Source organism: Drosophila melanogaster, chromosome 3L (assembly GCF_000001215.4).
Source record: "Drosophila melanogaster chromosome 3L".
NCBI lineage: Eukaryota > Metazoa > Arthropoda > Insecta > Diptera > Drosophilidae > Drosophila > Drosophila melanogaster.
In genome coordinates, this window is record NT_037436.4 from 15,707,729 (window position 1) to 16,193,367 (window position 485,639).

At 40.9% G+C, this 485,639-nt stretch overlaps 61 protein-coding genes, 11 long non-coding RNA genes and 3 other non-coding genes across 173 annotated transcripts, besides 5 other annotated features; 41 read left to right on the forward strand and 34 right to left on the reverse strand.

The window, feature by feature from the left end:
• The first annotated feature begins 8,724 nt into the window (after positions 1 to 8,724).
• On the forward strand, positions 8,725 to 10,021 carry CG42571 (uncharacterized protein). Its single transcript, NM_001169977.2, has 6 exons — positions 8,725 to 8,912; positions 8,968 to 9,112; positions 9,167 to 9,298; positions 9,351 to 9,506; positions 9,564 to 9,798; positions 9,855 to 10,021. Exons 1-6 carry the CDS (start codon positions 8,806 to 8,808, stop codon positions 9,956 to 9,958), a joined length of 879 nt encoding a protein of 292 aa, NP_001163448.2. The 5' UTR covers positions 8,725 to 8,805; the 3' UTR covers positions 9,959 to 10,021.
• A 69-nt stretch (positions 10,022 to 10,090) lies between these two features.
• CG42570 (uncharacterized protein) lies at positions 10,091 to 12,345 on the forward strand. 2 transcript variants are annotated; one of them, NM_001169978.2, is made up of 6 exons: positions 10,091 to 10,319; positions 10,370 to 10,514; positions 10,576 to 10,707; positions 10,767 to 10,922; positions 10,975 to 11,209; positions 11,266 to 12,345. In NM_001169978.2, exons 1-6 carry the CDS (start codon positions 10,195 to 10,197, stop codon positions 12,303 to 12,305), a joined length of 1,833 nt encoding a protein of 610 aa, NP_001163449.1. In that variant the 5' UTR covers positions 10,091 to 10,194; the 3' UTR covers positions 12,306 to 12,345. The 2 variants fall into 2 exon arrangements, with proteins under 2 accessions (NP_001163449.1, NP_001261890.1); NM_001274961.1 differs by having other exon boundaries at positions 10,975 to 11,206.
• Positions 12,346 to 13,782: 1,437 nt separating this feature from the next.
• comm (commissureless) lies at positions 13,783 to 20,702 on the reverse strand. Of its 2 annotated transcripts, none has more exons than NM_001274962.1 (2): positions 19,969 to 20,702; positions 13,783 to 15,543 (listed from the first exon to the last, which is right to left on the reverse strand). In NM_001274962.1, exons 1-2 carry the CDS (start codon positions 20,474 to 20,476, stop codon positions 14,939 to 14,941), a joined length of 1,113 nt encoding a protein of 370 aa, NP_001261891.1. In that variant the 5' UTR covers positions 20,477 to 20,702; the 3' UTR covers positions 13,783 to 14,938. The 2 variants fall into 2 exon arrangements, with proteins under 2 accessions (NP_001261891.1, NP_524095.1); NM_079371.4 differs by having other exon boundaries at positions 14,600 to 15,543.
• Positions 20,703 to 39,674: 18,972 nt separating this feature from the next.
• lncRNA:CR45240 (long non-coding RNA:CR45240) lies at positions 39,675 to 40,971 on the forward strand. Its single transcript, NR_124949.1, has one exon. It is a non-coding gene; the product is annotated as a long non-coding RNA:CR45240 (long non-coding RNA).
• A 9,326-nt stretch (positions 40,972 to 50,297) lies between these two features.
• On the forward strand, positions 50,298 to 51,473 carry lncRNA:CR46197 (long non-coding RNA:CR46197). Its single transcript, NR_133244.1, has 2 exons — positions 50,298 to 50,586; positions 50,772 to 51,473. It is a non-coding gene; the product is annotated as a long non-coding RNA:CR46197 (long non-coding RNA).
• A 49,120-nt stretch (positions 51,474 to 100,593) lies between these two features.
• On the forward strand, positions 100,594 to 101,155 carry CG6244 (uncharacterized protein). The gene is made up of 2 exons (NM_206377.2): positions 100,594 to 100,805; positions 100,859 to 101,155. The coding sequence occupies exons 1-2, from the start codon at positions 100,690 to 100,692 to the stop codon at positions 100,989 to 100,991; spliced, it is 249 nt and encodes an 82-aa protein (NP_996099.1). The 5' UTR covers positions 100,594 to 100,689; the 3' UTR covers positions 100,992 to 101,155.
• A 601-nt stretch (positions 101,156 to 101,756) lies between these two features.
• Positions 101,757 to 102,249, forward strand: CG13445 (uncharacterized protein). Its single transcript, NM_140546.2, has 2 exons — positions 101,757 to 101,803; positions 101,866 to 102,249. The coding sequence occupies exons 1-2, from the start codon at positions 101,770 to 101,772 to the stop codon at positions 102,153 to 102,155; spliced, it is 324 nt and encodes a 107-aa protein (NP_648803.1). The 5' UTR covers positions 101,757 to 101,769; the 3' UTR covers positions 102,156 to 102,249.
• A 103-nt stretch (positions 102,250 to 102,352) lies between these two features.
• fwe (flower) lies at positions 102,353 to 108,682 on the reverse strand. 3 transcript variants are annotated; one of them, NM_168632.4, is made up of 6 exons: positions 108,546 to 108,682; positions 108,208 to 108,328; positions 105,691 to 105,898; positions 105,518 to 105,625; positions 103,492 to 104,513; positions 102,353 to 103,120 (listed from the first exon to the last, which is right to left on the reverse strand). In NM_168632.4, exons 1-5 carry the CDS (start codon positions 108,546 to 108,548, stop codon positions 104,480 to 104,482), a joined length of 474 nt encoding a protein of 157 aa, NP_730071.1. In that variant the 5' UTR covers positions 108,549 to 108,682; the 3' UTR covers positions 102,353 to 103,120; positions 103,492 to 104,479. The 3 variants fall into 3 exon arrangements, with proteins under 3 accessions (NP_730071.1, NP_730072.1, NP_648804.1); NM_168633.4 differs by having other exon boundaries at positions 103,492 to 105,169; NM_140547.5 differs by lacking the exon at positions 103,492 to 104,513.
• A 568-nt stretch (positions 108,683 to 109,250) lies between these two features.
• CkIIalpha-i1 (CKII-alpha subunit interactor-1) lies at positions 109,251 to 110,893 on the forward strand. The gene is made up of 2 exons (NM_079372.4): positions 109,251 to 109,445; positions 109,504 to 110,893. Exons 1-2 carry the CDS (start codon positions 109,320 to 109,322, stop codon positions 110,608 to 110,610), a joined length of 1,233 nt encoding a protein of 410 aa, NP_524096.2. The 5' UTR covers positions 109,251 to 109,319; the 3' UTR covers positions 110,611 to 110,893.
• Positions 110,894 to 111,005: 112 nt separating this feature from the next.
• DCP2 (Decapping protein 2) lies at positions 111,006 to 118,695 on the reverse strand. Of its 4 annotated transcripts, NM_001014585.2 has the most exons (6): positions 116,440 to 116,476; positions 116,087 to 116,261; positions 115,519 to 116,027; positions 115,235 to 115,453; positions 114,343 to 115,080; positions 113,272 to 114,283 (listed from the first exon to the last, which is right to left on the reverse strand). In NM_001014585.2, exons 3-6 carry the CDS (start codon positions 115,687 to 115,689, stop codon positions 113,717 to 113,719), a joined length of 1,695 nt encoding a protein of 564 aa, NP_001014585.1. In that variant the 5' UTR covers positions 115,690 to 116,027; positions 116,087 to 116,261; positions 116,440 to 116,476; the 3' UTR covers positions 113,272 to 113,716. The 4 variants fall into 4 exon arrangements, with proteins under 4 accessions (NP_001246776.1, NP_001014585.1, NP_730074.2 ...); NM_001259847.2 differs by lacking the exon at positions 116,440 to 116,476 and adding an exon at positions 117,743 to 118,695 and having other exon boundaries at positions 111,006 to 114,286; positions 115,519 to 116,261; NM_168634.5 differs by lacking the exon at positions 116,440 to 116,476 and adding an exon at positions 118,558 to 118,695 and having other exon boundaries at positions 115,519 to 116,261.
• A 464-nt stretch (positions 118,696 to 119,159) lies between these two features.
• dbo (diablo) lies at positions 119,160 to 124,276 on the forward strand. 2 transcript variants are annotated; one of them, NM_001274963.1, is made up of 7 exons: positions 119,160 to 119,368; positions 120,218 to 120,323; positions 120,591 to 121,309; positions 121,458 to 122,149; positions 122,288 to 122,477; positions 122,543 to 122,730; positions 122,851 to 123,932. In NM_001274963.1, the coding sequence occupies exons 2-7, from the start codon at positions 120,275 to 120,277 to the stop codon at positions 122,873 to 122,875; spliced, it is 1,863 nt and encodes a 620-aa protein (NP_001261892.1). In that variant the 5' UTR covers positions 119,160 to 119,368; positions 120,218 to 120,274; the 3' UTR covers positions 122,876 to 123,932. The 2 variants fall into 2 exon arrangements, with proteins under 2 accessions (NP_001261892.1, NP_524989.2); NM_080250.3 differs by having other exon boundaries at positions 122,543 to 124,276.
• Positions 124,277 to 124,735: 459 nt separating this feature from the next.
• On the forward strand, positions 124,736 to 126,219 carry CG12713 (uncharacterized protein). The gene is made up of 3 exons (NM_140549.3): positions 124,736 to 125,059; positions 125,128 to 125,616; positions 125,682 to 126,219. Exons 1-3 carry the CDS (start codon positions 124,800 to 124,802, stop codon positions 125,920 to 125,922), a joined length of 990 nt encoding a protein of 329 aa, NP_648806.1. The 5' UTR covers positions 124,736 to 124,799; the 3' UTR covers positions 125,923 to 126,219.
• CG18081 (uncharacterized protein) lies at positions 126,067 to 127,660 on the reverse strand. 3 transcript variants are annotated; one of them, NM_001259848.1, is made up of 3 exons: positions 127,466 to 127,548; positions 127,006 to 127,151; positions 126,067 to 126,723 (listed from the first exon to the last, which is right to left on the reverse strand). In NM_001259848.1, the coding sequence occupies exons 2-3, from the start codon at positions 127,147 to 127,149 to the stop codon at positions 126,634 to 126,636; spliced, it is 234 nt and encodes a 77-aa protein (NP_001246777.1). In that variant the 5' UTR covers positions 127,150 to 127,151; positions 127,466 to 127,548; the 3' UTR covers positions 126,067 to 126,633. The 3 variants fall into 3 exon arrangements, with proteins under 3 accessions (NP_001246777.1, NP_001261893.1, NP_648807.1); NM_001274964.1 differs by having other exon boundaries at positions 126,348 to 126,723; positions 127,466 to 127,660; NM_140550.3 differs by having other exon boundaries at positions 126,348 to 126,723; positions 127,006 to 127,155; positions 127,466 to 127,660.
• Positions 127,661 to 127,964: 304 nt separating this feature from the next.
• CG15715 (uncharacterized protein) lies at positions 127,965 to 129,754 on the reverse strand. Of its 2 annotated transcripts, NM_001259849.3 has the most exons (4): positions 129,529 to 129,754; positions 129,364 to 129,400; positions 129,052 to 129,201; positions 127,965 to 128,520 (listed from the first exon to the last, which is right to left on the reverse strand). In NM_001259849.3, the coding sequence occupies exons 3-4, from the start codon at positions 129,193 to 129,195 to the stop codon at positions 128,431 to 128,433; spliced, it is 234 nt and encodes a 77-aa protein (NP_001246778.1). In that variant the 5' UTR covers positions 129,196 to 129,201; positions 129,364 to 129,400; positions 129,529 to 129,754; the 3' UTR covers positions 127,965 to 128,430. The 2 variants fall into 2 exon arrangements, with proteins under 2 accessions (NP_001246778.1, NP_648808.1); NM_140551.3 differs by lacking the exon at positions 129,364 to 129,400 and having other exon boundaries at positions 128,162 to 128,520.
• A 290-nt stretch (positions 129,755 to 130,044) lies between these two features.
• meru lies at positions 130,045 to 136,334 on the reverse strand. 3 transcript variants are annotated; one of them, NM_168635.3, is made up of 5 exons: positions 135,816 to 136,334; positions 133,004 to 133,401; positions 132,109 to 132,268; positions 131,781 to 131,926; positions 130,045 to 131,024 (listed from the first exon to the last, which is right to left on the reverse strand). In NM_168635.3, the coding sequence occupies exons 2-5, from the start codon at positions 133,355 to 133,357 to the stop codon at positions 130,110 to 130,112; spliced, it is 1,575 nt and encodes a 524-aa protein (NP_730077.1). In that variant the 5' UTR covers positions 133,358 to 133,401; positions 135,816 to 136,334; the 3' UTR covers positions 130,045 to 130,109. The 3 variants fall into 3 exon arrangements, with proteins under 3 accessions (NP_730077.1, NP_001246779.1, NP_001246780.1); NM_001259850.3 differs by having other exon boundaries at positions 135,816 to 136,019; NM_001259851.3 differs by lacking the exon at positions 131,781 to 131,926 and having other exon boundaries at positions 135,816 to 136,019.
• Positions 135,678 to 135,767, reverse strand: mir-263b (mir-263b stem loop). Its single transcript, NR_048279.1, has one exon. It is a non-coding gene; the product is annotated as a mir-263b precursor RNA (primary transcript).
• A 4,515-nt stretch (positions 136,335 to 140,849) lies between the features above and the next one.
• pHCl-1 (pH-sensitive chloride channel 1) lies at positions 140,850 to 191,301 on the reverse strand. Of its 17 annotated transcripts, NM_001274969.1 has the most exons (18): positions 191,104 to 191,192; positions 185,892 to 186,233; positions 171,592 to 171,668; positions 162,102 to 163,079; positions 161,520 to 161,540; positions 160,831 to 160,919; positions 160,255 to 160,329; positions 159,827 to 159,891; positions 159,538 to 159,758; positions 158,030 to 158,112; positions 156,874 to 157,011; positions 155,356 to 155,508; positions 152,084 to 152,298; positions 150,373 to 150,423; positions 148,029 to 148,625; positions 144,967 to 144,969; positions 144,411 to 144,521; positions 140,850 to 144,170 (listed from the first exon to the last, which is right to left on the reverse strand). In NM_001274969.1, exons 4-18 carry the CDS (start codon positions 163,067 to 163,069, stop codon positions 144,024 to 144,026), a joined length of 2,937 nt encoding a protein of 978 aa, NP_001261898.1. In that variant the 5' UTR covers positions 163,070 to 163,079; positions 171,592 to 171,668; positions 185,892 to 186,233; positions 191,104 to 191,192; the 3' UTR covers positions 140,850 to 144,023. The 17 variants fall into 16 exon arrangements, with proteins under 17 accessions (NP_001261898.1, NP_001261896.1, NP_001034024.2 ...); NM_001038935.3 differs by lacking the exons at positions 148,029 to 148,625; positions 155,356 to 155,508 and adding an exon at positions 156,240 to 156,392 and having other exon boundaries at positions 143,589 to 144,170; NM_001370024.1 differs by lacking the exons at positions 144,967 to 144,969; positions 148,029 to 148,625; positions 161,520 to 161,540; positions 191,104 to 191,192 and adding exons at positions 145,703 to 145,705; positions 191,208 to 191,301 and having other exon boundaries at positions 143,589 to 144,170.
• Positions 168,363 to 168,744, reverse strand: lncRNA:CR44051 (long non-coding RNA:CR44051). The gene has a single exon (NR_073938.1). It is a non-coding gene; the product is annotated as a long non-coding RNA:CR44051 (long non-coding RNA).
• On the reverse strand, positions 176,865 to 178,019 carry lncRNA:CR44050 (long non-coding RNA:CR44050). The gene has a single exon (NR_073939.1). It is a non-coding gene; the product is annotated as a long non-coding RNA:CR44050 (long non-coding RNA).
• Positions 191,302 to 191,556: 255 nt separating the features above from the next.
• Positions 191,557 to 192,056: a mobile genetic element.
• Positions 192,057 to 192,427: 371 nt separating this feature from the next.
• Positions 192,428 to 217,133, reverse strand: sff (sugar-free frosting). Of its 3 annotated transcripts, none has more exons than NM_001274972.1 (16): positions 216,560 to 217,133; positions 203,426 to 203,924; positions 202,773 to 202,867; positions 201,197 to 201,423; positions 200,980 to 201,130; positions 198,909 to 199,124; positions 198,266 to 198,465; positions 197,975 to 198,199; positions 197,469 to 197,908; positions 196,979 to 197,137; positions 196,756 to 196,922; positions 196,589 to 196,693; positions 196,455 to 196,530; positions 196,221 to 196,393; positions 196,031 to 196,161; positions 192,428 to 195,726 (listed from the first exon to the last, which is right to left on the reverse strand). In NM_001274972.1, the coding sequence occupies exons 2-16, from the start codon at positions 203,511 to 203,513 to the stop codon at positions 195,642 to 195,644; spliced, it is 2,538 nt and encodes an 845-aa protein (NP_001261901.1). In that variant the 5' UTR covers positions 203,514 to 203,924; positions 216,560 to 217,133; the 3' UTR covers positions 192,428 to 195,641. The 3 variants fall into 3 exon arrangements, with proteins under 3 accessions (NP_001261901.1, NP_001261902.1, NP_648814.3); NM_001274973.1 differs by having other exon boundaries at positions 197,451 to 197,908; NM_140557.5 differs by having other exon boundaries at positions 197,421 to 197,908.
• A 943-nt stretch (positions 217,134 to 218,076) lies between these two features.
• Positions 218,077 to 247,069, reverse strand: Pka-C3 (Protein kinase, cAMP-dependent, catalytic subunit 3). 2 transcript variants are annotated; one of them, NM_168638.3, is made up of 9 exons: positions 246,923 to 247,069; positions 246,797 to 246,859; positions 239,180 to 239,851; positions 221,032 to 221,200; positions 220,561 to 220,670; positions 220,250 to 220,495; positions 220,008 to 220,189; positions 219,337 to 219,414; positions 218,273 to 218,608 (listed from the first exon to the last, which is right to left on the reverse strand). In NM_168638.3, exons 1-9 carry the CDS (start codon positions 247,026 to 247,028, stop codon positions 218,483 to 218,485), a joined length of 1,752 nt encoding a protein of 583 aa, NP_730083.2. In that variant the 5' UTR covers positions 247,029 to 247,069; the 3' UTR covers positions 218,273 to 218,482. The 2 variants fall into 2 exon arrangements, with proteins under 2 accessions (NP_524097.2, NP_730083.2); NM_079373.4 differs by lacking the exons at positions 246,797 to 246,859; positions 246,923 to 247,069 and adding an exon at positions 244,374 to 245,265 and having other exon boundaries at positions 218,077 to 218,608.
• Positions 221,524 to 230,612: a mobile genetic element.
• A 298-nt stretch (positions 247,070 to 247,367) lies between the features above and the next one.
• On the forward strand, positions 247,368 to 248,737 carry GXIVsPLA2. Of its 3 annotated transcripts, none has more exons than NM_001274974.1 (3): positions 247,368 to 247,581; positions 247,660 to 247,819; positions 247,883 to 248,737. In NM_001274974.1, exons 1-3 carry the CDS (start codon positions 247,492 to 247,494, stop codon positions 248,323 to 248,325), a joined length of 693 nt encoding a protein of 230 aa, NP_001261903.1. In that variant the 5' UTR covers positions 247,368 to 247,491; the 3' UTR covers positions 248,326 to 248,737. The 3 variants fall into 3 exon arrangements, with proteins under 3 accessions (NP_001261903.1, NP_001137957.1, NP_648815.1); NM_001144485.3 differs by having other exon boundaries at positions 247,368 to 247,586; positions 247,883 to 248,524; NM_140558.4 differs by having other exon boundaries at positions 247,883 to 248,524.
• An 84-nt stretch (positions 248,738 to 248,821) lies between these two features.
• elgi (early girl) lies at positions 248,822 to 250,705 on the forward strand. Of its 2 annotated transcripts, none has more exons than NM_140559.1 (5): positions 248,822 to 249,111; positions 249,195 to 249,337; positions 249,411 to 249,855; positions 249,911 to 250,076; positions 250,139 to 250,705. In NM_140559.1, the coding sequence occupies exons 1-5, from the start codon at positions 249,022 to 249,024 to the stop codon at positions 250,240 to 250,242; spliced, it is 948 nt and encodes a 315-aa protein (NP_648816.1). In that variant the 5' UTR covers positions 248,822 to 249,021; the 3' UTR covers positions 250,243 to 250,705. The 2 variants fall into 2 exon arrangements, with proteins under 2 accessions (NP_648816.1, NP_001261904.1); NM_001274975.1 differs by having other exon boundaries at positions 248,899 to 249,111.
• A 409-nt stretch (positions 250,706 to 251,114) lies between these two features.
• On the forward strand, positions 251,115 to 252,881 carry CG17032 (uncharacterized protein). 2 transcript variants are annotated; one of them, NM_140560.3, is made up of 2 exons: positions 251,115 to 251,655; positions 251,960 to 252,881. In NM_140560.3, exons 1-2 carry the CDS (start codon positions 251,538 to 251,540, stop codon positions 252,778 to 252,780), a joined length of 939 nt encoding a protein of 312 aa, NP_648817.1. In that variant the 5' UTR covers positions 251,115 to 251,537; the 3' UTR covers positions 252,781 to 252,881. The 2 variants fall into 2 exon arrangements, with proteins under 2 accessions (NP_648817.1, NP_001261905.1); NM_001274976.1 differs by having other exon boundaries at positions 251,451 to 251,655.
• Positions 252,882 to 253,107: 226 nt separating this feature from the next.
• Brr2 (Brr2 U5 snRNP complex subunit) lies at positions 253,108 to 260,144 on the reverse strand. Its single transcript, NM_140561.4, has 6 exons — positions 259,980 to 260,144; positions 259,188 to 259,883; positions 254,387 to 259,130; positions 254,148 to 254,322; positions 253,810 to 254,092; positions 253,108 to 253,751 (listed from the first exon to the last, which is right to left on the reverse strand). Exons 1-6 carry the CDS (start codon positions 260,022 to 260,024, stop codon positions 253,266 to 253,268), a joined length of 6,429 nt encoding a protein of 2,142 aa, NP_648818.3. The 5' UTR covers positions 260,025 to 260,144; the 3' UTR covers positions 253,108 to 253,265.
• Positions 260,145 to 260,475: 331 nt separating this feature from the next.
• Positions 260,476 to 262,174, forward strand: CG10516 (uncharacterized protein). The gene is made up of 3 exons (NM_140562.2): positions 260,476 to 260,965; positions 261,271 to 261,832; positions 261,898 to 262,174. Exons 1-3 carry the CDS (start codon positions 260,642 to 260,644, stop codon positions 262,038 to 262,040), a joined length of 1,029 nt encoding a protein of 342 aa, NP_648819.2. The 5' UTR covers positions 260,476 to 260,641; the 3' UTR covers positions 262,041 to 262,174.
• A 179-nt stretch (positions 262,175 to 262,353) lies between these two features.
• On the reverse strand, positions 262,354 to 275,141 carry brm (brahma). Of its 6 annotated transcripts, NM_001274978.1 has the most exons (7): positions 275,075 to 275,141; positions 274,540 to 274,840; positions 274,395 to 274,471; positions 267,498 to 267,521; positions 264,431 to 267,368; positions 263,566 to 264,357; positions 262,354 to 263,505 (listed from the first exon to the last, which is right to left on the reverse strand). In NM_001274978.1, the coding sequence occupies exons 2-7, from the start codon at positions 274,778 to 274,780 to the stop codon at positions 262,649 to 262,651; spliced, it is 4,929 nt and encodes a 1,642-aa protein (NP_001261907.1). In that variant the 5' UTR covers positions 274,781 to 274,840; positions 275,075 to 275,141; the 3' UTR covers positions 262,354 to 262,648. The 6 variants fall into 5 exon arrangements, with proteins under 6 accessions (NP_001261907.1, NP_730088.1, NP_536745.4 ...); NM_080498.3 differs by lacking the exon at positions 267,498 to 267,521 and having other exon boundaries at positions 274,395 to 274,483; NM_168640.2 differs by lacking the exon at positions 267,498 to 267,521 and having other exon boundaries at positions 274,540 to 274,835.
• CG17026 (uncharacterized protein) lies at positions 267,640 to 268,700 on the forward strand. Its single transcript, NM_140563.3, has 2 exons — positions 267,640 to 268,313; positions 268,371 to 268,700. The coding sequence occupies exons 1-2, from the start codon at positions 267,730 to 267,732 to the stop codon at positions 268,639 to 268,641; spliced, it is 855 nt and encodes a 284-aa protein (NP_648820.1). The 5' UTR covers positions 267,640 to 267,729; the 3' UTR covers positions 268,642 to 268,700.
• Positions 269,142 to 270,707, forward strand: CG17029 (uncharacterized protein). 2 transcript variants are annotated; one of them, NM_001274979.1, is made up of 2 exons: positions 269,142 to 269,827; positions 270,227 to 270,707. In NM_001274979.1, the coding sequence occupies exons 1-2, from the start codon at positions 269,348 to 269,350 to the stop codon at positions 270,599 to 270,601; spliced, it is 855 nt and encodes a 284-aa protein (NP_001261908.1). In that variant the 5' UTR covers positions 269,142 to 269,347; the 3' UTR covers positions 270,602 to 270,707. The 2 variants fall into 2 exon arrangements, with proteins under 2 accessions (NP_001261908.1, NP_648821.1); NM_140564.3 differs by having other exon boundaries at positions 269,305 to 269,827.
• Positions 270,796 to 272,276, forward strand: CG17028 (uncharacterized protein). 2 transcript variants are annotated; one of them, NM_140565.2, is made up of 3 exons: positions 270,796 to 271,294; positions 271,576 to 271,679; positions 271,740 to 272,276. In NM_140565.2, the coding sequence occupies exons 1-3, from the start codon at positions 270,815 to 270,817 to the stop codon at positions 272,008 to 272,010; spliced, it is 855 nt and encodes a 284-aa protein (NP_648822.1). In that variant the 5' UTR covers positions 270,796 to 270,814; the 3' UTR covers positions 272,011 to 272,276. The 2 variants fall into 2 exon arrangements, with proteins under 2 accessions (NP_648822.1, NP_001189114.1); NM_001202185.1 differs by having other exon boundaries at positions 271,740 to 272,029.
• CG17027 (uncharacterized protein) lies at positions 272,372 to 274,160 on the forward strand. Of its 2 annotated transcripts, none has more exons than NM_001274980.1 (2): positions 272,372 to 273,225; positions 273,457 to 274,160. In NM_001274980.1, exons 1-2 carry the CDS (start codon positions 272,642 to 272,644, stop codon positions 273,737 to 273,739), a joined length of 867 nt encoding a protein of 288 aa, NP_001261909.1. In that variant the 5' UTR covers positions 272,372 to 272,641; the 3' UTR covers positions 273,740 to 274,160. The 2 variants fall into 2 exon arrangements, with proteins under 2 accessions (NP_001261909.1, NP_648823.1); NM_140566.3 differs by having other exon boundaries at positions 272,568 to 273,225.
• Positions 275,142 to 275,406: 265 nt separating the features above from the next.
• Arl1 (ADP ribosylation factor-like 1) lies at positions 275,407 to 276,634 on the forward strand. The gene is made up of 3 exons (NM_079374.4): positions 275,407 to 275,552; positions 275,650 to 275,866; positions 276,135 to 276,634. The coding sequence occupies exons 1-3, from the start codon at positions 275,549 to 275,551 to the stop codon at positions 276,454 to 276,456; spliced, it is 543 nt and encodes a 180-aa protein (NP_524098.2). The 5' UTR covers positions 275,407 to 275,548; the 3' UTR covers positions 276,457 to 276,634.
• On the reverse strand, positions 276,594 to 280,087 carry PolD1 (DNA polymerase delta subunit 1). Its single transcript, NM_079375.3, has 2 exons — positions 279,935 to 280,087; positions 276,594 to 279,880 (listed from the first exon to the last, which is right to left on the reverse strand). Exons 1-2 carry the CDS (start codon positions 279,988 to 279,990, stop codon positions 276,658 to 276,660), a joined length of 3,279 nt encoding a protein of 1,092 aa, NP_524099.2. The 5' UTR covers positions 279,991 to 280,087; the 3' UTR covers positions 276,594 to 276,657.
• Positions 280,056 to 280,313, forward strand: lncRNA:CR45446 (long non-coding RNA:CR45446). The gene has a single exon (NR_124950.1). It is a non-coding gene; the product is annotated as a long non-coding RNA:CR45446 (long non-coding RNA).
• Positions 280,314 to 280,507: 194 nt separating this feature from the next.
• On the forward strand, positions 280,508 to 284,736 carry Hip14 (Huntingtin-interacting protein 14). Of its 3 annotated transcripts, none has more exons than NM_140567.3 (4): positions 280,508 to 281,460; positions 281,658 to 282,332; positions 282,401 to 282,680; positions 282,735 to 283,912. In NM_140567.3, the coding sequence occupies exons 1-4, from the start codon at positions 280,897 to 280,899 to the stop codon at positions 283,127 to 283,129; spliced, it is 1,914 nt and encodes a 637-aa protein (NP_648824.1). In that variant the 5' UTR covers positions 280,508 to 280,896; the 3' UTR covers positions 283,130 to 283,912. The 3 variants fall into 2 exon arrangements, with proteins under 3 accessions (NP_001261911.1, NP_648824.1, NP_001261910.1); NM_001274982.1 differs by having other exon boundaries at positions 282,735 to 284,736.
• Positions 284,737 to 284,940: 204 nt separating this feature from the next.
• Positions 284,941 to 297,008, reverse strand: hzg (herzog). Of its 2 annotated transcripts, NM_001274983.2 has the most exons (7): positions 296,621 to 297,008; positions 296,171 to 296,346; positions 291,442 to 291,510; positions 287,882 to 288,117; positions 287,630 to 287,811; positions 287,407 to 287,560; positions 284,941 to 287,338 (listed from the first exon to the last, which is right to left on the reverse strand). In NM_001274983.2, exons 2-7 carry the CDS (start codon positions 296,250 to 296,252, stop codon positions 287,003 to 287,005), a joined length of 1,059 nt encoding a protein of 352 aa, NP_001261912.1. In that variant the 5' UTR covers positions 296,253 to 296,346; positions 296,621 to 297,008; the 3' UTR covers positions 284,941 to 287,002. The 2 variants fall into 2 exon arrangements, with proteins under 2 accessions (NP_001261912.1, NP_648825.1); NM_140568.3 differs by lacking the exon at positions 291,442 to 291,510.
• Positions 297,009 to 297,464: 456 nt separating this feature from the next.
• mRpS31 (mitochondrial ribosomal protein S31) lies at positions 297,465 to 298,871 on the forward strand. Its single transcript, NM_079376.3, has 3 exons — positions 297,465 to 297,599; positions 297,664 to 298,119; positions 298,186 to 298,871. The coding sequence occupies exons 1-3, from the start codon at positions 297,562 to 297,564 to the stop codon at positions 298,820 to 298,822; spliced, it is 1,131 nt and encodes a 376-aa protein (NP_524100.1). The 5' UTR covers positions 297,465 to 297,561; the 3' UTR covers positions 298,823 to 298,871.
• On the reverse strand, positions 298,824 to 304,084 carry mib1 (mind bomb 1). Of its 2 annotated transcripts, none has more exons than NM_140569.2 (4): positions 303,552 to 304,084; positions 301,202 to 302,434; positions 299,205 to 301,142; positions 298,824 to 299,145 (listed from the first exon to the last, which is right to left on the reverse strand). In NM_140569.2, exons 1-4 carry the CDS (start codon positions 303,918 to 303,920, stop codon positions 299,005 to 299,007), a joined length of 3,681 nt encoding a protein of 1,226 aa, NP_648826.2. In that variant the 5' UTR covers positions 303,921 to 304,084; the 3' UTR covers positions 298,824 to 299,004. The 2 variants fall into 2 exon arrangements, with proteins under 2 accessions (NP_648826.2, NP_001261913.1); NM_001274984.1 differs by lacking the exon at positions 303,552 to 304,084 and adding an exon at positions 302,513 to 302,581.
• Positions 304,085 to 309,436: 5,352 nt separating this feature from the next.
• lncRNA:CR43950 (long non-coding RNA:CR43950) lies at positions 309,437 to 310,589 on the reverse strand. The gene has a single exon (NR_124951.1). It is a non-coding gene; the product is annotated as a long non-coding RNA:CR43950 (long non-coding RNA).
• On the forward strand, positions 309,809 to 313,854 carry lncRNA:CR45998 (long non-coding RNA:CR45998). Of its 2 annotated transcripts, NR_133245.1 has the most exons (5): positions 309,809 to 310,130; positions 310,208 to 310,596; positions 311,090 to 311,493; positions 311,901 to 312,268; positions 312,746 to 313,854. It is a non-coding gene; the product is annotated as a long non-coding RNA:CR45998 (long non-coding RNA). The 2 variants fall into 2 exon arrangements; NR_133246.1 differs by lacking the exon at positions 311,901 to 312,268.
• On the reverse strand, positions 312,681 to 313,778 carry lncRNA:CR43949 (long non-coding RNA:CR43949). Its single transcript, NR_124952.2, has one exon. It is a non-coding gene; the product is annotated as a long non-coding RNA:CR43949 (long non-coding RNA).
• A 1,897-nt stretch (positions 313,855 to 315,751) lies between the features above and the next one.
• On the forward strand, positions 315,752 to 325,024 carry Notum. The gene is made up of 4 exons (NM_168643.3): positions 315,752 to 316,191; positions 321,543 to 321,936; positions 322,003 to 322,515; positions 322,580 to 325,024. The coding sequence occupies exons 1-4, from the start codon at positions 316,117 to 316,119 to the stop codon at positions 323,611 to 323,613; spliced, it is 2,016 nt and encodes a 671-aa protein (NP_730096.2). The 5' UTR covers positions 315,752 to 316,116; the 3' UTR covers positions 323,614 to 325,024.
• mir-4941 (mir-4941 stem loop) lies at positions 323,461 to 323,563 on the forward strand. The gene has a single exon (NR_048281.1). It is a non-coding gene; the product is annotated as a mir-4941 precursor RNA (primary transcript).
• A 9-nt stretch (positions 325,025 to 325,033) lies between the features above and the next one.
• Positions 325,034 to 325,462, reverse strand: CG42717 (uncharacterized protein). The gene is made up of 2 exons (NM_001202186.2): positions 325,336 to 325,462; positions 325,034 to 325,279 (listed from the first exon to the last, which is right to left on the reverse strand). Exons 1-2 carry the CDS (start codon positions 325,427 to 325,429, stop codon positions 325,083 to 325,085), a joined length of 291 nt encoding a protein of 96 aa, NP_001189115.1. The 5' UTR covers positions 325,430 to 325,462; the 3' UTR covers positions 325,034 to 325,082.
• A 587-nt stretch (positions 325,463 to 326,049) lies between these two features.
• Positions 326,050 to 326,442, forward strand: CG42716 (uncharacterized protein; the record flags this gene model as incomplete). Its single annotated transcript, NM_001202187.2, has 2 exons — positions 326,050 to 326,131; positions 326,200 to 326,442. The coding sequence occupies 2 exons, from the start codon at positions 326,050 to 326,052 to the stop codon at positions 326,409 to 326,411; spliced, it is 294 nt and encodes a 97-aa protein (NP_001189116.1). The 3' UTR covers positions 326,412 to 326,442.
• A 353-nt stretch (positions 326,443 to 326,795) lies between these two features.
• Positions 326,796 to 327,125, forward strand: CG42538 (uncharacterized protein; the record flags this gene model as incomplete). Its single annotated transcript, NM_001169980.1, has 2 exons — positions 326,796 to 326,874; positions 326,935 to 327,125. 2 exons carry the CDS (start codon positions 326,796 to 326,798, stop codon positions 327,123 to 327,125), a joined length of 270 nt encoding a protein of 89 aa, NP_001163451.1.
• A 631-nt stretch (positions 327,126 to 327,756) lies between these two features.
• On the forward strand, positions 327,757 to 329,499 carry CG5895 (uncharacterized protein). 2 transcript variants are annotated; one of them, NM_140571.5, is made up of 4 exons: positions 327,757 to 327,908; positions 328,005 to 328,563; positions 328,624 to 328,973; positions 329,049 to 329,499. In NM_140571.5, the coding sequence occupies exons 1-4, from the start codon at positions 327,842 to 327,844 to the stop codon at positions 329,432 to 329,434; spliced, it is 1,362 nt and encodes a 453-aa protein (NP_648828.3). In that variant the 5' UTR covers positions 327,757 to 327,841; the 3' UTR covers positions 329,435 to 329,499. The 2 variants fall into 2 exon arrangements, with proteins under 2 accessions (NP_648828.3, NP_001163452.2); NM_001169981.1 differs by lacking the exon at positions 327,757 to 327,908 and having other exon boundaries at positions 327,950 to 328,563.
• A 1,182-nt stretch (positions 329,500 to 330,681) lies between these two features.
• Positions 330,682 to 343,306, reverse strand: Diap1 (Death-associated inhibitor of apoptosis 1). Of its 6 annotated transcripts, NM_001274988.1 has the most exons (3): positions 338,757 to 339,118; positions 335,058 to 335,343; positions 330,682 to 332,337 (listed from the first exon to the last, which is right to left on the reverse strand). In NM_001274988.1, exon 3 carries the CDS (start codon positions 332,258 to 332,260, stop codon positions 330,944 to 330,946), a length of 1,317 nt encoding a protein of 438 aa, NP_001261917.1. In that variant the 5' UTR covers positions 332,261 to 332,337; positions 335,058 to 335,343; positions 338,757 to 339,118; the 3' UTR covers positions 330,682 to 330,943. The 6 variants fall into 6 exon arrangements, with proteins under 6 accessions (NP_001261917.1, NP_001261918.1, NP_730097.1 ...); NM_001274989.1 differs by lacking the exons at positions 335,058 to 335,343; positions 338,757 to 339,118 and adding an exon at positions 342,730 to 343,306; NM_168644.2 differs by lacking the exons at positions 335,058 to 335,343; positions 338,757 to 339,118 and adding an exon at positions 342,730 to 342,943.
• On the forward strand, positions 334,667 to 335,240 carry asRNA:CR45889 (antisense RNA:CR45889). Its single transcript, NR_133247.1, has one exon.
• Positions 341,507 to 342,575, forward strand: lncRNA:CR43951 (long non-coding RNA:CR43951). Its single transcript, NR_073940.1, has 2 exons — positions 341,507 to 341,781; positions 341,856 to 342,575. It is a non-coding gene; the product is annotated as a long non-coding RNA:CR43951 (long non-coding RNA).
• Positions 343,307 to 344,230: 924 nt separating the features above from the next.
• Mbs (Myosin binding subunit) lies at positions 344,231 to 374,298 on the forward strand. 18 transcript variants are annotated; one of them, NM_001259857.2, is made up of 20 exons: positions 344,231 to 344,446; positions 345,277 to 345,832; positions 354,403 to 354,515; positions 354,580 to 355,134; positions 355,360 to 355,445; positions 356,158 to 356,271; positions 356,499 to 356,589; positions 357,320 to 357,706; positions 358,295 to 358,381; positions 358,457 to 358,585; positions 358,885 to 359,101; positions 360,385 to 361,215; positions 362,392 to 362,536; positions 362,600 to 362,842; positions 363,105 to 363,202; positions 363,381 to 363,443; positions 369,254 to 369,396; positions 369,464 to 369,554; positions 369,995 to 370,081; positions 373,031 to 374,298. In NM_001259857.2, exons 2-20 carry the CDS (start codon positions 345,578 to 345,580, stop codon positions 373,115 to 373,117), a joined length of 3,822 nt encoding a protein of 1,273 aa, NP_001246786.1. In that variant the 5' UTR covers positions 344,231 to 344,446; positions 345,277 to 345,577; the 3' UTR covers positions 373,118 to 374,298. The 18 variants fall into 18 exon arrangements, with proteins under 18 accessions (NP_001246786.1, NP_001246785.1, NP_001246784.1 ...); NM_001259856.2 differs by lacking the exon at positions 369,995 to 370,081 and having other exon boundaries at positions 345,027 to 345,832; positions 355,357 to 355,445; NM_001259855.2 differs by lacking the exon at positions 369,995 to 370,081 and having other exon boundaries at positions 356,502 to 356,589.
• Positions 374,299 to 374,822: 524 nt separating this feature from the next.
• CG33258 (uncharacterized protein) lies at positions 374,823 to 375,910 on the forward strand. Of its 2 annotated transcripts, none has more exons than NM_001038938.2 (3): positions 374,823 to 374,996; positions 375,051 to 375,361; positions 375,432 to 375,910. In NM_001038938.2, the coding sequence occupies exons 1-3, from the start codon at positions 374,864 to 374,866 to the stop codon at positions 375,744 to 375,746; spliced, it is 759 nt and encodes a 252-aa protein (NP_001034027.2). In that variant the 5' UTR covers positions 374,823 to 374,863; the 3' UTR covers positions 375,747 to 375,910. The 2 variants fall into 2 exon arrangements, with proteins under 2 accessions (NP_001034027.2, NP_001303413.1); NM_001316484.1 differs by having other exon boundaries at positions 375,432 to 375,765.
• Positions 375,911 to 376,264: 354 nt separating this feature from the next.
• On the forward strand, positions 376,265 to 377,536 carry CG13075 (uncharacterized protein). The gene is made up of 3 exons (NM_140574.2): positions 376,265 to 376,440; positions 376,510 to 376,832; positions 376,887 to 377,536. Exons 1-3 carry the CDS (start codon positions 376,308 to 376,310, stop codon positions 377,448 to 377,450), a joined length of 1,020 nt encoding a protein of 339 aa, NP_648831.1. The 5' UTR covers positions 376,265 to 376,307; the 3' UTR covers positions 377,451 to 377,536.
• Tasp1 (Taspase 1) lies at positions 377,493 to 379,797 on the reverse strand. Of its 2 annotated transcripts, none has more exons than NM_001274991.1 (3): positions 379,685 to 379,797; positions 378,623 to 379,608; positions 377,493 to 378,552 (listed from the first exon to the last, which is right to left on the reverse strand). In NM_001274991.1, the coding sequence occupies exons 1-3, from the start codon at positions 379,710 to 379,712 to the stop codon at positions 378,469 to 378,471; spliced, it is 1,098 nt and encodes a 365-aa protein (NP_001261920.1). In that variant the 5' UTR covers positions 379,713 to 379,797; the 3' UTR covers positions 377,493 to 378,468. The 2 variants fall into 2 exon arrangements, with proteins under 2 accessions (NP_001261920.1, NP_648832.1); NM_140575.4 differs by having other exon boundaries at positions 378,149 to 378,552.
• Positions 379,798 to 379,898: 101 nt separating this feature from the next.
• CG5235 (uncharacterized protein) lies at positions 379,899 to 382,664 on the reverse strand. Of its 2 annotated transcripts, none has more exons than NM_140576.4 (2): positions 382,036 to 382,664; positions 379,899 to 381,980 (listed from the first exon to the last, which is right to left on the reverse strand). In NM_140576.4, the coding sequence occupies exons 1-2, from the start codon at positions 382,522 to 382,524 to the stop codon at positions 380,373 to 380,375; spliced, it is 2,097 nt and encodes a 698-aa protein (NP_648833.1). In that variant the 5' UTR covers positions 382,525 to 382,664; the 3' UTR covers positions 379,899 to 380,372. The 2 variants fall into 2 exon arrangements, with proteins under 2 accessions (NP_648833.1, NP_001261921.1); NM_001274992.2 differs by having other exon boundaries at positions 380,089 to 381,980.
• A 61-nt stretch (positions 382,665 to 382,725) lies between these two features.
• On the forward strand, positions 382,726 to 388,423 carry ClC-c (Chloride channel-c). 3 transcript variants are annotated; one of them, NM_001274993.1, is made up of 11 exons: positions 382,726 to 383,190; positions 383,788 to 384,130; positions 384,804 to 384,970; positions 385,028 to 385,231; positions 385,288 to 385,920; positions 385,977 to 386,194; positions 386,260 to 386,820; positions 386,879 to 387,042; positions 387,101 to 387,314; positions 387,378 to 388,275; positions 388,329 to 388,423. In NM_001274993.1, exons 1-10 carry the CDS (start codon positions 383,104 to 383,106, stop codon positions 387,466 to 387,468), a joined length of 2,682 nt encoding a protein of 893 aa, NP_001261922.1. In that variant the 5' UTR covers positions 382,726 to 383,103; the 3' UTR covers positions 387,469 to 388,275; positions 388,329 to 388,423. The 3 variants fall into 3 exon arrangements, with proteins under 3 accessions (NP_001261922.1, NP_730105.3, NP_648834.1); NM_168650.2 differs by lacking the exon at positions 388,329 to 388,423 and having other exon boundaries at positions 387,378 to 388,126; NM_140577.2 differs by lacking the exon at positions 388,329 to 388,423 and having other exon boundaries at positions 382,728 to 382,793; positions 387,378 to 388,126.
• On the reverse strand, positions 388,040 to 389,765 carry CG13074 (uncharacterized protein). The gene is made up of 4 exons (NM_140578.2): positions 388,938 to 389,765; positions 388,588 to 388,864; positions 388,334 to 388,527; positions 388,040 to 388,273 (listed from the first exon to the last, which is right to left on the reverse strand). Exons 1-4 carry the CDS (start codon positions 389,759 to 389,761, stop codon positions 388,213 to 388,215), a joined length of 1,356 nt encoding a protein of 451 aa, NP_648835.1. The 5' UTR covers positions 389,762 to 389,765; the 3' UTR covers positions 388,040 to 388,212.
• A 340-nt stretch (positions 389,766 to 390,105) lies between these two features.
• ATPsynbetaL (ATP synthase, beta subunit-like) lies at positions 390,106 to 392,360 on the forward strand. Its single transcript, NM_140579.2, has 3 exons — positions 390,106 to 390,206; positions 390,270 to 390,664; positions 390,821 to 392,360. Exons 1-3 carry the CDS (start codon positions 390,176 to 390,178, stop codon positions 392,261 to 392,263), a joined length of 1,869 nt encoding a protein of 622 aa, NP_648836.2. The 5' UTR covers positions 390,106 to 390,175; the 3' UTR covers positions 392,264 to 392,360.
• Positions 392,361 to 392,551: 191 nt separating this feature from the next.
• On the forward strand, positions 392,552 to 395,754 carry IleRS-m (Isoleucyl-tRNA synthetase, mitochondrial). The gene is made up of 6 exons (NM_140580.2): positions 392,552 to 392,741; positions 392,800 to 393,076; positions 393,132 to 393,336; positions 393,389 to 394,582; positions 394,666 to 395,002; positions 395,058 to 395,754. Exons 1-6 carry the CDS (start codon positions 392,577 to 392,579, stop codon positions 395,703 to 395,705), a joined length of 2,826 nt encoding a protein of 941 aa, NP_648837.2. The 5' UTR covers positions 392,552 to 392,576; the 3' UTR covers positions 395,706 to 395,754.
• IntS9 (Integrator 9) lies at positions 395,704 to 397,899 on the reverse strand. Its single transcript, NM_140581.4, has 3 exons — positions 397,827 to 397,899; positions 396,608 to 397,765; positions 395,704 to 396,550 (listed from the first exon to the last, which is right to left on the reverse strand). The coding sequence occupies exons 1-3, from the start codon at positions 397,833 to 397,835 to the stop codon at positions 395,753 to 395,755; spliced, it is 1,965 nt and encodes a 654-aa protein (NP_648838.3). The 5' UTR covers positions 397,836 to 397,899; the 3' UTR covers positions 395,704 to 395,752.
• Positions 397,900 to 398,123: 224 nt separating this feature from the next.
• On the forward strand, positions 398,124 to 398,700 carry CG43295 (uncharacterized protein; the record flags this gene model as incomplete). The annotated part of the gene is made up of 2 exons (NM_001259859.1): positions 398,124 to 398,174; positions 398,248 to 398,700. 2 exons carry the CDS (start codon positions 398,124 to 398,126, stop codon positions 398,698 to 398,700), a joined length of 504 nt encoding a protein of 167 aa, NP_001246788.1.
• Positions 398,701 to 398,865: 165 nt separating this feature from the next.
• Zn72D (Zinc-finger protein at 72D) lies at positions 398,866 to 404,898 on the reverse strand. 6 transcript variants are annotated; one of them, NM_140582.3, is made up of 7 exons: positions 404,604 to 404,682; positions 404,270 to 404,370; positions 402,755 to 404,153; positions 401,894 to 402,394; positions 401,124 to 401,326; positions 399,868 to 400,058; positions 398,866 to 399,801 (listed from the first exon to the last, which is right to left on the reverse strand). In NM_140582.3, the coding sequence occupies exons 3-5, from the start codon at positions 404,139 to 404,141 to the stop codon at positions 401,307 to 401,309; spliced, it is 1,908 nt and encodes a 635-aa protein (NP_648839.1). In that variant the 5' UTR covers positions 404,142 to 404,153; positions 404,270 to 404,370; positions 404,604 to 404,682; the 3' UTR covers positions 398,866 to 399,801; positions 399,868 to 400,058; positions 401,124 to 401,306. The 6 variants fall into 6 exon arrangements, with proteins under 6 accessions (NP_648839.1, NP_001261924.1, NP_788510.1 ...); NM_001274995.1 differs by lacking the exon at positions 401,124 to 401,326 and having other exon boundaries at positions 404,604 to 404,898; NM_176332.2 differs by lacking the exon at positions 401,124 to 401,326.
• A 585-nt stretch (positions 404,899 to 405,483) lies between these two features.
• Taf4 (TBP-associated factor 4) lies at positions 405,484 to 413,923 on the forward strand. Of its 9 annotated transcripts, none has more exons than NM_079378.4 (11): positions 405,484 to 405,637; positions 406,157 to 406,413; positions 406,584 to 406,992; positions 407,941 to 408,102; positions 408,304 to 408,513; positions 409,817 to 410,380; positions 410,444 to 410,671; positions 410,779 to 411,672; positions 411,730 to 411,903; positions 411,964 to 412,089; positions 412,186 to 413,923. In NM_079378.4, exons 3-11 carry the CDS (start codon positions 406,744 to 406,746, stop codon positions 412,342 to 412,344), a joined length of 2,766 nt encoding a protein of 921 aa, NP_524102.1. In that variant the 5' UTR covers positions 405,484 to 405,637; positions 406,157 to 406,413; positions 406,584 to 406,743; the 3' UTR covers positions 412,345 to 413,923. The 9 variants fall into 9 exon arrangements, with proteins under 9 accessions (NP_524102.1, NP_001137958.1, NP_001261927.1 ...); NM_001144486.3 differs by having other exon boundaries at positions 406,584 to 407,115; positions 408,304 to 408,891; positions 412,186 to 413,640; NM_001274998.1 differs by having other exon boundaries at positions 406,584 to 407,115; positions 412,186 to 413,640.
• A 350-nt stretch (positions 413,924 to 414,273) lies between these two features.
• Positions 414,274 to 418,324, forward strand: Strump (Strumpellin). Of its 3 annotated transcripts, none has more exons than NM_140583.4 (6): positions 414,274 to 414,365; positions 414,418 to 414,577; positions 414,634 to 414,736; positions 414,796 to 417,623; positions 417,684 to 418,055; positions 418,118 to 418,324. In NM_140583.4, the coding sequence occupies exons 2-6, from the start codon at positions 414,459 to 414,461 to the stop codon at positions 418,269 to 418,271; spliced, it is 3,576 nt and encodes a 1,191-aa protein (NP_648840.1). In that variant the 5' UTR covers positions 414,274 to 414,365; positions 414,418 to 414,458; the 3' UTR covers positions 418,272 to 418,324. The 3 variants fall into 3 exon arrangements, with proteins under 3 accessions (NP_648840.1, NP_001261929.1, NP_001163454.1); NM_001275000.1 differs by having other exon boundaries at positions 414,868 to 417,623; NM_001169983.2 differs by having other exon boundaries at positions 414,274 to 414,577.
• Pgm1 (Phosphoglucose mutase 1) lies at positions 418,290 to 420,803 on the reverse strand. The gene is made up of 4 exons (NM_079936.3): positions 420,685 to 420,803; positions 420,367 to 420,613; positions 418,614 to 419,832; positions 418,290 to 418,547 (listed from the first exon to the last, which is right to left on the reverse strand). The coding sequence occupies exons 1-4, from the start codon at positions 420,760 to 420,762 to the stop codon at positions 418,409 to 418,411; spliced, it is 1,683 nt and encodes a 560-aa protein (NP_524675.1). The 5' UTR covers positions 420,763 to 420,803; the 3' UTR covers positions 418,290 to 418,408.
• Positions 420,804 to 421,888: 1,085 nt separating this feature from the next.
• On the forward strand, positions 421,889 to 423,255 carry SsRbeta (Signal sequence receptor beta). Its single transcript, NM_079379.3, has 3 exons — positions 421,889 to 421,984; positions 422,180 to 422,555; positions 422,778 to 423,255. Exons 2-3 carry the CDS (start codon positions 422,181 to 422,183, stop codon positions 422,973 to 422,975), a joined length of 573 nt encoding a protein of 190 aa, NP_524103.2. The 5' UTR covers positions 421,889 to 421,984; position 422,180; the 3' UTR covers positions 422,976 to 423,255.
• Positions 423,256 to 423,272: 17 nt separating this feature from the next.
• Trs20 (TRAPP subunit 20) lies at positions 423,273 to 423,904 on the reverse strand. The gene is made up of 2 exons (NM_140584.3): positions 423,768 to 423,904; positions 423,273 to 423,710 (listed from the first exon to the last, which is right to left on the reverse strand). The coding sequence occupies exons 1-2, from the start codon at positions 423,852 to 423,854 to the stop codon at positions 423,378 to 423,380; spliced, it is 420 nt and encodes a 139-aa protein (NP_648841.1). The 5' UTR covers positions 423,855 to 423,904; the 3' UTR covers positions 423,273 to 423,377.
• A 395-nt stretch (positions 423,905 to 424,299) lies between these two features.
• On the forward strand, positions 424,300 to 428,963 carry elg1 (enhanced level of genomic instability 1). Of its 3 annotated transcripts, none has more exons than NM_001259860.2 (4): positions 424,300 to 424,561; positions 424,658 to 425,510; positions 425,566 to 428,058; positions 428,468 to 428,963. In NM_001259860.2, the coding sequence occupies exons 2-4, from the start codon at positions 424,954 to 424,956 to the stop codon at positions 428,736 to 428,738; spliced, it is 3,321 nt and encodes a 1,106-aa protein (NP_001246789.1). In that variant the 5' UTR covers positions 424,300 to 424,561; positions 424,658 to 424,953; the 3' UTR covers positions 428,739 to 428,963. The 3 variants fall into 3 exon arrangements, with proteins under 3 accessions (NP_001246789.1, NP_996102.1, NP_996103.1); NM_206380.2 differs by having other exon boundaries at positions 424,812 to 425,510; NM_206381.1 differs by having other exon boundaries at positions 424,300 to 425,510.
• CG5157 (uncharacterized protein) lies at positions 428,759 to 430,151 on the reverse strand. The gene has a single exon (NM_140586.3). The coding sequence runs from the start codon at positions 429,331 to 429,333 to the stop codon at positions 428,974 to 428,976; it is 360 nt and encodes a 119-aa protein (NP_648843.1). The 5' UTR covers positions 429,334 to 430,151; the 3' UTR covers positions 428,759 to 428,973.
• On the reverse strand, positions 430,074 to 456,973 carry CG5151 (uncharacterized protein). Of its 4 annotated transcripts, none has more exons than NM_001259861.2 (5): positions 455,941 to 456,973; positions 440,680 to 441,230; positions 434,312 to 434,400; positions 433,599 to 434,187; positions 430,074 to 433,536 (listed from the first exon to the last, which is right to left on the reverse strand). In NM_001259861.2, exons 3-5 carry the CDS (start codon positions 434,398 to 434,400, stop codon positions 432,733 to 432,735), a joined length of 1,482 nt encoding a protein of 493 aa, NP_001246790.1. In that variant the 5' UTR covers positions 440,680 to 441,230; positions 455,941 to 456,973; the 3' UTR covers positions 430,074 to 432,732. The 4 variants fall into 4 exon arrangements, with proteins under 4 accessions (NP_001246790.1, NP_648844.1, NP_001287078.1 ...); NM_140587.4 differs by lacking the exon at positions 455,941 to 456,973 and adding an exon at positions 441,562 to 441,581 and having other exon boundaries at positions 431,773 to 433,536; NM_001300149.1 differs by lacking the exons at positions 440,680 to 441,230; positions 455,941 to 456,973 and adding an exon at positions 434,474 to 436,308 and having other exon boundaries at positions 431,773 to 433,536.
• Positions 431,773 to 436,308, reverse strand: CG32152 (uncharacterized protein). 2 transcript variants are annotated; one of them, NM_001300150.1, is made up of 4 exons: positions 434,474 to 436,308; positions 434,312 to 434,400; positions 433,599 to 434,187; positions 431,773 to 433,536 (listed from the first exon to the last, which is right to left on the reverse strand). In NM_001300150.1, the coding sequence occupies exon 1, from the start codon at positions 436,055 to 436,057 to the stop codon at positions 434,474 to 434,476; it is 1,584 nt and encodes a 527-aa protein (NP_001287079.2). In that variant the 5' UTR covers positions 436,058 to 436,308; the 3' UTR covers positions 431,773 to 433,536; positions 433,599 to 434,187; positions 434,312 to 434,400. The 2 variants fall into 2 exon arrangements, with proteins under 2 accessions (NP_001287079.2, NP_730116.2); NM_168653.3 differs by having other exon boundaries at positions 434,474 to 436,004.
• A 259-nt stretch (positions 456,974 to 457,232) lies between the features above and the next one.
• Positions 457,233 to 457,270: a mobile genetic element.
• Positions 457,271 to 461,726: 4,456 nt separating this feature from the next.
• On the reverse strand, positions 461,727 to 462,378 carry CG33796 (uncharacterized protein; the record flags this gene model as incomplete). The annotated part of the gene is made up of 3 exons (NM_001031957.1): positions 461,727 to 461,882; positions 461,943 to 462,260; positions 462,313 to 462,378. The coding sequence occupies 3 exons, from the start codon at positions 462,376 to 462,378 to the stop codon at positions 461,727 to 461,729; spliced, it is 540 nt and encodes a 179-aa protein (NP_001027128.1).
• A 345-nt stretch (positions 462,379 to 462,723) lies between these two features.
• Positions 462,724 to 462,776: a mobile genetic element.
• Positions 462,777 to 463,000: 224 nt separating this feature from the next.
• On the reverse strand, positions 463,001 to 463,652 carry CG33795 (uncharacterized protein; the record flags this gene model as incomplete). The annotated part of the gene is made up of 3 exons (NM_001031958.2): positions 463,001 to 463,156; positions 463,212 to 463,529; positions 463,590 to 463,652. 3 exons carry the CDS (start codon positions 463,650 to 463,652, stop codon positions 463,001 to 463,003), a joined length of 537 nt encoding a protein of 178 aa, NP_001027129.2.
• Positions 463,653 to 469,081: 5,429 nt separating this feature from the next.
• Positions 469,082 to 469,528, forward strand: lncRNA:CR45754 (long non-coding RNA:CR45754). Its single transcript, NR_124953.1, has one exon. It is a non-coding gene; the product is annotated as a long non-coding RNA:CR45754 (long non-coding RNA).
• Positions 469,529 to 469,616: 88 nt separating this feature from the next.
• lncRNA:CR45755 (long non-coding RNA:CR45755) lies at positions 469,617 to 469,907 on the reverse strand. Its single transcript, NR_124954.1, has one exon. It is a non-coding gene; the product is annotated as a long non-coding RNA:CR45755 (long non-coding RNA).
• A 6,544-nt stretch (positions 469,908 to 476,451) lies between these two features.
• Positions 476,452 to 481,180: a mobile genetic element.
• Positions 481,181 to 485,639: the final 4,459 nt, after the last annotated feature.

A 485,639-nucleotide genomic window follows, 5' to 3' on the forward strand; every position in this document is an offset into this window, starting at 1 on the left:
TCAATTAAGCCAATAACTAAACCAATTTGCAATGCGCTTCAGCTTTTTAGCTACAGCTACGAATTGCGATCACGATGATGATGCACAGAGACAAAAATTGCCGTAGATACTTAAAAACACCAAAAACAGTCAAAACTTTATACAAATTATATCAAATACATAAATTGATACATATTAAGTCAATCGGAATAGAGAGTAAAGTTGTTCTAGAAAATAAGCACTGATGATTGATAAAATTTCCAGTTGAAATCTGAAGTAAGTTGCAACATCCTATTTTCTCTCAATGTGTTGAGGGTGATGAGGGAAATCCACGACTTGGTCGAAAGGAAATGAAAACGGCCAAAGACAAAGCCCTGGCAAGGCAGCGGGTCCAAATCCAATTAAACTAGTGACAACGACACTGCATCCACTAAAAAGGGCAAGTAGGCGGTGGGCGGAGGAGTGTGGGTGGGTGGGTGATATAAGGGGCAGGAGGCTTGTGGGGATTTCCTTTGGGGGCGATGGGAACTGCGAGCTGGCATAAAAATTGAATAAAGCGCAATTTCAACTGGACAGCGGCAGCGAAGCAATGTGGCCATGTTGCTGCCACCTGCTGTCTGCTTTACATTTGCAAAAAATACAGCACGCCGAGAACCCGACTTCAAAGCAATTGCGACATAATTAAGTTGACAACAACAGATGCAACAACAGCAACAACAGCACCAGAAAAGCAAAAGCAACTGAAAAGCACGAGCAAAGCAAAAGCAAAAGCAATGGCAATGGCAAAAGCAACAGTGGCAGCGACACCAGCGAGCAATTGACACCACTGACCCAGATACGTGGCGCTGCAAAAGCGGCTAGAAAAAAACTGGACGAATTGTGAACAGAACTTACTGCACTGCAGAATAAAATCAGATAATCTTTAAAGATTTATTCAACATAATATAAAACCAATTCAATTATCAATCAGTTCATTAATTTTAAAGTTTTTTGAAAATGTTTTGTGAGTTTGTTCGAAGTAATATCCAAGAACATTCAGATTGGTTGATTTATTGCTAACAAATATATTCGTTTTGTAGGGTACTTATATATTTCAAACGATAGACTCTTAGCAGGAAGTGTTAGTTTTAAATTGTATAAGTATTTACAGGTGTTTCTCATAGTGTATGCTTGGGCCTGGTTAAGACCCAGCCGCGTGACGTCGTCGCAGCCGTAGTTTAAAATTGAAAATTAAAATTGTTAGACAGCGTGTCGCGCTGTCGCCTGTCAGTGGCATTTGTTTGGAGCGAATACCCTGCGGTGATATACACTCCACCAATACGGATGAAGAGTGACTTGGACATGGTCAGCGGTCAAAGGGAAGGTTGGGTGATGGGAGGATGTAGAGTACGCTATAAAAGTCGCACTGGGTCGGGATTAGCTCAACAGTTAAAAGTAAAATAGCAAAGAAAGTCCGCAGAGAAGAATTGCTGAAGGCATTCGGTGGAGTCTTACGGTTAGTTTTATGTCAGCTAAGGCCTTAAGAAGGTAATAAACTAGCTTCGTAATGTATTTGCAAGTGGTGTACTTTCATTACATTTCTAAAAAAAAAAAACAAGTTATTTTGGGATAAGCAGTCACTAAATGGATGTCTGAAACCATTTGTATTAAAAGAAAAGAGAGTTTGTATTGAACAGATTCTCAAACGAGGGCTGGAGAATACATTTCCATTTTTACTTCTAATATACTTTAAACTATTTCAATTCAATATAAATTTATGTGCAAATAATAAGTAATAATGTTGTTTACGACTTATTTTATTAATTTCTTAATTCCAGAATGGAGCCAACAGTTTTCTAAAGCTTACACTCACCCACCTGCCATTACTTTTGCAGCGCCCAGGAAAGTTCAGCAGACCCAAACTAAACACTTAAGCCACATACTCTTTTATTTGGTCGCAATTTTAACGGGTTCCACCAGCTGGCCGACTGACTGGCTTGTCTAGATGGCTGCATGCTGGTAGTTGGAAGCCGCTGTCTGGCTCTGAGCCTGGTTTTGTTTTTGTTCGACAGTGCCACCCCGGACACCACCCCTCGGCGATTTTCACACCGCCATTGTCACCAACTGGAATGGAATGGCGACGTCAGACGGCGCTTTTAATGTTTGCTCAGCACCGACGACGAAATCCAATTAAAGAAATTATGTTTACATATAAAAATGCATGAGGCGCAAAGAAGAGAACAAAACCTGGCCACATTTGTGGCAAATTGTTATTAAAAAAGCTTAGCAAACAATCTGTTGGACAGCTCGGCGAAAGGCACTTGAAACACATTCACGCCTCGACCGCAAGTCCTCATTTTTAGTTTTTCTTTAATTTTCATTTTGTCGGCCAAGTGGTTTGGCAGGGATCTGCTGATTGTTTTCTCAGAGGAAGCGACTGCTAAAAGGAGGAACAACATGCGAGTAATGCCACAATCCACACATGCTTTAGTTGAGAGATTTTCAACAAATTCCCTGGCATAATTCCTACGAAAACAAGCAACAACAAAAGATACACTCGTCTTCTTTTTTAAGATACCAGATACTATTTAGTGGCCATTGGCATCATATTGTATAAGAAGGAAGTGGGAGAGGGCATCCTTTACGAAAACAAATTGCTCGAATTTCAGGGCACTCTCCTCGGGTCTTAAGGATACATGTGGAAGTGCGGACTTAAGTGCATTTTGGTATGGATTACACGTGAGCCAGAAGGATATTGCTCTGAATGTGGGACAAGATACAAATTTGTCCGACTAATAAGGAAGTTGTTGTTGCTCAACTGCTTTTTTACGATATGTAGCCCCTGGGAGTTCCCCATGGCAACATATACTTTAACTAACCAAATAAAGGCTGTTATCTCGGCTATGATTCAGACTGATTGTCGAAAAGGAAGATTCTCCAAACTGTGCCTTATCACGAATGACGAATTTCGGTTATCTTAGAGATGAATTTCAGGTCCGATTTAAGTTGCGTGATTCAGAGGATGGATGATACCAGAAAAAAGAGGTAATTTCATCTTAACAAACAATTTACTATGATATGGCTTGCCAAAGGGGGATTTTCATACAAAAATGATGAAATCATTTTCATTATTTTATCTATGATGAGTTCGAAATTTGATATTGTAAAATATTTGTCAAGTTATTCTGTTATATAGACTTAATTTATTTTCAATCATCCCGTTCCATTTGTCTTTCACCTGCCACAATTTGTTTTCAATTTGACCCTTGCATCTACACATAAATTGTATCTCTAATTACGTTTCACCCTGCGATGACCTAAGTGCAGAGGGCACAAACCATTTTCAATTTTAACTGCCCCAAAAAAAAAATCTCGGAATAAAAAGACATAAATCTAATTTGGACCTGTGCATTTGCTTCTTTTATGGCGCCGGACCATTTGAAAGAGAGCCAGCGAATGGCGATGCTGATGATGATGATGATGATGGGCTATCTAAGCGCTCCAAATCCATTTACCCACCTGGGCACGAAAATGGGTGTGAGAATGGTCGAAAAGCGAACCCGAAATGGCCAAAGTTGAAAGGGAGTCAATGGCAATAATAAAACGAGAGACGAAACGCGAAATTTCCCAACGCCGCACGAAAATTATTTTATGATGCTTTTAAACTAATTTTCTGGAAAAACAACGTGCAAACGGATTTTCGTTTTTCCGCTGTTGTTGTTGGCCGCGAAAATTGTTGACTGAGGACGCGTGGGCACGTAAAATTTTTTATTTTATTTGCCATCGCTGCGAGCACATTTTCAAGTGGAACGCGTGTCGGTCGCGAGTTGTGAGTTCTGAATTTTAGATGCAGGTAACAGGTGAGTCCTGGCCTTCCGCATTTTACCACTCCCCATAGTTTTCAGTCACGAACTAGTCATAAAATTAGCGCAGAGGCCTTCGAGCCACCTCCTCCTGGCATCTCCAAGGACTGCGAAACTCAATTTACTTTTGCTTTTGCAATTATACCAAAGACACTTTCTGTTTTGTCCCGTATCTCGAGGCCATCAATCTAAATTACGGCATAAAATTTTCAGCCTAAGCCTAAGACTTTTGTGAAATAATAAAAATATTTTATGCCCGGCGACAAATTGATTTATCTGACAGCCTAATCAACTTTGGGGGATTTTGATAGATTTGTGCTGCAATTTATGAATGAGACAAAGTCGCAGCTGGAACTGCTCAGTTTTTGTACAATTTCGTAGGAGGAAGTTCGTGCCCAAATTGACATGTTCTGCCCAATAATGAAGCGATCAGGGTCCAAAACCTCATCCTGCTTCCTTGGCTTCTTTGGCACTCGGCCTATTCATAAATCCCCTTTTCCTGGCGATTTGTCAGCACCAGACATGCGACATTGACAATGTCTGTTCGGTATCTCTATCGTTTGCCCGGACCAAGGACAAAGCACTTGCGAGACGCTGCAGGTAGGCCCAGGCCTGGGCCTAGGCCTCGTTATTGTCAATCTATCTTCCAGTATCTGCAAGTATCTCCCACTACTCCTTCCCCGAATCTCAATCTGTATGGCCATAGCCTTGGCCTTTGTTGGCTGCCTGCTCTTTTCGCCATCTCCTGTTTGTTTTTGCAATTGACAGTCGCTGGAGGCGAAGGCTGTAAGCGTGAGCATAATTATGGTTTTCAATTTATTCCTGGAATCCGCTCGCACACACAGCGTAGATGGGAGTTGGATAGGTTTCACTAGAATCCTACCTGATGTTAGCCTTTTAGCAAGAGTTCCTAATTGAAAGTGTCATAAATTAAGAATGAACTTCAAGTCAAGTCGAGTTCGGCTGCTGTTCCTGCTGCTCTGTGAAAATTTATGGAAATCTTGGGAAGCATCTGGAGTAAATTCGAAGTAACCCTCCATAGTTACCCTTTATATAATGAATTTTTCTTATTAAAACACAATTACAAATTTGAATTAACAATTTACTAACTAAAAATAACATCTGGTATATGCGAAATTTTTGCGAATTTTTAATATTTAATTAGATTTGTTAGGTGTTATTACAAAAAATTCCTTATTTATACAATGAGATATTGCATTAAGAAGCTGATATTGTTATGCTCTGAACCTTTTAATCCCCACTTTCGCATCTAGTTCGACAACTCATTCTCTATTCAACATGGTTTCCTGAATAAACAGAGAAGCAATTTCCTACATTATTTATTTACTTTTAAGTAGTCACTCTAAATGCATTCATAATATCCTGCCTACCACCAAAAAACACGGCGCAAAAACTCAAATATCATGCTCTAAAAAGAATATCCTGCCATAAAAAGACAACACACAGCTAGAGGAACTCATTCATAAATCAATGGATACAAGTATTGTTAATTTTCGATATATTTTTTTAGGAAGCCCGTGAAGTGTTTATTGGAAAAAATATGCTTCCTCACGGTTGTTTTTAGGATAAATATGTCAGAGGGAAATATGATAGCCTATAACTTCGTTGGCGGGACAGCTGGCCGATTGTAGTATCCTTTGGGCTTCCTGTGAGTGCACTTCTTTTTTTTATCTGAATCATTTGGGGAGCAATGTGATTGATGACTCAAACTGGGAGAACTCACCTTTCCACAGCCATTTCCCAGCCATTCCAAGAGGACTCTCCTCGACTGTTTACGACTCTAATCTTGTTTCTGTGTAAAACAAAAACGTGACTCCATCGTTGACCCCACGGAACTTAAGCTAATGTCTGAGTCACCGCTAACCAAAAATCGTTCCCGCATGCCCCAATAAAGTATAACCAATCCAACCTACCGCCCATAATTCCATGTTGCCAATACCATGGTTAAGGAAAATCGAAAACGCACCACGAGAATTTTCACATTTTCACCTGAACGAATGAAGCGAAGTGGAAGAACTTGTTCGGGCCATAAATATCAATTAGCTAAGATAAAGATACTAAAGCGAGCCACAAGACCACGAATCGGAAAATAAAACTAATTGCAGCTAGCCGGTGGTCCTTCCCGTCGCTCCACATACATATATATGTACATACACGTATATGTTTCTGGCCAGACTTCGACTGGAAAGGAAGTCGTAAAATTGATAAAGGCGCTGGACCAAGGAAAAACACTCCACTCCGATTATGAGAGTGAGTGTCACTAAAGTGCCAGGTCACGTTCGGAATTCTGGTCTGCGGCAAAAGTGAGTCACACACAGAAACTGAAACACCGACCGACTCCGGAGATCCGAGAATTTTCCGGAGCTCATCTTTTTATCAGGCAGCCAGCTTGATAAGCTGCTACAAATTTCGATGACGCAAGTGGAAAATGGAAATGAAAGTGGGTACCCCGTCTCCCACCTAAAGAGATTTTCCGGGAGGCGGTAGTCTACGTAGTCGCTGCCTCTAATTTGCTGCTCATTTTGTTTGATGATGTGACGACACACGATTCGCCGCCTCTTTGAACTTGGCCTGCGGCATTTTATCTGGATTTTGGATTCTGTATTCTGGATTCGGTGCGCTGAGAAGCTATCTTCAGACCCGGTGTGGTCCTTATCTCAGGCGTGTGCTGCTGCTAATGAGCGTCTGCTAGCTGTTTGCATTTGGCTTAAACAAACAGCAAGTTAGCCGCACTGCTCTTTGTTTTATATTAGCGTTTGAGAATTGGGATAAGACCTCTGGCTTATCGCTGTATAAACCTATCCCTGACCTAAGTCAGCGGTATTTCCTCGTACATATGTATAGTGTGTGGAGTGAGCTTCATGGCTGGAATAATCTGACAGCGACCCAGTTTGATAGAAACTAACATGCAGCTAGCTAATCTAGGGGATCGAAAGGGTTTCCGATTGCCCAGTTTGCTTAGCTGTAGCTAATCTACAGAGGGAGTCAATCTATTTTATGTAATGGAGTGGTTTGAATTCGAGCAAGCAAAAGAGCTTTTCCATTGGATAACCTAAAAATAAATGAAACAGAAATAAACATTGGATCACCGAAAACATTAAATTATTCTAAATATCTAGAGCAGGATCATAAGAAAATTTTCTAAAACGAAGAATATTTTAATATATATATATTTTCCTTATATTGTCAATTCATATGGCATTTTATTGTATACGTCCTTTAGGTTACATTGTATGTGAAGTGGAAAATGTCAAAGGAATGTTTCAACCCTTTGGCAGTAATTTAAGCTGTGCACTTACCAAACCAAATTGAATTAGAGGCTCCGGCGAATGCATCCATTTTACAGCTTAAATCATAAACAGAAGCGAATGCTGCTTAAAATTTCATTACGCGCACTTAAGCGGTGTGATTTTCGGCACACCCTTCACTGGGGGAACCCCCTTTAACGCCAGCCAACAACCAGTGTTGCAAAAGCTCGTAAAATCCCCACTAGCTGCAGTAGCTGGATGGAAGCACCGCAGTGGTGACACATCCACATCCACATCCGCGACCACGTCCTCGTCCACATCCACTGCAATGCAGCTGGCGAAATGTCATCAGCGCCTGGATTTTATGGCGGCGGCAAAAGGAGAATGTATCTAAGCTGCAGTCTTGTTCCTGGTTTCGCTGGTCCCTGTTTTCCGGCTCCTAAATTCGGCTGAAGCGTTAAACTTTTATGGCTGCCGCAGCGCGTGGAGAAGAAGAAACTACCTACCTACCAACTCGTTCTCGTCGTAGTCGTCGTAAATAAATTTCTGGCCGTAATTAATTTTGCATGCCAGTCAGATAGTCAGATAGTTAGCTGCTTCTCAAGTCGCTTTTTCGGTGAGTTAACAAACGCACACGGCTGCTGATTGGGAATGCCACACGCCATTTAGGCCGCTTTGATATGCCAAATGTGTCGCTTAATGATTTTTATTCCTTATTGCTCATACGCACCGTGTGACGCGCACAGGGCTTAGTATGCAAATTGTATCTTTGTGCCTTTTTGTGTGTGTGACGCATGCGAGTCAGCCTCGAATCTGTCAGAATGTCAGCCAGCCAGAAAAGTTGAGTTTACAGTGCAGTCAGCTCATTAGTGAGTCTGTTTGCCATTGTGGCTCTTGTCTGGCTGCTCTAACATTATTTATCTGGCATTTTTAACACTTGCCGTTGACAGTCAGTCGCTTTGGCATATTCTGCGCTATTTTCTCCGCTGCCAGCGCACAAACACACAAAAATGGTGAGGGGGAAAAAAAACCCCAAAGTCGGGCTAACAAGTGCAAATTTGTTTGCTGCATCGAGCTGAGCACAAATTTCTCAACCTTGGCTCCGTGCTCGCCTTGTTTGCCCTACGTTAATTTTTGTTGATTTTACGCGTTAGACGCTTGGCTGCCCCACTGTGTGTTTACTGTAGCTGCAGTATTTGTATCGGGGCCAGGTCGCAGCTGTGTGTGAACGGAGCAGTGAAGTAAGTTGACACAATGATAGGGCTAACTGCATTGAGATACTCAAAGGCTGCTCCCCTGCATCTAAGCCAATTCAACTGCCTGGGGTCGACGAAACTTGTTAATACCAAAATATAATTGGCACATTAACAGGGCAAATGTAAAATGCACAACTTGGCTAAGAATAGCACTGGGAATTCCCTATTTTAAAACTGACAGTCCGCAAGACCATGCCAGTATACATTAGTCTACAAATTAATACTAATTTGAAGATAAATTTATATATATCAAAGACAATAACATTCAACAATTTCCTTTTGATCTTAATTTAAGGGATAATAGTAACCTCTTACACATCCATCACGAATGTATTTGTTTTTGTATTATTTTATTTTGTTGTTTTCTTGATTGTAATTGTTTGTTTGTTTTGTATTATTGTTATTAAATCTAGAGTCAATGGTCTTACTTTTGGATTTTCAAGCAGTGTTTTGAAAAGTATGGATATCACTGACAGCAGAAGGAAAAAATTTGGCCGTCAAACTTACGGATCCCTTGTGATATTTATGGGTTTAGCTGTGTCTCAATGGATTCTGGTCTGCCTGGTGTGGGTACTTGAGATACAAAATAAATTTAATATTTCATAATATTTAATCTCACAGGGAAAGTGGTCGTAGTATATTCCGTGACTTTGAGTTTATTTGCTCGGGCACCTTTGTTCTAGCTGGCTTATTTTTCACAGTTTTCGTTTTTAACCAAAGTGTTCGCAACCATAAGATCTATAGCTGGGTTGTAGCTTTTGTGATAGTGAGTGTATTATAAAATTTCCAGCTATTTTTGAAATCCATACACGTACATTAGGTGGAACTGGAGATATTTTCGATGTATGTGCTAGTAGCTCGCACTTGGGTTCCAGATCTGCTGGCCTGTTTCTTTTTCTGCACGCTCCTGATGATCGTAGCCCTGGTCGTTGGATGTCATCTTTCGTTTTCGGTAGGTCTGATTTAATCATTATTCAAGTAAATAATTTATCCCGAACCATCAGATGGATTTAACTCGCTACATAGCTCCGCTTTTTATCTTGAGCTTTGTATTGTCCATGATGTCCACATATTTTCTGTTGGCCCATTTGTTTTTGCCAAACCTGATGCCTTATGCCTATCTCATCTTTGAGCTCGGCCTAACCTTTGTAATGACATCGGTAAATTTATTCAGCACTAATATAATATATAATATATTTATTACCAATTATATTAAGATGATCATGCTGCATGCTCAAACAATTAATGGAGATCGGTATATCCAGATGAGGCTTAATGATTTTATCTTGGCCGCTTTGTTGGTCTTCCACGAATTTCTGCTCATGTACGCACTAACATTCTATTGGCAGATTCATTACAACTACTTCACATCAGCTGACTTCTTCTGGATGTCGACTAGTACCCCAAATACACAAGGAACAACACCCGAATATCCGGAGTATGGTGATTACGGTATGTGATATTAATAATCTGTTAAATAGTTTTTTGAACACAATTTAACATTGCAGACAAAAACACATCTGACGATGACTGGTCGCCTAAAAATGAAACCAATTATGATTGGTTACTAGATAATTGGGATACTATAGCTGCCGAAAATTCAATAATGTAAAGCCGCGTGACGTGCTGCCGTTAAAGATTATAAGTATGCAGCAATGCAATACGGTTATAGAATAAATCGTCGAACATTTAAAAAAATCACATTAGTTTTGAGGCTCCTTTTAAAATTTTTCTCCACATAATACACAAAACGAATCTTTTAGATCTTTTCCCAATAACTTTTCGTGGTCGTGGACAAATTTGCAGTGAAATATACTGTTTTAAAACATAGTAGACCTATGAGTTACGATGTATGTATCGGACGAGCATCGCTATTACCGAAAGGCGCGAAGAAAGTTTTCTTTGAAGGCATACGGCTTATTTGTTCTGTGGCTCATTTTAGCTCTGGCCCAATGGCTGGTAATAGCTTTTATGTAAGTAATAATATCAATAAACATATTTTCTAATTTACATTAGCCACCAGAGAGGATGCAAGGACAACTTTCACGTCGTTATACTATATCTGCCTTGCGACTTTTGCTTTGGCCATCTTGATCTTTGCGCTCTTTATTTTTATTGAGAAGGTTCGATTCATCAAAGGTCTCAACTTTATCATGTCACTGATAATAGTGAGTAGCTTCATAATGAATGTATATATTTTTTGCGAATTTAATTTTAAACTTAATTCAGGTGGAGCTTCAGATCATATCCACATTTGCTCTAGTCGCAATCAGTTGGTGGCCGGATGTCCTGACATTTTTTGCAGTCGCATTAATTTTAATGGTACTCTTTCTTCTAATAGGAGTATTTCTACCAGCACGAGTAAGATATGAAATTTGAGCTTTAATAATCGTTTTATTGCTTCAAAACCTTTTTTCCAGGCCGACCTCACCCTAGATATAGCGGTTTTATTTATATTAGCATTTCTTTTCCTGATTGTGGCCTGTTTTATACTATTATTTGAACTACTTGTGAGAATAACCATTCCCTATGCCTATTTAGTGGTGGAAATATCTATAACCTTTACGATTCTACTGGTAAGTAATTCCCAAATGTATATTCACTTAATTTCGGTATACATAAACTTAGTTCGTAATGTACCATGCCCAAACAATCAATGGAAACCGATTTGCTGAGATGCGATTGAACGACTTTTTCTTGGGATCTCTGATTCTGTTTCACGACTTCCTTATCATTTTCTGGCTGACATTCTATTGGCAGATCCATTATAGACCTATCACGCCTGATACCTGGTTAGAGACATCTACACCATATTACAATGGTACAATCAGAACCAACGATACTTATAAAAGTCTTGATGGTGGTAATTACATCGGAAAGAATTACAGTGCGAAAAATTACATATTTTCTTTTATGCAGATGGAACAACACTAGCACCGTGGTTCACCAGAGGATTTGATGACGGTTATGGTGGTGATTCAAATGCAAAAGACTATCCTGAGATTCCAAGCGGTAGAGGAAATCCAGGAAATCGGAACCCTTATGACACAGATTCCATGGACGGGCACAGGCCAAATAATAGGGATTCCACAAAAGATTGGTCAGTTTACAATCAAAGGCCAAAGAATGGATTTAGGAATCGTGGAAGGTCCCGAACTAAAGGTCCGGAAACGAAAACCGTACACCACAGACATCGTAAACCGGACGAATGGGACCCTGAATATATTACGCAAGGTATCGACATGGTAGTGCCCTTTGATGACCGTTATGGCGATAATTCAAAAGATGTCATAGAAGATGATGAAGTGCATCGGATTCCCGATGAGGATATAGGTCCCACAATGGAGGATGATTACACGGATGTACCCATTAATGTTCATTTTGGACAGCCGATTGATAAGTTTTATCAAAATCCCAACACTGGACCAAAAGTAGATATTGGTGATGCCGAAGGAAAATCGGCAGCTGGTTTTGGTGATCCAAACGTCGATTTTCCTCCAGCAGACTACCAGCCAAAGTCAACCGACGCTTCACATATATATATTATTCCTAAGGCAAGACCCACCAGGAGGGATTCTTATTCAATGAATAATGAACGACAAAATTACATTGAAAATGAAAAGATTGAAAGTGTTACTCCTGCTGACGAGAAAAGTGATCTAAGTCTTCGACAAAATAAAAGGGATTACAACTTGCAAAAGGATGAAATGACAGGACTAACCACACAACAATTTTCATTGGGACGAAAAGACTTTCATGGAGTAAGCCCACCTCCTCCATGGGAAGAGCTATCCGATGATGAAATTCGAAAATTATTAGACCAGAGGATCCATGAAGATAAGTATCGACCAAATGCAGACCGTTGGGCTGAGCCATTAATTACCAGAGAGCCTTATCCAATAAACCTTCCAGACTATGAAAAGCTTGTAATGAATGTCAGTTCAAGCATATTGCAATAGGCTCTTAAAGCAGTAAACAATATATGAATTATTTTCCTCTATAAATTTAATCCGATTTGCCGATTGTCATCAGAGCCATTAGGCATTTAATTGCACTCATTAAAAGGGGGCAACACATCTTATTCAACCGCATGTGCGACAGGTGACAAACAAATTAATGTCTCAGGGATTTATGGGCCCGCCCACAAAATGGGGTAAACAAGAGTCGACCGAAAAGTCAGGCCAAAACAACCTGTTCAATGAACTCTGCCGAAGGAAAAAATCAGAAAAACCGTTTAACAAATTACGGCCAGCACACGTGCAGTCACCATAAAAACGTACCCAACCGTACTCCGGTGCCCAGATACTCAGATACTCAGATACTCGGATACTCGCACCGTACAGTAGTAACTCATCGCATATAACACATTTACTCGCATGTATGAATGCCGACCACAGCGCTTATCTGTTGGGCAGGCCTCCCACCTTCGGTTTTCGCTGATGGAGCTTCTATTTGGTCTCTAACCTTGTTGGGGTTCTGGGCAGCTCTCGGGTATTGGTTTGCCAATGCAGGGTATTGCTTGTTCTGTATAGTTATTAAATAGCTAAGGTTACTTTGAATTCATAACTCATTTAACGGACTTTTACCCTTGCTTATGTTTTTGTAGTCATCAGAAGGTATGCATACAGCTGCATAATTGGAAATCGCTATAAACTATCAACTTTTTTATATATTCATTATATTCCTTATTTTAAATAACATATTACCATATTGTTCTTGTCGATTCTGCAATACACTTCCTTCACCTGTCGTTCCATCACAAGAGCATCTTGTATTCGCTATTCTCTGCGAGAGTTATATTTTTTTTTCTTCGACTGGGTTTTTGTGCATTTTGGCAAATCATGGCTAGAACGCAAGGCACGACCACGACACACAGAGGGAACGGGGGCCACAAGTTCTGTAGATGTGCTGTAGCTGCTGGTGTTGATGTCAGTGCCAGTACACAGTCGACAGACCACAGTCCCCAATCCTCAATTCCCACTCCCCCGAACCCAATCCCGTTGTTGGCATTCCCATTCGGAATCCCCCTGCTTTTGCCCAGTTTTGAGGCACAGTCACTCATGACTGCGACCTGAACCAGATACACGATGCACGATAATATAATTTATGGCCCTGTTTGGTGTTTGCAGCTCCTCGCTCACTTCTCCGCTGCGTTATGGAATGTTTGATGTGCCATGCCAGTGCCTCCAATGCCTTCAGTGCCTCCACCACGTCCATGCCTCTTTCAGCTTGGACTCATCAACAAATCGTACATTTGAATACAAATTGCAGCATTAAAGACGCAGAAGCTTCAACAAAAGTGTCAAATTTGACATGAAATTATTTATGCTCGCACGAAGCTTTAACTCGTGTTTTTAGTGCTGCTTTGTTGGCCGTTAGGTTCCTTGGGTCTTCTGTACACCCAATTAGGTTCATCGCCTGAGGAGCTGAAATCATCCCAGACAGGCAAATAAAATTTCAAGATTTTGTTCTCTTTTTTTTTTTTTTTTGGTTTGATAATATCTTTTCATATATATTTTTGCATAATTAATTTCTTCCCTTTCTCCTTTCCATAGTATACAATATTTATTCCGGTTGTTTGTTTTGTGAGCTTTAGCTTTAGATTTTACGCTAGTTAATGTTTCTATTTAATCGTAGTAACTGCAACTTTAAGAAACTGTCTGTGTTTGTTAGTTATTGAACAATGATGTCTTAAGGTTGGACAACATTTTTTATGTTGGAAATTGAAGTTGTATCTTTACAAGGGAAAAAGCGGGGATATCAAATATCAATGGATATCTTAAATGAATCGTAGACAAATATTGATGCCAGAAGATCACAATCATTTAATTAACTGACCATTTTTTAAGACATGCGCTTGTGTAATCAGCTTTATTTTCTCTATAAACTTTTCTGACTTAATCCGTTATTTGGCCAAATCCTTAAGTAACACTTAAAACGGATGCTGAAAAATCCTTTCAGCAGTGCACGTTCGTGGAGCATTCCCCAGCTGCACTGCATTTCTGCTGACCTAATCTCGACCAGGCGCATCCAAGTCACGTACATAATTTCAGAACAAAACCAAATCCGAAACCCCAAACGGCATCTGATATTTGCTCTGCCCAAAGTACGGATATCTGAGAGATTAGGATTCGTGCACTGCCAGCAAGGTCAACAATGGGAGTGGAAGTCGCCTAGCATTGGATATGATTTTATTTGGCATTGGGCGCAACTGAAAAACTGATAAGGAAATGAAAACGAAAATTTCAATTTAGTTTGCAATGTGTTCATTCGAGTTTTATATTTTTTCTTCAACTCTCGCTTAGATATTAGGGCTTAATCGATAGACAATTCGGTTTTATACATAGTACAATAAATAATACTCAGTCTTGCGTAATACAATAATATATAACAGATAACTAAAAACCAAAACTAAATTTTCTTAGAGGGAGGGAGAGGGTACATTCTCGGAGATATATGTTATTACATGGGGCAAACAACATTAGCAGACGATGCAACTATTTACAAGTGACTAAGCAATTGGGCTGCTACTCCCGGCCCTAAACCCTCGACTGACCCCTTATTCCCTGACCTCTGACCCCTGGGTGGGCAATCACGCGGCAACAACAACGACCAATGAGGCGCAATCATCGTCGGCAGGCGCCGCCGGCTGTAAACTTTGTGCTACTGCCACTGCAACTGCAATTGCGGAATCGGAATCTGAATTATCCACCTCCTCATCCTGCCGCCCACTTGGCATGTTAATGCAAATGGCAGGCGTTGCTGTGGCCAAGTTGCTGGATTCCGAAGAGGATGGCGACGCGGATGCAGACGTGGACGATGAGGAGTCGGCTTTATCCTCCTCCACTGCCGCTGCCGCTGACAGCTTGCACTTTTGCAGCTTATTCAGCGGCTCCTGCTTCTCCCAATTGGAAATGCAATGGTGATGATGATGCACGGCCGCCAACGAGGGATAAACGAACTTCATGCCGTAGGCAAAGTGCCGAGGCTGATGATGCAGTGCCTCATCGTAGCTGGGCAATCCGGTGGCGATTGTGTAGCAGGGCGGCGATTCGATTTGGTAGAACCCAGCCTCGCTGCTCCGATGATGTGGATGCTGCATCTGCTGGTGCAACAGCAGTCTGCTGGCATCGCAACCAACCAGGTGCGAGGAGTACGAGTCACTGGCCGCATGGATCTGGGCACGTATGTCCTTATCTGCAATAAACAGAAGACGGAGTTTGTTAGTTGAGTTTGTCACCAGAAAGTTTCTATTGTTTAGATGGACAGAGAAAAAAAAGGGACTTTTTGGGGCAAGCAATGCAGAAAGCACAAATTAAGATTCTTTAAACATTGAGATATAACAATATTCCACGTAACTAATAGTTAAAATTAAAATTCGTTTTTGTTTAAAATTTATTTCATGATACTATTTTTTTTCATTTCTTGCTGTGTAGGAATAGCGGAATGGGTGCTTCCCAATCAGGCATCAAAGTTTTGACTCTGTCATTACTTTGTTTGTCCATGTCAAAGGACATTTGTAGAAGGACGGGCCCGTGGCATTAAATTCAATTTAGCGTAAAGGCGCAAACGCTTGAACTTTCCCGAATGCAGAGGCAAAAAAAAAGGCGAAAAAAATGGCAAAAAAGGGGAAGCGGAAAGTTTTGTGCTGACCGGAAATGCCGGCGAGGATGGCAGGACAGGCGAAGTTCCTTCACAGCGGACTGACTGCCACCCAAGCAACAACAGCAACTAGGCAATAATATGCCGGAAGTGCGCGCGTGGCAGAATGGAATGAAATAAAATACTCTCTCGCATACACACAGACACACAGGCTCACACATACACGTTCGCCAACTGCCAACTGCAATGAAATAAAAGCTCGACAGCCCCGGAAAGTAGGCAGCAGAAAGCATTTAATTTTTATAATGCCGCAGCTGCTGTCCATGTGTGTGTGCTTGAGTGTGTGTGTGTGTGCATGTTTCAAATTAAGCAGAGTTAAATTAAGATTGGAAAATTCCAATTTCCATGCACACGCGCTCTAAGCCGAGGCCATCAAAGAATTTAATTTGGTTGTATTTTGAGTTACAGCAGATTAAAAATGCATGAAGCAATAATTTGCCTCAAATAGAATTTCGGCCCAGCATATGTGGCATTGCAAAAAGTGGCAGGTATTCAGTATTATTAAATGCAATTTAAACTGCATTCAATAAATAAATAGGGGATCGCCTCTGTCCATTTTTTGTGTCATTTAATTTGGTTGCCGCCTCGCTGTGGAAAAACTCGGCAATTTTTTAATTGTTCAGGCTGTATTTTTCATAAATTCTCTGTTCCCGAAAACGCTTTTTCAATTAAAGCGCATCTCGCAGGAAGGAAAGGTGGTCGGTATTTCGGTTTTTGTGGCATGGGGTAAAGCCTGTTGAAAAATTTGCGCATTACAATATTAAAACGCAGCGGTAGCAGAACCAGTCAGCAGTTACAGTGGCTGCCAGCAGTTGTTGATTTATTGTTATAACTGTAACACACACACACACATATATAAATCCTTTTTTTCGGCCAGAACACCCTACATGAGGACTCTGTCTCTTTGTTTTCCCTTTTTCGACTTTTGTTTCCGTGCTTTTTTCCTTGCTCTCTGTTTGATAGACAGCCGGCAAACGGGGCCCTGGACTAAGGGGGCGTGGCCCACTCATACACAGACTGCAGGCTTCATATTTTATGCAAGTGTTGAACAAACAGCCGCCCCTGAAAAAGGTGTACCCCCCCCTCCCCATCCACCAACTCAGCCGCTTCAAGCATTGCAGATGGACGCAAAGAAAGTCGGAAAATCGGGAAAAAGGTGGCCGATGCACGCAGAAAATTTATATTACTAACTAGAAGTCCTATGGTGATATCAAATGTCTTTTTTTTATTCACTTTCTATTATGCAAACCAGTTAGTGATGTTATTTTGAGGAAAATAAAATATCACTAACGGAACAAATATTTAGATACAAAATTTAGTTTTTATTTCGCTCTCTGTGCGGTTGGCAAAAAAAAATTAACGCCATTCGTTGATGCCTTTTGTTTTTCAGCTGCATTGGCACTTTGCCTTCTTTCTCTTTATTTTTGCATTTGTATCCTGTCTTTTTTCCCCATTTCTGTTGTCGATGCGCCCAAATGTATGCAACAATTTAAATTCATCGCAATAAGCTGGCACTCTCGAATGGAAACTGGCAAATGGAAAGCAGTGAGCTGCTTTATTTTGTGTTGCCATAAATGTCTGTTAATTTTTTAAACGCCCCAACTTTTCTGGCTTTATTCGATCTGAGTGGAGTTTTTTATTTAAGAATTATGATCATTGTATTTAAGCTGCTTTCAATTGTTATTAAGCCGCCCATTGAAATGGGTATTCGATTTCGAGTGTTTCCATTTTTCCCACACAAAAGATGCAGTCTCAGCCATTAAAACTTTTGCCAGCTCTATTATGTATGCCTTTCCCATACCACTAAGTGCTGGTCGGCTACAAAACAATTTGGTTAATTACAGCACTCAATTTGAGTTTGCCAAAATGGGGGTAAAAAACTACCAAAGCAACTAAAATATTTTCCATGGCCGAAAAAGAGAGCAGCTTCTAGTTTTTCTGCGCTGCTCGCTACGAAAACCATTAAAAATTTAAAAGGACTGCCGGGCTAAGAGCAACTTTTTCTGGTCTTGGGCAAATATGCTACGCTTAATTACATTTTTACGCAACTAAATTATGCAGGACCTATACAACATGATAAACAGTGGCTGTTGCTCCTCGGCTTGGCTTTGGCTTTAATTTAGTAACTTCATCTGGTCTGTTAATAAATTCAGTCGTAGTCCTCCGCTGCACTAATTGATAACAAGCCAAAGCCAAAGGACCGAAAGTTTGCCATCGCCAGTGTGTGTGACAGTTTAATAAATAAGGTGTAAGCCTGGCTGCCTGGCTGGCTGAATGGCAACTGGGCCAGACACTCTTGTGTTTGGGCCTCGTTAAGCATTTATAAGGTAAACACTGCGAGACGCCACGTAGCTGGCATTAAATGCACAAAAGCCGAAGTGAACTCCGGCCTAGTTGCTTAATTATAAATGACACACGTACTTCTCGTATCCCAGTATCCCAGTATCCCGGGCAACCTATCCCACCAACCACTTGCTATCTATCTGGGCCATAGGACCAGGGAAGAGCACACAAAAAAAAAATAGAAGCACAGAACACGACACTAACGAAACTAATTAGACGCATTGGACGGCCGAAAGCAGGCAACACATATCGCTCAAATTGATATTTCACGTATATATATATATATATATAAATGGAGCTTTCCGGATCCACCCTTCTTGGTCGCGTGTCGTAATCGCAGGGCAAAGTTTTTAAGGCTCGTTAGCACAAAATTGACAGTTTGACAGTTGAGTTGGCCAGGCTTTAAGGCCACGGCCCTTTGGCCCAAGAAGTTGTGCTCACAGTCCCAGGAACAGGACGAAAGTTTGCTCCTGGCCGTAGTCCTTCACTTGCTGCCCGGCCTAAATAAATCATTTGGCTAAATTGGTCTGCAAAAAGTTTGACACTTGAGTCGGAGTCTTGTTAGTTGTGTAGGTTGTTTAGCCAGCCCCTCCAATACAATTCCATTTAGGTTCTGTTCAGTTCTGTTTGGTTTAGTATGAGTTGGGTTCTTTGTTGTGGTGCTCCGTAATTATGTGTAAAGTGCCTAAACATATGATTTATTTTTGGGATTGGGATCAACAGGTTTCGAGCAGATAAGATATATATTTACATGGGCTCTATTTGGGTTGAGTGTTGGTAATCTGGGTCGGATTTAGGTGGGATTTTGATAACAGTTGTGTCAAACTTGATTGATTTTGGATTTAATACTGGACTGCCAGAGCTGAACTAAAAGTGTGAGAGATGTCAGAAAAATATGAAATTCAATTTTTAATGTTTCTAGGTCCTAAACTAATATCAAACAAAATAAATATTTTACAATCTCGCCCACTTACAAAGGCCACATTTCCTCAGACTTTAGCTACGCAGCTGAGTGATATGGTCCATCATTATTTTATTATATTACTCTTTACCGCCTCGGCCCCCAAAACAAAATATATAAATATCAAGGCACAATTTCACGCCTTTCGCCTGCAAAACAAATTTCGGGGCAACAATTCCAATTTTTCGAGGGAGAAGGGTCGACGAGGTCGTCCATATTCTCCAGCTCGTACATTATCGCTATCATAAAAGGGGCACAATGCCTCCGAGGCGAGTCAATTTAATATTATAAATATGCGGCACATATATTTTGTGGCATAATAAACTTGTGTATCTAAAATTACAACAGAACGATGCAAACGGCTGGCTGACAATTTCGAAGCGCGCCAAAAAATTTATGAGGCTTTGCGGCCATAGGAGCTCTATGGAGCAAAGCTCCCAAGCTGATGGAACCGATGGGTGGTGGTGGGACCTGTTTCGGTTGCTCTTTCTGTTTCTGCATTTTATATTGTTTAGCCAGCTGAATAAATGGCCGGAGATAAGGCTTTGGCGAAACATTTTGATTAAAGTCGAGCACATAAAAGCCAGATGTATGGCATTTTGGGGGCGGAAAATGAGTGGGGATTATATTTGGGTGGCTGTCCGACTGAAACTTACTGCATTTTTTCCAAGTGCGGAACTTCCTGTAGAAGTAGCAGCTGAAGAGGATGAAGACCAGCGACAGAATGACCAGCGAGCTGACCACTCCGATCCACAGATAATTGATGATCACATGCATGTCGGCATCCCCGAAGATCTGGCTCCACCACGAGGATTCGCCCGATTCCTCGGACCTATCCCGCAAGTCGGCCAGATCCAGAACCACCGACTTGGAGAGCTGCTCGGTGCTGATGCTGCCATCCGGAGACCAGCCGCTGGGTGGAGCGGGATCGTAGGACACCGCTGCGTTGCCAATCCTCTGGAGCAGGGCGTTGAAGGAGTTGAGGGCGTCGATGTGTCGCAGATCGTGGGCACTGGGTATCTCGAAGGTGATCTGATTCTGCTGCAGGTGCTCGGCAATTGCAGCGGGACTCATGCTGCTGGCCGGCGCGGATATGTACTCCGCATAGAGCTCTTCGGCAGTTGTGGTGGTCTCCACTGTTGGATAATCCGTGGTGCTAATCATGGTGATTGCCTTTGATTTATTTTAATTTGTAAACTTTATTTTCTGCTTGCGTCTGGCACACGCACACAACTGCTGGCACACTCGCGTCACGACACGTAAACAAATCGTTTGGCTCTATATATAAGTCATGGGTTCGATTTCGGGTTTTTTATTTGCCGTAGAGTTTCTATAGCTCGATTTTCGGTGCGTCCGTTCGCTGGAGCGGCTATAAGTTGACTGACTGCTAGCTGGCAGAGCATAATACCTACATCGGGTCGCTGAGAATGCCATGCCATGCGGGAAATTTGCCATTCCACTCACTCATTTTCTCGATTCACTCGCTCTTGAGTGAGTCGTGGGCGAGGCACTCAAGAAATCAAGTCAAGTCCTTGCTTAAAGAAGCATGCAATTTCTGGCATGTCTTTTATGTTTTTAAATGTTTGACGTCCTTTCGCCTTCTCCCTGCCTTATTTTTTGCTCTCCAGCTGACCTAGTTTGACCAAAAACTATATTTTCCGTACGAAAACCAGAGAAAAAAACGCTGTTAAGAAGGGAAAACTTCACCTCGGTCACGTTCGTTGTTTAAAGTTTTTCCAACGCTTTTCGGTCTTGTGTTTTTCCAGCAAATTGCTTTGTGGCAAAGTTTCAGTCTGTGCTGATTTTAATGAAAGGCAAAAAGGGGTTCTGAGGCATTTGATAAGCCTGAGCGCGAAGTTTGCGCCAAATCAAACGAAGAATTATGGCCAGCTAAAAGTTTTGTTTGGGCCATGAAGAATTTATGGAAATTATGTGACGTCTAGCTTTTAGCCATCTTAAACTAACCCAGTTTTCACTGGCTTTAAAGTAGCCCAGAGCCCAAACTGTAACCAGAACTCAAAATCTCGACCATTATGAGTCCCTCGAGCGTCAGGATACCGCAATGCTTCCTGCTGCCAGCAGTTGCTGTTGCTTCCAAAAAGGCTAAAATGGGGTACAAAACAACAAAAAATCAGGAAGGGGATTCGACCCACAGCACGCTTCATTTCTGCTCATGCTGACCATAAGCCGGCAGTGTGGCAAAAACTCAATGCACAAAAGGCTCCGACGACACAAAAACGTGCCAAAAATATCCTGCTCAGAAAGTGGAACAAATGCACTGCACCCGAACTCACTCCAATGTCATTCGAAAACCCACTCGAAAACCGGTTCTTCTCGGAGAGACTTGGACTCAAAAAGGGAAATTTTCTCCCACTTGATTGCGCACTCTCTCTCTCTCTCTCTCTCTTTTGCAGTTTTTCTCGCTCTCTCTGGTGAGTGAATTTTCCCATTTCCCTGGCGCAAAACCAAACTAAAAATGAGCAGTCGATGGCAGTTGCCTTTGAACTGCCCTGGGTTAAAGGTCACACGGTGTGTTGTGGGTGTTTCAAAATGTCAGAGGTCTTGGGCGGCTGGAAAATACGTAGTTTTTCCCGACAACTACAATGTGTAGTTTCGACTGCCTCGTAATTGCCAGGGGGAAATTGAAATAGATGCCCGATAATAAGCACTTAGCTAGAGACCAAAGTCACTCGATAAATGCATTAAAAACTTTTCCGAGCCCAGGCGAAAACTTCTGCACTGCACTTTGGCAAGCCGAGCTTATCGTTAATTAGCTTTCGACTAATTTTGAACTTGAGCATAAGTTTTAACTGCAGCGATTTTAATCAATGCGTGTTTGCGGGCATACTTCAGTACGTTGGGTAGTTCAGGGAAACTTTGATGGCCTAAATGCAGCTAGAAAATAATCATTTCCTTGGTATATTTAATAACTTGTTGGTCTTTGGTGTAGTCGAAATTCGTAGTGGTAACAAAATAAGTGGGACTTAATATAAATCAGGCTGTACAATAAGAATAATCATTTTAATAATTTTATATATTTTTAAAGCATGAAATAAATGCTTTTGTACAATTTTAGCAAACAATGGAATTAAGTTTGGCATCACAAATATTTTCTTATGCTAGCCCACTCACAAATGCAAACTATACTCGCAAACACTCGAAATAATTCACTTGTATACCACCTTTGTAGAATACCACAAAAAATGTCATCACACAATTTGATTTGTTGGAATTCCTCTTTGAGCTTTCAATAACATTTGTTCGCATTTCTTCGTTTGTAATCCAATTTTGATGGCAATGCAAATTAAATTCACATCACTTGACTTGTCGCATTCAATCTGCTCGGATGGAAAACCAACCCCGAACGATATTTTCCAACAAAAGTGGGGTTTGATAAACAAGTTTACACCTCTTTCGTTTGTGTGCAGCGAAGTATGAAACCTCACAGCCTGTCTCTGCGTGATTTTAATATGAATCCTTAGAAAATTGTGAATATTCTGTCTTTCAGACAGGAGTCACAAGGACTACTATGCAAGCGCAGGCAGATGCTCCGTGACACCCAGCTAAAAGTAAATTCATTAAAAATTCCATCATAAAAATACCTCGGCTGACGTGAGCGCCCGAAAAAAGGACGAAGAACTTGTATTCTTTTTACTAACTAACTAAAAGTAAACCATAAAATAGACAAGACACCACCAGGAAAGGGGCGCTGAGCGGGAGCGGGCGTGGCTATAAGACTGAAGGAAGGAAGGATGTGGACTATATCTCTGGGTTTGGGCTCGGGCTCGGGTTCTATGCTTTGTGCATGACTCGCTCCGCTTTCATCTTATCTTCCAGCTTCCATCACACTTCACTTACATGCTCTTTAACATGTCAACATGTCAGCCCCGTACGTGTGTGTGTGAGTGTGTGTGTGTGTGCCTGTGCACTGGTGTTGGCGCCCGTGAGGGTGTGTGGATGTGTGTGACATAGTGACATAATAAAATGTTACTTTAGTTAGTAGTTTAGACGTCGAAACCTCCCGCAAAAAGACGCTTTTTCACAGTGGTAACTGCGGCACTAAGCAACTTTTCTCCACACCATTTTTCTACCAGTCTAGAAAGTGCAGATTTAAGTGCAGTTTCTGGAACAGCAAATGGTTTTTGAGGTCTGAACGAATCTAGAAACTATAAACTTCTTACACTCATATACGCCTCAACACTCTTGTTTGTTTTTCTTAAGTTAGGAATACTAAAAACAGTTAACTGGATGGACAATTGCTTGGTATGAAACATAAGTCAAAATGTACACAATATTGTTAGTATGTATGCTATATAATCAAACGCTTTATTTAATTTCGTCATAAGTCGATGATAAATACTTAATTAAGATGACACTATACCCTGCAAAGCCTGATGTTTCCCAAGTAAGCAATCCATTCGACTGTCAATAAGTTCCTGTTTGGCTTATTCATTCGGATGCTGATTATGCAACAGCCGGTGAATAAACAACTAGATCGCAGTTCCCTTTCATTATTCAAATCGATTCATATCCCACAGCAGGCCACACATAACATGCAAAAGTGATTTTCCATTCGCCGTGTCCGCATGCCATCAATGGCAAATTATGCATTTAATGGCCAAATGCAATTAGCATCTCCTTTCGAAGGAGAGAGGTCCTTTCCACGATCCCAGCCCCCAACCCACCAATCCAAGCCCATATAGCATACCATAGCAATTGGGTGCGTGTCCAGCATAATTGCCCAAGATTAACATAAATCAATCAAAGGGCATAAAGCACCTTTGTACCTTCGAGCCGCTGCAGTTGCAGTTGCAGTTGCATGTGCGGTGCTAAATGCCTGTGAAATTGCGCAGAAACTTTTGCGCTCTGCCAAAGGACTCGTCACAAAGGATGTGTACAAAGACGAGGAAGTGAAAGAAATGCAAACAATGCAAAGGAAGAGGCAGAAGAACTCAGTGCTAAGCCGTCCGGGTAAACAAATACAATTGCATAAGTCCTGATGCCGCTGTTGTTGTTGTCCGGCTAGTTGTAATTTTTGTAGTGTCGCATGTCTTGGTGTGTGAGTGCACTTAAAAAAATGTTAATAAATATTCATTAAGATAATACTCAGTATATAATTTATAGATATGCTAATCTTTCAGGAAGCTATCTTAATCATTAATACATCATTTTATATGTAATTCTAGTTCATCCTGTTAAGCTGAGCATTTCCTTTTGAAATTGTATAAATGTTATTTGGGATTCATTGCCATTTTTCATCTTTTGAATTAATTGAACGCACAAATTTCTCTCTCTGCATATCTCCGATTCGGACTGCGTACGTTTGTCTGCAAGTCTGTTTATCATATGTGCGCTTGATTAGCGCTGACAACATATGCAGGCATTGCAGACGTCAGGCCACAGGACCACAAAAAGGACTGCCAACAGGACTCTGTTGACAAACAAAATAAACAAGTGCACATTTTTGTGCCGAGCTGCATATTTTCGTTTCTGCTGAACAACAACAGGAAAGAAAACAAATATAGAGGCCTTTTCTCCACGCTGCCCCACACTCCCCTCGTTATCCTGCTGCAACTCCTGCATCCTGCAGCTAAACAAAAGGCTCTGTACTACGAGCAGTTTTAAAAGGATTTGCAGTTGAAATATGCTCGGGGCATTGCTGCTGTAGTTTATGCCAACTACGGCCAAGATGCCACATAAATGAACACTGGTGATTTTTTTTTGGCAAAGGATTATGGCCAGAGTATCCAGGCAAACGACAGAGGAATTCAACTGGAAAGCATGCATCTTCAAGGATGTGCGAGAATGTGCTTTACGATTAGTCACCAGAAGTGTTGATCTATGGTTCCGGACAAAAAAAGAAATAAAAACAAACGAGAGTCGAAACTAATTCGAAAATTAAAAAAAAAAATTAGCAGACTTTAACATGACCTCCCTCATGAAAGAAAAGTTGGTCTTTAGCTTTGTGGTGGCGTTTTCCATTCATCATGTCTATGGCAGCACCACATTTTTGAAAATCCTTGAAGGACTCTTCGCTGTGTACAGCCATAGCTTTCAGTTTTCCAACCCAATTATCTAATTAATCTATTTCAAGAGCATTCCCTGCCATTTCGACCTACATTAATTTCCTATTCATTGTTCGGGCGTAGAACTGGGTGATGTTGCACCACCAGTCCAAAGAGTGTTTGTGGCATCATCAGCTGTTGCCCCACATAGCACTGCCCCACCATCTCCACCACCCACCCACCACCACACTACCTTTCTCCGCCCCTCGCGTGCCATTTGCGCATATTTCGCGCACTTCAAAAGTTTTCGCTTGCTTATTAAGAGAGCTAGAGAAACAAAAAGGCTGAAACAAAAATGTTTCACCATAACTCAAGTGTGGCAGGCAGACAAACAAACCTGCACTGTAAAAACCAGAAAAGTGATACAAAAATTACACATGTTGATATAAAGAAATGAAATAAATAAATATTTATAGTAACATTTTTAAAAATTTTGAAAGTTTCTTAAATTTCTGCCCTGTGTTCTATAGCTTATCCATTCAGATACTTGTTACTTATACCCGCGCCTTTTTTTGCCCTGTAGCCAAATAAAGAAATGCAGAGGGCTGGAGTCCTGACACGGCCGTGCTGCTGTCTCCGGCCCGTGGTCGAGTTCGGTATCCGTATCCGGAAGCCGGCTGCACGCTTCCGCTTTTGTGCCTTAAAATTAATGAGCTGAGCGGAGGAGCAGCGGCGTTGCCACACTTTTCGCAACTAATTCCCAACAACTTGTTACAGCAGCGAAACTTTTCCAGTCCGAGGGAGGTTAAGAGGCACGAGGAGCAAGGAGTTGAGGGGGCAGAGGACCCTCGACCTTCGCGCCGGTTCCTGCCTCACGCCGCACGTATCCGTATCCGTATCTGGCCCCTTCCCATCCGCAACTTCCCGTTACCCTTGGTTTTTTCCACTCCCAGCGTTATTTGCGCAAAATTTTCGCTTCAAAGTTTGCTTATTGTTTACGTGCGTTGCTTCATTAAGACCTAACAAGTCGGGGGTACGGGTGTACGGTGGGTTCAGGATCCTCCTCTCCGGTTAGTTGACTTACGGATATATAGTTACACAGACGGCAGCAGCAGTAGCAGTACAACTTGAATTGGGTCAGACACAACCAACTTACAATTGTCTGTAAGTTGGACTGCGATTGTGCAGCAGGGGGTTAAGTCGGGTTGTTGGGTTGCTGGGTTGCTGGTTTGCCGGTGACGAGGGTGTTAAGAGGGGTAGGTTATGATTTCAAGAGGCGCGTGTTTATTTGCCTTTGATATAGATTGGATTGTTGGGAAAGTGTGTGCGCGAGCTGATTATGTGACAGATACAGTTACCAACTCCAGATCAGACAAATGAAACACTTTATTAAAGCGGACAGTTCGGAGTTCGAATGAATTTAATTAAGGTGGGAAAGAAAAACAAACTGCATATATGGGAGTGCCCTGGAGGTGGAAAATCTTTCGGAGAGCTGAGAAAATAATCACTTTAAATTTAACAAGAAGCTAAAACATATTTATACTTTCAACTGGAAAAAGGCCGCCGCACCCAGCACTTATATTACATTAGGGGAACTCAGGACAAGACAAATCATTTTTAGAAAATAATTAAAGCTTAAATTCCTTTAAGATCTCTCCCCGCTCAGCGAAAGCTTCTCTAAAAATTCAATCAGCCTTCGACCAAACTAAAAAGCCGTTCAGCTTCCAAATGAGCAGGCCAATCGACGGGAGTAGCAAATAAAAGGCGGAAATAAAAAGACGAACCGAAGCGGAAATTGAAATAAGCAAGTGAGCCAAATAATCAAAAGAAACAAAGGCCCGAATACAAGAGCCCCAATTGAGCATCCACAGCGAGCCGAAATCATTCAAATCAGTGGAAATCAGAAATCAGCGCATAGCCTCAGTGAAAAGTCCAGAAATTAACATTTCCACTAGAGTAAACAATCAACGGTGGCGCCAAAATCACAGAAAACAAAAAAAAAGATCCAATGGGGAAAAAAACGCGGAAAATCGGAAAAAATCAACAGAAATTTGAATGGCGTGCAAATTGGTTTTCTGGTCCAGATGGGAGGAGAAAATGAAAGACAGCGAGGCCTGTGAGTAAGAACTTTTACCCCAGGGAATAATATTAAACAAATTTATTCGATATAATTAGAAAACTTGGCGACTTTTGAAGTAATTCGCTTAATTACTTTAAGTGCACAAAATGACGGCGAGGACCAAGTTCGAGGCGGTGCCATTGACTACGTCCCATTCGGGGACAGGACTCGAGCTCCAGCTCCAGGACTCCAGCTGAATCCTGGTGACAACAGGACGCAACAGAAAGGCGCCGCAAGCCAATAAAAGTTATGCCACGTAAATCGCAGAAATGTTCAAACTGCCTGCCAGCCTGACTTTGACGTAAGTATGGCCAGGGAATGGCGGAATTTTCGGCGAATGGCGTAAAATTAATTGATGACTGAGAAAATATGGAATGGGAAGCCAAAGGACGTGATAACAATCCGATTGAACGCCTAACATAATAATGGATTAAACACTTTAAAGGCTTAAACTATTAAGACGATTTTGTAGGCTTTAAGCATATGTGTATTTATATTAAAACGGTAATGAAATAACAATCACAAGTAATAATGATTCAAACGATTAGTATTGACTATAGAATATACTGATAACTAAATGAATAGTAATTACCTATATACGAAAAACTAATTATCATAAAACCACAACTATTACAAAAACGTTTCCCAGATTAACTTCCCGGACTACTAAGACCTTAAAACCCTTCAAAAGTCACCTTTTCATACACACTTTCAGCTACAAATGTGCCCAAATTAATTCCAATCCCCAATCAAAAACCCTAACTGACCTAACACAACCCGAAAATGGAGCCCAGAATGAGTTGAACTGAACCGTAACCCAGATTCGTGTTGCGACAATAACCGTTCGCCGTCAAGCGCCAAAGTTCCGGTACAAACTTGAAAACATAATCCCACTTCCGGTGACCACAATTTCCGGTAATATGAAAAACCAGCAGTAAGCACAACGACAAAAACAACACTAAGAGCAACAGCAATACAAATAGCAAGAACAACAAATGCTAAGCCCTTAGCCGAAAAAAACAAAAAGCTCAACTGACTCGTTTCGAGGTTTTCGCGTTGGAAATGCCGTATAAATTTGATGCCCGGATTTGCGTGGCCAGGAAGCTGAACGGGCAGAAATGAAGATGAGATGGTAATAAGGATAAGACGCTTGTACATTAGGCAGCGAAAGGCAGAGACCGGAAAGCCAAATGGCAAGCGGGCAAAAAGGCGTTAAAAGCCAGAGCGAGGACTTTGTCAACGCAAAATGGCCAGGATCCAGGATGAACTGGCCCAAAAGAGTGAGGGACGGCAGGCAGTTGATAATGATGTTATTACCATAGGAATGCTTATGATAAGCCACCAGCTTTTTGGAGTGCGACAACCGACGGTCTGTAATAAAAATTAATGTTTATTTTGCTCACGCTTTTAATTAAAAATTGTCAGCCACGCAAATTGAAAATTAAAATCCACATTTTATGGTTGACCCAGAAAAATGTGTGAAAAATTTCAGCTATTATTGTTCCTCCGTCGCACCAACAAATTTCTGGTGAGTGCTTTTCGGTGCGACAATTTTGGCTCTTGCTAAAGTTGAAATGTTTTGGCCATAAAGTTTGCATACCACCACCTCCCACCAACTCGCCGCCCCTTTTGGCCATCTTTGTCTTGTTGCAAATGGCAAAAGTTTGCGCTTTAAATAATTGGCAAGGCAAGCAGAAGTGGCAAAGGGAAAGTGGCAAAGCCTTGGCAGTTAGTTTTAAATATTGTTGCTAATTTGCCACATTGTGCGTGAGACGATGGGCGGCGGAAAACGACGAAACTGCGACTGAAAGCTGGATTAAAATTATGAGCTTGGCATATTTTTTGAAGTGTCCAAGCTGAAACTGACGATGGCGAGATGACGATGATGGGCAAAATGCGAACAACTTGGGCAAAATGCAGGGAAATAGTTGCTGAAGAGTGCGAAAAATTACAAGACGGCCGGATTAAAAAATCTCATTTATTTTGCAAGCGAAAAGGGAACTCAACTAGATGATGGGTGCGAAGGATGAAGTTTACTTAACGAAATGAAAGAAATTGAAAAATTACCAGGATGATGTTAAAACTTTGCATAATTCAAAGAAAAGTTTTAACTAGTCGAGGACAAGGGCTTTGGCTAAACATTATTAAGCGTTATTTATGTTTCACTGGATATCGCATGAGCAATCCCTAAGTAGTGCAAAAACTTTGAATTTTTTAATCCTTTTCTTCGATATCTTGACATTCTTTGATATATCTTTTGCAGTATTGAGGCTATAAAAGATATCCCAGCAGAGAAACTCTAGAAGAAATATTTAAATTTAAGGTACAACTTATCTTCCCTTATCCCAAATCTATGCGTCTACCGTTCGATCCACCAATTACAAGATGTATAGCTTCATAAATCCTTAAACCGCTTATAGCTAATCCCCTCAAGTCCCAAAAGCTTACTATGACGTCACTTCCTGACCACTTCCTGACGTGTGTCTGTGTTAGTGTGTGTGTGTGTGCGTGTGGCCAAGGAATCGGATGTGTGTCCCTTCACGTGTTATCCCTTGGTCGGGGATAACCGCATAACTGTTTTGGCATCTTATTACGGCCCAGTTGACAGGTGCATGACATTCTGTGGCCAAACGCATCGAAGGACATGCAGAACATGTAGGCAGGGTGGGGAAACCCACAGACCTGCACTAAAGAAAAACATCTCAAGAGCGGTCACATAATTGTATATATGTACACTTATGAAATCAGAAACTAAAATTTTAATGAAAAATTTAACTGTGGAAAAACATTTAAGAACACTCAACGTAACTAAAATCAGAATACCAATTTTCTCCCAGTGCTGGAGTCTACTGGTAGACCGAATATAGCTGATGTCCTGGTCAGAGGCGTCAACGTGCCAGAAAAACGAGCAGACCGCAGAAGCCAACATTGAATGTCCTGTCGCCCGTCTGCTGTCGCCTGTCTCCGGTTACCCGATGGCCGATGCCCGAATCCCGGAAAGTCCCCTTATCCTTTATCCTGCTGGCCAGTCCCCGGTATCTGGTATCTCGTATCGCTATCAATTGCCGCCGCTTGGCGTCAAATTGCATTATGGCCAAAGTAAATATAAATGGGAAATTGAATATATATTTGTGCATAGCATATACCGATTTATTCGCCGCCAGACGAAAATTGCTGACAGCTTTGAACCCGCTTTTTGTCGAGTTCGTGCCTACACAAAAAGGTTATTAAAATTGGCGAAACACTTGCCAAAGTTTTCATCATTTTTTTTCGCAATTGGTTTTTTTCATTCATTCGCTTTCAATGCACGAATTGAACGCCATTTTTGCCAAACTGTTGACAGCTGTCGAGCTGGGGCGGCTGTGAAAAGGGGGCGTGGTCGGTGGCTTGCTAGGAAAAAATGATAGAAAAGGATTTAAGCTCTTTAATCTGGTGCCAAAAACTACTTTTCGATGTTTTGACAGCGTGGTGTGAAATAAAATGGTACTTAATGGAAAAAAAATTGCGCTGTCAGTTGCTTAATAGTAAAATGTGAACGACAAAATTAGAAATGAACTATAAATAATAGCACAAAACGTCAATGAACAAGTAAATAATATCAAACCAATTTTTTTTAAATGTGCAGCTTATATATGTGTAGCTTATAATATTAAAATAAGGGCATTATTTATATTAAATAAGTACAAAAATATCCTCACTCATCTAGCAAACCCAAACAAATTTGATTCGATGAAGGCTTTTTGTCGCTTCCCTGCAAAATGCGCAGTGTCGTGCGAATATTTCCAAGTTCAAAACCCCGACTAGACTGTCATTTTGTCTGACATTCTGTCATTTAGTCTGTCGACCAGCCGCTGCAATGGCAATCTGTGTCTGCTGCGTCCTTATTTGATTTCTCACAACTGCCAAAAAGTTGCTCGAACACGGACGGACGAACTGCGTCCGTCTGGCGGCGTCTATCTTCATTTGATTCCAGTCGATTTCCTGGCAAAACGCGACTGACTCTACGTCATCTTGACATAAGTCAACGGATTTTGGATTGGTCACGTAGCGAATAAGTCGACGTCGACAACATCTGTTCCCATCTGCACAACTTCACCGCTCTTTTGGCATAAATGAATATGAATCTTAAATACTCGAAAACTTATCGGCTGAGATATGGGTATCACCCAATTAAAATGTTTTTTATCACCCCATGATGATAGTTCCTTCCCCACATCGCGCTATAAACACATCAAAACGCAGGGGTAGGCATAAATATGCAAATTTAATGCGTTTTTAAATAATTTTCTTGTTTTCGGGCCTCGACGCCGTTTTGCGGCCCACGCCAAAAACATTTCCGTTTCTATTTTTATGGATTCTAAACGGGTTAAAAGTTGAATGTGTTGCACTGATCATCAAAATCATCGATCAGCGGCAATTAGGTGGGGCACAACGAGGAAATGATGAAGGAAAGTTTTCCCCAGCGAAAGTTTTCTCCTCATCTCGAGTATTTTCGGTTTGTTTTTATGGAATTTAGATTGGGCGTTTATGTGTGGATGGTTTGGGAAATATTTATGATTGGATTGGGGCACACAAACATTCGTTAATCCCATACAAAATACATATGTGGTATTTTAAAACATGTGTTTAAATATTTTGGTATGCACATTAAAGCGACAAATACCAACCTAAATATTATTTCAAAACTTTTTAATGATTCTTATAACCATATTAATATAAAACTGACAAATAATTAAAATTTATTATTCTATATATAAAGATTTAATAAAGTATTCAATAAGAACGCCATTAACATCAACGTTATATAAATAAGTCTCTTTAAAATCATTAGGTTCAGCAGATTTTAATAAACAATCCAAAGTGCTGTATATATATATATATATATATATATATTTTTAAGCCTCCATTATACCCCTAATAACGGTTTAAAACTTGCTTTTACTTCCTGAGGAAATACGAACCTTACCCATTTCTTAGTCATAAACTTAAACATTCTTTTGTGCAGCCGCGCCTGACCAAGTATTTATGATTTTATTTTTATTACACCAAAAGGATATGCGTCGAAATGCAAATTCGCTTCATTCGTTTGAAAAAGGCATCAACTTAATTTTATTTTCATTATGACTCATAAAACGCCACCACATTGCGGAAACTTTTGGCGCCCCGAGAAAGAGGGATATTTAGTGACCCAACGAAACCGGCAAAACAAACACAAAAAATTAGGCAACCCTTTTTTGCTCGTCGGCCACATTTAATCAAGCTACTCGGGACATCCGAAAAAGTGCGTACTTCCAGCCGACACATAATTAAGCTTAATAAATTTCTAATTATCAGATGGCCAGACTAAGTGAATAAAAAAGAGGGTCTAAGGACTCACTCAGACCCTTGGAACACATGGTCTGGACTTAGGTAAGGGTTTGCAGGGTTTGCAAATTAACCCTTTTCATGGAGCAGTCAGAACTTCGAGCCTCGGACACGACGTGCCAGTGAAAAGTGCGCTCGTAAAATGTCCAGTTTTATGGTCGCAAGTCGCTCGTCAGTTGCTGTAGCAGTTTAAATTTAAATAAATTGTACAAAACTGGCTGTTGGTTAGTTGGGAAACTCTTCGTCACTTCCCACGTGGAGAGGGCTTTTACGAGTTGGCCGGGAATTAAAAAGTTTATCTTGATTCTCTAAACAGTTTGATGAACAAAGAAAGACGGCGACACAGCGAGCTGCATAATTAGACACCCGCTGACCATCGGAATCGCCATCGCCATCTCCATCTCCATCTACATATCCCCCTCCTCCAAATCATTATTCACGCTCAGTTGACCACCTGTGAGTGGGTCTTGGTTACGGTAACTCTGGACTGGAGTGGAGTGGACTGAACTGAAGTGAACCGACCCAACCTGAACCTGAACTTTATCCTATGGCGTTGACACAACCACTCGAATCGCTTTTACAGTGAATTAGCATAATTGAATTAAGCATCGATAAGCCATGTTTTTCTTTAGCTACGCGACTGCAACCGATATCATTAGCTGCCGTTGCATAAACCGGGAAAAAACGATAGATATTACTTTGCAGATGGAATGCTTATGTTTGAAGTTCATTAATTAAACACTCGATAAGGTCGGCACGAAGGGGTTAAGCCGCCAGTCGGGGGTGGGTTAAGAGCCAGTGTCTGTTAGTTGTCAAAATGATAATGAGCGTTCAGCGTTTTTAACCCTTTCCAGGAATTGATTCGCCAGGGTTGTCAGCTAATAAAAAACAAAGCAGATAAAGGGGTTAAGTTAAGGGAATTATTTATGTGTACATTTCAAAGGCAGATTTATTCAATCACATTTTAAATATATAGTGCTTAAGCTTAAGCCCTTCAATTTCGCAAATGACAATATAATCATACACACAAATTCAAGAAATCCAAGAAAGATTTTATTTCATTTAAATAACAAACAATTCAATGCGACAAGAAAGCATCTCTGAGGCATACCTAGATTATAAAAGCAGACAATACTTTCATATTTAGAAATTTAGAACATATACACTAAATGTTGTATTCGATTTATTAGTTCCAATTTGTTCTAATGTTCAACTCAGAAACCTAACATTAATTCCCAAGTGTCTGACACATCAATCGACTAATCCCATTTTGCATTATCGATGCAGACACAACATGAGATAACACGGCAAAGTGCTGTTCGAATGCACCTGACAACCCAGGCAAAATATCCAATTGGCTCTGCTGTTCTGGATTCCCGGACCAACTGGCAAGTGGCCAAGACTTTTGCTAAGCCCAGACAGACAGACAGCTGGACAAATATTTGATATTTAATCTTATGGAACAACAAACAGATAAACAAACGAATGAAACGGGGTAATGGCGATGGTGTCTGAATGAATTTCGCAGCCAACGCATAAAATTGTAATTAATTTAATTTAAAGTCGAGCCAACAGGGCGGATGGGGGATTCGGTGGTGGGGCAAATGGGTGGCAGACAACGCCCCGAAAGGATTAACAAATACAATGGCCAAACAACTTGAGGCTTAAAACTGTACACTACAAAACCGAAGACAAAATGTAAACACAAACACGAACGCAAGTGCAAACAGCGCCCAACCCAAAATGGGGGCGTGGCGCAGAAGTCCAAAAGTGCTTTTAACCTACTTTTTTTGCGAGTAAACAGACTCGGAATCCATCCAACATATGCATAAATAGACTTTAACCCTTCACGGCGGTACCGCAGGAAAGTTGGGGGCAGCTGAAGAAACATGAGTATATAAAACAGTAAGAATGCTGGTGTTTCAGAGTTATGAACTAGATGGATACTCATTGAAATTGTAAGTTGCCATGTTACCATCTCTTTAAAAATTAAACTTAAGATTTTCAAGAACTATAAAAAATCAGCAAATAAACTTTCAATTTATTTTGTATATCCTTCTAGAAACCAAGTTAGTTGGGTATAAAAAGTGTGGACCACACTTTGCGTTTTGGCCGCTGACGTCGCAATGCTTTCAACAAATTTAATCTTATTTTCCCACACACACACACACATACACCCTTTGACTGGGGCACACTCACACACCCGCAGGAGCTCTCAAATACACTTAACAGTGTGCAGAACGTAATCCTTTAAATGAGTTTAGCGTCACGTTCGCACTTATGCGTTAAACACGTGTTTTTTGCCCGGCATTATCCTTGTGCCTAGGCACTTCTCACAACTGGTTGTGGACGGCAGGGCTGGGGGATGTTCTGTATTCTGGTAAAAGGTGGAGAGGTTTGGTGGCTGACCCAACCCACCCAGCAATATGCAATGCGTTTTTTGCAGCGGCAACAGCTGCACAATTCAAAATGTCAATTGAGGCAGTCCATCCCAAAAGCATAAAAAAAGAGAATGGACTCACGCCCCCAAGCTATTCCCCCAAACAAGGACCTAGATCTCTATTCCTGGACTCCAAAACACTCTAATCCTGCGAGTGTTTGTTGCACATGCACTGAAAAAAGCAAGGTCAACAAAAGAAGGTCAATTTTTTTTAAAAATAATGGCTCAACAAGCTTAAATTAAATCAGCATGCCAGCATATTACGAAACTTCCATTACAAATCATAAGAACGTGATGAAATTTGATTCATATTTTTTTAAGTGCTCTAAACACTCACAAAAGTATTCTAAGGCATTCACATAAAATGACTTTGTCCGTGTGGCCTTAAAGTAGTTGAATGGCTTAGGTGAGTGCAAAAAGGTACCTACTTCTAGTTCCATTTTAAATAGGGAATAAACTAGGGAATAAACTTCTAAGCTTAGATCAGACTTTTTCTCAGTGTTTCCCCCTCAGATGGCCAAGCGCCGCTGGCGGGATTCAGTTTAGTCCACGCCACTGCACCTACAACAACTAGTGCCGTCAAGTGGTAGATGGGGGGGGTGGTGCTGGTGCTGGTTTGTGGTGCAGGAGCCACTGGAAAGGACTTTGGTGGCATGGCGAGTGGAGAGGGGAGGTGAAAAGGGTTGCATGCAAGAGCACTCAGTGCGCAACGTTGGCTCATTAAAGTGGCATATTTCACACATAGCCCGAGCGACAACCACTGAACCAAAGGCAACAGCAGCAACTTGAGTGAAGTGAGTGGAAAGCGTGAAAAAAGATTCGGGGATACCCTTTTTAGAAACCAAAAAAAAAAATATCTTATGCAAGCGCGGACCCACAAAAAATTCGTGGTTGCATAATTTGACAATTTGACATATTTTTTGCGTGGATTTCAAGAACTTCCAAAAAGTATAGCTTTGTGCTTTTAATGTGTCATTATAAAATGAAGGTGTCATAAATATTATTTCTTTTGATTTAATGAAATCTATATTTTTCAAATATGACTCTAACAAAAATTATTTAATAATAATAGTGGAAAATTATAGATTTATGTAGAAATAACTATAAAAATGCTTGTTTTCGGTAATCATATCACTGTTCCCAGAAGCATAAATATCTTATTCAAGCAAGCCATAATCTCTGAATTAATTTAGCTACCAGCTTTTGTCTACGTGAATTTGCAAGGATGTGTGACAATACCGGGGGAGCACAAAAGGCTGGGCGAACGAAAGTGCAAAATTCCCCAGAATGCCACCCGACTTTGATGTTGGCGTTTTTCTAGCAGCGTGTGGCATGTTTCAGGATCGGATCCTGGCATGTCCTGCCCGCTCGCAACGAGTACAGTTGGACAACGGCTGCGAAAGTTAAGTGCTGGCAATTTGGCCTTCTTTTTCACAAAGGAACTTGGTCGCACTTGCTTGTTGGCTGATGGTTGTTGGTTGTTGGTTGTTGCATTGCGTCGGGGGACGACGCGAGTATGTGGCAAATTACTTTAATTGTTTCGCAAGTGCTCAGAATGCCTCGAACTTAATGGACTGGCCGGATGTGGATTGGGTTGGCCCCGAGTGGTAGGTACGTCGTCAAAATTAATGTCAAGGGAAATGCCATTTTTCGTTTGGATTAATTTACCCATTGTTTAGTTAATTTTTGAGAAAGGTTTTTGCATAAGCCAGTTGGGAATGCGAATTCACCATGGGCCTAGCATAAAAATGCCCGTGACTTTTATTTAGGACAGTTAATTATTTATTTATACGTCCATAGCAATTATAATTAAAAAACATAAGAGCTACTAAAAAGACAAGGAGAAACTAAAAATAATAATAATATTATTGCATTGGCATAAACTACAGTATATTTAGTTCAATATCTACTATAAATCTTCTATAAAAAAATACCTTAAAATGCGTTCACTAGTTTTAAAACAATAACGCTTCCCGATCAATTGGATTAAATACTAGAAAACCCATAAAGTTGCACGGTGCCCGAAAACCTATTAATTAATTTATACGGTTAATTGTGGCAGCCAAAAGCCGATTTACCATATAATTACTATCCAATATTCATAAATACAAGCGAAGTGTTCGTAAAAACCCATTACACTAAATTAATTTCACAAGGACAGTGGCTGGGTGGCTTGCTATGTGGGTGGCTAATTGGGTGGATCAGAAACACTTTTAGTGAAAATATTAAATGCATTGCAAATGAAAAAGCAAAAACAAAAACAGAAAACAAAAACAAAAAAGGCCAACGAACAGCGGGCAATATAATAATAAATAACATGCAAACGAGGCGAAATCAATGTAAAACGCGTTGAAGCGTATCATTAGTGGGTGGAGCCACGCCCACACTCGGTCAGCCCTATGGGTGGGTGGTGCCCCATTGGGCGTGGCAACGACAAAATAGCCGCATGCTGTCAATCAATATGCACACGTACGTACATATATGCGAGTATATGGGATGTGGGTGGTACTGCTGGCGACGCAACCATGTGCGGGGGGGGGGGGGCAATATATAATCGAGGCATATCAACAACTTGCCGTCACGCTGGTTAACACTTCAATAAATCGATAAACGCATCAAACAGAAAAGCTGTTGCATAATTATGACCGTTTGTGGGCCAGGCCCAGACGGGCTTTAATTAAATTGCCGGTGTATTAGTGCGAAAGCGATTGGCTTGCGAATCGAAGGGAAAACGCAGGCGGCCCCCACCATCAATGCATTAATCATAAAAATGCAATCAATCGAGCGGAGTTGTACGGCTGCTCACATTGTCGTACCCGGAATACGCTTTTCCGCATCCCAGGTCTATTTGGTTGCAGCGAGAAAAATGGATTAATAAGTTAAACACGGTCGATTCTCAATTCAATTTTTTTTTTTTTGCTTGAAGCGCAGTTATACTCGTATTTTGTTTTGAAGCCACCTGCATATTTATCCCACCGGCAATTTCATTCATATATTTACAATTTAATCCATAATAGGATTACATGGGATTTATTATTTTGCCTATCAGGAAAACAAAAAAGATAGTAAGGCGAGAATGTTAAAATCGCTTTAATAAAATATATAAATAGAGCATCGATTTTGTCTTATAAATCATTTCTTTTATAATTTGGAGTTTTAATTCACTTATTTTTTAGCCAACTGCATATTTAATCCACCGCATCTATCGCATATGACCCTCATTTCTTTCCACGAAACTTTTCATCTACCGCTTTCAACTGAATGGGCACATCAGTCAGCGATAACGATGACGTTACCGATTGCCAGTACGTCAGGTGCGCAATGCAAGTACGAAAATTAAGTTTCCGCCAGTCCAGCACCACCCACTACCATACACCCGAATATACAACCATCCACATCCCACTTCCAACGGAAAACGGCTGTAAACTGAAGTTGGCGCACGTGTCCAACAAACGTTTGCCTTGGCACTCCACTCGACTCCACTACGGCAACTGCCACGTGTCGATGCACTTGTCAGCATATGTTCCACGTGATTCCCAACTGCCACTAGTGCCCCTGTTTCTGGATAACTTCCCAGAACACTGCGCAAAATTAAAGACAATTTCCAAAATAAAACAATATTTTTGCAGATTTGAACACTTAAAAGTATTGTATTATTTTGTACAGTAGAATCAACCAATCGACTTGAGTTCTCTTACTCATTTTGATATCTAAGCCATATTATTATTATATTATATTATTATTAGATCTAAGATCTAATCTTTGTGCTCATTCTCATAAAGCTAATTAATAACAGACAATGTGGTTAAGTGTGAACAGTGTATTTCAGGACCCACATCCTTGCACTGAAGTAGTTGGTTCGGGTGATTATGAAGATAGCCTGCGAATAAAAGCCAACTAATGGCGGCTTTTGTCATTACTTCGCGCTGCTTGGATCTGCGTTCGCATCCTTTCGTCCTTAATATCATTTTGCTACTTGCTGTTTGCTTCCCTTTTTTACTAATTTTATTAAGCACTTTGTTTGCTGTTGGGTTTTTAATGCTGTTAAATGCAATGCAATTTTTATCTGCTCTAAAAGGATATACCAGCCCTTCGCTCCGTTTTTTCACTCCCCCGCTGGATTACGTGTTTTTACATTTCAAACTGGACTTGCATATCCTGTCCACGTCCTTTTCCAACCCAGCCCGCTGTGTTATCTTGCGGTTTTTTGCATCAAGTTGAGAATTTTCTCATTAATTTCAACGTTTTTCTGCAGCTGCCGTACTTGCTGATGTGTTTTGTGCTTGCGGACAGTTGTTGGTCCCTCTGTGTGTTGGAGGTCCTGTCCCACTGATTGTGGTTGCCCAGGATGTCCTGATGGCTGGCATCACGGTGACAGGAATATTCACATCTAGAAGGATATAAGCCATGGGAAGCGAATTAAAGCGGTCATAAGAAGTGCAAAAATGCTTAAATAATTAGGAAAACCTATTAATGTACCCCTTACTTACATGGAAATTTTAAGTATCTGGAGGAACAAGGAAGAAATACTTCCATTCCTAGCTGATTTAATAATTTAAATCTTAAGAACATATCTTAGAATTACATTTACAAATCTTAGAACATAATCACATGGCTTATCTCATCTCACCTAAAAATACATAAAAGAAACACTTCGTATAATCCATCTGATCCCATCATATCTGACACACAACAATTGCCTCTTTTGAGGTTCATTAACCTACCGCACCACTCTTTAATATCCACGCCTCATTTCCGATAGACAATTCCGGCCAGCCAGAACACAAATAATGAGAGAGCAAGTGGAAATTCACACAAATTCACACAAAGAGGAAAAGCCAGGAAGACAGAGGAAGAGCGGCCAAAGTCAAGTAGACAGCCAAGACAAACACCAATTAAATGCACATAATGATAATGTTGTGCCGAAAAGTCATTCGGAGCAACTAAATTACAACTTCCACTTTACATTACATGGCACGGCAGCGGAACCTCAACCTCCAGACCCGGACCCGGAACCCAACCCAACCAATCCCATACCAATCGCAACCTAACCCAATGAACTCTTGGAAAAACCTCGAACGGAACCGAAAAATCCACACAAAATTAAAAGTCTGCTGCAGTTGCAAAAGGAGAAACAGATGGCTACTGCAACGTAATGAAAACAAACCAGCACCAACGAAAATCGCCCGAATTTGTGTCTAAAGTGTTTGGACTCCGCACTTTTCACCCGTTCACCCCTGCCCCACACAATCCCGCCATACAAACCACTCCCAAACAACCAAAAAAAGACAATCCTAGAGCTAAAGTTGGTTTACCGCTCGGCTGAGCGAAGAAGTTCAATGCACAAGTTCATGAACTTGGGGAAACCGACTTGAAAAGGTTTGCCTTCTGGTCCGCTGACAGAGCAGTTTATAATTAGAAATCGTACCGAGTCCCAGCTCCATCTCCAGCTCCATCTCCATCTTCATCGCCATCTAAAACTCTGGAGTATCTCACCCAAAAGAAAAGTCAAGTGGATTTTGGCGGCTGAAGTTGGAAATGAACTGCAGTGCCGCAGAGAAAAGCGGGAGATGAAGTCGGAGTCCTCTGCCATCGGTTACGTAACGTGGGATTTCTGTTTACCCAAAGACGGCGATGATGGCGACAAGTGCATATACAGCTCCTCGTATATTGACAGAAAACAAAAGCAAACAATTTGTCGGTGTGCAGGTCGCTTATGTAAATAAAAGGCAAAGAAGTAAGGATATTTGGCAGAATATTCCAACGAATTAGGAATTCCCTAACTTCGGTATGCTAACAAATATGGGAAAATAAATTTGGAAAAATAAGATATACATAGAAAAAACAATGCAAATATTATGATGCATTTATTTTATTTATTCAATATTTAATTTATTCATTTAAAATTCAGATAATAAAAGGCATTCCCCTATTAAAAATGTTACGGTTGCTAAAGTACTCATATAAGCGGATAGATTTATTTAATATATTCAACCGAGTTCGGGCACGTGTTTTACTGACTAAATTAGAATAATTTAAGATGTTTTAATTTGCTTTTATCAACGAGCTTGTATAGATTTATAACAGTTTCGCCGTAACCAGCTCTGGAATAAATTATGTTCTTTTATACCTGACAACATTATACTGGTAACTTCAAGAAATATTCAGTTCTTAATTTACTGATTTTGGTTTCTCAGCTTATTAATGTGTTTAACAATCCTTAAATAATAAATTAACAATATTTTTACCCTATATCAAAGTAAAATCAGTGGCAGCTTATGAGCAGAGAAAATCTTCTTAAAGCTTTACTCTATGAAAAGATATGCAAGTAAGAACGCAAACAAAAATTCACTCCATAAAGTCGAAGTGTCCAATGCACTATAAAACTCTATTCATAAAATGAACTATTTCCAGTATCTAAAGGATTATAAGTTACATAAAGCAAAGCATTCAATTGAGAACAACGAATTTCAAGTACTTTATACAAAGACATACATTTCGGCGCAAGACAAAGATATTCAGAGTATTTAAATTTTAAATAAATAAAAACGAAACGTGGCGCGCTGTCCATGGCGAAAAAGATGTGGGCGAGTGCCCTTTGTTGTTCTTTTTTTTCAGCGACTTAAGCAATGTTAAATATTTAACAAAAATAAAGCCGAGCCAACAAAAGAGGAATTCCGATTTCAACGTGCTGGCATACATAGCGAGTACATATAGTATGGATCTGGACGGAATGGCATGGGAACCTGGAGCCTTAAACCTGGAACAAAGCGGAGTTTCGTGCTCGTGGTTAATCTTTTAAGTGTGCCGTATAGCGAACCGATCCCCCGCACCATCAGTATATATGTATATATATTATATCATTCTCGCAGCGTGTTTATATTTCGATTTAAAATTCTGTGCACGCGCCGGGCATTATAAACATTTTTCTATATATGAATCGCACATATATGAGTTGTACTGTGCCATGGGTTTCGATGCTCGGCGGCAATGTTTGTTGTCGGTGGTTTTGCAACGTTTGTTGATGTCGCTGCCGTTGTCATTTGTTTGCGTTTTAATATGCAAATAAATATTATAGGACACACGATGCTTTTTAAATAAATACGGCCAAAACATTTATGACAACTCCGACTACGCGGCGGTGAGCTTCGTTTGTTCGCCGATTTTATTGTGCGCTTTTCATTGATAAGCGCACTGAATGCAATTGCACTGCGTTGGCCAAATAAATTGCAGGAAATGGAAAATAAAATGTTTATTTGCCATAAATCGGTCGAGCAGTTTGCTGGTTAACCAGCATTAAATTCGCGATCGTTCAGGTGGCCTGCGATATTTGCAGCAAAGAAGTTGCTGCGCTGAATGTAAAAATATTCGGTCGAAATGGCCAAACTATTGGGGGTCCGCAATCTTTGGAATTTGGTAGCCGGTTTATGACAGTTTTTAGATTGGACTTACAGGTTTTAATGGTTCCATAAGCAATTTCCTATGATCAAAATTGAATTAAATGCAGTAGGTCTTGGAAATTACCTTAACTTAGTTGGATGCCATGGGTGTAATAGCTTTTCAGTGAAAAATTGTTTGTTGTACATTATGGTAACTAGTATTAACAGTAAATCCAACATTGTAATACCAATAAATTTTTGTTCAAATTACAATATACTGCGGAAAATGGGAATCAATATTACTTATTTCTGTATAATGCAATGTTGCAGTTTTCATATTCCATCTACACTGATAACCGAAGTGAATGAACACCTGTCTTAGATCAGAGTTAGATTTAATCTTTAGATAATACTTGTTTTACATGTTATGCAACCGTTACTTTCCGCAGTGCTCAACCCGCAAAACAGTGAATTTATAACCCCAGTTGGCAATTGTGCAACAAATTTGCTTGCTCATCGAGTTGTCAGGCCACAAGGACTTTGCCACTCGAATCGAGTTGGACCGCATTCATAACACTCGGCCACATTATGCTCAGACAATCTAATGCCTTGCCCAATATTTATATCCGCTCTCGACTTAAGCTATTACCAAGACAAACACCAGGCACATAAATCCTTCGAGCATCTGCATAATGCATTTATCTACCCAAACCGACTAACATACAGACATGGCCGGCACTCATTTATCACATTTATCGCTTGCAAAAGCGAGCGAATGCAAAATTCTATTACTGTCCAGGACTCCAGCAGGCCAGGACTCCTGCTTTGGCCGGGAGAAGGAGATCCTAGGAAGCAGACCATTAAAAATTATGGAATAAAAATCTTGCACATCATGTGAGACCGACGACATATGCGATAAATTTGCCACAATGGGCAACGAAAAAAGGCAGGAACCACTGCATCATTCGCTGGGATCTTGAGATTTCCGCAGATTTTCTTTCACTGCACTAGTAGCCACCATTTATCACTGTCCAAGTTATGCCTGCTCGCATTGCATTTAAGCCGTGTCCATAAGGATCAATGAGGATAATTCGAATCTATGGCATCCACGGCGAAGCTTTAGCCAAATGTAATTATCGTTTGTGCCGCAATGGGGCACGTTTCGTATTGGATGAGGTGGGGCGGGTGGTTTTAGGTGATTCCAACTGGGCAGGGGGTGCTTAGATTTGTCATGGTTTTCAGCTGCACATTGTGATAAGCACATGTTATGGTTTTTCACACTACCCACACTCTCAACACTTGTGGGGTTAAATTTTCGTGCTCGGATTTTTCGTGTTATCGATCGGCTTACCATTCCGAACCAAACTCGTTGTTTGCGGTTGTTACATGTTTTCCTATCAGGATTATGATTAATTGATTGCCAAGTGTTGGGGTTGTCCCCCCTGCAAAACAGAACAATTATTGGGGCGGACAGGGTGTTTTTTCTATCACGCCCCTGCAATTCGACTTTGGGTCAATGCTCCTCGACGCGAGAGTGGGAAAACTTTTCCGCTTTTCCACGGAAAAAGCATAAAACTGAATTGTTCCCATTGCTGCGGACGCTGATGTCAAACAGCTGGAAGTCTTTTGGACTCTCCGTGCATCGCATAAACAGGCAACAAATGTGCAACACACAAAATTGACAGCTCGAATCAAGCATAAGCAACATTTAATTGGCACTTGGCAACCAAAACAAAAAGTTTCCAGGCTGTGGTGCATGGACTTTTTGATGCACTTTTCTTGGAAAATTATGTTGGACTCATTTTTATCAAAATCAATCAAAAGCGTACAGAAAATGTCTAGTAAAAGTATTAAATTTAAATATTATATATAGTTGCGGTAGCCTAATTAGCTTACCTTATCTTATTTCCCATTAAAAAAAGAAAACCACAACTACTGTGGCAATTATAAGAGTATAATGACCAAGTCAGTCAGTTTGGCATGCCATCGAACGTGCGGAAAGTGCGGAGGAGCCTGTGGCTGCACATGTGTGCTCGGAGGCAATCATTTAAATAGTTATTGCACTTTTCCCCACCCGGCGCACACGGCAATGCAATTAGTTTAAAAGGCCAAAAAGAACAGGAGCCATCCAAAGTGGTGAAGACGAAAAAAGTGGGGAAAACAGCCAGCAACTGACAGGCTGACAAGCCAAAAGAGTGCGGGAGGATGAGCTATATGGCACATGGAGGAATGTCAAAGCAAAATGAAGCCATTAAATGAACGGCAAAACTTGGAGCCAGCCGAAAAAAAAATCGAATATACGTCGGAAACAGAAGGCAGAAGTAGTACGACTTCTAAGCCAAAAAGCACTGGCAACAAAATTCTAACACCCGCTGACGACCCGATGGGCAAAACACTCGTTGCCACAGCAGCAGCATCAACATCCAAAAGCAGCAGCAACAGCATCAGTCCCAGCAGCAACATCAGGAGCCACAGAAGCAGCAACACCAGGCGGCAACATCATCTCCTTGTCGTAGCCCAGATGGAGTTCCTGGAGGAGATGGAGGTGGGAATGAAGGTGAGGACCAACTCTCGTAAAGGTCGACATCTTTCACAAGGAATCACTGAGAAAAAAACGGTAATCTAGGCCATTGTAAGTAAAGTAAATAAATAATGCAATATTACAAGTAGTTAATAACAAAACTTATAGTGTAAGCGTAAAACTACTTTCTATATTTGTTTCAGTTTTTTCTCGCAGTGTAAAGTCGCTTTCCGTTTTCCACTGCTGAATTTGACAGGTCGCGAAAAAGCCCTCTAAGCTCCACATCAGCGAATTCCCAGCTGAGATTGAGCCAAAGTCGAAATTGTAATGGCTTCCCCAGATGCAACATGAACTTAAGAGTGTTAATAGTTTTCCACATATTGCACTGGCCCAATGTGAATATTTCACACTCAGCTTCGATGCTGCAGTTGAAGTTTCTTTGCCACGCCAAGTGAAGACTGTGCTCCACATTAATCAGCTAATAATGCCAGGCAATTAGCAATTGCGACAGCCATTTACTGCAAATCCCCTAGATACTCAAAGGCAAGAAAAATGCCATCCATTTTCATATGCCAGCGTTTTGAGGTAGCGCTGCGCCGAAAAACTTTGCTCACAAGACAAACGACTTGTCAGTTTGGGGAGCGGTGCACTGTAGAAAAAGTTGATGTATTCTTCAGGCACCTGCAGAAAATAAAAGGAGGCCTGTTGTTATGTTTGTTATGAATAAAAATATATAAATTAAATATTTAATATCTAAAAGATTTTGTGCGTGAAGTCAGAAGAATCTGAGAAACATTCATCAAAGAGCAGAAGAATGAAACACACCTCTAATTTTGCCAGCTATTTATCATTTCGTTTCTTTGTGTAGCTTGAAGAATAGGGGCTTTCGATCTGTTTCTGGATCTGCTTTTTGCCTGAGCCCCGTTCACGTGAGTTCTGCAACATTTTTGCAAAGTAATTGCTCATTTTGACAGGTCGTGCAACGCCCTTGTTTGCAGTGGCAGCTTCTTCTGCTTTTTCTGCTGCCACCGGCTTGTTGCTTCCTGCCAGCAGCAATGGATGTTGCATTTGCAGCAGTAGCAGCCGTAGCAGCATCAGCAGCAGTAGAAGCAGCAGAATAACCTGCAACAGCCCGTATTTCTTCACATGCGAGAAAGCAATAAAATCTTATAGTTTGTTTTTTGTGCCCGCCGCTTTCTGCACATGTGGCATACCGACAACGACAAATGCAACGGCGACTGGGAAAAAAAAGCGACAACAATGACGACACTGACTACTGACTCGCCTCTGTCACTGACAGCCCGTCAAAAAAAGGGGTTTTTCGAGGGTGGCAGGAGATTGTAGAAAGAGGGAAAGGACGAAGGTGAGAGGTCCAAGAGGGGGATTGAATATCCTCCAGTTGTCGTGAACGGCAATGTGCCGCTATTTTCTTTTATCCTGCGAGTTTGCGAAAGGATACGCTAAGGTTTAGGACCTGCAAAGCGTTTGTGAGCTTAAATACTAAATTCAAAACACTAAAGATTCTTATGCATTATTTTATAGATCTAAAAGTAGAATTAAGGTATCAAAAATTGTGTTTCTTAACTATTTTGAAGTAAATTATTTGTTCTCCATGATCTAAAAAATAAAAGTAATACCGTTTAATATAAGAACATAAAACATAATGTAGTGTCATAACATAATTCATATTTTTAAGTATCATTATATTTTATCGAGCAATGTTAAAAGATATTTTATCCATCTATATTCAAAAAATTTGACTTCGTTTTGCGAGCTGAACTTTAAAAGTTATTCTTTTTCCTAACAAAGAAGGGCACTCTCAATTCCCTGTCAACAAAACAATTCGAATCCCTTTGAACACATTACACTACATTTTGCTCGTTCCCTTTTTATTGCTACTATTAAATGCGTTTCACAATAGTTTGTCGATGGATATGTTATTGTTAGCCATAAAATTAATATGCGTGTTGGGGACAACAATGAAACGATTTTGATGACAGCCCAACAAGTACAGAAAGTACAGCAAGTACGACATTGCGTCTACATAGAGCAACATCTGTTTAGCATAGCCCGGGGGCAACATTGAATGCAATTCTTTGCATTCAGCTGCAGTTGCACAGGTCTCCTAAAAACCCACTTACTTCTGCACTTCTTTTGTTGCCCGAACGAGGTTGCGAGAGTTTTTCACAATTTAAACGCATGACGAGACACAAAAGTGTCAATCAAGCCGGGAACTAACATAAAGCCCCCGAGGGCCATTCAAAGAATTCTGATGGAATGGAGTGTCGGTATGAAGCAATCTGTCACAATCAATTAATTGCTCGCAGAACTATCAACACACGAGGCGAGACACTCTCACATCAAACAGGAATCTAAAGGTAAATACCAGCGATGCGTATCTGTCAGATACGAGATACTTTTGCTTTTATCAGCACGCACGATCACTTCAAAGAGTAGAAATCCGTGGAGAGGGGCGATTGGGATTCACCGAAACGGAAGTGATTGCCTTCACACCCATCGGGTTCACTGTTGCGGTTCGCTTGGATCCGATCTGGGGTCTCCACTTCTCTGCTCCTCCAGACGTGGCGGCAACTTCAACGGAATTTTCATCTAGTTGTGGTTTGTGGGGGGAAAATATCAGATCGATAATTCGATCATGTCGAGCTATTTCACCGTAGATCTATATGTTTGACATGTCATGTTCACATTTGTGTTAAGGTTAAATGGAATTTGTTTTTGGGCTGTGAGCTCTCAAGCGTGTTTTTTGGTTAAAAAGACATGCAGCTATAATTGAAAGTGACACATTTCGGGCTTCTTATTTTGAGAAACTTAGGGTATTGCTAATCGTATTGGAAAACTAAAGGTTTTCTACTCTTATTTAACGTTTATTAATATAAAAAGATTGTAGCTTCCAAAGTACTGGCCAAACTATTTGGTAACGTTAAGACCTTTGAATACAGTATCTCCTCAAAGACAATCGCACATGAAGACCAATCCATCTCACACCATTAAACTCTTATTAGACATATGCTACTTTCTAAGACACCTCCATTAAAGATGCATTACTTCCTGGCCAAACGAGACCGATGTGAAGGAAATGCAAGAGCAAACAATTTGGATCATAAATAACACGTTGACAGTTTGTAATTTTTAAAAGTAATCAAGCACGGCTAATTAACAACAGCACCCATGGCCGAGGTGTAACTTATATATGTATATGTACATATGTGTACATATATGGAGTGCACTTTTCAAATTGGGGCGTGTCCGGCAGGAGGAAGAAGAAGAGGAAGTGCAGGGAATACACCAGAAGAGACATGTAGAAAGTCGGCGCTAATGAGAAAAATATGACACAATTGTAATTATCTGCAGGGAGCGGTGATGCGGGCCAGGTCTCAACGGTTAATACCAAATATGCCAGACGCAGTCCGAGCAAGATGAATGAGCATGAATTATAAAAACATAAACAACAACAACAAAAAAAACACGGGAACGAGAAAATGCGAGTAAATAAAACAGCAAGGAGACCTCTTCAGGTGGCTGGAAATAGTTGCTACTCGTAGTTGGAACTGCAGCTGACATTTCTGTTAATTTTGATGTATGGCCAGGACCGGTAGGGAATATGTTTCTGTTGTTAACGCAAACGGATTTTCACTCTGGGGAAAACAGCAACAGAAAACAGAACACAGGCAACCGGAGAACGCTTGAAAAAACAATAACAACTCGAATGCGAATGAAATGTGGGCGTTATAAATTCAGTTGGTTAGTAATACACCTGCTTGCCACCGAGTTCCTTAATTGCGAGACAGGTAAGCGAGTTCCCAAAGTAGGCGCTATAAAGTTTCATTAACCGTGACGCGCACACCCTCGAAAATTTTACTATCATTTCGGGCCGTAACTGATTAACAAAGTGCGCATAAATATGGTTAATATTACTGGGGTCACTCTCGCTTTTTCTCGGCTGACAGCATCCCATGGCGGAAAATCCACCCCTAGGTGATCTCATGGCGAAAATTAGTGACTCAGTGAATTTAGGTTCGCTTTTCATGGGAAAATAACTTGTTCGTAGGCAATGAGTTTGGTCCTCTGATATGGGGATCGCATATATGTAGCTGTGGGTGGCAAGCCGTATATGTGTATCTGACTATCACTTTTGTTTGACTATTTGTTGTGTCATCCCTGCCACTCGAGCGTGTGTGTGTCCTACAGATCATTTAACTTGTGAGCATGCAGGAAAATTTGTTAACCCGGCAAGTATTTTGAGCAATTTTCAATGTCTATGGGAAAGTATTTAGACACGCAAAGACCACATGTGTAGGTCAGTAAAGGGAAAACAATCGCATAACGGTGGATATTATGGGAAATCTAAAAGATATATTTGAAGATATAGATTTTGTATACAACGGTAATATGAAAAAATATATATATTTTAAGTTCACGATACATTTTGGCTATAAGCATGTTAAATGAAAATTTAAAAATTTAAAGTTAAATTTCCTCAGTCACTAATTAATTCGCCATCGAACTAACAAGTTGACTCTATACATTAAGCAATTCCAAATGTTTAAACACATATTACGCATGTAATCCACTTGCATGTCCACACAGCCAGCCAAAATGAAAAGCATGCACAGTTTTCCCAAATAATTTTCATCAATTTCGAGGCATTACCGCATTTACGAAACTTTGACGTGTATTTACAAATTGATTTACAATAACGCATGAGCATGAACCAGAAATAAATAGATATAGATGCAACTTTAAACAAACTTTTTTGGGCGAGGGGCGGACTTCTGTTTGACCCAGATCGCTGCGCTTTGGTAGATGAAACATACTCATAAATTCGAAGGCATAATGCGCAAAATTTATGTTTCACAATTTATGCAGCCGAGATTCCCCAATTTGCAGGCATATGAATCTCCAATGTGTGTCGGCAAAGAAGCAATATGGTGCGGAAGGAGAAAAAAATTCAAATTACAACTTTACAACTTTGCGAGGCAGAGGAAAAGACTCTCCTCACACTGTTTATCATAAAATTCGAAAGGAGAAGCGAACAAGGGGCAGCTCCGAAAAAAGCAAAAAAAAATCAGTGAGAAAGCATGGCAAATGTTTACACAAATTACGAATCTGAATCTGCCCCTCCGATTTTTCCCCCTCTGCTGTGTATATTTGAACGGCTACCGTATTGGAAAATAAACCAATTGCCTTGTGCATTCGTTAGATTCGAGATACGATGTTCGTGCGGGTGTGTGTGAATATATATCTGGGATTGTACGAGGACGTGCAAACATTTCCAGCCAAACTGACACACGGAGTACGTCAGATGATAATATTTTTCCAAATGTCGATGGTGTGCTACAAGTAAATGGTATGCATGTGGGAAATGCGCTGAGCTCTTAGAGAAGGAAACGTGATAAGGACGTCAAGGATTAGTCCTCTATAACAAGTAAAGTGATTATTATATATAGATTTTATTAAAGCTAATTCCTACTCTTGGTGCTAATTAATTTAATTATTAATCATATTTCATGCTTTGCTTCAAATATAAGGTTCTTAAAAATGTAATAAATGGTATAAAATATTTAAATATATTTGTTGTATTATTCTTGCTCATCATGGTGGCATCTCTAGCGTCCATCTATCGAATTCTGGTCGAAAGCAAAGCGGATTGAAGGTGTTAAATGGGCATGAAACAGCTGCAATGCGGAGGACGACGACGCTGACGACGAAAAAGGACAACGACAACAACTCGCAGGACAATCACCAAATAAATACAAACAACATGAGCATTGGGAGTTTTTCCCCATCTACATCGCCATCGCCATCCCCAATCCGCTTCCTGTTGGCCTGCCGAAAAAGCTCAAAGGACGAAAACAAAATTCCCAATTGTTAATGCATGTTGGGATAGGGGACATCGATTGGGAATGTCGACTCTGGGCATATGTAAATACCAATTTACGCTACGGAAATGTCAACAGCCACGATTACAACAACCATGGGGTTTCGGCTGCCCTTTAACCCTTTGAGAATACTCCGCCCATTTTTTTTTTCGAAGGTGTGCTGCCTGCTTAGTCGCTGTTCAGTGTTTGCTTTTAATTTAGTACCGTCGCATATTAATTTTCCCATCGATCGGGAATATATAGACGCACCTTGACGGACAGACAGACACCCCCCTTGGAGTGACCCAAATACGACTAATTGGCCATGACGTAATTAGTCATCTATTTAATTGTGCATTGAAAAACCTTTTACGGGGTTGATTTCCCAGGATTTTGCTTTGTTATGGTTTGGTTTTGGTCAGGGGTTTTTCAAATTTCGCATGGGAAATATTATATTTCAGCTTCAGGATATTTATTTGAAGGAACCACATTTTTGATTGATTATCTGCAATTCACAGTTGCGGTCAAAAAACATATTTAGGGGAGATTTATTTAATGAAGTTTAAGTGAATATTAGTAGGCATATCCAACATTAAAATCATTTTTGATAGTGTAATACATGTATACAATTTATTAAAATGTAATTTAAGAAAGTGTCAGTAAATCGTACTCCTCACAAAAATAACATTCTTGTTTATTAAGGAAAATAAAGCAGAATTTTGCATATTTACTCATTGTCTGCCATGTAAATTACTGTTAAAAAAGGAACCTTTTTTCGTGGTATTATTATTGCCGCAGCTGTGTTTTAAAATAATTTTCACACGGACTTCGAGACAGAGTTAAAACTTTGGCCTGCGAACAAACAGAAACATATTTGGCCACGACCGAAAAGTGCAGTTCGCTCGTAATCAAATAACAATTTGTTATGTCCAGCAGATTACAACATTTAAATCATTTCAATTTCAAATTAATTTCATCCCAGCAACGGACACCGAACAGCGTCATCCATCCAGCTATCTGATTCTCAAAGCGCCGCCGGCTGGGAAACTGGGAAAAGTCAGAGTCAAAGGAACATTTGTTATGGCAACAAGCGGCAACAAATCTCTTAAACCGAACGCAACACCCACAAACAGTGGAAGTGAGCAAAAATTGGGTAGCTGGGAATACCCCATTACCAAAATGAATTTATGCACATCTCAAAAACAGCAAACAAACAGCAACGTGGCAGGGCAAAGATGCAGTTCGGATGGAAAACAAGATACGGATGATGATGATGCTGCTGCTGACGAGGAATGGAAAACTTTTGCATCTCTGCTGGCTCTGTTTGTTCAGTTCGCTTTTCTTTTCCCCCTGTTTTTTCCGCTCGAATTTTCTTGTTTTTGCCATTGTGAGAGTTGAATTGCAGGGGCAAAAACTAACCAGGGTAAATATTTATTTTTTAACACGTTAATCTCACAAATCCCCTGAAGTGGACCAACCACAACCTACACACAACACACAATAACACGCAGCAGCCACACGCAGTTGGCTGAATAAACAAAACGACATCAGACACCGTTGCCCACGGGCAGTTGAAGGTTCGAGCGTTCTAAATTTGTAAATCATGCATCATTTTGGCTCGGTATTTTGAGTTTTTCCCGACTTTTCTTTTTTTTTTTATCCGACACTGGACGCAGGAGGGTAAACAAACAGTAGCATCCACCGGGGGCATATAATCGGCTGCAGGCCGCTCCAGAGCTGTCAGCACTTGACTTTCCACAGACCACAAAGGCCAGCATCTCAAAACGAGGACCACAGACGACGACGGACTGCAATTTTCCCGGGAAATCCGAGGCGGGCGTTGCTACTTGCTGACGAAAATGTCGCGCCTAGAGGCGCTGGCAGAAAATATGATTTAATTCTATATATAGAAGGGAAAGCGGTGGCAGAGACGAATATTAAATGCTCTACCTTTTTACCTTTTTGCAAGGAACATGTAAGTTATATGATGTAATGATACAGTAACAAAGAAAATGTTTGAAAGCTTGCAGCTATGTTTTTTAATATAAAAAAAAACAGTTCAATTAACAATCAAAACAATTAAACAATTAAATAAATTATAAAATAAAAAAAAATAAAATATAAAAATTCAATTTATAAAGCACAACTTTAGCCTATTGCTTTAACATTTTTGTTATCTTTTTCTTACTTAAGTAAAATCTATATAATTTTTAAAAAATAGCCATTTGATAAATGTATCCATATATTATTTCTCCAGATTTTTATATACACATTTCCCTGAGGTATTTATAAAAAGATTACATTTAATTCAATTTGTACCAAAAAGACAAAAGCTTCAGTGTGTTTTTCGACCGTCAGTCATCCGCCAACCAGGAGAAGCGAGGCGATGCCTCTTTGGGGACTGTTTTTCGTGCTCCGACGACTCCCGACTCCGGATATCTGTCCGGGAACTGACAGGCTTTTGTGTGTGGTCCGGTTCAAGTGGCCATGGCTCTGCCAGTTCGCCAGGCCGAAAAGGAAGCGGCTCGATGGGTGGCTCTTGTGTTTTCGAGGGGGCGGCTGAATCTCGTTTCAATTGTACTTTGGACATAGCCCGTTCGCGCCCGTTAATTATGATAACCAGTTTGTTGTTGGTCAAGTGGGGCGGGGAACGAGGAAGTAAGGATTGGTGGAAGGGGTGGTGCAAAGGGGTCAGGGGTCGAACAATAGCTACGAACGATGCACAGCTTTGCTAATTAGCTGGCAACTAAAAGCCCGCTCTAATTTGCAGGCGGAGAGCTCCAACCGCGAGCCCGGACTTTGAGTCCGACTTGGACACGGAATAAGCTTCATTAACTGGCATTAGCACTAAGTAAATTTCCTGGGCCCTTCCTACACGAAATATGATTAAGATGAAACACATGCCAAGCGAAAATAACACAGCACGAACTGGATTTTGGATCGGAATTGGAGCTGGGCAGAGACCGAAACAGAAAACCATCAAAACGCCGCAGGTGATTTCATTTCCATACAAAAAAAAATACACAAAGCCTCCCGAAAAAAACCGACACAAAGCCCAGCGCACAACAATATAATTAAGAGCCTCAAGTGTGTTTAAATCAAAAGGAAGAAAAAACCAAATGGAGCTAGTTGGGAGCAGGCAGGATCTTCGAGGCAGGCAGCGGCAGATTGGCAGGCAGATGTTTCCTTAAACTTAAACTTAAATCCCCCATGGAGCGAACAAGCAAAATACGAAGATGCAACACGAGTTAAGCCAAAATTCGGCAAGCTGCAAAAAAATATGAAATGTGCTACAAAGGATCTTAAGAGGCATATGGCTTAAGCTTAAATGAAGCTTAAGACCGGCACATTTTTGTCTGAAATAAAAACTAAAGGAAGTATTCCTTTAAAACAAGAATTCAGTTAAAATAAAATATTGTTTTTAATTTTCTTTTTCAGTTATCATACATATTATATTAAAACTAATTTGAGATTTGTTCAGCCTTGTTGCAGGCCTAATTACCTTTCATTCTTTAAACTCTTTAAAAAGTTTTAAACTTCTAAAGAAACTAAAACAGCCTAGGCAATATTTTACGCAGACGCAGAGGTAAAAGATTTACATCACCATCATTAGCTAAATCTCTTTATTTACACAAACATCTTTCAGGCCAGACAATGCCGGGACATATGAAGTGTTGGGGAAATATGCCCAAGAGGCACAAAGAACCATTCGAACCGCAGAAATTATAGCAGCCAATGGACCGCAACTGCGTATGCGATTATTTTGATGAGTCCGCCAGTCAGTTCGACTTACGCCGTAAATATTGGAGAAAAATATGGCACAAGAGCAGCGCCCAGCGGGAATACATGGGGTATTCACCGCCGAGGATCCGGATCCCCCAAACAGACGCAGTATCGCGACGAGAACAGAGGGGTCTGGTACCAAAGATATTCCAGAAACGCCAACAACTCGCATGCCCCGATGCCCCCAACTCACCAGCTCCCCACGAGTTGCGTGTGATGTGCGTGAAATGCAACTAAATCATGCCGCGAAATAATTCAGGGATTGCTGCTCTCACAAAGGAGAACTGTAACGTACAGTTGGAAAAATTTCGATAATAATATTATCAATTGATTTGCACACAACCATTCACTATTTCTTAAATATAAAATAAATAAAAATTCCAAGTAAAGCCTTTCAGCTAATTGAACTAGTAATTGAAAGTTAAATATGACACTTAAAAAACAAAGATACCTTGTATCTAGAAGTTTATGGATGTTCTGTGATGCGGTTGCATAGGAATGGAAATAAGTATGTATACTTATATTTAAATCTCTTTCTTTAATAGTTTTTCTTTTTTAAGATAACATTCCTATGGCATTATATTTTCTTAATTCTGCACTGCTGATCTTAAAGTCCGATTTTCGCGGAGTGCAGGAAGCAAACCTCGAACAAGCTCCCCACCAGGCGGCAGATGGCCGGTCGAGCGGTTCTTGTTGTTGTTGATAACTTAAATGCCACATTTAGATACAGAAATTTCAGTAAAGTCGACGCATAAATCAAGCGGCAAGCGGCATGCGGCGAACTGCAGTGGAATGGAGTTTGGTCTGGAGTGTGGGGGGGGGCAGTGAAGATCACCAGCGGCAGGAAGCAGGGGGCGTTGCTATAAAGATGGAGCAGGCAAGAGCTCGGCTCCTAAGGGGATCGACTTCTGCAGGGACAGCAACTCGATCGCCAGAAAGTCGGAGGCGGAGTTCTGGAACTGGAAGACGGAAGACGAAGAAAGGGCTGCCATTCAGATTCGACCATCTCGTGCGCTTAATTATTGTCATTTTTTTTTTTTCTGAAAGAGACTTTATTTTCCGAGGGGGAAAATCGGAGACGAGCCGCTTAGTCACAGCTCTTTATCATCATTCGTCGCCCTCGTCGACGTCATTTGACACTTTTCTGACATTTTTATCATTTAAGTCACATTCAGACACATTTTTGTTTGCAGGGAAGTGCAACTGGAATATGGCTTGGATATGACAGCATTTCAGGGCCATATAAAGATATTTTATTGTTGCCCAATTCCGTTCTGTGCGTTCTGCGTTTAATGAAAGTGTTGAGTTTTAGTTTTCGCTGCGCTTTTTATTTTTTTTAATTGTTTGTTTATAGTCAACGCATTCGAGGCGTGCTCGTTAAGAGGGCTCCCTCCATGATAAATTGCTTTGGATTCGGGAATGGATTTGGAAAACCCATTCAAAATACGCCATAAAACTGCCTCTCTTCGCCGAGCACATTTCAAATTGATTTAAGTTGTTGCCCGTTGTCGAAACACGGAAAATCTATAAAACATCCCAACTTACCTTAACAACTCTATTAAAAAACGGAAAAGTGAGCGCGCATAATACTTCGCCAAGTCAGCATTTCAAAACATTTCAATGAGTTCGCCTTTAGTGCGAGTACTAAAGAGCCGGGTATTAGCAAATACAAAACGTGGAGCAAATCATCGGTGGGTTATTTAAATGAAGGCACAGAGTAAACAAATGTAATCCAATAAAATTTAAGTACTCAGTGAAATGAGCAGCCAGGGAATGTTGATTTGGATGCCGTTGTGATTGCCATTCAATTCGAAATGAGTGAGAGAAAAGCGTTAAGTTGCCATAAAGTCAGGGAACAGAAAATGTTTTACACACACTTGAAAATTGTTAACAACCCAATTTCATCAGCTTAAGAAAAAGGTATTGTTATTTACACTACAAAATAATATAACATTAAATTTCTCTTCGCATGTTCAGTGTCGGCTCGGCTTAAAGCTTTTATAATTCAATTTTATGTCTCTAGATAGCAAAATGTACATTTATTTGCAATATTTCAAGCAAAGTAAACATGATGCCATTTTAGGATAAACATATAAGTAAAAGTTCGTTTTAAAATATATACAGTTTGTTTATCTTTGCTTTAATCTTTTGGCTAACACCATTTTATAAAAGCAAATAAATCCACATTAAATTACAAATTTTTATGGCCAAATTCCTATCAGATTATCTCTACTTTGGCCAAAGCAAATTAGTTTCTGGCAATTAACTGGCAAGAGACCAGACAGCTGATACTTTAACTGGCTTTAACCACCAATGAACAGCAAACTACAGCGAATTATGTCCACTTATAAATCAAATAACCTAACAACATGGCCACTATAATTACGTGAAATTTATAAAAAATTACATAATATTTACAAGATGTTATCGAACTTAACTATGGGGGAGAAGAACGAAAGGAGATAGAACATAAGTTAATTTGTCTATTAGGAGCAGTTGGCTGCCAAATGCAGTGGAGGAGAATTTTGTTTTTTTTTTTTTTGTAAATGGCTCTAATCAGTCAGCCAAAAGGGTAAGCCTATAATTTGGTCATTACAACAACCAACGGGCGTCCCAAAGGAAACTCGAGGAGATTACCCTCAACCAACGTCATACAAATGAAGGTAATAAGTCAAAAAACGGTTGCATTTTGGGTGCATAATTTTGGGTATTCGAACTTCTGTTCTTGACTTTCTTTCCGTTTCGTTCCCATGGCCTGCGGGTATAATTAGCAAGGCCCAAATGTTGTTGCTGCCCGCTGTTCGAAGGTCCGGATCGATCTCCAAAGTGGAAAAAATGCAGTAGCCCCTGGATTTCCTTTTTTTCCATTTACAGATGATGATGATGATCCAATCCGCCATAGAGACATCAACAGCTGTGGGATTTCTGACAATTTGATTTGTGGTTTTACGGAAACTATTTCACCGGCATATGTACATACTACATATAGTATGTACACATATATTTTCTGACGCTCCACAAAACGTGCCCACAAACTGAAAATTCATTTTAACAATTACGTTGCGAAAACCGGCAACATTGTTTAGAGGAATGTTTCTAAAAACCAAGCCGCCGGACCCGAAAACCGTTGACTGACCGCAGCCGTCAGTGGCAGTTGAAACCACACCGAAATTGTCGTCCTTCTGGGGCAAAACGAAATTGATAATTGCCAAGCGAAATAAATACACCAAAAATATAATATAACAAAATATTAAAATTAAGAGAAAATAATAAAATTTTAGTATAAACATATTTCAAATTTCATATTTGAATGTGTATAAAATATTTATGAACCAAATATGAGCAATCTTTATTATGAATACTTTTTATTACCCTTTAATATTTCTGAGTGAATAATTTAGCGATATAACAACAGGTACGAAAGAACTTCAAAGGGCTTAAAGATTAAAGGCCATTTCCCTGACCAACATTCGTATTTCCAAACAGCCACCATGACCTTTTTTTGGCCAAAACCCTGTTTTTGGGTCACGCTCACGCACTTTGGCGCTTTATCTAGAAAACATTTACGCTGCGCATTGGAAAATGAAAAGGAGGAAATTGGTTGGATTTTATTTTTTGGGGAGAAGGAGGAAGGAAGGAAAAACGTTTTTCAACCCACATATGCTGCTGTTGCTGCCAGCGTCCTCTGTGTCAAAATTACTGTTTAACTTTTATGGTGTTTTGTCGTATTTTGTCGCATTTCGCCAGCTATTTATACTTGGCTGCCAAAGCTTTTGCAGCTTATTCTTTGGCATTTTTCGGCTGTTCCGGCGTCTGACACAAATGTGACATAGAATTTTCGGTTCGAGCAGTTTTGGGGTGGCTCTACCCATACCCATACCCAATACCATCCTGCCATCCCGAATTTTCTCCCCAATCCCCACAATATGGCGCTTGTCTTTGGCCAAGTTGTTTGCTCTGGTTGCATGGCGTGTTGTGTAATTGCTGCAATCTGTTTGGGGAAGGGTCTCATTGGAAATATAGGGAAAAATATAAAGCTAGAGGTGTGGCACTACGTACGGAGTTGGGGGCTTGGGAAATCGGGCGACACACATGTTGTCGGAACAGCTTTTAAATTGTTATTGATTGGCAAAGCGAAGCGAAACGAAACGAAACAAACAGAACAAAGCTAAAAGTGTGACATGTTTTCGGTCTAAGTGGCTGGGAAAAGCAAAAACAAGCCAACGCAAAAACAAACAATTTAATATTGGAAATCGGGTTATGGAAATATATACATATACGTAGATATGCGTATCTGAAAAGTTTCAGCAAGAGCTCCTAACTGTGTAAACACCATCAATCAATGTTATGTAGGTATTTGCTGCGGGTAGTTTTATCTTTCGATGGGAAATTTGTGTGTGAATCTTTAAAGAGTTTTATGCAATAAATTCGGGAGACAGCAATTTCTTCGAGCTGAAATCACTACAAATAAATTTGATTTATTTTCAGACATTTTGCTATTCTTAATAAGGAAATGTTTCAACGTTTAATCTTCTTCTTAAAGAAACAGTGATACAATTTGGACAATCTGCAACATACTGTCAAAATATAGTTTCGAAATTCTTCATTTATTTCATTAAAATCACCATTTTTAGCAGTCTATATATTAAACAGAATTATGACTCGTCTAAGATAGAAATTGATACTGAAAATCTGAACTTATTTATTGTTAACCGAAAATGTGAAACAATACTGTAATTAAGAAAAGCGCAATTTTTTAGCCTTCTGAATGTTTAAGTATACAAATTTTCTTATCGGGCAGCTGCGGTGCATATTACACATGTCATACGCCGAAGAAAAATTAACTGAACGAGCGGCCAGCAGAGGAGCTGGCCACCGAAATGCACTTTTCTCTTATCTAATTGCATTAAAAGTCGATAAATTAATAAATAGCAAGCAATAAATTTAGTAAAAACAAGCCATTAATAACACTTTGGTTGACACGGCCAACGAGAATCGTTGGCCCTGCGGCAACGGATCCGTTGGCCAGGTCGAGTCATCCACTGGCCGATGGTTTTTGGGGTCCGGAGGAGAGGTCAGGGGTCAGGGTGCAGAGTGCAGGGGTCGCAGTCCGCCGACATGTGCGCTGAAAAGTTGAAAAATCGAGCGCGGAATGTTTTTGTCACCGCCAAACTAGCGGAAATTCCTAAGAAAAATGCAGCAAGTAATTTAATTTTTCAGTTCATTTTTTTCAAAAGAAAGCCGAGGGCACAATTCGTTGCACTTGGTTGCGTTTCGTCGTTTATCAAACAATTCATTTATCAAACAATACAGCCCACAATGTGATGAGGTGTGGGCGATTTGTGTGCGAGCGCCTCTGCCGACAATAAAGCGTAATTAAATTTTTAAAACTATTTAAATCAACGCCGCTGAACAATTGGAATTTTCACTGTAAATTAAATTTGATGGGCCACGCGAAGCATGCGGGCCTTGATTGAATCTGAATCAGAAACTGAATTCGAATACGAACTCGCACCAAAATCGAATCCTGTTAACGCGTGCCACTTTCCGCTTTCCAACAATCACTATTTTTATGTAATAAAAAAAAAAACTTCTCTGCTGCGCATTTTACAGTCCAAACTGTTGTTTGGGTAATTTGTTTAATTGGAAAAACCGTAAAAAGTGAGGGAATTGCCGCACAAATTGATTTTTACGACATTGAGCAATTGACAATAACGGTGGCAAACTAACGGATAATTTACGATGCACGGCTAAGCCTTTTGGCATAGTTATGCCAAAAAGGGGTGACAATGGAAAATCTATAAGTCTATGGAAAGTATGCCCCTTACAAGGGGGAATTCATTTAAATGCCCATAAAGCAGAATTTATGTGCGGAAGCGATCGGAAAGTCAACAATTAAACGGCCAACTTTAGGCTATCTTGTACCGCAACAAGCCAACGAGCTCGAAAATATATTTCCTTTTCTCGAAATAAATGTACCTACATATACATATGTATATTCCATCCCTACCACCACAAGGCCAATTAAATCAGCAGCAAAAGTCTCACACTTTTGGCCAAAAAGGAGCATTAGCCTGCGGCACGTACCACACACAATGGGCCACAATACTGCTCGGCCAGTTAGTTAGTGGGCTTTTCCCTGTTTTCCACAGCTTTCCCAGGCCCAGTGCGTAGGCAATCATCAGCCTCCCGATTTTCCTACTTTTCCTCCATTTTGAAAGGGGGTTATGGGCGGCAGCTTGAGAGACAACCACAAAAATGCACGCCATTCTCCGTGTGTGTGTGTGTGAAAATGTCGGAAAAAAAGAAGGAAAATAGAAAACTGAGGGAACAGAATGGAAAAGTGGTGAAATGTATTTGGTTAGAGCCACAGGGAAACGTGTCTCTAACTAACTTGCTGACTGACATGGGACTGAGTGACCCACCGAATGAACCACTGTCAGTTCGTCTGACTGACTGGGTGCACAGAGAAAAACTAGGTGGCTAAACGGAAAAATAAATATATTTTAATAAAATATATGCACCAGAAAGGTTTTTTGTCTGTGCACCATTCTTTAGTAATAGTATGCCATTGCTAATATTTTTATAATAAATAATATGGATTCCCGTTTGCACAAGAATATAATAAAATAAAGAATATAATAAAATAAAGAATAATATAAAACAAGAATATAACACCGCAATAGCAAAGAATCCTTAATATTAAAAAAACACACTTTTACTATTTTTCGCTGTGTAGTTTGGTGCGTTTCCAGAAGATAAAACAAATAGCATTTGGACACGCAATATGGAATTTATGTTGGATAATGCCGGAGCGACTCGTGCTGCTTTCGACTGCCGATGCAGAGATAAAGTTTCAAATTAGTTTTGTGGCTGGTAATTAAATTTAATTTTTTTATTAGGCCAAACCGCACGGCGAACAATGTGGAATGTGTGCTGGGGTTAAATAAAATGAAATGATGACACTTTTAAATCGAAATGGGAGTTTTACGAAGGAACGGGCGATGCTGTTCTGATGGGAGTTGATAAAGGCGAGCATTGTTGCCATAGGTTTTCCATTTGCATGTCTCAATATAATTAGTAATTTGCGGCCATTCATCAACATCATACTCCATACTCCTACTGCGAATTTGCATTTACACAAACCCAAAAAGCTTTCAGTCGAACCATCTTGATTGCCATTTGATTCGTGATCTTTCTCAAGTCAACTGTCAGTTTACTCGACTTGATGACTCTGGCCCCCAGTTTTGTGCCAAAGACTGATTGATTGATGATGCCCCCAGTGGAGGGAAGGTGTGTTTTCTCTGTTAAGTTCTGCAACTTCTTGGAGCACTCCTCTTGAATTTAAAGAGGAGTGGACTGCTTTAAGAAGACCCCTCCTTATAAGCCAAGTATTTTGCCCTGGCAACCTGTTAACCCACTAAACAAAAACCCCAGAAAAGTAAAAAGTTCCCCCAGCATTATTGTAACAGAAAACTCTGACAGGAAAAACACTGGAAAAGCTTGCCAGCAAGGTAAACACGTGAAGCAAACGGAGCGGCTAAAACAATATTGGCCAAAACAAAAAAGGAGTCCCCAAGAAAGTAAAATCAGCTGGGTCTGATAGCTGGCAAAAAAAAAAAAAAAAAGAAAAGCAAAAGAGGCTAAAAACCCAATAAAGTACCAAACAAATTGGGGCACATACATATCTTCCGGACCAGACATAATCCACCGGAATGCCGGGGTTATGATAAAGTGTCGGGAAATTCGGGAAATACCTGAGAGGTAATTGAAATAAGCGTGGAAATTTGTTAGGCTCAGGGAAAAAGCTCTTAGCTGGAAGCTGCCCTTGCCCTCTTTTTTTGGTTTTGATATATATTCGTGTCTATTAATTATGATTTTCAGGCAGGCTCTCCTCTAATGGCATCCACCTGAATGACGGGGGGTAACCCGGGTAATAAATTCAATTTAAATGAAGCGTAAAATTCAATCAGTTCGGTGGTTTGGATAGGCACTCGGGTTCAGATTCTGGCGGAGACTCAGCTTCTGCGGCTGCGTCTGCGGCTTCTTAGGTGGTAAATTGTTCTCCAAGATGTTCGGCCCTAGAGTTCTGCGAAATTAAAGGCAAACGCCACAATAAAGAAGTCAATTTATATACATTTTCCACTCCTCAGGTTCTGCGGTTCTCGGCGCTCTCAACAGAAATGCAATTTACGAACTGGTCCGTCCTTGGCTCTTTGTTTTCCCTCCTCAAGTGGTTTTCATTCCCTGCCGCTCGCTTTTCTTTTGTGTAATAAAATTAAGGAAAAAAAATCTAGGTAGACAATGCCGGGGTAGCATATGTTATGCGGTCGAGTGATGCGGTATTCTTGAGTACCAGCCACCCAGGCATCCCAAGCAGCATTCAATCAAAATGATGTTGTTTTAATTTAAGGGACAAGCGGGATTTGCGTTGAGAATTTTTAATAAATGCTTTTACGACCATAAAGAATTGCTCTGCGGCTGCAGTGGAGTGTTTGCCGAGGGTCCTTGCTCTAATTTTATTGATGGTGTTTCATGTGCACTGGTTTGTGCCCGGCATTTGTAAGCTGTAATTGCAGAATTTTCGGACAAGTCAGTTGGCTTGAGTTGGGTTTCTGGCTTAGTTGCATATGTTGCTCAGCAAAAATGGATAAATGATCCAGAAAGGGGCCTACAACTCCAGATTGTGGAAGGAAAACTGAGTTTGTTGAGTAAATTGAATCAATTAATCTCTTAGAAATGGTAAATAGGAACATAAGAATAAATATGTAGCAATATTAAAATATATATATTCTTCAAATAAATAAAGGGACAGAAAAAATTATAAATATTTGTTTTTTTGCAATAATTGTTTTAAATTTAAGATTGAATGCCAAGCTAGTCCCCAATGCTGGAACGCACCTCATCAGCAACCTTACTTTGCCCATGGCTTACCCATGAGATCCCAATGCGAACCCTCGCATATCCCACAAAAGCTTTTCATTGATAAAGAATAACAAATGTAATGGCTGTCGAAACTTAAGCTTCAATTTGACGAGCCAACAAAGGGAACCTCAGGCGGTCCTTTGAAAGTGGTGGTCCCCAAAAACGTTTCCAGCAAGTCCCAAGCAAATAAGAAATATGCTTAGCTTGTCCTCGTGCACAGTGCGAAAAATTACATATAATTTCTACTGAAAATAAGGAAATAAAATAATAATCTTAAGTATATTTAAACATTTTAGATTATGTGCACAAATATTTAATAATTTTTCCCCATATCCTTGTCTTATCCGAAGTTTTAATTTCTCAATTATTTTTTCACAGTGCGTATCCTGCATTGATTTGAAAATTGCAAAACGTTCGGCACGCGTATGTGTGTTTGAGGTTTTCGTTTGCTCAACGCTTTCGGTCGGGGAAAACCCCAACTATTTAGAAAATTGAGACACCTACGGGCAAGTCTATTAGTCGGCATGTAGGGGCGGCTGCCTCGGCTCGAAGCTGTAAAACAAAATATTTACACGCGCCGCAAACAGCACGCAAGCCAGCTGAGAACCCTCCTTTGGGCCGGATCTGCTGGGTTTAGTTCCCTTCAGTCCAGGACATGGCAAGGACATGCGAACGAGACATTAAAGCCAACAAAACGCTACAGAATAGAACACAACCGAGTTGAAGGAGTCTTGAGCAGCCTGCAAAACAACAACAAAAAAATGAAAACGCTTTTGCCTGCCTCGCTTACATTTAAACCGAGTCAGACAAACCTTCGTCCTGGCGCAGGCACTCCATCCCATCAACAAAATAGTGATGCCAGATTTGCATTTCATTAAAAATATTGACAAAAACAAAAAATACGAATACAATTCGTAAATATTACGAATTTAAATAAAGCTCAGAGCGAACTTGTATACAAATTTCCCATTTATTTATATATATACATAACATATTAGGAGTAGTGATATTTAGTAAATGTTTTGTTGGAAATACCCAGTAAATCGCTGTAAATGCCATCACTGTCTCTCGAATTGAAGACAAACTGGCCTGGCACGTCTGCTCCGACGCTTTTAGTCTAAATAAAGGCATTTAAAAGATTTAGAGCAAATGAACCTAACCACCAGCGATGCCGGTTACCAGTTCCCCGTTTCCCAGTCCGCCATTAATGGGCTGCGGTTTTGGCATTTGCCAGTGCGTGGGGCGTGTCACATAAAAACAAAGGACACGCATGTCCTTCCATGTCCTGCCTGTCAGTCTGGTGCGTCCTCCTTCACTTGTGTGACATTTTTATGGCGAATTTAAGACACGCAACTTTTTGCCGGTTCCCTCCTTTCTTATTTTTTTTTTTTTTGTCTGTTTTTCGGGCTGTCTTCTGCTTGGTGATTTGTCGGGAGTCGTCGCTTTAATTTCCTGATTGTATATATATTTTAAGGGATTTCGGGGTTCCTCCACTGATGATGATGACAAAATGACGCAAATAAAATTCTTCTGTGCATTTTCTGATCACATCCTGCGGTCTGCGTGCACGTAATTGCTTAATTTTTTATGTTTTTCTGCTTTCCCCGCGCGACTTTTCGCCGTTTTCCCTTTGATTCCGGGCTCAGATTTTTATTTATTTTACGCTCTTGGCGTATTTTTATTGCCACCTCCGTTTTGTGCAGATTTTCTGTTAATTTTTGCGCTTGATTTTTATCTCCCAGCCGCTGTAGTTAATTAAGTTATTAAGTGCGCCAAGGGAAGGACGTCACCAGCAACTTTATTTTGTATTACATAAGATTGTGTATGGTAATATCTTGTCTCGAGCGGCACATATCTTTATATGTATATACTTTTATGTCCAATGCCAGGGGCCTAGATCAAGCCAGTTGATATTGAGTCGGCGACAAGCAGAAGGTGGCCCAGCTGCCAAGGCTTTTAGCTAATTAAGTCGAGGAGCAAACTCTTAACGATTGAAGCTTACGAGCATAATTAAATGGATTCACCTCATTGGGGAATTATAATAGGGCCATAAATAAGGAGTATAAACCATTTCAGATAGCATCTTGGAAAAAACTAAAGGTTCGGAAGCTATTTCAGTCATTGTTTCTAGGGATTCAGTAGTATATTTGCACAGATATCCTTTATTATGATTATGATTTCATTTATATGACATCTTAAAATCAGGCCTTCATATATAAATTACTCTCTGGAAACCTTTATTATCTGCCAAGACATTTAAACATGACATGTTTTATGCAAATTATGCCTCATCATTTTATTCTGAGGTAATAATTGAAGACTCTGTGAAGTGTTTTCGACAAAACTTTCTGGATTTTAGCAAGCAATGTTCCTTACCCAACTCATTATCCGATTCTTTGGCAGCGAGCACAACCGTCACTAATACTTTTCAAATTCGCAGAAAAACCCTTCATCCAGTGGAGGTATATATACCCAGCTATTTGTAGTGTCCACGCTTCAACGCCTACTCCAAAGTTTTAGCGCAACCAATGCAAATTAGCATTAGCATTTCGGACAAGACAATGTTGTGCCATTAAGTTGCTCTCGAGCACTCCATTGTTATGCATAAAGCTGGAAAACCTAGACGCGACGTTGTCATGCATAATTCAAAGTGTCCGTCAAGTTGTCATAAACTGCAGCAACAAAGGAAACTGAGTACTGAGCGCAGAAAACTGAAGCTGCAACTGGAGCTCAAAGGAAATTAGCAAGCCAGAAAACAGAGCAGCCAAATTTGGCAAAAGGAAAATTCGTCGGCAGCTGGGGAAACTTCTCTGCTTCTGAAAATGAGGCGAGTGCGAAAAGAGCAACTCTGAGAAAGTTACTCGCAACTTATTGCCAATGTAAATATTTTGTTTTAATTTTCGTAGATGATAAAAACAACTTCCCATGCGGGCCAGACATATTTGAAACTTCGAAAGTGGCATTGTGACGGTAACACGAGATAGACAGACAGCTCTCGAAAGCGCAGTGATATAAAATAGAATTATGAAAACTAATTATAGGGGTCCCATCCGCCGGGGGTTGGTCGTCTGAGGTGAGTCCTCAGTTTTTCCCGTCAAACAGTAGCCGATATGGCCTAGTCTCTTCTTTCTCGACTGCCAACGCAAACGTTCAAGATAATTAACCACTTATGTTTAAACAAATTTTAAGTGCTGCGCCCCGCGCCCCTTTTTCGCAAACTGGGGAGTGGCACATCGACGTGGGAATAATCAGAAGCACTGTCAAGCTAAAAGGAAATTTGATATCTTTAGAAAAGCGAAGGGGGAAATACTCTTTTTTTCTGATATTTAAATAATGGCAATACCCAAAGGTAAATTAATATGAACTATAATTCAACTGGTATCGAAATTTTATGGCATACTTTAAGTTTTCAAAAGAATATGAAACAGTTTTAATGTTTTGAAATATCTGACGATAATTTAGCTTATATTCTCATAGATCATAAGTAAAACATTTTCTGTTTGATACTACCCATAAGTAATTTCAAATTTATATATAATACAAATTTATGAACTTTTCTACTGTTAGCAGTTTCAAATCACCGGCCTTATGGATGACAAAAGTTTCGCCGCATAATTTTTATAGGAAATCCGTGACCGTATCAATAAAGAATCCTCGATCTACTTCCGTTGTGCGTCGCCAACACAATTTAAAAGTAATAATACCCATTATTCCAGACCGTTCTGTTCAGGAACTCAGCCACTCGCTCTGTGCAGGAACTATCCTCTGCTGCATTGCGGCGAAGTTTAAGTGAAAAACTTTTCTGTTTTTCCTTTTTTCCGTCGAAAGTTTTGCAGCTTGGCCGAGGAAAATTGCAGCGGCTGCCATTACAACGGCCAGGGAAATCACAGTTGGCGGATAGATGTTGGCTGCGGGGGTGGAGGTGGAGGTGACGGAAAGGAAAGGAAATGGCAGCGGAACCAAGGAATGTTAACCGAAAACAAACAGCAAACAGCGCGGTGACATTGATTTTTACGTGCCCCTGGACCAAACATACAACAGGCCACAAATGGCAGCTCAAGCCATCATTAACACGCACAGAGCCCACTTCCATTCTTGGCCTACACTGGGAAAAAGTATGGGAACTAGATTTTTATTTAACTTCCTCCTCACTCTATGGTATAGGGCAAATAACTTTTTTTCAAAAATTCAAATATTTGCTTTGCATATTTTATTTAAGTAAATGTTTCATTAGGGCTTTACATGGTTTATTTACAAGAATGTATGTAAGCTACTTATAACTTATATGAATGCTAATTAGACAAGACATTGTTAACAGCAGTGTCATTTAAAAATATTAAATGTTTGAATATATAGTTAATACAATAACCTAATAACATTTTCTTTCAATGTGCGCACCTTGTAACTAATCAGACTAGAAAATCTCCCAGTGTGGGCCAGAGCTTGGAGGCAAAACTTAAGCAGCTTAGCAGGGTTGCATGCTAACGGAAGCACATTGTAGCTGCTGCCTCCAAACACAGAACCGTAGAAAGGACATTACACTCAGGACCCACATCGAAGTGAAGCCGGGCAGCAAGAACTACAATGTTGTCAGACATTTAGACAATTGGACAGCTCTGGGGAGTGGTAATGCTTGTACTGGAACTAGGGGGTGGCAAGGAGTTCGGGGCTTGTTGCAATTAAAGCCAAAGTAGTTTTGCCTTTTTAAAATAGTTTCCTTTTTGGCAAAGACAACGTCTGGAGTGGCTTCTACATCGAGGAAAAAATGCAAGAGTAGGAGACCTACAAAAGGGAAGTGGCAGAAATGTAGCAATTACTTTAATTATTGGCGGCAGGAAATGGGTTGACAGACAGAGCGGAAACAGCCAAAAAAAGGAGGTAGGGGCTAAAGGAATAGAAAAGATGCAGGATGGACCACTGAGGACCGAAAATGCGCAGTTGGTAAATATATAATTTTTATTAACAAATGAGTTTTTATAGCTTAAAAATCAAAAATGTTCGCTTTTTTATTGATTTATGTAATATTTAGGAAATATTTTATTTGAAAAATTATTGAATTATTATCGAATATTGATCATCAATTATGAAATAGGTTTCATATTATGAAAGGCGCATTTTTCATCTGTAGTTTCCACTACATCCAGTGAGTCCTCTTAAGTTTCCTGATCCTTTCGCAATTTGCACGTTAGTACTGCCTTCATTCCATTTACTTGCCAAGCCACCCACGCCCATTCAATTACATGCCAAGGCAATTCCGCAATCGCTGGGAAAAAGTGATTTTACTTTGATTTTTTGTCTGGCAGCGAATACTTTTTGGCGCCTTCTCGCTGATTTGTAATCGCAGGACGAAGGACCTCTGCAGCAGTACACTCCACCACCCACTACTTAGTTTGTTCCTTTGTTCTTCTCTTAATGCTGATGTCACGTAAAAAATTGGAGTGACCACCCGCTGATAGCTTCCCGTACTATTTGTTATTTGTTATTTTATATACTATACCACCCAAGGTGTTCGTTTTGGCACGCCCAGAATTCCGAAATGGGTTTCATTATTTTTTGTAAATTGCTTGCACGCGTTCAATGCAAAACTTTAAGCATGATAAATGAGTGCAATTGTTGTTGCCGTGTTGGTGTTGCTGCTGTCAGGCAATTAACTTCTGCTTTTCCACCAAGTGAAATTTGATTTTTTTTATTGAATCGCATTTTCCACCACCGTGGAAATCTCATAAATAAAGCAGTCAACGATGTTCGAGCTGAAAAGGTAGGTAGACAGTTAGGCAGCCCGCATCCCTCGCAGTAGCTGCATTTTTTATACCCGCTGACAGCACAAAAAATAGGGAATAAAATTGAGTCATTGTCAATAGTTCGTTTTGACAGGCTGAAACACACATGAAGAAATCCAGCGTAATTTGATATTCCAAACTAAATTGATTTTTTGTTAATAACTTTGAATGATTTAAAGAGACAAGGAGTTTCAGCTTTTCATAAAAAACAGTTAAGTAATGGATTATGCAGTTATTACTGACTATTCGTACACATTGATTAACTTATACAAATTCTAAACTTGATTAACTTATAAAAATTCTAAGCTTTTCTGGCTAAAAACACTCTTCAGAACTTAGTATATCCCATTGAAAATATTATAAACAATTTGGCAAAAAAATTAACCAAAGTATTGAGAATTACTCAAGCAAGATTACTTTATTATATTTTATTGCTTAGATGTTGCCAGCATTTTTATATTAAAAACTTGAGTAATTTTTTCTCTGTGCAGCTAGAACTGATGGATATTAGGGGAATTATGAAATATTCCCCAGCTCAAATGCGTAATTCTTTCGGCTAAGAACTGTCTATCTCAAACGCCGAAAGGGAAGCCCAATCAATGTCTTTCACTTCAGCTTTGAATTTACCTTTCAATTTTCCTTTACCTTTACCTTTAACCACTCGGTTGTCTGCGAAGTTTGACTTTGACATTTTCGTTGGCATTGTCGTCAGCCGGCAGCCAATTTGTCCGGATTTTTTGGTGGCCGGGGTGAAAATACCGGAGATAAGCGGCTTAGCTGGCTTATAAATGGAAATTGCAGCCAAGTTGCGTTTCCTGTTTATATAAGATCATGATCACAATGCTGCTGATGACGTTGCATGCTGACGATTTCAAAAATCAGATTAATAACCTGAATTGCTCTTGAGCTCACACAGAGCACACAGAAAACGAGTGTCGAAGGCTTAAGCTCCCTTTTCCTTGCATTTCGATCCCGATAATTGGCTCACGTTTCAGGTAAATACTGAAAAGAGCATATGTGAACCTGGAGAAGCAGAAGGATGAGTTTTGGAGGACGGAGCTGAGCTTGAAACTTCGAGGTGTGGGAGTGGGTGTGTCTGCGTCTCTGAATTTTAATTAAAAAATTTTTTCCCAGCTGCACTCTGGCAATTTTGATTCCAACAAAGGTAAAAGTGAAGATAACGAAAGTTATTTGAACAAGCTGGATGGAAGCCTGAAGAGCAAAACTGCAAAAGCTGGTAATCGAAATGGAATCACGTTTGGTATTCAACTGGAAGAAATAGAGTTACCAAATGTAAGCCAGTAATTTCTATCATTAATATAAATTATTTGATAAAATAATTAAATGTTTCAAGACAAATAGTTGTTTAAGCGCAATCGATCATAATTAGCATATTTTAGTTTTACGTACCAAGTAGTAGTAATTTTACATGTACAGAACAGTTTTGAATATTCCTGTATAGATAAGTTTCTAATTACTAAATTAGTTATATTTGTCTGATATCTTTATAGCAAAAGCCTTTGCAGTCCAAAACCCATCAGTATAAATTTCACTAATGAAACGTTTAGAAAACTAATCTAAATTAAAGCCCAATCACTCCCAAGGCCCAAACCACTTTAATTTAAACCGAAATTAAAGTTTTATTAGCAACTGGGGAACGGCAGGCGGGCACACTCTCTCTGTATCTCTGCGCAAAGGCATTTAATCAATGGAAAACCAGCATCGATCCGAGAACTGACCCTCGAACCAGGCAGATGGCTACGCTCCACTAAATTAAGAAATTAGTACCAAATAGAAAACAAATTAGGAAAGGGTCAGTTTTGAAGAAGCGACGAAGGCCATAAATGCCCGGGGGATGAGCAAACATCGGTCATCCTCCCCCTGTTCCAACGCCCCACGAATGACAAAATCAAAGTGATGGTCAGTTTATGATGGTCCACTGGGCCCGCACATCCCACAAACGAGAGACTTCGTTGCGATGGACATAAAAACTGACCACTGTCCAATGTCGTCAGTCCGTTGAGGAAATAGGAAATAGTTACCCCAACCATTATTTGGCCCGTCGTGTGTTCGCCTGTCAATCATGCGGCCCATGGGCGATAATTTAACTATTTCCCGATAATGAAAACGGCCCAGCAACTTTTGTTTGCCTAGGCAAAAATCGGAAAACCGAACGAAAAATCAAATGTACTTTTGCTGATTGCCTTGGGGACCTGTGAATTGGATTGGCCAAGGGAAAGAAGGGGCCTGCTGATGATGCCGCATATGTAATGCCATTGATTAACTTTCATGCCTAAATATATACGTTCTGCATAATTTGACGGGTCGACAAGTTGACTAAAATTGAGTTAGGCACCATGTAAAAATAGCTCTGGGAGTTGCCCAGCAGCAGGACAATCGATGCCAAATTAGGGAGCCTAGGACCTTCGTCCAATCAGGCAGTATATATTTATTAAAGTCTATTATTAAAGAAGTAGGAAGCAATAGCAGAGGAAACTGGATTAAAGTAGCTTTCTTAAATTTATACATTTTCTATGCCTTTTGTTATCTAAAACCATTTAAACACTCAAAATATTCGAAATCATTACTTTCAATTTTACAAAAGTCTGTGTTTCATGACACATTTATAAAACATTTCCTACACAACTTCTATCTCAAATTTAAAGAAAACATCACTTTTCAGTTGAATTGTACACAGATCAATTAATCTCCATTTGTCCGACTCCCCCATTGCAGAGTTTTCTCAATCATTTTTCATGCCTAGGTGCAAATATAGAACTACATCATCCATCTGGGATTCCGGGCTTAGTGGCGTGAGAAAAGTGGGAAAAGTGTAACTGAATACAAGGCCGCCAGCGGCAGTTTCCACTTCACGTCCCCCAGTGACAAACCATTAGCATGTTGGACTCAACCCCAAGTACCTCAAATGTGCAACCGATTTTCGTAGGGGCCTTCAAGTTGGATATGCTCAATCCTTTGGCTGTCAGCCTAAAAATAACATTTTCTTTAATTTGAGCCAGAGAAAGGCGAAGACTTTAAGCGCCTTTTTGACAATTTTCACGTCAACTACAAATCCCCCATTGACTGAGAGGAATCCCGGGAAGAGCCAGACGAAATTTACATAGCCGAGTGATTCGGGTAGGTGGGTATGTACATACATACATATATATAGTATATGCATTATATCTGGTGTGCCAGTACATATAAAAATAAACACAATTTTTGTCGCTCGACTTCATCTCTATCTCTGTGGCCCTCTGGAGGCATTCGTTGATATAAAAATATGAAGCGGAAAATCAGTGACAGCAGCACGGCGAGGATTCCTTTCCTCCTTTTCCCAGGTCGTGTTGGGTTGGAAGTTCTGAAGTGGAGTTAAATTACTTTTGGGTGGGGGTGGCAAATATCCAACGGATCGGGCTGGAAAAGCGGTATCTACATGAGATACCGGCATGTGCAATGCATTTGCCTCCGAGTTCCCCTGTTTTTCTGTTTTTCTCTTATTTTTGTTTTTTTTTTTGTGTTTTATTGGAAATTTATTCCCACAGTTCGTCCGACTGCCGGTCCAATCTGTCTGTTAGCTTGTCCGATTTGACTGGCAGCGAATGAAATATGGCTTTATGTGTAAAAAAAAAAAAAATAAGAAAAGATCGAAAATAATGTGTAGGGGTGGGCAAAAGCACATACACGAAAATCAGCCAAAAAAGGCTTGCTGATGGGTCTAGCAAATTGCATTCTGATATTTGGCAACTTCTGTTGGCTATTGATTTTGCTCAATTGTTAAATTCCACAGCTTCAAGCGATGGATGATGTCTTGGGATCGCCAAATCGAAATGAAAATGTGCCCAACTTATGAATGCCCTACCCTTATATATTCAATCACTTTCTCCGTCGCTCATTGATTTATGGGCAAATCATGTTAATTTTACTGGGCATCAAACTTGATTATTATTATTATTGATGAACTCCCCAATTCTACCCCCAGTTTGATGGCTTTTTATGACTTTGCCGCTGCAATTAAATGATTTCTAATTGCTGACAGAAAAAAATCCCTCACAAATGATTTGTTGATTTATTGTGCCTTGAGACTTTGGCTCATAATTTGTCATATTTTCCCGGACGGCCTGTTTTTGATAAAGATTTATTATGACATTTCCATTTTTTTGTTGCGTAATTAATTATATCGGAGTTGTAAATACGCATAGAGGCAAATTGGCTTGAGCAATTTTTATGCTGGAAATTGATTGAGTTAATCAAATGAAAGTTGATAGGCTAATAAAATCGGGATTGGGTTGGGCTCTGGAAATTATTAGGGTAATTCTTAAAGATGTCTTAGGGCCTTTGTGCAACCATTAAAAGCTATTAACGTCTTAATAATGAGTGAATGTATGTAAATTTCTGAATGACTCTCTATTGAATTTGTGCTGGTGTACAGCTATACATTAATAACGAATAAATCATTTTGTAATAGTTTTTGGAAGAAATAAGAATAACAAATTTTGTCGGGAAAATAAAATGTTCTATGAAGAATGAAAGATTGCATCAGCTTTTATTTTAATATATATGTGACACGATGACAATATTGTGCTAAAAAAATTGTTTAAAATCCAAAATTATTTTAATTATATAAGTTAAAAAATAACATACAAACCAAACAACTATTTTGGTTTTCATCAGTAACTGTGCATTAAAGAAAGGCATATTTCTTTAAATTATTTCGCCCTGCCTTGTAACAAATAAAAATAATTTCTTTGATGATAAATGGGCACCCTATCGGCAATCCTGAAAGCCTTTTCTCGCTTTTATGAGCGCCTTGCCAGGATACTGCACGCATTCTTGGCCAAGACGTGTTGGCTTTATCGGGGCCCCACTCTCCGAGCCGCGAGCCCACGATATTTATACGGTGAAGCTTAACACAAAGCGACCAAAACCGCCAGCAATTCGGGCGACCAACCAAAGCCAACACATTTCGGTGATTTACATTGATAAAGTTAATGGAATGGAATGCGTGCGCGCTCGCTGACTCGGCTGCGATTTCGATTCCGGTTCCATAAGGCGATATATATACATATAGGTATATCTGCATATATGTGGCAGGAGTGTGTGTGTGTGTGCAGAAATTTGCATTTCTTGTGAGGAACGCCGACAACGTCACACGCCAAACGGAAGTTGTATACAAAGAGTTGCACTTAAAAAGCACCCAACAATGCTCCCGTTTCCCATCCATTTTCAAGGAACTACACAGAGGAATTATTGGTAATTAAAAAGTAATAATATAAAACATAAGTTTAAAACTTACTAAATTATATATCTTCATCTTTATTTAGGATAAGAGTTATTGTTGAATCTTATTAAAAGATGATCTATTTTAAAAGTTTAGTTCATATTTCAATATACTTTCGAAAGGTAAAAGAACTGCATCTACTTTTCTAACTGCATATGTCAAATATAACCAAGACCAATATTTTTTCCAGTGCAGCTTTCAGCATGCATACGACAAGCAGGACATGCAATTTTTATGGCTTGTAAGCTAGCTCCCATTTTGGCAATTGAAATGGGCCCGTTTCATGTTTTCTGGGGGTTAAGTAAAAGTGGGTTTTTCCTATTTGGTGGGTAGACTCCCAGAGCGGAAATGAAAAGCGCCTAATCTAACAAATTTTCGTGCTAATTTAGGTCAAAGGCGGATTTGCATAAATTTCGCCCCGTATTGCAGGTGTTCACCTTTTGCCACCTTATCAAAGTCCATTAGAGCCGAGCCAGCCGAAATAATTTGTGATGCCGACGTCAGGTACTCCACCGTACTCCTTACCCCTCCCTTTGAGCCCTGGGGGAAAAAAAAGAAAAGTATTTTCTCGGTATTTAAGTCATACTGACACATGACAAATTCCACATGAAAATTCCAAAACAGCCCAGGAGAGAGCCATGGGAGCCGATGCCAGAAGTCATTAGCCCAAACACCCAGTTCTCCGCCCAAAACTCACCAAGTGGGCATGGCCCAAATGGCATTTTGTCATAAACGTTGTACTCGTTTTTGCCCTCTTTTTTTGCCACTCTTGTGTTGCCGACACTAGTGGCATATTTTCGTGCAAAATTTCATGTTCATGCATATTTAAAGAGAGAGTTTTTGGGGAAAAATCACACGGAAATTTTGAATCGCATGGGTGCGGCCTATTTTTGATGTGACCCCTTGGCGTATGAATATTTTATTAGTGAATATTGCACTGTTTACTAAACTGTTATTATTTTAAAAGGTTTCCAAGTAAAGCAACGTATAAACTGTGTATTTTAAAATATATTTTAAAAGAACTAAACAGCTAATTATTACTAAGCATTTGGTATAGGCATCCAGAACTACCTTTTCCAATGTGACCCACAGTTCCACTTGGCCTTATCAACTGGAGCATGGAAATGCGCTAACTAAATAAGTCCAAAATTATAAATTACCATTGGATAGCCGGCACGAAAGCCAACTTCAGCTGATACCGAGCCTTCCCCATAATTTTGCACTTTTGCAGCTGTCCGAAAAAAGGGGGGACATCAATCAAATGTCACGGGGAGAGCATTTCAACTTAGCGCTGAGTTATTGTTGGAAACCATTTTGGTTCGTATGGTTTTTCTTTGTATTTTACGATTCGGTTTTTGGGCGTGTCCTTGCCAGGCTTTTGGCCGCATTAAGTGCACAGTTGCGTGCACACACGCCCAACCCGTTCGAAGGTGTAAAAGGGGGCGTGGCCGGTCGAAGGTGACGCCACGGGGCGCCCGGTAAGCAATTTACCTCAAATTGTTGCCATTTGTTTGCCAGGCGCTTAGCAGCGAGCCTCAAACACACACATAATCACAATGTTGCATTATTACTTCTTGTGTGTTTAAATTGCTCATCAAGTTGTGCAAATTATGGAAATTGCCGTGCGTGAGCCAAGGCGACAGAATCGCAGGGAATCCGGGATAATAGCTGCTGGAATGACATGGAAAACAATTTCTGTGAAAGGAATTTGTATGCCGGTATTTGCATTTCAATCGATGCAGGACGAAAAGATACGCAATGCAATGGCAGTCACTTTTGAATAGAGATATTAGCTGCTGGCTTGTGGGAAAACTCTTTTCAATTGGATCTATCATATTTATTCAACGAAATTTTGTGCTCAATCAAAAAATACGACTTACTTGCATTCTTACATTTTGTATAAAATGAATTTGTTAGCTTTTTGTGTTAATAAAAATATATACATATTTTCTTTAACTTAGCTACACCCCATTTTAATTTGGGTTCATTGGCAAGAACATGTTCTTGGCCATGAAGAAAATAGATTTTAATGACCAATGATTAAGGACTTAAAAGGACCTAGAATTTTCTTCATTTCTCTATGCACTTTTCTTGTTGTTTTGCTGTAATTTCTGGACTTTGAGTAAGAATTATAAAAGTGCTCCACCTTGAGCTTACCCAACCCAGTCTGGCCCCACTTGTATTTATCAATAATAATTTTTTTTGCCCGACCTGCCGTTAAGCGAAATGCACTACAGGCCTTTGCCTCTTGGCCAAGTCCTTCACGGTTGAATGCACCCGTTTCTGTTTGGGCTTAACCTCGCCTGACCTACTCCAGAACGGAGCCGAAGCCGTTGGAAAAGCAGGAGCAGAAGTCCGCAGATGGCTGCTCCGGGCAGAAGGAAAATGCAATTTCCTTTCTCCATTTTTCATATGCGCATTAAGCGCCTTTTCCACATTTCAATTTGCCGAGCGAACTGACTGCACGGCGCATTTGTGCCTTTTGGCCTGGCCCACAACTATTGCCACCTGGGCCTGTAAGCATATAAAAATTAATATTTGAATGAGTAACCCGAGCGAAGCACTACTGTGGGTTATGATTCCAGGCTCTTGGCAGGATCTGCAGGCTTCTCAGGCCACCGGCAACAAGGAGCAAGAAGGAGCACTCTGGGCATATATATGACCGAAATGTGGCTGCTAAAAAATGCATGAGAAGTCAGTCTGTTGGAAAACTGGGTGAAAGCAACGGTTGTGCACTGGCACAAACAACTTTATTTCCACTTAAGTTGTAAATTATACGAGAGTCTCTGGCGCCACTTGGGCCACCCACTTGGGCATTTGGCATTGTCCTTGCCCTTTTGACATATTGTTTTCGCAATTGTGCGACCACAAAAGGGGGCAGACATTAAATTAGTCGAAGGCCGAGGCCATCAAACTGTCCAAAATACACATAAATTCAATCGGGGAAAATTCTCACGCATTCACCTGTGGCTGTGGCAATCACGTCTCCACCATAAGGTACATACATTGATGCCACATATACTTAACAAAAGCGAGTTTCCCCTTTTGAAAACGTGGGCACACAAAGAACCACAAACAAAGGAATGGAACTCGATGTCTCGCGGTGCTGCAGCCTCAGAAAAAAGTGTACAAAACTCGAACAAAAAGATGACACAAAACAAAAATAATTTCATTTCTACTTCTCGTTACCAATTTCTATTCTTCTTTTTTTCTCGCTTTGTACCAATTCCCCTTAAAAATGGGTTTGACATTGTCTATGCGCAAAGTGTTGGGCCAGTGGCTACAAAAAGCCTTCGAACACACGAATATCGTGTTAAGCACACGTCGATCTATTGTTTTCGAATTTTCCTCGGGCATAAGGATCGTGTTATAAAATTGATTATACACACTTGCCCCTAGTACAATAGAGCAGCCTATAAATATAATTTATTATATGATTTCTTTGAATATGCAAGGTAGTTTGTGGGAAGATTGCACCAGTAAAGAGCGGAAATGTGTGGGTTGTATTCCAGTTTCGACTTCATTTAAATATACCAAATTTCTGTCACTTCCTCTCAATTGAGGCCTGAAGCGAGCACAGTATCCGGTCAAAGTTTTAATTCCATTAAGGGCTTTGCTCACCTTTTTAACCCATGGTATCTTTAAAGTATAATAAGAATAATTTGTATCAGCAAGTCGAAGGTGTGTAGGAAATATATATTCTAAACTTAAGTCGGAAAAACAAGATTTTGATTCGATGAAATTAGAAAAGAAGACAAAATTTTAACCTTAGGGTTAAAATGAAAGCGTTCTTTGCTAACGATTTTATTAGTTTCATTCACTCCCCTGAACTTGCGTTGTATCTTCAAACTTTTTTCAAGTCCAACCCAAACCGAGCAATCATCGTCAAGTTTGGCCCCGGAATCCTGACAGTTTTTGCCAACCACTAAATGTCAAACTTTGTGAGGTCCCGAGTGAGTGAGACGGTGAGAGTGTCGAGTGAGCGGGACAGCAGCCACGTCCTGTCTCATATGTGACATTCAAGTGTCATCAAAGGAAACGTGATGGTTTGCATTTTTATGAGAATGACAGCTAAATGTGCGGAATCCCTGTTCCTATTTCCAATGACTTGAGTGACTTTCAATAACAATGAAGAACACTGTGAGGCCTAAGATTTAGCATAATTAAATTTGGAAAAAGTTTTCTCAGTGCCTTTTTTGTATCCGGAGCAGACAAAGGATCTGCGCTGCCGGGAAATCAGCATAAAATAATTGAAAATGTGTACGGTTCTGGTTCTATTTGAATAAACGCAATTTGAATGCAAAAGCACGAAGTGCAAACAAGATGGCAGACGTGAAAGGATACACAGTATGGGTGGTTTTCGGGTGGAAGCTAGGATCCGGAACGTCAGGATGACAGTCTCCTCCTGTCTGCCGTTGATAGATGGATGGCACTGAATGGGGTTTCTAATGGACTTCTTTTTTCTGCCAGCGAGGTAAGGAAAAGTCAAAAGGTGGGTGGGTAATCTCCGTCTTTGGTCAACTTAAAGTGGCTAGAATCTCAGGTTCTTTGTGCCATGATATTTCCCGTACTTCCTGTATATCTCTAATCAGCCTCGTTTTCCGCCCCTTTAACCCTCGCTAAAATCCTAATCTAATCTCATTCGCCAGCAGCAGACATGAAAAGACCAGCTGTGGGTCTAGGCCTAAACCCTTTGTTCCCCTATCAAAATCGCACATTTTCCGCACTTTTCAGTTTCCACTCTTTGGCAATTCACAAATTTCCACACCTACGCACACAATTGAGTGTGCGGGCAAGTGCAAAGAGCACTGTAGCAACAGCAACAACAACAAAGAAATTGTTAATGCCATTTGACAGTTGACAATTATAGCAATTGTCATAGCATTTAACACGAGAGCTGAGCACTATACGAAATGCGAAAACGGATGGATGAAAGAGTCCATTGTTGTCTGCACAGAGAAAAAAGAAATGGCAAATGAATAAATAAAAGTTAAGGAAAATGCTATTTCAATATTATTATCATTATAAAGAAAATTGAATTAATGATGATTGCAAAGAAAACCGGATTTCATTTCACCAAATATTTTAATACGTAAATTAATTTATGCACAAGCTCTTTTATAATGAAATCTTCAGTTATACAAATAAGCAAATATTTTTCCCTGTGTAAAACTAGGCACGGGGATAGAAAAAGCAAACGAGGGTTAAGCGACAGAGAGAGGCGGATGTTAACCCTTGGTGGGTCGGCCTCACCCCACGATTCCTTTTTGTCCTGTCACTCATTTACCCTTTTTTGCATGTCAGCGGGCATTAGTTGTCCTTGCTGTTGCTGTTGCTGTCCTTGGTGCCCTCGGACTCTGCTTATCTGCACCAAATTTGCACAGTCATTGTCAGGACTCGAGGTCCTGGACCGCCTGGCAACCCCTCTTGAACCTCTACTTTCAACCGACTATCCGTTCATTTTTGCTCCTCCCTTTTGTTCGCACTTTTTGCCAACTTTGCATATGTGCAAATAATTTAGCATCCCAGCAATAGCAAAAAACTTCAGCAAAAACCAACAACATCAGCAAGGACAATTGTGGATTTACTCGAGATTAGGGATCTTTGTTAGTTGGTCTGCTGGTCTGTTTGTTTGTCTACTCCTTTACTGGCCGAATAAAAATTATAGTTGCCCGGTTCGCAGACGGTTTCAATGTTAGTTGCTTTGTTGAAGGACTTGCCACTGGTTTAGGACAAATACAATTTGACTCCGGACTGAGTTTTTGGACCAACTCCAAGGGATCGTTAGTTGTCAGTTAGTTGTCCGAAAGTGTGATGGAAGAAATGAGCTGATGATGGTTATGTGATGTGGGTGCCTCCACACCCAAAAGTCTCGAGGGAAATATGAGAATTATCATTAAATTTAATAGCATTTGGCTTCCTCTTTTGTTAAGTACTTATTGAAAGTTATAAAGAATATATAAAAATCTGGAATAAGAGAATTTTGAAGAGATGTTCTTTGCTCGACAGTCACCATAAAATCACCGGCTTAGAAAACTAGCTTCTTAAATTAAGTTTCTAAATAAAGCTGTAATTGGTTCACTTTTTCTCAGTATATACTTAAGAAGATACTCAAATGCAGATCCCTCTGAGCAGCACACAAGGCGAAAACCTTCAGAAAATCCTTTGGCTCCCCTTTTGGCTTATTTTCCTTTATATCTCTCCTGTGGATATTCGCACCCTTTCCTTTTCAGGTTCATCATTCCGCAAGCCAAAATCGCACAAGAGCCCCCTCAAGGACATTTCCTTGGGCTCCCAAGAAAAGTCGTGTGAAGTCAAAAGTGTCTCATCGCTGCTTATCTATACTGCAGAAATTGGCTGCTCAAAGTTCGACGAGGCGGGCAAATATGAAAACTTTCGGCTCAGCCATGCGAAATTCCCTTTTTCCAAAGGCAATCTCTCATCTTTATCTGCACCGCACTGGGAGAGATGAATGCAGCTTTCAGGACCCTTCGCTCACATATGCGACTCAACACTCCAACACTCCAGCTTGTGCCAAATGCATAAAAATTCAGAGGGCGCGGCGCTGGCAGAGAAGATGAAGAACGGAGCTCCTTGACAGCAAAACTGCATTCAGAACAAGAAATAGAAAGCAGAACACCAGCTGCACTGCAATAAAAAAAACGCATCAGAAATACAAATTTTGGTTTTATTTGTATTATTCCTCTTTAAACATAGCTTACTCAAATTTAAATGCATGCCAAAAACGCATAAACCTATCAAAACTTTTAAGTCAGAAACAAATGCTCGCTATTAACTTAATTGATTTTGCTTCCTACGATTCTCTTCTGCAATGAAAAGCTTGATCTAACAATATGAAGCTCAGATTTAATGGCCAAATTCTTCTCCATGTAGCAGTGAAGTAGGTCAGTTAAGGGATTTTCCACACTGGGACTTAAAGCACATCCTTGCTTATTGTGCAAACAACAAAGTGTTCGTCCATTTCCAACACCCAGTGGTGTTCGGTGTTTGGTGCTTGATGCTCGGGATTCTGGAATAATGGCCAAGCATTGTAACAACATTTCAAATGCAAAATCCCATTTTCCTTCTAATTGCTTTATCGCTCAACAAGCTGTTGTATGTGTTTCACTCACACCCCCTCATCGCTTCGCTCATTTCTCACTAGCTCACTGCTGACAGGCTGACAGGATAATACCAACACACTCTCACAATGCAGCCCGATTAATTAGGGTGGCTCGAATTATCGGTATGGGCAACTACAAAAATAAAAGCAAAATATATAAAACTGAGATTTTTAAAATTGTTAATACTCTTTTTTGTAAAATATATAACAATATTAGGTAAATATACATTCAATTTGGCAGATAAGAGTTATATAAACACAATATTATAAACCTTATGTATTTTTAAATTTCCGTTAACAGGAACTCCTTAAAATAGCTTTATAATAACAAAATATGTTCCGTTTTGAAGATGAAACCAGTAAACTGGTTACATAATTTTACATAGTTCGCAGTGCCTCATACCATTGGCATGCATGATGTCCGAAGACCTTATGTCGAATCGATCCACCCTAGCAGTAAGCCCCTTTTTAAGCCCCCTAGTTTCTTGTTTACGTTTGTGCTCTGTCAAATATGTTCGAATTTTCTAACGATTACAACTACATTGGACGCCTGGCTCTGCTGACCTGATTTTCCATTTTTCGCTTAGCCGTTTTTCGAACATGTGCTCCTGTTGTTGTAAGACCCTTTTGGGAGCTAGATGGCCCGGCTTTTGTTTGCCAAACGTCCCGGGGCTAAACGGATTTGTCCAACCTGCCATCGTCACCAGGAGTCAAGGGTACCGTGCTGCAATCCCTCGATCAAATTGTTTGTTAATTGCGAAAAATTTTCGAAAATTGCGCATATTCTGGTCGGAACGACCTTTCCTATCGGGTTCTGTACGTTTAGTATATCTAGTATATGAGGCGAGTGGAGGCGGATGAGGTGTTTGGCCTATTGATCCGATGTGGTTAATGGTCGCTCCGCTTTTCGTAACAGTTGTCAGCTGCAGTTTAGCTAATGTCGAAAGCAATTTCCTGGATGGGTTCGTAGAGGAAAATTGCCGGCGGAACAAGGCAATTCAAGATTCAAAACATATAGAATTGGGCTAATGCCTTTGGATTTTTAGATGGCTGTTGTTAAGCCCAATAAAAGCAAAAGCCAATGCCGTCAATTAACAAAAGCATTTCGGCACACAAGTTAGCCAGGCAAATTGCAGAATTTCACAATCAGTATGGCTAATATTCCTTAAACATTCTTTTGTGCGCCTTCTATAAATACTAGGTCTAATTAGTATAACTATTTAGCTTTCTAAACCCTTTACTTCCCCTCCTTTTGTTTTCAAAGCATAATCTGTTTTTGAGATGAAATAAAATCACCCAAATAGATACCCTTACTTTCATCAGTCAATTAAAAGCAATATTATCACCATAAGTGGCGGACATCTTTCAACATCTTCCCGTATTTGTTAAAATCATTAGACAGCCCCCATATATCTTATAACTAATTCCGACCTACACGAACTATGTATCTCAGCCAATAATTGAAATGTCAAATCCCTGCTAATGACAAATGTAGGAGCCAAAAAAAACTTGCCGAACCGCAACCGAGCAGAACGCGGTCAGAAATTAATAAATGACACAGATTTTAGCACTTTAGTCCCGAGAACGAGGCACTCCAGAGACAAAACTGCTATAAAAACATAAGTGACAAGTGTGGCAGACACATGTGAATGAGATTTTCGGGACAACCGAAAAGCGGGAAAAGGCAGCCGAGAAATCTGAAATGTAGTGGGAATTTTGACACTTTTGACAGGCGAGCTGGGTCCTAAGTAAGCGGCCATTTGATAGCCTCATTAGTGGCAGAGCCACCGCAGAAGGAGCCCACCGAAAGTGGCTGTCAAAGTGCTTAAGAAGGCTCCGATTCCTTGAGCTGTTTGCGTAACAGAAAACCAAAAGGATATCGACCATGACGCACATGCGATACTCGACCCCCGCCAATATCCAGAGACCTATTAATACAGAACGAACCGTACGGAAGGTAGGCGTAGTGCCCCAAAAAAATATGGAAAAATTAAAACATAACCAGAACCAAAACCGAAACCGAAACACGAAACGCAAAGCAACACAGAAGTGGGATGGTCCCCCACAAATTCAGAGGCTGACACAAACTTGGCTCCTCGCTCGGGGGCATTTAGTCATATTGAAACATTAAAAAAGTCAACACCCCCACATGGAAAACTAACAAACAGAACTTGACCGTATGGCTTTGTGGTTTCTGGTTATAATAAACAAGTCAAGGGGCCTTTGCCAGTAGCCAAAACCACTGGCCAAATGAATAACGCACCACAGGAAAGGAAATCTGGAGCACATGGGGGTTTACGGGGGGAACTGGAAATGCCCTGCAGGTTTTTCATTAAAAGGAAAAAGCTGAGTTCAAGCTGAATGGTAAAATATGAATAACTCTCTGAAAATTGAAATAATTGTACATGTGCAATAAGACTCAGCTGGTATTTAGGCCAAACAAATATAAAGCAATCTTAGCATTTTTAAATATTAATGGGAGGCTTTTAAAATATGGAGTACAGCTATTTGGTCGGCCTATAAATTCCTTAAGCAGACTATCTTGGTGACGGAAAATGAATTGTTGTCCTTTGCCTACAGATTGTAACAAACCCTTATCCTTATCCGCATGTCGATATATCTTAAAACTTATCCTTATCACACAACCGCAACTAAACGATTGTAACACGATCAGTGCTATAATTTAGTTGCTGACTTGGCCTTCAGCTTTGGGCTCATGGGTTTGGCCTGGACTACAGTAAATGCCCAGAGCAGCCATAAAAATGTCAAAAATTTCTATGTATTCATAAACACATGTGCCGCAAAAGGAGGCAACTCAAAGTCGATGGCAAGCGACCCCAAGGAGAAACCCAAAACCCCAAAAACACGCCAACGCATTTCGACCACAAAGTTGTCGAGGACACTCCGCACTTCGCTCCCCATATATGTATTTATATCCAAATATCTGTCGGTGTGTGTGTGTGTATGTCTGCTTGTTAGTTTATATATGAAGTGTACATAACTTAAACATCCCAAAAACCGAATGTCCATATGTGCATTTAACATGCAAACTACGCCCCGATATAAAAGGCTCTTCGGTGGGAGAGGGCGGTTCTCAAATTTCCGGTCAAGCAAGTGAATCCTTACAGCCAAACGACGAGGAGCATTCCATATTTTTTGTTCACTGTTTTTTTCTTTGCTTTATTTTTTTGGTTTCCTCTTCTTGCTCGACGCCCACAAAATTTCTGCTAAATTAAATTATAAATACGGGCAAAAAGTCGACGATAAAGTGGCCCGAAGGCAAAGAATCCGAGGTCGGGGCTTCCATTATGATTCATGGCCGTGTCTGGACTACTGCTCCCCACATCCACACCCACATCCAAATCCACATCCACTTCCTGCGTTAGTTAAAGCTTGCCAAAGGATGTCCCTCGCTTTTGGCCAGAGTGCGTGTCAAATTGGAGAGGCGAGCCATTCAATCCTTTGACAAGTCTGCATAGTTTTTGGCTTCGATATCCTTGATGTTGTGCTCGAACATATTTGCCGGTCTGGATTTGTGTATTTTGTGGGTTGATTTGGGTAAGGCGATGGCCAATAGGGGTGTTTGGATAAGCATGATGTGGGTTGATTGTTTCCGGTCAGGCTGTTCATCGGTGTGGCTAAATCAAGTTATTAAAGTATAATAGTTTGGACCAAACTACTGAGTCTCAGACAATAAAATTAAATATATAATTTAAGATTTGCATATATAAAAATAACATATACAAACATTTTTGTAAAAATAGAATACGGCTTATTAATTCAATTTTCGATATTTCCCTCATTCCAATTGTTTAGTTAAGTTAACCCAATTTGCCTGTCAATCAACCAAGACGGTTAATAGGATCGTGGTACGCCTACAGAATATTGAACCCCTAATCCTTCCACTTCATTGTGTGTCACCGCAATCAACATTCAAACAACACCTCAGAACACCTCTGGCACCCACAAAATTTCGCCAGGAAGTGAACAATTTTCGCACCAATTAATCAAATTAAACGAGCACATTCAGCGACGGGGCAAAGGGATAAAAGGTTAACCTCTGACAGAGTTAATTGAAAATTTTGCGGTCGTAGGTTATCGCCAAAATAGGTTAGTCCCTAGAACTGACAAATGGAAAAATGTCGTGGGTGCAGCTGCAAGGATTTTAAATGCAGCCCCAGGATTCCATTAGGGATCAGGATCAGGCTCACGCACTGCGGCAGGACAATTACGCAGACGATTAGGCACGCCGCTAAAATCCAGAGACAGCAGCGCAGGAGCCGCCAACAAGGACCTTCCCAGGACACCCTCGCCTGCTCCTCTTTGGGATCTGCCAAGTTTTATCAGCTGCAAAACAGTTGCCATTGAAATGGCGCGGAAAGTCGTTAGATAGATGGCCCGAAAGCAAAACAAAAAATAAAGGAGCAGCCAAGGAGTCGAACAAAGCAAGGACCACAAAGCCATAACCCCAAGCCCGAGATACCCGAACCACTTCCAATCCGCAGACCTATCCCATTGCCACGCCCCCGTCAGGACATCAGGAGCACCAGAACCTTAGATCCTGCTCTCGTTTATAGAAAAAACATTGCGAAAATTGCTTTACAACTGATTAAACATTGAGCGGAACGCACGGCACGTTTAAATTTGGGTTAAATAGATTATATGAACTGGAAGTGTTATGAAATGATGTGCTCCGCCAGCCATAGATGCGTTCTACAGTCCTCGATACTCGCTCGATATGATACCCTACATGCTGAGATGTGGGGTAAATAGAGTTCTGTCAAATCGATGCTGTTTGCGAGTTAGTTTTAACTAGCTTAATACAAAAGATACAAGTGAAATAATACTTCTCTATATTATAAGATTGCAAATTCACATGTTTCGGAAGAGTTTATTATATTCGAATAGATTTTGTTCAACCGAAATAGAGGGTATCTGAAAATCGTTACCCCCATCCATTCCACTTCATCATTTCCTCTATTTTATTTTGCTATTCTCGCACTGTTGCTCAGCGCAGCTCAACAGGACTCAGCCACAGGACTCTGCCCCAGATCCAGGACTTTGGTCCTTGGGCTCGCAGCTGCGGCGCCTCTTTTCACGCTCGAAGGGTGCAAGTTAATGGCCGGACTCGATTTGCTCGTGTAGATGTTAACCACAGTTAAGGATTTTCGGGTTTTGGGTTACATTTACTTTGGACATTTTTCCGTTGGGGAGTGGGAAATTGCTGGACCTGGGTTAATGCGACCTTGACTAGTATCCGTCTTTGCAAATCCATTTCAATTCAATTAACCAACTTGCACCACTCGATTCTTTTACAAGAACATAGATATGCATGTGATTTCATCTAGCGCATGATTAATGAAGTCTTAAACCGCGCAACCAAAACCCATTTTTCCGGGCAGCTGAAAAGCGAAAGACGAACTGAATCTGGTTGGGTAAACTTTTAAATTCCCTCAACGTTTTGCCATTAATATCGCATTTATCAATATCACAGTTTTTCATTTCGCCGTCCGGTGAAACGTATTTTACTCTATCCACACATTTCACCGACTCCCCCGCTAAACTCCATTTTCTTCTCGGGCTCTTGTGCAATTTTCCTCTTTGGCAGTGTTTGCGAGTCGCTGGAGGAAAATGGGAAAAACCCATTTCCATTATACAATGCCACATTTCTCTTTTCCGGTTTATACCGTTTAGATCGATTGCATTTTATAGTTTGTTTTAATGTTTTTTCTTCCTTCATCTTTTGTCCTTTGCGATTGCCAGGGAATCGGAGGCGAGTCCACGAAGCCAGGATGCCACAGGACGAAATTGTCTCCAGCAGAGGCCTCCTGCTCATTCTTATTTTTTTTTACTTTTTATTCGGACGCCGGAAGCGCTACAAAATATATATTCCCTCTCAAGTCGGTCTAGAAAAATTATTTTATTGCTTCCCTCGATTTTCCGTCTCTTGATTCATTTAAAGTGAATATAACTTCCGTTTTGCCCGCACACACAATGGCCCATTGTCCTGGCTTCTTGTCCGAGCATCAAAAGATTTTAAGTGTTTCTTTGCCCAATTTCTGTTTCAATTTCGTTTCAATTTTTTTTTTTGCTACAATTCAATTAGTGAGTGCTCTGTGTGTGTGAGAAGTCAAAAGTGGGAGCACTTTGCTTTTTGACCATTTCCTGTTATTTAGATACCTCAGCAAATGGTAGAGATGTAGTTAAAATGCTATAAGCACGATTTACAATTCAATTTGTTACATTTAAGGAGCAAACTCGATAAAATGAACGAAATTTCCTTTAAAAATGCTCAGTTTTTAAAGTATTTCCAATATATCTTTAAAGTGCTCTTCTACCAAATTTCTACTTTCTTTACTGTTCTGTAAACAAACCTCAAAACTCCCATATTTTCACATTTTCCTATCTCATACGTATCCATAATCTGGAGCTTTCATGTCGACTCCATTAAATAAGCAAAAAACTCCTCTTATCTTTGGCGAAACTTTTCCTGACCCCAAACGCAATATTGTTTATGCCCGTCAATTATCTCCAACCCCACGAAGGACACAAAAACCAAGAAGAAGGAGCTGAAACGGCAGCAAAAAAAATAGCAAACTAAGTAAATCTCTACCATTGCTAACAATAATCTGACATAATGTTTCAATTATGCGTCGTTTAGCATTATACGGATGTCCCAAATCCCCCACTTTCGCCATCCCAGGGAATAAACAAGGCCAACTGCCCCGGCTCCCGGAAAATGAAGAAGCATTTGAAGAGCTAAGCAAATCTTACTAGAATAAACATTTTAGCATTAAATTTACATAAGAAGCGACAATGAGCGAGGAGGCGTGGCACCGAAAGTGGAGAAGGCGGAAGGACCCGTCCACTCAACAGACATTTTCATAAACATCAGTAGCAGAATTTTCTTACTTTTTTCCTCGCTTCAGCTTGATGTGTTTTCGCGTATTTGCATAAACATTAGCAAAACAAATTTGCACATTTGACTCACGCCCCCCACCCCCTCTGCCATCATTCCCAACCGACATATGCAAACAAGCCGCAAAACAGCAACAAAGTTCACAGGCGTCGTGAAAATGAAGTTAGAGCGCAAAAGAACGGAAGTCTTTAGGCCAACGACTCTGGAAAAAAAATCCAAACAAGGCGGAAACGGAAGTGCGTGCCACGGAGGCTGGGTGGTGCTGGCGGGCGGGGAAGGGATAAGGAACTCCCGGGTGAGAAGCCAAATATGCTAAATCAGCCAAAAATGTTTATAATCATTCAAAAGATGAAGACCACTATGATGATGACAGCGGTTGGAAGGGGATGCCTTCAAGGGAATTGGGCCACACAAACTACTCAATGCTCTGGCCAACTATTGTAATATTAAGTTTTCAGTCAGGACACTAAATTGTCAATTATTGTTCTAAAAATAAAGATGATTTCATAATACACCTTATACTGAAGCGAAAGTAATATAAACTAGATAGATTAAATATTTAATTTAAAGTCTTTTATTACATTAATCAATTTTAAGTTGATAAGAAGATGACATTACATTGAATTTGCATACTCCTTATACCCTGTAAATAGCGCCACACTAACCTGCGGCTGTCTAACGTCTATTTCATCTGTCTATCTCCCATTTGCTCCCCAGTCGCTTTTCATCTGAGTTCTTCGCCCTCTGTTTGTTCACTTTCTTTAGCAACTTTAGCGCCGTTTTCTGTTTGCCTCTGTGGCAAATTTTGTGGCACTTTGGCGCCCAAAACTCGGAACAAATGACAGCCAAATATGCGTTTTATTGAATTTTATGTGCTGGGCTCTCACAGCCGGCGCTTTTTCGCACCGTACCTCTCCAAGGATAACGCTCCTTGCTCGTTGGCCTGGCCAGACATTATTTCCTTACAGCTTTTTTGGCGCTTAGCCGGCTTTTGATTTCCTTTTTACTTCATTTTTATTTTGGTAGGGAGATCACGCTGCGAGAGTGTAAAATACGTTTTTCGAAATTTTTCCGTTTTTGGGCGCCAAGTGAGCATGAAATGCGCCAAAGGACTTTTATTTTAGTCTTATTTAGTCGCGTCGTCGAGAGCCCTTGAACTTCATATTGGGGAACTTCATGACTTTTGGCACGGAACTCGGTAATAAATTTTGATCAAGGGAAATTGCAGGATGCAATACGGAATTTGGCATTTTAAGTGGAAAAATTCTTTTAGTGCCATAGAAACTATAAAAGAACGTGGCAGCGATAATCTCGAGATAAGAATTTAGCCAATTTTATTATATTAATTTATGTGACAATGACATATTCATAACATTTTGTACATAATTTAGCATTAAGATTTGTAAAATGCATAAGTACCTCTAAGCCCATTTAAATTAATTGCAAACACCAGCCATCCTTCAGAACTAACGCCACTTGACTTCGGCCAATCGAAATGGAACCTCAAAAACTAATTAGCACAAGTCAAAGGAAACCCAAAACATTTTCATTTCAACGTATGTGTCCGGGCATCTTTTGGTAATATGTAATCAATTAATCAACGCCTGAAACGGCACCCACAAAAACCAAACTTCAACAAATTTCCAAATCCTTTCGACAGTTGACCGCATCTGGATGGAACTTTTCGAAAACAACAACGACGTCAGAATGAAATTGGGGTTTGGTTTTTGGTGGTAAATGCGGGAAATGCATAAAATTTCAATTTTCTCTAGCATAAACAAGCCAAAAAGGCTTTGGCAGCTGAGGGAAAATCAAATCAAGCCCAGAGGCAAAATTTAATTGCGTTTAACCTGAAATCAAATTTTCAAGACGATGCTGACCAGGCCTAGATTCAATCAATCCACAGGACACACTAACTGGAGGCGAAAGGGACAAACAGCAAATCAAAAGGGTTCGTGTTTATCCAAATATATACACTGAGCCATCACTTCTGGTTCTGCAGAAACAAAAATACCACATTTAAATTAAACTATTGTTCTGAACTGTTTCAGTTTTCTCTCTCTGTATGTGTATGCCTGGATATTCTTTTCCCACAGTAGAAAGGATAATAAAATGCCTACGGGCAAACAAAAATAAACAAGATACGTACGCCCGCTTGGATGCATCCTCAAAGGATGGATCCTTGAGGCAAGTCGAGGTGAAGGTTTAGACTTAGATTGTGGCATTGATTTCATTTTCAGCTGTCTATCAAAACTAAATGGACAAGAACATTCAACAGAATCAGGCCCCGGCAAGGATGCCCGGGAGGCACTGTTTGCTTTTCCTTTTTTATTATTATTATTTACTTTCATTTTGATTACGTTCTGGCCTCCGGCAAAGTTTTGCCCATTCACACTTCATTTGGTAAAGCCCCAAAGGGCTGCAGGAGTTAAGGATCAGCGTGAGAGTTCACCGAAAGTTTTGGCCGAACACTTTGAACAAATCATCGACTAATTTGCCCCAACTCACACCGAAACTAAACGGCAAAAGTTTTTTTATGGCCAGCAAATAAAATTAGCCGCCTTATCAACAGGTGTGTAGCCCCTAACAGATGTCCCGAATTCTCGACCTTTGTCATATATTTGTGGTTCCAGGTAAGACTACATAAAAATGAAACCTCAATTCCTTGTAGTACCCTTTCTCGAGCTCGATGCTTATCGCCGCAGAACCAATTCCTTTATTCCCCTTTCGGGAATCATAAAATTTTGGTATTAATAAACGCGCGTCTGTCAAAAGAAATCTAATGGATTTTAGGGTTTTGCCAGAGATAGAAATCTCTGGCCTGACATCTTTGGTGGATAGTTTATGGCTCGGCCTTTGCATCAGTGACTCACATATGATTGTTGAGTCACATTTGTAGGATGCTGAAAACAAATGCAGTCTATGGATATTTGGTAGAAATACTTTCAACAGGTGATGCGGGCTAAAATAATAAGAAACCCTAAAGATTAAATCAATCAATTTCCATATGAAAGCCAGTGTGGGAAACCAAATGAAATACTTATTATTATCGCATACTTATTAAATCCACAACTGGATTGTGGCATTACAATGTCATTAAATTCTTCCTAGTCTTATTTCTCTCTCGCTCAATTATCGAGATAAATAACAGAAAAAACGCGGTATGATGTAATTGATTCAATTTCACAATTTAATAACCAATAAAAACTGTTATAACTACCAATAATTTGGTTACAATTAAAATGAAATACACAGTTAACCGCTTTATCTTACAATCAAAATAAATTTCGTTTGCACAAAGCCCCTTTTTTCTGTATCCTCTCCATTTATGTCCTGTTAAATGGAACACCAAAAACTGCAACATTTTTGACCAGATTCGATGTTCCGATTCACCCCAGCCAAAGAACATTTTGAATAAAAATAAAGAACCATTTTAGCAGAATATCCGAAACTATAAATTATTAAGCCATTGAAAGTATCGCCGTGAAAAAAGTCACTGCCATAAATCCCCAAAAGAGCGTTTTTCATTTACAACCCAAAACGTAACTCATGAATATTTCAACCAAAATGGAAAAGCAACAAAAAAAAAAAATATATGTATATATAGAGAGTGAATTGGAATACCGGACATGCAAAAAGTGCGACAGACGCCAGAATGTAAAATCAACAAATAAACAAAAATAATAGACATTTTTATTTAGAAGTGCTTTTCGTTGGTCTTTTGCATAGTTATGTTGTATCGGAATGGGAGCAACAATCACAAAAGTAACCTCAAAAATTTCAATAAAGACCACAACAAAGCAATTTATAAAAATGCCACAGAAAGTAAGGGGGCGAACGAACAACAAATGAAAGCTCAAATAGAACAGAAATATTGGTGGGGGGACATTTTTCCTGGAGCATGGAAAATCGGGGAGGGGTGATAGGGTACCCAGCACGACATTTTAACAAAACAATAGAAATCAATTGATTGCGTTGTGGGAAGCTTAGCACTTGATTTCCGTAGAGGGAGTTTGCGGGGGGAGGGGTAGGTGGTAGGATGGACAAAGGGAGCCGAGGTGGATATATTGCGTGAAAGCCAGAGGAGCTTTTCCGCTTTGCGTACAGTCAAACATCTGTATGTTGGATTTTCAATGCGAATCAACTATATATTTGTTTGCAAAGCGGATGGACTGAATGTACTGTAGTTACAGCATGTATGAATATTATAATAAACATAACTTGCAATATTCTTACTTTTATAAGAACAAGGATCAAGCATCTTAATTTTTCTTTAAAGAAATAGAATTAAACCCAATCGTTTTATTACTAAGCATACGTTCAATGCAAGCCCAACTGTACTGCTGGTTGCCACTGTTATTGGAAATGGTGGTGCGGCTAAAATTCTATTTTTCCAATTTTTGCGCAATTTATTGCATTGTCAAGGGATTCTCGCAGGAGTCAGGAGGAAAACGAAAGCAAACGGGGAGAAAAAAAAGCGAGACACATCGAAAAGGAAAAACAAGTGAGCCAAATGCCAAAACATAGTGCGGCTTGTTCGGTTTATTGGGGGATGCGGATTGGGGGATTGGGGATCTTTGGGGGGGCTTTTGTCTGGGAGCCAGCGCAAAAGTAAACAAGGCCAAAAGCGGAAACGCAAGTGAAATAATACCACAGCAGCTCGGCAGCAGCAACTAAACATCAATAAGCATTGACTAACTGGATTCGCATTCCGGGCACAAGGACAACAACAACAACTCCCCAACTGGGGAGCACTCCCTGCTCCTTGGAGGACCCCACGGCATTAATAGCTTCAGATTAAATAATCGCTCCTCAAGCGGCGCACAAAGAAATGCAAGAAATTGAAAAGACACTGCTGGGACTTGATTTCGAATTGAATAAAATTAATTTTAATTGGGTCTGCATTTGTGGGGATTGCTTAGGGGGGGCATATACATATATCTGAATAGGGTGCTGGATACCAGAGCAGTTGTAGTTTTCTGCGGCTGATTGGATTAATTGTGGGGGTTAAGAAGAAATATTTGCGGTCTCTTATATCGCAGAGAAGAGAACTTTAGTAGGAAACATCATTTATGAATCATAGTCAACCCACAGGATTTTTCTTCTTCTAAAAGATCTAAACATAGGTTGGTTATGTCAAAAATCTAGATTAAATTATGGAAATTAAATTTTTTAAAAATAGCTAATATTATTATAGGCAAGGAGATGTATAAAACAATAGACTTAAACCTATTGTCATTGCAAAGAATGTTGAATACTGCTGAAGCAAGCAATTTCTCCAAGAAAAAAGACATCAAAAGCGCAATCCCCCAAACAATATCAACAACAAAGTCATCATCCACTGTCGTATCTCCATTATCTCTATCTCTATAACTCCGATAAAGATGCAACATTACATCGATTATACGGCGAGCCAAGAAAGGATCTTTTTAGAGAGAAGAATGCAACGAAGGACAAAGGGGCGGGCGAACAAAATGTCATGATTATGGCAAATTTTCGGAGCTCTTTGTGGCTTTTCAGTTGCGCTTTTCCCAATCCACACGACACACACAGGACCGATGGATCGAGAATCCTTACAATTCGAAACTGACAATGTCCAGCACTGAGAATCATCGACTGCAAAATCTCAAATGTCATGGGCTGCGTACCGGGGACGGCCCGTTGCTCCCTCTAAACTGTAGGCAGGTTTCACAAATTAGAGGCTCTGGCTGCCCGCCGAGAGTCCTGCCAGGATGTCCCTTCAGGGGCGGTCTCTACGTTTCGTCAGTCTTATCTCCTTTGTCCACGTCGGCTAGTTTTATGGTTGACGCGCGCATCTTTTGACTCCGACATGACATCATTGTTCCCGATTTTGCAGCTGCATCTATATCGGCTGATGTCTTACTCCCTGTTAGCTTCCCTGGTAGCATTTCTCGAAAATATTTAAAAAGATGTTTGGCCCGAAAAAGGTCTCCTTTTTTGCGCAATGTTTGTTTGTCGTTCCGATGTCCTTTTCTCGATCCTCCTGTAGGTGGTTACTAATTGGGTTATTGTCAAATATTTGATAAGATTAGGCGGCAGCTGCTCCGCTCCAGCTCCAGCTCCAGCTCCTGACCAATTAATATTTCTCTTGGCGTAATCATGAGCTGGAAAATTTATAGTTCCGTGGAAGCGCCGGCCAACATTGTTATCCTTTCCTGTTCCCCATTCCCTGCACACAGAACACTGCAAGAAATGGGTTTCAAATGTTAAAAATTAGTGAATAAACGTGGCTTAGTTAAAGTTTTACATATATCATGAGAATTAAATGTAATAATGATGCATTATAAAATATTGTACTTACAATATGTATTATCCTTAAGGAAAAAGCGGACTTAAAAATGTTTACTTGCTACCGCAATGTGATTTAGGGGCATCGTACCATTCAATACCATTTTCAATTCCAAGCCTAGGAATATTTGTAACTTGTTGAGAACCCAATGCCAATTTTTCCGAGTGCCCTTGAATATTAAGTGGAAACGAGATGGAAATGAAGGCCCACCGGCAGACCGAGTTGGCGCCTTGGCGTCATCATAATTTAAATCGCGCCACGCGCACCGAGCGGAGGTGAATAAGTATGGAAAATGGGGAAAACTATGCCCCGGGCACTTTGCGCCAACGTCAGACATAATTTTCCAGCGAAACCGAATGAAAATGAGCATTATCCGCGCGCAGGTCGGCGGTCCTTCTGCCGCATATAAAATCAGTTTTTACCTGTTGATCGGTTGGAATTCAAATTGGGAACGGGATTGGGATAGGGTTTTGGAATGGATTGGATCGGAGCCTGCGGATAGAGCGCCTGGCGGAAGGTTATGACAATTTTACACGCTAATTGGGCACCAAACATTTTGAATTTATGGAAATTTTATTACACTGGAAAACAGGGTAAAGGAAATGGTTATAGGGATGCTTTTAACAAGGACAAAAACATCCGCCTAATAACAAATACTATTGTGATGCTTAGTGGGGTATATTATAAGGGTATTTAAATAACTTGCAGTTACTGCTAAAAAAAAGTAAGTAAATGAATTAATATATTAAGAGCACGAAAATATTTTTTGTTGTAATGCATTTAAGTATGCTTATAACCATATATGTGAGCTAAACAAAACCATAGCACGTTGTATAGTGTAACGCCTCAAAAATGTTATGCATTTCTTTGTTTTTTTCTAACCCCTCCGTAATATCCAAGTAGTTCTTAGTCACATATGTATGTGTCCCCAGAAGATAATAATTCCCGATTCCTTGTGGGCGCCTCCTTTCCTTTCCTCTCAATTTCGTTGGCAGCGCCTTATGACAGTTTTATGGTCTTGGTGTTGGTTGCCCCACGCTACTTTGGTTTAAATGCAGGCAACAAAATCAGAGGACGGAGAGGAAAACGGGGAAATTATGCATAATTTAATTTGTATATAATATATGCATTTTCCGAGCACATTTCGAAATTCCTAGAAGTTGGGCGACGGAAGCCGCTGGCGACAGGCTGCCAACTTCGCTCCCCAACTTCGACCCAATCAACAAAAAGTGTATATTTCTGCTGGGGAAATTTATTCATGTTCCTCATTTTTTTATTGTGTTTTACTCGTAATTTGATTTTGATTTGGGAATTTTAATTAATAATCATGTTTTTCGGGGGGAAACGCTTTGAATTTTTGATGAAATATGGTTATGAATGCGCTGCGTGTGCCACGAACATGTAAATGGAACCGAAATAAAAATATTAATTGGATGGGGACACCTAAAGAGGCACCAAACAATATAATAATAATTTCATGGCTTTTAGAACATCTAATTGGCCGAACAGAAATTTTATGCTCTATCCAGCTTTTAAATTGTTTTAATTCTATATAGAGTATTTTTGGAATTCGCTCAGGTGTGCATTTCATTGGATTAGATATTATTAAGATCAGGTACCTATTAAAATTATTGTTCAATATCAAATTGGTTTTTTAGAATATTATATATTATAGAATTTAACATTTTTTCCTTTAATAGTTTTTTGACAAATATATATTTTATAAATAATATGGGATATACTACAAACCAAAGAACACCTTACAATGCCCGATTAGTTCTGAAATTCTTTTCCAAAAACTTTTCTTTCGAACTCCATTGTCGTCGACTTGAAAGCGGAACGCGTGTATTGCATTACCGGCAATAATAATGGAAAAAGGGAGGAAAATCTCAATTAGTGTGCACTCGAGAGCGTCCTGAAAGGAGCAGAAGACCAGAAGCTGAGTAGGAAATTTGCAAAAAAGATCAATTTTCCAGCGAAACGGAAAGCCGGAGTGCACATTTTAACAGGATAAGATGCGTTTAAGCAAATGAACGGACAAAAAGGACAAAGGACGTGAGTCCTGGCCGGACCCATTGAAGTTGCAGCCGAACAACAAAGCGAAATGGTCAAGCCACAAAAGGCAAACGGTGCTGAGCAGCTGGCCAAGATGTGAGCAGTGGAGATAAGCCAAGAGAAAGAACAAAAAAAGGAGCAGCAGATCCTAAACACAATGGCATTTGGCAGAAAGGAGGGGTAAAAGCGGAAGCAAAGTCTTAAGACTTTTACTCGCTGCTCGATTTGAAAAATCTCGAATTAATCCCATTTGGCGGAAAACATAACCAGTAAGGCAGGCAGGCAGTATCGAAAAGCATGGCGAATGGAATAAATGCCGCTAAAAAACAGATGGGCATCCTGCAAGGATGCGGCATCCTGCTGCCAACTTTAGTACAAATTTCATGCTGGCTTTGCGCACAGAACGTCGACTCTCTCAACTCGCCGACAGCGTTTTGGCAAGAACTGTTGACACATTCAGCTGTCCTTTGATGTCCTGGTGCTAATATGGTAAGCAGCAGGCATCCCGAAAAACCGGACCATCTCACAATTCACGCTGCGAGCAGAGAAATCCCTTAACACTCCAAACAGATTTGGCTGGAAAACAGGGTAAAGGAAATGGTTATAGGGATGCTTTTAACAAGGACAAAAACATCCGCCTAATAACAAATACTATTGTGATGCTTAGTGGGGTATATTATAAGGGTATTTAAATAACTTGCAGTTACTGCTAAAAAAAAGTAAGTAAATGAATTAATATATTAAGAGCACGAAAATATTTTTTGTTGTAATGCATTTAAGTATGCTTATAACCATATATGTGAGCTAAACAAAACCATAGCACGTTGTATAGTGTAACGCCTCAAAAATGTTATGCATTTCTTTGTTTTTTTCTAACCCCTCCGTAATATCCAAGTAGTTCTTAGTCACATATGTATGTGTCCCCAGAAGATAATAATTCCCGATTCCTTGTGGGCGCCTCCTTTCCTTTCCTCTCAATTTCGTTGGCAGCGCCTTATGACAGTTTTATGGTCTTGGTGTTGGTTGCCCCACGCTACTTTGGTTTAAATGCAGGCAACAAAATCAGAGGACGGAGAGGAAAACGGGGAAATTATGCATAATTTAATTTGTATATAATATATGCATTTTCCGAGCACATTTCGAAATTCCTAGAAGTTGGGCGACGGAAGCCGCTGGCGACAGGCTGCCAACTTCGCTCCCCAACTTCGACCCAATCAACAAAAAGTGTATATTTCTGCTGGGGAAATTTATTCATGTTCCTCATTTTTTTATTGTGTTTTACTCGTAATTTGATTTTGATTTGGGAATTTTAATTAATAATCATGTTTTTCGGGGGGAAACGCTTTGAATTTTTGATGAAATATGGTTATGAATGCGCTGCGTGTGCCACGAACATGTAAATGGAACCGAAATAAAAATATTAATTGGATGGGGACACCTAAAGAGGCACCAAACAATATAATAATAATTTCATGGCTTTTAGAACATCTAATTGGCCGAACAGAAATTTTATGCTCTATCCAGCTTTTAAATTGTTTTAATTCTATATAGAGTATTTTTGGAATTCGCTCAGGTGTGCATTTCATTGGATTAGATATTATTAAGATCAGGTACCTATTAAAATTATTGTTCAATATCAAATTGGTTTTTTAGAATATTATATATTATAGAATTTAACATTTTTTCCTTTAATAGTTTTTTGACAAATATATATTTTATAAATAATATGGGATATACTACAAACCAAAGAACACCTTACAATGCCCGATTAGTTCTGAAATTCTTTTCCAAAAACTTTTCTTTCGAACTCCATTGTCGTCGACTTGAAAGCGGAACGCGTGTATTGCATTACCGGCAATAATAATGGAAAAAGGGAGGAAAATCTCAATTAGTGTGCACTCGAGAGCGTCCTGAAAGGAGCAGAAGACCAGAAGCTGAGTAGGAAATTTGCAAAAAAGATCAATTTTCCAGCGAAACGGAAAGCCGGAGTGCACATTTTAACAGGATAAGATGCGTTTAAGCAAATGAACGGACAAAAAGGACAAAGGACGTGAGTCCTGGCCGGACCCATTGAAGTTGCAGCCGAACAACAAAGCGAAATGGTCAAGCCACAAAAGGCAAACGGTGCTGAGCAGCTGGCCAAGATGTGAGCAGTGGAGATAAGCCAAGAGAAAGAACAAAAAAAGGAGCAGCAGATCCTAAACACAATGGCATTTGGCAGAAAGGAGGGGTAAAAGCGGAAGCAAAGTCTTAAGACTTTTACTCGCTGCTCGATTTGAAAAATCTCGAATTAATCCCATTTGGCGGAAAACATAACCAGTAAGGCAGGCAGGCAGTATCGAAAAGCATGGCGAATGGAATAAATGCCGCTAAAAAACAGATGGGCATCCTGCAAGGATGCGGCATCCTGCTGCCAACTTTAGTACAAATTTCATGCTGGCTTTGCGCACAGAACGTCGACTCTCTCAACTCGCCGACAGCGTTTTGGCAAGAACTGTTGACACATTCAGCTGTCCTTTGATGTCCTGGTGCTAATATGGTAAGCAGCAGGCATCCCGAAAAACCGGACCATCTCACAATTCACGCTGCGAGCAGAGAAATCCCTTAACACTCCAAACAGATTTGGCTGTCATCGCACAGTTTTGTCCTGCGGCGCTTTAGCCAGAGCAAATTCGGTATGTTGAAAGCGCTTCACTGCGTTATTCCTTGGCTATGCGATGTGGGAACATGTCCATATCTGTTGTCGTTTCATCGGAAATCTACTCTCTGCCCAAACACTTGACCCACATCTTTGGGCACCGAATTACCTATTTTGCCTGCTCAATCGAATTGCGTAATCGATACTTTGCCCCAAAAGCAGGCTCACGATCGATTGCTGAGATACAATGGCGGCGACAAAGGGATTTTCTGCTACATTGAGTTACGTAAAAGGAGGGATCCCAAGGTATTTCTTAAAAGGATCTCTAGACAGATGCTCAACTTATGTGGGCTCAATCAATTGAAGATCCTCGCTATCCAAACGGATCAATATCAACATTGAAATTATTCAACTGGAAACCCCACACAAAAACAGAGAAGCGGCAAAGGAGTATTAAACAGATTATTACAAATCAGTGAGTTCACATTAGGATGTTTTTAGTTTTGAACGGATATAATTTTAAAATTATATTTATATAAATTCCCAAAAGTATTATTATCTTATTACGTATTTTAAAATGTATTATTATTATATATTACGTGTAATAAAATCATTATTACGCTTTTTGAGTATGGAATTAAAAACATCAAATAAATGATTTATATCTCCGTTGATTTTTTACAACCTAGCTAAACAGCTTTTTTCTAGCTAAAATGTAATCATAATAAAAGAACCCGCAGTAACGACTGTCAAAAATATAATTTGACGAAAGTGGAGTCAGAAGTGTGCAAGAGCATATTAATTAAAAAATTGCAATTAAAATATTAAAATATATCGTATCTTCTGATCTTCTGCCATGGGTCGTCGCAAGTCCAAACGCAAAGGAGCCCCAAGAAAGAAAAATATTCAGCCGCTGCCCATTCTTTTCGATTGTCCATTCTGCAATCACAAGCAGTCATGTGAAGCGAAACTGTGAGTAGGAATCAAAATTTGGTTTTACTCCGCTAATTTCATAGTATTCATAGAGATAAGGCGAAAAAAATAGGAAGAATTACCTGTACCGTGTGCCAAGAATTTTTTCAAACACATATAAACTATCTCACGGAGGCAATTGATGTGTTCAACGATTGGATTGATGCTTGCGAGGAGGAGAACTAACCATTTACACTTTTTAATACGCTTTAAAAGCATGTGAAAACACTTTGAAAACTTATAAGCAGAAAGCCTTAAGCAAACTGCTCTTATACTTCAAATATACACGGAATTCTACTTATACGCGTGTATTATACAAAATATTTTACATACATACGTTTCTGCTGCATACTTTTGAGCTGTGACCTTACATTTTATATAACTAAAATTAAATGAATAAAAAACAAATCACAATATTAAAACTAGTTAGGATCATAAATAGTTTTTGCTACAAAATAAGCTTTCAGTTTTGGAAAATGTACTTATATTTCCAAAATTCTACCCTTTTAAATGAAAAGCATGACTGTAATTAAAATGTCTATAATATTTGTTTTTTTTTTCTAAAAAAAACACTCATTTACCGATTTAGAAGGCATGTGTGTGGATTTGTATGGACCTTTATATTAATATTAAGTATATTCAATTAGTGTATCTCTAAGATATTTTACTGCCACCTAATTTGCAACCCAATTTACAGCATTGAAGCGTGGTTCTAACAACACAAATCACCCAGCAAACCCCGAAAGCTCTGACCTTGATCGCTCAAACTCAATAGCTATGCTAATATTTTGTTAGTTGTTTCTATGTAGAATTTTGGGGCATTTCGTTGATCTTGGGGTAGTCAAACACAGTCTGCTGGGTCAGAGACGATTCGCAAGGCACTTGCCAAAATTTTAGTATATAAGCCGAAGCCAAAAGCTCACTCAGCATCGAAAGCATCTCAAGCTACAATCAATCATCAAATATGCAGTCTAACAAGGTTTTCTTCGTGTTCTTTGGTGAGTTAGGAAAAGGAAGCCGACGAAAAGGATACCAAATCATCCAAGTCTATCCAATTTAGGTATCATCGCCATGGTGATCGCCGCCAGTCTCTCCTCGGATGTTGTGGACAAGGGTGATGATGTGATCAGCGATCGTCGTTTCCGTTGGGAATTCTCGCAGGACTCGGATGAGTCTGCCAACGACTTGCAGGAGGATGATGATGATGATGACGATGCCGCGGATGATGACAGCGGCAGTGCATCCGAAGAAATTTTGATCATCGAGTATCCTGAAGGCTACGAAAGCGGCTCCAATGAAAGCGCCTCCGATGAAAGCGTCTCCGATGAAAGCGCCTCCAATGAATCTTAATCATTTAGTTAACAGTTTTTGTAATTTTTGTTTTTATAAATAGTATTTGTTGTTATGGCGAAAAGTTTTAAAATTATACGATATTTGTGAGCGTAATCTGATTTTTTATTTCCCCCAAAAGATACCGCAGCTCAGGAATCATCCAAAAAGCATGCCCCACAATAGTTACATTTTAGCGATGATTACAACGATGATTTGTATAATTAATTTTATTTAACATAATTTAAAGTATCTTTAATTCAATTTTAATATGGTTTACATACAATATTTATAGTGTTATTTGCATTAATTTAAACATTTTAGTATTATGCATTTAAATATATTTAAGGTATATTTAAACTATGACTAAACATAAATTTTACATGATCTTTTTTTTCACCTCGCTAGTGATGTCGTTCAATAATTTATTTGCAATTTCTACTTAGTTGAAACCAAATGTTTTGGAATGATGGGACACAGGCAACACAATTAATTAATAGGATACAGAAAACGCAAAACGCTTTTAAAACCAATATACATTTACATACATTTAATACAAAAATGGTTTAAAATTTAATGATCTTGTTTTGGGTGGCTTCTTTCTGATCGAGTAATTTGGATTGCTCTAGAAAGAGATCAGAGCTAATCGGATTTAAAAACTTTTGTTATCCATTTGCGTTGGTTATTGAACAATCAGAAATTGCACATGATTATGTTTATGATTGCCTGCCGATGTTCTCTTGGTTAGGTTTGCCCTTCAAATGTTGCGTTTTGAGTCTTGTTTTCTCACGGCACACCCAGCTCTTCGATTCCTCGAAATCCCGATCAGCTAGCTTCTGAATCACACATTGCTGTCCGTGCCCACGGCACCGGTGAAGGAGAAGGGCTGGGCGTTGTTCACAATCCCCGCTCGATCGTTGGTTTGGGCAGGTGTGTTTCCTCCGAAGGTTTGCTGAGCAGCTGCCCGCATGTCCTCGGCGGATGCTCTGTTGAAAAAGTAAAAGGATTACATTAGTCTTTAGAGTACAAAACATTGGCAAATGGTTTCCAAAATTATACAATTTACAAGTGCTCAACTAAAAACTGTGACTTTGCCTACATGAAACCAAAGGGTCGATAGAACAGCCAGATATTTCTAAAAGCTTTTCTAAGACAAACAAAAAAAAACTAAGGCAGCATGAATACAGTATACAAGTCTTACATAAATACCGGGAACTACAGGAACTAATCTAAATCAATTTCATTCTTCGTGTGCACAAGTAAATAAATACGTCATCAATCATTGACAAAATCTACGAAAAATATACAATTTACAATCGTTAGCAATTACAAAAAGGAAAGCTCAAAATGTATTTGCCTGTAGTGATCTCTTGGACGCAGCAAAGTTCAGAACTCGTTAACGTAAATCGTATATTGTTGTTAATCGCTGTTGGCCGTCGTTGAATGTACTTGGCTTTAACGGCAGGATTTTGGACAGTTTTCAGGTGGCATGTACAAAGTGTTTGATATTTGAATCATGCGCGTTCAAATTCTAACGAAATATTTTACATGTTTATGTTTTCATTTTTAGTGTTGCGTTCATTGATTAACAAAGTTCAACAAATTAATTATGATTCGTGATTACTTTAGGTGAGACTCTTAGTTGCTGGCGAAGGCTAAATTGTAATAAATTATCGCGAGTTTCTTGTAAATAATGTATATTTAAAGTTATAATAATTAAACTATACAATAACTTATGCGTAAAGTAAACAGATTTTGGAATGCTTCTGTGGTAAGAATGCCAATAGGCAACAACAAAAATAATTTAAAACGTTTTTCTCAGACTTTCAAAGTTAAACGATTGGAATAAACTCTTATAAATAACTTAGGTATACTAAAAAAAATAAGCATATACTTCTAGCAAACAAGAAATCATACGAAACCCGAAAACGAAATCCTATTAACCAAGTAATTGTCTAAAAAGAAAACCGTCTAACAATGCATCAAATTGAAATGGACACTTTTCGGTTACAACATTTAAAAAATATAACTGGTAAATTCTCAACTTGTTGTATATATATATATATATATATATTCTATCTGTATGCTTGATTATGTTCAATTTCAAATTGTGACTATCCCGCGAGCAAATCGATTCTCAAATAACGTTTAACATTTAATTTTATGGTTTACATCGAAGCAAAGCATATAAAGTTAATTATTTCTGAGTTGTACATATTGCTCTAGGTTCTCGACATTCACTTGTCCATATCATCAGTGGCTTTCCATTAGCATTAGCTGTGTGTGAGTGTGTGGAAGCTGTGGTTAACTTATAGGTTCCGGTTCCTCTTGCATTCGGTTAGCTTTCAAATATAGTTTCTCACTAAAAATATATGCTTGCTGCAGAGTTTGACATGTGAGTTACGTTATTGTTATCAGTAGTTGTTCTATGCATATTATATATATTTAACTGTAGTTCTTAACAACACCAACCGCTCGACGAAAGATATTAAAAAATTTGAATACGAATATAGTACGAATGCCATGCAAAACGGGGGGTCGAATGACGGAAATGCATTTGCCCAAAATATACTTTGATTACTAACACTCTCGGTTTCAACAGTAATGAGAATTTCGTTAAATTTTCTTTTGTATTTGGTGGGGTGTTCTGTATACTAGTTCTCTGATGCCCTACAATGCTGCTTTGTAGTGATTTTCCTTTTCACTTAGTTGCATTTATCCTCGGAACGAACACTAAAAACTAGGCGCCGTAAAATATTTGTTACTCGATCAATTCTTGCATCGTTCGCATTTCTAGTGGAGTATTTTGTGTGTGAATCTGTGTATCTGAGTATCTGTGTCTTTATCTGTATCTGAGTGTGGTTTTTTGGCAGTTACTAATGGCGCGGCTAGGAATTTATGTGGGGCGCCAGACATCGGGGTCTTCCATGAGTGTGATATGCTGATCGCCGCCCATCTGCATCTGACCGCCCGCCTGACTGCCGGCCATCTGTGTGGGCGATGTGGCAGCGGCGGCCATGTCCTCTCGAGAAGCTCTACGTGTTAGTTTATAGTTATTTAAGCGTTTTCACAGTGGCAAGCACATCGTGGGAATATAGAGAAAACATTTTGTTTCGATTAGCAAAAATGGCTTAGCAAAACTAACTAAATCGCTCGCTCCTCCGTTCGCTTAGCAACTAAACTAACCCAATAATCGAAGTCGTCTTTAAATTCAGAAATTCACCATAAAGCTTGTTTTTTAAATTCAGATTAATGTTTTAGGAACACATGAGTGCCTAATCAATGCAGTTTGATTTGAATCCAGCTATTTCTTTTAAAAATTCTGCGGCATAGCTGCAATTTTCTGAATTTAACTGCGATTTTCCGAGGTGCCCCATACTCACTTCTTGCCTAACGCCATCATGCCGTAAACCACGCCAGTGCCAAAGATCAGCCCACTGCCGAATAAGCTGGCCAGTCCAAAGCACAGAATAATGGGCGGAATGGCCATGCTGAAATGGAAAACATAATCTTTAGGAAATATTACAATTTGTGACAAATTTCTTTGGTTACTCACGCAATGTAGAGCCCGGCACGGAAGTACAAGGGCTTAGATTCCACCTTTTCCGCGATCTCGTTCACCTGCCCAAAGCAGACGAAACAGCAGGGAGCCTCCAAGAGCATCACCACAAATCCTGCCACCATTTGAAGGATGCCAGCCACCAGGCAGGATACGCTGAGCGTGATGATGGAGAACACATTCCACAGGCCGAAAAGAATGGCAACTGGAAGGAAAACATGGGATAAAAGATGTTAGTTATGCAATGTTATAATCTACTAATAATGAATATTTTCCTTGGCTATTATGAATTTGCTCCTCAATCTACTGTTTCCATGTAGCTCAAGTTACTGCTTACTGCTAACTTCTATTGATTTTTTATTATTTAAAAAAATTACATTCCTATCATATGTTGTATTTAATGTATGCAGAGGTCAAGCTATTTTTGTAATTTCCAATAAAAGGCGTATATCTTTATCGCTAAACACTGACCAAAAATACCAATATCATACTCCCACTAGACCCATTATGTCGGGCCAACCGCCCCGTATGGTAAAAACGAGGAAACGCAATCTAATCTACAACGCTGACTCATATTGTGCCAATTTCTAACTTTTTATGGCCTTCTCTTTTATTTAAAAATTTTTTAAACAAAAACGAGCCACAGAAGCGTGACAAACAGCATGAAAAACAGTTGGGCAAATTGTTAGTTGATAGTAAGTAGTTCAGTTCACAGGTAGAATTCACTAAATTCCATTCGATATCGCTAGAGGGGCGTACAAGTGAATTACATTAAAATATTTTATCAGCTGCTTTTGGTCTATGATAAAAGCATAAACAAAGAGTAAACAGCACATACGACTATAATTCGCAGATAAACAAATGCCTGGGGCGTGATAATTGGATAAAAGTGGCTGGTATAAATGCAGCAAAAGATCACGAGGAAAGGTTGAATTCTAAAATTCTAAATACATGAATAATAAAATAAAAAAGATTTCACGATTTAGGCCACTTTTAATATTTAGCTTCGCAAGTTAGGTTTTTCCTTTTGCGAAATCGGATCTGGGTTTTGAGGTTATTGCGGTTCTTAAAGCCAGGCAAACTGACCCAACCTGGGGAAGAAGTCGTTGTGCTCCACGGAACGGCTTATAAAATTATTTATTAATCATAGACTTTGGTTTTATTTTACGCAAACAAAACCGGTTCATTGTGGAAGCCGGACGAGTGAGTTGTGATCCCTTAATTGAGGTATTCAGCTATTTATATTGATTTTAAGTGGATGGTGTTCATTTGTTGGGCAATTTCTGCATTTCACTAAGTGAGAATCATTGCCAGAATATCCAACAACAAAAGATGCTTTTGTACAGAGAAAAAAAAGATGTTAAAAACGTTTTGAATAAATAAATATTCCTTTGGTTGATCTCTAAAAATTCCAGGAATAATATGTCAATGAGGCATATTGTTTCTGTGGAATTTTCATTTATATACATATGTATGGTTTAGATTGATTTTTAAAATAATTTTTGTAAGTATTCTAACGACACGAAACCCAATAGCATAATCAAAACCCCAACTGCGATTAAAAAGATTGACTTGGACTTAATCAAAGTAGATCACGACTACTTAAAAGTTTATTGAACTGCATTTTTTTATGCATTCAGAAGGTGATGATGAAATTACAAAAAAGATGCCCCAATTGAATTTAAGATACGCATAGACTTATTACGATATTGCACTTATAACACGTGTGGCAGCCTAAGGGTTAAGGTTAACTGAGTCCAGATAAAAAAGCAAATACGCAAACGGGTAAAACAAAGTTAAAAATAGAGATGGAAAGAGGGAAGCTGCTGATACAACAAAAGGCAGTGCGAATTTCGATTGAATGGGCACAGAGAATTACATTCGATGCGGAAAGAAAAAGCAGAGCGCCAAACTTGACACAGAAAAGCTCCTATACATACTTGCAATTTCCTACACACGAAATAAAAAGTTATCAAACGAAATGGTTAGATAAGAGATATTAAGTGCAGGAAGCCCACTTAGTTAAGTGGGTGAATGTATTATTTTATATTTCAATAACAAAACAAAAAAAAACCTTTTTTGGACTTTGTTTTACCTTAAAATTATACGTTTCATTCTTAATTCATTTGGAAATCTCACACTTTACCCTACATTTCTTTGATTTTGATGTAAAAATAAACTTTAGCTACATACATAACTAGTATTTTTTTCAGTGTGTGAATTTGTGTATCCTTTTTGTGTTGTCTTTTCCATGTTTCCTTTCTCCGCTCTCACTGCCTCTCACCTCTCACTCACCCTCTCTTGTTTTTCCTTTATCAATGTCAGAGAGCGTGCGTACACACACGAACACAACTGCACACCTACACCTACGAATAGATAACAGCAACAACAACAAAGGGTGGTACACAAAAATCGATGCAACATATTTTTGGGCCGCCCAATGTCACGGATGTTTTTCCCAACTTTTTAATGTGTTAAGCTAGTAGATAATTTATTATATATCCTACAACTTACAGAAGGCGGCCACAATGCCCAGCAATCGACTTCCATATTTGAGATACCACGGCTGCTCCGGTCCAATTGGATCTTGTTGATTCGGCCGTGCCAGCAGACCCGTTATCTTTTCCGCAAACGACTGATCCGGGAAATAGACGGAAATAGGGAGAAATCGAAATGCAATTAGGAAAAATCGAAGCACAATTTTGTATTGTGACGCGGCGGCCGCTTTTTTTAACACGCACACATTGCCACGACAAAAACACACACACCAGTTAACGCGCGGCTCACATGCATACACACTGACACCGCTCACTGCGTCAGCATTTTATCTCAGTCAATCAACAACTACCTACCATGGCTATTTATTTAGTTAGTTAGCTAGGCTTAAACTAATTCGAACAATTACTATTTGCACTTTTCACGTCACACGGAACGAAAAAAATCCTGTTGTACTTTGCGTTCTGCTGCACGCGAACCGAACTAGATCGCGATTCTGATGGCCGATAGAGCCTATCGATACTCGGAAGTTATCGGAGGCGAATGGAACTAGTTTCCTGGTATCCTGGATTCACTACAACATTTTTTAATTTTTAAATTTATATTGCAATTAGTCAACTTCTTACTTTTTTCATAATTATTTGTATTTTCTTGTTTTGGGTTTCGAACATTCAAATAATTACACAAATACTTTTTTAGGTAATGAAAAAACTACAGTCTAAACTTGTAAATTGGTTTTTGTTCGATTATGATATTAAACAATATTTTCCGGTTCTCTTAGCAAATGTTAGGCAAATTTGTGTACATTGAAAGCTTTTATACCGTTCAATATGCAGGCGGCATCTTTAGAAAATTCACTTCGATCTCAGATCGTTCACCTAACTCCTAAATCTGAACAACTATCTCTATTCAAATCAATCAAAATTAATTTATTTTTAGATTTGCATAAATTTCTAAGTCCGTAAATTAAAAATCGATTAATTCAATTGCCTATCGACATTAAGCAGCTCTGCATTGTATCGATAAATTAAACATCTATCGATAGTATCGATTAGCAGACATCGAAGAAATCATTGATTACTTGCCTTTTATTAACTTGGTTTTTGGACCTCCTCGAAAATATCAGCAAAATGACAGAAGCGGAAATTTGCAAACTATGCAAGGATAACCGAGCAATTGAGATCGATCTCGAGAAGCCCAAATTCAAATCGGCCAATAAACTGCTGCAAAGACTTTTCGATTGGTACAAAATTGATGTAAGTTCTGAAAGTGAGTCCAATGGATGTCAAATGCAAAGAAACCCACGTATTTTAGGCTGCTATCCTGGGGGAAAATTACTGCATTTGCGAGCCCTGCTTTGGAGAGACTTTGCGCATAAGCGAATCCCTGGAGAAGTGGGGCACGGCCCAGGACGAGTTTCACCGGAGGCCCATCGAAATAGACGACTCCACTGCATTTCAGATCAAGTTGGAGGTGACATCAAACAAAGAAGAGGTAGAAACGGAAAAGAATGATGAGGAGAATTCTTTCGATCAGCATATCGCGGAGCCAGTGAAGGAAGATCCATTGGAAAAAAACGAGCATATGGAGATCGTAGTCGAAGAATCTTTGAAAACCGCGTCCGTGGATTTCTTCAGCGTGGGATTGTCACGCGATGGCTTGGCAGTCACCAAGTTCTTCAAGGACAAGACCCAAGCCACTCGGATGCTGTGCACCTGTTGCGGCCATGTGCTCGAAATCCTGACCCACATACGCATGCATTCTTGTAAACCCCGCCCGAATCCGGTCTACTATTGCCGCGATTGTGGTTCAGAGTTCCACAAACTACACGAACTACATGAGCACATGAAGACGATGAAACACAACAAGACCATGTGCGGCGCAAAGGATTTGGAATTTCTGTGCCTCAGATGCAACCAGATATTCCCACGCTATTTCGACGTTATCCGCCACGAGAACAGCGTTCACAATGTATCCGATTTCATCTGCGTGGAGTGCAACATGTCCTTCGCTAACCAAGGATCCTACAGGAGGCACACGAGGAGCCATAAAGTCAAATTCACGCAGCAGCGATTTTATGAGTGCCCATATAAGGACTGCACCTCAAGTTATCGAGTGTGGGCGCGCTTAATGTCGCACATGAGTTCCCACGGCCTCTTTTCTGGATTCAAAAGCAAAGTGCCGTCTACCCAACAGGAACGACGTCTTCTGGAGGGCAAGTTTATGACGCTGGACCCCATGAAACGGGTTGAACCCGATCGCCGAAAGTTGCCATACCGCAAGAAAAGCTTTTACGCTAAGGCAGATTTCCCGGAATCCCCGACGAAATGTACCAACGGAGGAGAGTTCATCAGCCTGCCCAAGAAAATTTCCCTGCAGAAGGGAAAATACATCAATCTTTCGGACAATTCAAGACCTTAGTTACCAACTAGGCTAGCAAATAATGGTAATCTTGAAAACTGATTAAATTGTATAAATTAATATTTCCACTACTGTGTGTATATTATTAATTCTTAGATAGCCAATTTTAGTATAACTTTTTTGTTATTAAGAAATTTACCCCCGCGTTGTATTCTTTACAATTGTGAAAAAAGGCGGATAAAACATACTTCCGTTTTATAATTTCTCTTCGTGGATAAACGTTGAGATGAAGTGTTTTTAAACCCAATAGAAATAAACAATCAGTTTTAAAACTTGGTACATCAATTTATTGCCGGAAATTTTTGGGGGGAAAACGTTGGAAATATATATTGCCACAAATAAGTTATTTTATAATCTTTTTACGTTACAATTGTTCTTGATTGAAGAGTTAACTTGGATTTTGTATTTGCTTGTTTTGGCATTAAATTCTACAAATTGTATTTTTGATATCGTATGATTTTGAAGGAGGTGCTTACACTAGAATAGAATTGCTCAACCAAAGAATCTGGATTACTTTCCACTTTATTTTCAGGAAATCTATTCTTGTGCATCCACGTCCTCGCTTTTGTTTTGGACGTGTTTACAGATTTGTTTTTTTTTTTTTTTGGTTTGTCTATGTTCGATACAATGGTTAAAATGCATAGCAAATTTAGCTTGGAGCCAGTACTCGGATCACTCCAATCGTCGGGCGGTTCTGACTTTCAGGTGTTGGCAAGATTTCAATATAGCGCAAGTCCTCACGCATCCAACATTCACTTAGACTTAATGTGGTCGGTTGTTGTTCCAGGAGCCCTTTACTAAAGTTAATTAATGCTATGTCTATGGTTCTTCAAAAAATGAAAGTAAAATATAATGTGTGTCTCTGGATTGGTAAAATTGTAATGGGATTGCAGTTCATCAAATGAAGAGTCGTTTTTTTTTCTGTTTTGGGTTCATATTTAAATTGTTGCACTTTTGAGTTTCTTTCTTCGTTTACAACAAAATGTTACAATATTTTATTCTTGGGTTTGTTGAAATTTTCAAGCTGTGTAAACAACGCTGTTCTTGTAGTTTGATATTCATTGCTTGATGGATGATAAGTTTGATGTTGTTTGTCACTTGGCCCAGACAAATGACCAAAGAAGTTAAGTTCGTTTTGGTATTGAGAAGAAAGAAGGCATTAAATTAGGATAGAAAGACAAGATTATCAATTTCATTGGGCATTTGTCTGAGGCTGGAAACGGATCTTGAGTGTTTCCAAAAAAATAAAACTTTAAACTATAGGCTTTTAATAAAAATGAAGTATAATCCAAATCCAAATAAGGAGAGAAGTGTTTAAAACAGATTTGCAGCTCATTAAGTAAACATATAAAATAAAAGTTAATATGGCTTTTCAAAAAGCTTTAAAAGTCAATGGTAAAAGATTTAAAGCAAATGCAAATTTCTTACTGTTTTCGGCCGATACGCTTAGAGAACTACTTTCGAATTGAACACAAAAGGCCGAGTTACAGGGAACTTCTTTTGATTTTCGGTGATGTAAACCTATTGGCTCTGATGTTACCACCTTGGAGACATTGCTGGTCATTGCTTAGTCTAAAGATAAACGCTAATAGGCAACTGTTTCACACATTGGAGACTACGTTTGAAGGAGGAATTAGTTAACATGCTAACGTGACATGCTTACGAATTATAGGAAACTTGGCCTGGCTGAATAACCATCACGAATTCTACGCGTAGTTATCAAAAGACTTAACATTTCTTAAAAGGCTTCTCTCCCCCGTAACTTACGCACTAGTGGCTCACAAAAATATACTCCCGTTCTGGTTGTTTCGTAAAATTACAAAGTCGCTCATCGTATATATCATACAAATTTCTTATGCTTGCAAACGTTTTAGGCATTCAATTTTAAACTAATTTAAATTCGTTAAATGTTTTGTTTTCTCATGTTTAGCTTCACAATCCCATTCCCAAGTGGTCAATCAAAAATTGACGAAACACTTTGCTGCCGAGATATGCCTGATATTGCCCCTGATTGTGGGAAAGTGGCTCTTCATTTCGAACGGTGTGTGTGCGGGGGCATTCTTTTGATTGATTAAAATGGTGTTGTGGTTGCGCTTATAAAAGTTTTTGTAGTTGCCAGCCGTTTGCTAAGATCACAATTGTGCTAAGAAATACTATATCACAATTTAATTATTTACATTGTTATTATTTGTAATATTTCTTACACATCTTTCTCTCCTCTCTCGTCTAACTTTCATAGGTGGGGGCGGGCAGTAAGTAATACGGCCCGGAAATATTATTTGTTAATCATCGTGTTCTCGCCCCGCAGAAACGTTTCATTGCCCCTGCCAAAAGTCAACTGTCAAGACCTTAAAATTGAAGCACAACGATCTGTACTCGGGGCGGTTTAAAGCTACGCTTTAGTTAAGTTAGATTTAGTTTGTTGTTGGTTTCTCTAAAAATACGTTCAACGGCGAGCACTCTGCTTGAAGTAGGCTAGGTTCACTAGGCTCACAATAAACACTTTTAGCTTATACAGAAGGGATTCTAACATAATTATACTCAATTTGTTCGCTCTCACTTGGATCTTAAAGTCGAACAGCGATTGTAGTGTTATTACAAAATATTACTTTACGTGTGCTGAGCGGAAGACTCTCGTTTATGTTTTACTTTTCTTTTTTTCTTTTTGGTATGAAAATCTTGTTCTTTCTCGTATTAAAAATGTCCTATACAATTGATCGCATTCAATTTTCGAGTTAAGGTGTGTTTGTGGTTCCCTAACGTAGAATATATATATATGTCTGGAAAAGCTTGATCTCCAGTACAGAGATCGAGAAACTTTACTTATATACATAGTCTCCAAGGCCTAGGACTAGACATGATTAGTTGTCTATATAGTGTCAGTAGTTGTAGTGTTAGTTTTATAACAAATGAACTTGTTAAATGCAATTGGCATGCTTTCATTTACTGGCAAGTCTCCAAAGTTTCTGTTACCCAAAGCGCGAGTCCTTAAACTCCACAGAGCCTCCTATACTATTCGGTGTTCCCGGTAACCGGGCCTTTTGCGCGGAAATGCATTAATTGAGAGTTTTAAAAGGAAGTGTGTGTGATTGACTCAAAGAAAAGTTTAGCAAAACACATTTGCTATGAAGTTCTTGGTAAAGGAGAAATTCGTCCACGAATTCAAATTTGGCGTAAAGTCGATTCCCAGCTGCTGCTGCTGCTGTTGTTGCTGTTCTAGTTGCAACTGTTGCTGATGGTGCTGCTGCGGCTGCTGCGACTGTGCCCGCTTCAGAATCCTCAAATTTGTGCCCGATGCCATGCGCTGCAGCCTGTGCATGTACTGGGCATCCGGAGCTGATGTTGTTGCTCCTGTGGCACTGCCTGCTCCAAGGTTAAGCGACACTGAAGCAGGTCGTGGTCGTTGTTGCTGCTGCTGCTTCTCTTGTGTTTGCTGCTCGTTGTTTGGTGTCTTTTGAGCTGCCGCCGCTGCCGATAGCATGGCTATCAAATCCATGCCCGTTGTGGGCTGCTGTTGTCCCAGGATTTTGACTGGCTGCTGTGGATTGTACTGCTTATCACTCTGCGACTTGGTGCGCGATCGTTGCTGCTGTTGTTGCTGCTGCTTTTGCGCCTTAGCTGCCTTAAGTTGTTGCTGCTTCTCCTTGCGTATTAAATCGAAGGAGCTGACAATCTGCTGAAAATGCTCGGTTTTATGTACCTATTTTATAATCAAACACTGAGATAACTCACCTTCTCATTGCTTGCCGATTGCTGCGCATCGTTCTGACTTTGGCTATGGAACAGTTGACGCTTCGAGGATACAGTACCTCCTACGACGGCGCCATTTGACGTCATTGGCGTTGCTATTGTAGTTGGCGTTGCCTGATTGCTGCCCGCAGCCGCATTTTGCTTATTGCGTTTCCCATTGCTATTGCATATGTTCATCGAGTTGATGGCAGCGGTGGCGGAGGCGGAAGCTGCCGATCCCGCTCCCGTTCCAACGGTCCCCTTGCCATTGAGATTATTCAATTTGACGCCATCCAAGTCGCCCATGGACTTGTGCCTCTGTCGTTGCGATTCATTTCGCACTCCTGTGACGTCCTTCTTGCAATTTCCGTTCATATTGGTGGGCGAGGCCGCTTTTGGCGATTGCTGACCAGAGAATTTGCGGCGACGCGGCTCGATTCCAGCCTTCCGATCGTTCACCCACTTCTTCAGGCGCTTCACAAACGGCATAATCATGAAGAAGGAGTTGGAGGTCTTGCCCAACTTGGCCTTTGATATGGCATCGTTCTTGTTCACCGGCAGCGCATCGATACGGAACCAGTCGCAGCACTTGATCTCGTTGCGAGTGCGGGGCGCGAACTGCGTGTCCATCGGTATGTTTCGCACCACGTACAGCCGCGTGTACTGGTAGTTGATGAACGCCTCGATGTAGTCGTTGGCATCGATTAGGTCCGTGATATCGAACCCGGTCTCCTCATAAACCTAAAAAATCACCGGAGATTAATAAATTTGTTTTCAAAGTCCATAAACCATGTAAAGTAATTCCATTTCACTTCTTTTTTTTTTTAACACCACATTGAATGCATTCATTTTTCACAATAATATTTTTTAGAATTCCAATATATTCCCGACTTGCCTCTCTCGTTGCACAATGGGCTGGGTCTTCGTTCTCATTGATCTTGCCCTTGGGAAATCCCCAGGAGTTGCGCGCGAAGTAGGACTGCACTAGCAAGCAGTGATTGTGATCCTCGGACACCAGAATAGCGCCATAAGTGGGCACCGATAGCTTGTAGTTCTTCCACTCGTCCAGGATTTGATCCACGGTGCCAAAATGTTTGTTCAGGAAGGGAATGTGCTGGTGTAAGATTAATATTATCTATATAACTCAAAGAACATAAGCTATCAAAATCCGAAACTCACTTGGAACAACTGCATGGCAAACTGCTTGATGCCCACCGATGGCAGCTTTCGTTGCACGCACTTCGGGGTCTCGCCATCCTCGCCAGATTCGGGGGCACAAAAGAAATCCAAATAGAACCAATGGGCCAGTTCGATTTGGAAACACATACGTATTAGATTGTTTAGCTCCATGTCCGGAACATTGATTATAAATCGACTGGCCAGATCATCAAGTATATCGGACGGAATTTTCGATTTCTCTGGCAATTTATTGCTGGACGCCTTCGTGGTGCTTGCTCTTGGTGTTAATGCTGCTGATGTGACAACTTCACCTGCTCCCGTTGGCGCAGATGTGCCTGCAGCATCCTCCGATGATGAGCTGCCGTAGGAGGAGTTTGTCGATGTCGATGAGTGGGTCGATGATATGGATGAGTTTAGGCGTTGCTTCTGCTGCTGCTGTTGATGTGCCTGTTGTGCATATGGACGTTGCTGCTGCTGCGTCTGCTTCCTCCTTTCGATGGCAATTGGCGCTGTGGGCGTGGCGGTGAAAACAGCTCCAGTTTTTAGCAATTGGTTTAGTACATCATACTCGCTTTTAATGTCGAGGTTTCGTCGTTGTGGTTGCTGCTGCTGTTTTTGTTGCTCGTGTTGTTTGCTATTGCTATTGTCGCTGTGGTTGTTGTTCTTGCTGTGCTGGTTATTGTTATTGTTGATATTTAGCACTTTTTGTAAAGTCAGCGACGCGAGCAACGCTAGATTGTTGACTTGAAATAGAGAGGGGAAAAATTGATAGATAAGCACACGGCCCCAAGAAACTGATAGTAATGAAAACACAACGAGGTAATGAAACTACATAAACAGCTGAAAGATATACATTCATTTCACACATATGTAGTTTTAGATACAAGCAATACAAATTTAAAATTTATATCTATACCCTACCCTACGAGCTGTATATGTATTGAATCGTTGTTAATGCGTAGCAAACGTAATAGCTTTGGTAAACAATGCAAAGATAACTACGTTTTATAAATACTTTTATTGTTTCTATTTCTTGTCGAAGAAAATGTTTAATTAATTTGCGTGTTTAAAGCTTTAAAAGAAATATTTCTTCTTGATTAGCAAATGTTTGTGTTGTGTCCTAAGATAGTCTTTAATGGAAACTTTTTTAGATATATTTTCTGAAAGAAGTTACGTTATTTTGAATTCCCAGCAGTTTTACCTTTAATGGCAATCATCTTGATTCGATAAGCACCCTTTGTAAGAGCCTAAAAATAACCCTTTTCGACCATTGGTTGCCATGCTGTCTCGGAAACTAAGGCAAATGCTAGTGGAGCACCTTGAGGAATTGCTGAGTAATCGCAATCCCCTGGCCAATGATCTACGTACATTTCTGCGCTGCCAATTGCGCAACAACAAACAGCGAGACAAGCGGCAAAACCACTACTATTACTAGGCTATTGCCGTCGTACTCCGTTCGCTTGGCCTCTAAAAAAAACAATTGAAAGCAGAAAAAACACACGGGCAGTTCAGCGACCCCGTTGAAATGTGTTGCACCATGCACACGCACACTAGAGTTGGTGTGGGTGACTACTTGTGCAATGTGCACTGAGTGCTGCAGTACGACCCCGATAACGTAGACTGGTGGCATACAGTTGATTGGAAGTTGAGAAGAAAGTTTTGTCTTCAACATTAAGCGGAAAATTTTACCAATTCTACATTACGCATAACCCAACAACTAGTAACATTGTCTATTTTTGATTTGTGAATCTGATTCAAGGCCGCTGAAATTTTTATTTACTTTTTATCTTACCAGATAAAAAATTAGCCTAGTTCTTTAGTTTTTAGCTACGTGATATTAGCCTTAAAAATATACGATTATTAATGATGTAAACTAATTAAGGCAAAGAAACAAATGGATATATTTTGATTAAAGCCAAATACTTAAGTCCTTGTGTTTGTATTTATTTTTGTATGATTGCAATATTCTGACTATATTTTATATAGATTATGAATTGCTGGGTGGGAGATATTCTGATTGTCTAATTCGCTTTTGATTATAAAGGATTTTGAAACATAATAATCATATAATATGGATAGAACGTGAAGTTCTTTAACGAGAAAGTGTGACTCTTTCGAGCACGTACTACACTTTATGCTTTGTATTTACATATATTTTATTATTTTTATAGTTTATTATGAACCCACTGGAAGTGTACCGCTTATCATCTAGAGACCCGCCTACCGTTATCATCCTTGCTGCTACTGCCGACGCTAGCAGAGGCAGAGACGGCGGCAGAGGCAGAGGCTGTGACGACAGCGACGGCGTTATTGATCAGTGGTGCGATTTCCATAATATTTATTTAGATATCGGAGCTCCGTTTGTTTATGTAATACACTTTATTGGCTTTACTTTTTGTGTTTGTCTTTTTCGCAAAATATTTTTGTTTGTTTGTTAATTCACATTCGCGTCTCTCTCTGTCTGCACCAGTCTTTCGATACGCTTGTGTGTTTATGTGTGAGAGAGCGCAACTGTGTGTATGTGTGTGAGAGAGCGCAACTGTGTGTGGGTGTACGAATGTGAGTATGTGTGTGTAAGCGTTTTGTCACGTATTTTTACAACGGCGTTGCTTTTGTAGTAAATATGGCTGCCAAGTTTCGAAAATTTCTGCAATCGTCCGCTTTTGTCGCACGAATTTAAATTTCCAATGCAATTTTTGTACTTGTACTCTAGTTATTCCATCGGTTGCATTACATCCTTTTGCTATTGTTCTCTCGATTTTCGCTCTCTTTCCCTCAACATGTTTTGCATTTGCATTTAATTCTGTTGTTGCTATTGCTGTTTTTGTTGCTGTGTCGTCGTTTTTGTTATTGCTATAGTCGTTGTCGTTTTTGTTGTTTGTGTTCCACTCCATCCACAAAATAATTGAGTGCGCTCCACTTTGGTGCGAGGGAGACGGAAAATTCTTCGCACGCACACAGTCTCACGTTTTTCCGTTTTCTTTTCTCGCCCAGTTCACGTACTTTCCACTTTCCAATCTCAAATTATTATTTGCTCACCGAACTTTTTCGCGATCTAAATTGCCTTTATTTACACGTTGCACTTAAAATTAGCTACTATTTTGCACTATTTAACGGGCTTTTCAACTGCTCAAAACTCGCCTTCCTCTTCAGCGTCGCGTATAGAAATAGTATGAAATAAAAAATACCAGCATGCTGCTCACTAAGATACCAAAATATACCGTTTCTTTAGCGACCAGGGAAGCCAAATACAGTTGGCTCTGTGATAAATGTACTCTTACAAAGCCTGTCTTACGTTATTTGCTTATTTTTTCGGGAATATTAAAAGACAGTTTACTAATGAAAATTTTAAGAGATTATTATAATGATTTCAATAATTCACAGTTAGATTCCCTTCCGTTGCACTTACTTGTAGTTGTATACAAATAGTGTTTATTTTATTTTTAATTATTTAAAAATATGTGATCTCTTATTTTAATTTCGAAAAAAAATGTGAAGAGATATTTCAAACAGATCTCCTTAAAATTAGCTTACGTTTACGATTTAATAACAATATCGATATAACGAAATGTCCACCAAAGTATCACAATATAAATAAGTGTATTCTCAAAAATATCGATACACTGATATTGTTATGCATTTCTCACATCTCTATCGCCATACCAATCGTTTCGTGTTTCGACTTTTCCAGGCCAACCAAAAAACGATTTTTCCGTACTGAAAAGTGCAATTCGCGCAAGGAAAATCTTCGATGTGGTCCTTTTAAGCCATCAAGATTGCATTTTCGAAATTTTCCGCCTGCAGCTGGCCCTGGACGTGCTTTGTATCCGTAGAGAACAGAGACGCAAAGGTTGGGACACCAACATATACATCGAAATCTAAACCAACATCATCCGCGTGTGTGTGTGTGTGGTGTGTGCTTGTGGGTGGACCAGGTTACCTTTCAGTTTTAAGGTGTTCCATGGAGTGAATGTTGTAAAAGCGATTGAACATATATCACATGAATAAAAGAGATTTCAGTTTTAATTAAATTAGGTTGAAGATAATTCCACAAGCATATTATTGAACTAGAGAACTGTTTATCTTAACCATCGATTAACTCAACCTGCCAATTTGTTTACCAATTAAAGTACATGTTTTAATTTTAAAACTTAGCTATTTTAAGATTCAAAACAGAAGTTTCAAGTAACGATCTTTTAGCTTAAAGTTTCTAAATATTTAAGGATTATTAATATTTATTTTATATCATTTATACGAATGGTGGATTGTTAAACTTAACGTGTTGAATGAATACCTTAAATAACACTCGTATTAGTGTTAAGATGTTTCTTTAGTCGAAAGGTCCACCTTAGTATCCGCAGATCCGAAGTTGTGAATGTGTGCGTGTTACACAGCATGTCTGTGTGTGGGTGGTGCAAAAGGGCGGAGGACAAGAAAAATAAATCAGAATTTCCACATCCAGTGCCCAGAATATGAATTATTTGCATCAAAAATGTACAATTACTTAATTTATTAAGTAAACAGTCGCTTCAAGAAGATATTAAACGAAGCACAATGTCCTTGTAAATTGATTAGTTACTTACTTACTTATAATCGAGTTCAATGCCGCCCTTCTACGCCCTACCTACGCATTGATTTAATTTACTTTGACTTGACCATTAATCACTATTCTACTATATACTACCATTTCTGCCCACAGATAGACGCCGTGTGGGGTTGGGTTGCTTCCGGCCCGCTGCGCTTAGCAGCGAACAGAATGGGCGACCTGCCGGGCTCGGGCTCCACCGCTCAACCACGGGATGCTGGTAAGGATTTGATAGGAGCTTGGTTTGGAATTGGGAAGAGAGCAAGCCAGGGGCAACCTGTGTGCCTCATGTGACTTTAAATACTTCATATTTGTTCGTAAGACTATGATCTTTCAGCTAAAAAATACTATTAGAAAAGGTTTTTCCTTCATAAAAAAGTATTTGAACTCTCATTCACAATTCCAATTAATCGGTACCATTAAGTTTATTTGTACTATTCCAAACATATGGTATTTTTATACTCAAAATCATTATGTATGCCAACAGCTGTCACCGGTACCGGTGGTAATTCCACGGCTGGTGGCGGCTCCTCCGTTGGATCTACGGCAGTGGACCGACCTCCGTCGCCCGCCCGCCTCTCTCACACGTCCGAGAAACATCCGAAGGTCACGCTCACTGAACTAAATATGCTACGGCGCCATCGGGAGCTCTGCGATGTGGTGCTCAACGTGGGCGGACGGAAGATCTTTGCCCACCGGGTAATCCTGTCCGCCTGCAGCTCCTACTTCTGTGCCATGTTCACTGGCGAATTGGAGGAATCGCGCCAGACTGAGGTCACCATACGCGACATCGATGAGAATGCCATGGAGCTGCTCATCGACTTTTGTTACACCGCCCACATAATCGTCGAGGAGTCGAATGTCCAGACCCTCCTTCCCGCCGCCTGCCTGCTTCAACTGGTTGAGATTCAGGACATCTGCTGCGAGTTCCTCAAACGGCAATTGGATCCCACCAACTGCCTGGGCATACGCGCCTTTGCCGACACACACTCCTGCCGGGAACTTCTACGGATCGCCGACAAATTCACGCAGCACAACTTCCAGGAGGTGATGGAGAGCGAGGAGTTTCTGCTGCTCCCCGTCGGCCAGCTGGTGGACATCATTTGCAGCGACGAGCTAAACGTGCGCTCCGAGGAGCAGGTCTTCAACGCGGTCATGTCCTGGCTCAAGTACAATGTCGCCGAGCGGCGACAACATCTGGCACAGGTGAGCTACTGTAAACCATATCTGATTACTACTCACCGATTCCTACTTGTTCCGTTTGATAATTACTTTGGAATAATATAAACAGCTCAATTTTTAAGTATTGCAACTAATAAATAAATAATGAATTGATATTTTCGAATATTCTCAGGTGCTCCAACACGTCCGTCTGCCTCTGCTGTCGCCAAAGTTCCTGGTTGGCACGGTGGGCTCTGATCTCCTGGTGCGCAGCGACGAGGCCTGCCGGGATTTGGTGGATGAGGCTAAGAACTATCTGTTGCTTCCGCAGGAGCGACCGCTGATGCAGGGTCCACGCACCAGACCGCGAAAGCCAACTCGACGAGGCGAAGTCCTGTTCGCCGTGGGCGGTTGGTGTTCCGGCGATGCTATTGCCTCCGTGGAGCGTTTCGATCCTCAGACCAACGACTGGAAAATGGTCGCTCCCATGAGCAAACGACGCTGCGGAGTTGGCGTGGCCGTGTTAAATGATCTACTTTACGCCGTGGGCGGTCACGATGGCCAGAGCTATCTGAATAGCATCGAGCGTTATGATCCACAAACGAATCAATGGTCCTGCGACGTTGCGCCCACCACTTCCTGCCGCACCAGCGTCGGCGTGGCTGTGCTCGACGGCTTCTTGTACGCGGTGGGTGGCCAGGATGGCGTTCAATGTTTGAACCACGTGGAGCGCTACGATCCAAAAGAGAACAAATGGTCGAAAGTGGCACCGATGACAACAAGGCGACTGGGAGTGGCGGTAGCCGTGCTTGGAGGATTTCTCTACGCAATTGGCGGCTCCGATGGACAGTGCCCGTTGAACACCGTAGAGCGATATGATCCCAGGTAAATCATAAATAAAGCATTTAAAAGCTTTAGACGTACAAGTACATTTTCTATCGCTTGTAACAAATGACCTTAATGTACATTGCACTTGAACGTAGTATTTGTTTGATTTACATTGCCCCGATTTTATCATTACAGACACAACAAATGGGTAGCAGTCAGCCCGATGTCAACGCGACGCAAGCACCTGGGCTGTGCTGTGTTCAATAACTACATTTACGCCGTCGGCGGGCGAGACGATTGCATGGAGCTCTCGTCCGCCGAGCGCTACAATCCACTGACCAATACCTGGAGCCCCATCGTGGCCATGACCTCCCGCCGCAGTGGGGTGAGTTTTTGTTACACTTTTTCTCGGCGAATAGTATTGTATTAAATGAAATCGCACCATTTTAGGTTGGCCTGGCCGTCGTCAATGGACAGCTGTATGCTGTGGGCGGCTTTGATGGTTCCGCCTATTTGAAAACCATCGAGGTCTACGACCCAGAGACGAACCAATGGCGTTTGTGCGGCTGCATGAACTACCGCCGACTGGGCGGCGGCGTGGGCGTTATGCGTGCCCCTCAGACTGAGAACTATATGTGGTGCGAAAATAGTTTTAAGCAACCGAATTCCTGAAACTAACTCAACTCCCATCCCTTCCATTGCTGATGAAATGTTGTCTTGTCTCTCTTTTCCCCCCGAAAACATGCTAACAAATTCAGGATACGGAAAGATTCTGTTGTCTGATGGGAACAGCAGCCGACAACGTTGCCCTCGCAAACGTTGCCGCCGCCGCACTTCTACTAACAATATCCGCAATCGAAGCCAAATCTAATCGACTAAACAAAACATCTTTTCGCCCCATTGTCTACTAGCAGTGTAATCGCTTTGTATTAATTGTTAATTGTTTATTTGGTAGAGCCTAAAGCGCATGTTTGTTAGACTTTTCCGGAATAGTATTAGAGTTAGCATTGTTCCCACGTTCACCTGCAATAACACATCCCCATCACTCCTGTGCGTAATTATATATGATTCTACTGTATGTTAAGCAAGTATATTTTATAAATAACTTAATATCTAAATGTTGCCGGTGGTATTTCATGGAAATCGCTAGCTCATAACCATGCCTTCTTTCGAAAAAAACAAAACAAAATCAAATATTAACCTAGAAACGAATTCGATTAGTTGTAAATCCTTAAACGAAGAGCTCTAAAGTCAAGTAACAAATTGGTATTAAAATAATTTAGATTTAAGGAGTGAATTCAAGAAAGTTTGTCCGAAATTAAACATCACAATGGTGCAATATTTCGATCGACCAACTAAACGCTGTTGTTTAGTCAAGTACACTTTAAATCTTTGCAAACGTCTTCAATAATACCACGACTATATGAAGTGAACCGAATAATTGCAAAGAATTTAAAAAAATAATGAATATTCAGCCTGTCAAGCTTAAAAAAAAACCATTAAGGTAATCACACACACACACAATGAAGAAGTTAGACCTAGCCCAAGATAATTCAATAGTAACAATTAACAATTACGCAGCCGTAAGATCAACTTTAAGGTAATAAATTTTAATATTGTTAATCCTAGATCGTGTAAACCGGTAAGAGTTTTCGGCCGGAATCAGGTCAAGTTTTAAGATGACTTATTGTTAAACCAAGTTTGACCATCGAGCTGAATGAACCAACTCGAATTAATCGCTTAGATAAGGGAGTTAAAACACAAGTAGACTCTCAATAACAACACATTTTCTTTGTTGCCTTTTACACCAACACTATTAAACAATTATTTATTCAAAATTATTATTTATTACACGCTTTCGTATCTCATTTAGTTTATTTTAGGTGCACATTTATAAACTGTTGTTAAATCGAGCAAAAAGGAATGATCTTTGCTTCCAAATGATGAATAAGAATAGCATTTATAAAAAACCAAGCTTATTTATATTATAGCTTTAAGTCAAAATGGTCAACAATTATACAAAAATTCGCATACCACCCATTATGCGTAGTTAAAAAATAACATTTCCTAGTTGTGTTGAGTGGTAAAAGTGCTTAACGCAAATAATAGAAGTGTTAACCTAAGAAATGATCGTAAACCCGTGCTATGTATAAGAATATATAAAAATAAAAATATATCAAAATTAAGACACTTTGTTTCATTCAATACATTACAGCCAAGGGCGGAAATTGCTGCCAAAAAATAATTAAAAATAAATATCCAAGTGTACTATTTTGTATTATATTCTATAATTTATAAATTTGTAATGCAATCAATGTACCGTTACGCGGTACTGGTACGCATCGGTACAATAGTTACGATATTGGATCCTTTACCGATAGCCGATGCTCGAACCCGATTGTTTTTGTTTTAGGCCTTAATTCGCACACACTGATTTGGTGGCACTACACACATTTTGTTATTTTAAACATTTTTCAAGAAGTCAATATTATGATAACAATTTTATGAAAATAATTGAACTAAATGCATTCGGAACATTTCGATATACACTGCCGACCAGTGTGAACGCTTCGCGACGTGGAGAAACTTCAGGCACGTCAGCTATCGATAAATTAAAATGTGTATTCGATTAGCGTACGTTAAACAGCTGTTTATTCTGGCGCTCTTTCATACGTTCGCTGAAATAGTTTTGTATTTCTGGCCGGAAATGATGTCCCAAATTCCGGATTTGGCCGGCGGAAATGGGCAACAGAAGCGAAAGATTCTGAGCGGCGGCGAATACAATAAGATTTGCCGGTTTATCAACGGCTTCCACGGCTTGGCCATCGACTGCGAGTTCGAGTTGAGGAATCGCTTCTTCAGGGACGTGGAGCCAATGGCATTGACATGCATCCTGCAGTCGGAGCTTTTTAACCGGTCGCGTGGTCACTGGAAGCAGGATCAGCGCGGGAAAAGGCTTCTCAAAGCGTAAGGCCACAATCTCGTGTTCTTTCCTGACACCATGACCAATAATAATCCAAATTGCTTGGATTCAGCTACGAGGAGCAGAAAAACCTATACTACGACAATGCCCTACTGATCCGAATGGCTTGTGCCGAAGCACTGAACCCGGTGGCTCTCTGCAGGATGTTGCTGCAGGAGAAGTACAAGGATCGGCATCGATCGCACATCTCACAGCTTCTTAGGCATCCGCATCTTATCGACGATCCCAAGCTGGCGGCCAATGTGCAGCAGTGCATAGTCAGCGACAATCAAGAGGGATCCATAACGGACCTGCGACGCCGCATAGTTGGCGAGGAGTACGAGCTTAAGCTTAAGAATCTGGCTAAGGAGGCGGGTATCCATTTCTACGACGAGAAAGATTTGCGACGCATGGGATATGACAAGACGCCGGACATCAAGATGATCCTGCCATTTCTTTACAAAGGCTCTGTGATCAACTGGATCGAGAGCAAGGCCAATTTTGGGGACACCAAGGGACACAAGTCGAACATCCAACAGCAGCTGCAAAGCTACTGCAATCGGTAATATGAAAGAATTCATTCTATAACTATTCTAATTACATATATATATATATATATATTGTCAGTTTTGGTCCTGGAATGATAATCTATTGGTTTGGGTACCACGAGGAAACGCCTGCGCTGCCGGATAACAACATTGGCATTACAGTACTCGCTGATTTTCCGGCAAAAGAAGATTTGGTTTTTATGCAACTCGCGCATGAAGAATACTCCGCTGAGACTCCGACAACGAAAGAGGACAGCAGTTCCGGGAGTCAACCTATTGTAGCTGAATGTCCAACCAAAGAACTGAAAAAACTTTCATGAAACTGAAAGTGCAGGGAAATCGTTAATGTATACTTTTTAACTATAGAACGAAATGTGCTTGTTAAAACAATGTACATAGAAAGCCTAAATTTTAAGTGGGATGTTGCCAAATGTTAAGTAGCATTGAAACCATCAAAGACAGGAATGCTTTGCATTTATACACTAACCATAAGATTAGACAATGCTTCTGCAGCAATAACTTTTCTCTTTAGTTTTAACAATTATACTGTTTTTATTGTATTTATAAATTCTCATTTACATGATGTATTCAAAGGTTTTTTAGTAAAAAAATCGTATACAAAACTACGACATTGTCAGCATCGTTGTTCATAATAGACCAAATCAAAGACAAAGCACAAGTAATTATTGTTACTCAAATTGCTAGTTGCCTTTCAGGGAAAATAAAAATCAAAACAAAAGTATTTATTTTACTATGTGTAAATTTTCTTTGTATTGTTGTGGTAGCCATATGTGTTATTTTCAAAGTATAAACCAAAAGTCAGCAGTGTGTATATAAAAAATTCAGCTGGGCCCTTAGCTTTGGAAACTATGTTCTAACTTTACGCGCCCTCCTCTCATCGACTTAAATGTTGATGTTTGTTTTGTCGGGGCTGTTGTAAAGTTATTGTTTCAAAAGTTTCGTACTGGTAGGAAATTCGTCGATTTCGATCAGCTTGATATATTTATATATGCACGCAGCCACATCGGTCATCAGACCTCCTTCAGCTCATCGGGCATGTCATTCTTGGGATGCTTGTTCTCGAAATGCTGCTTGTAAGTCTTCGGATCGGGCATTTGCGACTGAAATGGAGACGAGATTCGATTAGGTTTCAAATAAACCACAAAGTACGAGTAATAAATATAAAATAAGGCATTACTATAACATTCATCTGAATCGAATTCTTTAGTTTAAAGCTCCTGAGATGTCGAATGTTTTGCGATAAATTTTCTTTAGTATTTGCGTTTTAAAACCTCGACGTTAAAGTAAGCGAGTTCTTGCGTGATTCTTCGAGCTGTCTCAAAACCATTTGATTAACCCACTGCAGTTGCTGACTTAGGGAGGTTTCACTGTAGCTGGCTTACCTTGCAAACGGCGCACACATAGACAAGTGCCTTCTGGGCCGCCTTCTTCTGGTCGTTGGCACTGTGTCCTTGTTGCTTCTTTAGTTTGGCCTGCTTCTCGGAGGCCTTCGCCTGCGACTGGATCTTCTGGTGTCCACGTGCCATTTCTTGCTGTTTAAGTGGAAATGGATGAGTTAGCATATGTAGTAGTACCGTCTATGTGCTTCACGGGATTCGCAACAAAGGTGGCGGAAGCGCAGTCACTTTCACTTTCTCCCACACAGCTGAATAGGTGACTCTTGGGATTACCAAACGGAAAGCACAGTTTCCGGTCAGTATACTATAGTTAAGATACCAATTATTTATGTTTTGGAAAATCTGACACGACACTGTACTCGAACAACAACAAAGCACGCCCACAAGTGAAAATGTGGATTGCGACCACGTTCTGCGCCCTTTTTGCGAATCCACCGCTGCTTACCTAATTAACCCGATTAAATTTGGTTGGCTGTACTAAATGCAGGTGTGATGCAGCCTTTGCAGTTACGTAAAATTCGTTGTTACAAACTGTTTTGATTTTTTACCCGAAATTATTAACGATTAACCGTAAATTTGTATCAATTTGTCGGGTTTTGTTTCGCTGCCAGGATTAAATGGGACCAGAGCTGAACTATATCCAAAATGTTTGGGCATAAATATATGTGGGTTCGCGTCTTGGACTAACAGCTATCCTGACTTAAACCACTTAACGGTACTCGTAATAAATTTTCCTATTTCTAATTATTTGTATAATTTTTAAGCATTTCAACATTTTTATTTTTCGTAATAAAATAAAAAAGTATTTGTTATATGTTCGTAATTTAAAAATATTACCTACTCCCCCGAAAAAGTATTATTTTTATCTTAAACTAAAAGCACATCTAAAATAATATTTAAATAAATTATTATATTATAACAAATTATATAATTTTAACATTTTTATTTATAAATTGTCAATTACATAAATTAGTTATAGTACAAAAAGATTTATTTTCTTTCATTTGTGGCATAATTCGTATAAAACTTTCACGTGTAAACAAAAATCCAAAACGGAGCTCAGAGTATTTATGGTGTTTTAGATATCTTCCTGTGGCTTAGGCAATAAATATCAAAATTAAACAATTTCTATTCATTTTTTAAGGTAGGTAGGTGTCTTTGTATTGGTTTAGCCACACATCGAACAATCGCATACTGTGTTAATTTCAATGTATAAAACAAAACCAAAATTCAGCAGTGTGTATACGAAAAAACTGGCATTTGTATATTATTATTACGACTATTATCCATCCTCTTGGCTTCGGCTTGATTGTGGGCTTTCTTCTTAGGGCTGATGCAAATTTATTGTTGCAAATGTTTCGTACTGGTAGGCAACTCGTCCATCTCGTTCAGCTTAAAGTGAAACGATCATCAGACCTCCTTCAGCTCCTCGGGTATGTCGTTCTTGGGATGCTTGTTCTCGAAGTGCTGTTTATACGTCTTGGGATCGGGCATTTGCGACTGAAATGGAGGCGAGATTCGATTAGGTTTTCACCCAAATTGTTATCCACATACATAAAGGAACTAGGGGTGCAAATATAGCAACTTGAAAACAGTGATCGTATATCAATATGTTATCATTTAAAGTAATCAAATATCAGCAGTGCTTGGTCATCACTTAATTTAAGATAACGTTGGACAAACATATTCATTTGATATTGGTAAATATTCATGTTCAATTAAATTAATTTGAATTACTTACGACAACAAGTAAAAGCAGTTAATGTTAATAAAGTAGGAAGTGCATATAAATTGAAATACTTTTTTTTTATACACTCAAAAACATGGGTAAGAGCGGAAACTAGTGTTAAAACAATATCACAAGTAAAAGTGTTTCTGATTATGATAGTTTTAAGGAGCACTACATTTTGTTATTATTTGAGTTGACTAATAACTCCATCATACAGAAGTTAACCTTCTGGATGAAATGCAATAGGCACTTTCAAACTCTAGTTTGTTCGCTTTACAGAGGCTTCACTGTAGCTGGCTCACCTTGCAAACGGCGCACACATAGACAAGTGCCTTTTGGGCCGCCTTCTTCTGGTCGTTGGCACTGTGTCCTTGTTGCTTCTTTAGTTTGGCCTGCTTCTCGGAGGCCTTCGCCTGCGACTGGATCTTCTGGTGTCCACGTGCCATTGCTTGCTGCATGCAAATTCGAATGCAAATAGAAGGGTTAGTACGAGTGGATTGCAAAAAGGTCATTAATCATCTGTGGCCCAAACGGGATTTGCAACAAAGGCGGCAGAAGCGCAGTAGCTTTCACTTTTTATCCCCACCCACTCAAAAAGTAATAGCAGGAATTACCAGTCACCAGAGAGGATTTTGCTGGATCTGTGCACGTCTATCGATAAGATATTAATAATGTTTTAATCAAATCCGTTGCGTTACTGTACTGCAACAACAAATCACCACCACCACTACTGAAAATGTGGATTGCGACCACGTTCTGCGAGCCACCATTGAACTTACCTAATTAAGACGATTAAATTTGTTTGGCTGTCCTAAATGCAGGTGATGCAGCTTCGAATTTGAGCAAAACTCGTTGTAAAGTAAGTAGTGATTTGCTACCCGAAATTATTGACAACTTTTCTTAAAATACTTTTAATTTGATGGGTTTTGTTTTCTGCCAGGATTGAATGGGACCAGAGTTCAAATGTATCCAAAATGTTTGTCCAGAAACATATGTGGGTTTGAGTCTTTGATTGACACTTACCCTGACTCAAACCCCTTAACGGTACTCACGCATAAATCGAAAAAAACTGTCATTTTAACAGTTGGGAGTTTTAAGAATTTAAGATTAAGATTATTCATATGGTTATTGAACGTTTATGATAGTGAAATAGTAAAGTAGATAGTTCAATAAGTTTGTTCCCTAAAAACACACTACCGTTTTAAAATTATTTAAAACTTGTATTATTAAGTAATTTGAAATCATTAATCATTAACAAGTCTTTCAAAAACACAACCATTAAAAAGTCTTAATTTATAATGCTTATACAAAATGTATATTTATTTTGGTAGAAAACTTAACAAGTTACAAATAATTGCAATTACACCAGCATACTGGCATTATTATCGCAAAACTCGTAAATATTATCAACAAACTGCATTTCCTGCGTATTTTTAGCAACTTGAGGGGTATTTTCATTTTCCTGTAAGGGATGTGTTATTTTTGCTGCGCCTTTTTTACAGGCGGCATCTGCCTCCGATTCCTCCAACGTCAGACGCTTTAAGTTATTAATCAGCGATATATCATGTTTAATTTCATTTTTCAATTCGAGAAGTTCGTGTTCAGTTTTAATAATGTCCTCGGCATAGGCTTCGATATTTTGTTGCAACTGCCCGACCGATAGCTCCATTTCCGGTCCCTTGTACCGTTCGTTCTGCAATCGGTACAGTCGGCACATTTCCGATAGCTGACGTGTTAGAGCGTGTTCCTTTTCATAGCGAACATTCATATCGGCATGAAGAGATGCCAACTTATATCGTACACTATTTCGCAAGGGCTTATCCTTTCGCCTCCTTATGCAGTTATTAACATTGTAGTTGTTGTTATTGCATTCGCTGGGAATCGCTGTTCTAAATGTTTCAACCGAGGCTTTGGTTATCTCGTGACGACTTCTTCTTCGATGACGCTGCTTGCTGACGCGATTCTCGGCCAGTTTATAAAGTTTGGATTTGGCAGTGTTTTCGGTACCCCTATACAGTTGGTCTGGCATTATAACCAGCACCAAGTCATTGGTCATCGTTTGCTTTTGGCCGTGCACTCTCTTCTCCTTTAATTTGTTCGGCACTTTTGGAGGCGTTTTTGTGGGTTTTGGTGGCGTCTTTTTACCCTTTTTCAGATGCAATAGCTTCTTGAGCCACTTGTACATCGAAAATCCCGTGGCTGATTGTGAATGGGGCACTAATTGCATGGCAAGGGGATCTCTGAAACTATCACGATGTTTTAAGGAGATGCGGAGCTGTAAAAAAACAGGAGAAATAATTATTTATTAATGAATTGAAGTTCGTTAAAAACTTAAAAGTTTATGACTTCTTGACCATGTTTTACTCCTCACTGTATATTGTTCTTATTTACGCCACAAATTGACTATTTTTTTATTTATACAAAACAAGGTAAAACTAAATATCCCACTTTATGATTATATTGTCATTAATACATCTCTAACAATAAAACTACCTTGGCGCTTGTTTTTAACCCTTTCCATCCATTAACTGGATAAGATCATCAAATAACAATTAGGAGTTCCTTTTCCTCGAATAACATTATTCCCATTGCTAATGGTTGGGGTCATAAAACATTTACAACATAATTAGACCAAAACGAAAACATGAACTTTGATATAAAAATCAATAAGCAAATTGATTTCACTCTGTGCGTCATAAACAAATAAATACGAAAAGCCAAAGCATAAGTCAAATGCGAGTGGTACTATATATGTACATATATATATACATATGTACATATATAATAGGCGCGGGTGTGACTTTGAAAGGGGGATATAGAGAACGTATGGAATGGGTTTTCGAGAACGACATGAATTTCTTGGCTTGCGTGTGGCGCCAGGAAAAAAGCGCTTATTATGCAATCACTGTAGACTTTTGGTTTTTTTTTTTGTGCTTTCGGGCCCCGTTCGCTGGTGTTTCTGTTTTATTTTGTTCCTTTTCTTTCTGCACGCCAGGTGGGATTCCCCTGGTCCACCGACCGTTGCCATTACCTCATTGTGTACACGGCTCCAAGCGCGCCAAACGGGCAAAATGGCCATGTTGCCATCATAGCACCGCTCTATTCCGCCCCAACTTTCCGTTATAATGTAATCGCTGTAGTCACGCGATGCTGCTGCCGTTTTCCTCTGGCCGCCATCTTGTTTTTCCAACGTGCGGAAAACGGGAAAATTGAATGAAACGGAACGAAACGCAAAATGAGAGAAAATAAAAGAAATTGTAAATAAGGAGCATAAATAAATAAAAAGCCAAATTGTGATGTATAAAAAAAAAAGTAGCAGTCACGACAGGATCGCCTGGGAATTATTATTATTAACCTACCTTTCGGATTATTGCCGCAGTAGAATCCATTGCCGTTTCGCAGTTCGTCATCAATCAGCGCCTTGATTATGTCATCGCACGTCGTCTTGTTCGTCACTCCGGATACGTAACGAGCCTCTCCGTCGTCCATCCAGATGGGTATTTCCTTGTGGCCTTGCTCCTGAAGGGTTGCCAGAAGAACAGAGGAGTATGTAGATCGATTAAGAGGATTGCCAGGTTTTTAGGAATGAGTTGTAAGATGGGGTATGGGTTTTAGAAGCAAGGGAAATTTTCAAAGAATTTCTTTATAGTAAGGTAATATAAATTTAAGGTAAACTCCTAAAGAATAATACTCATAATAATAGTCAATCAACTGTATTGAAATCTACCTGTACTAACTTTCTATATTGGATAGATATGAAAGTGCTCAAGGAATTATTTAGATTTGATTATATTTTGGTGGAAGCTCTATATATTTTCCTACTAAGCCAATATAATTAAATGGTAATATTGAGTTAAATCTCATTTTTATCTTATTTATTTATAAGCAAGTCCATTAAATGTTATCCTGTTCAATAAACGACTCCCTTTTGAGTTCTAAGCCCATTACCAGAACCATTAGATAATATCTAAAGAATTAAGTTAAGTCTCCTTTCGATTCTTACGAAAACGCAAGGTTGCAATCAATTTCTTGAGTAACAGACGCACTATCGAAGTTTCACACACGCTTATATGTAAGTATAACCCTATCCACATAAGCATATGACTACCGCCAGTGACTGCCCACCCAATTAGATGATTTGTTTTATTTCAGTGGAAATGCTGGCGCAACCGAAAATCAGGGGCGGGGACTGGAGTGGGGTGGTGAGTGGCCAAAGGAGCCGGAGGACCAGGAGCAGGAGGAGGAGGCACTTACCACAGTGCTATTAACGCCATAGAGGGAAATGGAACGGTGGCGACGACTGGCCTGGCCAGCGTTTCCGTTTTCCCTGCCGTGTTTATTTTTGCATGCTTGCCGATGTGGTGGTGCTGGTGCCATGGGTATGGCCAGAGGTATGGGTGGTGCTAATGGTGGCTCCCCCACCGATGGCGATTCATCCACCAAACGCTCCTCGAATGCAGCCTGCTTATTATTATTATTATTATTGTTGGTGTCTTGATTTTGACATCGTCGCGGCGGAAGAATGGGACTTTCGGGTAGATTCAATAGCGATGGACAGCTGTCCAGATTATCATCGATGAATGTGGAGTTCTGTTGTTGGGGCGCCATATTCCTTTGACCGCCTTTTGAAAAACCTCTCTGGCTAATTGGCACTGCAATGGAAAAGCGGTGGAAAAAATAGTTTAATACATATAGAGAACATGCAATATCCTTGTTAGACATTTTGTTGGTTCAGCTGGCTGTTCGTTCGCCTACGCCTAACGATCAATTTAGATTTGTTGCCCGCGATTAAATAAATTATGCAGTAGCCCTTTGCCGCACAACATGTGCACCTATATGGTACATATAGTACACATACATATGTATATGTATAGAGTTGCACCTCACCATAGACACACGACGCAAACCCATCTAGATTCCTAGAAAATTGCCTACCAACGTCAGTTGGCGCCGGTGGCCCATTATTCAGGAACATTGCCGGCGTTTAGGCTGTCGCACCATTCCCCCCCCATTCAATCCACCATTCGCCACTGCCACAAACCCAAGTGAAGCCATCGGAATCCTACGAGGCCTACTAGGACCCTATTCACCATTTCACGGCCCCTGTGGGCCCCCCACACATAATTTGTTGTTCGGGGGGCGTTGTACGAACATTGCAGTTTGTATGCAAATTCGCTTTTCCAGCCGAAAAACATTTTCCTTTCTGCTTCATTTTCTTTTTTTTTTTTTTTGGATTGCAATTGGTGGCCTGACTACTGACTTATGAATTAATGCTAATTTATGCCGCCGGAAAATGCAGCGAAGGAACTCAAATTATATAGATTGACGGCGGTTAGGGTGCTGAAATATTTTTGGCTAGCAATTTTCTAAAATATAAGTGCTGAAATTGCTTTGTTTTTACGGGAGATAGAATAGTCCTTGCAATGCAAAAGGTTAAAATATAAATTAAATATATACGATCATGTTATCCTGTTTAATTTTAGAATGAATGTTCCCAAATTCCATTCCAACTAATTCAATTACAATGAGTATTTAGATCTTTTATGATATCGAGATTAAAAGTTCCGAAATTCATTTTAACTGCTCACCAATTAATTTAATTTCAAAAATTATTTAAAGAACTACAACTAAGGTAAGCTCCCCAAGGAGCTTATTTGTGCTCAAAACTACAATTGAATCGGAATTTACAGAAGTTTTCAGAATTCCCTCATCAAATATTTATTTGCTCTCTGGACAGGTGCCGTTAGCGATGGGCCACGCCCCCGTTTCTATTAGAGAAATGAGTTATGAGTGAAGCAATTTGCAAAAGGATTTCCACCTGGGCCAATAGTCCTGCCACTAGATATCCTTGAACGGGGGCTGCCTTTGATTACGCTGGACATCTGGACATGTACAGTGTACATTTAAAAATGTAATTTCCAATCAAGATAAGTTCAAATGTAAATTTCCATTGGTGAGGTCAATTACTGAACTCTGACACGCCCTTTGCATTGCACTTAATTGTTTTGAGAGGGGGCTTGACTGCCTCCCCTCATAATACATTTATGAGAGGGCAGTTGGCCAAGTTGAGAAATACTTTTGACCCCCGAAAGTTCAATGTCTCTAAAGTTTAGCCAGCGATTGTGTCTCACTCTGGGCATTGTTTTTTTTTTATGTATTTTTAAGTCTTTAACAATTTTAGCCCGGCCCAAATTAATTGCTCCCCTGAAATCCTACTCGATTTTTTCGTTGCGTGTTGGATGGAAATTAATTTTGTTTTGGTACTGCGCATTGGATTCTAAAATGAAAGTAGAGGAACCAACGCTGTCGTGACGTTGGCAGTTCAATGGGGTTGGTACCGGTGGCGTATGAGTAATATAGCTATGGCTGTGATTTGATAATGTATTGTCCAAACTTGGATAAGAAAAAATTATTTTTGGCTTAGGGAAACTACTTTTCAATTAAATATGTAAACAGATTTGACTTTTATTTCAGTCGATCTGTTACTGGACATAGGAAGAATAGTATATATAGGGGTTTTAGGTTGTTTCTAAAGCTTAATGAAAACTCTTTCAATCGTTAAGATTGGCCTAGAAGTCTTAAATGAAAAAAAAACAAGTTAAATGGGGTATATATTATATATTATATATATATTATTATTATATATTATTGTATTATATTATATAATATATATATATATATATATATATATATATTATATATTATTATATATTATTATTATTTTATTAATACATTTTTTAGATCTTTTTTGGGGCTTTACTTTCCTACAACGTTTTTCGTTAATTCGAACAACTGATCTATATACATATAGATATACTGATCTGATACTGATATATACTGATCTATATCCATATACTCCTTATAAACCTAAGAACGCTCTACTTATTTTATTTTGTTCAAATTGTAATGGCTTAGAAATCGTTGTACAAAGCCGGTTTTTAAGTTTTGGCACCCGCAGAACCACAGAATAATAAAGTCAACTGTGAATTCTCCCAGTGCCAAGACTCAAAGTCAGCAAATTGAAGAGCTACAGCTCTGGATCGCTGGATCACCTGAGATCGCTTACCTTTAGATAGTTTCTCCAAATCTGGCAGTTGTCAGCACTTTTCAGGTTGATCCTTTTCGGCTTTTGGCCGTGTTTCTTCACTTTTTGGCAAGCTAGTGAGTAATTTGGTTCTGAAGATTGTATTTTTCAGTGGTCTTCACTGGTTCACACTGCAGCTGCAGCTGCAAGGACATGCTAATCCTTTGAGCTTTGACACTTGACTGAAGTTCAAATTTGAATTTGCGGCTATGTAAGGTGAGCTAGGCAGCGACGTCGACGTTGACTGCGCAGTTGGCAGCGCTGCCGCCTACCGGCCGGATAATAAACGAGTATATAAAAAGGTTTCTAGATCTAGACAGGTGCTAATGTTGCTGTCCCTGTCGCTAGCACTCGATTCGAGCCTGGCACTGAAAGCCTTTCGTTCCGAAGCGGCACAGGTCCTTGCTGCCCGAGGACTCGTGGTTGCCAGGAACAACGTTGCACAACAAATAACTGAACGGCGTATCCTTGACGACGGCAAGTGACTAACTAAAATTTTATTTGCTACCACACAAAACTTTAAAGCAAAAACGGTGCGAGCAGCTCGCAGGAACGCACACCGACACACCGACACACCTGGCGTTGCGGGAAGGGAAGGGGCAGGAAAGAAAGAGAGAGCGCCCGATCCGAGGGTAGGTTCCCTGCCCCTGCTGTCGTCATCATCATCGTCATCCTGCCACCGTCTTTTGGCCAACCACCAGCCACCACCGAAACTGAGTAAAAAAATATAATACGCTATATACGTCGGAGTGTTCCTACCAATTTCCACTAGCCCTAGCCTTCTAGAACTACTCTCTTTCGGCCAGGACCAATACCAATACCACTGTCATTACCATCTACCACTACCACTACCAACTACTACCACGACCACTCCCTTCGCTCTTTAATGCAGTTTGAGCCGTTCCATAAGCGAACTGTAGCGTGTGCTGCCCGCCAACAGCACCACCAACACCAGGAAACACCAGGAAACACTAGGAACCACCATCAGCACCAGCCAGAAATGCACTGGGAAAAATATTTGCTGTCATTGTGATCTTAACACTGCTCCTACTTCCTACCTACTATGATTTTCAGTAATATATTTTTTTGTGGGAACTGTTAAAAAGTTTTTATCGAAATACTTCAAGTTAACTTTCCTTTCTTTAGTGATTAATCCGCTTTTAGTCTATTGCATTCTTTCAGATACTTTTATTTTAATATTAAATGCGCATCTTAGTATTCTGATAATTTAAATTTAAATTTACATTCGCTTAAATATGACAATATTTTTAATACACACCATAAAAAAACCCCTTATTTACATATATTATTTCAAATAGATATAGATTTTATGAATGGGTTATGCTAATTACAATAAAGCAATGTTTTTTGCAGTGCACCAATGCCATGACGCGCACTTTGCGTTATTTGGTAAAACGAGATTGTTGATAACGTGCCACCAACAACAGCAGCAACAACAAACTATAAAAAACTCGCGGTACATAAAAAACGAATTTCTGCCTTGTTTTTATCCCCCCCAATCCATTTCGCCCACTCTTCGACCAGCCTATTTGCCACCCCCACTGTTTTTTCGCTGTGTATTTTATTGTTAATGGGTAGCATTTGCTTTTCGATTCAATTTTTTTTTCTGTATTCCTTTCGTTGTACATTTGTTGCTAACAGACTTTTTTCGGTCAGGATCAAAAAACTTAGGCTGGGAGTAAAAATATATGGAATCAAATTTGGGAGGGGTTAGCCCAATGCTATCTAAGAAGTAGTGCTAATGGTTCTAGCGACTGGCTTTTGTATCTCTATGAATGAGAAAGTAAAAGCCACGCTTGTGGAAATAGTTCGATAAGTAATCCTTTTATTGGAGATTATACTTTCATATAGATGTATTATTTTGATCGGTTTTTTCTTTGGTTTAATGTAATTATAAATGATATATATGTTACCCTTTGGCAAATGAAAGAACTGCATAATATTTATAATTGAATTACTTAGTTATGAGTTAAGATTATAATGTCAATGAAAATAGAGGTCTTCATAAGTCAAAATCCATACAAATTGCGAGACACAATATTTCTTCGAAATGCATTACACTCAATCCGATCGATCTTCGAATGAACTTGGTGTATATTTACCTTGGTTCCAACTGCTTTGCTTAGCCACCCAATAATTTCCATTCGACTCATTAGGATTGGGCAATACAAATATTCAATAATGTTCAAGCTCATTAGGAATCGATTGAATACAAGCTGAAATTATACCACCTCTAGCGAAGTTGATGGCAGGTGCCAACTTATCTGTGTAATATGACAAATTGCCCCACCTTGCAAGTCACTACAACTTTGCTTCGTAATGCTCAGGCAATTGCATTCGAATGGGGTTGGTTAGGGGTGGAGTGGTTAGGCCCAAAACCCTGAAAGGGGGGAAAATAGAAACAATTAAAACCACGCAACCTGTTCATTTCCAAGGAAAAAGCGCGTGAAATTTCGAAAAGCAAATGTGGCTATAGCGATTATGTAAATGATTGATTTGGACATGGAGCGGGTCAGGCTGTACTAACTCTGCGACTAGGGGTTACTTTCCAGGGTGGCTAACTTTACCGATGCGGTTCAGCTACTTCACGGCATAGCTTTGTGTTTGGGAATAAACAAACATAGGGCTCGTAATATCCTTATAATGGCACCAGCAGCTCTCCGGGGGCATTATTACTACAATACTACTATTCCAGCACTTTTCTTTTTAGTGTGGGAACATTTCCTGGTGGTTATTAAATTTTATTTGGATTTTTCTTGGCCACCTGAAGCGACTAATTGCCACGCCCCCGTCGCCTTTGCTTCCTAATTTGGCAAGTTCTTTCTGTCCATTCGGAGTGTTAGTTGGACTTGCATGCAATTGCCTGGCGCCACGTGTCAGCGGGGCATGGGGGCGCCCAAAAAAAGGGGGGGGGGGTATTTGCGTGGGGGAAGAGAAGAGGGGTGCTGTCTGGCGTTGCATGTGTCGCATATATGGAAATTTCCTAATGACAGGGGTGTACCAGCCACTCGGCACCCAAGTTCATTGTAGTCGAGTTTAGTGCTCAAGCAATGATTGAGTTTTATTGTTGATTGTTGAGCAGAGATTGCAGGTTAGCCATACAGGGTCAGTTGTCATTGGGCATTGAGTTCCATAAAGGGTGTCCTTAAAACAACCATGTAGATATAAGCTATCTTGAATTATTATTAAGAACTTTTATTTCTGTATAATATTATATGACAGCATAAGCATACACCTTCATTGTATTATTAGTACATCAATTGATATTATGTTTTTTAAATGAGAAGTAAATGATTCCTACTTTCTAGGCACTTTTCATACGGGATTATAAGAACCGAACAATCTATCATATAATTTATGTAAGCAGCATCAGCTGTTTTCTGGCATTCCGATCGTTGTCATGGCCTAACACACACATGTTCTTCTCCAAAGACTGACCCTGACATAAATATTTCTTCCTAAGATCAATTCACATGTGTTCGATCGAATCCACACCCTCCACAAATTGTAACGTATTTTACCGCCAGCGAAACGAATATAATTCGTTTGCATCGAGTCCCAAAGAGGGGAGATTGTTACCTTTTTTTTTGGCCACTTACTTGCAGAGGCACAAAATAATTACAAGTGGCAACCGGCAGACGACAAACGGCCAACTGCATCCAGGTAGAACTTGGCCCCATCCCCAGGGGTTGTGTCCTATACCTTTGCTCTTACCTCGGCCTCTACCTTTACCTTTACCGCGTGCCATCATCGCCGGCTGCTGTTGCAGGTGCACAAGTCAGCGAAGCGAGGCACTCCCGATCCCAGTTGAACTCAAACGAATACACTGGAAATTATATTATCAAACATCCCCAACAATAGATACAATACATGATATATGATACAGAAACACGATTTAATGAGTATACGAGTATTTACCAAAAAAGGCATAGTAAGAACTTGTTATAAATAATTATATACAATTTTTTTTAAATATATTATATATATTATATTTTAAAGTGCACACACAGTTGCAATTCGAACAGGGCGGAAGGAAGCTGTTGCGCGGGTCAAAACACTTGTCCTCGTTCGCCGGTTCCGAGTTGGAACCTTTTCGCCGAACCTGTTTGCTGGTTTATCTGGCAAGGGCGGGCTCTGAGATCTGCCAACCAGTCAGAAACGATAAATACACTGGGAGAAATTCGAAGGGGAAAATAGAGGAGAAATATAGGAAAGTAGTAGTGGCAAACAAAGCAATCTTCTCAAGTAAAGTTTGACTCAGTTTTAAGCAAGTTTTTTATTTATCGTGTAAAGATGGTAAAGATTTAAATATGACACTTTATGATTTTATAAATTCTACAAGCGCGATATTTGTGATACACACTTTGCACCTGGACGCAAATACATTGTTAATATTTTATTAAAAATTAAATTCTTAGTATATCTGAAAGTGTTACAAACCATTTTTAAATTTTAGTTTTCTGACCTCGTATAGATCAGTTTGAGTATTTTTTTTCAGTGCAGGGACAGTTGCAGCCCCAGCGCATTCAGTTGTCATTCGATGGGCAGGTTGTTTCCTACGTGTGGTGCTCGATTTTAGGGGTAGTCCCGTCTTAACGGCAACTGCGACTGCATTTTGTGGCTCGTGTGCATTGACCTGAAAACGCAGCGCGCCTTTTTTCATATTTATGCCTTGTTGTTGTTTAAGATATATCCACTCCATAAAAAGGTAGAGATGGCAATCTAAAATCATTTTGCTACGATTATAGATGAAATTTGATTGATGAATCATTTGTTCTGGGAACAGCCAATTTCCATTTAAAAGAAGTCACCTGGAAATAATCTATAACGCGATATATAAGAAAAAACATATTCAGATACAAAATCATACTATTCTTTTAATTTTGTATGCTTAAGATACATTTTCTACAATATTTTTATAGCTTTTCACCCAATCACAGCTTTCGCAGCCCAATAAAAAGTCCGATTATTTCAATTTTATTTAATAATTGTTTTCGTTTTCTGATTGAGACGATCTTTATTAATGCGAAGCTGCTTTGTTTATTAGTTTTCTGGTTGTTCGTTTGTTGTTTTCCAATTTATCGTTTTTTTTTTTTTCAAATATTTACTCGTTTATAACTAGTTTTTGAGTTGTTTTATGTATTTGGTGTATTTACATGATGTTCGTTTTGGGAATGCATTGTTAATAAATCGGTTTTATTATGCTCAATATTGTGCATTATAAAAAAGTTGTTATTATAATTATTACGTTTGGTAGCATTGTGGGGACTTCGGTTTTTTGTAATTGATCTTTAAGAAATCTACTCGTATGTGAAATAAATTGGGCAACACAAATTGTCCCAATGGCTTAACTTTTTTTTTTTCTTTTCTAAACGTATTTCAGATATATAATTTTTTAACAAATCTCTAGCAAACAGTTCAGTTGGACTGTCATGGTTTTAGCAAATATTGTTTATAAAGAAATTAGTTTAAAGTTATTCGATAAAATGAATTAACTGCTAACTGTCTTGATACATTAGTATTTACATTTCGTTTATAGCATTTACAAATTATAAAGCTTTGGAGTAATGACAATTTAAAAAGTGTTTTTAACTGCGTTTTGCACCCATCAAATATGATAAAATGTAACAGATTTTCATGATGCGTTTCAAATCTCTTTTTTTTTAGAATTTTCTTGTTTGCTAATTTCATTAATGCTTTTTCAAGTGTGAACTTTTATGGCTTTGCTTTAGATCTATTTAAATACATTTTTTGTAATGTTACTGGTCTTTGGATTAGCTTCTACTTCATTTTATCAGCAGTTTAGCTTGTAAGGAGTTAAAAACAATCCCAAACAGAAATCCTTATAGGGCACATACATACATTCGTCGGGTTTCCATTCGTAATAACAAAAACTGTGTTTCGCCTGAAACCATCTACGCAATCAATAAGTTTTTAATTCTCTCAAAGAAGGCACCTTCACTCAAATCGATTGCTAACTAACATTTAACGGAGTTACATGGTTAAGCTGTTCAAAGAACGAATCGAATAATAGTTTCTTAGGGTCCATCTTTATCGTATTTAATTTGTACATTCCTTATATTGGCCACATATTCAGCAAATTCCACTCACATTTCTTACCCTTGACTATATTTGCGCAACAAAAACATTTGTCATTGGACGCGATGAATTTGGAGTTCAGTTTTTTTTTGTGTTCTATATAAGCAGCTAATTATACAAAAAGGATTCTGAATTATTCGGCATTGCTTGTTTGAAAGATGACCTAGCATTTCCTTTTACTCAGATTAACTTTTTCGTTTTTGTAAATTGCAAAAAGATTGTCCTTGTCTTTGGGTTTTCCATCTCGTAGTTGCTATTTAGTTAAATATATTTTTTTTTTGCTAAATGAGAATTAACTGCGAAGAGCTTGCAAAATGGCGAAAAGAAAATTTCCCAAAAATCTACAAATCTCTAAATTCATAAATGTATTTATTTGCAAAAAGCATTTCGTGTATACGCATATTGTGTTCTATATAGGTAATATTATTTAAACAATTGGTAACCGTGGCCCTCAATAACCTGCTCTCAATTAATTGCAATAAAACTTCGTATGCAAAGGTTTGTTTTTAAATTTAGGATTTTTGTTTGTGTTCATTATCACAAGGTTTAAATTTGGTTTAGGTTTGGTTTAAGTTTTTTTTTTTTTTTTGAATTAGATCGTGCTTTTTTGGGTTTTATATTTATTTCTTTGTTGGCCAACAAACGCTTGCCAGCATTTGTGGACATACATTTTATCTAAAATACTTGGGTGTTAGTTTTGTGAGTTTATAGTTGGGTTGGCATATACTTCATAGCTACTTATGAGAGTTTCATAAAGATTCGTGTCATATATTTTTTTGTAAATATTTTAGTTAGCTTCGTTTATGTTTCTTCTATGAGCTTTGATATGTATTTTAATAAAAGTTTTTAGGCAATTCCTGCTGCTACTTAAAAAGGCGTTGATGGATCAAATGAAATGAATGAATCTCTGAAGGTGTACAAATTTGTTTTGTGTAAACTATTTTTCATTGTTACCTTCTATAATTATAAAATGTGTTTATTTCATGCGATTTTATTTTATTTCACCCGAATCTTAGTTTAGGAAAGCTTTAATTGTGGTCTACTTTGCGGCGGTTTCATTTCCGTGAATTTATGCGATGCGTTAAAATCAAGGCTGGTTTATATATCGAACATTTATTGAAAAAAATAAACAGAGTTTAAATAAACATTAAATCAATAGTATATACAATAAAGCGTAACGTAAAAATCTGTGTGATGAGTAACAATTTGTGTGTGTTTTGTTTCATAATCTTTGACATATGCGGAGGCATCTCAACTCATCGAATTGAATTGAACAAAACTGGGTTTTAATTTCATAATATTCGACTAGATCTGTTTGTAAATATATAACATCTATGTATATATGTGTGTATAAACAGGTTTGCATCATTTCGACTACTCAAATAGGTAAAGCCTTAAAGCTGTTTGGTTTGCGTTTCATATTTCATAGTTATAGGCTAGGTCTTTTTATCTTCTTGGATCGTGTTCTTTTTTGGTACTTTCAGCATTAATTTGTTTGCTTATTAAATTGTTTAAATATTATATATTACAATTGCTAGACAGTGTTTCTTTGGTTGGTATAATTAACTAATGCATTTTCGAGCATATGCAAAAATTTGCAAATTTAATTTAAAGTTCTTTTTTTGTTGCTTTTTTGGTTTGTTTGTCTACTATTTTTAAAAAAGGCAGTCGAAAATGTTTCATTCGTATGTTTGCTCATTTGCATAAATTTAACTTTCGTAAATATTAATTATTAACAACTTATTCATTTTTCTTTTTTCCCCATTAACAACTCAGTTTAAACTAATGTTTTCATTTTGACGTTTTTATCACTGGTTTTGTCATGTTGTTGCCATTTAAATAATCATTAATGAATAATTAGATGTACTTTGTGTTTCCCTTTGTTCCATTAAAATTAGATGACTTTGCAAGGCCCTAGAATTTAGCAAACGAGTTCTCATGTCGGTCTGCATGTTTCTCTACGAATTACATTACGAATTTGCTGGCTTTGCTTCGGCAATTTAGCGTGTTCAAGTATCTATATATGTATGTATGTTTATGCTTTACTTGTAGTGTTTTTTTTGCTTAATTTTACGAAAATCCTTTATAGTGTACAAAGAAGAATATCAGAAAAATGGCATAAGCAGTTGGAAATGTAATTCTAGCGATGACATCGATCGTCTTGGCCACTCGAATCGGATGAGGTGGCTCCTTTTTCCGCACTTGAACGAAGCAGGTCTGTGAATAAAATGGAAAATCGTAAATATATGTTTTATATTCAGACTCTGAAAATAAGTTTCTTTTCTAAGAATACATCTCCCTTGAACAAAAAATGTTGTACTATTTAATTGCAATTGGCAACATTTTATTACAGTTGCTTACTTATAGACCACAATTGTGGATTAAGTTGTATTTTTGTTTTTTGACGAAACTTATTTTCAGATTCAGTTATATAAATGTATAAGTATATATTCTCACCTCCGTGGCACATCCATTATTTGCCGAATGGGTGCACGGACTGTTGCTGCCGCCGCAGGTGGTGCATGCCACAATTTCGTTCGGTGCCCCGGCGTTTTGACGCTTTTCGCCCTGATAGACGGCGGTAAATTTAAAAAACTTATTTGTTAATTTTGATTGGACCATGGTGGTGGTTGGCAAACAAGTTGGCAATTTTACAAGTTAAATACAAGTGGTGAAAAAGGAGTTATTTACACATATGTACATACACACACATACGCATACGCATACGAAAAAAAAAACGTAAAATTGGTTTGGCGGTTGCAGTTTGGTTATATTTTGGTTGTTTGCATTTCGTTTTTGCAAAAACCCAGCAAAAAGCGTATAAGTATGTTAAAAATATATGAAAAAAGGTAGAAAAATATTTGATTTATTAAAAGTTATTTGACATGTGGCACAAAAATCGAAATTTAACACTACGAAATTTTTTACGAAAGCGCTTTGGAATGCTTTTACAAATTTAACTACAGAAATTATTTAAAAAATAATTAATATTATTAGGTCACGGCATACTTACGGGCTTTTTTTAATTAATTCATTATTTTTATTGTATTTATGTCAAAGGCAGCAGTTGAAAGAGCAAAAGAGATCAAATTTTATTTTAATACACGGTTTTTTTTCTATTTATAACCACAGCGCATTTAATTATATTTATTGAATTTTTCTCAAATTGTTCTAATTGTATTTTGCACGTACAGTATTTTATTTATTTGTTATTTCTGTTTAAGCTATAGCAGATTGAATAGATTTTTGTATATTTTGATTGATATGAGAATGGCATGAGAATTTTGCTGTGTTTTCATTTTGGACGGGTTGAAATTAAGAGAGAGGCACGAATGTGATGAAAATTCAAATTTAAATTACACTTAATGTAATATGGAACGCTTAAAAAATGTTAGTTTCTGGTTTTATATGTAATTTGTTTTTTTGTTTTTGTAGGTTTAGTGTTATGTGGAATGTTTATTTGGCTCGAATGTATTTAATGATTGACTATGAACACATACAAGGTTAGTTTAGGTAAAATTCTATTGAGTTTTGTGCATTTTATTGTGTGGGTTAAAGCGTGCTCTTTATTAAATATTACGATAGCAAAGGTGTTTGCTTAAAAACTTGTACTTTATATACAGGCTGTTAACTATACAAGCACACACAGAGAAAAATCAACTAAATGTTGTGTAACAACTATATTTTACTGTGTAGGTATTTAATTGCACAACTATTGTTCAGTTCCTGCACTATTTCATGAAAATTACGGGCTTAATTAACATCAAAAATTTGCGAGCGGTATATAAATTGTCCAATGGGTCGTAGGTGGCAGGCTAAGAAATTAACTGCGTCCGCTCACAAGTATGCTACAATTTATTGCAACTACAGTGGCACGTACTGCCCAAGTTGCATCCAAAAACGCCAACGAACTAGGGGAAAAATCAGGGGATTTTCCTGGGGATTGGTTGCTTGGTTAGTTGGTTGGTTGGTTGGTTGGTTGGTTGGGTGGGTGTTTGGCTGACTTGTCTTTGTTTGCCAGCAGCTGGCGGCCATTTGCCGAGTGCACAAATGCCGGCAAAGGTGGCCGGTGGGGTTGCGAAAATGGAAAAGTCCGGGAAAATGGGTAAGTGGGAAAGTGGGCTGGGAGGAAACAGTTACTTAGGGAAGATGTATTATGCGGGTGTGTTTAAGCAGCCAGAGAGCCGGATAACGTGGCTGACCTAAATTAAACACGGTTGCTGTGCCAGAACTTTGCTGCTCGTTAGTTTCTTTAAAATCAACAAGGCATTTTTAATGATCAGTAGACGATTGGGATTGCAAAGGATTGCTTCAAATTAATATTGGTGAAATCTGTTCAAGGTTAATGAGTTACATAAAGATCGCACATCATAAGAACTGTTATTCAAAAAAAACCTATTTAAAATCTATCTTTAAAATATGGTTCGTGAAAATAGTCGGAGATTTCTTAAACAATAACAGCGCTCGTAAATTTAACGTTAAGTAGTTCTCCCAAGATGCTTCACCAGCAATTTAATTTTATTAATACAATACTTGAAAAATGTATGACAAGTGAAGATTGATGTGGCCAGTGCACTTATCTTTGGGGGCAAAGTGTAAAGCGAAAGTTTCTTTCCTCGTGAATTTTTTTCGACTCTCCGCACTTTTTGTATTTGCATAAGACTCCCAAAAGGAGGTCCGATGGAAAATCCTTTTCAGACAATTTTCGACAATTATGCTGCATGTACCGACGAGTTTTATTTTCATTTGCCTTTCGGTTCGGTTCGTTTTCTTTGGAGCCGGCTCAACCGCATCCTTGGCTGCCATTTGTTTGTTTTGCACTACCGTGTCGTTGGTTTTTCCGCTGCTCTCGGGCTCATTACGGCATTTTCCACTTTGGGGCGCTCATGAATAATTATGTTGTCCTGTTGCGGCCCAGTCATTCCGCTGTCCACCTGCCTGGGCGCCAATTTAAACGCGTACACCATTTTTAATTTACATGCTAATGGTGGAGAACATTTTCCCAGCCACCTTGTTGTTGTCGACGGGTTTTCCACCTTTTCCGCCTGGCTTTTCACTGGCCAGGCTGCAACTCCTGCCTGGGCTGCGTATCCTGGTGTTCTGCTTCTGTCGGAAGTTGTCGTCAGCGTTTCACAATTTCCCATAAAATAGTTTTGCTTTTCGGCAGACGGGTATTTCATCACGCCCACTTTAGTTGGTTTTATTTGCCTTTGCATTTCTATCTTGATGGCGGTTTCTTCGCTTCCATTCCGATAAGTTTGATTTACTTGGGGACTTTTGGGGGAAGTTTTAGTGATTTATGCCCTGGAAATCGGTTGAAAATCTAAAGGACAAAATGACTGATTCAAGTGTTTAAGCCACCATGGTATCAAAAAAATATATCTACCTCTTGCGTGCTATCAAAGTTTGAATTGAGATATATATATTCTAGGAATATTTAAATATATATATTCTACTTATTCGAAATTTCCTTAATAAAATAAAGGTGAGATATTAATACTTATTCGAATATGTTTTAATCTAAATCAAGTCACTAAGTCTCTGAGCCGCTGAAAGCACTCAAATTCCTAATGACTAAATCGCTTAGGTGAAGGGTAATTAGTTGAGAAAACATCTTCACTGCTTGCATTTGATTTGGTAAAAGACAACCCTGCCTGGCTTTTAGCCCTAATTGCTTAACCTTTCTGTTTCCTTTGGCTGCCAGTACCTCATGTCTAATGCAGTTTACTCTTGTTAGTCATTGTTAGTTTTTCATTTAAAGTTCAATCGCAAGTTCGGGGAAAATTCCAACTTTGAGTGTGCGTGTTTGGGGGTGTTTGGGTGCATTTAGTGGGTGTTTTTTTTTTTTTTTTTGGGCAAATGGCAATCAAAATAACCGCAGGCAATCAAGTTTGGCCAAACTTTCCTCTTGCTGACGTTTTGCTTTGGCTCGGTTTTTTTTTTTTACATTCTGGTTAGTTATTAGTCGGTTGTGCAAGCAACAACAAGAACGAATGTTTGTTAAGATTTTTTATGTGGATATTTTTCGGTTAGTCTCGGGAGCGATTGTGGTATTCTGGTGTGTCCTTTACTCACTGTAGCTTCCACATTCTCGAATGCATCGCTGTAAACCGAGGCTGGTGAATTGGAGCGCGATGCCTTGCGACGCGGCGGTTTCAACGGCAAGGACAACTGACGTTCTGTCATTTCCATATCCTGGATGGGCTTGTCTTCCGCCTCCGGATCGATCTCAGCCTCGATCCTTACAACCAAAGCCGGTGTACTGGTGGCCACCGATCGTCGTAGTTTGGTGCTGGACTCCGCCTCCTCCGGTTGCTCCTCCTTCAGCTCGTCCTTGAACTTTACTTTCGTACTTGTGACACCGGATGTGGATCCACCGGGCTCTTCGTAGATATGCTCAGTGGGTCGCCCACTGGGATGGGGCGATATGGAAGTGGATGGACTTCTGGCCGCCTTACGTTTTATCGAACGTGCCCGTAAATTCTGGACAGCAGCTCCAATGATTCCGCCATGGGCCTCCTGCCAACGCATGCCGCCGCCGAAGAACTCCTCCGGATCGGTGATCCTTGGGGTACCGGGCGTGGCCACCGAGGATGAGGCGGCCGGGGTACCACTGGACATGGGCGTGGCCCCGCCCATCATCGACATGGCCGGCGTGGCAGCGGCGCTTGCCTTTTCGGAGGACAAAAGCGGCATGAAATTCGCGTTCGATTATTACCTACAGAGCAGGTTGGTTGAATGGGGATAGTTTTTGTCTTGGTTTGTTTTTTATTTGTTCTGGATTGGTTCTAGCATTGGTTTCATTATAGTGTTTGGTTTTTGAACGCGGGAAAGAGAAAGACAATTTTCGGAGAGAGACACATAGGTGGTTTTAGTCAGGATAATCGAAGGCCACAAAAGTAATTGTGTTAATTGATGGGCATTAACAGGAGAGGTTACTTGGAATTAAGCAGTTGTAGTGAAATGGTAAGTTAAGTTGGTTAAATCGTTCCAGTAGATAATGGACTCTTGTTTCACTTCATGTTGCTGTTAGATTCAAGCAGAAGGTCCTTAAAGTTTTTTAAAGCGACCTCGTTAATTTTCAATATGATTTCCAGTCATTAAATTTTTATTATACCTAAATGTATAAATATTACCCGCCTATGAGAAAAACAGATATAATCCATATTTATATTGTTTTTAGCTTCTTCGTTCCAAGCTATACACATTCGATGTTTTTGGTGTCTCGTATGTAGATTGCATTAGTGTTTTTTTTTTATATTTATTGAAAAACATTCAAATGCACAAAATGCAGTAAACTAAGCGCCTAAACAAAAAGCTTTCAAGCAAACACTGACAACAGAAAATAGCCAAAGAACAAAAATGCTTCAGCTACTACTTTTTAGTACCATAAATAATAGTGGCCAACATTTCCGGCACGATATATCGCCATATTTTTATTTAAGTAAGCCAACGAAATATTTGTTTATTTTTTTAGTGGTAGAGGGCGTGTCAGAAAATCAATAAAGAACTTAATTTAAATGTATATTTTTTCAAGGCGAATTTCATATACAAAAATTAAAATGTAAATCAGGGGCAAATAACTGAATTGATTTATAACTCTTTCGATATAATTTTGTCATATATGCAAAAGGAGAAAGAATTTTTTTCCATAATTGGTAATAATTTTTTTTCGCTTTTTTGTTACAATTTTCATTCGTAACATTTTTCCCAATTGTAAGTGACCTTAAAGTGTGTTTTATTGATATAGATATAATTTTCTTTTTTTTTTCATTTTCATCATGAGTATTTATTTGTTGTGGTTGTAGTTGTCGTTTCTGCTGTTGGTCGTGTGGAAATAGATTCTTCAAAAACAATTAAGCCACGCATATTAAGTATACGCACGAGTGGCTGTTAGGTGTATAAGTACATAACGAGTTTGTTTATGATTGAAAACGAATTAAAATAATTAAATTATGAAAATAATCGTCGTAATAAATATGAAGTTATATACATTGAAAGCGAGTGCGAATCTACTAGGTAATTATTTAAATTTGAATTATAGTTATTGTTATTTTCATTGGTTTTCCGTTCTGGCTCGAAAATCAAATTAAACACTGTTTTTGTTTTTGGGAAACACAAAAACCAAAATCGAAACAAAACTTTTTCAATGCATTTCATCAAAGCGAAATTCGCATGCCATTTTTTCTTATTTTTACTTTTCGCTGTTTTTGGCCAGGAGAAGGGGGTATAAAGGACTTTTCGGTGGGTGTACCAGTGTGGGTGTGTATTTTACTTGGATTGTGTGTGTGTGTGTGTGTGTTAAGTTGGTTTTATTTTTTGGTTTGCTGCCGTTTGCCGCTAAATGGTTTTGTTAAAGTTTTCTGTTTTCTCAGGGGGCGGGGCGGGGGTGGTGCATGAGTTGTGGTTGATAGCTTACCAAAGGACTTGCAAGAATTACTCCGATCCTGCTTAGTACTGCTGGAAGACGCTGCAAAAATGTACACAAAACAATGTTCATACTCAAAACACACTTTAAGTTTGATTTGGTTGTCATTTTGGTTGGGCTAAGTTTTGGTTTTTTGGTTTTCTGGTTTCTGGTTTTTTCTGTTTGCTATCGCTTGCTCAGTTCTCACTTAGCTGCTAATTTATTTATTGAGAGTAAGTTTAATTTGCCTGAAGGTTATAGTTTCGAATAGTTGCGTATCACTGAAATTGGGAACAATGTTCGATTCTTTTTTTGTCGTTCACGCTTTTTGTCTTGCGACTCTCTTGGATAAAAATGGGGTAATTGTATAATGCATGGGACTAAAATGCGGCATTTATTTAAGTGGCATCAACAGCTTTGTTGATTCATGAGCTCTTTAAAATGATTTTAGTTTTTAATCTCGTTACGTAACATGCCACTTAAATGAATTCCCATAAATAGGATTACATATTCGTAAATCACATCAAACAAAAATGCTTAACGTGCATTGTTAAACGATTTGATCTTAATTCGAAAAGTGCCTACGTAAAAACAAAATGCATATTTTATTGGTTTTATTTTGTATAATCAATTTTAGTTTTTGTTGTTTCATTTGCGTTAGAAAACAATGAAAACATAAATAACATACCTACCTACGGCATGTAAAATACTTCAATTATTTTATTATTATTCATTTTATGGTTGGGTTTTGTTAAGTTATTTTAAAACTAATTGGCGATGAATAAAACGCATTGTTTTCCTTACGAACGATTGTATAATACAACATTTAGAAAATAATCGAAACATAACAGAAGATGAATGTTAAGATTTCTATCAAAGAGGAAGAATTGTCTGTGGGCATTTCTCGGGGTAAATGTCACTTCATTGGATTAATAAATGCAAATGCAAATAATACAACTGAGCATCGGCACAATAAATACACATACATCGACAGTATCTTCATATAGGACAAAAAACAAAAATTCAAATCAGAAGTGTGTGGACAAAAATCAAATGTTCATTTGAGTTATTTCATTATTCTTAGGGCACACAAAGTTACGTTTACTATAGTTTCAAAAGGTTGTTATACAAAATGCTAAGTTTCGGGATTAACACAAAGTGAGTTTTTATATCGAGCATCTGGTAGTTGATAATGTAGATATGGCAATGGTTCTATTAACTAAGGACCATTAAATAAGACTGGACAGTACACGGTTATGTGATCAAAATTGGGTGTACGCAGATATAGAGGAAAGAAGAGATATAGACGGATATAGAGCGAGACAGAGAGAAAGAGGGAGACGCAACACAATGGAGGATATCGAATTGTTTTCGTTTGAGTTTTTTATATATATATATATATATTTTTTTTTTTTCTGTTTGTTTTCATGACTTGGGCTCAGGTGTTGCTGGCTTCTTAAACAAAGGAAGAACAAATAACTTGAATAACTTATATAGTACGAATGTTGATAGTTGTGTTCGCTGTGTGTTTTCTTTTTTATATCATTTGCTTGGTTTTATTTATACATATAATACTATATATGTAGATACGTATTTTTTTTGTTGGCTTTGCACGCTCATGTAAAATTCATATTTAATTGCTTTCAAAATGCATACGAAATTAGCTTTTTTCTTGGGTCGGGGCTGCCTGGTGTGAATCGGATTAAATGATTATTTAATTTACCTGTGTTACGGGATTCTCGCCGGGCCGATAGACGACGTTGTGCAGGGGTCGCTTTCGCCCCACATAATTGACGCAGACGAATTCCAGCAAGGAGGCGTAGATGAAGCACATACACACGCCGTCCCACACGTTCATCGCCGTCAGATTAGAAACAACCGGCAGAGTGCTCCGGAAACCGTTCGAGGTAGTGAAGAAATTCAGCATTGTTGTCACGCCTTCATTCCGGTTGTCAAAAGTTGTTCCAAGTTGTTTCGAGTCGTTTAAAGTTGCCGATTGTGGATGGTAATTGTAGAGAAAGTTGTATTAGCCGTTTGACACGTAATTAGAAAAGCATTGCATACTTTGGGGCTGGGGACAAACGGGTGTCAAGGACGAAGGGATGTACGTATGTAGAATATATTTTATGTGGCAATTAATTGAGTTGTTTCATTGGTTTTGGAATATGTACAAAAGTTTTTAGTTTTTAGTTTTAAGTCCGGTTTACGGAGAGTAAAAAGGTAGTTATCATATCACATGGTGTTCGGTTTATCAGTTTGCTTTTAATTTGTGATTTATAAACTGTGCAGAAGCTAAAGAAAATTATTAAATTCTACTTATTTGATAAGGAGCAGTAGTTCTAATATATGCGAAAATGTAATGCAGTAATAGGTTTCTGTAGTTTTATCAATGTTAATTTTTCAGAGTATTGTTCCATGTGATTTATTATTTTAAGTTCGTCTATTGGTTCAATAAACGCTTTTATCTAGAAAGCATTTATGTATTTGTTATGTTTAATTATTTATATTATTATGTTTTATATTTTGTTTCAAAATATATTTATATTTTTAAAATATACGAACAGAACTAATCAAATAGTTACAATAATTGTATGCAATAACTTGCGTAATGGTAATCAATTAATTCACATTTTTGCACTTTATAATTGATGGTTCTGATTAATAAAGTTAATAAGTTAATTCATAATAATTATTTCGTTGTGATAAACCTAAAGGCTAATGAGCAATAAATAATATTTGATTACGCATTAAATGTTATAAATCAAAGTCATGTGTTAAATTATGTAAATCCATTAACACAGCATTGTGCTGCAAATCACTAAGTTCCTTGCTTCATTAATCAACTTACTCCATTGGAATTTTCTCCATTTTAGCGCAAATAAAATTAATCAGAGGTAATGCTGGAGCATTTAATATTAATTATTCAGCTCATGAACGCGCGACATAAAAAAACAGCTCGATATGCAACATTATCCATCTTGGTTGCCTAATTAGTTGCGTCAACAATTCTCCAACTAGTTTGGCATGTGGCAAGGAGCTCTTGCTGCATTCGCATCGCTGCATCCACGAACCACATTGATTTTCAATTTGCCAGCGTTCTGCTATCCGCCCTACTCTTACCAAAAAATCAAAAAAGAAAAATATCGGAGGAAAATCTCAACGCTGCACTCAACTGCAAATGCTTCGAGGAAAAGCTCGAGCTGCGAGCGGGTCACAAATGAGGCAAAAAGGATGCTGCCATGCTAAGAAGGAGCTGCTGTAAAATGCATGCTATGTCAGCACTTTGACTAACAAAACGGCATCGCTTGCCTTGGAGCCATTTCGCCGTTTTTTGACTATTTATTTATTTAGTTTCCTTTTGTCATTGAAATGTCGTTTGATTGTGTTTGGCTTGCGCAGACAATGACGGCCAGAAATGGAATTATCCTTCCCCGTCTTCGATTTCCACAATGCTATTTGAGTGCCATGTCGTCGTTTTGTCATCGAACGATTCAAGAGCATTATTACTGGAAAATTGTTCAAAACTCATTGCAGCAATTTAAAGACGACTTAAATTGAAATTGAATGCAATTTTCTGGTTATAAACTTTGGACTATTCACACACATGAATATTTTTAGAATCAAAGAAGTTAAGATATTAAATTCAAATGGTTTTATCTTTAAAAGCGCGAATGTCATTTTCAATATAGGTTTGTACTTTAAAACTGATAGTATTCAATGATGTTGAACAAATTTTCATGGCTTTAGTATATATATTTTACTATATTTTAAAGTCAAGTCAAGAACTAAGCTTTTCTAACGCCGCCTGCAAGTTTTCCATCCTTGCCGTAACTTTGTAGTTTTTGCATTACACGCACAGAGCGCTTTCTGTTCTATTTGCCTAGTCCATGCTGACCATATGGCTTATGCATAAATCATCGTGTATGATGTGACCACCGCTCCACGTCATCATCATCATGATCCCAGGGATGTGGAGTGTGCCACAAGCCGTGTAAAATGCCAGGATACGGCCGTGTCCGTGTTTCTGTGTCTCCTGTCCCGATGCAGCTGCCAACGACGTAGGATCTTGATGTTTCGGCTGACATTCCCTTTGCCGCTCTCATTATTTTCATTTCGGTTTCCCTTGCCCACATTTCGCCAGGACTAGGACATAGTAATCGCATTATCCTTGCCTCACTTTGTGAACGGTTGAGAACAATATACTACATATGGAATATATTATTTCCTGCTCTTAAAACCACGATAATACATTTTTTTATTACCTTATCTTCCGTTTTGTTATTACAAATAAGTTTTACTGTTTATAATATCATAATTTTTTATATTTTTAATTTATTTTATTTTTGGTTATTAATACCATTATTTTGTTTGTTATTCGGAGTAGTGGAACATTTTCTATTCAAATGTATGTGTGTTGCAATCTAATTGAACATGAATTGGAGTAGTCATTTTAAGTTTAAGCATGATTTATGTATGCTTCAGTTGATTTTCGTATATGGATTTACCAAAGCTTCTCAAAGTAAAAAAGCCAAAAATTGCCTAGTTTAAGTTAAGAAGTCATGCAATGCACAAGGACTCAAAGGAGTTGGGCGTTTACCAAATACGAGTGCAGGAAGTAGAAAATACAAAATGAGAAAATTAACATTGGTAAAATCAGTCCAAGTAATGGATCGAAATGTAAAAAAAGGAATCCATTTAAATCGAGCGGCTAGCTAAACTTGAACTTTTAATGAGTTAAATGTTCCTAAGCTGTTCTAAGCTAACAAACTTCTAAATTATCATTGAGATTTGGCCAATTGTCTCGTGGTTGCGTTTAAATTTGGACTAAAACTTACTGGACTGCTACGTTTCGTTAAGGACTAAAATGTGATTTGGACTGTTTTTTCATTGGTTTGGAAGACTTCGATTTTTGTTGGGTTTTCTGTTTGCTTTATTGAGAACTTGGAACTTCTTTCGAAAGTTTTCAATTTGATTTTAGTCATTTTTTTTACGTACCGATCATAACCCGGGCTGGGACTGCATTCCATTCCAGCCAAAATGTGATAAACGACGAGGTGACCAATATAATGCCAGGTATGAAAACGGTTGTAAAATAATACGCACGATCACGGGTAAATGTCAACTCGACCTGTAGGCAACTGTAATTACCTTAAGAAACAAGGCCGGAATTATGCATTATGCAAATTCGGCCAAGGGTTAACACACGCACACACACAGAGACAAACAGAGAGAGAGAGATAGAGAGATATATAGATAGAGAGGCCTAATTGTAGGAACTATACTCCGCTAAGGACCTTACACTAGCCTGTACTTTTCCCGATTTTTTTTTTGTGTTGGCTTACTTTGGCTAAACTATACTCGTACTTTCAGAAGGAAACAAATATGTAATGTTAAAAGTGAACTAAACTTGTGGTTCGGTAATTTAGGTAATGCTTTCCAGATTTTTTGGGTGGGATGGCTCTCATTCAAGGTACAGAACCCATGCAGCAAACCTTAAAATCTAGAATCCTTTTGGTGTGGGCATACTTTGAGTGGGCACTGTATTTCAAATATATATGTTTATTACTACTACGTTGGCCGCATTGAAATGAAATGGAAAAGTGACAATTAGAAATCATAAAATGTACAAATTACATTACAGAAGGGCAATCGAAAAAGGCAAATGCTACGAAAGGCGGAAAGAAAATCAATTCTCAATGGCGTACAAAATTGATTTTTGGTTCGGTTAATTTCTTAAAAGTACGTATTTTTATTAAGAGTATTTGGTTTTGTTTGGTGTGAGAGATATAGAGAGCGAGGGCAAAAATTGGTTATGGTTTTTGGTATGGTTTTTCATTTTGTTTAAATTGATTGATTGGTTTTTTTTTTGGTATTGTTACCTATCATCGATCTAGCTGGCACGGCATTCCATTCTAGCCAGAAAGTTATAAAGGACGACGTCACCAATATAATGCCGGGTATAAAAACGGTGGTGAAATAGAATGCACGATCTCTGGTAAAGATTAAATCGACCCTAAGACAGCTGTAGTTCCCTAGGGGCATTATTTTTTGCATTTCGGGTTTTTGTTTTTGTTGGTTGATTTGTAGCGTTTTTTTTTTTTTTATAAAAGAGTAGGTGTGGGAAGGTAGACAAAGAGTAGACCATTAGATAGGCATTGGATTTACAATATTTTTGTAGATTCTTTGCTAAAATGTATAAGCTGCAAAAGCAAGTCTAGCCAAGATCTGAGACTACGTAAGTAAATAAGAAAAATAATTATTATTTTAAAGCCAAGCCAAAGAATGGAGTACTAAACTGAGAAGGTCCGTTTTGCACGAAAAAACCTAAAATAATTGTATGGAATTTGCCGTTTTTGTATGTTGTACAAAGTAAATACCAGTTTACCATCAAAAACACTACGATTACTAAAGAGCAAAACATTTCCCGGTTGTAATTTCTTTGGCTAATACAAAGTATAAGCAAATGAAGTGATTGGCATTCGATTACTGGCAATTGCGATCCCAATGACTTACCTCTCCAGCTGTTCTGATCGCAGGCCGTCGTTTGATTCTTGATTAAGTACGCGTTCAATGTGGTCAGCGAAGGACTCTTCCGCAGAGTGTCCTCATCGTTTTTCCAGACGTACTTGATTTGGGCCTCCTCGTAGGAAACTGTACGATAGATGAAAGAGAAATTCAGCTTTAAGAATCACTGCTTCGCACAATTGGATTAGATTCTCAGCCCCCGCAAGTAATCCCATCACAATATTATTAATTAATTAGATTTATCTAAATAGGCGGGCACACACAAATGCATATTGTCTGGGCCATTTGTTTTGGGGACTCTAGGGGGGCCAGACCCAGTAAATTAAATCATATTTGACAAACAAGCCGTGACAAGCGGGCAAAAGGCGAAATGCGAAAGGCACAGCACTTCGATGGATGTTTTGCCACTCATAGATGACAATCTCGGCAGGAACCGACATCATCATCATCTTCCTCTCAAAGTAATTTACGATGTGGCTCACGTTCTTAGCCGATGTTTCCAAGCGGGTTGGGAACCGGAAACAACTTTCGCAAAACAATGTAAAGACAAAAACGCCACAACAAGGCTGACTGTTGTGTGTGTATGACGATGTGTGTGGGTATGTGTGCGTGTGGCAGGCAGTCAGCCTTGTTAGTCACTTTGTCAGCTTTTGTCGTTTAGCCCCCTTCGGCCCCATCGCCTCCTCCATTGTTGCATGAACACACATACACACACACACACACACAAAGAAGCAAATAGGCAAATGCAGATGGTGGCTAAGATTTCCCATGAGTGGCAGTCAACACGCTCGCCTGCCCATCTTTTTATCATCAGGACGTCAACATCTTGAGGTTCCCTCTCAACACTTTGAAATTGTCACATCATTTATACATTAATCCCACTTCAGTTGTATTGTTTTAAAAATACATTACTCTCAACACTTGCTTGTGACATCTTTCTTTATGTAATCCAATATAATTTTAATTTCAATGGCAATTTAAGTTCCAGCCACCTTTAGAGGTATAATCATATTTTCATTATATTATGTTTGATTCAGTTATAGCATCACTAATATTCAGAATTTTGTCTATAAACTGCCCAGATATTCGTATTTCTTAAAAGATATTTATTTTAAGTATTTCTTTAAAAATGAGAATAACTTACTGCTCTCCATGGAGAAGGAACACTTGGGGTCATCGAATGGAAATATATGAAGACTTCCCTGGCAGGATAAGATCAGGTGACGTCTACAGGGAAAATTGCAAAAAATTGGTTTAATTAAATATACAAATACATCACTTTTTCATGTGCATAAAAACTTCATATTTTCTGTTAAATTTTCAAGTTCAAATTCAATTCAATTTAAATTTTCTTGAATTCAAAGAGCTATTTTCTGCCTATGTGCTAAATTCTCTAGAAAAATATTAACTTTAAAATAATTAATATAGTTTATCCTTAATATATTTGTGAATTTTGTTTTCAATGCATAACTATAGTAAAATATTTTTGACCTTATAATTCTTTGAATTTAGTCCCCGAGCAATTTCATGCTTGTCTTTGCCACTTAAAATTGGTTTAAATAAATATACAAATACATCACTTTTTCATGTGCATAAAAACTTCATATCTTCTGTTAAATTTTCAAGTTCAAATTCATTTCAATTTAAATTCTATTGATTTCACAGAGCTATTGTCTGCCTATGGGCTAAATTCTCTAGGAAAATATTTACTTTAGAATAATTAATATAGTTTATCCTTAATATATTTGTGAATTTTGTTTTCAATGCATAACTATAGTAAAATATTTTTGACTTTATAATTCTTTGAATTTTTTCCCCGAGCAATTTCATGCTTGTCTTTGCCACTTAATATCACGCTTTGTTCGGCAACATCAATTCATAATTTTCCACCCCGTGTCGCTGTCGCTTTTCCAGCAAGTTTTTCCGACGTTTCTCCTTGTCGGCTATGCAAACAGCAAAAGGGAAATGCTGGACCAGAAAATGCTGGGGAAAGTAAATTGCAACTGCAACTTATATTAATTGCTGGACGACACTTTTGCGCCATGCAGTCAATTGGAAAAGTTCTGTTGAATTAAAAATGTAGACAAGTTGGCAAAACGAGAGGCAGTGAGCGAGAAAAGGGAAGGGTAAGACAAACAAGAGCATCCAACAAATGTTGGTCATATTGTGAAAAGTTCCTCGCTTTTTTTCCCCATACGAGCATGCATTTTGCAGCTGGCGAGGAATTGGGATATATGTACTTTGTACCTGGGCAAATATTTACATACCTACTTTCACTTTACATTTTACTCATATTCACCTATTTTCCAGCCTTCTACATTTCTTGTGCTATTTTTCATTACGGCCTCGTATGTTTGCCTGGCTAGCTTTTGGTATATATTTTGTGTGCCCTTTCCTCAAATTTTCCGCTAGCCAGCAAGCTAGCGAGCAAAAAAAAAGGTGGAAAATTGAGCAAAAGCAAGTGAAAAAGCAAAGAGAATAAAAAAATATTGCCGCTTCGCCTGTCATCTTGCTATCCCTAATGAATATGAACTTTGAGCGAAAATTTGCATTTTCTGGCGCCATTAAAGCCGCTTAGCCCGGCCTCGTCTCGTCGGATTTTGTATAAAAAATTCATTCATATTCAAATCGGGCTACAGAGCAGACACACACCTCATTGCGTACGTAATGGTCCCGTTCCGAAATATTCTTAAAGCGAAATGCATTGGTATGATGGGATCCTTGAAATCGCCATGCATAATGAAATACGTATCCGGCGTCCAGATGCTATCATGATGATGCAGAGCATTTAAGAAGTCATAATGAGACTTATTGCCATATTGCAGTCGCGGATCGTTCCATTGCTGGTTCAGCAGAAATTCAACCTCGTATTTCTGCAAGCAATCAATTCAATATAAATAAAATATTTATTACATTTTCACAATCCATCCGCAGGACTCACCAAACTGCTTTCGTCGGGCGATGCTAAGCTCAGGAGCAGCACGTTCACGTTCACCGTCAGAGTGCCTATTAAAAAAGGATTTCAATTCACACGGTTGTGGTCTACTTAACATATATTTTATTGAAGTGCCAAGTGCCAGAAAAATAAAATGTTTAACTACCCGGAGAGGCGATAAATGCAAAATGTCTACTGAAAATTTGATTATGGAAATGTACAACTTAATCATCTTTCATCAAACTAAATAAGATGGAGATTGACTGCTCCAAAGAACTCATCATTGAGTAATAAGACGAAATCTATAAAAAATCAAAAGGCAGTAAGAAAAGAAGACTTCATACTTGAAAATAAGATAGGTCATCGAATGAAAGTAAGAAGTACAGATACAAAGTGCATCTACATAATATAAAAATCCGCGAGAGTACACCAACCGCGATTGTGTGGTCTCCGTGCATTTTGATTAGTTGCCATATCGGGCGATTGCAAGCCACAGCAAAAGTCTTCATCTGCAAAAACGAATTGAATTAGATTGAATCATTTCGAGAACAAATGTTTAACTTTAATCTCATCAGTTTTTCCGATCTAAACCATTCTCTTGCATTGTTATTTTATACTTTCCATTCGTAACAAAAGCAATTTTCCAACCGCTCAAAGAATGTCATGTAATGATTTTCCAAAGTATAAGCATGTCGAAGAAAATGTAATTGCATTGCATAGATGGTTTGGCTCAAGATAGTGGCCACCCGAACCCCAAAGTTTCCACATCTTTTGTGCATCACATCCATGGCCGTGGAGCCATTAACTTTAATTGATTTTATAGTGTCCATATGTCGTGGCCTGGCTCCTCCAATTGTTGTCTGCAGGATGTCATTTGGCAACCCCTCTTACGAAAGCAACTCTTAATGGCACAAACACTGTGTGTAGTTTTTCCCCAGTCTCCACTTAGTAAAATTGGACATTTAATCGCAACAATGTAAAAATGGCGGATAATTTCTGAAACTTCTTACCATTTACAGGCGGCAGTAATCGTTTATCGTAGCGCTTCTTCTCAAGCAGTAAATCTAATATTTCCTTATCCGAACTGGACTCATCAAATCTGTAGAACACGAGAAAATCATTTTGAAAATTTATAGACCTTATTACGATCAGTGTTGTTAACTTGTGTTAGTAATTGACAAAATATAAAGTTGTTATTTTCCCAAGGAATCTTTTATGTACAACAGTTTTGTGTGCTGTTTTCAAGTAGATGGGAAGATTTTAAGCCGAACAATTAAAGTATAATATCAAAGAACTCATAAGTAGGTAAGCAGTTAAAATAATACAATTTTTTAAATTCTTTAATGAGAGTCTAAGAACTCCTTTAGGTTTTAGAAATTCTAAAAATTATCTCTTAATCCAGAGAGAGTAAAATAGTTGACTTGCTATGAAGTAGTTGGCAAAGCATTTTATTTTATGCAACTCATAAAGTTTATTTCAAATTGCATGCATAACATCAGCAGAACGAAGCTGAGAAAAACCAATTACCTCAACTGGAAATCAAATAAACTAAAAAAACTATAGTGTGTGCAGAAAACGAAACTTAATAATTCCAGAAAGAGAGATAACGAAAAACTCGAGTTTTCTCTTTTTCCGAATAATTCTCAGCTTTTGGTATTTCTTTTTTTTTAGAGATGGAAGGAGGTGTGCATTAACTTACTTCGACCAATCGATGCCATGACTGAAAGAATTTCAAAAAGGAAAAAATAAATAGAACAATTTTTGTACGTGTTGTGAAAAGGATTGCCAGGCGATACAGAATGAAAGAAATATGAAGAGATAGATGGATAGTTGGGAAAATAGAGAGGCTGTGTGGGCGAGTTGAAGGTAACAAAATCAAATGGCAGTATTCCGAAATGAATTGGGGTGTTCTAATGAATTCACCGAGTTCGCCCCGAATCTAGGACTTGTAGTACCGATTCAAAATTGTTGATAAGTTCATAGGGCACCTATATAATATAGTAGTCTGATCCTGCTCGTTTCGACTTAGATACTAAAGTTTAAAGCAGATAGCGTTAGGACTAAGAGGCTAGAAACGGACGCACATGACAGGCGGAGAAACGGATACCCTGTACAAACTATATCAGGCTGTTGATACTGATCAAAAATATATATGCTAAATAAGCTCGGATTGCCGAATCTAGATTCCTTCTATGTCCATATTTCAATTAAAAGAATTCAAGGCGAACTTTTGGCTTTGCGTGACTCTGTACTGATATTATGCGATTTATCCTGCACTCACATGGGATGCTTGTCGAGGGCACCCGTCTCCGACTGCGTGGCAGCTGCCGTGGACGCGGTGGTCAGATAACAAAGCATCAGGAGCACACTGGAGGCGGCGTAGAAGCTGATCGACTGGCTGTAGTGCTTGTAGTGCTGGCCGAGATACTGGAAGGCGGCTGCCGAGGTGGCCGCTGCAGTAGCGCCGACATTCGCAATGATGGCCGCTGACATGGTGGCGGGCATTTGGGTCTCGGCATACGGATGTTCTTGCCACGCCCGGTACGCTAGGGGCTGGCGATCCTGGACAGGACTCAGGTCCTCGTGCTTTTGGAGCGTTTTCGCTAGGGCGGCGAGGGCGTGAAAATGCAGGGATATTGCCGAAAGTTTGGTGATGCTTGCAGGATGCGCTGCAGGATCTGGCTGGCGCCTCCGCCGGCGGACATTGTGTTGCTGCCAATGCTGCCCATCCTCATGCCGCTCGGCGACTTGAATCGTTGTTGCCGCAATATCGATTCCGATTCTGCCCGCCGCCGTATCGACAATGGATCCTTGCCGCGCCAACGCGTCCTCGCCTTCGTCCTTGTGCGTTTCAGCCACTTGACTACTACTGTGCTTGTTGTTCTCCTGACGTGCCTGCCGTATCGTTAAAAGCACTTGAGCCGCCGCCTTCAGATGTTCGGGCCCGGTTGCTGGCTCTTTTTGGGCCTCAGCCTCTGTTTCAGTTTCTGTTTCTGCTCCTGCGTCTGTTGCTATTGCTACTACTGCTGCTACTTCTGTTTGTGTTTCGGTTTGCGTTTTATGGTTTTGTTGATAGTTATCCTTGATTTTGATGTCCTCAGCTGGCTTGTCGTTGTTTCCTCTGACAGCGACCTTGCCTCTGGTCCCCGCTGCTGCTTTTTCCGCTTTTCCACGGCATTGGTTGCGCCTCAGTTGCCTGCTTCTCGGTTTGTGGGGCTGCTCTTTGGCCGCTTCAAAGACGCAGCCCATGTTACGAAAACTGCAAAGAAAGGGGTATTATTTTTACGATATGTCAATCACTTTCCTATCTTATACACTTTACTTTAAGAAATATTGCTAAAGAAAATATAACTTTGGTAATATTACGTTTCCTGACTCTTATTTAAGATTAAACAAATAATGTGGACATTTATTGCCATCAAAATGTACTTTTTTAATTTAAAACATTCAAACGTATTGAAAGAATTTTAAAATATTGAAAATACTTTATAATAAAATAATTAAAAGTCAGAACAATTAGGTAAGGTGCAATATTTATAATCAGAAATTCGTACAAGTAAACGACTGTCAAAATGCCGTTCACAAATATTTTTGAGAAATACTATGAGAAAGCTGTTTTGTCGCGGTTTCAATTTAACTGCACCCCCGCCAAACTAATTAACCTCGGCGAAAGCAATTCGCGCGTCACAATCTGAAATAAAAATCTATCGTCACCCACTTGATTGTCGTTCCAATGACTTGGCTGCATCAACACTCGCGGCGGTACATATAGGATTTGATTGATGTGGCAATATTGGATTGCTTCGGCCCAACGACCACGCCCACCTGCGTGCACACCCAGCCGTAAATGTCAGTTGCCAAAATAACATGGAGTTCTGTAACGGATTTACGACTGCCACAGGAAAACTTTAATTTTCCAGGTAATTTCAAGCAAAAGCTGGCACTTCGTACAATTCCATGATATTAGTTGACTGCAGCGTTTTCACAAATTACATGGACAAGTCTCCTTGTTGAGGACTCGTGATAGGCTAAAGCATGAATATAATAAGGTGTATATCCACTCTTATGAGATATATCTTTATTACCATAAAGATACATAATATATAGTATATAATATATAATATATACATAAATCCTAGTCAAGCTCAAACTAATTTTAGTAGTAATATTTCACATTTATTAAAGGTACAAGGTATGTACTTTCTAAGTCTCAAGCTGTTATCCCTAATTCAACTGAAAAATGTTGCCAAAAGTGATAAAACTAGTTTGGTCTACCATAGTGCAAGCGGTTTAGGCCAGAACCAAAAAACGAATGTCAGTCAGGCAGTCAATGGGCCAAACGAATTTTTATTGTTGCCTGTCAAAGGCTGTCTTTTCGCTGCCTCTCGGTTGTTGCCAATTCAGTGGTTGTCAGCTTGTGGCCAACTCAGGAATGAATGCAATTTTCATTTCGACCAAAAGTGTACATATGTGTAGTCTTCAAGTAAGTACAAGTTGGGCTATATTTTGACATTTTTCCAACATGCAAAGACCTAAACGGCCATTGCTCCAAGTGAAATGAATACCGACCTTAGAAATTCAATTTCCGATTTTGGGCTAAATAAAACTGAAGAATAAAACGACATCCATTGAGAACGGAGTGATTTGGGTCTGATAAGTTATTTTGGTACACATGCCGTGCATGTTTGAACACATGTTTTTTAAATGAAATATAATCGGCTTTTGTACAATTCGCATAAGCTGCTTAAGAAAACTTTATTTTAATACTGTTGGTAGAAGTTTACAGATTAAGAATCCAGAAAACATGGAAGCAAACCGCACTCAATTTAAACTTGATTGTCCGAACAGCTTATTCTCAACCATATGGAAAAGCCAGTGAAAAACTTTGACATGAGTGAGTCGGTTCTCTGTCTTTCTCCCCATTTCCACTTTTAATCAAAGAAAAACCGCAGAAAACGCAGACAAACCCACTAAAGCGGGTACTCAGTGGCTTTGGGTTATCCGTTAGCCACCGTATTCAGGGTCTTCATTATACATTTATTCGATTTTTACGTGACTTTGGCCATAAAGCACAAAAATAAACCCCAAGACAGTAGATAGCAAAAGTAATAGGCATAGAAACTAGGCAAAGTCAAAGAAGTGGGCTCGTAAATGGGTCCCATATACAAATTGCTACCGATACAGTTTATACGTGTTTTCCTTGACCCCATACACATGCATATACATATACATATATAGCTATACTCACTCACCCACATGTGTCAGGACAATTATTGGCCTCAATCTATTTTAAACGCTTGTGTTCGACTTTTCATTTGTTTCCGTGGTGTTGCACCAAAATTGTCAAAACTTTAACTGAATGAGCAAACTTTTCGGGCAAAGCAGAATGCTTTGAGCAGCGAAAAAAAATAAGGGTAGAAGATATAAAAATGACTGACCATAGATCAGTTCACAACTGGCTTCCTTTGAATCCTTCCTGGCCCTCCCCGCTGATATCCTTCATGGCTTCCGGGGCATAAATTTACACAAACCGCGCTCGAGAGTCCGACGACTGCAGTTTGGCCAAAGTTAATCCTGCCATCGTCTGGCGGCCGGAAACGGCGCCAACTGACAGCCCAAGCCAACAACTAACCCGAAACACAACCAATCCTTTCACATCCCTTCGTCCCTTTCCTCGTTCTGGCCTTAGTCTATAGTCTATTTCGTTGTGCATTTCATTTTTCGCTCTCGACTTTTTCATATTTTTAGTGGAGCAACTTTTCATATTCCGCATCTGAATCTTTATTTTGTATCTCCATTTTGTTGGACTGCGACTTGTTCAGTCAATTTAATAATTTGCTGCTAGTTTTTGCCTCCCCTCTACAAATTTTTTGACACTGTGGGGATTTGCCAGCAACATTATTTGCATACTTTTTGGGCGGGCACTTTTGTTGCGGTGGCCACATGTCGGATACTTAATATCCCTCTGACCAACAAACATTTCGAGCACGTTTTGTGCTGGATCAGCTTTAATGCCCTAATTTGCAATTTTGCCCAAATCAAGCGGCAATCCAATTAGATGGCAGTCCGACACTTTTGAAGCTGGCCAGAGTTAATTGAAAATTCCATTAAATTTGATGGAAGCGAAACTATTTGTCGGGATGAGTAATTGCAATTCACAGCTGATGTTCAGTGGGAAAGAGTTCGTTGGTAATTGGAGTAATTCCAATTTAGTTAAATGAAGTTGCGATCTCAATTTTATAATGGATTATCTGCTAACGCTTTTATAAATTATGAAGCGATTCAGGTAACCAAAACTGCTGAATTAGGTCTTTAAGGTGATTCCATTTACCCAAATCTCTTTTGTCGAAAAACCTTTTAAGGAAAATATTCAAAAATTGCCGTAAAGGAACAAGGCTCGGTCACAGACCAATGGGTAAGCTCAGTAAACAAAAAAAAATAAATAAAAACTTTACCCACAACAATAGCAACGAGCAACAATTACAAACAACTTGTTATCGATTTTTTGAGCTTCAGTGTTTGCCATGGCGCCATTGTTCGAAGTCACGAACTTTCCAGTGACAGAAAAGACAAGAGCAAAATAAAGTTGATTAAACCCATTGAAAATATTCCCTGACTTTTAACGTAGCCTATATAGCCACGTATATACGAAGATTGTGGGCGGCAAACCAGAAAGGCTAAATGGGGGCATTGTTGTGTTGAAGGCAGCTCAACAAATTATGAATGTGGACAACTCAACAAATTGAGAATTTATCCATTGTTCTGAACAGAGAGAAAATCTTTTAACAAGTAAAGTGAAATGCCTACTAAATAGCATTTGAAGAATGTTACGTTCTTATTTAACAGTTTACTCTTTATTACAATTATATTCTGGAATTTTTATTTGACAGTTCATTAACAACCATCCATGTTAATTTTTCTGATGATATACCTTTTTTTAAAAATATATATTCTTATATAAATTTTACAAAATTCTCTCCGTGTTTTAATGGTCGTATATTAGGTTAATCCTTTAGTTCTGGTCATCCTACATTTACATCGATGTCCTGTGCTTCAATCAAATTGAAACTGCATACATGAAATTCATATTTAATGAGCTTAGTTCACCGCTGGCCATAATGGACCATAATCTGTTGCATTAAAAGTTATTAAAATGTCATGGCAAATACCAAAATTGCATGGCCTGGCAAATGTGGTAATTGAAGAAGGGCACTTGACCCACTTTTCCCAGCCAGCCAGCAAATTGAAATTGGAAATTGGCAGTAAGAGCAATCTGCATGCTGGCATGCCTAATTAAATAACTCGGTGGCCAGGTGCACAGCGATTCCATCCTGGAATGCAGGTGGTTATCCGGAGTGGAAAGGCCCGGCGATTCGAGTGGATCGAAGTGGAGTGCAGCAGTTCATTCGCATTTCAATTAAAATGGTAGTGCAGACATAGACACTCAGCAAATGCAAACCACTCAGAGGGACGCTAAGCCGTTTAGGCTTAAGTCAGCTTATTGCTCGGAAAAGTGGAACACGCGACGACATGGTTGACACACGACGACGACCTGTTGGAGACCGAGAATTTTCCAATAATCGAACGTGCGCGTTTAATTAATGCCAGCCAAGTGTAATTGAATAAAAGGTTCTGCAACTCCTGCGGTTTACGATTTTCATTGCATCTGCAATTTAGTTTAAAGGTCACGATATTGGTGGATTTAAAGTATATTAAAGACAATTAACTAGTACACGTTATGGTTGCATTGAAACGCTTTTAATGATATGCACATGATGGCAATATATTAAATATATTAAACCAAATCCCTCTGTCAATGCTTATGATTCACCGCCGAGGTGAGCCATTTAACCAAACTAATTGCACATTTTGACAGTTTGCGGTGCAAACGTTTGCGCACAGTTAACCCAAAATGACAAACTGCAAATGTGCAACGCTCGTGCGGAGATAGAGCAGGAACTGCGGTTTAACTGGCTAGTGTGAATGGGAATTTGGATGGCTTGTGGAGCCGGTGGTGGTGCACTTAGAGGATGTGGGGGCGTTGCGAAATTCCCTTGTTTGCCTGTGTGGTATCACATTCTGTTTACAATAAGCTCCGGTCAGCTCGATGACGATGTTGGCCAGCACTGGTGAAAATCGAATGCAGAAATGTCGAAGAAGAGACAACTTGTTTTCTTTTGCGCCCCAGGGAAATAAGAACTAAAATCGAACAGATGGTAGTCGAACATGTTGACTTTCAGAATTTTCACAGGCTTCCTTGCTTATGCAATATGTTTTCAGTTGAACACTTTGGAAAAGTTGCGCTGGCATATTTTATAAATAATTTAAAATTGAATGAGTAAATTGCGGTGGATATTCACGGATGACCGCGACCACAGGTCCTTTAAGTGAAGCGGAAGTATGTCATGTGCGCAAATGTTGCGTACACAATTGCGGTCAGAATATTAAGGCTGCCAGCTCAAGCTGTAGATGATTCAAACGATTTTGTCATTAAATGTTTTGAAATTTATATTAAATACCTTTTTTTGGTAGAAACATATCTGTGGTATGTAGTTGTAGTTTATTTCACTTAAAACACATTTTTAAAAAATCTATTTTTATCAGAATTATTAAATGGTTCATTTAAAATACCCCAGATTACAAGACTCCAAACTTTAACTTTAGCTGAATATGTTTATTTTATGGCCACCACTCGCTGCCCTTTCATTGAATGTTTGAGTAATTAAACAATCGAATCGTGCAATCCCCTTGATCCCATTTTCAGATCGAACTTTTCGAGGCTGCGTCCTTTACGGTTAACATTTTTTTTTGCTGGCCATCATGACCAGTTTCGTAAAAGGGCTTTGGCAAGGATTTGTTTTTTGTGCGTCGAGAGTCCTCCTAAAATGTCGAAGGGAGGAGTTTTCGAATGCTCTTGCTTCTGTCGCAGCCACTTAAATGCCATGCATCATGGAAATTTATGTGAATAAATTATAATCAAGCGAAGAAAAACTTGCAGACCGTAATAATTCAGATTAAAAAGTATTTATACACATGACACAGTCAGTTGGGAAAATTCTTCACGGTGGGCTGACGGCCCCAATGGGATGTGGGCGTGGCAGTTGCAAAATGGAAGTTGGGTGGGCTTATGCTGCTGGTCACGCGTGTTGGCCGCGTGTGTCCTGCGCTGATTTCGCCATAATAAATTGACATTTTTTGGACATTTCTCTGCTCTTCGCTCTGTTTTTCGCTCGGAGAACTGGGGAGCTGTCTGTCATTTAAGCCCCCTTTTATACTTTTTCCCTCTTTTGGCATGGTGGTTTCTGCCGTTTTTACAAGCGCCCTGGGCAAGAAGCTTACGGCGATATTGGCCCAAAAGATGAATTCCAGCCGATACGACAAGTGTAAAATTTATATTTTAAGTCGAATTGGTTCTTAAAGAATTACATATTACGAAATGTGTAACGGGCAAAATTATTAGCCTACACCATTTAATCTGTTTTGGATTTGAAACCCACAACATGAGTGCTCCGTTCTTTATAGAATCTGGACAATCAAAATTCTCTGGTTTCCCTCACAAAACAACAAAAAACCAGAAGGAAAATGACAGGAAAAAGCAATAAGCATTCGAAAAACAAGTAGCATAAGAACAACGAACAAGCAGCGACAAATAATTTGGCACAAAAGCAAATAAACAAGATAAGCAAACAAACAAACAAACATGAGGAAAAGACGTTGAAGAAGCAACAACAAACGAGGAAAGTAAAGACAAAAACGAGCCAAGTACCAAAGCACATAATGAGCATAATGGGCGTGTTGAGAGGGATGGCTGCTGCTGTTGGGGGGGTCACATTGCCCGTATGCCATGTGGCCTACCCCTAGGCAACACCACCTACCCCCCTTTTTCACCACCCCCCCTTTCCGTGGACATGACGAGCGCCAAAGAGCTTTTTGTGTTGGTTTCCCTCTGTTAGTGCTAGAATAAGCGCCACTTTACATGCACACGCATACGCACACACATGTACACTGAGAAAATATTCTGACGGACGATCTTTAAAAATTATATAAAAGTTTTCTTGATTTACCAATTTGCTCGAATAATATTAAGCAAACGCCATTCACAAAATCTTTAAAGCTAAAACTGATTAAATCTATTAGATATATAAAATATATATCGTTAAAGAAACATGTAATATAAAACCTACAAATTTTTCTGCGTGTAGAGTATGCGATTTAAATATAAGACTTATTATTATTGATTTAGGAACAAAGTTTCGCTGCCGTTGCAGTTGACATATTTTTGCCATCGTCTTTGTTCTTAATCTTAAAAAACAACTTAATCTTTCGAAATGGCAATTTTCCGACTCCCTTCTTTGAGTGTACTCGCTGAGGGGCGTTGGCAAAAGAGAAATTAGGGGATGTCACCCATCCTGGCAGGATGCAGTTACCAGCTGCAGCTGCAACTGCGAAACGAGGGCAAAGGCACGTCGCCAACCATTTAAACTAATCTTGAGGCAGTTTATTTATATATCTCGAGGGTCGTTTGTTCTAACAATGTGCCCTGCTTATATAGGGGCAGATATATGCCCAGATACCTGAATATATGTAGGAATATATACATATATATATGTATATACCTGTTTAAGCGCAGGTGGCTTGTAAAAAGGGGAGTCAAATAAAAAAAGGGGTGTCCTATAAAGAACCACTTCCAACATGCTGGAGATATATCTTTTGAAAAACATAGGTACTGTAGCATATGGAACATTAATTCCAGAATTTTAAGCATTCGGGAACACATTGCCAAACAAAAACTTTAAAACTATCAGGCTAAATATCATAATTAAAACGTTAAACGGTGCGTATACGCAATATATATTTATTAATTTTTTGAAAATCTGATCAAACTGCTTAAGGAATATCTATTTTTTAAAATGTAAATGCACATTACCAACTCTTACAATGATTACATACATGTATACGTTTCATTTGATCTGCTTAATCTGCATGAAAGGACATCAATTACACGAATTGAATGATGTACCCAACCACACCAGCCACTCCTTCGCCGCTAGTTCAATGATTCCTTAAGGTCGGAGCCGCCACACTTCACTGACCTTTCCCTAAAGTAAGACCGGTTCTGAAGCTATTTAATTTCTATATAAATATTTTGCCATAGACCACAAATCTGCGGGTCATAAGCCGCAAGGACACGACGCCGCAGGACACGCAGCTCCTTGGGAGCTTACGAGTCCGTCAGGCTCGCCAATCCTCGCCAAGCCTCAAGTGCATGCCCGGCTGAACTTGTATTAAAGCAGCCGGAAATTAAACACACAAAAGTTTTCCAAGTCCTAGCCCGCACCTTCACAAATACACATGCACACGGCTGCACTGCGAAAAGCAAGGGGTTCATAAGAAGAGGTGTTTGTAAATTGTATTTCTACCGAAGGGCACAAACTTTAAGAAATGTTTTTCCTTCCTTATTCAATACAAAAAACAAACAAATTCGCAACACAAATAGAAAAAATCAGTTTAATGCAATTATGATTGCATTAATTAAATATTTGTTTTACTCATTTTTACCTTATTGATTTAAGAACATATTCAGTATTTTCTCTTCCTGTAAGGTACTTCGTGTTTGTGCTTTGCATTTTTTATAGCCAGTACTTTATTTTTATGTATTTTCCGTATGAGATTCTTTGAAAGCGAATGCATTCAGAGATCTGTTTGAGCTGTTGGGGCTTTGAACAAGTAAACGCTGCCATTGTGACTGAAAGGATAAGTTTTCGACTCACCAAATTTAAACCGGCAGCCAGTTCAATGGAATCCGCTATCGCCTTGTGTCTGCATAAGCGCACACGTCGCCAGTTCGCTAAAAAAAAGATAAGTACCAATTATTAAATGGATACATAAATGGAGTTTCGCACTTCAAGATTGTTTGGCATTAATTCCCCATTGTCGGGACAACAGAGGAGTACGGCTTTTAGATAAAATTAAACATACGACTCATAGGCGAAAGGGAAGGGGCTAAGACTTAGGCCCAGCTACTCATGTTGTCGGCATCATCAGCTTGGAATTCCCCAGCATGTGCCTCCGGCGCAAATGATGGAAATCACTTAACACGGAGTGCGGGGCACTGGATGACGATGACAACGAGGATATGACAGGGACGCAGGAGTGGGTTGTAGTGGTCCTGGAATGAGTCGAGTGCTCTGGAGTGGGGATTGTGTCTGAGTTCTTAATGAGCTTTTGTCTGCTGCATACTTTTCAGAGGCGGGACTTCTGCGTCTTGGGCTTTGTGCAAATATTTGACAGGCAGCAGAGGGGCGGGGCTGTCCCTTGGCTATTATGGCCAAGTTTCTCGAAGCAGAGTGCAGAACTAATGAAAAATCAGAGAGAAGGTCCTTAATCGAATAATTAAGCTATGACGGACCCAAGCAGATGTAAACAAGCTCTACATAAGGGATAAACATCAACATATTGCACAGTAATGCTTGAAATCTAAGGAAAGAGTGCAAGCGTATATCTACCACATTATAACAATACTACTAATAAAAATTAAAAAGAAATTGTAGAAAAAAGAGACGAAATGATTCACGGGTATAATAAACAAAAGCCCCCAATATTAATAAATTTCTGCAGAATAATTCTATGATTAAATGCACAAATGGCTTACTGAAATCATAAATCGTGCGTTGGTTGTAAACTTTTGGTTAGCTCTGTCGACATATAACACTATATTGGCCATTGATGGAATAGCCAAATTTATTCGTTTCAGCAAGTATAGCCAATATTAATTTCCGTCTGAAAATTTCATTACACTCTCTATGCATAATGAGTGCCAACTTAATTGCCTTTTTTACATGGTTTTTCCTTTCAGACTTCCCCAACAATATCAATAACTTGTTTATGGGCACACAAAATTGAAATTCCCCCACTTATTTAATACACTTAAGCCATCAACTTGGACTTGGGGCACATGGCCACACGTACTAAATCACTTACGGCCAAGTTCAATCAGACGAGTTAATAACTTCCGCAATGTGGCAGCCAAAATTAACCATAATTCACATGCTACGGCCAACTAAACTGACCTATTAGCCCGGCTGGACTTCGGACTTTTGGGTTCGGAAGCCGGTTAGTACGCTTGAATGGATGGGCCAAGCTCCACAGTGGGCCACGTTGATCCGGGCCAAGAATTCTCGGAGGAAGGGCGACTGTAATATGGTAATTTTAGCGCTTGTCTCTCCACGGACTCACATGGCAATCAGCACACACAAGCCCAGGTACACAAAGAATAAAAATGCCGGAGCACATGTCACATTTGCCACATGAGTTAACGTAGCTCATTTATCATGGCCCCTTTCAGCGTTCCGCGTCCTGCGACCTGCGTCCTGCGATGTCCTTTATTCTTCTGTCTCCCTGAGGCGACGGTTCAAGGTGACCAAGGCATTTGCCGGCCAATCTGAGGTCGTGTTCTCACGTGCACTTGGAAATCACAACGTACACTTTAGTCGGCTAAATAAATGTAAAAATCACTCAAGCACATTGTTTAGGTGTTAAATAAATTGTTAGAAAAAATTTATATTTAAAAAACAAATAATCAACAAATTTAGTTAAGGCTTCATATATAGTCCTTATTTGCAGAAAAATTCGCTTCAATATTAACCAATTTTGTCCACTTCAATTAGGTGAATATTCCCTGATACCCTTTTACTATCTTTTTCTATATAGTCTGAAGTAATAATGTCTTCTTATTTTCCCGACTTCAAAAGACTTTTATTCAAGTGTAAAAATGCATGATTACACCTAACACCAAATTTCTAACTGTAGCCCCAAGGCATTGGCATAAGCAGATGGTGGAAGATCCTTAATTACGACAACCACGACTCCTCAAACTGAAAGGACTCCGTTGCCAGTAGCACAATGCAATATTTATTAGTGCGTGTGGTCGTGCTCCCTGGCCTCCACAAGTACATATATAATAGGCATATGTGCATGCGAACCTACACTATATACACATATGTATGGTATGGCATTATATGTCGTCTGACTAAATTTAGATATGCAAATCGATAAAAACAAAAAAAATACCAAGGCACGCACGCATTTTTAGTGCCTAGAAACGTTTTTCCAGGCAGTCTGAGCCAGGACTTCTAGGACTAGGATTCGTAGTCGTATAAAAGGACTTTGACTGAGGGACATGTGAGCAAAGGTCGCGCTTTTGTTATAATTGTATAAAGATAGTAGAGGCCTTATTCCGGCAAAACGATTTACAAAACCTGCCACGAGGATTCGCCCCCAACTGAGGCTTTAGATTTAGGCTAGCATGATAGCATTTCCCAGGAAATGCCTACTCATTTGTTTTCCCCTGTTGGGTGGTTAGTGCCGAAGTCAAGCAGAAAGTAATTCAATGTGGGTTTTGTGAACAGTGCACAAATTAGGGACTTCAAGTGATTGATAATAAAACTGATTTTATTGATACACACATGAAATAGAAGTTCATTTATATACCAATTTTAAACAAACTAAAGATGGCAGCTATCAAAAAAGTAATATAGTTCGCACACAACCAATAGTATAATATGATATATGGCTGTCGAGTCTTATGGTTTCATCTATTATTACGTTTATATATAATTAAAGTTTTATTTACATTTGTTTATTTTTAATCCTTGCCAGGTGTTGTTACTTTCAGGATCTGTCTGGCCCTTAAATTACAACGTCCGTCGTTCTCTTTATCGTAATTATAGAGTTGCTCCCTGAATGTTAGTGGCCCATGGACTTTAGCATTGTGGGAACCTTAACTTTTGTTTTAATTTCACTAATTGAACCAATTGGGGCACACAAACAAACGTTCATATGTCTATATCTTTCTTCTATGCCAGAGAGCTCTGTGCAATATTTATGGGCATATATTGATTAAATAATTAGGCCTTTGCAAGAGACCAATTCACATGGCTATAAATGAAATTTATGTCAAATGCCAGGGAATATAAATTTGTGCAGAAGCAAATTCTGCCTTTTTCAGTTGCATTTCATTAAATAGAGCAAATTGCCCAGACTGGACGAGTGGAGCGCCTTAATTAATAATTTATACGCTGCTTGTTAACACTTTTTCCCCTACTTTTCGCTTATGCTTGTTTTTTCAACATTTTCCCTGTTTGTTACTTCTTTTTTTTTATTTGTTGTTTTCTTTGGGGCAAAGCCCCAGGATATTTGAGCAGGACTCTCTGAAAAAGGGGTTAAGTTTTTGTGCCAGACTCAGATAGACAAAGTGAATAATAAAGGTGCACATAAAGTGGAAAAGATTCGGGCAAAGTGTGTGGTGCATGGTGGGAGTAACGCGAAATTCGCAGGATTTGGTTTGTGGTTTCCCATAAATAAACGGAGTTTCCTTAGTGCTGTAAAATCAGAGAACTTTCAACTCCCAAATGCATCAAATGGAAAGTAATGAGGTATAATACTGTTTTGCTAGGTTTATAGAAATTCTGTTGCTAAAGTTAATGCATAGTTATCTGTAATATACTGGGACAGAACTTTATAGACTTACGAATAGATGGGGTTGCACGTAAATAGAGTAAATACACACAAAATTCTTAAAATTTTTTTCAGATATTGCTTACAAAATACTATTGATTTCGTTGATCTCTTGGAAATATAGTTACGGCATAAAATGATTTAAATGTATAGATAACGACATATGCTTACTATTTTGTACATGTTTTTCTTTTGTATATTTATGAGCCTATTAAATTAAATTATTAAAAATTGCTTTTGATTCTGAATGCAATTTTAGGATCAAATTAGAGGAAACCCACAAAGTGTATCAATTTATTAGATTTGCAAATCAACAACACAAAGCAGTTAATATTTAATTTAAGCAACTGCTAAGCAATTTAATCGGATAAAAACTATTTCGAAATGTATGCAACAAAGTGAGCATCGCATTTCGCGGTAGAGTGTGTGCTTTTATGTGGCTTCTATTCGCATAAATTTATTAATGGCCGTTTTGGCCGGTATTTCAGTCAATATTCACCGCGGGGGCTATTGGAGTTTATAGTTCGTGGCGCGGATAAGCAAAAATCGCTCACTCACACACTGATGGATATTTATGGCGTTCGTCGCTGGGAAGCGGAAAAGCTTCAAAATACGTGCATGATTTAAATCCTCGCAGGAGCACACGGATATGCGGATATGGCCAGCGGACATGGCCCAATCAAGCCAGTCAAATAGCTTGGGGCATACCAAATTGGCTTTGTAGCTGTTTGAATTTGTTTATTCAACATTTATTTGGCCACATCTGCGGGGCAAAGGAAACTGCAGTTGCGGGGTCATCTATCGATTTTCCCATCGAATCTCTGGCTATTTTAATGCTCTTTTTTGCCATTGCCAAATATTTGAGCCTATTGTTTGTGTTTGCCTATTTGCAAAAATATTTATTCTGCATTTGCTTTCGTTTTGTTTTTGCCGCTAATTGCTTGTATGAGATACAGCAGATAGTAGGTATTTGAAATTGGGGATTGGGGAATTGGTTCAATCTGAAAGTCATCAAAGGATATCTGGCTTAATTTCTTGAAAATGAAATGTTGTTGTCTTATCTTTAAGCCATTTAAATATCCATATGACAAATATCCATGGGAATTTAAATTATTTCAAAATAATTTCTTGGCTCCTCAAGGGTGCAATTTAAAATGTATAGCCAGCTACTTTGTTAGATAAATAACTTATCTTTCCTATTCAATTGCAATATTCAATATTTAATACCATATTTAAATGACAAAATATATTTTTTAAAATGTTTAGTGGTATCTTCTAGTCCCAAATGCTTAATGCTTAAAATTTAGAGGCGATTTTCACCCGACAGATCAGTTGCATATCTCTCGCAAACATTCGAAATGGTTATTCTAATTTGATTGCTCAGTGCAAATAATAAATTCTACAGGAGCACAAACATTTCCCCTTGCAGTCGGCAAATAGCAAAGTTAATTAGTTTTATGCACAACCTTTGTTTGCGCAAAAAACTAGCAGACTAACGGAAAGCAGAGGAAAATCTACAAAAAGTTTTCACATTTTCGTGCAAGGACATGCGTGACGTAGTTGGGTGACCCCTCAGTTTTCACACTTGCCACTTTCTCACACACATTCCCACACATCTTTATTTCGTTTTTTTTTTTTTTTTTTTTTTGGTCAATACTTGCACGAGTTTCTAGAAATTAAGAAAACGAACGAAAATATAATACGTATATGTGTAAAACACCCAAAGGACATTACTATGATTAGCATTTCAATAGTGCTGGGCGGAGTCCTTGTTGGGTATATTATTTATAAGAGGCGATTACTTTTAATACCCAGGCAGGCCCTGTTGTGCTAGAATGCAACTATAATTAGATGACCAATTATGGCGTTGAAAATTGAAATTTGCAGCGACTGCAGTCAATTTGCGATACGAGTAGCACCGCGGCTACGGTGGCGTATACGTAACCTGTACTCGTTCTCGTGGTCCTCTTAGTCACGCGTTCGCATCTCAAAATCCTGGCTCAGAGGCGCCAGGTAGCCATAAAAAAGCGTGTCATCCGAGCGATTATCCTTGCGTGTCCATGGATTAATTTTAATGCTCAAAATGACGCACGATTCGGCCTAATGCATGCGGCTTTACCAAAAGGATGTGTGGTGAGCTAGTTAGTCCTCTGAGCAGAGCTGGGTCACCTAGCCTTTGTCCTTTGTCCTGATCACGAATCGGATAAAGACAAGCTATGGGAATGCAAATTTACTAGCAATTTAATGTACCTATTCCAACCGCAAAACATGACACGATTTAATCAACCCGCTACAAACCACAATCTGCATTTCAGTTCTTTCAGAATTACGCTCCATTGCAAATCATGTTAGTACGGTTCATTCTGATTGAATTTTAATTAAAAAACACCAACGTGTAACACAAGGAAAAAAAAAACCAACACGTCAAACTGTTTGGTAATAAAGTCAACCGGTTCATTTGGCGTTTAAGGCAATTAAACTACAATGTTTATATCAATTAAATTGGTTTCCACGGGTGTCCGCTGCGGACTGGTCTACCGAAATGTTTACATAATAAAATAATTAAAAGTAATTGTGTTGCATTAAGCGATAATGGAAAAGCGTTGGCTGAATTCCGCGGCACTGACATTATAAAATATTAAGAAGAACATATTTTAATGGTAAATCGAATTAAACGTTGCCTAACAGTATATGTATACCAAGCTTCCTAAAATATAAAAATAAAAAAATATAGTATATCTGCTTATTTTTTTTTTTATTATTTGCAGCCCTTTGCAGTTGAAGTGTACATTATCTTCTTCAAATAGTTCTTGATTTTCTAAAGAGGAAATATAAGTTGAAAAGTAGTACGTGGATTTTTACTTTGTTCGGCGAGTGCCACATCAAAGTGGGAATAAGAATGAAGTCGGAAAATCTTTAAAATATTCCCAACTCACATACGAACACATATGTAGTGCACTAACTTATTACCATACAGCATTTTCCTCCAACGCATAAAAAATTGTTGCACAGCATGTGGCAAGGAAAATGGTTGGGGCCAAAAAGGAGGACCCCGAGTTAGGATCCTTCGTACAGAGAGCATATTTGAGTTTCCTGCTGGCGAAGTCCTGCATAATAATCCAACACACACATGCTCGTTGTGATACATACTTTACCTTACATTGAGGGGAATGTAAACGAAAATTGTTGTATTGAAAGCATGGCTTGGATTTCAACGCCCTGCAGATGACACGATGTCCCCATTTCCACCTTTACCGCCCTGAATGTTCAATGAGTTTGACTTTCCGCCTGCTCCAGACATTTGCTGGTTTTTCTTGAGTTTGGGTGGTTTTTTGATGACATATGTATAGCCCGCCCGCATTCAGGCGCAAAGATTAAAGGGGCATTTATTACATTGAAGTCAATAAGGTTCAAGTCATATTTCAATAAACGCCGCCATTCAACTTGTCAACGTGTCGCCTGCCAAAGTGACTGTAAAATGCAACTCCCTTCGCTCAGTTTTTCAACTCTTTTTACCATCATTGCCCGCATATTTTCCCGTGCACTCGAAATTTGTTTTTTCAACGCGAATTTCCTTTGCGACGACATAAAAATCGCACAAGGATTGGAAAGGGTAACTCATTTAAGCCGTGACATGTGATACCTGCCTGCCTTGTTATGTGACGGCCAAGGGTGAAAGTTTTGCATAATTTACGCTGAGCGCGAAATGTGAAAGTTTTGCATCGCCCCTCACCACCATTTCTTTTTCGTTTTTGTTTTAGAAGGTTCGGTGTGAGGACCGAAGTGCAAAGGACTCTGAGCCCGCCCAGTTAAAATATGTCTTTTGCAACATTAATTAAACTTATTACATTTTCAAACTTTCTCTTTTAAATAAAGTGTGCAATGTGTTTTTACTGGAGTAGTTGCACTTGATATATGATTGATATTCGAATCAAAATTCATGAAACTTCTGAAGGCACGAATAGTATACTAAGAATCTTGGGATCATATATGTGTTTTAATTTTACTCCTTAAGTATTAAAAATATTTAAGGGTATGTACGTAATACTGTGTTTAAATGTAAATGCGTGCAGAAAATAAATCTTTCTTTATAATGTCAGAATTTCAAGAGTTCATTTGCTTGAAAATATTCAGAGAATTAATATTTTCCTATGAATGTCAAAAACCAATATAAAGCCGCCCCAGGTCAGCAGAAATATCTATCCTAGATTTGCATGTTTTGTTTATTTGAAGCTTTGAGACTTGATTCGGCCGTGCTGAAAAACTCATTGTGACAGTTCTATATCCGCCAACCATCGAGTCCAAAGCCCGGTATCGTTTTCATTTTGGTTCTAGCAAGAACGCAAAAAATATCGAGCAAATATATATATATATTTATATATATTGTACATATATATGCAACAACGGCAGAAACAACAAATCAATTTCTGTTTGACCAAGCGCTCCACTGAGCTGGACATTGAGCTAACTGAAAACGGTGGCGGCGGCAGGAGGAGATGAGGGCCAATCCAGTGCACTCCACTCCAAGTTACCACCACCACGTCCGAGCGTTCCTGATTTGGTTTATGCCCTTCTGTGCTACCTGCAAATAAACTTGGATACGTTTAAGCTCCAGCTCTGTTTTTAGTTCTGTTTCTGGCTCTCGATACTCGTTCTCGATTCTGCCCGTGGCACTGACACTGATTGCTTGTGAGCCATATGCCCGACTTGACTGCAGTCAAGACACGGCCATTATTCACTTGCACTCGCCACTTCAGTCGGCACTTGTGGCCCAAAGAAACTGGGAGGGCCAACATCGGGTTCTCGTCGCAACCTAACGGGTAATAGGCGACCAGCCGCAAAGGAAAGCGAATGGCATTTCAACCAAATTTTCAGCGCACACTGAGAGAATACCATTAATGAACTCCATAGTTTTAAAATAGAAAACAGTTGAAAACAAATAACAAAATATTTTCAGATTCCATAATAAAGTGCATTATATATTTTATTTCCTGGTAAAAGAAAGCTTACGTAACTTACAAACACAATTGTAGTACATTCAAATATTCAATTCGATTGCAAATAGTTCATAATTAAATATGTCCATTACTTTTAGACTCAAGGTCTAGTTTTCAATATGACCAAGTTTTCTTTTCTCTGTACCCAAATCCTTTGGGTAGTGGGTGGTGGTGGTGCGTTCGTAGGCTTGGCCACCACGCCGCACCGGATGTCCTGGCATTTCCGCCATGCTAATACAGAGTCGCTATGAGTCAGCCATTGTTGGGCCATGTTTGCCTTCGAATGGCTCGTGCTTTTCTTAGTTTTCATTAGCATTTTCTTTCAGGTCTGTTGGGAAATATTGTCGTCAATTATGTTACATAATCAACAAAACAAAAATGTAGCAATTTCTTTTGCGTTTGCAGACTTTGACACGGTTCTTTGGGCTTTTCCCAGCAGATTAGTATTAATGATGTTAAGTTTGCACGCGCCCCGAACTAGGTTAACTTAATATTTGGGTTAATTTGGCTAATTTTTCTTACTTTTGGCACCAAAGCAAATGGATCAGGAAACTAGACCCGAATTACACAATTATTACTTTAGCAACGGATGTGAGCTGAAATTTGCGTCGCTTTCTCATCACAAACTTTACCGAATCAAGGTTTTAGGTTAATTGTATTCCAAGAAAACAATATAGAAAACAACATGTTTTAGCCTTATAAATGTATAAGAACTTATTTTGAATTTATAACAAATGAATAAGTATGCAAATACTCAGCGGTTTTTTGTTCCTATGCTAAAATACTTATTTTTTGGGGCTTGCAAATGCAAATGAATTCTATTCCAAGAAAACAATATCACAAACGCAAGTTTAACAACAAGTTTAAGCCTTATAACTGAAAAAGAACCTATTTTGATTACTTGGAAATTAACATATTACAACCGAAAAAGTTTGCAAATACTGAGCAGTTCTTTGTTCTTTTGCTTAAGTACCAGCTAAATATTATCACAAAGTATTTTCAAAATATTTTAGCCCAGAGTTTTTAAACATTGTTTTGATCAAGTTGTTATGCTGTTTTCGAAGCTAATGAAGCAAAATTTATTACCAAGGCTGTATGGACATAAACACAGTTCGCACATACTCGTTTTATGGCCAACAAAACAAAATAATGTGGCTGAAAGGCAGACAGAATCGGCTAATGTATGCAAGAGAGCGGCGGATGGAAAAAGAAAAAAAAAAATAGGGGATGTTAAGGATGTCGATGCTGTGCATGGCCAAAAAGTTGGTGGCATTTCGGCTGGTACGTGGAATGGATTTTGTCTGCATTAAAATAACTTCTAGATAAAGCGAGGAAATTGCTTTTGAATACAGGCATGCAAATTTATTTTTGATGGCAAATTGAGACATTTTCTATGGCACTTTTCAAGTCGTTAAGCTGCAAGGCACAGACATGACGTATACGCAATTTTCCACATTGCTTGCCACCAGCATCGATCGCAGAAAAGGAAACAAGCCGCGAACATTGAAATCGCGCTTAATTTACTTATAGTTTGTTTAGCTGCCTTTATGTCTTGCCAACTGAACGAGTGCCAATTGAAGAGACTCCCACATAGCAGCTCATAAATCTATGTCCAAATTAGAATTTCTGAACTGAAGACAAGCCATAAATCCGAATTTGGCATCGAAGAAATCAAAGTTTCTAAGCACGCACAGTTAAGAAAAGAGCGTCATATCGCAGTTATACTTTTGGCCAAATAAACCCACTCAATATGCTGTGATATCTGGGTCATAGCATGAGTTATGGATTCTCCTCCACGCTCGTAAGCCGCTTAAAGAGTTGGGCAAACATACTGGTGCAAATAAAATGAAATGAAATCTCCCGTCTGGCGAGGTCCTTTTCCGTACGTAACCTTGGCTAAGTCCATTCGAACTTCTAGGCTGGCCACACGCACACATAAATAATTAAAATGACCTCATAATGTTTCGATTTTCTGGCTTTTCCCTGGCTACCATTCATTGTTTTCCCAGTTCTTGTCTGCCGAGTGGACTTTTTGGCGCTTTTTCGACTTTTTGCCGCAGTCATTAATGTAATGGTCTGCATTATTTGCGGACATTCAGAGTGCTAGTGTCCATCTTAGTCCTTCTATTTATATGTCTTCTTTTCGTACTCTGTGTTCTAAATATAAGAATAGAACGTTTTTAAAAATCTATTCGTATCTTAAAGCGTTTTCCATACCATTGCATATATCTAATAATGAACGAAGCCAGCCTTTATGATAGAAAAATCGTTGTGAAACCAGATCTAAGGCCAGGGTTCAACATATGGAGGTTTGCCTGTATACTTTATTTTTGGGCTCCTGGCCTTCTGCTACGATATGCATGTACTCGTATGTTCCTTTTAGCATTTTATTGCTGGCCACTTTTATTTTCGTTCTGCCGCCGCTCAGCCTTCGATGCGGAGCTTTCCTTTTTGTGTATTTTTTTTTTCCTTTTCAGTTTTTTGAGCTACCGCTTTTCTCAGCACTTTTTCCGCTTGGCAATCGAGCATTTGAGCATTCGATGGGCAGTCATTCATGACGTGGCCAGCATTGCTCCGGCCTAATCCTCCACTGCCGTTTTGCCTGCCAAATCGGCTGTGCCATCAAATTAAACGACAACTAAATTGGCGCACATTTTGCGCTATTTGGCAGGCTTTTGCCTGCTTTTCATGGTTTACATAAGCGCGCAGAAAACCGGCCAACAAGAGGGCAAATAAAATGCTAGCAATGACAACGGCTGACATTGATTGGGCCACCGAAGGCCGTCAGGCGGACGCAAAGGCGGATCTAATGACTGTAATAATAATAAGTAGCTGATAATTTGACACTAAGCCACGGCGGTGCATGTGTAATGCGATAGAACATAGTCGGAATTGGTTTTAGCCGATAATCAATTGGTTGAAAAGGTTAGCCTGGGGAAAGTTATGTAAAACATTTAGGTGCGAAAATTTCTGTAGATCTAAAATAGTTGTTATCCATGTATATTATATTTAATCTAGTTATGGTTTAAATACCAAGTCTTTCTTTCTTTTCAGCTGAGCGGTAAGCTTTGCTAATTTTGAAATTACCAATTAAGTTATTAGGAGCTATTCGGAGTCAGCGCCTTTGATTTTCAAATGAAATCAGACCGACCCTAATTTCATTCTGCTTCTGTGCATCAAATCACTGAAGTCCTGACACGCCAAAATGGTGAAAGGAACCACATTCCGGGTACGAATCTCTTGATTTTCCCACACCAATTCACCCGACACTTTCGCATCTTTCACCTCGGGAAACGTCGAGTGCAATTTCCCGACTGACTTAATTAGTTGCTGTCACATTTTTTGGCAGCCTGTTCTTGGGCAAGACGAAAGCCCCGAAAAGCCCGCAGCCCACGAGCACTTGCAGTTCCCTCGGCGCACATGGAAAACTTTCAGAATAGATTAAATTTGTTCTGGCTGTGGTACTAAGGGGGGCGGGGGGATTCACCGCAGCTTCCAGTCCCAGAAGAAAGCGCCGAATTGCAAGAAATGGCTAAATTGAGTGCACACAAAGGGCGGAAACGGGGGCAGGGCACAGCAAGAACGGGGCAGATAGTTGTTCCACAAGTGCAGTTTTCCTGCCCCTGCCGCTGCTGCTGTCCAAACATAAAAAGGATAACACATGCAGTAGCCACAGCAGGGCCAATAAGTTGTCAGATAGTCCTGCCAACAGGATGAGCCGTTTTTCCTGAGCCCAGCAGCTTTACGGCTAGTACTCAGTGTTGCCAAATTGTGATTGAAAAACAAAAAAAAAGATGTAAGCTTGATTCAATAGTGAATAATTATTTGTAAACCATATTAAAAACAAATACTGTAGAATTATATTTCATATTTTAAAATTTACTTTTATTTATGTTTAAATTTAAAAATATAAAGACAAAAACTTTCTTAAGCAAAGAGTGACAAAGAAGAAATGTATCCCTTCTAAAATAAATCCCAAATTTTTGGTACATCTACGAAATCCATTGGCTCACAGATGTGTTCTCTGGTATGACACTATTTTGATTAACTCAAAGCAAATTCAGTACCATCACCATAGACTATAAATTAGCCAAGTTGCCAGCTTTGGACGTGATGCTCGTCCAGTTATGACAACAAAAGGATGCGCCAACGCGAAAGCAGAAAGGATACACCGAGGGGCAGCAAAACAGAGCCAGCCTTGTGGAGCAAAGCTAGCTAGTGGTGCCTTCGGACCATTCAATTGTCCGCTTGATCCCAGAAAACGAGAAGCCAGTTGCCCCAGAATATCCTCTTATATGCCTGCTGGCCTTCCTTCTCTTTGCTGTGGATTTTCTATTTGGCCCGAACATTGCCTCTGCTTTTCCCCGGGCTCCATGTTTAATGTTCTTGGCTTTCAGTTACCTGTTCCTTTATGTGGGTCAATTTAATCATTAGAGTCCTGGCATATTTTGTGGAATATGGTTTCTCAAAATGAGCATAAAACATTTATTATACAAAACAAACAAATCCGAAAATTGAATAAATTTTTATGTACGATTCCAATGAACTGAAAATATTTTAATTCTGCCGCACATTGCTTTCGTTAGAACACTTTCCAGTATAATAACTCAAGCTACCAATTCGTTTAACCAAAAAAATAAAATTTCCTGAACTTTCAGGCCGCAATTAACAAGAATTTGAGGAAAAAATACAATTGAATAAAGCCAAAAATGCAATTGGCCAGGTTTCCACAAAACTGTGTTTTCATTGATGACCAGCGAAATACAACAAATAAATAGAAGCAGCTGGAAGACCCGAAAAATATTCAACAATGCAATTTATCATCCAGCCATAATGCAATGGATGATTCTATTCAACACGAAATGAAAACCAAACACTGCAACGTCATTTCACCTGCGTGCATGATTATATGACCCCCAGTTCTCTCCTGGCACTTTTGTCAGGAAATTCAATTTGGTGCAACGCTTTTTTTCCCAAATGAGGAAAAATCGGCTCAACAGCTTTTTCGTTCTGCTCTGTACGTTGATTGACTATCGAGGGGAATATGCGATAAATGATTGAGAAGGATAATTTCTCTTCTCTTCCGTTTGCCGAAAGAGATAAGGAAGAAAAAATTAAGAACGATTACGGAACATTTTTGTATTGTTACACAGTAAAAGTGTTTCGAATAAAATTGTTAATAAAACGAAATGCTGCGATCAGGGATAATATAAAGGTATTTTTCTATAAGCTGCCTCTCAGATACCAAATACTTCAATATCTATAAAAAACCTATTTAAAAGTAGCCAATAATACTATAGATCACTATGAATTTAAAGCGTGATTTATTTAATACAGATAATTTATTGATTAAAAGAATCGTAACAACTAACCATTTAAATAACTGGTTTACGAATCGAAAATAAACTAGTGACCACGTGGCGTATGTGTAACATTTACTGCACTCGCGGCTGACGTAAATTGCCATAATTACAGGCTGTCCCCGAAATGAAATAATATGCCCATCGTCTCCTGACCACAAAGGACACACTCCTTGCGGCCGAATGGCAGTGACTTACCTAATTAGCGACAGGATTTCCAGCGGCAGCACGCAGTGTTGTTGTTGTTGCTCAGTCAGTTAGCTAGCGCCACCAAGCGGGCGACAGACGGACTAGCCGACAACGTTCATTTGGCCCTTTGGGCAATTGTTATGGTTGTTGTTGTTGTTGTAGTACTGCTGTAGCTGTTGCTAGTGCGGTTGTTGCTATTGCTGTTGGCCAACAATCTGGCAACGCCTTTCAGCCAGCTTACAATGTTGCGTTGTTTATACTGTTTTACCTATTTTGTTACGTTGTTTTTGCTGTTGCTGTAGTTGTTACTTTGCTTGTTGCAACTTATGTGCACTTGCCGCTGGCTGTGGCCTGTGCGAGTGAGCGAGAAAAGGTGAGTGAGTGAGCGGAGGCGAACCGAAAGTTGCAAGGACACGCATCACATCGCCTGACGAACGACACACACACACACAGTCACACACGCGCACGTACACATACACCGGGCTTCGCACTCACACACTCGCGTACAGCCGACAAGGTACGACACTTTGAAATGTATATTTCTCTTTTTTTCGCTTTCGTCGTTTTTCTTTTGATTTTGCACTAGTGTTGGGGCGTTAGGTCCTTTGAAACCGCCCCTCGAACAACAAAAACAACAGCTTCTGGCCTCACACCCCCGGTTTTATTACACTTTTTATTTTATTTCGCCTTATTCTGGCCAACTTTTGACGCTTTATGCTTGGCCATGTGATTTGCTTTATTTCTCTTTCTCTCTCTCTGCTTGTTTTTTACGTTTCCTCCTCCTTTGTGTGTTTTGTTCCCACATTCGCAATCGTCTTTTACGATTGTTTTGTTTACTTTGACGTCCTAACTGCCCTGCAATGTATGCTAAAGTTTTCCGATTTTCCGTTTGTACCTTCACTCTGCTGCTGCTCATTTGGCGCCACTTTTTGGCCAAACAACTTTTGTATTTCCTTTGAGTAACTGATGGTCGAGCAGCTTATGTAAGTGGCAGCAATTTGCCAAGCAGTTAGCGGCAAAAGCTGCAAGGAACACTTGCCTTGAGGTGGAAACTTATGGAAAGTGACGTAGAGTCGGTGGGGCACTGATAAAAGTCGGTGGGAGCGACAGTCTGCGTCTTGGGGGAAAATTTATAATGGGATCTGGTAGAGTTGAAGAGGTCGAGCGTAGCTGAAGTTTTTAAAGTAAGCTAAAGTCTGAGCAGAATGGCAGAAAGTTCGTAGATCTGATTTCTACTTTGGATTTGGCTTATTTGTGAAGCTTGGCGTAAAAAAAATAAATTGCTCTAGTAGAACAAAATTGTAAAACCATTGCTCGAACAAAATAAGAATACTAATAAAGAGTTTGACAATAAAAATAAAAAAAGACAGGTAATTGAACAAAGAGATGGCTTGATAAAAATTATATATACTGGCACTGTATTTTAATTAAGGATATCAAACTCAAAATAACTATATCTTAACAAAAAGATAAGTAGATAATTTTTCAATATAGGCTCTCTTACTTTTAAAATCAGCTACTCTCTAGAATTTATAGAAAACAATTTTCCCGAGTTCCTCATACCAAAATCATTATTCTATTATTCATTTGGATTCAACTCAGCCACCTTAAACAGTCCATACAGCCTATATTTGTACACTTGCCTGTTCCCAGCGATTCATTAATAAATAATTTCTAGCACTTCCTATACTGACATATATTTTACATACCCCTTGAATGTGAATGCGAATAAACAGCGCAGGCTGTAAAAATCGTGTTTGTCTTCTGCCTCAATGAACTATTTTTATTTATTTATACACTATATTATTGCCAGGCGTATTTGCGTGAAAATACTGCGCTTAAATAATATGATTTACAAGAAAAAAAACCCGTTTGGCAGTGGACTGAATTGGCATTGCACCTATAAGTAATTAGGGCAAAATGTTTGCCAATCCGAATATATATAGGAGCGTTTATGATGCAGTTTTTGGAATTTTACTATCGAAATGGCCATAAGGAAATAGGTATCCCATTTGCATGCACCGAAGAGATCGTAAATAACCTCTGTCTTGGCCTTATCATCCATTTATTTCGCATCATCTGCGGCAGACAATGTAATAAAAGGGGAAAATTTTTTCGCACGCTCCGAGGAAAGATGTTAAAAATAAACCAAAGCAGTGCAAAGAGAACTGCAAAAATGCGAAGCAGCGGACCAAAGCAAAACCTAGAAAATATACCATGTGTATGGGTAATGGTTGGGCATTTAGCAAGCAATATACCTAATTTAATTGTGTTTTTTGTTAAAACAAATTCACCCGCTCGTCGCTACAGAAATGTTGAGTATATTTCGGTGTTTTTCATCTCATTACTGTGAGGGTGGCGGTCAGACAAATGCCTTTGTTTCAATGTCTGTCCTTAACACAGCATTGGAATGCCGGGAATTTCGCCGAAAACGACATTTTTGTCTGGCAGCCAACACGCCCCGAAATATGCAACATGTCTCCTCGTCCCGCCATCCCTCCCTCCATTCCGTATCCACTTTTCTTCTTCTGTGGCGGAGGCTCCACCCAAGAGCACGCAATGTGGCAAGGACGAGGACATTTCACTATTCAAAAAACATAGTTTCAAAATCGACCAGCGTTTTAAAGGAGTTTCTTTTCTTTTAGCTAGATATAATATTAAATAAATGTTTTTAAAGTAAATGATAATGAAAACTGTGTTTTAATTGTTGGTTTATATACTGTAATTTAATGATATTCCAGTGCACTGCTATTTTAACTTTTAAATGCGTTCATTCACTAATAAAATTTTACTTATGCCTGACGAGTTTTTCTTCATTGATTTTCTAAATTATTTCGCTTTAAATAAATTTTACTTAGTCCCCTTTGCCTGAAAAGGATTTAAGCTTTAAATAAAGCTTGTGTTATTTCGAAAATACCAAATTATCCTTAGAGTGTAGGTCACATACTGGCTGACGCATAAGGCTCGTTTTGGCTAATGATTGACTGACTGGCTGAATGACGGACGTAGTGACGAACTGACTGACTTACGAACGGACTGACTGCCTGGCTGACTGACTGAGGGAATGACTAACCAGCGTGTGTGACTTTTCCCAGTTGTGTGTGGGCTTTCGGCGACTTTGCGTGTAGTTCGTAATTTAAGTAATGTGGGTCGCAGCCTGAAAGCTGAGCCCTGCGTATCCTTGTTGTTGTTGCTAACGCGATTTACCTTCCAACGAAACACGCGCCACGGTTCCGTTACGTTGGCATTAGCTGTTGGCTGTTGGCTATAGCTATACCGTTACCAGTGCTCTTAGCGTTGGCATATATAGAGAGACCTGCGGTTATAGCAGCCTTATTGTCATTGAAGGCAACCCACCCAAGACATAAATTCAATTTCTTTCTGTTCGATGTGACAAGTCGTGAGGAGATCCCCCCTTTTTCGCCCACTTGCCACCCCCAAAATGCACCGCCATCGCCCCTACACTCCACACCCCTCCCCATCGTGTGGTTGTATTTGTTATTATTTTTTGATAGCCACCTTTTCGTGTGTTGCTTTCTCGCGATGTCGTCGCCGCCGCCAAGAAAAGGGGTTCCCATTTTCTCGCCCCTTTTCTTGGTTTCTTTTGCGCTTTCTTGACTTGCTCTTTTGGCTCGACTGTCGCCGTCTCTGTCACGGAGTCTATTTCCATCTCTGTCTCTATGCACTGGCTGCACCTTGACACTAATATTGTGCAAAGTAAAATAAACTTAAAAAAACACAAAAACCAGAAAAAAGGAAAGCAAGTGCAACTAAAAATAGTCGGAGACCGCTAAAAGCGAATTGATTGGCGGCTGAGTGTGTGTGTGTGTGTGAGTGTCTTTTGGGCTCTTTATGCGGACACTTGGCGATTTTATTGTCAAGTTATAATTGGTAATTGATGCCGATACCCAAACTGATTGTGTTATGATACACAAAGCTTGCTCAATGGGCTGATTGCCGGGGATTGAAGCGACTGCAAATGGTTTTTGATTGATTTACCCACGCGGGGTAAGCTGCGATAACTTGGGGCTTTATATAAAATAGTGTAGCTCTGCGGCGGCCTTTCCTAAACTTAAACTCGGGTCTGCGTGTCTGAAAACTTTTTCCAAATTTAAATAATTGTCTTGTAATGTGCTAATACTAGGAAACCCTTTCTTTGATTTGTAAAAATATATTTTATATATTTAATTTTTTTGTTTTATATATATTAGATATATATTTTATTTTATATATTTTAAAATTTGAAAAATACATTTATATGATTTAAAACAAAAGTGTTCTGAGTATTTACTATATTTTTTGCCATTACAATTTCTATATGCTGCAAGCTGTGGTCTCTGGTGCGTATACTTAATATCTCGAATAAATGCTTTTGAGCCGCTTTACTTATATATTTTATATTTAAAACTCAAAATTTCTTTGAAATATTTTCCTCAAATAAATTGTATTACAAAACCAAGTAAAGTTAAGAATTTGAATTGTCGAATTAAGGTTTTTTGAACCGACAATTTAGTTATTTGAAAAATGTAATTAAATCTAATATTCGGTTCTTATTCCTTGACCTTCAAACGGTTTTAAATATTTTTTAGTGCATCATAAACTTATTATCGCTTAGCACGCCAAAATGCACTAAAAGTGTTCAGTTTTCAAGTTCATGCATAAATTAGCAGTGGTCCGTGGGTGCGTATACTTAATTTTCACCGCCAGTACAATCCTAGTTTTGAAATCCCAATTCTTTGCATCCTAATTCTCTAGCTTTAATTTTTAATGACCACTTTTTTGAAGCCACTCAATCTTGCAACACTTATTGTCGCTTCACACGCTCGCTGTGGTTGTTCTTGTTGTTACTGGTGGTGCAGTTGCTACAATTGTTGTTGTTGTTGTTATTGTTGCGGGCGGTGGTATGGGTTACTATCCCGCACCCAACGCGAAGACCGAAAAGAACCCAACACCAGAGCTTTACATAACTCACTCGCTCACTCACTCACTGCAAAAAATGGAAACACTTGGGTTGAGCGTTAAGAATTCAAAACACAAATACACATTTCAATTCGCACATTGCAATTTCCACGCGATTTTCAATCATTTTCCAACACATTGGATTAGGCCCTCAATGGGTTGGCACTTTTGGATATCATTCCGATACCGTTTTCTTGCGAATATCATATATATATATATATATATTATATATATATCGAGGGCGGTGTGAAGTCGATATTACTACGCTGGCTTATTGTTTGGCCCGTCCGCTTTGGTGACGAGTTTTCTCCGCTTCCGCAGTGCTGTTGAATTGCAAACCCGACCCGAACTGAGACCTCAACTGACCAAGTTTTCCTTTTCATGCAGTTTGGCACGCATTCTCGATTCGGAAAAGCGGAAAAGCAGGATGACGAAGCGCGGCGAACACCGAAAAGTCTCTGGTGCGCCGCTTGCTTTTCGATGTCGCCTCCTATTTTCCCGTTCGGAGCCAAAGCTCACCGCCGGCTCTCTCCGAAGCTCCTTGAATTGGGCAGCTTTCCGAGTGCCCCAAAGCTTCACAGCTGATTGCCGCCAGTGCATGCGGCATTTCGACCCCTCGGCACCGCTGCTCCCCCTATGGCTCCCCGTCATCCTTCGTCCGTAAAAACAGCTGATGCCCGAGGGTCAGTCTCCGTGTCGATGGAGACGCGGCGGCTCGGGGGCTCCTTGGTATATGAGAACAAGAGACATCGAACGCGACCTCAAGGTGCCCAAATTAGGAGACAAGCTCCAGAACATCGCCCAAAAATATATGGAAAGGCTTAATGTACACCCCAACAGCCTAGCAAGGAAGCTAGGAACTGCAGCTGTGGTCAATGCTGACCCTCGGACTAGAGTCAAAAGAAGACTCAAGCGACACCACCCTCATGACCTCCCTAACCTGGTTTTGACCTAGAAAGTCTTAGTTTTAAAATTCATTAGAATAATCAAATAAATAATAATTACTATGTTATATCAACTATTATAATTCTCCCTATCATTTTTAGGATTAAAAATCTGTTAGTCTTAAGTAACCAAGACACATTGTAAAATAAAATAATTTAAGCAGATCAAATTAAGTTGCCGCATGGGTAACAGTGCGTTGATCAAATAATAAAAACATCATCGTAATATGGAAAAAAAAAAAAAAAAAAAAAAAAAAAAAAAAAAAAAAAAGGAGACGCGGCGGCAAGTGACGTAATCCTTTGCGGATGCACGTCGCACAGTGGGATGGTTGTGCATTCTAGCAATCAAAAATGATGAGATGTTTATTTAAGATATTTTTTATATTTTGTGATATAGAATGTATGTATTTTTAATTAAAATATTTAAGTAACTTGTAAAAAGGCAACAAATATATAAAATAAGTTTGTTTTTGCATAATAAAAATTAACTTCACAACAAAAAAAATTACTTCAATTAACAATTAAAGTAAATGAAATCGATTTAAATTATATAAAACACAGCTGACTTTTAATAAAATTACGCATACGCCCCATACACCACATAGAACTTCCCATTGGCATTTTATTTAAAACGGCTTGGTTATTATTTGAAATATTAATTTTATTTTTAAATTGCAATTACAATCTGTTGTTGTTTGCTTGTCTGTTCACGGTTTGTTTTTATGCTAAGTGGTATTTTATTTGTATTTATATATATTTCACACATTTTCTTGCAAACAATATCAATAATTCTTTTAACCTAATAACAGATGCCACTTTGTTTGGTTTTTATTTTTATTTGTTTTGTTTGTTTGGTTTTGTTGTTTCCCTTACACTTGTTGGTTCTAATATTTATCTCTTGTATGGTTCGATCTCGGCCTGGCTGCAATTCATCCACCTCAGACGCGATTCCTCAAGCTTAAAATTAAATTACAAAATACAATCATTCAACTTATATCCGAAGATACAAAACAAAGCGCACAATGCAGTATTTAACTTAGCCGTAATCACTTGCAGAACTAATTACAATATTACAATATTATGTTGAAACGCAGGGGAAAACAAAAACAACAACGTAAAAAGCGTAGTACAATACACAACATTACCCTCTAAATGTATTTTAATAAGTATGCGAATCGTTTATTTTGTAATGAGTAATAAACATTCTCCATTGCACTGCATTTGCATCTGAAGTAAAGCGCTTGCCTTGGTGTATAATGCGTGTATATGTATATATATATCGGGGTGTATATATATACTATAGATAGAAATATGTATACGTTGCATATAAAATTATCTCGGCGCAAATATTCGCTGCTCATTGCACAGTGCTAAGCAGTTAAAATGAGTTAGTTGGGTTTGGTGGTGATTATGTTTTTGAGAAGAGCGCGAAAGTTTGGTTGATCATCTAGTATAGGCGTCAGTTAAGGTAAAAAGGTAGGCGTGGCATAATGCAGCATTGAGTATTAGGTGTTTGGATTGGAGTCCTTATAAAGCAATTATCATTATACATTTCCTCGTAGCCGCGATTGGAGTTTAGTTTGCAGAGCGTTTAGTAATGCTTACGTGTAGTGTTATTACGTTTTAGTATCTCGAGTGAAAAATATGATCTTTACATTTCTTATGGTACAATTGTGGTGATGAAATGTAACTTGTATTAAATGCGCTTGTATGTAAATATATATGGATGTACGAATGCTGGTGAGGCATATAGATGTATACTTCGTATATGTTGGGTATGCTGGTAGGACTTTGTTCTTGTATATGAAAGTAAATACAGAATACAATATGATCGAGGTGTATATGATATATGCATGTATAAATATATGAATGCCATCTCTTCAAGTCGGTGAGCTTAATTTTGAATGTATGTTCAGCTTAAATGCGTTTCTTCTTGAGTATTTTCCATATGATGAGCGATAAATAATTTGATGTATCGTAGTTAATGCTAGAAAGTAATTTCATTTCAATATTATTGCATGATTCTTGTTTGAGTTCGTTCTCGTGTGTTTTTTTTTTTCTCAAGTACTGACTGATTCAATACTCTTAAATAGGTATGTTTAATATTTATTATGTTTTACGCGACCTTAACTCGGTTTATCATTAAGCGTTTATTAACTTGTCGTATTTTGTCGTTAAATATTTGTTCTAATCACGTTTTAGTATCGCTTCATACTCCCCAACTGACTATTTTGATATTGCTGTCATACACAGTTTCAGTATAGATCTATATCCTTTTACACGTTACATACAATATTCAGTTTTTCCCTTACATTCTTATCCAGTAGATTCCACAAATTGCTGAGGTGCTTCTACATTGTTTTTAGCTTTAAGTGGATAAATGGACGGTTTTTTGTTTGGATTTCATTAGCTTTATGTCGATATCTTAAGTCTTTTAGTTTCAAATCATCGTATGCGTTATAAAAAGAACTCTGATTGGCTTGGGTGTGTTACAAAAGAATCTATAAACTATGAAAACCACTCAAAAGTAAGGTAGGGAAGGATTCAATGTGATTGTTTGTGGGGTTGCCATGCGAAACACTTCTCACACTAAGAGAAAGACTATCGTAGGTCGCCGAAAGCATGCGATTTGTGCATTATTGGACAGCTTGTATGCTCTACTTGTTTTTCAATAAAAAATATACCACCTCCAATTGAATTTCTCTCCTAGGTTTTCTTTTGTCTCTGATGCAACCCAGCAATTTGTACAATCCCCGATCCGTTCTATACATAGATATATATTTCGTCCCAATCGATTTATACAAGTATCGGTTAAGAAAGCTTTATTTGATGCCCATGCAAAATATATTGTTTCTGGTATTTAATGTCGTTACTTTAATGTGCTTTATATGCTTTATTAGGGCATGTGCTGTGCCATTTTAGTAATTCGGTGTCTTATATACATTATATATTTTGGTTTTCCTTCTTTCCTGTCCAATATCTGTTGAGTTTATCTACCGCACAACACTCTTTTGATCGTCATATATGCATGTCTGAAGTTCGAAAGTTGACGCGTTTTTTTTTGTTTAGTATTTTGTTATTAGGAAAAATAGTTTGCTTTTTACGTCCTGCTTCGTCGGTTTTTGTTTTTATAGCTAGCAAAATAGTTATATCGATTTGGTTTGTTAGAAAAAACAGCAACGCTAAGGTAATGCAAAAGTTCTTTTGTTTTTTGTTTCATTTCTGTTACTTTAGTTAGTAATTAAAGATCAGTGCATTTGCGTAATATCCTTTATACACTCTATACAAATCGTCGGCGAATTTTCTTGAGTAGCATTCCTCATTTGCGTAGCTAAATACGAGGCCTAGTCTAGGTAAAGAAAATGACTAGAATAACTGGTTCGACTTAGGCTAGTGCTAACTTGATTTTTTTTGTATATTTTTACACGGTGTTTTTATTTGCAAGCTTTTTAGGCGCGGCGGCAACAATGTCCCTCAAAAGAACACATACAAAAAGTCAATAAAAAAATTAACAATTAATAGAAAATCAAGTTCGATAAAAGCTAGAGCAGCTAGCAAAGTTCTGTTCATTCGTTCGGCATTCAAAAGTTCAGATTCTGATTCAGATTCGTTACATATATGTATGCGCTAGTTCATATAAATTCCACTATTATTGCTTTGGTATATTATTCGGATTTTCGTGTGTGTTTACGTAGTTTGAAGATCTCTGGCTGATGGTACTCTAGAAAAAATACTGTTTGAGTGGCTGATTCGTTCGCTAGTTGGTTAACAATATCTGTTCGCGTTTCTCGCTCACTAGTGCCATATCGAAACAAATGTCCTTGAGAAAAATGTAACTAAATCAGAGAAATAATTCTCATGCGATTGCACTACCGGACATCGTTGTCGCCTGACGCTCACTCTGCAGCTCGCGGTTGCGTTCGTGCTCAGCGGTCTCAGAGCTGAAAAAAAGTGGAGACAATTAATTAATATATTTTTGATATATTAATAATAATGTACAACAATTTATGTAGCTCCAAAAATATCTATTTCTTAAACCTTTCTAGGCGAAAGGTGTTTTAACAGGTCCACTATTTTCAAACTCAAGTTAATTACAAGGTCAATGAAATGTTCTTATATATGATTTATAAAGCAAATATATGATTGAGAATACTATTTTGTATATTTATTCTTAGGCAAATAAAATAAGAATATTTTCGGAACTATACAATTTTACAGTTTGCTCTCAAAGTGCGAGCTGCTTACTTGGATCGCACTGCAATGGGACTTCCGGGAATGTCAACTGGATTGGCATTATTGTTATTTGTGGTCGAGGCCCGACGTCCATTGCCCGACTTGTACGAGAATATGGAATCGTTCTCCATATCGTTTTCAATCTAAATATAACTCAGTTAGTTTCACGATCTTGGGAATTGCTATCGAGAAGGGAACTCACCACCTGTCGCTTGTACGATAATCTCTCGCTGGACACCGATCCGCAGGAGGAGCTCTCCGAGACGGCCTGGGTCACGCTGGTCACCGTTGGCGGACTACTGGGACCCGGAAATCGCTTGGAACACACCTGGGATTGGATGTGCTCACAAATGCGCCGAAAACGCCGAATGTTACCTGCACAAACGGAAAGTTTAACAAGACTGTACACATAGTTGAGCAACAACGTATTGATTACCTGATAGCAGCGTAAATGTCAAAGCAAACAACATATCCGCTATGTCACCTTGTTTGCAAATGGCACTGATGTCAACCTGAAATTAGTCATATATCATTAGATCACTGAATTCCTGCTGATGGCTTTAAACTTACCTGGAATTTAACGTGGCGTTGGAACATGACAGGTCCATTGCCATTCCGCTTGTACTCCACCCGAAACGAGGTGGGCGACACCACACTATGAGATAGTTCGGCCATCTGTAAGAAAGAAATATTCGAAGTTAATATGAGAATGAGTCCCAAAAGATATAGCTACTTACGGATAAAAATGCGTGTATCAAATGCGCCTTAACCGTGGCAATGGGCTTGCCCTTGACCAAAATAGTAAAGGTTTCATCCTTCTCGGTTGTTATGAGATTTCCAAACCAGGAGCGCTTTGTAAGCTCTGGCGAAGATTCGGGCGTCAAGTGCACCTCATCGGCAGAAACTGTGAAAAGTTATTATAATTATTATTCATTCTTTCAATTTGCTTGGAACACCTACCCTGCATTTTTCTGCGATGGAACCGCGGACTGCCCAAGAAACTGTTTTTGATGTTTGTCAGCCGCGTCTTCCACAACTGACCACCAGGTGTATTGCAAGGAGATCCGGGCATTCCCGGACTGCTGTTGTTCATCATGGGCGAGCCATTGGGATTCACAACTGTAAGTAAGAATTGTAAAGATTATTTGAGAACATCCTTGTACAGAAAAGGTGATATCAGTTATCTAACCGATGTGTTTTATGGTTAATTTGATATGTTCAAGCACATGTTATTGATTAAAGTATGAATTAGGCTCATTTGATACTTGAAAATACTAAAATAACCATTACAGATCGGTACAGAATGTACACGAAACAAGATCTTCTATATTCATATTTAAATCTGATCTTGTTTCTGTATTGGTTTGCTATTTTTCAAGGGATCTACGGGGCATGCACACACCACTATTCGAATCTGGATCGTGGAACATACTAATGGCAATGGTCGGACCTGAGTTGGCACGGTGGTGCACCGACGGCGAGGCGGAAGTGGATCCGCTCGAGTTGCCGCCCGGACTGCCCGGCGGTATGCCGCAATCGCCTCGATCCCTCGGCGATCCTCCGCCGCGCTCCTGACGCAGTGAGTCCCTCCGCTCGATCCTCGGCTCCCGCACCACCACCACATCACCCTCGATGCTCTTCTGCGAACTGTGCGACGGTGTCCGGCTTACGGAGGAGTGGTGTCCGGAACGATCTCGATCACCGTACGTAGAGTGCCGGGTGCCCGCCGCCGGAGAAGATGGTCGGGATATGGCATTCGCCTGCTGCTGTGCCGAACTCATCGGAGAGTTGCAGCGCGTGGGACTGTGATATGAGGAGCTCCGCACCGACGAGGTAACTGTTGTGGGCGATCGGCGTTGGTGGTTCCGGGTGCTGCTGTACGACCGGAAACTGTAAGATAGGAATAAATAAGTTAGTCCGGTGTTCGAAGGATTCAATTTCAATTTATATACTCACTTAAAGGCCTGTCGTCTTGGCGTGAGCGGTGAACCTTCCGAAATCTGCCCATAGCTGGGTGCATTGGTGCCATTGATGCGACAGGTGTCCAGACGCTTACGCGGCGGATCCACTGCGTCCAGTTCGCTGCGGGACTTTTGCGCAATCTCATCATCATCCTCCAGCGCAGGTCGTCTTCGTTTGCGCTCGAGCAACAGGAAATATATAACCTTCTCCGTATTGTGACTGTTATGTAAAACAATCAAGTTAGATATAATTCGAAAAGAAAGTATTAAAGACATTTAAATTCACCTTGAACTGAGCAGTTCCTGGATGAGTTTCTCCTTCTCCTTGAAACAGCCCAGCGAGCAAATCGCGTTCAACACATCCGGATCCACCGCGGTGGCTGTGGGAATAACGTGTGTCTGCACCACCTCCATCATTGGCAGCTCCAGCTCCAGCTCCCCTTTGCCGCCAGCTGTGACCCACGGATGCCGGTTGATTTCAGCCAGCTGGACGCGGTCGAAAATGAAGCAAGAACGAGTTGAGGGGAGGAATTGCAAAGGGGTTGGGTAAAATAGCTGGCAACGTGGTGACCCAAAAACCAACCAACGCTTGGTGGGGTGGCTTTCAAAATGACTCACCACCCACACTCGAAAAAATAAGCACGCAACAGGCTAGTGTATTTCAATTAGCTTTCAAAATTTATGTACTACATTAAATGGATTTTAAAATGAACATTTTTAATGTGTTTAATTGATACCGTTTTTAATATTATTATTGCAATTTCTGACATAAAATAAAAATAGTTAGAAAAGGTTAAAGCAAATATTCATTAGACCCAATATATTTTTTCAGGTGCACTTAGCAAGACACCAAGTTTTGGGAATTGACATTGTCGGATCAGATCACCACTGACTGCATTTCGGGTGTGAATGTGGCGGGGATGACTCACCGTGAGCCGCCGGTCCGGATTGACCTCAATCATGCCGCGCAGCAGACTCTGGCAGTCCGGCGGCACAAAGTGCGGTATGTGAAAGACGCCCCGCTTGACTTTCTCCAGCAGCTGGCGCAAGTTGTCGTCGTCGAAGGGCAACGCACCCACCAGGAGGGCATAGAGGATGACCCCACAGGACCAGACATCCGCCTTGCGGCCATCGTACTTCTCGCCCTGGAAAAATGATAATAGTGGTTGGGGGAAATACGAAATCAGAAATTGAGACATTTCCAAGACGAGCATTTGTTTGTTTGTTTGGATATTCGGTTTATGTTTGCTTTTAGCTTGATTATTTTGAAATTCGATTGGCCTTTGTGCGTGGCCTCAAATCGTTATCCCTTTTTTTTATCGAACCGCATTCGTATGGGATTGCCATAATCCCCAATCGAATGCTTACTAATTTAAAAAGTTTTCTATTTAAAGACGGACAGAGGGGCTGGTCCGTTCAACTCGTTGACGTCCATTGACGTGTCCATCAAATGCCAAGTTTGCCCCACTCCGACGAATCGTGGTTTTCCTACGGGACGGTTATTGACTTTGCAGGTAAATGGGACAATGACTCGTAGTTTGTTGCCCACTACAATGTGTAATTGTGTAGCACGATTGTAAATAGCTGGCCACGTAGTTACCCCTTAGAGCGAGATATTTAAGACTTGCTGCACGAAGGAGTGTTATTTTTTAATGATTCTCAAAATATTTCATCGGATTTATTTGCACCCCACTGAGTACAAGGCATTTAAGTTACTCAGCCTTTTATCTTACAATTTGGCATTGGTCTATTCAAAAGCTTTCTTTATTTCGATGAGGAATGAAAATCTCTAAGCCACTTGTATTCGCTCTCATGAATCCAAACCCACCCATAACTCATAAACACTTTCCAATTACAGCTAGTCTCGAAACTCCAATTTGTTAGATTATAACTCTGATGTACGCTCGATTACCCAAGCCAAGTTTTTTTTTCCGGTAACCCTAAACCGGCTTTGCAGCTCTGGTTGTTCCAGCCACAACCCCTGCCACCTTCCAAAGATTGATAAACGACCACTTATGTGATTGAGTACATGGGCTTTCCACGCAATTTTCCCCTACAAATTGTCAAGGTTTTTGCCTGGCAGTGCAGATTTGGTTAGCAGTCATCAATTAGACGTTGGAAAGGAACTTCACCCATTCCCCTCACAGCTTTGACTGTTGAATATTTATAAAAAAAAGATATACTCGTATATGTGCAGATAAGCTAAACATCACGTAGCAAGCCAGATTTATAACCCAGCCAGAGTATATGATAAGACTGAACGAGGAGATATTTTAAAATTCCCCTTATGAATTTATTACGGGTGCAGAAGCTATAAAGATTCGCCAGAAGCTGCAGCAGCTCTGCTCAAAAGGATATGATGCAGGGTACACTAAGAAAATTGTAAAATTACTATTTAATCTTTCTTAGGTTTGCATTATGTTTCTAAGGTCGACAAATTTGATAAAGGGTCCTTCTTCTTAATAAATATCTAAGAAACACTTCAGAAGCTACTTTAGGGACAAAGTAAATTGGCTTGGTTTCAATTTTAAAAGTTGTATAGCAACAAATGAAAGTGATGCCGTAAATTGAAGGATGCTGAAAAGTAAAATAACTGACTTTTAACTCGCAGTAAAATGTTTCTTTGGGGAAAACCAGAAAACCAGTTCGTTTATCCTTGGCGGAAAATCGAACGCTTTAAGGGGCGACTCGCAACTTTTTGCTGGGTGTAGAGAACGCAGTGCATCCCGAGATGGGAAATCATATGCGCACATGACGTGCATTTGCATAGAAGGGAGCTGAAGAAATTTGCATAGGAAAGCGACTCCAGGAGCCGCCTCCTTCAACTTTCTGCACAGTTGAAGCCACCGCTGCTGCATCTGAAAATGTGCTAAAAAGTTCGTCTTGATTGACGTTTACGCGTTTGCCGCACTCGTGCGGATTGGGGATTGGGGGATGCGAGTAGCCGCCTGGTCTGGCTGGGCTGGCAATCTTTTGGCCATTTTTCACTGCGAGACTTACCCGTATGACCTCTGGACACGCGTAGTGTGGGCTGCCGCAGGAGGTCTCCAACATGCTGCCAGCTGGCTGCAGGGAAGCCATCCCAAAGTCCGCTATCTTAATGTTATTCTTCTCGTCCAGCAGCAGATTCTCCGGCTTCAAGTCGCGATGGCTGAAACGCAGAATAAATCCAATATTGATTGAAGTTCTGGGAGGGGAGCTTTCAACAGGGACTTACCAAATCGAATGCGAGTGGCAGAAATCCAGGGCGGAGATGATTTGCCTGAAGAACTTGCGCGCCTCCTTCGGCGTCAATCGACCCTTCTTCACCAGGTAATCGAAGAGCTCTCCGCCGGATACATGCTCCAATATCAAATACAAATACTTCTTGTTCTCGTACACATCGCTCAGGCCAAGGACGTGTGGATGATCGATTAGTTTCATTATGGCGATTTCACGTTCAACCTTTGCGTGAAGAGTAGAGCAGAGGAGAGTGGAGCACACAAGCGATTTTAATCGACTTATCGACAATGTTGCCAGGTTCCTCGTAAGTCCCCACACCCACACTCGGAGAAAAAATAAACCAATCAAATCAATAAGAATAACAAAACCATATTTAAAAAAAGATTATGGTAAATAACTTAAAGTAAAAAACGAATATTATTTTAAAAATCTATTTTAATCCTATTATAATCTATTAAAAGCTCATATTATTTTTTATATTCCTCTTTAAGTAGTGTTTTTTTCTTCAAGTATTTTTGAAAAGTGCACTTATCCTTAGAATGCATTCAAAGTGCCTGGTGCTTGGCCAACCATAATAGCCCATTGTTGTCCTCCGAATGGCGTCCGATTTCTCATTGCGTGTCCCGACCAGCTGACCCTACAGCATGGACACCACACGCAATCATCGGCGGTTCTTTATCCTCATTTGCACCCCCTCGACCATACCTTGCATTTCGATTGTGCTACATGTCTGAGCTTTTCTCACCACCTCCCCGAAAACTCCACCCCAGAAATGGAGGGCAGTCAATTTTGTTTTACTTTGTTGTCGCACGCACTAATTTGTCCCATGTCCTTTCAGTGTCCTACAAAAAAGTGCACCACATTTTCGGTAGATATAGAATAGTGGTAGTGGGTGGTGGTTCTATTATGACAGCAGAGAAAAGATAAATAGTTGAGCCTTACTCTGACTTTTATTGGAAGCGAATGAATGGCGGCGAGTCTGGGAATGAATGAAATCTATTTAGAGTGTTTGACACTCATTACAATGGACGTGGTGCGTTCTGGAGTATGGCAGAAAATCGATTGGGGAATAAATGAATATTTACCACAGATAATTTGCCGTACATTTGTATAATAATTGATATTTATGTGATGGAAGCTTTCTTGATTAAAAACTTAAAGGACAACAGATTAAAGTCTCACAAAAGATGAAAAGTATACTTTTGACTTTCCCTGACTTTGGCACACTGAAGCCGCAAGCCTGTTTAATCCCCAAAAGCATTTCCCCTTTTCTCTATCATGTCATATAAGACCAAAAGTTCAAATGGCTGTAAGTTTGACTGCAACGTTACATCCTCGTATTCGCCCTTCATACAGCCCAAAAAAAAAACGCGGAACACTTCCATGGAGCAGGGCAATAAAACAACGAACCACAAAACAAATTTTATTGTCACAGTTTTTTATGACCCGTACGCCAGGAGAAGACAAACAAGAAGAAATACAGCAACAACAAAAAATAGGAAAAGAAAACGAAAAACAAAATCATAAACTGTGGGAAAACAATAAACCGATGCCAGCGAAAAACTACTCACCTTCATTAGCACCGATTCGCTGAGTTTCTCGCGATTGATTATTTTAATCGCAACCTTCTTGCCAATCACACAATGCACGCCCAACTTGACGAGACCTGCGAAACAATAAGAATAAGTTAGAAATCGTAATTGCAATTACTTTTCCGAGAATTGCAGATATCTTAATTGGTTTCTCAGTTTTAGTAAGAAGAAGGTAAATCCATTAATATGGCTAATTAAGTGAACTTTATGAGTGACTAAACTACAATTTAATTGCAATTATAGTCTAACTGGGCTGAAAAGATTTAATATAAAATTTACTAATATAATTGTTAAATTATCTACTGTCGGATTGCATAAATTTAATATAATTAAATGCCTTTAATGATTATTGAACAGTTTTATTACCGTGCGCTGTTGAATTTCAAACATTGCAGCCAATTTGATTTCATTTCAATTATTGAATTATTATTTTTATGTCCAATATGATGACTATTGAATAACTTGCTTTAGGGTTTCAAACACATAGTTATAGCTGACTCAAGTGCAATTACAGTAAATAAGTCTCGAGTGAATAGCCACTCCGCCTAGAAAATGCAATGATAGTTTCACCCGTTGCAGCCACCACCACCCACTTAGTTTCTCGTAAAAGGAAAGAGTTTTCCTGCACTTACCCGTTTGACCCTTGCCAAGGGTTTTCTCCAGGCGATAGGGCCCCACAAATTGGCAATTCTCCGCCGTGACATTGTTCTCCTTCTGCATTTTGCTGGCCGTCGCTTCGTTTTCGTCCTACGTCCTGTCGTCCTGCGCCCTGCGTCCTTGGCGCCCGCTGCTTGGGGCTCCTGGGTGTTAGCTGTTAGCTGTTTGCGGCTGGCAGCGTCAACTGACTCCTGGCCATGTACTCCTGTGCTCCACCTGGCCCCACTCGCCTCCTCGCCGCCTTGCCCCCTTGCCACGCCTACCAACTTTGTTGTCGCATAGCTGCAAGTGAGTATGGGTATTGGGTATGGGCTTGAGTATGGGTGTGAGGTCCTTTAATTACTTTTGTTCGACAAAAGTTTTATTGCGATTGTTAAGAATTCCTTTTTGCAGTTTGCAAATGATGCAGCGTTTAATTAACTTTTGCCTATAATTGTACTGCTACTTCCACATGACTTCATCACAAAATACTGCCTGCAATGGAAGAGGATAAGAGATGGTGAGATAGTGAGAGAGAGAGAGCGAGACAGAGAGAATGACTAAGGTCAATGCGATTACCAATGAATATTTATGTTCCCCCTTGGCCCAACTGAATTTTTAATTGAAATAAATGGAACAACAACTAACTATGTTGCCGTATAACTACGTTCGTGACGTTGTGTGTATTTTAGTTAGTCAGGTGTTCTAATTAAAACCCTCCAGCTGTGCTTGTGTGTTTGCTTCTCCTCTCGGCCATTTCAGGAGCGAATTTATGACCTCGACATCTTCCTGCGAACAGGAAAAGCATCACAAACACACACACATACGAACACATAATCAGGTGAGAAGCACATATATTTTAGTGTCTGTTGGTGGTTCATTTAAATTTCGTAATAATCTCAACTCTTTGAAGTGTTTCGTTTTCAATTACTTGGCCATTAAGTTTAATTAAAGGTACACATTCTGTTTCTAGTAAATGTACGTGTGGTAAAGGGATTATTACTTTGGTAATTATGGGAAAGCCGAAACAGAAGGAATTTTTGATTGTTCAAACCTAATGGATTGTGTGACTGTTAAGCCTCTAAGCAGCTTAAAATATAGTCAGTATCTAAATAATAGTGTCATTGTTCATGCTAGACAATTATATCAAATTATTTTTCGGAATAAATAAAACTATTAGATTTCTATCAATACTCAAATGCAAATGCAATATAATAAAATTAAATTCAATTAGTGAAGCAATCAGTTTTATTAAATTATATTACCCAAAATTAGCCTAATTGCTTGTTGTTACCAAAACGCAATTAATAATTTACAATGTTGATTTACGAGTTCCTCCAAATTAACCCTTTAGTGCGAACTCATTAATTGCAACTTTGTAGCCATTTTTAAGGGTCAAGAAGGGCTGACAAAGAGGTAGAAATAAATTCTGGGAATTTTCCTAGCGACTTCTTCGTCAATTCTCACTTTTAAATCTGCTGCTGGCCGTGAAGTGAAACGAAATCGTTTAAAAATTTCATTAGAAGAGCACTAAAAACACCCATAGAAGCAACAACAATTGCTCAACGGGGCGTGTTGGCATAAAAAGCGAGCATAAAACTTGGCCAACGCCGACTGCCTGAAAGATGGCCAAGAACAAAGGCCAGCCAAAGATAGAAAGCCAGGGATTCGCTCTAAAGCACTGGACGAAGGGTGGGCAGGGGGCGGGGCAGGTAAGCATTATATTCAGATGCTGACGCAGTCGCTGATAATTCTCCGAGATGACGTTGAAGTGCCAAGTCCTGGGACGGGTTTGATGAGACGCCATGAGACGCCAAACTGACAGGACGATGGATGCTTACGCGCTTAAATTGGAAAATAAGTGCACATCAAAATGGAACAGTGCGCAAATGTGGATACACAGAGAGGAATATACATAAGCTTTGCGATAAGTATTATTATATACTTTTACGTTAGCATTATCACTAGATCAACATTACGTTAGAATTCTAATTACTGGGCATATTAAACGTATTTTTAAAAAATAATACCATTAATCAATAATATACAATGTTAATTTTCAGGATCTACATAGTACTTTGACCCGTTTAAGACATTTTTCATTTCAAAATCTTCTCTTTCAGAAACTAAACTGTTCTTTTTTTCACTGGACGTGAAGAAAGGTTCATGAGTGTGAAGGGTGCGGTTCTGGTTTGCCCCTAACATTAAGGTTAAACGGGCAGCAGATGGTGGCTTTTACGCAGGAAGCGCAGGAAGGAAGGATGCTAACAAGCCTACCGCCACGCCCTTTCCCTTCCGCCCGAAACAATGGGAAACTTTCACTGGCACTAGCACCAGCACCAGCACACCCATGTACTCTTACACACGCACACCCCGCCATCCTAACATCCATCCACCCTGCGCCCCTCCCCCTGCTGTTCCGCTAACCTAATTTGAAAAATGCGCTAAAAGTTGAGAACTGACATTGTTTGGCAAGTGCCAACAGAAAAAAAAGCGTCAAGATAAAGCCAAATTGAAGCCACGAATGGTGGATACTTCGCATAACTTAAAGTTTGCATTTGCATGTACTTTGGCGATTTTATCGCTCAGCAGGAATTTCCATTCCGCGTGATGTAGGTATTTTCCAAGGCAGTTTTATTTGGTAAAATAAAATCACTTTCCTATCATCGAAAAGTAGAAAATATAAGTGATTTTAAATCAATAATTCAACATTCTTGTGGTTTGGTAGCATGACGTGGATTTTAAATTCCTTATGCTTCTCCAAAAAGTATGCTATGATTTTTACATTTCACGGTTATGATGAAAAACGTTTCATCAAAGGAAACCTAATGAAATAAACCAAGTGCTTGCCCATATAGGCGCACCAAGTATAAAAGGGGCGTGGCTGCCAACTGCCATAAACAAGTCATCGTCATGGGTCGCCTTTTTCAGTTTTTCTGAAGACTTCGCACTTGGGGCTGCGGCAAAATGTCTACACAGGGTTTTATATATAAACATACCATTTTATTTATATATATATGTATATATGTCTGTATGGATCTGAACAAGTATGAGTTTGTGTGCGTGCAATAAAAATCATAAGCAAAACGTTTAGAGCATTTGGCGTTGATTTTGGCCTAGCCACGGGAAATTTATGCTTTTAGGTCGTGGCAACTAGGAGAAAGGCAAAAAAGAAAGCGGAACGGGAAGGGGAAGAGCAAAAGCCGGTTATTGAGGCAGGAAGATGAAAATGGAGCCGACCATTATTGATGTAGGCCCAAAAGGAACAGGGGATCTGACCAACTTTTATGGCTCCATGCCCCAATAAAATGCCATCAACCATAATTAAGCGATTTGCAAACAATGCACAGCCATATAAAGGCAGTGAATAGTGCTAAGATATATCGAAGCTGGAGATGGCTTGATTTCGCATAAATTACTTAATGGCAAACATAAGGAAAGTGAGACAATGTGTGTTGCAATCGATCGATGCTCGAGCGAAATTAGCAAAACACTTTGACAGCAATTGATTATTAGAGATATTGCGCATTTATGCCAAATTTATAGCCAAATATATGGGATTGTGTGTTTAATCTAAATACTTTTATTTACCTAACCTTTTGACAGATTTTTTAAACTAACTAAACAATCGTACAGAATCAATCACAATACGATAAAATATCAATGGATAAAATCAATTAAAATATGGAAAATAAAATATTACACAAAAAAAATTCTAAGGAACTCATTATCATATATACTTAACAATCAAAGAGACTTCTGCAACCAATTAAACTTTTCTACTCATATTTCACAGGCCAAAATACAAGCCCCAATTACCTATTATAAATCCCCCATCTCCAGACTTTTCTAGTTTTCCTCGAATTTACATCTTATTAATGTTCACTCAACGGTTTCAAAAACAATTAACAAGCTGAGCCTCAAAACGCAGCTGTCAGATGCTGCCCATTTTCCATGTTCATTAGCCATCTCGCACAATTAACCCCGAGGGGGCACGAGCACCGGAAAATAAGGAGTTTTCCGTAGGCAAATGTGTTATCTAACCAGCAGCAAGATGGAATAAAAAAGCGAGCAGAGATGACTTTGATTTCTCTGGCGAGCCCCATCCACATTTGCATACATCTGGCTGAGAGCTCGAGGGCTAAATTGCCTTTTGCAGCCGAGCCAAGGAAAGACCCCAAAGTTTAACCAACTTTATTTCGGCTGGAAGGGGAGGTGGTGCCATCTAAGAGCCAGAAAAACTCAATTTCAAAAACGACAGTCAATAAACGCACCCAGCTCACACGCACATTTCAGAGAGGGTCTGAAAAATTCACTGGAGCAGTATGCCAGCCAACGTGGCGTATGAGTGTTTTGGTTTCGCCCTCAACCCGGCGTTTTTAAAGTGCAATCAATAAAATGCTTTCGAGTTGTGAAAATTGTGCGTAAGTGGCTTTTCATCATGGGCTCCCCCTTCTGACAAGAGTTTTGTGAGAAGGCGAATTGAGGAAATTCTGAAACAGCAGCAGAAACCAAATGAGGAACAGCAAAAGGGCGTTGCTGCCAAGAGCATAACGAGAACTTGTGCACAGTGGAAGGGGTTGAAAAAATGAGAAAATGTGTAGCAATATTATCCGTAATTTCTACGAGATGGCCATCCAACTTAAAATCATTTGAGAATATTTATTTAAAAAATTAGACATTAAAATGTACTGTCCTCCGTGTCGTTTGTAAAGATATCCTTCCATACCTTACTTCCTTGTTAACCCTTATTTTATGGACTCCTTTATATAATTATTAATATTTATATAAACCTTTCCCCACTGTGCCACTTAGAGCCTCCGTGGTGATGGCTCCTCAACACGATTTCTCGTTGAATGCCTGTTTGTGATGTTGCCCCGACACCATGTTTAATCAGAATCAGACACCGTCAGGAGCAGAGGTGATTGCAGCGCAGGAAATGGGGAAACATGACTGCAACAGCTGGCTCCACATTCATCAACTAATTGCAATTATGTGGAAAATTAAAATCAATATTTAACTAACTTCCGCCCCTTCGGATGCTTCACCCGACGTCTGTTGTCATTTGACACTGCCATTTAACATTGATTTCCACATTTCATGTCGAATCGCTTCTGCTGTGTCAACAGCAGCAAAATATATTTTGTTTTCCGATATATTCTCGATTGAATTCCTTAAATAATTGAATTGCATAAAAGCATTCAACGAAAAAGAGAAATGCTAAATATCTGGAAAATGTATGTTAGAAACCCTTTTTTGCTATTCTGACTGAATGTCAATTCGACATTCGAAGAATTTAATTGAATAAAATCAGAAACAATAATAGTTTTTTTTATTGGTATTTTTTATTTCAGAAGTATTAATAACGATTTAAAAATCATTTTTAAATCTTAATATATTGGTTAGGTTTATTTTTTTTTTATTGACTTATTATTTGAAGTGAAACAATGCAATCAACTCACAAAAATACAAAGTGAAAACAATGCCAACATGCTTCAACGACAATAAAGCTTTCTATTCCATTAGATGTCTTTCAAGACCAAAACAAACTAGCTTAAGTTTGTCAATTAATTATTTATAGAGAAAATCAATCAGAATATTCAATGAATTTGTCACATTGTTAGAATAGCCACCACAAGTTGGTAAATACTTTTCTTCTTGGAAAACAAACAAGTTTCCGGGAGAAGCAACTGCTTGAACGTAGAAAACAAAAACAGAGCCAATGAACAAAAAAACAAAGACCTTTTCAAACCGAATACGCCAACTAAAAGCTAGATTATCAGTGGAATGAAAATGAGTAATGAAACCGTCTCTCTTTTCATTATTAAATAATGACCAGCGTGGTGGGGGTGATGTTAAGCAGCTTACTTGCAAATCGGGGCTAATAAACCGCTTAGATCAACACGCAAAATGCAAAAGCAGCAAGCCAGAAAAAAAAACCTTTAACCTGGTCAACCTCAGTCAACTGTTCAAAAACCCGCAGTTAGCTCAACAGCAAAAATTCGATTAAAAGCAACCAAAAACTAACACAGCTGCCGGAGGAGAAGGCGGCTCCTATTTGAGGCTCCAGGACCTGGACCGGCACAAATTAACTCGATTCGATAGGGCCAAAAAGCTAAAGGCATCCACAGCAGCTGTTCCTGTTCACAGCAACAGGAACAAACAGCAAACAGGCACAGAGAAATAAAGAAGGTGCCTCAAATATGAAAAAAAAACTACTCTTAACATCCGACTTACTAAATTACAAAATAATTATAATTAAAAAGGTACATCTTTTAGTTGAAATTAAGAATTAAGAAGTAGATTTTAACAATCTATATTTCTATGATTGACAAAATAAAATCGTAATGCAGTCATTTTCTCTAAGTGAACAATGTTCGTTGCCAATTTTACTCATCTTTTTTGCGAAACCAGCATCGAATCAAGTTTGTATTTGCCTACGGAGTGTCCACCTCTCGTCCTCGAAATTCGCCAGTTTATTTGCCCTGCCTTTTGGCAGGACGATTTCGATTACCACACACACACACACCACTGACTAAACTGGCCGGAAACTAAAAAGATGAAATGATTAAGGTCGCAATTAGATGGCTAACATCCGCACTGAACTCAAGCCTCACCGTTTTCAATCCCCCGAGCGGCAAAAAAAAATTCAATTATTTCTTGGAAAAAAAAAGAATGCAAAGCTAGCCAAATAAAATGCAAACGCGAAAAATTGGGGAAAACTGAAAATTGGCATCGGTATAAAAGAGAATAGTGAATGGAATAGCTGGAAATGGCAGAGACTATGAAAAAACTCAATTAAAAACGAAGTCTAAAAACGCTGCACAGTAGATTGTTCAATTCAATCAAGAAAGATTGCTATGGATAAGGATGAAATGGTTAAACGGAGTTTAAGTCTAAGGATATCCCATATTTTTGGTTAAAATTCTATGAAGTTTTAAGGCCTTAAATTATCCATTGAAATAGATTAAATATCCTAAATGCAATCAATGATTATTCTCAAATTACAAAAAACATCATGACTCATCAGTACTTCACATAAGACAATTCATTTTATATTGATTGAAGACCCACAGAAGCAACGTCCATTGTGCCTTCCTCCCTTATTCCGATCGCATTTTAAGGAAACTCCCCCACAAACTCTCCCACAAAGTGTTTTTCTTACAAAATATGGAAATCAAGTTTAGTTGTACAAATAATCCACAACAGGAAAAAAGAGCAACAAAACGTAAACCAAACAAAAACAATCTGAAAGAACAGGGCGAAAAACAAGCAGGGCATTTTTCAATTTTTCGCGTCAGGCAGTCACCCCTCCACGGATACCTCGGATATCCCCCATCACCTTGCCCGTGGGGCAAACAATCCGGACTTCTGAATCCACAATCCGGGGAACAAGATCTCAGGACATGAGCACGGACTTGGCAAAGCCCGCATTTGTTTGCCAAAGCCACGGGCTCTCGCCAGCCATCACCTCCAGCTGCTCCAATGCTCCAATGCTCCACTGCTCCGCTCCCAGCCCGCTTAGAATTCAATTAAGGAGTGCGGGAAGCAGGAGGAGCATGAGTTGTAAGGACACTCGAAGAAAATAGGTCAGAGTATCCGTAATAATTGGATATAATAAATCTGGTGGCTTTCAATCAACAAACATTCAAATTCAAGCACAAAGATATATAGAAAATTTATTTAAAAATTTATATATATAGTACTAAATAAGATTTTCATCTTAATGAAATTGAATAAAAAGATAAGATCCCTTTGACATCTAAAAATTTCATTTGGCAATAAAATAACATTTTTGCTTATGCTATCATTTAGGTCATCCAAAGATATGAAAACTTTTTGTGAGTGATTCCCGGAGCTTTTCGAAAAAAAAAAAAAATTACGAGAGACGCGTATATTTTGCGGTTTTGCCACCGCACTTAATTCAATTCTCATTTACTCAGTTATGCATGCGTGATGCCGGCGCCACGCCCTGCAGCCGCCCCCTTTTGGCCAAGGATGCTGGCCTGGCCAATTTGCGATTCCCAGCCTCTCGTTATTTTGTTGCCTTGGCACAATTTTTTTTCCTTCTTTTCACCGCGGCAGGACGAACGTGTTTACGCCTTTCGCGCGGCCACTTTGACGTTTTAATTCGCCGTCACTTTGGGTGTGTTTAATGCAATTTCTTGGCGAGATTGACGGCATCCAACAGGCCCATCTGGCGGCTGGAATTGCACTTCAGATGCGGCCTAATTGGCGACAGTCTACAAAACTTTTCAATTAGAATTAATGATGTTAGGGGCAAATGCCGTGGGCAGATAAAAACATTGTTGCAGAAGAACTGAGAAAATTGCACTTGTCGCTGCGGTGGGTGAAATTATTTTTCCAATTATAACTGCAATTTTTGCACAAATGGAAATCCCCTGACAGACAACTGAAATATGCAAATGAAATTTATGACTCGACATTCCTCGAGGCAAAAAGTGCAAACTGTGAAATACAATTCTCGTGTTGCATACTTTTTGGTCGGAAAAAAAGAGGGGCTACAAAAACCTCAAAACTACAATGAGGCACGATCCGGCCTTTAATGGCAGGCTTAAGGCTTAAAGTACAAATAAACGGATATTCGGCTCCTTTTGCTGTCAAGGATTTTGCATTCTGGTGTTGGATTTTGTGTCACATTTGTGTAACGTGTATTTCTCTCTTTCCTTCTTTGCACTTTTTTGGCAGCCTGAGCCATCGCATTAGGGCTAAGCAGATGGCTCGAACCCGAGCCGACTGATGGAGTCTCTGATGTAAGCCCAGTTCTGTATAATTGATGACATCCGAGCGGGACCGCACAAGCAGGTCAAGGCAGGTGGCTGGGGGCTCATCCAAGGCCAGTTGGGCACGTCTTGCAGGTAAGTGAGCCCTTAAATTGCCCACTCTTAATTTCGCTGGGAATAACCCTTTGAAGTTTAGCAGTTGAATAATGGGGAAGATTCCAAGAAGGATAGCTTTAAATTATTATCTTCCAAAGATATCGCACATTTTAAGAAGATATTCGAATTAAATAATAAGGTCAAATCTTTCACGCATTCGAGTTTTTAAACTATTTTGGCATTTTGTTAAAATACTCAAAATTAAACTATATTTTCCCTCTTGTTACCTTCGAATTACTGCTTACCAAATAAACGCAAAAAAGGTATTATATCAGATAAAATATAAAAATAAACGCAATTATCTTTTGCTGAGGCTAGCACACCAGACTTGCCCTTGAAGCGGTAAACTATTTCGCAGCTCGCAGATAACCAATTTCACACCAATGCCACATAGAATTCCCTTCGATTAGTCCTGACGAAAAAAAAATCGATTTCGTGGCCATTGGATGGGGATGGCTTCAGCTCCACCGCTCATTCTGGCTCCACTCGTGCAGGCAATAAAGCGTTCCCAGGACCCATAATATTTGCCTAAACAAATGTTTCGGTTCCTGCATCGGAAAACCCTTTCAGCGGATACTGTCTAAACCTATGACAACAACTGGAAAAACAAGCGGACAAACATTCCCTTTGCAAAAATTTATGCGGTCGGTCGCATAAACAAATTTCAACTTTAAAACAAGCCGAGCAAAAGTTGCAAGCTGGCGCAAGCTGAATAGCCAATTCGATTTTGCCATATGCAATGTAAATCCTCCACGGATTTATGCTGGGAGTACGTAGGGACATGCGGCACATGTTCCAGGCTCAAAAGTTGAAGGGAAAAATGTGGAAGAAATGGGAAAAAAACGTTTGCATATGCTTTAATCAAAGGCAGTGACGTACGGGAATGTGGTTCATTCTTAAAAACGTTGCCAGGATTCCGGAGAGGGTTATCGCTGGATTGGGGCTGCGGTGTGTGGAACTTCGAGAGAGGGCTTCCTCCAGAAACGGAACTGTTGACAAAGCCATGCGGGTAGCTGCTTACCAAGGCAAGTTTAGCGCACGCGCAAGGGTTAATCCGGAGAGAGCGGAGAGTGCTACGCGACTCTTTCTCTGCTCTGCCGCCCTTTCTGCGGCTTACACGCCCCACTGGGTGGTTGTTGTGCTCTCGGCAGGGTTGCTTTTGACATTCTGTTCGCCATGTGCCCCACTGTAAGACAGCTGTGCACTAAAAAAAACTTTCATGAGTTCAGAAAAATGGGGGTTCAGTTGTGACAGCATACCAAACATAATATTTCGATTATCGAATACCATTTTATTTTATATCTATTCACACAATTTGTCTTTTTTAATAAGCAAGACTCGAGCTATAGACTCTTGTGCATTCAAACAAACAGTATGTAATTACTTCTTTTTTTTTTGCATACTACGTAAGTTTCTTTATGCTTTAAGCATTCTTTGAATGCATGTACTTTACTCATTCCTTATTCCATGAAAAAGAGAACATACACCTATTTCTTGCAGTGCACCCTCCCCGCGGCCCCATTTTGCACCCAACAACCCCTCGTTTCTTGGTTGCCGCTTATAGCTTTTTAATTGCAAATAGGAACTGTTAACATTTTTGTTTACGTTTATTAAACTAATTGGATGAGGAAATGCCGCTGCGTAGTTTACATCCTGGTTACCTGGCCTTTGTTGGGGATTTTCGGGCTGCAGAAAAGAGCGCCCACATTTAGGGGACTCCCGACTTTGTCTACAGTGGTAATCCCCCGGGTCATTAAGGCGTCTACGTGTCTGCAACGGCAGCATCGCAGGATGCTACCAGCCAGGACATTGTCGCCTGCCGATTGTCGCATGTTTTATTCAGTTCTGCGATGTTCTCCTCATCGCCGCCATCAGGTTGTAAATATTGAACAACACCAACAACAGCGGCGGGGGAACAACAACCGAGGACAGAAATCCACCGGAAGCCAAAATGGTGCTCATATTTTAAGATGCTGCATTTTTGATCTGACGCGACAGTTTCTTTTATTGCCCAAGATGAAGGACACCTTAATTGTTGGCTGCGAAAAGGATGAAAGCCAAAGTGCTGGGCTAGCTTAAGCTCCAAGAACCTCTGGGGCATGTCATTGGATTTAAAAAAAGAAATGGAAAAGGAAACAAAAATAGAAATATAAAAATAAAGGAAAAGAAATTGTAATAAAAATGGAGATAGAAATTGAGTTGGAAAAAGAGATGGCAGCGCAGATAGGAAAGGTTAAAATTATACGAAAGCCACTGGAGCTTAACATTTGGCATTTTCATCGATAAGTCCGCCTTGTATCTGTAAGATATAAGGGGTTTTCGTGGTCTTGCGTTTGATTGATAAAAAAGTTTTACTCAAATGACTGATGAAAAGTTAGCAAGTTGTGAGCGGAAAGTTCCAAAGAATATGTCATAAGCAAGTTACATGAAATGTAGCACAAATGTTGCATTACAGAAGATTTGACATTTACTTCGGTCTGACAGTTGCGAAATTACCAACAATAATTTACTTCGAATAATACCTTATCCAAGCGAAACAATATTGGGTTTCTTACAACATATTGTATTCTACTCATTTTTAGTGCAACTTATGAATGCAAAATTCAATAAAGTGTAGATCCCATTCCTGTTAGCCTTGCTCCCTAAAAACAATGTCCTGCCATTTATCGACTTTTTATTGTTGCATGGACTTATTTTTTTCTTTTTGGTTCTCAAGAGTAGAGTAGTTCATTAGGACAGTGCAATTTTGACAACAACATTTTGAGGGTTGAACTTGGCTATAAATACGAAACTATAATGCTCCCAAAAGAAACTAAGCTGACAAAAACAGACAACAAGACAGGGGATCACGGCTTGGGGTTGAAAATGGAAATGTTTATGAACTCACGTTCCTAAGTATTTCTGGATAGGTCTGCGGTGACGTCATTGCCGCAGAAATATGATTGCAATTTATCGGGGATACTTTGGCGTAGGTACACAAAAGCATGACATCAATCAAAATCGAGTATTTATCATCATCTTAACTCGGCAATCCGCCGCCCCGTTTGTATATCAATATTTTGAGCGAGGACAATTTGATAACGAAGACGTTTAGCCATTTGCAGGGCCAACTTCTTCAGGCCCACAAGTGTCTCCTTCATTTTCCGAACCGCCCCCATCTTGCCCCATCCCCTCCTTGTCCCTTGATTAATGCCCTTACTGTCAGGGCAAACACCTCAAGTGGCCATTGAGGCCCGGCTCCTCTGCCACCTTTCTCGAAGCTCGCAGGTGAGCACTCGTAAAACTCAAAAGCCACATCCGCCCGCCATATTAAATTCTGCAATTCAACTTCGTTTTCGTGCAGAAACAAAAAAACTGTCTATAAATACTGTTAAATGAGTGAGTTGAAGTCTCCTGCGTAAAAGGACACTGAAGGAAAAGATATAATTTCAGACAGAGTGAATCCTGAAATTATTTGTTCAAATATTTACCCTCTGTTTCTTTAGTCATCGCATAATCTTGTATTAAACTATAATTAAATTATGGTAAATTGAAAAAGTCTTAAAATATGAAAACTTGATTTTTTTATAAAACCCTTTTTTTCTCTATGTGTGTGTAGCCACACGTAGTTGCGGTTGCTTGTGGTTTCCCCCTGAAATAATTTCTGTGTATGGGTGTTTGTGTGTGAGGACGCACGGATGGATGGTTCGATGTTGTTTCCCAGTTGTTTTTGGTTGAAAATCGATAGAAACAAAAAATCCATAAAAACAAAACAGTAAGAAACGGAAAAAATGTAAAAAATGCATAACATCGTTGGAAAATACGTGGTCTCCGGATGCCAACTATAGAAACTAATCCAACTATAGTAAATCCGACAACAGAACACTCTGAAAAAATTAGGTGTTTAAACATTTATAAGCCACTCTTTATGACCAATGCTCAAAAACGCATTAAAATTTTATAATTGCATTAAATTGATGTATTCGCAAACATAAACTTATCACCTCACGTTGTCTGGGACCCAGAATCCTTTGAATACTTCATTTCATACCAATAAATGTAAAATCTATCAAGTTTTTGGAAAGGATAAACTGAAATTTGGAATTTGTATTTTATTATAAACAGTAAAAGTTTAGACCGCAAATGATATCCTGTAAACCTGGTTTGCTGCCCAACAACCCCCTTAAACAAATCGGTAGCAATATGGCAAGAATGGAAACCTGCTATGGATAATGTATGGGGTCTACGTACCAACTATTTCCGCTCGGGTGTAAAATTTCAGAGGCTTTCGGCCTTATACAAATCACTTCCGGGATGAAGCGTTCACGTTGTTGCACCCACAGTGCACACATACAGACACCCGCTGCCGCTCACACACACACTGACAGCTGGCCACGAGACACCAACACACGGCCACAATCGCCTACACCTACGCAGACACAAACACACACACACACTCACACGCGAAGAAAAGGAAGAGGAGCTGCAACCTCTGATTTTCCTTTGTATTTGATAAAAAACACTTTTCGTTTATTTCGTTGGGCCGCTCCTTAATTATATAATTTTGTTTCACTTAATGCGCTTTACGATTTAACGCAATTGGCGCACATTCGTCGCATGATTTGCATAAACATTTTACTGATTTTTCCCACAGCACACACGCACACACGAGCACCTTCTGTGACGTACGCACTATCGCACACACACAGGCGTACTTATTTTCTCCTTATTTTTTTTTTTTTGCCTATAATCGCGCTGCCGTTTACAGTTGGAAATGGTGCTCCAACTAAAGTAGGTGGCTTGTCCGTTCTTTTTTGGCCACGGCAAACGTTGTCTACAAACTGAATGATTTTATGGAGCGAGGCTTGTGAAAAGCCGCGCTCTGCTGTATAACTGTAAAAGCGTGCCGTGCCAAAAGGAAGAGAGCGCTCTCTGAGAGAAAGCACTTGCCGTATTGTTGTTGCTATCGCCGTGGTGGTAGTTTCGCGGCCACAGGGTGACTCCCGCACGTAGCGTTTACCCTGTGGAAGAGACAACATGCGCAAGGCACAGTGGGCCAATTCCAGTAGGAGTCAAATTTGAATTTCAAAATATGTTGAAATTTGCAAAGCATGTTACTAATCGAGAAGCTCTACGAGAGTGGAAGGGTTTCAGAAAACCAATATCCGACAGAGCTTTAAATGCAGCTAAAGATTTAAAACTTAAATTATATTTATAATATTAGATTTGTATCGTATTATTCTATTTATTTCAATGCACTACCTTACATTTGTATACCCATTTCGTTCATTTGAAAATTCCCTCCGATTTCTATCGATTAAAATCGCTTTCCACTTTTCCGATACACAAACCGGAAAATGTGAAAAACGGTTGTGTCTGAATAAGGAAAGGCAAGCTTCCCAAACCAAAGATTTAAAAAGATAAATAATTATAGTTATTGCCCTTAAATTTAATAGCATTATTAAATTCCTTTTTCGCACTCTGAAAACCCCTTACATCAAAATTGATTACATTAATTTATAAATAATTAATTCAATTAATTTATTTCAAAATGGAAAAATCACATTTTTAAAACAATGCGAAAAACATGAACTGGACCAAAATAATTTAAAATATATACCAGCAAACGTCAAACAAAGATCACGCTCGTCAGCAAAAGCGACTCGTGTTCGAGATCTGACAGATTTACGGATCCAAAACTAATCCCCCGAAAGTAAAGAAATATATTCGAAATTAAAATACAAAGACTTGGCCAAGTTTCAATTTGTATCACTTTATTCAACGTTTTACGTTAATATTTTGTTGTTTTTTAATAATATATTCTTTACTGTACTTTAGCTGTACTTTTATAGGTGTTGCTTTCTAGTTTTGGGGACTGCTCGCAATTTGAACATTTAAACAATTAAGTATATATAAATAATTTTAGACGTCACTCGCTAGACATAACATTACGGGTATAAACTTATTCTTACTATGTACGGGTGTATTGTTTATGTATAGTCGTATTTTATAATATAATTTATGTATATAAATATATGTACCATTACATATCATTGCATCAACACAGCACTTTAAACACTTAATTGCCAGTATAAATAATGAATGTTCTTGCTGTCGCAAATTATACCAAAATTTTCAACAGAAAACAAAAAACTACAATTTCTCGGCTCTTATTTAGAAATCATTGAAGTACTGCAAATCTCTTTGGTCTACTGCCTTGGCGGGCTTCCAATCCTTTTCGGGATAATCATCAAAATTTTTGGTATCCCCATCGTGATGTACATCGGGCAAAATTGGTGGCTATAAATGAAGAAAATTTGAAAAATTAGTGCTTTGATTGTACATATATTATATTTAAAGCCAATTATCGCATATTTATGAGTGTTTAAACTTAAGTAAAATTAAGAATACATAAAGACCGCCCAAAAACATGTTAAAGAAATTTGAAAATATTCATAAACTATCATTTATAAAGTTGACTTCTACCATAATTAGTTCTATTTGTTTCTATATTTAGATCCATGAAATAGATGTGATGTGATTTTGAAAATCACATCAAACATACGTGGCTGGCAAACGGATAAAAGTTGCGAAATGTGCGCAAAAATTCAACACGTTTGTAACAATCACTTGTGACGCATTTAACCCATTGTCTCCCGCTGGACGGAGGCGTTCATGTGGGCAATTAACACCTTCTCCTTCGGATGCGAAATGCCCCCTTTTGTTACATTTCACTCGCACTTGGACCAACTGGGCTGGGTAGAGGGAATCGCTAGATTTATGGGTCCAACACCCACCCAAAAGGCCGAAATAGACGCTGCGGTCATTAACTAAAGGCACAGCTAATTTGGAAAACTTATTTGTTTATTTGCCTTTAATTACGAGAACGTATGAAAATACATTGGCCGTCTGACAAAAGCTGAGCCAAAAAATCAGTGTGCCAAAAATCCACACAAAGTAATGACCCACACAATTACTGATGATTAAAAAGGAAAACTCGGAAAATAGAGTGGACCCTTGAAGCTTACCTTAAGTTTCTTGCTGTAGACGTCATTCCAATTCAAGTGCTTGAACCAGCGATGCCTCTTCACGTCATCGGCGCCATTCTGTGGAGTGAAATACAAAATATTGGACATAAATAACGTTTTGCATTTGGCTAGCTCGTGTTGCAAAAAAAAAAAAAAAAACGCGCGACAAATCTAATAAAATAAAAGCAAAGTTATGGCGACAAAAACGAAAATTCGGGGGAAGGTGAAAAATGATTTCGAAGAAAATGTATTAGGCTAACTGACAACGAGCATGTGCAGATCTATTTGTGATAGGCAACAATTAATTTTTGATATATGCGATGCAATTTTTAATGCCAGCAACAAAATCTGACCGCGACAAGTGTAAACAATTCTCTATAAATATGCTGCCTAATAAGCCGGAAAATGTTAACGAAAGCCTTGCCAAGTATTTTTATGAGACTATCTAAGGCAAGAGTAAAGGAGATCGAAGGGGTGAAAACAAATAAATAAACTTTGACAGTGCTAATTTTAATTTTCATTAAAAAAAAACCGAATGACTTGATGGATAGTACGGCAGCTGAACAAACTTTATGCTCCAAATTATTTGTTTATCTATTCCATTCCCATGTTAGATCTTTGAGACTTTTTTAAGCTTATAGATCTAAAAATTCTGAATCTATGATTCTCACCTTCATGTTGCCCAGTCGTTTGGTTCTATCATTCACCAGCAGCTTTTTGATCAAGTCTTTGGCAATGGGATCCATATGTCGCTCCCACTCAATTTTACCGCTCAATATTTTCTCGTAGATCCCAAAGGGCTGTTCATCGTAGAATGGTGGGTATCCCACGAGCATTTCGTAGATGAGAACTCCTATAAAAGAATTCCAACATTACAATTGCAATCCTTGTAAGTGATCGAATTGAGACTCACCCAATGCCCACCAATCTACGGCTTTATTATGACCCTTGGACTGAATTATCTCAGGTGCTATATACTCGGGCGTTCCACACAATGTCCAAGTGCGATCCCTCAGCTTTTTGGCAAATCCAAAATCGGTTATCTTCAAATGACCATCCCGATTGATCAGCAGATTCTCTGGCTTCAGATCGCGATAAACAATTTGCAGTGAGTGCAGGTATTCTAGGGCACTGACGATCTCAGCCGCATAGAAGTTGGCTAAAATCGAAATCAATTTTGTGATTTCTGATTTAAAAGATTTAATAGAATAGTTATGTACTTACAGGTTTGACTAGTGAATTTTCCCGCATTTCGCAGATATGTGAACAGCTCGCCGCCGCAGACATAGTCGAAGATCATATACAGATTTGAGTCATCCTTTGTGGACCATTCCCTGTATGGAAAAATATAATTTAATAAAGAAATGCGTAAACAATTTGAATAAATTAACAACTAAAATAAACTGCAAACAAAGAAAGAAGTATTGCAATTTTTGTTTCCCCTTTATTAAGTGATATTGACCTTTAATTGACCACAACAAAAAAATTTATATATATATGCAAGTAATGTTAATTAAATTTTACAATTTCGTACCCTTCAAAATAAACAATCAAAATTGGTTAACTTTTTACATATAATAGATTTGGTTTTTTTTCGCGTTCTTTTTTTCAAGAGTATGACAGCTTTATTATCGATATTTTTTTAAAATTATTTTAAAAATTAAATTGGAATATTTTCCATATTGCTTTACTTACAGGCTGATGACAAACGGATGTCGTATTTCGCGCAATATATTCCGCTCGTTCTTGACGTGCTCAATCTGTTTGAGACGAATGACTTCGGTCATGGCCAGAATCTTCATGGCACAGTACTTCTCCGAAATGCGATCGCGACATAAGCAAACTCGTCCAAAGGTGCCCGTGCCTGAAAGGGAAAAGGTGGTGGTAATGCAGGGTATCGTATAATCGAGTGCATCGAAGCCAAAACCGCAAACAGCGTTCTTAAATATCGGGGCATGCCCCATTTAAGTGTTTGCAAACGATATGGCAAAGGTCTCAGCTTAAACAAAACGTGAATGAGTGACAGACGAGGTGAAAATTATAGTACTCAGTTCCATTTTTATTTCATACTTATTCGAACTATTTCAAAAGTTGTTTTAAATCTCTACAGAACGGGTAAAAACGCATTAATCTTTCAAAATTTAATAGTTACAAATAAGATTTATTTGCAATTACTTTGTAACCTATTGTAAAATCCCAAATAAGAAGACTTTACTCGTTGAGTTTTTGTAAGAAACTGGTTTTATTTGGAAATATCTTCGGTTTAAATAGGTGACATGAGAATCGCATCTTAAAGTAAATGGCCTACGCAGAGGCCTACGTAAATAGTCCCCGCCTTATCGAGGTCCCACGCTCGGGCACATCTGCCTATCTTGAGCGGCGAGGACCTTATCTGTGGTCTCCCACTAAGGGACTATTTTAGGAGGCGGGGAACGATCTCAAGTGACTGACTCATGTAGTGTGCACTTAAATTACATGTTTTTGAGCAATGCACCCATGTCGCCTTAGATAACAAAATCCTAAATATAATTTATCGCTCTCGATTCATTTACATAAGATATGAACGGAGCCCAAAATTGTAAGTCTTTAAATATATTCGTGTTCATGTGTGAACATTCTGCCAAAGGGCCAGCAAAGCTGAGATGTACATTAGTATATTAGTTGCATTTATAACAGTAGTGGACTGTATTTATTTGATATATGTTCATTTATTTTGCAACTAAGATTTCAATGGGCCTAGTTTTTCTGGCTTTTAATTTTATTGGATTACAATTATGGTTTATATTATTTTTAATTCAACAATTTGTACTCAATTAACTTATGTTAAACATTTTGCTTTTTCTATGTAGAAGTACATTTTCTATTAGTGGACTGTATATTTTTATTTGTTATATTATTTTATTGTTTATTTACTATTGATATTTATAGTACTGGCAACGGACCTGCAAAGGTTATTGCTTGCATTCTTTGTTGCACAGCACATTTCCGTATGAAATATATTATTAATACTATCATTAGTATTAAAGCAATAATTAATCCAGCATGTCCGGAAATATGATGGAAATGTAAATCTTTCAATTTTTGATGGTTCTCTTTCATAAATTTAATTTCATTATTCAATCGTTCAAATTCCTCAGTATGATTTAATATTGATAGTTTCAGCGGATCCCAAATAACCTTCGGCACTCCACTAACTTCTCCTATATAAGGTGTTGATAATAATTCTTCACTTTCGGACTGAATGTTATGGTGGGCAACTAGAATTTTATCGTCGGTTCTTGCCGTACAATATGGCGCAATGCTTAAAACTCCTTGCTGAGGCAAATCAAACAATTCAATTTGAGAGCCAGTACATTGCAGACGGACTTTTGAATTCGCAGGAACCTTAAACAACCAACTACTTTTCTTTTCTAACTCTACCCAGTAACTTTTAGAGTCGACTACTGTTTTATAGATGCAGTTCGCCGCTTTATCTGGCTTTAGAGGCTGAATCTCACATGCATTATCATTCGCTGAATTCCAGGGCCAACTTCCTTTGCATATTCTCTTATTTAGTTGCCATTTCTGACATTGATTTAATGTGGCTTCCGTCATTATGTGATAGGAATCTATCTCAAAATTATAAATTAAATATTCGGACGTTGTATGCACCATTATTATCCGATCTTCATTTCGAATTGGCACCGGAATAAGCCTGAACAATTTGGATGGATGCCTGCTAAACAGAGGCACTTTTGCACTAATGATCAATTTATCGTCGATGAATAAACCCCTGGCTGTTAACAGTGTATACACCTCCTTAAGTTCCGTACCTGACCGTTTTCCTGGAATTACTAGGTTCTCTGAAAGACTCTGCTGAATTTTGGCAATTTCTTTTTTAAGCTGATTTGGCCTGAGAATATTTGTATTTAGCCTACCGTGATTAATATCAATCAACAGGCTTATAATGCCTGCTTGAATTTTTTCGCCTTCTTCAATCAATGAGTGTAGCTGTTTCGTAATCATAAAGAATTTTATTGATTCCTTATAAACATAATAATTTTCTTTAAGAACTTCTGTCATGTTCTCAATTCTTATTTGCATACTTCTAAAATTGGAGTTAACATCTTCTGTTGTTCTCTTTAATAGATTAGAAGTTGAATCAACCACAGATGTTTGTTTTTGAATTAGTTTATCAAGGTTGTTCTGGTTATCTAACAAATTCTTCATATTTTCTTCTAATTGCTCTCTATCATCTTCATCCATTATACCAAATAAAATATGATACAAGGAACCCATAAATTCGAAAGGAGCACGCTTGCTTCTAGATCTAGACTGCATCATAAACAATTTATTGTTTTCTTCAAGTTCCGATAACTGACTTTGCATATTATCTAAGACTAGACTACATTGCTCTTCAAAGCTATGAAGTCTTTCGCAAACTTTCCTCATACTTTGTATAAGCGCATTACCCTTTGTTAACATTTTAAAATATGGATCCATTTTATAATAGATAACCAAATTCCAAGAAGTACTCACAATCTCAACATCTCCTAGCGGGTCTAGATATATTGCTGAGGTTTTATTTATTTTGTCTATAGAATATCTTGGTGCTATATCTTTAGGTAATGCGCTAGAAACTTGACAACTTAACACAAACAACAACATTGCCATAATGATTCCGATCTTGGACATTCCCGATGTCGCTCTAGTTCGTCTTTTTGGCTCTTGGTCAGCCTCATTTTTGTCAACAGACTTTATTCCTTCCAAGGGACAAATTTTAGTAATGGGTCTAGTGATATATCCTTCCTGCATCTTTACTTTAGCCACTCGGACCTTATCATCATTCCCCTTATGCACCTTTTCCACCTTTCCTAAAGGCCATCTTGCAGGATGACAATTCTCATCCTTTAATAAAACTATTTGCCCTTCTTCTATATTAGGAATTTCCTTTTTCCATTTATTCCTTTGCTGGAGCGTATGCAAATATTCACTTTTCCACTTAACCCAGAAATCTTTCTTCATTTTTTGGATAAGTCTCCACCTATCCAAATTTCCGATTTTTTCATCTTCCATTGGTTCGACTATTTCTAAAGGTGGTCTTCCAATTAAAAAATGACCTGGTGTTAAAACTTCTTGTTGGTCCTTCTCACTAACTATAGTGTATAATGGCCTTGAATTTAAGCATGCTTCTATTTGACATAAAAGAGTTGACATTTCTTCATAAGTCAAAATAGTGTCGCCGATTATACGCTTTAAATGGTATTTCATTGACTTAACTCCAGCTTCCCAAATACCTCCGAAGTGAGGTCCTGCCGGGGGAATAAAATGCCAATCAATCCTGTCCTTTTCAAGCTGCGCTGCAATCGTTATATTTTCTTGTATTGCATTAAATAACTCTTGATCTAATTTTCTTGCAGCTCCTACAAAATTTGTTCCGTTGTCTGAATAGATATTGGAACATTTTCCCCGTCTAGCAATAAATCTTCTGAGTGCTGCTAAAAATGCGTCTGAAGTTAGATCGCTTACCATTTCTAAGTGTATGGCTTTGGTGGCCATGCAAACGAATACAGCAACGTATCCTTTAAATGTTTTTTGGCCACGATTTTTTGAACATTTAACATAATAAGGACCTGCGTAATCTATTCCAGTATTAAGAAACGGGAATGTCATCGTCACTCTATATTTTGGCAAGTTACCCATTATTTGCTGAGCTGTATTTTGTTTATACCTTGCACACGTTACACATTCTCTTAAATACTTTTTCAACGAATTTTTCAACCCGAAAATCCAATACTTTCTTTGGATATAGTTTCGCATTAGGTTTATCCCTCCATGCAATGTTTCCTTATGAGCATTTTTTATTAATAAGCTTGTTAGGTGGCATTTTTCTAAAATGATTGGATGTTTAACATTAAATTCTGCATTGGAATTTTGCAATCTTCCTCCAACTCTTAGAACCCCATCCTTGTCCAAAAATGGATTCAATGACAATATTTTATTATTTGTCTTGATTTCCTTTTTGATTTTAAGGCACTTTATCTCTTGCCTAAACTGGTATTCTTGTTGTTTCTTAATAACAACTGTTTCCGCTATTCTTATCTCCTTTACTGAAATAATTGATGAATAGGCTTTATTTCTTGTTTTCATCTGCACGAATCTATTTATGTATGCTATTATACGTATAAGTTTTTCTATACTGGAATACCTTTCTATTAATTCGTAAATAGGATCATCTATTTTGTCATTTAATACCGTATTTATTAAGACAGGTTCTTCTACAGACTGCTGCCGAGGCCAAAGTTCTTTTGGGTCTGCTAGCCATTTCGGACCTTTCCACCAAAAATCACAGTTGATCAACTGGTTAGAATCCACTCCCCTGGATGCTAAATCTGCTGGATTATCCTCTGACTTAACATGATTCCATTCAGTATTTTTTAATTTCCGAATGTCATCCGTTCTTCTTTTTATAAATTTGATCTTACTTTGACCACTGTTAATCCATGCTAAGGTAATCGTGGAATCACTCCAAGCATAGATCTCCATTATATTGTCAATTGATCCTTTTAGTCTTTGGATTAATTCACTAAGCAGGTGAGCTGCACACAGCTCGAGTTTGGGAATTGTCTTCCTATTTTTTATAGGGTTGACTCTACTTTTGCTAGCTATTATATTAACATGAGGTCCTACTTTAGCATAGACTACTGCAGCATATGCTTTTTCGGAGGCGTCCGCAAATCCGTGAATCTGAATGACTGAAGAACTGTTTGAATTAATCCACCTTGGGATTCGAATATTCTCTAACAATAATAAATTTTCTTTATATTTTTCCCAATAATTTTTATCTTCTATGGATAATTCCTGATCCCATTCACTTTTATTTATCCAAAGTTTTTGAATAAAAAGTTTTCCTGAAACCGTGACTGGTGCCAACCATCCTAACGGATCAAATATTTTTGCTAGCGTTGATAACACAACGCGCTTATTTATATTTTTTGATTCATCATTACAATTTACGCTGAACTTAAATAAATCCTTTTGAGGTTCCCATTTTAGTCCTAAAGTTTTAACACATTCATTTTCGATAATATTGAGAACCTTATTGTCCCCTGTGTCCTCCACAGTGGTTAATATTTTGGAATTGTTGGAAATCCATTTCCTTAAGTTGAATCCAACTTTCTGCAATTCATGGGGAATTAATGTTATTAATTTATTAGCTTCTTCTACCGAATCAGCTCCAGTCATTAGGTCATCCATATAGAAATCATTCCTAATTATTGCACTAATAACTTGGTTTTTACATTTATCTGCAATATCTACCAGAACCCTGGTAGCCAAATATGGTGCAGATGCAGTTCCGTAAGTGACTGTGGTTAATTTATATGTTTTAATTTTTTCTTTTGGAGAATTTCTCCATAAAATATATTGATATTTTTGATCATTATTATCTATTTTAATTTGTCGGTACATCTTTTCAATGTCTGCCGAAACAACAAATTCCCATTTTCTCCATTTAATAATAATGTCAAAAATATCTTTTTGAACTCGTGGCCCAACCCACATTATGTCGTTCAAACTTTTGTTATTCGTAGTTTTTGCTGAAGCATCAAAAACTACTCTCAATTTGGTCGTAAGGCTTGAATCTCTAATCACTGCCTGGTGCGGTAAAAAATATTTGCCTTCATCACTCACTTCAATCATGTGTCCTAAATCCACGTATTCATTCATGAATTTAGTGTAGTCAACCTTAAGTTTTTCATTTCTTTTTAGTTTTTTCTCCAGATTCATGTAACGAGCTATCGCTTGTTTCTTTGAATCTCCTAAGGTGACATCCTCCTTGAATGGAATTGACACAATGTATCGCCCATCTGAATCTTTTTTTGTCGTTTTGATAAATTTATTTTCACAGATTTCAGACTCGATATCATCTTTTTCTTCTTCTTCCACTTCCCAGTAGCGATCTAACTCTTTTATTTCTATTGTTGTGGCTACAATGGTTTCTTTTCCTTTGGATTTTTTACATCCAGAAACTATCCACCCGAAATCAGTTTTTTGCCCAAGGAGACCGTCTATTTTTATAACTCCATTTTGCAGAATGTGAGTATATACGTCTGCTCCAATGATTAAATCAATGCGACCCGGTTTATTAAAATCGGGGTCGGCTAATTTAAAGTTCTTCCATTTTTTCTGATCAACATTAATCGTGTTGACTGGAAGTGCCTTCATAAGTTTTGGGAGAATAATTGCTTCAATTTCTAAATTTTTCGGAGAATTTCTTATCGAAATAACCGCTTTGTGCTTGGAGATGCACGTTCCTGTGGAAGATACTCCACTTATTTCAGTATGAGACCGAAATTTTTTCAATTTTAGAATCTGTGCAGACTCTTCTGAAATAATTGTGCTTTGAGAGCCACTATCAATCAATGCTCTTAATTGTTCAAAGCCTCCATACCTCGACTTTACTTGAATCAAGGCCGTGGCCAACAAGGCTTGACCTGTTGTTCTACACGTATTCACTTTTTCTGGATTATGACCTGCAAAGTGAAGTAACGTGTGGTGAGGTTTACGACAAGTCGAACAAAGCTGCTCGCTTATACATTTTTTACCAAACGGATGCCTCAGACATCTTAGGCAAATCCCATTTTTTCTTACCCAGTCAGACCGTTCTGCTGGATTCATTATTTTAAATTTATGGCATTGAATTAAATAATGCCCTGGTAGTTTGCAATATGCACAATTGTCACTATAATTTTTATTCTTGTTATTATTAATCATTTTCTTTACAGGTTTTACTTCCTGTGAGAATGATGATATAGAATTGAGCCTTTGCTCTAAAAAGTCCATGACATCAGAAAGTGCCTGTATTTCTTTTGTCTTTTTAACATGGCTTTCATATAAATTGAGTGATTCTTTATTGAATTTCCGAAGAATTATGTGAGCGAAAATTGCATCCACATCTTCTGGTAATTGTGCCTTTAATTTTATAATATAAATTGACTCGTTAATCGTGTCAATAAATGTCTTTATTTGCTTATTGGATTCTAAATTTAAATTTGGCATATCCATAAGCCTATTCATATGATCTGAGAATATGTTTCTTTTATTCTCATATCGCTTGGTCAAAAACTCCCAAGTGGCTTCATAATTTTCTCCAGAGCCGAGCAGTAAATGAGTAACCACATTTCTGGCTTCTCCTTTTAATGCTGACTTTAGATAATTAAATTTGAGAGAAGGACTGAGATCCTCTCTCACATGTATGAGCTCTGTAAAGAGTTCATTAAAAAGATCCCATTCTTTGGAATCACCAAAGAAAGTGGGAATCTGTATTTTAGGCAGGGTTGGTAACTCCTCCGCCTTAACAACCGTCGACATTTCAGCTTTATTTATTGTGCCACTGAGTCGACTATTAATGGCTGTAAGAATATTTTGTTTGTCAAATTCAAGTTCGCTAATTTCTTCTTCGAATAGCGAACTCTCAAAATGACTATTCACCTGTTCAATCAGGTTATCTATTTTATGCCATAAAAATTCAATTTTATTTTTCCTTATTTTAAGGAAATCTGGACTACTGTCTATTAGTTTAGACGTATCTTCTAGATATACTCGAAATTGGCCAACATTATTACGAAATGCCTGCTCTACTTTTAAAGCGTTGTTTTGTGCTATACCCTCTTTTTCAGGGTGACCACGCATTTCAAGGTTTAATGTAGGGGGAGGGTTTGATTTAGGGACAGTGTTTGATTTAGGGAAAGTGTTTTCTACCGACTCGCCCTTAATTTTTTCATTTTTATTTTTAATTTTTTCTAACACCATCATTATTAAATCATACTGCTTCGCGTTAAAGTATTCATGATCGACAACGCCGATCTTTAACAAATTGCTATGATTAGCAATGAAACATTTTTGAAGCTCATTTAATTTTAGAATTTCTACATCTGTTAATGTTGGTTTTACTTCCAACTTTCTAATTTCCAAAATAATTTCGGACTGCTTCTTAAGGAATTGAATAGTCTTTTCTGACATCATTTTGAAAATTTTTTGTAATTTCTTAATATATATAGTACGTGTATATGTATTTTATATGTATTTATATATATATGTGTGTTTGGATAAACAGAAAATTCTTGTTTTGACTTAGCTGATGTCGTTGTTGTTGCTGCTGCTGTTGCTGCTGTTGTTGCTGCTGTTGCTACTGCTGTTGCTGCTTCTGCTGCTGCTGTTGTTGCTGCTTCTGCTGCTGGTAGAGGCTCCTTTGAATTTGACTTCCTTCTCTTCTTTAAGGCTCCGTCGATGTTTAAAGATGATTTTTTTTTTTTTGGCACGTTTTATTATTTTTGTAGTCCAGTCAGATTTTTTGTTTTTTTAGCCATTTATTTCGGCATTTATGCTCTTTTGGCATATACACTGCACTCTATTTATGAGCTGATTTAATGCTATTAGAGCATTTATAAGGCACTGTTTTCAGGCACTTTTTATTTAATTTATGCTCTTATGGCATATACACTGCACTCTATTTATGAGCTGATTTAATGCTATTAGAGCATTTATAAGGCACTTTTGTTATGCACTTTTTAATTTCACAATTGCTGATGTATGGCCTCAAGCACGCCTTACCACAATTTATAATGGTACACAAAGCAACCTTTAGCTATAGACTATAAGGTGCTTGTTTTAAAACATAAAAGATTCTTTTGTATCTTTTGCTTTTTATATTTATACTCTGTTCCTTACCTTTGGTAGGGGGAAACAAGAGTTACTTATTTTTGCTACCTTTAGCTGTAAGATGCTTAAAGGAGCTGGCCTTTCTCTGAGTTCCTTACCTTTGGTAGGGGGAAACTGCAGAGTCGATTAAAGGCTCGATTGACCAAATGTAAAATCCCAAATAAGAAGACTTTACTCGTTGAGTTTTTGTAAGAAACTGGTTTTATTTGGAAATATCTTCGGTTTAAATAGGTGACATGAGAATCGCATCTTAAAGTAAATGGCCTACGCAGAGGCCTACGTAAATAGTCCCCGCCTTATCGAGGTCCCACGCTCGGGCACATCTGCCTATCTTGAGCGGCGAGGACCTTATCTGTGGTCTCCCACTAAGGGACTATTTTAGGAGGCGGGGAACGATCTCAAGTGACTGACTCATGTAGTGTGCACTTAAATTACATGTTTTTGAGCAATGCACCCATGTCGCCTTAGATAACAAAATCCTAAATATAATTTATCGCTCTCGATTCATTTACATAAGATATGAACGGAGCCCAAAATTGTAAGTCTTTAAATATATTCGTGTTCATGTGTGAACACCTATAATTTTTACCACAAAATTAACTTATGTAAGTTTTAAATACGCAATTCTTCCAGTTCCCTATATTATATTCCCATTTAATGAGCGCTATCTTTAGAACCACTTTTCGAACCTCAATTGTTTGCATAATTACTGTTTTCACTGTCGAGCACGTTTTGAGGCTACGAAAGCCAGCTCGCTTCTACCACTACCATTACTACTTATACTACCAGGTAATATGACCAACATGGGTGTTGGCTTACACGCCCGGCCGAGATTTTCTCAACCTTGAGTTTTTAATTGGGCTAACGCCCGACTCGCTGGGCACTCGGTGGGCCAACGAGTGACTAACTTGCAGGAAAGGAAACACGGAGCGTGTGAGCCTCTCGCATTTCACGTAAACACTTTGGCCAGATACACTTGTGGCCAAGAGCGACGGCTGAAAATTTCTTTCTTTTCATTTTCTCTGTTTTGTTTTCCATGGCATGCCGAAGCAACAAAACGGCTACAAATTGATTTGTCTTATAAATCAAAAGCCGAAACGCAATCAAATCATTTCGAATCCGAAGCGGCCGGGGGAGTAGTGGGAAAAGTTTCGCTTTCTGCAGCTGCTTTTAGTTTTTCAGCACGTTTTCCCTGTGTGTACGCGATGTTCGGTGTTCCCGTTCATGCCAACAATAATTAGCCGTGATTTTCAATGTAATAAAACAGAAGTGAGCAGATTATTGAACTCGGCCACAGTTATATGCCACGTGCGTTCCTCCACGAAAAATCAAACAACACAGGCCGAGCAACTTGCCAGAATAGTTGGCTCCTAACAGCTGCGGTCAGGCAAACAAAACAGGAAAGAAGTCCAAACAACTAAGAAAGTTTGCAATGCAAGAAAATTAAATAATTATGTAGTTAAAAAGGAATGACTAAGATAATTGCTACTGAAGAAGTGGATTTTCTGAGTATTATTCTACCATATAATTTATATAATTACAAAAAAAGAAATATATAGATTGTTATAGATTCAGAAATTATAGATCATATTTTATCATATTGGTACTACTATTTTGCCTACAGCTGTGCGAGGGCGTGGGTGGTTGGGCTAAGTTCTACCCATATGGAAACACCTTGACGAGGCAGGCAAGCATTACGCGTGCAAATCAAAATATGATTCCCGACTTTGTAATTAATGAATTGCTCTCTTCGATTACGTAGTTCAAATGACTCAGCAAGTCAGTGGTATTATATAAGGTTTGCGGTAAGCGGGGAAAGTGAGGGTGAAATGTCTAAGAGCCTTAGTGATAAATCCCAGAGACAAGACGCATTAATGAGTTCATAACACTTCTAGCGAAATGAGTTTGAAATTCATGCCTTAAAAGCAAATCTCCAAATTTCCAGAAATTCCACAGAAACATTCTATAATAGCCAAACAAATTGGCCGTGGAATGTTTAAAACATTTTTATAGGCACATTGTTCAAGTGCAAACCAACTCGAGCATGAGGAATCCCCAAAATCGAACTTTAAAACCTACCACTACTAAAAGTTGCAAACACTAATTAAACCATCACAAATAAACAGCACATAAAACATGCATACGCGGCAAATATTTATAAGATAAATGCTTAGCAATTGCCTTGGCATTCAAAATTAATAACTTGGCTAAGCGGAAAATAAATATTTAATTCATGCCAAACGAAATAAATCAATCAGATACATATATCTACATCCAATGATGGATTATTTCACGATTTGAATTCAAATGTGTAGTGTAAATAGCAGACACCGGCACTTTGCATGGTATTGTGATTACGAAGCGTGAAGAAAATCGCAGGAAATAATGAAAAATATTTGAGGAAAAGGTATGGGCAATCGGAAAGTTCTGGCTGGCAACAAGTTGCATGCCTTGCATGGGGGCACATGGCTAGTGTGGAATAATTCCGGCGGCTTTGCTTCGGATAAAATAGTTTTTTAAATATTTACACGCTCTTATAGTGGAAAACTTTGTCGAACCATATTCATAATTTCTGATAGGGAATGTAGAAGGGTGCTGGTAAAATAAACAACTGAAAGGCTTTGTTTAAAATCAGAAATCTCTAGTGCAGTTCGTACAGTACTTGAAAATTTACATTTAACTAACTGTCATATAGAAAAAGGGATGATTATCCTTATACCAAGTATCATTGAAACTTAGTTTTTTCCACTGAAAAGTATGAATATGTCAGAAAAATGAGCTGCCTTTTACTTACAGTGGATCTTAAATCCATCCTAATGCTGAATTAACACCGCATAAGCCGCTGGTTAATGTCAGTACAATGACTGTGTGAATGCTCAATCTTAAATACTCTTCAAGGTGGCTTTCCAAAAAGAAGCTACATCTTCGCACTTGAGAAACATTTAAAAAGATCTCTTAGCACCTCATACATATGTGTACGATCCACTTCAGCTCAACTCACACTCCACTAGTGCAAAGGAAAGTGCTTTTACCAATGTTTTAACTACCACTTCCACTACCTCAGCCGCCAACTGCCCGCCGGCTGATCCTAAATGTCTGGCCAAAGTGAAATTGTGACAGCTGTGGAGCAGACAAGCTCGAGACTAAATAGTGCACTGAAAAATATCAGCAGGACTTCTTTCTTGCTTATGAAAATAAAAACAGAAATAAATACATGCGCCTAGTCTATAAAGTAATAATAAGATAAAAGATAATGATCCAGATAGAGATACATAATACCCAAATTTAGAACGATAGAATGCCTAAGTTTCGCTCAGTGCCAGCTCAGTCTTCAGACGCAGCCGCAGACGACCGACCAAGTCGATAGGCGGCCACAATTAAAGTCTGGCCGAGATGTGGCCAAACCTGTTGGCGTTCGAGAGGCAGACGGAGCACACGAGTTGCAGAGATGCAACTGCAAAAAGTGCGTGGAAAAAGGCGATACATATTTTACATAATACACGAAACTTTCTATTTGACGAAACGATGCCATAAACTGTCCAGTGAAATTGCCATACCATGGATGCAGTTCGTCCGTCCGCCTGACAGTGCACATCTGATGGATGAATGGATGGATGGATGGAATGGATGCCTTTCGTTTGCGCTGGCAAATAAAAATCATTGCGTATCTGTTTCTGTATTTAATGAATTGTGTACGCCAAAAGTCAAAATACTGTAAAAAGTTTCGCGAAACGCAGAGCATGTAAATGCGAATATAAACTTGGCACCATTTGCAGTTCTCGCCAGCTGCCGCACCAAGTTAAATAAAGTTAATTGCGTTTTATGCAGTTCGTCGAGGCAAAGTTTGTTTAAAGATTCATAAATAAAGACTCGCAGCTTCAGAGGCCAGGTTAAAAATAATACTGGCACGATCGTAAGTTTCAACATTTCCAAATAGGTATTAAAATCGGATTTTTAAGCTGTTGTAAATAATAATAAACAACGAAAATTTAGGTCGCGTGATAATTGCTGACTGACTGTTCTAATTAAGTTCTCCGCTGAAAGTCATTGTTGATATTGCAATTCGTACTTTTAAGATACGATCTTTCCGGCTATTATTTATCTGTTTTCATACCTTATTGAGGTAGGAAACAAATGGGTTACAAAACTACTCATTTCTACTCTTTGCTAATTGTAATAATAAAGGGGTGTCAAAGCTAGCACTTCAGTTGCAAATTTCCAGTTTAATTAAATATTGACGCAAATTAAAATAAAAATGGAAGAAAGCAAAAATATTTGCAAATCATATCTGCCCATGGTCATATATAAAAATACATTTGCACTGGACAGAGAGTAAAATAAATTGATAAATTAAAATAAAATCTTAATTCTCAGAATCAATTGCAGATTTTATCAAAGCAGAAAAATATTTAGAATTGTGATTTTCTAGGAAATCATTTATAAAATACGATATTAATGGACAGAACTATAATATATACATAGTTCTTTTAATTTGCGTTCAAACAAACAAAAAAGCTTTAAATTTGAGTAGTATGTATATGTAAATATAAATACCATGAACTTTCAACTATATATCAACTTTCTAGAAGGGTTTCTTTACAATTCTTCCTGGTTTATAGCCTTGCACGAATGGGGAAAGATCTGTACTGCGGAAATTACCTATCCGCCCACAGAACACCTCTCACCTTGCCCCATCACCCTTTCATTTGCGACATCGATTTATGACACTTTCGAAGCAGATGTTTACCATTTACCACATGGCATATAGAAATTAGCCCACCTGCCTCTGCCTGTCGATGATGTTTTCACATTTGTCAAGTTTTTACACTGCAGCTTTACAAGACCGCCAAGTGGTGGGGGCGTGATCGAACATAAATCTGATGTTGAAATATAGAAAATCATTCCGCCCATTCCGTCTATTTCAGTTCAATTTGCTTATATTGGCCAGATGCAATATGCATTTTTAGGTCACCTTTTTAAATAAGACACAAAAGAGGCGAAAAGTGTGCTTTTAACGCAGTTTTATATGCATATGCTAGTTTAATGTCTAAAAGACTTGGATCCGAACTGGGTCCCCGAAAACTCAAAAATCGCCCAGACCACAGCCCCCCTCCCCTCCAAAAAAAAGGGGGGTCGAGTGATGGGGGGCCTTTGGTTTTCGGCACATTGCCAAATAATATTTTTCTATAATATTTGCTTATACGCTGACTCGATTTTGTTGAAATGAAATTCACATTTTCCTCGGGAGCTTCGCAAAGTTTACAGAGATCCGGCGAGACGAATCCAAATTTTCCATGCGATCGTAAATTTCCCGTTGACTGATTTTGTCTTTTCATGCGGCGAGCACAGTCGAAATTATTATTACTTATACAGAAAATACAGATATATTTTGTTAGGCACTTAGCACACAACAAAAAAGCGATCAGGAATACCTATGCCATTTTCCATTTGAACTATGAGTTATACTTTGCAGACGCAATGTCGACACACAACTTGTTGTTCTACATGGACCAACAACACTGGGACATGTGTTCGCTATCCGACAAAAAAAAAATTTGATTGGCCTTTATTATTTAAAAATCAATTAATGCTAAAAGCACAAAAGACAGTCCCGAAAGGAATCCCTGCCACACACGCCGTCAGACACTCGGCGATTTCAATTTGATTTCAATTCGATTTCAATTTGATTTCAATTGGCAAACGGCATCGGACTCTTTTGTTTTGGCCAATTTTATGTCCCATCTGAATTGTGTTTCCCAGAATCGTGCGTAAATATTTATCTTTGCCAAATCCATCAATCAATGGGCAGACTAAAAGGATTGCCAGCTCAAAAATATACCTCATCACGATCCGTTAAAAAGTCCGCAGAGTACAGACACCCCCACTGGGAATATTTGTCAAGTTGATATATTGGCTGCGGAGACCTGAGGGAAACATAAGGTCAGCACCTCAATTGTCAGAGATTTCCGCATTTGTTCTACTTAGTCAAAAAAGTGGGCCACCGAACAAAATTTATAACTTTTTCGTCGCTAACTGATGGGGTTATTGATCCTTTCCGAATATATAGCGCACTTTCCAACAATTTATACAATGTTCGAGCACTAGGCAAATTTGAGAATTTTTAATGACCCAATTGATTGCCCGAGAACACATTTCACATTTCCAAAGTAATGACTATCAGACCGTTTTGCGCTTTTAATTCAGCAATTTCGAATTTTTTTGGGTGTGCCAATTTTCGGGATTTTGGTTAAGGATCCGCAAACGATCTTGGTTATTAAAGGAGGGATGTGTGCATCATTAAAAATAATTTAATGACACATCAAAGTTTTAAGTTTAGTTCATACTTTGATTACTTGATGCATTTTCATTACAATCCCTCAAAAGATCCTGGTTTGGCTTCTTAAAGAAATGCGAACTTTCTTCCCGGATACTTTAGCAATGATAAGACATGTACTTTCACTCAAATAAATGCATTGCTGCTGAGACAGGCAAGACTTCAACTTCAATCCAGTTTCCCGAGACGAGCATTTCCTTTTCGATTTACAGCCAAAGTCCATTCCATTGCGGTGTTAATTGCACCTGGACTGTTGATTTGACAGGTTTAAGGCCAAAGCTAATGGCATTTTCTGATTGTTGATCCATCGTATCACATGCAGCCAGAACGTGAACAAATAAAAACATGTTTTGTTTGTTTCCCGAGAGGAAAACAAAAGTTATACTGTTTTGTTTTCGAAAATTTGAAAACATTTCTTGGGAAATCTTCACTCAGAAAAAACCCCCTTTTTTAAAGGAGACCTGAGGTCGCTGGTTTCATCAATGGGATTTGCGAAACAACTATCAATATTTATAGTAAATCTTGAGGGGCACATGTTTAGAGTTGGCAATGTTTTTGTTTCGTTTCAGTGCGGTTTTTGTTCATATTTTCTTGCCATATTGTTTTCAGCATACACTGGCTTTTCCTCAATTATGGCGATATGTTCACTTCTATCCATCGCCTCTTATTGTTATTATCGGCAGGGGAATGGGATAAACTAGACCGGCTGATTATCCGCATGCCCTAATAGAAGCGTGACTCACTGCCATTTATAATCCGGCAACCCAACCCATTCCCATTTCATCTGGGATACCATGCACACGCATGGCATGATATCCGGTCTGGTTTATTTACTTCTTACGGATTTCTCTCGAAAATCGCACTCAATACCTTCTGGGCTCTGGCAATTGTTTGAAATCCATGCCATATTACTCATACGGCGTGTGGTACACTCTAAATACGGTGGAAAGCAGATACGGAAGGGAACTCAGCGGAATTACTCATATCGCGGAAGTGCTGTTGATTGATTAACTTTAAACAATGATCGAACATAGTCGAAATGGTCAGTATATCTTATCCCTTGACATAGGGCAAGATTTATAAGGTATACACGATAATGATTGACATTTATTATACAAAGCCTTTTTGCATTAACTGACTGGCCATTAATTTTATAAAAATACCTATAGAAAACTTTGTAATAACTTGTAATTGATAAAAGCATTTGATTTGAGATGGTATCGAGAGTGCGAAAACTTAGTATCCATTAAATTTAATTACTTAGAAACAATGAAAAAGTGATTGCTAAATGAAATTACAATATTCCCAGAAGCGATTTTAAGTAGGCAGCTAAAAGCCATTAGCTCCCACAATGGATTCTTAAAACATATAGCTTTCATTAATTTGTTAAAGTACAAAAGACGGCGAAACGTAAAACAATTTAAAAGGTAATTGTAGTCCAAAGAAAAGCCATTAGTTACTCCCACAATATTTAGTTGATTGTTTGAGTTGGCCTTAGCATTTTGGAACGAAACATTTAAATGATTTTGATAGTAAGGGAAAACCAAATTGATCACACGTGTAGCAGAGGAAATGTTGTGGTAATATATCAGGAAAATGCCCTGAACTCACCTCAAACTGAAGTAAATATTTATGCCACAAGACTTAATGAGTGTTTGAATAGTATACTAAATTTAGTCGGCTACTAAAAGAGGACTGCTTTGCTCATACGGAAGACGTCAAAATGGGAAAACAAATCAAAATATTATGGGCATTAATTGGCCGAGCGTCTATGCGAGTACGTAAGACCCATTGATGATCCTAAGCAGAGTCCAAGAATATATAATCGTACGTAAACGAACTCACTTTAAATATTGTCTAAATTAAATTTTACGCAAGCCAGATCGCCGCGGAGCAATGAAAACAATTCCCTGGCCCGCTGTGGTGCGAAAAGCTCATAATAATCATAATACTCGTACGAGCTCCTAGTCTTCCTCACTGCCTCATTCAATTTGCGTAATCAATAAGAATTTATTTATGCATAAAGCCAATAAAAAGCAATAGAAAACTGAAGCTGACGCTGAGCCACAAGAAGCTCAGTCATACCGACGTGCTCGAAAAATGAGGTAATAAATATTTGAAATTAAATCGTTGAGCGAAATCAAAGAATACCAAACAAAAGGCATAGAAAAAGTAAAACAATGGTATTTGAATACATTTTTTTTCCTTCTGCAGATGAAACAATCGGGGATGGAAACGAATTGATTGAACAGGTGAGAAAACTCTTTTAATTAAATGGTATAATCAAAGTAAAGAAATTTCATTTTTGACAGGAATAAAAGAGATTCCCACGAATTTAGCCACAAATGTTTGGCTAACTGCAAACGAAGCAGTCCAGACAGCAAGTGGATAATTGCTTTGAGGAATCTTGGAAATGTTTCGTAAAACAATGATTTTATTTTAAGAGAGGAGTTAATACACATTTTTAAGTCCAAACATTTTATAATAGTCCAAACGATTTTACTACAATTAGAAAGGTATTAAAGCAAAACCAAAAACTGCGCTATTTGGGTTAAAACAACATCCATAAATCAGCCTTTGACCTGATCAAACCATGACTTTCAATCTGACCTAGAAGCGAAAGAGTATTGTTGGCATCAGTCTAAACAGTTTGCCTGGGAAAATCAACAAACACGCCAAACTATTGATCGAAACCGAGCCGAGTACACTATCATCCGCAACCGCGCGACAAGTTGAAGGTTGAAAGGCGCGGGACCTTAACATCAATCATACGACCCGTGGGGCTAATGTAAACAGCATCCGACTTACCCACTGTTTTGATTATCTGGTAGTCGTCCAAGTGGTATTTGCGCACTCCCTTCGCGGTCTGGACGCTGCTGCTCTCCTCCGACTCGTCGTCGTCCTCCTCGTCATCGGTTTCATTGCCATCGTCCTCCTCGATGCTCTCGCTGGAATCGTGAGTGGCGTCATCCGCATCCCGGCCGTTGCCCTCCCCCTCGTTCTCGTCGTCCTCCTCATCCTCCTCGTCGACGTCATTGTCATGGTCAGCGGAACTGGTGGTGGTGGTGGTGGCGGTGCTGCTGCTCCGGCTGTTGGTCGCCGGATCGGGTCGCTGCTGCTCCTGCTCCGGATCCTCCTCGCTGTAATCGGACTCCAGTGGATCGGATGACTCGCTTGAGGCTACATTGCTGCTACTTCGGCCGTTCGAGCGGCCCAATTTGAATGTGAATGTTGTCTCTGTGTTGCTGCTGTCATTTGCTGTTGTGCTGTTGTTTGATGGAATTTTGTACGCCGACGTCATCGTGTTGCCGCTTCCGTTTCCGGTTGTCAATTTTGATGTGGATCCTGCCGTGCCGGATGACAAAGGCGTGCAGAAGCGGGCACAAGTCGCCGTGGACATCGCTGTCGCAATCCTCGCCTGCGGTTTTCCGATTGTCCTTGCCGGAGTTCCTGTCGTCCCGTTGTCTCCTGTCGCTTTTCCTGCAATCGAATGGATTGGAAATGAATTGTCGAGTTATATTTGGATAACAAAGCAAATAGCCAGTGTGATTGATTGAAGGCAGTTCGGGAAAGGGGTTACACTTGCCGTAATTACAAAGCTGTAACGTTTCTCTGTTGGTTTAACAGTTCACATAACGATTTAAGTACAATGTATTACGGTGTCAAAATATAATTAACTACCCAAGTAAATCATTTCAAGACTAAATAACCGTATAACTGAAAAGTCGTATTATAATTTCTAAGTTCTATTTATGTTGAGTACGCCTCTTAAACTTCAATTTAAAATTTAAGTATTGATCTTAATCGTATCAAGAGTATTTACATGGCATACTAAAACAGATAAATAAGACATTTTGATATTCCTGAACAGCAAATCAATACATTTATACTGTATATTTTATTTATATTACGGTAGTACACTATAGATATCTTTGCCTTTGACCTCAAAACATTTGAGGAAACAATTACGCTATAACCTGCATTCTTTCCATTTATTTCCCGTTCTTTAAGTTCTGTTCACATATCCATTAAAAGCCCAATACGCTCGACTAAATGCCGCCTCCATTGTTCTTTCAAATTGCCTTGGGGTGTATTTATACGCCAAATCCCACCATCCAAACCAGCCAAGTCCAGCCCAGTCAGCTCCCATTGCCAGACCATGGTCGTTTAATTAACCAGCCGAGGATAGTGATGATGGCTTTGTATTTTGGGCCCGGTCCAATCATTGTAGTGTTCGTAAATTGAAAGTGAAATGGAATGGCCGTCGGTCAGATGTGTGTGTGGTACTATATGTTCATACATGTGTACTACTATGCTTCGAGCAACAAGTGTTTTATCAACAGAGCGACAGGCGTCCGAACAAAAGGAATTATAAACTGTCAGCCTAGGAAAATTGAGTTCGCGTGCCAAAGGGTTTCCACCGCCGGCACAATGGAGGCTGCAGTCCCGTTAATATCACATACTAATATTATTAATAACAATGGCTGCAGTCTTGATTCAATTTGATGGCTGCCCGGCTGCGCCAACAAAAGGCAATCCCCCGCCCGAGTCCCCAGACACAAAGGCAATTTCTTGAGGTTCGCCTTAATGCCCCGATGCATTTAACTCAAGAAATAATAAAGTCGATAAAACGGTATTGAGGTCGGTCCACCCGAAATGCAAAATCGAGATGGACGCATCCGACTATAAAATCAATATCCATCTACATGGCGCTTCTATCCGCATATTCTTGGCTGGCCTGAGTGGCTTTTATTGTTTAAGCGCTGGCCGGGGCAATCTAGGCCAGTTGGTCCATAGAAGAGCATTCGATTGACTCGACGAGGATGCATAATAGCGCCAACCAAAATGTGCACTGGAGGGCAGGAATTGATGCGCATCATTAACTACAGCTTTGGCTGTTCGAAGGCCAAGAAGATGACAATAGATTAGTCAGGCGTGGCATTTGACTACCGAGCATCAAAAGGGTTTATTGCCAATTTCGGTGAAAGGGAATATATTTGCAGAAATGTAGAAACATCAAGCTCAAGTGCAAATAAGTACTATACACAATGGATGAGAAAGTGATGAAATCGTAATATAGTTCACACAAATATAAAAAGACAAGAAATGCATAAAACATTAAAGCAATTATGTAAAATAAAGAAGTACTTCCCAGTCATTCCAATTATACGTAGCTCGAAAATCGATTGGCTTTTCCATGCTTTTTTTGACTAATTTAAAATGGTTTAGTTTTTAAACCTTGTATCATCTCGCTTAACTTCGCAGTTGTCTTACCTACGTAACAAATGTCTTCCCCCATTGCAATTGACACGCCTCAAAAGGCAACCGCTGATAAACCTGGATTTACGTAAATATATTTAACTGCGTCTCAAGAAATATTAAGTATACGTATGGATATGCATATCTATATCGCTTTATTGTAACCTATTGTAACCTTGCAATTGTAGAACGTTTTGATATTTGCGAAAAATACCACTCAACAATTTCTTGGAATATTTCCTTAAGCAATCGCTTTGTTTTTTTTTATTATTATTGTTATTACGCATACATTAATTTTATGAACGACTGTCACTCAGGATTATTTACGTACGCGTTCGAAATGTTTGGACTTTTTCGGTAGGAAAATATGAAAATGAAACGCCAACGCATTAAAGTGCGGAAATATAAATTAAAGTTGTCTAAGGCAAAGTGCATGGATTGTTTTGAGAATAATTTTTCAAAAATTATTGTAGACAATCACTCGGGCTGTAAATTAGCAAAGCGACCAAAAGAACCAAGAAGCAGAAACAACCGATCTCAGCCGATCGTTCAGTCCTATATGCAGATATATATATATATACATATATATTCACATATGTATACCCACTTACACTCTGAAGATCGGCCCCATTCACCTTGGCGGCTGCCAAATTTGAAAATGGAAATGGAAATTGGGGTCGTCGTTGCCAGCCAGCCAGCCAAATGTTAAATTGTTGCCTAATCTTCCGGTGGCCAGCACTCTGTTTTTTTTTTTTCCTTCTCTTGTAGTCGCTTCTACTTTTCGTGAATGGAAAACGCAATAAAAAGTATATACTATTGTATATGGCTCGTACTAACGTTAAACTCAAGAATTAGTGCCTGCGAGATAAGATGCTAAGATCAGGTGAATGGGGTGTGAGATTTCGCAAGATCAGGGTTATCTGCTTCTGCAGAAATGGATTTACAAATTCTGATTAAGAGACGGATTCCGTGCAAGGGTCAATAAACGTTTTATGACGTTTACTTTAGAAAAGCTACGCCAAATAATATACAAATTTCGAGATAATATCTTCCTATTTGCACTTTTTCCAGAGAATGGAACCCCTAACAACTTGAAATTACTTATATTCCTATAAAATCCATTCAAAATATTTCTACACAAATCCCATTTATGAGCTGAATTCAATAAATTATTCGGTATAACTTTTATGCTTAAGGAAATTTCCTCGAAAAAATTATGAAACTTTTCCCATGGGCCTTAGCTCACCTAACATAAAGACACTTGATTTATTCGGAAAATCAGCGAATATATTTTAAAATGCTGAGCAAAAGAAGATTTCCTAATCTTGTGACTGCAAGCCAATTGACCTTTTGATAGGGGAAATTAATTTGGGGTGCAATGTTTGCAACATTTATTAATTCGTTGGGCGACCTAAGGCATAAATTGTGTGCTTAATTAATTCAGAACAGCGCGAGGCGATTTGTTTAAAAATATGTGTTCACGAATTTATAGATAGCTTACTTTTTCATAAAAAGAAAGCGTCTCATATTAATATCATCGTCATCGGTGTATTTTCGAATTTCCAAACAGTCAAAGAGAATTTGCTGTAGGCGTTGTCATTAATAATATTTTTCATACGCCAGGATATGTAATTAACTGAATAAGTGCATTCACTTGAATTAATGATGGGGGTGTTACGAAAACGAAAATTCATTGGCCATTTTCGGTTGACGAAATAAGGATTGTCGCTCCCATGCGTTTCTGGCTAATAAAACCCAAATGGCAATAATCGTCAAAAATAATGCCGGCTAAATGCAATCATAACATAAATACAGCGACACGCTTTGTTTTCCTTACGAGTATTTTCACTGGGATCTGGTTGGTTTTCCCAAACTCACATAAGGACGATACAGATTTATGGTCTTGGATTTGTTTTTATGGAGCAAGTACTTCCGTTGTCCTTGTGCTAGTTCCTCACTTAAGTTGCCACTGCTGTAATTGGCTAGGCAAACATATAAACATTTATGCGTATGGAGAAGTTGGGGAATAGATTTCGAAAGTCCTTGACTGAGTTGGCGAAGAGTTATTGAAGCGCGACATGAAGAAAAGCAATTTAAATGGGGTCACCTGAATGCAAATAGCTGGCAGATTTTGAAAGAAGCGGAAAACTCGAATATTATCTTTCTTGAATTATTAAGCATAAGTAAATCATACATTTTTGGAATTTTTTATATATTTACCATTTGTCAGTGAAGAATCTAATAATTTATCACGCTTTCTGAACTTTGAAATGTTCAAGAAAATTCAAAATATTTTACACGCCTTTTTTAATTTATATATATGTGGGATATATGGGATATATACCATTAAATCAGACATTTTAGCATTTTATTCTTATTTATATTTATCATATTTATTTTAACATTATGACGAGTTAGATCTTCCACCTCTATTTAAATGTTTAAAGACGCATTAATCTACGAATCTAACGAACTTAATGACTGCATTAGCAAGATCTCAAAGTATCTAAAAAACCCACACTTTCCAACTTCCACTTCCACTCCAAATATCAAGATTTAGCCCGCCATGTGAGGTGTAATTTGCTAATTGTACTAATTAAATCGGCTCGCCTAATTATAGTACTCAAAGCTTAATCATCAAACGAATTTATCTCCACATTTTGTTTCTATTTTGGAAAGCAAGCATTTATGATTTGTTGCTGGCTGCTGGCTTCCACTTTTTACACTACCCACGATTACTCACCGAGCTAAATTTTGAGATCCAAATTTGCCGGCCGTCGTCGTTGCCTTTTGGTTTGGTTTTTGTTTTGGTTTTTGGTTTTTTTAGCCTTTTGGTTTTTGTTTTTCTTTTTTTCCTACTTAACGATCCCACAGCCGATCTATATTTATTGTTGTTGTTCAGGTTGCGATTGTCTGGTTGGTTGGTGAGTTCTGATTCTGATTTTTTGCTGGAGCAAAATTTGAACGCTTGCGAAATTGTTAAAAATAAATATGTTACTTTAAGAGCGCACGATTTTCCGCGACTAGCCGTCGATTTCGATTTTTCCTTCGCTTCTGGCCGGCAATAATAACAGAAAAAAAGGCGAAAAAACCGCTGAAGCCGACACAGAAACAGAAATAAACTCAACACTCAGCGTTTCTCGGCGGGAGGGGGTATAGGTATAGGTATTATGGGTGTTATAGGTATACGGGGGCCATAGGTATTATTTTTTGCGGATCGACTGGACACAGCGATCGCGATTTGCTTTATTTGTGTCACTTTTTTCGTGGGTTTTTCTTCGGTTTCTTTTAGTTGTTGTTGTGTGTCTAAAGGTGCCGCTTTGTTTTGTTTATATACGCTGGGATCGTGAGATCCGAGAGATCTAGAATTTCCGGTTTTTACAGCGCAACTTGCAGTTTTTCTTCGGTTTTTTGTTAGTTTCCTCCGCTGAACCAGCAGATTGCCAAATTAGTCCAACTGAGCGCAATTAATCAAACGTGATGATTGCAAACTTTGAATAGGTTTTGTTTTTTTTTTTGTTGACTAGTCTGAAGACCAATGTCAAATTTTCCAATTTTCTTTCGAATGATTTCTGAGTGTTCTGTGGTGTTTTTCTTGGGTTGACCAGCCGCTTCCACGTTTTGCACGAAACTGAAACGTAAAATCTGCGAATCGCTTGCCACAGCTCTCGACGTCGACGTCAGCGTCGCAGTTGGCAGCACAGTCGTGGTGGTTCGGAAAAGGGGGCGGCCTGGTCGGGAGGGGCGGGGCAGTGGGCAATGATGACGATGGTAATAATGATGCTTCTGCTGGCAGCCAAGGGGAGAGGGAGAGATGGCTTCGGGATGCTCGCTTGATAGTCGGATGTGTTTGTGTTTGCTCTCCATGTGTGCAGATATTTGGTTTTGGCCAAGTGTCCCGAGTGCCGTTCCATTTGAGGGCCTAAACGCTTTGGCGGCAACAGGATCATCGCCATCAGGATGGCGGAGGCGGTCCGGAATCACCGATGGCGATAAGGCGGCCAGCATGGTGTGCGCCCTAATTGACAACACCATCACGGAACTGAAAGTCTTTGCAGCGACCAAAATCTACATACATACATATATATATAATAATTAATCTAGAAGATACATACATTGACAAAAAAGTAGATATTTTGTCGCTGCGAAGACAATAATTTACATATTTTAACTGTTCTTATCATATTTTTTTTGTGTAATAACAACTTTCATTACTATCATAAATAAGAAAATGCAAAATTATATTTCTTATGAAATATCTTTTTATCTTTTAACAACGTTTAATAATAGATTTTATAGACGTTTTTATCTTACGATTTTACCTGATTATTAAATAAATATAATCCTAATGTTGGGTAGTTTTTGGATTGGTTTTTCTTTAACTGCTTTAACAGACACATTGCCTGCGAAAAGTCGGAAAATTGTAATAAATGTGGGATTTTCCCAAGTGTAGGAGTACCAGCAGACTTTTCGTCAGCAGTGAATTTTTAAATATTCCAAGAAACACTTATACCTATTTATGTTTGTGTTATTTCAACAAATATTAAGACTTTTGGTTATTATAGTAGAGATGGAAAATAATGCATACAGGATGTAATTCAGATATGAAATACATACATGATGTACATATTGTACATAAGTTAACCCTACGATTCAAGCCAGAAGTCGTTTTAAATCAAAAGGTTTATGTGTGTTTTTATGGTGGGGGTGTTTTTCCTCAGTGTCTTGTTTGTTTTCAGTAGACTTTGCGGCAGCGCCGATTCGTTGCTGAGAAAATCTAGAAAATATGTTTTGTGTATTTACGAGCCCTCTGTTTCGGTTTTAAGCAAACAGCGAGCGCGCCTCTTTAACGGTTTTCGGGTGTTGCGTTCGCATGTTTATGCACGTTGATTTCGCTGGCCGTTGTAATAAAGGCCAACAAGGTCAGGTGCAAACGAAATGCGAGTACGAGTGACGCCTGCGTGCCACAGTCTCATTTCAGGTGCCGCATACAATTGCCGTGTGCATTTCAATTTGATGTTATAATTAAGCGAAGGCAGGCACGAGATGTCAGCAAGCTTTGCGTTTACGTTTTCTGTGCGCGACTTTTTTTTCCCTATTTCACTATTTCGTTTTGAGGCTGCTTCAGTCCTGTTTGTCAAGTGCAAGGACACTGCATGCACTCACCTCTTTGAGTGGGCGTGGCAAGTCCTGCCCGCAGACCGGAAGCCGAGTCATGGTCGCCGCAGACTGTAAGGCATAAAAATGTTAGTATCCTTGCCGCACTAAGTATAATTGTGGGAAACAACTCACTTAGCTTCCAGCTGGAATACAAACCGCAGCCGAAATTTGCGAAGACACTTGCGCTGACTCTGCAAGCCACTAAAATACGTTCCAAAAATATATGCCACAAATCCATTTAAGGAAAATTTTGTTTATTCCCAATTTTTTGAATTTTCCCCCCTCGAAATATCGATGTATATGTATTGTCAGTTAAATGTTTTGAGTTGTCTGTACCAGATGGCGCCAGTGTTCTGAAATTCAATTTACTTTTATTAATGTATAGCATTAATTGTAATACTCTCTGCAAAGCCAACAAGATTTTATTTTTCATAAATTTTTTTGTTTTATAAATCATAACGTATTTTATTTATAATATTTAAAAACGGTTTTAAATTTCCCATTAGGATTTTTTGAAATGTCAGGACAGTGCCTAAAAGTATGCAACCTCATATGCAGTTTGGTATGATTTCCGAGCCGGTTGGTATATTTGAACGATGACGCCTGGTCACACTGCTACAAATGTCTTTCGCATAGTTTAGTTTATTATTACGCGCAAACAACAAATAGCTGACCCTTCAAAAACGAATTAAACAGCGAACATGCAGTTCTCTTGGATGAAGGTGGCCATATACCTTCTTACGTTCCTAACCTACGCCTATTCAGGCTATGGATCCAGCACCATAGTCCACGTAAGGTGCACCGCTTCTCGTAGGAAATCTGTGAGAGCTAGTATCTGTTACTCCTGTATCTTCTCTCCCCGGATTTAGCTAAGGGATGCCATTATAGCCGCGGAGGCGATCTTTGGTGACGTGTTCAAGAACCTGATAGTGCTGGTGCGCAAATTTCGCACGGTCCACGAGGTTTTCGATGCGGCCGTGGACGAGAACTGCATATACCAGTGCCCCGCACCGGATATCGGAGGACCAGGTGTGGTGACGCACTGCGCATTATGTAAATTCCCCAGCATCCATATGTGTGTTTATCTTACAGCGCCCAGAGCGGTTCAGAATAAGTTCTATACCCCCACCGCAGATGGATGTGGTTCCTTGGGCCTGAGGATCAGCACAGACTATCTGCCGGCCAAGGAGATGGAGACATGTTGCAATGACCACGATATCTGCTACGACACCTGCAATAGCGATAAGGAGCTGTGCGACCTGGACTTCAAGAGGTGCTTGTACAAGTACTGCGACAGCTACGAGAAGTCCATAGCCAGCGATCTGATGATGAAGGGCTGCAAGGCGGCTGCCAAGATGCTATTCACCGGCACATTGACCCTGGGATGCCGCTCCTATCTGGACTCCCAGCAGAGATCCTGCTATTGCGCCCCGCCGAAGAGCTCCTCCTACAATGGCAATAGGCAGGGTAATAGCAATAGTAGGGAGAAGCAGCAGCGCCAGAAATATGGCTGGAAGGATCGCAACGAGATATAGTACAGGATCACTGGCTACGAGGGTGCGGGGACCTGGGGGTATCGGATTAAGCGTTAAATGTTTTATGTGTTGTGTTAGTCTATGAATTGGGTAGCCATGTCCATTGGACTCCCTTTTTGACGAATTTCATTATTGTATACCAAATAGTGGCATGCCAACGGTCCAGACTGTTAAATACATTGATATTTTTACCTATTATAAAGATGCTATATTTTTAAATCAACTGTGCGCTGATTAATCACCGGTGGCTTATGCTGACGTGGTCCTTTGGGCAGGATATGTATATTATTTATTAATCATATGATCGACAAGTGTGTAAACATATTTTAACCAGGACGATGACGTATTTAATTTGTTAAGCTGCCTGGCCAAAGCTAATTTAATAGTACAAATAAATGAATGGAGATCAAACAAGAATTCTATTATATCAAAAATTTTGACTTTAAGTCAAACTTAAGTTTAAAACTAAGGTGGAACAGAAAATATCTCAATATTTTCAAGCTAAACAGTTATTTTAAGAAGCCATTTCTCGCGGATTACAGCTGAAGTGCCATCCTAGCTTTCCAACACTACTCAGTCACACTACACAACACTGCACTGACTGAACCGAAAAAAAAACACACAGATTTTGCAATCCGCAGAAAAGAATTATTAATAGTATTTTTATGCGGATGGCCAGCGTGCTGAGGACCTAAGATGGGCTACGATGTGAATCGCTTTCAGGGGGAGGTGGACGAGGAGCTCACCTGTCCCATCTGCTCCGGAGTGCTTGAGGATCCGCTGCAGGTTTGTTTTGTTTGCAAAGAACGCACACCGCGAATCATACATATGCTTTAAATACAAACAATCATACATATCTACCGATTCAGGCCGTGATGTGCGAGCACGCCTTCTGCCGCGGATGCATTAACGAGTGGCTAACCCGCCAGCCCACTTGTCCGGTGGATCGAAATTCCCTGACTACTGCCAACTTGCGGGCAGTGCCTCGCATATTGCGCAACCTACTGTCCAGGTGAGAAAAACCCAACGCCTTCTACTCTGTGAACCTTGTGGACTCTAACTAATCTTTGACCCTTGCCAACCAGACTGTCAATCACCTGTGACAATGCGCCTTATGGCTGCACGGCTGTTCTCAAGCTAGACGCCTACAATTCCCATTTGGACGAATGCATTCACAATCCGAAGCGACCATTTCCCTGCGAGAAGGGATGCGGCTTTGACATACCCAAGGATGAGCTAAAGGACCACAACTGCGTGCGGGAGCTGCGCACTTTAATTGTCAAGCAGACGGAAAAAATGGGTGAGCTCAAATCGGAGCTCACCGACCAGCAGCTGACTATCAACGAACTGAAGCGCGAGCTGCAGCTATTCAAGGACTTTATGCGTGCCATGCGCGTCTCCAATCCTGCGATGCGGGCCATAGCCGACCAGATGGAGCGCGACGAGGTGATCCGCTGGAGCAGCACACTGCCCCGGGCCAGGGTTACGCGCTGGGGGGGAATGATCTCTACGCCCGACGATGCACTGCAGGTGAAGCCCAAATTCTAAATTTTTTTAAAACGTTAACTCACTTTTCATTTGATAGCTCATGATCAAGCGCGCTTTGTCCGAGTCGGGCTGTCCGCCACACATCCTGGATAGTCTTATGGAGTTCTGCCACGAGCGACGTTGGCCCCGTGGGCTCAGTTCGCTAGAGACACGTCAAACCAATCGTAGGATCTACGACAACTATGTGTGTCGACGCATTCCAGGTAACAATTTTAAACATAAATATTAACAACAAGGCTTTATCTTTAAACTTACTCTTCCGCAGGCAAGCAAGCTGTGCTCGTTTTGAGCTGCGACAACCTCCACATGACTGAGGACGTCATGATCGATCCAGGTTTGGTCATGATCTTCGCCCATGGCATCGAGTAGGCCCTCAGCCGCTGATTAACCACTTATCCTAGGTTAAATGCTAACTATATCGAACAGTGCTCAGTTTTGTTGATTCCTTAACGTAAGAGTAAGCATTAAAAACAATATTGTAAGGAAAAACTCGCAAAACAAACCATTCAAGCGCCTCATGACGACTTTCAAGTTGTACAAAAAATATATATTACTTTCGGTTCATTGTGTTTTATCCATTTAGTTAGTACGCAAATTCGTATACATCATCAAGTCGTTCGCATATACCCAATATTACATGTTTGATTAAGCGATCTCAACAAATGTCCCTTTGTTATCGTTCACTTCATTCTCATTTTGATGGAAGGAAGCTGTGAATGTCCTAATTCGCGTTTAAATTCGTATTGCACAACTTACTTAAATTTCTGAAATATTTGTCAATACTTTTAGATTAAATGTGGAAAGAGTAATAAACAGTTTATTTAACTAATGTATTCATGGAAGAATTTATTACTATAATAAACCATTTGCTTTTATAATTGATTTCTTTCAATTACGAATTTAAATTGTAATAGTATGTTACAACAAAATTCCATTTATTCATTTATTTAAGCACTCCCATGAATTATTTTTCTGAAAGATTGTCTAGCCTTTTAGATTAGAAATAGAAATAAAAGTGATTATTCCAACTAAACCGATAATTCTAGCCTCTTATCAGCTGAAAGGGCAGACAAGCGTCTGCCTTTGGAAATCCTACACAAATGTTCACTGGGATGCCCCCCACTTGCAAGCACCAACTCATTCGGGGAGATCTGTCCGCCTCCACTCTGTGGACCCGTAAAAGTTCTGGACAACATCTGTTTCCCGAAATGGAAATCGAAAAGCAACAAAAACCAAGCAGCAAGCAACCAAGCAACAAAATAAACAAAAGAAAACCAAACTAGTTCCTCCACGAGCTTTGGCCGCCAACCGGTTTCGGCTTTTGTACACCCGTTTTGTTTTTTTCCTACATAATACAACATTATACAAAGTTTGCATCGGTTACATGTGCCAAAAATCGTTGGATTATACAAGCCAGTTTTGGTTTTCAATTTTTTTCTTCGTATTTGCCGAACATCTTGAATATTGATAGAAGCAATTAGCGCCATCCAGACCAAAGGGGCAGCCCCCTACGGCGATTGAAAGTGAGAGTTGATCGGCCGATTGGCGGCGGAGCGGACAGGCTGAAATATATACATCCAACAGTTGATCGCGAAGCGGCGCAGCCAACGGACGTGTCCAGCTGCGATCTCCAGAAGGCAACCAATCTAATCGAAGAACACGAAATGAATGTATCAATTCCGGTGCTATTTGTGGCCCTCATCTGTCTGGCAGCTGCGTCGGCGTTTCCTCAACTGAGGCAGCGCAACGAGAAGCAGGTTCAAACCGGCGATGATGATTTGCGTAAGTAAAATTCTTAACGCTCGAAAATCTTACAATTCTTAGATTGTAAAACTTCCTAAATACATTTGGAAAATACTTTTCAAATCTGAAATTCTGTAAATATATATAAATACATATCTATCTATAAATTTTTGTGTATACATATGTACACATTCTGTAGTGCGAACAAAGCGTAAAATATTTAGTAAAATAATAGATTGCTCCGAATTTTTTAATAATAAGCTTGCCGATTATTCAGCTTCTATTAATTAAATTAAAATAAATATAAAATATTTTATAAAGTATATACCATTGCATTTTACAGCTTCCAAGGGCGCCACTATCGAGGAAGTAGTGGTGGAATCAGCCTTGTACATCAAACCGAAGTCTAATCCGCAGGTGCGTCGCGTCCGTTCGGTCCTGGATCAAATATCCGGAATCCAGGCCGCTCACAAGAGGGTGAAGCGTCAGTTTGGGCGACAATTTGGTGGTCAGTATGCTGGAAATCCCGGCTTCGGTGGCGGATTCGGTGGAGAGCCTGGTTTTGGAGGTGGATTCGGCGGTAATCAAGGATTTGGAGGCAACCAGGGATTCGGAGGTAATCAGGGTTTCGGCGGTAATCAGGAATTCGGCGGTAACCCAGGATTCGGAGGAAATCCCGGATTCGGCGGTAATCAAGGTGGAAAAGTTCAGGCAGGTACATCGGCCGGCGCTGGGGGAACCAAAGCGGGTGTTGATGTTGGTGCCGGACCAGATGGCGGCAATGCCAATGCCAACGTCGAGTTAAATCCGCTGGGACCACTCGGACCCAGTGGTTACAACCAGGAGCAGGCCGCATCCAACGGAGCTGCCCACAGCAACTACAACAATGGACTCAACTCAGGATCCTCGGCCGCCAGTGGGCAGGCTCAGGGCTTCCAGTCGCAGAGTGCCAATGGATCATTCGGTGCCTCCTCCGCAAGCACGGCCACTCAGTCCCAGAACACCAGCCCCTTTGGATCCAATAATGCGGCAGGTGCTTCGCTGAGTCAGGTTTACCATCTTCCCAATGGACAGACAATAAACTTTAGCTCCACGAACAGCTTCGCTAATGGAGGAGCCAATCGTGGCAGTAGCCATGGATCGGCAGTTTCTGTCAGCCGCTAAAAGCCAAGTTCACCATACAGGGAAAATACCTCCAAGTTAATCTATTTGTCAGCAATCCTATGTGCAAATATCTAAAAAATCCAAATAAATATTTATGATTGAATTGAATTTGAATGAATAATTTGAATGATTTTTTTAAAATCTAAACGGTTGCATTTTGATGATCCAGATTACAAATTACAACAAACTTGAATTGTTCCATACGAAATTTAAAAGCTTAAGACAATATAAGAATTGGCACTGTTGACTACAAAATATTTAGATTCTTGGTATCAACCAGCGAAAGAAAGTTGAAAGGTTTTTTTTATTTTGTTTTTTTTTTTTTTTGTACTACTTTATATAATTATCCTCAGTGTATCCTTGTACAATTTGGTTTCTACTAAAGTAGTACACGAATTTATTATTGCTACAATTAATGCGCGTAAATTGTAAAATGATTGATTTTCATTTGTGCAAACATGCCCAACTGATGATCCTAAAGAAAACTAATCTGACTCGCTTTCGCTTTCCGACTGGAAGTCACCCACTTCGATGGAAAACTTGTACTCCTGATCACAACCCAAATAGGAATCGCTCATGTAGTACAGAGTGTAGTCGTGTTTGCCCGGACTAGGTGCCACAAAGTCCAGCTTGACCTTTGCCTTTTGCTGCAGCGTGAGCCGTTTGATGGAGAGCAGGGAGTTGGTCTTGGGATCACCTATGACGACCCACCATCCTTCTTCGCGCTTCTGCGGGAAGAATGGAGCAATGACTGGGCCAGTGACCTCATCCTCACGTTCCAGTTGAACCACTACATTAACGGTTGATCCTGAGTTGATGCGATCCTTGTCCACCACCTCATAGTTCAGCTCAATGTTGGGGTAACGGTTGCAGAATCGAGCAACATCGGCCATTTGTAAATCGGAGAGCTGCAGCAGGCGAGTGCGATCCTCGTCCTCCAATTCCATGATATCGAAAACGGTTTCGATTTTCTGAAATATACGACGAAACATGAGATAATCCTAGAGATTCACTTGTTGTTACTCTCACCTTCTCTGTGCACCGCTTGACAATCTCGGGACTAAAGTGCGGCAACTGTTTCAAGTACGAGTCCTTGCTCCACATGGCCTGCGTGACCATCTGAGCCAGCTCCATGGCAGCCACAGCCGGCGACAGCCAGCCATTTGAACTCAGCACATCTACGCAGGCCTGAATGAGGCGGATGGCCTTGCTCAGTATCTGCTCCGTATCGCCTTGCAGTTCAGGTCCCAGTTGCAATCGCGAAAGATGAGCCTGAAGCAGCAAATTGGTCTTGATGTGCGGATCATTGAATCTAAAAATAACATTGGTAAAATTCTTTTTAAGATCTAAATGTATGGGTTGCTTACTTTGGAGCCGTTTCATTGGGTCCTGTGAGTTTGTTGGGCAGTCGCTGAGACAGCGTGCGCAGAACCTGCTCCTCATGATGCCTGACCACAACATCCTCGTACTCAGCTGCCGATGAAATAATTTCCAGCAGGCCCCGCACTTTTGTTTTGCTGTTGAGGGACAAACTGAAGAGCTCTGGGAAAAAATGATAGGAAAATGAAGATGACAATTGCCTAAACTTAAATCTAATGCTTCATACCGATAGTTGTGTAGTTGATGTAATAGTAGGCAGCAATCATGCCCAGATTGAGTGGCAGCGTGTCCATATCATCCTCCACGCTAATACACTTGGACTGTTCTAGATCGCTCAGCGTATTCTCCACCAACTCCGAAAGATGGTCGGAGAGATGGCGATGCGTGACACCCTGCAGATTGTAGTAGTTGGGATTTTGGGTCAATCGTCTGTAGAGGAACGTCCAGGTGAGATAATCAACGGCATCCTGTTTGTTCTCAATTGTCTTGGTGACCACCTCGGCGTTAAAGTGATCATGCATTCTATGATCCAAATGACTTTCGATGGGCAGCGGCTCGTTGATGAATTTCTTAAAGAAGTCCTTCTTGCTGCTCTGGCACATCAGCACGCATTTGGCATCCGCATCCTCGTTCGGCCGATTGGCTCGACCAATCATTTGCAGCACGTCTGTAATGGGATAGTCCTCATACGAATGATTCTTGCCATTGTAAAATTGTGTGTCCATGATGATCACCAAGTGAGCGGAGATGCTCATGCCCCAGCAAAGGTCTCTGGAGATAACAGCTACTTGCACGGCGCCAGAGTCAAACAGCTGCTCCACCAGGCGATGATCTGAGGCGGATAGGCCCTCATGGAGATAGGCCACTCCTTGCGCTAGGGTCTCCTTCAAAGTTTTATCCGTCATTCGTTCGAGGAACGGCTTGATGTCCTCCTCCTCAGCATGGAAAAAACGGTTGGGTTGCAAATCCGATGCTGCGTAGGTCAAAACATCAATTGCAGTGAGCCTGGCCTGCTTTCTGGACGAGACAAACACAATCACCGGCTTGTGGGCGCTGTACTTGAGGATGGCATTGTAAACAGGCTTGGACATCGTAGCAATTCTGGTGGCGTTGTGAGTGACATTATAGCCCTGGATGTGCAGCTCCAACGGAATGGGACGCACGCTGGGGTGGAAATTGAAAGTGGCATTGGGATTACAGCCCAGCCACTGGGCGACATCCCTGGCATCCGTTAGCGATGCAGACAACGCCACTATTCTGATCTGTTTCTCAATCTGCGAGCTAATGTATCGCATCCTGGAGCATACAATTTCCAAAACGGGACCTTCTTCGCCACCAACCAACTGCAGTTCGTCCACAATGAACAGGTTCACCAATTGTACGTTCTTCCTCTGTTTCCATCTGCGAGACAACACATCCCACTTATCCGCAGTAGTGATCACCAGCTGTCCCTTGGCTATGAGCTTAAGATCGGTTCCAGTTTCGCCGGTCAATTTAACCACTTTTATGTCCAGGGATCCAAATTTGCTATGCCAATCCGCAAAAACTAAGTCCGCCAATGCCTCCTCCGAGACCAAATATACACATCGGGCATCGGATTGGGTAGTGAACAAGCGCATGATGGCAAACTCTGCAATAGTCATCTTTCCGGATCCGGTTGGTGCTCCAACAAAGACATTCTCATCACTATTGTAGACTGCGTTGAAGACCTGTGTCTGAATGGGATTGAATTGCGGGAAGCGTTGCGAATAAAAGGATTCAAACTTCGGCTGCCGGAGTGCACTAATAGGAAGCGGTTGGAGATCCAAAAGCTCCGTAGGTGGCATATTCTTCTCGGGCAGAATCAAGTGTCGGAAAGAAACTGGTAATTGGGTCTCTGCACCTATCCAACGATCTGAGACAATGCGAAGGAAGTACTGCGGTGGCAGAGGTTCAAAGACAGGCACAAAGAACTTAAGCTGGTGCTCATCTTGGGAATACTTCTGCTTCAGCAGGAAAAACTCATGATGGAGAATGAGTTCCGAGTCGACATCTTCAATTAAAACCCAGAAACCTTCCGACTGGCCATGCACCTTTTCATCCCATTGGAAATCCGGTGTAATTGTTAGTTCCACTCTCAGAGTTCCCCTTGTTATGGGTTGAATGTGCGTGGAGAGCTCCAATTTGGGGAACTGGTGCACAAACTTGTGGATGGTCTTTCCTAGCTTGGGCACTCTAATCAGCTCACCAAGTTCATGTGGCTCTAGATCGTAAAGCCTGCCCCAGGGGAAGTGTTTTTTCTCCAGCTTCTTGGCAATCTCATCGGGCATCTTCTTGAACTGCCTAAGTGGTGTCATCGATTGCCACATTCTTCTGTCGATCATCTTGCAGAGCGTCAACGTTTTGTCCGCCAATTGAGCCCATCCGCGGGTCAATACAATCTCAAAAATGGCTCTCATTAAACGGGCAGCGGATTGGGTAATAAACACCATGTCCGACATCAATGCAAAGCCCTCCAGTTTCAACTGGGAGATATAGGCTTGCAGCAAAACATTCACCTTGGCACTGTGCTCTTCAATGGACTCCTTAATGGGAATGGGCACTCGTTCCATGAGCTTCTGCAGCTCCAACTTTTCCTCTTCTCGGACGGAAATATGCCGGAATTCCGAGGATAGGGAGAATACGCGGAACAACTCAATCTCACTAAGAGTTTGCTTAAGGAGCTGGTTGTAAGTCAGCATGGTTTCATGGGTTAGGTAATAGTGAGAGGCAATGCGTCCCAGATCAGTAACCTGAAAGTGTCCCGTCTTCCGATCGTATTTAATAAGGCCACTTCTCTCCAGACAGCAAGCTGCGGTATGCAGGAGATCAGCACGATGCTGTTCCAACAGAGGATCAGCCTTGATGGCATCATGGGAAACTCCGTACAACGTGGGATTCCTCAGCATTCTAATGTACAGATAAGTGTAGCCCAACCAGTTAACTGCATCCTGGAGATGTTGGACCGTTCCTAGCACAATCTCCGCATTGAGCATGTCAGGAAGCTTGGAGATGAATTGGGACTCAATCGGCAACTGCTGGTTGAGCAAGGAGAGATAGAACTGCAACTCACTGTGATTGGTTATAAGAATACCCTCACCCTTGGTATCATACTGCGGTCGTCCAGCACGACCCAACATCTGCAGTACATCCAAAGCACTCAGCTCCACCCAACGTCCTTTTTCCGGATTGTATACCTGCGTGCCCTTGATGATTACAGTATGGGCAGGGAGATTGACACCCCAAGCTAGCGTGGCGGTGGAAACCAAAACTTGAATGTGCCGATCAGCAAATAGATCTTCCACCAAAGTACGATCGACGCGGGTCATTCCAGCATGATGAATGGCGAAGCCGTAGGGCAATAACTCCTTAAGCTCTGTGTTCTTTACTTGTTCGGCTTCAGTCCGCAGCACTTCCATGCTTGCTGATCCTTCCTTAAGAAAGCTACCAAGGGTATCCTGCTCCAGGCACATGTCCCTCACAGCCCTGGCCGTTTTTCCAGTCTCCTTGCGCGAGTGTACGAAGACCAGGACCTGATTACGCCCAGCATGCTCCATGGTCTTCTCATAAACGATCTCGTTCATCACCTGGAATCGCTTTAGGGCCTTCTTCTCCGTCACACCGATATACTGCTGCTCCAGGGACACAGGCCGATAGCTGTTATCAAAGTAGAAGAGGCCTTTATCGGGCTTTACGCGTAGGAAGGTGGCCACGTCCTGATAGTTGGGCAGTGTGGCAGATAAGCCCACCAATCGCACCTCCTCCTGGGTAGTTTCAATATTCCTTATCGTACGCGCCACCAGGGCCTCAAGCACCGGACCACGCTCGTCGTGGAGCAAGTGAATCTCATCGATGATAACCAACCGGACTAAGCTCACAAAGGTACGCTCGCCTCCCTTTCGAGTGATGATATCCCACTTCTCTGGTGTGCACACAATCACCTGCGTGGCGGCGATCTGTTCCCTGGTCAGCTGGTGATCTCCAGTCAACTCAGAGACCGTCAGATTATAGCAAGCAAGACGTCGTCCAAAATTGCCAACCATTTCCTGCACCAGCGATTTCATGGGAGCCACGTAAATGATTTTGAAATCCTGCGCATTGATGGTGCCATCCTCGTTGATGTGCTTTCCAATCTCCCGCATCATGGTTAGCAGTGCCACATTAGTTTTACCAGCTCCAGTAGGGGCGCACAGCAGCATATTCTCATCACTGTCCAGTGCGGCCTTGTACAAACGACTTTGGATACGATTAAGGGTCTTGAAACCCTCGAACACAGGCTGCACATATTTCGGAAGCTTGTCCACAGGCTGAAGTTCCTCATTGGCATCAAATGGCACGGGTTTCAGTGCAGGCACGTGCACCTCCTCGTAGCCCTTTCGTTGTTTCCTGTAGGAGCCGTCGGGAAGCTGACAGCGCTTGTTGGCCATAAAGTGAGATCCTTGAGTGAATGCCATCTCTTCCAACTCGAGTAGCTGTCGCACACCGGCCACCTGCCCGGCAGCCGCCGCTCCACCATCCTCTGCATCGCCTTTGCCACGCTTGCTTCCCCGTGCTTCGCCCTCCTCCTGATCCTCTGACTTTCCCGTATCCAATTGCCGAAGGATTTTGGCCAACGCAGAATTTCCGCGCATCTTCTCGCGAATCCTTTGCCGCTCGCTGTCCGTTTGGGCCGAGGCGAGCATGGTGCAGTACAGGACCATCTGCCGGTTAAGCTTCAATTGCTTAATGAAGTCAAAGCAATCGTAGCCCAGCAGAAGCACCAATTGATTTTCGCAATCGCGATCGTCGGCGGCATCTTTGAGGATCTTCAACACATCGGCGGCTTTGCTTTGCGACACCATGGCGTCCTTGTAGAACTTGCTCAGACAACGCTGCAACCAATACGCATCTATGTCCAGAGGATGCAAGGAGCGCTCTTTCTTTACATTATTTGCGGCTTCCTCGTTGGCTAGCTGGGAAGGGATACACGAATAAGAAATGGGATTCGCAATTTTAACTACATTACTCACATTCTCTGCATGCAGTGTGTGATCAATGCGGGCCTCCTCTCCTTCATCCTGGGCATCATCGTCGCGAATCTCGCCATACATGTCGTTGTCGCTCTCCTCTTCGGATTCCTCAAACTGAACATTGATGCCGTAGGTTTCATCGATCTGCTCCTCGTTGTTGGGAGCAGCAGTCAAAGCATTCACGGCATCGCTGCCAAAGTCTGTGATTTTTTTGCCCAGGTTAACCAGCAGAGCGAATCGCTCATCTGTAACTGCGCCCAGCAAGCTGTCTATATCCTTCTTTCGCTCCCGATCCTTTAAACGATCGTTCTTGAGGACAGCCAGAATCTCATCAGCGGCACCGCACAGGATATCCCTGGGCTGATCCCCCAGAGCCTCCTGGATGAAACTGAGCAGGACCTCGTAGGTCTGACGAGTTTCCTGGGTCTTGGGTCGATACACAATGCCCACCATCTCGTCAATGCCCTCGGAGAGCAGAGTGGCTCCCTTCATCCGCTCGAAATCGTACTGGGCCTCGTCGCGCTTCTGACGTTTCACCTTGCGCTCCTCCGTTTTCTCCGGCTTCGTTCGCTGGTACCGATCTCCCATCCTTGTTCCGTCCAGCTTTCCCACCAGGGAACACACCTCGCCAGTGGCCTCATCGCGGCGCGGACGTTCGATGAGTCGGACATCGGCTTGCAGCACAAGATTGGAGTTCTGAAAAATGGAAAATACATTTAACGTGTTTGTGAAATTCTGGTGAGACGCCGCATGGAGTGGGAGAAGTTTTCCCGGGCGGGATTTGACACTTACCGCCTTGTACTCGTATTGCAGCTGACGTGCTGCGGCATCCGCCATGTCTGTTTAGTTGTTTTTATAAGTATTAAGCACTTTTATTAACCTATTTTACAACTTTTTGCGGAAATATCGTAGTGAAAAGCCGCTGTTTGTGGCTACGCGTGCTGCCAGATTGTCAAAAGGCTAAAGAGATGCCATATGTGCGAAGCCAACTGAAAATCGATATCAGGGCTGCCATTTGTAGGAAACCTATCGTTAGCGCGCGCATCTAAGTTTTTAAAAATGTAGCCCATCAACATTCTATTTAAAATTTGAATACTGGTTTTTTAGCTTTTGTAAACACCAAAATTTCCTACGCACTAGCAATCCACAAAAGAAATTGCTATAAATTTGACCATAATTCTCATAATTGAGATATATCTAGTATATTTTAAGTTCCGAACTGCGGCTTCGGTCACACTGGCGGCGACGTCGGCAGCGATGCCGACGTCTATTTACAACGCATCGTTTTGTTTATTGTTCAGTCAGATCAGAGTAATGTGCTTATATATGAGGCTGCAGCTGGTTTAACTGGAAACATTTGTGGTCCGTCGACTGCTCGAGATCATTGTACACGGCTGACACAATTCATTACAAAGCAATCGAAGGTAAACCAGTGAAGAGGAACAAGTGCCAGCATGCTGCTGCCCCCGTACCAAGAAGCCTGCAATCCCGGCTTCTGTGATTGCCCGTTTCCCAACTCCATTGAGGTTACCAACCACAAGGGCCATATACCCGACCTGGTCAGGTGCCAATGCGGCGAGGATGAGTCCGGAAACGTGAATGCCTGGCGGTGGCACGCCACTGATGAATCGGATGCCGTGGTCACCGACCGGGACATCATCTTCCATCCCACCTACAGTCAGGGCACGGCGATTGTGAGAGGGGAACAGGCCCTAAAAACAAACATGGTGCACTTTTGGGAGATGCGCGTCATCACGACTCTGGCCGGCACGGATGTGGTTAGTTATCAGGCCGGCTTGGCAACTAGTTGGGATGCTCAGCATGATGAATGTCACTCAAAGTCGCCGCCTTAAAATAGAACACAACTAACCAGGCATCTGGTGTGCTCGTTTCCATTGGAGACGACTTGATTGTTCGCTTCGTTGTATTATGGATTACAGATTACAACGCGGCGATAAGATAACAGACGCAGCGGGAGGAGGAAATCTCAGCAGACACCCCAACTAGATGATAAGCCAGCTAAAGTTCAATGTAAATAATGTTCTCTTTATAATTGCCTTTCTTTTCTTATAACTTTTCCTAGATGTTCGGCATCGGCACGGAAAGCGTTAATCTAGGGCAGTTCAAGTTTCACTTTGTCTCGGCCCTGGGCACCAATGCCCAGTCCTGGGGCTTTTCGTATTCCGGAAGGATTCAGCACTGTGGCGAGTTACTGCCCTACGGCCAGAAGTTCTCGCAGGGCTGCTTGATTGGTGTCTGTTTGGATCGAACGCGTGGGCACTTGGAGTTCTATTTGAACCGCAGATCGCTGGGAGTGGCCTACACCAATGTCCCGACGGATCCGGATGTCAAAATATATCCCATGGTCTGCTCCACAGCCGCGAAGTCCGTAATTAGGCTGATCAACTGCACTTCGCAACCAGTCACACTGCAGCTGCGATCTTTCCAAGCATTGTCCAGGCAGCCGCTCAAATTGGCCGAACTGCGTCAAATGCCGGGTCTCAAAGGCATCATGCAATCCTACTGGTTCCTGGCACCGCCAATTCGTTACTCCCGGAACTCCCGCGAAAACGAATTGGATCTGGGCGACGAAGCAGTGCTCTCAAGCTCCAAGCAACGGTTGAGGCGCAAACAAAAGTACCGAGGTGAGGTCACGAAGTTACGTCCACTATCATTTCTGCCACATCACTTTTGCAATTTCAATTAATAGAAACCGACGATGCGGCTGTTGATGAGGACGACTTGTACGCCAATGCACACAAAATCACGTTGCGAAGCAGTGATAGCGGCGACGAGGAGCACACCGCTAGTGTCCACGAGATGTGCGACGAGTACTTCCACTACCTGCTTTAGTCTTACCAAGCATATCAATATGTTTAAGTATGCATTTATTTGAAGGAGCTTAGTTATAAATGTAATAAGTAGAAATGCTGAAGCTAATTTTAATTACTGTAAGACTTCCTAAAATACAACTTATTAATTAAACGAAACATCATAATTTTCCCATTTTGATATATTTAAAACCATTTCCTTTATACGCTAGCAGCGATGTATTCATTTAGGTACCGATTTAAATAAGATCTTTGTTACTAATTCCAGCCTGGTCTAGGTTGAACAATCTCTCAAGGAGCAATCCGCCGTCCATTAATGACAAGTTTTTCGATTTACTTTATGTTAGGTATGCATTTATTTTAAAGCACATAATTATACAATCAATAGAATTGGGAGAAATAAATGGTGTGTGCGAAAATAATTGAATAGGAAACTTAATCGAGAACCTACAACTAGAAAATTAGTATAGATAAAAGTGATAGCATGATAGGTTAGATGGTTAAAAAAACCCGTAGGCTAGGGTTTTGGTAAGCATCGTCCTTGAAAGTAAAACTTAAACTAATTAATAATCAATTGCCCATGCCTTCGACATCCGACGATCCGCGCTTGAAGATCACTCCCAACGGTAGCTAGTCCATGTCATCGTCGTCATCGTCTGAAATAGTGTACTTCTTTTGGGAGCGCTTGCGACGCGTCTGCTTCTTGGATGTGGTAGCCGCTCCGCTGCTCACATTCGACGATGATTGCGTGGGCGTAGCGGGCGCACTAGCCAGAGATTTGTTCAGTTTCAGCTTCATTTTGACAGCCGCCGCTGAAGTGGTTGCAATCTCCTCGTCGTCGGAGCCGTCATCGCCACCATCGTCGTCGTCGTTGTCCGAATTATCCGAACCTCCATTGCCGTGCGCTTCACCCGTGTTATCTCCGGCTGCCACTGCGGCTGCATCCGCTGCAGCTGTTATCCTCTGCCTGGCCCCAACGAATACCTTTTGCAGGGCAATCGAGTCCAGGTAAATCAGAGACGCCTCTTCGTTGTAGATCTGTGCATTCTGGCATAGCTGCATAAAGTCCTTCTCCAGCTCGTTGAGATCGGCATACTTGCAGTCCTCAATGCGCTGCAGGATTTTCTTAATATCAACTGGCCGCTTAATGATCTCGTAGTAGTCGGGCAACCTCTGCCGCGAAGGCAACTTCATGAACGGTTCGGACAGGGTTCGTCCATCTTGGTTGTGCTTGATAACCGCACTCATAATCTTGTGCATCTGCTTCTTGGACCGCTTGTCCAGATTTTGGCGTCGTCGCCGTTTTAGGATCAACGAATCATCGTCGGACTCTTCCTTCCGATTCTTACGCTTTCGTCGCTTGCGCTTCGAATCGTCTTCCTCCTCTTCCTCGTCGAACTCAGCGCCATCGTCGATGGCTTTCAGCCACTCCTTTTCAGTCAAACTATCGGTGTAGTCTACTTCCTTTCGCTGCCGGGAGCCTCGACCTAAGGCGGAATAGTTATCGTAAGAAAAATGTTTAAATAACAGCGAGCAGTGTAACTCACCTAGAATGGTATCCTCGTCGTACTGATAGTGGAAACGCTCTACTTCGTCATCATCCTTTGTCAACCAGTCGGGTAGCTCGGACTCATCGATCAGACGTTCCCTACCCGGATGGATCTCCTCATCCTCCTTCTTGCGCTCAGCATCCATGCGCTTAAATATTTCAATCTCCTCCTCGCTGCGGGCGATCATCATGTTGATCATTTCGTCATCGGGCACCTCATTTTCCTCCTCCTCTTCGTTGTCATCCTGGTGCAGAATCGTTTGTAGGAACTGCTGTCGCTCGCTACCCGTTGACTTCTGATCGAACATACCAGCCTGGATGACCTTCTCGTCCATGTTCAGCTTGTACCTGGCTGCTGCCAAGATGCGCTCTTCCACCGAGTTGACTGTCATTAGTCGCAGGACGCGCACCTCGTTACGTTGACCAATACGATGGGCACGATCCTGGGCTTGCAGATCCTGATGGGGATTCCAATCGGAGTCGAAGATTACTACAGTATCGGCGGTCTGCAGATTAAGACCCAAACCACCAGCTCGGGTAGATAGCAAAAAGACAAATACATCCGAGCCTTTGGCGTTGAATTTTCGCAGTAGTTCGCCACGATCCTCGGCCTTCGTGGTACCGTCGAGTCGAAGGTAGCCGAATTGGCGCCATCCCAGGTAGTCTTCGATGATGGTCATGCATTGGGTCATCTGACAGAAGAGCAGCACGCGATGATTGGTCGCCTTCAGCTTGGGCAGGATGCGATCAAGCAGCTCGAATTTGCCAGAGACACGATACAGATCCGGTCCTTTAATTTGAAAAAGATTAGATTATACCAATGTAAATATAAATATACCAAAAAATTAACAAGATAAACTTACCGGATACAACTCCGTGGCCGCCAGTGTGATCGCAGTACTTCTCTTCTATGTGCTGGAACATAAACGGATGGTTGCACAGCTTGCGCAGCTGTACGATCGTGTTCATCAGCGCCTTAGCGCCTCCCTTGCCGTGCTTGCCCTTCTCGGAACCATCGGTGAGCAGGACACCCTTGCTCTGCATGTGCTTGTAGAGAACGCGTTGCAGCGCGGACATGTCGCACTTGATGATGTACTCGACCTTGTCGGGCAGCTGGTGCTCTACCTCCTTTTTGAGGCGACGCAACAGGAAAGGACGAAGAACCTTGTGCAGACGACGAATGATAAGGATGGTCTCCTCCTCGTTTAGCTCGACCTTCTCGCCAGTGGTGGCAAATGGCGCATTGAACCACTGTTCAAATGTGGAGCAGGACTTAAAGATCGAGGGCAGCAGGAAATTAAGTAGCGCCCACAACTCGGGAAGCTTGTTTTGCAGAGGTGTACCCGTGAGAAGTAACCGATAGGGGGCAATGTAGTGGGTGTTCAGCACCTGGGTGAGTTTGCAGTGATGGTTCTTCATGCGGTGACCCTCGTCGATAATCATGTATTTCCACTGGATCTTGGCCAGCACCGCCTTGTCCTTAATCACGTACTCATATGTGGTTAACAGCACATTGAACTTGGTTGCTCTCATTTGATTTTGCAGCAATCGCCTTCCCTGCGGACTGCCCTTGTAGCTGACTACACCCACGGCTGGCGCCCACTTCTCGAATTCCAGCACCCAATTGGGCAGGGTGGAGAGTGGTACAATAATCAAGTAAGGACCCATAACCTTCTTTCGATCCATAAGGTAGGTTACCAGCGAAATGGTTTGAATGGTTTTACCCAAACCCATTTCATCGGCCAAAATACCATTTAGATTGTTATTGTACAGCGAAACCAACCACTCCAAGCCTTTGATCTGGTATTCCTTGAGCGTACCATTAACCATGATGCTGGCCTGCTCCACAACCTTTTCATGAATGGTATGAGCGATGCTGTAGTACGTCTGTTCCTCCGTCCTGTACTCATCGTCCTCCACCTTGGCCTTGGTAATTAGATCCTTGGCATCCTCATCGTTGCCCGTCGCCTGCGCTTTGTCGGTGGCATCTTCTGTTGCCGTTGGTTGCTCCTCCACCTTGGGTTTATGATCGTCGTTGCTCCCACAGCTGTCCTCCTCGTCGTCGATCCAATCCCAGCCAGGATGCATATTCAGCCAGCGGTGCAAGTGCTTCAGCATGGGTGCATCATCGCCGGTGAGTTTCTTACCCGTGCACTGTTCCACCACATGTACCCGCATATCGGCAACAATGCTGCCCTCATCAATGCCAATGTACTCTCCGCTCATCAGCAGCTCCTTTTTGAACTGTATCAGCCGCTTGCCCTCCTCCTCCTTTTTCTTCATCTGGTCGTCCTTGTGCTGTTTCACCATCTGAGTTAGGTTGCTAATATACTCATCTGTCTGCGACAGTAGGAAAGCCAATCTCTTGTCCTTCTTTTGATCAATCAGCTTGCGGTAACCCTCCTCATCCTCGGCCATCAGACGTCGCATACGTTCCTTTTCGATGCGCTCTTGTTCCTTCTTCTGTTCACGCTCGGCATTGGCGTGGTGATTCATCACGGCCTTGTTCATCCTTGCAAGCTGGGCCTTATTATTTCTGTGGAACTCCCTTAGATCCTTGCCGTGCTGAAGCACAGCAGCCAAGAACTCCAGATGCTTTTGGCGACGCTTTCGTTCAGCCTCTAGCTTCTGTTGCTTCTCTAGCTTCTCGGTGGCACGTGCCTCCCGCAGGCCCTGCCTCTTGGTCCTCTTGTAGAGCTTAATGTTTAACGCTGTTTCCAAAGTGGTATCTCGTCTCGTGCACTGAACAAACTCCATACGCAGCTGTCGCTGGAAGTTCAAGACCCTTAGGGCCCTCAACTCGATAGCCGCTTGCAGACGCAGATCCTCGGACATCGTGGCCGGCAGTCGCTGCAACTCCTGCATGCGCAATGATATCCTGGCTGCTATCCTATTCTCCCTTTCCTGCAGCAATGTTATGGGATCCAGACCGACGGGTTTGGCCACCGTTGTAATGCGATTGGGCTTGGGCATCGGCATGCCCGCAGGTGGTACCTGTCGCTGAGGACCTCCTCCTGGTTGCGGAACCTGACTACCTGGCGGCATTCCTGGCAGTGTCCCTCTCACTTGTGGCTGCATGGGTGATGAAGGTATTAGTGGTTGCCCGCCAGATGGCCCCATACTCAGGGGTTTGCCTCCGTTTGGCAACTGGTGCTGATGTGGCTCCGGTGGCGGGGGCTGCGACTGTTGTTGCTGCTGCTGAGGTGGTTGCTGCTGTTGTATAGGCGGGGGTCCACCCACTTGTGGCGGTTGTGGTGGCAATGGCTGTCCCTGTTGCATGTGTGGCGGTGGTGGCGCTACCTGCATTTTCTGGCCAGGAACTGGCGGTCCATAAGGATTGCTTGCGGGCGGCGTGGAGCACTGGGGTGGAGTTCCTGCTGAAGGTGGCGGTTGTTGCTGTTGTTGCGGCGGCACGGGCGGTTGTCCTGCATGCTGGCTCCCTGGTGGCGGTCCGCCTGGTGCTCCAGGTGGCCCAATTGGAGGTCCTGGCGGTGGCTGTTGCTGTGCGGCCTGCAACGCCTGCTGCATCTGCATGGATATGGGCTTGTTCCGCGCCAGCAACCGATAGGCGGTGATCTGTGTGCGCAACAAGTTAACCTGATTGCCATTAAGGTGCTGATGCTTCGAGGTTGCTCGCATTGCCAGCAGCTGCGAGTAGCGAGGATCCTCTTGCAAGCCCTTTTCCTCCATTGAATCAATGGCGCGTTGAAGCGCGTGCAGGTTCTCCTGGCTCGAGCGCTCCGGAGGTGGCGGGCCTCCAGGTGGGCCACCAGGTGACACTATGCAGGGTTGTGTGGGTGCCTGAAAGAGAAGGGAATTTAGATTAATAACGACTTCATCAATTACATTCAACGTAATGTTAAATTAAATTAACTATTTTAATTTTGTAAAAGAAGGAATGGAATTTTGTAAATATTATAATGAACGTACTACAAATTCCATTTTGCACAAAAGCTGACTTAAGTGCAAATAAATTAATAAAAGCTCCCACTCGCCCAGAATCTCAGTTAGCGAATGCCACACAGTGAACCGAGTTACTGAACTGTGAAAACTTGTTCAGTGCTTTATTCACTCGACACGAAGTCGGAACAGGTGCAATATATCGCAAAAGCATTGCAAGATACACAGATAGGTAGATAAGCAAATTGGAGAAGTAACTGAGATGGCAGCCAGTAAGTCCCAGATCGAGGAGCTGTACGACTTTATCTATCCGCTCGCAGTGAGAGCTGGGGAAATCCTGTTGGAAGGCTATCAAAATGCTGGCAAGGCGGTGGCCCTCAAGGACGGGGAGTTCTATAATGTAGTCACTGCCTATGATAACCAGATAGAGGAGTTTCTCGTGGAGAAAATACTGGCGCGCTACCCGGATCACAAATTCATTGGGGAAGAGGATACCCACAAGAATGACAATGTAACGAAAGAGCTGACGGATGCTCCAACTTGGATCATAGATCCCATCGATGGAACCTCGAACTTTATCAAACAAATTCCACATGTCTCGGTTTCAATTGGATTGTCCATTAAGAAACAGATCGTGCTGGGTGTAGTTAACAATCCCGCACAGAATAAGTTATATACCGCGAAATTGGGCCAGGGTGCCTTTTGCAATGGGAAACCAATTCAGGTGAGCAGCTGTGAACATCTCAACGATGCTAATGTGGCATACGAGGTTTGCTTGCTGCACGCTCCAAAGATCCGGAACAAGCACATCAAAAGAATCTACCATGTGGGATCCAATGCCAGAAGGTCAGGTGGTGGTAGCCTATTAATTATACAACTATTAAAGTTTTGAATCCTTTTCAGACTCCTGGCATATTCCGCTGTAGTGGATTCCCTTTGCATGGTGGCCGCAGGCAACTTGGATGCCTTTCATATTGAAGACATGTATCCCTGGGATTGTGCAGCTGGCTATTTGCTCATCCGTGAGGCCGGCGGAGTTGTCACGCATCCCTACGGCGGACCCTTCGATATCATGAAGCCAGATCTAATCTGCGCCGGAACGGAGACACTGAGAGCTGAGATAGAGCATCTTATTCGGAAGGCTGATCAGGAGAAGCATGTGGGAGGAGAGTGAGATTTGTAAGCCACACGCAAAGAGCTTTTGTCAACAAATAAAAGTTTAATGATCAACATAAAACAGAATCTTATTTAAACGATGTCTCTTTTGTCTTTTTCCTCTGCACATGAACTGCTCATATCAGCTCAGTTCATCCACTCACGAATTGTGAATTTATAACACACAAGATAGTCTCTAATAACCATCATACAACTTCAAGGAAACACACCTTTACATCTTTAAAATACGCAATGTATTATGAAAATATATCCTATGTATGATAGGTAATAGTAGAAGATAGATTGGGATATATCCTATATCCTATTGCAGTTATGTAGTATTAAATTCGTATATCAGAAAATATACTACAGGCTATGAAGATAAAAATGGTTTTCTTTAAATTCTATACCAATTTATACTCAATTTTATTAAAATAATAAAATTATCTTAAATAGTAAAAAGAATTTCCTATGCATTCATGGATTTTTAAATGTTAACAATAATAGTATTTTCTGATTCTTGGCTGACTAGTGTAGTAATATCACATCCATAAACTTGGAACAACGGTTCGTAAGCAACTCTATCGCGCTCTCCTAAATGTCCAAAGTTCTATTGCATCAATGAAAGCTTCGGCAGAAAGCTTTCCTCTGGCGTCGCCAACATTCCACAGCTGACTCGCGTCTATATAGTTCTGCTGCTCAGTCGGAAACCAACAGAAATAGCAATGAGTTCCGCGGTCAGCGAGTCCAAGCTCAAGGAGTACTACGATGTGGCCCTGAAACTGGTCCTCAAGTGCGGGCCTCTGATGCAGGAGGGCTATCAGAAGGCAAAGACGGAATACAAGGTCAAGGCGGACTTCTACGACCTGGTGACCGTGTACGATAAGCAAATCGAGGATATTTTGACCGAGGGATTGGTGGCCGCCTTTCCCGAATCCCTGATCATTGGCGAGGAGGAGTCGGCAGTTTCACAGCGCCAGGCGGAGCTGACTGATGCACCCACGTGGATCATAGATCCCATCGACGGCACCACAAACTTCATTCACCGCATCCCGCACTGCTGCATCTCCGTGGGCCTGGCCATCAACAAGGAGCTGGTCGTGGGCATTATCTACAATCCACCGGCGAATGAACTATTCTCCGCCTACAAGGGACACGGAGCCTATCTGAATGGCGAACCCATCCACACATCCAAAGTGACGACGGTAAGAGTGTGCTTATATAACCCGGGAGCAACAATACTATGTATAGCGACAAACCAGATAAACGAAATTTGACAAATAACCGTGCATGACATTATTCCTGCAAACAGGTTTATCGGTGCACAGCAAAAAAAAAAAAAAAAGGTTGGCTAAACTTAAATTTGCATTTCGATAGGAATGTTTGAGAAATTTGATAAATGTGATAAAATAATTTATTATAACCGCTTTATAACAAAATTCCCATACAATTGTTATAACAACTTTTTGGAATGGAAAAATACAATCTGCTAACATTTTTTTCGGTGCACCGATATCATTCATTCGTATACCACCAAACAAAAATAGCTCTCCAAAATTAAGCGCATATACAATTACTCTCACAACTAATGTACCCCTTTCCAGATCAAGCAAGCAGTGATTGCCTACGAGATCTCCCTGATCCACGCCGCCGGAGTGAGGGACAAGAATGTGAAGCGACTGTACAAGATGGCCTCGAATGCCACGGGAACCAGGTGTTTCGGAAGTGCCGCCCTGACCCTGTGCTACGTGGCCACGGGCCAGTGCGATGCCTATCATGTGGAGGATCTGAAACCGTGGGACATTGCTGCCGGAGCCATCATTCTGACCGAAGCTGGCGGCACTGTGTGCCATACCAGCGGATCCAAATTCGATGTGATGAAACCGGATTGCGTGTGCGCCGCCACGCCGGAGTTGGCCAAGAATGTGATTAGTCTTATCGAAGAGGCCGGTCAGATTACAGAGTACACATTTAAGTAAAGACAGTTAAAGGCTCAGTATGCAAAGACAGTATCCACATTTATCACTTGTAAACTATTCTAATCGCGCAGATATTCCAGTACAATAAAACGACCTAAGTACATATAAGTATCGCAGAACTTTCAGGAGCTTGCGAAGAAAGCTTTACCATAATGTCAGCTGTGTTTCTAAATTAAGTATTAGTTTCTACTCTGATCAGTCGATAGACGAGCCATGAGTTACCGAATCGGCGAGGAAAAACTTGAAGTATATTACCAGGTATCCCTGGAACTGGTCAGGAAGTGCGGTCCGCTCTTTTTGGAGGGTTTCCAGAAACCGAAAACCGATTACGAAGTCAAGTCAGCGTTCTATGACTTGGTCACCGTGTACGACAAGCAAATAGAAGCCACTCTAACAGATGGTTTGCTAAAGACCTTTCCGGAATCCAAAATAATAGGCGAAGAAGCTATGGCCAACGCCAAAACGCCGCCTGAGTTGACGGATGCCCCCACTTGGATCATAGATCCCATTGATGGCACCAACAACTACGTTCGAAAGATCCCCCATTGCTGTATTTCCGTGGGCTTGGCCATAAACAAAGAGCTGGTGCTGGGGATTGTGTACAATCCATCTGCAAATGAGTTGTATTCAGCTTGGCAAGGCCACGGAGCTTATTTAAATGGACAACCCATTGAGGTTTCCAACGCTAAGAAGGTAGGTTTCGCGAAAGTGATGAAATAATGGCTTATCTTAGAGATTTGAAGCTGATAAGACTCACTCAGTGGCCATAAAGAACAAGCTGGATGTGTACTATACTTTAAAGGTCTTAAGTAATTTAGCTAAAATATCACTTGAAAAAATGAAACTCAGTTTAAAAGTTGGTTTCTTTCTAAGACTTTAAAATCACATATAACCCAATATATTTTTTCTAGTACTTTATCTGCTACGAAGTTCGCAAGCGTAAGTGACACAAGCATTTTCGGTAACATTTGCAGATAAACCAAGCATTGGTGTGCTATGAGATCTCCCTAATCGTGGTGTCTAAGGGGCGGGACAAGAACGTGAAGCGTCTCTACAAGCTGGCCTCGAGTGCCACTGGGTGAGTGACCCAGAGAACTCTGATCTATTCCCCATCATCTACACTGCATTCCGCTATCAGCACCCGCAGCTTTGGATGCGCAGCTCTCACGCTCTGCTATATAGCCGCCGGCAGATGTGACGCCTATCATGTGGAGAATCTAAAGCCCTGGGATCTGGCTGGCGGTGCGGTAATCCTCAGGGAAGCCGGTGGCAGGGTATATCACACAAGCGGTGCAAGATTCGATGTGATGAAACCCGACTGTGTGTGCACCAGCTCTGAAGAATTGGCCAAAAGTGTAATCCAATTGATAGAAGGAGCCGACCAAATTAGCGGCTATACTTTTAAATAAATCATAAAGCTTAATATATATTCATGAAGTCTAAACAACTATATTCAATAGATTGGAAATGATGGATGTATGAAACAATACGAATATGTTTAATGATAAGCATAAAAGCAAAGTTTAAAGATTATAAGACAAGTGATTGATCTTTATAATACAGTTACGATCAATTTTAACATAATATCTGCAAGGTTTCTCTGAGTATTATGACTTGCAGCTCGAGTGTGTAAATCATCCAATAATAAAGTCTGAGAGCGTCGAAAAATGCTGATAAAAACGGGTTTTACAACTATTTGACTGGCTGTCTGTGTGGAGATAAAAAAGAGTATGTCTATTTGTGTACATCAAACCAATTGAGATAAAACAGAGGCACGCAGCCAGGTGAGCTGCCAATTTTTAGTACACCCCTATGGGGCGATGTCGCAGCGATCATAAAAACGCGAGGCAGGCAAACAATCATAGAACGAGTGAATTGTAACCGAACCGCAAGCACTTCTCCAGCGCCAGCGCCAGCTAGACAAAATCAGCCGGAGCGTGGAGCTTCTCCCAGTGGGGTGCAATCTCTCCGATTAGTTGACATCGCGAGCTGAGCAGCGACGGATCGTTTTTTGCCCAAAGGAATACGCATAGAAGCAAGATGGCAGGAGTAAGTCAAGCTGATATCGAGGAGTTGTACAACTTTATCCATCCCCTGGCCATCAAAGCGGGCGAGATCCTCATGGAGGGCTACGAGATGGCCAGTAAAAACGTCTCAATCAAAGGCGATTTCTACGACGTGGTCACCGACTACGACAACAAGATTGAGGACTTTCTCATGGAGAAAATATTGGCCAGATACCCGGATCACAAGTTCATCGGCGAGGAGGAGACGGCTAAGAACAACAACGTGTCCGGAGAGCTGACGAATGCTCCCACCTGGATCATAGATCCCATCGATGGAACTTCGAACTTTATCAAGCAGATTCCACACGTTTGCGTTTCAATCGGTTTGGCAATCAACAAACAAATCGTAGTGGGAGTAATCAACAATCCTGTCCAGAAAAAGCTCTTCACAACGAAACTGGGCCAAGGCGCCTTTTGCAATGGCAAACCAATCCACGTGAGCAGCTGCGAGAGCGTTAAGGATGCCAATGTGGCCTACGAAGTGTCCCTGCTGCATGTCCATTCGGTGGCCAACAAGCATATCAAAAGGATCTACCATGTGGGATTGAATGCTAGACGGTAAGTAAATCATTTATAAATTTGAATCTATTTCGCAAAACTAAATCCCGTTGATATAGTGGGTAAAAATCTGTGAAATTAACAAAACAAAAGTATCTGAGTACTAAGCAATTAACCAGTCACTGCTAAATGAAAAGCTTTAATTGCCTTTTGTTCTCGAAGATAATTAAAAAGATTTTAAAGCTTTTTAAAAAGAAATTACCCCTTACAAAATATTGCATAAATCCACAGACTTGTTGCCTACTCCTGTGTGGTGGATGAGCTGTGCATGGTGGCCGCTGGCAATCTGGATGCCTTCTACATTGAGGACATGTATCCCTGGGATTGTGCCGCCGGCTCCCTGTTGGTTAAGGAGGCGGGAGGCGTGGTAACACATCCCTTTGGCGGACCATTCGACATAATGAAGCCGGATCTAATCTGCGCCGGCACAGAGAAGTTGCGCAAGGAGATCGAAGACCTTCTGCGTAAGGGAGACCAGGAGGAGTCCGTGGGAGGGAAGCCGGTGCAGAAGTAATTTAGGCAAGGCAACAACGATCTTAATTGAAAAGCTTGGGGTCAGCTGCACTGCCAATTGGCGCTCGAAGCTCTGCTAATGGGGAGCTTTCGGATATATTCCAGCTTTAATCGCCGGCAGCTGTTCCACGATACACGTCAAAAAGGCGGGAAAGCCCGTCAATCTTGAGACTTTGAAAAACAACACCGTATGATACCATAATTTTAAGCATTTAGCTGGCAAACAACTTAATATACAGATTACCTACTTGGAAATTTAGTATTTCTATACTTATTCACAAAGTTTCACGAATTTCGTATTGTTTATACCTTTTTCATATAGCATCCCTCAGAAAAATGTTAGTCTAACATGGAATTTAGATATTTATGTACCCATATCTGTATATAGAGTAAAGTAAATAAAGAAATTTAAAGAAATCCTTAATCTACCGTTTAGAATACTATGTAGATTTTATAGGATCTTTTACAAACGTATTAAGTATTTTAAAAACTTGCTAATTACTGATTATAAAAATTTTGAAAGTATCGATGGAAATATTTTCAATGTTTGCACTGAGCTACTGTTTGTCCAGATGGCATAGATTTGATTTGAGAACTGAGACATCTAAGTAGGCTTACTATTTTGATTCCTACGGCTAGACTTGGGGGTCACTTACATTGGGTGGCATTCCGTGGGTTTGGTAGGGGGACATGTTCGGTCCCGTCGGCGGCATCTGCATTCCCATGTGCGGACCTTTTGAGAAAACTACGGATAATTACGTGTGACTGGAGCGATTGGTGTTGGGTTGTTTAAGAACATACTCATCCCCTGGTGGTGCGGTGGCATATGATGCCCGGGTGGACCCTGGCCGGGTGGTCCGTGCTGCATGGGATGTCCGTAGGCACCGGGATGTCCGGGTGGCGGAGGTCCTTGCAGTGGACCCGGCTGCTGGTGCGGATACGGGCTGTGCGGCGAGGGGGCGGGACTCTGCGAGGGCGGGGCCATCGGACTGGGCGCCTGTGGCGGTGGCATGGGACTGTTCGCCGGAGAGGGCGAGGCCATATTGCAGCTCCTTTCTTGACTTTATCCAATAGCGATATCCAGCAACTGGTGCAGCCTAATCTGCAGATGGAACACACGTCAATGCACTGTATTTACCAACATTAAAGAAGCTATAGCCACGATATGTAATCGTAGCTACCGTTTTGTGTGCCTCTTTTGGCACACTTTTTCGCGCAGCCCGGTGCAAACCCAAAATAACGGCTAAAGATACGCCAAATCGGCCGAAATCAACTGCACGCTAATCGCACGCGAAGAACGCAATCGGATTGCTCCATTTGGCACCGAAAGTATTACCTATTAGCACTGTTTTCAGAAGGTTTTCTTCTCTTTTCACAACGCGACGCGACGGCAAAACTCTAATGGCGGCCGTCTCTATAACAAAAGTCACGCAAGGGTGGCAACTCTGTGAACCGGCAATAAAGGTGGGCGCGTTCAGCACAAGTCACTGTGAATATTTTTATAATTAATCTGTATGCACTCCTTAAAATGGTATTTATTTAAATTTAATTAATGATATTAAACGTTTTTTTAAAGTTATTAAAATGTTATTTTTTACAAAAATATATTCGTGCTGAACGCACGCTGTGACACGTCATGTTCGCGTGACCTGCGAATGGCAAAAACGAAACCATTCTCCAGCCCAAAAAAAAGTGAAAACAAGACTTCTGCGATTTTGTATTAATTGTAGCACCACATACAATTAACTAGGTTTACTAAACTTAAGCATTTAGAGGCAGCGCCAGCACTAGACAAAGTTCAGCCGTAATCATGGGTTTGTACAGCACGGAGCATGGACGTGGGGAACCTCCCCGTTCCGGCGACACCCGGTGACGAAGTCTGGTCATAAAAATCATACGTTCTTCTTCCAGGTGGGGTGCTCAGCTACTTTCGCGGACTGCTCGGCTCCCGGGAGATGCGCATCTTGATCCTGGGCCTGGACGGCGCCGGCAAGACCACGATCCTCTACAGACTGCAGGTGGGCGAGGTGGTCACCACGATACCCACCATCGGCTTCAACGTGGAGCAGGTCACCTACAAGAACCTCAAGTTCCAGGTCTGGGATTTGGGCGGACAGACAAGTATTAGGTGAGTTGGTTACACGAGAGCAGTATTGTGATGGCATTACCCAAGTCTTATTTAATATCTAGAAGACATATTTTCGGTTGTAGTTTAGTAAGCCTTTTGGGTTTCCAAAAAGCCATTATAATTGTAGCTGATAAGATAGGAAACATCTGCATCCACAACTTAACTTAAAATAGCTAATAGTTCTTTCTTTAGGCAGGCTACGTACATATATCTATTTGGCCTTTAAGAATGGTAATCCTAATCTCAATTCGTGCTATTTCCATTATAGACCTTATTGGCGTTGCTACTACAGCAACACGGACGCAATCATCTATGTGGTGGACTCGGCGGACCGGGACCGCATTGGCATCTCCAAGGACGAGCTGCTGTACATGCTGCGTGAGGAGGAGCTGGCCGGCGCGATACTGGTCGTCCTGGCGAACAAGCAGGACATGGACGGATGCATGACCGTCGCCGAGGTCCATCATGCGTTAGGACTGGAGAACCTAAAGAACCGCACATTTCAAATATTCAAAACGTCGGCCACCAAGGGCGAGGGACTCGACCAGGCCATGGACTGGCTGTCCAACACCCTGCAGAGTCGCAAGTAGATACTTAGCCAGTCCTCAGACCCCCAGATCCCTGTGTAAAAAATGTGTGTCCAAAGCATCGCCAGCTAGGGAACGTCAACAGCTTTTTTCAAATTGCAGATTGCGCAAAAAATCCACGAACCGAAAGAAACTTTGTAATAACTTCTAGTAATATAATTATTAAATTATAGGATTAAACAATTCATTAAACTCATGCAATGGTTACCACTCGGCCAGGCCGAATCGCAACACCCGCTTCTCCTGATTGTCCAGATCCATGCGAACCTTCTGTCGCATGTAGAAGATGGGACAATCTCTGTTGGAGCAGATGACCTCCTCGTGCAAGGATTCCTGGCATCGCTGGCACTCGGTCCATAGGCGAGAGAAGGTCTCCTCCAGTTCCCTCTTCGCACCCACCTCCTTCTGATACAGCTCACTCATTCGTGGCTCGCAGTGTGGACACAGACAGGCCTGTTCGTAGCCCTTGGGCATCAGGGATTTACAGCCCAAACACGACGTTTTCTTGGTCATAAATCCAGCAAGTCCACCCACTTTGGATGTTACCACAGTTCGTGTGCGCGTGTGTTCTCCTTTTAACAAAATTGACTCGGCATTGTCGCCCAAAATAGGTTCAAAGATCCTTAGCAGCGGCTTAGACAGCTGCTGTTCCAGGTAGTAAGTGGCATCGATGGGCACGCTGTTTTCCAGCACATACAGCGGATCCTCGGCCTTCTGGTAAGCGGGTGTGTTTTTGGCTGCCGCACAGATCACATAGGGAACTCGATCCCCCAGTTTGGGCGCCGTACCGGGATCTCTTTTCTTCATCTTGGCGGCCAGCTCAACGTGTGCCTGTTTGGCTGCGTAATCCGTTTTGGCCAACTCCTTGGTTATGACCAAGTGCGAGATGTCGATGCGATTGCAGAGGAGATCGGCTATCACCTGTTTCACATAGGCAACTGCACCATCGGGATCCCTTTCGATGAGTAGTTTCTGCAGGCAGGAGTTCATCAGGTTGGCCACCAGCGGAGAGTTATCTCTCCTCACGGTTTCTATGCCCTTGCAATCCATTTTATCGTAGGTATCTGGGCGCGTAAAGTATAATCCCGCATAGCGTTTCTTGTTAATCAGCAGGTAAGGATAGTAAACTTTCTCGAATTCCAATTTAATAGGATGCACGAACTTGGAACTGACCAGTTCGGCAGCCTCGCGTCCCAGCTCCATGCTGCGCTCCAGAGTTTTTACTCCGAAATTAACCATCACAGAATCAGTGTCGCCGTAGATGACCACTGCATTGTTCTCGTAGCCATTGGCCTGTGTGTAATGGGATTCCACTTCGTTTTTCGTCATCTCGATCATGGTACGACCGTAGGCGGTGACGCTGCCCGAGATCTCTAAGCATGGCAACTTTCCAACCTGTGCGCCAGTAAATCCGTACACGGAATTAGCCGAAATCTTCAGCGCCAGCTGTCTGCCATCCAGGACCTTTCTTTTAAACGGATCTGTTTCCACTTTTAGGTCATTTTTGGCACGCTTTCTGGCCGCCAAAAGAGATTCCAGAATCTCAGGGAGCAGACCACGACGCACCTCAGACTTCACAAAGTAGTTGTTTGCAGGCGTACGTTCCACTTGATCGTCCTGCAGGTTCTCCTGCTGCCGCAGCTTCTCACGAGTTCCACCCAAAACCAAGGTGGTGTAGCACAAATTATGCGCCATCATTATACTTGGATACAGGGAGGCGAAATCCAGCGTGGAGATGGGGTCCGCATAGTAGCCACGTTTTGGTTCAATCACAGTCGCTCCTTCATACTGTTCATCCGATCCCTGAGAGGTGTACGAGGGCATGATGAATCCCTTGGTTTTGGCCTTGCGCAGCAATTGACTTAAAACCTTTATCTGTTGTCCGCGGGTGAGCAAGGACTCCAGTGGCACACCCGTCACCCTGGCCATCTCCATGTAGTTAACAATGGCCATTAACTTTTCCAGCAATCTAAGCGGTAAGTAGGCATCCTTTAGGCAGTACATGGCCAAACGTCGACGTGTCTGCTCGTCTCCATTCTGAAGATCTGTGATAATGCTATGATGCACATCCTCCTTTTGCTCCTGCAGAAAGTGATAGCTCACAGCGTTGAGAGTGTACGAGCGTAGTTTGTAGTCGCGCAGCAGGACAAAGAGGAGATCGAAGGGAACTCTACCCTCAAAATTAACGTACTGGTTTTCCCTGCGACCCATCTGCTTCGACTGCAACATCTGTTCCTTGATCACCGAACGAATGTTCTTAATCCTGCCCAAATACTCAAAGTTCCTGACCTTCAAGTGAGCTGCTCGGTTAAGCAAATAGGGGAAGTCAAAGTTGTTGATATTATATCCGGTCAAAATATCCGGGTCAACTTCCCGGACAAAGGCAGACCACTTGTCCAGCATCTGGGTCTCCTTGTCGTGGCACAACACCTGGCTGCCTATGATTGGAGCGCATTCATTTAGGGTAAAGACATTCCTAATGAAAGGTTCTCGTTCTCCCTGCCTTATCACCATATTGGCTATCTGGATGACTGGATCTATTTTGGCTTCCGGAAATATTCCTTTGCGACCAGCGCATTCAATATCAAAGGAGAGGATCCGGAAGGGAGCCACCTTGGACCATTCACCTTCGGGCTCGTGGGATATAAATCTGTCGAAGGCCACGTCTACTTCAATCTGGCAGCGGGATTCAGGCAACGGCTTGCTGTGACTGTTCCTTATTCGCCAGTGACCCATGGGAAGCTCTATCCAATTGCAACCTACCACATCAGTGTCCACCATGAAGCGAATGTCAAAGTCTATGTTATTCTCAAAGGCGCGACAGTCCTGGAAGTCAATCTCCGACATGATCACTTCCTTTTTGAGGAGACGTGAAGCCGCAGCCACAAATCTGGGCAGCGTAACCGATATTTTGATGTACCTCTGCTTCTTGTCTCCATTGTATCCATGGATGTTCAGCTTCTCCACCAGTTCCACCATAAGCACAGCCTCCTGGACATTATCTTTGTTGTTGCGAATATCGGCAATAACCTTTTGATCCAAGGCTTTTTGTAGTTTCTCGCAATGGTGCTCCTCGAATTGACTGGGCGCCTCTATGTAGAAGTATGGACAGAAACCATGCACATGGCAGCACACAGAGTTACCCTCCATGGTGACACCAAACATTCGGACCACCGGCACGGGTCCTATTTGGGCACCTGGCATTCCCGGCAACGGCTGTCCCAAATAGTTTTCCACGTCCAGCTGCTGAAACTCCAAGTTGTGCTTGGAGGGATCTAGTTCTGGGGGCGGCGGACGGGACCAACGCTCACTGGTCGTTTGGTTCTCGGGTCCATCGCCCATTAGCAGAGTCTGGTCCATGTCCTCGGAGTTCTCGAAGGCGGCCAGCTCCGCCTCAAAGCCCATTTCCTCATCGTCATCAGGATTCCTGCGTGAACAATTTTATATTGACTCGTATTAGGCCATTCAAAGGGTTACTCACCTGGGCTTCTTGGCATGTCCATTGGAGGTTCCATTAAACTTGCGCTTGCCATCCATTCTGGGTACCTTGGTGAAATGTTACTTGCAAAACCATAAGACAAGAGCGATGCCAAAAAATAAGGCGCGCTTTTGTTGGTAGGCACGTTAGAGTGACCGCAGCTAGATGTAACTACTTTGTGAAACTTTTTTAGTGCTCCAAATATTTCAAAAACTATGAACCAAAAAAGGAGACTTTAAAATGTTAACTTACTAATATCAGTGAAGGTTATTAAGATCACTTATTTCTATGACCTGAAGATAAAGGGAAATAATTTTTCAATTCCAAACATTATTAATTAATTTCCTCCCCAAAATTTTACGTCAACATTTTCATTTATATTAATACGAATATAAGATAAAAATGAAAACACAAAATTAAAGTTTTGAATGGGGATTGAAAACCAGCGAGTAACTACATTAATAAGCAAAAATGAAAATAATTTATTTTTTTAATATTTGCTATAAAAATACCACACCTCTTCTTAAAAATACCAAACAAGTTGCGAAATTCCCCGCGATAGTGTTGGAAGTCGCACCACACATTCAGTGCTATCAGCTTGCATTGTACCACCAAAATTGCTTCTAGTCCTCCGAAATTGGCAGGTAAAACGCATTAAACTGATAGCCGCAATAGCCGTGTCGTCACCAGCAGATCCTGCCGAGAAACGAGTGCTAGAGCACTGTGGAGAAAGCAGCTGCCGTGTGAAACTCCGGTGAAAATGACAAACCTGTGAATTCCTCGAAACTGTTCCTGGTGGGGGTGTCTCTCCTGCTCTCTCCCTCTCTCTCTATCCGCTCACCCCTCTCGCTCGCTCGCCCGCTGGAAGGAGGGGGATGGACGGTTGATGTTACGACGAGCACCTCAGCGCAGTGTGAATCACGTTTGGACGACCCCAAGGGAACAGCGACCGAGAGAAGCCAGCGATGTACCAGAGTGCCTGCCAGGCGGCCACTACGGGCTCCTGTGTCCCGGGAACCGGTCAGCAGCCAGACAACGAGCGACAGTCGGCGCTGATCGCCCAACAACCCCCCACCGCGCCCGTGGAGCCAGATTACAGTGGCTTCGATATCGTTAAGGCCACCCAGTATGGTGCCATTGCCCGAGTACGGGAGCTGGTTGAATCCGGCTGGGATGTCAATCAGCCGGACAGCGAAACGGTCACCCTGCTTCATTGGGCGGCCATTAACAATCGTAGGGACATCATCCGGTACTTCCTCGAGAAGGGCGCCACCGTGGATGCCGTGGGCGGCGAACTTAATGCCACGCCCCTGCACTGGGCCACTCGACAGGGACATCTCGGCGCCGTTGTTCTGCTAATGGCCGCTGGTGCAGATCCGAGAATCAGGGATGCGGAGGGTTGCTCCTGCATACACATCGCCGCCCAGTTCGCCCACACCGCTCTAGTGGCCTATTTCATAGCCAAGGGCGTGGACCCGGATCTCCAGGATCGAGGCGGAATGACGGCGCTGATGTGGGCAGCATGGAAGGTAAGCTTGGTTTTAAAGCCCGATTTTTACGGGGGTACAAATATCATATATGTACATATAGAATTGTACATTTATCCACAAAAAGAATTTTTCCAATTTTTGGGAAGTACTTGAAATTCAAAAAAGTTCAGTGGAATGTGAGATAAGAAGTTAATATTCAATAAGTGTGTCACTACTTATAAACTCTTTCTTTTAAGGTTTGCGCACTGGATCCAGTGCGCTTGCTGCTGACCCTTGGAGCGAACCCCGCCATGGTTGATTATACGCATGGAAACACGGCCCTGCATTGGGCTATCCTGGCCCGCAATGCCACGGCCATTTCCACACTCGTGCTCAAGTCAAAGGCCTCGTTGGATGTACCCAATCTGCGGGGTGAGACACCGCTCTCCATGCTAGAATCCCAGACGGGAGCCATTTGGATAGGAGCGAAGGTAATGGACCGCGTGAAAGAGGCGGCACTTACTTCGCAGCAACGGCGCTCGCTGCTCTCCAAGCTGCGGCATGACAAACGCCTGAGGTGGTGGTCCATGGTGGCCTGCCCCTTCACCGCCTTCTATCTGGCTGGCATCGTGTTCACCGTGAACACGCTGTACATTATTAAGTTTTTCCTGTTGGGCTGCTTGTATTCCATATTCCATACGATCGGCAAAGCACTATTCGATGAGCACCTGATGGCCCTGCTGCCGCTGAGTGTTTACCTGGCCACCAAGGCCTGGTTCTATGTCACCTGGCTAATGTACATCGACGATGCCGTTTCGTTTACGGCCACCGTTTGCTTCCTGATCTCCTCGCTGCTATTGTGGGTGTGCTTCCTTAAGTCGTGGAAGGGAGATCCCGGTATCATTCGACCAACCAGAGAGCAGCGATTTAAGGTAGGTGTCTGTTTTCTATTAACTCGCCACTAACTTATGCGATATACTTCTTATTTATAACCTCATAGACCATCATTGAGTTGTCGGAGCGGGGTGGAATCGGCTTTGAGCCCGCCTCCTTCTGCTCTGGCTGCTTGGTGCGCCGGCCCATCCGCTCAAAGCACTGCTCCGTGTGTGATCGCTGTGTAGCGAGGTTTGATCACCACTGCCCCTGGGTGGGCAACTGCATCGGGCTGAAGAACCACAGTTACTTTATGGGATTCCTCTGGATGTTGCTGATTATGTGCGCCTGGATGCTGTACGGAGGCTCCAAGTACTACGTGAATCAATGCAATGTGCGATTCGATGGTGAGTTTAACAATTGAGCGTTTAGAATCCTTCTTAAATTGCGATCGCCAACAGACTTTCTCGGTGCCATGCGGGCCATTGGCAACTGCGATGCCTGGGTGGGCTGGGTAATGGGTAACGCCCTGCTGCACATGTCCTGGGTCATCCTGTTGACGATCTGCCAGACATATCAGGTGATTTGCTTGGGCATGACAACGAATGAGCGCATGAACCGGGGACGGTATCGCCACTTCCAGGCCAAGGGCGGCCACAGCCCGTTCACACGTGGTCCCATCCAGAACCTCGTGGACTTCCTCGAGTGCAGCTGCTTCGGATTGGTGCAGCCCAAGCGAGTGGACTGGATGAACTACTACGACTACGATGCGCAAACGCATCAGACCATCGAAAAGGAGCCGCTGCTGAGCGTGGATTGTCCAGATGGGATGGCTGGCGACCACCAGTATGTGTAGGATAAGACCTATCGGGATGCGAAGACGCTTCAGATGCCCATCGCGCATGTTTAACAACCAACACGAAACGCTTTAGAACGTCCGCTACTGCTTTTTTCTCCTTCCCAAAAATCCAATTCGTTTCATTTTCGCAACCATTTTAATTGGTCCCCGCTGATCTGCTGCAAAAATATATATAAACTGCGATTCGCAAACAAGAATTCAATACAACCAAGACAGAAGCGTCATCGCTGACCGATATCGGATGGACGAGTTGGGGTCCAGGCCCATTGTGGCTACCCTTCACTAACGTACATATTATGAATGTATTACTGTAATTACTCTGTATATTTCTGCGTATTTCTTACTCTTCGATCATAAGCCGAAAGTACACAAAACCTTTTTGTCCTTCAAAGTATTTGTATACCAAAAACCTAAATGCAAACGTAAGCAAATGAACACCGAACAAATTTAACAATGCAAACATAATCAAACCAGAGTTTGTTTAAGCGTGCAATATTCAAGATTCTAATTCACCTACTGAGATATTAACAAATTGTAAAGCGCACACAACAAAAGGAAACACCAAAAGTAAACTGTCAAAGTTTTAAGAGATTTGCACGGAGGTGTGTGGGTTCTGAGCGAAGTTCGTCCTAGGCGGGCTGCTCATTGGAGCCTTATCTTATGGAGAAGTGTATAGTTCCGAAAATTCAGGACTACGCAACCTTCACAGCCGACAGCTCTCTAGGATCGACTACTTCGCTTCGGGAACGGCACGCAAAGACTTTTCAAATATCACTAATTAACGTGGCAAAAGCAGCGAAGACAACAATTTAATCGATTGATCCCAAGCACTAGCATACTTAAATCAATAATGAATTAATTCTAAATGCGATCCAATTCTAATTATGCACTAGTCTAGTCAGAAAATTATTTAAGTAAAATGTTAAAGTGCAACTACAGCCACAAATTCGATAAATAAATTGAATATTTATATAAACCCATATAGCTATGAAATGATCTAATTATAATGTAAAAGGAATTTCAGCAACCTGAGAACAAACCGCATAGCAATGAATAAAATATGTTGTAATTGTAACACGTTACTTAAATGCATTTAAATATTAATTCAAACGAAGTCTACAAAACCATTTTAATACAAACAAACGCTAAGCAAACCTTTTCAACTATGTACTGTACGAAATATTGATAAAACAGAAAAAACACCACTTTTTCGACGTATTTTGTATTTGAGATTATACAAACGGATGTGCGGATGAAGGATTTGCTATGAAGTTATATGTTTCAAATCCATTTTGTATATTCCTTTCGCTCACACTGCTAGAAGATGAAAGCTTTCAAAAGACTATATAAACCGAACAAGATCTAACATCAAGCAAGCCCCTACGAAGCATTGCGCATATTAACTTATGAACTAAGTGTTTTTGGCCTATTTAATAAAGCAAAAAAAGCAAATCAGCCCCATTGCCTACATCTTTAGTTTAGCGACTAAGTTCAAGACAAATATATTTAACTAAAGATATATAAATGAATGTATTAAATAGTGTGTAGAACGATGGAAATTGTGAGCTCGACGAGGTGTATGTGTATGTGTAACAATGTGCGTTAAAAACAAATTAAAATAATAAATAGACCTTTATTCCGTATTCAAAAAGCTCGAGTTTGTCCATCATTAAACGGATTCTAATGGGCTTAACACAAATTAAAGGCGTTTCAGATTGGGTTTTAATGTGTTTTTATTGTTTGATGACATAATATTGTAGATTTTAAATTTCATTTTTTGTTTTTATTATTTTTTTTTTCTTTTTTGTCGACATTGATGCATTACATTAATAGGCTCACTTTAAAAAATAGAATTTCTTCCCTTTTATGATAAATTAAGTGAATGGTTTATCGATTGGTTTTCGTTTTGCTTTTACAAAAAGTAAAACATTTAAAAGTAGGAAATTTAAACGAGTTCTTGCGATTTACTGCTATTTAAATTTCGTGATTAGTTGCAATTAATTTTTAGCATTTGCCTTAGACTTTTGCAGCGGGTGTAAATGATATACAATACATATATTATTTTAGCATTATGTATAATTTACTTGCTTGATTGCAAAAAATATGAGAATATCGCGCGCGTTTGCAACGTGCCAATTTTTGTATCCTTTCAATATTATTATTTTTAGTCTAAGCAAATTAGAAACACAATGGCTTATGCACTAAATAAAAGAATGGTTGCAAAAGTTAGTTGAGAAATACAAGACATTGATTACACATAGAGAAAAAGATAAAAAGAGTTCTGTCTGGACTGGTCTGTGAGCGAATCGTGTATGTGTTTCGGATAGCAATAGCGTCTTTTGTCTATATAATATATTTATCAGGTGGGATTTCGGCGTGGCCAGCTTGAGCTCAGTATATATATATACTATATAATGATTGATATTTGGTCGGAGTTGAAAGAAGCTATAGGTGTTTCATCGTTTACATTCGTTTCCCATTTTCACATGCACAACACAGAATACAGAACGCGGCCGAAGGTGAAGTTCATGTCGAAGAAGGGTTAAATTAGACGTAAATATATATATATATATATATTGCAATGCGTTTCATAAGCGCACTTGATAATAGGGGGAAATTAACGTAAATCGGTTAAAATATTTAGATGTATAATTTTTCATTAAGCCTAATACAATGTTTTACGACTGCGCCTGGCCGAGTTTCCAAAGACCGGCAATTAGAATTTGCGCTAGGACAGTGGGCTAATCGTAATACCAGATTGGACTGAATGTGTGTACAGAATAGGGTCGAATGGAACCTGCCGACTTTGGACCATCGATAAGCGCAGAATAAGCGAATCTTTATATATTATAACTACGGACGCGCCGCAGACTTTTAGATGCTTTACAAAGTGGCTTACAGATAGCCCATTTTCACCCTCTTGCAATGCAACTTGGCTGCTTTAAGCGCGGCCCAATCCCACTCACGACTGAGAGACATTTCAGGAAACCAGAATGTGATACGATGAAGCCATTTATGCGACAAACCCGATATACCAACTATGACATTTGCCAGTGCCAGCGATCAAGCGTGAGTGGGAGACCGCGCTTAAACTTAATTCTTTAATAAATATACGAAATATTATACATGCCTAAGTGCTAGAAACATGTGTAGACACATGCCTTAAATATATATATATATATATCCATGTATGTATGTATATATAAATTTGTTTTAGTACACGTATTATATATATTGTTTTTAGTTTTCTCTTTTCTTTTCATTTTTTCTTCTCCACATTTACTCATATTTCTTTTTGTTTTCTTGTTTTTTTAATAAAAAATATATATAAATATAGCTATTTTGAATTTGATTTTATCTCTCTGTTCATATGTATAGTTATCATTTTTGTTTTATGCATTTAAATCTTTTGCTTGCTCAATTGGTTTACCATTAAATACGTCTACAGAGTTATGATTATTGGGTAAAAATAGAGGCTTATGCTTGGATTTAATATACCCCCTAGTTGGGGTACCGCAAAACGCAGTAAGCAATAAGCAGTTGTTTAGAAAAAACACAAAAAAATAATAATTATTATAATTGGTTTAGAGCAAAACAAGAATAAATAACAAATGTGCCGTGTAAATTGGGTTCTGTAAAAATTATGTATATCATATAAAACTTATGCTTAGGCCTAGGTGTCGATCTGGGGATTATAGTTGATAGCAATTGGTAGTTGATTTCATCTCGTCGACCCATTACCATTCGTCCTGGGGTACTGAGTGAACTGCTTGGGATAGGGATGCTTTGTTTGCTTGCTTATCGGCTTGCTTGGTCTTGTAATATGTAAACAATTTATCATATATTTATAAACATTAGTTCCCACTGATGTTACGTCTTTTGCAGCAACTCGCTTTGTGGGCTGGGCGGACTTGTCTGCTGCTGGTTCAACATGGTCGGAGCAGACAATGTGGTTGCCTGGGTAATAACTGTCGTGGCAGAGATGGTCTGTTGTTGTTGCTGCTGTTGGAGCTGCTGATGCAGCTGGTTCGGCGCCTGCTGCAGTTCCTGGGGATGCTGCTGCTGGTTTGTCTGATTGTTCAGCGGCTGGTTCGAATTGCAGAGCACCGAGTAGACGGAATCAACTTTGCTAAGCTTCTCAAAGAGCGGGATCAGTTCGCGCAGTTCGCAGTCGGTGACATCGTCAAACCAGGATTTAACAGGAACCTTTAATGAGGAATAAATTGTTTAGAAGGGGGGTTTTTATATTATGCACTGTTTTTTAATCTACTTACTGCATTGTCTGGATGAAAGATATAACTGGCCGGTGAATTGTCGACAATGACAATCTTCTGAAGGTCCCGCCCCAGACGATTCAGATCCTTAATGTAATTACCCCTGTAATAAACGCATGATTCCCTAAACAGTCTTGCACGAAACACATTCCACCTGCAAGCACGAATGTAAGTCGTATTTTAATGACTAAATTCAATATTATATATTCCTATTTCAACTCACTTGTCTAACAGATCGGCGACGGGATCTGCGTATTTGGCTAGTGATGCTGTGAACAGAACGCACTCGTATAGTTCGCCCATCTTCTGCAGAAACTCGTCCACGTGCGGTCGCTTCAGGACGTACACCTGATGTACGGTTCCATCGATCTCCACGGGCACTATGAAATCAGCATTCGGTATGGGCTGGCAAAATAAAAAATAAGATCAAATATGAATATGAGCAATACGGGTGGCATTAACCAGATGTACTCACCTTAAAACTACTGTGCACTAGGGTCTCATCCAAATCGATCACCATGCACTTTCTGTGCATATCGGTAAGCCTAACCTGAGGTAGTAGGTACCTTTGTTGGTCCGGTAATGGTGGCGGTGTTGTCGATCCATCGATTTGTGTGCCATTCTGGTTGGTTTTCGTTCGGTTTCGTCGCCAGCAGCAAAGCAGAGAATGGAATAATCCTCGCTTCTGTGGCTTTAAACGATCCACATCGTCTGCAAATTAAATGCAAATCAAATTAGATATATCGAAAATATTGGCTTAGAAAATATTTAATGGATCGGTGGTCAGGTCAGTATTATTGGGACTTAAAATGATCGCTCCCAAAAACCACGATAGAAATAATCAATTTGTATATATGTGCAATAAAACCTAAATCCCAAATTTGTTTAAAATTGCAGCCACGTTTTTCAAATAAAACAAACTAATTTTCAGCATGTGATGTAGCTAAGCACATCATAAATCTCAATATGGATAGCTAAATACCGAATACATTCCACTACTCAAACATCATATATTTAAACAGCAATTCCGAGCATTTCCCCGATGACTCCTCCATTAATTTAAACAAAATTCTAGCCGCCTCATAAAAACTTCTCGCGCAATATTTAGGACCCCTAAATACTCGTCCGCCCACAATGTTTTCCCATAACATACGTGCGTATATATATATATATATTTTCATTCCATTTTCGTCTGGATGTTTCGCCTTGCACGGATTACTATTTACAGATTGTCAGTTTTGCTACACATAATGGCATAAACATTGTCTGCTTTGTTTGCCACATTTGCATAATACAAATATAGATCTATTCCAATTTCTATATCTGGTTAATACTGCAGTACATGCAATGCAGACAATTTGTTATAGTTTCTCGTTTGGCCGTCATTGTGTTTTGGTTTGCGGTTTGTGTTTTTATTTTTTGTGCGAAATAGTTTAAAAATAGAAGCCAAAGGCAAAACTAGAAGGCAGCAACACGGTGGCTGCCGAGGGGCAGGGGGTGGAGGCAGGGTGGGAGGGTGTGCGGTTCAGGCGGTGGAAACATGCGTTTAATCGATGGGAAATGCTATAATTGCATACAAACACAAACAAAGGAGGCAGAGCAGGTGAGCAAGTCAGTGCTTTACAGTCCCACTTCAGCGTTGAAAAACAGCAATTATAAATTTAATTAATTTAATAACATACTTTATCACTTCAACTAATTTTGCTACTAAAAATAACAAAGTTGTTTTGCACCATTTGTTACGATCGAAGTTCCCAATTTCACAAGTGACAAGATTTTATTTCAATATAAATTACATATATTTATTATGTTTTTTTTTGCTAGCTCATAAAAATTCTTGATAAATGTGTAAGAATTATATGACAAAGAGTTGGAAAGTTGTGTTTCAACTACTACTACTCAATAAGTACACCATATTTTTTGATTAATGAAATTAAATCTTACTAAATGTTCCAGTGCAAACTATCGAAGTTGCACTGTAGCAGATACAGCGAGCAGAAAGATAGTTAGTCGGATAGAGAGATAGATGGATAGAAGGTCACGGGTTGACCTTTAAGCTGGCTTGAGGTGCGGCCACCTTGGCCAAAAGGGATGAGTGGGTGGGCAGATGGGGAGCCAGCGATAGAGGATAGCGAAAATGCGGTCCGTCCGCCATTTGCATTGTGTGGCAACAAAAGGAAACAGCAGTCAAACATCACTTAGCAGGGAAAACAAGCTTCAAGTGGGCGATGTGGGTGGCGGCAGAAGGGGTGGGGGTGGGGTTCTTGTGCGAGAGCGTCCTTCTTGCTGGCTAAGCTAGACGTAACGGTTCATTGAACCGTTAGCCAAGTGAAAACTGAGCTTAGGATATGTCGAGCATTTTCTTTCTGTGTCCCTCATTCCTTCATACCCTTTTTCCAAGAGTTTCCCAGTTGATTTGCAGAAAATGCAACCCTCTCTCTATAAATAGCAATCTATTTCAGTGTTTTAGAACACCATTTTTGCTTGGTAGAAATTTAAATTATAATCAAGTATTAATTGAGGACATTTTAAGAAATTAAATAGTTACTAAAATATAAAACTTTTCTCAAGCAAAATAATCTTGATATTTTAGGAAACCACCGAACTTAGAAAATAAACGAGGTCCTAAGAAAGTCCCATTCACATTGGTCAAAAATATAACTTAACCCATGCTAGTTTTTCATTTAAACTAAGGAAAAACGTGTTATATTGTTCATATGCTGAGTTTGCAAGGAGTGGTCTACGAAGGGTACTTAAACCTAGCGTTACTCTTTCTTGCTTTTTCCTAATGCATTTTTTGTTGCACATAGAACCCTTGCAAGTGAAGTGCAAATGCACTTGAATATTTTATGAGCGTGTGGTCTTGTTGTAGTTGCTGCTGCATCGCTAGCATAATGAAAGCTTTTTCCAGCGTCTGGCTTTTGCAATTATTAGGCAGGTGAACTCCACCCGCAATCCCGCAGCCTTCACCCCTTTTCCGCTGCTTTTCCGCTCACCTCTCAAGTTTTTGCATAACTTTGCATAAAAAGGGGCCGACAGCCAAAGCGAAACACTCAACTTGTTGAAAGCTGCTCTGTATCCTGGCTGATTATTGATAGGCAATCTATATTTGGGTCGTCAATGGAGCAACACCTCCAACAACCAACCACCTAACCAATCAACCATCCAAGCCAACCCACTCTAATCCGTTCCATTCCCAAACAAAAAAACCCACCCCACTCCACCCACATCACACTCAAATAGGCTTTTGTCCTATTTTTAAGGTGTTTCAAGCAAACCGTCGATGGATTTGTGTGGGTAGCCGCTTCGCATTCCTCTTGCGCTCGTTTCCAGACATATTTAGATGACCATATTTATAGCTCATTATTGGGCCAACAATCTGTCAAGTCTCTACCAGAGATTTCTGTTTTAATAGACACCCAAATATGGCCCAAAAGTATGCGAAACGAGTATGTCACGTTGAAATACTAAATATTTCAATGGGCTCGAGAGCAATTATTTTTGTCAGGTTTCCTCTGATGTCCAAAAATCGAAATTAATGGTTTAAAGATGAAGTACTTGTAAGAACCAGATCTTATAAAATTAAATTCTTATTTAATTAAAAAGATCGACAGCTATAATATAAAGATATTTATGCAACAGAGTATATAGTTGTTACAAACAATAAATGAAAAATGTTTATGATTGTTTTATTTTATGACTTCTGAATAACTTAATAATAATCTAAAATAACTGATGGGGTATTTTTTGCTTTACAGAATAGTAAATGTTATAAAAGTCAAATTCAACTTGCATTTAAACAATAAAAGATACTTGTTCTCAAACAGCAGAGTCAATGTATCGGTTAATAACAGCAAACCACATTCAATACAGATAAATTCAGCTGAGGTCAAGTGAGTAAATTGCAGATTTATGTAAAATATTACAGAAACAAAAAAAAAAAAAACAGGCAGCCAAGGACGAAAGCAGCTACAATCGGTGCATTGAATTATGCAAATGCGATTCCTTCTCCGCCAGACTGTTAAACGGCCTTACGCGTCAATTGGGCATGATCTGCAGGACAATCCGGCAACCAAACAGATCCAGAAAAGCCAAGCCAAGCGTCTATATAAATATAAATATATATACATATATATGTATGTGTATAAATGGTCCCAAAGATTTTCTTTTGTTAAAGGTTGAACATATTTGTGTGACAACTTTGTGTATATTCTGTTCTGGCGGGCAAGGTCTCTTTTTTTATGTCAGATAAGCAGGGGGAAACACGTCGGGGGGTATTATTTGATAATTAATTTAAAGCAAATAAAAGAAAAATTCGTAAGAAATCGAGACTATAATTGCCCACATGCCCCATACACACAATTGAGCATTTTTATTCGGTGGTCGCTCGGTCACATACGCTTATCTAATCGAAATGTTTGTTATCTGGCAGGGGGCACACTATGATATCATTCTCGGTGATTCCAAGAGCAACAATAATGCCACACAGTCTCGACCTTCAGAATATTTATGAAGTTTTTTTTTTTTTTGGTGTTCTTTTTCACTGTTTTTTCAATTTCAACTTCAAGATAGAGGCAGCTTAAAATTTAAGCCGCACCGAAGAAGACGGCAAACAAAGTTAATGGCACGTGATATAAATGGGCAAGAAACAAGTGTCAATGGCTACAGTAAATATTGGAAAAATGAATGAAATGCTTTAACTGTGCAAATTAAATGTTGTTGATCAATTAATTATTTTTTAAATACTTACTTAAATAAAAAGGGTAAGGAAAGTAAACAGTTTTTCTCACTGTATCAATTGTTACACCTGCTTTAGAATTTTTGAAAACTGAGTTTCCTATCTGCCTCGTAAAGATGGCTGTATAAATTTGCAGCACCCCAATCCCGCCTTTGTTTTTTGGGGGTTGGCCTTTATTTAACCCCCATCGTAGTTCAACGAACCCATATTAACCATGGAGATAAAATCTCCTTGTACAGAACTCGTTGACCTTTATCGATTCAAAAATGAAAAGCTAAAGGCATCATTTTCTAAAGTGTTTCTTCTGTTTCTGTGAGCAATAGTATGTATGTACATATATAGGAAATAGCAGCACACAAATCATTTGCACGCAGTCCGCTCATCTTGTGCCGTATATAATATTATTTTTCAATAATTAAGCATTGCATCTGCATCTGTTCACTGTCTGTTTCGTGTATTTTTGAGCCCATTATGTCGTAATTTAGATACACTTCTAGATAGAGGGAATATTGTTGCAAGACAACAAATAGCCAATTTAGCCAATTAAAGGGATTTTGAATGCACATTTTGAGACTAAATACCTTAAAAACAAAATCCAATAGCCTTTAATAGATTTTATTCATAAAATAGTATAAACAACGTTCGTTTAATGTTAAAATTGCGTCTTAATACTTAACCATTTTTGGGCTAGCGCATTAATTGTAAAAACCTCGAGTTCGTTTATACAATCAAATAACTAAATTTTCGTAATTTACCTTCACGTTTAGTTATTTTTGGATCTGCCTAATAATTGCATAATATAAAATGTTTATACATTTAAATTATAAATATTTCAGAGCGTACAACAAATGTTTATAGAATTTAACGTTACTAATTTCGGTGTACAGCAATAAATGAAATAATTTAAAAAAAATTCTATATATTAGAACAAGTGATATGTTTATGAAATAAAAATTATAAACATTTCAGCGTGCCGCAGTAAAATTTTCAGCATTCGGTCCGATCCAGTTTTCCCCATTTTCCGAAATTTGTTTATGCACGAGATCTTTGAACTCAATTCGCACTCTTTAATTTAACATTATTTGAGGCTATTTTTAGAGACCCCCCTCAATAAATGTGAAAAATAATAAATTTTTGAGAAAGGGCGTTAAATCGAAGAAAAGCGCACTGTCTGTGTGTGCACAAGCAATTTGCCTTCCAAGACCTTGAGAAAATTGAAAAATCACAGCAGTTCAGCTGAGGCGTCTAGAAATGAGATACTAGAGAGCATTTGCGTTTGCCCATAAAAACAATATAGATGTATTTATAAGCGAGGGGGAGTCCATGGGGCGGGAAGGCGCAGGGGGGGGTTTGGCGGTATGGCGAACACATACATATCTATATAAATATTTATACGCGGTGAGGCAAAGCAAAAAGCACTTAGGCGGCGGCACCCACTCTCAAATAAAAAAGAAAAACATATTTCAACTGTTGCTGTTCGCTTGCCGGTTTGCCCCTATTGCCGTGCTTTTCGCACGCACAGGCGCCCCACACACCCACTCGCTCTCTCACGAAAAACAGCTGAGATCAGAATAATAGTAGTGGGTTTTTTTGAAAAGCATAAAAAATACCCACTGTTGCTTCTATTTTATGATAATACACATACTTAGCTTACTCATAATGGACCTAACATAGAAATCAAACGCATACTAAAAAACGAAGCAAGCACATAACAATTCTAAACACAAACTTTGTGATAGCGAGTTGGAAATTATTAAATTTTTGTAAGTGTACTACAGTCTTGACCACAAGTGTGGTACATACAGTTACGGTGACGTTTTGCTCATTATCTCACGCTCTCTCATTTGGCCAAAGCTCAAACTAGTAGAAACCGCATAGATCCCTATTTGGAATGCAATGGGGGATAACTTGATTTCAAGATGTAGGCTCCCGAAGCGATTTTCAATATACATAAATATGTATTTATTACTGGTGACACATATAGATCGGCGCATCGATAAAGAAAGACATTCATATGCGGCAAACTGTGAGCACAGTCGATCAAAATCAAAATCAAATTCGAAATCAAAGTGAGCGAGCGACGTCGATTAGCACCTAACCGCAAATATTTTGTATATAATATACCAAATGTAGCCCGTACATGTGTGTGGACACATGTATAAAAGGTGCAGCGGCGACCGCAGATTAGATTAAATTAGTTATTACTTTACTTTAAAGCGTTCATCGCGTTTTTTTTTGCGCTCAGTCGGCCCCACCCTCCTATTTTTTTTTTATTTGTTCACTCTCTGCACAAATAAAAAAAATCTTAAGTCTTAGGTCAAGTACACTTTTTTTTATTGATGCTCGTATCATTTCGATATGGAAATGATAGCGAATGGCTAAGTTTGGTCACGTAAGTGGCACTTCTGACAACAAAAGTCGGGGTTTAATTAATACCACTGACCATTCGATTTTGTTCTTTTTGTTAGATATAAATACATATGTCTCGGATTGTATTTTAAATATAATGTGGTTAATCTTTACTTTTCTATCGCATTTTCTTCTTATGTACATAGTTAACCCGCTCTCTTTGGGCTCTCACCATTCATTTATTCATTCATTCATTACAACCATATCGCAACCTTTAAGCTACGCTTTTGTTGTTCGTCTGTTGCTTTGCTTGTTTGTTTGTTTGCATCACTGTAAAAAACAACACACACAACTAGTTTGATTGTGCTCTCCCTCTTGCTATCTCTCGTTTTATACCGGTTTTCCTGTATTTTTCTCAACTTTTTTTTACGTTTTTTACCTTGCTTTTTAGTGTGCAATTTAATTGGCAGTTTCTATTGTTGGACCCTCGAAAGTAAACATGCAAAGGCAGTTAGGCAGTTAAGCGAACGAAAAGAAAATAAGATGGGAGGAAAGTAAAGGCTTTCGTGTCGAAATTCCATGACGTCACATGTGCCGAAAGACGTCATCAATTGATTACAGGTGGGAGTGGGCCAGTGGGTGGCAATTGGGCGATGGGCGGTGGGTGGTGGCTGGCTGGTGGCAGAGTTGCAACTGCGTCGCAAAATAATTCAATAACCACAAAGCGAAGCCAGCAAGTGGTTAGATCATTCACAATGGCCAACGAACAAGAAAACACTGTGTGCTGAATAAAAAAGGGGCGAAACAAACACAACAGACAGGCACAACTGGCGTGAAAATAACACTATTATTAAGTATTGTTATTCATCGCAGTGAAAACCTGTGCAAGCCCATTTATTTAAATGTAAATGCATGACTGGGGACATTTTTGATTAATAAATTGATACCTTTGAATATTTAAAGGTAATTTTTGCTAGCATAGTACAGTTATCAAAGTCGAACAATCTATTAAGAAAACATAAGTCTGATTTTTACACAATAATGTGTCTATAAATTCAAACTCCTAGTCTACCTTGAAAGTAGAAAAAGTACAGACATTTAAAATGGAAATTAGATTCCCAATTAAAGAAAAGAAATTGCCATTTAATTGGTTTCAAATTACAGAAAGTACAGCAAACTGGTCACAGTCGTGCAAACAGATAATAGCTAACGTTAATTTAAATATTTAGCTTAGACAGAATTGAACAACTTTTTCCAGCTACAAGTTAATTGCATGTTGTTTGAATATATTTTTCGAATTAAAAGCACTTTTGTCTTTCATCAGTTTGTTTTTGGAGTGGTTCCTGTACAAATTAAAAAGGCCAATGCCATTTAACTTGCTGCTACTTTCGGAAAGTACGACATATGTACAACTAACTTATTCCCACAATTATATTGACCGCAATTGGGTGTGTTAGAAAGGTCAGCGGGGTGTTGGGCCCTCTTCTTTGGGAGGTTATGGTGGGTGGTGGTTGGTAAGTGGGGGAAACTTCTTGGCAGCGGACAAGTGTCCTTTCGTCTTTGTTGTGACGCCTTCGAGTGGCGATGAGTCATGAAGGGAGCTTTAAATATATGTATGTGTATGCGGACTGCGTTTTCAGCGATTTCCCCAGTTTGGCCCCCATTATTTGTTCTCACCTTTGTCATTGGGATAGCTGGGATAGACGTTCAGTTGCTCGTCGTCGCGGGAAACTTGCGTTATTATTGATGTTGCATCCATTTAAGCACTCGGTTTGTGGCTCCACTTCGCTTAACAGGTTGATAAATCGGATTCGGATTCAGATACTGATTCAGATCGGTTTCGTATAGGATAGCTGCAAAATGTTGCGCACACATGAGAGATAGAGATACATTGGATATGGCAATTATCGCGAGATGATTCCATGTTTTCTTCGTATATATGGTAAGTGTCGTGCAGTATATATGTCGTACATATATAATACATCTACCACGTATATATAGCTCACACACACACACATGCACCAATTGATAGCCTGCCCCAGACAGTGGAATTTTACAATTACGCTTTGGCCGTCCGTTCGCTTCGTTTTATTTCTCGATGCAAATGGGTTTCCCTTTGATATTCACCTCGCTATTTATCGCTCTCTCTTTCGCTCTGTTGCACTTTCGCCTCTCTGTTTTAGTAAATTTAAAACTTTTCAACGAATTTCAATAAAAAACACTTTCTTTCTTTCCTTCGCTCTTGTTTTTGGTTGCGCTCATTCTTTTACTTCTTTATCCGCGTCTGCTTTTCGCACACAGCTTCGCAGCGTTTTATTTATAAACGCCCACACAGACACAGCACTCACACACACTCTCGCACGCACACTAGCTCGGCCGCTGGTGTTTTCGTTATTTCGTCTCGTTATTTATTTATTTTTTTTATTTTTTGCCATTAATTAATCGCGCAAAATAACAAAACGCGTGTGTACGTCGAAAAAAAGTAACAGGAATAGCGCAAAAAACAAAACGTGTGATTAGTGTGACCGCGGTGGATGCGAGACTTATTACCAAGTGCAAAGAAAAAGTGGTAACATTTCGTGTTTACCTTAGAATCACAGGTTGAAGAAAGGCTTGATTATAAGTTAATTACTTACAAGGAGAATGTAGAATTCTATAAAAGGAGCTTGTTTTGAACTACATAATTATTTTCATAGATTTCCAAATTCGATAATCAAAGGTCATACTATCTGGTGCAATTTGGGCTGCCAACTGTGGTCAAGTTAATCTATAAAATTCTTGATTCAAAATGCAATTTTAAGAACATTTTATTTCAAATTATATCAAATCAGATAAAAAACAAATGTCCATGAAATGATTAGGTTAGTTAAGGATATTTTCAATCAAAACACTATAAGAAATAGGACAAGGGAAGCCAAACATAAAATAAAGCCAAATTTAACTATAAACTAGCTTAAACGGCAGTGCAAACAGTTCATCTGGTCTGGCAACTCTCCGCCGAATTGTTGTTACGCGAGCGATTTCTTTGGTCTTATTTCTAGTTAAAATTATCAAAGAAATATTATAAAATGTTGGCCGTACGAAGTTCCCAGAGATTGGGCCTACGGTAGGCCACCCGTCTAATTTGAAATAACCAAAAGAAATCCGTCACTCGACTATTTATTTTTCAGTTCCCTGCTACCGTCTGCCTTCAAAAACGTGGGATTGGTCAACTACTCCTCTTCGCAGTCCAAAAACGACGATGGATACTCCTCTTCGGACGACGAAAAGCCCACGAAGAAGAAGGAGGAACCTGTGGAAACGGCGGCCCAGCGGCTGAACCGCCTGTTGGGCACCATGCAGGCCACGGATCAGCTCTCGGCATCGGACTTTCCACGTCCTGGTGATGCCAACAGGAAGCGGAGGGAGGCCCAGAAACAGGAGGCAGCCGCCAAGAATGTTCTAACTGCGGCCAAGAACATTGCTAGCATGCTGGGCACCAGTGAGAGCGACAAGAAGCAGACAGAGTCTGAGCTATTGGCCAAACTCCTTGGCCATGGAAGCGAGTCCTCTTCAGCAGCGACCGGAGAAAATCAGACGGCGGATGTTTCGGGATCTCCTTCTGGTGATAAGGAACTCAATCTGAGGTGTGTAAAAATGATTTTCTCGCATTAATGGATAATCTAATAAAATTTATTTTCCTTACACAACAGTGATATTATCGTGGGCATGAAGATCGATCGTCGTCAGCAGCCGCAGCAGGTGGAGCAGACCCGCGGCGAGTACGTTCGCCGCTCGCTGGCTTCCAGATTCAAGCCACAGAATCGAGATGGGGCTTATCAGCGGTCACAGAGGCAAACCAAACGAGAGGCTGAATCCTTTACGGGCAGTGTCAATTTGTACGGCGGGGAACCGTTGGGTATCTTCAAGGATACCCAGCTGCCGATTTCCAACGACATCCTTTCAACCTGGTCACAGCTGAGTGAGCGGGAGCTTAGTTTACAAGCTTCCCATCCCCCGGCAAACTACTTCGAGCAAATGGTCCTGTGGACGGATCAAAAGAAGGTGTGGCGCTTTCCCATCAACAATGAGCAGGATTGGGAGGACGAGCATAACGTGGACTTCTCGGAACACATTTTTCTGGAACAACATCTCGAGGATTGGTGTCCTAGCAAGGGGCCTATTCGCCATTTCATGGAGCTCGTCTGCGTCGGCTTGTCCAAGAATCCCTACTTGACTGCCCAGGAGAAGAAGGATCACATTTTCTGGTTCCGTGACTATTTCCAGGCCAAGAAGGACATTCTGAGGGATCTGATTAGCAAGGAGCCAAGCAAAAGTATTTCTGCTTAATGTTTTTGTTTGAATATTTGTTAAAAATATATTTTTGCTTTATAAGACCAATCCGATATATAGTTATATATATGATATTGTGTGTGTATATATGTGTGTATAAGAATGTGAGTCCTTTAAATATCCTAATACTTCGAAGGCTGTGCAGACTGTGCGCGGAATGTGTGAACCGGGAACGGGCTTCAGAAGAGCAGGATGCGTTTTTCCACGGTCTTGCGGCAAATGGGACACCCCTCAATCTGGTCGCCACACATCTGGCACGTGCCGTGGCCACATAGGAAGACCATGTTCTTTATGCGGTCAAAGCAGACAGGACACATAGTCTATAAGATAAATTTGAGGATCAGTCACTGAACATATTTTCAATCTTATTTGAGCTCACCTGTTCCTTGATGTCCTGCAACTGCTGCTTCAACTTTTGGACATCATCCATCTGGAAGTTGTTGACATTGGAAGGAGCCACCATCGCGTTTCCAGCTGCTGACAGATTCGAGACATTCGAAGAGGCTGCTGCAGCGGCCAGGAGATTATTCTGGCTATTCAACTGATTGCTGCTGCCCGCCACTGGAGTAACCACGGTGTTGTTCATGGCCACGCTATGGCCGGAGGCATTGGCACAAGCTGCCGCTGCTGCAGCTTCCATGAAACGATCGTCGGGCAGTGGCAAGCCCACTGTTGCCATCGCTCCAGCTGCCACGGACACCTTCTCCGGTCGTCCACTACCTCCGCAGCAAAGGCTGAACGATAATATCTCATCGATTTGCGTGCGACACAGGACGCACTTTTTCATCAAAGCACTGCAGTGCTCACATGCGACCATATGGCCACAGGGGCGGAAGAAGACGGCTGCCCTGCGATCCGAGCACACCAGACACTCGTCGATCTTTTCGCGCGAGGAGACGGTCTCCCGACAGATGAGGCATTTCTTCACCCTCGGAGCGCAGGTCTCGCAGCAACTGACATGGCCACAGGGCTTAAAGACCGTATCCCGCTTGGCATCCGAGCAAACCAAACACTCATCAAGACTGGCTGACGATTTCGGAGGATCCTCGTGCAGGGACTGGCTCATTTCGTTGGCGATGCCGTTGAGGGCAAATATGGAAGATGATGAGGCAGCTGGGAAAGTGGATGAGGCAGCTAGGCTGGAAAGCGGCATATTGACTGAGGAGGACTGATTTAAGCTACCACTGGCTGCTCTTGCCCTGGCACTCGAACTCGTTCCAGCTACATTTCCGGGCAACTCAGAGTCGTCGGTCTTCCTTTCGTTGTAGCACTTGACCAGGGTCTTGCAGAGATTGGGATCTGGGCACAGGTCCAGTGGGGTCTGCTGCTTGCGATTCTTTAAGGTCAAATCAGCTCCATTGGCAGCCAAGAAGCATGCAATCGAAGCAGAGGCCTTCTTGTTATTAGCATTTCTCAGGCCCATCAAGAGCTTACCAAATCCTTCCACATCTTGCAGTTGCTTCAGCTGCGACAGAGTGTGATGTCGCAACGCTTCATGCAGCGGAGTATCCCCGTCTTTGTCGGGTATGTTAAGATCTGCCCCATCCTGCACCAGCAGCTTGACGATTTGCACATGCTGACGCTCCACCGCAAGATGCAAAGCCGTCTGGAGATTCACATTTTGCCTATCCATATTGGCCTTACCCATATGCACTAGTAGCTCAGCAATTTCAACGTGGTTGTTAAGTGCTGCCAAGTGCAGAGCTGTGTAGCCATCATCCTTCTTCTCTTCCACAATCCAAGGACGGTTCGTCTTGGTCAGCAGGATCTTCATGGCACTAGGATTACCCTTGAGAGCAGCATGATGCAATGCATTGAATCCATTATTGTTGTTTAGCGTGATGTCGGCCCCGAAGTCCAGCAACAGGGACAGCATCTCGTCGTGCTCCTTAGATATGGCATCGTGTAGGGGTGTATCGCCCTCGGAATCTTGCAAACTAGGATGGCAACCTAGCGTTAGAAGCGTCTTCACTACGTTCAAATGGCCCTTATTGACAGCAATGTGCAGAGACGTCTGCCTGCGCTTATTGCGCGCATTTAAGTCTGCCCCGGCTTTGGCCAATATCTCAATCACCGCCGCCTCATCACCAAAGGCGGCATGGTGGACAGCGCGATCTCCGTCCTTGTCCTCAATTTCTACGTCGACGGCGTGCCGGAGTAGTACCTGTATCACCTCAATATGGCCATTCTGGCTGGCTGCTTGCAGAGCAGTATGTCCGGCAAACACACCATTCACATTGACATCCGGTCCAGAACTGGGCGAGGCACTGGAGGTCGAGGGTTGAGCTGCGCCAGCCAAGTACTCCTCACAACGTGCCTGGAAATGCGGTTCAATTTATTTGATATCAAGTGCTAAACGTATTTTCTTGTACTTACTGCAAATCCATTGGCTGCTGCCTTGACAAATTCCTCAGTGGCATCGCCGGAGACATTTGGTTCGAACAGTTTTTTGAGAATGGCCGAAAGACGTTCACTACTCGGGATAACTGGAGCGCAGCTCCCATCGGAGGCAGTTGAAGAAGCCACCTTGCAAACGGCCAGCGGATTGTAGGTCCACGAAGTATTGCCCACCTCCACTTTAAGGTCGTTATCATGATAGACCTGTTGCACGCGGCCGATCTTTCCCAGAGTCAATTGCATGGCGTCAGCCCACTCGCCGTGTCCTCGCTGCAAAATCTTGATGCTCTCCACATCGGAACAGATCTTGACAATGTCGCCCACCTGAAACTCGGGCGGAGCAGTGGTTGGCGAGGATACTTTTGTAAGGACAGCTGGATTGAAAGTCCAGCGATTGCCGGAATTGTAGGCCACCACAATGTCGTGATCCTCATCGATGCCCACGACCATTCCTGCGTTGCTTAGGCACTCGAACATGCCATCGGTCCAGCCGCCATGTCCATGCTGCAGAGACTGAACGATTTCTAGATCTAGATCCACTGTAACCTTGTCGCCAATCTGAAAGCCATGCGGTCCTTTTCCGGGTCCGTTTTCGCCCAATAGTGGCAGATGATCCCGGTAAACATTACTACCCTTGGCATCGTTAACGACCTTAAGATCTGCCATGCCCTCAAATCCAACGCGGTACAGATTCTTGGAGCCATTGTCCCAAATCACGTAGGCTGCCGATCTTGGCGAGGCCGAAGACCAGTCCTGGATCTCGTTGACCTTGCCACGCCGACCAACGCCTCCGTCCTGATCCTCCCACTGCCAATCCACGCCGCGAACGACACGAGCTCCCGGAAAGATGCCTCTGGCGAGCACTTTCTTGGACTTACGACGCGGTTCCAGCATGGTTCGTTCACCTCCCGGCGTGGTGATCCTGTAGAAACGGTGCCTCAGATGATGTTTATCTCCGTGGTAGCAGATGGAGCACAAATCGTAATTAATGCACTCGGCACACTTCCAGCGGATGCCAAAGATCGGTTGCTGGCGGCAAGTGTCGCACATGGTGCCCTCGTGCTTTACTCCAGTGGGTGCACTGTCCAGGATGCGCAGATCATAGGCTCCGGCGCAGCGATAGTTGGCAGCTGTTCCATTGTCCCAGACCACGACCACCTCCTCGGCGGATTCGAAATTGCGAACGGTGCCCACGTGTCCTTCGCCGCCGTCCTGAAGAGAATCGAAACGAAAAAATATTATATTTGTAGTGACTCAGTCCATCTTTCGATTTTCCATTTCGTAACCCACGCTGATTAGGATGCGAAAGCTATAGCCGAAGTGCATAATAGCAACTAACTAAGTGTTAAGGTAGGTAGTCGCTACAAATTCGTTTGGCTATCTCTAAATGCGATCAACGAGTCGTAAAATAAATAAATATAAATAAAGGGAATGAGGGTTTGCTTAACCTCCATTTCTATGTAATAGGGTTCTATTTGTTCAGCGATTGCAAGCAGCTCATTGAAAAAATTTCGGTTTAACATTTTATAACTTATTTGAACTAATATTTTGCTAAACAACTAATACTGTTAATACTTGAATGTTGAAATGCTGCAGCATATTGTAAATCCACTTAAATTTTTATCTGCATTATGATTAGTCAAATAATGCCACTGATTATGGGCTTGGATATTTCATCATGCTGGTAAATCTTCATCGAATCAGTTAAAGAAATTGTGTGCGGAAATGTCTATACTTTAATCTTGCCTTTTTTGTATCTTTCTGCACTTTCAAATCGTTTTTCCGGGCTAAAGCAAACAGACTTTCAAAGCTTGCATCAGAGTTATGATGTATGTATGAGATATGACTCACAAGCCATTTGTTAAGACATAATTAGCCAGCCAAAGGTTACACATATTAAATGTAAATGTAAGCTTGGGAAAAGAAGAATTGAGTACACGAATAATTTAAAGTGTTAACTGAACATGCTCAAAATATACATACGCTATCATTTTTGAGTAAATTGAAATACTTTTTGGTCGTGCACTTTGATCTCACTTAAATTGCAATGCTATCAATGTAACAACGATAAATATTTAAATCTATGAACTGGATTTTCTCAGTGCACCGAAGTAGGACTTTATACCCACTTTCTAGGATCACATGTGTCCCCATTGGGATTCTGGTTAGTAATGCGAAAAGAGAAACTTGACTAGTTTGGCCAGATGTCAAGAATCGAGTTGAGGTGTGCAATTAAATTAATTGATCGGTCAATTGAGAACGGGGAGAGTTCTTTTTTCACTGGAAGTTAAAGCAAAACCAGCTGGGACACCCCCTTCACCCTGCCCACCTGTTTGTTCCATTTCCAGTCCGGTCCGCGGATCACCCTGGCACCCACGCCCTCCATGGAGAATCTTCGGACGAGGGCCGCTGCCGAATTGCCGCCGCCGCCCGCTGCAACGCCACCGGCGGCTGAGGCGGAGGACGAGGAGGTGGTGCCACCGGGAAGGGAACCACCCCCACCTCCTCCCCCACCAACACCAACACCTGTGCCTGCTGCACTGCTCACTACCACACCCACAGCTGTGGACTGTGTGTTGGTGTTAGTGTTGGTATTGCTGTTTGTCGGTGCTCCTCCTCCTCCACCACCACCACCACCACCACTGGCATTTGCATTGGTGGAGTCCTTGGCCGACGAGAGGGTGGCCGCACAAGACATTTTACCACTCCGCAAGGTCGCTGGGCGGGTGGACTTCGCTTTCCACGGTATACTGCACTCTTTCGTTGGGTAATTCACGTTTAAAATCGGAGTCGCTGCTAAACACTCACGGAATTTTTACAACCACCGAAGAATGTGACCGTAGTCGCGCAAGCGATAGATCTCATGCGGTGCGATAGATTAACAGTGTGACGTTACGCAGGAAATTTCAAGTGCAGTTGCTGAACTCTGGTCACTCTATGCCGCACAGTGGAAAAAGTGCGAAGAGTTGCCGCAAAAATGTAGCGATTGAATGTTACCAATATAACGGTTTCTAACATTTGTAGTTTCTACACGATATTTTACTTTACAGCTAATGTAGATACACGAGTAAAACTACTTTAGTTTAGTAAACTACTTAAGCTACTTAATCGTAATTTTGACTACAAAAATATGCTCCTATTTGTTTTCATAAACAATTCTGCAAGGATTTATAACAACTCTATTTAACTATATTCAACATTTAACAGACAGCCCTCTTATAAATAACGTTCCGATTTTGATGATAACTAACTTAAATTTTTTCTGTGAAAATAAGATTGAGTTGACTTTCAGTTTTATTTTATAATATTATTGGGATGGGTGTCTAAGCTTACCTTAGTTTAACGAAAATCATTTCATCCATCAGAAAACTAGAGCCGCGTTTGGTAATTAAAATCCTTGCTGCCTAAACAGCATGTATAATTGCCACCGTAAAGTATCAATCACAGATTTGAGTAATTTCCAAGCGTCCCCCATTGGCCGCAACTAATCAGTTTAATGGCCCGAAATGGCCGGACTCAAATGATCTGTTAGCGGGCGAGATGAAAGGCCGGCACGGACAATAGTGAAAAGTGTCCTCGTACATCAGAGACATCAGCAGACACGCTTCTTCACTATGGGCCTAATTGCTTTAAAATAAGCCACACCCACGGTGCCCGAAAATCCATCTTGCACGCACATTACGAGCCCATCGATCGACCGTTAGGCGGCAAGTGACTGCATCTCGGACCTTTTCCTTTTGGTGGAGGAGGAGGATTGAGCGTGCGGGCGGCCGGCGGCTTTGATCTTAAGGATCAGAGCGGTATAGGTATGGATATGGCATAGTATATGGATATGGTGTATTGTAGGGTATGGAGTGGTGGTATAGTGCGGTGTGCGGGGCACGCTTGTCAATTGTGGTTGGCTTCAAAAGCGGCTTACTTAGCCCCATGTCCCGATACCAATACCGTTTTCAATCCCAATCCCAGTCCCAATCGCAGTCCAAGTCGCTGTCCCAGTTCCCCGGGCGAATGAAGTGTGTAATTTGAAATTAGCTCAGGCTCAGCGGCACCTTTTGAGCCCGGCCGACTTGACTTGGTGCACCTGCTGCTGGCGGAGATTGTGATGCTGATGCCGTTGCTGATGGTGGTGATGGTGGTGTTGGTGATGACGGTGATGGTGCCATGGCGATGGTGACGGTGCGGCTGTCCTGCGGCGGCTACTTAGTTACGCAGTCGCACCGCAGCGTCAAGGCCACATACCGTCGTCCCCCGCATCTCGTCCAGCTCAGTTTGATGCACAAAGAAAAATAAGTAATGCATTCGGCTTTGCAATTATGTAAACTATCAAAAATTATTTATTTTTTACACATATATAATAGTTTTACATTCATTATTCAGGTTGAATAATAATACACCATAATATCCATTGAAATATCCTATAATTAAAACTTTTTCCGTATAGTTCCCTATAAAAAAAACGTTATATAGGCGGCATTAAAGTAAAATATATTGATTAATTTCTGTATATTTTTAATTAACCAGTAGATTTAAGCAATTTTTAATCTTCTCTAATTTTTATCTAATTTATTTTAGATATTATAAAAATACGCGCAATGATATGTCAAAAGCACCAAATGTTTCGTACAGTGCATCATTTCATTTTCGATTTCAACTCCATTCAGCAAATGAGTGCCACAGAGATACATACATATATACGCAAATTTATGGCCGCGCATATCTGTATGTACACTTATAATGTGACTAATTTGCGATCTCTCGATTTTCCAAATCCCAGACTCATCCAATCTGGGCTTCAATCTTCTATGCGTGCATTAAGTAGTCGAGTGGGTTTGGTGGAGGGGGTGCTAATCAGGTTTCTGGCCCCAAATTGATTTCATTTTCATATTTCAATTTCGAAAGACGGTAGCCGGAGGTCTGTCGAAAATGCAAAATCAGTAAGACCAGTAGTCGCGACATGATATAAATTAACTGTTTTGACTTTGTGAAATGAAATGCCGGCCTCCTTTGAAATGCAAAAGGCCGCAAACGCGAGAAGGCGAAAATATTGAAAATAACAGCCAAATCGATTTCTGGCTAAAAAAAAAAAAAAGAAAATAAAAAAATTCGAGAAAAACAAAATAAAATACCATTCAAAGTGGCTGCGAGTTGTTTTTATCTCGTTAGAGTTGCCAGCGCGCCGATTTCTTTTCGACTTAAATGGTTTATGTGCGTTTGCAACCAGTTTTATGGACATCGCCTCCGCAGCCTGGCGGAGCGGCCTGATTATATATCGATGCCGCCGCTGGATTTGCGGGATGCGGGATCTTGGATCTTCGATCTTCAATCTTGCTGGATGTTGGATGCCGCCAGATTGAAGCCAGCTTTACATTTAGGTGGGATGTGGCCGGCGCCTTTGATGCAGCGCGTTTACCACGTGCCGTGGCAAGTTGGAGCCACTCCGCCATCCGCAATCCTCTCCAGCATGAGCCGCTGATCACCCACATGATCCAATCAAATCGGCGACACACAGACCCCCATTCGAATTAATAAACAAAGAAAGATGCTCATAAATAAATATACATTTTATAAATGTTTATTTATATTGTTTTGGTCGAAAGAGGGGGGGGGGGGGTAAGACGATTCCCCAGTCAGCAGCCAGTTTTCAAGTCGAGTAGCGATTTGAACGATTTTAATGATGTGTTCAACGTCTTATGATTTAATTATGCCGTTTGTTGCTCCGCTTATCGTTTGTTATCTTCGCTCGCCTTTGTTTTTTGTTTGTTGTCTCCGCCTTTTGCCTTTTTAAAAATCGTATGCCCCATATTGAAGCCGGATCGGCTATTTATTGAGCCTTAATTATGTGCGATTTAAATTCTTAATGAATGCCGCCACTTTTGGCCAGATCCGCCGCAGATCAGCTCCCGTTTGGCGTGGGCGCACATGTGCCGATGATTTAAATGATAACGAATTGAGATATCTGCATAATGCCAACTTAATGCCAAAATAATGTGGGTGGGAGCCCAGATGAGCAGGCGCCAGCCGACTCTAGAGATTCCACAAATTCGGAAATTGGTGAAAATATTGAATATGTTGATATTTGTGGATTCTCCTGGTTAATAAGCTATATTTTATTGAATATAAACTACTTTGCAGTTTATGGATTAAAACATAGATAATGAACTATTCATAGGTACATAAATTCACGGTTATAATATTTCTAAAAATAGTATTATGACAGTTTCATTGATTTGAGTATTAAATTCCGCTATTAAATAGACAACTATTAAATTTTTAATAATTATTAAACAAATTTTAATTATGTAAACATAGTGTACTTTCTGTGCCGCAGCAAGATGCGTCTACAAACCCATTAACCAATAATAAAAACCAATAATAATTCGGATATAAGCATAAATTTAGTTTATCTATTCCAATCCTTTATGGATAAGTTATGTAATAATAGGCTTGTATGCTAAGCAAACAACCAATGGTTAATTAATGACATACTATTGTTTCCTATTGTAAAAATTGGCCATAGAACATTTGATCCTTTTGACGAGATCAAAGTGGTTTGCCTCTGAAACTGGAGAATTGTATTTTTTTTCGGCATATGAAAGTGGAAATGGAAATAGAGAATGGTTCCGGGTTCTAGAGAAGAACTACTGGAAGAGGATCTGGGCGTGGCGGAGGGGCGTGGCAACCGGTGACATATGTAGGTTGCGCTTAGTAGCTTAGAATCAAAGTCGGATCAGCGCAAAATTCTGTGATCTTCTCTGATCTCCAGCGATTGCTCTCTGCCGACGTCGCTGCCGCTGCCGCTGCTCTGCAGCTGCCGGCTGAACACTTTGATGTCCTAATTGGTTTATTACTTTGTCGGCATCTCCAGTCTTCTTTGTGTTTCTGTTTTTTCTCTCCACGTATCCAGAACGCTCTCCCTCTCTCCGTGCACTGGAAAAAATTGTGTACTTGAATATGTTACAGCTTAAAGTTAAGACTAGCGCTAATAAATAAAAATAAAATTTAAAGAAAATCAGAAAATGGGTATAATTCTTATAGTCAATTATTGCCTGTCTTCCATTCATATATAATAATTACGTTATATTAATAATAGCATTCTATAACTGCATGCAAATTGTATCTTTAGTCATATATTTTAATAATAAGTCAAACAAAGCAATGAATTTAAAGTGTTGAATTTTTATAATTACTATTTTTTTTTATATAATCTATAAAAAAAACTAAATATAATCATGCCTATGCATTAATTTTCGGTGCACTCTCTGCTGTGGCTGGAGTCTGTTTTATGCCGTTGCCTGTTTTATTTATTTCTTTATTTCCCTGGGCTTTCATGCTGCAGCCAGGGACTTGGGTTGAGATACGACCTGGGGCCCGGCTTTGGCCCGAAATGGAGCTTAACGAGTGAGCACGCGCACAGAACGGGATGGTTGATGGCTGATGGTCGATGGTCGATGGGATGGTATGGTATGGCATGGTCGCTGGGCCCCGGGGCAACGAGATCCCGAACTGGAAAACGATCTACCCAAGCTCCCCAGCCGGCACAGAGAATTCCCCATTGGAAGCCCCGACCCCAGCCGCTCTTAGCCTTAACAATGTTGCCGCGTGTGCGCTCAATCAACATGTTGCGATATCAGAGCAATTTGTCATCTTATAAACAACAGAGAGCGCGGCTGAAATTCTCATTCTGGCCAGGTCCGATGGCATCGTGATCAGAAGCAGTTTAGCCACTGCCCGGGCTAAAAGCAGAACAACAGCAGAAGAGCAGACCATCGGAACATCACAATGGCCAACTACCAGGAAACCGTTTTCCCAAATCGCCCATCTTCCATCTTATAGCCCACATATCCCATCCCACAGCTCACATCTTATATCTCAGTTCGTTTGCTGTGCGGTGGTCCTGTGTGAAGTTCGCCGTATTCAAAGCACAAGAAAACTCAATCAAGGGCCTCGTAAATCTTGGCACAATTTGATGAGTGCACAGTGGGAGACAATGGGCATGGGCCGTGACCCGCGCACAGTGGGCTTGGTAGCATTTTATGTTGGCACAAAAGATTCCTAACAGCAACTTTAACTGTCTAGAATATTCCTGCTATGGGTAGCAGTTTTTGACGCACATTTCTAATTAAGAAACAAAAGAAATTCGTAATTTAGAAAAAAATCAAAATACAAATAATTTCTAACAAAACTGTTACCCTTAAACAAAAAGAAAAAGGTTTTATAGGAAAAATATGTTTTGTTTGCCTGAAATGTATTATAGCTTAAAGCACAGATAATAGATGTTTTATAAACTTATAAAATGAAATGGACTAATTAATTGTTTTAAAGTATAGGGTTCTACAATTTTTAAGTAGCTGACTTGTGTATCCGTACCACTGTGCTGCCCTGCAAGTGGTTCCAAATTTCTCGGCTTATTGATTATGGCCGACGCATCGGCGCATTGGCGCATTGAGTTCCATTTCCGATTCGTCATCATTGCCACCAGCTGTGAGATTCTTGAGGATTCAATCGTAGCTATGATGCCGCGATGTGTGTGGCGGATGTGTTTTGACATTTCGAGTTGCTCGAAATGGGAATCTCGTCGTCTTCCATCCCGTACTCGAATCATCAAAAGTGATGCGTCAAAGTGGCGAGCGGGGCTGGTGATGATTCCGCAGCTGATCCGGGGCATTATTGATCGTCCCGTGTGTCCCGCTGTTGTGATCCGGTCGCAGCAGGCGATCCGATCCTCCGGCTGCAACAATGGCATCGTTGTCCCATAATCTACACACCACCATCGGCGGACCTTTTGAAGGTCCTTTGGGCCAAAGTTCTGGCCGTGATGGCGAACACACACGCCGCCATATAGCAGCATATGCAAAACACAATGAGGTTCTTTGAAGCGCATCGCATTCCCCTCTTTCAGCTCTTTCAGGTAAGCGACAATTATTTATCTTACAAATTTACCTGAAATTAAATACTTTCGTTTGACGGCGCTGCTGCGCAATGCAGCTCTACACAAAAGGCGACAAATTCCCCCTTTTTTGCCATGTGTGCGTCGTGTTTTCATTTTTTTTGTCTTTAATCAGCGGCTGTTGCTTTGATCACCATCTCGGGATCGCCATCGCCATTGCCATTGCCATCAGCACCACCTGACAAGGTGCTACGTTTAAGTCCCTCCCTGGTTCCTGGCTGCCCAACTATGTACCTGCGCTCGAAGGTGTGACAAGTCAGCGGATTTGCGTGTTGCTTCTTGCGAAATATTTAAAATGCAAGATTATCGCCCAAAAAGGATAGCTCGCCGCACTTAATCCTGCCGCTGCAGCAGGCTCTCCAATTTCAACCGACTAACTTACACCGAGAATATTTATTGCCGTTTACCCATATACTCGATATAAAAAGTAGGATTTTAAACTATTTTTGAATTTTAAAATTTGATTTGACATTCATTACTTCGAATGATTACACTGTTAAATGGTAAAGTGAAAAAACGAAATGTGAAACATAGTTCATATTATCTAAAATGTTTTAAATTGATTAAAATCAAAAGAAAAAGCTAACAAAATTTGATACATTTCCTTTCAAATACTCCATATTTCGGAAAACATATAAAAAAAATATTTCTTTGTTTTCATTTTTCGCTGTGTACAAAATAATGCCGTTTTTGATCTTGCCGTGTGCTCGACTAATTAGCAAAGAAAGCCACAGAAACAGCGAAGAGAGCGGTGGATGTAGGAACAAAACCATTTCGATTAAAGCAAAATCCACCGACAACTAATTCAATCCAATAATAATCGCGCAATCATAATTACACGAAACTTTCGAAAGAGTAATCCAGACCCAGTTTCAGTCGCACTCCCGATCCCAATTCCAATCCCAGTCCAAATCCCCGAGAAAGACACAAACGAAGATCAACCGACCGACCGACCGACCGGCTGAGCGAGCGATCTTAGCCGGAATTCTATTGCCCCCTGTGGCAACAACAACAACTGCAACAAGAACAACATCAGCGGCAGCAGCGGCAGCAGCACTAACAATAACAACGTCAACAACAACAGGTTGCCGCCGCCTGAAGTGCTTCGTGGCCCAGACAAACGTTAAGATTGTAATAACCATGTTAAAAGCAATTTACGTTTAAAGTGCTACCGTGATACGCCGCCGATGCGTTTCTTGATTAAGAACAGAGGGGATGCTGGAAAAAAAGGAAAGGCAGGGAGGAGACGAGGAGGTCCAGGAACTGGACTTGCATTTATTTGGCGGCAAGAAATGCGCATACCCGTTACCTGACCAGCAATAGGGTATGTTGCACTCCACATGGAGCAAAAAAAGTGTAAATGTTATATTTATTGCAAGTGCTATATATATGGATATAGGTTTAAAAGTATCTCGTGTATCTTGTAAAGATATATTATCTCAAGGAGTCCATGAACGCTCATAAGTATGCAACATTAAGTGTATCACAGTCTAAATAATATTGTTGAAATATCTGAAAGTCTAGAATCATTATTACTACAGTAAGCTTCATTTTAAGAATTAAGAATGTTTTCATATACTAAAATTCCTTTTCTAGTTAGCACTTAGAAATGCAAGTAAGTAGTTAAAATGACTTTAAGGGAGAAAGTAGAGGGTATCCTACAGTCGGGGCATCTTGTTCTTTAGCGTTTTTTATTTGGCTCCTTTGGGAACTTTCCTTTCATATTCACAGTCCACTTAACACGCGCGTCGCACAATGCGCCTCAAAACACAAATGAGCAGAGTTCTGCGCATGCGTCGCTGTTGCCGCTGCTGCTGCTGCTGCTGATGTTGCTGCTGCCCCAACGGTGGCGTTGGTAACCTCAGAAAATCTGTGCTGGCGGCGCGCTTTGATGTTCGGAATGGCGTGTGCCCCAATGCAGAGATTTTCGCTTTGTTGTTTCGCCGACTTTGTCTACGTCTTCGTTGCCGGCCAACAACAACACCATCGCCATGCAACAGCAATTTGCCGCCAAGTGGACCGCAGCAGCAGCAGCAGCAGCAAAAACCTGAGGAGCGTGCAACATTGGAGCGTGCGATCCGAGAGAGTGCCACCAGAAAGTGGTTGCCCCATGGCCAAGTGTGGAAACCATTTCAGCCATCTCTGGCGGCCTATGGAGCTGAACGCTTATTGAACAAATCATTCATTTCTAAGAAATAAAAGAATTAATAGAAATGTAACCAGAAATTAAGGTTTAACAATACCTTTTGTAAAATCATATCATGATTAATCCTCATGATTACGTCGCCATTTGCATAAGGTTTTTATATTCGTAAAAAGCAAATAATTTTCCAGTTTTTACTTATCTACTCTTCTCTTCTCTTACTTCTACTTTCTACTCTTAAACCATATTTATTTGTTAATGAATAAAATGTTTACTTTAATTGAAAGTATAGAAATTATTCAAATTATATAACATTATTTGCATAGGTCACAAATACCTCAAATATAACTTTTTAAGAATTTTAGAATATGTTTTAGTGGTTTTTCTTTATTTAAATAAATTTTCAGTAAAATCCTTTAAAATTTCCATAAAGCACCTGGTGACCATGCAACATCACTGACCTCCGTCAATCGAGAGCAATGCAATTATGAACCCCGGCTGGAAGAAATTAAAGATGCTCGCTCCGCCGGCTGATGGATGAGAAATGCTGCTGCCGACTGGAGATTGGATGCTGGATTCTGGATGCTGGAGCCTCGGCGCACCTGTTGCGTTTCCCACAGCGAGCGGACGCTTTGGTTTTTCGCAAAATAAAGATGAAAAAACACCGGAGAACAGTTGTGCAGCGGATCCTGAAATCGGGCAAAAGGATCAAAGGACGTGACCGTGACTGGGCCGAACCGATAATAAAGTTGTGCATTAAATGAAATTTTAATTGCTTATCGGCGACCGGCGATCCGGGAGCCCATCTGTTGGGATTAGAGCGGCCGAATGGCCGACTCGATTGATGTCAAGCGATCGGTCGGTCGGCGCTTTGAAGATTATGCCCAAAGTTATGAGGTTGCGGTAGAGGCTCTGTATTCCAGGTGCTCCGTTCTCCAGGTGATCGGATCGGCCTATGCGAAATTATATAGCTCAGCAGCGTTGGTAGCGATGTAGCAGCTTTAACTACGCAGTGCCTGTCGCTTCCTCGCCGTCCTCTTTCTCGTCATCGTCATCGTCATCATCCTCATCATCATCATCATCATCATCATCATCATCACCGTCATCATCTTCCGCTGGGGCATCGCATCAGCTGGCGCTGCTGCTTGTTGCTTGCTGCTTGCTATTTGCTGCATGCGGCAGAAGATGAAACGCGGCGGCACAACTTTGATGCGGCCAAGATCAAAGCCGCCGATTGTTTACATAATAGTGGCCTTTGAAACGGAACAATAGAATGCCAGGATCAAAGACACCGACCAGTTTACCCGGTTAGTGCGCTTAAGCGAAATGAATGTCCATGTCCGTCCGCCCGTGATCTGTTTTTCCTGGCCCCACACCGCAAGAAAATGTATGCTTTTTGGGATCAATAAAAACCATTTGAGTATGCTTTATCAAATCAACAAATACTAACTATCTAGTTTTTCAGTGAGTACTTGTTTTTAACCAAGTCAGCTAAAATGTTTAGTTAATTCATTTTGGACAAAGGTTTTGTTGCAGTGTAGTAAAAGTAGCACACCTTGCTGGGGTTGGAAACATCACCGCTTTGCGTGCTGCGGTAAAGTAAAGTTTTTAGGTGAACAACGAAAATAATACAAATTGTTTTTGACACTTATCAGAATATGTATATAAACTTTGTGACTTTCGTTTATAAGAAACCATTATATTGTATTCCATAATAAGTAATTACATTAATTTATTTTTTATATTTTATATGTTTTCTTATACTGTTTTATGAATTTGATTGGAGGTCAATCTAAAGTATCATTTAGAATAAAAAGGCACCTTTCGAATCTAAAAATAGCTGGTAATAAACAAATCATTAAAATTTGAATGCTAAACTTTAATAAAACAATATATTAACATTAAAATATTTTGATTATGCCACAATATTTTACGGTGCAGTAAAAGTAGCACTCATCACAGCCAGATGATCATCCCGATGGCAAAATCGTCATGGAGTGTCTTTGAATTTGTGCTGCTGTAATTGCTGCTGTTGCTGTTGCAGCAGCCGAAGGAGTTGCAACTGCAACTGCAACTGCTGCTGCTGCTGCTGATTGCGCGTCAAATGTTTATGGCATTCATCGCGTGCTGGCGGCGTTTTAATTGCTGGAACGGCACAAGCGCCAAGTCGATGGTAGATGGTAGATGGCCACGCTGCGTATGAGCAATGCGAGCATCAATAATCTCCTGAGATGCTGCCGCCGCCGTTGTCGCATAATAATTGCGTGTACTTAATGCATAAATATTGCACTGAATCGGACTGGTCGACCGGGCCGGCTCCTTTCTATTTCCCACTTTTATGTTTGCCGCCGCCGTCGCCGCCAGTTGGACATCATTTTTTCAGGCGCTGTTTTGTTTTTCTCATTTTTCCATTTCTTTTTTTTTTTTTTGTTTTTGCTCTGCTTGCCTTCTTCCTTTAGGCCTACAATTTCTATTGAAGCAGCGCTTCGGCGGCGGCGAACAGCTAAAATCAATTTGGTCAGTGATAAAATTTTTCGCAAAAGCGAATCAATTTTATGCTTGTGACGGGGTGTCGTTGAGGCGGGGGTAAATCGTAAAAAGTATTTCGATTTCGGGGCCAAATACGGCAAAAATCAAAAGACCCAAAAAAAGAGAAGAATTTTTAATGATCTCTTATTAATTGAGTTTGCTTTATAGAAGAAGAAGAGTGTGGCAAGGGTCTGCTGCGGGAACGGGGAATTCGCCTTTAGATTTACAATTAGATAAAAGTCGCTGGCTACTTTATTGAGATTTTATGTCTTTAAGCCGCATCCAAGCTGCCGAATGTCCAGGGCCATATCAAAATTGCTCCGTTTCCACGAAATGCCGACAGCCATAAAACACCAAATGACCCAGCCAAAAAAAAAAAAATAATATAAAAAATAAAGGGAAAACAATAAAAGCATATATATGCGATGAGCGAATTATGAGAGTTTGCATTATAATTGCAATTACACTAAATTAGCATTAACCGAGCAAAACGAAAAAAAAAGGCGCAGTCAAAAAACAAAAGACTTAGGCAACGAACTCGAGCGAGAAGACCAGAAGCGCGTTGCGTTTCATTTCGGCATTCGATTAAGCAGATCAAAGGGAACCTTAATACGCTTATTAACAAGTAGCTGCTGCTGTTGCTGCCACTGCCACCGCCTCAGTTGGCGTCGCAGTTGCAGCGCTGCCCGCGATTCTCTCAAATTGCATTGCCCTGCAGTTTATTATTAGTTTTGTTATTATTTTGCGTATTCTAAACAAAAACGCAGTACCGCTGCGAAGCGAGAAGGCGAGAGCACGTGAGAGAGAGAGAGAGCAACGACGTCGACCGCAGCAGCGAAGGCGACAGCAGCAGCGGCGGTAGCAGAGCAGCAACAGCAACTTCGGCACTTCCACAGCGCAAGGTAAAAATTTCATTCCGTGGCGAGCATTCGACGTGAGCGGACGTTTTGAGCGCGTGTGCCGTGCCGCAGATAACGAAACATCGCAGTGCTATCACCAGAATTGAAAACAGAATCGCATCAAATACATTATACTTCACAGTTGAATGACGAGAAATCAGAAAAAAATATTCCCCCGCCCTTCTAAAGAAATCAAAATCACAAGTTTATAAGTGCCAAAACAAAAATCAATACCGATCGCATACAATGCAGCGCCCCAAAAAGTGCTCAAAACTGTGCTGAACAAATATTATACAAAAAAATAATAAATAAGCAAAACAAACAACAGAAAATCTATATTTAATCTATTCTATATCTATGTGTAATCGAATCGAAAATGGCAGTCGAACAAATTGATAAAATGGCAGCTAAAGCCGGAGAAGCTACAAATAAATGGATTAAGCCACAGCAGGTGAGTTATCAAAAGCGAACGCCGCAATACGGTAGCCCCACAAATGAAATATGAAGCTGCTGCGAAATATTATCAAAAAATAAATAAATAAAAATGAATATAATCGAAAGAGGGAAAGGGGATATCAAAAGTTGCCGCTTAAGCTGAAACCCCAAAAAATACAGTAGCACGTCAATTAAAATTAATAGCTTCCGACTTATGCCGCTGGCCAGGTTGTGAGAACTCGGTTGAGAAAACACCAAAAACTGAAAACCCTCTACAGCTTTATTTACGACATTTGCATAGTCGGGTCGAAATCAATTTGAAAATCCTTTGCAAGGGCATAAAAAACGAGATTAAATTTGCCTGCGTGCGCAAAAAGCCACAGAAAAGGCGGAAAACAAAAACAGCAAAGAAAAATAAGTTGCAGATTGGTGATGTGAAGGGGGGGGGGGGTGTAAGGGGGGAGGGTTCCGATGCGGATGAGAAGAAAACAAAAAGGCCGACAGAAATGAGCGGGGAATGGGTCTTTAAGTGTAGCTAACCAAAAACCCTCATCAGCAGCAGCAACAACAAAGTGCAGGCCGCCTTCGTGCGCCCCACTTCGCTTCAAGCTCGAGATCCACACATCCCCGGATCCCCACATCCCCATAGCCATGCCACAGCCACATCTACTCCACTCCTCGGCCGTAGTAGCTACTGTTTTCAAAGTTAAGATCAATGAGTGCGACGACGATGCCTTGGGTTTTTGTAGTTGGCCCGAAGTGCACGGCAAACAATTTTATTGGTTATTTAAAACTAGAGTGAATATCTTGCTGATCATTTCCTCAAGCTTTGTAAGTTAAGATGAAAATGACTGATTATATAAATGTTCAAAACAGACTGCTAAACGTTTTAGATAAAATCAGCCAGCTGAATATATCTAAATGCTGTGTTAATTGATTATAGTTACGTTGACTATTGGCTAGTACAACTGCTAATCGAACATTGATTTTGTTTCTATTCAGTTCGTTTACATTTGATCCTTTATTAACTGACCGCTCTTCAACGGAAACTATGAAAATCATATTACTGTTTAAGATCCCCAAAAAAATTTCTCTCGGTGCCCTGCTGGCCAGCTTCGATCTGCTTTGCAACATGCCGCAAACATACACGAGTCCATGGGCGGCAAAGTACAAAGCCGAAAACGGCACGGGTTTAGCGCGCTCGGAGTAAAAAGCGATCAGCGGGCAGCAGCGGTAAAGGCGACCGCTTGGCAGACGTGCGCACATCCACAGATACAGATACTCAGATACAGATACAAATACAGATGCAGATACTCAGATCAGGCCGGTCTAATAACGCTGCTGTTGGCACTGGCTACACGTTTCGGCGGCTTCGCTTTTGTTGTTGCCGCTCCACTACCGCTTCATACCCATACCCATACCCATATACCCCTTCGGATTCCCATTCCCATTCCCATTCCCGCTTGCCTGCGGCTTCATTTGAGGCTGCTTCCGAATTACCTGCGCCTTTGCCATGCCAGCAATGCAGTAGCAACGGCAGCGGCAACAACAGCAGCCACTGCGTTATTTCCCTGCCATAAAAAGTATTAAATTGCCGCAAACAGGTGTATTTTTATGCCCGCCAGGCAGAGGAAAACAACTGAAACCATAAGGGGCGGAGCGTTCAGCGTTTCGGGAACTGCAATTATGAGCGCCTAGGCCCGTGGCTTTACGTATTCTAAGCATTGCATTACAAAAAAAAAACAAAAGAAAAACGCAATTCAGGTCACAACCGCTGAACAAATCAATCATTTACAGCTGCCCAGGATTAGGCAGGTAAAAGTGGGAAAGTTAGCAAATTACCATGGAAAATTAGCGCGCAAAGTTGTGCAGTGCGAAAAACCATAAAGATGACTAAGGTCCAGCTAAAAAAGTTGAATCTTAATTTTATTTTAATTTTAAAATATTAATTTAAGCGAAACAGTACAAAATATTTGTTTTTTTTTAAAACATATTTTACTGACAATATTATATTATATAATCATTGTTGTTTGGTAAATTTGAAAAGGGTCCTTTATGACAAAGACTACCTTGAAATCGGTTTAATAAATATTGCTATTGTTCTCTGTGTTCCCAATACGATCGCTTACATTTCGGCGATATTTTTTTAAAACTTTTTTATTTTATTTATTAAGAGCGCGCTCTCTTTCGTAACGATTCTGGTTACGCGCGCAAACTGAAGGCAATTGAAAGCCGGCAAACAACAGAGAGACCGGGACAGAGACAGCGATATGGGTGGAGTGAAAGAGATGGGGAAACGCAAATCAAACAAACTGGCAGCAGGAACCACAACAACAACAATAATAACAATAACAAGAACAAGAACAACAAGTGCCATGAGAACGGCAACGGAAGTTTATTTATGCCCCAGACCGCTGTTTGTTTAAGCGTATTGCGATAAGCTGCGAGTGACTGAAAAAGCGCTCGTCCGTTTGTAGTTGTTGTTATAGCGTATGGTATTGTTGTTGTTGCTGCTGCAAGTGCGCCAAGAATAACAACAACAATAGCAGCGAAGTGGAGCTGCCCCTACTTTTCCGATCACAGCGACGACGGCCTCCCTTTGATTTGGACAAGGTCGTTATGGATTGTGCTTAGATAATTCAAGGTACAGGCAAGCCTCGCTAAGTCAAACAACTAGCAGAAATTGTGAAAAAAACAATTTATTTTTTGTATGTATGTTAGAATTTTTTTAAACAATTTTTCTTTATAAATATAACTAATTTTAAGGCATATTGTTTTAAAATTAGGATCTTAGCTTTGTTATATTTGTATATAAAAGATTGTAATAGTCGGGTATAATCAATGGACAAATTACAATTGAAATATCAGAATAATTGGCATAAGCCATTGCAAATATGCCCTTAATCTATTTTAGATCAAATCAACTTTCACGAATTGGCATAACTCGCAATCCCTAAGCTAATGCAAATGGCAATTCGATTAAAAACACTTAAAAGGGGCGCACATTCGCAGTCAATTGCCACCGCAATCGAATCAAATCAATTCCAGTCACAACGGGGCGTATACTCGATTTTGTTTAATAAATGAAAAAAAGTGGAAATGAAAAGAAATATAAACTGTGCATATAAAGAACGCTTAGCGCCATCGCGTCGCAAACGCGACCGAGTATTTGCAGCAATTAATAAAAACTGACAATATAATCGGTGCGACAAGTAGTTGGCTGCCAGCCAGCCCCCAGACATTCGATTCGAATCGAATCGCATGGAATCGCTCCTTTGTCAGCTTCGCCAGTCGGCGAGGAACGGAGGGAGGGGGGGTGTGAGTTAAAAAAAAAGGTGGAAAAAAGAAGAAAATAAGGCAAAATATTAATAAGCAGTGCCCGCAATTAATAGCGCAACTTAAGACTCTATATAGGGTAATTAAGCGGCGCTTGTGAACATTTTTCCTTTGGCCACGCCGCCTCTGTTTTTGTTTTCTGTTCGTCGGCGCTGCCGTTTTCTTTCGTTTTTTTATTATTATTTACCTCTCCCCCCCCCACGACAGGTAAACAACAAGTGCAACGTACGCTCACCCGTATCTCTAGGTGTATCTGTATCTGTATCTGTTTCTTTGCCGGTGTTTACTCAAACGTAAATCCGCGCACGCACACGTGAAATCTTTTTGTTTGTATTTATTTTACTTGTTTTTTTGTTTTATTTTTTTTTGGTTGGTTGGTGGTTCATTGTGGCCGCAGTTGGCGCAGTTGAACTAATCAACAATGGAAACTACTCATCTGGTGCTGAGGAGCGAGCTCTTGTCAATTTCGTTGTTTGGCGGCAAACATCAGACGACGAGCGGCTAAGACGACCCGAAAAATATCCAAACCTGTTGTAAGCGTAGTGCAGAGTGGAAAAATCTCAAGGGGATGGGGTGAGAACTAGAAGAATGGGGCAAGTTAGGTTTGAAAAAGCTGGGAATGGAGATACTTCTTAAATAGTATACTTATGTTAAAACATTACAAATGCTATCTTATTTGTTAACTTATAATTCTGCATGGAAATAATTGATTTAAATTTATATTTTCAACGTAACAAAATTGATGGCATTCATAAATTAAGCTTGTGCACATCTTAATCGAAATTTATAATGAATACTGTCAAATAAAATCAATTCACCATTATTAAAACGTTATCGACTAGGGTATTTGTCAATGATTTTGTTAAACCTAATTTATCTGAATTCCTGCATTTTGCATAATTCATTTGTATTGAGGAGGGGAACCAGATTGTTGGGTTTATAAATACATAAGTGGCAAAACCACCGATATCGCCGCAGATATATATATGGATATATTTTAATGACGGCTAGCCGGCTACCGTTAGGACCACTTTGCATTCGAATTGAGTTGGCCCAAACGAAATTATACTTTGTAGGCCTTTGGCCAATATAATTGCTAGAGTTTTTGTTGCTGTTGCTGTTGTTGTTTCGTTTCGTGTTTGTGTCATTTGCATTTTGCTGTCTGCAAATTGTCGTGGCTGGCTGCAACGAATCGACAGGAATCGGCGGACTTCAAAGGCCTGTATAAACATTGATTGAAGATTTCTTTACGATTTCTGAATGGTTATTTATGCGGAGGCAAGACCGTAGACAGAATTGACAGACTGACACACTGAGACACTAAAATCGTTGCCCATGCTGTCGGCAAATGTGTTTTGTTGTTCTTATTGTTATTGTCTTATTTACAAATTGCTGGAAAATAGCTAAACAAAAAACTCGAACTCAAACTCGAAGTCGAGAATCAGCGAAACGACGAAGCAAATCGCCAGATAGCTCATTTGATTGATGTGTGTAAGAGAGAGAGAGAGAAAAAAAAGGGGGGGGAAGAAACAACGAGGCGACCTTAAGTTCAAAGCCAAGAACTGGTGATTACCACGCGTCAGCGGCCATGACATTGTGAAATTGAAATTTGTTTGACTGGCCCACGGGGCGTATGATTAACAACAATTTCTTGCCATGTTTGACTAAATACCTAAAGGTTGTCTCTCCACGCTGCTCTCTATGTAAAAAAAACAAAAACAACAAGAAATCTACCAAAAAAAAAACCAAAATGGAGTCAAAGGGAAAGGTGGGGGAAAACAACACAACGAAACGGCAGGCGGCAAAAATTTCTTTGATCTTATCGCAAAGCTTCTTGCTCGCATTTTGATCAAAGCAAGTTTTCCGCCAAAAACACACACACACATACACGCACACAATGGGTCGCGTGAGAGAGCCGTGAGTGATTTTTCGGCGCAAACAGAGAGCAGCATCTTTTCTCTCATCTAAGACTTTTTTTTAACTCTAAACGCACACTAAAGCAATTCTCTTTACCGCTCTTTTCTCAATCAGCCGCTGCTAACGCTTCTGCTGCTCTTAGCCACGTTCAGTCAGCTGCCAGCCGTTTGCAGCAGCAGCATCTTGGATGCGGCGAGTCTGCAGGAGAAGGATCCATTGAGGGACACCAGCATGAACATGATCCAGCGCAACTACATGGTGATGCACTCGGCCAGCGGCTCCGGTGACCACAGCCGCTCCCTGAAACGCGCCAATCTGGCCAACACGAGCATCACCTGCAACGATGGCAGTCATGCCGGTTTCTATCTGCGCAAGCATCCCAGCTCCAAGAAGTGGATCGTTCTACTCGAAGGTGGCTGGCACTGTTTCGATGTGCGCTCGTGCCGCTCCAGATGGATGCGACTGCGCCACCTAATGACCTCCTCCCAGTGGCCAGAGACGAGAGATGGTGAGTGTGATATAAAAATAAATGAAATAACAATGATTTCTAATCATTTCATTCTTCATTTTCCAGTTGGCGGCATTCTATCGCCACATCCCGAGGAGAATCCCTACTGGCACAATGCCAACCATGTGCTCATCCCGTACTGCAGCAGTGATTCGTGGTCGGGAACACGAACGGAGCCGGATACCAGCGATCGGGAGAACAGTTGGCGGTTCATGGGTGCCCTGATTCTGCGCCAGGTGATCGCCGAGCTGATTCCCGTGGGATTGGGCCGAGTGCCGGGTGGCGAACTGATGCTCGTTGGCTCATCGGCTGGTGGCATGGGTGTAATGCTCAATTTGGATCGCATTCGAGACTTTCTGGTCAACGAGAAAAAGCTACAGATCACAGTGAGGGGAGTGAGTGACTCGGGTTGGTTCCTGGACAGAGAGCCATACACGCCGGCGGCCGTGGCCTCCAATGAGGCAGTGCGTCAGGGTTGGAAGTTGTGGCAGGGCTTGCTGCCCGAGGAGTGCACCAAAAGTTATCCCACGGAGCCATGGAGATGTTACTATGGATACCGACTATATCCCACTTTGAAAAGTAAGTTTGTCTATGACTTGAAGACTTTTAGACTTTATTTAACCTGCTTTTCTCCACCAAACAGCTCCGCTTTTCGTTTTCCAATGGCTTTTCGACGAGGCCCAAATGCGAGTGGATAATGTTGGAGCACCCGTGACGCCTCAGCAATGGAACTACATCCACGAAATGGGCGGCGCCCTGAGATCCTCGCTGGACAATGTGAGCGCAGTGTTTGCACCCAGTTGCATAGGTCATGGGGTGCTCTTCAAACGGGATTGGGTCAATATCAAGATCGACGATATATCGCTGCCCTCAGCGCTGCGCTGTTGGGAGCACTCAACGCGCAGTAGGCGTCATGACAAGCTCAAGCGTTCCACGGAACCATCGACGGCGGTCTCGCATCCAGAACATGCCAATAACCAAAGACACCAGCGACACCGTCAGCGGCTGCAGCGACAGAAGCATAACAATGTGGCCCAATCTGGAGGGCAGCAGCGCAAGCACAATCACCTGAGCAAGGAGGAGCGAGAGGAGCGAAAACGATTGCGCCAGGAGCAGCGACAGAGGCGGAAGCAACGTCGCCGCCAGCAGCAGCAAAAGAAGGCCAATGGCGGGCAGGAGCATCGCAATAAGAAGGACAACAGCCCCAAGTCGAGCAATGGCAATGATCAGCGGAAACAGCGACGGCGCCAGCAATTGACAGCCGAGGAAAGGCAGGAGCAGCGCAAGCGACGCAGGAAGGCTCAGCAGCAGCAGATGAAAATGCAGCGGGAACAGCCGGCGGCGGGTGTTTTCCTGGAAGCGAGTGCGCCCCAGAAGACACGCTCCTCCAACAACGCCTCCGCGGGCACAAAGTCCAAGAAGCGACATCGCGTTCCGCGAGTGCCAGAGAAATGCGGCCTCCGTCTGCTGGAACGCTGCAGTTGGCCGCAATGCAATCACTCGTGTCCCACGCTCACCAATCCCATGACCGGCGAGGAGATGCGATTCCTCGAGCTGCTCACCGCCTTTGGCTTGGACATCGAGGCGGTGGCCGCCGCTCTGGGAGTCGATATGCACACGCTCAACAACATGGAGCGCACCGAGTTGGTCAACATGCTCACCCAGCAGGCTAACTAGGCTCACCAAATACCCTGTACCCTTTTGGGGGGATCCGAAAGTGGGCATGGAAATCGTAGGAGCAGGAAAATAGTTAAGGAATATTATGGACAATTTCTTAGTTTCTAGCTTAAAGTAAACAAAAATTGACTTTTTAACTTTGACAAGTTAGTTCAAGTTAGTTCTTGAATATTTTTCGAACTACAAACTTAACGATTGATCCTTAACGATTTTAGCTATTCCTTCAGTCATTGATAATAACTTCTTATTTTTAGTTTTTATTATTTTCGAAAAAAGATCACCCTACGATTTGCTCGCACTTTTTGGAGGTCCAAAACCATCGAGCCACCCTACTGTAAATAGGCGCCCTGTATATATATAGTTTGTAGGTGGGGCCGCTCTGTACATATTACATAATACCACCCAAAAAAAAAACACACACACACTCACATTAGAGGAGACAACTCCAATTCCTAGAACACACCAAGAAGAAAAGACATGCGCATAGTACCCAGTAATTAAGCAGAATTTATTTATAGTCCTACTCGAACTGCAACTCCTATTCGTATTCGTATTCGTATTCGTACTCGTACTCGTATTCACATTCACATTCGCCACATTTATTCATTCGCATTCTGCAATCATAATCAAAGAAATGAAATCTGCTTAACGAGAAACTAAACACAAATGCAACCACAAGACTGTTTTTATGTTTTTTTTTTACATATATACATATATTGATAAATAGCATAGTTTACATAGATATGTTTAATGCTTAATGAACGTAAATGTTTATGTAATTTATTTGATAGTTTATGACCCGTTTAGGATTTTACTTGTGTGTGGAATCTAGACTGTTTCAAATGCCCCACGCATATGATTATTATTTTTTTATGTATTTTTTTTTTATATATATATACATTTATTTTGTACCTACCTCAGATCAGTAAGAATGAATGAAATTGATAAACAGCTGCCTTCACATATCATTGCGTACCTGTGCAACGAAAATCAAATACTTAATACTTAACTTAATACCGCCCGCATTCCGTTAAATAAAGAAAAAAATAAAGAAAGAAAGAATTAAGTAAATACAAAATACAATAGCTAACCAGAAGCGAAGTGAACAAATCGAATAAATAATTGTAGCAATGTTTGTAAAAAATTTCTAGATAAGCGAGAATAAATCGCATACAAATTAACTATTTAAATTTAGTAACTTATGCTAAGCCTGTACAGAACTGGTTGAAGTTTAGCCCTAAGAATTGTTGTACTTAAACTTAGTGATAATCATAAACGTAATGCAATTCGCAAGCTTATTAGCTTTTGTTAGCGTTCTTCAAATGAACTGGTTATCATTTTCAAAATGAAATGATGAAATCGACCAATATTTGAAACAGGAAACCAATCCAATAAACCCGACAAAATAATTATATGCAAACTCTGTCTAACTATTTATTTATTTACTTATATATTTCAACTATTATATTTTATCTTGGTCGTCGACAGGCTTCACATAATGCTTTTGTGCACCAGCGATTATTATTGCCACCACATCCTAGGTAGTTGAATTGTGTGCAGTTTTTTGTCCGTGTATTGTAGTGCCACATATTTTTGTTGGCCGATTTCTTGCATTTGCTTTTGCGATTGTTACCGCCATCGAGATTCCCGGCACACTTTGAATCCTCTACAAAATATTCGAAATATAATTCCTGCGTATAATTGGGGATAAAAACTACTTACTGGGCTTTCCCTTGCATCGAGTTACTCCAGTTACATTCGCAAAAATGCAAACAGTCATAACGACGGCGATGAGAATCAAAGTGCTATTCCGCATTTTGGCCACAAACTTGCATTCGTGATTTACGATTTTAGAATAAGGCATTAACTTTGCTGGCGCGCCCTTTATAAAGTCCAGTGCTAAAAATATTTATATTAACTTTATTTTTAGCATGCCATTGCTTTGTACAAAAGCTGAGGGGCAAAACAAGAAAACTGCACGTGTTTGTAATAATAGTCTTTTTATAATTCGAAGAACAATTATTTAAAACTTCTCATTTACGTAAGTAAAGACATTCTGGCTTAAAAGATTTTGTTGATTAACAAGGTGAATAAACTTAAATTGCTTATATACTTCGTTATATAAATAATCTAGGGAGACTAATTATAATAATTATTATAAATAGATAAGAGTTATTATCGGACATTTAAAGTTTTGCTATTAAATATCAAATTAAATGCACATTCCAAAGTTGTCTAATTGCATCAATTAGTTGTCTTGTATGCTTTTTTACAGCTATTAAATTAATGAAATAATAACTGATTTTGATCATATACAAAATTTTAAGTCAATGATCCTATAATTCATCACTGCTTTTAGGCTGAACTTTAATAATCAACTTCACTATATAAATAATGAGATTCGCACTTATGGAAATCATTTCAAATCGCCTGACAATGAATTTCCTCATAATTCTCGCTTTTTTCACTCTGAATATGGCCTTTGCCAACTCGCAATTGCGATGCCGCGCTCGAATGAGTAAGTCAAATACATTTCTAGTAATTATGAGATTTTAAAAAATATATATATTTAAAAAAAAAAAAAAGATTCAGGAGGTCCTCGGTCATGTTCTGGATCTAGAAACATTGGAACTGCGTTTGGATTAGGATGTGCCATGAACTTCATGCCACTGGTGTGGTACTACAACGACAAATCCAGAAGATGCGAAACGATGCCGTATCTCGGATGTGGCGGCAATAGCAATAGATTCTGCTCTCTTCAGGACTGTCGATTCACTTGTTTACAATTTAAACGTTAAAATGAAGATAAGCCATTTGGAAAGAAGGAGTTCTGGATGCATCTTTGAAATATTCAACAATTCATTTGAAAAACTTTATTAAATTGAATTATATAATATACAAACTAAGATCAAATCCTTTTTATGCTTTTACTTTTATCACTCAATTTTTTTTTAAAAGTAGCACACTTATGCGTTTTATAAATAGCTAACAAAAGAAGCAGCAAACTAATGAAATCGGGCACAGTTTTAAATATGAAAATCTAGAACAAGCTCCAATTAAGCCATTGTTTTTATACAAAATTTTAACCGACTACCTTTTTGTATATTTTCCTATAAATGCCTAAGAACTCGAATGGCGGAACAGTTTTCATTGAACAGCCAACAACAAGTGAGACATTCAGAATGAAGTTCCTATTGATCATGGCCTGCCTAACTCTGTATGTCGCCTCCATTAATGCCCAGATTTGCCAAGGTCGTCCAGGTAAGTAAGAAAATATAGTGATGTCCGAGAAATCCTTTCAACCACGGCAAACGTATTAAGTCTTTCAGCTATGCACTGGCGGCAGGGATGAAGGCAATCGCAATGGAAGATTTTGCGGCTTGACTGCCCAGAATGGCATGTGGTTCTATAATAGCCGGAGCAGAAGATGCGAAAAGATGAACTATCGCGGATGTGGCGGCAATGGCAATCGCTACTGCAAAGTGGAAGATTGCAATCGGTGCAGGCGCTAAACTCATACCATACATTTTGAATTTATTACTCTAAATTTAAACATCAAATAATCGAATAAAAGCAGAAAATATAAAAGTTAAAAACCAGCAGTTTCAAGATTCAATGGATACGAAACTAAATTTATGATAAAAGTGGAAGTCTTACAAGCTAGTCAGGACCAAATCGAGGCAATGTTTAATTTAAGATATTATCTATGGGTTAACCAATTGTTTATGAATTTTATTAATTTCGATTTATTTAATAATCTTAATTAGTGAAATCGTTTTGCATCAGCCTTTTCCTTTAAACTGCTAATGAAAGCAAATAGTCGCCACAATAGTTTTAATTAATGATGAAATATTATTAAGTCAAAGTTAGACTAAAAGTAAATAGAATTTGAAATATTTTTAAGTGGAAGCCTTATGTCCTAGTTTGTTTTATCGTAATAAATGTTTTTTATAATGTTTCTTGTCTCAACTATGTTTTTCTCAATTTGAAATACTCTCTCGGATCAAACGATCTAAAAGCTTAGTATGCTCAGTATTAAAGGCGTTGCGGGGGCGAAAATGGTTGATTCAATTGTCGCCGGGTAACGAGATACATACATATGTATGTGGAAATGCACGGATGAGAAATGTATCTCAATTCGCCTCAATTCGGCGCTGGATGCCGAGCAAACAACACGCCAAATCTATTCAAAGTGCACGTAATTTCTAATTGAGTGTCAAGTTTAGAGATGATAAAAGCGTATATAATTTTGGTGCCTTTGCTGCAGTCAATTCTTTTGATTGGCTCCCTTGAAGGTAAGTAACTCGCACTAGAAATAGTATCTTAGTATTGTCTTAATCTTAGTATTAGCTTCGCCTTGTTTGTATATCTCACTTTGCCATTGATTTCAGCGGGCTGTCCTGTTTACCTAACCATTTCGCTGACGGGCAAAACCCTGCAGGACACCTTTCTCGAGATCAACTGGGGCCCGAACTGCTATGGACCACCCGAGTGGGTGGGTATCTACAGCCAGGATCCGGCCATCTCCAACTTTCAGCCAGATCTGCGCATCAATGGTATTTTCAATATAACCGGCAAAATGCAGACGCCCATCAAGCTGGGCAAGCTTCGTTTTCCCGGTGGCTGGAACAAAAAAGATAGTAGCGATCAGCCGGCAACGCAATATCTCAAGGGCAAGTGCCTGCCACACTATGTGGCCAGCTACAATGGCACCGAGCTGCTCACGGTGGATTGCCTTAAGATACAGCCCAATTGGATGGGCCAGATCAAGGACATCAATCGAATGGCGCTGAAGGATATCTTCCTGCCCGGCACACATGCCTCGGCGGCCGTCTTGGGCAGCTCCAGTAAGTCCAATTCGATACTGGTCAGGGATTACCTGGTGGCCCAGCAGCTCGATGTTTGGTCGCAGCTAGTCTTTGGCATACGTTATCTCGATTTAAGCATTGGGTAAGTACTAACAGAAATTCTAATTTTTCACCGAAACATAAATCAATTTCCACCTGCAAGATACAAGAACATGAACACCGAGAATGATGCCGATAATTTCTGGATAGCCAACGAGAATATGCTGATTACACCGCTACTCACAGTTCTACGTGATGTTCGTCAGTTTGTTAAAAGATCTGGCGAAGTGGTAGTCCTGGATTTTAGTAGTTTTCCCATCGGCTTTTACAAGCATCCAGAGATCTACAGCTCGCTATTCCGGCTAATTCGCCAGGAGCTGGGCGATGAGACCTATCGGCGTAATGTGGGCAAGGACGAAAACTGTGCGAATCGAAATTTCAGCGAAATACTGCTTCAAAAGAGGCATCTGGTGATATTATTTCCCACGCAGGAGCTGCCCTATCCGGACAGAGGTATGTAAAGTACTTAAAATGATATTTTAATTGAAAAATACTTTTCAAAAATCATATTCGCAAAAACCTTTCCAGAATCGAACATGCTCTGCCCGCCGTGGCAGCGTTTTAGCACCAGCTTTATGAATATTTCTCAAACTCTGGACTATATGCGTCTGTTGTTCAGCAGGAAGCCGGATTCTCCAGTTCGGAATGTTGGATGGATATTCACGGCGGTGAGGAGCATGGAGCAGACACTGAACGCCCACCAATTGCAGACCGCCAAGGAGCGGGCGGCGGTGCTGAATCCCAAGATAAATAAGTGGCTAAAAGGACCTTGGGGCTATAATGCCAATGTGGTTGCCATGGACTACTTTAGCAATACGAATATCGTGGATCTGGCCATTCAAGTCAATGCGCACAAGGCTTTTGTCATGGCTAACCGCGATTATGTAAATTTGGAAATATTTAATTTGTACTGAATTGTATAATACTATAGATCCCTGCTTCAGTAATAGATATGTTAATAAACAAAACACACAACTAGAAGTCATTTTGCTCAGTGTTAGCTAAGCGTAAGTTTTAAAAAGGTTGGCAGCCCATGTAGCTTACTCATCAACCAATTTTTCAAAAAAAAAAATATCATAGCCAGTACTTGAACCAATTGACAAACATTTAAGCCGCGAACCAAACCCATACAGTTACGTCAAATTATCGATTAAAATCGAAATCGACAGCTCCGAGTGAACGTTATTTTCAAACTTTAATAAATTTCTTCGCCAATATTCCTGTAACATGAAAGACAATTGAATTGATTAATTTCTAAACCTATTTCTCAAACACATTTTATGACAAAGATAATACCCATATAGTTATTTCTAAAGCTCTTCAATATACTAGATAAGATAAGATTAGATAGAATTAAGCCAATTTTCGCCGGGACCTTCGTGTGTTAATTGAAAACCTCACGCAAACTAAGGTCACCGCATGACTTTACGATCGCAAGCAATTGAATCTAGATCAGCAATTTGCATACTTGATCAGCAATAGTCAAATGCCATTTCAGTTATAATATCTCGCTGATATTTTCAGACTACTATCAAAAGGTATGTTCTTAGAACTGGTGACTCAGGCAAATGTTTCATTCATATGGCATTTCGTAATTAAATTTATGTAAGAGTCTCCTATCTGAAACGTGTGCAATTCCATGTGTCATATGCATATTCATAAGGGGGTGATGCAACCGATAAGTCGCACCTACCCGTTCGCAGGGTATGCAGCACTTCTCACCTTGGCTAATCCGTAACCGGATTCACATATATATCTATACTAATTGAAATGCACTGCGAGCTTATCGGATGAGGTGAAAAAAGCTACAATCCGAATCTGAGCTCCAAAAACAAATATCGCAGTCAAAAACCTAAAATTTCAGCATTCGTACGGCTTGACAAAGGCAACAAAGAACGCTGTTTTGTCACTCAGCTGAATGCAGTTGAATGCACTTTGTTTAGGCGTGGGCCCCGCAATGATAATGACCAACCTTTATAAATCCAATGACTGATAAAAGCTTTTACTCAATTCCATAGTAAGAGCTCTGCTCTTTAAAACAAAGAACTTATTGATAGCGCTATCTACGCTTATCTAAAAGTGGTTTTATTTTTATACCCTTTACTTGTAGAAACATAGACGCAGCGCCAAAAAAAAAACTGCCACGAGTGCCATGAGTTTTCGGTAATATATTAGTTTTATTATAAATAACGCATAGAAGTGCTGTACTAAACTAATATTACAATGTAGGCTTACGATAACTGGCAGGCTTTGTGATCTTCTAAAGTCCAACGGCCAGCTGCCGGGCATCCCCACAGCTGGCCGTTGCGATCGCCTGTTGAACCACGATTTTTTTCTACGCTTATAATTAACACATTCCGCCCACATTTTCTTTTTAGACATGTTTATTTTGAATTTGAGGACTTGGGTGCGCATTGGGGTTATTAAGAAAAATATACGCGCATCACATCGGTGAAGGGCTTCCGGCACAGCGGACACTTTGTCACAGAGGAGGCGCACTTGGCGCAGGCCACCACATGACCGCATGGCAGGAATGCCGTATTGTACTCGGCGCCGTAGCAGATCTTGCACAACTTTTCCTCGGGTATGGAGGTGGAGCCGCTGCTGTTTGTCGAGGGAGTAGCCACCGCTGTCGCCTCGACGATCTTGTTGAAGATGCGTGTGGCTGCCGTGGGAGCTACGGACGGAGCCACATCCCCCGAAACGGCCTCCTCCGATGAGAGTGATGTCTGCTGCTCTTCCTCTGAAGCCTGTGTGCTGGCCACCGCGACCCCTCCAATCGAAGAGCTCTCCTCCTTCTCCTCGGCCAGCACTGGTTTGGCGGCCACCGTATCGATATAGAGCTGACCCTTCATCAGCTTGACGAATCGGCACTGACTTAGCCAGAGAGCGTGCTGTTCCCAGGGCTCGTCGTTGTCGTTCCAATCCATGAGACCACCGCCGCAACTGAAGCAGCGGACGCGATCCCCAACGCCTGTATAGAAGAAACCCGCCTCGGCCAGCTGGTGGGGCTTCTGTTTCAGGTTCCTCGGCCAAGCCTCGAAGGTGCGCAGGCGTGCCGTCTCGATGGCGTATTCGGGATACTGGGGAAAATAATTGCCACTGGCGGCTGAAGGACGACACGTCTCCGGCTGGACATCGCCAGTGGCCTGTGTCGCCGTCGACGCATGGGTGGCGACCGTTACCCTCGGCTGCGGGGCTGCGGTTCCAGTTACACTGCCTGCCGCATTTACTGCATTCATGCCAATCGACTGAATTAGCTGCGACATGGGTATGACGCCTTCTGCGTAGGCATGCTCCCTCATCTCCAGCGTCGAGTCGTTGGCGCCGCAGATATCGTAGCTTATTGGCGGCAGGATGCGATCTAATGCTTCGGCATTGATCGGCACATTGTTGGTAGTGCGCCGGCGCAACAGTGGACAGTTGGGCGACCATCGCTGATGTTCCGGCACGGGCTGATCCTCCTGCTCCCAGCAACCGATTTCCACGCCGCAGAAAAAGCATTTAACTTTGTCGCCGGCGTGTGTGAAGTACATGCCGGTTTGGGCCAATTGGCGTTTATCCAGCCAGTCCAGCGGCCAGTCGGTGAAGGTCTTTAATCGCGTCTCCTCGCGGTTTAAATCGTTCATTCTGGTTTTGTTTATATTATTTTTGAATAGCTGGGTCGCGTTCGTGTTGTTATCCACCTGATCAAAAGCGATAGGTCCATAAGACGGAAGATCAGCTACAACAGATGCCATTTTGTGTTCTGGTTGTTAGCTCCTTTGTTTGCCTGACTCTTAATTTCTTCTCTGGCTCCTTTCCTCTGAAGTCGAAACTGAATAAAAAAGAGAGAATCCGTTAATATTTGTATACTGGTTCATGCTGCTTATAATGGTCAACTGTCACGGACTACAAATTCAAGCGTACTTTTATATCACAGATAAGGGGGGGTGTTTAACAAAGATTTCAGTCGTTAGTGGAGATATCAATACAGTAAAATAAATTCCTAAGTAACCTATACATTTTTGTGTGAATTACATAATTTCCTAAAACACGCCTATTTCCTTATTACAACAAGTAAATTAGAGGGCAGCACAATATACCTATCTTTTTTAAATAAAATTTCCATTAAAAATAATTCAACAAGTTTTCGTTATCGTTGATTTTATATTTAAATCGATCAGCCACATTTTGGTCTTATTTTTACCTTTTTTTCTGCAAAAAGGACCAAAATTTTCACAAACAAAGCTTCCAGACACTTTGTAGTACGACTTCTACGTCTTTCAGAGTGTGTATGTACAATGCAGGGAAAAACTGAAACGCAGTTCAAGAAACTGGGGATGCAGCATCAACGAACTTTAAGAGCCCTTATATGATGGAAAACATAGCGGTTGTCCTGCTCGCACTCGAGCTAAGGGTGGTTTTTCCCTTCGGGAAAAACTCCCGAGTTGCGACTACAAAAAAAAAAAAAAAACAAATATTCGTAGTGCCATCGAATACGCAATGTTACAACCGCTACTTTTTCCAGTGCGCAGAATCGCAGTGAGTATTAGTATCAAATCCTAATCCTATCCAAAACAGCACCACCAAAGGCAAAGCTAAGTGGGTGGTGGTGTTTCCTTTTTTTCTTAGAAAAGTTCGTGGCGCCAGCCAGACGTTGCTCGATAACGATACTCGACCTGACTCACCTGGTAAATATTTTCAATAATAATAGCAAGAACTTGAAGTAGATTGTTGCTGTGTTGGCAATTATAGTAATGACAGGAAAATCATATATGTACATGTATGCGTTTAAGAAATAGTTCAATATATCGATTACTGTTCAGTGCAAGTATGTATGTATATTTACGACGTAATTTTAGATCAGATATTGCCAATCGATATATTTTTAATTAGCGCAAAATTCGAAAAACAATAAATTACTTTATAAAGCTTCTGAAACCGTAAGAAACATATCGACTGCTGACTGGGAACCTAAACTGTATTCGCGGTGGTCTCTTTAAAGGAGATTGTACATTTACTCGCCTGAGCTTGTGCATGGGCCAAAAAAAAAGAAAAATTCAGCACGACCGCTGAGTTGGACTCCCGACTGTTCAAAGTCCATTTCAACCACAAACCAGCCAAACACGCCAAACAATTGCAACGGATCGGGCGGTGGAGGTTTAGGAGGACAGGGGGCCATCGGTGGGTTAGCTGGCAGTGCCATGCACTGTGGAGCACCACTGCGAGCTAGCCGACTGTGAGAAAGTTTTAATGGAATGCAGTCAAACTCTGGCGACGGCGCACTCGTCGACTCTGGCTGTAGTTGCACAGCTCCACAGCTCCACCACCATGGAGCCCGACTTGCAGCATAAAGCGCAGCATATAATGCATATTGGTAGCCTGGCGGTGCAAGCGAGACGGCCATATGGTGCAAAGACGAAACCATCAATGGGAAAAACAACTAACCACAGAGAAAACAGAGTGCAGCAGCAAGCGCAACACAAAAACAAGAAGATGGAAAAACAGTACACACACATACAGTGCAGCAAAAAAAAAAAAAACAAAAAAAAACAAAAGCAATTGTAATTTACAAATGCTGACTTCTGGACCTCGGTGTATACATACATACTTATTGAGGATGCTTCCAGATCGGGGGATGCTATATAAATGGGGGTCTGTTTCTCTGCAGAGATTGCGCTTTGTTTTGAAGTGGAGCAGCCGACAGCAGCAGACAGAAACGCACACGAAGAGCTTGAGATTGTAATTGCAATTTGTTGGCATTGCAATTCTGCAATACCTTGTAGCTTTAAAATCAAATATCTCGCACATTAGTACAGATAATTTCATAATACTTGAAAGATATTATGATAATATTTTAATTTACGCTTTTACAAAGTTTCATATTAAACCGAAGTGAAAATTGTTTTTGCGAGAGTATTCGAGTCTTCGGTCTTTAGTGCAGCTTATTATCATTATTGTTTGTTTTGCTTCTTCAGCCATTACAAAGTGCAATTACAGCTGCCTCTGCCGTCGTCTGCTATTTGTTATTGTGGAATGCCAAGCCCATTAACAATTGTAATGCAAACCGACTATTGGAATTTCACCGGGGCTATCAGGAAATTCCGTAAAAAGTTCAAGAGCCAGACAATTGCATATACTCAATTATACAGGTTACTACTACTTCATACACTTACCAGTGTCGATCAAAATACAAAAAACTCGATGAACTTTAAAATTGATATATTCCACAAAATTATTGTGCGGCAGACAAGGAACTACACTATTTATATATATATCGAGCAATGGATAAACCGTGAGCAGCGCCTTCACCCAACACCAACCGAAGACCGACTGAAGAGACAAGGCCTCCTGGGCGGCGCATGAATGGCATGGGAGCTCGATCCCAGAGACCAGAAGAAAATACCACTCCGCAGCAAAGAAAATCATAATCAAAGGCCAAAGCAAAAGGCTAGGCCCAGGAGGCAAGGCAAGGCAACAAACAGAAAACTCAAAAAAAAAAAAAAAACAAACGAACACGAAGACCAAACCAAAACCAAAACCAAACCAACGAACCTCCAATGGAATGCAGTCGGGCAAGTTTTCTACAAAACTCAGCCACAGAAAATCAAACTGGCTTGGAGTGCCATCGAGGTTGGAGCTGCCTTTCGAGTTTTCTGATTGGAATAAGCCCAGCCAAACCAACGCAAGCCAAGTCAGCCAGGCCAGGCCATTTCATTCCATTCCCAGTCGGTAAGTAAAGCTGGGGCCCAAGTGATTGGAGTTATGCTGCTGCTATCGTTGCAGTAAGTGAAGGTAACCGCAGAGGTCCGAAGCCGTGGAGAAGGTCTGCGTTCTGCAACTACAGACAAGGGCAAATTAATAGGCTTGCACGTAGTGTATACAGCCTACAAAGTTTGCGGAATTATGTATAAATTTATATATCTGTAGTATATATATATATATGAAATAGTTCTTAATACTACTATTTTTAATTAAACAACTTATCATCAGAGTAAGCGAAGTAAGGATTCGTTTGCTGCATACTTGAAAAATACCTTTTTATCTGAAAATTGATTGGTTCTAAAGTTTTTACCCCAGCTGTTTGAGCTCGACTGTGGGAAACTATTATAAACACTTTACCATTCTTTTAGTTCTTACTGTTGTTGTTGCCTTCCACAAAATAAAAAAAACGAGATTGGAATGCGGTGATACCAGATACTGTAGGGGCAACAACAACAACAGCAAGCTAGGGTTAAAAGGGGAGAAGCGGAGCGCATCGTGCTCACAACGTGAAGAAGAGGAAGATGATGATGCTAAAGAATCCGAAGTGAAAGAATCCGATGAGGAGGACGATGAAGAGGGAAGAGCGGAGCACACAGAAGGAGGATGCAGAAAAATAAATAAATGCAGCACAGGCAAGGAACATTCTTGCATGATCTCCAGCAAACTGTGTGTGTGTGTGTGTCTGTGTGTGCGTGAGTGCTGTGGCCTTCCAAGAAATGCAGCAACAACACAACGACAACGACCACGACCGCCGACGTCGATAATACGAGAAGAAAACAGAGATGGGATGCTGGCCAACAAAGGGCAATATTGTAATCATAATAAATGCGCCCCGATCCGAGCTGCTAAAGAATGCATTAAGATCGTCTCGTAGCCATATATCCCTCTCTCTCTCTCTCTCTCATTCCCATTGAACATTGATCGATTGTCGAAATAACTAACGGCGGCTTGGTTCAAAGTACCAGAACCGCCGACGCCGCCAGCGTTTTTCCTCGGAAAACCAAGGGAAAATTGTTCTCAAACCCAAAGAGTCAAGTCGTGTGCGAATGAGATGGCGAAGCATTTATCATCACAGCAGCATCTCTATGGGACTTGGAATGTGGGTACGATCTCATGGAAAAGAAGTGAGATGAAGATCAGGCGTGGTTAGTGGAGAGGGGAGGGAGGGGTGGGGGATGTCCCCTCGTTAGTGGATATAATGGTTGAAAGGTCGTTTTTCACGCGGTCCACGCTCAAAGGTCGTGGAGGCGACGCGATGATTCAGCTGGGCGAGCATCGAAAATTCCGGGAATTCCGAATTGTAATTATTCTCATCTTATGCCTGGTCTTTTCCGGGATTCTCTTTCAAGGGCCGCGGTGGACTGGTCCATTTCCATTCATGTGCTGATTGCCGTTGCGTCTGCTGGCGATAACAAATGGAACCCAGACGAACAAACAATAGATCCTATTCTGCTTTTCGAAAAAAATACTACTCCCAGCATTTGTCTACGTGAGAACTGTTTGTTGTGTCTTAAGCACCTTATCTATCGTTTTATTAACGAATTGTCTCGACTCCTCTCGAAATCCGTTTCGTGGGAGTGGGAAAAGGTGGGCACAGGGACCACCATCGATGATGTGTGGGTGCGGGGATAATGGAAGTTGAAGAAGTTTGCCCTGCGACGTCGCCATCGAAAAACAGGTCAAAACTTGAAATCCCTACAAGGAAACAACAGCTTGTTCAGGCTTTTTTAATAAGTTTCTTCGTTCGGTTAAAACACATTTATACCTTAAAGTATTAATACATTTTCTTAACATCAAAATGGAATAATAATAATAAAATCCTATGAGCAGTATTAAAAACTACGAGCATATAACACCAGTTTAGTACTGATACAACGGTTTCAAGAACATGATATTGCGATTGCTATGGTTACCATAAGTTCAGATAAGAGAAGTCCAGCTCTATTTACAAAAGTCGGACTTTATTGAGCTGTAAGCCGAAGCTCAGACTCAGCTCGAATTGAGCTACTGAGAGACTTTCTCTTTGTTCGGCGAAAAACGAACACATAAGTTGAAAGTAATGAAGCAAAAAAAAGAGTCACCAGTGTGCAAAAATGAATGCTCCTCAAACGCATTTCAGAGTCCGTTTCTATGGCAATGGTAATGTGTTGTCTTTCGACTTATTTTCTGTCCTTTTCTGCAGAGTGAAAAACACGCATGAGTGCACCACTTCCGTTGGCAGCGGATGTTCCACAAAGAAGCTAATGCTCCATAGTCCGGAATTGGTGGTGCCTCCGATGACGATGGTGGTGGTGGTGGGTTGGGCCGGATTATGAGTGTGTGCGTAAAAGAGGAAGTACGTTACACACATTGTAATCGTATATAGCAAATGGAGTACTGTATGTGTATGTGTATATACCCAGAAAACTGACGCGTCATCTGTTTATGCGAATGCACGGTAAAAAATACTGTTAAGAAATTATATTTTAAACTGTTGTTTTACTTGTTTTAGCAAACTACTCGTTTATAGGATTCACAATAATATAATAGCATTTTTCCTCTCGAAAACAATTAAATTTATTTAGAACATTATAAAGCTCTCTATTGATGGTAGGATGACACATAAAATGACCTTCGAATCCGCTAAACTGGTATATTTTGGATGCTATATGTATGTAGTCATCGCTTAATTTAAGCGTAGACGAATACTGTGTATTGCGTAGTCCCAACTTTGGGCGAATATATAAAATTATAGCATTGTATGGTACAATGACCGCCCCTTATTTTTCTCCATCCACATCATCCAATCCAATTGAGTATGTTGTTTTTAAAGCAGCATTGATGATCAAGGGGCAAGTGCGGGGTGCGGAATTTTGGATGAAACCACTCGATGTGAAAACAGGGTTACCATATGGCCAGAAAAGACGTGCAAACAAACGTGTGTCATTTTGAATTGTTGTTAACCATTACCGAAAAATTCGCCGAATTCACTGGGTAAACACAAGTTTGTAATTCCGTAAATAATTTAAAATGAAATAAGAGAGCGAGTATTCAGCAACTCTACGGTCGCCATCTTTTTATGCAAGCACAAAAAAACACAAAAGAAAACGAAGCACACCCGACGAAAAATAATAAAACGTTTTCGATTTAAAAGGAATTTAAATTTAAACCCCTTACTGGTAATTTACATTTATGTATGCAGAAGTATGTATACTGATGCAAAAGTATGTATACTCGTTTTATTAATAACAAATGGAAACGTAAATGCAGTTAAACCACATGTGACAACTTTGTCTTGTGGGCACTCGTATGATCGTGTGCGCCTGTGTGGTTTTTTTTTTACTGATATATAGTGTGTGTGTGAGTGTGCGAGTAAAGATACAAGCAAAGCAAACAAAATATATTTTAGCTGTTGCCTTTGCCTTCTGATGACACGTTTTCGTTAATTTGGGGTTATTTTTCGCTTGGGGTACACAAAATACCATACTAGATTATAAAACTGGGGCTCACCTTGACGGCTTTTCTCTTTTTCTTGAAAAACTCAAGTTTGCACTGGAAAATTTCCGTTGCGTTGAGATTTGACGATTTGTTAATCGTGTAAATAATGCGCTTTCACAATCACTATTGATTTTCCGTGAACACGAACGGAAAAACACAATAACACGTTTTCTGTTATCTCCTACGCTCTGTATTTGCTTTTGTTGTTGCTGCTGCTATATCGCCTACAATTACAAAGCCAACTATCACATTCAGTACCGTGGAATACTTTTTTTGTACTTTAAATGTATAAATTTAAATCGAGACAGCGCTCAAAGCGAGTTGTCCATTGTGTCTATACGGGCCGAGATTCGACATTCAACTGAAACGAAGCAACGAGACGAGCGCTGCCGAAGTCGATTTCGAATCCCTCGGCTTCACGCTAATTCTGTAAACATTTAAGGTTATTTTTTTCAGAACTGCCAACGAGAGAGGTAGACAGACACCCTCTCTCAGCTGCCTAGCTTTGGTGAGTGGAATGTTCAATGCAGTTGTTCATTCGGCCTTCCGCACTTTTAATTTTCTTGCTATTACTGAAACTTTATTTAGCCACTTTTAGTGAAGGCGGGGCCCATAAACGTTGTTTAGAATCAAACAGTCTGGCTTTTTATTGTGGGCAAGTTGAACAATTAATAAAAATGGACAAATGCAAGTGCATAATTTTGTTGTACTACGACTAGTATTAATACGTAAATCGTAATAGACGTACTACTGTTGCCTGTATGGCTATCCCTTTCGCACTCGCAGACACCGCAGCCAGGATCATTGATTTTTATCCTCCTGCAAGAGAGCGAAGAGCATGCGCCGCGCGCGTGTCAATGCACCGCATTTCCACCTCTCTCTCACTCTCTCTCACTCTGTCTGTCTGTCTCTCCTTCATTGTGGCGAGGAGGAAGGAGCAGCTGGAACTTTCACAAAGTCCACATATCAAAAAAGGTAGATTATTATGCCTTCGAATTCCGATCATTATTTTTTTAAACGAAAAAATGCTTTTAATGATACGGCTTGGCTGGCGGAGTGCCAGCTTTAAACAAATCGGCTATGCAAAAAGCTATGTATGGAAAAGAGCAAAACAAAAAACAAAATTAAGAGAACATCTCAAAGTGCAGGCTCTGTCCCGTACTCGGTCCCGTACTAGCCTGATTCAGGTTAAACCAAAGACACTAGAAGTGTCAATCTAATGATGATGAATTAATGATGAATCCGTCCTTATACCAAAAACTAAAGAACAAGATTTACAACTTCAATTGCAATGCCTTATTTTGAGTCAATTTCTTCTATGTCTTCTAAAATGTCAGCTTTTTGATTCGCTTTTAGGTTATAGAAAATAGGGTTCCCTGGGGCGGGGTTCTAATATATATATTTTGCACACAGTACAAGGCTGAGTAATTGCTACAGTAAATATTACGCAATTTTATGTACATAAGTTAGTATATGACATGATAAAATGGCTGATAAAAACTAATAAATGCGAAGAAACCACTAGGGATTCTTAAAGTATTTGTTGAATATATTTATATTATGAAATTTACAAACATATTTCTTGAATTGACGTTTTTGCCTCGAACAAAGTATTTGCAATGAACTATCAATAAGTAAAATATTTTTAAACGAAGTCCCAAGCTTTTCTGATTAAGCCCCTTTGAGTTATGAATATATATTTGGCAGGGGAAATGCCAACACGTTCTGATACTGTATAAACAAAGATTGCCAAGTTTGAATCATTTATGGAAAACAGCCCGGCTACAGTGCGCGACATGTGTATATGGCGTCCGCAAGCAAACGGGTTGAACTTTTCAAATTTTATAAATACACGCTGCTAAATTTACCACGAAAATGTCGCGACGCATTTGAGAAATTTGCCTATAAATGCGAAGTCTAGACGACTTTGACATGTTGCAAGTCGACACTGTTTGCAGGCGGTCTTCTGCTGTAAATTAAGCGAAAATGTGGCGTCTATACAAGCATTCTATTTGCGGATGCTGCCAGAGGCACTTCGGTTTTCATTTCATATTCAGCATCAAAAGATCACTCCGCTGACCACGCAGAGTTTGGGTCTCGAGTCGCCGGACAAGTTTTAGTTGAAAAATCCGCGGGCTTGGAGCTAAACGGCCTTGCAAGGCCTTTTAAAGTTGTTGCAACCGCCCTGTTCTTGTTGGTGCTGCTTTTAATGCACAGTTAAAATAGCCTACAGCGTTTTAACTTAATGTGTTGACAGCTGTTTAAGCTATTTCAAACAACTTGAGTCACTTTGTTGCTTTAATAATGAAACCATGCCAGCATTAACAAGTATGACTCAATAGGGATATACCTTAATTTTATCTATATATGCATGTATAATATTCATTTAAGATAAATATTAAGGAGCGTGTCAAAAGATTGCTGCAACTTTGTAATTCCTAAGTTCCTCATATTACATTTCAAAAGCTATACTCTACAGTTGATTCTGTTTATGTTATATTTTGTGGCTTTTTATTAACAGCCAACTGCAGCGGAGCTGAAAACCTGTTTGCCATTTTTGTATTCTCTTCATTCATTTGTGCGGCGATTGGCAAAAGGTGTCATAACAACGCGTTGGGCACGATTCGATTAGACTAGCCACTACCCATTGCTTATAACATGTGCTGCCTGTCGGTCCCTTTTCTAGCCACCATGTATTTACCTGCTCCATTCAGGGCCAAAAAAAAAGGAAGGAAAGAAAGCACCTGGATCGACAATTGTGGACGTGTGCCGGCAGCTGCAGCAACTAGGTAATAACCGATCAGAGGATCGCCGAAAGCGGAGCCAGCAACATCTGCTCCTGGGGCAAGGGTCCTCATCCTTATTGTGCACGCTTCCAGTGAAAGGATCGCGCGGCACATGACGACGCCAGCTGCCGTCGATCCTTTGTCAGGATATTTTCGGTGTGTGGATGTGTGGAACAATCCAATAATGAGCCTACCGAACTGAGGTGTCCCGCGGATCTTTTGCTGTCAAATGATGGAGCCTCAAAAAGGATGTATGTATATTGTATATTTAAGTTTATGGTGTAGTGGATAAATACTCAAAAATAATTTTATTCATCATTTTCAGGGGAACACCAAGTGAACTCATCAGTGAACTACTATTTGAAGTAAGGAATTTGAGAGGTTATGACATTACTCAAGTGACCTAATTTCCTGTGAAACCATCTAGTCACCGTTACTAGGTATAGATTAGACTTGCCAGTTGACAGTTGTTTTAAACAAATATCTCACGAATGAATGACGCAAAACAGAATGCAGCGAGGATATATGAATTTCGTTCTAGTAAAATAAGTGAGGTAAGCAACTGATGCTATAGGCAAAACCCCATCAATCATAGGAACCTACGCAGCGCTGTAAATGGAAATGACATTGAGCGGTAATTAGAAATTGGAAAATTCTAGCTAGTAAACGCGTTCCACGAATGGGTGGGTTTTGCAGCATGGGGGTGGTGTTGATTTCATCATGAATGAAATGCGATGCGAATGAGCTCAGCATCGGCGGAGATAAAAGGTACAATCTTAGTTAATATCCAGGCAGAAACATGTGCGACAGACAGATTTCATTCCAACCCATCCCTCAAAATGACAAGCTAGCACAAGAGCGAATAAGATAAGACGGGATCCTGACATATGCCTAAGTATGTATGTACATGTGTATCTCGGCCTCCAGATTGTTTTAGAAATCACTAGAAAACGCCAGAGAGCGGAGAGCGAGATAGGGAGAAAGGGGGAGAGAGAGAGAGTGAGAGAGGGAGGGATAATGGTCGTGTCCCTGTTTATGTGGGGGTAAGGACATGAATGAAAAAAGGCGTGTTGGAGAGAGAAAGGTAGACAGGCGGCGCCTATTTGTATGCAGCATAATTCAAGTATAGTAAAGTAAACCCATTTTGTTTTTTCTATAAACCGCGGGAAGATTGAACACACATATTTATATTTACTTACCAGAGACATTTTAAACAGTGATAACGTATCAGTTTATCATTGGTTTTTTTAATGCCTTTTTTCGGCCACCAAATCGTTAATTGTTTTCGTTCACCTCTTATCGCACCACGATAAGATTATAAAATCACTTAAAATAAGTTTTGCTGTATAAAATGTTTACACAACTGTGCTCACGTCGACTGGTGGGTTTGAATGCCGTGCAACGACTACGCCAAAGCTATGTGCCTATATAGCTCACTTTCCTATAGGTATTTGTTTTGTCGGTTCTGCGTTCTCGTTTTGTTTTGTTTTGCTTGGCTTTCTAGTGAGCGAGAGGGTGCTGGCGGGGGAAAGAGAGAGAACTAGCGGGGCGGAACGGTCGAAATAGTTTTTTGCCGCCCAAGCGATGCGCAATTATTTTTGGGGGTGGGATGTCCGCACTTTCGTTGGCTATTCCAGCTGTGCGTCTCTAAACTGGAATGTTTTTTTTAAAACTTTTTTAAGTTTAATTAATAACTATTTTGCAAGCTATTTATATTTCTGAATATATTAAAATTTCAAAAACAAACAACTGTCAGCACACGAAGTCGTAGTTTTAAATAAATGCTAAATGGGGTCACACTGTTCAAGGTGCTTGGCTCGCTGATGTATCGATACGCGCTAAAAAGATATCGATAAGATGCATCAGTGGGATCAAGTCTACGCTAGGCCGTCAGCAGCGTTTTCAACCAACATTTATCGAATAAAACGGTTTGGAAATCGAAACGGTAGTTCAGGTATAACACATATACAAAATTGAGCCACTTATAGAACAAGGGTCTGTTACCCGGTCCAGTAACACCGCGAAAACTGAGCTTATTTCGATTCATCAGAATTAGAGCCCCTAACATTTTGTCTTGATTTGACAAAAAAATTAGTGGAACAAACAGAAGAACCTTCGGCATACCGAGAACTCCCAGTAAAAACAAAATACTTTGATCAGTTTGGAAATTTATTTTAACATCAATTGTTTGTTGTTTCGGTTTAATAAACTTTCGAGAATTCTTAGTATCAAACCAGGAATAAATACAAACAATTGAGGGAAGCCACAATTAGAGAAGTTGACCAAAAACAGCATTTTTTGAGTTTGAAAGTAAATTGATTCTGTTGTATCCTCTTTTTCCTTTTTGTGTTTTATATAGATAAAATTAGAAACGGTATTAATATATTTAAAAAGTTGTTTGAAAATTGCATTGTATGTGTTTTTGAGGCACATCAAATATATCGATAGATATGGCCGCATCTATTTTTGAACTAAATGTAAAGAATTGGATGCAAAAAGAACGCATTTCTCCCGAATGGAGTAATAAGACGAACAATTACGAATACCCTAAAATAATATTGATAGTTTAATTAACATCGTTAAAAATATCGGTCCATAACAGCACTGCTAAGTGTTAACATAACTAAGACGCCATCTACAATTTTGTGAGCGGCGTTAGTGTGACCAGGCGAAAAGAGTGCTAAATATACCGCGCATTGCCCTCCGATTCACATCGTCAAAAAATTTTGGTCTGTGAACTTCGTGCGGATGAAATTCGATTTGAACGCCACCGAAAATATGCAAAATAAAGTGAAATACCAGTGCCTCGCGGACGAGGAGCGCTTCAGCGGAGAGTCCTGCAGCCATTAAAGCCCAGAGAGCACTGAAAGTTCTGGGAATTTCGCGGGAAAGGTGCGTTTTTCGCTTGGTCTTTCGGTGTGTGTGAAAAGTTTCTACTGCAATCCATTTTTCTCTACGTGCGTGTGCGGCATACGTGTGTATGTGTTGCGTCTGTGTGCGAGGCGAGTGAATGTGTGTGTGAGTGTGGAGTGGAATGTAAAATGTGGGGCGATGTAAAAATGCCTTTACATAAGTGCACTCGCATTTGCAAGGATTTTGTGCAATACCGCCATCCTGCCAAATTACATAAAATCATCGCATTTCAGTGCGTGAAAAAATACGCGGTTTCCATTTTTGTTCTATTTACTCGCGACGTCAGCGTCGCGGCTGTTGAATTTATGTCAAATTGGTAACACACACACATGCAGGCTCAGCCATTCGCGCTCTCCGTATGCAAGCCCTAACTGCATGAGTGTGTGTGAGCGGCAGAGAGAGAGAGAGAGCGCGAAAGGGAGAATGATAAACAAAGTGTAAAAAAAACAAGCGGCTGCTAAAATGCCCGCAAGTGTTTTTAATTGATATGAAAATGTGTTTGCTTAACACTATGTAGCCCAGCAGCTGGTGGCTCTAAATAAAGCATTTGCAAAATATTAATTTCTCCTATCGTATTTCTTAGTTTTTGCCCCATCCTCTTGTGTAATTTCCATTGAATGCAACAACAAAGGTGCGCGTTAAACAACAACAAATAGCATTGTTTTGCGGGAGAGCGAGTGTGAGAGAGAGAGAGCGTTCCTGATTGCGACATTGTGTGAGTGAGCGGAGAAGAAAACGCCAAGAAGTTGGCTGATAAAGCAAACGCACACGCACGCACGCACGCGCACACACACGCAAAGAAAATAGAAAAATCGTAAAATAATAATAATCAGCAAGCAGGAAAAGAAGAAGCAGCAGCAGCAGCAGTACAAACAGCAAAAGTGTAGTCGTGATCGAAAATCGAAAGTGTGAAGCATTTTCTATAAATAGTGCAAAATCAAAACCCAATTCCCATTGCAAACAAAAGCGCAATAAAGCAATTACGATAGAGCAATAGCGATACAACAGCGCTACATACAAAATCTACACACATCTGGAGCAGTCGAGCGATCTCACAGAGCGCGTGCTCTGCAGCAAGTAGCAGGATTATCTGAAGGAGCAGATCGTTCGTCTGGCCAAGAAGGATCTGCCAAGATGTCCTCGCTGGACGCACGCAACAACTCGGCGATGATGAAGCGCGCCGAGCAGCTGAAGCGCTGGGAGGAGTCGGACACAAACCGCGCCGCCCCCACCCCCCGGCACGAGCACGGCCGCAGGATCAAGTTCAGCTCCGGCTGTGTCTTCCTCGCCGCCTGCCTTTCCGGCGACAAGGACGAGGTCGTCCAGCTGCTCGACCAGGGCGCCGACATCAACACCGCCAACGTCGATGGACTCACCGCCCTGCACCAGGTAAGTCTGCCAGTAATCATCATTCTTTCACACTTAGGAATAGTCCTTATTGGGTGGTAGAAAATGTAACGTTTGAATGGTTATACTTTGCTCAACTAGTCAATTTGTAAATAAATTTAAATTAAAGAACATACAATAAAATAAAATATATTTTAAAGCTATCTTTAAAGATATAGTACACAGATAGAAAACATAAAACATTCGCTAGAAGAAAAGAAAAAGACAACAGTCTTTTAGTAGGTATTGATAATTCCCACTTAAGTAATCGTTTGCAAACAGACATTATTTTCTTGTTTGGGTAGAAGTGGCGAGTATTAGCAATTCTATCAAGGGTTGCATTTGCAGCAGGTGCAATTTCCAGTTAATTAAATGTGAATATTCACACTGCATCCCCTATCACCAGGGATTGATTTCCCACTTTAGAAGGCGGCTAGGCGTTGCGTCAGTCTGCTGCAACTGCGATCACGCGACTGGGCGAGGGGGTGGTGGGTGAATTGGGGGCGGGGTTGGGGTGGAACGGGCGCAGGGAGCTGCAGTTTCGACACTGTTGCGTTGCGTCCAACTGTGGTGCTGACGTGAATCGCACTGTGGGTCGAATTCCATGGGGTCATGGGATCAAATTATTAAAATGCTACAAGAATATCTAGCAGCAAACGAAAAGTATTACCTTATTGTTTCGTAAGGATTAACCATTTAATTTTTATGTATACTTCATTTAACTTAAGAGCGTTTAAAGTAAAACAACAAATTAAAATATAAAGAACAAATTACTAAATTGATTAATTTTACAAGATTTTCCATCGAAGAAGATAAAGAACACAGCATTATGACACATTGACGTTATTATTTAGGAATTTTTATAGGATATTCAATCAAGGTCAAGAATGATCCATCCTGTTTAGACCCACTGTGCAGCGCCGTTCGCTAGACGCTCGACCATTATTGTTGTTGGGTATTTCGTGCTCTTTCGCCGCCGCAACAATAATTCGAATTTCGAATATTAACAAATACAGCAAATACATGGCTAATGCAAGCCGACGATTTACAAGTCGAATGGCCAGAACGGCATAGCCAACAACAACAGCCACAAGCAAAAGGCAAACGGCCAAAAGCATTAAATAAGAAAAATACAAAATGTTCTATTTTTAAACACCCAAGAAAAACATACAAAACCCATACACACGAAAGCGCGTTTACATATTGAAAGCCCAAAGATTTTCGCAAAATCATTTTCAGTTTTCCTCCAATTTGCTTGACTCGATTTTGTGGCATGTCGAAGAATAGGAATTTAATGATACTTTGCCGGCACGAAAATGAAATAAAAAGCTTAAATTTTCCGTACCTATCATGGAAATTCGTTCTATTGTTATGCACATGATAATATTGTAGATTAAGACAAGGACTATTTAATTAATACAAAATAATAGGAAGAACAAATAAAGATTTGCGATTTGCGGTTTATCATTTGATAACTATTTAATGGAGAGTTTATTTAACCTTTAAAAAATAGTTAAAATAGTATCAAGAATACAGAAATATTTTGTGGTACTGTTTTAAAGTTATTTATTAGAATTAATTAATTCCCATGGAATTAATATACAAATTTCTTAGTCCACTCCCATCTTGCGCTCACTGTACTCTCAAATTTAATTTGGCATTAGCTATAATAGAACAACAAATTAAATCTGTTTCATCAACAAACCACAGTGTAATTTTGAAAATCAAATATAGAAAAGGCCAAAATGGTTTCCCCAAACAAATTCCCGAGTCAATTTGCAAGAGTGCCGCCTGTCCACACCCATCTTGCGCTCACTGTGCGCGCTCTGCTCCAATTCGATATAATTGATTCTAATTATGCTGCGCCAGCGAAGAGTCGTAGATTTTCACCGTTTAACCGCGATGGCGCACTTGTTAACCAGATGCTAATTTGCCGAGTGCGGAATGGGCGGCGGGAGGCGGGCGGGCATTGCGGGGAGGCTTCACTGTCTGCGAGTGCACTGTAATTACAGCAACAGCAACGGCTGCGACCGAGCAGCACAATAATAAATAATAATAACAATGGGAACAGTGCAAACGTTTTGAATTACCTGCCACATTGTTTGCGGTGCAAGTGCGGCCGCAACCTGCGGCTATTTGCTTCACTTGCCGCTGTCGTTTTTTGCTCGACCGCAAATCAGAATTTCGATTGCATTTATTAAAATAATTATCTTATCGCCTGCACTTACAAGTCCTCTAATAGTTGCAAAAGTCCGCCCTCGCCCTTTCTCAGTAGTCGCCTTCCTTTGCCCCATGCCGCATCAACTTCACATTCACATATGTATGTACGTATGTGCTTGCAACGTTTTGGGCCTTCCATTCATGAGCATTGACAACGATGGCACCACACCTGCACCTGCACCACATTTTCAATGGCATGCGACACGATGGCTGCGAACAGGATGGGCCACAGTGGTTTTAAGTCCCATGGAAATGGTTACAAAATGTAATCTCCTGCAGCAGGGTACTTATTTAAAAACAAAACGATACCGAAAAACAAGATTTTTAAATGCCATTGTTAAATGGCAATGAATTGGCATTGGTACAATGAAACCCAATGAAGTAATGACAGATAACGTTTTTTTTTTTATCATATATATTAAGTATTACTAATCATGTGATGAAGCATTATAAGTATTTATAAGCATAACTCATGCCAACGCATATGCAAATTATAGCCAAGAAATATTAAAACATAAAATACTGAAAATTCTCGCTAAATGAAAATGAAACATAACCTTTGAACTTAGTGATAAATACTTGTTATGCACGCGAATGAGATTGAAGTGTGTATTGCGTCAACATCAATGTTTGCTTGATAAATAAGTGGAGGGAATGAACTGCTAGGTCATGATAGAGCATAATCAGAGCTGAGAAACCTAATTCTAAAATATATTAAATATTTAAAGAACACCAGTTCCACTGTTTACAGTCGCCACCTTGGTCTTTATATGAATGATGTTGACTGATGGAGAGGTAGATAGGAAAGCGAGGATGGGGAGGATGGGAAGGAGGAGGCTGTTGCAAGTGACCGTGTATCCATGCCGCTGGCTGACTTTGATTTTTCATGTGGCCTACAAGCGGTCTGCGTGCATTGACGTTCAAACTCGCTGGGGGACAAGTGGGAAATTATCAAAGAAATGGCAATAAATTACGGCTGTTTACAAGCGTTCCGACTCAGATATCTACGTTTAAATGCAGTTCAAGGATAATGTGGCGCTTTTTGCTCGAAATATATTTTATAGAATTGTATTTCAAGGTGCACACCGTTTCACATGAATTAGATGTGTGTGTGTGGTAAAATTAGAACTTTTGGAAATACGTGGGCTTTTCCGCAATATTTATAGTTTTTGTTGTAGTGCGTTTCTTATAATCAAATGAATCATTTTGTAGCTTTGAGATGAAACTATCACGGTTCGTTCCAAAACAGAATTTATTAGTTTGTTACTGTAGGAACATAGAAATATCAAATCGAGAAACTTTATTATTTGATGCTTCTTTAATCATCTTCTTTTGTGAACAAAAATCATTTAAATGAAAATATCATTTTGCCTAATTTACCCATCTGTATAAACTCTTTCAAACATCCAATCAGGTTTTGGTCCCCTGAGTGCGAATCTGTGTTTCTTCATTAATCAGCCTCTATCAATGATTTGCTCAAATTAAGAAATTGATTTATATACATACATTTCTGCCAATTAGCAATTGATATATTTCGATTTTTATAGGATGGGGAGGGGGACCAGGGGCTGGCCAACTGGCGCCGCATAAATTAAGAAATTATTCTGTCAAGACTTTTGTTAAATTGAGCTATAGTCAGAGCTGAGTGCATAATAATCGTAACAATTGTCGATCCGCTGGCATGACGATCGTGATTGCGGATGGGTGACGAGTCCTGATCGAATCGAATCGAATCTAATCGAATCGAATCGAATCTGTGTGTTTGGGGAGTTGGGAAAAGCTGCGTGAGTTTTCCCAAATCCAAAATGAAAAACACACGCTACACTACATGGTAGCAGCGCTGGTAGATTTGTTGCTGTCGGCTAACGCGCTTTATTGACGTGTTTTCTAACCTTGGCCCGGTTCTCGACGGACTGACGGGACGGACAGCTGTTGAAACGCACAAGCTACAGACTACAGACGCACAGATTCACAGATACAACAAATGGAATATCCTCAAGAATGATCTGTCTGGATGTATCTGTTTGGGCTTTGGTTGTTGTATATAAATGGATGCGGTCGCTACACTTGATTTGATTTATTTCTCGTTTCGTGCTTTACACCCAAAATAACAAAACGAATGCGAATGATCAAAATGAAAATTCGCTCTATGCCAGATACAATTTGATGTGATGTCTGCAGTCCGTAGTCCGCAACTCGCATTTGTATCTGTATCTGTATCTGTATCTGCTGCCAGTATGTGCGATGTGTGTGCGTTGCATAATACCATTTCTAGCCATAGCCAGACGCGAAATGTATGCCATTAAAAATGCTTCGTTTTACAACCGAGTTTCCTTCGTCTTAGGCGGCCTAACCAATCTTTTATTTTCCATCATTTCTTGTTGCCAATTCTGCCGCTGCCCGATTATTATAATTATAATTATTATAATTATTATGTACATTTAGCTCGCACGCGCCACACACACCAAAGATTTGAAATCTGCTGTTTTATGGATAAAGCAACCGAAACCAGCGGGAACTATACGAAAAAATACGATAATTTTTGCCAACCCATGACGACATGAGTTTAGAAATAGTTCGGCGGAAAAAATATGTTCAATTCTGTACGTGTTTAATGAAATTATTGTTGTATTTTTTGTTCTTGGAAAATATTGTTGAAATTGTAGTAACTTTTAAACATTTGCCAGCAGGAAATGTTTTCAATATCCATGATAGTTCTTGGAATTTCTATTGCACCTTTACGATTTCTCGTGTATTTTAGAACCATATATTTTTTTTATCAACTACAACTTCGTAGAATCGAAAACTGCACAGGTGAAAGTTTTAGACTGTGGAAATAGTGATTACAATATCAGCTTATTCACACTTCAAATCTTGGGTAAATAAACATTGAAAGATAAGATTTTATTTTAAAAAGCTTAGTGCAAGCAAAAGCTTGGTCAAATTTATTTCTAAGAACATCGATTACATTTTACATAAGACTTAATAATACCCATTTGTGTTTCTAATGTTATAATTACAATGTAATTCCGCAAGAAGACCATAAATCTTTGGAATCATAAGGAAATTGTCTAGATTCTTGTTTCCGTTCGGATTTTCTTTCGGCTTGTTTATTTTTCACTGTGGAATAGCTTGTGTTCATGATTTTTCACACTTCTCTCTTTAGTCCAGCCAGATGTCTGGCCGCACCTGGTGGACTAGTCGAAAGAAATTAGAAATAAAAATATATTCAAAGTCGGAAACAATTTGCATTTGCTGACCAAGAGCAACTACTCAAACGGCGCCATATAAATCGTTATACAATTTGGCAAAAATATGCCAAGCATTTTTAGTGGCAAAATGCTATTGACCTACATGAGATACATGTTCCCCAAGAGAAAATAAGCGAAATAGATACGATCGAAATGTTTAAAAAGGCTCTGCAATATGTTAGAATATTTCACACAGAGCAAATGCCTCAAAATCGGCGGGATATAGGCACGTCTAGGTACATATACATATGTGTATATTTTCTATATATATGCATATATATCATATGGTTTATGTATCTTCTTTGCACTTTTATCTTGTGGCGCTAATCCAAATTTGTAATTTATTGAACTCAAGCGGTTGGCTCGCCTGTTTTGGCATTTCAATTATAATATATATGCATATTTGCTCGTTTTAACGAATAATTGTATACTAGGGCGGCAGGTCATTGAGTGCCCAGGAATGTTTCTTAAAACGTATTTTAAAATACAATGAATTTTTGAAATAGCGACTTTAAACAAGGAGAATGAAATGTACCCACATAACACGGGAAATTATGAAAATGAAAGATGTATATAATTATAGCAAACTGTTTTCTTTTACTTTTATCATAAGTTCGATGTAATTATTTCATAAATATGTGGTTTGGGAAAGGTGTTTCTTGATTAAGCAGTTGAACAAACAACCAAACCCAAATTTCAAAGGATTATCCACCTAAGGAACGATTCATTAGTTGAACAACTTGGCTTTGCTTGAACTTATGGTAAAGGTTTTCTTTCCAAAGCTCATCTGTATTGTAATCAGTTATGACTTGAATATTTAATAGCCTGCGCTAGTAAAGCTAAAATCCTTCAGATCTAACTCTGAAGTAGTGTTTAACGTGAAACTCTCCTGCCTGCCTTCTTCATCAAGGGAATTATTCAGGCTATTGAGTTATAAGCCAGAATTATGTGCATTGATGGTTAACAAAAGCCAAATGGGCCAAATGGAGCTTGGCGCCTGGCAAACTGCCGCGTAATGAGCCACGTTAAGCTGGCGGCCCAGAGTCTGAAAGCCGTCTCAACAAGTCGCTGTTGGCTGCTAGCTGCTGGCTGCTGGCCTACGCGGCGTATACGTAATGCGGCGAGGTGAATAACATTTGGCGTGCAACGGCTGAAAATGCCGCTCAATGGCGTGCCAAAACAAAAGGCTAAACTTAGCATGCATTTGTTTTTTTTTTACTTTCTGCTTTTCGCGTTTTTCACCGCTTTTTCGGTTTGGCCATGCAAATGGAATGGAAATAGCGTAGAATCCGTTGCTCTGCTGACATTAAAGGCCCAAAAGTCTGGCGAATCGAGGGAATTTCGCTGATGGAGTAGCTGGTGTCAAAAATGTTTGCATACCACAGAAAATGCCATTGGACATTGTCGTCAAGTTGATTTGCGGATGGTCACGCGTGGGCGTTGTCTTTTCGCAAAACCTCTTTTTCCTGCCGCTCAGTTTATTATCAAAATTGTTCATAATTAATTAATTGGCTGCGTTCCAGATTTACAAATTGTTTGGGCCCACCCGCCGTCGTTTCGCTCACTCTTTCTAGCCTTCTTCAGAGAATTTTTTTTTTATGCGTTTTACTGCGAAATGGAAATGGCTTTTGGATTTTAAAAGCAACGGCAAAGAAGTCACTTTGAAGCTCGGTCAGTAAAAAAAACTGAATTAACATATGTATGCGTTGGAAGGGGACGGGAAAAAGAAGAGAACGATAGAGAGACACTGGCGAGAATCGGTCATTTGATTTGTATAATGCCCCACTACTCCTCAAACGGGCTCTGTTATCAAATGCGAAAGGGGAGGGTGGGGGCAATACACTGGGAAATATGAAATGGAGCATTTAATATCTGAAAAACTTTAGCATTGAAAGTAATTTTCGTTCTTTATTAACGAATATTAATCACAAAATAATAATTAACTTAAAAAAGTCATTGAAGTTTAAAAAACCCTTTATTAATGGTTTATAAATTATTTGTGCTCATATATGGCAACTGTAAGTACCAGCTATGAAGAACAAATTGAATTTTCTGAGTTAACTGTAGCGATTGTGTTCTGTCGATAAGCAAAATATGTTAATAGCCTGCTTCCAAAAACTTGCCAATAACATAAGCCCTGTTGAATGAATATCGCACAGATAAGAACCCATACAACAGAACACAATTGGAATGTGAATCTATTCGAATTTTTCGTGCTGTGCATTGATAGAGTTAGCGCCTTTTGTTGTGGGCCTATTCTTTTACTTTCTTTTCTTTCGGTGGAACTGTTGCTTTTGCGCCCAAGAATGCTTATCGGCATTTGCAACTACGAGGCGTTGTCGTCTCCACTCGCGTCGCACACCGACATTGTTGTGGGGTCGGATTGGGTTGGGTTGGGTTGGACTGGACTGGGCTGGGTGGTTCCTCGCTGGTTCCCAGATAGCAGCGGCCCCAAAGAAGCGCCGGAGTCGACGACGATGATATCATCGTCGTTCGGTGGCGTGCATGTGCCATCCAACCATCCAGCCAAATGAAGAGATGTCTAGGCGGGTTCAGCGGAAATCCGCATAAACAACCCAAGCATGCTGACTGAATACGCTCCGCTTGGGCTCTTGCCTTGTGGCTGTTTACTTTAGCGTTTTAGCAAGATAAACACAAAAATTTTTAAAACATTTACTAGCTCTTATAAAAGCAAATCGAAGGCAGGCTGCAAAGCGAATCTCTTCTACGAAAGTTGATTCAACTTTTGATGCACTGCATTTACGACTCTGATCGGGAAATCAAATTGTTTTTCTGGCCATAAAAATTTAAATAAATACATTTCGTTTGGCAAAGTAGAACGCATTCAAGGATTGATGTTTATGGTTTCGACCTTTCAACTTGGAATCACAATGGGGAAGTCTCATCCAGAAGATGAGTAATTTATAATGAATAGACGTTTGTAATTTGTGAGAAACTTGAGTAAATATGTAGTTTATTTTGTCCTTAATTGATGAAAATCATAAACATGACGCTTTAAAGAAAGGCCTCACATATATTTTTTATTAAAAAAAAAATTCCATACAGCTCACTTAATCGAATACTCATTTTGCTACTTTACAGGCGTGCATAGACGACAATCTGGACATGGTGGAGTTTCTAGTGGAGCGAGGTGCCGACATAAACCGCCAGGATAACGAGGGCTGGACGCCACTGCACGCCACTGCCTCCTGCGGGTGAGTTTTAAGTCCAAATTGCAATCACTTTCATTACTCATCTTGTGCTTAATTAATTTTCTAGATTTGTGAGCATAGCTCGGTATTTGGTGGAAAATGGCGCTGATGTGGCCGCTGTGAACAGCGATGGTGATTTGGCCTTGGATTTGGCCATCGATGTACAGCACATGGCCATGATTGACTACATGGAGAAGATGGTGCAGGAGCTGAACATCAACGTGGATGAGGCTCGAAAGGCCGAGGAGCTGGCGATGCTGAACGATGCCAAAAAGTGGCTGAGAAGCGATGCCGCCGAGGTGGATAGACCGCACCCGAAAACGGGAGCCACAGCCCTCCACGTAGCCGCCGCAAAGGGTTACACGAAAGTGCTGGGTCTGCTCCTGGCCGGACGTGGCAATGTGGATCGTCAGGATAACGATGGCTGGACGCCACTGCACGCGGCATCGCATTGGGGTCAGCGGGAGACGGCCGAGATGCTCGTGGAGTCACTGGCCGACATGGATATACGAAACTATGCCGGGCAGTCATGCATCGATGTGGCCGATCGCAAAATAGTCAAATTCCTGGAAGAACTGCGGGCCAACAAACGCAACAAGCGGCGACCATCTAGTCAAATAAGGTGAGATTATTTAGTTATAGCAAGTTGAAAGCAAATTTAAAAGGCGTAGTATTTTTGGTGAATCACATATTCGTCTTAATATTATTTTACTGAAAATTCAAAAATATTTAAATGTAAATGTTTACTCTTTCATATATTTTTGCCCTTCAATTATTTTGTTCCTTATTTTTGTAGCTTTGCATTCTGTAAAAAAAAACATAACTAATTGTTTTTACTTTTCAGCAGAATCTCAGATGCAATGGAAAATCATGTGGAGAAGACGCCCACTAAACTGGTGCGCGTTGAAGTGAGAACTGATGCCACAAAGGATGGTGCGTATGCCTTCAAATTGGAGCTTTCTCCAATTTACCCTGGACTCATGATATAAACGAATAGCTTTCTTTAATTTCTCGCACACACACACTCTTGTGTTCGTCCTGTTTATTATCCTGTTTAGGTTCTCATGCGCGATAACCTTTTGTTGTTGGAGCATTTAATCGTAAAACATTTGCCACTGCCTCTCGTATTTTAGTCACTCAATATCACATTGTCCAGTATAATAATTTGCATTCATCACGATCATGATCATCCATCAGTGGTATCCCCTTTTTCTCTCTCTGTATCTGTATAGTGTCTCTTTCTATCTATCTATCTCTCTGTATTTGTGTATTGTCTCTGCTTGTAAATCACGCACACTGCAGCTGCCAGTGGCTCAAGTGAAGCTACCGAAGCTAATTCTTCGATTCCAAACGCTGCTGCTGATGATAATAATGATGATGATGGTCATGATGATGTTGGTGGAGGTGGCGAAGTGATGGCCAGTGGCCAGAGCGATACAGAAGAGCTGAGTGATTCCACGGAAAGCTCACACTTGACCAGTCTTTCCGAAAGCGAAGGTAGTCGGCATTTGTTTTGCGTCCCGATTGAGGAGTTCCTCGACGAAACCTTTCTGTGATAAGCCCGCCCAATAGCCACTAACCTACTCCTAGTTGTTAATTGTTTTCGAGGTGTATATTAACACTTTTCACCTGTTGGCTCTTACAGCTGAGAACGTGAAGCCCAACCAGCAGATCCACGCCGTCGAGCATCCAGTCGAGGAGGAGGCGCCATGGCGACGCAAACTGCCCCGCACACCCAGCGATAGTCCCACTAATAATCGTAAGTCCTAACGGAGCTATGAAGTGCGTTTTAGGTGTGGCTGTTTAGATGATATTTGAAAATGAAGTTAAATTGTTTCAAAAAGTAAAAACTATATACGAATCTATTTCGAGATCATGTCGTGTCCTACAATGGTCATAGCTATCAGCAATCTCTTGAAGCGCACTGACTGGCAACGTTCGTAATCGAATAAGATAGTAATATTCAATATAATTACCATTTTGCAGAAGTTCCTGATAGAGAGCTCGGCACCAATAGCTCGGAGACCGCCAACGACGTCATTTTGCGGCGCACGCAAAGCTTTGAGAACGATCAAAAGTGAGTTGAATCCCAAGAAAATAAAACATTGCGTGCCGCTCACACACAAACACCCATTCGCATCTCAGATTAACCCACATATACAATGATTATGTGCTACAACGATCGGCCAAATTGCACCGAAAGGTCTTGATTTGATTTATTGGTTGATTTTGCAGTTCGCTTTTCACTTTTGCCGATTGCATTTGCCTATCATTATCATCACACACACGTTCACGCTAAAATTGTTAACCACTCATTCAGCTAATCTCGAAATTCATGTACTGATAAATTGTTTAAATTTACCTATGATTGTATCATGGATCTGGGAAAGCTTTGAGAATCTTTATGAATCACAAGCTTTGCGTTTATGAGCTTTTTCCCATAACACCACTCGCATTTTGGCAAAGTGAATCGTTGACTGCAAAAGACAACAAATAAGGGAAAACAAAGTATTGTATTGATTTTAAAATTTTTGTTTTGCTTTATTTTTTTTTCCACCCAATTTTTTCCAAACAACAATCAAAAATCGATAAAAAAATAATTGCATTGCCAACGCACCACAACCAACCAAAAACAACAAACTCATCAAAACGCTTATCCCGAAATCTAACCTGCCCGCTCGCCCACCTGCTCGCTACGACCACCCGCCCGCCCACCTGTACGCCCGCCCGCCCGAACGTTTTGAAAAACGTTCGCAAACGCACGCTCCTCGCTCGAAAACGGCCAAAATCGAAAATCCGAATGACAGGTTCTATCAAAAGTACAATGAGCTGCGGGCACGCATAAAGGCCAATTCCTGTCCCATTTTGCCGGCGAATGCGAATGCTAATGCCGCTGCTGCCAACAAATCCAATAACAATAATAACCTAAGTAGCAATAACTATCATAATAACAACAATAACAACAACAAAAGCGATCTGCTATTGGGATATGCTGCTGGCACCACAACGACAACAAGCACCCCCACAACAACAACAACAACAACATCCAGTACATTCAACAACACCCACTCGAACACCAACAACACAAGCACAACACAACAACAACCAGCAGCAGCAGCAGCAGCATCGGCAGCAAATCAATTATATAGCGTACAAAGATCGGCCTCACTCAAAGATAACTCAATGTATTACAGGTTTGTTTTGCATTCAACACATCCCAAAAAAAGAACAGACTAGATCAGATTTGTTAGTTACGTTAAGTAAAAGTTGTTAGTGTAAAAAGGGAACTAGTATAGTATATATATTTCTATGCTTTATTTGAATTTTTAATGAGTTGTAAATGGGTATTTCAAGTAGAGTTGATATAAATAAAAATAGAAATATAAATAAAAGGTATTAAAGGCCACCTTTATACTCTAGTATAATTCAAATTGTTTAATGTATTTCTAAGGTACTTGTTAGATACAATTATGTAGTATTTAATACTCAATAGGAGCTAATAAGTATTCGAATTTGTCCGTCCTTAAATCTGATCTAGTTTAAAAACCATGCCTACTCTCATAGCTGTTAACCCAAGCCTAATTTGTTGTAACTATTAACCTGACTGTGCTTTTGCTTAGCTTCTTCTCGTCTACACCTTCAGTATAATAACTCATTGCACCAAACTATTTAACATATTTTCCTAGGCCACGCACCAATGTCGTCTACCTACTCTTGGCTGTATTCCCAGTTCAACTTTGAACCCTAAAGTCTAAAGTTTTTCCTTTTTTGATTACCCCCAGGAAACCGACCGTTACGATTGCAACGAGCACAGCAGCCACAGCGATCAATTCTCCATCGACAACTGTACAGACCCCACCAATTCGCAGGTAAGTTTACTTGTGTAAAATATGATGTATATAACTCTTTTTTTTAAAAAAAAAACTCCTATGTCGATCAATTAGCCAAGTTACAGCGAAAATAGCAGAAAAGAGCAATAATGGCAGCTCGTCCACGGCCAGTGTCAGCGATGCGGAGAGCTCCAAGCCACCGCCCAAACAATCCGCGAGCAATATGATCAAGAACTTCTTCAAGTAATGAGCAAGATTTAATGGTTGTTTTCGTTGACGTGTTGAGCTAACCCCGCTAAAAAGCTGCTAACTCGATTTTTGCTCCCAAGAAAGCGAAGTTTTTTGTAGCATGATTTTATGAGATTGACTTTGAACTTTCCGATCGATTGATTAACCGTGTGTGTTCAAAAAGATTTTAAGGCTCGAAGTGTTGCTACTGCCTTCCAAACGCTCTAGCCGCTATTTAATTTGATGCAATGTTTAATAGTTAGTGTTGAAACAAATTCTAAAACTACATATTTTCATTCAATCCAAACGTGTAGATCCTTTGTGCCACCGGTGCGTGATGAAGAGAGCGAAACGCAGCGGAAGGCACATGCTAAGCGTGTGAGGGAGACTCGACGGTCTACCCAAGGTGTCACCCTGGACGAGATCAAGAGTGCCGAGGAGCTGGTTAAGAAGAAGAACATGGGCATGGCCAACAACAACAATAACAACAATATTAGCACCACCACCACGAACACGATCAGCAACAGCGGCGTAAGTAGCCCAGTGTCCAAGTGGACACTCTAACCAGATCACTCACCCCAGGCTATCACAACAAACAACCAAACCGAAACATTCACACTCGAGGAAGCTCTCTTCATAGAATCATTGTCAGATCTCATACCTGTAGTCCTAGCCGGGATTACAGACCATCCACACACGATGTCCACATGCAGTTCACACCCACTCAAACATTGAGCAATACACACCAGTTCGAAAACCGAAAAAAATATATGCTTATGGTTATGGTGTCCCCATTGTTTGGATATCCCTTTTTGTTTATGTGTTCCATTCTGTTCACTCACTCAAACGCAATCATTATAAATTTCAAGAATACCATTAGTTGTTCGTGTGTGAGTGAGTGAAACATGTACTAAAATAGTGATTGTAGTTTAGAAAATATCATTTAGTAAGCAGAATGCATCAGGTTCCAAAATGCCCAAGGAAGTATGCTATGAATATACTTAAAAAGTATTTAAATTCAATGAACTCATTGATATGCTCTTAGTAAATCGAGTACTTCAACGGATTGCTAGCACCTTGAGTATCGTTCTTAATACAAAATTTGAAAGTAGCTTTAGCACCTTGGTTGTTATAATTGAAACCTGCTGCATTCAGTCTTCTCATTTCACAAAGAAAGCAGCCCCAAGCTGTCATCATTTCAATCAGATCCAGTCTCATCGATCAATCAATGCTCATTTAGCGTACGTTGGCTCCCGTTTGATTATTATTATTATTATTCGTTCGTGATCGATCGCAGTATCGCATTTAACCAATCAAGTTGAGTTCAGTTTCTGCGCAACGCGTAATGCGCCTCCGCCCAGCTGCGCCTCCGCCCTGCCACGCCCTTTGACCCGCCTCGCATCCGCCTCATCGATTTTGAGTACTCTATATAGCGTAGCTTTATAATTATGTTTTCCGATCATCAGCAGCTCCAGATCAGCGAACCATAGCGTAATTACCATTCCAACTTTTATTTATGTTACAGCTCATAGGTTATATCTATGTTCAGTTCTATACTACTCACTAGGTTCTATATTTATATAGCAATAAACTGTATGTCTATGGAATATGTTGATGATTATCATTTTGCATGTCCCATTTGCATGCGTAATCAAATAGGGTCACCCTAAGAATCATTATAGTATGCAATTGATATTTACACATATATGTAATGTAAATAGTGAGAAATTATTTGATTTTTGTTTGAAACACATTCGCGTCCATCGCCTTAGGACAACTGTTTTTTATTTGTTCCGAACTAATATTATTAACAGAACGAAACAAGCTCTGCATCATCGACATCAGCTCCAACACCATCGATCCTCGGCAGCAATGAGCAGCAGGACGAGCTGCAACCACCGCCACCGCCCACCACACCACCGCCAGCTGTAATACCCACCACAACAACGGCCACCGATGAGACAGAGATCGAGGAGGTGGTGTCCAGTCCTCCAGCTGGCCAAAGTCAAAACGATACCACTGCTAGTTTTACGCTATCGGCTCCCGTGCGAAGATCGCTGTCGACCGAGGGCGAAGCCGATGCCAATAGTGATCCGGAGGGTGATCAGGATCAGACGGTGGTCAGTGCCAGCTATACGATAATGCCCAGGCGGGAGAGGCTTCCCGAAAGCTCCGAGAATGTAGAGAGCATAAGATCGCCACAAAAGACTGAGCCAGTTGCCAAAAGTTCCAGCGAGGATAAGTCCGAGGAGCCACCACATGCCAGGCCCACGGATCTGCCACTAATTCCGGCTCCAGCTGCTCCCAGCACAGAAGCTATCAAATCATCCTCGGCGGCCACTACGCCCGCTGCCCTCGAGAGTCCAGTGCGCTTGCGGGATAAGCGGGGTCTGTCCGGCAGCCAAGAATCGGAAACCAAGTCCGATACCGCCTCGCCCGTGTCCTCACATCCGGACTTCAATGCCCGGGACTCGCTACTCAGTCTATACGCCCGTCGCACAACGGACAGCAGCGCGGGAGGCGGAGGAGTTGGTGGTGGTGCAGGTGTAGGTGCAGGTGGTGCAAGTGGAGCTGCAACCTCGTCTTCAACTTCGGCAGCGGAACGGCGTCCGTCTTGGCGCCTGAAATTCGATGCCGGCTCCAAGGTATGCCCACACTACCCAACTACGCCCTCTAAGCGAATCCGATAGCCTAATCCTCAATATACTTCAAGACTATTTTTTCGATCGGTTGCCAAATTCGTGTGCGCCGTAAATACTTATGTTAATCTCTAAGTGTGTAGCATGGATTTATTTTGATTAGTGTATGTACTTAGTGTATGGAGAACTTCTTCTTAAAAAAAAATGTGGAATTACCAATCGCTTTGGTCGAATTCATAAAATAACCCCATCGTTTCCATAATGATTTTTGAATTTTCGCAATTTAATATAAGATCATTATTTTATATCATTTCGATTTCGCCGCTCTTTTAACACCTACCTTATTCATATTTTATGATTTTAGAAACTTTGCTTATCGACGGAAATATAATTAATAATGTGATTCGCTTACTTAAATATATATTTTATGATATATATTTTTTTTACAACGCCTGAATGATTAATTTTAAGATCTTTTGCATTTAGTTGTATCTACGCATCTGTACTTATTCATGATTTTATTTGCGCGTAACTTGTGCTTGATGTACTCAAAAAAAATAAGTAATTTTATCATTAAGTAAATTCGTATGTATTATTCACTTTTTATTTCTAATAGTTTTCGTATGTATGTACTTAGATACCAATACTATACATTTGGCTGATAAACATTTTGTATAAATATTACATGCTTAAAATAATCTTACCAAATTGGCCAATGCATTTGCATTTATGTCTCTTAACGTATTAAAATTACTTTTTTTATTACATCTGGCTTACCAAAAGTTACTAATTATATGTTATAAAATATAAAAAACTACTTGCATGTTACTTTATAAACACATTTACACTTTTGTTCAACTAATTTAACTACACTATACTGGTTCAGGGAAGTGCAGAAGTGCTTAGCTTAGGTAATGGGTTGCGGGCTCTAACTGATGGATCCAAATTGGTAAAGGGTGTCTGATTTGTGTTGATTACTACTAAATGTTTAGTATGAACTAACTCCCGCTGCATTCGAATGATTCAAGACACGGCATAGCTTCTTGTAAGAACAAATACATCGCACACAACCCAAACAAATACGACAATTATAGAGAAACATTTCAAAACATATATTGATATTTAACATTTTATCTTCATAACTGCATTGAGCAATTAGTAAACGGTTCTTTATCCATGCAGTTCAAGTTGGAGGACATAACCAGCGGTGGCACATATCCGCCCAACAACAGCACCATCATACCCAGTGCTCCGGCGGTAATGGCAGCCGCCAACTTATCAACCACAACTGGTGTCCAGCGGCGCATCAGCAGCGGTCCCATCGCACGTAAGTTATCAATGATATTCTGCCCAACTTTTGAATAAATAGTAATAACTACTTCACTTACAGTAAATGCTTCCAATCAGTCGCTCAACTCTGTGGGTCGTCCAGTTTCCGCGCCAAGCGAGGGCACCAACAACAGTGCCTATGTCACGCCCTCAGCTCGCAAATTCGAGACGAACGCCACGTCCACGGGAGCGACCACTGCAGCGACCACGACCAGCAACTCAACCTCCAATTCAGTGTCTGCAACCAGTGCCAATCATACAACGGCTACGGCACCAAATGCCACGTCAAACCATGACGATAAGGGTAAGGAAAAGTCGAGGAAAGCTAGGGAACCAGTCCCAAAAACTGTTGAGATGCACATACCTCTTATAGGAGTATCATAATCAAAAGTGAAAAGTAGAAGTACTAATTCCGTTGTAATTATGTCTAAAGTAGTTGTAAAGCTAGAGCCTAAGAATTTGTCTTATATCTTGAGTATTGAATTAGTTATTCTCTGAACAAAAGAATATTGTAGTATCAGATTTTTCGCTTACTAACTTGCTTTTTTTTTTAAATTTTTTAACAGATAATGATAAGGAGAACGACAATCGCACACAGACGGTTATTCAGAGGCGGCGAAAGCCGAAGCGCAGATCAACGGGCGTGGTGCACATCGATATGGATGTAAGTATGGTTGGGAGATACATCATTTGTGTGCCTAATTGCCAGGCAGTTTGTCAGAATAAATGAGCCTTGGTTGAAGAGCCAACTATGCCAACTATTCTCAGTCAAATTGCTTATTAGTCGGAAGAATGGGAAAATGCTAAATGCTAAATTGAAAATATCTTTTGTTCTGCTGCAGGAACTGGATCCCGAGCGACAGAACGAATCGTCCAACAACGACAACGAGGAGAAGGAGAAGGAGGTGAGTCTGTCCACCGATAATTAGTGCTTACCATATGTGAACTACCAACAACAACAACTAGAGCAACAGCATCAATATTATTGAATATTTCACACCTTGCCAAGCAATTAGAAAATGTATTTGTGTCAGCCTTTTATTTCCGAGCTGCACCTGACCACCACATCTGTTCGTTGTGCCTTTGCCTTTGCCTTCGTCACACCTTGTCACAATTTTAGAGCACTCCGCGTCCTTCAAAGTAGTAGCTAGTGTCGTGCCCCTCCTCCATGCATTTGGCCCACAATTTTCTCGTCTCCATCGTATGTCTGGTCCAATTAGCGGACGACCCAAAAAACGAAATTATGATTTGCCACTTTGAATGTGCGCACGTGGCATTGTGGGTTCTCGGTATGATTTCGTGTGGGAATCCGAGTGTAAGTGCAAGGCAACTGCAAATCCTTTCATGGCCGAGGTCAGAACTATTAGTGCGCAACCAATTTGCGTCCATAGAAATCACGAGTCTGTCCCGGCCCGAGAACCTGTTAACAATTTATCTGAGCAAGTGTCAGCGCCGGTGTCGCCTATTATTAAAATCTGACACAATTTCTGAGTGCATCTTGTCATTAACGTGCGCTCGCTCTGCTTGTTTCTATAAAAAGTTATTAATTGTTTCGAACATTGGTCAATTAAAGACGTACCGTAAATCTTACATTCGGTTTAGCATTGATAAATGCTAAATATTTGCATTTTATATATTGTAGTTTCGTTTGGCAGTTTATAATGATTGAATTTAAAAATGGTATGGATATGGGGAAAAATGTGGGTTCTTTAAGTAGAAAGAAAAAAACATAGATATTCTTTATAATTAAACTAAACTTTGTTTAACAAATTTCAAATAGCAATGCATATATACCCATTGCAAATTATTGCTACAAATACACACAATCATTAAAAGTGAATTTAATTGGTAATTTACTTGTCTGAAATTTTGCTGAGGTCTACATCCACATAAAGTGAATGATGCAACACAATGTCTAAATTTGTTTGATACCTTCAATTTTGAAATGGAAATTTCATTTTAAGAACCATATTTTCCTGGAATTTGTGGCTTTAACTATTCGTTTTTCTGTGGCGTGAAGAAATAAGTAATAGTATGCAATTTTCAACATGTGTTCCCACAAACGATCCATCCAAAGTGACGGCAGACCATCTGACGCTCTTTGATTGACGATGTCAAGTGTGCCATTGTGCATTTATTCTACTTTTTAGTTTTCATCTCGCAAATGCTTGGGAATCTGGGGAAATCACTTTCACAATCGTCTTCGCAGACAGTTTTGCATTTTATAATAAATTGGGCAATTACAGAGGCACGACCCAAGCCGAAGGAAATATTTGATTCTATATTGAGAAGCGCATAATAATAAGAAAAGCTGGCACACGTCCGTTGAACTTTGCAGAAAAAGCGAGAAAATGTGCGGCTAAATTTATAACAGCTTGCTGCAGGCATTTGCTTCCTCATTCTCTCTCCCTGCGGCAAAAGGATCGTCATGCGGTATTTATAGCCGGAAAATGCATCCAACGAAACCATAAACTCTGCACGGAGGGGTCTGATTTTGGCCCAGTTATGAGAGGGGAGGGAGCAACTCCCCAAATTGGATTCTTCTGTCTCCTGTCGCGCACTTAATGCTAAATTTAAACGCAAACAAAAATAGTTTTTCCTATGCTCGCGCTATTCTATGTCTGCTTTTTCACGAATTTTCCTAGTTTCGCTGCAGTCATGTGTCAATGACTGTGCTTCGCCTTTTGGCCCAGTTTGCAGTGCTCTCGTTTGCGTTTGTATTTCCCTGATTTCTTCTGACACCAGCATAGTTAACAATTTTTCGTCTCGGACATTGGGCCAAATACGTGTGCGATTTACTAAATTTAGATGTGATGTCTCAACCAGGTGAAAAACTCGCACAACGAATTTTTCGTGTGCGCAATTTCAAGTGAAAATTTGGCTCCTTTCCCTGCTCTTATTATTTCTTGTGTTCATATTTGAGTTGAAAATATGCCGCCACCTTTTATTTCTCTATGTTTTTTTTTTTTTTGTTTAATTTTTCCGGCTTTTCCGCTCTTCATTTAACTCTTAGCTCGATGTGGGCACTCTTTCGCTGCTCTTTCGTGTTTATTTCCGATCGTTCGCTTTCAAATAAAACATTTCAAATCGTCAGCGAGCAACACAGTTGAGTTTTGTGCGCCCAGCACAGCGGATCATCTCAGTTCGATTCAGTTCAGATCACCCAAACCCAGCTAATCCAATCAAACAAGTCTAAATCTCAATGTAAATCCCAATTAAGCTCAAGAATTCAATACGTCAAGTGCAACGAGAGACCAAAAACCACAAGACCTGTCGAATGTGTCAAAGAAGAATTGTTGGGGGGGTCAAAATCAACTGCTATTGCAGCTTAGATCAGTTTACCCCTGTGATCAAAGGGGCAGCTGGAGGGGATTTGCCAAACCAAAGTTGATGATTTGACTGCCGGCCGCAAAAAGTTGAATCGTTTTCAGTTGATGGAATCGCTTCGCGTTGCCTTTTTTGGCCAACTGCGCATAATTTTTGGACATTTCAAGTTGATGCTCTTACCAGGTGGTTTTTGCAAATATGGTCAACTATTTTGATAAGTTTTTAATTTGATTTCGTGAACGTGCCTAATTTATTTGTATTTTTTTCATGACCACAAATGTTAAAGTTTAACACGAGAACGGGGAAAAAAATTCATGCAACATCTATGTAGTTTAAAGTGTGTATTTTAAAAGTCAAGTTTTAATTCAAAATATTAATTTGTTATACCCCACTTACATTGAATTTTTCATTTAAAGTATGCAAGTCTTAATCATGTTTTTATAAATACTTGTCTTGAAAATTGTCGAATCATTTCGCTAGTATTTATCCTTTGACTTGATTTACGTCTATTTCCTAATCTTTTTTATGATGCCTCTGCGACCCGGCTAGTTCATTTATCTTCGCCATGACACAACAGAAAATTGTATTTTTAAAAGCTTCCTCTATATACATTTTACGCGATATTAGCCAAGCAAAATGTTTGAATTACCACAATACAGAAAGGCATAAAAGGGGGGAAATGATTGCAAAAGACCAAACATTAAAAAGGCGCTTCATTCATGGGCGATTGTCCTATAGATAGAGCCATTTAAACGGGCAGATACACAGAATGAAATGAGTCTGGTAGGAAAACGAAACGGTTCGTCATGAATTATATGCATTGGAAAATCGCTTGAAAAGAAAAACGTTTTCTGGTCTGACGGTCGGTTGGTTTCATGTTTGTTGTTTTGTATCGCGTGGGCGGAGGATGAGAGGCATCAACTTAGAGAAACAAATAAATACTAGGCCGGCAGCGGGATATTCGCATCCATATATCACGTTTTCTATGTGTTTTCAATCCCAACAAGAGCATCCCGTCGAGATCCAACAGACCCAGCTAGTGCCAGTGGAGGTATATACGTCGAAAACTGAAATGAAAATTGTCAAAATGTATGCTTTGACGTCATTTTCGGTTTTCCCGGTGCACGTCCAAAACCGATTCCCGAACCACATGTCAATATTGCGTTTTCCAAATCGAAAATGTATCCCTCTAGTATACAGCCGAGATATATGGACACATGTAAACACACCGAGAAGCTGTTTGTTTTCCTTTATTTTTGTTTATGCCGAATTCAAGAACATTTTGTATGTTCGCTTTGATTATAATTGTAATTGCCTTTTGTGTGCGCGTCTGTAATGGGAACACAAATCGATCAGAATCGAAGTTGAAATGCCCTCTAATTGCAAATTATTCCCAGGGGTATCGTTCGTTCAAATGCGTTCTTTATATAGCATCTTGAATCCAAAGTCGAACTAAAGTTCAAAGAGTCTTTTTTGAATGACAGCTGTCCATATTCGTGAAAGATTTTTCGTGTTAATTAAAGATATTTTAGCGATTTCTTTCTTTGAGTAATTAAATGGATTTGATTTTAGTTTATAGAGTACATTTTATCGAGTCTATTAATTATTCAAAAACCTACTTAAAGAAAGATGTGTCTAAGAAATTATTGGTTTATTTATGCGAAACTATCAATAGCTAAAATGGATTGGGAACGATTTACCAAAAATATAAAGGCTTTGCAAACGTGTGGCCAGATGGCAATTACCCTCCAATAGGAAAGATCATTCAGGTCATGTGGTTTTTGGTCGAGCTGTTTAAGCGTAATTGCACTTTGGCACTGACGATTGATATACGAAGTGCCTGGCGAGATGGCAAACTAATGGAGCCCACGTTCTTATAGTTTCCATCAGCGAGATGTCCTTTCGCTCGAGATCAAGAACCCAGGCGCCCCTGTCCAGTCGGCGGCGATCGTTGTCCTCCAGTTCGCGAATGGCTCCATCAAGTGGTGGTTCCGGGGCCTATAACTACAACGGAAGTAGCTATAGCAGCTCCGGCAGCACTGGTCGTCCCCTGAGCACGGGCTACTTTCCCAGCAGCAGTAGCGCCTCCAGTTACCAGAGTCCCTATGCCAGTGTGTACAGCTCGAGGGAGAGCTTGTACGGCGGAGGAGGTGCTGGTCGGAGTTCTTATGGTAATGCGGGCAGTCGCTACGATTACGGGGCGTCCAAGTATCAGATCCATCAGCAGCAGCATCATCATCATCTTCATCAGCATCAGCAGTTCACCAGCACCACCAACCACTATTCGAATCAGCATTCCCATCAGCCAACCGCAAGCAGTGGCCCATCGACAGGTGTAACCTCATCCGCCTCCACATGCCATGCCGCATCCACAGCTTCTGCGTCCAATGCCGCCATGCCAGCAACTAAAACGCAAACGCACCAGGGCAATCGCTACTATCTGCAGCTCCAGCCCACCGCCACTTCATCTGCTTCGGGTTCGGCGGCCACAAGCGGTGGTCATCACTATGGCCACCTGGTGGTGGGCAAGCATATAAGCCAGAGCCATAGTTACGGCCATTCTAAAGCTTCTGCTCTCTCCTCCTCTCTGTCCACCGTCTCGTCGTCGTCCTCCTCCTCGGCTTCGAATGGAACAGGCAGCGGTGGTGGTGGATACGACAGTTCCAGGTACAATCCCAGTTCCTATTCCTCGGCGGGATCTTCGTACTCCACAAGCGATCGATATGTCAGCCCCTATTCGAGTAGTTATGATAAGGGTGTGACCACCGCTTCGCTGACCTTCAAGTCGCCCGGTTTGAGTTCGTCCAATTCGTTCAAGAGTTCTCGTTTACTGAAGACCAAATCACTGTCAGCATCAAATAGCAGCCTGAATGGTGCCTATGGTGGTCCATCCTCGAATGGGGTAACCAGTGCCGGAGCCACTGTGGCCGCCATCGCAGCCACAAGGAGCAACTCTTTGCGGGAACAGGAGCGCAAGTCTCGCAATCGCACGCGGTCGAAGAGTGCGGCACAGAGATCCATTAGTGCTTCCTCAGAGAAGAGTGAAGGATATGAAGTAAGCAGGTGTACTGGTTAAGTCGGTTTCTATTTAATTACTTTATGCTGTTGTTGTAGTTGTTTTTATTGGATTCACATATCTACACTATTTACTTAAAATCATATTTGAAATTTATTTAGAATAGAAAAGATATTTGAAAATTATAGAATACTTAAATATTATTTAGTATATGCGCAAGGATCTTAAGAGCAGTTGCGCATGAAACTTTGAAAATTTTCAAGAAATATGAAGTAGCAGAACAAATAATTTAAACTATCTAAAAGTTGATCTCCCAAATTTGACTTTCCCCAGTTGCTAAAATTAGTTAAATTTTCTTTTTCTCCTTTACAGAGTGGCAGTGAGCGGACATCCCGTTCCCGGCTGGGCAGCACCGCGAGTACGGCCACCACCAGCGAGTCAAAGAGCTCCAGCAGCAATGACAAGACGGAGAATGGCGATGGCATTGACTACAAGGCGCTCTGGGAAGCGGAAAAGTGAGTGAAGCTCCCCTCCAAGAACTTTAAAGTATATAATCCGAATCTAAACGATTATCCTTTGTAGATTGGAGAACGATAAGCTGAGGCAGATGCTCAAGCAGAAGGACGATGAAGCCGTCCAGACACGTGCAACACTCGAGAGATTCGCCAATGCCGTAAGTACATGCCACGCCCCTAACATGCCACGCCCACATCAGCCCACTATAAAAACTAAAAGCCGATAAACCAATACCGAAACTGCCAGCAGTAACCAACAACAAAACAACACGCAACACGATAAACTTAGTTCAAGGATGCCACCAAAATATATTTACTTTAATTCTTTAACACACAAAAACCACCCACCTCGCTGCCTCTTTTTCCCCCTCATGTGAAGCTTACTGCTCGCGCTCTCTTTCGCTCTTTACACCCCGCTCTGTCGTACATATATACATATATTTATATATATATGTTTTTTCGATCCGTTGAACAAAAATATGAATTCCCAACAAACAACAACTACACCACAAAACTGAACAAGAAAAACCAAGACCCGAATCAAAATCGAAAAACAAAAAATCGCAAAACCACATCTTGTTTCATTTCACATTCGCAGACAACGAAAAATTCACTATCTGAACTTGAGAAACGCGAAAGAAGAGCTATGGAACGCAAGCTTTCCGAGTTGGAAGAAGAGCTCAAGGTAATTACAAAAGTGTCCTTTGCTAACCGTAAGCGTTAAAAGTGCCGCCGCTGTTGCTGTTTTTGTGTTCTGAGAACAGGACCCCAAAATTGATTGCTATATTGGTTTACTTTTATTTTGGTTCCATCCCCCACATGATTTGTCCAAGAGTTTGTGATACTTTTACCCCCCAAAAAAGCCTTGTTGCATGTCTGAAATCCTGATTTATTAACCCCCTTATTATTAACTCGAATTGAGCCGTTCTGTTCTTATAACCCAAAGCCATAATACCCATTTCGCACTGAGTTGGAGCACACGCGTTTCTCTCACCTTTATAGTTTAATCTTTACTTTTATAATTGCCTTTCCCTTTTGGCCACCATATAGAACACCTAGTTGACCAGCCGTCTTCTGTGTGTGAATGCCATGACACTTGATTTGATTTGAAATTGATTTACCAAATTCTTCCCGTGTATAGAACTTTTATTATTTTATGCCACCCCGCTGTACAGTGAAGCGATCGCTTTGATTTCCCATGCCAATTTATTTTTGCCCCACCTTCGCCTCGTGATCAGATCATATATTCGTTTTCTATGGTTATTTTTTCATATCACACCACAGCAACAACAGACATCAGACATGTTCTCATCTCAAGACCATTATGTTTCTCTGTCATCATCGCATCTCAATTCATCACTCGCTCAATCTCTCGCTGTGTCATTCGCCAACTTTTATGATTTTTGATCACTATCACTGTTCCCATGCGTTTATACGTTACACGTTTATCGTTATACGTCTACCAATCGCACTCACCTAATTGTTACAAATTTTTAAAGAAAAGCGCTCTCATTGAACAATACGCTCACTCAAATTTGATTTTCTTTTTTCTCTCTCTTCCCACGCGCCTCATCGATCGAACAAACAATCGAAACAATCGATTATCGGCAATCGCTCAAACGAAAACATGCCTATTTTCCACTTATTTTTCTTGCGTCGCCGCTGTTGTCCTTATTTTTTTTTGTGTGATTTTAGCTATTGCAGAAGCTAAAGACTGAGAACGATCGTCTGCGAGCCGAGAATCGGGCCCTAACGCGGGTCGTCTCCAAGCTGACCACCTCGGCTCAGAGTCAGCTGGCCAAGAGCAAATAGGCGCAGATCAGAAAAGCATTTAGATTGCCCAGCACCAGCCCACATGCACCCCAAAATTCTCACGCCCCCTTGCTCACGAAGCACAATGTCGCGAATATCGTTATATCGTTTCTATTAGAACTGGAAAAGCATCGATGTTTTTGCCAGGCCAACATCAATAACCAATAATCATCGATGTTTTTCTTGCTCCTGGTTCGTTACAATACAATACTAAACACACTTCGATGTCGTTAAAAAAATTATATGGATATTTAAGCATAACCGAAAACACAATAACTAAATGTATCGTAGCTAAAATTAAGTTCACATTGAGCTCATTGGCTTTGGACTGGTCACTGGTAATATAAAACTTTAACAATACTATATACTACTACTCCTTGGGAGTTACTATATACTACGGGCCCTTTGATAGAATGGCAATCGTCAAAAGTAGTTAATTTTTTAATAGTAAAATATTAATCACACGCCTTGTTCGTTTTTGGTAATCTACGAAAATCGCTAGGTGCAATTGTTTCTAATTTGAAATCATATTATATGGTTACTACAGACCACTGTACGGTTGATAAGTATTTGTAAATCAAAAGTTAGCCCACTCTCAAATCAAAATAAAGCTCATCGAAACCAACGAGATCAAACATCAAGTCCCCACCACCAAAAAAAAAAAAGAGAAGAAAAAAAAACAGCATCGGCGATTAGCGGGCCAAGGATCTGGAGTCTTCATATAGGGTCTCCCACAGTCGATCATCGGGGAGAGCGAAGTGGTCTAGTTGGTGATGCTGGATGCTTAACGGTAAATGCCCCACCACTGACACTCAATTGAGCCATTCTATGAACCTGCGCCCCCAATATTATGAGCTGGCTGTTGTTTTGTTTTTATACACATACTACATATGAAGAATATAATAAAATATATTTAGCTATAACTGTAACATGGAGTGTTTCAAACTGATGGAGAATGGTTGGAAATGACAAACTTTTCAAAATTGATATATTTGTTTCATTTGGATAGAAGGTAGAGAATTAAACCATTGTTTTAAAAAGTGGATAAGTTATGAAGTTGCTTTCAATCCACCTACATTTTGAAACACTCTGAATGTACATATAAACAATACTTACTTAATACTCTACTCTTTAAATAATGTCTATTAAACTATACTATGGATTTATACCTCTTGTTGTTACTATTGTTACCAGTTTTATCTGCCATTTTGTTTACCCCCCCGTGTGTTTTCAACCACAAAGAGCATCGACCGATTTTGAGTTATATATATATATATATATACATATATCTATATGAAATAAACAACATTTTTCTCACTGTCGATCTTATTCGATTACTGCGGTTTATTGTTTGAATACGCCACATTGGGTGGGTGTATATCTATGGAACACTCGCATCAGGCATCCAAATTCATGAGATTCATTAGACATTATATGATCGATTCCGATTTCGTCTATAGCTCGCTTATCACAGCACACAAACACTCGTCATAAAGATCACACGAATCAGATTTCGCAGAGACAATTATCTAAGCGCCTATGTTTCGAGTGTAGTTTTGTGGTTAAGTGCATGCTATCTGGTTTTATTCTCGAGATTAGGGCGTCCAGCTGAGTTCCATTTTTAAGTAATTACTAATTGTTTCTTGTTGTTTCTGTTGTTGTTGCTGCTGTGGCTGCGGCTACCGCATCCCTAATAGATTAACGAAGCATGCAACATGCACATCTAACTCAAAGACTTGTGCCTCTCCCGCCATAAACGTCTACCCATTGGGATATCTCTATAAACTGTACTAATTTGAATTTCATCTCATCCGTTCAACAGCAACTCGATGCCTACAAATCGGATAATCATCGCCTGAAGGAGGAGAACGCCGCGTTGATTAGAGTAATTAGCAAATTAAGTAAATGAAATTATGTTTTACTTTCAGTGTATGTATGTCTGAGAACCTATATCATCGAGAAGCAACAATTTTACTTTAGTTACCAGCTGGAAGAAGGCTGAAAAAGAATGAAAATGAATGTTAAAGCCAGCAAGCCGATGCAAGCGAAAGCCGGATATTCGCGTGAAAATTTCAAAATTTGTTTATTATTTGTGTTAGGCCGTTAAGCATTAGGTGAAACCATGTTTCAAATATCGTTGAGAATTGTTTTGTTCGTTTTATATAAAGAAATCTTATGTATTTGGTCAAATTTTATATACAAAATAGAGCAAATTATAAATAATAAACTTACACAAATCAAGCTTAACTATATTTACATAAGCATACGCAACGTGTATAACGATCAGAAGATCAAAAGAAATGAAATGGAAAGCGAAAACCTTTACATACAAACTGAGAACATAATCATCAAATGAGCCCTAGTTACATTACAGATTAGTTTAACTACATGATACATATAAATACATGAATATATATATATATATTTTTTCATATATAAATTATATATACACATTACATAATACATATATATTTAAAGCAACAGAATCATAAGTTCAACATGTCAATGTGTAATATCATCGAGGATCCAGACCGCCAGTTCATGAGACTCCGGAGATGTGTCGAAACCAGCCCACGCGTCAACTTACTAAGTGTAATCATTATCATCCAATTGTAATTGTTTTTAGTGCTGCACAGATAAAGGCATCGGTGATACCATCAAAAGCTATAGTAGCTACATATATAGTATACCCTTCAACTGAGGAGACAATTTCGCAAAAGCTCCATGGCGCTATCCTATAGATCGGGATGGGTTCATCACTGCGTATGCCCAATTATTTCTATTATATTGTTATTTGAGTACGTTAAGATAAGCAGACACTTTTAGTTCTCTCCTTCACTTCGAAACGTATTATATACATTTACATCGTACTATATTTTACTTTCGCTTATAACGAAACAAATGATCATACGCATATGCATATTTCTGTTATTTATTAAATTCGCCTAAGAGATTTTGTGTTACTCGTAAATGGAAACGATAATCAAGCATAAACAACCATAAGAACGTGAATTGTGTAATATGTAAAATTGTGTGAGAAAATATTTATGAAAATTTGATTCAAATACGAAACTTAATAAATGTGATCGCAAGCAAATCCACGTTGTTTTCCTTTCGACTTTCCATGGATGAATGGGCACTAAGGTGTTTCTCGGAGTTTTACTTATTTTCGCGTTGATAACATGCTGCCAATTCTTGTGAAGGTGATATCTTTTACTCAACGTATATCTTTTATAGTCTGCATTTCGTGTTTTTTATTTATTTGTTGATAAGATCAACCTTAAGGTTCACATGAGAAATTTATTTGGTACTTGTTGTTTTTTGTTTGTTATTCTTCGTCTTGTAAATAATAATCCACAAATCTGAAGATCGTGTTTATGTTATCATTCATGATTCATGATTTAAGTTAGCAAATGTGTGAAATGTATTGTTACTTACAAGTCCGCCCTTTTCAGCGTCGAAAAGCTTTTAATATTACTTTATTGATGTAAATTTACAGGTGTAACCAAATCTGACAAACAATACTATCAGATTTGCCATAAAAACGTCACTAAAAGTTGCATTTCCTAGCTATATAAGACTGGAAGTGCATTGAACGAAAACGTCAAACTATTTTGAGTTTTTACCAGGGAATCTACTGGAAATCCTTTGGAAAATGAAGCGAACTCTCCTGATTTTGGCCATAGTTTTTTGTGGTCTAGCTATTGTGAAGGCATTAGAGTGCCAGGAGTGCCTAGAGGATAACGATGTGTATTGTGTAGACCAAACTTCCTATAGGAATTGCATCAGTAAGTTTAAAATTAAGTTCCGGCAGTACTTAGTTCTGAAAAGATTTCATTTAGAAAGCAAGCCTTTTGGCAACGTGATAAGCTGCCCCGACGATACGGTTTGCACAAACTCGAAAAATGTTTGTGTGAAAAGCTCTGATCTAGCAGAATCTGAAGTCGATGTCTGTGGAACCTCCGGTGGAAACCAATGTGCAACATGCACAAATCAGAAATATACTTGTGTTAGCAAAAATCAATTTGCGAGATGTTCCGAATCGGTTGTGGTCGACTCAAACATCTATGACTGCGATACTGATGAGATTTGCAGTTCGGAAGCACTGGAAAAGTACGACAACATATGTACGCCTTCTTGTGTCCTCGATTTTGTAGGTATTCCTGGGTAACTTAATTATGTTGTGTTCTAGTCCTTTTTTTTTTTTGTTTTGTTTTTTGCAGCTCGACGTGAGAGCCACTTGCAGCAACAGTGAATACACGACAACAACTACCGCAGCACCGACAACTGTCACACCCAGTACAGAGCAGAAAAATAGTGCCTGTACTGAAGCTGAAAAAGATCTTCAAATACCTAAGGAAACCTTGTACTTCTTTACGATCTACAAGGAGGATACTTCCTGCCACACTTATCTCTACTGCGAAAGAACTGAATCCACCGAATGGGACACTGTTTATTTGTCCTGCCACCAACCCAAGCCATATTTCGATTCTACGACCAGCCTTTGCGTATCGACGAAACCAACGGGATGCTCCTAAATCGACTTATCAAATAATTTGCAAAACATACTTGCATACCACTACTTTTAAATATATATAAAATATTATGGGATTTGGAAAACATGTTTTGTTCGTTTATAATAACTGCTACTAACATATGTGTGCGCTGTGTATTGAAAAATAAAGCAAGTTACAAAAAATAGAAATAAAAGTTTAAACTTCAGATTTTATAAAGAAAGAATGTATTTCGAAAAGACATGACTCAAACGGTAACAGAAATGTCAATAGACCTTCAAAAATACCATATACATATGTACGATTACACTTTATGAACCGCATTTCCCGGTATGAAGTACGTAAAATTAAAAAGCATGTTGCTGTCATTTAGATCGCTTCAATATTACTTTATGATGATAGACTTTTGGCAGGCATAGACAACGAAATCTGACAAACAATATTATCAACCCATAAACAATTGAAGGTTAATGCATAGTGAGCTCCTCCGCTATATAAGACGGCAGATGGGTGGTTGGGATCATATCAGTAAATCGTTCAGGTTGAGCAGCACTACCGAAAAGGTGTAAAAACTTTGGCAGGAACATGCAGAGGATAATCGCTTTGGTGGCCATCATGGCGTGTGGACTATCGTTCGTGGCAGCTCAGTCATGTCAGACTTGTCTGGAGCAAAACGATGTGTACTGCGTTGATCAGAACAGCTATCAGAATTGCATGAGTAAGTCCTGGACCGTAGTCCTTTAATACCTAAAGTCCTTTCATGTAAACATTCTATTTCTTACCTCAGAAAATGGTCCAGTTGGAGATATTATCGAATGTCCTTCGGGCACCGTTTGCTCCAATTCTGATAGCGTTTGTGCTCTGATCTCCGAGGTAAATTCGACCATATTGGACGTGTGTGGAGGCTCTGGCGGAAATGGAGCTCAGTGCGAAGTGTGTTCCTCAGGCGCCAAATACGCCTGTGTCAGCAGCACCCAGTATGCCCGCTGCTCCTCCGCCGGCGATGTGCTGACCAGCAGTGTGTACAATTGCGGCACAGATGAGATTTGTATCATAGATGCTCTGTCGACGTATCAAACCGTCTGTGTACCGTCTTGTGCCTCCGAATTTGTAGGTTTTGTTGGACTTTAAAAATTATTCATACTAACATGTTATACCTTATAGCTTGGATTGGATGCCACCTGTAGCAACAGTATTTATCAGCCAACCACAACAACTACAGTGGCTCCAACGACAACTCCTAGTGCTGCGCAGAAAGAGGATTTGTGCAATGCTGGCGAGCCTAGTACCAATCCTAGTTACTTCTTTACCAGAATAACCGATGACTCCACGTGCAACAGCTACCTGTACTGCCAGAAATCTGGAACCACCTGGGTTGCCCTCTATATGACTTGCGGCGCCTCCACGCCGTTCTTTGATTCAACCACCAGCTCATGTGTGACAACCAGGCCGACCAGCTGCTCGGATACAACGACTCAGTCGCCCTCTGATTCTTCATCGACTGCTTCTTCAACTGAGTCCTCCTCCGAGTCTTCATCAACGACTGCTTCATCCACAGCTTCCTCATCAACGGAATCTACACCAACGACTGCGTCCTCGTCGGCTTCTTCATCTACGGAATCCTCCACCGAGTCTTCTTCCACGACTGCTTCCACCACGCAGTCTTCTTCTACGGAATCATCCACACAGTCTACCTCAACAACTTCTACGACTACTCCTACTCCTTAAGCAAACGATTTTCCGCCAGTTTTCTAATTAAAGCAATAATATGGTTTTTACAAACCTTCTAAAATAATAAAGCGATATATATTTGTAAACAATCTTTGATAGGCATTTAATAGGTCCGAAATAATAAATACGATACATTTGAAATTCGTCATTGGTGTTAAATCGTTCTTGGGATATAACTGGCTTTAAACATGACTAACATGAAGATCATGATCTTAGGCAGTATTAATCATCATCTAATGGAACTCACTTTTTGCTGGTGCGCATGCAGTTTGAAAAAGCCTCGAGATGTCTAGCATTCTATATGCCATGAAATACCATAGGATTATTAGCTGGAACCCCATAAACGGAGAAATGAATACGTATGAATGTTTCGTTTAGAAAATCTCGCGTCATATGCGTATGTGTATGTACATATGTACAAATCGATTTACGCTAAAAAGTAAAAGCATTTTCACAATTTTCATGTTGAGGACAACTCGCGATAGTGGAGACCTTGATATTGTGTGTGCATGCTGTGGCTTCTGCTTAGCTAATATTAATGGGTTAAGTTCTGTACATTGATGGCCGTAAACACTTGGACATAAACACACAGATGCGCACACAAGGCAGCGCAAGTCTAAATATACAAACGGATACAAACATATGCCCCCTCGAATATGATATTCCGAACAGACTCGCATGCCGCCGGCTGATTTATCTAGCGCACCCGGTTCGACGAGGGATACAATATATTCGAAATCCTATTTCATTGCTACTACTAGTACTGCAAACATTACGATCTACGAGATTTTTACAATAAAAATATTTGCTTAATTATCTTAATATTTCGCCGAGAGAATGAAGCATATACACATAATGCTGTCCCAGCTCCTCAGGCGCCTTCTGCTCCCATATGTCATTGGCAGCGATTGTCGCGGCAATTAAACATTAAATCAAATGAATTGCAGATGCAGAGCAGCGGGACTAGGAGCTGCAGGAAGGTGCTGGGGGCTGCGGCTAGTTGGCCAGCCCACATTTAAATGCGCAAATGGAAATTATGGCCATTGACGACGCACGATCGGCCCGGGACGCTGTACGTGGGCAGCGGCGAATGCACAAACTGCAAATATAAACACATACGCCGAATTAGTTATATGTGAAATCAGAAAATGATGGATGGGTGTACGAACCTTTGGCACCCTCTGGTTGGTTGCCATGTAGCCGACACAGAACGACTGCGTCGTGTGGCTCCACATCACCTCGCCGCTGCTCTGGCCCGGATAATAGAGTAGCGTCAGAGCTCCAGCGTACAGATCCTGCTGTCGGGGCAGCAGCGGGGAGTCCAGGAACTTTTGCTTGAACGTCTTGTGAAGACTGGTCACCGCACAATCACTGCTAAATGCCCCATGGCAGATCTCTCGGGCCAGCAGCGTTTTCATCAGGTACTCGCCGTTTCCGGTTGTGCAGGTGGCTATGGCCAGTTCGTCCGTATCGGTGGCCCAACAGCCGGCACCATAAGTAGCCGCCTGCCCCACTCTGCCCGGAACTTTGAGCAGTATGCCACCGGAGCTACATCCAGCTGCTGTGTTCCCTGCCCCATCAACACATACCGCTCCCACTGTGTCCAAAGCAGCGGCAAGTTCCACCTCGTTTCCTGGTTCCGGCACTTGTACGGATTCCTCGGACGTTGCCTTGCCCAATCTGCTGTTGACCACGAGGTCGTACTTGCTTTTGTAGTGATTAAACTGGAACTTGGCCTTAGATGAGATCAGTACGCCGGGCTCCACCATGGAGCAACCCACCTCGTCGGCATAGTGTTCCGCTCCAGTGCCGGCGAGGATCATCGGTGGAATGCGCTCCAGAAGCTGCGGACTGGACTGGGCATCGCAGATGCGTCTCGCCAACTGTATGGGGTTCTTCACCCGACTAACGTTCGTGCAGGCGCCAAAGTTAAGCGTTGAGCCATCCATTATAGCCGCATCGCACTGCACAGAGCCGTCCATGCAGAGATTGGAGCCATAGCCGGCGTTTGTGTAGCCGCAGTTCTCCAGCCGCACAATGGCCGCCTCGCAGGCATCGACGGCGGATCCGCCGTTGCGAAGGATCTCCGTGGCGCGCAGGCAGGCCTCCTTAATCACCCGCTGGTACTTCGTCTCGTCGATGCAGTTCCCAGCCCCTGAGAGCAAGTGGCGGTCATCAATCATCTGGCTGTCTGCCCGGCGGATCGGAACCGCCATGGCCAAGATACGTACCCGTGTGCACCGCGACGAAGCCGGCCATGTTGGTATTGCTGTTTATGCTCGCGCCTTGTTGTTGGCCCAACTGCAATCCGTGCGCTGTACGGCGTAAACAAATTGATCAGAGTGACCGTGCGGGCCGAGTTGAAATATACCACGGGGAATGTTCGCTGACAGCAGGTCACTTTACAAATATACCAAAACTACACTCAAAAAAATTTAAATATTTATAAAAATTAACTTTATTTGAAAACTGCATACATTTTTAATATAGGCTAATATTAGTATCCCTGAAAAGATGCATACATTCTGTAAATCTTCAAAAATATGAAAACCTTAACATAAATATAAGTTAATCCTTATTTTATTGTCGGTAATTTAACTTATTTAAGAGAAAATTATTTGATTGGTTTGCAAGTCGGAGGTGTATTTTTTACTTTCTACATTTAGTGCAAAATTTTTAAATCCAATTTAAAAGTTCTTAAATTAAAATTAAATTAAAAAGTTCTTAAAAGCACCTTAAATCTCTATAAAATGTATATTACTTTATGTTAGTACCTAGTTTATATCGATTTGATATATTTTCATGTTTCATATTACGAGAATAATTTTGAATATTTGATAATCGTTCATTTGGTAAGCTAGCATTTTCACTGAAAACGTTTTGGATGGCTTAAATAATACTTTCAAACGCACTTTTATTTTACAATAATGTCGTTTGCAACCCGAGCTGAATGAGTAATAAAAGACTTAACGTAAAGTCTGTAAAAAATTGTGAACTTCCCGAACGAAGTTCTTCATTATCAGTGAACAAATAATTCAAACAAGCTGCCGGTGGCTTCACGTACGCTGTAAACTCGGGATAGCGAATTATTTCCGAAGGAATTGATAATGAATCCTTGGATACGCGACAAAACGTCATATGTGTTCCGGTTATAAATGCTTGTTCAACACGTTTCGTAAAGAGAGGATCATGCCAAGGCAACTGATTTAAATGCGATAGAAATGTGCGATCGTGAAATTCGGCTGGGTCGGATATAACAAGCTTGTTTAACAAAGACTCCTGGTAGATGACGTCTTCTTTGGACGTTTTTCCGGAATTTGGTTTGTTTGTCGCATTCTTCGCCTGTTTACTGTAGTCGGTGTAGTCACTGTTGTAGAGAAACATGTTCTCGACATCGGTCATATTTAAGGAATAGAATTGGTACACACGGAACATCTCGAAAAACTCACGCACTGGTGTCATACTATAACATCCGGACATCTCAATCTTTGGGTAATAAGTAATAAAGGTGAGACACATTTCCTCCTTCGTGGAATAGCCCCCGAATGTGGGTCGTTTTCTGTACTTTGTCTCATAGGAACAGTCTGTAATTAGGTAATCCCCTGGCAATACGACCGTTTCATTGGCAAGCTGATGGACTTTTTGGTGCCTGTAATCGTAGTTTTCGTCAACAATGATCGGATTCAACTCCTTACCAGATCGAACATGTCGAAGACTAATTGTGCGACCAGCTTGATGTGAGTGCAACGTTCCGGATATTATTTTAATACCATCCTTTGGGAACATGACGCTTGAACAAGACGGCCCACAAATGCCGACGGATCGATACTTCTTTTGACCAGGCGGAATGAGTTGCGTTTCCGAAATGGAAACACCACTTATTAGAATTCCGGAATCGTAGGTTCGCAGATTGGGTGTGTAGTGTATTCGAAAACCGGAGTGATCCACCGATTCCTTTCCATCGGGATTATCGTAGTGTATTTCCAGCATATAATAGCTAACTCCAGATGCTCCGCCCATTGGGATCCCTGCGTGGGGAGGTAGAAACTGTCCATCAGATCCCAAGGACCAAACTGCAACTGGCGTAGAGCACGAATCCCAGTCGCGTGGCGTCAGTAGGTTGCTGTTGCACACTGTGCCGGCACTCCTAACCCAAAGGTCCCAGGACGAAGGATCGGATCCAGAGTATATCTTGGACTGACACTCAAACAGGGTCATGTGGTGAACAACATTCCTCTCGTATTTACCAGACAGCAGCGGCTCATAACCAATTATATGCTGTTTGCCAGTTAACTCTGGTAGTCGCACTATTTTACACCAGTATAGTGTATCCATTGACCGATCAATTGTTACGTTGTTCACAGTTATGTCCCATTTTTGGATGCCTTCGATCGAGTGACTATTTTTCGTAAACATTGGCGAAAACAATTGCAAAGCTTTCACGCCTCTGCTCTGACCTTGCCAATCCAAGTTTCCATGAATAGGATCATTTTCCCCAATGGACCACAGTACCTTAAACGTATCAGCCTGCAATGTAAATTTATATTATTTTCATATTTAATTGATTGCGAAGAAAACTTACGGAGAGTGGAATATCGAATGGGTCACAGGTCTCAATTTTGCGTTTAAACTTCAGGATTGTGTGCGTCCCATTTTGTTTGCCATCTAGGACATCGTAGTTTTGAGTATCGTCCTGCAGCGGCGGTCCGCTTGAAGGATGCAGCGCCCCATGGCAGTCCAAGACGTTCGGATGTCCTGTGGCGTCATCCACCCACATCAAAACCATATCCGCTCTGGCCAGCCGGCCATCCTTGGAGAAACCCAGGCCGGCAAAGCCTCGTGTGTGAACAGTTACTTCAAAGTAAATGCTATTTTCGTTGGCGTTTATCCACCATTTGAGCCAGTACAAGCCCAAGCTGTCCATCATTTCGTTACGCACCCAGTTTTTGTGGTGTACAGAACCATTTTTATCGACATCATAGTCCTGCGTCCTTTGATTGTTTTCAAAATACGCAAGACCAAAACTCAACTGCACCGTGAGTACGATCCATAGTACGTCTTGAACGGACATGGCGTTAGCCTTGTACTTTAGCGTATGTGAACAATATGATTCTCTTTTAGGCGAAATTGAAACTTGTTTGGTGTTGAGTTTGCAAGTAATTCGCGCGTCTGCATTTTTTTCATTGAACAAAGTGATCGCGTCGGGATATCGTACCTATCGCGAATGATATCGACTACTTTTGCAATCGATTCTTGTTCGATACACTACGTTCTGTATTTCATTAGCTCGCCCGGTCTGGTCACACTGACGGTTCGCAAATAAATTATTCGCACACAAAAGTAAGCACTTCACAAAAGTAATGTGTACTATATAATCGATCAAATACTTGTTCGACCGTCATCCCAATGCATATGAGATCGAGTTCACATCCGCGATTCGAGTGAAATGGAAAGAAAGTGATTGCATTGCCGATTCGCCCCACGAACAGTTGTTTGTGCGTGTGTGTGTTTGTACTTAGTGACGTGCGCTCGCTGCGCTGCAACTGCGCTGCTGCTGCGCCGCTTTGCTGGACTGCAACGCAAAAAGGGAATCCAAAATATTGGATAGCTATCCAAAGAAATTGTCCACGTAGGATCGCCTGATCGCAGGATGGAGAAGTTTCCGCTGAAGGGCAGCAGGGAGGCCGCCGCGGAGGGCAACAGCTACATAACCGCCTACCAAACGGTCATGAAAAAGGTAGCCCACCATAAAACCCACTGGGATTTCCCCCCTTTCACAGAACAACAGAACAAATGTCTGTTTAAAAACTTGAAGTGTGGCTTAATTTTAGATAAATATGATGGAAAAATACTTAATATTGCAGTTATGCATTGTCTGTTTTGGATAAATATCTTGTCACAGTTCTTCTTTACTTCTTTACTTTCCTCTAAAAAGTGATATTATCTATCTATAACTATTTGAAATCCTTACTTCACTGGATTTGCCATATTCGGTTTCCAAAAAATGACACTAAGCCCAGCACAGAAGTCTCCTTTATCCAAATTCTAAGCAAATGCTTGCCAACTTTCGGTTGGCATTTAATTTGAATAGGCTGCTGAAGCTTCCCGGATAAGGGCGAATCCCCTGATAACACAAAAAAATCTGGCACAAGGGGGCGGAAATGCTTTCAATTGTAATTCAACGTACAGATGTATGTATTATTTGAACGGTGTCGCTGTGTCTGAGATCTTAATCTTATCAATGCGTATGCATAAACAAAGCGGTAGAGGCTAGCTAGCTCTCCAAATTCACAAACCTTATCTTATAGCTTTTTTGCTTATTTCGTTTTTTCAGTCGAACGGCCACACAAACGGAGCCGGCGGCGACGGCGACCTAGACGGAACTTTTCGTGACCATCCGCTGGCGCAGCACACCAAACTGACCACCTCGCTGACGGCGGCGGGCACCGACGACGAGGATATGATTGACATCACACCCCGCTCCAGTCCAGGCGATGTGATCGGCGGCGGCGGAGGAGGAGGAAGCAGCAGTGGCTATCACCGGGAAACGGCCACCGAATCGGACACCGAACGAGATTTCGGACACTCTGGCGGCAACGGCGGCGGCAATCACCACAATCAGCGGACAATGCACCAGCATGTGCCAACTCACAGTGCCTTCGGCGATCCTATGGACGGTGAGTTCGGAGAGATCCATTGCGTAAAACATCCAATGTTGCTGTCTGTGGTGTTAATCAAGATCACGAACATTTGAGTAAGGCGACGTCACCTCGCCGCATTGCCGGTTCCGAATATTCGGCTCACAGCTGTACTCATTCGCTGGCAATTCAATTAATATGTACAATCATTAGCATACAGACATGTATTGTGGAGACACCAGTTAACTTCATGATATATGTACATACGTATATTAATACAATCACCATTTACACACGTGATGCTAATTTAGCAATATAATCACTGAGTTGTCTAAACAACCAGCTGGCATTTCTATTGGGAATTATTTATTTAAACGAAAAAGAATCAATTATAGTTGTTGGGTAAATACTATCGTATATCTGATGATAATAGCAATCAATGTTTACAATACGCTAGAACGAGTAATATCTGTAAGAACTTTATTCGAGGAATCTGTTTAAGAAAACGTAAACGTTCTTCGTCTCGATACCTGAATGAAACACGAGAAAAATACTATAAATTTTTGCGGTTATAAGGCTCTGGTTCTCTTTGGACTTTGACACCAAACCATTAGAATTAGCGTAATCACGTGTAATGCTACTACGACAACATGATTCGGAGCTTACTGTGTCAAATCCGTAATGTTTATTGTATTATTTATTATTGCTATAGGAGCACTATCCTTCTATGGTTCCTCGGACGTGCAAGATGATATTCCTGGCATTGGGCAGTACGAAGATTTTCACACCATTGATTGGCAGCGGGACATTGCCCGTGATCGGATGCGACATCGCTACATAGTCAAGAAGCGACAGGACTCCTTGTGGGATCTGATAAAGGTATAAGATCGTTTATGATTCAAAACACACCATACTTATCAATCATTTTACTTAAAGGGTTCCATTGATGCCGGATCTGGCTGGCTATGTGTTTTACTCGTCGGAATTGCCGCAGGCTGTGTGGCGGGCATGGTGGACATTGGAGCTAGTTGGATGTCGGATCTAAAGCATGGCATTTGTCCACCCGCCTTTTGGTTTAACAGGGAACAATGCTGCTATCCGGCCAAACAGTCAGTATTTGAAGAAGGCAACTGCTCGACGGTGAGTGAAACTACATTTTCTTCCTGATAAGGCACTAAAACCGCATTTATTTTCAGTGGAAAACCTGGCCAGAGATCTTTGGTTTGGATCGAAATGGCACCGGACCATATATCGTCGCTTACATCTGGTATGTGCTGTGGGCTTTGCTTTTTGCTTCGCTCAGCGCCTCCCTTGTGCGAATGTTTGCGCCCTACGCCTGCGGATCTGGTATTCCCGAGATAAAGACCATCTTGTCTGGCTTCATTATACGCGGCTATCTAGGAAAGTGGACGCTGCTGATCAAATCGGTGGGTCTGATGCTGTCTGTATCCGCTGGCCTCACTTTGGGCAAGGAAGGACCCATGGTCCACATTGCCAGTTGTATTGGAAACATATTCTCACATGTTTTCCCAAAATATGGTCGAAATGAGGCCAAGAAGCGTGAGATTCTTTCGGCAGCAGCAGCGGCAGGCGTCTCGGTGGCCTTCGGAGCACCAATCGGTGGAGTTCTCTTTTCGCTGGAGGAAGTGTCATACTATTTTCCATTGAAGACATTGTGGCGTTCATTCTTTTGTGCATTGATTGCCGCATTCGTTTTACGATCACTGACGCCGTTTGGCAACGAGCATTCCGTGCTCTTTTTCGTGGAGTATAACAAGCCCTGGATCTTTTTCGAACTTATTCCTTTTGTTTTCCTCGGAATTATGGGGGTAAATCTGAACTAATTTTGAAGCTCTACAATTTATTAACATAATATTTATTGTAGGGTGTTATTGGCACATTCTTCATCAAGGCCAATTTGTGGTGGTGCCGCTACAGGAAGTTCAGCAAGCTCGGACAGTATCCAGTAATGGAAGTGCTCTTCGTTACCCTGGTCACTGCCATCATTTGCTACCCCAATCCATTTACCCGAATGAACATGAACGAGCTAATATTCCTATTGGTTAGCAAGTGCTCACCCGGAGATGTCACCAATCCGTTATGGTACGTTTTTTCAATAATAATTATTTTTTATTTTTTTTTTATAATAACTACATATTTCCTTATAGTGATTACAAGCGCATGAACATCACGTCGGGCAACAGTTTCATTGAAGTTACGGAGCCAGGTCCTGGTGTGTACAGCTCCATTTGGCTGCTTATGCTCACCTTTATACTTAAACTGGCCCTGACCATCTTCACGTTTGGCATGAAAGTGCCCGCTGGTCTGTTTATTCCGTCCCTGCTCCTTGGCGCCATCATGGGTCGCATTGTTGGAATCGGTGTGGAGCAGTTTGCCTACAGCTATCCCAATATTTGGTTCTTTACCGGTGAGTGTGCGGACAGCAATCTTATCACACCCGGACTGTATGCGGTTGTGGGAGCAGCAGCTGTGCTGGGAGGTGTCACTCGAATGACCGTCTCCCTGGTAGTGATAATGTTCGAGCTAACAGGCGGAGTGCGGTATATTGTGCCCCTGATGGCTGCCGCCATGGCCTCCAAGTGGGTGGGTGATGCTCTGGGCAGGCAAGGTATCTACGATGCGCACATTGCGCTGAATGGTTATCCGTTCCTAGACAGCAAAGAAGAGTTTGCGCATACAACACTGGCCGCAGATGTGATGCAACCAAAGTATGTATAAAGAAAACCTTTTTTTCCTCAAGATCATCTAACAAAAACTTCATTTTAGGCGGAATGAAACTTTGAATGTCATTACCCAAGACTCCATGACGGTGGACGATGTTGAGAACCTTCTTAAAGAAACGGAACACAATGGCTATCCGGTGGTGGTGTCGCGGGAGAATCAATATTTAGTGGGCTTTGTATTGCGCAGGGATCTTAACTTGGCCATAGGTCAGTCACAACTTGTTTCGAGATCATGTTGCATAATTAAATATTACAAATTTTATAGGCAATGCCAAGCGTCTAATCGAGGGCATTAGCAGCAGCTCCATAGTATTATTCACATCATCCCAGCCTATTCAAAATCTGGGACCCCAGCCGCTGAAGCTGAAAAAGATCCTGGATATGGCACCGATCACAGTTACAGATCAAACGCCAATGGAGACGGTAGTGGACATGTTCCGAAAGCTGGGACTGCGCCAAACATTGGTAACACACAACGGGTGAGTTTGTGGCCAGAAGCAGTTTAACCAGTTTCAAGTTATCTAATCCAAATTCCATTGCAGTCGCCTACTGGGCGTAATTACAAAGAAAGATGTGCTGCGCCATGTGAAGCAGATGGATAACGAAGATCCCAATACGGTGCTCTTCAACTGAATTTATCAGCCAATCAGAAGTTGGGCGAGCGCTGCTTCTAGTTATTATTATGTGAACTATGTGCAAAATGCAGATTGCAATCTAAGCTTAAGTGAAAAGTTGAACGAGTGGATGCAAAGTGGACTGAAATGGATTAGAGTGGAATCGCGTGATTAGGACAGATAGGATCGGACGTTCGGACGTGAGAGATTTAGCAAAATTGTGTGCAGTTCTATTATATATTTATATATCGCATATATCTCGTTAATGTTAATTGTATAATTTATTTTACTGTAGGCAAATGGTTATAAAAGTTTAGTGTATTCATTTATTGCCATTTTGTAATTATGTCATTCTAGCACTTTTCTACACACAGCATATTTCTTTTTATATGTTCACATACAGCTTGATAACACTATGAAATGATCTATAGTTGTAAAAGGAACATTTTATTTTGTGAATCGTATGTGAAAACGCGGTTTTAACGAGATTCCCACAGAGAATGCAGTCTTATTTTACGCCAAATTTTCGAAATGGCTTTACGTTTTTGCATTTTGTTCAAAATTCTACACAGATAAAATGTCTTGTTTATACAATACATAGTCTATATTTACATGTGGTATTTGTTAGAGATCTGAGAAATTTTAAAATAAAATTGTGTATATACCAAACCTAAGAGAAGATAAAACCGTACATATTAACATAAGCAGTCATGCAAATACAAGCGATTATTTCAAAACTGAGAACAAAATTCAATACGACTATTTAGTGTTCTACGTAGAATATCTGGAACTCGTCGCCATAGAGGCCTGCAATTAACCAGCGTCTGTAAGATAATTATTATTCAAATTTGTTGTTTTATTGATTTCCTTCGTTATTAGCTCACCCATTGTCGCTACTACGGATAAGGCTTCCCTTGCCGCGAAGTCCTCCCTTGACATGGGCATGGGCTCCATCGCTCACCCTATAGTATTCCAGTGACCCATCATTGGCTGGGCAAAAGATGATGTTGCCATCCCGACTACAGGCGATTACGTTTTTAAAGGGAAGTGGAATTTGTACTATCAACTGAGCCATGTCCTGTTCATTATTTAAGAGAAAATAAATAGTGTTCAGCTCGTTTGTTTGTCATGTTATCACCTCATCCACAAGCCGCATATCGTGATAAAAGGCCTGTCCACTGAGATCGCAGCTCAGGACGAACAGGTTGCCCTCCATTTCGGTACGGAGGAGGGTGGAAACCATGAATCGATGTCGCCGTAGGGCCAACAATTTGATCTGCTTGATGGCTGCGGTTTGCCGGCCGGTGTTCCAGCAGCGATAGACGCCACCATCGTTAGTGCCCACGACGAAGTCATCCAGACCAAGGGTCACCATTGCCGTAGGCTCTGAGCTAACCGTTGCGGGCAGGGTGTATCTGGAGAAGTTAATTAAATAATATTTAAGATTAATGCCGGGAAATGTTTCGTTTAGTGTTTAGAGAGACTCACTCCCAATCCAGAGCCATCTGCCTGCTTAAATCCCACTGGCGAACGCTGCCATTGGCAAAGCAGGCCAACAGAAGATGTTCCCGCGGCCAGTCCAGAGCCACTGCAGCTCCCTGGGTGGAGGATACACTGTATAGCTGTTTGATATCGACGCTGGAATCGGAACCCCTCGCCTGCTCATATAACCAGATGAAGAGCTCTCCGTCCATGGTCGAACCAGCGAACATGGTCTTGTTGAACGGATTTGTGCACAGACTTCGCAAACAGGATTTTAGGGGTAGAGTTTTGGCCTCTGTATAAATCACCAAGTTGCCAACGGACATTCTTTGGGGAACAAAGAGTTTTAGCTGCTGATCCACATGCTCGCACCAGTCATCATGGGGAGCTACAGTGGTGGCCACCAGAACTGGGGCGTTATTCGTATGCACACACAGCCAGATAGCCAGTCCTTGCGAGTTTTCTGCACCACCCATTATCAGTTTCTGGTACGTGTACACCTGCAGTTTCTCCTCCAAGCGGCACTGGCTCATCGTTAGATCCTCCATCAGAGGCGTGGGATTCATTAGCTCCCGTTCGACCATGGGGCAGATCTGTCGCAACCACTTCGCCAAAGCCCTCTCATCGTATTCCACATCCTTACTACTAACTACTCGTTGCTCTGTTTGTGTGGCCACATGCAGCTTCTCCTGCGTTCCTGTGGCGGCATCTTGGCTGGGAGGAGGTGGATCGGTGCCCGTACAGTTGTCCACCAGGGCATGCTGCTTCTCCAAAGGCTGCGTGGCCGGAAATTCAACTATGGGTGAGCTGTAATGCGATAGTACGTCCATTTTCCATCAGCTTGAAAACCTTACTGTTTTGGCTTCAGAGCTTTGTGGCTATCGGTATCCTTGGAAACCAACTGACTCAACCCTAAAATAGAGCTAAAGGAAAACATATCTGAGGATCGATTATGAATCCAAGCTTAATCTAATGCAGCCTGAAAATAAATTAAAATATAAGAAATCATATTATATTAATTAATTAATTAAGAAAACTTTAGGATTTATATTGCAAACTTTTAAGAAGTTTTAGAAAGCAAATATCCCTAAAAAATAAATAGGTGACAACCCATTTAAAGTGCATTAAGGGAATCCTTTATAGTAGGCATTGCTGTCATCTGTCAAAGGAATCTATCATTACAAGCAAGTTTTATTTGCAGCAAAGACGTCCAAGCAGCGAAAGAATAAAAAACTAAAGTAAAAATGTTGGTATCATGGGCTAAAATGGCTACAGGTAAGAAGAATGAACCTATTTCACATGACCAGCTTCCTCTGAAAATGAAAAAAACCATGTTAGCATGTGCAAGGATTGGCCTGAAGATGGGCCCGGGTACCGGGGGTTACCGGGGCAACTATCTTGGTAATCCTGTGGTGTTTCCCCGCTACCTTCATGCCTCCCTGTCCCTTTGGGATGACAAGGATAAGAAAAAGTCGGGCGATGAGTGCGAGCCCGAGCCGCAGGAAGTCTGCAAGACGGACGCGGAACTGGTTAAGAAGAAGGATGAAGCCGAGGATGAGTGTGAGGAAAAGAAGTCCGACGGCGGAGGCAAGAAGCTGGAGAGCAAGGGTCGCAAGGGTGTCATCCATGCTGTCATCGGTCCCGTCATCGATGTCTACTTCGAGGAGGAGGTTCCGGAGGTGCTCAACGCGCTCCAGGTGCAGGATGCTCCCATTGCTAACCTAGTGCTGGAGGTAAGTCAAAGGATTAACCAATTTTAAGACGGACGACATTCATATTATATTATCTAATATTTAATTAAAATTTTAAAACGGATTTTAACATAACTTCTAAAGATTCGAAAAGTTTTAAAAATTATTAAACTTAACTTCTATTAATCGATTTCTTAGGTATTCCACCATCTGGGCAACAATATCGTCCGTTGCGTGGCCATGGATTCCACCGAAGGACTGCGTCGTGGTCAGCCGGTCCTCGATACCGGCTATCCCATCCGTGTGGCGGTGGGCAAGGCCGTTTTGGGACGCATCCTCAACGTGGTGGGCGATCCCATTGACGATCGCGGTGAGGTCAAGTCGGATTTCTACTCCTTTATCCATAACGAAGCCCCGGAGCTGACCGACTTGAGCGTGAAGCCAGAGATCCTAGTCACTGGCATCAAGGTGATTGATTTGCTGGCTCCTTACGTAAAGGGCGGTAAGATCGGGCTGTTTGGAGGCGCCGGCGTGGGCAAGACGGTGCTCATTATGGAGCTGATCAATAACATAGCCAAGTCCCATGGCGGCTACTCCGTGTTCGTGGGCGCAGGAGAGCGTACCCGCGAGGGCAACGATCTGTACCACGAGATGATCGAGTCCAAGGTCATCTCCCTGGAGGATGACTCCTCGAAGGTGGTTCTGGTCTTTGGCCAGATGAACGAGCCCCCGGGCGCTCGCTCCCGTGTGGTGCTCACCGGACTGACCATCGCCGAATATTTCCGCGACGTGGACGGGCAGGATGTGCTGCTCTTCATTGACAACATTTTCCGTTTCACCCAGGCGGGATCGGAGGTGTCGGCTTTGCTCGGGCGCATTCCCTCGGCGGTGGGCTATCAGCCTACCTTAGGAACCGACATGGGCACCATGCAGGAACGGATCACTAGTACCCGCAACGGTTCCATCACTTCTGTTCAGGCTGTCTACGTGCCCGCCGATGATCTCAGTGATCCTGCTCCGGCGGCTACCTTTTCGCATTTGGACGCTACCACCGTGCTCTCGCGTCCCATTGCTGAGTTGGGTATTTATCCGGCTGTGGATCCCTTGGACTCCTCGTCCCGCATCCTCGATCCCGATGTTGTAGGCGAGGAGCACTACAATGTGGCTCGAGCAGTTCAGAAGACTCTGCAGGCTTACAAGTCGCTGCAGGACATCATCGCCATTCTGGGAATGGATGAACTGTCTGAGGAGGATAAGTTGACGGTGGCCAGGGCTCGCAAGATGCAGCGTTTCCTTTCGCAGCCGTTCCAAGTGGCTGAGATCTTCACTGGACACCCGGGAAAGCTGGTGCCTGTGGAGAAGTGTGTGGAGGGCTTCAAACGTTTGTTGAATGGTGAATATGACGATATCCCGGAGATTGCCTTCTACATGGTCGGAGATGCCGAAGAGGTGCTGGCCAAGGCCACCCAACTGGCCGCCTCCATGTCAGGGGATGCTCCTCCAGCCAAGGCGGAAGCCAAGAAGGACGAAAAGAAGGACACAAAGCCAGAGGAGGGCAAGAAGGAGGAGCCGCCCAAGGGAGAAGACAAAAAGGAGGAGGCAAAGGATGACAAGCCAAAAGAACCGGAAAAGAAAGATTAAGGAATTCGATCAGCAATTCCACCAACCATTAAACATAACCAATTTTACAATTGTGCATTTTTGATATCTTAAAAAATAATATTCCTTTATTAAATTTAACTTAATTTGTATTTATTTTGAATTTACATTGTTATATTCAATTTATATTAAAGTAGTTACAAAATAAAATAATATCAATTCAAATTACATTTTAAACTTACAATCTACATCGCGGGCTGTGCACTGTGTGAACAGTGCTTACGTTCCACAAGACCATATGATTTCCACTTTGCCGGCTGTTGTTACGTTGTGTCTCTTCTTATTCGGCAGCAAAATGCTTAGGATTTTCTACTTTCGCGTTGGAAACCGCTTATATTCTATGAAAGCGGCCAAAAAGGATGCAAAGAAATACACAGACACCATAAACCTGCCAAAGACCAAGTTTCCCAATCGTCTCACCGCAGCAAAACGCGAGGAACAGGAGCGTCTAGTTCTGGAGGCATGTTGTTGGATATGTGAAGTAACCAAATCTTATGTATCACTTTATCACATTGCAGAACAAGATTGCAGTTTCCTATGCGTACCAGGAGCAGCGACTGGCGGAGAAGGGGAAACCCACCTTCGTCCTTCACGATGGACCGCCCTACGCCAACGGACAACTTCACATGGGCCATGCCGTCAACAAGATCCTTAAAGATATCACTCTGCGCCAGCGGGTAGCACATGGCCAGCGAGTCAACTACATTCCTGGCTGGGATTGTCATGGCCTGCCAATAGAACTGAAGGCCACAAGTACTGCTCCAGGTCAGAGTGCTCAAGAAATCCGCCAGAAATGTGAGTTAATCCCATTAGTATAGATTCTTTGCTAATTCTTTATTATTTCCTAAAGCTCGTGCCTTTGCTTGGGAGGCCATTAAATCGCAAAAAGAGGAGTTCAGCAGCTGGGGCATTTTGGCCAACTGGCAGAAGGACAATATCTACATGACCTTCCAGCCAGAGTTTATAGTCAATCAATTGGAAATGTTCTACAATCTGTACGAGAAAGGACTGGTCTATCGCGACTTGAAGCCAGTTTACTGGTCACCTTCATCCAGGTGAGTTGAATACAACTTAAATTGATACTTAACACTATCTTATATTTTTTAGGACAGCCCTGGCCGAGGCGGAACTGGAATATGATGCTAATCACATAAGTCCTTCGGTGTATGTGAGATTTGCTCTTAATCCAAGTAGCTTTGATGTAAAGGATAAGCAAATTTATGCCCTAGTCTGGACCACAACTCCGTGGACCTTGCCGAGTAACCAAGCCATCTGTTACAATGCCTCGTTGGAATACGTTATAGTCAGGTTGTCGGATCGCAACCAGGATGAGCTATACCTCATGGCTTCAGCTCTTATGGCGGACTTTGAGGCCAATACTCAGCTAAAGTGTGAGATAGTGCAGCACTTGAGTGGAGAATTATTGAGCAAGCTGAGCTATAATCATCCAATTGATAAAGAACAATCGAATCTGCCCTTTTTCGACGCCAGTCATGTGCAGGATAGCAAAGGTACGGGCCTGGTGCACACAGCTCCTGCCCATGGACCAGAAGATTTCCTTGTTAGTCTGACCCAGAAAATTCCTGTAAAGTGTTTTGTGAATGAGGAGGGCACTTACACCAAGGAAGCTCCTGATTTTCTACGCGGAAAATCAGTGTTGGATCAGGGAAATTCCCTAGTCCTCGACCGCATAGCAGAGGATGTAGTCCACTCCTCAAAGCTGGAACATTCCTATCCTATTGATTGGCGCACAAAAAAGCCTGTGATAATTCGTGCCAGTGAGCAGTGGTTCATTAATACCGAAAAGCTAAAGACGCCTGCTGCAGATGCCTTGGAACAAGTGGAGATCTATCCTAGAGCCAATGCTGAGGCCAGCAAGAAGGCATTGCTCACACAACTCCAGAAGAGACCATATTGGTGCATCTCCAGGCAGCGAGCGTGGGGCGTACCCATTCCTGTTCTCTACAGTCGGGAGTCCGGAAAAGTGGTACTTAATTCCGCTCTTATTGAACATCTTTGCAATCTGCTCCGCAAGGAGGGATCAATCGACTTCTGGTGGGTAAAATCCGTGGAGGAACTGGTACCCGAGCATTTACTTCGTGAACTTCACCATGAAGCCAAAGATCTTGTCAAGGGCACTGACATACTGGACATTTGGTTCGACTCTGGTAGCACATGGTCCGCTGTGCTGGGCAAGGATAAGATAGCCGATCTGTATCTTGAGGGTTATGACCAATTCACCGGTTGGTTTCAATCATCACTGCTTATGAGCATTGCTGCTCGGGAATGTGCACCGTACAAGTGAGTAGATACGTAATACCAAAGACTCTATTCTAGTGTAATACTTTTTAATGAAAAACCTATTCAATATTAATATCCAATAGGGCCCTCTTCGTTCACGGATTTACCGTGGATGAGAAAGGATACAAGATGTCGAAATCTTTGGGAAATGTAATTTCCCCAAAGCAGATAACCAAGAAATATGGTACGGATGCACTGCGTTGGTGGGTTGCCTCCCATGGAACGCAGCACATGTCCATTACAGTGAGCGATAAGCTACTGCAGCAAGCGGCAGAAAATCTATGCAAGATCCGCGGAACTATGCGATATTTAAAAGGCGTAATTGGAGAGAAACAATCGGGGGAGAAGCTTATACGAACTTCGGATAAGAGCTATCTTAATCGTTATTTGTTAAGCCAGCTGGTTGAATTTGAATCTGAGGTAGGAAATTTTGTTAATCTTAGTTTTTCAACTAATCATGTCAATCGCTTTTAAGGTGGAGAAGCTATACCAAGCTTATGAGTACAATCGTGTTGTCGCCTGTGTCCAAAACTTCATTGCAAATCAGGTGTCCGCCGTCTATGTGCATCTCATCAAGGATCGTCTTTATTGTGGTGATGATCACGAGCTACTGGCCATTCGTCAAACTCTTACCCACTGCTATCAACAACTCTGCAAGAGCTTATGGCCCATTGTTCCCTTCCTGGTGGAGGAAAGCTGGAGCTACTATGACACCACAGGTGGTGCATTCCACGAGCAAATTGTTCAGACTAATCCTGAATGGCAGGACACCAAAGCCACTGAAGTGATTAATGCAGCGTTCGATGTTAAACGACTTATTAACCAACAGGCTGGAGATGTTAACACCTGGCACTTGGCCGTGACCATCAAAGGAAAGGAAAGAAGCCAGCTGGATTTGCTGCGAGAACTTCACAGCCCTCTTGGAGAGTCTGTGAGCAATTCTGAATTATGCGAGATATTGCAAGTGGGGTCAGTTACGCTCTTACAGTCCCATAATAGCGACTTGGATATTGCTTTAAGTAAACTTCAGATATCACTGTGCCCACGTTGTCGTCGCTATGGTCTGGAGGATGAGCAGAAAACGTGTCAACGTTGCTCTGACGTTATGGAGGCAAAGAACTAAGCGTAATGATGTGTTGTTATTTAGGTGTAAGGAATACATTTATGTTTTTAAAAACTCTGTAAGCATTTCATGATGGTGTCTCGCAGCTTGAGCCGGGTTGTTGGCTTTCCGCCGCAGATAATATGCGTCTCGTTGTCCTCGAACTTAATGACTGTGTCCTCATTGACAAGGTTCAGAGTCAGAGCGCCGCCAGTGCGGTCTAGCTTGATGTTGGAGAAGCCATCCTGTGCCAGCTTCTTCATCACTGCATCTACATCAATGCTGCCATACTCGTATTTGACGTTCTTCAGCACATCCTCCTTTGTCGGAGCGCTGTTGCTCGAGATGGTCTCGTCTTTAACGCTATCCGCACATGGCTGGATGCAGTGGACCTTGTCCTTAACTTGCAAAACTCCTGTCAATGTGGAGAAGGTCACGCCGGCCGCCACCTCCTTTGGCGATATCTTTTGGGCCAGTTCCGAGGTAATGTAAATTCGATCCAGCTTCCGTTTTAATGGCAGACGTATGATCTCGCCGCACTTGAACGTTATTATCTTCTTATCCGGCTGTTCAATGAACAAATTTGGGGCCGAGGGATGTGGTTTTGTGTATGCCTCTGGGATGACAAGCACATTTGGTTTCAACTCCTTGATCAGCTTATTTGCCTGCTGATAATTCAAAGAGGTGTCGATGGGACAGTAAAAAGCCTTCATGGCCAGTGGTTGGAAGGGCGCCAGTACTTGCAGATACGGAAAGTCCGGCTCCGTGAATATGATGGAGTTGTTAGGGTTATTGCCCCACATCTCGATAAAGTGAACAGCGTCGCCGAAACGCAAGCTAGGATGGCCACAAAAGACCACGCAGGGCTGTAAGGAAGACAGAGAATTTGTAGTATGAAGTTTTCACAATTATGTTAGACAAACCTGCCGGAAGTCCTTGCTAAAGCCCTCGGAGAACACATGGTTATAGTGCTTCAGCTTGTTGTTGCGAAGGTAAAAGGCATGTGGGAAAGGATCGTCTGGAAGATACACTTTGTTCTGCTTGGCGGAACTAAGCCACTCGGCCAGGATATTAGAATACGCCAAGGAGCTGTCTGCCACAGGGGAAATAAAGAACATGGGAACATTGTTTAGGCCAGCGTTTTCCAAATTCTGGGTGAGGCACTCAAAGAGGTCATAGACAACGCCCGAAGGATAACAGGGAATCAAGGCAGACCCATTGTTGCGGATCGTCAAGGCCACATTCATGCAGAGCTCGCCCAGCTTCGTGTCCGGATTTACCGTCGGCGCCTGCGTCAGTCCGGTCATAATGAGTACATCGGCGTGCTTCAGCGCCGACTGATTGATGGGCCGCGGATGTGTGGTCAACGTGGAGGAACCACTGACATAGCAAATCTTTTCATGCGCCGTGCTCAGTACCCAGTTGCTCGAGCCCAGGCAGTAGCCCGAGCTGACAGGAGTGGCGATAAAAGCTCCGAGGATGTCCAGCTTCTCGTCGTAGCCCATGATGGTCACCTTGGACAGACTGCCTTGGACATCCTTAAGACTAAAGATAGTGCGCCACTTCTTGGCGCGAAAGGCTTCGCTCAAGGGACTGGGCAGCAGATGAAGCTTCTCCTTCCACAAGCGCGCGGTGCACGCCTTGGGCGACACTTCGATATAGTCCACCAGCTCCTCCAGGAAAAATCGGCCGATCTGCAGCGTTGGCTCCGTGGCATAGACTTTGCCCTTGAACCCCGTGTTTTCCGTGATATACGGCAAGGCCAGCATATTAAGATAATTCGAGATAAGTATCACATCCACTTCGCTGAAATCCAGCATTTTGTCCATGGGTAGATTAAACTCGGGCGTCGAGTCCACGAAAACCCGGCCACAGCAGTCCTTCAACTCGCCATCCATTTGGGGATCATGATCCCGACTGGGCACGAAGTTGGGCAGATTGGACCACTTCAGTGACTGAACGAAGGGCAGCGGAAGGAAATTCAGGACTGTCTGCTCCGTGAGACCGCAGTCCAGCATAATCCGCAGGCCCTTGAAGGTAATGATATAACATGGCTTGGCCAGGTCCCCGCTGAGACAATACTGCAAAGTGGATAGTCACTTCCGCTAATTAAGTTGTTATTTACTTCTCAGGATGACTTACCAATCGCATTTTATTAAACCGACAGTGCCGATTAGACGATGCAAGTTTGTTTATATTTGGACCAGGGATGGGGAACGATTTGGTTCACTTATGAACCGGAATCAGCACCCGGCTAAATCATTAACCATAGGTACCAAAATTAGTTAATTACAAATTTTGGTAAATGTTTTACTACTTGTTAAACTGTAGTCATCACGCTTTAACATTTGTGCAACCACATTTTTTTCACTCCACTTGTTGCAGTGCTGTTGGTTTCCATCCCTGGTCTCTTTATTTGGTTTTTCGCAAATTTGAATAATGTCCCAGCAAATTCGCGTGGTACAATGCATTCAATGCAAAATGTACCAGGTGAGTGCAAACAAACTGAAATATATCTTAGAACTCAATAACTACTTATATATATATACCTAATTTAAACAAGGTGGACTTCGTGAAAAAGGCAAGCACATGGCAGTGTAAAATTTGCCGCCAAAAGCAAAGTTTGCTCAAGGAATTCTTTCGAGGATCGGCAGCGGAATGCCGGGTTAAGGTGCAGCATCTCAACTTAGAGCGCGGAATGCAGGAGGAATGTCTGAACACGGGCTTATTCCTCACGGCAAAGCAACAGCTCGAAGAGGAGAAAGACTGCCAAGAAAAAGAGGAAAACACCACACCTCAGAAGAAAACAAATAAATGGGCAAACTATGTGGATAATACCATTGAAACTACTCAAAAGCCTGCAGCAAAACCTACGAAAACCGATGAACTTTCCGACGAAATCTCTATGAACTTTAAGAAAACCAGGAACACAGGGCCACGATCCTCTAAACGTTCCGCTGAAAATATGCCAACAGTTACTAAGAAAATTTGCTCTAAGTGGAACGACTTCTTGTAATTCCTTAAAAATTATATATCATATATATAAATATATATTTGAATTAATTTCAATTAGAACTTATTTATAAAGCGAAGAATATTATCAGTGCTAGATTATCTCCAATTAAGATTTCCAGTTACGTGAATGAATTAAGCTTATCTTTATTAAAAAAATAATTTAATTATAATTGTTCAATACGTTTTATTAAAATCCGCTTCGTTCTAGTATTTGTGTATATGAGTGTGAGGGCCATAATGTTCACATTCAAACTGAATACATTGCCTTGCCTTGCACTAATGCTAGAAAAATACAAGTTTTATGATCCACTAAATATTGTTAGTTAAAGTTGGGGTAATTTGGGATTCACTAATCGCCGATTGGGCAACATGTTGGACATGCTTAGCTCCTTGTGCCCCAATCGGTTTGAATACTCGTGTATAGATTAGAGTTGGTTATAGTTAAGTGACGCCTGGTCGCGCTTTTATCTTGAGAGAAATTGTAATATTAGTAGCCGACTACGTGTATATAACCTATTCTCGCCGCTTAGGTGCTGGCAGGAGTGCCTCCGACACCCTCCTTCTTGGCCACCTTCTCATCGGAGCCGGTCTCATCGATGTCATTGGACTCGGTCTCCGTGCCGGGTGCACCACCTGCCTTGCCCGATGACCTACGTCGCTTGCGGTTGACACGCCATGGACGCATTGGAAACTTCATCGCCGGCAATGGCTCCATGCCAAGCACTTTGTAAATCTGTCGAAAGGCAATGTAGCGCAGGAAGAGCTGTGCGGACACAGTGAGATCCTCGCGCTCCTGTTTGGTCAACTCGAGTAGAGCGTCTGTGGGGTCCTTCTCGCAAGGATCCAGCAGGCCCGGTCCGTTGATTAGAAAGCCTGACGATAAGGCCTCCATGATGCGACGCATGCAGTCACCGGGCGAAATGGGAAAGCCAGCCGACGAGATGACCTTCTCTACGAGGAGCTCCAAAGACCATTGGGGCAGCGATTGCCAGGAAGAGACGCGCTGGCACAGATCCCTGAGGATGCGTATGACCATGACGCACGACTGGAGGCCTGTCGCTCGAGCCTGGAACCATTTGGCGTGACGCAAATCAGCCAAAGCCTAATAAATTCATATTCATTCATAATTAGTTTGTGATTTTTCTAGTTGCTTTTTGGCGAAACTTACACGTAGGCAGGGCTCACGAGGCAGGAATTCGGAATCGCCCTCACCTTCATCAGTGGTGGCAGCTTCCCCGGGATTGGCATCGCGCAGCAAAGGCGAGGTGAGGGTAATCTTAACGGAGACAGACTCATCCAGCACAATTAGGGCGGCTTCCTCGGCGTTGACCTCCACGCGGTAATTGACCTGAGTGTCGCCTGAAATCAAGAGAGCAATGGAGAAAATGTGACAAAGACGTTTTCGCAGGAAGCTCAATACATCGAAATACTAGATTCGACTTGGAAAAAGAGACAAACATTGTGGGTGAAACAAAATTCCAGTGTGGGCCCGCAAAATACACGTATGTATACATCGTAATATAGTGATTAGCAACAATTGAATATAGATATATATTGATATTGTTCAAATGGGGACTTGATGCACGGTATGAAAAGCACGAATAATGTTTGTTTCTTCCCACGATCCTCGTATTCGCTCGGCTCCCAGCAAACAGGAGATTCGTTCGACTTGCGTGCTGGGATCGGTATCTCCGTTTGGGGACTCGTAAACGGAATTGCAAGCTCGAGACTCGGACTCGGCGTCATCCACCCGTTGCAATTCCACTTAGAGCGCGCACTTCACTGTATTTTACTGAATTTCGACTTGAAATAACTTGATTTCTTTTGTTGGTTAGTTTGCATTAAAATATTGAACGAAATTTATGGCTGCGGGAAACGTTGATCGACCAGACGTCTCTCGTCTTCAGTACTCTCCATTCGCGGTGCGCAACGCAAATTTCGGTCGCAATTTTTGTTTGCATTTTTAAATATATGTATATAGATTTTCTATATTGGACAATCAAGCTTGATACACACAATTCGGCCGCTTGGACATATATATATGTATACGAGATTACTGAGTATAGATATATTTGCTTGGTATCGAGTGAAAGATGAGGCAGGCAGCACGCACATCGGCGCTGCAATTTTGGCCCAAGCACTCGCATTTGCATATGGCAATTGCGTCTCGTGTGTGGATCAATCGCATTGCTTCTTGGCGTGTTGTTGTGTTGTTCAACTTCTTGGCCAGGCCATCAAAGGACTTTATTTACACAAAGTTTCATCCGGAATCGAAACGAGGGCGCGCAAACTTTGTATAAATATATTCCTTTGGTTCGAATTTCAGTTGGTTAAAGAGTTTGGTTTTGACTGTTTCATCAAGGACACCACACCACATCAGACTGCAGGAGGCTGGACTTGTGGCACCGAGTCCGCGCTTGTTACCGTGACGATCCGCTGTTGGTGATTTGATTGGAGTGGAGCGGAGCAGTGCAGCGGCAGTCGTGCGGGAAGAGGAGCAACCTGGGAGGGCTGAGCTACCGCTACAGATGGCTAACTGAACGACACACTCAAGACTCTAGGCTCACAGAGCTTCTAGGCTAAGGCTCAAGGCTCGAGGCTCGAAACTTATCCTGCAGAGAGAGAAGCTGAAAACGGCAAATACGTTTTTATTCGCAATTAGTTGCTATGTTGGCTGGGGCGTTGGGCGCGGTTTGGCGGGCGTGGCAATCTATATCCACCGCAACAACAGGGCTCAACTCTAGTTGTCCTAGTTTCTATGTACAATAATTTTAAATAGTTAAATTTGATTTATTTTGCTGACTTTTTCCACACAAATTGCCCGTCGAACGTGAACGTACGTAATGAATAGCGAATGCGAACGTATCGTGAGTTGCGTTCGTTCATCTTGCATATTTAGCGCTCCGAAAATCGATTTATTTTCGTTCATTAGTTTTAGTTGATTAGTTTGAGCCGCTTCCAATTTGGCCAAATTCACCTGCGCAGGTCAGTGTGAAATTGGCCAAGCTAAGAACGTGTTAATGTACTTTTTGTTTTGATCATGATTCAGTGATGCTTTTCAGCCGCATTTATCACTCAAGCCATTTCTCTGGAAAAAGTTCTATTCTGTTCCTCTCATTAGGACAACCAAAATGTCATTCAAGAATAGTGGTATGCAATTTCTACGATGGCAGCTGCCACATCTCCTCACTTACCTGCCACCTCCTTGAGTTTGTCGGGCAGCACATTGGCCACACGCTGCAAAAGACCCGAAGTCGGCTTCTCCGCGCAAAGGACGACCAGCTCGACGGCGTTGTCGCCGTGGAGCAGCAGCCCCTTGGCCAGGTAGCCCACTCGCATCACTCCCTTCAGGATGCGCACGACATTGCCACCATTGTCGGCGTCTTTTTGGAACGAGAAGATCTGATTGTCGCGTCCGTCTTTCTCCGACGGCTTTTCAGCCTTGTCCTTCTTATTGGCCGCTCCGGCATCGCTGGGCTGCTCGGCCAGGGCATCGGAGACCAATTTTAGGGCCCTCTCGGTGTGCGAGACGATGCGCTGGATGGTCTGCAGCTCCTCCTCCTTCGGATAGATCTCGGCGTGACGGGCAATGGCGTGGCGATCATCGGTGCTTTCCGGACGACGAACATTTCCGCCGGGCATCATGCCAAAGTGCGGCGGCGGTCCATTGCCCATGCGCCCAAAGCGCTGGGCACCTGCAATGGTAATTTGAAATATAAATATATTTGTGCATGCAATAATTAGCCGTGTTCCAATTTAATGTTATTCCGCTTGAATATTTAAAATATGTTGCAGTTTATATTGATTATTAAATTCTTTACGTTACAGACAACCAACTTTTAACAAATTTCATGCTATTTGTATATACAAATGTTATTTGTCTTATAGCTTTTAAATTGTGGCAACATAATTATGTAATGAAATGTGCTTTATTGATTTAGTTGCCCTCTATAAACTTTTTATAAATTTCCTTGCCAATAAAGTTAACCCACAGGGGTTGGTTTAAACGAGTGCACTGTTTCACCCCAAGGAGTATAACGTATATAGAAACTCACCTCCGAAACTGCGCGACATCCAGTTGTTGTAGTCATACTCTTCGTTGTATTGTCGGTTGCGCTGCTCCTCCCAGTAGCCGCCGTCGTGATCATCACCGCCGCGATGCGAGGACATCATGGCCCGGTTGGCACGGGCCTCAGCCAGGCGGCGCTGGCGAGGAGTGGGCTTGAAGTCGACAACTAGATCTGGCTGCACCTTTCGCTTGTACTGCAAGCGATGGCGACGGCCCTTCATATGCATCTCTTTGGCATTCGGGTCGTTGAACTTACAATCGCACAGCTTGCAATTAAAGCTCAAAATCTTGCCCTCTTCGTCCTTGACCTCTTCAATATACTCGCCGCCTACTGGCTTAATGTTGTCCGTGTTTTCGCCCAGCGAATCGTCCAGATTATCATCGAGATCTCCAGCTGCATCGCTCTCGTTCGCGCCACCTTCGGTCTTGGCAACACCAGCTCCGCCAGCAGCAGCGGGCACAAAGTTGATCTTGCCCATCTTTTTGGGCTCCTCCGAGGGAATGGGTTTGCCCAGTTTCTGGTGCAACTTGACCACCTTCTGATGCTTGGCTCCGCGTACATGGGCGGCATATGCGTCCGTACCAGTGCATGTTACATCGCACAGCTCGCAGTGGTAGTTGTTACCACGATTTTGTGTAGCACTGTTGGCACTAGCGGACATCTTCAGCGAAGCCTCGCGTTTCTTATGCTTCTGACCCTCCAGATGCTCGCGATAAGTCTGCGGCCCGGCGCACGAGATTTTGCACACTTCGCAGTAGTGCAGCTGCTGGGGACGTGGAGGTGCCTTCGGACGCATACCCCTTATGGCCGTTGCTCCTGGTATGGTGGCTCCCATCTTACGCTGATACCAGTTATTGGCGCCGCCATTTGGTTTTTGGTTTGGATTGCCCTGATGCTGTTGGGCCACATACATGCTTGCCGCATTGTAGAGTGCTGTATCATAGCCACTGTAATTGTTGCCCGCCGGAGGAGCCGAACTAGGGGGCTTGGGACCACCGTTCGACTTGTCCATCTTGCCCTTGACCTGATTCTTGACTGGCGGAGCCGAGTAGTGCGTCTTGCTGACCGAGGCTGTCGAACCGGAGGCGTTGTAGCTGGCCGGCGACTGCTGATAGAATGTCTTGGTGGCGTCGTATTGCATGGCACTTCGATAGTCGCCGTAGCCACCATAACCCCCCGCCCCAGGGCCAGAGGTGGCGCCAGCGCCCGCTCCTGCTGCTCCGCCATAACCACCCTGTCCGGCGGCCACAGCGGCATTCTGATAGGCGGCCGCATTCGCGTAGGTGGCATTGGTTACCGCCGGGTACGAGACTTGGCCCGTATTGTACTGGGTGCCGCCGTAGTTAAACCCGGCGTAGTTGTTGTTGGCCATTGTCGCGGTGCGCTGCAATTACGAAAATCGAATTTGTTTGACAATCTGTCTGCGGTTTACTAGTTTACCATTGGCATTTGCATTTGCATTTTGGACCTGCCCCCATCCCCACCAAGTGCTCTACTTACATTAGCTGTCCTATCCGACTGACTGTCAATATTTATGGGACTTCGAATGCGGATTTATTCGGGAATTTATATGTGCTTTCCGAGTAATAGCCTGTTTATAGCTGTAAAAGCAAAGTGGTCTTAGTCACGTCATGTTGAGAAAGGAGCTCCCCCCACCACTTTCCCATCCGTTTTTCATCTGCTTTTCTCTATCGATTTTTACCCCGCAGCTTTGGACGCACTTTTCGCGTGTCTGGCCCACATGCGAGTGAGCACACGTGGCGATCTCTTTTCCAACGGCATTTTAGCCCTAGTTGTGCATGGTTAAAAAACAGTTAATGCAAATGGCAATTACCTGAAATCGGTTAAATAAAATTTTTCTTCCGTCTCTATGGGCCGGTACTAGTGTGACCGCAGCGTAATCGGATAATCATACTATGTTGAGCCCGACTTGAAACAAATACCACTTTTTATTTTTGGAAGTTTTTGGAAAATATACCATTACACTATATATGTTGCTTATTTAACGGAATTTGTTTAATATTAAAATTGGTATGGTCTATTTTATTAAGACCGCTATTTGTACGATATGTATTTAACTCGCTCTACAGAATTATTTTGCCCGTTGTGCTGAAGTTTAGCATTTCAAAGATACCGAAAACTAACAAAAATACCATCACGTTGGTGGTGGGGCATGTAGTTCGGTATCAAAGTGGAACTATCGATTGTTTGACCGTTACAAAGTACTACTCCTTCGTTTGAATATATATATGATTTAAGTATATGAGCAAATAGCGTTTAAATATAAAAAAATAATAACATTTTTGAGCATTTTCTTCAATTCTGTAATTACCTAACATTCAGCTTTAAACAGTACTCTAATAATAGTTTTAGTAGTTTCTAATTTTTGAGCGTATTCTTCATTTATTCAATTACCTAACATTCAGCTTTAAACAGTACTCTAATAATAGTTCAAAGGATTTAAAATGTATCGTATTCGAATGTATTAAAATAAATTATTTTGATCCTTAAAAATTGTGGCTTATTACCCATATAAAAACTAATGAGCATATAATTAATTTGGTATGCGGCTAAAATCCGATGGCATCAAAATGCCAGCAAACGTTTTTGGTTTTGAAAATGTACGCAACAAGGCTATAAAAAATCGACATGATATCCAAGTCACTACTTCTTTTCTAGTATTTTAATTCGGTATCGCGTTTAACACGACGATATTGTCGCCAACGGTCACACTGCACAACTCGTCCGTACCTCGGCGGTCCGTAAACAATATTTACTCGGTTTTCGGCTAAATCGCCAGAGAAACGCAACGGGAAATCGTTTAAAATGCGCCCCAGTGCACCGAGTTTGAACGCAAAATGAATTGAAGTGAGTGCATCTGCCACAGGGCCCAGAAAATTTCCCCCGACATTGCAGGCTGTACAAAACCTATACTGAAACACACGCACACAGTCGCACAGACACGGACGTGGGTTTATGCCACCACCCGCTGGCCACTAAAGTAGAAATTACTAATACTACGGCTGGCACGATGCTCCATATTGCCACTGGAGACATGTACAAGATGCATTTGTTTTCTTTTTGTTTTAAATATTTTTATGCGGATTTTCGAAAAATATGAATTTTTCCTAATAGAAATCATCAATTATTAAGTGCTCCACTTTCGAGTTGAACTTTTTTTTAAATTTAGTGCATTCACGAATATTGCGCACTCGCCACCCGCATAAACGAGCGGCATTGCCAGATCGTTGGTTACGTGTTTTTCGCACGCTATCTGGCAACGTCCACCAGCCTCGATTTTCGCTTTGCACGCGCATTCGTGAAAATGGCGGCGTTCTGGCACCGTCGCTGCCAAATTTTTTGTACATCAAAATAATCAAAATAAAGCATTCTTCCAGTGCTCAACAATCAGTCCGTGCGAGCACGCGCGAGTGTGTGTGTGCGCAGGAAAACCCGCCGATCGGGAAAAGTGTAGAAAGGCTTAGCGGCGCAAACAAAAGGCAGCGAATTAGCGAGATAACACACACGCGACAACGACTGCAACGGATGCGCCAGGAGAAAGGCCGACGACAGTGACGGCAAAGGCGAGTGCGAGTGAGCCAGCGCAGCACCAATTCAGCGGAGCACCCGCTTTTTTGGCCAAGGTGAATGCGATTACCTGTGCGCGGCATCCAGGTGTACGCAGCATCTGGTTTATGGCGCACGGCCGCCAGGTAGCCGGCGGTCAGGTAGCACCTCCACCGCCTACCTGTTTCTCCACCGCCTCGAGCCGAATCTTGTATAAATACTAAAAGCGCCTCCCCTTGCATTGCAGTTCGCTTCTGGAGCGCACAGCATGCAACAACTCCGCCAACACCAACACAGGATGTGCGCAACTAGTTGATCGGAACAGGATCGCTCGCCCACACCAACACACAGAAGTCAGTGGAATAGGAGAAACACACTCGCCAATAACATAAACACCACACAGCACGATGAACACCAGCCAGACAGCTGCCGGCAATCGCATCACCTTCACCAGCCAGCCGCTGCCCAATGGCACCATCAGCATAGCCGGCAATCCCGGCGCGGTCATCTCCACGGCCCAGCTACCGAATACCACCACCATCAAGACGATCCAGGCGGGGATCGGTGGTCAGCATCAGGGACTTCAGCAGGTGCATCATGTCCAACAGCAGCAGCAGTCGCAACAGCAACAACAGCAGCAACAGCAGACGCAATCCGTAGGTGCCACCCAAACACAAACCCTAGTTATTAAATCCAACCACCATGCTGTCACCCTGCCGGCGGGTCTAGTCTCAAGTGCACCAGCAGGAATCGTAACCATGACCAAGACCATCAATCAGGTATCCATATTAAAGCTAAACCCACTCTTCGGGCGCTAGGCGATCGCAACTCGGGCGTATCACTTCGTCCAAATCTGATCCCCAATCAAAACCCCCTCAATTCCTCGCTCGAATCGGATAGTAGTGGCCGCACACACTTTGGTTGTATACTTTTATTATGCTTTCATCTGTCTACCTCGCTGCCCGAAATTCCCATATCCTTATCCAAATGGGGTTAGTCCCAGGCTTGATAACGTATTTTACGCTTAAAAAATATCCTTAATTCATTAATGTGAAATCTGAAACTTATATCTGAGTTGAAATCTGAAACTTATATCTGAGTTTGTTGCACTCATTTTTGTACTTTTATTTAAAATTAATTTCTTTTTTTACGAATGTCATATCAATTCACTTCATTAGAACTTAAAGCAGTTTAATCACCATAAAAGACATATCTTTAATTTGAAATACTTTATCCCAATGCCGAAAAGTTTCCCAAAGATCAAATCCCTAACAACTGTTCAAAAACACGCACTTGTTCAACAGAAACCTTATTCTACACCAATATCCAAACCATTACATTTGTAGAACTATTGCTTTCAATGCTCGCTTTAAATAGAACAAGATATAGTAGATTATACGCCTTCAAATTTGGTTAGCACAGAGAGAATCAGTTAAACAACTTATTTCCGCACTAATTGGGGTCCTTTGCCGAGCCAACTGCTGCATGATGTAGGCTAATTTAGAATCCCGCAAAACCTCTTAATGCATCCTTTGGTCCAAATAGACTTTGAAAATGTGATGAGATGAATTGATAGACTAATGATAATGTTGCGTATTTGCCAGGCCGGTCAACCGCTGCTCAATTCAATGCTGCCGGCTGGCGTGGTGGTGGGCATGCGCCAACAGGCGCCGTCACAGCAGCAGCAGAAGAATGTGCCCACCAACCCGCTCAGTCGCGTGGTGATCAACTCCCACATGGCGGGCGTGAGACCGCAGAGTCCATCGGTGAGTATGAAGGATAATATTGCTATTACTATGGTTGTTGTGGTGGGTTCTTCCCTACTAACTCACAGAGCTCCCTAACCCAGCCACGCTCCTCACAAACACGCATGTGCACAGCCCACCATTCACTCACACCATACACCATACACACCATGCTCCAGCAGATGAAAACCGAGTCTCTCTGTCTTCTCTCTCTACTTTTAGATAACTTTAAGCACACTTAATACGGGTCAGACCCCGGCATTGCTGGTCAAGACGGATAACGGATTCCAGCTGTTGCGCGTGGGCACGACGACGGGTCCGCCGACGGTGACACAGACTATAACCAACACCAGCAATAACAGCAACACGACAAGCACCACAAACCATCCCACAACCACACAGATCCGTCTGCAAACTGTGCCGGCTGCAGCTGTAAGTAGATACCAACAACAACAACAACATCAGCAGCAATCGCAACAGCAGCAACAATCGCAACAGCAGCAACATGCAACCAGCACAACCGCCAGCACTAGTATTGCACTGCGCAAAACGATTGTCCGTACATCATCCACAGTCCCATCCAGCAATAATAACAATAATAGTATCAATGCCACCACCAACACCACCACCACCACCACTACCAACAACAACAACAAACCCGCTACTAACCAGCAACAGCAGCAGCAGAAGCTCCAACAGCAGCAACATCTGAAGGCCCAGCAGCAACAGAAACAGCAACAGGCATCCGCTGCCGCTGCTGCTGCAGCAGCTGCCGCCAATGTGGCAGCCACCATAAAGATCAAGCAAAACGTAAAGAGAAGCCAGCAGGATATACTCCTATTCGAACATATTTTTTGCTCTTCTCTCCTCTGTTCTCCTTTGTCTGTTATGCACTTGGATTTGATCTTCTTATTTATATAACTTATATATAACTATGCCTACGCTTCAGTTCCGTTTTGGTTCGTCACAATCGAACACTTCATTTTGATTTATCAAGAATATGATGGCATATATAATATACTGTAAATGTACTGCATGCTGCGTTGTGTAACTGTCTGTATTTTCGATACTCCTTATTTCGATTTGATTTAGTTAAATGCGCTGTACACGAGTTGCTGTTCCAGACCAAACATCATGCTAGAGGCCTGGCTATCGGGCTGCACCGGCTTTACCAACGATGTGTGCTGGGCTGTTGTCTAATTCTCAAAAACTCCTTCTTTGATTTATATTTTCTAACCGAAATCCACTGGTGTATAATGCCTTATGCCAATGCCTAGTAAGATCTCAGAAAATTATCATTCGTGTAATAACAAAAACTCCTTCACAACGCGATTCTTTCTTCTTAGTATTCAATATAATCAATTTATTTTCTTTTTCAAAGATTTTTTCATTTATCAAACGTTGAGTATGTTAATAACCCACTTGATTTTCACAAATAAATATCTTTGTGCTTCGAACAAAATTAACCTTGCTCCTTGGGGCATTTTACTGTATTGTAACCAGTTCACCTCATTATCCATGCCCCAGCCATAGCCCTGCCCCTTGCACACATACCTGGAGACCAGGACCTTGAACTCCCCCATCCTGATAAAAAAGAACCATCATCATCTTTATTCCGCTATGAAATATTTTTAATAATTATTCTAACGCTTTTTGGTCTTAATTTTGCACTTCTATATATGATTTTCATTTATCCAAACAAGCTGATAACTAATTATCCATTTTTCTGCCGCAGTCTATGACCAACACGACCGCCACCAGCAACATCATTGTCAATTCGGTGGCAAGCAGTGGATATGCAAACTCTTCGCAGCCGCCGCATCTGACGCAACTAAATGCGCAGGCGCCACAACTGCCGCAGATTACGCAGATTCAAACAATACCGGCCCAGCAGTCTCAGCAGCAGCAGGTGAACAATGTAAGCTCCGCGGGAGGAACGGCAACGGCGGTCAGCAGTACGACGGCAGCGACGACGACGCAGCAGGGCAATACCAAAGAAAAGTGTCGCAAGTTTCTAGCCAATTTAATTGAATTGTCGACACGGGAACCGAAGCCGGTGGAGAAGAACGTGCGCACCCTCATCCAGGAGCTGGTCAATGCGAATGTCGAGCCGGAGGAGTTTTGTGACCGCCTGGAGCGCTTGCTCAACGCCAGCCCGCAGCCGTGTTTGATTGGATTCCTTAAGAAGAGTTTGCCTCTGCTACGACAAGCCCTCTACACAAAGGAGCTGGTCATCGAAGGCATTAAACCTCCGCCGCAGCACGTTCTCGGCCTGGCCGGACTCTCTCAACAGTTGCCTGTAAGTCGACCAAGCCATTCAACTATTTGTGAATTGGTTTCATTTGTTTTCCATTTGTTTTAGAAAATCCAAGCGCAAATCCGTCCGATCGGTCCTAGCCAGACAACGACCATTGGACAGACGCAGGTGCGTATGATAACGCCGAATGCCTTGGGCACGCCGCGACCCACCATTGGCCACACCACGATATCGAAGCAGCCACCGAATATTCGGTTGCCTACGGCCCCGCGTCTCGTCAACACTGGAGGAATTCGCACCCAGATACCCTCGTTGCAGGTGCCTGGTCAGGCGGTAAGTTTAACTTATCATTTATTTATTTTATATATTAAATTTTTATTTTATGAAAACTTTGATTTATCAATATAAAATAAACATATCGTTTCAATATTGATTTGCAGAACATTGTGCAAATACGTGGACCGCAGCATGCTCAGCTGCAGCGTACTGGATCGGTCCAGATCCGGGCCACCACTCGTCCGCCAAACAGTGTGCCCACCGCGAACAAACTCACTGCCGTCAAGGTGGGACAGACGCAAATCAAAGCGATTACGCCCAGCCTGCATCCACCCTCGCTGGCGGCAATCTCAGGTGGACCACCGCCGACACCCACGCTGTCTGTTTTGTCTACGTTGAACTCCGCCTCGACCACAACGCTGCCCATACCATCGTTACCCACGGTCCACCTTCCCCCCGAAGCTCTTCGAGCCCGTGAGCAGATGCAAAATTCGCTGAACCACAACAGCAATCACTTCGATGCAAAACTGGTGGAGATCAAGGCGCCGTCGCTGCATCCGCCGCACATGGAGCGGATCAACGCATCTCTCACACCGATTGGAGCCAAGACGATGGCAAGGCCGCCGCCTGCGATCAACAAGGCGATAGGCAAAAAGAAACGCGACGCCATGGAAATGGACGCCAAATTGAACACATCGAGCGGAGGAGCGGCGTCCGCTGCGAACTCGTTTTTCCAGCAGAGCTCCATGTCCTCGATGTACGGTGACGATGATATCAACGATGTTGCCGCCATGGGAGGTGTTAACTTGGCGGAGGAGTCGCAGCGAATTCTCGGCTGTACCGAAAACATCGGCACGCAGATTCGATCCTGCAAAGATGAGGTATTTCTCAATCTCCCCTCGCTGCAAGCTAGAATACGGGCAATTACTTCGGAGGCGGGACTGGATGAGCCGTCGCAGGATGTGGCCGTTCTGATATCGCACGCCTGTCAGGAGCGCCTGAAGAACATCGTTGAGAAGTTGGCTGTGATAGCGGAGCACCGCATTGATGTCATCAAGGTTTGTTGGAAATGGTTTTATATTCAAATGAAAATATTGATTTCCTATTTCTTACAGTTGGATCCACGCTATGAGCCCGCCAAGGATGTGCGCGGTCAGATCAAGTTTCTCGAGGAGCTGGACAAGGCCGAGCAGAAGCGACACGAGGAACTGGAGCGTGAGATGCTGCTGCGGGCAGCCAAGTCACGGTCGAGGGTGGAAGATCCCGAGCAGGCCAAGATGAAGGCGAGGGTGTGTTCGCAATCGTCTTTCTCTGTAGCCGTTTACTTAAGTCTTTCTCTTGTTGTTTAGGCCAAGGAGATGCAACGCGCCGAAATGGAGGAGTTGCGTCAACGAGATGCCAATCTGACGGCGCTGCAGGCGATTGGACCTCGGAAAAAGCTGAAGCTAGACGGCGAAACAGTCAGTTCGGGAGCGGTATGTATGGTGCAATTATACAAAAAGATAGTGTCTAAAATTTAGGATAGTTGACTACCAGAACGGTTATTAATTAAGCTGTGTTTATCCAAAAAGGGTTCAAGTGGCGGCGGAGTGCTAAGCAGCTCGGGATCTGCGCCGACGACGTTACGGCCTCGCATAAAACGTGTGAACCTGCGCGACATGCTCTTCTACATGGAGCAAGAGCGGGAGTTCTGTCGCAGTTCCATGCTGTTCAAGACATACCTCAAGTGATCGCTGCTGTTGCCCATCAATCGCACCGTCTTCTCCTCGCCGATCCTCCTACTCCGTGGACTGTCGTGTTGTTGTTTTATACAGCTTTACGATTTCATCCACTTGCAATATATTTTAGCCTCAACTTTAAATGCGTCGCGTGTCCCCTGTTGTTGTTTCTTTTTAGTTAGGCGGCTCTATTTAATTTCTATTTTTACATTTATTTACATAAATCCTAAATTCTAATCGTATTTGATTTTAAGCCTAATTTAAAGCTCGTTTATTTTTCCAATAAATTCTCTGTAAAACTTAAACCAAACCAATCCAAAAACAAAACAAAACCAGAGTAAACGAAGAGAATAAAATAATAGAGAGGAAAGTAAAAGAAGGTAAAAGAGAGCGCGCAGTCAGCGGGCGTTTGATTTGTAATTTGTAACATAATAATGTTTGCATCAACTGCATTGACGGCCTTATCTAAACGATATAAACATAATTATTAATATTTAATTATTTAGCTTAGTTTGTTAAACGAAAACGAACCATAATTCCTAGATTTTAAGTAAAAAGCAAGGGCGCGTGAAGAGAAATCGAAACCGAATTACAGATAAAGGTTTTTAAAACCAACTAGATCGAAACAAGTTCAGCAACAGCAAAACAAAAGAACACATCAAAAAAAGAACCGAAAAATATCCATTTAAACATCCATTGAATTAGGTTTAGTTGTTTAAAAAAGATGTAATTTTTAATTACCCATAATGTATAAACGGAAATCAATCGTTAGGCAAGACCACAACAAACCCAACAAATTGTAAATACATTCTAGGCTACGGTTTTTCTAATAGATAACTAGGTAAAAACGCAAACGTAATTAACAAATTATCGATGGCAAGGAGCGATGCGAGCGCAGACAACTTGGCACACCGAAAAAATATGTTTTTATTAGTGGCGCTCGTTCATCCATTAAGAATGGCGATTCATTAGGCTCCATAGATCCATAAATCCCCTAATCCAATCTGAACTACACACAAAATAGACAAATTTTATACAATTAGCTCGATAAATCTTGTAAAATAGAGTCCCGTAAAAAAATTATAACAAATAAATTGACAACAATTGATGTAATTCAGTAAACCTAAGCAAAAAGTGAAACCATTCTAAGCAAATTCTTTGTGTGTAAAAATTAATATGATAAACAAAATGCAGATGCAACCGTAAACAGCGCATAGTTTGGTAGGCATATAACTGAATATATATATATTATTATTATTATGTTTTAACATTAAGCAAAAAAATAAAAGAAAAAATTGAGAAAACTTCAACTGAGCACGGAGAATTATTAGCTGGGAATATGCAGAATTTATTTTAGTGCGCAGTGTTTGCTTATGCATATTATTATTTTATGTCGTATGGAATATGTAACGGTATCTCAGTTAATTAGCTAGTTAAATCATTACAATTTATGTAGTTGAATTAATTAATTTTATTAATATTTTTATATTCATTTATTATGTTAATTAATCCTACTGAAACTTTGTGTAGCTCCCATAGAATGAAAATCTAACACAAAATAAATAGAACCAAATTCACGTTTGGATTCAACCAGAAACACATAACGAATTGGCAATTTTCTTAATGTCGTATTACAACTTGCTTTCTTTTTTAAATTTTAAAATTGAAATCGTGAATCTAAAGTCGGAAACCATTAGATCTTCCATCATTATTGCACTTTAATGCATCGAATAGAGTTATTAAGCCAATATTATAATTTTATTATTCAATACAATAGTAGTTTCATATCTCATTTTAATAAATTTAATAATTGTTATTAAATTATGTACCTCATAGGTTGTTATCATCAGTTTCTCACTTCAAATTTATGCGCCAACATTTCGAAGTTCATGGTAACTCTATAACAACAAAATAGTGTGACCGGACTTATGTAAGATTACTGCAGATAATACACTAGTGCAAAAAAGAATTGATATGACTAAATGAATAGACAATATAAACAAACAATAACATAATTCGTGGACTGATAAAAAGTATGTACAGCTTTAATTAATAATGTGATTATACAAATTAAGCTTTCTCCAGAGAGGCATTTGTTAGAATCACAGAAATCAAGGAAATGCATAATGAGTTTTCTGGATGACAATAATGCCTGTGGGCAGAATCTGCTGAATATAGTGTCGGTGGGTAATTCTATAATAGCAGAGATCCTGCGCCTCAAGGACTACGTGCCCAGTATTTATAGGTAACATAGATTAAAAACCTGCAATTAATGAATAATTGGTGACCACTCCTCCCCAGATTGGACAACAAAGCTGATAAGGCGAAATATGGCGAGCTTATTCTGGATTTCAGCTACTTCAAGATAGCCGAAGATCACGAGAGGAGGATCGAACAAAGTCCGGTAATTTGATGTTAATATACCCGAGACCACACCGTATTAAACACCCTGATTTCCTTCAGGAACTGACCGAACTCGATGATGAGGCACGTGCCCAGCTTCCGCTAATCACACGATTTTACCTGGCCTTCCAGAGCATCCATCACTATGCCTCCGATCTCCAGCAATATATCGAGGAATTGAACACTGGCTACTATATCCAGCAGACGCTGGAGACGGTACTTCAGGAGGAGGAGGGCCGCCAACTGCTCTGCGAATCCCTGTATCTCTTTGGTGTGATTCTCCTCATGGTCGATTTTCACATTCCGGGGGATGTGAGAGAACGTCTGCTGATCGCCTACTATCGGTATAGTGGAGGAGATGCAACGCCTAGCGGAGACGAGAGTAATATCCATGATGTTTGTCTCCTGCTCCGATCTACGGGCTATGTTCATCCGTCGATTGCCGCTAAAGTGCTCGGTTTGGGTGGCAAACAGGCAGGCGCTAGAGCTGCTAGCCTTGTGGTTCCCCGATACCCGGAGGCCTACTTCTCTCGCTTCCGTTTCGATGAGAATTTCGTGGATCTAGTGGTGGCTCGTCTGCGGTGCGATGATATATACAACCAACTGAACCTGTATCCACATCCTGCCCATCGCTCCACGGCTCTGTCTACTCAGGCGGCCATGCTGTATGTGTGCTTGTATTTCTGCCCGCAAGTTCTTCATTCCCAAGGCTCACAGATGCGCGAAATTGTGGACAAGTTCTTTTGCGACAACTGGACCATATCCGTGTACATGGGCATGACAGTGAATCTGGTGGATGCCTGGTTGGATTTCAAAGCCGCTCGATCTGCTATTGAAAATGTGATAAGTCCACCGGCAATCAAAGCACTCTGTCAGCAGCAAAAGGAGCAATTGGGCAAGATCACTCAAAAAACCCAGGAGATTGTTCGTGAAGGAGTTCTAAATGACAACTTTGTTTTGGAGCACGCCAACAAAATCATACACCTGATGAGGCAATCCAATGTCCTGCTCCGCTGGTTTTGCCTGCACACCTCAAGGGAAGTTTTCATCTTTGCTCACACAGCTACTTTGACGGGTCAAGTGCAAAAATGTGTGCTCCACGAACTACAATTCAATCGGAATACGCTGTATAACTTACTGCTTAACTGCAGCCAAATGGAGCTGAGCGTGAGGGAGTTCCTGGCAGAGATTCAGCAGACTAAGGAGGAGCGCTGGACGAAAAGCAGAGAGGAGGCCATGCAAAGGCTCAATGAGTTGAGCGAAGCCTTTGCCGGCTCCAGGCCTTTGTCCAAGATTGAACAGAATCCTCAGTTGCAGCAATGGTTTGGCGAAGTTGCTGGACGTCTCCAGAAACTGGAATTGAGCAGGCCCCAAAAGTCCGGAAGGCTGATTATTCAGGTGATGCAAGCACTGGACGATGTGCAGGAGTATCACAACCTTCATTCCAACATGCTGGTGAAGCAGCAACTACAGGAGACGCGAGACATGCTCAATCAAATGGCACAGCTAATAAACCTGAAGGAAGACATTGAGATTCACATCCAGATGATCACTGACTTCAGCTATGCTTGGCATCTACTGCAGTTTGACTTCACTCCTCCCATGCAGGAACACATCAAAAGACAGCCACAGGCGGTAATAGGTATACGAGCGGTCTTTCTCAAGTTGGCCAGCACCCTGGAGGTGCCGCTGATGCGGATCAATCAGGCCAGAAGCGAGGATCTGGTCTCTGTGTCAAACTATTACAGCACCGAGCTAGCAAACTTCCTGCGCCGCGTTCTGCAAATTGTTCCAGAGACCATGTTCAGTATTCTGGCTAAGATCATCTATCTCCTTACGAATGTTATCAAGGAGTTTCCCACTAAAGTGGAGAAGGAGCGTCTAAAGGACTATGCCCAGTTTGAGGAGCGGGCCAAGGTGGCTCAGCTTACAAACTCCATTGCTGTTTTTACGAAGGGAATTCTTATGATGAAAACAACTCTAGTGGGAGTAATCGAGCTGGATCCTAAACAACTATTGGAGGATGGGATACGCAAGGAGCTTGTAAATCATCTGGCAAATGCCTACAATCTGGGCCTAATATTTACGCCCGAGAAAGGCAAGACTCCTGTGCAGCTTCTTCAACAAAAACTGCAAGCTCTGGCGAAAACAATAGAGGGATATCGAAGATCCTTCGAATATATAGAGGACTACTTAAGAGTTCAGGGACTTCGAATCCTGCTGGAGGAATCGCAACGCATTATTAACTACAATGTGGAGAAGGAATGCAATGCCTTCCTCCGCAACAAAGTGCAGGAATTTCAATCGGAGCACCAGAGCCAGATCATACCCATTCCCAACTTTCCACCGCTGTTGGGAGATCCGTCTAACAACTTCATTGGCCGTCTGGCCCACGAAATTCTGCGGTGCACAGATCCCAAGCAAACTATTTTTCTGGATCTAAAAAGCACTTGGTATGAGAAGAAGGCTCCTCACCAGGAAGTTCTTGCCGGCTCTGGATTCTTTGAGATACTTAGAGAAGCCTTGGCTCCGGCAGGAATGGTGGGATTGGAGCGCCTCTACGCTCACATGTTGGCTGATGAGTTAAAGCGCAACTTGGAACGGTTACAGCGTAACCTGACCTCGGATCGTATGTGGGTGGATACGTTAGCGGCACTGACTCGGGAATTGGAGGCCCGGGACTTCCCAACTCCGGAGGTGTCCAAGCAGCCTTTGAAGTATTATCAAGCTTACACCCAACGATGGCTGAAAGTGTGGCCCACGCTGTTGGATTGGGTTTTGTGCATTGGACAGAAGCAGCTGCTCCGCAGAGAAATTGCAGGAGAGCTAAGCTTTAGCAGTAAATGTGATGCCAAGTTGCTGGAGAACACGGCGGACACCCTGAACAAGTAAGTCAAACTATAACATCCTAAAAATATTTATATATTTGCAATCTCTTCCGCAAACAGAGCCCTTTTACTAGAACTGTCTCTCAGCAAGGATCTCTGTGATGAAAAGGGTGTGGTCATGTTGACAGAACTGCAGGAAACCCTGCTCTATACGGGAAACTTTGAGCCCCTAGAGCAAGTCTTCCTTATCACAAAGAACACCCATAACATGGCCCTCTTTATGTTTCTTTTCACCATTGCCCATTTGGGTCGTATGCAGCATTCCACGATTACCGATTGTCTGTTGCCAAAATCAGCCAAAGATAACATTGATAATGTGCCTTTTATTGTGGGTCTAGTAACGATCTTGCAGCAGTTCCACAAGAATGTCAAGATGCTGTATATATCCTACATGAGTCAGTACGTGGTGACTGTATCGGAGGCTCAGTTACTGTAAGTACTTTAGTTACAAGATAATCCACGAATATCAGATGACATACACTTTTCTTTATTAGGGATAAAGAAATCCTGGGTCCCGAGGTGGTCACCGCCCTGCACTTTCTTCTAGCCTTTATACGCATTGCTCGTTTGCCACTCGGAGTTCTGGAGCAGCGCATTCCCAACATAATACTTAGCGAGTACGAGTATTTATCCACACTGCTAAAATGAAAACTAACCAACAGGTTTGGGCTACACAAACTTTAATAAATCCGAAACATAACAAGGAAATGCCTCGCTGAGGTACAAGAGGAGATTGTAGTTGGATGGGTTGGTAATCTCAGTGTTCCTTCGCTGACAGGAACTCTTTACGTGATAACCGTTGGAGCGTTGCGTCCAGTGAACTTGGGCAGCTGAGAGATCTCCAGGGCGATGTCGATCAAGGGTTTCAGCATCACGCTGGCCTGGCCCAAAACATTCTCCTTCTCATAGGAATCAATGTACAAGCTGAAAAGGAACAATTCATCTATTATTGAAAAGAATTGTTTGATATTAAATCTCATCGTGACTCACCGAACGGTTGCTCCCGAGCTTCCAGTTCCACTGAGGCGCACCACAATGCGGCTGCCATCCTCGAACACAATGCGCAGACCCTGTTTCGTGGCCACCGACTTGTCGACAGGATCTGTGTAGCTGAAGTTGTCGGCCTCCTTGACCTTGTAGGTTTTTCCGCCGCTGGAATAGCTCTTGCCGACGAACTCCGGAGCAGTTATGGTCTTCTCCATGGTGGCCACCATCTCGTTGCAAGGATCGGAAGCGCACTCCTCATAATCGTAGCGGGTGAAATAGTTGCGTCCATACACAGACCAGTGCTGCTTCAGGATGTCTTCGATGCCTTTACCCGTGTGCTGCATCACGGAGATCCAAGCGAGAACCGCCCAGATGCCATCCTTTTCGCGGATGTGATTGGAGCCAGTTCCGAAGCTCTCCTCTCCGCACAGACACAACCTTCCGGCGTCCATGAGATTACCGAAGTACTTCCATCCAGTGGGAACCTCAAACACTTCCTTGCCCAACTTTCTGCCCACCAAATCCACAGCGGATGCAGTTGGCATACTGCGGGCGAATCCTTGAACACCATTCTTTTGGAAGTACGGTATGGCCTCCAGGTAGTGGGCAATTACCGCCAGCGAGTCGCTGGGAGTTACGAAGAACGCCTTGCTGCCAATGATCATGTTGCGGTCACCATCTCCATCGAAGGCAGCTCCAATGTCATAGTCTCCCTGGGCGACAGTGTCAACCAGGTCCTTGGCGTATGTGAGATTTGGGTCAGGATGCAGACCACCAAAGTCGGGCAGTGGAGTGGTGTGGACCACCGATGATTCGGTGGCACCCAACCGGTTCAGGAAGATCTCGCGCACATATGAGCCAGTTACTCCGTTCATTGCATCGATGCGCATCTTCAGAGGCTTTCCAGTGGCTTTGCCACTTACGAAGTCCTTCAGCTTGGCGAAGTCGAAGATTTCCTCCATGTGGCGCACATAGTTGGCCACCGAATCGATCACCTCCACGGTAAAGGGCTTTCCGGCGATGTCGAACGAGGTTACACCAACCTTTGAGATGTCGATCTGCAGGTTGCGCACCAGCTTGTACTCCTTGATCTCGGTGGTGATCTTGTAGATGTGGTTGGTGAACGCATCCGGGGCAGGTCCTCCGTTCTCGCAGTTGAACTTGATGCCGAAATCATTCTCTGGACCACCGGGATTGTGGGATGCAGTCAAAACAATGCCGCCTATAAGGTTTAAAAAAGCATTTTTAAATCGTGTATATTTTTTAGTTGGGTGTGCCTAGGCATCTAAAACAATTTTATATTCCAAAGAGGCCACCTTTAATGTGAATAAACTGTTTGAGTAAGTACAACAAAAGCTTAGATTTAAATATTTCATATTATTAAGATAATAGAGATTTTGCAATATTGCTTCTATAATGCGAAATAATAATGTTAGCTTGACAGATGGTCTTTTGTTAGTATAAGATAGATATTAAAAGCAAATTTGTATATCAAATTCGCTTAAGTAATTACACCATACAATTTTATTAAAGGTTAGTCTGATTAGCGATTGCACGAGTCCCTAAATCAATTTTACCCGATTCAAATTTGGTTGCCCGAGTAACGAACTCTCTGTTAACCGATTGAATCCATAGTTATTATTCGACCCCAGGGACCTCTGTCAACGAACAGCCGCCACCCGTTGATTGTGTAAAGATGCTTCTTATCAATTAAAATCTTTACGAGCACAGTGAAGGCTGCCTGCGTTGAACTTACCCAAAGCCTTGTTGTGACGGATCAGGCTGGATACGGCAGGGGTGGACAGGATGCCGTTTTGACCCACCAGCAACTTGGAGACGCCATTGGCAGCGGATAGCCGCACAATTAGCTCGGCAGCCTCCTTGCAGTAGAAACGTCCATCTCCACCAACTACAAGGGTGGAACCAGCCAGAGCAGCTCCATTTGCCTCCAAGATGGCCTGGACAAAGTTCTCCGTGTAGTTGGGCTGGGTGAAAACCTTAACCTGAGATTCGGAAACGATTTCAGAAGTTATAAAATGCAAGTGCGAGCTTTTCCGCCACCTGAAGACCTTACCTTTTTGCGCAATCCACTGGTTCCTGGCTTCTGACCCTCATAGGGCTTTGTGGCAACAATTTCCACCGTTAGCGACATGTCACTGGAGTTTTCCGGCTGCTGGCTGAATTCCAACTGGACGACTTAACCGCGGTTGCGTGCGATGAAAATTGAGTGTGCACAGCGAAATTTGCCTCCCACTGATAAGCCAAATCGGTTCGGTCATGGCGATCAAGATAACCTCTATCATTAGTGCGTGCTATTAGTCAGTCCTAATCTAGTATTGGGGGTGCGTCGTTAAAATGCTGAAGAACCCATTAATCCAGTTATCTACTATTGTCCCCTTGAATTTCATTTCTTTATCGTGATTTGAGGTAATTTTATCATGATGCATTAGTGAACTGAGAGGCCGAGAACCTTGATGTAGGGTGCAATGTCATTCAAGGGCATTCCCGGGTGCCGGCTAACAGCTGTTCTATTTGAAATGTATGCCAAATGTACGAACAAAAGCAGATAAAATGCCTAACTATTTTAAAACCGCGTAGCAAAACATTAGTTAAAGTCATAAAAGGCATAAAAAGAGTTTTGTTTACATTTGTTTATGGTGTTTCAAACAACAGCTGCTGCTTATTAACAGCGGCTTAACAGACGCTGGGGAGCGGAGTTGCCGAATCTCCACGAGTAGTTGTGCGCTATTCAGAAATAATTAAAATTTCAGAAATAATTAAAATTTCAGGCTTCCTTACTTCTTTTGCATGCAATTTAAATTTTTATTAAATAATATATGAATGCAAATTAAAAATAACGACTTAATTTTTTGTTTAAAGCTAAATTAAACTTTATAGAAAACAATTTGAAACCGATTTTAATATAATTTAATTTCGAAAAGATTTAAGTGTATACGTTTACGTTAAAACGTTTTTTTTTTTAATTTTTGTTATTATAAACATAATTCCTTTTTATGTAGCACTGCACACAGCTACACCATAGCGGCTTCTAACGGTTTTAATTTGAAACTATTTCGTTCATTATTACTAAATATATTCACTGGTGATAAAAAAACAAATTAAGCTTTATGAATTTCACAAAAAAATTTAGTTGTGTTGTGTTCATAACCGACGAAAATACTATGGTGTTGGTATTAATATACTGCCGACAGCCAGCAGATACATCGATATGTTGACGCAGCCCTGGCACCACTGACGCACGAAGTTTGACAGCGAATCCATTCCACGTCACGAACCACCGAGAAAGCGGCTGCCTGCTACGACTGCTGCTTAGTTGTACTGAAATACTCGATAAGGAAATACCCAAATTACAAGTAAGTAGTTAAATTATGAATTAAAATGTGTACGTTTATGCTGAACGTGTGCTCGGGGCAGCTATGATGCGTGAATGTCTAGAAAACACACCGGAAAGCGGTCGCCCTTATGTGCCGCTCGTTTTTCGGCGACCCTTCCACGTCAACAAAAAAGTGAAACGTGAAAATAAAACTTCATATTATCTGTGATTGTAGAATGTTCAAGCACCTGCTGACTTTGTTCGCCCTGTGCGCGGTGTTTAGCACCTGCCTGTCGGAAGACGAGACCCGTGCCCGTCTCCTGGTCTCTAAGCAGATCCTGAACAAGTACCTGGTGGAGAAGAGCGACCTGTTGGTACGCTACACCATCTTCAACGTGGGCAGCGGTGCCGCCACCAAGGTGCGATTGGTAGACTCCGGCTTCCACCCGGAGGCCTTCGACGTTGTCGGAGGACAGCCCACCGCCGTGGTCGATAGGATCGCTCCCCAGACCAACTTCACCCATGTCCTGGTGGTGAGGCCCAAGGCCTTCGGCTACTTCAACTTCACCGCCGCCGAGGTGTCCTACAAGGCTGTCGAGGAGTCGGAGACGGTAAGTTATAGCTGAATGTGGGGGCATCAAATCTCAGTGTCCGCCCTGAAAAATCTTATCTAATCTCAGTGTTACAGAAGCCACCGCCAAAGCAAACCAAAATCATTCACTTTTAAATTTAATAATCTCAACTAAGTGAATTTATACACAACAGTCTTTTAAAAATGCCCGTTACCTGTTGAAAGATCGATCAAAGAACTTAATACCCAACAATTCTTGCAGCTCCAACTGGCGGTCAGCTCTGAGCCCGGTGAGGGTGGAATTGTCAACCTGAACGAGTACAACAAGCGCTTCTCCTCCCATTTCTTCGACTGGGTGGCCTTCGCCGTGATGACTCTGCCTTCCCTGGCCATTCCTCTGGCTCTGTGGCACCAGTCCAAGAGCAAATATGAGCGCTCTGGAAAGAACAAGAAGCACTAAGCTGCAGGACGGACGGTTTCCTCGCCACCACCAAGAGATTTCTTTGCAAAGACCCATTACAAATTCCGTATATTTTGTTGCTTTAGTTTCAAATTGATTCCATGCGTTGTTCATCTATTCAACCCACACATCTAATTTACTCCAGTCTGGGACTGTCGTCTGGAGACGGGCGTTAAATCGTTTTAGATTTGATTCGAGGGCGCATTGAGTAAAAAGTGAATAAAACAAGTCCATCAATGTTAAGCCTAGGCTGCTTTTCTAAATAAATTAAATAAAATATAAACTAGATTATTCATTGGTTTCGGGTCTTCTCAACTGTATAAGAAAGGGTAAAGTTATGCTTTTAAATTATTTCAAGTTTTATATTACACAATTACTTAATGGCTACAGGTTTTAACAAATTTATGATAACAAATACTTCCGACCAAAGATCTCCGACTTCTTCTCAAACATCGGAGATTTAATGGGTGTGTTGATGCGATAGAAGGCATTCATGGAGTTTTTGATATACGTGTCATACATCTCGTTAAAGAAGTTCTTGATTCCCTCGTCGTTTTTGTTGTCATGAACGATGATGAATCGTATTTGGCTGGCTGTGATGAAGGCCGAAACAAACCACTGATTGAATCTATCAATGGATTTCAGCTGCATATTGGCCGTCTTCCATTTGTGCTCATCCACCAAATCCAAGGCGGCATGGGCAATAAACTGGGTGAGGTGCCTGTGGTCCTCTTTCTGCAGAAGGAGAATGTATTTACACAGTTCTATGAGACGTTGCCCAGGTCTACATACCCTTAGTTCCTTGTTCACGGTGCTGAATTCCTTCTCGTAAATGGGATTATCATTTTGACCCACAATAACAAAGTAGTATGTGGACATTTTCACGAAAACCAAAACAGTGTAAAGGGCAGTGTGACCAAATCTGGAAAAGTTCCCATAATACCAAATCGAATCAGGTCATCTAAATTACCACCAACAGCTGCGGTAATTTAAATAGAAACAACATTTTATTTTTTAAGCGGGAATATTTAATAAAACTATAAAATACAATGTATAAAATTGTATAAAGAACAAATATAATTATAATTAATATAATATAAAATATAATTAAATATTAGGTGATTCCTACAAATGTATTTCATTCTGTTTTTGTTCTCTACTAATACACAACCTTATAATTATTCCGTTTAGTCTTGGTAATTATATTATTAATATAAAATCATTACTTCACAAAGTAAAAATAGAAATTTACAAACAAATTATTAAAAAGCATAAATGAGAGTGCAACAAATTAATTTCTGCCTGGCCGATCAGTGCTGGAAATAGTTACCCCTCCACTGTTTACCAACACCGTTTCTTCGCGCCTTTTTTCCCCCCAGCACATTGTGCTAACAATTTATACCTTAAGCAAACTTGTATAAAATGATATTTAACGCATAAAGTAGACACCGGAAAGTAATAACATATTGAGGCCCAAGTACCGTTAGAAAGAGGATCGCGATCAACGGGACACCAGTTCGATCGCGGCAGTGTGTGTGCGTGTGCGGGAGTGTAACAAATACGAAAAACGAAAAGTCGCTGCGAAGGTAGATCTCATTATTATTGTATTGTTGTCATGTTTTTGCTTTTGCCCCCGATCTTCATTTGCGATCTTTTGAGTTTGGCTTTCGTATTATCTGTAGATATATCAATTGCTTAAGTACTTAGATCTTACAAAAGAATACCACACCATACACAAACACACGCACACACTCAGCAAAATGCATTAAGCCTAAACCCAAAAAGAAAACAGCAAAAGAGACCCACAAAAATGACCGATGTAAATTGTCTTACAAGTGAGCACATTGCACCCACAACGACCACTGCGAGTCCACCAGGAACTCCCTCCAAAAATGCGGCCACGGATCCCGTCGAGCCCACATCTCCGTTCGTTCTGAGAGCACCGCCCAGCGCCAAATCCAAACTGATACTCCAGAACATGGAGGAAGTGCTGAACTCGGTGAAGCAGAAGCATCGGGAGAAGCACAAGCGAAAGCGGGAGGAGAAGCGCCGCGCAGCACTCATGGAGGACCAGAAGAGCACCACCGAGGAGGTCAAGGCGAATGCCAAAGAGAAACCGCAGCCACTTCGCGAGAAATCCTCCCAAGAAAACGGTCTCAAGAACGGTCGGCGGCGGTCCAGTCCGCTGAAGTCCAGCACTCCGGTGGCCGACAATCAGAGCATCATGAAGCACTTCGCCAAGGCGGGAAAGCCGGAGAACGTGGGTGTTTCTCCGGTGAGCACAGCCAAACCGAAGCCAACCACCAATGTCTTTGAGTTCATGATGAATGCTCGGAATCGCTCTCTGGGGGTTAATGAAGGTGGGGCAGAATCTCCCGCGGATCAAGAAATCGGCAGTGAGGCAGCAACGCCGACCACCAAACGGAAGCTTCTCCTCCAAGAATGGAACGAACGCAAGGGGGGAGCCAAGAGAAGACTAGCGGACGAAGCTCGCGGGGAGTTCATTGAGCTGCAGATGGAGCAAAGGGCAAAGAGGTGAGTTTGATTAAGAATTAGATTCAGAGCGCTATACAACATTTTATTTCCCTAGACTGCGAAAAATGCTGACCAAGACTGACGCCAAAGAGGTGACGGCTCCATCCTCGGCACCCACGGATCCAACAGTCAAGCGTCTAAGAGGTCGACCGCGCTCTCGACGAATCAGTTCCATGGATGCACAGAACCAAATTGTGGAATCGAAGCCCCCGGTCGTGAAAGCAAAAGATCAAGATCCAGGAACAGAGGAGCTTCTCTCGAAGCTTTCGTCGCCCACGAAAAAGCGTGACAGCCTGCTGGGCTACTTTCCCAAAGTGGAATCCCCGAAGGAGTTAGCTGAAAAGGTGATCATTGCGATAGAAACCCCACCCATGGAGACACCCAAGCGAAGAACACTGCGCAGAAAGAGCCAGCAAGAGACACCCATTGTAGCCGAATCCACTCCCTCGTCAAGACCAAGACGATCGTGTGTGGGCAAAGCGCGCTACGATTACGATCTGGAAACGAGTCCCGGCAAGCAACAAAAGGCGAAGCCCCAAAAGGCAGACGAGTCTGTAGAGATTATTGACCTAGACAATAGTAATCCAGCTGCCACACCAAAGAAACTAGCGCCGCTATTCGTCCGTCAATTGCCAAAGCCCAGCCCAGATCCGTCGGTTTTGAAGGCTCGACAGGCGTTTCTGCAATCCGGAGTTCCGGACAAAATTCGACAGGAGCAGATCCGTCAAAAGAACTTCGACCAGATGTACGAAGATAGCTATGAAGTGTTTCCCAGACTGGCGCATATAGGCTGCGAGAGCTTCGGTTCAAAAAACGGTCCTCTGGACATTCCCTTTGCTCTGAGGGCAGAAGAGGAATATTCCGAGGTTACGAAAGCGTTACCCGCCAACAAACGACGTGCCAAAGCGAGTAGCATCACCAGCTGTCTGCCCGCGGATTTTACATCCAGCAAAACTTTGAACAAGTTCAACTATGCAACTTTGCCACAGCTGGAAAATAAACGTGGCTTTGTGAAGCTCTGGAAGAATGATTTCGATCGGTTTCCCACCTTTAAGTGCTATAACCAGATGAGGGAGAAGTATCGCCACTTCAGCGCCATTGACAGTGCACAGGATACGCAGCAAATGGGAGAATCACTGGTGGTAACACGTCGCACTCGCCGTTCAATGGAGCAGAATATGGCACAGAACGAAGAGGAGGCGAAACCACCGCCTTCCGCTCCGAATGGCGAGCTGCTCTTTACGGAGAAGTACAAACCGCTGCTGTTCGAACAGGTTCTGGTGAATCTGACGCCAGTGCAGGAGCTTAGGGAGTTCCTGTCCAGCTGGAGTGGCAATGGAGGTAGCAATCGAAACTCGCAGGGCATGGATGACACCTTTGACATGAGCAATGATTCGGCATCAATGGGCTCAAGTAGCAACACGATGGTTCTGGTCGGACCTTCATCCAGCGGGAAGACCAATGCCGTTTTTACCTTAGCCAACGACATGAACTTTAATGTCTTGGAGATAAATGCAGGGATGAAGAGGACGGGCAAGAAGCTGATACAGGAACTTCAAGAGGCCACGCAGTCGCATCAGATAAGGAAAGATGGTAAAGCGGGTGGAGGATCCTCACAGCAGTTGCTTCAAAAGTTGCAAAAGAGTGGATTAAAAGCAAAAGCAGCCGCAGTGGAACCTCCTTCCGAAGTACGGAAGTCTCTGATCCTAATCGAGGATGCGGATATCTTGTTTGATAACTTGGACGCTGGATTTACGGATGCCATTTATACATTGGCCGCCAGTTCCAAGAGGCCGGTCATTGTGGTTGCCACGGATCCGAATTGCGCGCACTTGCAGCGCCTAATGCAGCAGAATATAATCCATTTCCAAGCTCCGAACGCATTGAACATCTCCCGATTCTTGGCCGTTTTATCGCTAATGGAAAACTGTCCCATCGAGTTGGACGAATTGATATCCGTGTATCTATACAATCAACAGAATCTGCGCAAGACGTTGATGGAACTTCAGTTCTACATTCAGAGTGGTGGAGATTCAACTCGCGATAGGACTGGCGGTGGGATTAAATCACCAACCAAAACCTCAAATAGCCGGCTGGCCACCGTCGATGGCAGTCGAATCCATCAGAGATTCTTTGAGTTCTTTACAAGCCCGCAGAATGTCCAGTATCGAATACCCTTTCCCGTTGACTTCAGCCTCTTGCGTTTGAATCTCCCCGATCTTATGGCTAGTTCGGCGATGCTAAAGGAGCAGCAGGCAGCGGGCGGTGGAAGTAGAACCGCTGCCAAGCGGAAGTCCCGCTCACCAAAGAAGGCCTGGCTGAGCAGCGCCACTGGGCAGAAGTCCGATGGGCACAGCTCATCGCTCGCCACATTGGCATCCTTCTATGACAACATTTCGGTGGCTTCGTTGATGGACTCCGACTGCAGTGATCGCTTGCAGTGGCACCTGTCCGAAGAAATCGGTCACCTGCTGGTGGAGCAGGCTCTCCAAACTGGACTCGCGACCAAGGAGTGCCCCTACAATCTATTTGATAAGCCGGTTCAGAGGTAAGATTTTCAAAATGATGAGTTACTCTTTAACTAAGCCAATATATAAACACTTTAATATCAAAAGATCTTTATTAACAATATCTATCTGTATCTATATCTATTTTGCTTTAAACACATTTTAAGGCTTAATAATGCTAACTTAATTAGCTGTCATGGCAGTAATCGATGGAAAAAGGAAACCGGGGTTTTGTTATCATCCAGCAGTCATAATAACAACTAGTCACAAGATATCTTTAGCGTTCGGAATTCTAATAGCCTTGTCATAAAAATGACCGATCTTATAACTATCTTAGGAACACACCTATTCATTAAATTAGTGCCCAGACTTTTCACTAATTAGATACCAAACTTATTTTAGTTATGCTTTAATTTTTTCATTTTTTATAACTTTCTGTAATCTTTCCAGGTTTTCAATTTGCCAGCACCTGGGCAACGGAGTTCTCCGTTCCGACTCCGCCAAATCGCTGGACTTCGAGCCCGCCCTGCGCTCCATATGCCGCAGCGAAAAGGAACGGGCAGGACTGGAACGGAAGTCGAGTAGATTCTATCACTATCTGCGCAACCACACGGTAAACGTGACCAGTTTCACGACGGATTACTTTGACACTGCATGCAGTACGTTCCAATCGGCTGCCCCCAGCAGCGAGCCAACCATGGAGGCCGAACCGAAAGATTAGGCATCGTTTGGATTTAGTTTAATTTTTTTGAAATTGGTGGAGCAGCTCCGCCGGCTTTGTTTGCAATTTATTCAGATCGTTTAAGAAGAGTTGATCTTTTTTAAGATAGCTTTGTGGACATGAAGATGTAGCTATTATGAGATAAACCTAGAACTATTTACAATTTAACTATGATAAACTAACTACGACCTCATCCTATGTTAATAAATCAATCAAATGACATGTAAACCTATGACTAGCAGCAACAGAAACCGGAGGAGCTATTCTTCGCGGGTTCGGGATCTTCGGATATTGTGTTTGCCGTCGGCTTTGCTGCACCATTGGACGTTGGCTGCACTTGAATGGGTGCAGCTGAGTTGATTTCTCCGATTTTGTAGTTCTTTAGATCCTTTTCTGCGTCGGAGGAATGGCCTGCCTGCTTGAAGGCCTTGGTGGCATCCTTGCCGCCATATTCGAGTAGTGCTTCACTGCCGCCAGGATGCTCGCCGAGGAACTTGGTTACATCGTACACGTTCCCCTTGATGATCAGCCAGCAGGGTTTGCCATTCTTGCCGTTCTGCTGGGCCACCTCCGAGAGTTCGTACAACTGTGACATATTGCTGATTTGATTTCCTAATTGCTTTCCGCTGTTCGCGAATGTCTTTTAATGGCTGCTGTTAATTTGCGTTTAATAAGTCGCGCTCTTGATTCGATAATTTTAGGAGCTGTTAACCGTTGGACGGACTCGGAAACACTGGACGCGTGCCAAGGGGCGACCCTTGCTTATGTTTAACATTTATCAATAGTTCAAACAATCGCCTAGATCGCTTGTACTTGCCTTGTACCTGTTCTCCCCCATTTCCCCCTCGACGGGCAATTACTATTTGCTGTTTTATTTCAGTTATTTCCACAATCTGTCTGCATTGTGGTTGATAAGAAATACGTGAGAATTTCACCGTCTTTCAAGGCGACCTGCTACTAGTGTGGGCAGTGACCAATCTCCTTTTTTTGGGTGGGATTTGTGCAAATCATTAATGCAAATGGATGGCGCGAGTTGTCATTGAGTGGGTTTCTATCGTTGGTGAAATCTAAGCACAGTTTATGATTCACTTGAACACTTCCCGTTGAGTAATTTATGGTGGGAATTTTCTTTGAGTTAGTTATGTCCATTAACTTCGACACCATTTATTGATAACTGGAACATTGCAGGGTTCATATCGTACAATCAGTCAAACCCAAAATGCAATAATGTGTGTCAAGTGCCAATCAAAGCTAAAAGTTTCCAGTTGACAACAAATTTGGTTGCTTAAAGAAAAAACGGTTTTTATGTTTTCATAGTTATGTTCTATATATTTTGGAAATATATTTTAAATTTGCTTTCATTTTTCCCATTTTTGTTTTTTTGCTTTTAATGCTTTTGCGTTTTATATGAGACAACAACAATAATTGGTATTCAATTAATATATATATGTATTTAGATATATATCGATTTTTATTCCGATTTTTGTATATTAGACGTTTTGCATAATGCGCTTTAAAAAATTTCGCTAGTATTGGGTGCACTTTGCCTGCAGGGATCAAAAATCAAATTCGATTTTCTGGGAAGTGGGAGATGGTAGATGGGATGATTTTGATCTCGGATGGTTTCGAAAAGTTGTTGAGAAACTGTTTGGGATTGGGTGTGGTTACATTAACATAATGCTCCGCAGCGCATTGTCCTGCATTCGGTGTATTTACAAATGAATCTCTATACTTTTCTTGTTATTTACTTTATTTATTTAGCTTTTGTTATATATATATTTATATATATCAGTCGACGGTTTTGCATTTTCGAAACGCAGCTCGTGTGCGCTTTCATTTGTATTCTCGATCTAAACGTACAGATACAATATAGTAATAAATATCGTATATATAAAGTGTAAAATTAATTACTTGTCAATGATTGTTGATTTATTGAATTAATCGATCTGCTTGAATTTAAAAAAATCGTAATTCAATCAATTGATTTACTATAATTTAATCGATTTGTTTCATTTCATTTGATTTACTTAGTTTCCGTTTAGTTTCGCTAAACATAATTCGTAGACTTGATCTTCGTTTAGAATTTAATTTTTAATTTAAAAAACAGTTTTGGAGGTAGTTGAAATTAGGCCTGTTTGTATAAATGTGTATATGATTCTCCGATCAAACGAGTTTAATCGCTTCGATATTTAGCTGGACTTAATTTGTTTAGAACTAATTAAGTGATTAAATTCTACGCGTTTAATTTAGTTATTCATTGTCTCCGGTTTTCTCTTCGTTCTGTGATATTTCGGGCTATTTCCGGTTGCATTACTTTAAGTATTCTTTGATCCATAGACATCGAACTATATCGTTATGTATTTAAAATGTAGGCTTGTAGGACTTGTTGGCGTAGTAAAGTGTTTTCGTTTTCCATTATTTTGCATTTGTTATCATATTTTCCTAGTTTCTCGCATTCCATTTCTCATCTAAATTGTTGGTTAAATGTGTTTTAAACTTGATTTAATGGATCGTGAGTTCTTGAAACCATTTTTTGTTTTTCCTTCTCTTTGATAATTTCAATATAAAATGTTTGGGGCAACAAGGTGCACGGGTTGTTTGAAAAATTACGCATTTTTGGAATTTCAGAAATTCGTGAAATTATAGACTAATAAATAAGGCTGGATATCTAAACAATAAAAGCTCTGAGTTGCTTAATTGTGCTTATAATATACATTGCAATGGGACTTTTTCTTAACTCTTTGATTTTCCTAAACTCAGAACGTAAAAATATAATGCCAATCTAATTTTAAATAAACCGCCAAAACTCGACCAGAGTTACACTTGAAAATGCACGATCGCCCGTTGTTGCCAGACTGCAATTGGTTATCGATAACTTCAGTTTCATCGATCGTTACGTTTTAAATTTAAAATTCAAAATGTATCCCGCTAAAATCCGAAATCAAGATTAGCTGCAGCCAATTTAAAATGAAAACAATAATTTCTCTACAATTTGGTTTACATAGATTTCATTTCATTTTTTGTTTTTTTTTTTCTTTACATCGTAATTCCGTTAGCAAATATACAAATACAAATTTCAATTGAACTAAAAATTGTTTGTTTGTGTGTGTTTTCGTGTGTTCCAGCACATGGGCCTTGCGTACAATAATAATAGGGGATAAGGGGATTTGGATAGGGGGGTGGGGGTGGGGGATAGAGTATAGTTAAGAGTTGGTTGGCTTCGATTTAAAACTAGAGTTATTGAAACTAAAGTGTATACAATATTCATTCATAAAATTACAATTACATATTCACTTATGTGTTGTTATTTACTTTCCTCATTCCCTTTCTTCAGTTTTTATGGTATTGTGTCTGTCTCTTTCAAGTTTGTTGCTTTCTTGGTTTTTACAAAAACGTTCTCGACTTATTACTTTTATCAAGCGACGAATGGAAATAATGTTACATAACTTAAAAATGAACCTTCTACGGTCTGTGGTGAGTGCTTAAAAGGCGGCAGCGCAACTATACATATGTCTTCTCCGTATCATTCTCTAACTTTTCTTTCCTCTCGTTACTCAAATTTACAAATTAAATTCTGACTAATAAACAGTCTTTTCGTACCAGCGCAAAAGTTGGCGACAGACCTACATTAAATAAATCTGTTAAACTTTAACATAATAGATAAACATAGGCTAACATAAAAAAAATATATGTATATATATATATATATATATGTATATATATATATTGGAGGTGCCGCACAAATCTCTGGAGATTCGACAACAAAAGATAAGTATTTCACTAAATTTGGCAATATTTTACCTCAAGTAAAGCTTTTTAGACACAAGACCTGCGGTAAGTTTACAAATTATGATCAAATACCATGCAAAGTCTTACGGTTTGAGAAGTTCAAATCGGCTAGTGAACTGTTGAAACTTAACTAATGTTCTAAAATCTCCAGTGGTTTCCGCACCACCAGATTTGTTTAATGTAGTTAAACTTAACACGAGCTCAGTTATGAGTTGGCCGCACAGTGGCTGCAATTTCGGCCATTGCAGCTGCAGTGGTAGCTCATCATGCTAGAGTTGGAATTATTGCGGCTCATCGTGGTCAGCGGGAGATCCCCCGTCGCTCCGGCGGCAAAGGAAGACTGAGTGGTGGCTGTAGTTGTGGTTGTCTCGACGGCGGCTAGGCTGGCGGTACTGCTGCTACTCCCGCTGCTGCTACTTCTCAGCGGCTGTAGGCCAGCTCCGATTGGCACGGAGACGGACAACGGTGGTGTGGGTATCCGTTCGGGACTGCAGTTGCCGCTTGTTCCGGTTCCCAGGCTCGTAAGCAGTTGCGTGCTCGGTCCCAGGCCTGCATAGATCCCGCTGGGATTTGTGCCATAGCCACAGGCCGTGCTTTTCAACAGGGATGCATTGGACACCGGCAGCGTAGGCGCAGCAGCCAGTGAGGAGGCTGACGACGAGGTGGACACACAGGCGGAGGAAGCAAGCGAGGAGGCGGACGACGACATGGAGACGGAGGATGCTGGGGAAGCTGTGGCGACCGAGGTCATTGTACAGCTCGGCGGCGACTTGGGCGAACTGATCCGCGAGAAGAACTTGGTTATGGCATTCGGCTTCGATTTGCTGGACGATGAGGAGGCGGACACTGACACGCCCGCTGGCGTGTACGTTGAGGAGGCGGCCTGGAGCGTGGTGAGACGGTAGCTGGAGCTGGAGACGCCACAGCCGCCCGCCGAGATCTGCTCGGGCACATCCCGCACTGTCTTGTTGGGCGGCGGCTTCGTGTATGATCTGGTGATCTCCGATTGCTGTTTGGGATCAAAGCCGATTAGTTAGTATATGGCTGTAAGGTGTATTTAAGGTAACCTACCTGATAGCTGCTCCTGATCTGCAGGTGTCGATCTTGTCCGTACTCGCTGTCCGGCAGTGGTACGTGATGGGGACAGCGGGGAGTTTGCTGCTGCTGCAGCTGGTACTGGTAATGTTGGTGGTGGTCGTTGCTATGGCTCTGCAGCGAACTGCACGAGGATCCGGTTGAGGAGTTGCCGCAGTCGCCCTTGTAGCAACCACTACCGCTCCCGCTGCCCGTGTTTCCGTACTTCAGCGTGGTGGCTTCTATGCCGCCGCGCGCCACATTACTGCTAATACTATTGTTGTTGTTGCTGCTGCTGCTGTTGCCCAGCTGGTGTTGCTGATGGTGGTGTTGGTGGTCACCGCCTGCTGCTGCTCCTCCTCCTCCGCCGCTGCCGCCACTGGAGTTGTGCGTGCTTGGAGTTGTCATGCGTTGTTGCTGGTGGTGGGAATGTTGTTGCTTGTTGCTGCTACTGCTGCTGTGATGGAGATGGTGTTGCTGCTGATGCTGATTGTTGCCGGCGCCGCGAATCACAGTCTCGCCACGTACAGCCAGAAGCTCACGTGCCTGGAGCGCATCCACGCGCATTCTACATCTAAATTGATCCCTACAATTAAAGTGAAATTAAATTAGCATGGATTTGTATGTATATAGGTATTAGAAAGGATTTCATTTAAGCTATTATAAGAATTTTCTGCTTTGCAATAGGGAGTACTTCGACTTCGACATACCTATCATCGGGTGGTGTGCTCAAAGATGTGCGGGTCGGAACGCCGAGCCGCTCCATTCCCGCGCAGCCGGCCGTCTGTACCGATAGCATCTGTAATAAAGTGAAACCACAATTAGCATAAAGTCAACTGAAGGGCTTAACAATAATATATATTGAGAGAGACCTAAAGGTACAGGCCACCAGTCTCCCCCTGCTCGTCCTGACAGCTCTCCACATCACTCAAAGTCTGAAAGCCCTCCAGCATGAGCCATCTTTTGGCCACCCGAAGGGTGCACATGACCAAATCGTAATCGTACTCTCTACCCTCGTAAAACTCAATACATATCTCCATTTCGTTGAATTTATTCGGTTTTAGTGTCTTGAACTTCAGGTTACCCGTGTAGTGAATATTTTTTCGCATTACAAAGGGCTGCTCCACAAAGAGTACCGATTGCATCCAAAGCGATTTGAAAGGCGACTTTAAGCAGGGATTACAGCTCAGCTTAAAGTTTAAGCTATTACTAAACTGCACTTCGAAAAAGAGAAGAAAGCACTCGAGATATCCCTCTCTATTGACACTTAGTCTAATGTTTCGATCTATAAACAGATCCTCTCTTCTGGCTCTTTTCAAATCTAGTCTGAGAACGCAATGAGCCATCGTCAGAAGTTTTTTGCCGGTCGTTAGGGCCACACAAGGTTCAGCCAGCGCATATCGACGTATGGCATTCATATTAAATCCGTAGACATTGCGCCAATGATTGCATCTTTCGCTCTTCAGTTTGTGTTCCTCGGATGCAACCAGATAAAGAGCTGCCAGATCGGGTAGAATAAAGCCGCCTTTCTTTAGCCAGCGATCACGCGCCTCGAGCACCTCCAATATCTCCGATTCGTAGAGCAAACAGTAACCCATCCAGTTGCATATGATGCCATCTACTTTCGTCGGGAGTTTAAGATCCTTCATGCGACCATTCATGACCGTGATCACACCTTCATAGCCATTTTGCCGCACCACCAAGGTTGTATAGCCAGTCACCTTGGAGTAGTCCACGGCGTACACCCTTTTTGCTCCCATTTGGGCTGCCATAAGGGCCAGTGTTCCAGTGCCACAGCAGAGTACCAGGATTGTGCGATCCTTGATGAGATGCCGTTGGTGATGGATGACAGATTGAAAGAAGTACATGTGTGCCTGATCCTTCTGCCGGTTTCGCATTACATCCAGACGAGCGGCGGTATCGTGTCGGAAATCCGCTGAAGTCATGCGATCCAGATCCTCCAGTTCTTTGGGCACCTTTCTTGGCGGCGCGGGAATTCGGCCAGCGGATCGAACTCGCGTTTTGCTCCGTGCTTGGGTAGCATCCTGGGGATTAGGTCTCTGCAGTAATGATATTTTGATATCGCTATTTTCGGGTTTTACGGTTTGATTTGCACTCTTGGAATTATCCAACTTTTCTGAATGTTTCTTTCGCTCTGCCACACTATTCAATGTACTTTCAAATATCCCTCTCGCTTTGGTAGTCGCTCCATTCTGAACTATAGCACGTCCCTCGATTTGGTCAACTATTGAAAGCTTTTCACAACAAACGCCACGACCACGAGTTCCATTGGCTATTCCACTGCCATTCGAGAAAAAATGTTTCCAGTTCTCCGCGCTCGTCTTTTCACAAGTCTTTGCAGTTTGCATTTCATCCAGCTGATTGTGAAACTCGGCCAGACTTAGTTTTACAGGTTTCTTTCGATTGAGTACATTTTTACTCTTCTTACTAGGCATTGCAGTATATTAAGAGAGAATAAATAAGGTAACTAAGTTCCCCAGCGAAATGAAGTAACTTTCCAAGTGGGAAAGATGAAGCCGATTGGGAAGGTGGCGCAGAGAAAAAGTTTGTGACGTCACTTTTAGGACGTTGATTAATAAACATAATGTCGTGATGCGACCTTTGTAGAACTGGTCAAATAATATCCTATAGGATTCACTAAAGATATTTTACGTAAGATGTTAGGATTCCTTAGTAGAAATGTCTTATAAGCAACTGTAATATTTTGCCTGCATCATTTGTAAAAGCGATATATGGAATATATTAGTGTGCCCAGCTCCATTTCAATCTATTTAGTGCAAAATAGTGGGTAAGTTTTAAAAAAATTGATATAACTGGCGCGTTAGATTCTTATTTTTTTTATGTAAATTTAAAAAAACGTATTTTTTTATTTGCATCCATGTTATGTTCAGTAACAATTTGGTATATCCTATCTGCACGATTTATGCACCGTATGTTTTCTGCACAGACAATTCGCATAACTCAGCATGCTCCACATTCCGTTGGCCACCTTCTTCAAAGTTTTTTTTGCATTACTTTTTATTTTTATTTTTTCGTGTGTCTTAACCCCCTAATGCCCCACCACACCACCTGGCGATTGATGTGTGCAAGCGAGAATGAAAGAAATGACAAATCTCTGCGCTGGCAACAACAAATAAAAGAGCACGAATATTTTCGTCGACGTCGGGGGCCGCGTACTTTGTAAATTATACAAATATGCAAATGCAATTTTGTAAATTAAAAACTTGTGAAACTATGTGGTAAGAGCTCTGTGGGCAAGCATGTTCCTTATAATTTGATTGTACAAGCCAAAGTATTTAACTTGAATTTATTTTCAGGTTTCACACTTTTTCTAATCGTTGCTTTTGCCAAGACACACACATACATATTCATAGTGTTATATTCAAAAGTTAATGTACAAATTTTCTTTTTTTTTCGTAAGGTGTACTTACACTCAGAGTTACCACATAACTATACTAATAATGTTTTTATGCTGGCGCGAAATTTCCCAGTTTTAATAGAAACTATTTTCTCTTATTACCATTTTAAGGCGGCCCATAAAGTTGGTACATGTGAACTTTAACAGCAGTTAGTATTTTTAATGGATGTTTTTTGTGGTGCCATTTTAAGTTAATCTATAAACTTGCTGTGAATAAGCTTATGGGACTAATAATCCGAAATAAATGTGCCCGGGATTTTTTAATTACTTTGTATAATCTTCAGATACATTTACTTCTGTTTCTTTCAAAAGCTTAAGTTCCCAATGATATTTGAACTAAAGGGTTCAATTTAGTTTTTCAGATGCAAAGTTTGCATTATTGACGCCTCACTGTTTCGGTGTTTTTGCAATATTTCCCTTCGTTTTGGGTAATCTGAGGCACCAGAAAATATCGCATCACATTGTCTGGGGCGTCTCCGTTCGCAAACATACATATATACTACATACATACATATGTGAATGTATAGCCCCCAAATCGTCCCGCTCCCGTGGCAAAAAATTAGGTTAAAATGTTTACTCGAGCATTGCAGACGGGATTGGCAATAACCTCATTTTCCGTTTGTGCACTAGTGTGCGTGTGCCTGTCTGCATGTGTGCATGTGTGCGTGTGGGCCAGACTCTCTGACGTAAGAGAAATGTCTGCCTTTGTTTTTGTTCGTCGTTGTTGTTTTTGTTGGCCTAAGCCCAGCCATAAGTTAACATACTTTCCCCGACTGCTCTGCATCTGTCGCATGTTGTTGTTTATCTTTTTGCTGGCGTTTTTTTTTATGGCCAATAATGTGACATAATATTTGGGGTAAACCCTTGTTTTTTGTTCTTGTCCCCGCTTGTTTGCTTTTGGCCTTGTTTCAATCCTTGGAAGTTTCCGACTTTCTCTGCGTTTGCTTAGGGTACCCAAAAAAGTTCCCAAAACATTTAATGTTTGAATGTTCAAACTGGCGCACAGAAACAAATTTTCATTATACTGTTGTCGTATTTCAATCCTACTGTAATTTGAAATTGTAATAGGACTTTAAGACTTTCACCCTTTTTCAATACTACTGTAATTTTAAATTGTAACAGGCCTTTAATCGAATGTATTCAAAAGTTATTTTAACTAAATATTTACGTTTTAATATATTGTAATCATTTGGGATAGAACATTTACAAACGGTATTTGTTTTAAAGGTGGTTTTTCCACTAGATGTGTACAAATCATTTTTCCGGGCCGCCAAAAAATTCCAAAACATGAACAGCTGTCTGTGTGTGCGTGCCTCTCTGTTTCTCTCTCCGCTGTAATTGTAATTAATTTATGCACGTCTGCGTCTGGTGCGTGCGTCTGGCATAGATAACGGTTTTAATGAAAGCCCGCTCTCACACATCCACATGCACATTAACATCCACATCCTAATGCTGTTAATGTTAACGCCCACCGAAGTTCACACACTCCAACACTGGCGCACATGCGAGCGAACATTTTAATAATCAATTTGAATTATTCATTGGCTAACGGCGGCAAATAAAATTCGATTAAAACAGAACGCCGCTGCCGACGTCGCTGCTTCTGATTCTGCTAAACGCCTTGGGTTATTAGCGGCAATTGTGTTTCACATTTCGCGCGCCAACCATCCCGCCCACGCACTTACATACATACGTATGTATGTCCCCACCGTCTACATCAACATCCACATCTATAAACGTAACCATTTCCACATTGCCATCCGAATCTTGGGCTCCAAATGGGTTTTTGCCCACGTCTTGGAGGGGCATGTTGAGAAGCATTCATTTATTATGTTCTCACTACAGTGGAAACACACATCGCTTTCTATTTGAATCTTTGCAGATAAAACCTTAATCCTTGTATAATCTCATTATATATTTAGATTTTTATCACTATAACTCATGGCTTTGAATGTCCAATAATCGTAAAATAACCTAATCCAATAACAAGTACAGTATATATAAATTTTGATAAATAAAATGCCTATTAGTTTAACCCCAACCTGTGCCCATTTATTGAGTGCCCACCGTATCCGATGTGTTTCATTCATAATGCTGAATTTTGCGTGGGCAAATTAAGCAGGGGAAAAAATATGAAACAAGAATCTCGATGTGAAGAATGAAAATGAACAAATGAGCAAATGCGCACTGGAAGATGTCAGCACAGCGAGTAACAATTTGTCAAAGTTGCCGACTTTAATCTCTTGTAATGGGCGGCACTCCCCTACACCCCTAATTCCACCATTCCCCTCGCTAACCATTAATGGGAAATCTTAAAGCCACAATCTGAAAAGCCGCATTAACAACTTTTGGTTCCATAGAGCCCACGAGATGAGAATACACACGTGTGTGGGCGTCTAATTCGTTGGGAAGAAGATTGTCGCCTTTCGTCGCTGGAGTAAATCGCATGGCCTCAAGGTTAATGCCGGTGTCTAGTGCAAATTCAATAAGCAAATGCGCAGATGAATAAAATATATAGACAAATGGCAGGCATTTAAAGTCGGGCAAATGGACAAAGTAAAGTGCCGATGGAGAAATTGAATTTGTCTTGTCCATTAAAATAAAGACGCGCACAAGTGCCAGACACAAAATGGAGATTCCATGCCACCATTCACTTCCAAAAAAAAAGAAAGAAAAAAACAACAAAAAGAAAAAGAAGAAGAAAGAGAAGGACGTGCTGTGCATTCCACAAACGTTGCATAACACTCGGAATACACACGAAAAAATTGGACTGGGCAATTGTGGCGTATGTATAAATCGGTGTAGGCGCAGTTACATAAGAACTTTTGCGTTGGCGCCGACGAGAGCAATTTAGGCCTGTCTGCCTCCCACTTTCCCCGCCCAGCAAACAGCCCCTTTTCAAGGACTTTTACTGCACTGACAGAGAGACGGGTCTCTCTCGCTTTTCCCCACCATTTTTCCCGTCTGCCGCTGTCTGTTTCTGTTTCGCCCCAAAAGGGAATGATGCATAGGATATGGGCAAGAGCGAAGGAAAAAGGCAAAAAGGGAGTGCAGATATAATGAAAAAGGAAACTTGCGACACGTGTCTCCCTTGCTTTTACGGCTGTACTGAGAGAAAAGTGTGTACACATTTAAATTGGGTCAAAAAGGTAATTGGTAATAATGAACAGCGCCAGCACGTAAAGCCAATAAAAATATTTTCGCCCTAATCTTTTTTTTGTAATCTTTGTCAACCGTACTTCAATTTAAATGTTGAAAAGTAAGCGGAATACATATAAAAATGGCGACAAATAATTGCTTAAGATTTATTTTGGTAAGAAGATGACGCATTCTCAAGAAAAAATTGTATTAACTCAACAACTCAATGACGCCATGTGACCTAAAAGTATGCAACAAAATTTGTAATATATTTTGTCTCACGGTAAGCTTTTTCAAACTTTAGAACTTCATCTGCTATTTTGCCCAGTGCAGTTTTGAGACAGACATGCCCACCCACTTTCCCGCCCATCGGCTGTTGCAAAACTTTTTCTTTTCCTTTCCTTGTCTTGCCTTTTCTTGCCTTTCCTCTCTCTCACCCGTATTTTCTGGCTTTTCTTTTCTTCTCTTTTCACGTTTGTTTAGCGTAGGGTAAGTACTTACGGGTACAGAATGTTCCGGCTCGGTTGGCAAAAGTGTTGTTGTAACTGTTGCTGCGGCTGTCGATGCTGTTGCGGCTGCTGCTGCTGTTGTTGTCGCTACTGCTGCTTCTGCTGCAGCGGAGGCGGCGGTGGCGGTAGCGGCGGCTATAGCTGTCTGATCCGCTGCTGTGGAGACCGATGTTGGTGGTGCGGTTGCCAGTGGCAGGGCCAGAGCCGAGTTGGTTTCCAGTCCAGGCCCGATCCCGATCCCGATGCCGGTCCCGATCCCAGATGACAGCACCGCGTTGTTGTTGGTGCTGCGCCGTCGTTGCGACGAGCGACGCTTGTGGCGTATCCTGCGCGTTGTTGCCGCTTCTAATGTTGCTGCAGATGTTGCTGCTGCTGCTGCTCCAGCTCCAGCTGATGCTGATGTCGCTGCTGCTGATGCTGCCGCTAGTGTTGCTGCTAATGCTGCTGTTGCGTTGGCCGAACGGCGCAGGGCAATCGCGGCCACCAACACACTGCCACAGGCCAGGCACACGGATAAACTAATGGCGATTAGCAACAAACGACCTAAAACGATTGCCAAGCGGAAAATAAATATTAGTTGGGCGCCATTCATGTGCATTTATCGGCTGAACGCATACATATGCATACATAAGTAAGTAGTAATCTCATTTTCTTTCGCTAAGACTGCCATTTACTCTCTCTAGAAATAAGTTATAAACTAAAGTAAGTAAGTAATATTAAAATTCTCTTCTTATGCTTTATTTTGTTTATGCTAAAATTCCATCTTTTAATTCTTCAATTTGTAATGTACTTCATACGTCGTATATATTTGCAGACAATCAAAATTTCTTTATATTCATGCAAGAACGCAACACTCGATCGCCCATCCACTCACTTGTAACTACACAATTTGTTTTTAATTTTCGGCTTGTTTGTTGTACAATTTAAATAACTTATTCCCACTCACGAACGCCTTTAATTACTATAAATAAACGAAACAAAACGAACGCGGCCCACAGCACCGACCAAATAACAATGAAACAAAAAAGAGCAAACGACGTGCAACTGTCGTATTTTGTATTCCGTAGATACCGATACCGACCCGCACGTATTTCAATCCGTATCTACAAGGTGCGCACCGTTCTCGGCTCTCTCTCGCGATGATTTCGCCCTGTAGAAAGACCCCGTGCAATGTCTACGTCTACGGACGGATGGCCAGCGGACACGCCGTACGTCGTATGGCTACGGCTATGGCTACGGCTATATGTGTGTACATATGCGTCTAGACTAGATAGCAGACGACTTAAGTGATACAAGCACACATGCGCAATCGGGGCGCAGTGGGTGCGAGCGAGCCGGCAAATGTAGGCGGACAGCAGTTCGATAAAAAAAAAGAAACCCATCGTAGGGATTGATTGACACGTTAGGTAGGTACCCTGTACCCTGTAAGTGGGTTCATGGTACACCATCGAAGCCATGAAGTGTTTCATAATCGAGTAGCACGAGTACGTTTGATTTCAAGTAATCGAACTGCCCAATGTGATTCTTTCCAGAAATTCGCAGACCGTAAATAAATAATCCTTTGTGCCGATAGTGGCAATCACAATTACAACCATTGTAATACGAATTCTATTTTGGTAAACGTACAGGCTTTCACCGCCAAAGCCCAACAGCATTTATGTCTATTTTTAAATCCGAAACGCTTCAATTAGTAATGGGTATTATATAGACGTATATCGTACGGCCAGACGTTATTACTGATAGAATGCCAGACAGACGGAGGCCACCCGTCGCGGTCGCAGACCCTGTAACAGAGCAAACTCACGGATACAGATACTGAGACTGCGATACAAGCACAGTTACAGCAACAGATACTCGCCGCGACTGAGATACAGATACAGATACATGCGAAAAGCTTGCGCAACGAGATTTTACAACTACATATAGTGGAATATATCATGACGATCCGTCTGATATATGTACGTTTACAAAATTCAACAGCGATCCGCAGCGCAATTTCATCAAGGCGAAAATGACGCAGCTATGTAAACGTCGCTATCTCTGTCGCTCGCTAATCAACGATCGGTGGCGGGTGAATGAAAACATAAATGCTTGGATATTCATTAATTTATGATCTGCGCAGGAAGGGGTTGGAAAAGAGAAAATTTACAAATACTCGAAATGCGAGCAGACATGAACGAATTATTCACAAAATTCCAGACTGAAGTTAATCAACTGAAATTAAAATGTAGCTACTGCGAACTGCTACGTAGTGAAAAGGCACAGAAAAAAAAAACAACAACCCAGCCAACCAATTAAAATATGTCAACAATTTCTATGACTCTTTCTCCGTCCGTCTGGCTGTCTGACTTCAACCCAAGCGAGACAGACAACAAAAAGCAATCCAAAAAAAAAAAAAAAAGAAAACTAATATTAACAGGTAGGTACAACAACAAGTGGCACTTTAGACTTTTGCGCATTCCCAGCCGCTGTCACTCGGATTCAACCGTCTCAGGTGACTCAACCTGGCTGGCAGTCATTTGCTTTCGTTCGTTCGGTCTGCCTTTTATGGCCTTTGTTTTCAGATAATAATTATTATTTTTTTTTTGCCAGCTCAGCTACCCTGTACCGCGAACCGTAGAGCGTGACAAAAGCTGATATGTACGGTTACTTTGGGCTATAATAAAACCTTAAATTCGAATAATTTCATCACCTAAAAATATTGTTTTAGTTGGTATTTGGCTTGAAAATGAAAAGCTTTACTATTTCAAACAATAACCACATTTAAATATTACGAGCCATATCAGTTTAACTACAATATCAAAATCTCATAAAGCTGGACAAAAGTGTTGATTACTAAGTAACCAGCTTAATTACATTTACATGTTTTGAGCATTCCTGGTAAGTTTCCGTTTATAGTTTCCATTTTACTAACCATTCCCCGATCGTAAAAGTTTATCGATCTTAGCACTAGTCAGTCGGTTAGTCGGTTTCATTGGACCAAAGGGTACTAGCTCGTTTGATCACTCCCCAATTTGATCGTTATTTTATTTTTGTTTTTAATTGTGCCGCTCGTTTCAGCTTGTTGCAATTATTTTTATCGCAGGTGAAATGATTGAGCACGTCTGGGGACTTCATTTACGTCTGGAGTCGCCGCACAAACATGAACATGGATTTAGATACTATATATATATATATATATATACGTATATTCGTACATGTGCAGCTAGACAAATCACCTGATACCCTAGAAAAGCCGGACCGGCGACAGAGAAAGGAATACCTGGCAACAGTTTCTATGCGATTGAACCTCTGACGCACGTGTGGTCGCCAACTATTGAAAAATGTGCTAAAATAATTGAGCGAATATACAGATTCAATATTTGAATTGATCACACCAGACGCAAATCGTCGAATGCCAGACCTCAGACCTCAGATCACATACTATATGTACATCCCGTGCAAATAGACCAAATAGACCTCGCACCCGGCCAAACCACATCGAATCGAAGCGGGCCGACCCACCGAACCAGACCAGATCAGACAGACAGATCAGACAGTTGGCTAACACTTTCAGCGGTGCAAACGACTTTCGTGGCTATTTTTATGGTGGAACGGACATTGAACGGACACAGTGGGCAAGCTTACAAATCGTGGGGGAACTTGTTTCGATCTCTCTCCCAATTCGTTTGACTAGTTAGTTGGTTAGTTGGGGGTTCCTTGACCGCCGCCCATCCCAAATCAAATCCCAGTCCTTTTCCGTTTTTTATTTTTTCTTATGCGCCAGTACGGTGACAATTGCACTTGATTAAGTGCGCGATTTGAGTTCGCAAAACGAAGATCACTTTCGATCAACTTTCCTTCTTACGCTGGCGCACAACAAAAGTTATTAATTCAATGATTATGATCAACGCGCTAATGACAGTCAAGTGCAGCACTTGATCCGCATAGAGAAAAGTGGCGAAAAAAAAAAAAGATTCGGAGGCAATGCCATTGACACCTTGATTGGATGTCAAGGTTGTGCGCGAGGATCATCGCATTCTCGCCGGGTGCTTAAACTAACTAAGGCCATTATCATAAGCTCCCAGCAATCATAATACATTGAGGTGACATTGAACTTGAAAAATCCAGCTGAATTGTGCGCCTTTTGTTGTTTGACGATCAGTTTAGATTTTCGCGGTATCGCGTGTGATATTTTTATGCAATTTAAGTGCGATTTATAGCATTGGATTAAAAGGGATTGCTACAAGCTTGCTTTCAGTTGTTTTTTTTAGAATTAAGCATTAACAAACCATTTTTTAGTTCTCTATAAAATTTTTTATAATAGTTCCCAAATCCAGCAACTATTTTATTTGAGCAATTTATGATCAAGTGGAAAAATTCATATTTGGATCGTTTTTTGTTTTGTTTTCGAGAATGAAGTCGTAAAAGTAGAACTAATCGTTGATATCAAAACAGGTTTCAAATCTTAAACGTAAACAATATTACGTATATTAACATAAACTTTTGGCCTGACTTTGAACTAAATTCTATTGCAATTTTAGATTTCGACGTCTTGTTTACTATAAAGTTTAGCCTTGGTGCAAAAGGGATTTACACTCTATATAGGAAGTGGAATCAGCAGCAGCAGCAGCAGCAGCAGCAGCATCATCAGCTGACGTCAGCTCCGTCTGCAATTGGATTTCTATTTATTTTTATTCTGCTGACTTGTTTTTTTTTTACTTATTTTTTTTTTTTGGCAACAATTTTTGTCTAGTTTGTGCAAAATATTACAATGTTGTCTGGCGCAGAAGATGAAAAGTCGGAATGCCTGCTCCCGTCAGCGTTTTACCCTCTTCTTTTTTATTTTTTGTTTTTTTTTTTAATTCCTCTGTGAGAGGCCAACCCTTTTTCTGTGATTCTGATTTTGTCTTTTTTTTAGTTTTTTTTTTTGCTTGCAGCTAGACTGCGCACGGCAACAGACGGAGAAAAAAACGTTGGGAAAAATGAGAGGCAGTGGCAGGGAATGCAAATGAATGAGCTAAATGCAAAGAAGCAAACGCAGAGGGAAAAATGAAAATAAAAACTGAAATAAACCGCAGACAGAGAGAACGGCGACGTCGACCTCGCCCAGCCAGCAGCGCTTTTCCCATCATCATCATCATCATGATGAAAATGTTAATGGTGATGATGAGGATGTCGTTTGACCTTTAAGCGAAGCGAGTGCATTCCATCAACAACAACCTGGCAGAGAATCCCATTTTTATTTCGTTTTTTTTCCAACGTTTTAACCAACCGCTCTCCTTTGCATCTGGGTGTATTTGATTTTTTTTACTTTAGATTTGTTCATCATAATTTGCAAACGCATTTAATTAATGGGAAATCACGTGGTGAACATTGTGCAAACACCTCGTATGCGCAATAATTCAGCTACGTTACGTATACGCAGCGTATCGCATTGGGTGTGTTTGCTATTTCATCATCTTTCTCGTAGCGACGACTTGATAATAGAGTAGGCAAATTCTAGATGCATAAGGAGGAGGTGCGCTTTAGAAACGAATTTTTAATTAATTAAACATAAGAAAAAAAACATTTTTCGCAGTGTTTTCATTGCTATTCTTTTGATCCTACTTAAACAATTTACGCATTATTCCGTGTTTTTCTATACTTTGCCTAAGTATGCAACCACACTCAACCTCCTGCACCTTGCGGCTCCTTTATGCTGGTTTCCCCCTGTCTTATTGCAACATTGTGTCATACTTTCTGTTGATTTTGTCTCTCTGTTTATTTGCCGATTGGTTTTTTTTTCCCCCATTTGGACTTGACGTTGGCTTCGGTTTGGTTCCACTTTCCCCGCTACCACATCGTCCACATCGATAGCCAAGAAATTGATGTTGATGTCGACTTTTGTTCTGTTTGCCTGCGCCACTGCAGACGACGATGGTCACCACCACGCTGATGATGATGATGACGGTGGCTCCCTCCCTGGTTGGCAAATATTGACAGAGGCTTCGAAATATTACGCAGAAAAAAGGGAAGTGAGATTCACATGTTTAAATGGCTATTCTAGTTTTTTTTTCTGTCTTATGCACCATAGACGCCTCCATTTTTCGCCCGGTTTTGCTTGCGGCCAATGACTCATTGACCTGGTTTAGGTTCCCTATGTCTAGGATTTGCAGTTCTCCAGCGCTGCTTACCCCATATAACTGGGTCAGTGGGCGTGTCGAAAAGGGGGGGGGCGTTGGATGGCACTCAGACCGAAAAATCTAGTTCATGTATGGAACAGCGACGAAGTGGGGTTTGCCACTTTATTTTTCTCACTGCATTTTCGTGGGCCCTTTTTTCGCGAACAATATAAAATGTATTCTCAAGTAGCAAATTTTCCACCAGCCCGGATAAAGTGTGTCAACCGTTGGTGGTGTACAGCACTGTCTGCGCTCCAGTTTCTTCGGCTCGGATGATTTTCCAGCTGAGAATGATATATGGCAGTTAGCTGGGCGTATACGTAATCCCATCGATTACTCATACGCCACGGGTCACAGAGCCGTGGAATTGCGTTGTTGCGTTACAGCAATTGTCTGCAGATAAGCAAAACCATTTCAATTAATATCTTCTTCATATTTATATAGCTATTATCGCAAGTTTAAAACTCTCTCTCTCTCTCTTGCTGTTTTTAGTATACCAATCAATCAATCAGTCGACCGTCATCATTCTGTCATCGTGATGGTCACTGCTATTTATTCGCCACTTTTATTTATGATACCCTTTTTTTTTCTTCGATTTTTGCCATATTTAGCTTTTATCTATCGCCTATCACAGAGTTGAGGCGTGCAAATTGATATCAGCGCGTGTGGCTAATTTATAATTTTCAACCGTCGTACGTTTTATATAAAAGTGTTGGCTTAGTTTCCGATTCTGGCCAAACAAAATGATTAGTGAAAGCCTATTAATGGTTTTTAAATAATATTAATTGATTGATTAGTCGCCATTTTGTGTATACAACGAATATACCAGGCATCATCAATGGATGCATTTGTATGCCCGATCAGTTGACCACGAAACAATATAGCTTATTAATCGCTGTTGGTAATCACCAGTTCTCGTCTGGAATGCTTTTAAGGTTCGTCATGAATCAACGGCAGACGGGGGTAAGATTAATTATACGTTTGCCGAAAATTCCCAACAATTACGTAGTCTGGCTACTGCATTAGCAAGTGTTTTCCGTTCTAGGAAATATATACACCAACATAAATAAATTGTATCAAGACAGGAGTGCATTAACAATTTATCCATTGAATTAGCTAACTTTTACAACTGCGTTTGTAAATATACCCGTGGCAATCGATTTTTTTCTTACAAGTAAATAAACAACTGAGACAGCAGTAGTCTGAGTAGAAAGGGATGGTGATGGGCGAGGTGAAATGAAAGAGACAGGACGATTGGCGCGACAAGCGTCGGCGTTTCCGCTTTGAAGTCACTCTCTCGCCATTGTAATCCAAGTCGTTTTGCCCAAACTCGGCAGCACTTGAAAGATGAAAGCCGAGAATGTTGTTTGCCACACAGCTAGAAATATAATCCACTCTAACTACCATTAACGAGTTGTCCGCCCATTAAAGTGAGTTATTTTAATTAAGGTATTATTTGTGCTTTATATTCTAAGATGATTAAAATGAGTCAAATGATTTCCCATCTATTTGTGATCCTAAACTTTTTTCACTGTATCTTTCAGATATTTTGTCGTTCGAAAGATCGCAGCAATCAAGCCGGCGTCTTGGAATTTCGATCTATCTATGCTAATTGCATTTCATTGAAATTAATGTTGCCGCGTGCAACTTCGAGCAGGGTCAACTCATTTATAAGCGAAGGAAGGAAAGGAGAGGGGCGGGTAGTTAATCTGTCCAAATGTTGCAAGACCATAAATTTCTCGGTAAGCCAGAAAGTCAAAAAAAAAAAAGGGACAACAACAAAAGTTAAAATGCCAGACGCCGCCGACACAAACAAACACATTTCAACATATAAATATGTATGCAATGTATTTTGTTGGTCTTGTTGTCGCTCTGCTTTTTTAATTGTATTTCCCTAGTCTCATTGCACAGGCGAAAGGAACAAACAACAAAGGCATTTGACAATGTTTTCAAATTTATTTTTAAATGAATTTTTAGCAACGCTTTTGTTTTATTTGTTGTACCTAGCATGACGCGACAATTTGTCTGTCTATTTTTAACAATATCACCGCCGTCTGTCTATCTGGCCGCCTTACTCTTTGGCGCGGTCGGAAAATTGTGTCCGACATTTCGGCTGAACAAAATAACATTTTTTTTTTTTTTTTTTGATATATACATATATATATATATATGTATGCAGTGCACACCCCCCTCTTTCAGCCACCACAGAGATCATTCATCTGCACGAAGGCGCAAACAAAAAGGAAAAATGTTTTTCGAGGCCTACATGAGACAGCCAGACATAAAAATACATTTTTGCGGAATTTTATTTTGATTTTTTATGAGCAGGAAAAACAAAAAAAAAAAAAAAAAACACAGGAGAAAGAGTAAATAAAAAGAGAGACCGCCGCCGCGTTTTTGTTGTCAAAATTTGAATTTCAAATTTGAACATTTCGGCTGTTAGTTTTGCCTTTGGGCCCACAGCACGTGGAATTGTTCGGTGTGGCAGCGGTCTCGTTCCCCCGATCACCCTTTCCCACCGATTTGCCAACTTTTCCACCTCCACCTTCACCTCCCCCTGCCGCCTGTCTACGGGCATTATCAGCAGACATATAGTTTGGTTCCATTTGTAATCGCTCATTGATTCAGAATTCCGAACTCACAATGCCGAGTTTCCACAGCACGTGTGCGTTTCCATTGCGATTCCATATCGATTCGCAATGGAATCAGACATTAAAACTGACACACAGTATATAATATGTTGTACAAATGTATGTATATATATATGGCCGGTAGGTATTAACTGAACTATGACGCCATGGGGCGATTGTAAATGTGTTTTTAGCGCTTTGTGTCGGCGCTTTGAAGGGATTTCCTTTCCCAGAAAATTATGATGGGTCTTAATTGCTGTCTGGCTGAAAAACTAAAACTCATGTGCCACCAGACAGAAATAATCTTACGTAATATCAGGCGGAAGATAAATATTTGACCTACATTTTCGAAGGGGTGCAGCTAGGTGATAAAGGGGGTTGCGGAGCGGGGTTAAAGCAGGGTGTGTGTGTGTGTGTGTGTGTGCGAGGGACCGAAAACATTCAAGCAGGAAGTTTCAGCAGGACACAGACACACGCGAAACGCAAATAAATCATTGATGAAGCCAACACACACGCACACAGGCACACACACACACATCTGCACTTGGGGAGCTTCAAGTGATGGGTTCGTGCCACACGAAAATGTAGGCCACAGGCAGCCAGTGGCCCTAAGCTCAACTCGAGGGGGGCGTGGCCGCTGGGCGGTTGCCAAGCCGAAAATAAATGTGCACGCAGAGAAAAAATGCAGTGCCCAAGAAATAACCATTATATAAGATGCCTGTCATTAATCTTTTTTCTATATTTCTTTTACCTTTTTGAAAAATGATTATAAATGGTGTAGTAAAAAAGGTTTACTTTTAAGGTGAAGTTAACTTGCAGATGAATGAATTGCTTAAATGTTACATAAACTACTTCCCCTTTAAAATACTGGCATTGAAATAGTAGTGTACCATTGAATTGATTACCCAATGGCATTACCCTTTTTTTTTCTCTCACTGTATGAGAAACCCAAGAATGTTGCCTAAGTCATGGGAGTCTGCTGATTGTCGAGACAAATTTCCAAGAAGCGAAAGAGTTTCTGTCGCTTTTTTTTCCTTTTCTTTACTTTTCTTCAGCTATCGCGCTATTGTGTGGTTTATTTAGTTGGGAATGGGGTAGCGATATATATACGTATGTATGGGTATGTAGGGGGAGCATTAGTCAAGTGTCTGGTGCCTTTGCTGCACACAGTAGATCTGCTCCAATGGCTCCACACAGCGATAGCCAGCTTCCGTTTCATTTCTAGGCCTCGACTCGCCTCTTTATGGCCTTATCAGGTGGTGGCCCCCCCTCCCCTCTCCCCGTCCCCAGCTCCTACCCCTTTGCGACCGGCATCCGCTGCTGTCTGGCTGTCTGGCTGTCTGAATGCTCAACATCTACTCTATATGTACATATATGACACACTATACCATACCCTCTACTGACCACACACAAGCGGAGCACGAAGCGAGTGGCATGACGTGGCACAAGTCAGGGTCGCTCCAAGTAATCGGATACTCCTCGGGCCCAGACATGCTCCACTCGCAGATTCAGCTGAGTTTTCTAGAAGGATACTATGGGGTTGGGTTAGTCCCTTAGCTCCATGGTTGATATTAAATATTACTTGGTTTGTTCTCACTATGAAGAAAATGGCTTTCATTTGCTACCAAATTCGTGGTATAGAACATTATGAAAATCGAGTATTAAAAGATAATTTATAGATTTAGAATGCTTATTCCATTATTATAGACAACTTGAATTTCATCACAATTTTATGTATTACTTTTAGGATAGTTTTGGGAATTTCCACTTATCAATATGCTAATTTTTTAATAAAAGAGATTGTGATCATTCAATTTATAATCAGTGAAATGAAATTTCTTGATTATTAGGACCTATCTGAACAGAACAGTATTTTTTGCCAATCTAGCTTGGCTTCTACTTTCCATAATTGCTAGTCATTGTTACGTCCACAAGGACAGATAGTACATATACTATTTTATATTATAAATTGTAAATTTTCCATCTTTCGTAGAAATTTTGTGCTTAAATGCAGGTTTTTAGCCCATTATCTGTGTGCAGTTTAGTTTAATTTCACTTTTAAATCACCCCTTTTCATTCTCCCTGTACGTATGTACAAATGTACTATACTATATTTAAATATTTGTTGACTAATCTGGGCTGTCTTCTCATTTCTACATATGCGAAGCCCTGCGAATCTCCTAATCTGTGACTTTTCAGCTGGACTCTTGGGACGTCTTCAAACAATCAGGCAAAGACCGCATGTCAATCGATTAGCGATTTCGCCGCTTGTCTGTCCAGTTTGGAAATAGTGTGTGTTTGTTGTTCCTTTGCAAATCACAAATCTCGATTTGTTGTATACGTATTTTTTGAATGAACAAAGCTGATAAGCTGGTGGGAATGAATGTGTAGACTTTAGACAAAAGAAAGCCCCCAAATTCCAGATATTCGGTGAACCTTCATGTCTTGTGTGTGTATGAGTGTGTGTCTGGTGTTTTTTTTTTATATAGAAACTAACAGAAATTAGCATTTATTAGCTGCCAGCGTTGTTGTAGTGAAAATGTATGCAGGCGCAAAAGTATCGCGGCGTCTGGCGGATATCACAAAAAGTTGAGTTTCAGATAAGAAAGGAGACGAAACGCAGATCGAAATATACAAATATACAAACGAAAACAATGGAAAAGACGACAAAAGTGCGAAAAGGAGGCGGAGAAACGAATCCGAAAAGTAGTAACAACAATCGCAGAAACAGTAAAATCGAAGCGAAATAAAACAGCAAATTTCAGACTTCGACCCAGACAACTGGCCGATTCCGATTGGAATGAACTGATGACTATATATGAGTCTTCCAGTCGGCAGTCGGCGTGTGTGTGTGAGTAAACTTGATTACGAACTCCAATGATTCGCTCAATTTAAAGGGTATAAATGCGGGAACTATGAGTCGGGTATGCCTAACTGGTTAGTTAGTTAGTTAATTTGATTTAAGATACATTCTTAAATGAGACATAAAATGTAATGTTCCTATCCGCACTTTATTATATGATTTTTCTTCGATTTCTTTCCAAGAAAATATAGAATTCTTTGAATACATGCTAAAAGAATCACTTTTAAATTGTTGTTTAATGTTTTGTAAAAGATAACGAAAACCTTGTAGTTCGGAATTTTTTTTTCGCTGAGCTGCGAACTCTGAAAATGTTTCTAATTTAAAGCTCTCAATAAAACGTACAATGTTTTCTCTCGCGACAATTAGTGTTTTTATTTTTATTTATTATCAACTCAAGGGAGTGAGAGATTGGTAGCCATAACCATAACCACAACCACTCGACTATTTCACCAATTTTTTGGGGGTCAATCAATGAGCAGTCGGCATTGCCGTCGCAACAGGTGATTATCTGGCTGGTCATCTCGCTGGCGATTTCCTTATCGAAATGACTGCGGTCCCTCAATCAGTCGCCGCCCGCCTGCACCGGGGCTATCCCACCCGATCCCACCCACCTCGCCAGTCGGAATGCTCCACTGCAGCACTATTAATGACCTTGGGGAATGTTGTCGCCCGTCGTTCGTCAGTTGCTGTCCGTTCTCTAATCTCAATACTCGCTTGCTGTGTGTGTGTTGGTGGTGCACTCGCAGAAATTAGAATATATTTCAAAAGCTAAGGTGGACTTATTAGATACACTTACATGTATCTTTATAGTAGTATCTGTGTGTAAATACAACAGAATCACAGTTATCTGCAAGTCCTATTTTCTAATATGAAATTCTGTGGAAATACCAAAATGCTATTAAAATCTAAGAGCTCCCTTCCGGAATTCCATGGGTTCAATTTTTTCGAGTGTGTGGTGTTACTGCTGTTCCGATGTTTAATGCTGCTGATTCCGTCGTGGTGGTCATGTGGGTGGCGCGGGAAGTGCTGTTGACGTCGTCGGCCCCGTTGGACAGGTGCTCAAGTCCATGGGTTCTATGGGTATCTCTGTTTTTTTTTTTTTTTTTTTTTTTTTTTGTGCGCCTGTGTGTTGGGACCTCTATACGAAACGCAAAAACAAAAATATAGAGAAAAGCGAGAAGAGACGAGAACTCTGGTGATAAGACCGGCTGCCTGGCTCCACCTTTTCTCACACCGTTCAGAAGCCAAAGAAGCGACGCAGAAGCAGGCAGAAGAACCAGACCAGACGCTTGATAAGCGGCCATGGGGCGTATGAGCGATATATTGCGCGACAGGGACGGTGATATGGCAAAAACAAAAGACCTTGATTTAGCCCTATATATGTACATGTGCCTTTGTGTGTGTGTGTGTCCATATCGTCAGCTGTTTAATTAGCTTTCGATTAATTTTCTGGTCAATCGAGCCACTGTCGCCTGCTTTGCGATTTTCTCATGAACTCTTAACGAAACACTTTTGTTTTAGTTTTCGTTTCGGTTAAGCGAAAATTTTTGGCATTTTTGTAAACGACTGGGGGAGGTAAGTCAAAACATAATGACCATTTTAATGGCCAACCGTTAAGATGTTTGGAATGTGCCGGCCAAGTGAGTCAAATTTTCCGTGACAACATACGAGGCGTATGCGTAACATTCTTATGCTCTCGGGGGGTAAAATTGCAAATGGGTGCGGGGAAAACCCAAGGTGGGAGGCCATGTGGATGTGTAAAGGTAAGCCAAAGACGACAAAGCAATGGGAACTCTTTTACGTGCACGTGTGTGTGACTGTGGGAATTTCCTACAGTCGGGGAAAAGACTTTATGATCGATTTCAATGAATTTGTAACTCGCACTGAACATAATGGCAAAATATAAGGGTACTTTTTAACATTAGAGTATTGACATTCTAAAACATAACTTTGTTCTGATTACACATTTGCTTCCATTGAGAGCCAGTTTCGTAGTAATTTTTGTTTTTTTTTTCCCTTATTCTAGTTAAAATTAAAGTTAGGCGCTTCTATTGACTTCACCACATCTGTATGTAAAAGGCGAAGAGAAAAAAACTGAGACTGAGCCACATGTGAGGGTCTGTGTGTGTTCCTGACTGTTGGTGTGTGTGGTGTGCGAGCGAGCGTGTGTGTTTGCGTGTATGTGTGTGGCATAGCCAAGAGGCAATGGCAATAGCAATAGCAAAGGAAAAGCAAAAGGCAAGAGCAAAAGCAAAAGAGCTGATGAAGAGCTGGCTTACGCATGGGTTCATTGAACGGAAGTGATTTGCCTACTGCTGTGCGGCAGAGAGAGAGAGAGAGAGCGAGAGGGGGGCGAGCCACCTAGATAGAGAGGGGAGATACTACACGCGACTTTGACTTGGTTTTCGTTCGGTTCTGGTTCCTCCTCTATCAAAACTCCATGGCCCGGGCCTTTTGTCTTCACAGCCATATAGCCATAGCAATAACCATCATAGTCAAAGCCAAAGTCGGAGCCAGAGCCAAAGAAAAGCCAGAACCTTGCGGCTCCGATAGAGCAGAAAAGATAAAGCTCTTCTGGGAAGTTCTTAGCTTTTTTCTCAGCCAAAAAACCGTCTTTGCGAGATCTAATCAAAGCTAAGTCAGGCGCTTTGTGTTTCAGGTGAGAAAATCCCGATTTTATGGCGTTCTTTCTAATTAAACTGGAGTTTTTTCGTTTGTTTTTTTTTTAGTAAGAATGGAGAACAGAGTATGGGCGTTTCATAGTGCCATATTCATTTGAAAGAAACTTGATGACTTCTGTAAATATTAACATTACATTAATGTAAGCAAAATGAACTGTTTTGATTAACATTTAGAATTTTTTTTAAATTTTAATGAATATAGATATTAGAACAGACAGTTTTTATAGGCCCAAATATTAACGTCCAATTTATTTAAGTCTTTTTGGATTATTAATTAAATATGAAACGGCATTAGTCCAAAGCCCCAAAAGTCTGCCAAAGGCACACCCCAAGCCCCCCCAAGTTAAATAACCAAATATTTGTTACGTCTGTCTGCCTGACCAACAAACAATAACTAAATATATGTATTTTCCGGTCCCGCGGCTAATTTATTACAAGATGCTTTATGACAGCCACAAAAAATATTAAGGGTCTTAAAAGCATTCAAAACCGCTTTAAAACAAATGTTATACGTGCCACAATACTCTTTTTTCGTATTCCTGTCTTTTGGGGACGGAAATCATTGGCGAGGGGGTGTGATATCTGTCGTCTGGTTGGAAATAGTGAAAAATACCAGCGCTGATTTCAAAATTTATTGCATTTATGTGGACAGTGGACGGGTTTTGACTGGATTTCGTAGCTCTTCCTACGATTTTTTATTGTTTTTCGCTTTGTTTTTGCGCTGGTGTGTGAGTGTTGACAGGAAGTCGCCGGAATGCGATTTATAGAGAGCAGATTTTGGATGGAATATGAATAGCTTATAATTAGATAGCGCACACAGTGCGGCTATCGAATATTGGGCACACTTTTGCAGCTCCAAAGTTCAATTACGTTGTGCTTTTATGGCTAATCGGCTTAAAAAAAAGGTTTTTCCCAATAAAAAAGTGCTTCGCTCACCTTATATCGACGTGATACTCGCTCTTATTTCGATTTTTACTTGTGTATTGGCTTTAACTATTTTTTTTTTAGATTACAATTGATTTAGGAATTGCGCTATGTTGGAGGCATAAATTTCCTAATATTTGTTTTAACTTGACACTTTTTGTGACACTTTTTCGTCGAATTTATCTAAGCAACACTTATATACATGGTTTCAATTTCGATTTTAACTTAATTTTCTTTAATTTGTTTATTTGCTGTTATTTTTGTTGAATTTTTTGTTGATGTTATTTCTGCTTTCTGATGCTTGTTGTTATTTTTTCTGCGGCGATTAGGAATGCTTTTGAGTACAGGAACGCTGGCTATGTGTGTGTGTGTGTGAGTTGAATATGTTGGCTTTGTGTATTTATTTATTATTTGCTGCTGCTTATTTTGCTTCACTTTGTTTGGCTGCTGCTTGCTCAGTGTAAGAACTCTGGCTTGTTGTCATATTTTTTTGTTGGCGTTTCCTACTGCTTTTCTGGGTGTTTTCTGCTCGAGTTTAATTTATTTCCAGCGCGCACGGAACGAACTTAACCGAAAAGCACGCAAAGTTTCAATGAGCGTAAGCGGAAAAACACACGACTCCGACTCGATATTCCATTGCGATTTCGCACGTTTCACCTTCACCACAGAGCGAGAGCGGAACGGGTAGCAGCGGAACAAAGTTGCCTCTCTCTCAATCGCGCTCTCTCTCTCTCTCTTGGTTTTATTTTAATAATTATCGCAGGCGAAAAGCGCAAAACAATTGTTTTCCCTCATACACTAGCATCGAAAGTATGCCAACGCAACAACAACAATGGCGACAGCCATGACGTAACGCCGCCGTGTTGTTGCTAAACCTCCAGTTACTTATTTATTTATTTAGTTTCGAATCAATCACTTGGTTCCCAATAAACTAAGGCACAATCACAAGCACGACACACAAACATTATCCATTCTGCTGTTGTTGTTGTGGCCGATCGCTGGCATTTTTGTTGCTTTTTTGGCGGCGAACGAAAAAACACACACGTCCGCAGCGTCGGAGAGTTTTTGGCGCTTTGGTGCAAATACAAATACAAATCGGACTCGAACGAAACGATGACAACGAAACAAGTTTTTGGGGTGGCAGAGCGCGCAAGAGAGCGCAGAAGAGTGAAAAAGAGTAGGCGCAAAGAGAACGAGGTAATTGGAAGTTTCTAACAAAAATTAACCCAACTCTTTTGTTGTTCGATGCACAAATGTATTTTAGTATGATATGTTTTTATACCCGTTACTCGTACACTACCTCAAGCTGATTAACGGGTATGAGATAGTCGAGAAACTTGACCAGGGATTTCCCGTTTTTATAAAACCTTTTCTCTATATAAATATTACATTTATTTTCAGCTGACGATTAAATATTTGTATAATACATCATTTCATATTATTATAAATGCATCGTTTTAGTTTTTTATTAGTTTCCTTTTTATAATTTGAGAAAAATAACAATTATAAAAGCTTTATTCATTTTTATATAATTTTTTGTATTTATATTCAGTATCAATTAATTGTTTATTTTCGAATTCAGTGGTGCTAGCAACTGTTAAAACGGTTAACATTTTTAATTATTCAATTTGACATATATTCTTGAGTAGCTTCGTTTATGGGTTATAAATTATACCCTCTCATTTCGTCTCATATTATGCCCCACACAATTTGTATTCACTTTTTCATCTTACTCCACTTGCCAGGCTTTTATTTGCGTATAAATATTTATTTCGCTTTTTTTTGTTGTTGTTAAGCTAAATTTCGGTTAGCTCATTGTCACTCGATTTTTTTGCGGTTTTTCTGTTTGCCGACTTGAGCCGCCGTGCAAAGTCCAAGAAATTAAAGTGTCAGACGGGCGGTCGGGGTGGTGGAGCTGCGGGGGTAAGGGGCGCCGGCAACCGCACGTTAATTAAATTTATTTATGCAGCTTTATTTCGCCTTTATTTTATTTTTGTTTGGATTTATTTTTAATGATATGATTCACATGTGACATTCCTTTGATGATACGCGTTTCGACCTTTTTTTTGCGCTCCCATTACTGGGTGATAGTGGGGTATATCATTTGAATGCCCTATCACAAAGTAATAAATTTAAATTTAAACAATTTGACCCGTTTGCGATTTGTTGATTCAATTTTAATTAGTTGATGTGAGTGAAGTAATTACGCAGAAATCCCATAGGCCTATAATACCTAGAGGTAATGAATTTGTAATTTCAGTAATGGGTATCGTAAAGTTTGTATGCTCTATTGCATAACGGTATTCGATATTTGATTGATAGAATATTGGTTTGCATATTTTATAATCTTGCTTCTAAATTTAATGAGGTATGTGCATCAAATTGCAGACCGTTTTTAAATGACTCATTTTGCTTACTAGCAGTATTTGTATCATATATACTCAACAGTCTACAATCGAAACAGCAATGGGTAGCACATATTGTCTAGATCTGATAGTTGATTTCCATATTGGTGAGCCAGACATTGTTGCTTTGTTTTAAAATAGAAACTTCAAATATATTAGCATGTCTGCGGATTTGTTATTTTGTTGCTGGCTAGCCGGTTGTTGTTAATCGAATGTGTCGTGTCGCTCGTAGTCGCCTCAACCCCCAAGCCCCCTTTTGATAATCCACCCCCCCCCCCCCACCACCATTTAACACCCTGGAATGGCATGTTCCGCCCCTGCAACTACAGCACCCCCGCTGCGCACTTTTCAGCCGACTGTCGACAGTCGACGACGGCAACAATAGAGACAACTTATCATGAAGTGCTAATTAACATTGTCTGGCCGGGGTCTCTCACGTATGCCGATGTCTGGCGACCTACCTGCGGTTACTAGGAGAAACGCCCACCCGTCCTGCACCGCCGCCCCCTCGACCACCTCACCACACCGGTTGCACCATCGGCAGCACCTATAACCCAACCGAGCGAAGTAAAAAAAACCCGCAATTCACCCAAAACTGGCACTTGGTCGCGTCTCTCGTCTGTGTTTGCTTTTTTTGGCATACAAAGAAGTACATTTTTTCCTACCATGAATATTCCCAAAAAAAAAGTTGGGGAAAAATACATTAAAAAAAAATAAAAGAATTGTGTACACACACGACGAGACGGAACATTTTTGTTTATGTTGATAATCTAATATGTGCTGACGTATCTTCCCCATTTTTTTCTCACTTTTTTTTTATATATATTTTTTTTTATTTTGATGTGGGGGAAAGACGATTTGTGGGTCTCAGGTTGGCTATTCGCGGTGGCAATTTGCTTTCTGTTGACTTTTTGGCGGCTGCTTTGTGCCACCTGGCCGTTCGATTCATCGGATTGATCGATTCGATCGCATTGGATCACATAGAATCGATGGGATCGATGCGATCAAGTGATCGTGCCAAGGCTGTGAGCTGTCTGTCTGCATTTATAAATAAATTGTGGCAATTAAATAAATAAAATGGATGCATATGTATGCTTTTTTAATTGTCAGCCAGCGCTGAGGCGGTGCACGTGTCGTATACGTAATATGAGCTAGCGAACAGCCTTTACACCATTACCTCATGCCCCACGGCGATCGATTAAACTTTGCCGCGAGTATCGCAATTAAAGTTGCTTGAACAGAATACGTTTAACTGGAAATATTATAAATTAAACAAATAAATCACTTATAGAACAGCTTTAATGTTTCCGCTCCTTGCTAATAATTTCTTAGCAAACTTTCACTCTTCACTCTGATAATCTGATCTAATCTATCTATCTGATCACCACAGACACTTGCTGCCTATCAAATTAGCCAACTTCTAGGAAACCAAACGAGGCGGCCTGGTCTTTTATAGGGTTTGCCTAGGGTATCGCCCACATATGTGCATTAATCTGCATTCACGAGTGTTAGTCATTAACTTGCTATTGTTGTGGCTAATGCAAAAAAGACCACTTTTGACTCATTGCGTCCGTTGGCAGGGCGACAACCGACCGATTCCCATTCTGAATGTGATTGCGATCGCGTTTGTGATGCCTATATAGCTCAGCTCTTTCAGATTTCAGTTGCTGCTGTTTTGGCCTGCTGCGATTGTGATAAGCAGACTGTGGCGAGACAACAAAAGACACATCGCAGACCAGTTTGCACTTACTTCACTTGCACCGATGTTGTGATGCGATGGGTCTGCTTTTGATATTTTTAGACACCGCCAGTCAGCCTGCCGTGGCAGAATATATATATTCTATATATGTGTAACAAGAAAAGTAAAAAACAAAGGCAAATGGCGTTGGCACATCTCACACACAAATCGCATCGCCTCACATGCTGCCCAGACAATGAGTCTAGTCGGGCATCGGTTCAGATTCAGATTCAGATACAGATACAGATACTGCTGCAGATACAGATACAGATGATGATTGCGAAACACACGACTCTTCACTCGGTTCATTCAAAATTTGCCACAATTAATGAAGAGCATCGATAAGTTTGCACACGGAAAAAAACGGGGAACTTTGGTTTTATATCTACCCCTATTTCTTTTGAAATTTGAGTGGTAATGAATATAATGAAATACCTAACCCGAAATTGGGGTTTTAATTATATATATTAAGACAAATGAAATACTTAACTTAAAATTGATTACCAACTGAAATTCCATATATATATTTATATAGATACAAGTGCATTTTCTTCCGTGCATCAAGTTCGATTTATCAACGGATGCAACAGGTACACATACCCCAAAAAGGTTTCACCGCACTAATGAATTTCCTGCCGCCTTTCTCCGTTCGGAAAGACAGCCAGCTCATTAAGCCCTCCATTGACTGGCTAAAGATGGAACAATGGCCAATACAAAGAGCCCTGTCTCGAATCATAACTCATTGAACTTTTGCCGGCAGCAGCAGCCGCTGCTGAAACATAAAAAGTGTCAATCAGTGACTCTGCTGTGGCAACGATGGCGACGCCTCCAAAGTCCCATTACAATGCCATTTTTATGGACACCGCTGGCGGGGATGCTGCTCCAGCTGGAGCGGAGTGAGCAGCTCCATCTGGAGACGAGGAGTGGAGTAGTAGAAGGAGCAGGAGCAGCAGCAGACTGCAGGGTCGTAAATGTAGTAATAATAGTCGCCGAGGGCCAACGCCAACGTTTGCTAGCTGCGGTCGAGATTTTCTGGGGTTGGGTCGGCGCATCAGTGCACTGAGCGAAATGAGGTCAAGTGAAATTTTAATAACTATGCATTTAAGGGATCTTTGTAAACTTAATCGAATGAAAACTACATATTTCTGCTAAACTTTTGATGTGAATAAGAATAATTTAGATATCACGTATACGTAGTTTTTTTTGAATCGTTTTGTAATCATTATTTAAGTTATATTTAATTATTATTTGATTTTTTAGTTTTTTCTTCATAACTATGAAAGCTTTATAATTCTAGCTTAATATACACTTTTATTTTGCCAAGTTGTAAGCGATTTTCTCTCAGTGTGGTGGTCTCGCTTGTCCATTGGCTGGTGTGGAAAAGCAAGACATAAATGTCTAACATATGCTGAGGATGGCTTTTAGAGTTGGCCGGCAAGGCGACAGGTCTATTACCAAAAGCCTGCTAATGACGGGTTATTGCACGCGTTACCTTAAAGACCACAATCCCTAGCATCACTTAATGGTTATATAGATTTCCATCATGGGATTATCAATGAAAGAAACCAAACATTTTATTAATTTTTCATTGCCGCAATATAAATCAAGGACCTCAATTCATTTAAATTTTAAGGTATTTAGAAAATGATATCAGATCACAATATGTCCTCAACAAATTGAAAACTAACATTTGTGGCAAATTGAGGCTTTCCATAAAATATCCAATCGATTGCCAGTAAATAATCACCCGTGGGCAGGGGAAGTCGCATAACATCCGTGGTTAAGTACATATTCCTTACGATCATGTCACCCTTGATAATATTAATATTAATATTATAATATATAGATAAGTGTATGCCACACAGACTCACTTGCAGCGGACAGGTGTGATTGATATTGGTGAAGTTCCTGTAAATATTAAAAAGTAAAATACCTAGAGCATCGTAGGGCTTTCGCAGAAATCGACATCCATCGATTTGAGTATTAACGAGCCAAGGCCTATAGCCGTTCTCCCTTTTAAACGTTTGGTAGTGAACAGTAATACTTTTAGTTGGATATAGGAAGGTGGCATTGAAATTGAACACAGTCCTATGGCGATTGATCGCCTTCAATCGGCATTGATTGATTCTAATCCAGGTTTTATTATAGCTGCCGCAATGGACATTTGTCAGCTTGAAGACGACTGGGTTCTGTGTATATTAATGTATTTTATAAACTCAAAATATTAAATAAAATACCTACACTGGGCTTTAAGATCATTAAACACAGAATGGTCAACGAAACGACAATTTTTAGGACGTACTTCATGGTTTCAAAACTATTAACACACCATCCAGCTTAAGCATCAAATATTTTCGATTTATTAATAATGCTAGGTCATGATATATTTTTAATTTCATTTTCAACCTCTTTTCAATTTAATCTCTTTTATACTAATAGTCTTTTAATACATGGAAAATGTAATGTATTAAAAAATCATTTTAAAAGCTGAAATTCGAAATTATGTAATACTAATGTAATATGTAATGTAATACTAATGATTACGATTGGGTAAGCTGTTTTTATAGAGTAAAGGGGTAAAATATATGTTTTCCAGGATCGAAAACCGAATCAAAAATACCATATCTGTTGAAGAACAATAAAGTTTCTTCCTTGCACTTCAAAACAGCTGAGTAAGAGGTATCTGATAGTCGAGTAAATCAACTTATTATTTATAAAAATTTTTATTATTTTTAATTGAAATGTACACATGTGTCTATGAAAGGTTCCAAATTTAAACAATTTAAAAACAAGATACAATTACCAGATTATGGTGCGCGTGGGTTCCCACATTTACGTTTCATTACATTTTTGGTTTACGCTTGATAGATATTTTAACAACATACATGTACGGTAATATTTTTAAATAATTTTTAATAAGTAATATGCATTATAGCAAATTTTCAATGAAGTCGTAACTTATATTAGTTACGACCTGAATTTTCTTATAAAAACTCCAGTTAATCTGCAGCATATATTTTCCGGAGGGATACGGCATTGCCTTAATTTCAGTTCTGAGATACATTCCTCTTATTAAAATGTCTCCCTTGAATTAAAGATTTTAAGATTTATTACAAATATTTCGTATTTGCAGTACTTACATAGAAAGGGCAAGTGTGATTGATGTTTGAAAAGGGCTTGAAAACCATATATATCATTTTTGTTAACATATCATAGGGTTTTCTTAAAAATCGGCATCCGTCGATATTCTTTTTGTACAACCATGGCTTATATCCGTTTTCCCTTTTCAGAAATCTATAGTCTATTACTACGTCATTAGTCGGATGATGAATGGTTGCATTAAAGTTGAAAACGGTTCTATTTCGATTGACAGCCTTCAAGCGACACTCATTAATTGTTACCCATGATTGGTTGCGGCTTTCGCAAATCACATTTGTAAGTTTATAGGTGACAGAATACTGCTAGTATATGGTTAGTTTATAATTCGATAGTTGTTTAAACAATCTACTTATACTTACACTTAATCTCCATGTTAATAAAAATGTAACTAGGATAACAACTATTTTCAGCACGTTCGACATGGCCTTTGGAGCTTAAATGATGGTGCAGAATAAATATCCCCTCTAAAAAATACACCAAAGAGCACATTTCCTCAAAACTGTCATTTAATTTAACCAATGCTTAATTGTTTTCATGATTAAGAGTATAATTGTTTTTAATACCTATAAAATTATGGTTAATAGATGTATTTAAAAAGATTATTGAAATGGAAAATACTTAATAGCCATTTTGAGGTATAACAGATAACCGAGGTTATTTTATAATTCGTTGCATTTTTTACGTTTAAATCACTTTAATGCAATGTGCGTTGCAATGTTAAAATGTGTAAATTTGTATTTACTTTAAAGTGTAGTAAGTAAATTTTTAATTTTTATTCTAAATATTCAAAACGCCTAAGATTAAATCTCAAATTGCATTTGCAAAAACCTACGACTACCGAGCAGTGTTAATAAAATCAAATTAATAACCCAAAAGGAGGATGCGAAGAACGCCTTTCATTGCCACAATAAAATCCAGATGCCACCAGTCAACGGGCACAATGAGGTGCTGAAAGTCAAAGGAGTTGTGCGCCCAATGCTCATTATACAAATTGCACAAGGAGACGAAGGATCCTGTCACAAAACACAAACGAGAACGGGAACGGGAACGGGAACGCTAAGAAGTCAGCCAAAGGCCTCTGGACAAGACACCTTTGGATAGCCGCAGCGACATTGATGGAATGACTGACAGAGCCGGCAATCCTGCGAAAGTCGCACTGAATTCAAATTCAAATTCAAATGAACCCGCAGTCGGGGGGCGTAAAGAATCTATTAAGATATTATCAGGAGGGGTGAATCACGGTGCATACAATCCATGCACATTGTTGCAGACAATTTGGGTCGGGACGAATCTGCCGGACGGGCGTCGATTCGAAGAGGCAGCCCACAATTGCGGCCATTAGTGCGGATCGAGGGGCACGAACAGCGGCCGTCTGCCACTGGATCCGAATCCGAATCAGAATCTAAATCTCAGCCTCAGTCTCAGGACGAGAACAAGGACGATGTGGTTGAGTATAAGGATGGGGATGCGGATGCGGCTGAGTAGGGTAGTCGATGCCGAAGCAACCCTTTTTCTTGTCTCGCACGGCATGTGTGTGTGTGTTTTTTCGTTCGTTTTGTAGACATTTTTCGTATGACAACGACAAATATTTGCCGGATAATATGAATAACAAAGCAGAAGGCAGTGAAGGCGAGAGAAGAGGCCACATCAGAGGGCGCAAAAAAAGGGGGGGGGGTGAGGTGGAGAGAGCAAGCGGTGGGTGGTCGGGCGGTTCGGCGGGTGGTTGCGGGCCGAACACACAGGGTGGTTAGCCAGCCAACCTACTTAAGCCGCAGTTAGAGAGACCCAGACTCTCGTTTCCCACTCCCCCGCTCAATATTCGTGCACTGTCAACAACTAGAGCAAAGTTGTTGCAAATTCATATATTCTAGAATGAAAAGTCGAATATATCGGATAAAAACAAATATAACTGCTAAACATACTGCTTAAATATCAATACATTAAGCTAAATAATAATGATATTAGACTCTAGTCTTAAACAACGAAGGATATCTTAAAACTTCTCAGCATTACTACATCTGTCTATGCCTATCATATATTTTATAACATTACCAATAAATTTTGTAACATAATTAATATTGTAGCATACTTTTTCACATCGTTATATACGTAATTATAGCCCTATGGCCATTTCTTTAACATCTTTTAATAATTTTAAGATAATTATTATTTCCAATTTCCAACTGCTAGCTTTTCTCGCAGTGCATTCCCGGCCTGGGCCAGACGACTACAACTTAAACTAAAAGGCTGCACCACGTTGTTGCTGTCGCCGATGTTGCCGCTGTGTTGTTGTCGCCGGTGTCTGAGACGCAGACAACTTCAAAATGGAGCGGATCTGGAGCCGGAGAATAGCACCGGTGGCCCTGCTCGTCGACTGGCTGGACTGACTGACACAAAAGTGCTTTTGTTGCAAAGTTTAATGAAGAAGAACGCGACGGCGCCGAGGGGCCAGGGGCAACGGGGAACAGATTTGCCAGGACAAATGAGACATGCAAAGCTCGGGTGAAAGTATTCCATAGAAAGGGAATAATTAATGCTGTTGAACAGAATAGGACATTTTTTCAAAAACCATGTGACTTGCAGAACTGCTCCTTTTGAAGGAAAATAGTTGCAAGAACACAAAGATTATTTTAAAATGACTTCAAATGGGAAATTATTAGACAAAGGATTGTTTTCTACAATAATCCTTATAAGTTGTACGCTCGAAGTTTCAATGAAGTTGCAGGACTCTTTACACATCCATTCTAAAACTCAAATACGTAGAACTATTTTCTGATTTTATTTTGCTGTTCATCTAGAGCAAACTAAGATTATTGAAACCCAATCAAATCACCTAGTTACTCGCCATTTGTTGTGACACTAAGCCGACTGATGCGACGCCACAATGCAGCATGTGGCAGTGGCCTCTGGTCAACAAGCCCATCATAAACTGCGATCTTTTCTGGACACGAAAATTGCCCACTGTCTGAACAACAACCAACAAAAAACAAAAAAAGGAAAAAACAAAAAACTAAAGGGTAAAAAATTAAAACGTAAACTCGAAAAAAAAAACGGACTGCAAAAACTGCATGCTGAGCTTTGCAGTTGCATCGGTTGGTGTTGCTGTTGTTGCTGCTGCTGCTGCTCTTGCCTCTCCTGGCGATGCACTTCAGACGGCGACGACGACTACGACGACGACGCTTTGTTGCAGCCCAATACAATCGACACACAGACAGGGGCGGTGTGAGGGGTTGGAAAGGGGAAAAATGCACGGGGGTTGCAGGGGACATCGCCAACAGACGGGGTCGCGCGGGGTTTTTTTCAATGGTGGGGTGCGGCGAGGAGCGCGACAAGAGGGGTTACTGCGGGGGTAGAACTGCAGACAAAACAATATGTTTGTTTGGATTATATCCTACATACACACACGTGCACCGCGCACACACACCTATGCACACACACACTCACACAGTTGCATCGATGCGACGTGGCTTCTTTGTATGCGCAAACAATTGGAGCAGACGGAAGTTGCATGGCGGCGACGCTTGGGTCGTCGGTTGTCCGCTGTCCGTTTGTCCGTTTGTCCGTTGTCCGGACAACCAGTGAGAGCCAGCGGTATGGCCAGAAAGAGACAAGAGCAGAGCGGCGAGACAGAGAGCGAGAGAGAGGGGACGAGTCACGACCGAACGCCCCATGGTGCACCTTGAAAATGCGTTTTTTCCCCTGATTTTTTTGTATTTTTGCACGGTCCCAGCTTCACTTCCCTACGCCTTTATTAACTGTCAGTGACTGAAAAGTGATTTAATCAAGGCAATGTCCAATCAAACACACAAGAAAACAATAATGAAGGCAAAGAGAAGCCAGTATGGTTGATTACGAAGACATCAAGGTGCCTAAGATGCTCGGTACAGAAATGCAACCATGCCCTAGATTTTCAATCGATTTGTATATACATACATATTAATATTATATATATTATATTATATTATATATATATAAAGTCTGACACACTGAAGTATTTCAAAATTGCATTTTGAAGAAGAAGTTCAACTGTCTTTGATTCTATGAAAAAAGGGTTTTAAACCATATAAATTTTTTCAAGTTTTCAATTGTCTTTGATTTAAAAAAGAATATACCCCGTGTTTACATAGGAAAGGGTAGAGAAAACCCAAAGTCAGAAGCAACATGTGCTCCATTTGGGCTAGGGACGAAGACCTCTTTGCGGCTTGAGAGTCAGTCAGCCCAGGCCCAGATAGGAAATCGGACTTTACCCACAGCAGATCAGACACGGACACGAACTCGGAGCTTCCAAGTCCAGTCCCAAAGTCCAGGCTCAAGCCGACCAGGCTATTCCCCGGCAGCCAGACCACATCAATCAACTGCTGCCCCTCAAATTTGCTGTTCCCTCAAGTGAGCATCCTTCAAGACACTGCTCTTAGCTGAAATCCACTTGCATCTCCGCTGATGTTGCTGATGCAACTTTCGTTGCTGCTGCTGCTGCAGTTGCTGTTGCTGATGTTGCTGCTGCGTCAACGTCGCCCATATTTGACATGACCATAATTACAGTCAGTCGTCTGCTGGACTCGCGACGTCGTCGTCTTGGTTTTGCAGCTGGACACGGACATGGAATTGGGATTGGGATTGGGATTCGGATCGGGACTGGGATAGGGATAGGGATCGGGATCGGAGGGGGGAACTGTTGCTGGGGGACTGGAGCTTATTTTGAGCGCGCTTTTTTTAACATATTTGCGAATGTAAAAAAATGATGCACAGTGTGTTGGAGTGGATCTAAAAAGTTTTTTAACATTTCAAATTTATACAAATTTTTTTCATGTTTTATACGATTGGTCGATTTTTGGCTTTCTTTTCTTATTTTTTTGAGAAAATGTATCAGTTTATTGTTGAGCCTTTATATTGGTAAACATAATGTAGCAGTGCAATTTTATTAATTAATTTTGGCAAAAACTTGATTGACTTCAGCCCACTGTGCTAGCATCGTGGCACATCTGCAAGCAGCCTATCAATTTTTGACGAGACAATCTCAGAGTCCAAAGGGGCACTGCAAAAAAATGCAGTCGGAGCAATTGGCTGGCGGATCAGGGGTCGCTCGAGAGGTGAGCTCACTTCGGCCAGGGGCATGGGGCAGCAGCAGCGCTGCAAGAGGGGCAGGGGGGTGTTTGAGGGGATGGGGGCTGGGCAGACGTCTGCGGTCTGTGCATAAAATTACGATAAGTGCAGGCGAGGCCACAGTCCAGAGGGCTCAGATACTCAGACCCAGAGGCTCACCTCACTCACCCGTCCTCCATCCTTCTCATCCGCCCCCCCCCCCTCCTGTTAGCCACCCTCAAACTGCCAGATGAACTGTTGACTGTTGGGCTTCTTCCTTTTTTTTGTGTGCCCTCAGCTCTCCGGACTAACGTCATTGTCAACGGCTCCTCGATGGGAATGTGTGTCCTTTTTTCCTTGCCTTACATAAGCCTATTTGCTTATTATCCTATTAAATGCCAGGTCAAAAAAAGTCACGAAAAACGTACATAGAGAGAAATCGAGATCGTAGATTTGAAATATGAACATAATTACAATAAAGGTAATTTGCAAAAGTAAAGTAATAGGAGTTTCTTGACGATTTGTCAGAAAATATGTTTGGGCATGTACAATTTGATATAGGAACATAATCTTTTCGAAAAAGAAGTCCTTGTGAAAAATGTATTTTTAATTAATGTATGTGGTTTAATTTTTTAAGCTTGCCCACATTTAAGTTGACTATGTATTTTCACGTTTATAAACTAGATGTAGATAAAGTTTAGTTTCTTAAAAATACTGACACGCATTGTTATTAAATCAGATTAAATTTCAATTTAATTAACATTTACATACATTTATTTATTTCCAGTGCATCACGGAAGAGTAGCAAAAGAAGACGAGAAAATAACCGAAGAAAAAGTCGAACAAAGCTTAAGAAAAGAACACTTGTATGTACCTTCTCTGCAAAGGATACACAAGTGTCTCATTAAAAGAAATAAAGGACAAGCCAAGCGCCGACGAAGTCCTTAAAGTCGACTCGAATCCCTGGCTGACGACAAGGACGGGGAGACGGCGGAGCGAGCGAGTGCGAGCGAGAGGAGTGGAGGGCAGACTGCAAGGAAAGGGCGATTGAAAGGCAGTCGTCGCAACGTGAGCGACTTCAAGGACAACTACGGCCAACAACAAGAACAAGTGCCAAAAAAATCAACGAAAATGCGCTATTAAGGCAATTTTTTCGGTTGGAATCCAACCAAACCCCGAACTTCTCCTCCCCACGAAATCCAAAGACTGCACCGGGAAAATGTATGATGTGTTATCCTTTCACTTTCTTGATAATATCATATCCAAATATTCTTTATTTTCAATGTAATATTATAATGAAGAATGTATTTGCTTAGTTCCTAGTTCGTTTTCAAGCATAGATGGCTTATTTTCAACGGGATACGAATTTATTTCATTGCTGTCTTCGTAATAAACCTAACTTATGGATTCTTAGTTTCAGATCATTGGGGAATATATTCTTTCGGTGTGCCCACGATTACAGCTCTCCCCGCCAGACGGCGGCCACTGACGATGTGGAGAGCATTCGTGGTGATGAGGGGAGAGCCGGGAGACTGCAGACAGGAGACTGGAGACAGGAGACAGGCGACCGGTCGCAAAGTGGCTCAATGTCAGACACAGACACGGGTACAGACAGCGAGACACAGACACCAGACGCCTCAGCCTCAAAGTGATTCAAATGCTCTGCTCAAACACAGGCTAGGCTCTCTTTGCGCTCTCATCGATGCAACATATAGCCCACCAAATGCATGGAAATTTTCGGAAGGACACACGCGGAAACTCGACGCGATGGATACCCAGTTTTCATAAGCGGGCATGTAGGTTTGTTCCATGACTGTACGTCTATAAATCACTTACATATTTATGTAATGTAAAATAAATTATATCTTTTACACTTTAGTATGCAAAACAAAAAATTGTCAGATAAGTGAAATATTTTTAACTTTATTTCTGATATAACAGTAGAATCTGGCGACCCTTGCACTTTCTATCTTAGTTTATAACAACAATTAAAAAGCGCGGAAAACGAGAGAACTTTTTTTTAGAGATATAACCACTTTTATGGTTTGAGACGTCAAAAAATGTTTGTTTATAGATAAGCTGCAAAACTTTAAAGAGCTTTTATACATTTAAACATAATAATATACTAACTTATCATTTAGCTGAATTGCTTAAATCTGTTTTGCTTCACTTTTGATTAAATTCACTTGCACATGGAACTGTTTCTTATGTATGTGTATGCATTTAACAATTTTAGGTTAAGCATTTCTGAGATAGTAAGCAAAATCAAAGTTTATGTATCAATATCATTTAATCAATAAACAATAATTATACTAAATGATACTTTGAAAGAAGGAATAATATTTTACATTTATTTTGTATTAGTATGTTTTACTTTTTATTGAACCAGGACCTCCACACATCCTCCTTAACTACAGGGTATGCTAAAAGCTCTCTGGTAATGCCGAAAAGGGATAGGTGTAGTCTGTCGCAGTCTGTTTTCCTTCTCGCTCTTTCACTTTGCACTCGTGTTGTTTGTTAGTATGTGTGTGTGCAGCAGCAGACGCATGAAACAAAATACCGAAATTCTATGCGTGACCTTGAAAAGTATTCCTCGTCTGCAGACCGACAACAACAGCCGCAACAACAACAACAACGTCAGCAAACCAAAAAGTCTGCTGCCTCAGTCGGTGGTTGTTTGTGTTTGTGTTTGCGTTTGTGTTTGTGCTTCGCTGTCGTCATCAGCGTCTCTTGCCGATATTTGCGTTTTGCATCTTGTTGTTGCCGTCTGCATTTTCCTTGTTGTCTGCTGGGCACAATTTGTTGTTGCCCTTGCTGTTGTTGTTGTCGTTGCTTGTGAGGATTTTTTGGGATAGGTATTTTTTTTTTCGAACTCATACACTTTCAAACCAAAAGGGTTTCAATAACCCATTTTGAAATATACCCAGCATACCAGTTACATTTTGATGGAAGACATCACTAAGAAACTTATATATATTTAATAAAATGTATTATGCATATTTGTTTTATGTTTTTAATTCCTTTGGAATGTAAACCATATACTTAAATACAAATTTTAAATTACTAGATAAGTTTTAATTTACCTATTAAATATTCCCGTTACAAGTAAGCATTTTTAATGATTATAATTTGAATATTCGATATTGCAAAATCTTGCAATTTTTACAGCTATATTTTTGTAAAATGTTAGGATATTCATTAGAATGCTATATAAAATTATACCATTGCTTTCTGCGTGTACTTTTGATTGTCGTACAACTGAAGTTGGCTTTTGTGCAAAAACATTTTTTTTTTGTGAACGCGCCACAAAATTTCAGAGGCGACTCCAACTCGGTTTTTTTTCGGTTTCTTTCCCCACTCACCCCTCCCCTTTTTCCCGTCTGGCTTGCATTTTGACGTCAGCCGCCTATTTTTGCTTGCCGGCAGGAGAAGGGGTTCAAAAGAATCGAGCAGACATAAAAAAACACGAGAAAAATATCCAAGAAATACATTGAATTGAAAGTCAAAGGGCTGACGAAGGGATGGGGTGAATTTCCAGTTTGTATCGTGTAATTGCATTCGCCGGCAATCAATTGATAAACGTTAATAAATTTCCCAGAGAAGGTAGTTGTTATTCTAATTGGCCGGCGATTAAGAGTCGTGTATTAAATGCCACAAAGTAACCAGTTTTTTTTTCATATATATTTTTTTTCCAGCTCGAGATCGCCGCGCATGCCCAGTAGCCGATGATGAAGTTGATGATGATGCCACCGCTTCTGTTGCCGTTTTGGGGCAGCTTGTTTATAATTAGCATCTTGCAGTTGATAAGGTCTGGGATCAGTTGCCGTGCATAAGTGTGTGTGTGCCCAAGATTTATGGCAACGACTGGCAACAACAGGATATTGGCAGGGCGCTCCCCCAAAAAGAATCGCAGACAAACATCCTGCAATCGAGATGTGGCGCAAAAAGAGGCCACATGTTGCACATTGCCATGTAACAAATGCACATAAATTTCAATGTAATCACATTCACATGTCCAAGACTCCTTCCATGGCTTCCGTTTGCCAGTCGCCTCTGTCTGTCTCTCCTTCGTTTTTTGCTCCTTTGGCCTGTTTCCTCTTTGCATTTTTTGTTTGCCAAAGGGTTCGGGCCACATTTCATTCAAGTTAAGACGTAGCAAAGGCAGCCAGCCATTCGATTGTTTTTTCTCGGGCAGTTAAAAATTGTGGCCCTAAGGCTTTTTCTACCATTGTCGAGTTTTATTTGGATGTGCTTTAAATTAAATAACTTGTAGGATATCAGGTTATTATTGACTGCTTCCGTTTGGCAAGTAAACAAGTTGGATTTTAAACATTTCATACTAACAAATTAAATTCAAATATGCTATACGCCTAATTTCCACTTATGCAATTGCATTTTGCAAATACCCAAACCAACTGACCATGTAGCTTGAAAAAAAAGGGGTCCAAAAATGTGTGGAAAATTTTCAATGCCAAAACCCAGACATTCGGGCAGACGGAAGTGGGTGGAGTGTTCGGTTTTCGGTTTTGGCCTTTTCGGATGGGTTGAATCTCCGTGGTCCAAAATTCGAGGGGGTTGCTAACGGTCTGGCCCCAAGGTGGAATTTACTTTGGCATTTTTTTTCTCGCCTGTTGTACCTTTTTTGGACTTGTGTTTTTCTTTTTGAAAATTTGATTTCGGAAATGTGTCTGGCTGGCTGGGCTGGCATTTGTTGTTTGCGGACAGGTTGAAGGTCGTCGGGCGTCGGGCAAATTAATCACGATATTAACTACCCTATCTGTTCGTACGGTGGTTGTTATTCGCACTCATGAGTCGCATGAGTTATGACTCACGGCGGCACTTGAATTGAATTTCAATTGCCGGACCTGTTGCCCGCTAGATAAATACGGTGGCCATATGCCTAATGGCCAGCTAATTAGGGGAGAGATATCGCCGTCGGCCGTGGATGGGGGCAAACTTTCCGCCTGTCTCCGATTTTGCAGCACAATCAGAGCTGCTGATTATACACAATAATGCCAAGCAGAGCAGAGCAGAGCAGCACAACACGACACAGCACAAAAGGAAAGTAAAACAGACCAGACAGGGCCTCAAAAGCCAGACAGACTTCCCAGTCCACCAGAAATTGTCGTCGCTCTTACCCAATCCCAAAATGTCTGGCGGCTGCTGTCGAACTGCAAGCGAATTGAGACTACAAAACGCATGAAATGTTTCACCGCCCACACACCGGGTTAATGTTGGCAGGGGGTGGAGGGGGCAGGTAGGACAAGGGAATCACTGACAAACATAGTGCACCACTTTGAAATACTGTTAAAGAAAATTTCTGAACGACGGTCTGCGTAGTAACGAAGCAAATAGTGCTTATAACGAGTCATAAGGAATTGAATATAAAAACTTTAGAAAAGTACGATATATTGGAATAAAAGTAAGATAGAGTAAACTTTCTTCCAGTAGCTAATGTATTAATTTGTATATATTAATATAACAAAATCATGATTTTAGATCCTAAACAATCATATATTGGCAAGTATAATCGAATCAAGTAGATTTTAAATTTTAAACGAATCCAATATCTAAAATGATTTCTCTCAGTGCACCCAGCATAAGAGACACTCGTCGCATGTGCAACGCATGCCATCTCGCTCTCGCCCACAGCTGCGTATGCTGCGCCTTTGTGCAGGCAACAGAAAATAAAGTTTATGACTTTGACTGCCGACGGCAGCGACGAACGACCAACGACCAACAACGAGCGATGAACGGTGAACGGTGAACAACAAGCGGAGAACGAGGACGTCTGACGATGTCTGCACCGGCGTCTATTATTGCCGATTTGGCATTGTTGTTATTGTTCTGCACGTTGTTGTTGCTGCTGCCGGGCGGCACTTGAGGCCTCCACTACAGTGGGATGCACGCCGAAATGGCGAACTTCAGTGCAATTACCAAAATATGGCTTTTGGATATGGATTCGAATTCAAAAGATGTCATCAGACATCCTAATACATATCACACTATAGAAGGAATTGCGGAACTCATGCAAGACACCAATCCTTTAAATTTAGCTTGTATTTATTATTCAAAATGTGTATGATACTTACTATTCACTTAAAGTAAAAACCTTTTATAGAACTGAAAATCGGCAAAAAAACATTTCAGGAAATACATTTTCTAAGCATCCCCTCCCTAAATTGACTATTTTAACTTTTCCGTCCACTTTCATCTATCAATTTCACACAATTTGGAACTTTGCAAGTGAACTACGAGTTTCCTTTAACTATTTGAACTGCCATTACTCTTTTTTCCCGCTCACCATTTGTGAACTCACCTAGTAAATCACATTATCACATGTAACTCGCACTCTGGCGGGCAAACTCAAGTACACGCTGAAAAATACAAAAATTTTAGACGACAACGGCGACAATCTAAAATGCCGCAGGGCACTCCAAAAAAGCCGAAAACAAGAAAATCACGAAAATAAGAAAATAAAATAAAATAACATAAAATAAAATAAGTAGAAAACGCCGTGGAGTAGACAAGCAAGTGCAAACAAAGCCAGAAGGCGTTGTGAAACTTTGGCGCGTCATTCATCCTCATCCAGAGTCGAAAATATTGCACCCTCGAGCCTGCAAAGCGCACACATACACACACACACAGAAGCTCAGACGCAGACACACAGATACAGAGAAAGTCACACATTTATAGCCCGAAAATTAAGTGAAGCGTAAGCTGAAATGCACTCCCACTCAACGAGGCACCGCACCGCACCGCACCGAACCACCCCCCAAACCCCAACCCCTAAAATTCCACCACCCCCCAAATGCCCCTTTTCCAATTGCGTCTGGCTCGCCGTCTGCCACTTGGCGCTCCTGCATTGGTATAGGTTCGTCTGTGCCTGTAAGTCTATGTGTGTGTGTGTGTGCGTGTGCTTAACCTTGAAAAACGAACGAGTCCAGTCGGACCCCAACCCCCCGCACAAAGCCACCCCCCTACGACCCACAACTCCTGGCGAGTTGACAGGCCGGCGACGATTTTCATCCTCTCGCTGCCGGGCGAGTTGGTAAAATGAAATTTACGAAATATGCTACAGTGGTTATTCACTAAATGAAATGATACAGAATTAAATTTTTCCTCAATTTATAAAGTACAAATAAATTTTGGTACAGAAATCAGACCAAAAAAGGAACGATTTCGAAAGTATGAAAGTAACAAATTAAATATATTTTATTTCTGTTTTTAAAAATTCTTTATGGTTGCTTTTGAATTTCTGGCAAAACAAAACTTTAGAGTTTATTGGGCTACAGAATTTCGAAAGACAATTCAAAATTTAAAAGTCTTGCCTAATTTGCAAAAACCTAAAAACCCATTCAGTTAGCACTGTAATTATTGTTCATCCTGTACTTTGTTATTATATTGTTATATTTTTTTCGGCCACTTCATCATCGTCATCTTTTCGGGCATTTAAAGCAACAGAAGCTGTGGCTGAGTTTTCGGAATTGAATTCAATATTTTTGCGGTGGGCGGAAGATCGAGATTGGGAATGGGACTCTGGAATTGAGGAGCAGAGAAGTGACTTTTGCACCCCTTTTAAGCGCTGCCTTGAAAGTCTGGCCAGAAATCCAGACAGCCAGACAGACAGGGGTGGGAGGGGGGTGAAAGGGTTCGCCCCCGCTGCGCCCCTGTCCATCATTTCGATTGAGAAATACTTTGCGGACCCCTTGGGCCAAGTTAAAATGAATTACAAACACTTTTTGTTTGTCGTTGCCGCTGCTGCTTCTTCCACTGACTTTGCTTGCGGATTGATGTTCCGGGAAAATGAAAATGTCAAAGTTGAGCCAAGGCCCGGGCAAAATGGCAACTTATTACCATTACGAAATCTAAGCTAAATTGAGATGAGTTTTTGGGACGAAATGTCTCAGCTGAAATTTCACAAGGAAGTTTTTAATTGTGATTTGTCGTCTTATTTTGCGATAGGCAAGATTTCATTTGGGTTTCCTTTTGGAAGTCATTTGGAAATTCCTTTATTAAAATTACATATAAAATGGTAGAAGTTTCATGGGTATATACAAAATTAAAGAAAATAAATAGTTCTTGATTGTACTTTGCTTGGAACTTTAGCTAAACCACAAAATTTTTTTTTTTTTTTTTTTTTTTTTTATTAATTTATTTATTAAGGCATACGGGGAAGTCTTGAATCCCCTTTGTGTCCTTCTTATCTATTAATTCAGCCCATTTGGGCTCGCCGGCTAACTATAGTTAGCTTTTTCAAATTTACAGTAATTTAACTACAATTACATAACAATCACATATAACAAATAGGATTTAAGATAAGCGTCAGCTTCTGCGGACCCTTGTCAAAGGAGATCGGGTAATGAGATCCCTCGGTTGCCTTCTATTGAGCCTCCTTGGTGGGCGAGATCTGTTTAAAGCGCTGGCCAGCCGATTTCTGTGGCGCTCCAGCCTGTCATGGTATCTGCTCGAGTGCTTGTTTATTTCGTCAAATACCGTTGCGAGTTTCAGGTCTCTGTGCAGGGTGGTGTTTCGAACAAACCACTCGCAGCCGGTGATGAGTCTTGCTACCTTATTTTGAATAGCCTGGATCCTTTTGATGTGGCTGTCGCAGGCTAAGCCCCAGATTTGGCACCCATACTTCCAGTTTGGTGCTAGGATCTGTTTGTAAATTGTCAGCTTGTTGGATAGCGACAATTTACTGCGCGAAGAAAGTAGCCAGTAGTGCTTCGCCACCTTAGCACGTAGGCGCGTTCTGATGTCGGTCACATGCTTGGAAAATGTGAGTCTGCGATCCAGAAGCACTCCAAGGTACTTTGCTGCGTTCGGCTGTGGTACGGGGACTTCCTCGATGTAGACGGGCGGTGGCGTTCTCCGCTTTAAAGTGAAGCAGACGTTGTTGGATTTACTGCTATTGATGCCAATATTCCATCGTCTTGCCCATTCCGAGAACCGGTATGCAAAGTCCTGGATACCATCGGCTGCGTCGTGCTCGCATCGGGACCTGTAGGTGACGCACACGTCATCGGCAAATGTGGCCAACATAGATTTCCCGTAAAGGCTTACATCTGGCTGCGGCATGTCGTGGCTATACAGGCAGTAGAGCAGGGGGCCGAGGACACTACCTTGTGGAACACCAGCTGCCACGTTGTGCTCGGTGGAAATTGCTGAATGAAAGCGCACAGCGAACCTCCTTCCTTCCAGGTACGATTTCAGCAACCCAAAATATGGAGCAGGCAGCGTCTGCTTGATTTTCAGTTGGAGTCCAATGTGCCACACTCGATCAAACGCTTCTCGAATGTCCAAGAAGAGGCTGTTACAATATTCCTTACTGTCGTAGGCAGTCAGAATTTGCTCGACGACTCGATGGAGCTGCTCGACAGTACAGTGGCCAGCACGGAAACCGAACTGGTGCTCAGGGGTAATCCCCTGGGCTTCCATAATCCTTACAATCCGGACAGCAATCAGTCTCTCAAACACCTTCGAAATTGAAGGGAGGAGACTGATCGGCCGGTAGGAGGCGGGCTCCCTTTCCGGCTTGCCAGGTTTGTGGATCATGGAGATTATCCCGAGCTTCCACTGATAAGGGAAGTATTGCAACCTCACAATAGCGTTGAAAACCAACGTTATGTAGAGGATCGCTTGTCTGGGCAGGGCCTTCAATGTGGCGTTGCAGATAACGTCATGTCCAGGTGCTTTGTTGTTACTCTGGCGCACAATGACTTCGGCTACCTCGCAGGGTTCAAACGGCGTGATTGGCATATCCATTTGAAGCGCTTGGTTCAGCTGGTCCTGAGTTTCTTCAACCTGTTGCAGGCTGGCAAGCTTGAATGGTTGAAATCGCTCGGCGAGGTGCGCAGCGAATACCTCCGCTTGTCCCAAGTCGGTCCGACACCATGTCCCGTTGCTATCGACTAGAGGCGCCTTCCTCGTGCAACGCCTTTTGATTGCGCGCGTGGCCTTCCACAGCGAATGCGTCGCTTCGCTTTCGACTCCGGTATTGGCAAGCCTTTCGTCGAACCATGCGGCTTTGTGCAGCACCAACGCGCATCGGAGCCTACTCAGAGCTCGGTTCCATTCCGTTTTGTCCGACGGGTGCCGAGACCTCATCCACCTAGTGCGTAAGCGCCTCTTCTCAGCTATAAGCAGCAGGATCTCCCTGGGTATTGGGATTCGATCTGCCGCGGGCTGCCGAGATATGCTGCGAGTTGCCAATCTAGCTGCTGACTTGATATTGTTGGTGAGCAGTTCGATAGCATCATCAACGTCCTGTCCAGAGTTTATGGCAGTGTTGAGGGGCAGTGTGGACTCCAGTTGCGATTGGAATACCTCCAGGTTAGTACGCCTAGTGATAAGCCGCTCCATCTTAGGGTAGGATATTGCCCCCGCATCCAGCGTAATTACCAGAGGCAGGTGGTCGGAGCTAAGCTCAACAACCGCACTTATGTTAGCGTGGATGCCCAGCACACCCTTTGTCAGTGCAAAATCGATGTACCCTGGTGAGCCTCTACAGCCGTACGGGTATCTTGTTGGTCCTCCTGTTGCTAGCGAGTCCACCTCCGAATTTAGGACGAGATTCGCTAATGCAATGCCTCTTTGGTTGCTCCTTCGCGCACCCCAGAGCCAGTGGGACGCGTTCCAATCGCCTGCAACAATGAACTTCGTCTGGAACTCTTCCAAAATGTCCTTAAACTCGTCCGTAGTCCATGCAAATCTCGGTGGGCAGTAGACCGCTCCAAAGCTTATAGGACCAAGTGCCGTTTCAATAACCGCCGGCGCAAGTTGCACCTTGGCAGTGGCTATTGGTGTTAGCGGAAAGTGGGCAAGGCTATTTTTGATTAAGATAGCTGCTCCGCCTTTGGCGTTGCCACCACTCGGATCATTGGCAGTGTAGGCTACAAATCCGAATAGCTTAGGCGTCTCTGCCCCCTTGCAGTGTGTCTCGCTGAGCAGTAATACATCGATTTCGTGACGTCGCACGAAGCACTCTACTTCAGGCAACTTCGTGGATACGCCGTCGGCGTTCCACACTAGGATGCGCAGCGGCATCATTATGGCGCTTGACGCGCTTGGAGAGCAGTGAGCAGATTGATAATCTGCCCCTGCTGATGTGACTGTTGTTGCTGTTGCTTCATCATCATCATCATTAATTCCATTTGCTTCTCTTGAATCGAGCGCAAAGAATTAATGTTCTCATTAAGCGTCTGCAGGATGGCTTCAATGCTGCTGCTAGCATCCGTCGAGCGCTGGAGTGTACCCCTAGACGCCCTTGTCCGGCTGCGGCTCCTTTGACGACTGGGGCTTCCATCATAGGGCTGTTGCTGTTGCTTCTGTTGCTGGTGCGTCAGGCTCATTGGTTGCTTGTGGTGAATGGACCCTCTAGCCACATCTGCATAAGATATTCCGCCTCGAGAAGAGGGGATCTCCTTACCTCCAGCTAAGCCCCGTGGAGTTGGTCGCTCGCTTACTTCTGTTCTTCCAGCCACTCCACTTCTGGGTCTGGATCGCTGCAGGAACGCTTGTAGCTTGCTGCAACCTTTATAGTTTGCAGGATGCTGGCCGCCACAGTTGTAGCAAGTGCACAGCTCGATGCGTGGCCTGGTACAGTCCTTGGCTGGGTGTTCGCCGGCACATTTCACACAAATGTGGGCCTTACGGCAGTATTTGGCTGTGTGGCCAAACTGCTGACAACGATGGCACTGGACAATAGCGTTACGCTTGCGGAGAGGCTCAATAACTACTCTCATATGGCATAGTGCCTTTACCGCCAGGATCTCCTTATTGTTTGCCGCAGCAGCAATATTTAGGAAGAACATATTGACTGGCGACGCTTTTGAGGTACCCGGTTCGTTTCGCCTAAGCGGTGTGTGAATATCGAGAACCTTGTGCCCGATCTTTTCCAGCTCATCCTTGATTTGGTGATGTAGCGTACTGTGGTGCAGGCCTTTCACGCATACTCTGTAAGGCCTGTCCTCTTTAAGCTGGTAGCAGTGGAACTCATACTCTTCGATCTCGAGCCAGTTCACTATGGTGCGAAATGTATTAGCGTCAGCCGCGTAAAGCCTTAGGACACCGCTCATTGACGCCCTAGCCTCAATCTTTTCTAGGTCCACTATATTTTCGATGCTCTGCATCATCAGGTATACGTCGTCCACTCCCTCCATTACTATAGGAGGTGGTTTGGACTGCGCCTTTTTGGCTGAGCTAGTGGTACCAGCGGAGGCTGCATCCCGCTTAGCGGCAGCAATTGCAGCTTGATGACTGGTACTGGGCTGGTCATACAGATCGCTAATTTCATTGCCTACTTGTTTGTCAGCTGTGAGATGCGCAAGTAAACCAAATCGGTTTGAATTGCCGCCATATCTAGGTTCTGTAGCCGAAGGGTTTTCCCCTTGTTTGCCGATGGTTGATTTGGGTTTTTTCCTTTCAGTCTCCGGAGAAGCACGAGACTTTCGCTTTATTTTTTGAAAGCGCTGCGGGGCAGCACATTGGGGGCTCGAGAGAAACGCAGTATCCAACGATTCATCAGCCGCAGCGGTTTCATTTAAAGTGTTCATATTGAAGTGTGCACCAAATCACCAGGGTTCTAGCCAAAACTTGAACCCTGGGATAGAAAGCTTTAAGCTCGCAAACAGCTGTTTGTGCGATCGCGTGGCAGCTGGGCAGCGGAGCCCCAGTTCGAGAAACTTAACTTTGTATTTTTGAATGAAAATGTTTTCGTTTCACTATTATTTCACTGTTAGTGACTTGGGGGGTCACTATTTGCTATGTGTGCCAGTATTCTGGTCTTGTCCATAAGTTTATTACCGCGAAAACTAATTTCACTTAATCCACTTTGTCAGGTGCGTATTGTTAGACACGAACCTTTTTGTATTAGACCCCACAAAATTGAAATACTTTAACTATTAGTTGGCCATCATTCATGGGCCGTTTCGTCTTGGTTTTTTCACTTGATTTTTTTTTTCCTGCAACTACTTTTGCCTTTTCTTATTCCCCTGCTTACGTTACGTGGCTTTATTTATGAGTTTGTCTGCTCCCTGACAGCCGTGCAGCTGCAGCGTACCAGCCCCCACCCATTCTGCTCCTCCTGCTCCTTCTCCTCCTCCTCCTCCATTATGCCTGTCCAGGATCATCGAGTCCGCCACACGTCAACTTCATTCTCCCCGTCGCTGGCATCGCTCTCATCGCTGTCAACGTCATCAGTCGTCGCGCTGTCGCCGCCGCTCGCCAAATGCATCAATAATGCTTCCAGCGGATCCAATTGTTGTTGCGCCGCAAGTTGCAATTGTTGTCTGGCCCACGAAGGGGGGGCGGTGGTGTGTGGTGGTGGAAAGGGGCGTGACTGCGACTGGTCCATCTGCTTGCGTCGCCGACGCCGCTCAAATTAATGAAAACTAATGCGACACTGAGAAATTGATGATTGCCGGCGTCGTCTGCAGAAAAGCGACCACCATTACACTTGGGAAACTCTTTTGTAGGAATAGAAGAAAAAGGATTAGGGTATAAAACCAGAGTCCTGTATTTAACGCCCAACAAAGGTTCTAAAAAACGGTAATATTTATCTCAAGTTTTTATTACTTTTTTATGACCTAAATATAATTTTTAAAGAAATAACTAAATAGTAACAAATAATGAGGAATTTTAGAGTGTATTATTGTTATTTTAAATATTTTTTTTAAGTAATTTGTAAATTATAGATTTGTTATAATTATAGGTAATGATAGAAAGGCAAGGTTTCGCTGGTAAAAGAACTTAGATATTAAGCTTATTTAACTTATCTTTGAATTTAACCAATACCTGTGGCAGGTAACTGCGATTTCTTCAGGTGTATCCCCGTCTGCAGTTCGCTCTTTCGCCCCCAGCACCCCACCTTCTTGCTTCTCCCCTTTTGCTTTTGGGGTCGAGACATTAAAAATGACTGCGACTGCGGCTGCTTTTCTGTCTGTGTCTGTTTGTGAGTCTGAGTCCGTCTGCCGCTGCACTTTGGATCGCTTTTGCTTTTGGGGCAACAAAAGGGACCAAAAGCCGACCAGACGGAGTCGGGATGGCACCGGGAATGGGGTTGAGCAGGATGATGATGAGGATAAGGTTGGCTTTGGGAGGGCAGATGGCGAGGAGACTGATTGATGCCGTCAAATAAAAATTTGTTGCGAGTGGCAAGCGGATCGGCCGGACTCTCTGACCCGTCTGCGATTGCGAATCCAGCTGTGGGACTGTACTTGGATAAATAAGAACTAAAGTACATACTTTAGCAGCAAGAAAGATAATTATGTGAAATCAAGTTAAATATCATCAATCATAAATATATAAATATATTTAAGAGTTTCCATTCTCCTGCACTGATTGTGGCCTACTTCATCGAAGTATTAAATACACTTATGATTTTATTTATGCAGTATTTTATTCTAAACACTATGATAGTATAAAATATAACTTTAAAACCCTTTTATATATTTTATTTTTTATTTCAAATAAATGTAATACTTTCATTGATCGTTTATATTTACATTTTATTTTTAATTATTGCAACAGTGTAATTTCAAGATAAAAACAGTAATATAAAATGCAGTTTTAAACTATAAAAAGGCTGCATTAAAAACGTAACTTATTTGCGAGATATTTCTGCGCTAGAGTGCATTATGGGGTCGTTTCGACTTTGTTTATCCCTGAGTAGCAGCATAGCTCGCCTATTAAGTTGTCAAACACAACCCAAGGGAACTTTGCATTGTGTGGGTGATGTAGCTGTTACGCAGCTTCCGCTGCTTTTGTCACTAGCTAGACCAGACTCACTCAGCCACCCAGCCACCCAGCCACCACCCACATGCCCGAGCACCTGACCCACCTTACCCACCTGCTGCGCCTCACCTGTCTGCTTATCTGGCCCACAATAATTTTGCGAGCAGCGGAAAATTGTGTGCGCGCCTATTCATCGGCTGGCTGGGACTGTGACTCCACCACTTCCGCCGACACAGTTGTTGTTGGCGCTGCGCTTTTTATTTGACTTATGACGACGGGACTTTGTTCCCTATCTGTATTATTTCATTTTATTTTATTTCACATTTTTTCCAGCCGCTTTCCGCGACTGACTCTCGCTGGTACTCGTACTCGTTGGGTAAAGGGGTGTATTTGCCCTGGTCCGTTGTCTCGCTTAACTTTTTTATTGCCAGACGAAGCGCAAACATTTGCGAGTATTAATTAACGCTTTGTTGAAGTTTGCGCTTCGATGTCGCCGCCCAGACATCGATGTAGACCTAGACGTTTGACGTAGACTTTGTCAAATGTAATGCCGGGCAAATATTACGTAGCCGACCCGTTGGCGGCCCCCATCTTTCGGTACAGTGGCTATTGCTCTTAATTATTGCAAGATTTTTTAATTTAGGTCATACGCAAATGCGTCCACTCACTGTGTACACATGTTTATTTATTTAGATTTGGTTATTCACGAACTTTTGACATGTTTTTAGCCTCGTTCAATTAAATTCAAATCATTTATAATTGAAAATGTAAAAATGTTTAATCTACTGATAATTATATGAGCAGGATGTGCTTTGCAATAAATAAATATTAATATAAATCGCTTAGCAAAAAAATTTTAATTGTTTTAAAAAGCATTAGTCAAAAGCAGCGAAATGCTATTTGCTGTACTTAACTCGCATGAATCATTAATCACTTTGATATATTTAATAAAAATGTGTAACTATTCCTACATTTAGCACTTAAGCGGCAACTACTGTATATTCATAGCTCGTTTTAAGCCTGTGATTCAGATTTAGATTGAGTTACGGCTTCCCGTAGTCGTCGGCTCTGGTGCTCACTCAATTATTCAGGCATAATAAGCAAATTGTTTTAATATGCATAAATATCTTGTACGCCATTTGGCAAACAAGTCAAAACTGCCAGACAAACTGGCAGGCAGTGGCGCAGACAGACAGCTGCAGGGGGGGGGGGGGTGTTGTGGAAAGGGGGGTTACAACAACAACAACAACAACGGGCGACTGCATAATGCCCATGGGATATACAAAAGGTGTGCTTACATATATTTAACCTTCAAGATCCGCAGACTAAATATGCCAGCAAACATTTCTGCCGCACAAACAGCCAACAATGTGGACTTGCTCAATGCCCTAATATTGGTTTCCCAATTCATCATTCTGTGACAATTTAGCACTCAATAATATGTTAATTTTCTGCATTTTATTTTGGGTACAAGTATGGCGCGCCAAAAGTTATTTGTATATACTTTGCCAAAGTATATATTATTTTATGTAGATTTTACTTGTTATTCTTTAAAAGTTACTTAGTGCTTATCATCGGAAGTATGGAATTTGTAATAAGAAATCCTATACAAAATATTTAGTAACTTATACACAGTTCTTATGAAAATTATTAGAAAAATGTATCTTTAAACTTATTGCTTGGTTAATGCTGCATCGCATGGACCTGAATGTATTTCATAATCCAGAACTTGAGTAGCGTGACCGAAATCTACCTTATTTTCCATGGAATTCCACCAAATTACATTACACCGGAGACTCCAGTTGGCCCACCACCCACACTGAAATGCCACCCACCGCCACCAATACCAATTGTTTGTCTGTCTGTGTGTGCGTTGAGGCATCGGCATTTTGGAAGGACCAGACACAACGAGTATGGGATTACCGACCGAGTGGCAAGGAGCAGGATCAGCGGGACGAGATGTTGGTCCGGGTGGCACAATAAAATAAAAGCTTAGGCCACAAAAGCGGCAGACAACTAACTACGCATAAGCGAGGATGACGACGCAGGATATGCGCTTCAAACGCGTTAAGCCGAGCCTGAAAATGGGGGGTTGGGTTGGAAAAGCCGGGGGGAAAAACGAGAAAACCGGCGGCTCACAATTGAGAGCTGAACGCAGCTGATAAACTTGGAGTGCCTACAATGCGGAAAATGTGGGAAAGGTGCTGCTGGAAATGGTTCTCAAGGACACAGTCGAGTTTTGTATGTATGTGTGTGCGGCCTACGCATATTTGAGTGCTTTCTTCCCCGCTCTCTCTCTATCTCTCTCTCTCGCTCTGTCTGCTGATTCCTACTCTCTCTTTCTTCCGGTTTGGCGCAGACGGTGGCGTATACGTAACTTGCGTAGCCCAACAAAATAAAGCATACGCAACGTGTTTCCCTACCGACGACGCCGTCGATGACGTTAAATTTTCGGTACTCTGGCGGCATTCAACGAAAGTTATGCCGCAAAAATGCGTTCTTGCCTCCTAAACAAATACCACGTGGCCTTACTCGAAAAATAAAGGTTCCCAAATGCACACGTGTGTGTATGTGTATTTTGAGCTTTGCTA

Bases quoted from the DNA above. Each gene is read 5' to 3' on its own strand.
- PolD1 (NM_079375.3), bottom strand. From the start codon at position 279,990: ATGGATGGCAAGCGCAAGTTTAATGGAACCTCCAATGGACATGCCAAG. The intron at 279,881-279,934 runs GTGAGTAACCCT...TTGTTCACGCAG, and splicing joins GGACATGCCAAGAAGCCCAG to GAATCCTGATGACGATGAGG.
- dbo (NM_080250.3), top strand. From the start codon at position 120,275: ATGGGCGACCTGCCGGGCTCGGGCTCCACCGCTCAACCACGGGATGCT. The intron at 121,310-121,457 runs GTGAGCTACTGT...GAATATTCTCAG, and splicing joins GGCGACAACATCTGGCACAG to GTGCTCCAACACGTCCGTCT. The intron at 122,478-122,542 runs GTGAGTTTTTGT...GCACCATTTTAG, and splicing joins TGACCTCCCGCCGCAGTGGG to GTTGGCCTGGCCGTCGTCAA.
- sff (NM_140557.5), bottom strand. From the start codon at position 203,513: ATGCAGAAGGAGAACAATGTCACGGCGGAGAATTGCCAATTTGTGGGG. The intron at 197,138-197,420 runs GTGTGTGCATGC...TCTTACTTACAG, and splicing joins CGATCCAGATTCGAATAGTG to TTGTGAATCCCAATGGCTCG. The intron at 196,531-196,588 runs GTAAGTTTAAAG...GACTAATTTCAG, and splicing joins AACGCCACGTTAAATTCCAG to GTTGACATCAGTGCCATTTG.
- elgi (NM_140559.1), top strand. From the start codon at position 249,022: ATGGGCTACGATGTGAATCGCTTTCAGGGGGAGGTGGACGAGGAGCTC. The intron at 249,112-249,194 runs GTTTGTTTTGTT...CTACCGATTCAG, and splicing joins TGCTTGAGGATCCGCTGCAG to GCCGTGATGTGCGAGCACGC. The intron at 249,338-249,410 runs GTGAGAAAAACC...CTTGCCAACCAG, and splicing joins TTGCGCAACCTACTGTCCAG to ACTGTCAATCACCTGTGACA.
- CG5157 (NM_140586.3), bottom strand. From the start codon at position 429,333: ATGTCACAGTTGTACGAACTCTCGGAGGTGGCCCAGCAGAACGGCAAG.
- IntS9 (NM_140581.4), bottom strand. The intron at 396,551-396,607 runs GTTTGTCTAACA...TCTTCCTTACAG, and splicing joins TTAGCAAGGACTTCCGGCAG to CCCTGCGTGGTCTTTTGTGG.
- hzg (NM_001274983.2), bottom strand. From the start codon at position 296,252: ATGGATGCAACATCAATAATAACGCAAGTTTCCCGCGACGACGAGCAA. The intron at 291,511-296,170 runs GTGAGAACAAAT...ATATTTATATAG, and splicing joins CAGCTATCCCAATGACAAAG to ACGCTTGGCTTGGCTTTTCT. The intron at 287,339-287,406 runs GTAAGTAGATTA...TCCTCATTAAAG, and splicing joins TCTTTCATCCAGACAATGCA to GTTCCTGTTAAATCCTGGTT.
- Pka-C3 (NM_168638.3), bottom strand. From the start codon at position 247,028: ATGGATTTGTGGCATATATTTTTGGAACGTATTTTAGTGGCTTGCAGA. The intron at 246,860-246,922 runs GTGAGTTGTTTC...TATGCCTTACAG, and splicing joins GTATTCCAGCTGGAAGCTAA to TCTGCGGCGACCATGACTCG. The intron at 218,609-219,336 runs GTAAGCTTCAAG...CTTCATTTATAG, and splicing joins TCTACAGCAAGAAACTTAAG to CCACCAATTTTGCCCGATGT.
- CG12713 (NM_140549.3), top strand. From the start codon at position 124,800: ATGATGTCCCAAATTCCGGATTTGGCCGGCGGAAATGGGCAACAGAAG. The intron at 125,060-125,127 runs GTAAGGCCACAA...GCTTGGATTCAG, and splicing joins GGGAAAAGGCTTCTCAAAGC to CTACGAGGAGCAGAAAAACC. The intron at 125,617-125,681 runs GTAATATGAAAG...ATATATTGTCAG, and splicing joins CTGCAAAGCTACTGCAATCG to TTTTGGTCCTGGAATGATAA.
- Pgm1 (NM_079936.3), bottom strand. From the start codon at position 420,762: ATGTCGCTAACGGTGGAAATTGTTGCCACAAAGCCCTATGAGGGTCAG. The intron at 420,614-420,684 runs GTAAGGTCTTCA...TCCGAATCTCAG, and splicing joins CCAGTGGATTGCGCAAAAAG to GTTAAGGTTTTCACCCAGCC. The intron at 419,833-420,366 runs GTAAGTTCAACG...TAAACCTTATAG, and splicing joins CCGTCACAACAAGGCTTTGG to GCGGCATTGTTTTGACTGCA.
- IleRS-m (NM_140580.2), top strand. From the start codon at position 392,577: ATGCTTAGGATTTTCTACTTTCGCGTTGGAAACCGCTTATATTCTATG. The intron at 393,337-393,388 runs GTGAGTTGAATA...TATATTTTTTAG, and splicing joins TACTGGTCACCTTCATCCAG to GACAGCCCTGGCCGAGGCGG. The intron at 395,003-395,057 runs GTAGGAAATTTT...ATCGCTTTTAAG, and splicing joins TGGTTGAATTTGAATCTGAG to GTGGAGAAGCTATACCAAGC.
- CG42571 (NM_001169977.2), top strand. From the start codon at position 8,806: ATGGATATCACTGACAGCAGAAGGAAAAAATTTGGCCGTCAAACTTAC. The intron at 9,299-9,350 runs GTAGGTCTGATT...CCGAACCATCAG, and splicing joins GATGTCATCTTTCGTTTTCG to ATGGATTTAACTCGCTACAT. The intron at 9,799-9,854 runs GTATGTGATATT...TTAACATTGCAG, and splicing joins TCCGGAGTATGGTGATTACG to ACAAAAACACATCTGACGAT.
- CG10516 (NM_140562.2), top strand. From the start codon at position 260,642: ATGCTGCTGCCCCCGTACCAAGAAGCCTGCAATCCCGGCTTCTGTGAT. The intron at 260,966-261,270 runs GTTAGTTATCAG...AACTTTTCCTAG, and splicing joins CTCTGGCCGGCACGGATGTG to ATGTTCGGCATCGGCACGGA. The intron at 261,833-261,897 runs GTGAGGTCACGA...TTCAATTAATAG, and splicing joins GCGCAAACAAAAGTACCGAG to AAACCGACGATGCGGCTGTT.
- Tasp1 (NM_001274991.1), bottom strand. From the start codon at position 379,712: ATGGCCGGCTTCGTCGCGGTGCACACGG. The intron at 379,609-379,684 runs GTACGTATCTTG...ACTTGCTCTCAG, and splicing joins CTTCGTCGCGGTGCACACGG to GGGCTGGGAACTGCATCGAC. The intron at 378,553-378,622 runs GTTCGTACACCC...TTATATTTGCAG, and splicing joins CCAACCAGAGGGTGCCAAAG to TTTGTGCATTCGCCGCTGCC.
- SsRbeta (NM_079379.3), top strand. From the start codon at position 422,181: ATGTTCAAGCACCTGCTGACTTTGTTCGCCCTGTGCGCGGTGTTTAGC. The intron at 422,556-422,777 runs GTAAGTTATAGC...CAATTCTTGCAG, and splicing joins CTGTCGAGGAGTCGGAGACG to CTCCAACTGGCGGTCAGCTC.
- brm (NM_001274978.1), bottom strand. From the start codon at position 274,780: ATGGCCTCGCCCTCTCCGGCGAACAGTCCCATGCCACCGCCACAGGCG. The intron at 267,369-267,497 runs GTACGTTCATTA...CTTCTCTTTCAG, and splicing joins TGTGCAAAATGGAATTTGTA to GCACCCACACAACCCTGCAT. The intron at 263,506-263,565 runs GTGAGTTACACT...ATTCCGCCTTAG, and splicing joins CGACGAGGATACCATTCTAG to GTCGAGGCTCCCGGCAGCGA.
- Brr2 (NM_140561.4), bottom strand. From the start codon at position 260,024: ATGGCGGATGCCGCAGCACGTCAGCTGCAATACGAGTACAAGGCG. The intron at 259,884-259,979 runs GTAAGTGTCAAA...TCCATTTTTCAG, and splicing joins TGCAATACGAGTACAAGGCG to AACTCCAATCTTGTGCTGCA. The intron at 253,752-253,809 runs GTGAGAGTAACA...CGTATATTTCAG, and splicing joins TCAAGCGGTGCACAGAGAAG to AAAATCGAAACCGTTTTCGA.
- Zn72D (NM_001274995.1), bottom strand. From the start codon at position 404,141: ATGGCCAACAACAACTACGCCGGGTTTAACTACGGCGGCACCCAGTAC. The intron at 402,395-402,754 runs GTGAGTTTCTAT...TTACCATTGCAG, and splicing joins GATGTCGCGCAGTTTCGGAG to GTGCCCAGCGCTTTGGGCGC. The intron at 400,059-401,893 runs GTAAGTGAGGAG...TCTTGATTTCAG, and splicing joins CAAACTCAAGGAGGTGGCAG to GCGACACTCAGGTCAATTAC.
- DCP2 (NM_001259847.2), bottom strand. From the start codon at position 117,851: ATGGAAATCGCACCACTGATCAATAACGCCGTCGCTGTCGTCACAGCC. The intron at 116,262-117,742 runs GTAGGCGGGTCT...CTCTATTTCAAG, and splicing joins TAGCAGCAAGGATGATAACG to TCAACAATCTAGCGTTGCTC. The intron at 114,287-114,342 runs GTGAGTTATCTC...GAGCATTTTCAG, and splicing joins AATCGGCAAGCAATGAGAAG to CAGATTGTCAGCTCCTTCGA.
- CG5895 (NM_140571.5), top strand. From the start codon at position 327,842: ATGATAAAAGCGTATATAATTTTGGTGCCTTTGCTGCAGTCAATTCTT. The intron at 327,909-328,004 runs GTAAGTAACTCG...CATTGATTTCAG, and splicing joins TTTGATTGGCTCCCTTGAAG to CGGGCTGTCCTGTTTACCTA. The intron at 328,974-329,048 runs GTATGTAAAGTA...AAACCTTTCCAG, and splicing joins GCTGCCCTATCCGGACAGAG to AATCGAACATGCTCTGCCCG.
- elg1 (NM_206381.1), top strand. From the start codon at position 424,786: ATGACCGATGTAAATTGTCTTACAAGTGAGCACATTGCACCCACAACG. The intron at 425,511-425,565 runs GTGAGTTTGATT...TTATTTCCCTAG, and splicing joins ATGGAGCAAAGGGCAAAGAG to ACTGCGAAAAATGCTGACCA. The intron at 428,059-428,467 runs GTAAGATTTTCA...TAATCTTTCCAG, and splicing joins TTTGATAAGCCGGTTCAGAG to GTTTTCAATTTGCCAGCACC.
- mib1 (NM_140569.2), bottom strand. From the start codon at position 303,920: ATGTCTTGTGCGGCCACCCTCTCGTCGGCCAAGGACTCCACCAATGCA. The intron at 302,435-303,551 runs GTGGGCAGGGTG...GATTCTCTTCAG, and splicing joins ACTGGAAATGGAACAAACAG to GACGGCGGCGAAGGACACGT. The intron at 299,146-299,204 runs GTGAGCTCAAAT...TTTATCTTATAG, and splicing joins TGCAGGACATCAAGGAACAG to ACTATGTGTCCTGTCTGCTT.
- Notum (NM_168643.3), top strand. From the start codon at position 316,117: ATGGCAGTCGAACAAATTGATAAAATGGCAGCTAAAGCCGGAGAAGCT. The intron at 321,937-322,002 runs GTGAGTGTGATA...TTCATTTTCCAG, and splicing joins GTGGCCAGAGACGAGAGATG to TTGGCGGCATTCTATCGCCA. The intron at 322,516-322,579 runs GTAAGTTTGTCT...TCCACCAAACAG, and splicing joins ACTATATCCCACTTTGAAAA to CTCCGCTTTTCGTTTTCCAA.
- CG17032 (NM_140560.3), top strand. From the start codon at position 251,538: ATGAATGTATCAATTCCGGTGCTATTTGTGGCCCTCATCTGTCTGGCA. The intron at 251,656-251,959 runs GTAAGTAAAATT...TGCATTTTACAG, and splicing joins AACCGGCGATGATGATTTGC to CTTCCAAGGGCGCCACTATC.
- GXIVsPLA2 (NM_001274974.1), top strand. From the start codon at position 247,492: ATGCAGTTCTCTTGGATGAAGGTGGCCATATACCTTCTTACGTTCCTA. The intron at 247,582-247,659 runs GTAAGGTGCACC...CCCCGGATTTAG, and splicing joins GATCCAGCACCATAGTCCAC to CTAAGGGATGCCATTATAGC. The intron at 247,820-247,882 runs GTGTGGTGACGC...TTTATCTTACAG, and splicing joins ACCGGATATCGGAGGACCAG to CGCCCAGAGCGGTTCAGAAT.
- Diap1 (NM_001274989.1), bottom strand. From the start codon at position 332,260: ATGGCATCTGTTGTAGCTGATCTTCCGTCTTATGGACCTATCGCTTTT.
- CG13074 (NM_140578.2), bottom strand. From the start codon at position 389,761: ATGGACGTACTATCGCATTACAGCTCACCCATAGTTGAATTTCCGGCC. The intron at 388,528-388,587 runs GTGATAACATGA...AATAATGAACAG, and splicing joins ATATGCGGCTTGTGGATGAG to GACATGGCTCAGTTGATAGT. The intron at 388,274-388,333 runs GTGAGCTAATAA...ATTATCTTACAG, and splicing joins ATCCGTAGTAGCGACAATGG to ACGCTGGTTAATTGCAGGCC.
- CkIIalpha-i1 (NM_079372.4), top strand. From the start codon at position 109,320: ATGACAGAAGCGGAAATTTGCAAACTATGCAAGGATAACCGAGCAATT. The intron at 109,446-109,503 runs GTAAGTTCTGAA...CACGTATTTTAG, and splicing joins TCGATTGGTACAAAATTGAT to GCTGCTATCCTGGGGGAAAA.
- CG15715 (NM_001259849.3), bottom strand. From the start codon at position 129,195: ATGGCACGTGGACACCAGAAGATCCAGTCGCAGGCGAAGGCCTCCGAG. The intron at 128,521-129,051 runs GTGAGCCAGCTA...CCTCCATTTCAG, and splicing joins ATGTGTGCGCCGTTTGCAAG to TCGCAAATGCCCGATCCCAA.
- Strump (NM_001169983.2), top strand. From the start codon at position 414,459: ATGAGTTTTCTGGATGACAATAATGCCTGTGGGCAGAATCTGCTGAAT. The intron at 417,624-417,683 runs GTAAGTCAAACT...TTCCGCAAACAG, and splicing joins ACGGCGGACACCCTGAACAA to AGCCCTTTTACTAGAACTGT. The intron at 418,056-418,117 runs GTAAGTACTTTA...TTTCTTTATTAG, and splicing joins GTATCGGAGGCTCAGTTACT to GGATAAAGAAATCCTGGGTC.
- Hip14 (NM_001274982.1), top strand. From the start codon at position 280,897: ATGTACCAGAGTGCCTGCCAGGCGGCCACTACGGGCTCCTGTGTCCCG. The intron at 281,461-281,657 runs GTAAGCTTGGTT...CTTTCTTTTAAG, and splicing joins TGATGTGGGCAGCATGGAAG to GTTTGCGCACTGGATCCAGT. The intron at 282,681-282,734 runs GTGAGTTTAACA...GATCGCCAACAG, and splicing joins ATGCAATGTGCGATTCGATG to ACTTTCTCGGTGCCATGCGG.
- ClC-c (NM_001274993.1), top strand. From the start codon at position 383,104: ATGGAGAAGTTTCCGCTGAAGGGCAGCAGGGAGGCCGCCGCGGAGGGC. The intron at 385,232-385,287 runs GTGAGTGAAACT...ATTTATTTTCAG, and splicing joins AAGAAGGCAACTGCTCGACG to TGGAAAACCTGGCCAGAGAT. The intron at 386,195-386,259 runs GTACGTTTTTTC...ATTTCCTTATAG, and splicing joins GATGTCACCAATCCGTTATG to TGATTACAAGCGCATGAACA.
- CG18081 (NM_001259848.1), bottom strand. From the start codon at position 127,149: ATGGCACGTGGACACCAGAAGATCCAGTCGCAGGCGAAGGCCTCCGAG. The intron at 126,724-127,005 runs GTAAGCCAGCTA...TCTCCATTTCAG, and splicing joins ATGTGTGCGCCGTTTGCAAG to TCGCAAATGCCCGATCCGAA.
- CG13445 (NM_140546.2), top strand. From the start codon at position 101,770: ATGCAGTCTAACAAGGTTTTCTTCGTGTTCTTTG. The intron at 101,804-101,865 runs GTGAGTTAGGAA...TATCCAATTTAG, and splicing joins GGTTTTCTTCGTGTTCTTTG to GTATCATCGCCATGGTGATC.
- CG6244 (NM_206377.2), top strand. From the start codon at position 100,690: ATGGGTCGTCGCAAGTCCAAACGCAAAGGAGCCCCAAGAAAGAAAAAT. The intron at 100,806-100,858 runs GTGAGTAGGAAT...TAGTATTCATAG, and splicing joins CAGTCATGTGAAGCGAAACT to AGATAAGGCGAAAAAAATAG.
- CG42717 (NM_001202186.2), bottom strand. From the start codon at position 325,429: ATGCGGAATAGCACTTTGATTCTCATCGCCGTCGTTATGACTGTTTGC. The intron at 325,280-325,335 runs GTAAGTAGTTTT...AATATTTTGTAG, and splicing joins TCGATGCAAGGGAAAGCCCA to AGGATTCAAAGTGTGCCGGG.
- CG33258 (NM_001038938.2), top strand. From the start codon at position 374,864: ATGAAGCGAACTCTCCTGATTTTGGCCATAGTTTTTTGTGGTCTAGCT. The intron at 374,997-375,050 runs GTAAGTTTAAAA...GATTTCATTTAG, and splicing joins TTCCTATAGGAATTGCATCA to AAAGCAAGCCTTTTGGCAAC. The intron at 375,362-375,431 runs GTAGGTATTCCT...TGTTTTTTGCAG, and splicing joins CTTCTTGTGTCCTCGATTTT to CTCGACGTGAGAGCCACTTG.
- CG17029 (NM_001274979.1), top strand. From the start codon at position 269,348: ATGAGTTCCGCGGTCAGCGAGTCCAAGCTCAAGGAGTACTACGATGTG. The intron at 269,828-270,226 runs GTAAGAGTGTGC...ACCCCTTTCCAG, and splicing joins ACACATCCAAAGTGACGACG to ATCAAGCAAGCAGTGATTGC.
- CG17027 (NM_001274980.1), top strand. From the start codon at position 272,642: ATGGCAGGAGTAAGTCAAGCTGATATCGAGGAGTTGTACAACTTTATC. The intron at 273,226-273,456 runs GTAAGTAAATCA...ATAAATCCACAG, and splicing joins GTGGGATTGAATGCTAGACG to ACTTGTTGCCTACTCCTGTG.
- meru (NM_168635.3), bottom strand. From the start codon at position 133,357: ATGGCGCCCCAACAACAGAACTCCACATTCATCGATGATAATCTGGAC. The intron at 132,269-133,003 runs GTAAGTGCCTCC...GCAACCCTTCAG, and splicing joins ATGGCGTTAATAGCACTGTG to GAGCAAGGCCACAAGGAAAT. The intron at 131,025-131,780 runs GTAATGGCAACG...GTTTTTTTACAG, and splicing joins GGAGCCGTGTACACAATGAG to CTCCGCATCTCCTTAAAACA.
- Arl1 (NM_079374.4), top strand. The intron at 275,867-276,134 runs GTGAGTTGGTTA...TTTCCATTATAG, and splicing joins GGCGGACAGACAAGTATTAG to ACCTTATTGGCGTTGCTACT.
- fwe (NM_140547.5), bottom strand. The intron at 105,899-108,207 runs GTAAGTTGTAGG...TTTTCCTTCCAG, and splicing joins GGGCATTGTGGCCGCCTTCT to TTGCCATTCTTTTCGGCCTG. The intron at 105,626-105,690 runs GTGAGTAACCAA...TTTCCATTTCAG, and splicing joins CGTGCCGGGCTCTACATTGC to CATGGCCATTCCGCCCATTA.
- Trs20 (NM_140584.3), bottom strand. From the start codon at position 423,854: ATGTCCACATACTACTTTGTTATTGTGGGTCAAAATGATAATCCCATT. The intron at 423,711-423,767 runs GTATGTAGACCT...CTCCTTCTGCAG, and splicing joins CCGTGAACAAGGAACTAAGG to AAAGAGGACCACAGGCACCT.
- CG13075 (NM_140574.2), top strand. From the start codon at position 376,308: ATGCAGAGGATAATCGCTTTGGTGGCCATCATGGCGTGTGGACTATCG. The intron at 376,441-376,509 runs GTAAGTCCTGGA...TTCTTACCTCAG, and splicing joins CAGCTATCAGAATTGCATGA to AAAATGGTCCAGTTGGAGAT. The intron at 376,833-376,886 runs GTAGGTTTTGTT...TATACCTTATAG, and splicing joins CGTCTTGTGCCTCCGAATTT to CTTGGATTGGATGCCACCTG.
- ATPsynbetaL (NM_140579.2), top strand. From the start codon at position 390,176: ATGTTGGTATCATGGGCTAAAATGGCTACAG. The intron at 390,207-390,269 runs GTAAGAAGAATG...AAACCATGTTAG, and splicing joins ATGGGCTAAAATGGCTACAG to CATGTGCAAGGATTGGCCTG. The intron at 390,665-390,820 runs GTAAGTCAAAGG...TCGATTTCTTAG, and splicing joins TTGCTAACCTAGTGCTGGAG to GTATTCCACCATCTGGGCAA.
- mRpS31 (NM_079376.3), top strand. From the start codon at position 297,562: ATGTTGGCCGTACGAAGTTCCCAGAGATTGGGCCTACG. The intron at 297,600-297,663 runs GTAGGCCACCCG...TTTATTTTTCAG, and splicing joins TCCCAGAGATTGGGCCTACG to TTCCCTGCTACCGTCTGCCT. The intron at 298,120-298,185 runs GTGTGTAAAAAT...CTTACACAACAG, and splicing joins GATAAGGAACTCAATCTGAG to TGATATTATCGTGGGCATGA.
- Taf4 (NM_001144486.3), top strand. From the start codon at position 406,744: ATGAACACCAGCCAGACAGCTGCCGGCAATCGCATCACCTTCACCAGC. The intron at 408,103-408,303 runs GTGAGTATGAAG...CTCTACTTTTAG, and splicing joins TGAGACCGCAGAGTCCATCG to ATAACTTTAAGCACACTTAA. The intron at 411,673-411,729 runs GTTTGTTGGAAA...TATTTCTTACAG, and splicing joins ACCGCATTGATGTCATCAAG to TTGGATCCACGCTATGAGCC.
- CG5235 (NM_140576.4), bottom strand. From the start codon at position 382,524: ATGTCCGTTCAAGACGTACTATGGATCGTACTCACGGTGCAGTTGAGT. The intron at 381,981-382,035 runs GTAAGTTTTCTT...TTTACATTGCAG, and splicing joins CATTCGATATTCCACTCTCC to GCTGATACGTTTAAGGTACT.
- CG17028 (NM_140565.2), top strand. From the start codon at position 270,815: ATGAGTTACCGAATCGGCGAGGAAAAACTTGAAGTATATTACCAGGTA. The intron at 271,295-271,575 runs GTAGGTTTCGCG...TAACATTTGCAG, and splicing joins AGGTTTCCAACGCTAAGAAG to ATAAACCAAGCATTGGTGTG. The intron at 271,680-271,739 runs GTGAGTGACCCA...TTCCGCTATCAG, and splicing joins CTGGCCTCGAGTGCCACTGG to CACCCGCAGCTTTGGATGCG.
- CG17026 (NM_140563.3), top strand. From the start codon at position 267,730: ATGGCAGCCAGTAAGTCCCAGATCGAGGAGCTGTACGACTTTATCTAT. The intron at 268,314-268,370 runs GTCAGGTGGTGG...AATCCTTTTCAG, and splicing joins GTGGGATCCAATGCCAGAAG to ACTCCTGGCATATTCCGCTG.
- pHCl-1 (NM_001274969.1), bottom strand. From the start codon at position 163,069: ATGGGCTGCGTCTTTGAAGCGGCCAAAGAGCAGCCCCACAAACCGAGA. The intron at 152,299-155,355 runs GTACGTAAAAAA...ACCGGAATGAAG, and splicing joins CCCAGCCCGGGTTATGATCG to GCGTGACAACAATGCTGAAT. The intron at 150,424-152,083 runs GTAAATTAAATA...ACATTTTTGCAG, and splicing joins GCGAGAATCCCGTAACACAG to CGTCTTCCAGCAGTACTAAG.
- CG42570 (NM_001169978.2), top strand. From the start codon at position 10,195: ATGTATGTATCGGACGAGCATCGCTATTACCGAAAGGCGCGAAGAAAG. The intron at 10,515-10,575 runs GTGAGTAGCTTC...AACTTAATTCAG, and splicing joins TTATCATGTCACTGATAATA to GTGGAGCTTCAGATCATATC. The intron at 11,210-11,265 runs GTAATTACATCG...TCTTTTATGCAG, and splicing joins TTATAAAAGTCTTGATGGTG to ATGGAACAACACTAGCACCG.
- Mbs (NM_001259857.2), top strand. From the start codon at position 345,578: ATGTCCTCGCTGGACGCACGCAACAACTCGGCGATGATGAAGCGCGCC. The intron at 358,382-358,456 runs GTAAGTTTACTT...TCGATCAATTAG, and splicing joins CAGACCCCACCAATTCGCAG to CCAAGTTACAGCGAAAATAG. The intron at 369,555-369,994 runs GTAAGTACATGC...TCACATTCGCAG, and splicing joins TCGAGAGATTCGCCAATGCC to ACAACGAAAAATTCACTATC.
- comm (NM_001274962.1), bottom strand. From the start codon at position 20,476: ATGATTAGCACCACGGATTATCCAACAGTGGAGACCACCACAACTGCC. The intron at 15,544-19,968 runs GTAAGTTTCAGT...TGTTTATTGCAG, and splicing joins CCGCACTTGGAAAAAATGCA to ATAAGGACATACGTGCCCAG.